Source organism: Schistocerca gregaria, chromosome 8 (genome assembly GCF_023897955.1).
Source record: "Schistocerca gregaria isolate iqSchGreg1 chromosome 8, iqSchGreg1.2, whole genome shotgun sequence".
NCBI lineage: Eukaryota > Metazoa > Arthropoda > Insecta > Orthoptera > Acrididae > Schistocerca > Schistocerca gregaria.
Window position 1 is genome coordinate 144,764,788 of NC_064927.1, and position 487,587 is coordinate 145,252,374.

General features: G+C 40.3%; 6 protein-coding genes across 18 annotated transcripts; 3 read left to right on the forward strand and 3 right to left on the reverse strand.

Annotated features, from left to right (window-relative positions):
- The first annotated feature begins 36,843 nt into the window (after window positions 1-36,843).
- On the forward strand, window positions 36,844-47,722 carry LOC126284179 (c-Myc-binding protein-like). Of its 2 annotated transcripts, none has more exons than XM_049982918.1 (2): window positions 36,844-36,975; window positions 47,092-47,722. In XM_049982918.1, exon 2 carries the CDS (start codon window positions 47,097-47,099, stop codon window positions 47,508-47,510), a length of 414 nt encoding a protein of 137 aa, XP_049838875.1. In that variant the 5' UTR covers window positions 36,844-36,975; window positions 47,092-47,096; the 3' UTR covers window positions 47,511-47,722. The 2 variants fall into 2 exon arrangements, with proteins under 2 accessions (XP_049838875.1, XP_049838874.1); XM_049982917.1 differs by lacking the exon at window positions 36,844-36,975 and adding an exon at window positions 40,836-40,908.
- A 3,577-nt stretch (window positions 47,723-51,299) lies between these two features.
- Window positions 51,300-95,576, reverse strand: LOC126284175 (uracil phosphoribosyltransferase homolog). Its single transcript, XM_049982912.1, has 6 exons — window positions 95,286-95,576; window positions 95,155-95,197; window positions 94,916-95,065; window positions 94,608-94,752; window positions 94,206-94,336; window positions 51,300-53,795 (listed from the first exon to the last, which is right to left on the reverse strand). The coding sequence occupies exons 1-6, from the start codon at window positions 95,426-95,428 to the stop codon at window positions 53,721-53,723; spliced, it is 687 nt and encodes a 228-aa protein (XP_049838869.1). The 5' UTR covers window positions 95,429-95,576; the 3' UTR covers window positions 51,300-53,720.
- An 81-nt stretch (window positions 95,577-95,657) lies between these two features.
- LOC126284176 (trafficking protein particle complex subunit 3) lies at window positions 95,658-128,810 on the forward strand. 3 transcript variants are annotated; one of them, XM_049982914.1, is made up of 4 exons: window positions 95,658-95,748; window positions 106,490-106,684; window positions 106,763-106,945; window positions 127,158-128,810. In XM_049982914.1, the coding sequence occupies exons 1-4, from the start codon at window positions 95,710-95,712 to the stop codon at window positions 127,275-127,277; spliced, it is 537 nt and encodes a 178-aa protein (XP_049838871.1). In that variant the 5' UTR covers window positions 95,658-95,709; the 3' UTR covers window positions 127,278-128,810. The 3 variants fall into 3 exon arrangements, with proteins under 3 accessions (XP_049838871.1, XP_049838872.1, XP_049838870.1); XM_049982915.1 differs by lacking the exon at window positions 95,658-95,748 and adding an exon at window positions 95,759-95,852; XM_049982913.1 differs by lacking the exon at window positions 95,658-95,748 and adding an exon at window positions 103,578-103,755.
- Window positions 128,811-188,274: 59,464 nt separating this feature from the next.
- Window positions 188,275-252,355, reverse strand: LOC126284171 (DNA-(apurinic or apyrimidinic site) endonuclease). Of its 7 annotated transcripts, XM_049982901.1 has the most exons (8): window positions 251,743-251,830; window positions 251,612-251,648; window positions 244,910-245,440; window positions 233,173-233,299; window positions 206,449-206,592; window positions 205,851-205,994; window positions 195,667-195,847; window positions 188,275-189,129 (listed from the first exon to the last, which is right to left on the reverse strand). In XM_049982901.1, exons 2-8 carry the CDS (start codon window positions 251,645-251,647, stop codon window positions 189,006-189,008), a joined length of 1,287 nt encoding a protein of 428 aa, XP_049838858.1. In that variant the 5' UTR covers window position 251,648; window positions 251,743-251,830; the 3' UTR covers window positions 188,275-189,005. The 7 variants fall into 7 exon arrangements, with proteins under 7 accessions (XP_049838858.1, XP_049838862.1, XP_049838860.1 ...); XM_049982905.1 differs by lacking the exons at window positions 251,612-251,648; window positions 251,743-251,830 and adding an exon at window positions 252,267-252,355; XM_049982903.1 differs by lacking the exon at window positions 251,612-251,648.
- Window positions 252,356-252,775: 420 nt separating this feature from the next.
- LOC126284173 (all trans-polyprenyl-diphosphate synthase PDSS2) lies at window positions 252,776-278,327 on the forward strand. The gene is made up of 6 exons (XM_049982909.1): window positions 252,776-253,114; window positions 253,184-253,312; window positions 253,561-253,762; window positions 269,422-269,688; window positions 275,745-275,903; window positions 277,934-278,327. The coding sequence occupies exons 1-6, from the start codon at window positions 252,780-252,782 to the stop codon at window positions 278,087-278,089; spliced, it is 1,248 nt and encodes a 415-aa protein (XP_049838866.1). The 5' UTR covers window positions 252,776-252,779; the 3' UTR covers window positions 278,090-278,327.
- A 26,415-nt stretch (window positions 278,328-304,742) lies between these two features.
- Window positions 304,743-487,115, reverse strand: LOC126284180 (lebercilin). Of its 4 annotated transcripts, none has more exons than XM_049982922.1 (9): window positions 486,699-487,115; window positions 441,285-441,383; window positions 435,428-435,531; window positions 435,145-435,317; window positions 413,982-414,131; window positions 379,383-379,571; window positions 357,774-358,027; window positions 340,339-340,447; window positions 304,743-306,805 (listed from the first exon to the last, which is right to left on the reverse strand). In XM_049982922.1, the coding sequence occupies exons 2-9, from the start codon at window positions 441,344-441,346 to the stop codon at window positions 305,912-305,914; spliced, it is 1,935 nt and encodes a 644-aa protein (XP_049838879.1). In that variant the 5' UTR covers window positions 441,347-441,383; window positions 486,699-487,115; the 3' UTR covers window positions 304,743-305,911. The 4 variants fall into 4 exon arrangements, with proteins under 4 accessions (XP_049838879.1, XP_049838876.1, XP_049838880.1 ...); XM_049982919.1 differs by having other exon boundaries at window positions 305,378-306,805; window positions 435,145-435,320; window positions 486,699-486,867; XM_049982923.1 differs by lacking the exon at window positions 486,699-487,115 and adding an exon at window positions 456,305-456,516 and having other exon boundaries at window positions 305,495-306,805.
- Window positions 487,116-487,587: the final 472 nt, after the last annotated feature.

Sequence of the window (487,587 nt, forward strand, 5' to 3'; positions counted from 1 at the left end):
TATTTCGAATTTCGCGCAGTGTCTTATTTCCACATAAATATCACAAGAACTATGGCCATGAACGAAACGATAGGCACATCATAATGATCCTGACATATAAAGCTACAGCTAAAGCAAAAATAAATTTTTTTGGCAAATCATCTCATAGATACAATAAGAGATACATATGAAATGAAGTGTTTAGCAATTGCAAAAAAAGGAGCTACAGTTTGCTCTTCTTAGCAGAAGGCGTTGCGATTGCTGGATTTTTTTTAAACATTTCTAACAATGACGCATGTATATTTTATAAATGAAAATCCTTTGACTGTGTGTATTTCAGTTTTTAGGTTTTTTTCGATGCATATAGGAAATGAAATCTAAAATGTAATCTGCCTGGATTTCGTGTGTTTCACTTCCGATAAATCTGAAATATGTCTCTATTTCGGCTTTTAGATTTCATGTCCAAAACCTAAAGACTAAAATACAGAATGTCGACAGACTTTTATTCGTAAATGTGCCTCTTTTATTGTCTGTCTGTGTAACACGAAACCATTATGGATTCATTAAAAGAATAAAACAAGTGCTTCATTTCTTGCATCTCTATTGCTACACTCCTCACACAATGTGTCCCACAAACATTAGCAATATTTAAATTTCTCCAGATCCATGTCAAAGAGTCGTCCGGCTTGCACTCTGTCATGTTAGGCACAGTTCACACTTAAGCGCTGCAATACGCCATGCGACTAGCGATTCAGGCAGAAGCAGCCCGCACCGGAGGACTACATAGTCCACTCAAAGAAGCAAAAATAAGGGGCAAACATCGTATAGTCGCAAATTTTTGCACAGGAGTGTCATGAAAACGTACTAAAACTCGAGGTGACAGCGTTGAGGAGGGAGTGGGTTTAAAAATCACTTTAAACCCGCCCCCACCCCACCGCTTACAGCGCACCCTCAGGATTTTTAGTATCTTGTTCAGGGCACTCCCTCCTAGCACTGTGAGAGTATAGGGTGGCAGTTTTTGAACTATATGACAAAAAACGCAAATTAGTTACAAACTATGGCGTGGACGCACTTTATTCAACATTTAAACGTTATACAGATATTCGGATTTAGATTATGACCTGTTCGATGTGCGTGCCACCATTGGCTATCATGTGGTTCAGACGAATAGCGGAATTCTGCATAACCCGCTGAAGTGTCGGAATATCGACACTTCATAATGGCTGTTTTCTGCTCAGTAATGGTTTTGTGGTTATTGCTGTACACCTTGTCTTTAATATAGCCCCACAAAAAGAAGTGTTTAGATCCGGAGATTATGGCGGCCAATCGAGCAAATGCTAGTGGCCTCTGGGTATCCCAGAACTAGAAAGCCATGCCCAAAGTGTTCCTCCAGGACATCAAATACTCTCCGTCTTCGATGAGATGGAGCTGCGTCTTGCATGGACCACATCTTGTCGAAACCAGGGTCGTCGCTATACCAAACCATGCATGCGCATACTAATTTACATCATGCCGCGTGGCCAACCGTGAGTAGTAGGATAGTGAGTTTACGACTCCGGCTTTGATATCAAACTGATATGCAAATTAATTAAATTGATCAATTAATCACCCCGTCACCGCTCACCCCGCCCCCTAATACGCCCATCCCCGCCTCCAACTACTCCCACCCCCGCCCCCAGCTTACGTCACGTGTTTTTATCAGCCTGCACATGTGGCCCAGCCCCTTCCCCCTCTCCCCCTCCCCCTCCCCCTCCCCCACTCCCTCAACCTACCCTATTGGCGGGAATTTATTTGTCCCAGGACTGTGCTGACGTCCTGTCCCACCCCCTACCCGAGAATTGACGGAAACTCCAACTCTGATTCTACCGGATGGAATGCCCAAGTGCACCGCTCTAACACAATTATACTACCAGAGGCACTTGAAATTGGTAGTAGCCAATAGGAATGCAGCATCCGATCACAACGGGTATATAAGGCTGGCCCAGCACCTCTGCAGCCTCAGTTGCAGTCAGTCACCCAGAATGAAGCGCCAGTAGAGATCGTCCAGCTCCGTCCGGACACAGCAGCAGTAGAATAGGAAGAAGCTGCGGAAGAGCAAATACCACCTGCTTAACGTCTGTATTTACTGCCGTGTGAGGGTCTTTATGCTTCTGCTATCGCTTGTGACGGTTTTTCTTCTTTGCTCATCAGCGGGTGCGACGTCCTCCAGCCTGTCGGGGTCTGCAACAGCGACGTGTCCCAGCTCGTCGGGACCCGCAGCAGCGGCACCATCCTGGGATCCTGTCGCACACCTGGTCAGCTTGATGGAGCAGGACTGTGAGCTGTTATTGTCGGTTGAAGACACCCAGCCAGCCCCTGACTCAATGAAGTGCACCGGGGGTCCTAATCAGCATGACACAGGTCGGTATTGGCCTCCATGATACGCCCCATCGCAGGATACTCCAGTGATACTGCATAGACAGAGTGAGGATGTAGTGGATGAGAAGGCACAAATTAAGCCCTGTGCACCACCTGTAGTGTTTCCTTTCCTCGGGGTTCTGCCGTGAAAATACAAAATAGAAAATCTGATTGGATTTTGAGTTTTGATGGAATGGTTACGGATAAGGCGGACTTCGTATTACTGATTGGGATAGTGCTGTAATTTGACCGTGAATGGCAGACCGGGGGGAACACTACAAAAAGCGACTGTAAGGAAATGGCATCAGAAATAAGTTGAAATTTACCTTATAATTCTGTCAGAAACGTAGTATCTATTATAATATAGTCTTCATGGCTGCATCTGGAATACTTCTTGATTTTCTTCTAGGATGTCCTTTTTTCATTGTTCACTGGTCCTCTTGTTCTCCGTCTGATGAAAATTTCTCACTGTCTGGATTAATTTATAAATTTGGTGATAACCATTGCGAATCACTACTGAAATAACTTGAAGACTCCGTGTGTTCTTTTCATAATATAGTCTTAATTTCCGCTTAAAATCATTCTTTAACATCAGCACCAAAAAAATACACGTCTTAGAGATATGAAGACAAGATAACAAGAGAGTAATGAACTAGTTGTTAAAACAAGCACCTATGCAAAAGTAAAAAAAAGATCGAAATTACTTATGAAAATCTGTCGCTGGCGCAGTGCTCTTCTGCATGCGCGATCGTAAATCACATCTTTGCTCTGGCGGAGGCGCGGTACTCAAAGTACCGTTACACACCATTCTTCTCTTCAGTGTATAATTTAACCGCTAGTAGTTCGAAACGTTTACATATTGGTACGCAAGCAACCACAGACAGAGAGTAGCGTATAGTGATGGAGATCGAGAATGCAGTTAAAAGTATTAAAGTGCCGTTTACGGATGTGGAATGGGATGAATTCTGTCGTGCAAAAGCGTATATCATGCAGCAATTGACCACTGAGTATCACCCGAGCTCTCCTCCTCCGGACATTTACTGTCATGCTCTAACTCTATCAACTACGACAGTGTACAATGACTCTGCACTCCGTGTCAAATCAGGTGACACATCCGTTTACTTACAGCACTTCACCTTTAAAAACTTTTTCGATCAGAAAATTGTGCTATCCATTGTGTTGGAAGGACTGGACAGATGGCTGCGTTGTGTTAAAGCTGCGTATAGAGGCATTGGAGAGTATCTAAGTATGAACAGTATGCATGTAGACCACTTCCAACAATGGGTCAGTATGGTGCCGGCGAAAACTAATGTGCTGCCAATAAGTTTGAGAGAAATACATGCTGAATTCTGTGCTTACAATAAAGCTTTATTTTCTGTATTCTGTACTGGCATTAATACACAAGAAACAACCATTTGGTGTAGTGCATCCTGTGTATGATTACTGTATTAAAACAATCTATAACCATTTGTTTGTTTCTTATTTCTTACCACTTATTATATTGCAACTACTAACGCTATTGACCCAGTATTTTCACTGGAAACATGCAACAGCAGAAAATTATGTCATTTAACTAAACTGTCTGTAAAAGCCCATTGCACACCCGTACCTGAAATGGTTAGTATCAGGGGAAGGGCATAGTGTTCATTATATTCTATAAAAATCCCACTGCCAGTACCTGACGTAGTATGTATCATGGCAGGGTGGGTGAAGCATCAGTACTTTGTTGTAAGCGAGTGGAGCTGTGACGGTGTGCAAGAAGACTGGAAGAAGAAGAATGTGTACTCCCTCCCGATAGTGCAATAACTGTAGGTTCATCCAACTGGGGCAAGACAAATGTTCTCATGTCGCTGCTAACACATTCAGATGAAATCCGCTTTGAGCCTGTATGTATATTTTCAAAAACACGGTTTCTGCCCAAATACCAACTATTACAGGAGACTCTGCAGGATGTAGATGGTCTGACATACACTACATTCAGTGGGAGCAGTGATATACCTTCACCGGAACAAGTAAAGCCAAACACAGTGTTCATCTTTGACGATGTTGCTGAGGAAAACCAAGATCAAATTAGGCGATATTTCTGTTTCGGTCACCATGTGGCTGTTGATGTATTTTATCTGAGTCAGACATTTTCCAGAATCCCAAAACAGCTGGTGAGGGATAATGCAAACCTAATTATAGCATTCAAACATGCCAGTCTAAATTTAAAATACATTTACCAGGGTCATGTAGGAACCGAAGTGTTGTTCAATGATTTTGTAAGGATATGTGCAGATTGATGGACTCAATCACAATATGGGTTGCTCGCCATTGATAAAACAAGAAACTGAATGATGGCAGGTACAGATGGAACTTCCGGGAATTCCTATGTATATATCCATCAAAGAGGTGAGTACATCAGTATACGCATCACCATGGATAAATTCACACGCATGCAGGGAGCTCAGTTTGATAGGATGGTGTACATAGACAAAACATTGGCTTGTACATGGACGCGAAAATTCAAACTCTCGAACATGAAACTAGAGACGTATTGTCAAACCCTTCTGAGACTGAACAATACACAGAATGATCAGGTTAATGCAATCGAGAAGAAAGTAAATGGTTTAACTGAAAGGGGAATAGCTGTCATTGAGAACGGGACATTGTACGAAGGGGGTTAACGGAATTGAAACTTAACTGAAGGGGAAATAGCTGTTACCGAGAATGGGGAGCTACATAAGAAGAAGAAGAGCGGATACATAAAACCTCACACTGCACAGAAGTCCGATTAGCACACCCCGAAATGTCGACTAAGCATAAAGTCATAGTGGCACGGAAGGCCGTTCGCGAGAAGTTACAGTTGTTGAGGTTAGAGTATTTGAAGCCGGAGCAGCCACTGCGAGAAACCTTTAAACCAGTTACTGAATCTCTCGATGAACTCTCAGCGCGATTCCGCAACGACGACGATGACGCTATTGTCGATTTCATTAAGCGTCACAGCAACGCTAGGGTAGACAAAACATTCTGTGTCAGTGGTGAGAAACCATACGTGCTGGACAGAAAGGCTATACCTTTCAATGAAAAATCAATACAGATCAGCGATAAACAATTTCAAAGAACACCCGGTCTACTAAACCTTATTTTACTAAGATCCACAAAAACGGTAAATTATTCGCCTAAAGATCTGGAAATGTATCGTGAAATATTGCTTTTAACTGATCTGCATAAGAATGCAAAAAGTCAAAGCAATGTGAAATACAAATCCATTATAAAACCTATTTTGGATGGCGAAAAAATAGTAGTGGTGATGGTACTAACATTCAGCCCAAAGATCGAACAATCGACTCCCGCAGTATATAATTACGTCAACCCCAATGAGCTAATTGACCGGCTACGACTGCTCATGGCATCAGCGGACGCTGGTAATACAGCTCATTCGAATGAAGTTGTTTCAGTGTTTCTGAGCTTAAGGGAGAGAAGCATCAACGAATAAGTATGGAGACAGTAGTTCGAGAACTGCACAAACGAGCACGCAAAACATATCTCGAAGATATGTTATGATGAAATGTTTGGACGACCTGCAGCTGGCGGATCTTGTCGACGTGTGAATTCACGTGTGAACTGTCTGCAAAACTGGTCTACAGATAATAAAATACTGTAACTATCGCTAAAGAGACTTTCTCAGTTACACTGATCTGCTGTTGTCGAGGAAAGCTTGAAATTTTCGAAGTGAAACCCGCCACACTGCTATAACGCCGGTGTGGAAACACTGTTCGCTACTGTCTGCAGGCAGAGATATTATGAGAGCTTCAGCAACAAAACTATTGGAGAAAAACATACAGGTCATATTGTACTGACAGTTAAAGCCTGCAAAAGTGGTCTACAGATCATGAAATACGGAAACGATCGCCAAAGATACTTCCTCATTTACACTACTCTATTACTGTTGAGGAAAGCTTGAACTTTTTTCAGCACGAAACTGATCTCCAACCAGACTATGTCAACACATGCCACATTAATGTAGTAAAAACAATTCGTATCCTGCACCATACAAAACCATCACTTCTGCATCATGCAAATAGCTAGCAACCACCGGACACTCGAACATATACTGCGAAGACAGACAGAACCACCTCCCCCCCCCCCCCCAAAAAAAAAAACGTAAGCACATGCACCGTATACACAGGGTGTTACAAAAAGGTACGGCCAAACTTTCAGGAAACGTTCCTCACACACAAATAAAGAAAAGATGTTATGTGGATATGTGCCCGGAAACGCTTACTTTCGATGTTAGAGCTCATTTTAGTTTCGTCAGTATGTATTGTACTTCCTCGATTCACCGCCAGTTGGCCCAATTGAAGGAAGGTAATGTTGACTTCGGTGCTTGTGTTGACATGTGACTCATTGCTCTACAGTACTAGCATCAAGCACATCAGTACGTAGCGTCAATAGGTTAGTGTTCATCACAAACCTGGTTTTGCAGTCAGTGCAATGTTTACAAATGAGGAGTTGGCAGATGCCCATTTGATGTATGGATTAGCACGGGGCAATAGCCGTGGCGCAGTACGTTTGTATCGAGACAGATTTCCAGAACGAAGGTGTCCCAACAGGAAGACGTTCCAAGCAATTGATCGGCGTCTTAGGGAGCACGCAACATTCCAGCCTATGACTCGCGACTGGGGAAGAAGACCTGGAACGACGAGGACACCTGCAATGGACGAGGCAATTCTTCGTGCAGGTGACGATAACACTAATGTCAGCGTACAAGGTAACGTTGACCATGTCACTGTCTGGAGAGTGCTACGGGAGAACCAGTTGTTTCCGTACCATGTGCAGCGTGTGCAGGCACTATCAGCAGCTGATTGGCCTCCACTGGTACACTTCTGCGAATGGTTCATCCAACAATTTGTCAATCCTCGTTTCAGTGCAAATGTTCTCTTTACGGAAGAGGCTTCATTCCAAAGTGATCAAATTGTAAATTTACACAATCAACATGTGTGGGCTGACGAGAATCCGCACGCAATTGTGCAATCACGTCATCAACACAGATTTTCTGTGAACGTTTGGGCAGGCATTGTGGGTGATGTCTTGATTGAGCCCCATGTTCTTCCACCTACGCTCAATGGAGCACGTTATCATGGTTTCATACGGGATACTCTACCTGTGCTGCCAGAACATGTGCCCTTCCAAGTACGACACAACATGTGGTTCATGCACGATGGAGCTCCTGCACATTTCAGTCGAAGTGTTCGTACGTTTCTCAACAACAGATTCGGTGACCGATGGATTGGTAGAGGCGGACCAATTCCATGGTCTCCACGCTCTCCTGACCTCAACCCTCTTTCATTTATGGGGACATTTGAAAGCTCTTGTCTACGCAACCCCGGTACAAATGTAGAGACTCTTCGTGCTCGTATTGTGGACGGCTGAGATACAATACACCATTCTGCAGAGCTGCATCAGCGCATCAGGGATTCCATGCGACGGAGGGTGGATGCATGTATCCTCGCTAACGGAGGACATTTTGAACATTTCCTGTAACAAAGTGTTTGAAGTCACGCTATTACGTTCTGTTGCTGTGTGTTTCCATTCCATGATTAATGTTATTTGAAGAGAAGTAATAAAATGAGCTCTAACATGGAAAGTAAGCGTTTCCGGACACATGTCCATATAACATATTTTCTTTCTTTGTGTGTGAGGAATGTTTCCTGAAAGTTTGGCCGTACCTTTTTGTAACGCCCTGTAGTTCTAGCAGCACTAGATACATCCCGCTAGTTTGGTCATCTAGCCACAGTGGTCAACACTCATGAGTCACTACCTCTGCACATGCTGCCCTTCTGCAGGACGAAAGTGTCCCCAGCGGACCACAGTCACTCTCCAACATTGTCTACAAAGACTGGGCTGGTTCCCCTCAGCACAAAGGTGTTCCTGTTTGAGACACCGATCTGCTTGCTTGTTTGTTGCCATGCTTTCTACAACCATCTCCAGAGTCTGGGATTACACGAACAATTTTTTTTCCATGGTTCGCCAGAATATCGTACCATTCGCGCGATAGTTTTCAGCATCATGCACATAGCAGTATACTAACGATCGCTTGCACAGTATAATTTCGAAGATAAACAGTGAAAAGTATTTCTCGAGAAAGCCGAAACTTTAGCGAGATGTGGTGATCTGGAACGTGCTGCAAACCTCTGAGTTACTAGAAACTTATCTCATCTACGAAGATGTTTATGTGAAAATTCGAAAATAGAGAAAACTCGTAGTTCCACTCGCATATTCTTAACCAATGATATAAAAGATTCCAAATCATCCTTCTACTTTACTAAGTCAACCAAGACGTTTCTCATGTCTAGAGCACCAGCAAAAGTCTCTTCCACATGTCTTTTAACATCTAGGTGCACAAAACACTCACCACAATTGACGTTCTCTCAACCAAATAAAAAGAGGATGACAAAGGGATAATTTACATAAGAAGGAATAACTGTCCAGCACACATATACGCCCATATTGAATCTTCTCAAACTTCCATGGAGAACACAGTCGATCATGAAGGCTGCCCAAAACATACTGAATATTAGTTAACTATTCACCCATCTATAGGGTGACATGGTTAGGTCAGCTTCTTTCTTGTACACCAGCCCATCTAGTTTGGGTTGCTCCCACCGTAGGCCAGAAATGTCAATCACTCCGGCCACACGCTACATCTGCCATACGTTCACTGGACCCCAGGCAGAATCGTCCTAGGAAGCTAGCCACTTGTATTGCATATCACTGTATTTACAATTAAAGATAACGATTGCAGCCTCAATGTGATGACAACTGACAGTGAGCAAAGTATCAGAAAATACCCCCTCCCGACGATGTGGCTCTGGAAATACAAATATCTATATCCTTCTTATGACTGGACATAATTTTCCACATAAAAAAATCTTTAAATCCCCCTTTTGATAATCGCAGCGTTCCACGTCAAATCCTTACCTCCCTTACGACAGGACTTAGCCATTTTCTTTGCACGTGTCGGAATACTGAACACAATACATACAGTTTATAAGCCTGCTGATTACAGCGAATCTATCACACATCCCATACTAAGTATCTCACCAATAACTGACTACTAGCGATATCAAACAGTATTGAGCGAAAATCGGCGATGGATGTAGATGCCTCATTTGTTTTCCTTGCGACTGGTACCAATGTGTTTTAGGAAGAAAGACGTAATCGTCTTGTAACCGATCAGCTATTAATAAAATACTATCACAAGCGATAATGTTTCTACCCATGTTAAAAATTTTCGAGCTTTATAAATCGAGATACGGCATTGCCTCTGAATGGGGTCGTTTTCCACACAAATACCGCGACACTGAATATAGATGGCGATTGCGAGGTATTTACTAATAGACCGAAAAATTGGGTGCACGTCGCGAGCAATGTAAGCTGGTCACAAAATCACTGAATTTAGACAATGATTTGGCGAAGGAATGTGGTATGAAGCCAGTATTTGTAGCGCTCTCATGCCACCGCTAGATATTTCTCCAGTATTTGTAATACAATCTATCCCAATACCAGTGGATCCACTGGGTTATAGGCGAGGGAGGATGATGTTTGATTGAGCATGATCACATACATTGGATAGTGTGGTATTCGACGAATCACTTTAAATCAAAATGTAATGCTACACTGAGGCCATAAGCAATGTACAAAATACATTCTATTTTCTGATTTATAGTGTTATGCTTTCTGGTAGAAATGCTGTCTGCAGTCTGGAATCAACTCTTTTCATTCAACCACACACTTATACTGGATCCTATGGATATATCTTTTAACGATTACAGCCAATAGTGAATCATATTCGTGGCACTCTCGTATCTCGGAACGAGTCACGCTTTTCGAACCTATCTGCTGTGGTAAAACTCCAGCATGGTGTTTTAGACAGCTCCTATACATCTTATAACTGTCCCACAGTCTCTGCCCCACTGTCCCTGCACCTTTATGCATGTGATCGTTCCAATTTTGAAGTGAGCATAAGTCAGAGAGTCCTATATCTAAGACCTTCTGCAGCCCGTGGACAAACAGGGTGAGCTGAGTTAATGCGAGAGGACCATATTTTTTGGACATGTTGTCATAGCTCAGCCAGCCATGTACGATGTGTAAGACCGGCACCAAACGAAGCTTTCTCCTGCAACATGTGGTAGTGGGAAAGACAGTACACATGGTTAGGAGAACTGAGAGAAGAACGAGGATTTTGCTGCCGCATTGCGGTGGGTTTCCAAATCACATGCAGTTACTGCAGTCAGAAGGATGTTTGCATCCCTCGTAACGCATTCATGTCTGTCAGCCAAACATTCTCTCTCTATCATTGTTATTTTGTACCATCCAACAGAGAAAAAACTACAAACTATAAAAGCTTTGCTAACTTCATCTGTCAGAGAACTCGGTGTATACATCTAAAACAAATACCGTCAGTGTGCTGGCACCGAGCATTTGTGGCCCGAGCATTTGTGGCGATCCTATTAAATATACAGCTACTGATCCAGTCAGTGATCGAAGCCGCCTGTTGTCCATTGAGGTAATACATGCAAGTTGGCTGCTGTCTTTGATGCTCTCCTGGAAGAAAGAGTACCGTCTGCCTCTAAAATGAATCTACCTTGAAGGATGACAGAAAGTGGACGGAGTGAGCGGTTGAGACTGAGTTGTAAAGAGTTATGATTTAACGGTAGACTAATGGTGCAGTCTAGAGAGAAGGGGAGATGCTGCTGCAGGTCATTCAGACATTTTTTTTCCATTGTTGTGTCGGGGTGCATCAGTTGTGTGGTGTGACCTGCGTTTAACTCGTATACAATTGTGTGTTGTGTGTGTGACTTAGGGCAATATCTACTTGCAATAGTTAACAACAAACCTCTCAGTCATCAGAGGAGTTCCATCAAATGTGTGATGATGATGAAACATATCCACCCTGTTTCGGAGTTCTCCTCTAGACGAACGGTGATTTAAGTGACATACTTCATTCCCCTGCTGCATCTTTGGCATAAAATCCAGTCTTCAGTTTCTAAGTTAGCGACAGGTGTTTGTGAGGTACTGCAACCCCTGTGTATACATCTGCTTGACAATGTCCTGTTTACAGAGTTATTGGGCGCATGACGTGTAATTTCACATGTCAAACCCCACTGCTATACGTTTTTCTCTTTCTTTGTAAGAGGCACTCTCCGTTACTGACGATCATTTTATAGGACTGATGCGAGCAGAGTACAATTTATGAACCATGATCAGATGTGAATAGTGGGTACTATACACCTCTGAAAAGCTATATCATGCATGTATCACAAAGAATCAATGTTTTAAGGAAGTGGTTTTTCATTTTATCACCATAATTTACCGTAGCGAAACCTGCAACGGGAATGTATGTCATGTGCTGGGAGTATATTTCTTACACTGGAATATTAACAGTGTCGCATTCCACATGACTAACAGGTCAGAAACTGCACCACTCTAATATTATAGCGTGTTTTAAGCGCAGCACAATGTAGCCTCAGAAGTACATGTGTTTATGTTCTCTCTTACCTATAACTTCTTGGAACTGACCCCAGACAGATGAACGATACCTTAAAATTGGTAGCGCAGCTGATTCACGCAAAATGCATTAAACTCCATGTTTGGAGCTCCATCATGTATGAAAACCAGTCATTTCTTCTTAACCATCTATTAAATCATCACAACACTTTCATATCTACTATACACCAATAAGGGGATGGTAACGTCCTTGAAATGGACGCATCTGGAGAGATTTTGTGCACTTCGGTGGGTGCCATAAGTAAGACTGGTTCAGGACTGTAGATCCCGACTTGGCTCGCTCTGTTCCTTCACGAGACGTGGTACGTAGTGATCTACTTCTGGTCAGGTGCAGATTAAATAGGTGACAGTATCGAGGGGAGGGCTAGTCAAAGACAATACGAGGAGATTTTTCAATCTCTAACTTTATCCTACGGATGCTCTGTGTCTTCCATCTGCATAGGAAAGATGGACAATTTTCCGCAGCTCGTGGTCGTGCTGTAGCGTTATCGCTTCCCACGCCCGGGTTCCCGGGTTCGATTCCCGGTGGGGTCAGGGATTTTCTCTGCCTCGTGATGGCTGGGTGTTGTGTGATGTCCTTGGGTTAGTTAGGTTTAAGTAGTTCTAAGATCTAGGGGACTGATGACCATAGATGTTAAGTCCCATAGTGCTCAGAGCCATTTGAACCATTTTGATGGACAATTGTAATTGTAAATTACGCACTATGATCGAAGTGCTAGAAATATGTAGATCGCTGTCTGGTATACTTTGGTGTATATGTTCGAGAATTAACAATGAATGGACATACTGCATAGTCGTCTATCTACATTCGCAATCTAGTATATGTTATTCGCAGGAGGGGCAGTATTTACAATGATACTGAAATTGGGAAGCATGATGCTGCATCATTGGTCGGCGTTGAAATAACGGAGAAACTGGTAAAATTGCTAAAATTCATCACATTATCAACTTTTATGTTTGTTACAGTACATCACCAGTGTCTATTTATCCCATCTGTCCATTGGTATGCTGTTGATTACCACATAATGATTGACTAACATCACTTGTTTGAGACAATCTTGTTGAAGGGACAATACCTTCCAGGGATGGCTAGCACCGCGCACTGATCATGTACATGACTGATATATGAGGAATCAGTCAAAACAGAACACCAAGCCATCTGACACCCCATCATTGTGAAAGATGAGTTTAAATATAGAGGTCATCAATCGTCTTCTGACACCTGTTTGGAAATGATCCACAATTCTGCGAAACTGTTTCCTTATGTTGTGACTCTTTTATTTCAGTCATCCAGTGTATATGTTGTGGGAGCAGCAGCAATATGATTTACAACATGTGATACCCAGTTTTCGGTGAGAGCTAAAGGATCAAAACATGTTAATGTTAGCTTAGAAACTGACACAGACCTCGAGATCGTTGAGAAAGAAAAGTATGTCAGTGTACTAAACTGTAGTCACACACTGCTTGGATGTGCTACAGCAGGAAAATCAATGTATCAAATGACAACACATGGACCCTCTCTTGCAACTGGATATCTATTGGATATTGTCCTCCTGTAGTACAGGTAATCAGTTAATAAAACTTTACACTGGTCTGTGCAGGCGACTTCGATCACTGACTGGATTAGTAGCTGTATATTTAATAGGATCGCCACATATTCTCGATGCCAACACACATCTGGTAATATACAGGGTGAGTCACCTAACATTACCGCTGGATATATTTCGTAAACCACAGCAAATACTGACGAATCGATTCCACAGACCGAACATGGGGAGAGGGGCTAGTGTAATTGTTTAAAACAAGCCATACAAAAATGCACGGAAGTATATTTTTTAACACAAACCTCCGTTTTTTTAAAAAATGGAACCCCGTTAGTTTTGTTAGCACATCTGAACATATAAATAAATACGTAATCAGTGCCGTTTGTTGCACTGTAAAATGTTAATTACATCCGGAGATATTGTAACCTAAAGTTGACGCTTGAGTACCACTCCTCCGCTGTTCGATCGTGTGTATCGGAGAGTACCGAATTACGTAGGGATCCAAAGGTAACGGTGATGGACCTTAGGTACAGAATAGACTGGAACAGCACATTACGTCCACATGCTAACACCTTTTTATTGGTCTTTTTCACTGACGCACATGTACATACCATGAAGGGTGAGGTACACGTACACACGTGGTTTCCGTTTTCAATTACGGAGTGGAATAAAGTGTGTCCCGGCATGTCAGGCCAATAGATGTTCAATGTGGTGGCCATCATTTGCTGTGCACAATTGCAATCTCTGGCGTAATGAATGTCGTACACGCCGCAGTACATCTGGTGTAATGTCGCCGCAGGCTGCCACAATACGTTGTTTCATATCCTCTGGGGTTGTAGGCACATCACGGTACACATTCTCATTTAACGTACCCCACAGAAAGAAGTCCAGAGGTGTAAGATCAGGAGAACGGGCTGGCCAATTTATGCGTCCTCCACGTCCTATGAAACGACCGTCGAACATCCTGTCAGGGGTCAGCCTAGTGTTAATTGCGGAATGGGCAGGTGCACCATCATGCTGATACCACATACGTCGACGCGTTTGTAGTGTCACATTTTCGAGCAACGTTGGTAGATCATTCTGTAGAAACGCGATGTATGTTGCAACGGTTTGGGCCCCTGCAATGAAGTGAGGACCAATGAGGTGGTCGCCAATGATTCCGCACCATACATTTACAGTCCACGGTCGCTGTCGCTCTACCTGTCTGAGCCAGCGAGGATTGTCCACGGACCAGTAATGCATGTTCCGTAGATTCACTGCCCCGTGGTTTGTGAAACCCGCTTCATCGGTAAACAGGTAGAACTGCAACGCATTCTCTGTTAATGCCCATTGACAGAATTGCACTCGATTATTAAAGTCATCACCATGTAATTGCTGATGTAGCGACACATGAAACTGGTGAAAGCGGTGACGATGCAGTATGCGCATGACACTCCTTTGACTCAGTCCACCGGCTCTCGCAATGTCCCGTGTACTCATGTGTGGGTTCGTGGCAACAGCAGCTAACACACCAACTGCACCCGCTTCTCCTGCGACGGGCCTGTTACGGACCCGTTTGCGTGCTACGACTATACCTGTTGCATACAGTTGGCGGTAGATGTTTTGCAATGTGCGGCACGTTGGATGCTCTCTGTCCGGGTACCGATCTGCATACACCCTGCAGGCTTCAGCTGCATTTCGTCGACACTCGCCATAGATGAGTATCATCTCCGCCTTTTCAGAGTTCGAATACACCATGGTCACAGTTCCTACAACACTACACTATCACAGACGTCTGGTAACACGGTGCACTACAGTTGGTCTGCGTGCGGAGATGAAAGCAGAATAACAACAGCACCAAGCGCTACATGCGGACACTGCGACAGCTAGACCAAACCACAACAGTGCACTACAGCCACACTCGTAAACACGGTCGTCATCGTAAACATGTACCTGCAGATGCTGCTCGCCAACCGTGGCCCGTGTTTGTTACAACACGCAACTGAACGTCGGAGGTTTCAAGCGTCAACTTTAGATTACAGTATCTCCGGATGTAATTAACATTTTACAATGCAACAAACGGCACTGATTACGTATTTGTGTATATGTTCAGATGTGCTACCAAAACTAACGTGGTTCCATTTTTTAAAAAAAAACGTAGGTTCATGTTAAAAAACATACTTCCATGCGTTTTTGTATGGTTTGTATTAAACAATTACACTAGCCCCTCTCCTCACGTTCGGTCTGTGTTTTTTCTCTGTTGGATGGTACAAAATAACAATGATAGAGTAATAGAGAATGTTTGGGTTACAGACATGAATGCACTCTGAGGGATGCACATATCCTTTGGACTGCAGTACTGTATGTATTTTGGAAATGCACCACCATGCAGTAACAAAATCCTCATCCTTCTCCCAGTTCATGTAAATGTATGTACTGTCTTTCCTACTACCTCGTGTTGCAGGAGAAAAGCTTTCGTTTGGCACTGGCCTTACGCATCGTACATGGCTCGCTGAGCCATGACAACATGTTCCATTTGCCACTGAAAATGGTCCAAAAAAATGGTCCTCTCGCATTAACTCAGCTCACCCTGTTTCTCCACGGGTTGCGAAAGGTCTTAGATAAAGCACTGCCTGACATTTGCTCGCCTCTTACTTAAATTGGAACGATCACATGCACAAAGCAACCGGGTTGGTGGAGAAGAGATTGAGGGTCAGTTACAAGATGCACAGGGGCTGTCTAAAAAACCACGTTGGAGTTTTACTATGGCAGATATGTTCGAAAAGCGTGACTCGTTTTGAGATATGAGAGTGCCATGAATATGATTCAGTAGTGGCTGTAATCACTGAAAGATATATACATAATATCCAGTGCAAGTGTGTGGTTGAATGAAAAGAGTTGATTCCAATTCGCAGACATCATTTCTTCTAGAAAGCATAACACTACAGATCTGAAAATGCAGTATATTTTGTACATTTCTTATGACCTCAATGTAGCATTGCATTTATTTAAAGTGAGTCACCATCCAATGTATATGATCATTCTTAATCTAACACCATCCACCCTCGCCCATAAGCCAGTGGATATATCACATAGCCTCTTACATGATATTGGGATAGAATGCTTTACAAATACTGGAGAAATATCTAGCGGCGGCCTAAGGGAATTGCAAATATCTGCTTCATATCACGTTCCTTAGCTGAATCATTTTCTAAATTTGCTGATTTTATTACGCGCTTACACCGCTGGCGACATGCACTCAAGCGAACGGAGGCTGGCTCCCCTTATTCAGTTACACTATGTCAGCGATTACTGCGCAAACACTGTCTCCACATATGCGTACACCATTATTACTCTACCGCGCAAACATTAGGTGTACACTCGTCTGGAATGAGAAGTTCGCGGGGTGGGTCCACTGCGGGCCGAACTGCACAATAACCCCAGGTTCGGTGTGGAGCGGTGGTGGGGTGAGTGGACTGTTGTAGGGGTTGTGTACCACTGCAAGCTACTGCAGGGATGGAGCCTCTCTGTCGTTTTTAGGTCCCCAGTTCAATCAGTACATATACATATTCAATGTCGAGATATTTGTGTGGAAAGGAAGTAGGTTACAGTAAGCTTGTTCGCCCACTGCTTGAATACTGCTCAGCAGTGTGGGATCCGCACCAGATAGGGTTGATAGGAGAGATAGAGAAGATCCAACGGAGAGCAGCGCGCTTCGTTACAGGATCATTTAGTAATCGCGAAAGCGTTACGGAGATGATAGATAAACTCCAGTGGAAGACTGCAGGAGAGACGCTCAGTAGCTCGGTACGGGCTTTTGTTCAAGTTTCGAGAACATACCTTCACAGAAGAGTCAAGCAGTATATTTCTCCCTCCTACGTATATCTCGCGAAGAGACCATGAGGATAAAATCAGAGAGATTAGAGCCCACACAGAAGCATACCGACAATCCTTCTTTCCACGTACAATACGAGACTCGAATAGAAGGGAGAACCGATAGAGGTACTCAGGGTACCCTCCGCCACACACCGTCAGATGGCTTGCGGAGTATGGATGTAGATGTAGATGTAGAAAACCACTTCACTCGGAGGCAATGCCATATCTCGATTTATTAAGCTTGTATAGTTTTTAACGTGGATATCCTTAGTGATACCTGTGACCACCGGTAGAACCAAGACCATTTGTGACAGTAACATAGCCATTGGGGTTGTGTTTTTTTAAATAGCTGATTGCTTACAAGACGATCATGTCTCTCTTCCTAAGACACACTGGTACTACTCATAAGAAAAAACAAATGAGGCATGTACATCCATCGCCGATTATCGCCTAATGTTGTTTCGTGTCGCCAGTATTCGGTTATTAGCGAAGTATTATACTTAGAACGGGATCTGTGATACATTCGCTGCCATCAGTGGGCTTATAAACTATATGTACTGTGGTCAGTGTTACGACATGTGCAAAGAAAATGACTAAGTCCTGTCGTAAGGAAAGTATGGATTTGACATGGACGATTACGATAGCCGTAAGAGGAGACGAAAGATTTTTTTACTTAGAAAATTATGTGCAGTGATTAGAAGGATATAGATATTTATATTTCCATAGCCACAGTAGTCAGAAAGGCGTATTTCCGATTCTTTGCTCGTTTTCAGTTGTCATCAAATTGAGGCTGCAATCCTAATGTTTAATTGCAAGTACAGTGACGAAGTATATGTGGCTGGTTTCCTAGGACGATCCTGCCTGGGGTGCAGAAAGCATGTGGCGGATGTAGCATGTGGCCGGATCGATTGACATTTCCGACTTATGGTGGGAACCATGCAAACTAGTCAGGCTGGAGTACAAGACTGCAGTTCACCCAACTGTATCGCCCTCTAGGTGGCTGAATGCTAAATTAATACTCAGTATGTGTTGGACAGCCTTCGCGTGCATTCTCCATAGAAATTTGAGAAGACTTAATATGGGTATTGTTGTGCACTGGACATTTACTCCCTCTCATGTAAATTGTTGCCTTTACTGCTTCTACATATTTCCTGTCTTTATTTGGTTGGGAGAACATCGATTGTGGTGTGTGTTGCGTACATCTAGACAGTAAAAGACAGGTGGAAGAGACGTTTTCTGGTCTCTAGACATGAGGAACATCTTAGTTGACTTATTAAAGTAGATGGATGATTTGGTACCTTTTATATCATTGACGTCGGTATTCGTTAAAAAAATTAGAGTGGAGCTACCAGTTTTTTCTCTATTTCCAAATTTTCACATAAAGATTTTCGCAGACGAGATAAGTTTCTAGTAACTCAATGGTTTGCAGCATGTTCCAGATCACTTCACATCGCTAAAGTTTCGTCTTTCTAGAGAAATAGTTTTCACTGTTTATCTTAGAAATTATACTGTGCAAGCGATCGGTAGCATACTGCTATGTGTTTGATACTGAGAACTATCGCGCGAATGGTATGATATTCTGGCGAACCATAGAAAAAACCACATGTTCATGTAATCCCAGAGTCTGGAGATGGCTGTAGAAAGCATGGCAGCAAGCAAACAAGTAGGTCGGTGCCACAAACAGGAACGCTTTTGTGCTGAGGGGAACCAGCTCAGTCTTTGTACTCCAGGTTGGAGGGTGACTGTGGTCCGCTGAGGACACTCTAATCCTGTAGAAGGGCAGCATGTGCAGAGGCAGTGACACATGACTATTGACCATGGTCGGTCGATCGGTGACCAACCTAGCGGGATGTATCTAGTGCAGCAAGAACTATATACGGTGCATGTGCTTATGTTTCTTTTGCGTTCTGTCCGTCTTCGCAGTATATATACGAGTGTCCGGTGGCTGCTAGCTATATGTATGATGCAGAAGTGATGGTTTTGCATGGTGCAGGATACGAATTGTTTTTACTACATTAGTGTGGTATGTGGTGACATAGCCCGGTTGGAGGTCGTTTCATGCTGAAAATAAGTTCAAGCTTTCCTCAACAATAGCAGAGTAGTGTAATTGAAGAAGTATCTTTGGCGATAGTTTCCGTATTTCATGATCTGTAGACCACTTTTGCAGGCTTTAACTTCAGTACAATGTGACTGTTGTATGTTTTTCTCCGATAGTTTCGCCGCTGAAGTTCTCGTAATACTTCTGCCTGCATACAGTAGCGAACAGTGGTTCCACACCGGCGCCAGCAGCAGTGTGGCGGGTTTCACATCGAAAAATTCAGTGTTTACTCGAAAATAGTAGAGCAGTGTAAATTAGGAAGTGTCTTTGTCGATAGTTACCATATGTTATGATCTGTAGACCACTTTTGCAGAGTTTAACTGTCAGTGCAATATGACCGCTGCGTGTCTTTTTGTCCGATTTGTACAAAATAGTTTTGCCACTGAAAGTATCGTAATTTGTCTGTCTGCAGAAAATGGTGGACATTGCTCCCACACTGAAAGCAGCAGCTGTTTATTGAGTAACCTCAGTAAAAACCAATCACAATGTTCGATTCACAAGAAGTTCAATGACGCCAGGGAGTCATAAGACATACTTTCTGTGGCGTAGGAGCCTTTACAGATTGGTTCAAACAAGATGGGGGCAAGGTATCTATGGAAGTTCTGTGACGTCTGAGAGTCACATGATGTCTTCTTTGTTTGAGTGTTCAGAGACACGTCCAAGCAGACCAACCTCCTCTGGTTCGGTCAGGCGGGACGCTGTTCCTTACCCACCACTGTGGCTTTAGAGCGTCTACAGACCAGCAGCTGTAGGACACTGAAAATTGAACAATAAAGTTCCACCCATTTTTCATTTTCTGTAGGAGAGTGCTCGAATTCTGTTTGTGTAATTGTTCTTATTTTCCTGTCTTTGCTTAGATACCACTATGTGCTTCGAGCTGTGAGGAAAATAACGTCCCTGACCCCAGCAGAAAATATAAACTAAACCCACTTACCGTTGCAGAAAAATGACGAACTCCACAGCTATTGTAGCACTCAGTAATATTTCTCTCTCTGCCTCTCTTTCTGGCAGTGCGTTCAAACGAGCATCAAAAACTTGAAAAATAGTGAGCGTCCTATTTAGAGTTACAGAGATATTGATGAGTCTGTGTTCACTAGTGGCGACGGTGGTATTTCTTGGAATAAAACAAGTAATTGTTTAAATAATCTTGCGACATCTACAAATCTCTCTCTCTCTTTGAAGTGGTGCATGTAGTGCCTGACACATCTTTAAGTATGTGACAATATTCCATACATTGTTTAAACACCAGGTGTAATAACTCCTGAAGCAGTTTGTGTTCAACAACAAAGGGTGTCCGTGCACTGAGGAATGGAAAGAGGAAGGGTGCAGGTATTTTCTGCTTAGCGCACTCCATTGCCATACAGCTATCACGTGACCTCTCCTAGCAGGGGCAGAGACTCCTGGGGCAGGGATCCTGGCATGTGGGCTCTCTTCTAGCAGGCCACCGAGATTCTGGGTTGAACGTCTTGCATATTGTGCTTCGGAAGACTGATTGCACTGTTATCAAATGATCTACATTTACAGCACACACATTTATTAGCATGCCTTGTGAAGTGTAACTTTGCCCCCTTCCTGCTGCACCTTCATTATTTGATGAAGCATATTCATCTTCACCAAAATATCATTGCTATCAACACGTGATTGCAGCTAATATACCCATTAATCTCCTCCTTCTCCAGCGTAAATGGTTCAAATGGCTCTGAGCACTATGGGACATAACATCTGAGGTCATCAGTCCCCTAGACTTAGAACTACTTAAACTTAACTAACCTAAGGACATCACACACATCTATGACTGAGGCAGGATTCGAACCTGCGACCATAGCAGTCGTGTGGTTCCAGACTGAAGCACCAAGAACCGCTCAGCCACACCAGCCAGCTTCTCCAGCACAGACATCTCATCCACTAAACACAGTAAACAATTAAGTCAATCCTCCCAGTTCAGCGGTTAGACACACATAAACTCTTTTTTTCTCCATTTTTCCCCAGACCTCCATCTTGGATTATTTCATGGAAGGGAATACGGGGAGAGCAACAGCACCCACTGGTGGCAGTGTTGTGAATTAGGACTCTGGACCTCATGCTGAACACACTTGATGGAGCTGCTAATTGTTTAAATAAACAATGCATACAAAATAAAAACTTATGCCCATCCTATCCAGCAGCCCAGCACAGACTGAATCCTTTCCCAACTAGTTTGCAGATAGGGAAGGGGAGGGGAGTGGTGGGAGGGGAAGGGGTGGGGCGGGTGACTGTGTTAGTGGAGGTAGCCCAACTGACCTATTTTCCCCCCAAAATTTGAGCTTCCGAGATGGCATCACTGCAACATTGCCACATCTACGGCTGCCACCTTGGATGTGCCATCTTGAACAAATCTTGCAACAAAGAAACATGGGGTCACTCTGCCCTTGCCCTACTACAGGCATGTCCCATTGTATCAGTTATTAGGGTTTCTTTCCATTCCATTCACATAAGGAGTGTGGGAAAAATGATTACTTATGTATAGTTCTTACTGTATGTATAGTAATTATTCTAATCTTATCCTCACTAGCCCTTTGTGAGGTTGTAGTATATTCCTATAGTCATTATTATTTTAAAGCCAGGTCATGAAACTTCATTAACAGACTTTCTCGGGATAGTTTACATCTATCTTCCAGAGTCTTCTGCTTCAGTTCCCTAAGTATCTCTGTGACACTCTCTCAAGGATCAAACAAACCTGTGACTGTGCTGCTCCTCTCCGTATACACTCAGTATATCCTGTTACCCCTATGTGGTCTGAGTCCCACACACTTGATCAGTATTCTAGAACTAGTCACACGAGTAATTTGTAAGCAATCTCGTTTTAGACTGATTGCACTTCCCTAATATTCTACCAATAAACCGAACACTACCACCTGCTTTCATTCCATTTCATATCCCTACAAAGTGTTACACTTAGATATTCGTATGAGTTGGTCGATTCCAACAATGACCCATTCATATTACACTCATAGGATACTGCGTTTTTTTCATTTTGTGAAGTGCACAATTTTACATGTCTGAACATTTAAAGCAAGTTGCTAATCTCTACACCACTTTGAAATCTTATCAAGATCTGACTGAATATTTCTGAAGCTTCTTTCAGTCAATACTTCGTTATAGATAATTGCATCATCTAGAAAATGTCTGAGGCTACTATTAATATTTCCACAAGATCATTAACATACTGTATGAACAGCAAGGTACCGTTCTCGCTTCCCACGCCCGGGCTCCCAGGTTCGATTCCCGGTGGGGTCAGGGATTTGCTCTGCCTCGTGATGGCTGGGTGTTGTGTGATGTCCTTAGGTTAGTTAGGTTTAAGTAGTTCTAAGTTCTAGGGGACTGATGACCATAGCTGTTAAGTACCATAGTGCTCAGAGCCATTTTTGATCAAGATACCCAACACACTTCCCTGAGGCACACCTGAAGCTACTTATACATTGGTTGATAACTTTCCATCCAAGATAACATGCTGTCTTCACCGTACCAAAAAGTCTTCAACCCAAACACAAATTTCTCTTAATACCCCATATGATCGTACTTTTGACAGTAACAGTACATGTGGTTCTTACATTTAAATCATAGCACCTGGTGAGTTAAAATCTCTTTAATTGGTGTATTAAAAATATGACACTGAAGATCTCTGTAACCAACATTGCAGTCGATATTTTCTGATGCATCTTCTCAAAGGTATCTGGACACCCTTACTTAACGTGGAATTAGCCACTGGATGTCATGAGAGGTGGACCAGCCAGTATAAATGAAGGCAGAGAATTCTGTGTTGTCAATAGAGAAGAAATAACAGCAAAAAGGGTTGGTATGAGAATTCGGTTACTTGGAATATGAAATCGCCTGAGTAAAAAAATCCATCAGGGACATTTCAACCCTTCTGGAGCTATACAAATCTGCTGTTGGTGATGTGGCTCTGAGGTGGAAACATGAAGGAGGTAAACTGAGACCAGGCAGACCTCATGTACTGATGGATAAGGGTCATCGAGCATTGTGGGTTATGGTTGTAAAAAAATTCCTTAAATTAGTGGAGGGTATCACTTGTGAGTTCCTAAGTCCTAGAAGAAATCCAGCTATTACGTTAAATGCGCATGGTTAGGTAAAAAAAATGGGTATACAGCCTCTCAGAAACCACACATTTCTGTAGTCAATGCTAAGCAACAGTTGCAGGAGTGTACAGAGACACACCACTGGGCACTGGATAACTGTAAATGAATGATTTTGAGTGATGATTCATGCTATATCCTGAACCAATCCAATCTAAGGGTATGGGCTTGAATGCCTGGAGAATGTTACCTGGCATCAAGTGAGTGCCAACACTGAAGTGTGGAAGAAGTGGTGTTATGGTATGGGGGTATTTTTCTTGGTTAAGATCTGGTACCCTTACATCTGCTACGTTCCTGAAATGGACTGGGCTTCCCAGAGTCCCAACCTGAACCCAATGGATCATGTTTGGGATGAATTTGAACATTTATTTCACTCCAGACCCCGATATCCAACATCACTAACTTATCTGGTTTCAGTTCTTGAGAAAGAATGGACTGTCACTCCCCCACAGACGTCCAGAAGCCTCATTGAACATGTCCCCAGCAGAGCTCTAGCCATCATAAAGGCAAAGGACGGACACACTCCATATTAATGTCACTATCATGTGTCCAGATACTTTTGCTCATGTAGTGTATTCAATAAATTTCTTGTCATATTGATGAATACTTGCACACTGGTTACAGTCAATCCTTGTCAACTTTCCAGTTTGCCCATTTCCAATTAATCATCAAGTTTCTGATGTCATTGAGATCGTTTATGAACTCACATAGCTTTCAAAAATAAGCGACTTGTTTTGATTTTACTGTGTGCTCTGCAGTTGAAAGTCTTGGACCACGTTTGTGTATTTATAAGGCACAGTTCCGCGTTTTAATAACTATCTAGAGTAAATGTTCACTATGTTCAGTATAGACAGGGACTGCTGTGTTGAGGTGTAAGCTGAGTTCTTCATCCTTCGCTTGCAGGTCCAGGCAGTGTTGGCTTTGGTTGCACAATTAGAGCCTGTTGCCAAATGACATCACTGTGGGAGGCCAGACGTAGGAAAGCAAGTAACGCCCAGCACGTCCCACGTGTCACCTGATCAGTCCGCTACTGTGGTCGCCCCTGGTACTGCCTGCACTGAGCTTGATCTCTCACAAGTAGTTTAGTGGGATGTCGTCCCAAGATGTGACAAGCGGTGAAAGACTTTCCAAGGGGCTGATCATAGGGCCTCCCTGGTTCGTCTACAGGAACAGGTTTAAGGTGCTGTCTGTGTCTGATGAACATCTTCAACCAGATGCAGTTTCAGAGGGAGCCTGTCGGCCAGCACAATCCTCGCATTCACAGAGGGTGGTATAGACCGTTCTTCGACTACATAGGCTGCAGATTTCTCGACTTGCGTCGAAGGGCGGTGGGCTTTCAGGTTCCGCTTAATAGGTTAGGGCTGAGTATACGCAGTATGCGCTTTCACGGGTAGCGCTGGATGAGTGGAGAGAACTGAGTTTTTAGGGTACAGGGTCTCGGAAAATTACAGAAAGGGCGTCAGTCTAAAAGGATGCAGCGCAAACTTAGAACAAGAGTGGATCTAGCAACAATCGGTGCAGTGGTTGTAAATTAACGTAGCTGCGTTTGAAAAGAACCAGACCTCCGAGCCCTAATAGAAAACACTGGAGCAAATCGTTATAGGCACTGAAAGCTGGCTAAAACTAGAGACAAGTTCAACCAAAATTTTTACAAGGAACTTAACCGATTTAGAAATGGTGGATTAAATACAGAATGAAATTTTCACTCTACATCGGGGTGTGCGCTGATATCAAACTTCCTGGCAGATTAAAACTATGTGCCGGATCGAGACTCGGAACTCGGGACCTTTGCCTTTCGCGGGCTTGATAGCCCCTTGGATTAATGACGATTTCTCCCTTTCCAGCAATATAACAAGGTTAATTCAACAGCAGAGGCATTTTGGAGTGAAGTATTGGCCTTTGAAGATGCTGTTTGAAAGCGGAAATTCTTGACTATCGCCAAGTTGGTGACTGGAGTTTGGAGCCTGGTATTCTCCAGTGTTTGTGTGGAAAGAATATTCTCCATAGAGAATGTGGTAAAAGACAAACTGAGAAACAGAATGCCCACAAGCACAGCAGATAACATAATTAGAGAGCGGTACAGTTTGAAGAATGAAGAGCGTTATAAATTCGAGCCAAGCATTAAAATGCGTACCAAATTTCAGTCAGAGGATGTGTTTAACACAATGATGTCGATGTCATGTCACTTCTGGCATAAAAAAATTGAACATACTGATTTTATTGTTGTTTTACTTCAATGTAAACGACAATAAACAGTGTTTGCATTAGTATAACAATTATAGTAACCATATATGTCACATAATTTCATTCATTGTACCATTTAATACCATTACTTATAATGGTATATCAATGTAATATAATTTTTATGTCAGAGAAAATTTGTATTTTGTACTAGTAGATACTTAAGAGAATCACAAATTTTAAATTATGCCGCCATAATTGTACTGTTGTCAGTCACTACGCCACAAAATAGCTCTTTTATCTGTAGCATCTCATCGTAAACCAATAGGACAATGAAAAAAATGAAGAAAGCAAATGTGGCGCCCATAGACTATGCTTTATACTTTCTTGATCACGCTATCTGTTTTTATTTACAAATTAAAAATTTTGGTTTATGTAGTATATATTTTTTTTAAACATACGATAATTTTACGGTCCTCGACACGTAATTCCGCCTCTTCTTGCTGCAAATACTGATGATACACATACCTGCTCCTTTCAGCTATTATTTAAGATATTTGGGGAAAATTTGCCATTGTGGGAAATTTTTTGTCTGCTGTGGGAAAATATAGAAAACTCAGTCTGGAAACGCTGAATGCGTTTGCTCGGCTCGTGTTCGTTCGTTCGTAGCCTCGTCGGTCGCCGTTTACGAAGTCTGTAAATGTATAATTCGGGCTACGTGACAATAACAAGCAAATTAGTGATTCGTTCGCAGCCTTTAGCTGGCAGAAACACGCAGTAAACACTCTGATAGCGGTTTTTTCATTATAAAAGGATACTGGAAGGCAGACTCGCTAGTTACAGTACAACGGGCATTCTGGAAAGAATTCAATGTGCGCGATGTTCCAACAAAGGCAACAATTATAACGATTGTAAGGCAGGTGGAGATAACTGGCGTACTAAACAAATGAACATAGACCATCATTGACTGCAGAGGCTATTGGTAATGTTCGAAGACGCTTGGAGAACTTTCCAAGCAAATTGTTGCGTCATCTGAGGCAAGAAGCAAGCGTTTCATATGACATATGTCAGAGAGCTATGAAGAAATCTGCATTGCGACCACAGAGTGCACTAGAAACTTAGCATAAGAAAAGATTGCTTTAGTGTCGATGGTTCAGGGGTTTCTTATTCAACGTCCGGACATTCTCTCCATAATTCATGTTACATCAACGTACAAAACAGCAGATACTGGACTGCTGTAAACCCCGATATCATATACAAAACAACACTGCACGAAGAAAAAATTGCCGATGATCTCAGTAGTTTGGTCCCACAGACCTTACCACAAATTTCCAATTTTTACGGGAATTAACAGACTTTGAAAGTGGAATGATACTTGGAGTCAGATGCATGGGAATTCCATTTCGAAAATCGTTAGGGATATCAGTATTCCGAAATCCACAGTGACAAGAGTGTGCCGAGATTACCAAATTTGAGGCATTACCTCTCACCATGGACAACGCAGAGGCCGATAGCCTTTATTCAACGACCAAGCACGTTTGCGTTGTCAGTTCCAATAGACGAGCAACACTGCGTGAAATAACAGCAGAAATCATTGTGGAACGTACGATGTATGTATGCGTTAGGACAGAGGGGTGACATTCGGTGTTAACGAACTATGGCAGCACAACATCGGCTACAGCACCTATCTTGAGCTCGTGATCACATCTATTGGACCCTAATGACTGGAAAACAGTGGCTAGGTCAAATGAGTCCCGATTTCAGTTGGTAGGGTTCGAGTATGGCCTACGAAGTCATGGACCCAAGTTGTCAGCAACGCACTGTGCAAGCCGGTGGTTGCTCCATAATGGTGTGGACTGTGTTTACTTGGAATGGAAAGGGTCCTCTGGTCGAACTGAACCGACTATTGCCTGGAAATGGCTGTGTTTGACTACTTAGAGACCTTTTGCAGCAAACAACGATGGAATTTTGACAGTGACAGTAACTGGTTCACAATATTATTGGCGATTGGTTTGAAGAACGTTCTGGACGATTCGAGCGAATGATTTTGCCACCCGGACTGCCCGATATGAATATCATCGAACATTTATGGGACATAATCGGGAGGACATTTCGTGTACAGAATCCTACACCAGCAACAATTTGGCAATTACGGGCAGCTATAGAGGCAGCACGGCTATATATTTGTGCAGGGAACTTCCAACGACTTGTTGAATGCATACCACGAATTGCTGCACTACGCCGGGCAAAAGGAGGCCCAAAGCAATCTCTCAGTTGAGTATTATCATCTCCCAACATTGCAAATGTGTCCTATTATTTGTTCAAATGTTATGACTCATTAAAGTAGTCCAGGTGTATATGATCACACTGTAGTTTATCTTGTAGTGAAACTCAAGTAGATAGTTACTGTGAGTTAGTATTGGTAGAGGCTACTCTGGACAACCAGAATAAATTATTAATCGGTTCCCTTAATCGAAACCCATCTCAGATGATACAGTTACAGGTTGCTTTAACCGAACCTTGTATCAAATGATACAGTTGCTGAACACTTTAAAGTAATCTTGAGTCTCATTTCAAACAGCTACCCCACTCATACAATTACAGTTGATAGTGACGTAATCTGCCCTGGATATGTTGACGAAATTACAACTGTAAACACGATGGTAGGCATGAAGCTTCGTCTGAAATCGCACTGAATGCTTTCTGCGAAAATTATTTTGATCAGTTTGAACGGAGAGTAAATGGTCGCGAAAACATACTTGACCACTTAGCAACAAATAATACTCAGCAAACAGGGAACAGGAGGGCACAGCCAGAGCGAGCACAGTTTTGATATCAAACTGATATGCAAATTAACTAATTGATCAATTAATTGCACCGCACCCCAGATGACGTCATGGCTTTTCCCTAGCTGGCCCGTGAGTTCCCGGCCCCTCCCCCTCCTACCCTATTGGCGGGAATTTCGAATTTTGGCGAGAACTTCAAATTATGACGGGAAATTCGAAAATGGTGGTAATTTAAAAAATGGGGGGAATTTGTTTGTCCCACGGCTGCGCTGACGTCCTGCACACACACAGACACCCCCTCCCCACCACCACCACCCGGGAACGGCCGGGAAATTCGTAACGGTGGGTGTCCTTTCCGGGCTACGGACCATTGTCCTCCTGGGCAGAAAGCCCAAGTGAACCTCCTACATAGGAAAACGGTCTCCAACTGCAGGAGAGGAAGTTTGGGTAAGTGTACTTTATTTATTTTGGGTGGGAAACTGAAGTAAAAGTTGGTTCTAGTTACGCATTAATCATAGAGACTGGTCTTAATTCCACAACCATATGCATAGCACTACATAAGGAGTGATTAAAAATTGTAATACAGCTCAAAAATTAATGATGTTATACAACTGGTGCTATCCTGCTGGGAAAAAAAATCACTATTAAGGCAAATATATGCGGCATCAGTCCATTGACATGCAGAACACGTTAGGGAATGGCTTAAAGTCTGTTAAACACATTGACTCTTCTGCTTAATACTTATGGAATGTTTGTAATACACAATGCATGACAATTTATTTACGGACACTTTTGTCCTTTCAACTGAAAGAGATCGCTGACGTAGATGTTTCGTTAGATTGTATCTTTTTTTTTTTCTTTCAGAGTTTAAATTCCCGCTTTTTATTTATTCCTATGAAAGTTTCGAAATAACGAGAACATTCTGCAGAGATCGGTAGCTTTCACGCCAACATAATGGGAGTTATTTTCGATTTTCCGCAGAGTGGACTTGTATAGGAGATGTGAGGTAATACATATGTCAGACGTATCGCTATAGAGCTATGAACTCTGCAGTTTGCTCATCTGTAATCAGCGGCAGTGCTGTAGTATTTTCTCTTGTCTTAGGATGTCCCAAAGTAATGGGAGGCAGGGACAGAGAGAGAGAGAGAGAGAGAGAGAGAGAGAGAGAGAGAGAGACGTGAACTGTATCCTGCAGCCGAACGTAAAAAACTATCCCGCCTAGGCTCTACAGTCTGGAACCGCGCGACCGCTAAGGTCGCAGGTTTGAATCCTGCCTCGGCAATGGATGTGTGTGATGTCCTTAGGTTAGGTACGTTTAAGTAGTTCTGAGTTCTAGGGGACTGATGACCTCAGTAGTTAAGTCCCATAGTGCTCAGAGCCATTTTGAAAAAAAAACAACTATACCGATTTTTCTCATAAAACTAAAAGAAAATGGACTGCGCCTATTTTTGTGCAAACAGAACATTTATTACTGTCGTGATTGTGTGTTTTTTTTAAATAGGTGCGCCCCTTTTAAGAGGGGCGTTGATGTTAAATACAATTGTTACACTGTTTTCTCTCTCAGTATGTCTCGCACCTGTGGGTGGCTGCTACTGGCATGCCCCATAGGCAGCCACAACTACACTTTCAGACAAAAATCACTCGGTTATTTATTGGAGTCGCGGCCTACTGTATATGTGCCACCTCTTCTCGATGGTGCTGACCGCCCCCAGCCACGTGTTCCGCCGGGGATGCTGCAGTGGACTGAAGATTCTGCTCCCAGATACGGCAGTGGGTGGCGGGATAGTAGGGGCTATGGCAAGCGGAGGCAATGTCAGCTGCCCATGACCAGCAGACATTAGGAAAAAAAAAAAAAAACATTGTGACGAGTTCTCCGAAATTTTGTTGTTGTTCCATTTGGGGCCAGTCTTTCCAAGAAATACATTTAATGGCTTGGAGGAATTGTCCTGTTCTTGAGCTTTTTGCCCATCTGTGACTGATTTCTGCAGACTGGAGACAGTCTATCAACGCCACTAGATGGAGCTCTTTGTGCACCATCAGCGACAGGATAGAAGGAGCCTGTATCCCTACCTAGGTGAGATAGGTAGTTGTATTACACTCCTGGAAATTGAAATAAGAACACCGTGAATTCATTGTCACAGGAAGGGGAAACTTTATTGACACATTCCTGGGGTCAGATACATCACATGATCACACTGACAGAACCACAGGCACATAGACACAGGCAACAGAGCATGCACAATGTCGGCACTAGTACAGTGTATATCCACCTTTCACAGCAATGCAGGCTGCTATTCTCCCATGGAGACGATCGTAGAGATGCTGGATGTAGTCCTGTGGAACGGCTTGCCATGCCATTTCCACCTGGCGTCTCAGTTGGACCAGCGTTCGTGCTGGACATGCAGACCGCGTGAGACGACGCTTCATCCAGTCCCAAACATGCTCAATGGGGGACAGATCCGGAGATCTTGCTGGCCAGGGTAGTTGACTTACACCTTCTAGAGCACGTTGGGTGGCACGGGATACATGCGGACGTGCATTGTCCTGTTGGAACAGCAAGTTCCCTTGCCGGTCTAGGAATGGTAGAACGATGGGTTCGATGACGGTTTGGATGTACCGTGCACTATTCAGTGTCCCCTCTACGATCACCAGAGGTGTACGGCCAGTGTAGGAGATCGCTCCCCACACCATGATGCCGGGTGTTGGCCCTGTGTGCCTCGGTCGTATGCAGTCCTGATTGTGGCGCTCACCTGCACGGCGCCAAACACGCATACGACCATCATTGGCACCAAGGCAGAAGCGCCTCTCATCGCTGAAGACGACACGTCTCCATTCGTTCCTCCATTCACGCCTGTCGCGACACCACTGGAGGCGGGCTGCACGATGTTGGGGCGTGACCGGAAGACGGCCTAACGGTGTGCGGGACCGTAGCCCAGCTTCATGGAGGCGGTTGCGAATGGTCCTCGCAGATACCCCAGGAGCAACAGTGTCCCTAATTTGCTGGGAAGTGGCGGTGCGGTCCCCTACGGCACTGCGTAGGATCCTACGGTCTTGGCGTCCATCCGTGCGTCGCTGCGGTCCGGTCCCAGGTCGACGGGCACGTCCACCTTCCGCAGACCACTGGCGACAACATCGATGTACTGTGGAGACCTCACGCCCCACGTGTTGAGCAATTCGGCGGTACGTCCACCTGGCCTCCCGCATGCCCACTATACGCCCTCGCTCAAAGTCCGTCAACTGCACATACGGTTCACGTCCACGCTGTCGCGGCATGCTACCAGTGTTAAAGACTGCGATGAAGCTCCGTATGCCACGGCAAACTGGCTGACACTGACGGCGGCGGTGCACAAATGCTGCGCAGCTAGCGCCATTCAACGGCCAACACCGCGGTTCCTGGTGTGTCCGCTGTGCCGTGCGTGTGATCATTGCTTGTACAGCCCTCTCGCAGTGTCCGGAGCAAGTATGGTGGGTCTGACACACCGGTGTCAATGTGTTCTTTTTCCCATTTCCAGGAGTGTATTTCGATGATTTGTCTCATTTCCCAGTACTTGCGTTGCATTACGATGGTTGTGTAAGAGTGCTGGTTTTTTCAAGACAACTTCAATTTCCATCATCTATGGTAACGTACATTGGCCTTCCTACACTTCAGTGATAGTTTACTGCCCTGCCCCTTCTTGCTATGTATCAGTGTACAAGTTACTCAGCAGCTATATCAAGGTGACCTCTAGGGGTCAGTGGAACAGGACGAAATTGTCGAGAAATAAAGAAAGCACCATTTATTTGAATTTTGAGCACCAGGGGTCAGGGCGTTTGTCAATCAATGCAGAGGGAAGAGTCTGTAGTGAACTCCAACATCGACAGTGAGACACATACGCAGTCGGTAAAAAGGGATAGCGGTGGGTGCGTGAAGTCGTCTCCGGCACTGTGAACTGACAAGCCATTTCAGAAACTCGGACAGCTCCAGCACAGGCAGAAGTCTCTATGAGTTGTGAAATGCATTTTCAGTCCATCCTGCTGCATCACCATTATTTGCTGAAAAGTATTTCCCCTACATTCGTCCATTATCACATCTTTCCATTCCTCGTGTAGGAGACTATAGAAACAGTCCTCAGCTGTATGCTTACAGGTAATACACTTACTAAACTCCTCTTTGTCCAACATCAACATCTCGTCAGTTGAGCATGTTTCCCTCCAAAAATAAAGATAAGGTTCATTCCACTCCAGCCTTTTCCCCGTCAGTTCACAAGTGGAGCACAGCGATTTATTTCGACTTGTAGGGAAAGGGATCATCCTAGGTAGAGTTACTATTGACTTTGAGTATGTCTGCTACTAGTTTTGAGTGGTACTGTGAATTTTTTTTCCTAGCAGCTTAACACCAGTTGTATGACATCAATTTTTGAGTTGTATTGCGATTTTAGGCGTGCAGCATGGTACATATTATTGCGTAATTAGGACCGATATTTATGATGAATTACGTAATTAGGACCGATATTTACTTCAGTTTTGCACAGAATATAAATAAAGTACGCTAACCTAACTTTCCTGAAGCTGGATAGAGACTGACTGTTTCCCTGTGTAGGGGAGGTCAATTGGTCTTTCTGCCCAGAAGGCCATGGTTGGAGCCCCAGAAAAAGCACCCATAGTTTTGAATTCCCCACCAATTCCCGGGCGGTGAGTAGGGTCGGAACTCAGCACAGCCTTGGGACAAAGAAATTCCCACCATTTTTTAAATTACCGATTTTTTTAAAATTCCCACCATTTTTAGAATTTCTCGCCATAATTCGAAATTCCCCCCAAAATTCGAAATTCCCGCCAATAGGGCAGGTGGTGGGGGGGGGAGGAGAGGGAGGGGGCAGACCCACGTACCGGCTGGGGTAAACCCATCACGTGAACTGGGCGGGGTGGCTGGAACTACGGTAATTGCTCAACTAATTAATTTGCACATCAATTTGATATCAAAGCTGTGCTCACAAGGCTCTGCCCTCCTACTATAGGGAGCATAATGACGGATACTGGTATTAGTTTCCATAAGGTCCTTGTAGCAAGACTGAATACTGTAACACCCAAATCCACCAAAAATAAATGCAAAATACATCTATTGAAAAAAGCAGATAAAAATTCGTTTGACATCCTCCTAACACAGTCACTACTTCTTCCAATCTGACTATATAAACAAAGAGCAGAAAATGGTTCAAATGACTCTGAGCACTATGGGACTCAACATCTGAGATCATCAGTCCCCTAGAATTTAGAACTACTTAAACTTAACTAACATAAGGACATCATACACATCCATGCCCGAAGCAGGATTCGAACCTGCGACCGTAGCTGTTGCGCGGTTCCAGACTGAAGCGCCTAGAACCGCTTTGCCAGAGCGGCCGGACAACGAAGAGCAGATGTGGTTTAAATTCAAAGAAATAGTATCATCGGCAGTTGAGGAATGTACACCAAATAAATTAATAAGAGATAGTATTGAACCCCCTTATACAAGAACAGGTCAGAGCACTGTTGCCGGATGCAACGAAAAAAGAGTGCCAAATTTGAAAGAATGCGAAATATGCAAGATCGGCGATCTTTTACCGAAACTCGAAAATGCTCGAGCTCTGCCTCAAAATCTGGCAGAAAATCCATAGAGGTACTGGTCGTATTTAAAGTACAGCGTGGTTATAATTAAACTTTCGTTACTAGGGAATATCCCCAAGAAAAACGAGTGATCGTAGACAATGAAACTTTGTGCAAACGTTTGTGAGAATTTGCGGAAGAGAAATAACGAATAAACCATTGAAAGAAATACATATTTATTTGCACGTGAGAGGGTAACATTTCTTAACTTCTTATCATGTTTGCGTCCCAGGATACAAACGTTGCTCGCAGCGACGACCATCTGCACTTACGACAGCCTGGAACTGCACTAGAGACATCATTTCACAATTGTTCGCACCATTTTTCGAACGGTGAGCCATGGAATGTTCAACTATCGTGACGTACCTTGTCACCTTTTGCAGATCACATACTGCCTCGAGCATTCTCAGCCATGGCAACAATAACTTCTTCAACAATGTGTGGCGCAATTGGCCATCGGCCTCTCCCAGCGGCGATTCCCAAATCGAACTTCCGACTTGTATGTTTTTCAACTCCGTTGCGGAAAGAGGACCTGTCCTTATTCTTATAATGCGTCGATGCTTGCGAAGAATAGAAGCACTATTGGTGGTGTTTTGATAGAACAGCTTTACGGGTGAAGCCTTGCTCACCTTGTCCAGAGCCACATTGACCGTCCGCAACTGTACGGCGCGCTGAAGCTTGGGTTTCAACCCTGCGTCGCTATCAGCACCGGCGCCTAACGGCGAAGGATGGCTCTTACACTACCAGACCGCACAATCTGAACATCGTTCCTACAAAGTTGGCTACCCATTCTGCAAATAGTGGCTCCAGTAGGAAAAGTTTCATTATAACCACCACACCAGCGACAAGACTCAATCAATACCTTCACTGCACAATATCAATGGTATGTAACTGGCAACAGTGCCACTAAAACAGTGTTACTGAACACGATTTTTCGAAGTTCATTCATCAAAGAAGACGAAGTGAATATTTCAGAATTCGTGTCAAGAACAACTGCATCACAAGTAACTTTGAAATATTTACCCTTTGTGAAGCGAAGCACCTCAAATCACTTAATAATGGCAAGGCCTCCCGTCCAGATTGTATACCAGTTAGATTCCTTTCAGAGACTGCTGATACACAATAAATCCAACTTAGAAATCAAATGCAATCGCTGGATCGTCGAAAGATCCTTACTCGAACATTGTGTAGGTCACACCAACACTAAGGAAGGGAAATAAGAGTAATCCGATGAATTATAGAACTAGATCACTAACGTCGATTTGCTGCAGGATTTTGGAACATATACTATGTTAGAGCATTATGAATTACCTCGAAGAAAATGATTTATTGACAAAACAGCCAACACTGATTCAGAAAACATCGTTGCTATCGACAGGAAATCTCAAATTGATTCCATATTTTTAGATTTCCAGAAGACTTTCGACATCGTTACTCGCAAAATCGAACTGCGTGCCTTCTGTCAGAAAGGTCATAGTTCGTAATAATTGATGGAAACTCATTGAGTAAAACACAAGTAATATCCAGCGTTACTGAAGGAAGCGTAACAGGCCTTCTGGTGTTCTGATATGTATGAATGATTTAGGAGAATCTGAGCTGTCCTCTTAGATTGTTTGCAGATGATGATGTCATTTGCGGTCTTGTAGAGTCATCAGATGACCAAAAACAATTGCAAAATGATTTAGACAAGATATCTGTACACATGAAAAGTAGCAGTTGATTGTAAATAATGAAAAGTGTGAAGTCATCCACATGAGCAAAAAATAAATAAAAAATACACTAATATCTATTGCATTATAAATAACACAAATCTAAATCTGTGAATTCAACTAAGTATTTAACAATTACAGATATGAATAACTTAAACTGGATCACATAGGTACTGTTATGAGGAAACCATACCAAAGACTGTGCTTTATTGGCAGAAAACATAGAAAATGCAGCGGGTCTACACTGGCTTGTCCGTCCTCTTCTGGAGTACAGCTGCGCAGTCCACGGAAGACATCGCAAAAGTTCAAAGAAGGCCAGTTCGTTTCGTATTATCATGAAACAGGGGCGAGAGTGTCACGGATATGATACTCGGACAGTGGTGACAATAATTAAAACTAAGACCTTCGAGAGGGGAACGGTAAGCCGCGCCCACACCGGCCGCGCAACAACAATCAAGTTCCGCGCATGTCGTCGGTACGTCGAAGGAAATGGTTCGATCGTGCACGATACTATTTGGACGGCTTTTCTCGTTTGTCGTTGTTATTGACGAGCGCGCACGCACACTGGAACATTGCTGCTCACCTACGAATTATCTGCTTCATTCTGCAAAGTTTTGCGGCGTTCTGCGCTGCTCTGCGCCGCGCAGATTTGCAGTACCTTTTGTGGCCTTAAGTTATAAAATAATTTGCTTTGAATTTTACTTTATATAAATGGGTATTTTTACATGACGTTCGAAAAACTGTTGCAGTTAAGCTTCTAATTTTAAGAGACACGAGGTTTTTATTTTTGAGTAGAGGTTGTTGTCGAATTACTAATAGTAGGAAAATCTGAATGAAAAAATATTCAGATTGTAAATCAGTGTATCTAGTTTATGATGTATCAAAATTATACAAGATATTTAAGTTCTTTGGTATATAAATGAGAAACAGCAGTGCTTCTTAGCTGATGTATCAAAATTATACAAGATATTTAAGTTCTTTGGTGTATAAATGAGAAACAGCAGTGCTGCTTAGCCTAGTATTCCGTGAATTTACTATTGTTGTATTCTTAGGTATCCGTTTTTTCCTGTCTTTTTGGCATCAAGAGGAGGTTTACCGGAAGTTTCCATTTTAAGATCTGTAAGTAACACTCCTACGCTGCCACTTTTTTTCTTGTAGCATTCCATTATTAAACGAAAGGGGAAGTATATTACGAACTTTGTAGCATAATTCGCTACCTCAATGCCAAAGTACATTGCTCACAGTCCCTGTTACCTTAATTAACAAACAGAAATATAGAATGAGAATCATTATCACAACACGGTAAACATACAAAACGGCTTCAGAAGACTTTAATGGGAAAATCTGCCGTATCTACATCGACATCTACATCTGTACTCTGCAAACCACTGTGAAGTGCAGAGGATACGTTGCAATGTATCAGTTATTAGGACTCCTTCCCATTCAGTTCACTATGGAAGCGCGGCAAAATGATTGTTTAAAAGCTTCTGTGCGCGCTGTAAGTAACCTAATCCTGTTCTCCCGTAATCCCTAGGAGAGCGGTAGCAGGGTGTTGTGTATTCCTAGAGGGATCATTTAAAGCCGGTTCTTAAAACTTTGTAAGGAATCTTTCTCAGAATAGTTTGCGCCTCTCGTCAAGTGTCAGCCAGTTCAGTTCCCTCATTATCTCTGTGGCACTCTTCCGCGGGTCAAACAAATCTGTAAGCATTCGTGCTGCCCTTCAGTATCCCCTGTTAGTCCTACTTGGAACGAGTTTCACACACTTGAGCAATATTCTAGGATCTTTCACACGAGCGTGTTGTATGCAGACTCTCTTGTACAATGATTGTACATCCCCAGTATTCTGCCAATGAACCGCAGTCTGCCGTCTGCTTTACCCACGAATGGCCAATGTGATCGTTCCCCTTCATGACCCTGCAGTTACGCCCTGGTATTTATATGAGTTTATCGATTCTCCATGTGATATTCATAAAGATACTATGTTTTTTGTGTTTTGTGTGGTCCGCAGGTTTGCATTTCTGAACATTTAAAGCAAGTTGGCAGTATTTACACCAGTTTCAAGTTTTATCAAAATCTGAATTTTTGCAGCTTTTCTCCTACAGTAGGTCATTACAGATAACAGCATCAACTACAAAAAGACCGAGGTTACTGTAAATATTGTCCACTAGGGCACTAATATACAAATGTTCTCATAATAAGCCTAGATGTGGTACTGAGTCAACTGCTATTCGTAAATAGAGAAGTACTGCACTTGACTGTCTTGATCGTTGGTTTGAAGGATGTTACGAAAGAAAAGGGCGAGCTGGCTTTCACATTTTCGATGTTTTCGGAATCCTTGCTGCTTGGATGAGGCAATTTTATTCGACTTGCCTCGTTGCGTTTGAGTTAACTATATGTTCTAACGTTCTACATGTGAGGTTTGTGTCTTCGGAGTTCTGTCTTAGGAAAATCTTTGATACCATGCATTGTTTTGTGCTTCGGACGGAACAAAGACAAAATTTTCCTGTCGCAGTAACCATGGGCTGGACTCTGCATAATGACAGACTTGTGGCAGGTAACTTTATTACCTTGTAGTTTCTTTTTAGTACGTTTCCTTCTAGAGAAAAGGGTGATGCCCAGTGTCTTGTTGGTCTACGTGTTATTGTTTCATATTTCTTGCTGTGTCTCTTAGTGCTTTACGATTTTTTGTTATAAAGAAAAGCTGGTTCGAATGTAGTTGAACCATCCGAAATCTTGGTCATGGTGCAAAAATGATCTGTAGCGTAGCTCGAGGTCTTTTAGCTCAGATGAGGATTTGGGGATCTTGTGCGATTGTTGTCGTCGTCTTCCCTAGTAACATGGTGGAGAGAGTTGCTGTGCAAACATGTCTTGTCCCTCCATAATTATTATTTTTTCCTCCTACAACGTCTTATATTTGTTCTTTTAGCTTCTTTCCTGACTGTATCACAGACACCACAAGAGCTCCATGCCATGATACACACGTCGATTTCCATGTAAGAAATTTATCATTTACTTCCGTTCGTGGTATGTATCGACGTCTCCACTCGATCTATTAACTACAGATAGTTTCATTGTTGCGACAGGCCTACTCGTTTCGATAAAATGTTCGTTTGGTCGGAGTTTTGACTGGACATATATCCATATAGCCTTTTTGCGATACATGCTATGATTTCATTACGAAAAATATCTTGTTTCCATTTTATCCCGCACTGTATATTGCCGTCTCTGCTGCTGCTGCCCCTTTTTTTTTTTTTTTTTTTTTTTTTTTTTTTTTTTTTTTTTTTTTTTTTTTACAGCGATTATCCATGTATGACTTCCTTCAGATGATAGTGTTCAGCTTTCTTTCTTTCTTTTTAAGGGGTGTACTGCAGGTTTGAACTCGAACTATGTAGCTAAAGCTTTTTTGCAATAATTCTCCTTTGTATTTGTATGTTGCCGTTTTAACTTGAACTACATAAGGAATTTTATGGACTATAAGACGTAGGCTACTTCTTTTTTCGAAAAATTGACTCCAAAATTCGGGTGCGTCTTATACTCGAAATTACTGTAAAAATGACCTGTGAATCATTTAAAATTCCCAAAATGGCCATATATTCGATGCCGAGAGAAGTGTATCTCCATCTGGCAACACGGAATTCAACTGGCGACAGCAGTGCACCGATGCGTCGAACATGAGTTGCGGGGATTCACAAGCTTGCTAACACTGCCTCTCGCTTCCGCCCCGCCATCGCTGACAGTCTCGTCTGTGTGCGTCATCGTAGTCTGCAGTGCCAGTGAACTTGAACTGAAAGTGATTTGTATTGTCGGTAACAAACAGGAGCTTGTTTAGTAATAGAAAAAAATAAAAGGTGTTCATGTGAAGCGGGCTATAATTTGATAGTAACAGCGTATGCAGAAGAACATTGAAACAGAGCAGCTGAATGGCGTTTCGGCCCTATACCAACAGAAAAAATTCTTTCGCGATTGGCTGGTTAGTAAAGAAGAACTGAAAAAATGAATACTAAATGTGCAAATAGACGACTGAATGCCATATGACCAAACTAGAAGATGACGTACATGATGGATTCAAGGACACCGTCAAATGACTCGAATACACGCTCGTAAGCTAGCGCTACCGTGGAACTTAAACGATTTTAAGGGTGGAGTTGGTGGGTGCTAAAAGTTTATGAAGCTTAATGGACTTAGCATGCGAACCAAAACAAAAATATCTCAAAAAATGCCGCTAGAGTATGAAGAGAAAATATTATCTTTCCATCGCTTTATTATTCAGCATCGAAAGAAAACCAGTATGGAACGAAGCCAAATAGTGAATTTGGACAAACAAAACTCCACTGTAATTTGATGAACCAAGTAACATGAAACGTGCTAGAATTGTAACAATCAAAATACGTGGACACGAAAAAAATGCACTACAGTGTTGTCATTTCATGTTATTCTGACGGTAATAAACTTAATCCAATGATCATTTTCAAGCACAAAACAGTGCCAAAACCTTCTGAAACACCACCAGATGTTGTTCTTCACGTACATGACAAAGGTTGGATGGGCGAGGCTGATATGAAATTATGATTAACAGAGTGTGGGAGAGAAGGAAAGGTGTTCTATTGAAGAAGAGTTCTCTTCTTGTGCTAGATCTGTTTAGTAGTCATTTGAAAAAGTCTGTGCTTTGTATTTCCATGTCTCAGTTTGACAGGGAGATACAAAGCTTGCTGCTATTCCGGGAGGACACGCAACGTCTTGATTTATCGATAAATAAACCATCTAAAGAGTATATGAGAGAGGAATGAAACAAATGGATGATGGATGAATCGCAACACGAGTTCACGACGAAGGGAGCTTTAAAACGACATACAATCAGACAAGTGTGTCACTGGATAAAACAGTCGTGGTCTAGGGTGGGAAAAGACATTATTGTTGAATCCTTTAAGAAATGCGGTATAAGCAACGCTCTCGATGGCAGTGAAGAGCATCTTAATATATGAAGAGGACTGATGATGAAGAGGAAGAAGAAGAAAAAGAACGTTCAGGTGACGATTTCCAGGGATTTTAAAGGTCAGTTCGGTTTTACAAACTAAGAATTGTTTATCAGTCGGGCTTTGCAGTCTAATAATAAACATGTAATTTTTTAAAGACTTGCTAAAAAATTAAGCTAAGTCTTATATTGTCCGTCGCGTCTTATAGTCCGTAAAATAGGGTTGTTCAAGTTTGGCTTGTGGTACATAATATTTTTCCTAATCAAAACTGCCGGTTTCATTTATTTTACGTAATTTGTATTTATTTGTCATTCATTATAGGACTCTTCTCAATTGAGAATCCTAAATTCCTGTGGGGCTGTCGACAAATGCTTCGTATAACGTGACAATGGGTGATGCGGTATTTATATAAGTTAAACTTCCTTTCTTTGAAGAATCGAACGCCTAAGTAAAAACAGCTTCAAACGTCTGATTACTTTACAAATGAGATAATGTAGGTAATATTTGCCTTTAAACACCTGAACGACAAAAATTTTAGGAGAGGTTTGAAATTATGATTTGAGTTTGTTGGAAGTCGCTAAGTGCTCTCATATTATTGTGAAACTGGATAATTTGCGCTCCATATTAAGGAAAAGCCATTTTTTTACGCATCTAAATATTTATGAGGTCGCATCTCCTGGTTTGTGTGTCGAGCAGTGATACAATGGGGCACGTTTATTGAGTGGCGTATGTAGATACTAGCTGCAAAGTGTTGCGAATAAAGAAAGTACTAAAGGAGTAATAAATTAAAACATCAAGCCTGATGTTCAAGTCCTACTGCGCGCCATCTCAACCGAACACTAGCTTTTCAAGCATTTAAATGTTACGACTTCATTTCTCCTGAACTACGTGTCGTACAATGATATAATTTTGCAGATACATTTGGTGTTATATGTGGATACTATCTGCAATCTGTGTTGTGCATATACTTAAGAGTAAACAAGTAATAAATTAAAACGTCGTGCATGAACAGAGGAAAATGTAGCAAGCATTATTTTTTTTTTCTTTTCATCGCCGGCCGGTGTGACCAAACGGTTCTAGGCGCTTCAGTCTGGAACCGCGCGACCGCTACGGTCGCAGGTTCGAGTCCTGCCTCGGGCATGAATGTGTGTGATGTCCTTAAGTTAGTTAGGTTTAAGTAGTTCTAAGTTCTAGGGGACTGATGACCTCATATGTTAAGTCCCATAGTGCTCAGAGACAGTTGAACCATTTTTTTCTTTTCATAGTGCTCAGAGCCATTTGAACAATTTTTTCTTTTCATAATGCTCAGAGCCTCTTGAACCATTTTTTCTTTTCATCATTTTGTAGGGGGTGTCAGCGAGGAAAAAAATCTAACAGGTTTGAAATTGTGTGTGAATTTTGATGGAAGTCCCTGAGGCTGTTATTCTTAAATACTGAATGAATAAAGTCAGTGCAATTGCGCTCCGTTATGTTCGTTGCCACAAGACAAAAGCACAGTTTCTAACTGTAATATTTGATATACTGTGTTAAAATTTTAACATGAGATTATTCCTCTTTGTCAGTAGACAGTGACAGCAATTTAAATTTTAAATTTGATTAATAATCACGCGACATACTGAAAATCAAATTTTTGTTTACCCTGGAGGCCTTTAGATAGGCAGCCTGCTAGACATCATTTCCTTGTGGAGATGGTTTTTAACCTGCAGCCAAAGCATTCTGCATGACCGATTCTGCATGACTGCTGGAAGCGAGGTGAAAAGGTGCGGCAAGAAAGTGTTAAGTCAGAGTTATCAGTTTGGAGTCATAGTTATCAGAAATCAGGTGCTTTCAAGGGCAAAGATATTTTTCCAAGGCCGTGGTAGTAGCAGAACTAGTGTTCTGAGAAACGCAAAACACAAAAAGTAAGCGAGAGAAAGAATCAAAGCTGGCCAGCAAAATCCAAGTGGATACAGATTCACAGCATCAGGCCAGTGAGCCAACTACTGAGGAGTTGCAGCTTGATGAACTTGACAAGCAGAATAGTGGGAGACCAGGTCCATGTTGTTGTTGTTAATACTTGGCAAAATATGTTATATATTTGGCAAAATATGTGTTATCATGCCAGACATTTCATCCAGGACAAGCCCCAGTGTGCAGGAGGTGTAGCACTTGTGGCCGTAAAGAGGAAGGAATCAGGATGTGGCAGCGGTCCTCACCCAAGCCCTTGATTTTGATGTAGTTGATCTCGTGGTGGCCAGTATGGACAAAAATCAGGCCTGGGAGGCATGTTATAGCTGCCTGTGTTGTATAAACTGAGCAACACTACATGATATCAAACTCTTCCGATTGCAGCCATAGATGTTAAGGGAAAGGATGAAACAGACAAATACATACTGGAGTCAGCCTGGAAACACACAATTTAAGTTGGTCAGACAATGGGTCTGGTCTTGTGCGGATCTGGGACAACATATCCATGTTTATGTGTAATGCTGCTGCTTGATAACAGAGAGATTAATGAAAATTAGACAAGTACAGCACCGAGTGCTGATAAGCAATGCGTAAGGTCAACTATGGTGAGCAGAGGGCAATTATTTGGGGAAGGTGAAGTGTCTGCCTGTTAACGAATAATTTAAATTTCTGAACTGGGTAAATGATAGTGAGGACCTCTCTCTCTCTGTCTGAGAATAGCGGAGAATTGGCCAAGTCTTAGAAGCACATGTAAAAGGATGCTCAGTGCTATATGATATTTATGGTACAGGACTGTGCCACTATTGTGGGGGAATGTGTCAGTTGCTGTCAGAGGTTGACCAGAGGAGTATGTTGTCAAACACAACATCCACTCATGGCAATCTTTTAAAACCTAGGAAGATTGTTGACAGCAAGGTGACCATTTGCAATATTTGCCTTGGTGTCATATCTGGTTCATTGGGTAAGAGGATTCTGTGATAGGTTTGCAATGAATTGGACATAATAATCGATCTTAACTAGAAATACTTGTAAACCTATTATAACAAGGAGTGGGGGCAGGAAGGGGGGGGGGGGCATTACACTTTATCGGTCACAACAACATAATTCCTCATTGGTTCCAGTCTATCTGCTGAGAGTTTAAATCCTAAATATGTAAGGAAGACTGCATAAGGGAACACTTGTACAGGTTGCAATTAAGTTCTTTTACTGTCAGTGTTTGGCAAAAAAGCTCGAGGTTGTAAAATGATCATCCAAAGTTTACTCTGTGACAAAAATATCATCATGAAGCATGTCACAGTTGGGAATATTTCATAGTAATTGACCCATAAAGTGCTGAAATATGACAGGGGGCTAAGAAGTTCCAAAAGGTAAGTGATTACAGTATAATGATAAAGGTTGTATGACATTTTAGCATTAGGTAAGCTTGTGATACTGCATCTAGTAAGATTTGACAGTATGTATCTGTGAGGTTAACTGACGTAAATTTGTAGATAGTTCATTTGGGGTTGCTGGAGGATGAATCTCCACTCCAGCTTGTGCTTTTATTGTAAGTCTAAAATCAGAAAAAAGTATCAAGAAGCCACTGAGTTTACATGCTGTTACCAGGGGAGTTGCCCATTGGCTATGGTGAATAGGCATTTCATCAGAGAGTCAGGCAATTTTTTAAGGAGGTGCAAGGCCCTTTGGATTGCATGGCATGCAATGTTTCATGAAACGTAAATTCAAAACCATTAGGACTATACAAAAAACACTGTCCACTTTGGGCTAAGCTACTGCCAGAAAATTTACTAGACAAGAGACTTCTTGTAAGTGAAACTGGAAACATTCCTGGCGTAGGTACATGATAATGTCCATTGGCCAAAAGTTTTGTCTTAGCGACCAGCAAAGACATCAACACTAAACTTAGGTAACTTACATTGGTTTAGCAAGACATAGAAGCACCCATCTCAGAATGACCTCACAGGGTATTTGCCAACAAATGCATCAACATACATTTTCTGTGCTGTGTTCTGAGAAGTGTACATTTCCACAGACAAATCACTCATATGGTCCACTTCCACAGGTTGGGGCATATCAGCAGTGGAACTGCTACAACAAACATCTTTCATGAATCACTTTTTGCTACACTCGTACCATGTTGCAAGCCAATGGGGACACGTGCTGTGTGTGTGAGGAAGGAAACAATATTTACAGCGGGGTAATGGGTCTGCTGCTGACATTGTTTGTTGCAACTGGTATAGTTGTTTATAGAGAAACCGTACCACAGAGCAGCTGAAAGCCCTGATGGAGGTAGCGTCATATCGTGATCCCACACAATATGGGCTGCGTGGTGTAGTGTTTCGAGAATTTCTGAATAAATTGTAGAACCACTCAGCCTTCTACCATCTCGAACACATGATATTTTAGATGTAAACGTGGGATGGTAGAATCCTACCTACTGCATGTCACATGTTTGTGTGTGCAGGTTTGAAATTCAGTTGTGAGAAGAATGTAGACATGGCGGTCAAACGGCAACGACAAGTACTTGTTGGGTGATCCATGAAAGTTTTAATGAAAGTGTACAGAAGAACCATGGAGCTTCTATGTTATTCTGGGCTAATAGTGACAGTGACCATTGTTCTAACAATGAGAAAAGTTTAGAAGGTACCCTTGAGAAAAACTTTTGTTTTAGCCTTGTTGAAGGGAAGATGTGTATCCTGATTCATGTTGAGAATGGACAGGGCGTTTAAGTCACCATTCTCTTATTGTAAATTAGTTTGTTTCTGACGTTTGGAGACACCAGTATGTATTTATGTGAAGAGTGGGATTTGTAAAATATCTGCAGTTCAAATATTCGTTGTTAGTTGAAGCAAATGAAACTTTGTATGGCTACTTATTTTTATAAGTAGAAAGAGTCTTGAGAGATTCCTATACCTAGCAGCATATGTCAGAGAAGAACCAAACTAATTTACATACAAGAGAACGGTGGCCTAAACACCCTGTCCATTCTCAGCATGAGTCAGGATACACGTCTCCCCTTCAACAAGACTAAGACACAAGTTTTTCTCAAGAGTACCTTCTCAACTGTTCTTTTTCACTAACAATAGTCACTGACACTATTAGCACAGAATAACATAGAAGCTCCATGATTCCCTTGTATGTACTTTCACTGAAACTTCCATGGATCGCCTGACAGGTACTTGTCGGTGCCATTCAACCACCACGTCTACATACTGAATTTAAACCTGCACACACAAACATGTGACGCGCGGCACAAGTGGGAACTAGCACTACATGTCCTTGGCTCTCACCACCAACCAGGCCTTAATTTACATGAATTACTTCTGTCTCACCATTTATTCAGCGCAACTACTCTTTGCTTCACTCCATTTGGGTTTTCCGCATCTTTCATTGCCTTACCCGTCTACTTTTCACCATCCCCCTCCCACTTCAGTTACATACAATGCACGCTTTTCACTCTTATTAACTCACGTGTGATGTTTATTCAGTAATATCTGTCTGCACCTTACCCCGTCTTCCACCTTTAAGCTCTCAGGTTTTCAAATCTCGTCCGATGCACTCCCCAACAATCAGTCTTTCCTTCTCATCCTGTATGGTAAGTCTTGAACTGTGGTTGTGGGTGACTTCCACAAAATCTACCCCTTTTCCTAGACCTCTCCAGTCCTTTTCCTTCCCCTTCGACCCTTCTTCCTGAAGAAGTAGCCACTGGCTCCAAAAGCTTGCCAGTTACAACTGTCTTTTATGTTTGTGTTCTGATGCTGTTTGGTGAGTAGGTTTTTTTATCAGTCCAGTCCAGTTAAATAATTTTGTCAATAATTAATTGTTTTCATTTTTTTAAAAATTATAACAATTGTGATCTGACCAGCCTTTGGATATTGACAGGTTACACTTAGTAATGATGTTACAGCAATTTTTTGGTTCTCTCTAAGGTTTTAATACCTCTGTATTAAATTATATTATTTTAAAAATTGTTAATAGGTTTTTACATAAACTGAAACACAACTTTTGTGTTTGTTTCCATATACATGGGACTGGTTGTTAGTCAACCATCACCAGTAATCATCTAGTTTGTCATTACATTATAGTGTGATCAAGACCACTAAATTTATAATACAGATAGTTCTCTCTCCTCCAACTGACATGTCAGGTCTTATAAATTTAAGCTGTTGTAAATTATTGGTACATTTTACATCTCTATTGTAAACTCTATAAAAAGTTTTCCTACATAATACACCCTTATTTCTGTACTACTCCTAATAACCAAAATGCTGAAGTTAAAATAACTTGGTAATGTTTTTTCTTTGCAGTTTTCTAGAAATAATGTCGGACTACAGGCCGATAGATGCAAAGCGTGAAGAATTCCGAAAGTATTTGGAGGGTGCTGGCGTGTTGGATGCGCTGACCAAGGTATTCATCTCATTGTATGAGGCCCCTGAGAAGCCAACGGACCCGCTAGAGTTTGTCCGTTGCAATATTGGTGATAATGTACCAGATATGGCAGAATATGAAGCAGTACAAGCGGAGCTGGCACGTAACAGTGATGCAATCGAGAAATTGCGGGCTGAGAATGAAGCTCTACGTGCACGCATTGCTGAGTTGGAGCCGGTGACAGAGGGTGGTGAAGAAGGAGCAGCACCAGAGGAAGGTGCTGAGCAAACGGAAGGAGGAGAGGAGCCACCTGCAGAGGGAGAGGGAGAGGAACCACCACCACCTGAGGAACAACCTGCGGAGTAGTGTCGTGTGTGGCCAAGCCAGCACCTTGACGAGGTCTCACTGCTTGGGAGGCGGTTCAACATGTCGGGTTTGTACCGCATATATGACTGCATACAAAGAAGTAATAAATGGTTGTTATAGAAAAATACCAGTTTATTTAATAAGCTTAAAACTATGATTCAATCCCAGAAAAAAGAAACAAGACATTATGGAGGAGCAGCAAGTGATGATGTGAATGAACTGTCAAACTCTCAGAGCAATAAAATCAAATGATTATTTTTCTATTTTTTCTGTGTAGCAGGAGTTCTACTGCAACAGATCTTGTAATGCCACTTTCCCAATCTGTTCTCTCTTCTGGTTAGGTCATCCAACTGATTCTGTCATTAATATTCAAATGATACACAATTAATGCACTGATGTCAAAGAAACTGTTAAGCAGGCCAACATCAGCATAGAGCAAATTCTAAGTCTTGTCATGGTGCCTGACAGTGATGAACAGCAAGGTCCACAGTGTTGACTACTGATGCTGCCCAACTGTCAGTGTGGAAACACGTCACACAAATCAACAGGAACAGCTTTCGATTTACCTATACAGCATTATAACCCAGTGGAAGAGACATTTACGTTTAAATTAGTTACCGAGTGTGTTTCAAATTAGTTTTTGTGGAACATGATCTAATGATGCACAATTACGTATAGCTTTTTCTTGGCTTTGAATAGCCTGTAAAGATGGCACAGATCCGTATGTGTTATAAAATCATACTAGTTGGTCATGAATTGAATGATGCTGTGGCTGTGATAATTTAGGATTCTCAGGAGACTAATTGAGCAATAGTTTGCATGTGTTGTTGGGCCCCTAGCACAGAGGTATCAAAAGTATTTCTCCTGTAAACATAGACATAGTGGTTTCTTTCTTTTCTACGAGTTTCAGTTCCTTTGCATGATTTATGGCACCATACATAAGTAGTCTCTCCCCTGTGGTGGTGTCCATGAGATGATAAGGGAATCAGTAGTCACAAGTTTTTCATTCATCCAGTGGGACACCAGAGTTCACAACACTGACATTGCCATCGAGCAGTGACAACACTTGGTAGTCAGATGGTGAGCTGTACAAAATATGTCTTTTGAGCTCCATCTATCACACACAGTTTCACTTTTTCAAACCAAGAGTATTGTGTTCAGATGTTTGGCAATCAAAAAAAAAAAAAAAAAAACTTTCAGGTAGATAAATCCAGCTATGGTATGCACTGGTAACACGGGTGAGTTGGACATTAAAGACTGCAATTTATTCTAGTGAACTACTTGATAAAGTTTTTACTTCTACAGTGCTCACATTTGCATGTTTTTCCTATGATTGAAGTTGCCAGTGGAAATAAGTACTAATGCTCAATTTAGTGAAAACTGGCTTGCTCACATGGTCTGTTATGACTTCAGCTGCACTACATGCTGTCAGAAAGTAGTTCTATGTGAAGTATAGGAAGGGCTTGTTACTGTATACATTGGTTTGCCTTGCCATATTTATGTTCTTACATTTGAATGAAATCTTGCCACACCACAGTATCAATATGGCAGCGATGTCAAAATATTGTTATCAAGTAGGGAGATGGATGCTTCGTGAGGATGTCAATGGTGACAGTGGTCCACATCCTGATTATGCCCAAGGGAATACGTCTGATGTTAAAGATACTGCAAATATGACTTGACATACTACCACCAGTCTAACCTCAAAAGTTTTAGACACAGACTTATTACATTTTGAGGAATTCTTTAATGTCAGAAAAATATAAACGCATGGTGATACACATCAATAAATGCCTGTGAAGTTGTTGCAGTAACTGTTTTGATTTATGTTGCAACAATAGAAAATGCAGCTGAGTGCGGCGAAAATCTATTTATTTTTTTGTTGTATGATGATAGGAGAAAATACTTAACAACTATTCTCAACAAATCTATACATTCTTATATAGATCACTATCCTGATTTTGTAATGGATGCACATAGCTGTAGGCTCAGGTCTGAAATCAATTCAGAAGTTTTTGCAGACTAGTTGTGAAGGTTGTCCGCTGTCCCTTTAAAGGTTCTAAGGAAACATTCAAATGCAATATGATGTACTGTTCACTGCTGTCACATCCATGTGGAGATTCTATCTCTATTGGTGTAGCAATGCTCCACGTCCGTCCTGGTCAGTTCTGATATGATTCAATATGTAGTTGTGTCGTCAGATGAAAACTGCTCGTCACTCCCTGGGAATTTTAATTAATTGGTGGTGCTTCAATTAAGTTTGATGCTGCCATTGGTTGACCTATGCATCTTGCATGCTAGCACGACTACCTTGCAGGCTGGTGCTGTGCACAAAGATGATTTTTTTCCTTATCTAAGTAGGCAGGGTTCTGGTAAATTTAGGAGTGAAATGGCAATTCTGGGTTGTTTTTATACAGCGTTGTGAAGCTAATGCCTGCAAATATAACTGCTTCTGAATGAGATCATGTGGTGCAAAGCAACTGACTGAAGATGGTTCTGTGCCAACCTTTAAAGTTCAGAGGCGATAACTGACTGGAGTACTCTACTGACCGAACTATCTAAATATGATACAGGGCCCACCCTCACAGCCTTACTTCTGCCCAAACTTCAGAGCAACTGTGAATTTCTAAATCTGATCAGTCAGAAACAGTGCTTATGCCACGTATTTCATTACCTTCAGTGTCCTGCCTTTTGATTTTAGAAGACTGCAGTTTCCCATCAAAGTGTATTTTGCAGGGACAAACACTCAAATCCACAGGATTTGATCTGAGACTAGAAAAAACAGAAAGTTATACAAATCATCTTTATGTGTTAAGATCACAGTGCAGCTTACCGTAATTGTTTTGGTGTCACTCTGCAAAATAATGACCATTGTCAACAGAAGTGTTGTAAAAATGGAAAGTGATATTTACCCACACATACTTATCATTTATCTGTCACCATCATTATCAAAGCATCTGATGACCTATGTAAGTAACTTACCGATACAGCTAAACTCATTTCTAAACACTTACACAAATTTGCCGCTATCTTCACTTGGTCGCAACTAATCTTCGGTCAACAGTAAAATAATGGTGCTGTTAGCTGTGATATCCCAAAGGATAGGTTCAGCTACCTAGTTAGGAAGGATTTCTTTCTTTGTGCATATAGGCACTTTTTATATGAAAACTTCTGTAAGTATACATTTTGGATGTAAGGGAATAATGAATGGATATGAACAGTGTTGGAGATGCCAATGAACGAGAAGATGAAGCCCAATACTTGCATACAGTTTTCTACTCTCCAAAGCACCAAAGCAAGCAAATAAGCTTAACGTCTCTTAACACATACAGATTATCACCATCAATAGCATCATATGCTTCGACTATATGGGCCACTACCAAGATACTTGCAATTTAATCCAGGACACTGGCGTAAAATCTAGAGATGATTTTGAACTTAGATTTTCCTCATACAAATTCCATATGAATCTGTTGATTCATGATACACCAGCTAGTATAACTTGCGCAGCTAATTCCCATACTTTGTGAAATAAATCCACCATAATTGGGTAATGGTATCAAGTTGTAGCTGTAGGTGAATGTGTTGACTGGGTGAATGTGTTACCAGAGTAATGGTTTGTGCATGCGTTTCTTTAAATTCTGTAGTGAATTGAAAGTATTCAGCTAGTATTCATTATTCTTCAGTTCTTTTAAAGAGAGGAGGGGCACATAATAAGAGTACTTAAAATTATTAGAATAGTATTTTGGGAGGGAAATAGGGATGTGAAAATAAATGGCATTACAACCAATTAACAAACATTGTATAACTTTATTACACAATACAGGTACAAACATTTAGCAACATGACAAGTATTTATGAAGTTTCAAATGTGTAAGAATAAAGAAAAATTTTAAATGTGTTTACTTTCACATAAGTGTACCTTTAAACCACTGTCTCAATAGACATATACATCTGAACTCTCAAAAGAAGTATGACTATCAAGTTATCACATATTCGAAGAGAATCACACCATCAGAACAGTTAAAGATCAGATACATAAGTGAAATTCATATGCTGAAACAAGTAGTCACCTTCAACTCATGAAAATATCCCACAACACTATGACATAAATGCATTACAATGGAAGGCTCTGAAATTTCAAACTGTGATTTTAACATTAATAATCAACTGCTTCAGGAACAATGGCTATCAAACATAATTTATCACATGTTGAACTAGAATTACATATAAGTACAATTAATAAAGTAAAGAAATTCTAGTCATCTGCAAATTAAGATAATTCTAAAAAACTGTGTACATGTAACAATGGCGATATCAGAATTTCAAAAGCAAATTTAACATTAAGAATTAGCTCTTTCAGGAACAAAATTAACCAATAAATACTAAGTTAGAATTAAAACTGAATATGCCTGTACAATGATTTTTACACAAAAAGAGGCAAAATAGGAAGTAAAATTTTTGGACACACGACTAGTATTTAAACTGAATCAAGAGATTCATATTTCCATAATCATCGCAGAGTTCTTATACCAAAAGACATTTCACTATAATTTAGCAGTCCACTAGTAAATTGCAGTTAACAACATCAGTACCCTGCAGTAATTACTACACATCCTGACACTGACAAAATCTGCCTGACTAGTTTTAATTTCTTCATGTAAAAGATCACCACAACTATGAATTTCTGTTTAATTCTTACTAAGTTACTAGAATACCATTAGCAACAGCAGGTACAAACTTAAGTTATCACAACTCAGTTTCAACTAATGCTTCTCATTATAAAATGTTTGTTATATTTAAACTGGTTCACCGGTATAAGGGACATATAGCCCTTCTGATCTCATCAGCCACCTAGTTTTAAGCAGAATTGTAATATACGAAATTCGATAAATACAGAAGTGATATAAATTAGTAACATACTAAAGGGCAACTGGAAAAAAATCACTTGGCATTATATGCATGTTATTGGGAGCAAGCCCTAGCCTTGCTCTGAATTAGGAACATGCTCATTTAGCAGCACAATATTTACTCTTTCATCACACAGAGTATCATCACAGGTGAACATATTAAGTACCATTTGGAATTCCTGAACCAGACAGACATTAAACACCAAACCTTTGGATTGATAGCCTGACACTTAACATGACACATAAAAAGCCACAATGTACATCAATAAAGATTATTAAAGACTTGGACAACTAGCCAAAAGGAATACCCATATTACATTCACAATAATAAGTATAAACATCAGCTGATAAAATCTAAAAATGCAGTTATAAATTAACGTACGTGTCTATTCTAAATAGTAGTGATAATGTACTAGTACACATGTAACATCTTTCTCTTGAGAAAACAATGATGACAAAAAAATTGAAACACTTGCTTAACTTGCTGACTGCCACAAGGCTGCCGGCAGCAAAAGCAAAGCCACACGCATGACACTGTGGCCTGGTGGTGAAACATTCACAACTATGCATGCTGCAGCCGTTGTGTCAACTAATGCATGCTGCAGCCGTTGTGTTGAAAACTTATAGTTTCATTCAATACTTGATTTTCTTGTTTCAAGTTTTGATGAAACTATTCATCTCATGTCTCCACTGGTGTGATTTCAGCTCAATTTTGAATGGAGACTGGTAATGAAAAAAGCAACAAATATAAAAACATAGAACCTTAGGTTTGCTTTTCACTGTATCTTGGTAGCTTCTTCTACTGCTAATAAGCATGTGTACTAACTAAGAACAGATTTAAGCTCATGTTTTGACATTAAAAATATGTTTAACATAATAGTTAATTACTGTGTTATGTAAGTATACAATCAATACTGGAAAAATGTGGTGCAGGGCACACACATCTAATAAGTACCATTAATTTGGAGAGACAGGTCTAAAAACAGAAAATTAACACTCTATGGAAATACTAAATAAAAAACGATTCATTATTCTTTGGAAACTTACACACTGTAAAAATATGTTGTGCTATTTTCATAGGAAACTAAAACAACTGACTCACCAGTAATCAACCTTACTAAATTTACAGGAAAATCACTTTCTCGAATAAATTGTATCGTTAAAGAACACAATACTATTTGAAAAATTCATTCAAGAATACTTCGCAGTATTCTCCCAGAAGACAATGTTTAAGATGACATGTATCGCCGAATTTTCGCTTTCATTACAGCACTTCTAATTTGAGGATATCTGTGATTTTTCAATCAGTGCCAAAGTATTTTTGACCAAAATGGTTTGGAGCCACAGCATGTATTTCTGATGTTAATATCTTCATCTGTAACAATAGAAACAATAAGTGCTGTTTTATGCAAAACAAAAGGTTCTAAATCCATGTACTATGATTTTTGTAAAACAATGAAATAAAAGCAAAGCACCAGCTCAATCATCACCATTCGGTAACCTTTCCAATAATCAAAAACACATTGCCAAAATGGAATGTACTTGGCATAAGATAGTACCTTCCACTACAAAGAATATAAATTTTTCAGAACCACCGACTGATTGTCATCTGCTGCAATTCCAATTCAGTTATTGTGAATGATTTTTACTGTGTGCAAAGATTTTGGGATTCAAAGCATTTAAAATTTTTTGAACGGATAAGAATGTTCATACTATTCCAAAGATCATTAAATATATTCCAGTTTTTGAATTTAAAAAATTAGAAAAAAAATAATTCTAACATCGTACTCCCTTTAGCTAACCATTCTTTTAGTGTCAACTTCACTAATGCCTGTAACATTCACCTACGGTACAAAAGTAATGCAAGTTATCTATGTCTCACATAAGCATGTTATAAAATTCTGGATATCAATAAAATGTAATCTAAGGACCAATTTATTTCAGGAATGGTATAATGAATTTTTAAAACAGCCATTCAGATTTTTTTTCAAATTTTTAAATTTATTTTAAAGTGTAGGAACATCCCCACCCAAAACTCCATATTCCTACTCAGATCCTGCTACTGTGACAGTTATTACATCACAGTCTCCATACTGATTAATAGGATCACTGTTCAAGCTGACAGGTTGTATCGTATTCTTCAGTATATCCCGCAGGAAAAAGTGAAAATGCACGCCTTAATTTAAGGTTGGCGGAATTAGTTAATGAGGATGTAGTAGGTGCGGGAGTTGGGCAGTATGTGTTGTCGTGGTCAGATGGACTACGCCTTTCATAGGATAAATTGTGACAACAGGCTTACCTACTTTAAAAATAACTCAACCAGTTTAGAAATTTCTTTAATGTGTAGAAGAAAGATACAATTTATCACTCTGGGATGCACAAACACCACAGAAAGTTGCTCAGAATTATCTACTCTTAAAAAATCGACAGCCTATTAAAAATACACAAGCTTGCAACTGAATTAGTCTTTGAACAGTATGGTGGTATGCATTACAGAACACTGATGTAGACGCAACAAGATATAGTATATACTGCTATCACCATATGAATGTGCAACTTGCTACCGTAGAACTACATTACAGGGTGGGGTGCTCCTGTTTTTATATCAGAGGTGGCACACAGTTTAGAGCTAGAGAAGGTCTGATTACAATTAGCGTAGGTAAGCATTTTGAATTGGCAACAACTAAATTAACATCCATGAGGAATTGATCATTCTGTTTGTACCACTCACGTAGTGGTAATGTGGACATTTTCTTCACCAGCCCCAAAACTAACATAACAATTTGTGAACAGACTTTGACGATGAAACTGATGATAATTTCATAAGCATTTTGAATACATTTGGTGTGGCACAAATGGTAAATTCTGCAACTAGGTGTGGAATTGTGAAGAACCCACTCACAAACCTGCTAGGGAAAGCACTACAATGGAAGTTGAAGACAGTTGAAATGAAAAGATGAAATATATTTTAACAAAAAATATGTTACAGACCCTAAAAATTTTTACAGAAAACCTGTATACCACAAAAATTGTGGTGATGAGATGAGCCCATTGAACTACACATTTTGCATATGATATCCCCTCATCTCCTGGCACGTTGAGAGGTAGTCAGAGCCCCTTGGAGGATGTGGTTGAGCATGAGCATTCAATGACAGGGTAATAACAGATGAGCAGTCATGCTGGTCAGTGGCTGGTTAACACACTAAGAAGATAAAGAGATGAGGAAAAGGAAGTGAAGTTATGACTCGCTCAAGCTGATAGGGACAGTCAAAACTCTCAAAAAATGAAAAGTGAAAAGTCATTCTCTCTCTCTCTCTCTCTCTCTCTCTCTCTCTCTCTCACTCTCTCACACACACACACACACACACACACACACACACACACACACACACAGTCATCTCCGTGTGCTAAGGCCCAACTGCAACTGTGGCTGAGGTGAGGTGAGCAGTAATCTAGAGGTATGGAAAAGGTGTGGGGCAGGGGTGATGCTTGTTGGGGCATGTAGGGGCTTCGGTGGGGACAGGATGGAATTTCTAGGCGCATCAGTGGCTGTGCTTTCAGAAAGAAGAGTGGGGGGATGGGAGAGCTAGAGAGGGGGAAAGGACTATACAAGTGCTTTTTCTGAATTGTGCAGGTGGAAGCTCTCCCTAAAACATATTACTCATTCCTGTAACCCCTGGCCTCAACCTTTCTTAGTTGCTGTCCTCCACTTCCCTACCTTCCTACTTGAGTAATACACATTGCTTCTACCTGCCAACCCTGGCGTATTCAGTACTTTCCTTTCCCCTTCTCTACTCCCCACCCCATTCACAGTACTACCACTTGATGCTGCTGCACCTAGCAGCCCTATCTTGCCCCATCATGTCTCTGTATGCTTCCATAGGCAGAACTAGTATCTTCCCTATCCCTTCCCTGTTATCCCACCCCACACCTCTTCCATACCTCCACTACATATGCCAGCTATATTGCTGCTCACCACAGGCACAGGAGCAAAACCACAGTTTTATCTTATGAGCTAAATTATTGTTTAATTCAACAATAATAAAATCAATTTTCATTGTATCACTGTTGCCACATACAAGTGTTATCACATCGTAATTACTTCCTCTGGTGATTAAACAGTGTCATTGCATCAGACCACTGCCAAATGCTTATTTGATTACTAATTGTCTCATAGACAACTGCCTCATTGTGGGATTGTGCAGCTAGCTCAGAATCTGGGGAATTTTCTTGCGGGAGTCAATTTTTTTTTCTCACCTAGCTTGCTGTTTATATTATATTACTGCTGTTCCCTTGGACATATGATACAGCGTATCACTGTATTAGTTTAAGCAATGATTAAGAAATAGGTACATGCTCGCAATTGTAAAACAATGGAACTGTACAAGACAATTTATTTGGGGTTGGCACACTTTACAGGTCAGCTCAGTTGAAAGTTAAGCTGTAATTTTCTAAATCTTATTGTTCAGTGTATAATTTATATGTGGCTGATGACAAAAGTATAAGCTACGCAGAAACATTTTATTTAATGAAATATTCAAAATTTAAGTTTCAGAAAGGTAGCACACATGTGAAAACTGGACCCCAGTAATTGCGTTAGCATTGGCAAGCCCAGACTGCCAAGGTGCACTATAAGTATTTTTAAACAAGTGTTAAAGTTGGTAATTTTTGCCTCACAATGAATCACTTATAAACAGCAGTTTGTACAGCCTTTCCTCTTTCCTGCCTAGCATGCAAACTGGCAGATGCAGCCATTACTAGAGTACATAGTGCTGTATAGCGCAACGTCCAAAGTGACACGTGAATTTTAAGCAGTTAGACCACACCAAAAATGTCTCCATCTTTTATATCAGTGTCTTAATTGTTGTAAACCTAATTGTTACACGAGTGATTAGCATAGGATAAAAATCAAGGCCAATTATGATGTTACATTATGCACAACTTCTATCAGTCAGGACTTTAATTTGTTGACATCAAATCTTCTATAACGGTTCCAAAAGCACAGTTCTTGTGATAACATTTGAATAATGCATACTTTCTTAACAATGAAACACTTTGTTTATTCCCTGTAGTTTTAGAAAAATGTCAAGAGTGTATTGGATGACAAAACAAACATTTTCCTTACACCAGGCACACCTGATAAAAGAAAAATTTAAACATTCAGGCATTTTACAATAATTATTACTTTATTTAAACAGAACTGGAACAAAGTAAGATATGGCCAGGCCGTTATTCTATACATTGTGCTGCGTATCAGGCTTGCTTGATCAAATGCAAAAAATGTGTCAATACAAATGCATAAATGAATGAAGTTTTAACGATACTTTTTCAGTAAGAAACCTGAAAGGACAATGAGCTATCGGAAACTATACAATCTGACAGTTTTGGTGAAAAGGTGCTTTACACTGTCAAAAAATTTATTTGCCACGAGGCTAAATCAAATTATTTATGGAATCTTCCGCTGCTTCTTGATAGAACAATTCCATATTGAGGATTGAATAACACTTAGGCGGTTTTTTGTTCTTCTGACTTTTATTTGTATGAACTAGTTTTCGGCTTATTAGGCCATCTTTGGATAACTACTGGCTATTGTTTACAAGGAGCTTGGGGTCTTATGAACCAAACATTCTGGACCAAGATACAACGCACTTACATACGATCTTTAGTTGTGGTATTGTCTTTGGAATTGTCAAACGGGTGTTTTGACTTTTTGTTCTGTAAAACTGTTCTTTAACATAATAAATCACATTTTCCGGTTTGTCAGTACCATGTATAAAAACAATTAGAATTATGTAGAATACACATTATTTCAAAATTACAATTTTTTTGTATTTGATGTGAACAGTTGCACTGGACACTAATTGTTGGTTGTACAACAGCGATGTTTTCTTTGGGGGTTACATTTTGTTATTAAAAAAATTGTGCATTAATAAATACCAAATATTACATTGTTACAGTTGAATTACAGTTGGGAATGTAAACACATACGGGACATTACATTATATTGGGGTGTGTACTTGTTTACTATTGGGACACTTAGTGGTTAGTAGCAGGTTTACTTTATTGTGTAAAATATGAGAGTGGTAATGTGCTCAGTTGCAATTGTTCATTTAGAACCAGCTGGGGATTTAGGGCACAGCGTTTGTTAGTTTCAAGTGCTTCTAGCAGGCTGAGTTTTCTGTCTTTGTTGGCTATATGTAGCACTTCTGTGTGTGTTAGATATTTGTTTCCTTCTTTGAGCAAATGTTCAGCAAATGTGGAGTCTGTTTTATTTAATCTCTAGCTGTGTTCATATTCGGTCAGTCTTGTTGATATGGCTCGGCCCGTTTGACCAATGTACAGTTTACTGCAGTCAGTGCAGGTTATTTTATAGACCCCACTGTTGCTCAGTTTATCCGTTTTGTCCTTGCTGTTGAATAGGAGATTAGCTGTAGTGCCTCTTACATAAAGTCTTGTTTTTAGTTTTGGGATTTCACTGTTTTGGCTAGTTTGTCTGATAGCTTACCTAGGTTGGTTGGTTTAAAGATAGAGAAGGGACCAAACTATGAGGTCATCGGTCCCTTGTTCCTAATAAAACAATGCCACAAGGCTGAGAATAAAATGGACTAAACATATAACACAAAACGAAAAGAAAGGAAAAGCGATAAGAGCAAAGGGAAGGCAACAAATACTAGAAGGAACAAAAGAGGACAAGAAAACAAGACAGAGGTGCTAGTAACAGAAGGGAGTAAAACATGAAAGCAGATTACAGTGGCTGGCCAACCACAAGAATAAAAAGGGAAAGCCAGCACTCTGCAACACATTAAAACCTCCACCCTAAAAGCACTAGGGTGGAGGACACAGAGGGACAAAGGACATGCCCTAAAACCTTCATAGAAGTATAAAACCCACTATAACAGATAAAGCGTAAAACTACAGCTGCTGCGGAGGCAGTCGCCCAACACCAAAGGCAGGGTGCTGGGAAAGTCAAAAGTCTGCTGCAGAGCGGCTAAAAGTGGGCAGTCCAACAAGAGGTAGACGACTGTCATTTTGGAGCCAAAGCGACACAGGTGGGTCCTTGTGATAGAGTAGGTAACCATGCATTAGCCATGTTTTGCCAATGCGGAGCCAGCAGAGGACAACTGATTCCCTGTGAGAGGCCTGCATGGAAGACTTCCACACATTCATAGTCACCTTAATGACACGCAGTTTGTTGTGCGTGCTGTTATGCGATTCCGTCTCCCAAAGCCGGAAAACCCTGCAGTGTAAGAAAGAACGCAAGTCAGCTTCGGAAATGCCTATCTCCAGAAGCGGTTTCCGCGTCATCTATTTGGCCAACCTGTCGGCAAGTTCGTTGTCAGGGATTCCGATGTGTCCTGAGGTCCACACAAACACCACGGAACGGTGGGATTGTTCCAGGGCTTAGATGGACTCCTAAATGGACGCTACCAGAGTTTAGCACTGGTCGATAGCTTGTAGGCTGCTCTATGAGTCTGCACGCAGGAGAAATGATTCGCCTGGGCATGTACGGATGTACTCACGAGCATGAGATATGGCTGCCAGCTCTGCAGTGAAAACACTGCAGCCAACTGTCAAAAAGTGCTGCTCAACATGTCCTCCATAAACATATGCGAAGCCTACGTGACCATCAGTCATTGAGCCCTCGGTGTAAACCACTTCAGAGCCCCAGAACACGTCAAGAATCGTGAGGAAGTGACAGCAGAGAGCGGCGGGGTTAACGGAGTCCTTAGGGCCATGCAAAAGGTCTAGACGAAGCTGCGGTTGAGGCATACACCATGGAGGTGTATGTGAACGGACCACAAGTAGAGGTGGTAAAGGGAAGGACACCAGTTCGGAGAGAAGGGACTGCATGTGAACCGGAATCGTTAACCCCTCTGGGCGGCCGATGCGGGATATGGACTGCCGCAGGCGGGAAAAGGAGACGGTAATTCAATGTGTGCTGCATACTGGCGAACAGTTGTGCATGCCTGATCTGTAGTGGAGGGACACCAGCCTCCACCAGTACGCTGGTCAATGGACTCGTCCTAAAAGCTCTTGTCGCTAATCAAAGCCCATAGTGATGCACAATGTTGAAGGCGCTGCCGAACCATAAACCGCACTCCTATAGTCAATTCGGGATTGGACAAGGGCTCTGCTGCTGCAGCAGCACACAGCGATCTGCACCCCAGTTGGTCTTGCTCAAGCAACGGAGGGCATTGAGGTTCTGCCAGCACTTCTGCTTAAGCTGACAAAGATAAGGGAGGAGCGAATTCAATCGAGTGTCAAAAACCAGTCCTAGAAATTGATATGTCTCCACTACAGTGAGTGGATCGTCATTAAGATAAAGTGTGGGTTCCGGATGAATGGTACGATGCTGAGAGAAGTGCATGACACACGACTTTGCGGCTGAAAACTAGAAGCCTTTGCGGCTGAAAACTAGAAGCTGTGGGCTAGAGCCCATGACTGTACCTTGTGGATGGCTCCCTGTAGGTGCCGCTCAGCAACAACAGTACTGGAGCAGCAGTACAAAATGCAGAAGTCGTCTGCATACAGAGAAGGTAAGACGGAGGGCCCGACAGCCGCTGCTAGACAGTTAATGGCCACTAAAAATAGAGACACTCAATACAGAGCCCTGCAGGACTCCATTCCCCTGAATATGGATGGAACTATGGGAGTCACCAACTTGAACACGGAAAGTATAGAGCGACAGGAAGTTTCGGATAAAAATCGGGAGTGGTCCCTGGAGACCCCACTCAAGGATATGACATAGCCAAGTCGTGTCATATGCTTTACGTAAGTAAAAAAAGACAGCAATCAGGTGTTGCCATCTGGATAAGGTTGTTCAGATGGCAGACTCGGTGGACACAAGATTATCAGTGGTAGAGCGACCCTGGCAGAAGCCAGCAGGCCACGTGACTCCAGGATCCAACCCAACCGCCAACATACCATACGTTCCAGCAGCTTACAAAGAATGTTGGTGAGGCTGGTGGGCCGAGATTGCTTTCCACATCAGCATCAGCAGTTTGAGCATCGGAATGATGGTGCTCTCCCGCCACTGCGATTGAAAGATGCCATCACACCAGATCTGATTGAAGATGACGAGATGTTGCTTGTAGTCAGATGAGAGATGTTTAATGATCTGGCTGTGGATGCGATAAGGCCCAGGAACTGTGTTGGCGCTGTGTGCAAGGACACTGAGAAGCTCCTACTCTGTAAAAGGGACGTTATAGGATTCACTGCAGCGTGTAGTGAATGAGAGGACGTTCCCTTCCAGCTGCCGTTTGAGTGTGTGAAAGGCTGGGGGCTAATTCTCCTTCGCAGAGGCTCGAGTAAAGTGCTCTGCAATCACGGTTACGTAGGTACATAACTCGCCATTTATGGGAACACTAGGGACAGCTGTTGGGGCCTGGTACCCGAAAAGATGTTTGATCTTTGCCAACACTTGGGAAGGCGATGTGTGGCACCCAATGGTGGAGACATATCTCTCCCAACACCACTCCTTCCGTTGTTTGATAAGGTAGTGAACACGAGCACGGAGCCATTTAAAGGCTATGAGCTGCTCCAGGAAAGGGTGCTGCTTATGCTGCTGTAGAGCTCGCCAACACTTCTAAATTGCTTCAGTGACTTCTGCCGACCACCAAGGGACTGCCTTACGTCTCGGGCACCCTGAGGAGCGAGGGATCGCGTATTCTGCCGCAAAAACAATTGTGCTAGTCACCTGCTCAACCATCACATTGATGTTACTGTGTGGGGGAGAGGCAGCAGTGACAACAGAGGTAAAAGTTCCCCAGTCTGCCTTGTTCAAAGAACATCTGCGCAGGCGTCCGTGTGCTTGACGCTGGGGCAGTCACAGGAAGATGGGAAAGTGGTCACTACCGCACAGGTCGTCATGTGCTCTCCAGTGGATAGATGCGAGAAGTCCTGGGCTGCAAATTGATAAATCATGGGCCAGGTAACTACCATGAGCCACACTGAAATGTGTGGTGGCCCCAGTATTTAAGAGGCAGAGGTCGAATTGTGACAGTGAAGTATCGACATTTCTGCCTCGGAAGCATGGTACCACCCCACAATGGTTTATGGGCATTAAAATCTCCCTGAAGTAGGAAAGATTTAGGGAGTTGATCAATCAGTGCAGCTAATACATTCAGGGATACTGCACTATCTGGAGGAATATATACATTGCAGGCAGTTATTTCCTGTGTCGTCCTTATTCTGACAGTCACAGCTTCAAGAGGAGTTTGAAGGGGCACATGTTCACTACAGACCGAGTTTAGGACATAAGCGCAAACTCCACCTGACACTCGATTATAGTGGCTATGGCTCCTGTAATATCCCTTGCCGCAGAGGGCAGGGGTCTGCATTGCTGGAAACCAGGTTTCCTGGAGGGCAATGCAGATAGCAGGTGTAAAGCTTAACTCATACAAGGGCAGTGGTTATCAATGTTAATGCCTGGTGATAGCCACTGCCTCTCAAAGAGTCAACAGTTGCCGTAGCTCTGCCAGGCAATGGAAAAAACCGCCGCAATTCCACTGGAGGCTGACATTGTGAGACTGGAAAGGCACGGAACATTCAATGAGGCAGTTTATCCCTCAGGGTCAACTGCTGCCACTGATTTATTGCCTGAGCAGTCTATATCCATTGTGTCTGAGGGTCTGGCGAGATCTAGGTCCTCGGCAGATGCAAAAATCTCCACCCCATCCTCAGCCGCTGAGCTTGTAGCGATGGTGTGGGTGCCACCACAATTTACTTGGTCTCAGCGGCGGCGTAAGACGATGTCATACACACAGGATGCAGGTGTTTAAATTTTCTCTTAGCCTCAGTGTAGGTCAGTTTGTCCAGGGTCTTGTACTCCATGGGTTTCCTTTCTTTCTGGAAAATCCTGCAGTCAGGTGAGTAAGGCGAATGATGCTCTCAACAGTTGACACAGATGGGAGGCGGGGCACATGGAGTACTGGGATGTGATGGGTGTCCGCAATCTCGGCATGTGATGCTGAAAGTCCAGCGGCAAGACATATGGCCAAACTTCCAGCACTTAAAACACTGCATCAGGGGTGGGATATAGGGCTTTACATCACACCGGTAGACAATCATCTTGATCTTAACCCTCAAAGCCCAAGATGAAGGCACCGGTGGCAACCTGATTATATCCTTCGGACCCTGGCAGACACACCAGACAAAATGTACACCTCGCCGCTCTAAATTGGTTCGCAGCTCATCGTTGGACTGCAAAAGAAGGTGTCTGTGAAATATGATACCTTGGACCATATTTAAGCTCTTATGGGGTGTGACAGTTACAGAAATATCCCCCCAGCTTGGAGAGAAAAAACACCCACACACACAAGCGATTAACTCCGGTGACTGGGCAGAGGATGCTGTTTTAATCAAGACTCACCCAGATCTTATTTTGGACAAGCCCACCACCTCCCCAAACTTGTCCTCTAAATGCTCAACAAAAAAACTGAGACTTCCTCATCATGAAAGACTCCCCATCAGCTGATCGATCATACAAGGTACCGGGGCAAATAAGATCCGCTGACATCCTTAGCGTGACGTTCCTCCCATGGTGTCGCCAGGGAAGGGGAACAATAGCTTACCTAGATATCGAATAGTATGCCAGTTGGTTTATAGTGTGGTTGTTATTACAGAGGGGGCATAAATGTAGGGCAAGATTTTCCTTCTTTGTTTCTTGTGCAGGATTTTTGTCAACTAATTTAGGGTTATAGCCATTGTTATATGCAATATATTTAATGGTATTTACTTCTGTTTGGACATTTTGTTTGACATTGGTATGGATGTGAGGTGATGCACCATGGAATGGAAGGCTGCATGTTTATGTATTACTGGGTGTTGTGAACATGAGGGTGTTACTGTGTCTGTTGTGGATTTTCTGTAAATTTTGAAAGTATGTGTATTTGTGGTGATATCTATGTTCAGGACCACCAGAAAGCTACTCTGTTCAGAAAGGATAAAGGTAATACCACTTTCATCTGGCAGTCTATTGGGATTGCCACAATATTGCCCTGTTATATTGGCCATGGATGCAACTTCCCGCTAGTGCTGGTATAAGACTCACCACATATGTTACAAAATAAGCAACAGCAGGAAAAGACGGAAAAATACACCCTATATGGCGACATGGTAAACGCAAAAGGAGAATGCACCAACAAGTGCAGAAATTTCATTTGAGTCAGAATTACAACTCCAAAGAATAGAAGACAGAGAAGTTGGTCCTGGCAACCAGTGATCAACAACATTGCCTTATAAAGCACATAACAAGAAATCAAAAATAATTAAGAGCTTCTTTTGAATGAATTGTCTATGAAAGAGTAGTAAACACATAATGAATCCAAAATATAATTTACTGTCACAAAACTGAAACAGAAAGAAAGAAGAATACAGTGGCAGCAGAAAGTGCACCCATATTACAAGCAGTGAGTGCACGGAATTAGTTGAGAATTTAAAAAAAAATTGTTTTGACTCGATAATGCATATGGTGGACGTCGATAAGACAGGAGTTATCGATGCAGAGCAGCGAGCAATTGCGTGAGTACGGTGAGGTGTGTTGTCAAGTCAGCAGCAGCACAAGAGCAGACGCCAGCTTCAGCTTCACTGCCAGCTTTGGCTGTACTACAACCACTACACAGTTCACAGTTCCCAAGAAGGGTGAGCCGTGAACATTTAAACAGTAGAAACAGTTCTGTGAATATAAGGTTTAATATTAATACTGTCAATTGGTAATAAATAGTGTATGCCGATCACAAGAAAGATGACAATGCAAAATGAGGAATTACAATCAATACTAGAAGGTATAATTAAAGAAGCAGCAGAGAAGGATAAGGAAGGATAGAAAGTGGAACAAGTAGAATTAATTAAGTCCATTAAGGAACAAATTACTGAATCAATAGATGACATACTCAGCCATAAAATACAAGAGGTTAAAGCTAACTTAGAATCTAACTTCAAAGCACAAATTAATGATCAAAACATTAAAATAATGGAAATAAGTTCTAGAGTAAATGAATTATGAGAATCAATGCCAGTAGAGGTACAACAAGTAGCTAAACTAGTATTAACAGATGATTTACAAGAAAGCGTACATAGAACAACAACCCGACAGCGGACGGGCTATGTAGATAATGTGAATTCCCGATTCCATGCGGTAAGACTAGTATTTCCGATGCAAATAAGCACATCACGTCCGTTCAGAGAAATGCTGTAATAGGGACACCTGATGCTATAAAACATTTGGAAAAACATTTACAGTTACTCGTAGAACAAGAAGTAAAAGACGAAACACAAATAAATAATAACAAAATCACCTCTGGGGAAGGTACAATTAACAGTAAACAAGAACTTGATAGAATATGGAAAGCAGTAGACAATAATAAAAGGAAATTTGAAAAACAGTAAACCTGAAACTATGACGGGAGTAACTAAAGATGTAATACAGGATTTATGTACAGAAAAATGGGTATAAATTAGCAAAGCAATTTCTAAAGTATAAAGCAGACGGTGATGTACACCTAATTTATTTTTTACAAGTGTTTGCCAGATCTTTACCTAAAAAGAGGGATGACTTGAAGAAAATAGATTTTGCATTAGGATATTTAATGGGAGATGCTGCAGAATGGGGAAATTCTCACGCAGAAGAATGTGTGTCTTAGAAAGATTTTGAGGAAAGCTTTAAAGAGAAAGTACTGGTATTCAAGTAGTCAGGAAAAATTCATCTTAAAGTTATTAGACCCTACTCCGTACAATAATTCATGGGGCACATATAAAAAGTACATAGAATGACATTTGACAAAATCAAAATACTTAGATGATCCAATACATGAAATGCACTTAAAGTATTCATTAAACATTTACCATACCACACTTGACAAGGAATATTGTATAGAGGATGGAAAACCATGACCAAGTTATTAACATTTATTGAAGGTTTAGACACACTGAATACTGAAAGAAATGAAAATTATTCAGTGAATGACCGAAATACGGGACATAGGAAGAACAAATCCTTTCCTAATTCATTACCGCAGATGAAGGAATCCAATTATTGTAGAGTAAGCAATAATGAAACTGTTCACAGCAGGGATAACGGTCTAAATCACAATAACCTAGAGGGAGAAGAAATCAGACTGATGATAAACTCGCAGGTGTTTAAACCTCGAAAATCAACAAATAAATATGCAATGAAATAATGACACTGAAGCAAATCAGCGTATTATTGAAGTAAGTACCAACTGGTATCCGGTCACTGTGACGGAAAACGAGAAAAATCCTGGGTCAAGGGCCAGACTCCAGTATGTCACAAAACAATACTTGGCCCATATATACGTAAAATGGTCACTAATAGTAAAATATCACTTATTAATGATTGGTTATTAGCGGAAGAGGAAAATTTAGAAAAGGTGCAACGCAAACCAATTGTAATCGGAAGAATAGGAAATAAAGGAGTGGAAATTTACATTGATTCAGGAAGCGAAGTATCAATAATTTCGGAGGAATAGCCATTAAGTGGAAAACTAAAGGAATTTCTTAAGTTACCTGTTATGGGAGTGCTTATTGTAGGTATTGCAGGTACTAAGAGCAATGTAGTGAAATGGGAAACAAGGATTACTTTTGGAACAGATCAACTGATGTTTGAACAAACCATGTTAGTAGTCCCTAAAATAAATAACGCAAGTATTACTAGGAGTAGATTGGTTAATGAAATACGCAGTGGTAAGAGACTTTCAGGGTTGTTCTTTTAAGTGCAATCTAGATAACTGTAATAAAGAGATCTTGTTTAAGAAAGATGGCTGTCAAGGACTAAATGGGAGTAATTATTTACGGTTAATAGCAAATGAGTTCAATGGAGAAGGATGTAAGTAATCTACAACAAACTGCAAATAAAGCTGATTTGTATGCAAAGGCTTACGAATGGGAACTGTTAACCCTTACTCAAAAGGAAGAGCTATATGCAATTATATGCAGATATTCAGATGTATTTTCAGACAAACCAGGGAATATAGATAATTATGTATGTAGTTTTAAGATAAAAAAACAAGGAACCTTTTTTATGTAGACCTTACACAGTAACTATCAACGTGAAACAGGAAGAAATAGATAAAATGGTAGATAATAATGTTATAGAAAGAAGTACAAGCATATACAACAATCCACTGTTAGTCGTCAGAAAGGCAACAGGAGTTGTGTGCCTAACACTAGACACAAGAACTCTAAATTGTCACAGTGAACCGGAGAAAGATCGTCCCATATGCATAGACAACCTACTTGCTCATTTTGCAAAAGCAAATTATTTTAGTTCCATGGATCTTACAATGGGTACTGGCAGGTGAAATTAGTTAAATAATCTAGACCTTATACTGCATTCCTATATGACGGAAAGTAATAACAGTTTGAAGTTTTGCCATTTGGGTTAAACATACCAGTATCAGTGTTTATAAGAGCATTAGATCAGGCATTAGGGAGAAAGTTGTTACAAGAGCTATTGATTTATGTAGATGATATACTTATTGTTTCAGAAACCTTGGAGGAACATTGTGATTTACTTGCAAGAACACTAGAGAAATTTTATACCTAGGGAATAACTATTAAGCTCGCTAAATCACATTTTGGGCGAGAGGAACTAAAATTCTTGGGACATCTTGTAGGAATAAGAGGAATTAAGCTAGATCCAGAATGTATTAGGGGGATTAACGACTGTCCACGTCCTCAGAATGTGAAACAGTTGCGTTCCTTTTTAGAATTAGAGGGATTTTATAGACAGTACATACAAGGAAAAGGCATGAATAATCTGTATCTACTATTGCTATTAAGGCAAAAGGTGAAATGGGTATGGAATGAAAATCCAGAAAAGGCATTCGAGGAAGTAAAGGATACCCTAGTTAATGCTCCTATTTTAAACCAACCAAGTCGTCGTGAACCATTTGGTATCACAACAGATGCATCAGAATATGGCATAGCAGCAGAAGTATTTTAAGGAAAATGGGACCCAGAAGAGGGAGAACATAAAACCATTGCTTTTACTAGTTGCAGCCCAGACAAACATGAGCTGAATTATACAGCAATGGAGAAAGAATTACTTGCTGTGGTATGGAGCTTAAAGAAATTTGAAACACTGATTTGGGGTTCAGAAATTGTTATTTATAAAGATCATCGAGCATCGATATACTTAATGGAAAGCCATTTATTACGTAAGAGGCTCATGAGGAGTTTCAGATACACACAGTATACACCAAGGGAACATTAAATTGCATACCAGATGTTTTATAATGATAGCCATTAGGAATGAGTAATTCTCAGAGAACTACTGGACAAGGAATGATTTTAATATAAATTTTATGAATATAAGCTATACGAAAGACAGAGTACATGTGTTAGCTAATAAAATTAGGCAAGGAATGAAAGACAAAGAAGAGTTAAATCTTAAAATGTTACAGTACGAGAAAAATGAGTTACCGCCCACAGAAGACAAACTTTGGACAGTGATCAAGCAAGTGTTGTTTTGGAGAAAGAATACACATACATCATATTGGAAGTTACGTGTACTTGAGTGTGCACCAAATGATTTAATTTGGCTTATGCATAAATGTTATGGGTACTTTGGATTAAGGAAGTGTATAAAACATATGATGACTTTTACCATTTTACACACCTACGTAAGAAAGTTGTAAGATTATTACGAACCTGTCAAGTCTGTCAAAAGGTGAAGGAAAATAATAAAGGAACACATTACATGATGTATCCTATAATACCTAGAGCTTTACATGATTTAACAGCTTCAGATGTCTATGGACCATTACCAACAAGTCAAGGAGGTGTCAGTTATATTTATGTTCTATTAGAGTGTTGGTCTAAAAATATTACATTATATACAATTAAACAAGCTAACACAGAGACAGTTATAAACTGTATGTGCAAATATTTTGTAGAGGTAGGAAAACCTAGGAGATTATTAATGGGTAATGGTTCACAGTTTGTGAATCAATCATTTAAAGAGTTTGTAGCTTGGGAAAACATTAGGCATACCGCGATATCAAAATATAATCCAAAATCGAATCCATGTGAAAGAGTTATGAAGGAGATAGGACGTTTATGCAGAACTTACTGCTCACCAAGACATACAACTTGGGCAAAATTAGTGCCAGAATTTCACATGGTTTTTAATTAACTACCCCATTTGTCTACGGGATTGTCTCCTGTAGAAATACTATGAAGAAAATTTATAGGGGAACTGCTATTAAAATTCTTCGTATGGCGAGAGGTACAGCAGGAAGAAAGTGCTAAATTAGACAAAATAGTATAAAATCAATTGCATTGATCAGCTGATATAAAGATTACAAAATTATGATATGTCATCAATAAAACCAACATTTGAAATAAACGATCTTGTGTTGGTAAAAGAAAATCATCATAGTTCTAATCTTAAAAATGAATCACAGCACCATTTAAGATCATGGATAGTCCACACCCGAAAGCATAATATCTAAAGAAATATAATCAAGGAATAAATAAATTTAAAAATTCTCTCTCTCTCTCTCTCTCTCTCTCTCTCTCTCTCTCTCTCTCTCTCTCTCTCGTGTGTGTGTGTGTGTGTGTGTGTGTATGTGTGTGTGTGTGTGTGTGGACAAGCAACCAAGTACTAAATAGTATTTGACGTGATTAGAATAATAGGATCGTACGAGCCAAAACTATAATGTCAATCCAGCGAATGGCGTCATTATGGGTCACCGCAAAAGTCGAAAGTACATCAGAGCCCCAGTATGGTGAAAGTTATGGTGATTCTCGTGTACGTCTGTGATGGTGTTATCCTAACGCATTACATTCATGCACGGCAGACCATCAATGCACCGTATTACTGTTCATTTTTGGAGCATCACCTGCAACCAGCTTCGCGAAAGAAGTGGCGACACTTTCTGTGCAACCCACCCATCATTTTGCAAAACAATGCACGGGCACATACAGCTCAAGCTGTGGCTGCTCCATTCAGTCGATGGGACTGGGAAGTACTGTACCATCCACCATACTCCCTGGACTTAATTCCTTGTGACTGATTTGTTTCCAAAGATGAAGAAACCACTTCATGGCATTCACTTCAGAACTTCTCCAGAGATTCAACAGGCAGTAGACAGCTCCATTCGCACCATCAACAGAACAGGCTCTGCTAACGGCATACTATGCCTTCCATATTGCTGACAACGGGTTCTACACAATGCTGGTGACTGCTTTGAAGGACAGAAACAGGTGCAAACATAAAACTCTTTTGTATCGGTTGTGAATAAATAGTTGCCACTATTTAAGTTCCAACCCTCATTTATTAATAATTATCTCTGACTTTTCGCAGATGGTGCAGTTATCTATAATGAAGTACTGTCTGAAAGAAGCTAAACAAATATTCAGTCAGATCTTTATAAGATTTCAAACTTGCTTTACATTTTAAGAAATGTAATATTGTGCAGTTAAAAAAAAGAGACTGCTATACCTTTAAGCTTTTGGCCAAATGATCTTCTGCAACAGAAAACACACACACATTTACAAAAGCACAACTCGCACACAAGATCACTGTCTTCAGCCGCTGTGGCTGGACTGTAAATTTCAATGACGCCAGATGGGAGCAGCAATCTGGAGTGAGCGGTGATGGTAAAGAGGAGGCATGAGGCGGGAGGGAGAGGGATTGTGAGGCAGGGGTGGGCGAAAGAATAGGCTGCTTGTGGGAGCAGGCACAGATGTAGAGGGGACAGGATAGGGCTACCAGGCGCAGTTGGGATGTTTGGAGGGGGGGGGGGGGGAGGAGAGAAATGAAGGAGGAAAGAACTAGTGGTTGTGTTAAGAGAAGGTTGAGGTCAGGTAGGTTACGGGAAGATAGGATATATGTTGCAAGGATAGTTCACACCTGTACAATTCAGAAAAGCTAGTGCTGGTAAGAAGGATCCAGATGGCACATGCCTGGCGGTGGCGTTCAAGTGACAGACAGCTTGTTAGTTTTCATGCCCACATACAAAGCAGCACAGTGACTGCAACTTCCTGTGAAGGCCTCAGTGAGACCCCTGGCATATTTGGCAAGGGACTACTTGTCACTGAAGATGCAAAGACCAAAGGTGGCTAGGCTGCATGGGAGAGACTTATGGAATGGGTGACAGCTGTCAAAGTGGAGGTATTGTTGCTGGTTGGTAGGTTTGATATGGATGTAGGTCAACATCAGGTGGCATGCTGGGTTGAGGGTACTAGATGAAGCAAATGAGAAAAAGGCATTGAGGCTCTGGAGAAATGTGGATGGGATTTTCTCCCTATCTGTCCAGATCATAAAGATATCATCAATGAATCTTAGCCAGGCAAAGAGTTTGGGATTCTGGGCAGTTAGGAAGGATTCCTCTAAATGGCTCATGATTAGGTTAGCATAGAAAGATACCATGTGGTTGCCCACTGATGTACAATTCATTTATTTGTAGGTGTTGTCTTTAAATGAGAAGCAGCTGTGTGTGAGAATGTAGATGGTCCCAGTGACCAGGAAGGAGGTCGTAGGTTTGGAGTCAGTTGGGCATTGGAAAAGGTAGTGTTCCATAGCAACAAGACTGTGGGCACTGGATATGTTAGTGTAGAGGGAGGTGGCATCAACGTTGATGAGAGGGGTGCAGTATGGTAAATGAATAGGGAAGGTGGAGAGTCAGTGGAGGAATTGGATGGTTTCTTTTATATAGAAAGTCATGTTACTGGTAACAGGCTGAAGGCACTGGGAAGCATGTAGTAGATTCATCTCTCTCTCTCTCTCTCTCTCTCTCTCTCTCTCTCTCTCTCTCTCTCTCTCTGTGTGTGTGTGTGTGTGGGGGGGGGGGGGGGTGGATTTTAAGAAAAGGACTAGTTTTTAGGTGGCAGATTGCAGTTCTTCCGGCATAAGAAGTCACCCTCATTCTGCCAACAGCCTTGTCAAAGAGGTCAGAAGAGCGGACAAAGGTTCAGGGCACTCTCTTGCCCTTGGGATGGGGAACTGCCCCTAAAGGCAGAAGAATCAGCAGTGACCAACGGCATAGGATGCAGAAGGCAATAAAAACCACTGCATTAAAGACACAGAACATGTATCCACAGGATATATGGCCTGTAATTGAAAAGGTTTAATGACGATCTCTTCATTGACAAAAGATTTTGGAATTGTCCCCCAACCAGATCGCCAGGAGGGGACTGCCAAGGGAGAGGTGACCATGAGAAAAAGATTGAATAAGCAACAAAATGATAACATTCTACGAGTCGAGATGTTGAATGTCAGAAGTTTGAACATGATAGGGAAGCTAGAAAAGGGAAATGCAAAGGCTCAACCTAAATATAGTATCGGCCACTCAGGCGAAATGAAAAGAAGAGAAGGATTTCTGGTCAGATGAGTATAGGGTAATATCAAAAGCAATAAAGAATGGTATAGCGGGAATGGAATTCATTATGAATAGGAAGGAAGGCCAAAGTATGTTACTGTGAACAATTCATTGATAGGGTTGTTATCAGAATCAACAGCAAGCCAACAACAACAACAACAACAACAACAACAACAACGATAGTTCAGTTATGCACCACTCCGACGTTCACAAGCTGAAGAGAGAGAGAGAGAGAGAGAGAGAGAGAGAGAGAGAGAGAGAATAAGGATACTGAAAGGGAGGAAGATGAAAATCTAATAGTCATGGAGGACTGGAATGCAGTTGTAGGGGAAGAAGTTGAACAGGTTACAGAAGAATACGGGCTTGGGACAAGGAACGAGAGAGGAGAAAGACTAATTGAGTTCCGTAATAAATTTCATCTAGTAATAGCGAATACTCTGTTCAAGAAAAAGAGGAGGAGGTATAGTTGGAAAAGGCTGGGTGATATGGAAAGATTTCAGTTAAACTGCATCATGGCCAGACAGATTCCGAAATCAGATACAGGATTGTAAGGATAACCAGGAGCAGACAGACTCAGATCACAATGCACTAGTGATGAAAAGTATTTTGAAGTTTACGAGATTTGTCCCGGAGAATCAATATGCAAAAAAGTGGAATATGGAAGTACTAAGAAATAACAAGATACATTTGAAGTTCTGTAAGGCTACAGACAAGGCAATGAAGAATAGCTCAGTAGGCAGCACAGTTGAAGAGGAATGGACATCTCTAAAAAGGGCAGTCACAGAAGTTCGAAAGGAAAACACAAGAACAAAGAAGGTAATAGAAGAAACCATGGGTAACAGAAGAAATGCTTCAGTTGATCAGTGAACGAGGGAAGTACAAAAATGTTCAGAGACATTCAGGAATACAGAAATACACGTCACTGGGAAATGAAATAAACAAAGTGCAGGGAAGCTTAGATGAAACAGCTGCATGAAAAATGTGAAGACATTGGAAAAGAAATAAATATTGGAAGGACTGACTCAGGATATAGCAAAATCAAAACAAGCTTCGGCGAAATTAAAAACAAGGGTGGTGACATTAAGAGTGCAATGGGGATTCCACTGATAAATGCAGAGGAGAGAGCAGATAGATAGGTGGAAAGAGTACAATGAAGGGTTCTATGAGGGGGAAGATTTGTCTAATGTGATAGAAGAAGAATCAGGAATCGATTTAGAAGAGATAAGGGATCCAGTATAAGAATCAGAATTTGAGAAAGCTTTGAAGGACTTAAGATCAAATAAAGAAGGAGGGATAGATAACATTCCGCAACAATTTCTAAAATCATTGGGGGAAGTGGCAACAAAACGTCGATTCACGTTGATGTATAGAATGTATGAATCTGGCGACATACCATCTGACTTTTGGAAAAAAATAATCCACACAATTCTGAAGACTGCAAGAGCCAACAAGTGGGAGAATTATCGCACAATCAAATTAACAGCTCATGCATCCGAGTTTCTGACAAGAATAATGCACAAAAGAATGGAAAAGACAACTGAGGATGTGTAGATGATGATCAGTTTGGCTTTAGGAAAGGTCAAGGCACCAGAAGGGCAATTCTGACATTGTGGTTGATAACAGAAGCAAGGGTGAAGAAAAATCAAGACATGTCCATAAGATTTGTTGACCTGGAAAAAGCGTTGGACAATGTAAAACAGTGCAAAAGGTTCGAAATTCTGAGAAAAATAGGGGTAAGGTATAGGGAGAGATGGGTAATACACAATATGTACAAGAACCTGGAGGGAATAATAAGAGCGGACAACCAAGAACGTAGTGCTTAGATAAAAAAAGGGTGAAGACAGGGATGTAGTCTTTTGCCCCTATTGCTCAGTTTGTACATCAAAGAAGCAATGATGGAAATAAAAGAATGGTTCAGGAGTAGAATCAAAATTCAAGGAGAAAGGACATCAATGATACAATTCCCTGATGACATTGCTATCCTGAGTGATAGGGAAGCAGAATTACATGACCTGCTGAACGGAATGAACAGTCAAATGAATACAGAATATGGATTGAGTGTAAACTGAAGAAAGATGAAAGTAATGAGAATTAGCAGAAAAGAACAGCAAGAAACTTGACATCAGGATTTATGGTCACGAAATAGGTAAAGTTAAGGAATCCTGCTACCTAGGCAGCAAAGTAACCAGTGACATATGGAGCAAGGAGGAGATCAAAGGCAGACTAGCATTAGCAATAAAGGGCATTCCTGGCCATGAGAAGTCTACTAGTATCCAACATACGCCTTGATTTGAGGAAGAAATTTCTAAGAATGTACTTTTGGAGCGCAACATTATATTGACGTGAAACATGGACTGTTGGAAAGCCAGAGCAGAAGAGAATCGCAGCATTTGAGGTGTGGTGCAACAGATGAATGTTGAAAATTAGGAGGACTGATAACGTAAGGGATGAGGTGGTTCTGCGCAGAATCGGAGATGATAGGACATCTATTAACACATCAGGGAATAACTTCCAGGGTACTAGAGGGAGTGGTAGAGGGCAAAAACTGCAGAGGAAGAGAGAGATTGGAATACATCCGGCAAGTAACTGAGACGTAGGTTGCAAGTGCTACTCTGAGCTGAACACATTGAGAGGTTGGCACAGGAGAGAAATTCATGGTGCGCTGCATCAAACTAGTCAGAGGATGGATGAAAAACAAAAAAAAAAGGATGTGTTGATTGATGGCAAGGTAAGGTTCAAGGTTAAGAAATTCTGGAAAGTTAATGGTCTCGTTTGGGGGTCATAGGGGTGAATCACAGTTGGTACTGAAGATACTATCAATGAGTCACAGCTGGAATCAATTAACTCTCATGATTTATAGGCATATAACATGGAATGATCAGATAGTCTCAGTCATAAGCAAAGCAGGTGGAAGGATGCAGTGCTCACTGATGGAATACTAGATAAATGCAATCAGTCTACAAATGAAACTGCTTGCTAAACACCTGTGTGACCCATCCCAGAATACTGCTTGGACTAATAGGGAATATTGAAGGGATACATAAGAAGGATGGACAATTGGTCAAAGGTTTATTCAACCCACGAAGAATGTCATGAAGGTGCTGAAAGAACTGAAGTGGCAGATGTCTGAAGAAAGACACAAACTATCTCATGAAAACCTACCTATAAAGTTTTTAGAAGCAACTTCAAATGCTGAATCTAGGGACATATTACAACCCCCAGCACAGTCTCCTACAGGAATCACAAAGAAAAGAGTAAAATAAATAGAGCATAGTGTCTGCCATGTCCTTTGCAGCAGTTTGAAGAGTACAGAAGCAGATGTGCATGTAGATATGTGGGCATCATCACCAATGAGCTGTCTACCAGAATGAATGGTGTCATCACCAAACTTTGGTCAAGAGCTCCTTCCCACCAGAAGCAGCTTTTCTGAACTATATAGCTGGAAGTTATTCTTGCAACTATCCTTCGTTCCCACAACCCTCTTGGTCTAAATCTGCACTAACCCACTATCTGCACACACTATACGATTTCTTCTGTCCTGCATCCCCTCCTAATCCACATCATCATCTTCATGTGGCCTGAACTCGCCAGCTCTCTGGTACCCATGTGTCGCAGTCCTATCCTGCGCACCTCTGCCTCTCCCTCCTGCAGTCCTATTCTGTGTACCTGCCGCCTGTCTCCATTCTGTCAGCCACCCTTTCCAACTCCCCCCCCCCCCCCCCCACCCACTTTCTGTCTCTGTTCTCCCTCTACTCACCTCACCCAATACAATCTCTCACACCAAACTGCAGTCAGTACAGAGTGTGTGTGTGTGTGTGTGTGTGTGTGTGTGTGTGTGTGTGTGTGTGTGTGTGTTTGTGTGTGTTTTGCAATCTGAACTGTTAGTTTATTGAAGGGAGGTATGGTCAGAATCTTTATGAATGTACTGATCTTTTGGACTCTTGCTTTGTTTAATGTGATTCTATATGCACCATAATTATATTAAAATATCCCCTTCCTGCCACGCCCCTGCACCCCCCCCCCCCCCCCCCGCCACCCCCATTATCCACAGAGAAGCACTGTACATGTGGCACATACGCAACAGCTACTAAAAAGCAAGTGTAGACAAATATATACACGAAGCCACATAGCTCAAAAGATAATACACAGCAAAAATATACCTAACATATGCATATGCTTCTCAGCTTTTGGCAAGATCTAGGTGTAGTATCAAAGTAAATCCTATAATGTGCTGTGGCATAGATAGTACAAGTATTTCATCCGAAAATCATGTCTATTACATCACATTTGGACTTGTGTGTTTCATCATGTATGTAAAATGCAACAACTAAAGGGAGAAATAGTTAGAGCCATAAGGAGGACATCCACCCTCCAAAAGACTCACCATGATAAAAAATTTATTTGTGAACCTTTTCACAAAAATTCCTTCAGTCACCTTCAATGTACTCTTGATTAGATTAAATGCACTTCTCAAGTTTTTTTTTTTCCCCAATGTTTGAAGCACACATGGAACTCTTCAACTTTCATTTCGTCCAGTGTCCTTTGTGAAGATGTTTTTACCGTTTCCACATCATCATAACACTTCCCTTATAGCATTTTTTTACATTTGCAGGAATGATAAAAAAGTCACATGAAGCTCTCAGCCTGGCAAATACAGAGGGTTGGGGAATGACAGACCAGGCAGTATAAATTCCCAATGCACATTTCCATGAACATAAAAAAGATAATGATCATCCTCTTCACATTCGACCTCACTTGAATAGCTTCTTTTTGGTCTGGAAGAGTTGAGTGCCCTGCACTAGCTTGACACTTGCTTGGTTTCTGGGTCATATCCATAACACCTGCTCTCATCACCTGTCACCATTGTGTTCAGAAAGTCTGGGATCACTTTCCATCTCTGTTTTCAAGTCCTGGCACTCATTCAAGCGCATCATTTTTTTGTTCCTGGGTGAGAAAGCGAAAAACAAATTTAGTGGCAACACATTTCATGTGCAAATCCTGACTCAGAATACACTGGCATGAGCCCCAGCGGATACATGTCTCTGTTGAAATTTGGTTGTTCGTTAAATAATGATCCTTGAGTTTTTGGCAGATCACTCAACATTTTCCTCGTTTTGGGGTGTTGCAGGGCATCTGGAACATGGTTGGTCTTCAACACTCATCTCACCACATTGGAAATGCCCAAACCAGTCGAAAACGTGTGGCTCATAGGATCCTCCAGCATAGCCTCACAGCATTTGGTGCATCTCCATTGCCAATTTCTTAAGCTGGAAACAAAATTTCCCACACACTCTTTATTCTTTGCAAGCAGAACATGCCAACAGTCAGAGAAACACAATACTACACTCACACATTTGCCTACACACTGACACTGTCTGCAAAGTTGTTTCACAATGGTCTCTACTAACCCCACCAAGTGAGAGAAGTCTTTACTATGTTACAAATGGCAGTGGCGCCCTCCCACCTCTTTTTTTTTTTTGCCTCCCCTTGTCTATAATTGATGTTTTGGGTTCTTGTTGTGGGGATTCTATATGTACTGCTTATATAGGAGGGTAAGCCCAATAGTGAGATTTTTTTAAAGTACAGGATTCTGTTTGTGTGGCAGTTTGTCACACTGTTATAAAGAGAGCTTCACGCGCTGTATGTAAACATGCACACGCGCTCATTCTTGGCTTGGCAACTGTTGAGAATGGAGCTCCCATTGGATGTTACACCAAGTGCAAATTGTGCACAGTTATTTGGTTTTTGAACACAAAGGGTACTGCGCCGATTGAAATCCATTGCCAATTGACTGAAGTGTGTGGTGAGTCGTGCACGGATGTCAAAAATATTCGTAAGTGGTGTAGAGAGTTTGCAGCTGGTCAGACCAAAATTCGCGATGAACAAAGAAGTGGGAGACCGTCAATTTCTGAGGAGACAGTGTTGAAGACTGAGCAAAGCATGTGTGAAGATTGGTGGATCACCCTGGATGATCACTGCACGTTGGTTCCTGAAGTTTCCCGAATCACCGCTCACAGAATTTTAATGGAAACACTGAACTACCTGAAGGTGTGTGCAAGACGGATGCCATGGATGCTGACTGAGGACCACATGCGGCAACGAGTTGATGCACCCGCGCATTTCTTCACCGCCTTGCAGCCAAACAGGACAACTTTCTGGACTCAACTGTGAAGGGTAACAAAACCTGAACCACCACTTTACACCTGAGACCAAGCAACAATCACACCAGTGGCGGCAACCTTCTTCACCAAAGCTGTGCAAACTTAAATGAACACAGTCTGCCGGTAGTCATGACAACCGTTTTTTGGGGTCGAAAAGGGGTATTGTTGGTTGACTTTATGCCCACTGGGACCACGGTTAATACTGACAGGTACTGTGAGATTCCGAAAAAACTCAAACTGGCAATTCAGAACTGGAGAAGAGTTGGGTTGATTTCGGGGAAAGAGACCAAACTGCGAGGTCCTCGGTCTCATCTGATTAAAGAAGGATGGGGAAGGAAGTCGGCTTTTCAAAGGAACCATCCCAGCATTTGCCTGAAGCGATTTAGAGAAATCACAGAAAACCTAAATCAGGATGCATGGACACGGGATTGAACCATCGTCCTCCCAAATGCAAGTCCAGTGTGCTAACCACTGCGCCACCTCACTCGGTGAGCCAGAGAAAAGAATGTTGAGCAAGGGTGTAAACATTCTCCATGACAATGCTTGCCCACACATCGCTCGGCAAACCGTTGCTCTCCTGCAACAGTTTCAGTGGAACATAATCACCCACCCACCCTACAGTCCTGATTTGACACCCAGTGACTATCAGGTTAAAAGAACATTTGGCCGGAAAGCGATTCAGCTCCGACGATGAGGTGAAAGAAGAGGTTCGTAACTTCGAACAGCATGGCGGCGAGCTGGTGTGACATGGACATACAAAAATTGCCACAGTGTCTACAAAAATGCATTGACCGAAATGGTGATTATGTTGAAAAATAGCTAAATGTTCAAGCTGTAAATTGATGTGAACCATTGTGGAAATAAACAGGTCTATGTATTTATAAAAAAAATAGGCAACCTCACTTTTTGGATTACCCTCGTATGTAATACTGTAAGTTTTTGAAACGAAATACACAATTTATGCCACAGCACACTATATGCCACATATTGATCTAACAAAAGCCGAGGAGTGTACATGTATGTTAGACATATCTTTGATCTTTGGAACTAAGACCTTGTGTATATCTTTGTATGCTCACTGCCACCGAACAGCTGTTGCATGGGTGCCACATTTGTGATACATTCAAAGGGAAGATGTGTGGGGGTGAGGTATTTTAATATAATTATGGTAAACAGCACTGAAATACCTAAGACTCAAAAGTCTCCGGAAGGAGGTGGCATTCACTCAGAATTACTGAGATCCTTGGGAGAGCCAGTTATGACAACTCTCTTCCACTTGGTGTGCAAGACATATGAGGTGAATGCTCTCAGACATAAGAACAAAAAATATTCCAGTTGAGTGTAGCTAAATTACCAGTTTAGTAGTCCATACTCAATCCAATACCTAGTAGAGTGAAGTTCAGTTTGGGTTCCAGAGAAGAGGAGGAACATGCACGACAATACTGACACTATACTCTATCTTGGAAAACAGACTGAAATAAGGTAAACCTACATTTATAACGTTTATAGATTCGGAGACTGTTTTTGAGAATGTTGAATGGGATACTCTCAGTGATATTCTGGAGGTAGCAGGGATAAAATACAGTGAACAAAAGGTTATTCACATCTAGTACTGAAACTAGTCTGCAGTTATACATCTACACCTACTTTTACATGACTACTAACAGTGTAGGAAAAGACATATTGCTACTTTTGGTAAAGAAGACACACCAAATTGTAGACAGACACAATTAAAAGACATTTCCATATGCAATTATTGCACAGTTTTTTATATTGGTATGACTACTGACTGTCTGCTAGGATGAATGGCCACCGCCAAATTGTGACCAAAAGCGAAGTAGACCACCCTGTGGCACCACATGCAGCTGAACATAACACACTTGATTTCAATGGCTGCTTCAGTACCCGAGCCATCTGGGTCCTTCCCTCCACTACCAGGTTTTCTGAACTGTGCAGATGGGAGGTATCCTTACAACACATTCTCCACTCCCGTAATCATCTTGACCTCAATCCTGTCATCTCTTTCCCATTCTCATCTTCCACACTGTTTATTTACAGCCCTCTGCCAACACATCCGTCTGTCCTTCCCCACTCCTCTCCTTTTTCCCCACCTCGATGCTTCATAAACTCCTGACGCTGCATCTGTTGGCAGCCTAGACCCTGCATACTCCACTAGACAGCATTCATCTCTCTCCACACCCATACAATACTACCCCTTCCCCACCCCTTCTGGATTGCTGCTTGCAACCTACGTGATAGTTGCATTTCGGCCCGAGATGTCTTTTACTGGTAAAAGCTATGCCTGACTTTTATATAAGTGTCTAATTGTGTCTGATACTAAAATGTAGACTCTCCAGCAACTTCGACTTGTTTCCTTTATGGTAAGTAGCAGTCTGTCTTTTCCTACATTGTCGATATTAACTGGAGTTCCCACTGTTTGATTTACATGACTGTTCTTAGATTCACTGATGGAACGTGGTTCAAAATTGTTTTCTTTGAAAATGTCTCTGGAATAATAGTTAAAACTTGCACCTTTTCACTGTAGGATACAAAATATTCAACAGCTGAATTGATATTTGTGAAAAATTCCTGGCAAGAGGTGCAAGTGTGCTTTGGTTCATTTTTTTCTGAAGATGGAATTTCTACTTAGAAGAGTGTGGGCAGTTTTTCTGTAGTGTATTCATCCATAGCTTTAATAATTTCTCTGCACTTCCTTGATGCATAGAGTGTATGACTACCACTGACCATGGGTTCTTAATTGGACTAACATCTACCTCTGTAGTTGACTGATTCAAGGTATTTAATTCTTCCTCCGTCTTCACATTGAAACAGAGTCTTCAAATGAGAATACTTATTCCCTACCTGAACAAAGCCTTACATATTACTCTTTTATGGATATGGAAAAGTCAGCACACTTCACTCTCCCATGGCCCCAGTCAGAAGACATTTCAAACAGTCATTTCACAAAACACACTGTAACTATTTCAGTTGGCGAATTCCTCAGGAAAACAGAGAATCCACTGGATGGTCTCAGGTTTCTTAGAAGCCTCTCCGGTAAACAAATTAGCACTGAACAACTACTATATAGAAACTTGCAATGAACAACCACGACAAAAACTACAACAATGTGTAAGAAATATCTGCAAAAATGAAAGTGAAAAAGAAGTAACTGCAACAAAGAAAGTGATAACAAATAACTGCAACAAAGATAATAGAAATAAATATTGTAACAAAGAAATTGGTAACAAAGAAATTGGTAAGAAAGAACGCCAGTGAAGACATACATTACCCTTGAAAGTTAAAAAAAGATGATTTTTTAAAAATAAAACCTGTCCAACTTAAAAGTGGAAGCTCTCCTTTACAGAGAATATAGTACTACACGGTACTAATCAACAGAAAAAATCTAACTTTTTTGGACTGGCATTTTTGAAAAAAGTTTCTTCTGTAAATTATAAAAAAAATAATTAAAAATGCAACAGTTAAAGAACTTTGACAGATATGTCCAAATGGAGGATACCATTGTAATCATAAAGCACTAATCTTTCAAATAAAAAAACAAAAACCAACAAAATATAATGAACTGTTACAGAGATACAGCATTTTAAAAAGTTTTCCAAAATTCGACACATCAAAATGGCGTTCGCAGTGTCATCTTCGGAGGCCTGTATCTCGGGGGCAGGAATTTTTTTGGAGAAAACAAAAAATGTATGTTTCTTACTTACTGCTAAATTTCAACATATGCTAAATTCAATAACATCCAAGACTATGAAGGTAACCCCCTGCCTGAAGTGATATGGATTGTTCCTTAAAAAGTTTGATCATGTGGGGTATCAAAAGAAATTAGGCAGTGGATTGAGAATTTTTTGGTAGGGAGGATGCAGCATGTTATTTTGGATGGATGTAGAAGGGACTCTGGATGTAGAAGCGACTTGGGGTGTGACTCATGGAAGTGTGATTGGACCCTTGTTGTTCATGTTGTATATTAATGACCTTGCAGAAAATATTAATAGTAACATCAAGGTTTTTGCAGATGATGCAGTTATCTTTATTGAAGTACTGTCTGAAAGAAATTGCATAAATATTCAGTCAGATATTGATAAGATTTCAAAGTGGAGCAAAGATCGGCAACATAGTTTATATTTTAGAAATCTAATATTGACCACTTCACAAAACTAAAAAAAACATAGTATCATATGCCTATTATCTCAGTTAATCACAGTTGGAATCAGCCAACTCTATAAATACCAGGGTGTAACACTTTGTAGGGGTATGAAATTGATGATCACATATGCTCAGTTGCAGGTAAAGCAGGTGGTAGACTATTGGTAGAATAGTGGGGAAATGCAATCTGTCTACAAAAGAGATTGCTTACAAATCAGTTGTGCGACTGGTTCTAAAATATTGCTCAAGTGTATAGGACCCATACTAAACAGGACCAACAGACGATGTTGACCGTGTACAGAGAAGGGCCGCTTAAAATGGTCACAGGTTTGTTAGACCTGTTGGAGAGCATTACAGTAGTGCTGAAGAAACTGAACTGGCAGACTCTTGAAGACAGACATAAATTATCCTGAGAAAGTCTACTAACAAAGTTTCAAGAACCAGCTACAAATGACGACTCCAGAAACATACTACAATCCCCTGCATATTGCTCAGAGAAGGACCACGAGGACAAGATTAGAATAATTACAGCATGAACAGAGGCAGTCAATCAATGATTCTTCCAACAAACCAACCCTAATAACTGGTACAGTAGGACGTACCTTCTGCCATTCACTTCGGGGTGGTTTGCAGAGTACAGATGTAGATTATTCTGATCGAGATATACTGCAACCTACATTTGAACCTGCACACTGTATTTATATGCTGGTTTCTCTTTGCAATTTTACCCTGCACACTTCCGTTCACCACCAAAATGATGATGCCTTAATGCCTCATGGTGTGTCCTATCAACCAACCTTGTCTTTTAGTCACATTGGGCCAAAAATTTATTTTTGCGACAGTTTAGTTATTTCTTCATTAGTTATGTGATCACTCATCTAATCATCAACATTCATCTGTAATGTCACACTTCAAAAGCTTCTATTCTCATCTTGTCTGAACTGTTAATCGTACATGTGTCACTTCTATACACAACTTTACTCAAAAGAAACACCCTCTCAAAAAGATCCTTAACATTTATGTTAGATGTCAAAAAATTCCTCATTTTCAGGAATGCTTTTCTTGCTGTTGCCACTCCTCATTTTATGGCTTCCCTATTTCGGCCATCATCAGTTATTTTCTTGCTCAAATACAAAACTCATCTACTTGTAGTGTCTCATTTCCCAATATAATACACTCAGCATCACCAGAGTTACTTAGACGACATTCTGTTACTCTTGTTTTACTTTTATTGGTGTCTGTCTTATAATCTCCTTTCAAGATATTATCTATCCTGTTCAACTACTCAGATCTAAAGATTGTCAATTCAGTTAAATATCAAGAGATTACAATTATAATCAACTTAAATTGGAAAACTCTCATAGAAAATTTTGTGCGGACAGCAAACCAAATACTACGTTTTATTGGTGGAAATCTTACAAAATACAACAGATCTATTAAAGAGAGAGACTACACTGTACTTGTCCATCTACTTCTACATCTACATCTACATCCGTACTCCGCAAGCCACCTGACGGTGTGTGGCGGAGGGTACCCTGAGTACCTCTATCGGTTCTCCCTTCTATTCCAGTCTCGTATTGTACGTGGAAAGAAGGATTGTCGGTATGGAGTATTGCTGAAGGTATGGAATCCTTACCTGTTGCAATTCATGGAGGACATCAAAATAGTTCAAACAAGGGCAGCTCGTTTTGTATTATTGCGAAATAGGATAGAAAGTTTCATCGATATGATACAGAAGTTGGGTTGGTAATCATTAAAACAAAGGTGTTTATTACTGCAGTGAGATCTTTTCATGAAATTCCACACACCAGATTCCTCCTCCTTCTGAATGTAAAAATATTTTGTTGATGCCCAACTACATAGGGAGAAATGATTGTTATAAAGTAAGGGAAATTAAAGTTTGCAAGGAAAAATGTGCGTAATTTTCCCTTGCACAGTTTGGGAGTGGAACAGTAGAGATAGAGTCTGAATGTGGTTCGATGATCCCTCTGCTAAGCACTTCTTTGTTCCTCTGTCTGTAGCCTTGATGGACCTTGGCCTGTTCTAGGACATCATCATTTCATCTGTTTGTGTCCAATGTTCTGCATCACCATCCTTTGACACCAATAATTTTTAGACCTTCTTGCATTTCATCGAAGCCTTGGTCTTCCCCTGCTTCTTCATCATACTGGCTTTTGTAGAAGCTCTATTTTAGTTTCTATGCAAAAATCTTGGCCAACCTATTTTAGGTAGTTTATTTTCATGAACTTCATGATTTCAAGATCTTTATGTGATCAGAAAAGGTCAAAATTATACCATCTGTGTGACCCTTCACCTTCATCTACATCTACATCTACATCTACATCCGTACTCCGCAAGCCACCTGACGGTGTGTGGCGGAGGGTACCCTGAGTACCTCTATCGGTTCTCCCTTCTATTCCAGTCTCGTATTGTACGTGGAAAGAAGGATTGTCGGTATGCTTCTGTGTGGGCTCTAATCTCTCTGATTTTATCCTCATGGTCTCTTCGCGAGATATACGTAGGAGGGAGCAATATACTGCTTGACTCTTCGGTGAAGGTATGTTCTCGAAACTTTAACAAAAGCCCGTACCGAGCTACTGAGCGTCTCTCCTGCAGAGTCTTCCACTGGAGTTTATCTATCATCTCCGTAACGCTTTCGCAATTACTAAATGATCCTGTAACGAAGCGCGCTGCTCTCCGTTGGATCTTCTCTATCTCTTCTATCAACCCTACCTGGTGCGGATCCCACACTGCTGAGCAGTATTCAAGCATTGGGCGAACAAGCGTACTGTAACCTACTTCCTTTGTTGTCGGATTGCATTTCCTTAGGATTCTTCCAATGAATCTCAGTCTGGCATCTGCTTTACCGACGATCAACTTCATATGATCATTCCATTTTAAATCACTCCTAATGCGTACTCCCAGATAATTTATGGAATTAACTGCTTCCAGTTGCTGACCTGCTATTTTGTAGCTAAATGATAAGGGACCTATCTTTCTATGTATTCGCATCACATTACACTTCGCTACATTGAGATTCAATTGCCATTCCGTGCACCATGCGTCAATTCGCTGCAGATCCTCCTGCATTTCAGTACAATTTTCCATTGTTGCAACCTTTCGATACACCACAGCATCATCTGCAAAAAGCCTCAGTGAACTTCCGATGTCATCCACCAGGTCATTTATGTATATTGTGAATAGCAACGGTCCTATGACACTCCCCTGCGGCACACCTGAAATCACTCTTACTTCGGAAGACTTCTCTCCATTGAGAATGACGTGCTGCGTTCTGTTATCTAGGAACTCCTCAATCCAATCACACAATTGATCTGATAGTCCGTATGCTCTTACTTTGTTCATTAAACGACTGTGGGGAACTGTGTCAAACGCCTTGCGGAAGTCAAGAAACACGGCATCTACCTGTGAACCCGTGTCTAAGGCCCTCTGAGTCTCGTGGACGAATAGCGCGAGCTGGGTTTCACACGATCGTCTTTTTCGAAACCCATGCTGATTCCTACAGAGTAGATTTCTAGTCTCCAGAAAAGACATTATACTCGAACATAATACGTGTTCCAAAATTCTACAACTGATCGACGTTAGAGATATAGGTCTATAGTTCTGCACATCTGTTCGACGTCCCTTCTTGAGAACGGGGATGACCTGTGCCCTTTTCCAATCCTTTGGAACGCTTCGCTCTTCTAGAGACCTACGGTACACCGCTGCAAGAAGGGGGGCAAGTTCCTTCGCGTACTCTGTGTAAAATCGAACTGGTATCCCATCAGGACCAGCGGCCTTTCCTCTTTTGAGCGATTTTAATTGTTTCTCTATCCCTCTGTCGTCTACTTCGATATCTACCATTTTGTCAACTGTGCGACAATCTAGAGAAGGAAGCACAGTGCAGTCTTCCTCTGTGAAACAGCTTTGGAAGAAGACATTTAGTAATTCGGCCTTTAGTCTGTCATCCTCTGTTTCAGTACCATTTTGGTCACAGAGTGTCTGGACATTTTGTTTTGATCCACCTACCGCTTTGACATAGGACCAAAATTTCTTAGGATTTTCTGCCAAGTCAGTACATAGAACTTTACTTTCGAATTCATTGAAAGCCTCTCGCATAGCCCTCCTCACACTACATTTCGCTTCGCGTAATTTTTGTTTGTCTGCAAGGCTTTGGCTATGTTTATGTTTGCTGTGAAGTTCCCTTTGCTTCCGCAGCAGTTTTCTAACTCGGTTGTTGTACCACGGTGGCTCTTTTCCATCTCTTACGATCTTGCTTGGCACATACTCATCTAACGCATATTGTACCATGGTTTTGAACTTCGTCCACTGATGCTCAACACTATCTGTACTTGAGACAAAACTTGTGTGTTGAGCCATCAAGTACTCTGAAATCTGCTTTTTGTCACTTTTGCTAAACAGAAAAATCTTCCTACCTTTTTTAATATTTCTATTTACGGCTGAAATCATCGATGCAATAACCGCTTTATGATCGCTGATTCCCTGTTCTGCATTAACTGATTCAAATAGTTCGGGTCTGTTTGTCACCAGAAGGTCTAATATGTTATCGCCACGAGTCGGTTCTCTGTTTAATTGCTCAAGGTAGTTTTCAGATAAAGCACTTAAAAATATTTCACTGGATTCTTTGTCCCTGCCACCCGTTATGAACGTTTGAGTCTCCCAGTCTATATCCGGCAAATTAAAATCTCCACCCAGAACTATAACATGGTGGGGAAATCTACTCGAAATATTTTCCAAATTATTCTTCAGGTGCTGAGCCACAACAGCTGCTGAGCCCGGGGGCCTATAGAGACATCCAATTACCATGTCTGAGCCTGCTTTAACCGTGACCTTCACCCAAATCATTTCACAATTCGAATCTCCGTCAATTTCCTTCGATACTATTGCACTTCTTATCGCTATAAACACGCCTCCCCCTTCACTGTCCAGCCTATCTCTGCGGTATACATTCCAATCAGAGTTTAGGATTTCATTACTGTTTACGTCTGGTTTCAGCCAACTTTCTGTTCCTAGTACTATATGGGCGTTGTGACCGTTTATTAATGAGAGCAGTTCTGGGACCTTTCTATAGACGCTCCTGCAGTTTACTATTAGCACATTAATATTGTTATTCCTTGTTGCATTTTGCCTACTCCTGCCTTGCCGCGTCTCAGGAGGCGTCTTGTCGGGCCTAGGGAGGGAATTCTCTAACCTAAAAAAACCCCATGTGCACTCCACACGTACTCCGCTACCCTCGTAGCCGCTTCCGGCGTGTAGTGCACGCCTGACCTATTCAGGGGGACCCTACATTTCTCCACCCGATAGCGGAGGTCGAGAAATTTGCACCCCAGCTCTCCGCAGAATCGTCTGAGCCTCTGGTTTAAGCCTTCCACTCGGCTCCAAACCAGAGGACCGCGATCGGTTCTCGGAACGATACTACAAATAGTTAGACGCCATTAGACGCCACATAGATTTTGCATAACACCATACATTCAAAATATCCTATTAGCTCTTCACACTGTTGTGTCAGTGTCCAGGTTTCTGAGCCATTGTTAATACTTTTATATAGTCGACACTTTGTTCTCCTGGACAGATTTCTGGACTTAAGTTGTGAGGCCAGCCCATAATAGCACTTGTTACCTAGATGGGTGTGCTGCTTTATTTTCATACACATCATTCTATGATGTTAGAGTGTTCGCAGATAGACTAAATCACTAACAGATTTTGTTTGTGCCTGGCCAATTTCTAGCATTGTATTCTGCTTGTGTTATTCACATGTAGTTGGTTTTATTCATGATCACTTCCAGATCTACTGCTGCTGCCATCAGTGTCCTGTATGTTTCTTTGGCAACAATTCTGGTCTTGTAATAATATAGACATCATCTGCATTTGCCAGAATCTGTGCCATGTTTTGCATATTGTCCCTTTTGTGTCAGTTTGAGCTGTCATAACGTTCTCTTAATGCCATGTTAAAAAGCATACATGAGAGTGCAGACACTTCAGTGTGACAAATCAAGAAATGTGAGGTCTGTAAAAGGAGTCTTTGGAAGACCAGATCCTTATTATGGTCATCCTGTAGAAGCAGCTCAGGTTCAAGTAGTGCAGTCATTTTTATCTGGATGATAAATGGGACTGTTCTCGGCAGAGTGCCAACAGAAAAGACACTATTACTGTAACATTTGAAGGTCAAAAAGCTGTGAAAGTGAAGAGGTACATGACTCACAGTATTAAAGAAACTTTTGCAATTTATAAGAGCAACTATACAACTTCACATACTGGAAGATCAAACTTTTATGGGCTACAACCTAAGTGTGTAGTTCCACACCCAACTAAAGATGCCTGTTCATGTGTGTACTGCGTGAATTTTGAACTATGTGTGGTAACTTACTGGAGCACGTGACATATGACACCTTGGTTGTGCGTGTGAAGTCATTAGTAGTCTGTGACATAAAGCGAGAGACTTCTTTGTTTCAAGAATTTGATGACTGCCCTGGAAAGGGAGGACTGTCTTTTTAGACACTTGGCCTGGAAGACATAGCAGATAACTCTGCAGAAATTACATATGCGATGTGGGAGGACAATAAACTAATTAAGAACACTGTTGCCTTTCACAGTTTCATTGATGAACTTGGTAAATGGTAAGTGAAAGCTGTAACACACCAGCATCTGAAGAAGTTGCAACAACACAGTGCAAATGTGGAAGGGTGTGTACAGGCTGAAGAACTATGTTTAGTGCTTTATTGTGATTTTGCTGAGAACTGGTCTGTAATTCTCCCACAAGAAGTACAAGGGTATCATTGGAATAATTACCAGGTTTCAATTTTTACAGGCATGACATTTTAAAAATAAGACAAGTGTTGTAGTTATAAGTGATGACACATGAGATGACCCAGCACACACTTTGCTAGCAATTCGCAAAATTCTTCAACACATTTTTAGTTTGTTGATTGGCTAATTTCAGTATAAAACAAAGTGCACAGATGTTGTATGAACCATTTAAAATGCTTGAAAAACGAGTCATTCAAAACTAAAATTATTTTAAATAAGGCTAGGTTTTGATTTTATTGATCCTTTTATGTGATGATAAAACAGGTTTTATGTGTGGCAAAAATTTCAATTGTTTATAACACCTGCTCAGCCTAGAAGTGGAAGCTCTCCTTTTCAGGGAATGTAGAACTATATGGTACTAATCAACAGAAAAATCAAAATTTTATTGGTTTGCATTTACGAAAAAAATTGTTTTCCATAAATTATAAAAAAGTTCAGAATTCTATAGTACAAGAAACTTTGACAGTAAGTCCAAATGGAGGATTTCTTTGTAATCATAAAGCAATTACCTTTCAAATAAAAGAAAAACCAACAAAATATCTATAACTGTTCCGGAGATACAGCATTTTAAAAACTTTCCAAAAATTCGGATCTTCAAAGTGGTATGCACACTATTGTCTTTCGAGGGCTGTATCTCAGAGTAGACTTTTTTGGGAGAAAACAAAAGAATGTGTGTTCCTTACTTAGTCCTTCATTTTAACATATGCTAAATTCAATAACAACTGATACTATGAAGGTAAGATTTTTTCCTAGCCTGCCTGAATTGATGTGGACTATACCTTAAAAATAGTGAAGGTAGATACTGAGTAAAATATTTTCCAGAAATCAAGATATAGTGCGTATACCTGACTGCCTTGATACAAAGCTTTTCAAATGTCGTGTGAAATGAGTTTCACATAGTTGATGTTTCCAGAGCCTGTGCTAACTGGCACTGAAGATGTCATTCTCTGAAAGATATCTCATTATGTCTGAGTTCAGAATATGTTCTAGGATTCTCAATATGTTCTAGGATTCTCAATATGTTCTAGGATTCTCAATATGTTCTAGGATTCTCAATATGTTCTAGGATTCTCAATATGTTCTAGGATTCTCAATATGTTCTAGGATTCTCAATATGTTCTAGGATTCTCAATATGTTCTAGGATTCTCAATATGTTCTAGGATTCTCAATATGTTTTAGGATTCTATAACAAATTGATGTTGAAGATATTCTACTACCCTTCTTGTGGACAGATGTTACCTGTGTTTTCGTCCAACTACTGGGCATGGATTCTTGTTCGAGGGATCTGTGTTATAGTAAGAAGAGGATGAAGAGGAATATTCAATATTAGCCGTTGGCTTTGGCCAGTGAGGTAGGAAACATGGCAAACTTCGTGAACAGCATGGCAACTACAATGTGATATCTGCAGCAACTTTTTCAAACATCGTAAACAGCACAGGGATTATAGTGCAGTATCAGTGGTGTTTTCTTCAAATGGGATAAGCTACAGATTAGTTTGTTGCCACAATTAAGTATTTCACTTTTACATTCACTGACTTCACCAAATAACAAGCAAATTGCAAAAATATGTACGAAAAAATGACATCACAGTTGTCATAAAGATTATAGCACAGGTCAAAGTTGATGACCAGTATTGAATATTCCTCCTGATCTGTGATTGACAGATTTATAAAAGAGCTCCCACAGCAATAATGAACCTGAGAGCAAATATGATGATGCTTCTGTTTTGTTCATTGTTGTTATCCCACATCCGGCCATCTTGATTTAGGTTTTCCGTGATTTCCCTAAATCGCTCCAGGCAAATGCCAGGATCGTTCCTTTGAAAGGGCACGGCCGACTTCCTTCCCCGTCCTTCCCTAATCCAATGAGACCGATGACCTCGCTGTCTGGTCTCCTTCCCCAAACAAACAAATCAACCAACCAACCATTGTTGTTACATCACTCTATGGATGACAGTCACCACCATAACACAATTGATGCAATTAGTTTTTTTCATGTGCTTTTTTTTCTTCGTGCTAATTTTTTTAATATCACACAAAATAATGTATACAGCTAACAGCCAACTTAGTGCCGCAGGTGACCGGAAACATATAAAGGAATACGATACTGGAATGTACAGCTGTAACTGCTGCAGTCATACTGGGCATGCAGGCAATGGAAAGCCAACATTATTGCCTTTTTCTGTGCCTGACAATCACTTTGTTATTCTGCTACAGGTACAATTAGGCACAGATGAAAGAGACTTGCACAGGATAGACTAATGAGAAAATCTGCATGAAACCAGCCTTCAGACTGAAGACCACATCACAGCAGGTAAACAGCAGCTATTTTTGTGCCTATTTGAATGGTCTTCTTAAATGCCTTCACGTAGACAATTTGCGTGATAGCAGAGATTAGATTAGATTAATACTTGTTCCATAGATCATGAATACGACACTTCGTAATGATGTGGAACGTGTCAGGTTAATGAAAGATGTCTGTACAAGATATTACATTACACAAAATATTGCATGAAACTAATGTAAGTGAGTTTTTTTTCCCTCCCTTAATTTATATCTAAAAATTCAACCAATGAGTAGGAGTTGTCATCTAGAAATTCTTTTAATTTATTTTTAAATGTTGGTTGACTATCTGTCAGGCTTTTGATGCTGTTTGGTAGGCGACCAAAGACTTTTGTGGCAGCATAATTTACCCCCTTCTGTGCCAAAGTCAGATTTAACCCTGCATAGTGAAGATCATCCTTTCTCCTGGTGTTATAGCTATGCACACTGCTATTACTTTTGAACTGGGCTGGATTATTAACAACAAATTTCATAAGTGAATATATATACTGTGAGGTTACTGTGAGGATCCTTAGATCCTTAAATAGATGTCTGCTGGATGACCGTGAGTGGGCTCCAGCAATTATTCTGATTACATGTTTTTGAGCAATGAATACTTTTCTACTCAACGATGAATTACCCCAGAATATGATGCCATACGAAAGCAGTGAATGAAAGTAGGCATAGTAAGCTAATTTACTGAGATTCTTGTCACCAAAATTTGCAATAACCCTAATAGCATACGTAGCTGAACTCAGACGTTTCAGCAGACCATCAATGTGTTGCTTCCAATTTAACCTCTCATCAATGGCCACACCTAAAAATTTTGAAAATTCTACCTTAGCTACAGACTTCTGTTCAAAGTCCATATTTATTACTGGAGTTGTGCCATTTATTGTACGGAACTGTATATACTGTGTTTTATCAAAATTTAAAGAGAGTCTGTTTGCTAAGAACCACTTAATAATTTTGTGAAAGACATCATTTACAATTACATCACTTAGTTCTTGGTTTTTGGATGTTATTACTATACTTGTATCATCAGCAAAAAGAACTAACTTTGCATCTTCATCAATATGGAATGGTAAGTCATTAATGTATATCAAGAACAGTAAAGGACCTAAGACCGAACCCTGTGGGACCCCGTGCTTGATAGCCCCCCAGTTTGAGGAATCAGCTGTTGTATTAACATTACATGAACCACTTATTTCAACTTTCTGCATTCTTCCAGTTAAGTATGAATTAAACCATTTGTGCACTGCCCCCCTCAAACCATAATGATTTAGCTTATCTAAAAGAATTCCATGATTTACACAGTCAAAGGCCTTTGAGAGATCACAACAAATACCAATGGGTGATGTCTGGTTATTCAGAGCATTTAATATATTTGATCAGTGAAAGCGTATATTGCAGTTTCTGTTGAAAAGCCTTTCTGAAAACCAAACTGACATTTTGTTAGTACTTTATTTTTACATATATGGGAGGCTACTCTTGAATACATTACTTTCTCAATAATTTTGATAGAGCTGTCAGAAGAGAGATTGGGCGATAGTTGTTGACATCAGACGTATCCCCCTTTTTAAGCAATGGTTTTACAATGGCATATTTCAGTCTATCGGGGAAAACACCCTGCTCCAAAGAGGTATTACATATGTGGCTGAGAATCCTACTTATCTGTGGGGAACAAGCTTTAAGTATCTTGCTGGAAATGCCATCAATTTCGTAAGAGCTTTTACTTTTCAGTGAATTTATTATTTTACTGATTTCAGAGGGAGAGGTTCGTGGAAATACAGTTGTTTCAAACTGCACAGGTATGGCCTCTTCTCACTAACAAACTGTAATCTTCCAACCTAACTCATATCTTGAGCTATGCTACATCAATCTGCCTACAACTAAGATTTTTTGTGGGGCAGACAATGCCTTACTACTAGAGACCAAGCACAAGATGAGCCTTGTATGCAAACTAAATACCTGTGGGTATGCTGCAGTCACTAGTTTCGCTGCAAATGGCGTGCAGAATAGATTTGAGAGAATTATATTTTCCTCTGGTACATGGTGTTCCCTGAGGACAGCAACTGCTTTAATCACCGTGTTCCCTGTACCTGTAGAAAAAGATAACAACGCTGAGCATTACTCACTTAAATATATAAGAAATACTTGGTAATTTGATCTGCAACAACTGTATTAAATGTAAAGAAAGTCTATACTCGCAAGGTGATTAATTTGTCTCTGAAGTCCGTAACAGACACCTACACCATAAGTGGTTTGAAAGGATTACACTTCGGGAAGCTGCTGTACATACTTGAGAGCAAATGCTGTTTTCAACTAAGCAACAGCATAAAGGCAATGCTAAATTTCTAATGATTTACTCACTCATGATAGGATACATCACAAGAACTTTTCTATCTGCGATGTCCTCTGGAAAGCGCGCATACACCACACGAGCTTCGTGAGTTTCTGCATCCGATTCTACCAGTATCTTCCCAATTCGAATTGAACGGCAACAATCGCGAAGCCCCTGAAGGAACGACCAAACATTTACGTGACTTCAAATATATTCCATTCAACTGGAAGCTGAGAAAGTAAATCGATTTGTCTGCAAACAACTCTTGTGTAAGTACATACATTTGCATAGGGCTTTAAATATCAACCATCACTTTCTAATTCTACTCTTACCGTACCTGTTCCATAGCTTCTCCGCTCCTTACTATACTAACTCCACAGTTTCCTTTCTGATACTTTAGTCCTTCGTACTTGGCCCCTGTCGGTGTCGTGACAACACATTTCGTGAATGGTAACTGATTCAGGCTTTCTTCAATTACGAGCCGGATCTGAAAAACGCATACTGTTGAACACGCGGCCTATCCATGGTACTACGAAAATTGTGTCTTCATTAGCCTTGCGCGCTAGATGAACTTACTAAGCGATCTGCATAAAATTTGAAATCACTTCTGGAGGTATTTCTGGAAAAAAGGTACGTGTAAAATTATAAATTATTCTACAGCTTAAAGTAGCCGTAAACATTATTTCCAAAAACCACTCGTTTTTAACCTGTCTCGCAGTATTGTCTGCAATTCCTTCACTTGATCATTGTTCGGCAGTATCTTCAAATTTGGACCGTAATCTTCTTTTATTTCATTTTTATGTTCAGGTAATCTACTGATTAAACCACTTAATTCACCGGCACTTCCCATAATATTGCGACGGATAATATTGTTCTCTTGTAATCTGATTACGATGAGAGCAGCACTTTACAGGCTCTTGTAAGCGCCTACGTAAATACCGAAAAAAATCTTGTGATCCACACTGTCGTACATCCACATTGCAATTCGCGGTGCGAATCACGAGTCAAAGATAATAAATTAGCCATGTTTACAGTTGCTGTGCTTTGTTTTGACATGTGGGATGTTTTTTCGATTGGAGAACATTGGCCCCTGACAGCGGAGTGTGAACAACCTGAACAAGTGAAGTGATCATGTCCAGGCAAGGAACTCGGTTGGATGCCAAAAAAGTGGTAAGTAAATACGAGACAAACGGCAGGAGTAATGTAGTAGCACAACTGCAAGTTGCATCGAAGATGACGCGTTAGCTGATTGATGACAGAAAAACAACGAATGGGTAATTAATAAATTGTAGCTGCTCATCCCCCGTTCACTCTTATGCTGTCAATAATTCCCGTTGTCATTAGCTATAACTGGATAAGGGTGTTGAACTAAAAAATTGTATTCGTGGCACGCCCTTGTGTTTGCATGAATAGGGCAGTAACAGTTTATTTTACGGCACAGAAGCCATTAGTTGTTGAACCAGTTAGCCATTCTGAGTACCACATATTAATTCACTGCATCAGAAAATTATTGAAAGAACACTCCCTGCATAGAACATTTTCAAATTATGTAGGCAAGTTGTTAACCCACAGTTATAAAATTGCTACTGCTATCCATGCCAGTGCCGAAGTTAATACATTGCAATACAACCCTGGAATATGTGAAAATTATTAGATGATGTAGGTGAACGGCATGTGTAGATTATTTTTGCCCTTCAGTGCTTCTGAAACGTAGGGACTGTTTCCCCCCCTAGAAACGAGGTTACTTCTTGCAAACCACAGAGCACATACAGTTTATTTTATTTATTTCTTACTCCGTCGATCCAAATGTGATAAACTCACAAGGATATAGTGTGTGTCAGTAATCAATCAATACAAAGATAGTAGTAAAGCAGTCAATCAGACAAAAGTAATACTACATGTTTGCTATACACATATGTGGTAAGAGTGGCAGATTACATCAAACATTACACATACAAAGTGAAAACAAATTAAAAAGCAGTGAAAATGACTATGAATGTTACTTGAGTATGGTACCTACATCATTGCTCAAACTTAATTATACTCAAAATATCTGGTCCACAGACCTAGGTAGTTTTTTTTCATTGTGGCTAAAAATCTCTTCTAAACTGTAAAATGACCTTTCCAGTAGAAATTGCTTCAGATGCTCCCTAAAAGAGGAATGGTTATCAAATCTGTTTTTAATATCTGGAGGGAGAGCATTAAAAACTTTTGCATCAGAGTACTGTACACCCTTTTGCACCATAGTCAGATTTTTACTCTCATTGTGAAAATTGTGCTTTCTCCTGGTATCATATGCATGGTATTCACAATTTCTTTTATGGAACTCAGTATTTTTGCCGATGGAACCAGTAAGAGAAAATATGTACTGAGACGTGATAGTAAGAATTTTAAGTTTCCGGAAAAGGTTTCTACAACTATGCCTGGAGTCTACGTCGCTCATTATTCTTATAACACGTTTTTGGGCCAAGGGTATTTTCTTTGCTAATGTTTTGTTTCTCCAGGATATAATACCATATGTTATATGAGAATGGAAATATCCACAGTATGCTATTTTCATTGCGTGTATGTTTCCGCTCTCGGAGAGAACGTGTAGGACAAAAATCGAGCTGAATCTCTTCTGAAGATTTGTTATATGATGAGACCAGTTTAATCTGGAGTCAATTAAAATGCCTAAAAACTTTGTTGTCTCAACTCTTTCTATTGACTCTGTTACATATTTCACAGTTAATTCAGCCTCCATTTTAACAGTTGCAGTGAACTGAATATAATTAGTCTTATTAAAGTTCAACGAGAGTCCCTTGAAGCTAAACCATTTCACGAAATCAGTAAGAATATTCTTGACAGATCCTTGAATATCTTCACATGTATGACAATCAATCACAATGTAGGTGTCATGTGCAAAAATGGTAGAAAAGCACTGTAACATTGTAGGCTACATTGAGATAGGTCATTTATAAATATGAGGAATAGTAGAAGACCAAGAATGGATCCTTGGGGCACTCCACATTTAATGGTTCTCCATTCAGATGAAACCAGGCCACTATGGATCTCTTGGTACTATATACTACTGCTTTCTGCTTCCTATCTTTGAGGTATGATTCTAACCACTTATTTGCTAATCCACTTATTCTTAATAGGTCTGCTTTCTGTAATAGGATTTCATGGCTCACAGTTTCAAACACTTTTGACAAGTCACAAAATAATGCAGTTGTTACCATTTTGTCATTAATTGATTGCAGAACATTATTTGTGAAAGCATCAATTGCTTGTTCAGTTGACCATCCCTTTCGGAATCCAAATTGACTTTTGATGAGAATGTTATATTTATTTAGATGTTCCAAAATTCTCTGTTAGAAGAGAAATTGGCCTGTAATTTGTGACTTTGGTTTTGTCACCTTTCTTGAAAAGGGGTTTTACAACTGCATATTTGAGTCTGTCAGGCACAGTTCCATGTTGGAAGGGTGCATTAAAAATTTGGCTAATTATATCACTAATCTAAGCACAACACTGTTTTAGTAAATTATTAAAGATATTATCTACCCCAGTGGAATAAGAATTCTTGAGGGAGATGATTATTCTTTTAATTTCAGATGCTGTGACAGGTCTAATGTGAATTTTACATGTGAGTTTGGGTACTGTCTTTTGCATCCTATTTGTTCTGAAACTGACAAGAAGTGGTTGTTGAAAATATTAGCTGTGTTATCAGGATCGTGTACTAGATTACCTTCATGTTTAATTTTGAGTTCTTCAGAAGTTCTTATGGTTTTCCCTGTCTCCCTTCTAACAATGTTCCAGATAATCTTAATTTTGTTACGAGAGTTATCAATTTCTTGATCAAAATACAATGCTTTTGATTTCTGGATTATCTTTTTTAGTATCTTACAGTACATTTTGTAATGGCTAGTTTCGTAGTGTCCTTAGCATTCTAGTTGCAATGTCAGGTTCTCTTTTTGTTTTACATGCTTGTTTAATTCCCTTTGTGATTCAGGGTTTGTTCTGTGATGTACTAGTTTTGCTTCTGACAGGCATTTTTCGGAATACCTCTTCAAATCAGGCTGAGAATTCATTTATGAATATACACTACTGGCCATTAAAATTGCTACACCATGAAGATGACGTGCTACAGACGTGAAATTTAAATGACAGGAAGAAGATGCTGTGATATGCAAATGATTAGCTTTTCAGAGCATTCACACAAGGTTGGCCCCCGTGGCGACACCCATAACGTGCTGACATGAGGGAAGTTTCCAACCGATTTCTCATACACGAACAGCAGTTGACGGGTGTTGTCTGGTGAAACGTTGTTGTGATGTCTGGTTAAGGAGGAGAAATGCGAACCATCACATTTCTGATTTTGATGAAGGTCGGATTGTAGCGTATCGCAATTGCAGTTTATCGTATCGCGACATTGCGGCTAGTGTTTGTTGAGATCCAATGACTGTTAGCAGAATATGGAATCGGTTGGTTCAGGAGGGTAATATGGAATGCCCTGCTGGATCCCAGCGGCCTCGTATCACTAGCAGTCAAGATGACAGGCTCTTATCTGCATGGTTGTAACGGATCATGTAACCACGTCTCGATCCTTGAGTCAACAGATGGGGACGTTTACAAGACAACCACCATCTGCACAAACAGTTCAATGACATTTGCAGCAATGGCAGCAGCATGGACTATCAGCTCAGAGACCATGGCTGTGATTACCTTTAACGCTGCATCACAGACAGGAGCGCCTGCGACGGTGTACTCGACGATGAACCTGGGTGCACATATGACAAACCGTCTTTTTTTTACACTACATGTTACGACCCGTGACTTTACCCTTCATTCGATCCCTGCTGAAACCCTACATTTCAGCAGGATAATGCAGGACCGCATATTGCAGGTCCTATACGGGCCTTTCTGGATACAGAAAATGTTCGGCTGCTGCCCTGGCCAGCACATTCTCCAGATCTCTCACCAACTGAAAATGGCTGGTCAATGGTGGCCGAGCAACTTGCTCGTCACAATACGCCAGTCAGTACTCTTTATGAACTGTGGTATCATGTTGAAGCTGCATGGGCAGCTGTACCTGTACACGCCATCCAAGCTCTGTTTGACTCAATGCCTAGGTGTATCAAGGCCGTTATTACGGCCAGAGGTGGTTGTTCAGGGTACTGATATCTCAGGATCTATACACCCAAATTGCATGAAAATGTAATCACATGTCAGTTCTAGTATAACATATTTGTCCAATGAATACCCATTAATCATCTGCATTTCTTCTTGGTGTAGCAATTTTAATGGCCAGTAGTGTATTAAATTTGGCATTAATATCACCCACCCTGTATACTGGGCTCCAGTCCATCTGTTGCAGTTTGTGTTTAAAGACATCAAGTGAATCACTAGTCATTATCCTAATAGATTTCCAGGTGGCGATTACTTTCTTGAGGGGGTGTGCTGTCATGTAGAGTGAGGAGCTGTCTATCATGGTCAGACAGACCATTCAAGGCAGGAATGACAGTGAAGCAATGGTGCCTACTTAAATCTATAAAAATATTGCCTATTAAAGACTGACTCTCAGGTGTGATTCTGGAGGGAAAGCCAACTACTGGAGTAAGATTATATGAATTCATCAGATGCTGGAGCTATACTTTCTTGTTGTTTTCAGTTACAAAGTATACATTAAAACCCCAAAGAATGATTATTTCCTTATTTTTAGAAAATAGAGTAGATAACAATAATTGAATTTGCACCATAGAAGCCCTTTGGGCTTAGTTCCAGGTACCCTGTAAATTGCCACTATTATTACTGGGGAGCTATTTACTGTAACTTCTATTGCACAGGCTTCAAATAGTTGTTCTAAACAGTATTTACTTAGATCTATAGATGTAAACATGACTTTATTTTTAACAGAAATAGCTACACCACCTCTTCCTTCGACGTCTCTAGAGTAGTAGATTGCAGTTTTGTAGTTAGAATCTAAATGTATTAAGTTAATACCATTTGTGATATGATGTTCTGTAAAGTATAATATTTGAGCATTGTTTATACAATTTCTGTCTTTTAGGCCTGTATTAACAGACTTCTGATCTACCTTGCTGCTAAGTCCTCCAATGTTTTGATGAAAGATGGACAGGTTAGACTTGTTTGTGGAGGTGCCACATATCCTGGGTGCTTCTTGTTCTTTGTATCTGTAGCTAAAGAATATTTTAGATGTAATGGGCGAACTACTTTCCGTCTGCTTGCTGTTCCATGTGCAGTCTGCTTGGCTGTTGTGGTTTCTTCTGTTGCTGGTGGTACTTTTTCCTTTTCTTCTTCTGCAGGTGACATTACGGTTAAAAAATTCTTGGTGTATTTGTTGAGTATGGCTTCTGCTTCTTGGTGACAATCAAGTGGTGAAGCTATTTTTGGAGCTTGCAAAATTTGTGCTTCATTCATCACCATCCTTTTTGGCTTGAACCATTTCGTAATTTGAGGTTCTTTTATAATTTGATTGTTCCTTTCTGGCCTTCTGGTTTTAAACCACTTCGTAATTTGCAACTGATTGAGGGCTTAAGTGTTTGCTGCTCACCAAAAACCGTTTGTAATTTTCATTAGGGTGCTACTTGTCCTTGTTTCTTAATTGTGAGGCGAGTTAGTAGTAAATATTTTATCAGCAAGAACCTCTTTTCCTGATGCATTTAAATGAAGGCCATTAGCTGTATAGAACCTTCGCTCTAAAATGTTTGTGTCTGTTACATCAACATTCTGGAAATGAGAACATATTTCCGTGACACTCTTGTTAACGACACTAATTTCCTGGATCATACATGACCAACTCGGTAAATCATGATGCTGTGAGACATTACAAAGGGAACATTTGTATGAGGTAAATTATTTAGACAATTTCTCAGTTCTGTGATAACCTTGTATGATACATTTCTGAGCAAAACAACAAAATCATCCATAGTCAAACTAGTTACTTCATTAGATTTTGTTCGGTTTGTTAGTTCTCATAATGAGGCCCCAGGCATCACGAATCCAGATGCCCTGAAGTTGTATCTTTCCGTTAACACTGCAGAAATTCCCTGGGCGTGACTATCCCCTAATACACAGATCTTCTCGTGTTGATACATCTAATACTCATGTCATGGTCTAACTAAAAACTATAGAGAAAACCTCAGTTTATGTAAACCCAAGTACCCAATCATACTGTAATTATTGATGGAGACTTTAATCATCCAAACTACAATTTTGTTAGTGGTGGGCATGATAATACACCCTATGAAGCACTACTAAATGCCTTCTCTGAAAACTACTAAGAAGAGATTGTTAGGAACCACACTCATTGGCGAAAACTCTAATGCCAGCAAATAGATCTGCCCTCTTTGGGGTCAGTGGGCGGGACATTCATAAATGGGCATTTGCCTGGGAATTTGCCCAAAGCTGTTTTAAATGCCCAAAATGTGGGTAGTTGCAAACAAAAGTACTTTTAAAGTTTTTACTGCTAGAATATATAATTTACCAATTAAAATACTGGTATAGGATAGTACTCCCAATATAAAAAGTTAGTAAATGTTTACACCTGCCTTTATTACTAAGAAAGAAAGGAAAGAAAAGATAAGCATGTTTTTTCTACTAGTCTCTCAACACGCTCTACGAAGGAAGGGCACATGTTGTTGACAACTGCTTATATTTATAAATCCCTTTTAATTTTTACCAGTTTTACACCTCTCTCTCTCTCTCTCTCTCTCTCTCTCTCTCTCTCTCTCTGTGTGTGTCGGTCTGTCTGTCTCTCTAATGGGCACGTGCGCACGCGCACACACACACACACACACACACACACACACACACACACACACACACACACACAGTTGAACAGTGTAGTGATAAGCTGGTATAAAATACGTTGTCCTCAGATCATTGCTTTGTAATATAACATGCTTTATAGTCTGTGTCAAACCTCTGAATATTACATATTACTGAAGAATGATTATTGTTAACAAAATCATTACTGAACATATTAAACAGCTAGCATGTGTTACTGAATGATAAATGTGATTCTTAAATATTAAATTGTTTATGGTGAAAAAACAAAAAAAAATGTTTGTCAGATCTAGTGACTTAGAGACAGACTATAGTTTCCTTTATTTATATACTTTTATGTGACTGCAATGCTTTGAAGATAAAATGAGAATACTAACATAAAAAAGATTTGATAACAAAGAATCGACACTGGAATCATTTGATTCCAATACTAGTTGATTCCTAGAGGATCCACGATTCTTGAAATTGTGGAATCGGTATTTCTGCATGACATATCCCTAACTAAAATCACTATGGATAATTTTTTTTAACTCTTAACTCCAGTTGCGAGATTTAAAACTTTCCCGGCCTACATATTGTGCCACAAAATTTCAGGCGAACTGCCGGATGTTTGCAATTTATTGCTACAGTATTTCGGTGCAGAGTCTTCTGTTCATCTTCAGGTGATACTGGCGAAAACTCCCTGAGCTCTAGTATTCAAGGTCCCTTGGGCACATGCGTGGTGCATTTACTTGGCATTGCACATGAGCTACTTGAGCGTGTTCGATTCTGCTGTGCTGCATGTTGTATGTGGTGAAAACTCACCACATCGATATTAATTCAATTGTCTTCCTGTGGTTCCATCACAGACCACTTTCCTACCATTGGTCTGAGCAAAGATGCCAAATACTTTGCTAAGTCGTAAGTGGCTGCTCCAGTATTACTTATGATTGGACATAATGGCATGTTATCCTTGTGAATCTTTGGCAATCCATATAGCCTATGTGGAACTGAACTATTTGGTTTCAGTTTCTTAGTTACCTCCTTTGGTAAGGAACTGTTAGTCAGAAGTTCTGCTGTTTTCCTCGCCACTCGGGTAGTAGGATCATTATCTATTTTGCGATATGTTGAGTCGCTTAATAAAACATTAATCTTATTAATATAGTCCTCCCGTAGCATTAAAACAATAGCATTACCTTTGTCCGATTTAAGTACCACTGTATCCAGGTCTTCTCCCAAGTTCCGGAGGACTACCCTCTCCGTAGGTGAGATGTTGCTCTTCGGCGGTGTAGCTGTTGTCAACACACGTCAAGACTCCCAGCGCACTTCCTCAGCTTCATCTGCAGCATGACGACGACTTGCGTTTGGGAGGATGATGGTTCAAACCTGTGTTCGGCCATCCTGATTCAGGTGTTCTGTGAATTCCCTAAATCACTTCAGGCAAATACTGGGATGGTTCCTTTGAAAGGAGTGTTCAAGTTCCTTCCTCATCCTTCCCTAATCTCAGCTTGTACTCCACCTCTAGTGACCTCCTTTTTGATAATTCCTCTTTTTTGTAGTAGTAGTAGTAATGTAAAAAGAAGTGCCTTTCTTTGAAGGCTTTCACACACCAGGGGATTTATGCTGGTCTTATTGATACAAAGTCTTTTCCACTATGATGCCAGCATATCCATATGATCTGATGATAATTTTTTTATTTACAATTTATACTTGAGGAGATTGATGGCTAACATGTATCTACTAATTTTGACATATTTAAGATTGCTAATTGGTATCACAAACTATCATTCTTCAATTTTGTGTGAAACGTTTGTCCATGTGAACTTCTGACTTGCCAGCCATTGTGTAAAGCTACTTTATCTTACCTATTTTTACCATAGGTAACCCCATAAATTCCTTCTTTGGTGTACTTACATTAACATAGCTAAATGTATTACCTGTTTGTGATATGGACACATATGCATATGTAGATAAACGCGTTTTCACTTAGATTTGGGTGTACACATTTGATTTTTTTCCAAATAGTTTAACACTGAGGTGCCCAGTTGTTCTGTATGAAAGGGCAAAATGGTGTATTAAATGTGCAAACAAGGTTTACACTCGGCACACTGGCTGATGGGAGGGGCTGTAAATGGGAAATGCCTTTGCAGACACTCCCATCAGCCACCCCCCAAGTGTCACCATTGTTTGCGTGAACAATATTTGTTTCTCATTACAGTACACTATCTACAACGGGTAAGGTTTTGCGTTACAAACAACTGAAGAGTCTTATATGCCTCTACCTTGATCAGAACATACTTATTCCAGATGGTCAACATTGTTACATATCAATATTAGATTTCTTTTGAAGAACTATTATGTAACTTACATTTGACATAACTATTGCTAGTGTATCCACAAAATGTGTGCTTTTCTCTCATATTCACTTTTACATTTATTAGCCGTTAGGCAAGAAATAGATATTCTATGCCAACATTTCTACTTACTTCATTTCTGGTTACTCTTTTACTACTGTTTATGCATGAATCCTACCTGTTTCTTCATCAAAAAAGTTGGTGTGGATTGTACCTTTCGTTGGTTTACAGTCCACAGATTGTTTTCAATATTATCACTATTTTTGTTGTAGTATACTTTATCAGGCCACTGGTTTTTCTCTGCCACACATGCAATCGTTTAAATAGACATCTTAGTGTTTGTGAAATCTTGGAATTGCAACAGTGATGATGCGCTAACCACATTTTCTTGTTCTTCAAATTGACTGTCGTATATTTCTGAGACTTCTTTGTTTCTGTTTAATTTAATTTCCCTGATACATCTCTGTGGTCTTTCTCAGTCTTGCCACCCTGCATATTTCTTTAAACTGATGACATAAATGTTTTATACTCAGATCTTCAGGGGAAGGGGGTGTCCATTTGAGATTTGACGTTATTAACATGGAACAGTGTGCTAAAACATTCTTAATTCTGTTCCACATAAATTATTACTTGAATGTATTTACTCTTTAAAATGAATTTGTGTGTAATGGTAACTCAGCACCATCCACTGTGAAGTATTAGTACTTACTTCTTCCATCCCATAGCTCTCTCTCTCTGTGTGACACAATGTCTCTGGAACAGCAGGTAACTTTCCCAAATGCTAATCCAGAATCTCACGTGCACATCCTGGTGCCCTCCTCCATGTTGGTAGCTACTCCACAACCACTTAGCTACAATCCCACCCTTTACAATTCTGCTTGTGTATACATTGTGACTGCTCGTAGAACATTTGCCACCGCCACCTTCATTGTCATCATTCAGTTTTCTTTTCTCATTGCCTATGTATTTCTTACAAGTCATTGTTCTTAATTCTGTCTTTTGCTACTCGCTAGCCAATTTGTTTTCATAGTACCCATTTTTAAACATTTCTTGCCTTTGTTACTGCAATTTTACGTTATAGATCAGCCAGTGACATTCCAATCCAAAGTGTGTAGTCCACACTGCCTGCAGCTGTTGCCCCAATACACACTACTAATAAATCAGGTGTAAGCAATGAGATGCAATTCCGACTTGATCTGACAGTAATACTGAATTTTTCATCTCTTTTTAAATAATAACAATTAAGTTAAGCTTTCCCTTCAGTCCTGTTACTATACTAAAACATGTTACTATGTTAAAATTCAGCTAACTGAATCAGCTGCTGCATTTCAGACTTTCCTCTTGAAAGCTAAGACATTTGCAAAGAAAACATGAATTCCAACATTAATTATTAGGGCATTTTTGCTAGGACAAGAAACTGTAACATAAACACAAGGGAAATTATTTATAGAATAAAGCAGGTTAAATTATAATTCACCAAGTAGAAAAGTCTGATTATTTTGAAACACATTGAAACTTGCATGTTGAGTCAACTCCAATTGAAGTGTGTGAGAATGGACATACAGGTATAGCCCATCTGGATTAATAGTCCACTGTGTCATTATATCTTTCTTAATTAACTCATAATTAAGATCAGGAGGCCTATATCTTATTTGTTTGTGTGAGCTCAGAATTATACAGGTTTGAAGCAACTGTAAAACTTTACAACAGAAATGCTCTTCTGAGAAGCCTATTAATTTGACTTGTCAATAAAGAATTTCACTTTAATGTTTATTTCCTTTTTATTTCAGAATTCGGAGCTGTTTACCCTCACATATGGAGCACTGGTATCTCAGTTGATGAAAGATTATGAAAATGTTGAGGATGTTAACAAACAGTTGGAGAGAATGGGTTACAATATTGGTGTCCGGTTAATAGAAGACTTCCTTGCTCGTACTGCATCTGGAAGGTGTTATGATTTCCGTGACACAGCAGAAAAAATCCAGGTACCTCAACATCTGTACACTTCATTTATATTTTGGAGAAATTTATTATGTTATGGTAACAGAAAATAATCATTTTAGATGGGCTTCAGGCTGTTTCTGGGTGTAACCCCTGTAATTACAAACTGGAGTCCAGCCGGAGATGAGTTTTCTTTGCAATTTGAAAGTAATCCATTAACAGAATTTGTGGAGCTACCAGATCATTGCCTGACACTGAAATATGCAAACATTCTCACTGGTGTCATCAGAGGAGCTTGTGAAATGGTAAGAAACAATTTTCACTGTTTTTTTTATGTTTGGTTTGCAGTCATCAGCAAGTGCAAAAATGCACAAGTAAACATGGACTAGCTAACATAAAATTTTTCTGATTATTGTACCATGTCATATTGTAAAAACTATACTGGAGAAATCAATGTTTTGGGACTGTAACTGTGGCCTAAACGTTTGTTTCTCCAGTAATAACTTTTCAGAACTGATACTGTGCGATACCCAAAAAACTTACACAATTAAGATATGAAATACTTTCATATCTTCACAAGGGTACCCACACATGGGGGCAAAGGGGGCCCACACTCCCCTCCCCCTTCCCCCCTGTCCGCAGCTGTCAGGTAAATGAAAAAAAAAAAAAAAAATAGTGTGTAGTCAGGTGGTTTTTCTTTTGAAATAAAGATTTATAAGTCCGTATTACACAGGTTTTTAACAGATCAGATCTAGAACATTTTTATGGCCACTTAAAAGTCGCTATTGGTCCTCCAAAAATTAAAAATATTCCATACTGCCAGGTCTAGCCCCAATCCCCTTCTTACAGGCTCTAGCCTCCATCCCCTCCTTTCAAACTCTCATATGGGTGCTCTAGTGTGTAATGCACACATTATGCAGGAATGAGACAAAATGTGTTGATAGAACAATGAATATGCATTGACTGAAGTCTGAGATGGCCAATCCATTTAAAGACAAAAACATGATTATTTTCATTCAAAGCCGTGGCAGTACCCTGAGGTATAATAGGCGATCTGGAGCTCCATATCGGCCACGTGATCCATGTCCTGTGGGCACCAAGACTGCCTGGTGTAATTCTGTGCCCAGCCTCACTGCAACCTGCCCTTCTCTTCCTTGACAAGAGAAGAAGCAGAAACACAAGAACAAGGGCAAGGCCCCTCTGGTAACCCTTGAGGTGCTGCCTTCCCCTCCTCCAGCCAATGAACCAACAGTCTGACCCCACCTATATGAACATGACCATATCCTTATCAGAGACAGATGGCAGCTTGGGGGCATGACCGGCTCCGGTTCGTTCGACTCCAGCTTGAGAATCCTCCAGTGAAGTTGTAATGGCTATTTGAGTCACCTCCCAGAATTGCAGCCTCTTCTTTCATCCTACAGTGCTGCTTGCATTGCTCTCTAGGAGACCCATTTTGTCAATTCTCACTCACCCACACCTCCTGGGTTCCATGCTTTCTGTCGAAACCGAATTGGCCCCTTCGAGGCTTCTGGTGGTGTTTGCACCTTGGTCCACAAGGACATTGTTAGTAAATGGATTCCCCTCCACACTACTCTGGAAGCAATAGCTGTCAGGGTCCATCTGGCCACTCCAATCACAATCTGTGATCTCTGCTTCCTGCCTAAGAGGTCGCCCACGTCCCTTGCCCTAATCCCCCTTCTTCAACAACTCCCTTCTCCCTTCGTGCTTGTATGGGACTTTAATGCCCACAACCCTCTTTGGAGTGGTCACATGACTACTGCCCTGGGCAGGACAGTTGAAGCTGCTCTGGCAGGGCTTGACCACCGTCTCCTAAACACTGGTGCTCCCACACACTTTCGTGTGGCACATGGCACTTTCTCTGCCATTGACCTCTCCATCTGCAGTCCCGGCCTTCTTCCCTGCATTCAGTGGGGTGTCTACGATGAGTTATGTGACAGCGATTATTGCCCGATTGTTTTGACCTTCCTTCAGTATATCTCGCTCCATCACCCTCCCAGGTGGGCCTTCTCTAAAGCTGATTGGGGTGCCTTCTCCTCTGCTACCATCCCCCCTGTACTACCACACAGTAGTATTGATGAATCTACACAGACTTTGACTGCTGCCATTATTTCCGCAGATCCCTTCTTCCTCGGGCTCCCCCCCCCCCCCCCCCCCCCCCCCCATGAGAAGATGGTTCCTTGGTGGACTCCGGAAATTGCTGCGGCCATAAAAGACCGCTGCCGTGCTCTTCACCACTTCAAGTGGCACCCTTCTAATGCTCTCCTTCTGGTCTTTAAACGATTCCGTGCCTGGGATTTTAGAAACGGATTTGCTGGGAACAATATGTAGCTGCCATAGGACCGCACACCCTCTCCTCACAAGTCTGGGCGAAACCCAGGCGAATTTTTGGCCATCGTCCTCCCACCGGCATTTCAGGAATTTCTGTGAATGGTGGTGTTCTTACCCATCCGGACTTTGTCACAGAGCATTTCACTCAACACTTTGCCCAGGCCTCTGCATTGACTCAGTCTGCCCACATTCCTCCTCCTGAAAGAGCGCTTGGAAAGACTACCTTTGTCTTTCGTTTCTCGCTGCTTGGAGCCTTATAATGCCCCTTTTAGCGAGTGGGAATTCGCCAGCGCCCTCGCCCTTTGTCCCGACATGGCTCCTGGACAGAATCGGATACATAACCAAATGTTCCCAACACTTATTGGTGGCTGGCCACAGTCATATACTGACCCTTTTCGACAGATTGTGGAGTGAGGGAGTATTTCCTACCCATTGGCAGGAAAGCATTGTTATTCTGGTGTTGAAGCCACAGAAGCCACCTCTTGTTGGATAGCTACTGTCCAATTAGCCTTACCAACACCCTCTACAAGCTCCTTGAACGCCTGGTGATTCGACGACTGTTTTGGATCCTTTTGTCATCAACTCAAGGTGGTTTTCGCTGTGGCCATTCTACAGTGGATAACTTAATCCACCTGAAGTCTGCTATCTGGTTGGCTTTTACCCATCGGCAACACCTCATTGCAGTCCTCTTTGACCTGCATAAAGCCTACAACACCACCTGGCGCCACCACATCCTCACCACCCTTCATGAATAGGGCCTTCGTGGCGCTCTGCCCATTTTTATCCATAACTTTCTTTCTTGTTGTTCTTTCCAGGTCCAAGTTGGTTCCTCCTACAGCACTTCCCATTGGCAAGATAATGGCTTCCACAGGGTTGTGTGCTGAGTGCCCCTCTCTTTCTCATCGCCATTAATGGACTGGTGGCCACTGCTGGGCCAACAGTGTCCCTCTCTTTATATGCTGACAATTTTTGTATCTACGTCACTTCCTCCACCATGGGCACTGCAGAGCACCATCTACAGGGGGAAATCTAGTGGACTCAATCCTGGACTCTCTCATGGCTCAGTTTTTCGGTGGCCAAGTCGTATGTCATGCATTTCTGCCGTCACCGTACAGTCCATCCCCATCCGGACCGGTTCATCAATGGCCAATCCCCGAGGTGGTGGACACCCATCTTTGCCGAACAAGCTCAGGGCACCAAAGGATTCTACAACTATGTGGTGGTCCTCCTTACGGGCCCCTCATAATGCCTCTATCGTTCTTTGCTGGCTCCACATTGGCCATACTTGGCTGACTCATGGTTATCTCCTCCATCGTGAGGACACCCCCACCCCCTTCTCTGTTGTTGTGGATCACTGTTGACTATGGTTCACCTGTTACTGGACTGTCCTGTCTTAGCTTCCCTGTGCCGTACTTTTAGCTTTCCTGGCTCTCTACCCCTGGCGCTAGCTGACAATGTTTCAGCGGATGATCTAGTTTTACGATTTCTTCATGATGAGGGTTTTTATCGTTTTATTTAAGGGTGGGACCTTTAACCTTAATGGGTGGAGGTGATGGCAGGCCATCTTGCTTCCCCCTTCGCCCCGATTGGACTGGCTTTGACTGGGCCTGGTGGTTCACCCCTCGCCCTCTGCCTTCCCACTCCTTTCTTTATGGGGTCTGTTTTATCGTGAGTATCTATCTTGTCTACCTTTGCTTCTTTCTTCATGCCCCTGTCATTAGACACTTTCTTTCCCTCCTCTCTTCTTCCACCTTGTCCTTCTCTGTCAATAATTTGTAATTTTATAGCCATTGTAGTTCCCTCTTATAATGTGAGGCTTTATTCGTTTTAGTTATTCCAAGGTCGGAGGGACTGATGATTGCGTAGTTTGGTCCCTTTCTCCAATCCAACCAACCCACCCGCCCACCCGCCCGCCTGCCTACCTTCGCACCCTCCCTCCCTGCCTCCCTCCCTACCTGCCTCCCTCCCTCCCTGCCACCCACCCACCCACCCACCCAATCATTCTGGCCACCCTGTAGTTGCTGGCTTCCATGCACACACTGAATATATATCTGCTTTGGTTGATCAGGACATGCAACCCATAGTACAAAGACTCCCCTGCTACATCAAAGATAACGAACCATTTCTAAATCATCTGAAATGCAGGCTCGTCCCACTCCCACCACACGTCGTGCTTGTCACCATTGATGCCACCTCCCTCTATACCAACATCCCCCAGTGCATGGTCTGTCTGCTATTGAACGTTTCTTCAGTCAGCACCCACCTGATTCCAAACTCAGGGCGTCCTTCCTGCTCACTTTAATCAAAGTTATACTTACCAACACTACTTCAACTTTGAGGAGCAGAGATACACAGATCAGGGGTACAGCTTTCAAAACCAGGATGGCTCCATCCTTTGCCATTCATTTCATGGGTTGCTTGGAGTGGGCTTTCCTGGAATCCATAAGCCTTCAGCCCCTGGTTTGGTTCAGTTACATTGATGATGTCTGTGTCATATGAACTCGTGGTGAGGCTAACCTCTTAAAATTCTTAGAGTCTCTAAAAATACTTTTCCCAATTAAATTTCACATGGTCCTATCGTGAATCCTATGCCACTTTTCTTGATGTTGATCTCATCCTCACCGAAGACCAGCTGCACATTTCTGTCCACATTAAAACTACTAACAAACAATGTTGACAGATACCATCCTTTCTGTGTCAAATGTTCCCTCCAATACAGCCTTGGCATTGGAGATAAATGGATTTGTTTGGATGCAGACTCTTTACAGCAGTACACCACTAGTCTCATCTCAGCCTTCTCAGGACTCAATTACCCCACCAGCCTAGATTGAAAGCAGATCTCCTGAGCCATCACATCCAATCCTGCTACTGCTGATCCCTCTAAGAAACAAATTCGGAGCACGCCACTCGTCACTCAATATTATCCTGGTCTTAAATGTATGAATCAGCTACTGCGACAAGGCTGTGACTTCCTAAAATCATGCCCTGAAATGAGATCCATTGTGTTACAGATTTTGCGTGCCACATCTAGAATATCTTTTTGTCATCCTCTCAATCTCCACAGTATCCTTGTCAGACCCTACGCTCCTTCTGCACTCATTTTACCTTATGGCTTCTATCCTGTGACCATCCCCATTGCAAGACTTGCCCTATGCGCTCTTCTATTGTCACCTATACCAGCTGTGAAACTGGAAAAACATATACTATCAGAGAGAGAGTCACCTGTGAAATGACGTAAGTCAATATAATAGCTGTTGCATAAACATTCTTTGGTCTTTTACATCGGGATGACTGCCACCAAGTTATCAGTTAGGATGAATGGGTACAGGCAGAGGGTGTATAGTGGCAACACAAAATATTCTGTTGCAGTGTGTGCTCTACAGCATGACAGTCGTGACCTCAGGCATGTTTCATCACATGTGCCATCTGGATTCTTCCCCTAGACACCAATTTTTCAGAACTCCACAAGTGGGAAGTAGCACTACAACATGTCCTAGGTTCTTGCCACCCACCTGGCCATAATGTACATTAATTTCTTCCGTCTCGGCATTTCTACACAGTAACTACTACTTTCTTCACTCCGTTTTAGTTTCCTCCTTTTTTTAATTTCTGACCTGTCAATTTTTCATCATCTCTTTGCATGCAATGCTTTTAGCTTTCCACTCTTATTAACTCATTCACTATGTTTTAGCAGTAATCTCTGTCTTGCATATTATCCTGTGTTTCACCTTTAAGCTCTCAGGATCTCGTCTGGTGCAATCCCCAGCAGTCAGTCTTTCCTTCTCATTCCGTCCGGTAAGTCTCCCCTGATGCAGGGTTCTAGGTGACTTTTCTGAACTCTACCCCTTTTCCTTAACCTCTCTAGTTCCATTCCCTTCACCCCTCTTCCTTCTCCTTCAACCCTTCTGCTGGAAGAAGGAGCCACAGTCTCTGAAAGCTTGCATGAGTAAAACCTTTTTTATATATGTGTTCTCCTGCTGCCAGGTGATGAGTAGATTTTTTATCTATCCATTTATGTTATATAACCAACAAGTTTGAAGTTCTACCTTCCACCGAAACTGAAACGTTGCCAGTGAGGCTCACTTCTTGTGTCAAGAGAGGCAAGTGTGAAAGGGAAGGAGTCTAATCATTGTCAGGTGAAATGTACCCTTTAGGGAAATGCAGTAGCTAGCAAGGATCACCTTATGCACCCATTGATCCTGGGGATGTATGCGAAGTTGCAATACTTTGCGGGAGGAGGGGGGGGGGGGGGAAGGGGACTCACTCTTATAAAGTCCAAAGTTTTCAAGGCAGCAGTGTAACTAAATTTGGCACAGTTGTTAAGTCATGTTATATGGAAGCATACATACATTTTCATGCTTATTGAAGTTACAAATTTTTAATAATAAACAATTGTAATTTTTCAAGAAGGTGAGCACAAATGTTCCTTTCTTGAAAAAAATTGTCAGAGCGAAATTAATGTATTTTTGTGCAAAGTTTGATATACCATTATTACGAATATCTGTGGACCAGAATGTTAATATCTTCTTTTGTTAGATTTCTACAGCTCTCCAAATTTCTGTGAAAAAATTCTAATCTTAGGGCTTTTCTCTTACATAAAAGTCATGCTATTGTAGTAAATGAAAATTTCTTCCAGAGAGTTTTTCACTATAGCATTGGCTAATTACAGATTTAAGTTTTATAATGCCAGTGTTTTGCGAGGAAAAGGTACATAAAGTTCGAAAATGTAAGTTATGGCAAACCAGAATCAAAGATTTGACAGTCTTTATACACTGAAGAGCCAAAGAAACTGGTACACCTGCCTAATATTGTATAGGGCCCCCGCAAGCATGTGGAAGTGTCAAAACATGACACGGCATGGACTCAACTAATGTCTGAAGTAGTGCTGGAGGAAATTGACACCGTGAATCCTGCAGAGCTGCTCCTAAATCCGTAAGAGTATGAGGGGGTGAAGTTCTCTTCTGAACAAGAAGTTGCAAGGCATTCCAGATATGCTCAATAGTGTTCATGTCTGGGGAGTTTGGTGGTCAGCAGAAATGTGGGGTAACACAGTCATCAGAATGCACAATGGACATAAATGGATGCAGCTGATCAGACAAGATGCTTATGTTCGTGTCACCTGCCAGAATCGTATCTAGACGTATCACTCCACACCATTACAGAGCCTCCACCAGCTTGAACAGTCCCCTGCTGACATGCAGGGTCCATGGATTCATGAGGTTGTCTCCTTACCTGTACACGTCCATGTGCTCGATGCAATTTGAAATGAAACTCGTCCGACCAAGCAGCATGCTTCCAGTTATCAACAGTTCAGTGTCAGTGTTGATGGGCTCAGGCAAGGGGTAGAGTGTTGTTTGTGCTGTCGTCAAGGGTACACGAGTGGGCCTTTGACTCCAAAAGCCCATATCAATGATGTTTCAGTGAATGGTTTGCACGCTAATACTTGTTGATGGCCCAGCGCTGAAATCGGCAGCAATTTGTGGAAGTGTTGCAATTCTGTCATGTTGAATGATTCTCTTCAGTTGTCATTGGTCCCATTCTTGCAGGATCTGTTTCAGGCTGCAGCGATGTCAGAAATCTGATGTTTTACTGGATTTCTGATATTCATGGTATACTCATGAAATGGTCGTATGGGAAAACCCCACTTCATCGCCACCTTATAGATTCTGTATCCCATCGCTCATCTGCCGACTATAACACCATGTTCAAACTCACTTAAATTTGATAAATTCCCATTGTAGCAGCGGTAACTGATTTAACAACTGTGCCAGACACTTGTCTTCTGTAGGCATTGCTGACTGCAGTGCCATATTCTGCCTGTTTACATATCTCTGTATTTGCATACGCATGCCTATACCAGTTTCTTTGGCATTTCAGTGTATTAGGCCATTCCTTATCTCGGTGAACTACCATAACCATATGCATTTTCCTCATCATCCTTAAATAGTTTTTTCTTCCCTTGTCCTATTACGTTAACCTGATTTTCAAATTGTTACAATAATGTGATCTGTGTCAGTTCTCATTACTGATTTCCTTCAGTATCAACAGTGTTACGGCTCATGGATCAAATCCTAGCCACTATAGAGTCTGTAGTCTGCCAAGGACAGCATAGTTAAAAACTAAACAAATGTCATACATTGCAACTTCATCGTCAATCGTCGAAATAAATGTAGTCATGAGGTATGGTTTTCCTATCATTATGATTTCAGTCTTTTTTTTCACATACATTTGTAGAAGTTCTGGATCTGCTAAACATCAAAATTTTCCACACATTGTGACTGCATAAAACTAGAAGAAAACACCCCCAGGAATAAATAATATGAGGAAATAACAACAAAGGGGAATGGCCCCATGCAAAATTTCATTAATTATTATTTTTATCACACTTAGGTGTGCAATTGCAGTGTAATATTCACGAACTAAAATTTCAACACCATGTAGTAAATGAAAATTCAAGAAAATTTTTGTCACAATTTTGCTTGCTTTCTTGTACATCCCCACTTAAAGATGTTGAAGAGGCTGTTTCTGCAGCCATTGAGGGTGCAACTTACTGCAGATTGTGGTGCACATTGAAAAAAACAATGCTTATCACATGGGCTCTGTGATCATAAGTGGATTGTTCCAGTGACTGGAAGAGATGGTTGAGAAGAACAGTATATTCAGAGAGTTTCAACCAACTGCACTATCTGCAACATTGTCCCCAGAACTGATCTTGGCCCCATGCATGTAAGTTGAGTGGAAGGCCTGAACCATGATATTTCACTGGGACATACCATTACAGGTATAGGCTGGACCTGGTGGCATCTTGTATGACACCTTTCGACTATGTTTAGCCAATAGTCTTTTCATCAATGCTTAGGACCAGTTTTGAGCTTAGTCTTAAGCAGAAGCCTCAACACGATGACTAACACAGAAGTGTTTGTCAGTCTCCTGTTGTAACTTTAGCAAACCTTGCACAAATCATGTACTACATTTCATTAGCCAGCTTGTGTTTTCAGTGTCGTGATTCAAATTAGTTAATAAAACAGGTGTCACATTAGGAAGTGTCCATCCACTCACTCCGCACCAATTTTCATTAGAGCGGGGAGGGGTCATAACTATTTTGTGAGTATGTGTGTGATGGGCCTCAAGCCATTGCTATACTTCTTCCTTTCCCATTCAGCAGGTGTACTCACTGACTGTACCTTCTCAGACTTATTCTGTAGGACAGATTCCTTGCAGACAACGTAGCTTGCTTTTAGGATTCCTATTATGGCTTTTCGCACCTCGTCCCATTTTTTTACATGACATATTTAGTTTAACTTATATTTGATACCCTCATCTAGGTTTTCAAATTCTTTTACAGACTGTTTGGGCCATGCGAGGGAAGTCTCCTACTACCCAGCATGGTAGCCAGTACATACGGAGAGGAGGGGGCGTTGTCGGGTACTCACACGGTGGTAAGCCCCCCCTCCCCCGCAATACCCGCTTCCCTCCAGATCAAGCAGGGTTCACACTATTGATATCCAAGCTGTCACCTCTACATGCTTTCCAAGAAGTAGGCGCCTGTCCATTTGGGAGCACTGGGACTCTGGGCACTGTTCATCAAGCCGGGTAGCCTTTGTTCTGGCTGGGTGGCACCTCTGGGGAGAATCCTCATTCAGAGTAGACAGCATCATAGCAGGTATTTAACAACATGAAACAAACAATGTTATCAACCAGTGGCCTTGAGGCTCTGGAAATCTCTTCAGACAGACCACAATCATTAACATGTTAGAAACTTTACCTCCTTGACCACACAGTGGAAGAGAAACAAAACCAAATGCCTTGCAGATATTTACTATTCTCAGTTTCTGTTCTGTGCCTGTCACTCTACTCTCTGTGGAGAATATAAAAAACATGTATGGTGAGCCATCTTCCTTAAGTAAATTAAGAAATGGTTTCAACTTCATTAAGATGATTAAGATTCTACCCAGTCCCAACTTTACTCTCTTGGAAACAACTTGGTGATGTACCTTTTACCGTAATGCTCATCAAGGGCTTAAACATGGTATAAGGATAAATTTTTCACCAGGACTTAATACTGTAGATATATGAAGATTTCCACAAACACTTGGAGAGCGAGCGATCCACTTTGTATGTCGAGGCCTGCAAGACGACAAGTTTGACACCAGTGCATTCCTGCTTGTTTTAGAGATGGATTTGCATTCAGAGAAGGACGAAATCATGGTTTACTGCTGCGATGTGAAGCCATATTTCCCATCCTTGTTGTGATGTTTTAAATGCCAGCACTTCATGCATATTTCTTCCTTGTGTTCACACAACCCAGCTTGTGCAGACTTGCCAGCCACTCATGAAAATTGAGTTGTGTGAATGACCACCCAGAACTTTATTACCTTTATGAAGGCACATAAAATCCAGGAACAGAAGGTTACAAATCACCTCCACATTTTGAAGCTTTGCAAAAATATGTTTGATTGTATTCAGTCTCTGTGACATTGACTTTTGCGACCACTGTGGCCAGGTCATAGACAGTACCTGGCGCCTGTACTCCCCTGACATCACTCTCTGTAGTCACGCACTTAACTTGACCATGGGGGTAATAGACCATCCCCTCTCATGATTCCTGCAGCTCCATCGTCAGTATCCTGCACCCGGTCAGAGAAGCATCCTCCTCCTCAAGTGCCTACCTGTGACAGGACACCCATTTAGGAACCTTCACTCTGAAAATCCACAGATCAGCAACCCACCACCAACCACTTGCTGACAGAGCCACAACTTGTGGGTCCTAGCACTGCCACTCTTCTTCCATTTCTACACCCACAACAGATATGCCCTCATGAGTCGAGACCACCAAAAGATGTGAAACAGAAAAAGAAGAATCAAAGAGAATACTATTCCAGTGACCCAGGAGATGCCAAATCCTCCCATGCTATTAGATTCCAAATTGATATTTGTTGAGGTTGTTCCGTCCTCCTGACCCTTTCATGCCTCCTTTAACCACTAGACACTCAACGCTATGGTCCAGTGGAAATGCATGTAATAGATATTACTGTCACCTGCCAGAACTACAACAACTAATGTCCTCTTGTTTCACGATCTGTGTTGCTCTCAAAGAAACACAGATCACTGATAACCATTTTTTGACTCTGTGAGGTTATTGTGTATTCTGTCAGAACCATACTGGCCCCAAGAGAGCACCTGGAGGGGCCTGTACATTGGTTCATATAAATGTCATGCGTCGGTGGGTTACCTCACATATCTCGTTGGAAGCAGTAGCAGTGCAAGTACAAATTACACCAGAGATCAGCATTTATAATATTTATTTATGTGTAGGGAGGTCACTTATTTACCTTGAGATGCAAAAATGGTTCAAATGGCTCTGAGCACTATGGGACTCAACTGCTGTGGTCATTAGTCCCGTAGAACTTAGAACTACTTAAACCTAACAAACCTAAGGACATCACATACATCCATGCCCAAGGCAGGATTCGAACCTGCGACCATAGCAGTCGCACGGTTCCGGACTGCGCGCCTAGAACCGCGAGACAACCGCGGCCGGCCTTTGAGGTGCAGATCTTAATCCAACAACCCCCCCTCCCCCTTTTCTCAGCAGTACTTTACTGCTTCACCTGAAAGGGACCTTCTGTTTGACCAGCTTCTTTCCACTCTCAATCTATGTCTTCTTGTCTATGGTATTCCCACCCACTTTAAAGCCACCCACCTTTCCAGCTACCAACCTTGTGATCTCTTACCCCAACCTCATGGCATACTACAATGGTCACTGTGCAGTGATCTTTGTGACAGTGACAAGTTTCAAATGATCCTGTCGCTTTCTTGTTGTGGCTTGAGGGACTTCAAACCACAGTGGGCTTTTCAAAGAGCCAGCTGGCAGTTGTATACCTCTACCATCATCTTTACCCCCCTTGTCAGACTGCATTGATGAGGTTGTGGAAGACTTCTTTGATGCTCTCACCCACATTGCTGGAACCAGCATCTCCCTATCCATGAGCCCACTCAGCTGTCGGCTAGTGCCATGGTGTACCAAAGACATTGCAGCAAGCTATTCAGTATCATCAAAGAGCCTTGCAATATCTCAAGTGACATCGTTAACAGATCGCCCTCATCATTTTTAAGTGGCTGCATGCTAAGGTGCACTATCTAATTAAACATACTGTCCTTAGTCACTGCCAGTATATCTACCCATGTGTTGATTCTTGCAGAACACCTATGACCTAGTTGGCTGTTACACTGGCATCCTCTTCTTACTGGCTGTCTTTTGACTGCATAAAAGACAAGGTGAATATATCCGTCTATACTTTATCCCTCATCACGCTGAATTACCTAATGGACATTTAACTGTTAGGAACTGCTCAGGCCCTTGACTCATTGTGCAACATGGTGCCAGTCTTGATCGATTCTTAATTAATGATCCAACATCTGAATGTTACTCACACTCCTTCTCAGGGTCTTCAGCTTATTTGGTTAGAAGCTTTTTTCACTTCTCAGTATCGTTATCCCAGTTCTTGAACTAAGCAAAATCCCAATGTCCATTGACAGCTATCACTGCTCTGTAATCTTCTTGAAAGGATGGTAGTCTGACAGCTGTGCTGGGTGCTCAGATTGTGGGGCCTTCAATCAGTGTGGTTTCCAGGAGGGACGATCTGCAACAGATAATCTCATTAGGTTGGGATCAGCAATCTGACAGACTTTTTCTAAATGACAACACATCAGTACACTCTTTTTAACCTACATAAGGCTTATAACACAACGCAGCACCATCACATTTTTCTTACTCTCCATGACTGGGACTTAAACTTTATTAGTCAGTTTTTATCCCACCAGTTGTTTTGGTGTAGAGCTTCCCAGGGGTCCAAGAGAATAGTGTCCTGCAGGGATCTGTGCTGAGTGTTACACTCTTCCTAATCACTGACAATGAGTGATCACTCCTGTACTGTAAGTCAACAACTTTTAAATCTGGCAAAGCTCTCATATGTAGCCTTACCCTTACATTATCTCCCAGGTGCCATCTGCCTGCACTTGGAGCCTTTTCAGTAGCTTCCATTTCTCTATTTAAAAAACACATGACATGCATTGCTGTCATCGTACAATGACCCAAAAAAATGGTTCAAATGGCTCTGAGCACTATGAGACTCAACTGCTGTGGTCATCAGTCCCCTAGAACTTAGAACTACTGAAACCTACCTAACCTAAGGACATCACACACATCCATGCCCGAGGCAGGATTCGAACCTGCGACTGTAGCAGTCGCACGGTTTACAATGACCCATCCCAACCCAGCACTCAGCTAGGTTACCCAACGCTTGAATGTCGTTGCACAGTCGTGAGTTTCGGGACTTCTGATTGGGGGGGGGGGGCAAAAAAAAAAAAAAACTGGCATGTCTGTGGGTCATGATACAATCTTCCATATTTACTGTGCCTGGTCTTGTCACAGTTAGATTATGGTTGCCAGGTTTATGGCTCAACAGCATCTTCAGCTTTAAAATTATTGGATCCAGTCCATCATCATAGAGTACGACTGGTCACTGGCATGTGCCACACTAGCTCAAGAGACATTTTCCTTGCTAAATCCTGAATCTTCCCTCTTCAGTCCTGATGTCACCAACTTTTGCTCACTAAGAGAAGCAAGATGTCAAGCAAACAAAGAAGTCTGCTAAGAAAAAGGACCCTCCAGTGGGTCCTGCACCACCACTCCCTACCAATTCTCCATCTGTGGATGAGGTGGAGATCTCGGCGTCCTCTGAGGCCCTGGATCTCACTGATGCCTCATCCTCCATAGGAATGGATACAAATACTCAATCGGTGACAGCAGGTGTCCCTGAGGCGTAACCTGCCTCCTTGCATGCTCCATGCCTTCCCAGCCTCATGATAATGTCATGCTCCAGTGGAATTGCTGTGGTTTTTTGTTTTTTTCTACCACCTGGGTGAGCTACGGCAACTGTTAAGCTTTACACCTACTTTCTGCATTGTCTTCCAGAAAACCTGGTTCCCAGCAATGCAGACCTCTACCCTTCACAGCTAAAGGGGATATTACAAGAACCGTAGTGACTATATTAGAATGTCAGGTGGAGTTTGTGTCTATGGCCTGAACTCAGTATGCATTGAACCTGTTCCCCTTCAAACCCCTCTTGAAGCTGTGGCTGTCAGATAAGTAAGACGTAGGAAATGACTGTCTGCAATGTTTCCTCCAGATGGTGCAGTACCCCTGAACGCATTGGCTGCACTGATTCATCAACTTCCTAAATCCGTCCTACTTTTGGGAGATTTTAACACCCATAACCCCTTGTGGGGTGGTGCTGTGCTTACTGGCCAAGGTAGAGATGTTGAAACTTTCCTGTCTCAACTCGACCTCTGCCTCCTAAATACTGGAACCCCCACACATTTCAGTGTGGCTCATGGCACTTACTCGGCCATTGATTTATTCCTCTGCAGCCCAGGACTTCTCCTATCTGTCCACTGGAGAGTTCACAATGACTTGTGTGGTAGTGACTACTTTCCCATCTTCTTGTCACTCCCACAGCACAATTCCCCCAAACGTCTACAAGATGGGCTCTAAACAAGGCAGACTGGGAAGCTTTCACCTCTGGTGTCACCGTTGAATCTCCCCTACATGGTATCATCGATGTGGTAGTTGAGCAGGTCACTTGAACAATCGTTTCTGTGGCAGAAAACGTGATCCCATGTTCTTTACTGTGCTCCCTGTGAAAGTCAGCACCGAGTCCATTAAAGAGTGTTGACAAGCTCTACAGCAACATAAGTGGCACCCTTCCGTAGAGCACCTAACAGCCTTTAATCGGCTCCTTGCCCGCTTTCACCAGCGTATAAAAAGACAGAAACAGGCGTGTTGGGACAGGTACATCTCAACCATTGGGTGCCATATGTCACCTTCTCAAATGTGGACAAGTATCAGATGTGTTTGTGGGTACCAGACCCCGAACAGGTGTTACTGTCACTAACATCAATGGCATGTTATCTGCTGACACAAAGGCAATTGCCGAGCACTTTGCTGAGCACTATGCTCACGCCTCCGCATCAGGGAATTATCCCCCAGCATTTTGCACTCTCAAATGGTGGATGGAAAGAAAAGCCCTCTCGTTCACTGAACGTCACAGTGAACCCTATAATGCTCGATTTACAGAGTGGGCGCTCCTTAGCATCCTTGCACATTGCCCCGACACAGCTCCTTGGTCAGATTGGACCCACAGTAAGATGATCAAACATCTCTTGTCCGACTACAAGTGACAACTCCTAGTCATCTTCAACCAGATCTGGTGTGATGGAATCTTTACATCGCAATGGCGAGAGAGCACCATCACTCCAGTGCTCAAACCCGGTAAAAAACCCACATGTGGATAGCTATCGGCCAATCAGTCTCACCAACGTTCTTTGTATGCTGTTAGAATGTATGGTAAGTAGGTGTTTGTGTTGGGTCCTGGAGTCACGCGGCCTACTGGCTCCATGCCAGAGCAGTTTCCACAAGGATCTCTCTACCATTGGTCATCTAGTTTCTCTCGAGTCTGCCATACGAACAGCCTTTTCCAGGTGCCAACACCTGGTTGCCATCTTTTATGATTTACAATAAGCTTACAACATCACTTGGTGACATCATATCCTTGCCCCATTATCTAAGTGAGGTCTCTGGGGCCCGCTCCTGATTTTTCTCCAAAATTTCCTATCGCTCCTTACTTTCCATGTCCAAGTTGGTGCCTCCCATAGTTCCCCCCATGTCCAGGAGAATGGATTCCCGCAGGGCTCTGTATTAAGTGTATATCTATTTTTAGTGGCCATTAACAGACTAGCAGCAGCTGTCGGGCCATTGGTCTCATCTTCTCTGTATGCAGACGACTTCTGCGTTTCATACTGCTCCTCCGGAACTGGTGTTGCCGAGCGGTGCCTACAGGCAGCCATTCACAAGGTGCATGCCCTAGCCCACGGCTTCCAGTTTTCATCCGCAAAGTCGTGTGTCATGCGCTTCTGTTGGCATCATACCGTTCATCTGGAACCAGAACTTTACCTTAATGATGATCCACTCACTGTAGTGGAGACATATCGATTCTTAGGACTGGTTTTTGATGCCCGATTGATGTGGCTTCCTCATCTTTGTCAGCTGAAGCAGAAGTGCTGGCAGCACCTCAATTCCTTCCACTGCCTGAGCGACACAAACTGAGGTGCAGATCGCTCTGCGGTTCGGCGGCTCATTCAGAGTTGTGTTTACTTGACACATTACACCACTGTGGTGTTTGAGAGACAACAGGAGCTTTTAGGACGAGTCCACTGACCAGCATCCTGGTGGAGACCGGAGTCCCTCCATTGAAGGTTAGGCTTGCACAACTGCTTGCCAGTTACATTGCACAAATTCACAGTTCGCCTGAGCATCCGAATTACCATCTCCTTTTCCCATCCACGGCGGTTCATCTCTCACGTCAGAGGCCCAGGTCAGGGCTTAAGATTGCGGTTTGCGTCCAATCTCTTCTGTCTGAAGTGGAGTTCTTGCCTTTACCACCTATACTGAAGGACCTTAACGTACACCATCATGGTGTACACCTAGGCCGAAGCTTCGCCTGACCTTTCACATGGTCCTAAGGACTCAGCTAACCCACAGCTATCTGCTGTCGCTTCCTCTCAATTCTTGACATGTACCAGGACCATGAAGTGATGGCTCAATGGCTGATGGTCACACTAGCTTCATGTTTGTTCATGGAGGACATATTGAACAGCACTCCTTGGCAGATGGCTGCAGTGTTTTCACTGCAGAGCCGGTGTCCATTTCTCGTGCTCTTGAGCGCATCTGCTCATGCTCTGCCGAGTCGTTGCTTCCCTGTTTCCCTGGTACTGACTTCTTGAGCAGCCTAAAAACTATCGGCCAGTGCTACCCCTGCCATCCTTTGGTAGTGACGATCCAGGAGTCCATCTGTGCCCTGGAACTGTCCAGTCGTTCCGTGGTGTTTGTGTGGACCCCAGGCCATGTGGGAATCCCAGGAAATGAACTTGCCAACAGGCCAGCCAAACAGGCTACACAGAAACCGCTTCTGGAGATCGGCATCCCTGTAACCGATCTGCGATCATTATTACGGCGCAAGGTTTTTCAGCTTTGGGAGACAGAATAGCATAATCTCAGTATGCACAACAAACTGTATGCCCTTAAAGGCACTACGAATGTGTGGAAGACCTCCATGCAGGCCTCTCGCAGGGACTCTGTGATTCTCTGCCGGCTTCACACTGGCCATACGTGGCTAACACATGGTTACCTCCTCTGTCACAAGGACCCACCTTGGTGTCACTGTGGCTCACATATGACTGTCGTCTACATCTTGCTGGACTGCCCACTTTTAGCCGCTCTACGGTGGACTTTTAATCTTCCTAGCACCCTACCTTTGGTGTTAAGCGACAATGCCTCAACAGCAGATTTAGTTTTATGTTTTAGTCATTAGGGTTTTTTTTTTATCGTACCATATAAGGGTGGGCATTCTCTCAGAGGTCGCCACTCTCCCTCCATTTCAACTCTGTCATACTTTCTTTGCATTTGTTTATCGTGGTGGTCATCTTTTCCCTACATCTGTTTATCTCGCCTTGTTTTTTTGAGGTGGACATTTTAATGTGTTGCAGAGTGGCTAGCTCATCCTGTTTTATTATTGTGATTAGCCAGCCCAGACCATATGCTCTATGGTTTTAGTACCTTCTTGTGGTGTATGTTTTCCCCGTTTTGTTGTTCGTTCCATTCATTTTCTTATTAGGTGTGGTGCTGGGTGTTTTTGTACCTTGAGCCTTGCTTGTATCAGGAAAAAGGGACTGATGACCCTGTAGTTTGGTCCCTTTATACCCCAAACCAACCAACCAACCAATCTTGCTCACTTATGCAATCACTATCTGCCCTGACAATTTCTTTATCATCAAACTTATCAAGTTCTTTCTGCATACACTGGGCATTGACCACCTGACACATGCATGTGAATGAGATGTCCCAGGTGGAATGCACTTCGAGGCCCCCTCCAGGACCTTTGCCTAATCTCTTTCAAATGTGCTCCCGGTGTTTCCTCGGATGTTTCACCTTGGTTAGTACTCAGTCCATGAATCAGGACTGATCTATTTCTAGAAGTGTAAGTTTCAGTGCCACTATGACCTTATGAAATAGGTCTCTCTCACCACAGATTAGCTCTGGAAGACCCCTCAGGAATTTCCCTTCACTTTAAATTATTTCTCAGCTTTGGCATGCATATTGTTTTCAGGGCCTTGATTTTATCACTCTTACATACTTTTATAATACAGTCAAATTTCTGGCTGACGTCACTAACTCCAGATGAATTATCTCTTGACCGATGCACCAATGACATTGGTGTTAAGTCCTTTTACCCTGAACCAACCAACCAGTTTTCATCTACAAGGGAAGGTAAATCTCATGGAAGTGCCGTTTTTTTTCTTCTTCTTCCTTGAATAATGACCATGCGGGGACATCTGGCTGTTGTTTCTTCCACAAATGTACCATAAACATTCAAAAATGTACACCAACGGTTATGAAGTTCTGAAGCTTTCCACTGTTGTTTATATTTAAATTTGGTAATTATTGAGTTGAGATTTCAGTGCCATTAGTTGCATATGATTCAAGTACAGCTTTATGGGTTTCAAAATCTTCAAATACAGGGTGTTTGAAAAAATGTGTCACATATTCCTATAGGAGATAGTGTTGGTCAAAATTAGAAGAAATGTTCCTGTAATTATAATGTGTGTGCAAACCAATACCTGTTGAAGTAGTGGCTATTTCATTTGTGACGAGTAATGAGCAGTTTTCTGTGGTGAGATAAAGCAGGATTCACAAGAGATGGCAAGTAAATTATCACAGTATGCACATACGTGCAAATGCAAATCATTGAGCTGTCATGGGTCATCAGGATCACTTCAGTAAAATGTATGGGCAAGAACTGCCTATGACTGACTCATTGGGCCATACACTTTACCAAACAGATTAACAGGTGCTGTGTATCACCGATTTACATAGCGAATTACCAGCACTATTGGAGAACGTTACTGTTGCAGACAGAAGTGACTGTGGTTTGTACCCTACTGGGCACCACAGCATTTTCATGTATCATGAAACAGTACCTCACCACAACATTTCGTGTGTGATGGATAGGTTGGTGAGGTCCAGAAGCATGGCTTCTCTGTTTATTGGAACTGACTCCATTAGATTTCTAATTGTAGGGACAATTAAAGGCATTGGTCTATACACAAACATCAATAGTGGGTAGATATTATAGGAGTGTGTAAGCAATGCATGTGACACAGTTCAAATGGAGCCAGGTGTATTTAGGATTCACTGCAAAGAAGGGCTGGAGGATGTGTCAGGATGCATTGTGATGAAATATGGTTCTGCAAATAGTGTTCAGTCATGTGTAACAGACAAATGGGAATGAGTGGACAGAATCTTAACAGGTATTGGTTTCCAGATATATCATTACAGGAGCTTTTCTTCTAATTTTGATTGATCCTATCTCCTGTAGGAATATATGACACTTTTTACTAAACACCTTCTATATGTAATGTCAAATTTGTGTAGGTTGTTTTTAGCTAGACTAGTTTTCACTGGATGTGTAGTCTACAGTAAAACCATGTATCACCTGTAGCTATAAAACAGCTGCCTAAATAGTATACACAAATCAATAAGATGAAAATGTGAGCAACATATTGCAATGGTGTAAGCTTTGTGCAGTTAGGACATGAGTTTGAGTGCATGTGAGGGCAATCTACTCCTGGCATCTGTTACTGATACACAAGGATTTGTCATTCGTTTCCTTTATATTACCCTCTTCCACAACAGCAGTGCAATTCATTGTCACTAACCATTCTACATTACATTATTTTTTACAAGTGGATATTCTCACTCTCAATATTTAAGTCTCTTCATCATTAGGGCTGACGTGTTAAGAATAATTAGTGTGTTCTCATGAAACACTGTGATACAATACTACAAGAACTTAAACCATTAATTTCTATTATGCCTTGCCTTGATTGTTATTGATGACATATATTTGATACCGAACAAAACACACACACACACACACACACACACACACACACACACACACACACTTACTTACTTACTTACTTACTTACTTACTTTTGCTTAATAGAATAGTTTGCAAACTATATATTCATAATGTGTATTTGTTTTAGGTGCAAATGGAAGTTACTTCATGGTTTGTACAAGATCAGCTGAAGGGTGACAGTGTAACTGAACTGCGCATTAAATTTGTGAAGAGACTGGAAGATGCCATACCAGCAGGAGAAGACTGAATGAAACCCTTGAGAGTTTTTTGAGAAATTACAGTAGGCATCAGAAAAACCTCATGATATTCAACATTCCATTGTCCTGCAGGAAGGAGTGGAAGTGCTGTTTTTTTTTGTCATTGTTTGGATCAAAACTGTAACACCAAAAACGAGGAGAGGGGACCACATATGTGTGGTATAAAAAGCCCGTGTGCTATTATGTTTGTATTGTGTGGAAAGCAAACCTGATGTAATCGTGTGATATTGAAACATCTATCCTTCTTTGTTTGTCTGAGACAACCATCAGCGTTATTTCTTTTTGTCCTTGAAGCACTGTATTCTGTATGACAGTATTTATGGAGTTTAGAGTCATTTTTTGGAGATGCAAGAAGTATGTTACTTTGTTAGATATTGAATTCAAATATATGTGCTTTCACCTTACTTTAAAGGCAAGTAAGGACTTTTTATTAAGTAGTTAATGATTTGTATGTTTCCACAATATTTGTATGGTGCAGTAACAAATGTCGTTTATAACAAAGTACTGAAAGAACTTCCAGGAATTTACGAAATTAGTTGAGGTCATTAGGCTTTCTCAACTTATTTTACGTTCTCTCTCTCTCTCTCTCTCTCTCTCTATCTCTATCTCTATCTCTATCTCATATGTATATAAAATTATAAAAATCCCCCCCTCCATGTTCTCCTTCTTTCCTCCACATATTATTTTCACCACCAAAATTAAACAAGGAGCTTGCTATATTTGATTATGAAAAAGTAATATTTTTGCAAGCACTGTTGATGTATAACAAGAAAAAGAGAGTGGAATGGTGCAAATTCATCAAAAATTTAAATAGTCTTTATTTGAGCAGTAGCTACTCAGTTTCCAGAGGATTTTGTGCTTTTTTTATATAGGGAGGAAGGTGGAAAATTTCTTAAATAAATTGTTGGCCTCATTTTGCATGTTATATTCCCCTGAAACATGGCAGTTCTTCCTTTGATAGATGGTGGAAGAATCCATCACAATGTTTTATTTGTTATTTTATGTTGTATGATTTTGTTCAATATATTTTAAAATTTAAATGGAGTTTTATATGATGATGTACCACAATTATCTTTTTTCCACAGATTGTGAAAATATTTGAAATATTTTTGTCATTATATCAGTGATTTTTGTTGCATATATATAGTCAGCTTTGTGCGTAGTATGTGTAAACGTAAAAGGCTCCCGATAACTTCCTCAGATTTGACTCTTGCAGGTCCACTTGGTTATAAACAGCTTAATATGTACCTTGCTACTTAACTGATTGAGAACTTGGGCCTGAGGCATAATTCCATTTTCTGTGCTGCAGTGCTTTATAATTATCTTTTTTTTCCCTCCTTGATTTGGGAAAGGAAGAATGGCAGTTATTTTTTCATTTCATTGATGTGTTTGTGGTACATTTTTATACAACCATAAAGTCATAAATTTCTTGTATCCAATTGTATGTTAATTTGTTTATTGTTAATACATACAATGCAAATGACTGGTTAAATGTGTAAAATAAAATTGGAGACTTGTACCCAGTTACTGTCTTTATTTCTGACGATAGTATGGAAATCTGTATATGTGTAAACAAGTGTGTGTGTGTGTGTGTGTGTGTGTGTGTGTGTGTGTGTGTGTGTGTGTGTGCGCGTGCGTGCACTGCCCAAACCTCTGGATTGATTTCAACAAAGTTTGACACACAAACAGCAAACTTCGCAAGTGTCTGCACTGTGGGGTTTATAACTCCTAGCTCTGATAGGAATGGAGATAAAGGGAAAACTCCCCCCCCCCCCCCCCCCCCCCTCAGACTGGGCTGCCCTGTACAACAGATATGTTTGTGGGAATAGTATTGGCCTGCTTTGCATGGAAGCTTACATATCAGAGGGCAAGAAACAGTTTTCCAGCTCCTGATGTGTAGGCTGCCCTGCATGGCAAACATGCTGTGTTTGAGTAGTATCAGGGTGCTTTATTGGCCTGTTACGCAAGGGCTACACATGTGGATGAGCATGGCTAGTAGGACAGGGAGAGAGCGGAGCAGAAGATGGATAGGGGGAGAGAGTGGGAGGAGGAGATGGACAGAGAGAGTGGGAGGAAGGGATGAAGAGAAAGATGGAAGTGGGAGGATGTGGACAGATAGACGGGGAAGAAGAGGTGACCACAGAGAGGGGAGATGAGGAGATGTGTGGAATGTGTATGTGGGTGAAGCCACAGGGTACAGGAAAATTGCTTCAGGTTCTGTTTATATTATTTGAAACAAAATCTTGGAAGTGCAAGAAAATAATAGTGTTATCTGTTTCGAGACATATATGTCATAAGAGAAATAGAAAGTAACTCAAACTATATAAATTCTTGCATTTATGAAAAATTTTGGGATTTTGCGATACTGCTGATATTTGATTTATGGCCAAGCCTGAGAATTCTGACTTGGACCACAGACTTACGCCAGTAAATCAAATATCAGCAATATCGCAAATACTGGCCGTGAAAGCCTACATTGTATGAGTTTTGGAATTACTGTGCTACTCTAAATATTTTATATAGTGTTGTCCAGAAAGATGTTATCATTTATTTGGGATTGACTTTTATTTTATTTATTGTAGTATAAAAACACTCACTATGTATAAAAGTCCAAATGAAGCTAGTGCACTTCTTCGACCTGCAATCCTTGGTTGTCAGTGCATGTGTGAAGTCTTTTCATCGTATTGGGTATAGCTCTTTCACACGTTTACCTAGGTACAGAGTAGACAACTGGTGTTATGAATTCTTTAAGACATTAGTCAGTAGGTATTGTGGCATACACGTGTTCTTTCACTACACCCCATAAGTAGAAATCACATGGAGTTAAATCAGATGACCTTGGTGGCCGCACCAAAGGTCAACCTCTTTCAGTCCAGCATCTACAAATGTTTCATCCAAATAAGTTTGAACCTTTAAGGAATAATGTGGTTGTGCACCATCTTGCTACAAGTAACTTGATGTTGCGATAAGGAGGGGAAGATTATCAACAACCGAATCCTTCAACATATCTAGGTAAGAATCTCATATTACAGTCTGATCATTTAAAAATTGTGGGGCAAGTACTACAAAATACAGCACCATACACTAACTGTTGGAGAGGACCGAGTGTGATCTCTTAGTTCATAAGGATTGTCTGTGGCCCGCCATGAATTCCTTTCCTGTGCTAGCCTTTTCAGTCTCAGAGTAGCACTTCCAACCTACATCTTCAGTTATTTGCTAGATGTATTCTAATCTCTGTCTTCCTCTACAACTCCCTGTAGTTCGATGGAAGTTATTCCTTGATGTTTTAACAGATTTCCTATGATCCTGTCCCTTCTTTTTGCGAGTGTTTTCAATATATTCTTTCCTCACTGAGGCTACGGAGAACCACCTTGTTTTTTACCTTATCAGTAATTTTCAACATTCTTTTGTAGAACCACTTCACAAATGCTGTGATTCATGTTTCACTATCATACAGTGTTGTGCTAGAAACATTCACACACTTTTTTTTCCTAAGGCTCATGTTTGATACTAATAGACTTCTCTCGGCCAAGAATGCCCTCTTTGCAGTGTTAGTCTCCTTTTATATCCTCCTTGCTTTGTGGTGCGTTATGTGTTATTTTGCTTCCTAGTTAGCAGAATTCCTTAACTTTGTGATTACCAACTTCAGTGTTATTGTCATATCTGCTACTTCTCATTACTTTGCTTTTTCCAGTTTACTCTCAGACCATATTCTGCACTAATTAGATTTCATTCCGTTCAATAGATCCTGTAATTCTTCTTCACTTTCACAGAGGATAGCAGTTCATCAGCGAATTGTCATTGATATCCTTTCACCCTGAATTTTAACCTCATTCTTGAACTTTTCTTTTATTTCTGCCATTGCTTTCCCGATGTATAAATTGAACAGTAGGTGCGAAACTACTTCCATGTCTTGCACCCTTTTTGATCTGAGCAGTTCATTCTTGGGCTTCCTGATTTTATTGTTTCTTCTTGATTCTTGCACATATTGTATATCACCTGTCTTTCCCTGAAGCTTGCTCCTATTTTTTGTCAGAATATCAAACATTTTGTAGCATTTTACATTGTCAAACACCTTTTATAGATCGATAAATCCTCTCTTCAGTCTTGCTTCTGTTGACAACCACAATGTCAGAACTGCTTCTCTGTTGCCTTTCCATTTCTGAAACCGTAATGATTCTCAATTTTCTTTTCCATTCCTGTTTATATTATTCTTATCAGCAACTTATATGCCTGAACTGTTATGCTGATTGTGCACTAATTCTCGCACTTGTTGACTTATTATTTTTGAAGTTGTGTTGATGGTGTTTTTCTGAAATTCTGATGAAGTAGTTAGTGCTAGAGTCCAGGAAAGATCGGTGGGAAGCAGTGACAGATGTGCACCTGCATAACATTTTCTCAGGTGCTAAACTTCCAAGTGGATTTGACCTACCATGCAAGTCCTGGACTACTCTCAGCAGAATCCATACCAGCCATGGCTGATGCAGGGATGCTCTCTTTAAGTGGAAGAAGCTGCCTGATCCAGCCTGTGATTGTGGGGCTCCATAACAGACTGTTCACCACATTGTCATTGAATGCAGGATTCGAGCCTATCACGGCGCCAAAGAGGACTTCCTGCTAGCAACTCCAGATGCAGTGCGCTGGATTGAAGACAAATTTAAGTTTCTTGTGTGTCAATACGTACATGTAATTTAATTTCAAGTGTTGGAGTTGCAGCTTTTATTGATTGAAGTCAGCTGATAGGTATCCCTGCTTAAAGGAAGTCCCTCAACAGAGGAACCACCTTCGAAGGAGGCCATACTATCCAAGTAGTGAAGTAATTAGCGTATTTCATCAAAATCTGAGAGGTATTACAGATAAAATTAGTGAAGTTCATTGATGTTGACTCTGACATTATTGGTATGTCAGAGCACCACTTAAATAATTTGACAATTCAGTGGCCACCTTTACCAGGATACAGATTAGATGGCTGTTTTTCAAGGAGTTCTTTGCAGAGTGGAGGAGTGGCCGTGAACGTAAAAAACAGTATTCTATTTGAGTCCATAGACGTATCTTGGCACTGCACTGAACAGGTATTTGTATGTTCTGCAGGGGCAGTTGAATTTAGTGAAACTAAACTTCTAATAGCCTTTCAGACCATGATGCACAAATTTTAACACTAACAGGTTTTTGTACTCAAACAACTGTTATATATAATTACAAACTGTGTATGAAAGCTAATCCAACAGCAACAATAATAATTGGCTCCTTCTACCAAATCCCCCGAATCAGATGATATAATAGCTGAATGGTTCAAAGAAAACTTTAATCTCATTGCAAATAAGTACCCCACTCATACAGCTATAATTGGTGGAGAATTCAATCTACCCTCGATTTGTTGGTGAAAATACATGTTCAAAGCCGATGGTAGGCAGAAAACATCTTCCAAAATTGTACTAAATGCTTTCTCTGAGAATTACTTTGAACAATTAGTTTATGAGCCCACATGAATTGTAAATGGTTGCAAAAACACACTTGACCTCTTAGCCACAAATAATCCTGATCTAATAGCATGTGTCATGACAGATACAGGGATTAGTGAATGCAAGGTCATTGTAGCAAGGGTCAAAACAATATCAACCAAAACCACTAAAAATAAATGCAAAATATATGTATTTAAAACAGCAGATAAAAATTCGCTTGATGCCTTCCTAAGAGTGAGTATCCATTCCATCCATGTTAATTATGTAAGTGTAGACCAGATGAGGCTCAATTTCTAAAATACAGTATCGACAGCAATAGATAGATTCATACCGCATAAGTTAATAAGAGATGGGACTGATCCACCCTGGTACACAAAACATGTCACAACACTGCTGCAGAAGCAACGAAAAAAGCATGTCAAATTCAGAATAATTTGTTCACACCCACTTGTGTAGGGAGAAATGATCATAAAAAAATAAGATAAATCAAAGCTTGAACGGAAAGATTTAGGGGTACTTTTTTTCCCACGCACCATTCGAGAGCAGAATGGTAGAGTAGTAGTATGAAAATGGTTCAATGAACCCTCCGTCAGGCACTAAAGTGTGAATTGCAGAGTAACCATGTAGATGTAGATGCAGAGAGTTCATTAAGGAACGAGAGTGGCAGGATGTTTTTAATGCTGATAACATAGGTGAGAAGTATAATGCTTCCCTTAACACGTTTTTCATGTTCTTTGAAAGTTGCTTTCCATTAGAACATTCTAAACTGGGTACTGGCAGTAAAAGGTAGCCTGGGTGGCTGACTAGTGGGATACGGAAATGTAGAACAAAGTGGGAATTATAGAAAAATGTTAGAAATAGTCACAATTGAACTACAGTAGCGCATTAGTCAGTATTGTGAGGTGCTTAAAAATGTTATTAGGAAAGCAAAGAGTATGTGGTATGCAAATAGAACTGCTAATTCATAGGATAAAATTAAAACCGTATGATCAGTTGTGAAGGATGTGTCTGGTCAGCAGCACAAGGTCAATGGTATAAAGGCACTTCATAGTAAGAATATTTCTGTTTCTGGTAAGTCCGATATATGTATAGTATTTAACAATAACTTTCTGAGAATTGCTGGTAAATTAAATAAATACTTAGTTTCCACAGGGAATCATATAACTCTCTTGGAAAATGCCTTTCTGAGACTGATGACGTATGAAATCTCTGAGAGGCTAACATGGGGAGACTGAGTCAAAAATTAAATCACTGAACACTAAGGGCTCTCGTGGATATGATGGAGTGCCTAGCAGAATATTCAAGAACTGTGCTGCACATGTTAGCCCTATACTTAGCCATATTGGTAATTTTTCCTTCAAGAATGGTTAGTTTCCTGAACGATTTAAGTACTCAGTAGTAAAGTCGCTTTATAAAAAGAGAAAAAGGGATAATGTAGACTATGTCTATGCCATCAGAGTTTGCTAAAGTTATTGAGAAGGCTGTGTGTATATAAGGGTAGCTGAGCATTAAATTTCACATATACAGTTCTGTTTTAGAAGTAATTTATCAACTGAAAGTGCTATATTCTCTTTTCTCTTTGAGGCACTGGATGGATTACGCAAAAGATTTCGAATACTAGGCATCTTTCTCTATTTAACTAAGGCATTTGATTGTCTAGATTACAAAATATTGTTGCAGAAGTTGGACCATTATGGAATACAGGGGTATCTTACAACTGGTTCCCCTTTTACTTTAACAACAGAAAGCAAAAGGTCATTGTCCACATTATTGAGAGCGGCTATGATGTGGGGTCTGAGAGGGGCATGGTCAAATAGTGTGTGCCCCATGGATCAGTGCCGAGCCCTCCCATGTGCCTTATTTATGTAAATGATATGCCCTCTAGTATTATAGATGATTCTAAAATATTTATGTTTCCTGATGACACAACCTTGGTGCTAAAGGATGTTGTGTGCAACAATGGAACTGCTTCAAAAAGTGCAGTTCATGGCATGTGGAAAATAAATTAACACTGAATCACAGTAAGACTCAGTTTTTACATTTTCTAACACACAGTTCAACAAAACCTGACATTTTAATTTCACAGATTGGGCATATGACTAGTGAATCTGAACAGTTCAAATTTCTAAGTGTTCAGATAGATAGTAAACTGTTAATGGGAGTCCACGTTTGAGATCTTGTCCAAAGACCTAATGCTGCCATTTTTACTATGGTATCTGAAGTAATTGATAGTTTGACATGAAAATTAGTCTACTTTGCTTATTTTTCATTCGATTATGACATATGGTATTATATTTTGGGATAACTGTTCCCATCCTCAAAGAATATTTTTGACTCAGAAATGGGTGATTTGGGCAATAAGTGGTATAAGTATGCGAATCCCTTGTTGACCCCTGTACACTAGTCTGGGTATTCTGACCTTGGCCTCTAAATATATATATTCTTTACTGTAGTTTCTTGTTAAGAATATCAGCTTATTCCCAACAGTTAGCAGCTTTCACTTAGTTAATATTAGGCAGAAATACAGTCTGTGTTTGGATCACACTTCCTTGACTCTTGTACAGAAAGGTTTGCAGTATACTGCTGCATCCATTTTCAGAAAGCTACCACAAGAATTCAAAAATCATGGCAACAATTCATGCACTTTCAAATCAAAGCTGAAGAGTCTCCTCATGGGTCGCTCCATCTATTCTTTAGAAGAGGTCCTTGAAAAATTAAGCTGATTCCTGTGTTATACTGTTTGCATTTACATAAACTTATGGTCTGTCTTTTTTTGGATTCATAAACATTTTATTTTACCTGTTATTACTTCTATGTTGTAATTTCATATACTGAAACATTCCATGACCTTGGAGATTTGCTCCTCAATTTGGTCCTATGAAACTTGACACGTAAAATAAAAAAAGTATGTCCCCCCACACATCTACATGAATAGTTGTTTTGGTGACATTTCACCCAGTGATTTTAGAAATTCTGATGCAATGTTTGATCTTAAGTCATACAAACCTCTTTTAAATTTTGATTATAATACTGGATCCTCCATCTCTTCCCTGTTGACTTCTGTTTCTCCTTCCATCACATCATCAGACAAGTTTTCCTGTTCATAGAGCTCTTCAATTTTCTCGTTTCACCTATCCACTCTCTCCTCTGAATTTAACAGTGGCATTCCCACTGTACTCTTAATGCTACCACCCTTGCTTTTAATTTCACTGAAGGTTGTTTTGACCTTTCTATGCACTGAATTAGTCCTTGTGACAGTCACTTCTGTTTCAATTTCTCCATGTTTTTCATGTTGCCGTTTCACCTTAGCTTCCATGGTCTTCATATGTATTTCATTCCTAAATGGCTTGTATTTCTGTGTTCCTGCATTTCCCTGAACATTTTTGTACTTCCTTCTTTTGTTGAGCAACCAAAGTATTTCCTGTTACCAGTGGTTTCTTCACAATTACGAGGGAGGATCAGAAAATAACACACAATAATTTTTTTCTCACCTGGTATTTCTGCTAAAATGTTAAAATTTCACAACAACATAGTTGAAGTATGCAATACATAATTTATTTTGTTTTCCTTTGCAGTTATAGCAAGAGAAGCCTAAACTATGAAACAAAAATGGTGCACATGTTACTGTTATCAACTTGCAAAGAGCAGTGAAGTGTAGTACGATAGTTGTGGAGCGAAGGGCATAAACTGAGTGAAATTTACAGGGACATGTGCGGCATGCATGGGGACGAGTATATGGACTGTAGCAATATCTCCAGGTGCAGTGAATTTTTCCAAGGGCCATGTGAACCGTAGTGACCTGCCACGCTAAGTGTGGCCAGTAACAGTTACAACCATGCAGAATGTTGGTGCCATTGGGGCAATTTTGAACGACTGGTGTGTGCAGCTGCAAACCTCATCCCAGCGGTCCAACATCTTCCATGGTGTGATGTACAATATTGCTCATGACATGTTGCAATTTTGTAAAGTTAGTGCTCGCTGGGTGCCTAAGAACCTGCAGACAACCAACCACAAGGGTCAGCAGGCCAGTGTATGATGATGAGCTTGGATTACTTAACATGTTATGCCACAGAAGGGCATGACTTTGTGAAAGGGATTTTCACTGGTGATGTGTTGTGGGCCTACCACGACGTGCCCGAAACCAAGCAGGCGTATACGAAGTGAAAATATACTGGTTCCCCCATATAAAAAAAATTCAGAGTGGCTCAGTCTGCTAGTAAAATGCTTAAGAAAGTGCTCTGGGATATGCTTGTTGTGGTATTGGTGGACTTAGCCGAACACAGGACCACTGTGAATACTGCAGCATACATTAAAACTTCTGTTAAGTTGCATCATGCCCTTTGTGTCAAACGTCACAACATTAATGCTGATGGTGTCAAACTACTTCTTGACAACACGTGGCCCTATGTTGCTGCTCCTCTTCGTGAGAAAATCGCCATATTTGGGTGAGAGGTGCTCCAGCATACACCATGCGCCATCTAACTTTCAACTGTTTGGTTCCAAGAAGAAATTCCTGGCTGGCCAACACTTTGCAACAGACGTGGAAGTGAAATCAGCAGTTCACAGATGGCTATACTCCAACCAAATGGACTTCTACAAATAGGACATATTGAAACTGGTACCATGATGGGAGAAATATGTTGAGAATGTTGGTGACTGTGTAGAAATGTAGGTAAAATATATAAGGTCATTTGTGGTTCTTCTTCATTTTGTTACCTTTTAAACTTTTTGGTAATAAAATCATTGTGTATTACTTTCCGATCTTCCCTTGTAGCTTCCTTGTACTCATGTTTTTCTTTCCCACTTCTGTCATTGCCCTTTTTAGAGATGTCCATTTATCTTCAACTGAACTGCCACTGAGCTATTTATTATTGCAGTATCTACAGTTTCAGGGAACTTCAAGTGCATTATCTTCATTCCTTTGTACTTCTGCACTTTGTACTGATTCTTCCTGCCTGGTCTCTTAAACTTCAGCCTGCTCTTAATTATTACTGAGCTTTGATGTGAGTCTGTATCTGATCCTGCGTACACCTTACAATCCAATATCTGACTTTGGAAGCTCTGTCTTATCAGGATGTAATCTAACTTAAATCTCCCTATATCCCCCAGCCTATTGCAAGTATATATGCTACTCTCGTGATTCTTGAACAGAGTATTCACTATTAATAGGTGAAATTTATTGCAGAACTCAGTCTTTCTCCTCTCATATCCCTACTACCAAACACTATTCTCCCATAACCTTTTCTTCTACACCTTGTCCTACACCAAATTCCAGTCTCCCATGACATTAGATTTTCATCTTCTTTTATGTACTGAATTACCTGTTCAATATCCTCATATATTTTCTCTATCTCTTCTTTGTCTGCATGGAACATTGACAGATATATGTTAACTATTGTTGTCAGTGTCAGTTTGCTATTGATTCTGATGAGAAACAGCCTATCACTGAACCGTTCACAGTGATCCTGTCTCTCTCCTACCTCCCCACTCATAACAAATCCTATGCCTCTTATACCATTTTCTGCTCCTTTTGATTTTACCCTATGCTTGTCTGACCAGAAATCCTTGCCTTCTTTCCATTTCACTTCACTGACCCCCACTGTATCTACACTCCTGGAAATTGAAATAAGAACACCGTGAATTCATTGTCCCAGGAAGGGGAAACTTTATTGACACATTCCTGGGGTCAGATACCTCACATGATCACACTGACAGAACCACAGGCACATAGACACAGGCAACAGAGCATGCACAATGTCGGCACTAGTACAGTGTATATCCACCTTTCGCAGCAATGCAGGCTGCTATTCTCCCATGAAGACGATCGTAGAGATGCTGGATGTAGTCCTGTGGAACGGCTTGCCATGCCATTTCCACCTGGTGCCTCAGTTGGACCAGCGTTCGTGCTGGACGTGCAGACCGCGTGAGACGACGCTTCATCCAGTCCCAAACATGCTCAATGGGGGACAGATCCAGCGATCTTGCTGGCCAGGGTAGTTGACTTACACCTTCTAGAGCATGTTGGGTGGCACGGGATACATGCGGACGTGCATTGTCCTGTTGGAACAGCAAGTTCCCTTGCCGGTCTAGGAATGGTAGAACGATGGGTTCGATGACGGTTTTGATGTACCGTGCACTATTCAGTGTCCCCTCGACGATCACCAGAGGTGTACGGCTAGTGTAGAAGATCGCTCCCCACACCATGATGCCGGGTGTTGGCCCTGTGTGCCTCGGTCGTATGCAGTCCTGATTGTGGCGCTCACCTGCACGGCGCCAAACACGCATACGACCATCATTGGCACCAAGGCAGAAGCGACTCTCATCGCTGAAGATGACACGTCTCCATTCGTCCCTCCATTCATGCCTGTCGCCACACCACTGGAGGCGGGCTGCACGATGTTGGGGCGTGAGTGGAAGACGGCCTAATGGTGTGCAGGACCGTAGCCCAGCTTCATGGAGACAGTTGCGAATGGTCCTCGCCGATACCGCAGGAGCAACAGTGTCCCTAATTTGGTGGGAAGTGGCGGTGCGGTCCCCTACGGCACTGTGTAGGATCCTACAGTCTTGGCGTGCATCCGTGCATCGCTGCGGTCCGGTCCCAGGTCGACGGGCACGTGCACCTTCCGCCGACCACTGGCGACAACATCGATGTACTGTGGAGACCTCAAGCCCCCCGTGTTGAGCAATTCGGCGGTACGTTCACCCGGCCTCCCGCATGCCCGCTATACGCCCTCGCTCAAAGTCCGTCAACTGCACATACGGTTCACGTCCACGCTATCGCGGCATGCTACCAGTGTTAAAGACTGTGATGGAACTCCGTATGCCACGGCAAACTGGCTGACACTGATGGCGGCGGTGCACAAATGCTGCGCAACTAGCGCCATTCGACTGCCAACACCGCCGTTCCTGGTGTGTCCGCTGTGCCGTGCGTGTGATCATTGCTTGTACAGCCCTCTTGCAGTGTCCGAAGCAAGTATGGTGGGTCTGACACACCGGTGTCAATGTGTTCTTTTTTCCATTTCCAGGAGTGTAGATTTAGACTTAGCATTTCTCTTATCAGATTTTGTAGCTTCTCTGACATTCTGATATTCCAAAATCTGACTTGCAGAATGTTTCCTTTTGTTGGTTATCCAATCTTTTTCTCCTGGTCACCTCTTCCTTCACAGGGCCCTCCTGGAGATCTGAATGGGGGACTAATTTGAAATCATTTGTCAATGGAGAGATTATCATGACACTTTATTCAATTACAGGTCATGTCTTGTGGACACACATTATGAGTTTTTAATGCTGTTGTTTCCATTGTCTTCTGCATCCTCATGCCATTGATTATTGTTGATCCTTCTGCCTTTTAGGGGCTGTTTCACATTCAAAGGGCAAGAGCGTGCCCTACACCTCATTACAATCTTCCACCCTCTTTGACAAGGCTGTTGGCAAAACAAGGGTGACTTCGTATGTCGAACATCTTCAGCCCACTCTACATTATCATTGAAACGTGATTAGAGGCTTTTCTGGTCCTGGGTATACCTTACCATCCAATATCTGATTTATAATCTTTGTCTCACCATGATATAATCCAGTTTGTATCTTCCCATGTCTACATGTCTTTTCCAAGTTACCTGCCTCTGTTGTGATCTTCTAACAGTGTATTTGTTATTACTGGCTGAATTTCATTGTAAAACTCAAAGACTCTTTCTCATTCCTACTCCATCCCATAACTCTATCTTCTACTCCTTCCCCTACCATGCTATTTCAGGCCCACATGATTATTAACTTTTTCACCCCCACCCTCCCCTTTATAAATGGAGTTGCCTGTTCATCTAATGTAATGCCAGCCTATATACCTGAACTATTGTTGGTGTTGGTCTTATGTCAGTTATGATTAGAATAAACTTGCCACTGAACTGTTATAGTAACACACTCTTTGCCCCAGCTTTTTATTCATAATGAGTCCTCTTCCCATTATACCATTATTTTCTGCTGTTGATATTACTCTATATTCATCTGACCAGGAATCCTTAATTTCTATCCATTTTTTCACTGAGTTGTACTCTATTGAGATAGAGGCATTGCATTTTCCTTTTCAGACTCTTTTTAGCTTACTTATCACATGCAGACGTCCGATATTCCATGCTACAACTCATAGAAAGTTACTATTTTGCTCAGTTTTCAATCTTTTTTCACAAGGTAACCCTCTGTCACCAGTCGCCTCCTGGTTTTATGAATGATGATGATGATGATGATGATGATGATTGGTTTGTGGGGCAGTCAACCTTGTGATCATCTGTGCCTGTACAAAGTCCCAATTTTTATACAGTTCAATCTAGCCACTGTCACGAATGATGATGATGATCACAACACAAACACCCAGTCCCCAGGCAGAGAAAAATCCACATCCTGGCCGGTAATCGAACACAACACTAGCCACTAGATGTTTCCTGAATGAAGGACTAATCTGGAATTTTTAACCAATGGAGAGATTCAATTGTGGACCACATTTCTTGTATATACAGATTCTGATTTGTACCCTTCAGTACTCACATGGTGCTTTGATATGCACTGATTTTGCGTCTAGCTGACTTCAAACTTAAAACACAAGGAAGAATGTGATACTCCGTCATTCCATTTATTTAAAATAAACATTTTGCATTAAATTTTAAAGGATGACAACAATTTTGGTGATATTTTGATCATCTTTTATTTCAAATAACTTATTTTTGAACATGAAGTTTCAGAAACCTTTTAAGGCAGAAGCATAATTTTTACATGCTACATGGTATAATATGTTCATCCCTTTTCCAAATACATGCAAATTATCTTATTGTGCTTTCTACACAGGGCATATGTTTGGAGCAAATCACACGTGCTTGGAATGCCTGCTGCCATTTGTACCTGGCACATATAAAACTTAATAACACTTTCTTCACTTGTTTTGCACTGGTAGCTGGTCCTGTTCTTCACATTAAAAAAAGTTTTAAAAAATACGTTTTGCATCACCCCGGTTCCCAGAACTCCTGAAGATAGACGTTGAATGTGTATATTGTATCACAGAGACAATCCCTTTGACTGTTCAGAGACATCACTAAACCCGCCCAAAGATGCAAACAACCACGCATGAGCAGCACCTATTACATGGAGAGGGGCCGGCAGCCAATCAATTCCAGTCATTCCACCAGGAAGGAGGTACACAGCTCGTGTTGTCTGTAGTACAACCATGCCTAGACAGTCAATAACACAGTTTGATAGCATCAACATTGTTACTTTGTGCCAGGAAGGGCTCTCAACAAGGGAAGTGTCCAGACGTCTCAGAGTGAACCAAAGCAATGTTGTTCGGACATGGAGGAGATACAGAGAGACAGGAACTTTCGATGACAGGACTTGCTCAGGCTGCCCAAAGGCTACTAGTGCAGTGGATGATCGCTACCTATGGATCATGGCTCAGAGGAGCCCTGACAGCAACGTCACTGTGTTGATTGATGCTTTTCGTGCAGCCACAGTACGCCATGTTATGACTCAAACTGTGCACAATAGGTCGCATAGTGTACAACTTCACTCCTGACATCCATGGTGAGGTCCACCTTTGCAACCATGACACCATGCAGCGCAGTACAGATGGGCCCAACAACAATCCGAATGGATCGCTCAGGATTAGCATCATGTCCTCTTCACTGATGAGTGTCACATATGCCTTCAACCAGACAATTGTTGGAGGTGTGTTTAGATGCAACCCGGTCAGGCTGAAAGCCTTAGACACACTTTCCAGTGAGTGCAGCAAGGTGGAGGCTCCCTGCTGTTTTGGTGTGGCATTATGTGGGGCCGACATATGCCGTTGGTGGTCATGAAAGGTGCCGTAACAACTGTACGATACCTCAATGCTATCCTCCGACTGATAGTGCAACCATATCGGCAGCATATTGGTGAGGCATTCATTTTCATGGATGACAATTCATGCCCCCTTCGTGCACATCTTGTGAATGGCTTCCTTCAGGATACCGACGACTAGAGTGGCAAACATGTTCTCCAGACATGAACCCTATCAAACATGCCTGGGATAGATTGAAGAGGGCTGTTTATGGATGACGTGACCTACCAACCACTCTGAGGGATCTACACTGAATTGTCATTGAGGAATGGGACAATCTGGACCAACAGTGCTTTGATGAACTTGTGGATAGTATGCCACGACAAATACAGGCTTTCATCAAAGGGAGAGGACATGCTACAGGGTATTAGAGATACCGGCGTGTACAGCAATCTGGACCACCACCTCTTAAGGTCTCACTGTGTGGTGGTACAACATGCAATGTGTGGTTTTCATGAGCAATAAAAAGGGCAGAAATGGTGTTTATGTAAATCTCTATTCCAATTTTCTGTAGAGGTTCTGGAACTCTGGGAACCAAGGTGATGCAAAACTTTTTTTGATGTGTGTATATAAGAATTGTTCTTGCCTTAGACAAAACCAGTTACAGAATCAAATGTCCATGTATAAAATGTCTTCAAACTTCTAATTACAAATGAATTACATATTTGACGTTAAGCAAGTAAGTGAGAAAAAGTTTGGATAGGGTTTGAAATTATGTTTGAGGTTAGTTGGAAGTCATTGCTGGATGAATATAGTCAGAGTAATTTGCACATTGTGAATTACGCTACCTTAAGACATACAGTTTTTAACTGTAATACTTGTCTTACTGTGTTGAACCTTTAACAGAAGATTATGCCTCTTAATGAGCAGATTAAGGCAGCATTTTAAATTTTTAAATTCAATCATTAATTACATGAAATACTGAAAATAACATTTTTGTTTGTGCGTGACTGGGACTATAAATCATGTACAGAGTTAAGTGTTTAGTTGATCCATGCATGACACTGCACAGTCTAGTTCAGTCAACAAAGGAAAATCAGGGGGAAAAATCATGTAGTTACAAATTTTTACACACTGCTAGAAGGGAGTGTCACAAACAACATACCAAAAATGCTGACTGGAGAGTTGTGAATGTTTGGATGGGATTGGAGGTTCTTTAAAGGTCACTTTTTAATGCCTTTCTCAAATAAATCAAAAACCACACCACCTAGTGAAAATGCTTCCCAGTACAATGTTAAATTACATTAAACTTCCTGCAAAAAAGGTCCTGTTCATTTTTTCTGTAGCACTAATAATTCCTGATTTGAGTGTGATGGAAAAACCGCAGGTTACAAAAATAGTGTTTTCATGGGATAAAATTTATTTTCATTGTCAATTTAAGGGGGTTAAGAACAAATTTTAAAGTGTGTAGCACATCTAAGGGCAGCAGAACATACTAAGAGATAAATTGTGTTATACTGTCAAAAGGCCGAAGTCGAGATTAGAAATGTGAAGAAATGTAGGTTGCCAGATTGTGATAAGTCACTTCCCTGTTTCATACGCCTACAAAATGATGAGTGGGTAGGTAATTCCCATTCTCTCTGCTGCACTACATCAAGAAAAGCAACAACAGGGTATTTCACGAAGTTTTATTGACGTGGACACAGCTCATCTTATGAATCGCTGGTAATGCACTGCACATACACTGCCGGGGAGTGTTTATTCTCCACAAAGAGTGTTAATACTACATTGGATACAGGTACAAGTTTCTAATAATACTAAGACAAGAAAACCATATGGGCCGATGCTACAGAAATCTCTGCACACTTTTCTACACTATTGCGGGAGAAATTGATTCTTAACCAACCTGTGTGGTAGTTGTAGCACTCTTCTGGGAAATGCAACTTTGCCACCACAAGGGCAGCTCGCTTTTCAGTTTAGACAGACAGACTATACCTCCACAACCTTTCCTGTCCAGTTCTTTTATGTGAGTAGACAAAATAACTTTACTGAGCTCGTTTTATATAGGGGATTTGTTTTCAGTGAGTACTTGCAGCTGATAAGTGAATTTTTATTTAAAATACAATCATATAAAGAATGGCTGAGAAGTGCTTGATTTGTAAGTGTGATGTTGTCAGCGACACATCTTGTTGGTGGGAAAGCGGTTTGATTGCCACCATGTCATTGACAGCACATTGGTAAACCATTTTGAGTCCACAGCACAGTATCCAGTTTTCATCTAAAGCATTGAGCAAGTTCATTCATTTGTTCAGAAGAGGAGGCCAACATCATGTGCCCAGTTTTGGCCAGCCAGTGACACACTGCAATGACAGAATCGAGGCGTACGCCCTGCAATCTTTCTGAAATGATTTTGCAGGAATTGCTCTGAACAAAAATTTCATTTTCCCATGACTTATAGCTTTATATGTCAGCTTCATGATGACATGCTCATCATTTCATTAATGGCCATAGTTATTGTGATATTTGCATGTAAGTAAGGCACTGTGCAAAACTTGAAAAAGTTTCCAATGGAAAATAGAGGTTGCTTTGATTTTGTGTTTGGTGCATATTACATAAAAAGTTGTTGCAAATGAAATTTAATTAAGATGTTATATTTTTGTTTAGAACCAAGTGGAAGTCTCTATCTATCACCATTCTCAAGAAAACTGAACTGATGTATAACACTCATTTGTGATCATGCCAACCACCCATAAAGCCATAATGAAATACCTACATCCCTCACATTTCATAAACTGTTTAACATACTGAAATGAGATTTTGGCAAATGATAGCAGGCAAAGAGGAGAGTATTTTGTTATATGGATATTATGCAGAACTTCTCCCATCTGCCTTGTCATTCCATTCCACTAACTGCAAACTTTTTCGTGAAAGAATGTAACTTTTAAGGGCCATCAATAGCTAGTGAAATGAGAAATGCTGTGGGTTTTGGAACAGCATAAGTGAAGACATTACATGTTTATTTTTGTACCGAGGATGTGCTTTTCCACAAGTTATTCACCTTATTTTTCCTGGCTTACTAAACCTACAGTTCCAGAATTCTCTTCCAATTGGATTTGCACAAAATGTTAGTGAACTGACATTGTGTAAACTCACAAACTATTTTATGTTTTGGGCAACCACAGCTGTTGAAGAGCATGATGTTAGGAAGAAATTTGCTTACAGCTGGTAAAATTTTTGTTCATTAAAACATGCCAGTTTCACAGCTTTAAGCTGAATCATCAGGTGAACCTACATGGAAAAGAGCAAAGTACAGTGTCACCACATTTTGCGTGTATTGAAATTAGTAAAGGAATGTCTAAAATATATTCATAACCTTAAGAGATCATGGGCATACCCATTGTTCCTAGCGAAAATTTGCTACTCAGAGATTGTCATCAGTACTATGGTGAGCGATAGATAAAGTAGAAGTGCCCCATTCTTTAAAATTTGCCTGCATCTAAAAGGAAAAAAGAAAATATTTTATAGCGAGCAGATGATAAATTAAAAAAGAAAGTGGTTGGGTTGGCAATAAAGAATTGTCAATGCTAACATAATTAGTTGCGGCACACACAAATTACACTGTGGAAAGAATCAAGTGACAGTGTCTCACCAGTATGACAGCAGGGCAGCTCAGTGCAGAGCAAGGCAAAAGTGTCCCGCATGAACAACAGCAAGAGACTAGCTAACAGGCAGAACAAAATTCAGTGTGGCGTCATATACTTATGACTAGGGTTACTGGATCGCTGCCTTTACAAGCAAGAATAGTACAGTATTTTATTACATACTAGTACCCAATCATACAAACAATCGAAATTAGCCAGAATGTTATGGTGCTTTAATTCTAGCTGGTTATTCAACATGAACTGTGTGTTTTCTTTTTCAAGTCTAAAATTTTTTCCCCACTTCTTCTAACATATTCAAAATATGGCTTTTTGTGTAAAGTATTTTTAAATTTTTTTCTTGAATTAAAAAATGGAAAGTCACCTGGAGAAGACAACATATACAATGAGCTTTTAAAAGAAGCCCAAGGTCTCTGGGCCTTAAAATTCATATTGCTAAACAGAACCCTGAATAGAAAGCTCAAAATGAAGACACCTGAAAGCAGCGTTTTTCCAGTGTTATTATATGGAAGTCAGACATGGGCTCTCAAAGCCAAAGGGAGAAACATGGTACAAGTATGCTAAAGGAAAATGCAGAGGAAGATCCTCGGCATGTCTCTGACAGACAGAGTAGTGAACACCTCGATACACAAGATAACATCAAACACAGACATAGCACAACAGGCTACGAAGATCAAATGAAAATGGGGTGGCCACATGGAGAGTCTGCAAGATGACAGATGGACGGCACGAACTACCACATGGGACCCCTACACCAGCAAGAGACTCTCAGGAAGACAAAGACACAAATGGTCAGACTTATTTAGAAAACAAGCAGGAAGACAGTGGACCAGCATAGCCAGAAACAGAAAGGAATGGAAAGAACTAGAACTACAACTATGTGATCAAGTGTAATTCAATGCGTAATGTGCATTAAGTGCAGTAGCCTCTTACATGGACTAGCTCACTGAATGAGTCTTTAAAAGCAGCTACCCCTAGTTGTAGGAGGCCTTTGCCCTCAATGGGACAACACAGGTTATTTTCATCCATTTATTCATTTTGTGGAAGGCTTGTGATGCTGTGGCCCTCTTCACATAAGTGCACTGTTAATGCAGAGCATTTTGGCAAAAGAAGCAAATTTTAACATGTCAACAAGAGAAACGTAGGTTTTACTCAAAATTCACCACTTATGATGCTTCTCTGAAAGATACAAAAGGTTAAAAAGCCAAACGAAAATAAGTCAGTATTTTTGTTGCATTTTCAGCAGAAAACCAAAGCAGAAGTGACAGCAATCTTTTTGAATGGTTAGCATGCAAATGTGGAGTGGAGGGGCTCCTCTTAATATTTACAAAAATATGAGTAGGAACTTCAGTTTAGAATGGCATTTCCCCTACAGTATTTTCCTGCAACACCCACCACTACAGCTCTCCCCACGCATGCTCTGCCGATTGCGCATCTACTGGCTACGTTATTCTGCACACACTCTGTGTAGTACTCACCTGGTAGTGAATTAATGAATGGCTAGAAAGTTTGTATGTTTCTTGTCATTAATTGTGTTGCTGATACACTTCATAAATCTCTTCCATTCAGGAATTCCTGGCACTTGTTTAGTGGGTTTCACCTAATGGAGCCACTTCCCACACATCTATGGTGTATCTTGCAAGGTTGGCTTCAAAATATCTGCTGGAATAGGACTGATCATGTTTAAATCTAGAACAGTAATACACCATAATGTGTTGTTTGATTTGTGCTGAAATACCTGAAATTTCATAACATCTAGGTGACCTACTTTTGCCACAGAGTGGGCCAATTTACATCTTTGGACCTCTTCAGATTTTTGGAGAGCTGAGATTGGGGTGATGCGTGTGGTACCCTCAAGCTGCAAAAAGTATTTCAGCCTTTGATAGTGGAGACAATGGAACTGATATTGTCACATACACATTCGTAGCACGTTACACTTGGGTAGGTTCTTGATTGTGGTAGATAGTTGGTATCTCCAGCTGTTGAGCTTTTTTACATAACAGCTCATTTAACTACTGCAAATAGACACTACACCATTTAATACACTGAAACAAATTCTACTATATAAACATGAGCTCAGTGAAGTTATTTTGTCTACTCACATGAAAGAAGTGGCTGGGGAGGTACAGTGTGTCTGTAAACTGAAAAGTGAGGAGCCCCCATGACAAGGAAAGTTGCCTTTTCCCAGATAATGCTACAGCTACTGTACAGGGTGGCTCAGATTCAGTTTCTCCCTAGCGTTGTAAAAAAACTAAGCAGACATCTATGTAGATTTTGTCCATTTGCATTTCGTGAATTGGTATTATTAGTAATTGATATCTTTATTGCATATAGTGTTAGTTAATGCACTTCATGGAAAACAAACACCCATGGGCATGTCTGCATACTCTCATGAGCAGTAATTCATATGGCAAGCAGCAGAAGGCTCTATATAACTTTGTGAAATATGCTGTAGTTGCTTTTTGTGATGTAGTGTGATAGGAAGAATGGGGAATTTCATTTTGCAGATGTACGAAGGAGCGAAGCGTGTGACCATAAATTAGTGACTTGCCTTCCTCATGCTTCTAACCTCCACACCAGCTTTCAACACTATAAGAGCCGTAGAACACAATTTATCACTTAATATGGTTCTACTGCACAAAGGTGTGGTACACACATTTAATACTTGTTCTTAACCTACATCATTTAACAATAAGCATCAATTTTATCCTGTTAAAACACTGTTTTGAATAATCTGCCATTTTTCCATCCACTGGAGCGTGATCAAGCAAGGTAATGCAGTGGTTTTGTTGGCACTGGACTCACATTCAGGAGGATGACAATTCAAACCCACATCCAACCATTCTGATTTAGGTTTTCCGTGATTCCCCTAAATCACTTAAGACAAATGCTGGGATTGTTCTTTTGAATGGGCATAGCTGCTTTCCTTCTTCATCCTTCCCTAAATCTAGCTTGTGCTCTGTCTCTAATGACCTCGTTGTCAATAGGATGTTAATCATCTCCTCCTCCTCCTCCTCCTCCTTCCTGCAATGTGGAAGTAATTAGTCCTAGGGAGAAAATGAAATGTAGTTTGATTTTGTACGGGGAAACATTTTTTGATAGGACACATGGATTTCGAGTTATTCCAGTAAAACACAAAAATGTGACCCTTAAACATCCCAAAATTCAAAACCCATCCATCAGGGTTTTTAGTATGTTGTTCAGAACATTCCTTCCTAGCAGTGTGCAAAAATTTGTTGCTATACCATTCTATCCTCTAGTTGACCTTTTTTTCGGTCTTCATTGACTGAACTAGTACTAATATGTTCTAAAAAGCCCCATCCAAAACAGGGACCTTTAGAGGGTAGTGTCTCAGGTTCTATTGATCACAGGGATAAAGGGTCAACTATTTTGGATAGCCATTGGCTCACTGGCCATTTGTATAGCTATCAGAACAATGGACATATTGTACTACAGAGTCAAAAATTTACATACTTGCTCCAGTTCAGGCAAATTGAGCAAACCAATTGGCTTTTTTCCCCATGAGGTGTAGTCTAAGGTGGACTTAAGCTGTCTTATAAAAGTACCATTTGTTCATGGACAATTGCTGAGAACCTCCTGAAAAACCATGATTTTTTTTAAACAAAAAATCCCAATTGTGTGGAGGGCCACTTCTATAATTTATATTCTTGGCATATCGTTGAACTTTTACCATATATTATTAAGATGATATTCTTGGTAACTCAGAAACTTTCTTCGATACAATTGCCCATTACTGAGATTAAGAGGTTCAATGTTACCACACTTATGCAGATATCTACAAAAACTGGTTTTCAGCTATTTTTGCACCAAGGACCACACTATTTAGGTCACTAACTACAGAAAATGGATCACTTTTTGACAATAGATTTTTCAGATTTACATGACTTTTTCTGTTTTCAAAATCTGTATCCATTATCAAATTACGATTTTTGGGTACCAATTGTAGATTGGTCACTTCTATAATTTCTATTCCTGGCAGATCATCAAAATTATTACCATATGTTTTTAAGATGATGATCCCAAGAAATCTTGAAACATTTTTCAGTTTCATTATCCGTTACTAAGATCTAGAGCTTTAAAGGTACCATATTTATGCACATAAAATAGTGGACATAATATCTGGTCTCAGATGTAAATGCAATTTCAAGTGATGTAGTGAACACATAACAAGACTTGTAGCATCACCATGAGGGTTCTGAGGTCACCAATAATACTTTATGATGCACGTTTTGGTATAATGTGCACTTCAAGCCTATACAAACATGCCCAAAGTGGTACTGCAGCGACAAGAAATGGGCAAAAAGGGTCTAAACATACCTGAAAAGAACTTATAATGACTGCCAAGTATTATGTAAGACTGGAAAGACTACAAATTCAATACAACATTTCTAATAACATTTTGCTCTTTTAGATACGAGTAGTAAGCCAGGTGTTTTCGATAAATTGTGATTGATGAGCAAAGTATCCAGAAAAAATGTAAAGCTAATGATTTTGTGTTATCCTTATATTGTGCACATTTATTTGTTGTTTTATATTTATCAAAGCATATAAACAAAGTGTCAAAACTTTTCTGACCAACAGAATTTTTTCCATGTGAACAGCACACTCTGCTGTAGTTCGGCAATAGAAGAGAACAGATGTGAACCAGCATATATATATATATATATATATATATATATATATATATATATATATATTAGAAAGAAACTTCCACATGGGAAAAATATATTAAAAACAAAGATTCCAAGACTTACCAAGCGGGAAAACGCCGGCAGACAGGCACAAGAACAAAACACACAAACACACACACAGAGTTACTAGCTTTCGCAACCGATGGTTGCTTCTACAGGAAGGAGAGGGAAAGACGAAAGGATGTGGGTTTTAAGGGAGAGGGTAAGGAGTCATTCCAATCCCGGGAGCGGAAAGACTTCCCTTAGGGGGAAAAAAGGACAGGTGTACACTCGCACACACACACATATCCATCCGCACATACACAGACACAAGCAGACATATTTAAAGGCAAAGTGTATACCTGTCCTTTTTTCCCCCTAAGGGAAGTCTTTCCGCTCCCGGGATTGGAATGACTCCTTACCCTCTCCCTTAAAACCCACATCCTTTCGTCTTTCCCTCTCCTTCCCTCTTTCCTGAAGAAGCAACCACCGGTTGCAAAAGCTAGTAATTCTGTGTGTCTGTTTGTGTGTTTTGTTCATGTGCCTGTCTGCCGGCGCTTTCCCGCTTGGTAAGTCTTGGAATCTTTTGGAAAAATATATTAAAAACAAAGATTCCAAGACTTACCAAGCGGGAAAGCGCCGGTAGATAGGCACAATGAATAAAACACACAAACACACACACACACACAGCTTTCGCAACCGGCGGCTGCTTCGTCAGGAAAGAGGGAAGGAAAAGGAAAGATGAAAGGATGTGGGTTTTAAGGGAGAGGGTAAGGAGTCATTCCAATCTCGGGAGCGGAAAGACTTACCTTAGGGGGAAAAAAGGATAGTTATATACTCACGTGCATACACACACACAAACACACACACACACACACACACACACACACACACACAAGCAGACATATTTACAGGCAAAGAGTTTGGGCAGAGATGTAAGTCGAGGCGGAAGTGTGGAGGCAAAGATGATGATGAATGACAGGTGAGGTATGAGTGGCGGCAACTTGAAATTAGCGGAGATTGAGGCCTGGTGGATAACGAGAAGAGAGGATATATTGAAGGGCAAGTTCCCATCTCCGGAGTTGGGATAGGTTGGTGTTGGTGGGAAGTATCCAGATAACTCGGACGGTGTAACACTGTGCCAAGATGTGCTGGCCGTGCACCAAGGCATGTTTAGCCAGAGGGTGATCCTGATTACCAACAAACACTGTCTGACTGTGTCCATTCATGCTAATGGACAGTTTGTTGCTGGTGTGTGTTTGTGTGTTTTATTCATTGTGCCTATCTACCAGCGCTTTCCCGCTTGGTAAGTCTTGGAATCTTTGTTTTAGAGAGAGACAGAGAGAGAGAGAGAGAGAGAGAGAGAGAGAGAGAGAGAGAGAGAGAGGATACCATACATAGGGTTGAGGGGTCTGGACCCTCTCAGATCGGTGAACTTTAATGTGCAGGTATAGGGAGAATTGGTCAGACATTAAACACATTCTCTGGAAATTAATGTCTTGCAACTTTATTAGGCCATGATTATTATGTAATTGATCACAATATCCACCTCACCTTTGTCTCATTGTAAAATGTTATAAATTCTGGCTTTTTCTGAGAGTTTGTATCTTCCATCAATCTTTCCATGATTATGCACTGTGAAGATAGTTAGCAACTTGCCAGAACATATGACATCATTGTTACATTTTTTGTAAAACCGAACAGTTATTTGTTTATCGGACACAAATTGTGAGGTAATATCTGGTTTGTTCTTTCGTAATGTTACGATTATTGTCAGCCTTTTATCCAACAGATTTCTTGCAAGAGGCACATAAATGCGCCTTACCTTGTCAGTAGTTATATTTATGCCAGTACTTACTAGAGGAATAACATGACATTGCACTATTTCTGAAGGCTTATTTGGTTTGTTCAACAGTCCACCTGACTGTGTGTCTATATACATAACAGCATTTCAAATTTCATAAGATAAAATGTCAGTTTGGTTTTCAGAAAGGCTTTTCAACAGAAAATGCTATATATGCTTTCACTGATCAAATATTAAATGCTCTGAATAACCAGACATCACCCATTGGTATTTTTTGTGATCTCTAAAATGCCTTTGATTGTGTAAATCATGGAATTCTTTTAGATAAGCTAAATTATTACGGTTTGAGGGGGCAGTGCACAAATGGTTTTACTCATAGTTAACTGTAAGAATGCAGAAAGTTGAAATAAGTGATTCATGTAATGTTAAAACAATAGCTGATTCCTCAAACTGGGGGGTTATCAAGTACGGGGTCTCACAGGGTTCGGTCTTAGGTCCTTTACTGTTCTTGATATACATTAATGACTTACCATTCCACATTGATGAAGATGCAAAGTTAGTTCTTTTTGCTGATGATACAAGTATAGTAATAACATCCAAAAACCAAGAACTAAGTGATGTAATTGTAAATGATGTCTTTCACAAAATTATTAAGTGGTTCTTAGCAAACAGACTCTCTTTAAATTTTGATAAAACACAGTATATACAGTTCCGTACAATAAATGGCACAACTCCAGTAATAAATATGGACTTTGAACAGAAGTCTGTAGCTAAGGTAGAATTTTCAAAATTTTTAGGTGTGGCCACTGATGAGAGGTTAAATTGGAAGCAACACATTGATGGTCTGCTGAAACGTCTGAGTTCAGCTACGTATGCTATTAGGGTTATTGCAAATTTTGGTGACAAGAATCTCAATAAATTAGCTTACTATGCCTACTTTCATTCACTGCTTTCGTATGGCATCATATTCTGGGGTAATTCATCGTTGAGTAGAAAAGTATTCATTGCTCAAAAACGTGTAATCAGAATAATTGCTGGAGCCCACTCACGGTCATCCTGCAGACATCTATTTAAGGATCTAAGGATCCTCACAGTAACCTCACAGTATATATATTCACTTACGGCCGTAGTTTCCCCTTGCTTTCAGCCGTTCACAGTACCAGCACAGCAAGGCCGTTTTGGTTAGTGTTACAAGGCCAGATCAGTCAATCATCCAGACTGTTGCCCCTGCAACTACTGAAAAGGCTGCTGCCCCTCTTCAGGAACCACATGTTTGTCTGGCCTCTCAACAGATATCCCTCCGTTGCGGTTGCACCTACGGTACGGCTATCTGTATCGCTGAGGCACGCAAGCCTCCCCACCAACGGCAAGGTCCATGGTTCATGGGGGGACCTTAAAACTATATATATATATATATATATATATATATATATATATATATATATATATACACACACACACACACACACTCCTGGAAATGGAAAAAAGAACACATTGACACCGGTGTGTCAGACCCACCATACTTGCTCCGGACACTGCGAAAGGGCTGTACAAGCAATGATCACACGCACGGCACAGCGGACACACCAGGAACCGCGATGTTGGCCGTTGAATGGCGCTAGCTGCACAGCATGTGTGCACCGCCGCTGTCAGTGTCAGCCAGTTTGCCGTGCCATACGGAGCTCCATCGCAGTCTTTAACACTGGTAGCATGCCGCGACAGCGTGGACGTGAACCGTATGTGCTGTTGACGGACTTTGAGCGAGGGCCTATAGTGGGCATGCGGGAGGCCGGGTGGACGTACCACCGAATTGCTCAACACGTGGGGCGTGAGGTCTCCACAGTATATCGATGTTGTCGCCAGTGGTTGGCGGAAGGTGCACGTGCCCGTCGACCTAGTACCGGACCGCAGCGACGCACGGATGCACGCCAAGACCGTAGGATCCTACGCAGTGCCGTAGGGGACCGCACCGCCACTTCCCAGCATATTAGGGACACTTTTTCTCCTGGGGTATCGGCGAGGACCATTCGCAACCGTCTCCATGAAGCTGGGCTACAGTCCCGCACACCGTTAGGCCGTCTTCCGCTCACGCCCCAACATCGTGCAGCCCGCCTCCAGTGGTGTCGCGACAGGTGTGAATGGAGGAACGAATGGAGGCGTGTCGTCTTCAGCAATGAGAGTCGCTTCTGCCTTGGTTCCAATTATGGTCGTATGCGTGTTTGGCGCCTTGCAGGTGAGCGCCACAATCAGGACTGCATACAACCGAGGCACGCAAGGCCAACACCCGGCATCATGGTGTGGGGAGCGATCTCCTACACTGGCCGTACACCTCTGGTGATCGTCGAGGAGACACTGAATAGTGCACAGTACATCCAAACCGTCATCGAACCCATCGTTCTACCATTCCTAGACCGGCAAGGGAACTTGCTGTTCCAACAGGACAATGCACGTCCGCATGTATCCCGTGCCACCCAACGTGCTCTAGAAGGTGTAAGTCAACTAACCTGGCCAGCAAGATCTCCAGATCTGTCCCCCATTGAGCATGTTTGGGACTGGATGAAGCGTCGTCTCACGCGGTCTGCACGTCCAGCACAAACGCTGGTCCAACTGAGGCGCCAGGTGGAAATGGCATGGCAAGCTGTTCCACAGGACTACATCCAGCATCTCTACAATCGTCTCCATGGGAGAATAGCAGCCTGCATTGCTGCGAAAGGTGGATATACACTGTACTAGTGCCGACATTGTGCATGCTCTGTTGCCTGTGTCTATGTGCCTGTGGTTCTGTCAGTGTGATCATGTGACGTATCTGACCCCAGGAATGTGTCAATAAAGTTTCCCCTTCCTGGGACAATGAATTCACGGTGTTCTTATTTCAATTTTCAGGAGTGTATATTAAAAACAAAGATTCATAATTAAAGGCAAAGAGTAAGGGCAGAGATGTAAGTCAAGGCGGAAGTGTGGAGGCAAAGATGTTCTTGAAAGACAGGTGAGGTATGAGTGGTGGCAACTTGAAATTAGCGGAGATTGAGGCCTGGTGGATAACGAGAAGAGAGGATATATTGAAGGGCAAGTTCCCATCTCTGGAGTTCGGATAGGTTGGTGTTGGTAGGAAGTATCCAGATAACTCAGACAGTGTAACACTGTGTCAAGATGTGGTGGCCATGCACCAAGGCACGTTTAGCCACAGGGTGATCCTCATTACCAACAAACACTGTCTGCCTGTGTGCATTCATGCGAATGGACAGTTTGTTGCTGGTCATTCCCACATAGAAAGCATCACAGTGTAGGCAGGTCAGTTGGTAAATCACATGGGTGTTTTCACACGTGGCTCTGCCTTTGATTGTGTACACCTTCCAGGTTACAGGACTGGAGTAGGTGGTGGTGGGAGGGTGCACAGGACAGGTTTTACACCGGGGGAGGTTGCAAGGGTAGGAGCCAGAGGGTAAGGAAAGTGGTTTGGGGATTTCATAGGGATGAACCAAGAGGTTACGAAGGTTAGATGGACAGCGGAAAGACACTCTTGGTGGAGTGGGGAGGATTTCATGAAGGATGGATCTCATTTCGGGGCAGGACTTTAGGAAGTCATATCCCTGCTGGAGAGCCACATTAAGAGTCTGACCCATTCCCGGGAAGTATCCTATCAGAAGTGGGGCACTTTTGGGGTTCTTTTGTGAGAGGTTCTGGGTTTGAGGGGATGAGGAAGTGGCTCTGGTTATCTGCTTCTGTACCAGGTCGGGAGGTTAGTTGTGGGATGCGAAAGCTGTTTTCAGATTGTTGGTGTAATGGTCCAGGGATTCAGGACTGGAGCAGATTCGTTTGCCACGAAGGCCTAGGCTGTAGGGAAGGAACCGTTTGATATGGAATGGGTGGCAGCTGTCATAATGGAGGTACTGTTGCTTGTTGGTGGGTTTGATGTGGACCGATGTGTGAAGATGGCCATTGGACAGATGGAGGTCAGCGTCACGGAAAGTGGCATGGGATTTGGAGTAGGACCAGGTGAATCTCATGGAACCAAAGGAGTTGAGGTTGGAGAGGAAATTCTGGAGTTGTTCTTCACTGTGAGTCCAGATCATGAAGATGTCATCAATAAATCTGTACCAAACTTTGGGTTGGCAGGCTTGGGTAACCAAGAAGGCTTCCTCTAAGCGACCCATAAATAGGTTGGCATACGAGGGGGCCATCCTGGTACCCATGGCTGTTCCCTTTAATTGTTGGTATGTCTGGCCTTCAAAAGTGAAGAAGTTGTGGGTCAGGATGAAGCTGGCTAAGGTGACGAGGAAAGAGGTTTCAGGTAGGGTGGCAGGTGATCGGCGTGAAAGGAAGTGCTCCATTGCAGCGAGGCCCTGGACATGCGGGATATTTGTGTATAGGGAAGTGGCATCAATGGTTACAAGGATGGTTTCCGGGGGTAACAGACTGGGTACGGATTCCAGGCGTTCGAGAAAGTGGTTGGTGTCTTTGATGAAGGATGGGAGACTGCATGTAATGGGTTGAAGGTGTTGATCTACGTAGGCAGAGATACGTTCTGTGGGGGCTTGGTAACCAGCTACAATGGGGCAGCCGGGATGATCGGGTTTGTGAATTTTAGGAAGTAGGTAGAAGGTAGGTGTGCGAGGTGTCGGTGGGGTGAGGAGTTTGATGGAGTCAGGTGAAAGGATTTGTAGGGGGCCTAAGGTTCTGAGGATTCCTTGAAGCTCAGCCTGGACATCAGGAATGGGATTACCTTGGCAAACTTTGTATGTAGAATCGTCTGAAAGCTGACGCAGTCCCTCAGCCACATACTCCCGATGATCAAGTACCACGGTCGTGGAACCCTTGTCAGCCGGAAGAATGATGATGGATCGGTCAGCTTTCAGATCATGGATAGCCTGAGCTTCGGCTGTGGTGATGTTGGGAGTAGGATTAAGGTTTTTCAAGAAAGATTGAGAGGCAATCCTGGAAGTGAGAAATTCCTGGAAGGTTTGGACAGGGTGATTTTGAGGAAGAGGAGGTGGGTCCCGCTGTGATGGAGGACGGAACTGTTCCAGGCAGGGTTCAATTTGGATAGTGTCTTGGGGAGTTGGATCATTAGGAGTGGGATCAGGATTATTTTTCTTCATGGCAAAGTGATATTTCCAGCAGAGACTACGAGTGTAGGACAGTAAATCTTTGACAAGGGCAGTTTGGTTGAACCTGGGAGTGGGGCTGAAGGTGAGGCCTTTGGATAGGACAGAGGTTTCGGATTGGGAGAGGGGTTTGGAGGAAAGGTTAACTACTGAACTGGGGTGTTGTGGTTCCGGATTGTGTCGACTAGAATTTTGAGGTGTTGGGGGGAGTGGAGCTGGAAGTGGGAGATTGAGTAGATGGGAGAGACTGGGACTGTGTGCAATGAGAGGAGGTTGAGGTTTGTTGGAAACGTTGTGGAGGGTGAGTGAGTTGCCTTTCCGGAGGTGGGAAACCAGGAGATTGGATAGTTTTTTGAGGTAGAGGGTGGCATGCTGTTCTAATTTGCGGTTGGCCTGTAGGAGGATACTATGTACAGCTGGTGTGGATGTGGGAGAGTAAAGATTGAGGACTTTGATTTGGGATAGGAGTTGATGGGTGTGTTCATTGGCCGAGTCGATGTATAGGTGAAGGATTAGGTGGGTGAGGGCTATGGATTGTGCTGTTTGGAACTGGTATAAGGACTGATGGAAGGAAGGATTGCAGCCAGAGATGGGAAGCCTTTGGGGGTAATGCCAAATGTCAGACAAGCCTGAGTAAATAAAATATGGGAGCGTAATCTGGCTAGGGTGAAGGCATGTTTGCGGAGGGAATGTAAATAAAATTTAATGGGGTCGTTGTGGGGATGTTGTGAGGTTGACATGGTATTAGAAGGTGGAAAGGGTAATATGAGGTTAAAGTGAAAGTAAATAGAAATTTATATAGGGAGAGATAAAGGTGTGAAAAAAGTCGAAAAAGTGTTGGTTTGAGATGAGCTATTTTGATCCTGTGCTGAACTTAGGTTGGTGAACAACAATGGGTGCAAAGGTTAGGTAGTTATGTTGTCTCCAGATCACGTTAAAGGGTGGGGAAATTCAGTAAAATTTCGAAAAAAAATTCTCGAAAAAAGTTTCGAAAGAAAAAAATAATAAAATTCGAAAAAAAATTTCGAATAAAATCTCGAAAAATATGCGTGTAAATGTATTCAAAGGACTGGTTGTGTACTGGCAGGTTATGAGAATGAGGCTAACAATTGTTTTATGAAGAAATAGTAACGTTTAAGCCTGTGGGAAGCTGCTAAAAAATGATCGGTTATGTGGTAAAAACAGGAATGGAAATAAAATGAAAGTTGTTGGAAAAAGCTGAGATGGTTGTTTAATGGGTGAAAGGAACTGAAGGTGTGAAATAGTATTCACGAGTTTACACGAAATGTTTGTAAACTTGGAACAGTGGATTTTATAGCAGCGGTTATGGTGAAAGCGTTAAAAATTTTTAGGTTATGGTTTGGAAGTAAATTACGTATTATTGAGTATAATTAGGCAGGATAAAATGTAAGGTACATTACGGAAAAAGGGAAGATGAATACAAAGTGAAACTACTTGTACAAACAAAAAGAGAAAGTAAGATGATAGAGAAGATTTCGAAATGCAACAGAGACAATAAAAAACGTAATTGTTGGGTTCAAATTAATGATGTTGTAAATAAAATAGAAAGAAACTTCCACATGGGAAAAATATATTAAAAACAAAGATTCCAAGACTTACCAAGCGGGAAAGCGCCGGCAGACAGGCACATGAACAAAACACACAAGCACACACACAGAATTACGAGCTTTCGCAACTGGCAGTTGCTTCGTCAGGAAAGTGCGGATGGGTATGTGTGTGTATGTGTGTGTGTCCTTTTTTTCCCCTAAGGGAAGTCTTTCCGCTCCCGAGATTGGAATGACTCCTTACCCTCTCCCTTAAAACCCACATCCTTTCGTCTTTCCCTCTCCTTCCTGAAGAAGCAACCATCGGTTGCGAAAGCTAGTAATTCTGTGTGTGTGTTTGTGTGTTTTGTTCATGTGCCTGTCTGCCGGCGCTTTCCCGCTTGGTAAGTCTTGGAATCTTTGTTTTTAATATATTTTTCCCATGTGGAAGTTTCTTTCTATATATATAATTGCTAGTTGAAAGCCACATTGTTCAAATACTTGTATATTTATTAATAGAAACTGACGTAATTAGTTCCATTGCTCACAATCACCAATATAAGGGGCAAGTGTTTTGGATACCACTTGCCTACAACCACATGTATGCAATCTGAACAACGAGCAGGCTCTGGCTATCCTATAGTAAAGGATTAAAATCAACACTTCCTCCAGCCCAAGCAAATTGCTTGGTTCTTTTGCATTAGCAAGTGGTCTAGGGCGGGCTTTAGATGGCTTATTAAAGCACCATTTGTTTGTTGATGGTTCTTGAGATGACTCAGAAAAATCACGATTTTTGAGTACCAGAAGTACCACATATATAATTTCTATTCATGACAAATGTTCAATAGTTTTACCATATTTTCTTAAAATGTTCTCAGGGAAACCTGAAATGTTTTTAGACGTCCTTATTCGTTACTGAGATCCAGATGTTCAAAATTATTGTAATTATGCAGCTAATATCTGGTCTGAGGTGTAAATGTAATTGTCTAATTAGCTAATGTAATGATTGTTAGTCCTTCCTTCTCATCCCATCCAGTAAGTCACCCCTCGGGTTTCTGGACGAGTTTTTCATACTCTGCCAATGTCCTACACCTCGCCAGTCCTTTTTCTGCATCCTCTTTGTTCGCCTTGAACCCCTCTGCCACGCGAAGGAGCCACTGGCTCCTAAAGCTTGCAAATTTCCTCTGCCTTTGTATGTGCATATTCTCTTGCTGCCATTTGGTGAGTATACTTTTTAGCTATCCTGTTACATTATATTTACAAAGTGTATCAATAAACTGTCAAAACTTTACTGACCTACAGAATTAATTTCGTACAAGCAGCACACCTGCTGCAACAGGGAAAAGAAGGGAACAAGCTGAAAAATGCTCCTATCGGAGCGAAATGAGACGAATATGTTCCTCTTTAAAAGACTGACAGAAGAGTGGGGAGCCTGCTGTCTCAATACTAATTCTGCTTTCCTCACCAAAAATCTTGGCAAGCAAACTTGCACATTTTTGTGCTGAAATAGAGTAGCAGTTAGGTAGTGGCAATGGAATAAGACAGGAGAAAATGCTAGCGGGAGAGAAATAGAGAGGAGGCAGTGGTGGTGGGAGAGAGGAAGTGGGAGTGAAAGAAAATGAGAGATGGACGAAGACAACATAAGTGAGACCCAAAGAGAGACAAGATAGTGATCATCAGCAAGACACAGTGTGAAGTGTTTCGAGAATTTCCGCTTAAATTCTAGAACCACTTGGCCTTCTACAGTCTTGAACACATGATATTTTAAATGCAAGTGTGAGAGAGCCTATCTACTGCATGTCACCTGTGTGTGCAGGTTCGAAGTGTGTGGTGAGAAGGCTGTAGACACGGCATTCGAACGGCACCGACAAGAACTTTTCGGTCGCGCCAAGGAAGGTGTAATGAAAGAACATGGCAGCTCCAAGGAACTTCTGTGTTATTCTGTGCTGTTTTATAACTTTGACTATTGTAGTGACGAGGTGGGGGGGGGGGGGGGGGGGAACAACAACAACATTGAGCTGGGAAAAGATTTTTAGTAACTTTTAACACAGATGTGCTAAAGGCAAGACTTGTTCACGATTTCCGTGGTTGTTGAATCAACTACGTGGTAAATGTATCTTAATTTATGTCTAATGTGAGACGACACATGTGACTTACAAGAAGTCTAATGTTTATGTGTGAAATGATAATTTTGTTCTTTATGGAAGTTGAAATACATTGACGGTGAACTTAAAAAGAAAAAAGTATTCTTCAAGTACCTACTTATTTCACAAGTAGGGAGAGAGATAGAGAGAAAGAGAGGGGGAGAGAGTCATATATATTCCTTTAACTAGCATCATTCGTTGGAGAAATAGTTTTTGGAGACTGACATAGCTGGCTATCCAGAGAAGAAGATCAGCTGCGCATACCAAGTAAGTCTATACGTGTAAAAGAAGTGAGAAAGTTGCAATCCAACTTCACACATTCTTGTCACCAAAAACATTATAATGTGGTGACCACGACAGGAAGGAAAAAAGGAATTCTGAGACAAAAACGAGAGAAAAAGCTATCAAGTGTTGCCATAGCAACCGAACATGACAATACAAAAAAACCATTTCACGAAATTGGATTCTGCCTAAATATATGATGGAGAAAATTTGTAAATGTAAATAAGGGAGAAAAAGTGAAAAAGCCACAACGAGAATAACCAGAGAGAAGATCTTGATGTATTAGACTAAGAAGAGACACACCTAGAATAATACAATTAAGTAAATCTGGTGTCGGGAGTATACAGTTCTCACACATCGTGGGTATGCAGAAACCAGCATCTGATGCCAGCAGCACCAGTTGCTGTTCACCGATGCTGAAGTACTTCCACAGCCACTCACCCACGCCTACATGGAAACCAACAACTGTTGCCACCAGCACCAGCTGCTGTTCACTGGTATTGATTACACATCCACTCATTGACACAGCCCAAATTCTACACCCGGTGGGCGTAAAACAGAATTTTATTGTATTAATACAACGTGGACTAAGCCACTGAATGAACATTATTAGTGTAATTATTATACTTAACCCTTAAATGCACAGTGTAGCTGATCAGCTACAAACCATTCCTCTTCGATTCACAGCAAGAGTTTCTTTGTTACTTGTGATATGTACCATTTTCGTTTGTGTTCATTCTCAATTACAGTATAAGAAAACTGCAAAAGATCGCACCACAAGGCTGCTAGAATCGATATTCCATAAAGTCGTGTTGCTGCTGAACCACACGTTTTGTTTGTGAAAATGGAAGTGCAGAAAGTGTGTTTGTATGTCGATTAATGTGTTTAAAAACCTTTTTGGGACATGAGTAAGGTATGTTGAAATTACACTACTGGCCATTTAAAATGCTACACCAAGAAGAAATGCAGATGATAAACGGTATTCATTGGACAAATATATTATACTAGAACTGACATGTGATTACATTTCCACGCAATTTCGGTGCATAGATCGTCAGAAATCAGTACCCAGAACAACCACCTCTGGCCGTAATAACGGCCTTGATACACCTGGACATTGAGTCAAACAGAGCTTGGATGGCGTGTACAGGTACAGCTGCCCATGCAGCTTCAACACGATACCACAGTTCATCAAGAGTTCTGACTGGCATATTGTGATGCGCCAGTTGCTCGGCCACCATTGACCAGACATTTTCAGTTGGTGAGAGATCTGAAGAATGTGCTGGCCAGGGCAGCAGTCAAACATTTTCTGTATCCAGAAAGGCCTGAACAGGACCTGTAACATGCGGTCGTGCATTATCCTGCTGAAATGTACGGTTTCGCAGGGATCGAATAAAGGGTAGAGCCACAGGTTGTAACACATCTGGAATGTAATGTCCACTGTTCGAAGTGCCATCAATGCAAACAAGAGGTGACCATAACGTGTAACCAATGGCACCCCATGCCATCACGCTGGGTGATACGCTAGTGTGGTGATGACGAATACACGCTTCCAATGTGTATTCACCACGATGTCGCCAAACACGGATGCGACCATCATGATGCTGTAAACATAACCTGGATTCATGCGAAAGAGTGATGTTTTGTCATTCGTGCACCCAGGTTCATCGTCGAGTACACCATCGCAGGTGCTCCTGTCTGTGATGCAGTGTCAAGGGTAACCGCAGCCATGGTCTCCGACCTGATAGTCCATGCTGCTGCAAACGTCGGCGAACTGTTCGTACAGATGGTTGTTGTCTTGCAAACATCCCCGTCTGTTGACTCAGGTATCGAGGCATGGCTGCATGATCTGTTACAGCCACGTGGATAAGATGCCTAAAGATGCGGATAAGACATACTGCTGGCGATACGAGGCCATTGGGATTCAGCACGGCATTCCGTATTACCCTCCTGAACCCACCAATTCCATATTCTGCTACCAGTCATTGGATCTCCACCACTGCGAGCAGCAATGTCGGGATACAATAAACCGCAACCACGATAGGCTACAATCGGACCTTTATCAAAGTCGGAAACGTGATGGTACACATTTCTCCTCCTTACACGAGGCATCACAACAATGTTTCACCAGGCAACGCCGGTCAACTGCTGTTTGTGTATGAGAAATCGGTTGGAAACTTTCCTCATGTCAGCACATTGTAGGTGTCGCCACCAGCGCCAACCTTGTGTGAATGCCCTGAAAAGCTAATCATTTGCATATCACAGCATCTTCTTCCTGTCAGTTAAATTTCACATCTGTAGCATGTAATCTTCGTGGTGTAGCAATTTTAATGGCCAGTAGCGTATTTAAATCATAAAGTATATAGCGTAGAAAATCGTGAAATACTGTTTGTAGCTATTCAGCTACAATGTGCAATTACCATATTTCAGAACATAACCTAACATGACAAGAAGAGACAGGAGAATGATATATTGGAGTGGCTGGAGATCCCTTTATGCAGTGAAGATAGTTTGGACTCATCATCTGATGACTCTTCACAAGACCCAACTTACGCAAGAATATGAAGATTCTGGCAACAGCAGTAATAATGAAAAACGAAGTGTGGGAACCACCAGACTCCACAAAGCTTACAATCTAATCTACTCCTGGGATAGTGCTACCTACTTCTTCCGGAAATAGTGCATCGATAATATCACCATATAATAAAAGAAATAATCGGAAATCTGCAAATACTAACAACGAATCAGATTTCACACATTTGAGCGCACCAAAGAAATGCAGAAACGTTGTTTGGAAAGAGAAACATTTAGTTATTTCTGAAAGACAGTCAAAATTTCACAGAACCACAGTTACCATCTGAAATAATGAACTTCGACACTCCGTATCAATTTTTTTTACCCACATATTCCCACCAGAATTTTTTGAAATAATTGTTGAGGAATCACACAGGTACAGTGTTCAGAAATATCCCAATAAACCACTAGCTACATCCTGTGATGATGTGAGAAATTTTATTGGTATCTAAATTGTAATTTCTGTTGCACATGTGCCCAACACAAGAGATTATTGGGATACTGTCATTGGTAATAAATTGATTAGCAGTACACCGAAAGAATAACATCTGGGAATGCATCGCCTACAGTTTCTACTGAATTGACTGATACCAGGAAGCACATAGACAAACTCTGGGGAGAAGTCAAACTTATCCAGGAACAAGTAGAAAAACGAGAAATTTCACCCAATGTTGTGTTGACTAGTGAAGTAGTTACTGATTTGCGATGGGGGACGAATTCGGGGTTATCAAGACAATTCCCTAAATTCAAGCCCGACGGGGAGATGCATCCAACTCATTTTTTGAAGATTCAACGAAGCCTTGCCAAAGAACTGGGAAGATTCTAAAAAGATTGAATTTGCTGTAGGGTACCTTTTAGGAGAAGTCTCAGAATGAGGTACTGTAAATATTAGAACTTTTCTTTGTGGGGAGATTTCCAGAAGAAATTTAGAGAAAAATATTGGTCTGCTAGTGCGCAGGAGAAACTAATACCAGATTTCAGAGACCCGAAATACTACAATAATGCTTGGGGTACCATGAGAAAATATTTCGACTGGCATCTAATATGGGCAATGTATTTAGATAAGCCAAGGGAGGAAGAGGGGTTGGTTCGAATTTTGATTAGACGATTACCCATCTAAGCAAGGAAAGACATCTTGTGTAGAGGCTGGAAAACAGTTGAAGAATTGTTATCCCTCACTGATGGACTAGATGTCCTAAATAAAGAATGTAATGAAACATTACATCAAGGGGAAAACTCGAATTTCAAAAGGAATAGTGGGAATAATTTCAAAAATCATAAAGTCAACCTAGCTAGACTACACCAGCACAATAGAAAAAATGGTAACAATTATCAGAACAAGCATCCACCTTCGAATTCAGGTCCAGTAACTTTGCAGGAATTTGTACCAAGTAATAATAGAGCACAAAGTGGTAACATAGTACCTCGATTCGGTAACCAACCTGTGATTACTAATGAGGAAAATGTAGTGCGATCTGGATCCAGGGCTAGGGCCCAGGTCGTAGAGATACACTAGGAGACCTGGTTAATGATAAGCAAGTTAAATTCACGCACAGAATATCTACAGAACATTAGTTACTGCTAGAAGAACCAAACCTAGTTTTCAACAATCCACAACCTATTATAGCAGGGACTGTGGAAACTTCTGAAGTTAACATTTTTGTAGACTCAGAGAGTGAAGTATCACTCATATCTAGCACATTATTTAATTTATTACAGACTAAACAGCACCTACCGCTATTGCCAGTAACTGAAGTTTACATAGTCGGTATAACAGGAACTAAAAGTAAAGTTGTGGAACACGAAACCCAACTGTAGTGTTAGAAATATCTTATTTCTTCAGACACTTTTAATAGTAGAAAATATTAATAGGAATGTATTATTTGGTTTAGATTGGTTATTAGAACTTAAAGTCATCTTAAATTTTAAGGAAAATCTTGTTTGTTTTGGTAATATAGGTCCAGGAACACTACAAATTGACATACAAGACAAAGTTAACTGTTGTTGTTGTGGTATTCAGTCCTGATACTGGTTTGATGCAGCTCTCCATGCTACTCTATCCTGTGCAAGCTTCTTCATCTCCCAATACGTACTGCAGCCTACATCCTTCTGAATCTGTTAAGTATATTCAGCTCTTGGTCTCCCTCTACGATTTTTACCCTCCACGCTGCCCTCAAATACTAAATTGGTGATCCCTGGATGCCTCAGAACATGTCCTACCAACCGATCCCTTCTTCTGGTCAAGTTGTGCCACAAACTTCTCTTCTCCCCAATCCTATTCAACACTTCCTCATAGGTTATGTGATCTATCCATCTTATCTTCAGCATTCTTCTGTAGCAATCAGCAACTATATTAGTAAATTCAAAATCAAAGATAGCACTCCAATCTTGTGTAAGCCGTATCCAATACCGGTAATTTTGAAAGAAGCAGTGAGGGAGGAAATCAACAAAGCAATTGACAACAATATAATAGAATGTAGCTCCAGTGTCATGAATAACCCTTTGGTCATGGTGAAAAAAGCTACAGGTGGGGTACAATTTGTGTTAGACATGCGGACATTGAATAAGCATATAGAGAGAGAAAGAGACAGACCGATTAAAATCGACAAATTGTTATCCAAATTTGGGAAAGCAAGGTTTTTTAGCACGATGGATTTGACTGTGGGATATTGGCAAATTAGGTTACATCCTGAATCAAAAGAGTATACAGCTTTCTTATTTAATAGTAAGCCATATCATTTCAATGTATTGCCATTTGGGCTTAATATTTCTGTATCCATATTTATACGTGCGATGGATGAAGCACTAGGGAGACATTTATTGAAGGATTTAATAATATATTTAGACAATATCCTAATAATATCAGCTACTTGGGAAGAGAATTTTCTCACCTTATGCAGAACTCTTAAAAGATTTAAAGAGAAAGGTATTACGTTGAAACTGTCTAAACCGTCATTTGTGCACCAAGAGCTTAAGTTTTTAGGTCATATTGTAGGGGTGCAGGGAATTAAGCTGGACCCTGCACGCATTAAAGCTATTAAAGTGTGTCCACACCCAAGAAATGTAAGACAGTTGAAGGGATTTATAAGAATGGCTGGATACTATCGACGGTACATACGAGGTCATGAACTAAATGATCCGAAAATTATACGTTTATTAAGGAAAGGAGTACCGTACATGTGGTATCATGAAGCAAATGATGTGTTTGAAAAGGTCAAAATGCTTGTTGAATCACCCATATTACATCATCCGGTTATGGGCGAACCGTTCAAAATTTCAACAAACGCATTTGATATTGCTGCAGAAGTTTTCCAAGGACAGTGTGATCTAAATGGTGTAGAACACCGAACAATGGTTTTTGCTAGCCGTAGTCTAAATAAGCATGAACTGAATTACACGGCTACTGAAAAGGAACTATTGGCTATTGTATGGAGTATCCAAAAATTTCAAACACTAGTATGGGGGTCATAAATTCATGTTTATACATATCATCAAGCTCTATCCTTTCTAATGAGCAGTTTTTTGTTACACAGTAGATTAATGTGATGGATGTTTTTCCTACAGAAATATATTAGAATACAATATGTAAAAGGTTCCGAGAATATTGTACCGGATGCTTTGTCTAGGTTACCCATATGAATTGAAGAGTTACAACATGCAGAAGGACCCGGGGTTATTTTTGCAATCAATTTTATGTCAGTACAATATCCGAACATCAGGGTACAGGAGGTGGCTCAAAGAATAACAGAAAATATCCATCATGATCCCTATTTTACAGAAATGATTTCTATGTGTATCCGGAATTCCTTACTTTCTAATCAAGTGGGAAAATAGAAAATTATGGTTCATAATTTGTTTAGGAGAGAAAGCATAACATTGGAACGTTGGTGTTTATACATTCCAAAAGTAATGGAGGACGCACTTGTATAGTATGTTCATATAGGATATGGACACTTTGGAATCAAGAAGTGTATAACCCATATGAATAAGTTTTATTATTTTAAGAAGCTAGGGCATAAAGTAGCATCTTAGATTACAACTTGTGAAATCTGTCAGAAGGTCAAAGAGAATCACACTCATGTGAAATACAAAATGTATCCGATTATTCCTAAGTCGTTACACGATCTCACAGCAGCAGATTTTTTTGGACCAGTTCCGAAAGGAAAGGAAGGAGTGTTACACATTTTGGTCATCATAGAGTGCTGGTCAAAATATGTTAAGCTATATCCCACCAAAAAAGCAAATATGCAGACAGTTATACTCTGTTTACATCAATACCTTCTAGAAGTACAATTTCTTATGGATAATGGCCCACAATTCGTGAGTAACGAATTTAAAGAATTTCTATTGTAGGTAGGTATTCATCAACTGTTAATATCCAACTATAACTCGTCCTCGAACCTGCGTGAACAAGTAATGAGGGAAATTGGAAAACTCTGCCGTACCTACTGCCATGAAAAACATACTTTATCGGCAACAAAAATTAAAGACTTTGAACTTATTCTAAATGAATTACCACATTTATCAACTGGGTTAACACCTTTAGAACTAATGGGCAAACCCTTTATAGGAGAAACTCTCATTATACGTTTTAGTTGGCCTGAACAACCGAGTGCTAATTACAAAATGAACGAGGAAATAGTTTCTAAGAATTGAGGTGAAAAGGCACAACAAAGAGTAAGTATATATAATGAAAAAGCTGTTGAACCTGAGTAAGAGGTCGATGACCTAGTTATTGTAAATCAACATCTTCAAAGCTCTGCCCCGAAGAAAAGGTCATAAGTTTTTCCAAAAATATGAAGGACCATACCGAGTACAAACCGATCCACCCCAAGACATTATTTTTAGTGCATCCTACCAACTGGATCAGAAAGGGAAAGTATAATGTAAAGGACGTAAAGTTATACAAATCTCCAGGGACGTTAACGTTCTGAGTTAACAGGTGGAGTGACGCCCATCGGGTCCCGAGTTTTTTCGGTGTTTCTTCTGTAATAGTTTTTATGCATTGAATTCCTTCAAAATCTTAAGCTACTATTTTGTTTCCTTCACTGCTCTGCTCAATATACAGATTGAATAACATCGGGGATAGGCTACAGCCCTGTCTCACTCCCTTCCAAACTGCTGCTTCCCTTTCATGTCCCTCGACTCTTATAACTGCCATCTGGTTTCTGTACAAATTGTAAATAGCCTTTTGCTCCCTGTATTTTACCCATGCCACCTTCAGAATTTGAAAGAGAGTATTCCAGTCAACATTGTCAAAAGCTTTCTCTAAGTCTACAAATGCTAGAAATGTATGTTTGCCTTTCCTTAATCTATTTTCTAAGATAAGTCGTAGGGTCAGTATTGCCTCACGTGTTCCAACATTCCTGAGGAATCCAAACTGATCTTCTCTGAGGTCAGCTTCTACCAGTTTTTCCATTTGTCTGTAAAGAATTCGCATTAGTATTTTGCAGCTGTGACTTATTAAACTGATAATTCGGTAATTTTCACATCTGTCAACACCTGCTTTCTTTGGGATTGGAATTATTATGATGGGGAGGGGGGAATCATACTAAATAGCATTTGTGATTACATCATCCCCGATGATTCCTGGTGGAGGATTTCCTTGTTCCATAACAACCTCTCTCGGGGGACTAAAGAAACTTCTGAATAAGTGTTTCTGGTACTACCCTTATACACCCTGCAATAGCATGCATGAGGTAGGGATTTGCACAGTGCATTCGCATCTACCTGTCCCCAGTCTGGAGTTGTCCCGACTTTTCTCAGCTGCAGCATGAGGTGAAAATTTGCACACATTGTCACCGATCTGTCATTTGACACAGCCTTGGGACACGATATATTAAGTGCACATGGTCAGCTCTTATCTCCCATGGTTTCAACTGGCGCAGTCTCCGCGTATAATTAGGTCATAGTTTGGACCTCGGTTTCGATTGAAGTGGTCTCCATGTATAACTTTGTCATACCGTATTTACTCGAATCTAAGCCGCACTCGAATCTAAGTCGCACCTGAAAAATGGGACTGGATATCAAGGAAAACAAATTTCCTGAATCTAAGCCGCACCTGAAATTTGAGACTCGAAATTCAAGGGGAGAGAAAAGTTTTAGGCCGCACCTTCAAATTGAAACAAAGTTGGTCCATTTTAATACGAGACAATTTAGGTCGAATGAATGACGATACAGCTACAGTAGTTTGGTTCGAGACGTAAGCTTAGGAGTTAAGCTTTACCAGGTAGCCATAGCTATGCGTCAGGAGCTCCGTCCGTATTTATACAGGTACCCTTCGTTTTTCACGTGCTTCGTCTGGTTTGAATTGATTGCTTATTTTTCTTTGATCTCATAAGTGCTGTTCTCTTTGTTATAGGTGTTTACATCACTCTAAGCTGAAAATGCATTACTGTACTGTGTCATGCATTGTTTGTCGCATTCTGATAATGAGTGTTTACGGCCTGTTGCCGCTCACGGGATGGCTTCCTTTTGTGCGTGCTACCACCGCTTACAATTTTAAAAAGAGAGAGAGAGAGAGAGAGAGAGAGAGAGAGAGAGAGAGAGAGAGAGAGAGAATTGTCTCATTTGCGAAACAGTGGCAAGAGACTTATTTGTTGTTACTTACACTGCTGCTTTATTTTGATAATAATCAACAATAACCAAATAATAGACTGCGTATGATAGAAGATGTTCTGAATGAGAGTTTAGCGAAAATTTTTCTCCACTTGAAAATCTTTGCAGACGCCTCTGTAGTATATTACATTCTGCACAGAAACTAGAGTCATCTTAGATTTAAAATCTAGTCAATTGCCGTGCTTCATTTCTGACTGCATAAGAATAATACGAATATAAACATGACACGATATGTATATTCTTCCGCGTTTGCTGTTGTCTCACTCTGGTTTCGTAGTTTATTAGGCAGACAAGATTTAAATGAGATAGCAGCAAACACGGAAGAATACATGGTAAAATATTTATATTCGTGTTATTCTTATGGTGAAGAGAATACTGCATGTGATTCACAATTCATAAAAGTTCCTATTAGCAATGTAGAGGTAACCATATTGACAAAAGCCCCAAACAGTCTTGGCTTCTCACAGGTAGGAAAAAATTCAGAATGTAGAGTTAACCATATTGACAAAAGCCCCAAACAGTCTTGGCAGTCGGATTTTCGTAGTGCATTGAAATGCTGCTACATTCGAAGATGAACAATACAGAATTTATATTCACTTCGTTGGATAATGTATGAAAATGCAGTGGTCAAAGCTCGGGGCGGAGAAAGGAGCTCGTCTTCCACCTTTTTTTAAAATTTATTTACTGACGCAGAGATTTTGGCACCAGTATTTATCTTTGTACCTGCAAAGCAAGACTGTGAAGCACTACATATATTCAACGGCAGAAGTTAGTTGTGGCAGCACCTACCAACATTTTTCAGAACTTCCGCTTACTTTGCACTTGATTCTAAGACGCAAGTGTTTTTTTTTGGATTACAAAAACCAGAAAAAAAGTGCAGCTTAGATTCGAGTAAATGACATTTTTGTTTCGAATAATCTTCGTATATAATCTCTTCACCAGTTTCTTTGCAAACCTGTGTGTAGAGGTCTTGGTAAAAACAATGTCGTCAATTTTGTATGTATCATTGATATAAGGTGTCATTATGACGACTCCAACACTGGTTTTCTTGAAAGATGCCGGGTAATCCTTTCATTGGTCACATATTCCTAGGTAAATATGGAGAACCGTGTTCTGGTGCACAACTTTCAAAATAATTTCTGAAATCATGAGAATACTATTCTCATACTGAATGTCATATAATCGGGCCAGAGTTCCAATTTATATTTCTTGACGCATATTTCTCTTAGTGAACTGAAGGAAATATTAAGTTAGCAAAACATATAATGATGGATGACTAATTAAACAACTGTGATAACATAGAATATAGATTTTCTACTTTGTAAAAAATATTTTATACCTTTTATGAGATGTGATGGGAGGGTTTTATATCAGTTTTGAAAGGGGTAGGTATTGATGATAACAGCATGACTTACGAGAACACATAAATCATAACTAACACAAAACACACACACACCACACCTTTCAAATGACGCTCACAAATAAGTGTACCTGATTCTTCATCACTTGCCGTTTCCACTGGGTTCCTAAGATTTCCTTTGGGGAAATACAGACACAAGCAGACGTATATGTCTGCTTGTGTCTGTTTATGTGCAGATGGATATGTGTGTGTGTGCGCGCGTGAGTGTATACATGTCCTATTTTCCCCCTAAGGTAAGTCTTTCCGCTCCCAGGATTCAAATGACTCCTTACCCTCTCCCTTAAAACCCACATCCTTTCGTCTTTCCCTCTTTCCTGATGAAGCAACCGTGGGTTGCGAAAGCTTGAATTTTGTATGTGTTTGTGAGTCTATCAACGTACCAACGCTTTCGTTTGGTAAAGAAACTTCCACATGGGAAAAATATATTAAAAACGAAGATTCCAAGACTTACCAAGCGAGAAAGTGCCGGTAGATAGGCACAATAAATAAAACACACAAACACACACACACAGAATTTCTAGCTTTCGCAACCGACGGTTGCTTCTTCAGGAAAGAGGGAAGGAGAGGGAAAGACAAAAGGATGTGGGTTTTAAGGGAGAGGGTAAGGAGTCATTCCAATCCCGGGAGTGGAAAGACTTCCCTTAGAGGGGAAAAAAGGACAGGTGTACACTCGCACACACATATACATCCGCACATACACAGACACCTGCCTATCTACCGGCGCTTTCCCGCTTGGTAAGTCTTGGAATCTACGTTTATATATATATACACACACACAAAGATGATGTAACTTACCAAATGAAAGCGTTGGCACATTGATAGACACACAAACAAGCACACAAAATTCAAGCTTTCGCAACCAACGGTTGCTTCATCAGGAAAGAGGGAAGGACGAAAGGATGTGGGTTTTAAGGGAGAGGGTAAGGAGTGTTTGTGTGTCTATCAACATGCCAACGCTTTTGTTTGGTAAATTACATCATCTTTGTTTTTAGGTATATTTTTCCCACGTGGGATGTTTCCCTCTATCACAAAACTGTGACGATTTCACACTGAGCGAGCATTCATAAGAAGGAGGCATGAGTAATGAAAGAGCATGCAAGCAAGATTGGAGTTTCCAGAATGAGATTTTCACTCTGGAGTGTAGTGTACGCTGATATGAAACTTCCTGGCAGATTAAAACTGTGTGCCGGGCCGAGATTCGAACTAGGGGACCTTTGCTGCAGAGTGAAAGACTCATTCTGGAAACAACCCCCAGGCTGTGGCTAAGCCATGTCTCCGCAATATCCTTTCTTTCTGGAGTGCTAGTTCTGCAAGGTTCGCAGGAGAGCTTCTGTAAAGTTTGAGGTAGGAGACGAGGTACTGGCAGAAGTAAAGCTGCGAGGACGAGGCGTGAGTTGTGCTTGGGTAGCTCAGTAGGTAGAGCACTTGCCTGCGAAAGGCAAAGGTCCCGAGTTCGAATCTCGGCCCGGCGCACAGTTTTAATTTGCCATGAAGTTTCAAGATTGGAGTTAATCGTGAGGGTTATTTAAGAAAAGTAAGCGTAGCAAATACTCTGATAAATGATGAATATTAGGATAGTGGGGTAGACATAGTATATACTGAAGGTATAGGAGTTGAGAAGTAGAGAAGGACTCCTGGGATTAAATGATGTATTATAAAAATGAATGTGAAGGGTAAAATAGATTTTTAGCTTTACAAGGAAATAATTATAGTATACATAGAAATGTATACTAGGGTAATGAACAATGGGGCCTACTCAGATAAGGATAAAGGGGTCATACCAAGCATTTGCTAAGTATAAAGTGCTATCTGGCGTTCTACAGATCAGAGTGTGGAATGTCAGATCCCTTAATTGGGCAGGTAGGTTAGAAAATTTAAAAAGGGAAATGGATATGTTAAAGTTAGATATAGTGGGAATTAGCGAATTTCGATGGCAGGAGGAACAAGACTTTTGGTCAGGTGAATACAGGGTTATAAATACAAAATCTAATAGGGGTAATGCAGGAGTAGGTTCAATAATGAATTAAAAAACAGGAGTGCGCATATGCTACTACCAACAACATAGTGAACGCATTATTGTGGCCAAGATAGACACAAAGCCCAAGCTTATGACAGTACTGCAAGTCTATATGCCAAGTAGCTCTGGAGATGATGAAGAAATTGAAGAAATGTATGATAAGATAAAAGAAATTATTCAGGCAGTGAAGGGAGACGAAAATTTAATAGTCGTGGGTGACTGGAATTCGGTAGTAGGAAAAGGGGGAGAAGGAAACATAGTAGGTGAATATGGATTTGGGCTGAGAAATGAAAGAGGAAGCCACCTTGTAGAATTTTGCACAGAGCACAACTTAATCATAGCTAACACTTGGTTCACGAATCATAAAAGAAGGTTGTATACATGGAAGAAGCCTGGATATACTGACAGGTTTCTGATAGATTATATAATGGTAAGACAGAGATTTAGGAACCAGGTTTTAAATTGTAAAACATTTCCAGGGGCAGATGTGGACTCTGACCACAATCTGTTGGTTATGAACTGTAGATTATAACTGAAGAAACTGCAAAAAGGTGGGAATTTAAGGAGATGGGACCTGGATTAAACTGAAAGAACCAGAGGTTGTAGAGAGCTTCAGGGAGAGCATTAGAGAATGACTGACAAGAACAGGGGAAAGAAATACAGTAGAAGAAGAATGGGTAGCTTTGAGGGATGAAGTAGAGAAGGCAGCAGAGGATCAAGTACGTAAAAAGATTAGGGCTAGTAGAAATCCTTAGGTAACAGAAGAAATATTGAATTTAATTGATGAAAGGAGAAAATATAAAAATGCAGTAGACGAAGCAGGCAAAAGGAATACAAATGTATCAAAAATGAGATCGACAGAAAGTGCAAAATGGCTAAGCAGGGATGGCTAGATGACAAATGTAAGGATGTGGAGGCTTATCTCACTAGGGGTAAGATAGATACTGCCTACAGGAAAATTAAAGAGACCTTTGGAGATAAGTGAACCACTTGTATGAACATCAAGAGCTCAGATGGAAACCCAGTTCTAAGCAAAGAAGGGAAATCAGAAAGTTGGAAAGAGTATATAGAAGGTCTGTACAAGGGTGATGTACTTGAGGACAATATTATGGAAATGGAGGAGGATGTAGATGAAGATGAAATGGAAGATATGATACTGCGTGAAACGTTTGACAGAGCACTGAAAGACCTGAGTCGAAACAAGGCCTCCGGAGTAGAAAACATTCCATTGGAACTACTGACGGCCTTGGGAGAGCCAGTCCTGACAAAACTCTACCATCTGGTGAACAAGATGTATGAAACAGGAGAAATACCGTCAGACTTCAAGAAGAATATAATAATTTCAATCCCAAAGAAAGCAGGTGTTGACAGATGTGAAAATTACCGAACTATCAGTTTAATAAGTCACAGCTGCAAAATACTAACGCGAATTCTTTACAGACGAATGGAAAAACTGGTAGAGGCTAACCTCGAGGAAGATCAGTTTGGATTCCGTAGAAATGTTGGAACACGTGAGGCAATACTGACCCTACGACTTATCTTAGAAGCTAGATTAAGGAAGGACAAACCTACGTTTCTAGCATTTGTAGACTTAGAGAAAGCTTTTGACAATGTCGACTGGAATACTCTCTTTCAAATTCTGAATGTGGCAGGAGTAAAATACTGGGGGCCAAAGGCTATGTACAATTTGTACAGAAACCAGATAGCAGTCATAAGAGTCCAGGGACATGAAAGGGAAGCAGTGGTTAGGAAGGGAGTGAGACAAGTTTGTAGCTTCTCCCCGATGTTATTCCAATTTGTATATTGAGCAAGCAGTAAAGGAAACAAAAGAAAAATTTGGAGTAGGTATTAAAATCCATGGAGAAGAAATAAAAACTTTGAGAATTGCAGATGACATTGTAATCCTGTCAGAAACAGAAAAGAGCAGGTGAACGGAATGGACAGTGTCTTGAAAGGAGGATATAAGATGAACATCAACAAAAGCAAAACGAGGATAATGGAATGTAGTCGAATTAAGTCGGGAGATGCTGAGGAAATTAGATTAGGAAATGACACACTTAAAGTAGTCAAGGAGTTTTGCTATTTGGGGAGCAAAATAACTGATGATGGTCAAAGTAGAGAGGATATAAAATGCCACACACCGTGAGATGGCTTGCGGAGTATGGATGTAGATGTAGATTGGCAATGGCAAGGAAAGCGTTTCTGAAGAAGAAAAATTTGTTAACATCGAGTATTGATTTAAGTGTCAGGAAGTCGTTTCTGAAAGTAATTGTGTGGAGTGTAGCCATGTATGGAAGTGAAACATGGACGATAAATAGTTTGGACAAGAAGAGAATAGAAGCTTCTGAAATGTGGTGCTACAGAAGAATGCTGAAGATTACATGGGTAGATCACATAACTAATGAGGAGGTATTGAATAGAATTGGGGAGAAGAGGAGTTCGTGGCACAATTTGACTAGAAGAAGGGATCGGTTGGTAGGACATGTTATGAGGCATCAAGGGATCACCAATTAAGTACTGGAAGGCAGCGTGGAGGGTAAAAATCGTAGAGGGAGACCAAGAGATGAATACACTAAGCAGGTTCAAAAGGATATAGGCTGTATTAGGTACTGGGAGATGAAATAGCTTGTACTGGATAGAGTAGCATGGAGAACTTCATCAAACCAGTCTCAGGACTGAAGACCACAACAACAACAACAACAACAACAACAACAAAGGGCAGGCATACCTACATGGAAATAGGACGACCTGTGGCCTGAGAAATAAGGATGTTGTATAAAGGAGTGTACCTGTCAGAACGGAAACAGGAAGTGTTCTCAAAGGTCAACCTATATGTAAGGTATAGGTACTGATCCTAGGAGAAGGGGCAGTATCGTGACAGCAGTCACATATTTTATAGGGATTATTCTGGTAAGTTTGAATTCTATGCACAACAAGCATTTTTACGTTTTATGGTAAGTTTACGGGCAAAAGGAACACCTTCATGTTCCCCAGAGTTTCTCCAAACTACAACAGATAATGAGTGAGTATATACTTGGAAAAGGTAATAAAAGAAGTGGGAACAGAAAATAAGATCACTTGTGTGCCACGGAGGGGGGGATAGTTAAAAATAAAGAAAAAGAAGGAGATGGAGAGGGGAGAGAGAGAGAGAGAGAGAGAGAGAGAGAGAGAGAGAGAGAGAGAGAGAGAGAGAGAGAGAGATTGTTGCTGATGTAAAAAAGGTATATCAGAGTGTCTACATGGACAAGAAAAACATATTCCCGGATTTTTCACAGATGAAATTACGTATAAAGCGTGTGAAAATACATCCGGGTTAAGTAACAGTATACATTCCCTCGGAGCTGTAAAACCTATCAGTCCTTAGAATTGTAAAGGTCTTATACCGGCGGAGGACATCCCAGCACTTTAAGAAACGAAATCCAGGAAAAATAATGTGTTTGGGAAGTTGTTTGATGCGAGACAATATACACAGAGTTTATTTTCGTATTGCGAAAGTAAATTCCACAAATTACAGCACGGTAGCTTCCGAAACTATAAAATAGAGATTGCGTGGAGCGAAGCACTTTTGTCATCCAGTCATAGCTGATGTCACGTGATCTCGCTAGCGAATGACGGCAGTTATTCAGAGCACGAGGCCAACGAGAAAGACAGGCCGCGGCGTGTACGCTACGAACATGGGCCGAGCTCGCTCAACTCAGCAAAGTGCGTTTCTACACTGGTTAACTCGTAAGTAGATGTGTATGTCCGAACGAGAATTGCATTGTCCATTGGCATCCACTGTTATTAGTCCTACAATGACAGAAAGTCCGTAGGCCTACTAACAGGCTCTAATTTGGCAATTAAAATCGTGCCAAAATGATTATCAGGTGCGTAGAAAAGTCTAAGTGTTCTGGAATGGTGAGACTTGTGACACTGCTCAGTAATACATTATGCCCTTTTTTTTATCTATGAAAGAACAACATTAATTATGAAAACTAACTTGAAGCTCGGTCTTTTCTTAGCGTGTTACATGTTAAGTCATATCAAATACAAATGTGCCGGTAAAATTTTAAATAGTGGCATAAATGACTCATCTTCTGGGCCCGACATTTCTCAGATGGCTGATCCTCAAAGTGACACGTTTTGAATGAGAGTTATAACGCCATGTGATTTAAGAAATTCATCGCACATTCTCACACGTAACATAAATCATCTTGCAAGGAAATTTACTTTGAAAGTAACGCATCTCAAGCCACTATTCGTAATATTTTCTGGTGATCTGTTAGGAATGTAAACAATTGAGATGTCACGCACATCGAATGCACGTTAGTTGTTACGGACGCACTGCATAATCTTCGACCTGAAGCCTTTGACCCTTTTCGGTGTCGGCAAACTGGTCTGTGCATTGTAAATTACACATTTTCTATGCAACTAAACTTTTATTTTGGTGTGACTCTCTGATTTATGTTTCATTGCTGCAGTATTATTCAGCATTAGTGGACTCAAGTTCTTTGTCAGCGTATCAGATCTTACACGTCAAAGCTATAAAACTTTAACTGAAATCTAAAAAAAAAAAAATGAAAAATCCCGGAATTCTAAAAAATTTTCGGGTTTTTGCCGAGTCTCCTGGGCCGTATACACCCTGTATATATAAACCTACATAATAAATGTATACTGTTAAAATGAGAATTGTTATTGTTTAACATTATTGATTATTGTACATAGTGATTATGCATAAAATATCACGTGTTCGATCTGAGGGGTGTATGTAGCTTTTCAAAAATTTCCACGCAAATTCTAGAACCACTCAGCCTTCTACAGTCTTGAACGCATGATATTTTGAATATAAGTGTGAGAGAGCCTCTCTACTGCGTGTCACCTGTCTGTGTGTGCAGGTCCGAAATGTGTAGTGAGAAGACTGTAGACACGGCGGTCGAACGGCACTGACAAGTACTTGTGGGTCGTGCAAAGGAAGTTGTAATGAAAGAACACGGCAGCCCCAAGGAACTTCTGTGTTATTCCATGCTGTTTTATAACTTTGACTATTGTAGTGACCGGGGGACGGAGGGGAGGTGAATAACAGTTGAGTTGGAAAAAGATCTTTAGTAACTTTTAACACAGATGTGCTACAGGCAAGACTCGCTCACGATTTCCGTGGTTGTTGAATCAACCATGTGGTAAACACACAAAATTTAAGCTTTCGCAACCAACGGTTGCTTCATCAGGAAAGCGGGAAGGAGAGGGAAAGACGAAAGGATGTGTGTTTCAAGGGAGAGGGTAAGGAGTCATTCCAATCCCGGGAGCGGAAAGACTTACCTTAGTGGAAAAAAAAAGGACAGGTATACACTCGCACACACACCCATATCCATCCGGACATACACAGACACAAGCAGACATTTGTAAAGGCAAAGAGTTTGGGCAGAGATGTCAGTTGAGGCAGAAGTACACAGGCAAAGATGTTGTTGAATGACAGGTGAGGTATGACTGGCAGCAACTTGAAATTAGCGGAGGTTGAGGCCTGGCGGGTAACGAGAAGAGAGGATATACTGAAAGGCAAGTTCCCATCTCCGGAGTTCTGACAGGTTGGTGTTAGTGGGAAGTATCCAGATAACCCGGACGGTGTAACACTGTGCCAAGATGTGCTGGCCGTGCGCCAAGGCATGTTTAGCTACAGGGTGATCCTCATTACCAACAAACACTGTCTGCCTGTGTCCATTCATGCGAATGGACGGTTTGTTGCTGGTCATTCCCACATAGAAAGCATCACAGTGTAGGCAGGTCAGTTGGTAAATCACGTGGGTGCTTTCACACGTCGCTCTGCCTTTGATCGTGTACACTTTCCGGGTTAAAGGACTGGAGTAGGTCGTGGTGGGAGGGTACATGGGACAGGTTTTACACCGGGGGTGGTTACAAGGGTACGAGACAGAGGGTAGGGAAGGTAGTTTGGGGATTTCATAGGGATGAATAAAGAGGTTATGAAGGTTAGGTGGACAGCGGAAAGACACTCTTGGTGGAGTGGGGAGGATTTCATGAGGGATGGATCTCATTTCAGGGCAGTATTTTAGGAAGTCGTTTCCCTGATGGAGAGCCACATTCAGAGTCTGATCCAGTCCCGGAATGTATCCTGGCACAAGTGGGGCACTTTTGGGCTGGTTCTGGGTTTGAGGAAGTGACTCTGGTTATTTGCTTCTGTACCAGGTCGGGAGGGTAGTTGCGGGATGCGAAAGCTGTTTTCAGGTGGTTGGTGTAATGGTCCAGGGATTCAGGACTGGAGCAGATTTGTTTCCCACGAAGACCTAGGCTGTAGGGAAGGGACCGTTTGATGTGGAATGGATGGCAGCTGTCATAATGGAGGTACTGTTACTTGTTGGTGAGTTTGATGTGGACCGATGTGTGAAGCTGGCCATTGGACAGATGGAGGTCAACGTCAAGGAAAGTGGCATGGGATTTGGAGTAGGACCAGGTGAATCTGATGGAACCAAATGAGTTGAGGTTGGAGAGGAAATCCTGGAGTTGTTCTTCACTGTGAGTCCAGATCATGAAGATGTCATCAATAAATCTGTACCAAACTTTGGGTTGGCAGGCCTGGGTAACCAAGAAGGCTTCCTCTAAGAGAACCATAAATATGTTGGCGTACAAGGGGGCCACCCTGGTGCCCATGGTTGTTCCCTTTAATTGTTGGTATGTCTGGCCTTCAAAAGTGAAGAAGTTGTGGGTCAGGATGAAGCTGGCTAAGGTGACGAGGAAAGAGGTTTTAGGTAGGGTGGCAGGTGATCGGCGTGAAAGGAAGTGCTCCATTGCAGCGAGGCCCTGGACGTGCGGGATATTTGTGTATAGGGAAGTGGCATCAATGGTTACAAGGATGGTTTCCGAGGGTAACAGATTGGATAAGGATTCCAGGTGTTCGAGAAAGTGGTTGTTGTCTTTGATGAAGGATGGGAGATTGCATGTAATGGGTTGAAGGTGTTGATCTACGTAGGCAGAGATACATTCTGTGGGGGCTTGGTAACCAGCTACAATGGGGCAGCCGGGATGATCGGGTTTGTGAATTTTAGGAAGAAGGTAGAAGGTAGGGGTGCAGGGTGTCGATGGGGTCAGGAGTTTGATGGAGTCAGGTGAAAGGTTTTGTAGGGGGCCTAAGGTTCTGAGGATTCCTTGAAGCTCAGCCTGGACATCAGGAATGGGATTACCTTGGCAAACTTTGTATGTAGAATCGTCTGAAAGCTGACGCAGTCCCTCAGCCACATACTCCCGATGATCAAGTACCACGGTCGTTGAACCCTTGTCTGCCACCCTTGTCTGCCGGAAGAATGACGATGGATCGGTCAGCCTGTGTGTGTGTGTGTGTGTGTGTGTGTGTGTGTGTGTGCGCGCGCGCGCGCGCGCGCGCACACCACATTACGTTAGTTAGTTTAACCCAAGAAAAGAATAACAATATTTATTAGGATATATTACTGCTCACCATGTAGAGGTATTAAACAACAGAATACATTTAGAAGTTGACTGTTTTGGATATTACTAAGCTACTGAACAAAGTCCTTAGAGTCATTCCATGTCAAATCAACTCACTTTAAATAAAAATTTTACCTCACCCTCTTAGATTTTGTTGAAAGTTGGTATACTTGCTGAAACTAAGAAAAATATCAAATTTCAATTTTTTACCTCAAACCATACCTGAAATATGGTCATGTAAACTTTTCAAAAACTGGCAAAAAATGTGAACGCACTTTTTTTTAAAAAAATTGCCCTAGGAGCTGCCCTAATTTAGCTATAGAACTGGGAAAGGTGTCATTTTGCAGCATTTTTCATGCTCTTTCCGGTGACAGACAAAAAAACATAGCTTCAAATTAATAACTTTTTTCAAAATGGTAATTAATATTTTGATTTAATTTTTTTTTTTTACAATAAGTACATGACTGAAAATTTTCAAAATATTTCCATACCTACTTCATATTGTTGTAAATCACATGGCAAAATATAAATGATGGGTTCATTGTAAAAAAAAATTGAGACTCTGGGTTTTCTGTAACGGCCCTAGTTTGACCAAACTGACCTTTAAGATAGTACGTCAGTAGAGGACCGTATACATAGGACTTGATGTCTGTACAATAATTCAGAGACTGGAACCATTGTTGAGATGATGATGTCTGCATTGTTACCTTCTAAGGCTTTGTGTGCCTACAGCATTATTGTGCACTGTGGTTTTACTGCAGATCAATTGTTACCTCTGTGTTGACGAGTCTGTATCTATTATATTTAATAGTTCATTTTCAAGTAAATCTATACACTGAAGGACAGTTTATAAGTGGTTTTTGTATAAATATGGAACCAAGAAAAAATGCAGTGCTGTAAGAGTGCAGTGTTGTAATCCATTGAAGAAGTTAAATCATTTTATTAGAGACAGAACAAAACTGAGAAATGTCACGACATGGATGCCCAAATTATTTCCTCAAATGCCAAGATTTGTGATAAATGTAGGAAAGATGTAACCAAATTGAAAAATACACCAGAGTCCACCAGTTTGAAAGTGTTGAAGAAGAATCTTCTGGATCAGAGATAATCATCCGAGACCAAGACCTTGACTTCACTCCAACTTCAGTAGCTGTAAAACATTTAACACAACACTTCAAGAACTAGGTGAGTCCCCAACTGACAAGAGAAAACTAACATCTAGGCATTACGCCAAATCAAATGCGAAGAAAACCTCATCAATGACATGTAAATTTTTGTTGCTCCTGAAACTTCGTCAGATACTGATATTGATGAATCCATTCTTGAAAATCTTAAAAGAAACTTTAAAAAATCTATAAGTAGAGCAAATAAACTGATGACTCTTACAAGTTTACCTGAAAAGTGGAGAGTGTCAGGAAAATAACGAGGGAATTTAATGCTTCTAATTACATTGTTCGGCAGTCCAAAAAAAATTTTGAAAGAGAAGGATTCATGGAAGGTCCAAACCCAAAACCAGGGAAGTGTTTATCAACAGAAACTGTCAAAACTGTACATTCATTTTATGAAAATGATGAAGTTAGCAGAGCAATACCAGGTATTAAAGATTGTGTGACAATTACAGAAACAAGTGGAAATAAAACAAAAATATCAAAAAGACTTATTTTGTGTAACCTTAAGAAGCTTACAAGCATTTTAAAGACAAGTTTCCTAACATAAAAATAAGTTTCTCTAAATTTGCTAAGTTGAGACCACAACATTGTGTATTAGCTGGCCGGAGTGGCGCACACACACTGTCTACGTGTGCACAACTTACCAAAACATAAAATTAATGATAGAAAATGCCAAACTAAATACGGTCACAAACAGCAGCTTAAACAATTATAAGCAGTGCATTGCAAAAATGCTTTGTAACCCATCATCAGTCGATTGCAACATGGGAAACTGTGAATACTGCCCAGGACAAACTGTCATATGTAAAATTTTAAAACACTCTTTTTCATGAAACCTTAATTGAACAAGTTCAGTTCTGGCAATGGATGTCAGTTGACCGATGTAATCTGGAAATTGTTCAGAAAACTTCTGAAGAATTCATAGATTTATTTTGCAGTAAGATGGTTACTTTGATTCGGCATGATTTCATTGCCAAGCAACAACGAACATTCCTTAACTCCACAAGAGAAAACCTTATGGAATCTGAATTTGTTGTCATTTGTGATTTTTCAGAAAATTATAGTATAGTTCTACAGGATGAAACTCACCGAGTTTCCACTAGACAAGACAACAGATTACTATTCATCCTTTTGTTATATATTACAAACAGGAAGACAAAATTGAGCATATGAGCTTTGTCATTGTTTCTGATTGCCTGGAGCACAATACAACTGTGGTTTACACCTTTCAAAAGAAGCTAATTTCACATCTAACAAATAAATTTCAAAAGATTCTAAAAAAGATATACTATTATTCTGACGGTTCTGCCACTCAGTATAAAAATAAGAAAAACTACCTGAACCTTTGCCTTCATGAGGAAGACGTCAACATAAAAGCTGAGTGGCACTTTTCAGCCACAGCACATGGGAAAGGGCCTTGTGATGGAGTAGGGGGTTCAGTAAAGAGACTGGCTGCTCGTGCAAGTTTGCAAAGGCCATACCAAAATCAGATCCAAACCGCACAAGATCTATCTGCTTCAGAAATATTCTTAAAAAGCCGACTTGAACAGGCATTGACAATCAAAGGAACACAGCAATTTCACACTTTCATTCCCAACACTACGTCAAAATTAATAGTCAAATACTTCTCAGGTGATATGCAGAGTTGGGAGAGGAAAAAAAGCTACATCACCAGACAAACTGGAGGTACAATAAGTATCAGGCTATGTCACCATTGCAGAAACGGGTGGCTTGGGTACATATTAGAAAAAAACGAAGAACTTGATGAAGAGAAAATAACTTTTCTTCATCCATGTGGACCAGCTAAGTCATTCTCTTATCCTGCACATGCAGATGTCCTGTAGGTGTCAGTTGTGGATGTTCTCACAAAAGTTAATCCATTTACTCTGGCAGGGAGAACATACATTCTTAACGAAAGTGATGTAAACCAAACCCAGTCAGCTTTATTAAAATGTAATATGTGAAGTTCCAAGACAATTTATTGGGAAACTGCTTTCAACTCAAAAGTTAATTTTTGTCTCAGGTTAGTGTTAATGTATATTTTATATAGAAAGTTGTTTCAAAGTTATTGTTGGTATCTATTGTGTTAAATTTAACTATTTACAGATACCTGTTACTCAAAAACAAGCATTACGTATTTAATTTGTTTAATAGTTCCATTTCAAACATCACGGACCAGAACTATTATGTAAATATTTGTACTTATTCGTACTTTATTTAAGTTTTCTAGTTAAATGCTCAATTTCGTGTTTTTGTTATTTTGTTTAATATTCTGTTAGTGAAGTTGTATGAAATTAAAATAAGCAATCAACTTCATTATAAAATATGCTGATGAGTTTTGGTTTAATAAGGTGATGTTTTGATATTTCTAATACATTTTTTTACTTACCTTTCAGTATATTTTAAAGAAATTCCTGTTTGTTAAAGGTCAATTTGGCCAAACTAGGGCCGTTAGTGAAAAACAAAGAGTCCGGAGTAATTTTTTTTAACAATGAACCCATCATCATCCCACATTTATATTTTGCCATGTGATTTAGAATAGTATGAAGAAGTTATGGAAATATTTTGAAAATTTTCAATTACTGTATTTACTCGAATCTAAGCCGCACCGATAAAATGAGACTCGAAATCAAGGAAAAAATATTTTCCCGAATCTAAGCCGCACCTGAAATTTAAGACTCGAAAGTCAAGGGGTGAGAAAAGTTTTAGGCCACACCTCCAAATCGAAACAAAGTTGGTCCATTGCAATATGAGAGACAATTTAGGTCGAATGAGTGACGATACAGCTACAATAGTTTGGTTCGAGTCATAAACTCAGAAGTTAAGCTTTACCAGGTAGCCATTGCTATGCATCAGGCGCTCCGTCCGTATTTATACAGGTACCCTTCCTTTTTCACGTGCTTCGTCTGGTTTGAATCGATTGCTTATTTTTCTTTGATCTGACAAGTGCCGTTTTCTTTGTTATAGGTGTTTACATCACTCAGCTGAAAATGCATTACTGTACTGTGTCCTGCATTGTTTGTCGCATTCTGATAATGAGCGTTTACGCCCTGTCGCCGCTCGCAACACGGCTTGCTTTTGTGCACGCTTCTGCCGCTTACAATAAAAAAAGGACAGGAATTGTCTCATTAGCGAAACCATGGCAAGAGACTGCTATTTGTTGTTACTTACACTGCTGCTGTCTTTGTTAATGATCAACAAAAACCAAATAATAGACTGCGTATGATAGATGATGTTCTGAACAAGAGTTTAGCGAAAATTTTTCTCCGTTTGAAAATCTTTGCAGACGCCTCTTTAGTACATTACATTCTGCACAGAAATTAGAGTCATCTTAGATTTAAAAATCTAGTCAATTGCCGTGCTTCATTTCTGACTGTATATCTATTAGGTATAAGAATAATACGAATATAAACATGACATGATATGTATATTCTTCCGCGTTTGCTGTTGTCTCACTCTAGTTTCGTAGTTTATTAGGCAGATAGGATTTAAATGAGATAGCAGCAAACACGAAAGAATACATGGCAAAAAGTTTATATTTGTATTATTCTTATGGTGAAGAGAATACTGCATGTGATTCACAATTCATAAAAGTTGCTATTAGCAACCATCTCTTCTCACAGGGAGGAAAAAATTCAGAATGTAGAGTTGGCCATATTGACAAACATCCCAGTCTTGCCAGTCGGATTTTCGTAGTAAATTGAAATGCTGCTACATTCGAAGATGGACAATACAGAATTTTTATTTACTTCGTTGGATAATGTATGAAAATGCAGTGGTAGAAACTCGACGCAGAGGTTTTGGCGCCAATATTTATCTTTGTGCCTGCAAAGCATGCCTGTGTAGCGCTACATACAGGGTGGTCAGAAAATATGTGAAATAATTGTAGGGATGTTACAGGGCAGGTTGTACTGAGACATAAATGTTAAGAAAGATATTCGATACCTTGCGCCGTTTCCGAGTTATTTAGCATTGAAGTTAGCCAATCAGACCGTCGTGCGCATAAATTCAACTTTCAACTAATGAGACAAAGCACTCGTTGGGCAACACCGCTCCCGGCAGGCGGCTTGAATGCGAGCGCGCGATGCCCCGATTGGCTAAATTCTATGCTAAATAACTCGGAACAGAGCAACGTATCAAATTTCATTCTTAACATTTATGTCTTAGTACAACCTGCCCTGTAACATACCTAAAAGCATTTCACACATTCTGACCACCCTGTGTATTTGATGGCAGAAGTTAGTTCTGACGGCACCTACCAACATTTTTCCGAACTTCCGCCTACTTTGCACTAGAATCTAAGCTGCAGGCGGTTTTTTGGATTACAAAAACCGGAAAAAAGTGTGTCTTAGATTCGAGTAAATACGATATGTACTTTTTGAAAAAAAAATTAAATCAAAATATTGATTAGTAATTTGAAAAAGGTTATTAATTAGCAGCTATGTTTTGTTGTATATCCCTGGAAAGAGCATGCAAAATGACACCTTTCCCAGTTCTATAGCTCAATTAGGGCAGCTCCTAGGACAATTTAAAAAAAGTCCATTCACACAATTTTGGCTGGTTTTTGAAAAGTTTACATAGCCATATTTCAGGAATGGTTTGAGATAAAAAATTGAAATTTGGTATTTTTCTTGGTCTCAGTGCCCACTATAAGTATACCAACTTTCAGCACAATCCAAGAGGGTGAGTTAAAATAAGTGTGTTGATTTGACATGAAATGATTCCTTAGCCAAATATGCAAGATGTCGTTCGTACATGCACCTCTTTCCCTGGGCCATCAGAGTTGTGTGTGTATGTTTTAGAAGGACGATACAGTCTAATAGCTTAGTCTACTTTTAAATGTGCTAGTCTACTGCCCCCCCCCCCCCCCCCCCTCCTACAGTAACCAATATCAATATGTGTACAATGAGCTTTCGAAAAGATACCACTTACTGTCCTGTTAAAACTATCCTCACAGCAATGATGTAACACCCCTCCCCAAATCCTCTGACTTCCCTTTTACTTTAGAATCTTATACTAATCTTACAGGTGTTTAAGCAGTTTAACAAATAGACCAATGAAATACTTATTGCATCATCTCTTCTTACATATGCTGGAATCCAATGGTTATAGTAAGAAGTAACAGCCTCCAGTTTGAAGAAATACGAGTTTTACACGAATCATGTTCACTTTGAGTCATCAGTAATATATTTATAAGCTTTGGAAGCAAAGCAGTATCCTCTGTTTTCTTCACTTTGTTTTTGAGAAAATTTAACGTACGATAATGACTAAACTGAACACATTTATTTCCAGTACATGCAAACAATAAGTTTTATATAAAAATTTTATTTGTAATTCTTCTAAGCCTTATGACAAGTTCTAAATTAAAGTATCATCAAACATTACATAAATTGCTGGAGACTAAAACTGGCATCGGTGTTCTTTCTTGTACCTGTATAAACAGGCAGCACAAAATGCAACCATCTGCTGGAAAGTTCGAAACAATATGACAATTTGAAAACATTAATGCCCAAATTTTAGTTTGATCAAACATCTCTGGGATCAAGTATATAAAATATATGGCTTGCATTAATAACACTTTAAACAAATGCCAAGATCTGTAGCCTCAAAATCAGTGCAACTAGAGTAACGGCAGTACAATTACATATTGCAATATTATTGTATGATTTTAATAATCAGTCACATATACTCAGGTTCAGTAATAACACAAAATAGCTTGGCTGATAAACCACTTGGTGAGACTCCCAATTATCAGCACATTTGTCAATGTGTAACACTGCACTACTACTGTCAAATTATTATTATTTGCCAGGTTCAAACCCATCTTAAAATTACACATTACACAAGGGGGAAAAACATGTAGGGCAATTGTACCGTATCACCTTTGCATTGTAGCATAGTTTTTCTCATTACAAATGTAAAACAACTATCCTTTATGATAATGTGAAACTGATGACGTGGCTTGGATGGCATGCCTGCTTCAGTCTTATGTACGAGTTCTACTGCTCCATGTGAAGCAGCAATGTTATGGGGCAATGATCACTGCCATACACCTCACTGCGTATTATACTGTCACAAACATTTGATTTGAGCTGCTCTGACAGGATGAAGTAGTCTAATCTCCTGTAAATAAACAAAAATTATTAGTTTATGATAAAAAGGTACATATGTAGATGATAAACAATAAATACTTTGTCAATTGTGTTATTCCAATGGGATCCAAAGGGGGGGGGGGGGGTGGGGGGGGTGGGGGGGGAAGGATCTAAATGAATTTCACAATGAGTTAACCTGACGTGATTAGTTATAGACTTTTGTGGGTGGCTCCTCATTTGAAGTTATGTTGTTCAAATTCTGATGGGAAAAGGAATTTCTATTACAGTGTTGTAATAAAATTTCTAGTCAGCAAACTATGAGACATTTCAATACTCTCCACGATGTCTTCTGGAGTAATGGCTTGTGAGACTGATCAGCATGTCGGATGGGGATTTTAGGCTTAGAAGCTCCCTGTGCACTATTTGAGAGTAGTGCCATGTGCTGGCATCATATTTCAGTCTTTCCATCCTCTCTCACCGCAACAACAATCCATCGCTAATCAACACACTACACTACACTTACCATGTCACACTGGAAATAATTATAGTTCAAGAAAGTTACAGTTTTGTTAGTGATGGGCTCAATAAGATCTCCTGCAAAACAGTACTATATGCCTTCTCTGAGAGCTACCTAGAACAGATAGTTAGGCACCTCACTCATGATGGAAACATATGGGATCTATGGCACCGAACAGACCTGATCTCTTTTGAGGATGTCCACATAGAAACGGGCATCAGTGACCACGACGCAATTGTGGGAACAATGGTTACCTAAAACAAGCCTGGACACACACACACACACACACACACACACACACACACACACACACACACACACACACACACACACACACACACACAGTGTTTCAAAAAGGACTTTCCAAATTTGAAAATTCATATATAGTAATTCATAGTACCTAAAGTTGTCATTGTTAGTGTCAGTCCGTAGGGAAATACATCAAGTTCCATTTCATGTAGTTCCTCAGTGCTGGATCACACTGTAAGGAGTACTAGTGGCAGTTGCATAAAAGAGTGCTGCTTTCATTGCACCCAAGCGTGCTAGCTGTGTGTTTTGGTTTGAAGAATCGCAGTTGGCGACCATAGTTCAATGTAATTTCCGTACCAAGTATGCTAAAGATCCTCCTAGCAGGCCTACAATTTTTGAGTAGCATAAATGTTTTGTCAAAATAAGGTGCTCACTAATACATGGGAAATTATCAGGTTGTCCAAGCACATCTGACGAATTTGTTGAATGAGGGAGACAACATTTTGTCAAACAGCCCTATGAAATCGACCTGGCATGCTCCTTACGAACATTACATCCCACATACAGCTATTTGGAGTGTGTTGAGAAACCCATTGCATTTGAAACTGTACAGACTGACAATGGTATAAGCAATAAGACTGAGAAAATTGCTCGCAAAGAACTTCTGTGTGAATATGTTAAACTCATTTGATGAGGATGAACATTTCTTGGACAAAATCTTCTTTGCTGACGAGTTGACTTTTCACTTCAGTGGCAAGGTTAACACACATAACTGTACGATTTGGGGCAGTGAGAATCCACATAAAACATTGCAACATGTTTGCGACAGTCCTAAACTGAACGTTTTTTATGCATTGAGCAAGAACCAAGTTTACGTCCCCCCCTTTTTTTCCCCTTTGAGAGAGACATTAGTGGGGTAGTGTACCTGGATATGTTCCAACAATTTTTGTTACCACAGATCGATGAAGTCTGTGCACTTTAATTTTGGGAGTCAGCATCTGGGGTACCCATCATGCATAGATCTTCCAATAGCCAAGCAACGTTCTTGTGAAATGCCAATTGTGCTTACAATTTCTCTGAGCGATACGGCGATCATCCTAAATCAATCTGTCAACATTTTGCTTGTGAAACTTGGTGGTTGCTGTCACTGGACGCCTAACTCTGTCACGCAGGTCACATGTTCCTGCCTCAATATCTTTAAACTTACTCGCTCAAAGACGCACAGTACTTACATCAACACAAGAACCGTGAACTACTTTCATTCTCTGATGAATCTCCTTCGGGGTGACACCTTCTGCTGTCAGGAATTCAATGACTGCACATTGCTTAAATCACACTGACTGCCCACCGACCATCTGTGCATGGTTCCATACTTTACACCGTAACAAGATGACCGTTCAATGCTAAGGCTTTCTGCTAACTGGAACTGTAGAGAAGAGGCTACGGAACACGTCAGTACCTGCTGCATACCAATGCTGCCAACTGTTAAAGAATTACGAAGGTGGAGGCATTAGTTTCCAGTAAACCCTCGTAAATTACTTTCAGACCTTATCACAATAAAATTCAATGATGCCAAAAGGCATTCTACACAGTAGTAGTTTCCTTAAACATTTGTACATACATTCGATCAATAAAGCCCCCTCCCCCCAACAAGCACAGATATCAGTTCATGCTCCCACTTGAGTCAGGGTAGTGAACAAATGGAATGTGTGTGACCGAGGTGAGGGATGATTTTGATGATAATTGTGAGTTTAAAGAGACTAAATAGCTATGACCATCAGTCTCTTATTCCCCCCCCCCCCCCCCCCCCCCCACCCAAATTAAATCTGCAGACCCCCATCTAATGTGCAAGTGTGATAACATTTCCTAATGTTTGTGAGCATGTATTATTTACTTAGTGGGATGTGGGAAACTGCCCAGAAACCACAGCCAGACTGGCCAGCTCAACTGCCTGTGTCCCAGTAGTCAGTAGTCGTGTGGTAACATTGGTAACATGCTTCACAATCCAAGCCGAAAAGATGAGGTATGAACAGGTTGGAGGGGTGTTGAAAATATGACCCTAGGGTGGAACACATAAGTATCCAGAACACATAAATGTATCCAGAACACAGTTTGAAGAGGAATGGGGTGGGGGAGTGAGGGAGTGGGAGTGGATTGCAGGGGAATCGTGGAAGATTCAGAGCAGGATCTTATCTACTGTAAACTTTACTCACCTGTATCTCCTGCCATGAACTGTTTTTTTACCCCCCCCCCCCCCCTGTACTCCCACCACTTTCACACTATGTTCCTTCTGCACATTCCTTACTTAGCACAAATTTCCAAAAACCTACCAGTCCAGTTTCTCCCTTTTCTTTCCTCAATGACCAAACCCAGTCAATATTACACATGAATTTTGCACAACAGCTAAGCAATTTTTCATCCTTTTCATCTGCCTGCTCTATCCTCATTTATGACTACACACTGGATTTTACATCATAGCACTACACTAAAAACTTTGCACACACTCAGATGGGACAAAAATAGGGTAGGAAATTTCATCTACATATACACCATACTCCGCAAGCCACCTAATGGTGTGTGGCGGAGGATACTTTCGGTACCATTATGTGATCCCTTCAACTCTGTTCTACTTGCAAATAGTGGGTGGGAAGAACGATTGTCGGCAAGCCTCTGTATTAGCTCTAATTTCTCGAATTTTCTTCTCATGGTCAATACGCAAGATGTATGTGGGGGGAAGTAATACGGTCTCCAACTCCTCCAGAAAAGTGCTATCCTGAAATTTCAATAGTAATTCTCTCCATGATGCACAACCCCTCTCTTGTAACGTCTGCCAGTGGAGTTTGTTTAGTATCTCCATAACAGTCTCTTGCCAGCTAAACAATCCCGTTGCGAAATGTGCCTGTCTTTGGATCTTCTCTATCTCCTCTACGAGTCCTACCTTATACGGTTCCCAGATGGATGAACAATAGTCAAGAATCGGGCGAACTAGCATCTTTTAAGTCACGTCTTTCATGGATGAGTTACATTTCCTACGATTCTTCTGATGAATTTCAGTCTGTTGTCTGCTTTTCCCACTATCTGTTTTGTATGGTAATTCAATGTCAGGTCGCTCTGGATAGTTACGCCTAGATATTTTATGGCAGATGCTGTCTCCAGCTGTTTGTCACCCATAGTGTACCTGTACACTCATTGATTTCTTTTCCTATGTATGCGCAATATGTAACATTTATTTATGTTCAGGGTCAACTGCAAGAGCCTGCACCATTCATCAATTCTTTGCAGGTCATTCTGCAAATTTTTACTATCTTCTGGTGTTGCTTCTTTGGTATAGACAACTGCATCACCTGCGCATAGCCTTAAAGATCATCTGATGGTTTCTATTAGATTATTTATATATACATTATAAACAGCAATGGCCCTATGACACTCTGGATATTGCCTTTACATCTGTTGATTTTGTTCTGTTAAGAGCAACATGTTGAGCTCTACCTGCAAGAAAGTCTTTAACTCCCTTAGGAATTCACACACATGCACAAAGTATTGAATCCAAATGCAAGTCTGCTCCGATACTCCATAAGCTAGTATTTCCTTTCATTAAACAGGAATGCAGGACAGTGTCAAATGCCTTACTGAAATCAAGGAACATGACATCAACCCGACCGCTGTTGCCCACTGTGCTGTGGATCTCTCAGACGAACAGAGCAAGCTGAGTTTTGCAGGATCTCTGTTTGTGGAATCCATGTTAATTTTTATAGAGCTGTTCATTTTCCAAAAACATCAGAATTCTTGAGCATAAAACATGTTCCATAGTTTTGCAATAGATTGATGTCAACAATATAGGTCTATAATTGTGGCTCTGTCTTATGGCCTTTCCTAAAAACAGGAATGACCTGTATCTTTTTCCAGTCATTAGGTATCTTTCGTTGCTCAAGCAATCTACGATAAATTACTGCTAGAAGGAGAGCAAGTTCTTTCGCATAAGCTTGATAGAGTCTTATAGGTATCTCATCTGGTCCTAACATCTTCCCATTACTAAGTGATTTTAGCTGCTTTTCAATTCCGCGATCGGTTATCTCAATACCTCCCATTTTGATGTTCGCACGGTGATTGAAAGGAGGGACAGTGTTACGATCTTCCACAGTGAAACTACTTCGGCAGACCAAATTTAGCATTTCGGCCTTCTCTCTGTTATCTTCCATTTCTGTGCCAGTGTGGTCACTGAGAGAATGAGTAGATGATTTTGACTCACTGACTTTACATACGACCAAAATCTCTAGGGTTTTACTCAGGTCGGCTGACAACGTCTTACTTTCAAAATCATTGAATGCTTCTCTCATTGGTCTCCTTACACTATTTTCACTCCGTTCAGCATTTTTGTCAGCCAGGTTTTTACTTCTAATGAATCTGAGATGAAATGCTCTTTGTTTACCTAGCACTCTTCTAACATGGCTATTAAACCAGGGTGGATCTTTCCCATCCCTTAAAACCTCACTGGGAACATACTTGTCTACGGCATATTGAATGATGCCTTTGAATTTTTTCCGTTTGTTCTCCACACCTTCAACCTCATCACCGAATATTTGATGCTGACTGCTGAGGTATCCTGAAATTTGTATCCTGTCAACCTTTCTGAGCAAATACATCTTCCTGCCTTTTTTGACATTCCTTGGAGGACCCGTCGTCGTAGATGCTGTCACAGCCTTATGATCACTGATACCTACCTCTATGTTAACTGATTCGGTAAGTTCAGGTCCATTTGTTGCCAGAAGGTCTACGTTGTTATCCACTCAAGTTGGTTCTCTATCTGTTCATTGCTATGCCCTTTCAAAGGAAACATCCTAATATCTGCCTTAATCAAATTAGAATGATCACAAAACCTTAATCTGGATACCCATACTAGGATTTGAACACAGATACTCTTAAATGCTAGCCTGAGACCACTATCCCAATGGAGAGTCCTGGATATAACAACAACAACAACAACAACGACATGGGAAGGACAGATAGCTAATGACCTCATAGAGGAGGTGCTGAATCTTCATAGTTGCAATGAAACCAGAGAGTCACTATATTCCCTGCTCTTTCAGGTTCCACCTTATCCCCTATACTTTATCAGTTAATGTTCTGCCTGCCAATGTAATTATTTCTGGCCCTTCAAACAGATCTCAATTCCTCTTTCAACATTATGTATTTTCATTTGTTTTTCTGCACCATCCTGTATCAGACGTAAATTCAGTTACATCTCCTGCCTCCTCTCTTCACATGTGTCCACCTGCTGACCAGCATTCCACTGATACTATCCTTTTATTTAATTTCTCTTTGATTTCATTGTGTTTTGATGTCTATTTAGTTTGTTTTCGTCTTTCACTATAGGCCCTACTCCTTGAGGTTTCACCTTTATCCCTATACTCCATCTGTCGCACTATTTCTCACTATCCGTATCTACATCCAGTTTATGAGGCAAAATATATTCAGTGGCTGGAAAAATGCTAACTAACATAAAAGCCTCGATATACCCTTACTATGCATCACTAATAATTAATAATTTATTTCATAACTGTTCAACGAGAGCAGGTTTTTTTTGTGTTGACACATTTATTCTACTAATTTACAGATTGAGATGTCACAGCTTTTAGACTCAAGAACTTCTGAACCTTTCACCAAGATGTTTCCAATGGATTGGTTTCAGACAATATACTAATTATCAAGTATTCACATATCAAAGCACAACATTAAAAACGAAAAATTATAGTCACAAAATATGAAATTAAATGTGTGAACATTCAGTGGGAAGTTACTCACCAGCCAACATTCCTAGACCGAGCATTTCCCATGTATGTCCAAAAAGTATATGCTCCAGTTTTATCAGGATACAACTGTCTGAATGAATCAATGAATCCTTCCTTGAGAAGGGCAGTCATGCCATCACGCTCCTCTTGAGTAAAGCCAGCGTTCTTTGTGTTGGTCTTGGGGTTGGCCAAATCTACATAAAGTAGTCAGATGTTAAGTCCGAGTTGAAGCTGTTAGGATTACAGTGGAACACATTCCATTCTAATTTATATTCTAACATCCAAAACCACAAAGTATACAAAGTAAATTATGCACAAAATGCATGTACCACTTCACATGTGGCTTAAATATGAACTACGAATCAGAAACTGAACAGGGTATCCAGCGATTCTCAAATAAAAAATTCCCGAGTTTTGTCAATTGTTGCATTTTTCTAGGGTCATATTGTGCGTACTCCCTTCCCAATTTTCATAGATTTTATGACTAAATTTAAAAATTTTGCTGGTATGTATAGAGATATAATCTGAGTTTTATATAGTTCAGATGTCTTCAGAGTGAGCTAAAAGACTGATGCTCCAGCACTTTCTCTGTCTTTTTGAACTCGCAGACCACGCCACTGTGCACATAGCACAGATACACAGGCACCAGAGACGTTGGTAGGTGCCGAAGTGCAATGTACAAGATCTATTGAGAATGTGGCCCCTCATACATTGGACAGGATGGCTCTTACAGTCCCTGAAAGATGTACAAAACACTGAAGTTACACCTACTTCTTAGAGCGAAATAAATTGGCTGGGGCACAACACCATTGATACTGGTCACTCTCCGTTGTACGAAACCATCAAAATTTTACTGTTCACATCATCCTTCTGAGAGCTGACAGTGAAACAGGCAACTGACATTCACTTGGCAACGAATTTAATCAGGGTGTATACATGGGCAAGAAAAACAAATTCCCAGATTTCCCAGTTAAAAACACACTTTTTCCCCTGTTAAGTGACAGTATACTTTCCCTCGCAGCTGTAAAACTTACCAATTCTTTAAATAATACAGGTTTTGTACATCGGCGTAGATTTTCCCTGCTCTTTATGAAATGAAACAGCAAAAAAACAATGTGTTTTGGTAAGATCTTTGATACGCAGCAACAACAAATTCCACCAAATACAGCAAATTAGCTTCCAAAGCATGTCACATGATCTCGCCAGCCAATGACAGCAGATATTCAGAGCATAGGATATGTGATGTGTCAACAGCCAATACTATCATCATTGTTAAGTAGCACTAACATTCAAATAGGAAAAGCTTGTGGTTCAAATTAATATACATATAGTATAGCTACAAGCAAAGCTAAGCTGTCACTTACAATATTGGTTCTTTTTTGCATGTGCTACCCTTTCAGATATATTAAATATAAATGCAAAATTTTAAATACTAACATAAATGGCTGGTCTTCTGGGCCTGAAAATTTTCTAAGTGACTAATCCTAAAAACATTAAATTCTGAGTGAGAATTAAGCACTGTGATTTAAAAAACTCATCACACATTCTCACACGTAACATAACTCATCTCGCATAAAAGGAAATTTACTTTGAAAGTAACACTTCTCAAACAACCATTCACAAAATTTTCTCACAACTTATTAGGAATAGGTTCATTTGAACAGTTGCAATGAAGTGCCGAAAATAGGCTATACTGCACACATGCAGCTAGGATGACAGGAAGCTCATGCTTCATGTTTCCTCTATTCACACGCCTTTCATTGCATTTCTGTTTGGAATTTCATGGGTAGAGTGGCCATCACGTGACCATGTGCAGCACTGCAGCATGTTGTTCTGAGGGGATATAAGGCGTTATTGTACTCAGGGTAACTGTTTTGTTTGTCGTCGTAACTGCCGTCTGCTTCACGTCTGCTGTGCAGCGAGCTACGTTAATTTAAGTATTAACTGTATTTTTCTTACTTGTCACTTCTTCTTCTTCCATGTTTTTTTGCTTTTAGGAAGCTTTAATTGTCAAGTGCTAGTAATAATGTTCCATAGATTTCATGTTTGTTTTGAATACAGTCAGAGAGAGTCCCTTTAGTCAACCATAGTGCCAGTAGTGCTAGTGTTTGTTTTCAATACAGTCCAGAGACAGGTAGTGCTATTTTCACTGTTTTCTACAAGAAGTGTCTAGCAATCACAGTTTAGTCAACTATCAGCCGCCTTTAGTAAATTAGAAGTCTAATTAAAAGTTAATTAACTCTCTATAGTAAATTGATTTCTTAGGATGGCTAGGATGTGTCACTGCTGTGTACGGACGCAAGAGGAGCTGGCCACTGTTCGCGAACAGCTGAACGTGTTGATGGCCGCTGTCAGCCGTCTTCAGGTTGCTGCCTTGGAGTGTAGTGGCAGTGGGGAGTCTGGTGTGTCGCATGGTACACCCCAGGTGTTACATGCTTCACCCACTGGCCCTGCTGTCAAGACGTCTTCGCGAGTACCGGGCACGGTTGGGCCACCCTCTCCCGAAGGGGAATGGCGGGTTGAGCGGCATTCGCGTCGCACAAGGCGGAGGGTCAATGTGAAAGCTGGCCGTGTGGCATCGCCCACTCTTACTGTCAGTGGACATGTGGCAGCTCCTTCAGCAAGGTCCGAACAGGCACACAGGAGGAGGGGTTTATTAGTTATTGGGAGCTCCAACGTTAGGCGGGTGATGGAGCCCCTTAGGGAAATAGCAGAAAGGTCGGGGAAGAAAGCTAGTGTTCACTCTGTCTGCTTGACGGGGGGTCTCATCATCAGAGATGTGGAGTAGGCCCTGCCGGCGGCGATAGAGAGCACTGGGTGCACCTGACTGCAAATTGTTGCTCATGTCAGCTCCAATGACTCCTGCCGTCTGGGTTCAGAGGTCATCCTCAGTTCATACAGGCAGTTGGCGCAATTGGTAAAAAGTGGAAAGCCTCGCTCGCAGGGTGGAATCTGAGCTCACTGTTTGTAGTATCGTTCCCAGAACCGATCACGGTCCTCTGGTTTGGCGCCGAGTAGAAGGCTTCAACCAGAGGCTCAGACGATTCTGCGGAGATCTGGGGTGCAAATTTCTCGACCTCCGCTATCGGGTGGAGAAATGTAGGGTCCCCCTGAATAGGTCAGGCGTGCACTACACGCCAGAAGCGGCTACGAGGGTAGCGGAGTACGTGTGGAGTGCACATGTGGGTTTTTTTAGGTTAGAGAATTTCCTCCCTAGGCCCGACAAGACGCCTCCTGAGACGCGGCAAGGTAGGAGTAGACAAAATGCAACAGGGAATAACAATATTAATGTGTTAATAGTAAACTGCAGGAGCGTCTATAGAAAGGTCCCAGAATTGCTCTCATTAATAAACGGTCACAATGCCCATATAGTACTAGGGACAGAAAGTTGGCTGAAACCAGATGTAAACAGTAATGAAATCCTAAACTCAGATTGGAATGTATACCGCAGAGACAAGCTGGGCAGTGAAGGGGGAGGCGTGTTTATAATGATAAGAAGTGCAATAGTATTGAAGGAAATTGACGGAGATCCGAAATGTGAAATAATTTGGGTGAACGTCACGCTTAAAGCAGGCTCAGACATGGTAATTGGGTGTCTCTACAGGCCCCCTCGCTCAGCGGCTGTTGAGGCTGAACACCTGAAACATAATTTGGAAAATATTTTGAGTATATTTCCCCACCATGTTATAGTTCTGTGTGGAGATTTTAATTTGCCAGATATAGACTGGGAGACTCAAACGTTCATAACGGGTGGCAGGGACAAAGAATCCAGTGAATTTTTTAAAGTGCTTTATCTGAAAACTACCTAGAGCAGTTAAACAGAGAACCGACTCGTGGCGATAACGTATTAGACTTTCTGGTGACAAACAGACCCGAACTATTCGGAACAGTTAATGCAGAACAGGGAATCCGCGATCATAAAGCAGTTACCGCATCGATTATTTCAGCCGTAAATAGAAATATTAAAAAAGGTAGGAAGATTTTTCTGTTTAGCAAAAGTGACAAAAAGCAGATTTCAGAGTACCTGACAGCTCAACACAAAAGTTTTGTCTCAAGTACAGATAGTGTTGAGGATCAGTGGACAAAGTTCAAAACCATCGAACAATATGCGTTAGATGACTATGTGCCAAGAAAGATCGTAAGAGATGGAAAAGAGCCACCGTGGTACAACAACCGAGGTAGAAAACTGCTGCAGAAGCAAAGGGAACTTCACAGCAAACATAAACATAGCCAAAGCCTTGCAGAGAAACAAAAATTACGCGAAGCGGAATGTAGTGTGAGGAGGGCTATGCGAGAGGCATTCAATGAATTATGGTAGATATCGAAATAGACAACAGAGGGATAGGGAAACAATTGAAATCACTCAAAAGAGGAAAGGCCGCTGGACCTGATGGGATACCAGTTCGATTTTACACAGAGTACACGAAGGAACTTGCCACCCTTCTTGCAGCGGTGTACCGTAGGTCTCTAGAAGAGCGTAGCGTTCCAAAGGATTGGAAAAGAGCACAGGTCATCCCCGTTTTCAAGAAGGGATGTCGAACAGATGAGCAAAACTATAGACCTATATCTTTAACATCGATCAGTTGTAGAATTTTGGAACACGTATTATGTTCGAGTATAATGACTTTTCTGAAGACTAGAAATCTACTCTGTAGGAATCAGCATGCGTTTTGAAAAAGACGGTCGTGTGAAACCCAGATCACGCTATTCGTCCATGAGACTCAGAGGGCCATAGACACGGGTTCACAGGTAGATGCTGTGTTTCTTGACTTCCGCAAGGCGTTCGATACAGTTCCCCCCAGTCATTTAATGAACAAAGTAAGAGCATATGGACTATCAGATCAATTGTGTGATTGGATTGAAGAGTTTCTAGAAAACAGAACGCAGCATGTCATTGTCAATGGAGAGACGTGTTCCGAAGTAAGAGTGATTTCAGGTGTGCCGCAGGCGAGTGTCGTAGGACTGTTGCTATTCATAATATACATAAATGACCTTGTGGATGACATCGGAAGTTCACTGAGGCTTTTTGCGGATGATGCTGTGGTATATAGAGAGGTTGTAACAATGGAAAATTGTACTGAAATGCAGGAGGATCTGCAGCAAATTGACACATGGTGCAGGGAATGGCAATTGAATCTCAATGTAGACAAGTGTAATGTGCTGCTAATACATAGAAAGATAGATCCCTTATTATTTAGCTACAAAATAGCAGGTCAGTAACTGGAAGCAGTTAATTCCATAAATTATCTGGGAGGACGCATTAGAAGTGATTTAAAATGGAATGATCATATAAAGTTGATGGTTGGTAAAGCAGATGCCAGACTGAGATTCATTGGAAGAATCCTAAGGAAATGCAATCCTAAAACAAAGGAAGTAGGTTACAATACGCTTGTTCGCCCACTGCTTAAATACTGCTCAGCAGTGTGGGATCCGTATCAGATAGGGTTGATAGAAGAGATAGAGAAGATCCAACGGAGAGCAGTGCACTTCGTTACAGGATCATTTAGTAATCGCGAAAGCGTTATGGAGATGATAGATAAACTGCAGTGTAAGACTCTGCAGGAGAGATGCTCAGCAACTCGGTACAGGCTTTTGTTGAAGTTTTGAGAACATTCCTTCACCGAAGAGTCAAGCAGCATATTGCTCCCTCCTACGTATATCTCGCGAAGAGACCATGAGGATAAAATCAGAGAGATTAGAGCCCACACAGAAGCATACCAACAATCCTCCTTTCCACGAACAATAGGAGACTGGAACAGAAGGGAGAACCGATAGAGGTACTCAAGGTACCCTCCGCCACACACCGTCAGGTGGCTTGCGGATTATGGATGTAGATGTACAATTCAAATGAGGAATGCAAAATAAGATAGTTGCCCTTAGCATAATATTAATTTTAAAACTAGATTCCGTGACTCACAGAACACTAATATTTTGCTGAGCGGTGATTTCAATGTCAATTTTGTTTATTCATACTCTACAATACAATATGCAGTATTTAATATCAGGTTTACACTCACACAGGATAGCAAAAACCAAGTCAAAAAGAATACAAATTTCTTGTAACACCAGAACTATGGACAATAACTTTTTCAAACAGTATAAAAAATTAACAAGGTTATCTATGAAGCCAAGAAACTGTGTAACTGGCAGTTTATATTCTACTCAAGGAGTAGATATAAGGCCTTGTGAGTAATTACAGTGATAAACACGATGTGCTGCCAGTCTAATTTACATGCAGGTTTGTAAAACTCTGCTAAAGCTGTTAATATATTTGAAATAAAACATTTTATTCAATACTACTGCCCAAATTTACCCACTTTGTCAGTCTCAAGTGAACATTTACATATGTTCATATGTATATAGGATTAAGAGGTATTACATTATTTCGTAAAAGAAACAGGACATCAGAATACTCCAAGAGCATTGCAATTTCGTAAACCACGCTAAGATGCACAATTAAGTTTAAAGTGCACATTTGTGTATCTAGATTCACAATGAATTAGGGACCTACCTGGTATTAAGTTTTTGAGTGTGTTTTTTTGGATGCCAATTTTTTGGCGTACCAGTATTGTATTACTTCAGGTTTGATTATTTATTATGGCAGTATGTCGAATATGCCAAAAGATGAAAAATTGCACTTAAAATTCAAAATACATTGGAAACTAGCCTTTACAAATGTCTGTGTATGTGCGGATGGATGTGTGTGTGTGTGTGTGTGTGTGTGTGTGTGTGTGAGCGCGCGCGAGAGTGTACACCTGTCCCCCCCCCCCCCCCCCCCCCCCCCATGGTAAGTCTTTCCGCTCCTGGGATTGGAATGACTCCTTACCCTCTCCCTTAAAACCCACATCCTTTCGTCTTTCCCTCTCCTTCCCTCTTTCCTGAAGAAGCAACTGGGCTTCCACATGGGAAAAACATATTAAAAACAAAGATTCCAAGACTTACCAAGCGGGAAAGCGCCGGTAGACAGGCACAATAAAACAACACACAAACACACACACAAAATTACGAGCTTTCGCAACCGGCGGTTGCTTCGTCAGGAAAGAGGGAAGGAGAAGGAAAGATGAAAGAATGTGGGTTTTAAGGGAGAGGGTAAGGAGCCATTCCAATCCTGGGAGCGGAAAGACTTACCTTAGGGGGAAACACACACACACACACACACACACACACACACACACACACACACACACACACATATACAGACCTATGTATGGATGGATAAGTGTGCGCGCGCGCGTGTGTGTGTGTGTGTGTGTGTGTGGGCGCGCGCGCGCACCTGCGCGAGTATATACCTATCCTTTTTCCTGACGAAGCAGCCGCCGGTTGTGAAAGCTCGAAATTTTGTGCTTGTGTGTTATTTTATTGTGCCTGTCTACCGGCACTTTCCCGCTTAGTAAGTCTGGGAATCTTTGTTTTTAATATATTTTCCCATGTGGAAGTTTCTTTCTATTTTATTTACATCATTAATTTGAACCCAACAATTACGTTTGTTATTGTGTCTGTTGCATTTTGAAATCTTTTCTATAATCTTACTTTTTCTTTTTGTTTGTACAAGTAGTTTCATTTTGCATTAATCTTCCCTTTTTCCGTAATCCACCACATTTTATCCTGCCTAATTATAATAATACGTAATTTACTTCCAAACCATAACCTAAAAACGTTAACCCTTTCAACATTACCGCTGCTATAAAATCCGCTGTTTCAAGTTTACAAACATTTTGTGTAAACTCGTGAATACTATTTCACAGCTTCAGTTCCTTTTGACCATTAAACACCCATCTCAGCCATCTTGGCACAGTGTTACGCCGTCCGAGTTATCTGGATACTTCCCACCAACACCAACCTATCCGAACTCCGGAGATGGGAACTCGTCCTTCAGAATATACTCTCTTCTCGATATCTGCCAGGCCTCAACCTCCGCTAATTTTAAGTTGCCGCCGCTCATACCTCACCTGTCTTTCAACAACTTCTTTGCCTCTGTACTTCCGCCTCGACTGACACCTCTGCCCTTACTCTTTCCCTTTAAATATGTCTGCTTGTGTCTGTGTATGTGCGGATGGATATGTGTGCGTGTGTGTGCGAGTGTACACCTGTCCTTTTTTTCCCCCTAAGGGAAGTCTTTCCGCTCCCGGGATTGGAATGACTCCTTACCCTCTCCCTTAAAACCCACTTGCTTTCGTCTTTCCCTCCCCTTCCTGAAGAAGCAACCATCGCTTGCGAAAGCTAGTAATCTGTGTGTGTGTTTGTGTGTTTTGTTCATTGTGCCTGTCTGCCGAAAAACGAAGATTCCAAGACTTACCAAGTGGGAAAGCGCCGGCAGACAGGCACAATGAACAAAACACACAAACACACACACAGAATTACTGGTTTCGCAACCGATGGTTGCTTCTTCAGGAAGGAGAGGGAAAGACGAAAGGAAGTGGGTTTTAAGGGAGAGGGTAAGGAGTCAAGGAGGGATTGGAATGACTCCTTACCCTCTCCCTTAAAACCCACTTCCTTTCGTCTTTCCCTCTCCTTCCTGAAGAAGCAACCATCGGTTGCGAAACCAGTAATTCTGTGTGCGTGTTTGTGTGTTTTGTTCATTGTGCCTGTCTGCCGGCACTTTCCCGCTTGGTAAGTCTTGGGATCTTTGTTTTTAATATATTTTTCCCATGTGGAAGTTTCTCTCTCTCTCTCTCTCTGCGTCAATATACAGGGTAAGTCAGGAGGAAAGGTACATGCTTTCAAGAGTGATAGTATCAGTGATTCTGAACAAATAAATTCATATGGATGTATGCCCTATTCCGAATGGTTTCAGAAATAGAACAACATTTAGTACCACTTTTGCACGTTTTTCTTGAATACCTTGAAAATCACACCCTTCAGTGAAAACATGGCACAGTACAAAATTAAACTATATTAAATTTCCTACAAGAAAGGTCCTATTCATTTTTTTCTCTAGAACTAATGATTTGTGCGAAGAGAGCATGAGAATGTTGAAAACCTCACTCAACGTGCATGCACTGTAGCTTACGTAGTTTTTGTAGGCCAATTCGAGGTAGCAAGTTGAGACTAACAGCTTGATATGGGACACTTGTGGTCTATCAAGCTGTGAAACTACCTTTGGTTTTATTGCTGTCGCAGTAACAATGGGACAGTTTTTAAAAAAATGCTGTTTTCAAGGAACTACAAATTAATGGCCCTGATATCCAAATCTCTCAACGGCAGGGATATGATAATAGCGCAAATATAGTTGGCATTAATAAAGAATTCAGAACAACAATATTCAATATTAATCCCCGAGCACTCTTCTCACTGTGCAGATGCCACTTTGGAATTTGCTTTCAATAGATACAGCTAATACTCCTACAACAGTTAAAACATTTTTCAGGTTCATCAATAAAGTTTATGGGATTTTGACAAAGTCAAGCAAGTGTTGGGATCATATAAAAACTAAATTAAAATTGACATTAAAATCTGTGTCTGAAACATGTGGGAAAATGAAATCGGAGAAGTAAAAGCGATTTTTCAGTTTCAAATTTAAAACTGATTAAGACAGACTTGACAAGCACGATGAAAACAACACTGGAAAATGTGTGAGCAAAAATAAGAAACAGCTTAAAACATCACTAAGAACATAAATTGACTATGCAAGTTACTTACTTCCTCAAGAAAAGGACCTTATTCCAAAATTTTGGACTTATTTTTTCCAAAGAGATCACAAAATATGCAACTAGAGTAACTGCAAAATAGCCACTTCATTTTGTCCTTTAAACACTGGAATCCCATCCTGTACATTCCATGTACTCACTCATGAAATGTTTCCCTTAGCTCCAGAAAACTTAAAGATTTTGGAGTAAGGTCCTTTCAAAAATGACGGATTAATAAAGAGATATACTTTCCACTTATAGTTATACTATTTTGAGAGACTATTTCAGCCTTTCAACGTTTTATTACTTGTTCTGTAGTAGCTTCATTCACAATGTCAGGATTTACTTTTAGAATAGAAGAGGACTTTTACACACACTTCACACTTTTTCACAGTCAACACTCTCCTCTGCAACCTCCCATTCCCCACTCATTTATCTAACAGTGAGTGGTTGAATTTTTCTTTAGTGCCTTTTTTACTGTATACCTTTCAAACATATGAAATGTCAATGAGAACTTTTTGAAGTATATGCACATTCAATTTTAAGATTAGCTGGAATGCTTCATACATACCAATTGCTTCGTGAGATACATTCATGTCACCACATAAAATAACTGGTTTCTTAGCGTCAAGCTCTTTCAAGTATGCACGAAGATCTGGATCCCATTTCATACGTTTTGGCAAAGTCACAAGACCACGACCAGCATTGGGCACATCTGAAAAATTAACAAAGGAATTCATCCTTATACTTTCACAACGAAATTCAGAGCATAGCAGTACTCAAAAGCTAGGAATGCAACCACTGTAGGAAAACTAACTAATTTTATAAATGACTATATGTTGTACACATTGCAGACCAGTTCCTATTCTGAAGCAATTTCAGCATATGATACACCAAATAATGTAATAGAGAGTAAAGAGAAACGAGGAAGAAAGAAGAGAGCATAAAGGGGTGAAAAATAGATATAACTTTTATACAAAATTACAACCCCATTTCATAACAAGCGAATGTGAACACTTAATAAAGTAACAATGTAATGCTTTGGAAAATATAAATAAGAAAGGTGTGATACTAGTATTATTTGTACCAATAACTCCAAATTCAATTTATGAATAAGGAGTAACAAATGCTAGTGAACACAGAAAATTTGAAACATCAACAGCACTTACATGCGCCAACAACAAAAAACTTCTCATACTCTGCTGTGATTAGCCGACCTTCTGAGTCATGTTCGTCTTTACCAATGCCGTACTTCACATCAAGTGGTTTCACTTTTGTTAACAAAGCAACTCCAGCATACCCTTCTTTCTCTCCTGTTGGAAGTACATACAAAAATAGTTAAAAACCAAGGTAACTATTACAAGGGATGAACATAAAATGAAGGCACATTTCCCTCCTCAAGGTAAACTACTTTTATGTCTATAGCACATCATTAGGAAAACTACTAGATCAATATGTTACAGTATGTAGAAAATCATATTTTAGTTTTATTTAAAAAACGAGAAACACCAAAAACAATTACTTTGTTAAAAATCTCAAAATAAACAATTGAATTGGGTGGTAAATAAACCCAATTAGTTTGGTATATTTATCAAAACACGTAGAATAAATATCATTCAGTTGTATGGACCATAATTATGCACCCAACTTTTCATCATCTTGATAGGGCATAATCGGAGAGTTTGAGGAATCGTCGAAATAGTGTTGAAGAGTGTGTGTGTGTGTGTGTGTGTGTGTGTGTGTGTGTGTGTCAAAACTGTAGAGTGAGACCAAGAGATGAATACAATAAGCAGGTTCAAATGGATGTAGGTTGCATTAGTTATTATGAGATGAAGAGGCTTCCACAGAAAGTAGTAGTGTGGAGGGCACTATCAAACCGCTGACTGAAGACGACAACGACAACCATCTCCATTATGCTTTTCCCATGAAATCTGAAAAATCTACAGTTTCAGTGTGTAATGATTGTACATCTATACATATCTCCAAAATCCATCTTACGAAAGGTACTTCTGGTACACTATTTTTTTCCTACATTATTTGCTCCCTTCTCTGAATAGTGTGTGGGAAGAATTTCCGCCGTTTTGAGTAAAAAAACAACTGCGTGGGGTGGGGTGGGGGGAAGGGCGGGTGGGGGGGCGGTGGGGGGGGGGGGGGGGGGGGGTGTCAAGTAGAAAGGTCGTAGGTGATTTCAGGGATTAGCGCTACCTTTATTAAGTACAAAGCTTTATTACGGAGCACATTCAATTGTGGTTATTTGTAATTATAGACACTCTGGAGAGAAATAAATTAACGTTGTATTGGAATCACGGTGTTGTGTGTCTGTAATATTTTGGACCGCATCACAAGCTAAGTCCATTCCAATATAGTATGATCGCATGAACTGGCTGCTCCAAAACAATTTTTGCGGCTTTGTACTGCAACCTGAAACTTGCACTCAAGAGTAGCTAGTTTTATTAAAAGGTTTTCGTTCTCTTACATTTGCACATACGCTGCTTGTTAAACGTTTAAGCTATTCACAAGCGCACTCGTAAACAATCTTACAACAGCCGTCTTTAGTAAGACATAATGCAGGACGAATCAGAGATACAGTTAGCAAACTTCAAAGAAAGCGAACTATGGAGAGGAGTAATGCTACGCGGCTTTGTGCGCCTGTTGACGCTCTTACCATAGAATGCCTGTTTGATGACTTTGAGTATAACAGGGAAAGTCTTCAAGAAACTATAGAGAAGCTCATTTCATTAGATGACGCTATTCATTATTTTCTCTCTTGACGATGAATACAATGCAGACGTGCTGAGCTGTGAGGAATATATAGACGAAGTCAAACGCGCTATACAGAAGGCTACAAAAGCAATTGATTACAAGCTTTCAGCCACAACGTCGCAGATCAATATCACGTCACCACCAGTGCTCACACAACCAACTGTATTCCACTCTGTCAAGCTACCAGCTTAATTAAGCTTGAGTCATTTTTTGGAGATGTCAAAATGTGGTCCCGCTTCTGGGAACAATTCGAATCGACCATCGAGAAAGACCCATCCCTTTCTACAGTAAACAAACATGTTTTCCTACGAGGGTATCTGTCAGGCGATCCGAAGTTGCTAGTAGATGGAATACCTGTAATGGTTAACACGTATGAAGTAACAAAGAAAATTTTATTGAATAAATACGGAGATAGCAATCGCATTATAGAGGCGCACCTCGATTATTTGGATGCGCTAAAGCCTGTACACTCGGCAACATCTGAAACACTGAACAGTATATTCCTTGAATGTAACCGTCATAATCATGCACTGCGTGCCTTAGTAGAAGACGTCGTGGACTACGGTAAAATTCTCACTCCGAAAAATCTGCGTGCATTTCCCGCTTAAATGTGCCAGAAATGGGTCACCCATGCTAGAAGAACCGAAGTAGCGGAAGGCGATGTACTGAAACTACTTAACTTTTTGGAAGAAGACGTTCATGGTGCTCTCACTGCACAAAAGATTCGTACAGAATATCAGCCATCTCCTAGCATCACTCCCACTGCAGCAGCGCTTCACATACATTCAAAGCAAGCAAAAAATCCGCGTAAGCCTAAACGAGAAGTACTGGTACAACCATATTGCGTGTTTTGCGAAGCTTGCTCTCACTGGGCGTAAGACTGTAACACAGTAACTGACAGCCAACAACGTATCGATAAACTAAAGCAAATTAATCGCTATTTTATATGTCTAAACCGAGGTCATAATGCTACAAACTGCAGTAAGAAGGACAAGGTCTCGTGTTCTAAGTGCAACAAAAGTCATCACAAAGCTATCTGTACTGACATTGATGCCTCTTCTTCATCTTCTCAGCAAATTAGCTCTACATCTGTTGGGAGAACCGACAAGTTCAGCAGGTTTTACTTATCTTCAGACAGCTCGAGTTTGGGTCAGTGGACCTAAAGGATTAAGCAAACTTACTCGCTGCGTTCTGGATAGCACTAGCCAGTCAAGCTTCATTTCCAAGTTCCTGATTGATGAACTAGGTTTAAGAACTATAGAACATCGTGAACTATCTGTCAACGCCTTTGAAATGCCATCCGCAACTTCAAGCATCATAGAGTCGTAGAATTCACACTACAGGGTGCATGGACTAATTCCAAGACGTCTATGACTGCGTTTGAGAGCACATATTCATTTTCTGTGCACCCAACTGTGCCTTCCGATTTAAGAAAACTTGTACGCACACGGGGACTTCAGACCTAAGAGATGGTACAGAAGATCTTCCCATCGAGATTCTTATCGGAGCAGATTATTATTGGAAAATCGTTAAAGATTCCCCTTCAATTCGACTAACGTCATCAGTTGTTCTGGTACCTTTCATTCTAGGTTGGATTCTTAGTGGAAGCAAATCAAGCACTATGGCTAACCTTGTGACAGCAAACTACATCAGTTTAGAGACAGCGACAACAACAGACGATATTTAACAACGTTTCTGGAATTTAGAAACAATGGGAATCACAGAAGATGAAACAACAACTCTAAATCAGAAGGAATTGGCGTTATTACAAGATTTCTCAAAATCCTACTGCATCGAAGACAAAAGAAGAGTCATGTCTTGCCGCAGAAAACCCAATGTTATATTATCTAATAATCTTCATCAAGCAGAGAAGAGATTTGCTTCACTGGAGAAAAAATTTACAGAGGACAAGAAACAAACAAATTTACGAGGCGCAAATGATAGAACACATCAAGAAGAAACATGTGGAAGTCACCCCTTCTGGACAGAAATTGCGTGAAACCTTTTATCTGCCACATCATTCAGTAAAGAAAGGAAAGTTAGGTGTCATCAAATGGAGGATTGTATTTGATGGTTCGTCACACGATCAGAATGCATGTTCATTGAATGACTCTTTAGACATAGGTCCTAATTTAGTTCCTGACATTCTTTCAATATTACTGAGATATCATCTACATCGAGTAGCCTTAATTACCGATATCAAACAAGCATATCTACAGTTAGTTCTTCACAGGAAAGATAGAGATCTCACGAGGTTTTATTGGTACAAAGTAATCGTAGATCAACAAGGAAACTATATTACAAGTGATGAAAGGATTACATACCGCTTCACTCAGCTACCTTTCGGACTTACCTGCAGTCCGTTTCTTCTTGCAGCCACGCTGGAAGAACTTGCTGTAATGCACAAAACGAATTTTCCGCGAGCTGCTTTACTTGTTGAAGATAATATGTACATGGATGATTTTGTAGCAGGTGCTGAAGATGACAATTCCGTAATTAACTTATATTATGAGCTTACATCACTCATGGGACAGATCAGTCTACCAATGGCAAAGTGGGCCACAAATTTAAGCCAACTGATTGGAATATGGCAATCAGAAGATGCCATAAACACTACAGATTCGGAGGTACTGGGAGTCCACTGGAACACACAGGCTGATACGCGTTGTTCACAACAATGTTACCGACAATGTTATAAATCATTCCGCTACTAAGCGAGAAGTACTACGAAACACTGCTAGATTCTATGACCCACTGGGTTTGTCGTCGCCTGTGTCCCTCACTCCAAAAATTATTTTTCAAGAAATTTGGTCAATAGGAATTGAATGCCGGATGAGCTTTTACCCCTTGATCTTAGCAAACACTGGTGAATGTGGGTATCAACATTGCCATCATGTTCACACATAAAAATTCCCCGATGGGTTGGCGTATCTGAAAACACTGAGCCAGAAATCCATGTCTTTTGTGACGCATCAGAAAAGGCCTACGGAGCAGTCCTTTATGTATGGTGCACCACAACAAATATGGTATCAGTCCATTTAGTTTGCAGTAAAAATCGACTAGCTCCTATAAAAAAAAATAACTCTTCCACGGCTGGAACTTCTAGCGACACTTCTTGGATCAAGACTACTACATTATTTCTGTAAGGCCACGAGCTATAATGCAAGTCGTGCAACACTGTGGACTGACCCAACTGTAGCCTTAGGATGGATACAACATGACCCTAATCAATGGAAAACCTTTGTGTCAAACCGTGTTACGGAAATACAACTAACGAATCCGTCAGTGGAGGCACTGCCCTGGTGACAAAAATCCAGCTGATCTAACCTCCAGAGGTACCACATCAGATAAACTTCACCATGCTTCTGTATGGATCCATGGACCTGCTTGGTTAACAAAGAACAGAACACAGTGGCCTCGAATTTTACAGATGGAAGAGCAATCTTAGCCAGAAAAGAAGAAATTAACAGACCAAGTCTTCATGGTACAAACAATGATTCCTATTTTAACAGCTATACTGTACAGTAGCTATTTCAAGCTGTTAAGAGTTACAAGATGGTTACTTCGCTTTAATCGGCACTTACTGAAAGAGAACAGAACATCTGGAGAACTAACAGCATCAGATTTGGGCGAAGCACGCACTTACTGGATTCAAGTTTTTCAACAGCAACATTTTGTGCTCGAACTGCGTGCACTACACAACAACATGCCTCTACCACGTAATTCTCACATAGCTCGCTACTACCCATTCTTGGATAATGGTCTTATTCGTCTCGGTGGATGGCTGCAGTTTGCAGAATTACCCAGAGATCAACGCCACCCGATTCTTCTTGAAGGACTTCATCATTTCACAAGTTTACTGATCGAGCAGACTCACATTCGTTAGAAAGGACTTGTCCAAGGAATTTCAACCGCTGCAGGAGATGGTAGAACACTTCTGGAACAGGTGGAAGAAAGAATATCTGATCCTTCTCAAAAACTTCCATGAAACTCATCAACCAAGGCCATGTTCAGGAAGACTCCAGCTGGGTGATGCCATTCTTCTACAAGAGGATGTTCGTCCACGACACATGTGGAGGAAGGTGCGGATAGAAGATCTTCATGAAGGAAGAGATGGGAAAATACGAACTGTAACCTTACGAACTTCAGAAGGATCCATAATCTCACGCCCCGTTCAACTGGTCATTCCTCTAGAAATTGACCAGGGTGGTGAGGGTGTTGCGGGTTGATATTTGTAATTATAGACACTATGGAAATATTGATTATCCTTGAATTAATGTTTTATATTCCATGATATACGTTCCTTGGGGAGAAATAAATTAATGTTGTATTGGAATCACGGTGTAGTGTGTCCCTAATACAGTTTATGGGTCAGCTGGAGGAAATATTCCTAGCCACTCAAAACCCCAACCTCTAGTCTAGTTCGATTTCACCGATGATCTCTTCATGATCTGGACTCAGGGCTATGGCACCATATCCACATTCCTTTACAACTTCAACAACTTGTCTCCCAACTGCTTCACCTGGTCCTCCTCTACCCAACGTACCAGATTCCTGGGCTTTGTCTCCACCTCTCCGATGGCTCCATCAACACCTCATCCCATTAACCACAACCAGTAGCCATATTTTGACCACTGCCTTCCCTTCCCCACCAAAAAATCCCTCCCATACAACAAGCATGGACGAGATACCTGCAATGACGAGAGCTCCCTTACCCAGTATCCTGAAGGTATCAAAGATTGGCAATGCTCTCCGAACCTAGACCACAAACGGATTTCCCGAGCCATACCCACACACATCCTCAACAATCTGCTACAAAGGCCCACCCTGCTCATCACCCAATATCATCCTGAACTGAAACAAGTGCCTTTGCCAGGGCTTGATTACCTTTCATCCTACCCTGAAATATTGGACATGTTACCCAAGATCCTTCCTACCCCTCAATAACAACAGATATCAAGTAGTCTAGTTTTATCTACAGTAGATTAAACTGTGGGATGTTCAGGACGGAATAACAACAATATTATGAAAAGGATAGATTACTACTCACCATATAGAGCAGATACTGAGTTGCGGACAGGCATAATGGAACACTGCTATAAACTTTAGCTTTCTGCCAAAAAGTCCTCTTTTGACATAGAAAACAAATTCACACATTCACATAATCACAACACCCCCCCCCCCCCCCCCCCCCACACACACACACGCGTGCGACCATTGTCTAGGCATGAGAAGAAGGTCTTTTGCCTGAAAGGTAAGATATATAGCTCTCTTTTTATTCTGCCTATGTGCAACTCAGCACATCATCTTCATGATGAAGAGCAATCTATTTTTTTAATGGTACTGTTGGATTCATTAGACATAAGCAGCAATAATGTGTCAGTTTTAGTGACCTATATTTTAAGGTTTAAGAGAAATCAGAAGAGTAAAGCAAAATTGTGGAATACTGAAAAATTCAAAGAAATGACAATAAGAAGGGAATATGCTATAAGGACAGCCAACATTACCAATAAGAGTAATAACACTAGTCAACAGCCATTCTGCATCAAGTATGTGATACATCAACTAGTATGTATATTGGTATGTAGGATCAGAATATACCTTTCAAAATGTTCTAGCACATACTATTTTTGAGTTTTTAAAAGGTTTTTCCATTTTTCATATTCAGTATTTTGCTTTTTACTGTTTTTCTGTTCTGATGTTTGTTCGTTTTTTATTTGCAGAGAAGAGCTAAAAGATCTACAAATGGTCAGTAAATGGTTGGTGTGATAATCCAGTGGTGTGAAAGAGATGCCCAGTGAGTGTTTCCTGTGAAAGATAGTGCAAACTCAACTAAGAAAAATGGCAACTAGTAAATCTCGTTGCTGTCTAAACTACCCCAACAACTTTTGTTATGTGTGTGGGAAATCCACTCCAAAAGCCCAAAGAAACCAATCACTGATTTGTTTAAGAAGGCATATAAAATGTATTTTGATTGTCCTGTTGGTGATAAAGATAAAAATTTTGCACCTCACATTGCCTGCATAACTGAAAGGAAAATGCCGAGCCATACCATTTGCTGTTCCGATGGTGTGGTGTGTGCCTAATGATCACTGTTACTTCTGACTTAAAAATATTTTGGGACATTCAAGCAAAACTAGACATAAAATAAAGTATCCAAATGTATCTTCAGTGCATTTGCCTGTTTCTCATGATGAGGGGTTGCCCGTTCCTGTCTGTAACTTGAAAGCCACGGAACCAGACACCATGTCACGTGAATACATATAGAAGAGTACTGCCCTCAATATCATGACACTTTGCCTCAGCTCTTTCATCAGATGGAATTGAACGATTTGGTTTGCAATCTAAAACTTTTGAAACAGCAAGCTGAACTCTTGGGGTCGAAACTGCAACAACAGAACCTTCTAACTCCAGGGACAAATTTTTTTGTTTCAGATCAAGAGGTGCTTCTTTTGCTCAATATATCAACTCACAAAATTCAATGTGTGTATCTACAGATGTCAATGGTCTGATGATGTAGCTAGGTGTACAACATAATCCACAGGAGTGACGGGCGACTGTTTATTGACTCCAGCAAAACCAGCTTGAAAGCAGTACTACTGCATAATGGCCAAGCATTTCCATTGGTACCTTTGACTTACACACTAGACATGAAAGAAACTTATGAAACCATGGCTTTGCTGCCAGAGGTAATCAAATATAAGGACCATGAATGGCAGCTTTGCAGCGATTTAAAAGTTATTGCATTCCTTACAGATTTACAGACTGAATTCATGAAATAATGCTGCTTTTTGTGCCTTTGGGACAGCTGTGACACAAAGAACCACTATACAGTCGAGGAATGGCCTATAAGGAAGTCATCTGTTCCTGGAAATGTAAATGTGAACAATACACCATTTGTTGAGACTGATACAATCATTTTGTCTCCCCTTCATATCAAGTTGGGCCTTATCAAGAACTCTGTAAAAGCTCTGGATAATGAAAGTGTGGCCTTCAATCACTTAAAAGAAAAGTTTCCCATGTTAAGTGAGGCAAAGCTGCAAGAGGGTATATTTGTTGGACCATAAATAAGAGAATTGTTGTAAGATCCAACCTTTGATGGCAAACTCACAGATATCCAATTAGCTGCTTGGTCTTCTTTTAAAGCAATTGTGAAGGGCTTTTTGAGTAATAAAAAAGTGAAAACACAAAACCTATGTTACCATTGTGAATGATTGTTGGACAACTACAAGAACATGGGGTGTAGAATGTCCCTCAATAAACACTTTTTACTTTCTCACCTCGATTTCTTCCCAGAAAATTTGGGAGCCGTAAGCGATGAGCATGGTGAACGCTTTCACAAAGACGTTCTTACCATGGAACATCGTTACCAAGTCCATTGGAACCCTTCAATGGTGGGTGATTACTGCTGGGGGTTTGTTAGGGAGAGTGATGAAACAGCAAACAAAAGGTCCGTCGCCACATTTTTCAAAAATCAAAGACAATTAGAGGTGAAAATATCTTCTGAACAAATCTAGACCTATTATTGGCACCATGCCCATATATATACATACAAATAGTATTGATTTCAAACGTTCTGAATGAGTACTTTTGTTTTGACTTAATTGTGTCAATTTTCACTATTATCATTTTTTATTCTGCTGTGTATCTAGGAAACATGACATCATAGAGAAAAACTGACTTTCCCAGTGTATTCAGCACCCCAAAATTTGGTAAATCCACCCATTTACAAACCAGATGCAGAAAAAACATTTAAGTTTGTTAACTAGTGTAATTAATACTGTGGTAACAAAAACACCAATGAAGTGTTGGTGGGGGGAAAAACCAACAGATGGAAACCAACAGATGACAGTAAAGATAATAAATTTTATTCAGGAAATAAATTCTTGGTCCTATTTGAGGTGGTATGCCACTGCACTCCTCCAACAACCTTCGAGATAAATTATGCAGCCCCCCCCCTTTTTTTTGAGGGGGGGGGGGAGGGGGCGGGCGGGGGCGGGGGCGGGGGGAGGGGGGAGTGCTACAGTTTAACACAGATTCTAGACGGGTGCAACTCAGGATTTTCAACATTAACAACCAATACCAGGCATAAATGAATAGTTGAATACTATACGCAGGAATATAGAAGCAGACATAAAAATGGAATGAGAGAGAAAGCACAATGGGTAATTAAGGCATTAGAGTCATGAGGAATGTTAGACACGAGTCATATGTTTTAACCATTGATGCAATGTAAACGACTGATGTCATGTCACCTATCAGTGCATATACTCAGTTTTGTTTTCAGCTGGCAAAGAAGCCAATGAATGTCACACATGGGGGAGGGGGGGAAGCTGGCTGTGGCAAAAGATTGATCTGTAACTTAGACCCAGATATTGGTTAGGTTGGAAGATAACAGTTTGGTTGAGAGTTGGTGAAACAAACAAATCTGATACTAAAAAAACCTGGAGGAAGTGACAGACTGCTCTGTAGCTTGGCGCATTTGAAAAATTGCCAACAACATCGCATTATAATGTCATACTGTCTTGGTAAGGATGAACAAAGGAACATTACTGAATACAGATGAAGTAGCCGAAGATGGAAAGCATATTACAGAGAAATCTATGGTGGACAAGAAGACTATATTATGACAGAGGAATGCACTGAAGAAGAAGAAGAAGAAGAAGAAGAAGTGCTAGTAGATGAAATACGTTTTCCAAATATGAAAACTGACTTTAAAATAGTGTTGACAGAACTGAGATCACAGGCAACTCCTGGTCCAGATGACCTACCAATTATTTCTGGGAGAATTGTGGAGAAAAGACTAAGTCTGGAAAACTATAAATGTTCTTATAACTACCGTTCTCTTCCAAATGATTTTGTAGGAAGTGCACAACAGTCATTCATAAAAAGAGGATGCAATAGACTGCTCCAATTACAGAAGGCTAACTCTAATTTTGCAAGAGGTAAAAATACTCAAATCCATAATAACAATAATACTTCCTTCATCAGACCAGCTCCAGGAAAAGCTTTTTAAAAATCAGAAAATTGCACTTGCCAAGTAATGATCCTATCAAAGTAGACCCCTTGGCTATACACAATTGCCAACATTTATTGAGGTCTTGGAAGCATGCAGGGAAATTTTCAATTGTGATGCTTGTAACCTTATTTGTCACAGCCCGTTGGATGTCTGCAATATCCTGATGAAGCTTTCCTTTCATTCATCTTTTCAATCACAGAAACAAGTAAAAATATCGTAAGGTGAGAGTATGCCCGCCCCCCCCCCCCCCCCCCCCCATGAACCATGGTCCTTGCCGTTGGTGGGGAGGCTTGCGTGCCTCAGTGATACAGATAGCCGTACCGTAGGTACAACCACAACGGAGGGGTATCTGTTTAGAGGCCAGACAAACGTGTGGTTCCTGAATAGGGGCAGCAGCCTTTTCAGTAGTTGCAAGGGCAACAGTCTTGATGATTGACTGATCTGGCCTTGTAACAATATCCAAAACGGCATTGCTGTGCTGGTACTGTGAACGGCTGAAAGCAAGGGGAAACTATGGCCGTAATTTTTCCCGAGGGCATACAGCCTTACTGTATGATTAAATGATGATGGCGTCCTCTTGGGTAAAATATTCCCCCATTCGGATCTCCGGGCGGGGACTACTCAAGAGGATGTCGTTATCAGGAGGTTGGTTGGTTTGTGGGATTAATGGGACCAGACTACTATGGTCATCGGTCCCTTGTTCCATAAAAACTAAAACCACCCGAAGAGGAAAAAAACGAACAACAGGAAAGACAGAAGACGAAACAGGACATGAAATACTCTGACAGAGACCAGACAAAACAAATTAAAACACACAGTGTGACGGTGGTTGGCTGACCGTAGAGAAAAAAGAGGAAAAGCCAACCACCAAGAACACTTTAAAAACTCAGTTTAAAATCAGAGGCTAAAAGCCAGAATCAACACTAAAAAGAAACACTCAGATTAAAGGATAAAAAAAAAACCGCCCGAATAAAACACAAAACCAATTCCACCATGGCAGAGTCATGTGATAAAAGAGCAGAGAGCATGTCAGGCATTGCAAAAGTCTGTCTGAGCACGGTTAAAAGGGCGCACTCCGACAGAATATGGACCACCGTCAAGGACGCCCCACAACGACAAAGAGGGGGATCCTCACGGCACAGTAAGTAACTGTGCGTGAGTCAGGTGTGGCCAATGCGGAGCCGACAAAGGACGACTGAGTCCCTGCGGTTGGCTCGCATGGACGACCGCCATACAGTCGTCGTGTCCTTGACGGCACAGAGTTTGTTAGGGGTGGTCAGACCGCGCCATTCAGCATCCCAAAATGAAAGAACTTTGCGGCGTAAGACTGCCCGCAAATCAGCCGCCAGGAGGCCAATCTCCAGAGATGGCGCACTGGTGGCCTCTTTCGCCATGCGGTCAACAGTTTCATTGCCGGGTATACCAAAATGGCCTGGGGTCCAAACAAAGACCACAGACCTGCCGCTACGGGCGAGAGTATGCAGGGACTCCTGGATAGCCATCACCAGACGAGAACGAGGGAAACACTGGTCGAGAGCTCGTAAACCGCTCAGGGAATCGCTACAGATAACGAAGGACTCACCTGAGCAGGAGCGGATATACTCTAGGGCACGAAAGATGGCGACCAGCTCAGCAGTGTAAACACTGCAGCCAGCCGGCAACGAAGGTTTTCAGAATGGTCCCCTAGAGTTAGTGCATAACCGACAAGACCAGCAACCATCGAACCGTCGGTGTAGACAACGCCAGAGCCCTGATACGTGGCCAGGATGGAATAAAAGCGGCGTCGGAAGGCCTCCGGAGGGACTGAGTCCTTCGGGCCATGTGCCAAGTCGAGCCGAATGCAAGGGCAAGGCACACACCACTGGGGTGTATGCAGAGGGGCCCGGAAAGGAGGTGGAACAGGGAAACACCCAAGCCAGGAAAGAAGCTGTTTCACACGTACGGCGATTGGACAACTCAACCGGGACCGACGTTCTGGCAGATGAACGACTGACTGAGGGAAGAGGACACGATAATTTGGATGCCCGGGCAAGCTAAAAACATGGGCAGCATAAGCAGCCAGTAATTGTTGGCGTCGTAACCGTAGTGGAGGGACACCTGCCTCCACAAGTATGCTGTCCACAGGGCTGGTTTGGAAGGCACCAGTGGCAAGGCATATCCCGCTGTGGAGGATTGGGTCCAGCACCCGCAACGCAGATGGGGATGCTGAGCCATAAACCAGACTCCCGTAGTCCAGACGGGACTGGATTAACGCCTGGTAAAGCCGTAGGAGAATAGATCGGTCGGCGCCCCACCTGGTGTGGCTCAGGCATCACATAGCATTTAGATGCCGCCAACACGCCTGTTTAAGCTGCCGAATATGAGGCAGCCAAGTCAACCGGGCATCAAAAACCATCCCCAAAAACCTATGGACTCCACCACGTTAAGAAGCTCGCCATCAAGATAAAGCCGCGGCTCCGGGTGAACAGTGCGTCGCCGGCAGAAATGCATAACGCAGGTCTTGGCTGCGGAAAACTGAAAACCATGCGCTACAGCCCAAGACTGCGCCTTGCGGATTGCGCCCTGTAGCTGACGTTCAGCAGCTGCAATGCCAATAGAGCTGTAGTAAAGGCAGAAGTCGTCAGCATACAGGGAAGCAGAGACAGTATTTCCCACGGCCGCAGCGAGCCCGTTAATAGCTATTAAAAACAGACACACACTGAGAACAGAACCCTGTGGCACACCGTTCTCCTGGACTTGGTAGGAACTATATGAGGCCGCGAAGTGCACGCGGAAGGTACGATATGACAGAAAATTGCGGATATAGATCGGCAGAGGGCCCCGAAGACCCCATCCATGAAGCGTAGAAAGGATGTGATGACGCCATGTCGTATCATACGCCTTACGCATGTCGAAAAAGACAGCAACCAGATGCTGATGGCGGGCAAAGGCAGTACGGATGGCCGACTCCAGGCTCACCAGATTGTCGGCGGCGGAGCGGTCTTTACGGAACCCACCCTGAGACGGAGCCAGAAGGCCTCGAGACTCCAGTACCCAATTCAAGAGCCGGCTCACCATCCGTTCAAGCAACTTGCAAAGAATGTTGGTGAGGCTAATGGGACGGTAGCTGTCCACCTCTGATGGGTTCTTCCCTGGTTTCAAAATGGGGACAACAAGACTTTCCCGCCATTGCGACGGAAACTAACCCTCGACCCAAATGCTGTCGTAAAGATCGAGAAGGCGTCGCTGGCAGTCCACTGAAAGGTGTTTCAGCATCTGAGAGTGGATGCTATCTGGCCCAGGAGCGGTATCAGGACAAGCGGCGAGGGCACTTCGAAATTCCCACTCACTGAATGGAACATTGTACAATTCAGGATGGTGAGTGCCAAAAGAAAGACTCCGACGTTCTATCTGCTCCTTAATGGAGCGGGAGCCCAAGGGGTAGTTGGCAGAAGCGGAATTCATAGCAAAGTGCTCTGCCAAAGTGGTTTGCAATGACGCCGGAGTCAGTACAAACTGCTCCATTCAGCGAGAGCGCAGGGACACTGACAGCGGTCCGATAGCCATAGAGGCGGCGAATCTTGGCCCAGACCTGCGATGGAGTGACATGGAGGCCAATGGTTGACACATACCGCTCCCAGCACTCCTGCTTGCGTTGGCGGATAATGCAGCGGGCTCGCGCACGCAGCCGTTTGAAGGCGATAAGGTGGTCGATTGAGGGATGTCGCTTGTGACGCTGGAGCGCCCGCCGGCTAGCTTTAATCGCTTCAGCGATCTCAGGCAACCACCAAGGCACAGTCCGCCGCCGAAGGGACCCAGAAGAACGGAGAATGGCAGAGTCGGCGGCAGTAACGATGCCGGTGGTGACCGATTGAACCACTGCATCAATGGCATCGTTAGAGAGAGGCTCAATAGCGGCAGTGGAGGAGAACAAGTCCCAGTCAGCCTGATTCATAGCCCATCTGCTAGGGCTCCCAGAAGACTGACGCTGTGGCAGTGACAGAAAGATCGGAAAGTGGTCACTACCACACAGGTCGTCATACACTCTCCATTGGACAGACGGTAAAGAGGCTAGGGCTACAGATGGAAAGGTCAATGGTGGAGCATGTGGCATGCGCCACACTGAAGTGTGTGAAGGCACCATCATTTAAGATCGAGAGATCGAGCTGCGCCAATAAATGCTCAACGATGGCGCCTCGACCTGTTGTCACTGACCAAACCCACAGATGGTTATGGGCGTTAAAGTCGCCCGGTAACAGGAAAGGTGGAAGCAATTGAGCTATCAGAGCAGCCAGGACATGCTGCGCGACATCACCATCTGGTGCAAGGTAAAGACTGCAGACGGTAACAGCCTGTGGCGTCCACACCCGAACAGCGACAGCCTCTAAAGGTGTGTGGAGAGGTACAGACTCGCTGTGAAGAGAGTTCAGGACATAGATGCAGACGCCACCAGACACCCTTTCATAAGCTTCCCGGTTCTTATAATAACCCCGATAGCCACGGAGGGCAGGGGTTCGCATTGCCGGAAACCAAGTTTCCTGCAGAGCAATGCAGAGGAAAGGGTGAAGGCTGATAAGTTGGCGGAGCTCAGCTAGATGGTGGAAGAAACCGCTGCAGTTCCACTGGAGGATGGTGTTGTCCATGGCTGAGAAAGGCTTGACGGGAATGGGAAGGGAGATTACGCCGCTGGGTCACCTGCTGCCTCCGATTTAGTACCTGTGATAGTGCTTTCCATGGCATCTGATGGACCGGCGAGATGGAGGTCCTCAGCGGACGCCAGAATCTCCACCGCATACTCAGACGCAGAGCTGGAAGGTTGCGGTGGGATGGCTGCCACCGCGAGTTCCTTGGGCTGAGAGCTCTTCTTGGGTTTCTCACGCCGTTCCTTGGGTCGCACCGGCTGGGAGGGCTTCACCGATTCAGTCTCTGGGACGGAGGAGGATCGTGAAGCCCTACGACCAGCTGATTGAGGGCACTTACGCCATTGTCGGTCGTCAGGCTTCTCGCTGGCGGAAACCTGGGAAGGGAGGGACCCAAGGGACCCCTTGCGAGCGTGAGAAGCCGAAGAAGTTGGACACTTCTCCGGCTTAGAAGTGGGGACGGATGTCCCCGATGGGTGGGATGGTGTTGCTCCTGAGGTAGGTGGCGCAGGAGCAACCCGGTGGGTAGATCCCCCCACTGGCGAGGGGGCAGGATGAGTTTTACTACTCGTCGATCCGGCCACAATAGGAGAAACAGACGGGGCTAGCACAGGTGTTGTAGCAGCAGCATAGGAAGATGTCATTCTCTCAGGATGGAGTCGGTCGTATTTCCTCTTGGCCTCAGTATAGGTTAGTCGGTCCAGGGTCTTGTATTCCATGATTTTACGCTCTTTCTGGAAAATTCGGCAGTCTGGCGGCCAAGGTGAATGGTGCTCCCCGCAGTTGACACAAATGGGAGGCGGGGCACATGGAGTATTGGGATGTGATGGGCGTCCGCAATCTCGACATGTGAGGCTGGAAGTGCAGCGAGAAGACATATGGCCGAACTTCCAGCACTTAAACCACCGCATCGGGGGAGGGATATAGGGCTTAACGTCACATCGGTAGACCATCACCTTGACTTTTTCCGGTAATGTATCCCCTTCGAAGGCCAAGATGAAGGCACCGGTAGCAATCTGATTTTCCTTCGGACCCCGATGAACGCGCTGGACGAAATGTATACCTCGGCGCTCTAAATTGGCGCGCAACTCTTCATCAGACTGTAAAAGAAGATCCCTATGGTAAATAACTCCCTGGACCATATTTAAACTCTTATGGGGTGTGATCGTAACGGCAACATCCCCCAACTTGTCACAAGCGAGTAACCGCCGTGACTGGGCAGAGGATGCCGTTTGTATCAGGACTGACCCAGAGCGCATTTTTGACAAGCCCTCCACCTCCCCAAACTTGTCCTTTAAATGCTCGACGAAGAACTGAGGCTTTGTGGAGAGAAAAGACCCCCCATCAACCCTCGTACAAATTAAGAAGCGGGGCGAATAACTGCTACTGCCATCCTGAGACTTACGTTCCTCCCACGGTGTGGCCAGGGAGGGGAACGTTTTCGGATCGTACTTCTGAGCATTAAACTGGGCCCAAGAACGCTTAGAGACTGCTGGCGGCTGACCACCAGCGAGAGACGATGTACCACGCTTCATTGCGGGTCATCCGCCCTGATGCCACCTACTCCGACCAAGGGCCCTCCCCACGGGCGCCACCCAGCCACGACAAGAGCCACGTGGCAGGATGGCCGTTGCCGGGGATCCCGATACCCCAGGAGGATAGGCATCTACTCCTTGGCATACGTGGGGAGTTAACGGCGCAGGCATCAGTAGAGCGATCCCTGTGTTGTCAGGGGGCTACAACCAGCAGGGTACATGGCGGCCCCACCACAACGGACTGGCTACCATGCTGGATGTTAGGTAACACGTGGTCCATGGTCGCCGTCGGTGCAGAAAGAGGCACTGCACAGTGCAAGGTGTTATCTGCACGCAGAAAAAGAGTCATGCCCAAGAGATGGAGAGCGGACAGGACTGCAGTTCAACGGTGTATAAGCTGGCGAAAGGTCTGATGGCAAAATGGACACAATGCACCAAGTAAGGCGCCCTTCCCCAATCGGCTCGCTCTTCGGAAAACTTTGAGAGACGGAGGTCAAACCCACCAGGGGACCATCATAGAAGGCCGAAAAGTTTGAGACTCCTTTTAGTTGCCTCTTACGACAGGCAGGAATACCGCGGACCTATTCTAACCCCCGAACCCGCAGGGGGCCGTTATCAGGAGAAAGAAAACTGGCGTTCTACGGATCGGAGTGTGGAATGTCAGATCCCTTACTCGGGCAGGTAGGTTAGAAAATTTAAAAAAGGGGAAATGGATAGGTTAAAGTTAGATATAGTGGGAATTAGCGAATTTCGATGGCAGGAGGAACAAGACTTTTGGTCAGGTGAATACAGGGTTATAAATACAGAATCTAATAGGGGTAAAGCAGGAGTAGGTTTAGTAATGAATAGGAAAACAGGAATGCGGGTAAGCGACTACAAACAGCACAGTGAACGCGTTATTGTGGCCAAGATATATACGAAGCCCACGCTTATGAGAGTACTGCAAGTCTATATGCCAAGTAGCTCTGCAGATGACGAAGAAATTGAAGGAATGTATGATGAAATAAAAGAAATTATTCAGATAGTGAAGGGAGACAAAAATTTAATAGTCATGGGTGACTGGAATTGGAGTGTAGGAAAAGGGAGAGAAGGAAACGTAATAGGTGAATATGGATTGGGGCTAAGAAATGAAAGAGGAAGCCGCCTGGTAGAATTTTGCACAGAGCACAACTTAATCATAGCTAACACTTGGTTTAAGAATCATGAAAGAAGGTTGTATACATGGAAGAATCCTGGAGATACTAAAAGGTATCAGATAGATTATATAATGGTAAAACAGAGATTTAGGAACCAGGTTTTAAATTGTAAGACATTTCCAGGGGCAGATGTGGACTATGACCACAATCTATTGGTTATGACCTGTAGATTAAAACTGAAGAAACTGCAAAAAGGTGGGAATTTAAGGAGATGGGACCAGGATAAACTGAAAGAACCAGAAGTTGTACAGAGTTTCGGGGAGAGCATAAAAGAACAATTGACAGGAATGGGCGAAAGAAATACAGTAGAAGAAGAATGGGTAGCTTTGAGGGATGAAGTAGTGAAGGCAGCAGAGGATCAAGTAGGTAAAAAGACGAGGGCTAGTAGAAATCCTTGGGTAACAGAAGAAATATTGAATTTAATTGATGAAAGGAGAAAATATAAAAATGCAGTAAATGAAGCAGGCAAAAAGGAATACAAACGTCTCAAAAATGAGATCGACAGGAAGTGCAAAATGGCTAAGCAGGGATGGCTAGACGACAAATGTAAGGATGTAGTGGCTTATCTCACTAGGGGTAAGGTAGATACTGTCTACAGGAAAATTGGAGAGACATTTGGAGATAAGAGAACCACTTTTATGAACATCAAGAGCTCAGATGGAAACCCAGTTCTAAGCAAAGAAGCGAAAGCAGAAAGGTAGAAGGAGTGTATAGAGGGACTATACAAGGGTGATGTACTTGAGGACAATATTATGGAATTGGAAGAGGATGTAGATGAAGATGAAATGGGAGATACAATACTGCGTGTAGAGTTTGACAGAGCACTGAAAGACCTGAGTCGAAACAAGGCCCCCGGAGTAGACAACATTCCATTGGAACTACTGACGGCCTCGGGAGAGCCAGTCCTTACAAAACTCTACCATCTGGTGAACAAGATGTATGAGACAGGTGAAATACCCACAGACTTCAAGAAGAATATAATGATTCCAATCCCAAAGAAAGCAGGTGTTGACAGATGTGAAAATTACCGAACTATCAGTTTAATAAGCCACAGCTGCAAAATACTAACACGAATTCTTTACAGACGAATGGAGAAACTAGTAGAAGCCGACCTCGGGGAAGATCAGTTTGGATTCCGTAGAAATACAGGAACACGTGAGGCAATAATGACCTTACAACTTATCTTAGAAGCTAGATCAAAGAAGGGAAAGCCTACATTTCTAGCATTTGTAGACCTACAGAAAGCTTTTGACAATGTCGACTGGAATACTCTCTTTCAAATTCTGAAGGTAGCAGGGGTAAAATACAGGGAGCGAAATGCTATTTACAATTTGTACAGAAAGCACATGGCAGTTACGAGTCGAGGGGCATGAAAGGGAAGCAGTGGTTGGGAAGGGAGTGAGACAGGGTTGTAGCCTCTCCCCGATGTTATTCAATCTGTATATTGAGCAAGCAGTAAAAGGGGGGGGGGGGGGGGATCGGAGTAGGTATTAAAATCCATGGAGAAGAAATAAAAACTTTGAGGTACGCCGATGACATTGTAATTCTGTCAGAGACAGCAAAGGACTTGGAAGAGCAGTTGAATAGAATGGACAGTGTCTTGAAACGAGGATATAAGATGAACATCAACAAAAGCAAAATGAGGATAATGGAATGTAGTCGAATTAAGTCTGGTGATTCTGAGGGAATTAGATTAGGAAATGAGACACTTAAAGTAGTAAAGGAGTTTTGCTATTTGGGGAGCAAAATAACTGATGATGGTCGAAGTAGAGAGCATATAAAATGTATACTGGCAATGGCAAGGAAAGCGTTTCTGAAGAAGAGAAGTTTGTTAACATCGAGTATAGATTTTAAGTGTCAGGAAGTCTTTTCTGAAAGTATTTGTATGGAGTGTAGCCATGTATGGAAGTGAAACATGGACGACAAATAGTTTAGACAAGAAGAGAATAGAAGCTTTCGAAATGTGGTGCTACAGAAGAATGCTGAAGATTAGATGGGTAGATCACACAACTAATAAGGAGGTATTGAATAGAATTGGGGAGAAGTTTGTGGCACAACTTGACCAGTAGAAGGAATCGGTAGGACATGTTCTGAGGCATCAAGGGATCACCAATTTAGTATTGGAGGGCAGCGTGGAGGGTAAAAATCGTAGAGGGAGACCAAGAGATGAATACACTAAGCAGATTCAGAAGGATGTAGGTTGCAGTAGGTACTGGGAGATGAAGAAGCTTGCACAGGATAGAGTAGCATGGAGAGCTGCACCAAACCAGTCTCACGACTGAAGACCACAACAACAACAACGAGAGTATGGGCGACTATGGCTAAGTGGGATGGCAATAACACTATGTTTGACCAGGTACTTGGTAACAGGTAAAGCAGTATGACATCTTGAATGTCATGCAATGAGAACCAGTCGTGAGAATATCCCAAATCAGGGCGGCAATGTTGAATCGCTTGTCACAAACGTTTGAAAACTTCAATGAAAGAAGGGTTTGGTCCATTGTTCGAACTGAAGGAATGTACTCATGGTGAACTAATCCTTTACTATCAAAGAATATGATCAATATTATCTTTGTCCTTGACGGTTGTTGTCCGACTTTTTTAAAGGCTAGTGGTTCAGGAATCCACCACACAGCACTTTGAAGCTTTGACAGAAATGTAGGATCACACCTTGCACTACCCTGTGGTTCAGCAGAAATTCTTTGTCTTTCCTCTTTCTGTTCGTCTGTTAGTGTGTGTGTGGGACGAGCTTTGCTTTTTGTTTCCATTTCTCTAAATCTTTGTGTAAAGTCTTATGTCACATCATGTATCGAAAGATACCCACGTAAATTGGGAAGCTATATAAAAATCAAAGTGTGTGGATAAATCCCACACCTGCATATCTCTGAATGTGTGGGTGACATAAGGTTAAGCGGAGCTGGAAATGCAACAATAGGCCTTTAAAAAAAAATAATAAATAAATAAATAAATAAATAAAAAAACACACACACACACATAACTGTGAAATATGAAACAAAAGAGTAACCCAAAAGAAAAGTCTGCCTGAAAGTACACACCTTAGTACTGCGAAATCTAAATGAGTTGTCGGGCAACATTAAATACTGTGTTCTTCCATTAACACATCATAAAATGCTTGGCTCGCCCTTGACATGCTGCCTATAAGATGGACGTTATTGTTAGAATCTGTCATACATGCCTACAGTGGCCTTTCAGAGGAAATCTCACTTGCCAGCAGGGTTTTTGCAATGACACACTTCAAGACTGAACTGGTCCAAAAAATACTCAACTGGGCATCCTCCAGTATACACCTCTTTTGTTTTTGCTTGTTTATTTGCAACATGCTCCATTACAGTATTTGTAATACTGAAAGATGGGCATATACAGGTGGACTTGAAATTTATTTGCAGACAGTTTCAGAATGAGTGGTAATTTCACATTACGAGAGCAAAGCAGTCGTGTGTGTCATCTGTGGAATAGTTGACTTACAGCATTGACTGTAGTATCTCTGAACTTGTGTGTCTTTGTAGTAGTCGAATGTTGAACATGGCAGAACTTTTAGCATGGTGCATACTGGGATTTTGCTAAAGAAAATTGTTAGGAATTGTTAAACTGATGGGAGGACTTACAGACACAGCATATACGGAACAGAGAGAATGGATTTGCACACGAGTACATTTTTTAGGGAATAATTTTTGCTGGCACATACTGATAATGTTAGCGATTCTTGCAACAGAAGAGACCAACTCTCAACTCAGTTTAGGTCATCTCAGTGTATTCATTCAATTTGCTTAATTGTAAAAGCATTGCACTTTAAGACTTGTAAGAAAAGCAAAATTTTGGGTTTTCTGTGATTTTTATATACTTGGGAAATAATGGGAGTTTAAAACACAGCATAATCACTATAATGAATGGATTAATATTTTCATTTCAAGTAAAAAGTTTTTTTTCAGTATGAGAAAATCATCCCAATTTTTCTCCCAGTGGTTTATTTTTGCTTTAGCATATTTTAACTGGCGCAATTTCTTCGTGCTATTCTGTTGCTGCTAATTATGCTACAATTTTTCATGTGAGATTATTTTCATATTTGTTGGTTCTTCCATTTCTCACTTCACATCTCAAGCACTGAAATTCTAAGCATTTTCTTTGTAATTGAGACTTTTAATGCACCAGTGAACAGTGGGTGAATCACAGTGTTGCTACGTAACTTCAGTGTTTCAATTTTTTTGGGCAGTGTACAGTTTGATTTTGGTAGTGGTTTTTGAGTAAAAGTTTTGATTTAATTTCCTGTGTGTGTGTTTTGTATGATTATGATTATTATTATTATTATTATTATTTTAAGACAAGGGAGAGAGTGAAACCCGGTGCTGGCACGATTCCTTGCTCTTGCTGGAAGTGGACCAGGAGTTGAGCATGGTGTGTTCATAAACCACCTTCTTTAAATATAAACCAACCACTGATATTTCAAAATTATACCCTCGGCAAGAAACTGCGATTTCTGGAGTTTTGGTAGTCATTAAAAACTGGTAACAGTGTAGAAGGGGGGGGGGGGGGGGGGGGGGACGAATGCACGCAACTATCCACCTCCCCTAGAGGTCAATTTTAATTGAAAACTGCAGGAATAATTCATAGCAGAGATCCTGGGGATAGAGGGCTCATGTTTCTGTCAGTAGCATTCCCTATGGTGCCTCACTTAATGTCCATCACGTCAGTAGAGACCTGAGCAATGATAACTGCTTCTGCCTCTAGTAAGGATCTTCACAAATCCCAGGATGGGCAATGCAAGAGCATGGCAGTAGTGTTATCACCCTTCTCATGCAGAAACAGCAGATGTGTAAAATTTGTGATCTTGCTCTAAGTGAATAAGCTCGTTTCATTTTTGTTATCTTTATTATTGCACAACTTTGGATGTGTTAGTGTATGTGAAAATGCAGGACCAGAGAACTTAAAAGAAGTAAACTTTGCAAAACAATGACAAATGTAGTACATTTACAATTTTGGCATGCTGTTCACTTGTGACGTGTAAAGCTAAAATGCCCTGCCGAGTTTCCGTACAAGCAATTACCATAATATATTTTCTTATTATTTATGTCTCTTCATGTGCAACAACGCTACTGAGAACACTTCAGATGTTCATTTAGTGTTCAGATCATTAGACAGAAACATAAGGACAGAAAATTTGAAGAAACAAAAGAGGCTCAAAGCATAACCCTCAATAGATCCAGAGGAACACAGTGACTGGGGTAGCTCTTGCTGGTTGCTATATACCTAAATAACAGTCAATATAAATGTTTTATTTCAGTTGATGCAGACTTCTGTATTGAGATAAAAGTGGTCTCATGAACACTTGAAGTTTAAATCAACTAGTCCAGTTTATTGGAAATCATATCCAGAAGATGACAAAATGGATGAAAAACAATGAATACAAAAGATAGTCTCAGGCACTTCACTTACGTCTATTCACTTGAAAGCAGAGAAATGTTTGCCATAAGTTTTTCTCTCCGCCCAGCTTAAATGTGACAGTAGATATGGTCAGAAGTGCTCTTTCTAAATGATATGTTTTGTTAAGTAACACAAATTTGCAAACAGCGACAACATTACACGCTGCCAGAAAGTGATGATGACTCTATAAGGCAGAACATTTAGAGTTATCCCTTTGTCAAATCTCACTGGTGTAGATAGGAATCATCAAGAAGACATCCTGATTCAAGTGTACATATTTCATTAATTGACAATGACTACAAAAGCCAAATGTAAAGATGACAATTGCAAGTATCTCTTCCAAACTACACAAAAATATTTTAAGAGTATAAGTTAGGATTTGTTAGCTCAAAGAAATATGAGTGTTTTAACTGTTTCACATTTAATTTTGTAGCAGTTGCAGTAGCTAAGGAGGAGAAAAAGAGGAGATCTGGCTCCAAAGAAGCAGATAATATGTAAACTGCCAAGACAACAAGCAAAACTAAATTTTTATAAACAAAATCAAATGGAAACACAAAATGAGGATAAGTTCACATTTTTACATACGTGGAAACTTCCTACAGTGCGTGAGGCAAGAGAAGAGCTCAGACAGTTGACATGGCCTTGGCGCACTTGCTTCGCACATCCACGACAGCCAATCAGGTTTTGAGCTTTTGTTTACGTGACCATGGCTATAATCCAGTGTTGTCAGTGCTGGGCAACCGCTGCTGGCTTGCTGCCCATCCATGTCGAACACTGGCAACTGCGGTGCCAGCTGTCAGAGCTCTTCTCTTGACGCACAAAGTATAGTTAATCACTAGATAGGGGCGTAAAAAGCCAAAACCAGTTGTGGAATGAAGAAAAAGTTTAAACAACAGTGTGAGTGGAAGAAATGCTGATAAAATGATGGCGTTTGAATGTCTGGCAGATCTTTACTTTTGCATCTATGATCTATATCACCCCATTCATCTACATCTACTTCCATACTCCGCAAGCCACCTGACGGTGTGTGGCGGAGGGTACTTTGAGCACCTCTATCAGTTCTCCCTTCTATTCCAGTCTCTTATTGTTCGTGGAAAGAAGGATTGTCGGTATCCTTCTGTGTGGGCTCTAATCTCTCTGATTTTATCCTCATGGTCTCTTCGCGAGATATACGTAGGAGGGAGCAATATGATGCTCGACTCTTCGGTGAAAGTATATTCTTGAAACTTCAACAAAAGCCTGAACCGAGTTGCTGAGCATCTCTCCTGCAGAGTCTTCCACTGCAGTTTATCTATCATCTCCATAACGCTTTCGCGATTACTAAATGATCCTGTAACGAAGCGCACTGCTCTCCGTTGGATCTTCTCTATCTCTTCTATCAACCCTATCTGGTACGGATCACACACTGCTGAGCAGTATTTAAGCAGTGGGCAAACAAGTGTATTGTAACCTACTTCCTTTGTTTTGGGATTGCATTTCTTTAGGATTCTTCCAATGAATCTCAGTCTGGCATCTGCTTTACCAACGATCAACTTTATATGATCATTCCATTTTAAATCACTCCTAATGTGTACTCCCAGATAATTTATGGAATTAACTGCTTCCAGTTGCTGACCTGCTATATTGTAGCTAAATGATAAGGGATCTTTCTTTCTATGTATTAGCAGCACATTACAGTTGTCTACATTGAGATTCAATTGCCATTCCCTGCACCATGCGTTAATTTGCTGAAGATCCTCCTGCATTTCAGTACAATTTTCCATGGATACAACCTCTCGATATACCACATTATCATCCTCAAAAAGCCTCAGTGAACTTCCGAAGTCATCCACAAGGTCATTTATGTATATTGCGAATAGCAACGGTCCTATGACACTCGCCTGCGGCACACCTGAAATCACTCTTACTTTGGAAGACTTCTCTCCATTGAGAATGACATGCTGCGTTCTGTTATCTAGGAACTTCTCAATGCAATCACACAATTGGTCTGATAGTCCATATGCTCTTACTTTGTTCATTAAACGACTGAAGAGCCATTCGAACTTGCAGTCTACTGGTTACACAATCTTTTGAATTAGCACAGAAGTGGGTATGACTCTTCATTCCAAAACAGAGTGGAAGAGCATGAGTCGGTGTGCCACCCAGATGGATGAAAAGAAATCATTCGAAGTTACAAGATCAATTCTCATTCGCACTTTGCTGAACGAAAGTGTTCTCAACTTTAAAAGTTTATCTTCAATAAAGATAGAAGCTGAAGTAAAGAATTAATTTGTGCCATGGCTGGGATTTGAACCTGGGTCTCCTGCTTACTAGGCACAAGTGCGAACAAATACACCACCGTACTACTGTGGCTACCACAGCTACACGGACTACACTTAGTCCAACTCCCTCCCTAACACAAACCCCAGTTCACATCTTCAGCTAACTTTCCCATTCTTAAATCATCAATATTGCCGAAGCTCTCTGATGTTGTTGTAGCACCCCAACTTTGTACGTAAAGAGGACATATGCATCTTAACTTTTATCTCTGGTAAAAACAGAAGCTGAAGTAATGGACTTTAACACAGGTCTTCTGCTTGGTATGCAGATGGGCTAACCACTACATCACTGTACCACTGCAGTACCATTGGCAATACTGACAATTTAACAAGGGGAAAATTGGTTGAGGGTGTGAACTGAGGTCTGTGTTACGGAGAGCATTGGACTACGGTAGTCCATGTAACTGTCTTAGCCCCAATGGTATGCTCGTGTAGTGTTCAGTATATCTCATCTAGTAAGCAGGAGCCTCAGGTTCAATTCCCGGCAGAGATTTTAATTCATTACTTCAAATTCTATTCTTACCAAAGATAAAGTTGAGAGGCACATGTGTCCAGGAAAATGTAATTCCATTAGATCAACTTTAAAAGTGATCAGAAGTATATCCACAAACTTCTAATGCATGATGCTTGTGTACTTCACTATGAAAGACACGAATGTCTCTCAGCATTTTATAAAACAGAACTCGACAAAGTAACCAGGAAAAGAAAGAAACAACTTTTGGTGCATATTTCTGCTTACAAGGCATACTTCTGATTGCAGTAGAACTTCTGCAGACAGTGTGTGACAACAGATGATTCCAAGGGATAATCATAAATATTATGACAGTTTGTTGATCGCTGCAACTATGCATGATGAACTGCCTGAACTAGACATTGAAGAGTACTCTGATGCAGGTTAAAAGCATTATTTGAATTAAATTTTTTGATAAGAGTATGATTGTTGGCTGACTGGTTTGCAACCTTTCATAACTTTTCACAGTATAAAAGAGGGGAGAAACACTCACCTGATACCCAGTATGTGTGATATCCCTCTACTTTTGCTTCTGGTGGAATGTTGGCTTCTGAACATCTAACTTCTTGCAAGCATATTATGTCTGGCTTTTCACGTTTTATGTATTCCAAGCCATTTTTCTGAAACACAAAATGAAAACATATGAGGATTGAATTACACATAGGAAATTCATTTTCCTTTTTCCCATTAAGAACAAGGTATAAATATACGTGATACGGTAATGAAAATTACATTAACATCTAAGTCGACTATCTCAAATAAAGGGACAAGAAAATGATAAATATAATGTTCACCAAACAACCAAGCACATTTTCTACATTCAAATTAAGAAGAAAAATAATTACTGGGCACAACAAGGGATACATTGTGTTACCAGTGCTGGCTTTCCAGATCTAATTCATTAGCAGCTCGAACAGGAATGACGCCACACTAAAAGAGTTTTGCAGATGCAAGAGTTGTCATATGAATAAACACAACAATGAAGATATCAAGATATGTACTATGTCCATGCATGTTTAGAACAATTTAAAACAGGAAATACATCTGTGCATACAGATCACTGTTGGACTCTCTGGAAAGGAAGCCCAGCCAATTCTTCTCACAACACAATGGTCTAATTTTCCCATAAATTATTGCAAGGTTCAGAAGACACCAATTAAAATAAATTCTAAAATGTAAGTTGATAAAGTGATCTGTTCTTTTTAATGCTGAAAATAGGCAATATCATACAAAGACTGCCGAACAAGATGTATACCCAGCACTATAGCATAGCCAAACATGCTCAACCCAACTACAGCACAGCTTCGGCCAATACTGCATCAATACAGAGAGAACTCTTCATAAATTCATCAACATAATCTGAAAATTGCAAATTAGTTTTTCTGTTATTAGTTTTATGACATCATCTGATGTTAGAAGTGATTCAGCACAGAACATAGAGTACATACCATTTGATTTTGGGAAAGATGTTAATTGTGAACTTAAACCAAAGAGATATTCACTGCATGTACACAGGTCTTGAAAGTTGTATCACTACAGATTTAGTGAGTACTTCTCAAGGATTAAATATGAAAAACATGGAACACAAACAAAATCATTATTCTGGTGATTTAGGGTGCATTAGAACACAAATATTAACTCCAGAGCACAGATAAATAAAAGCTTGCATTGGAATTGTGGAAGACCTGGAGCTATTTTGGCCAAACTTCATACATATGATTTAATAAATGGGAAACAACCGTCTGATGATAAAACACCGTTAGTACCCTTGAAGGATGGGGTTGGGGTGACAAGATGAAACATAAAAATAACTTTAAAACCAATATTACTGTGGAATTTTTTGGGGTAGTTAGGTTGTTTGGTAACAGTCCCACTGACATTTTACCACTCGTTCTTGGGATAGGGGAGTAGTGAAACAACAGATACTGTTGAACACACAATTTTCGGGCCAGCTGAGCAGGTTTGAGAGTCTGAAGTCCTTAACTCCAATACGTATTTTATCTTACCATACTGATATAAGATTTTTATTGTATTCTGTCTTGAGTAGAAATGCCTCCAAGGACCACAGGGTTTATCAAAGACTGGAAGATTAACAAGATCTTAGACAAGAAACTTTCAAGTAGAGAGGTAAATTACTTGCAACACTACAAAAATTCAATGGCGGAAATGAGCAGTGGAATAACAACAATATGAGAATGACAGATTACTGTTCACAACACACAGGAGTTGTCGAGTGACAGACAGGCACATTGAAAAACGACTGTAAGCCATTATTTAGCTATTAACATCCTTTGTCAGATGTACACATAAAACAACAACCCCCCCCCACACACACACACCTGCCGACATGGTCACTATCCTTTCTGAGCACACGGCTCGATTGCGGCTGCATCTAAGGTGAGCAATGATCTTTGCTGATATGGGAAATGGTCGTACAGAAAAGGTGTTGGGGCACAGCAGGATAGGAGAGAGGGGAGATGCTACTGCTGCCTTTGAGAGTGGGCAGGGATGTGGTGGAGACAGGATACTGGGCTGCTGGATACAGCATAGAGGCTGCACTGCATGCTTGGAACTTTAGTCTCCTGTGCGACACTGTGTCAAACGCTTTCTGGAAATCTAGGAATAAGCAATTTGTCTGTTGCCCTCCATTCACGGATATCATATGAGCAAAGAGTAAGCTGAGTTTCATGAGCGATGCTTCGTGAATTTGTGCTGATTAGTGGAAGAAGCTTTTCTGTCTCAAGAAAATCTTATTTTATTCAAACTCGGTTATGTTCAAAAATTCTTCCCCAAACTGATATCACGGAAATTAGCCTGTAATTTTTTGGGTCTGTTCTTTTACCTTTCTTAAATACAGGAGTCACCTGCCCCTTATTCTAGTCGTTTGGAGATTCATGATAAATGCAAGTTAAGTAAGTGGTCAATGGCATAGATTACTTACTCTTGCTGCAAGGCATTTCTTACCCCATGAAAAGAACGAAAGCTTGTGAAAGCACCTATGTGATCTACCAACTTAGCTGCAACCACTGTGTAGCATTCTACAACGGCATGACTACAACAACAAGCTCTCTGTTCACATGAGCAGTCACCACCAAACTGCGGCTAAGATACAGCTGGATCGCCCAGTTACTGAGCATGCTGTCCAACATGATTTACTAGACTTCAATAACTGTTCACAGCCTGTGTCATCTGGATTCTTCAAACACCAGATTTCGTGAATTGCACAGGTGGGAACCCTCTCTGCAACGTATCTTTTGTTGCTGTAATTCCCCCTGACCTCAATCTTTGTTAGTCCTTGTCCATCTGCCCTGCTCCCATTCCAGCCACAATGTACACGCACCTTCTATCCCCCCACCCACAAACACACACCAGTGGACCTGCACAGTCCTTTCCCCTCTCCTCTCCGCTTAGTAGCTTGTGCAAATATTCTGAGAATCAATAATAACGAGGATAGGTAGCAACTCACCGCAAAGGTGATCGCTGAGTCACAGACACGCACATAGAAAAGACAATCACACTCTCAAAACTAAATTTTCGGACATATCCCTCGTCACAAAACAAGAATACGCACACATTCACTCACTCACTCACTCAGACACGACTCATGCATGCATGACTGCTGTCTCCACCCACTGTGCCTACAGTCTCTGAGAATCAGATCCAAACAAACCATTCCTCATGCATCCCTGCCTCTTGTCTGCAGCTGCCAGGCTAGTGGTGACAAGTGGTGGCAGTAATGACTACAAGCTGAGGGAGTGCTAGATAGGGGAGAAGTAGTAGTAATGAGGGAATAGGAAAGCAGTGCACATTTTTAGCTGCACCCAACCAGTGATGCTGCGTGACATATCAGAAAACAATCCATTTCATCTACTGAGATACAAACAAGATTTTTCCGGTGTTTCTTTTTTTCCTCCAAATTTCCCTTACACATTTGAAATGCCCCGATTTCCAGAATCTGTGGCATCCCTGAGGACACTAAAAAGGAAACACAATACCTAACAAGGGAATAGAGATTGCAAACAAGCAGCTGCCCACATGTGGAGCATAATTCTCATACCAAATACAGTAGTGTATGTAAGATGATAAAGTTCTGAAACATTTCATAGTAATCTGACATGCCAGTGAAAGAAGTTTTGTGAAAAACAATGTTGGAGCTCATGTTACTGCTACATTTCTATGTAACACTCCAGTGATTTGGTGCATAATGCGGTATTTTCAGTGTGTGCTGCAATCTCAGACCAGCTCACAATTCTACATGTATACCTACATTCTGCAAACCCTTGTGAGATGCATGTCAGAGTGTACGTCCCATTGTACCAGTTATTAGGCTTTCTATCTGTTCCATTCATGTATGGAGCATGGGAAGAATGATTGTTCGAATGCCTCTGTGGGTGAAGTGATTATTCTAATCTTATCCTCATGATCCCTAAGTGAGTGGCGTGTAGGCGGTTGTAGTATATCTCTGGAGTAATCACTTAAAGCTGGTTTGTGAAACTTTGTTAATAGACTTTCTCGGAGTAGCTTACATTTGTCTTCAACAGTCTGCCAGTGCAGTTCCTTCAGTACCTCTGTGATGCTCTCCCACAAATGAAACAAACCTGTGACCATTCGTGCTGCCCTTCTCTGTATACATTCAAAATTCTGTTAGGCCTATATGGTATGGGTCCCACACTATTGAGCAATATTCTAGAGCCAGACACATGAGTGATTTGTAAGCAATCTCTTTTGTAGACTGATTGCACTTTCCCAGTATCCTATCAATCAACGAAAGTCTACCACCTGTTTTACACACAACTAAACCTCTGTGATCATTCCATTTTTCAACCCTACAAAGTGTAACATCATGAGTTGGCCAATTCCAACAGTGACTCACTGATATTCTAGTCAATGGATACTACTTTTTTCGTTTTGCGAAGTGCAAAATTTTACATTTATAACATGTATAGCAAGATGCCAGTCTACCCACATTGAAATCTTATAAAGATCCGACTGAATATTTATGCAGCTTCCCAAAGATAGTCCACCATTATAGATAACGGCATTGTCGAAAAGCCAGTAGTAGCCATTAATATTGTCTGCAAGATCACTAATATACAATATGACCAACAAGGATCCCAACACACTTCCCTGCGGCACACCTGAAGTTACTTCTACATTTGATGATGACTCTCCATCCAAGGTAACATGCTATGTCCTACCTACCCGAAAGTCCTCAATCCAGTTGCTAATTTCGCTTGATACCCCAAATGGTCGTACTTTTGACAATGAACTTACATGGTGTACTGAGTTGAATGCTTTTTGGAAACCAGGAAAACTGCACCTACCTGGTTGCCTTGATCCAAAGCTTTCAGTGTGCCATGAGAAAAGTGCGAGTTGGGTTTCACTTCAGCAATGTTTTCGATATCCATGCTGGTTGGCATTGAGAGGCCGTTCTGTACAAGGTACCTCATTACATTGGAGTTCAGAATATGTTCCAAGATTCTACAAAAAATCGATGTCAAGGATATTGGACAGTAATTTTGCGGATACTCCAACTACCCTTCTTGCAGACAGACCTCAGCCGCAAATTCAGTAGAGAATCTGACAGGGATTCTATAGGGCTCTGGAGCTTCAATTATAATGATTTCAGTGTAGGGGCAATTCTTCTGGGTTTTCCATTAAAAAAGAGCATTTGAAAACAGAATTACGCATTTCAGATTTTGCTTCGTTTCCTGTCATATTCGCTAGGGACTGGAGACTAAATTTGGTACCACTAACAGCCTTTACATACGAGATTTTCTTTGAGTTCTGCGAAAGATCACTTGACAATATCATGCTACAACACTCACTGAAGGCATCTCACATTGCTCTCTCGACAGGCAAATGTTTTTCGTTTAGCATCATCTCTCTACCCATAGCCTTATGCTTTATTTTATTTTAGAAGTTTCTATACAGTTATTGTAAATCATTGAGGTTCCCTCCCATTACGAGCTGCTCTACTGGACACACATTATCTAGTGCGTGGTCAACTATTCTTTTAAACTTGAGCCGAGTTCCTCTACTTGCTCCTGCCCTGTGCTGAAAGTTTCAAGTTTCTCACTGAGACAAGACACTACTGATTTTTTTTAATCTAGTTTAATGAACATAAATATTTTTCTGCTTGTTTTAGTTGTCCTTTGTACTCTGGTAATCATTGCTGCCACAACTGCACACGACACTTATCAATTTTGATGTGGAAATCCACAAAAACATCAGGTCTATTTGTTGCCATTAGATCCAATATATTTCCATCATGACTGAGGTTCCAAACTATCTATTCTAGTTAGTTTTCAGAGAAGACATTTAGTAAACTTTCACGTTATCATGGCTACCACTAACAAAACTGTAATTTTTCAAATAAATTGTTGAATGATAAAAGTCTTCACCAAATATTACAATATAATTGTGGAACTTCCATGCAAAATGAACTTAGGTTTTCTCTAAGGTTTTCAGTTACATCAGGAGATGAGTCTGGTGGGCGACAGAAGGATCCAATTATTTTATGGCAACCCCTGATACCAAGTCTTGCCCGAACAATCTCACATGCAGCTTCAATTTCTATCTTTGTGGATTTGAGTTTCTTGTCTACCATATCAAATACATTTGCCTATCCTTTCTATATACACTTAAATTTTCCTCAAAAATCTCAGGTTTCAACCAGCTTTCTGCACCTAGTATTATGTGAGCTTGACTGCTTTTCAATAATGCTTCAAGCTCTCGCACTTCATTGCGTATGCTCCGGCAGTTTATCATTAGATTTTTAATACTCACACCTGTGGAAGGCAGTTCTTTTGACCTTACACTGACACTGCTGGGTTGCCTACAGCTTTTGTTTTCTGGATTAGATAGAAGTCGCCTAATCTAAAAAACTTTGTGTGCACCCCACACATAGTCAGCTACCTGAGTAGCAGATTCTGATGTTTAGTGCACATCTGACCTATTTAGGGGGACCCTACTGTTCTCAACCCCGTGGCACAAGTTGCAGCCTAGCTTGTCACAGAACTGTAGAAGTTTCTGGTTCAGTCCTTCCACTCAGCTCACAACCAAAGGGCCAGGATCAGATCTGGGGACAATGCTCCAAATTGTGAACTTCGTTGAAACTCCCAGCACAAGGCCAATCTTCTCAACCTTCTCTGCCAGTCACTGGAATGACCCAAGAATGACTTCAGAGTGCAGACAATGGGTATCACCTGTTCCAATGTGTGCCAGTTGGTTGCATCCTGTTACCTCTGCAGCTGCCAGAATAGCCTCTTCAACACGTTTGAACTGCTGACAATTAATAGACGCCTACCCTTTTGTGTTTGCTTCATCCTGACACCAGACAAAACAGGTTTCTCCAAAACAAGGCAAGGGAGTCCCACTGGTTCAGTGTCATTTAAAGATAGTACCTCAGACTTGTTGCGTTAGCAGGATCGGTACAACATCTAAACCTCCATGGTCTCTGTCAACCCTGTACAGGACGCATACATCTAACACTGACGTCCAACTCACAGTCAAGTGGATGGATAATTACAGATCCTGTTCTTTCTGCAGAGGAGACAGAATCCATAGGAGAGAATAGTACTATGATGGTACCTCTGGTACCATCTTCACAGGTACACGACTCTTGGTAGCTCTTCCAACACATCAATTTGCAGCAGCTGCCAATCATTTGACTATAGTCAGGGCGATTTCCAGCAGCTCAGAAATGTCAACCAACTTATCCTGCATTTGAGAACAAACAGCATTCACAGTGGATCTGCATATTGGCTAGTGTGATGTATTACAAGGCAGTAAACTTTAAATTAAACTTCCAGATTACCTCTTAATCTGTTGAGCTAAAAAGCTGCTAATTCTCTACAAGAATTGAAGCAGGTACACAAAACAAGATTTCTGTTACGGCAACACAAAAATCTGTGGTAGAAATTACCCTTTTGCAGATTAAAACTAAATAAAATACTGCCATTGAAGTTACTATCCTCACAGATCCTGTTACAAGAGATCTCTCATACCCCATATACCAATGATTCACCCAATATACCAATGATTCCAACTGATTTACCTATTGATTTCAAGCAATTTCAATTCTCAATTGAGGTTTCGTTCATAAGAACGATAACCGAGGCTCAATGCCAGAAAGTGGGGAAAGAGGGGAGAGACAGGAAATGGACATAGAGCAGAAAAAAGAGGAGATGGACAGAGAGAGGGAAAGTGGAGAGATAGGGCGATTACGCTATAGGAAAGAAGAGGGAGGGGAGGAGGGGGAGGAGGACATGGACAAGACAAGAGGAGGAGTAGATGGACAAAGAAAGAGGGGGAGGAGGATGAGGAGATGTACAGAGCTTGGGGGAGAGGAGGAGATGAACAGGGGCAGGAGGAGGGGAGGAGAAATGTAGGATGTACATTCAATTCCAAAAAAAAAATTAGCAACTGCGAAGCGTTGCAGGTCCGGTTGTTGTTTATAAACCAGCTCATTTTCAGTGAATTATTCTGATCAACAGTGAAGGTGAATCAAACAGGACTTTAGAACTTTCGAATGATATAGAAATTTATTGAGATAACTTATAGGTTTGGTAGATGTGTCATTTTGTAGAAAACAACCTCAGGTTTCAAACAAAAGTATCAAGGGTCATTTCCAACACCAACATAAGTTTGATTTTTCGGTCGGCCAAACTGTTTGGTGGGGGAGGAGCGTACACACGGCCTTTAATGAAACCCACAAGAAAGAAATCTAGTGGTGTCAAGTCTGGGAAGAGAGATGGCCATGGTACAGGTCCTTCAGAGCCAATCCACTGACTTGAGAAACGATTATCAATGAAACCTCAGACTTTCGTGAGGAAATGAGGTGGTGCACCATCTTGCTGGTAATGAACCCTGGTATCTCGACCATCATCAATCTGTGGAATTAAAAAGTTTTCAAGCATATCCAAATATAAATACCAGTGATAGTTTACTCCAAGAAGAAGAAAGAGCTGTACAATTTCAATTTGCTAGGAGCACAAAACACAGTAACTCTGGGACTGTCATGAATGTTTTCCAGGATTGCATGTGGATTTTTGCTGTCCCATATTCTGCAGTTGTGGTTGTCCACCATGCCACTGATATTAAAAGCTGGTTCATCAGTGAAGATTTTGTGTTCAGGAGTGTCTCGTCGTACTCCATCTGATGAAGCATTTCTGCACAGAATTCCCCACAAGCAACCTCATCTGCATCATCATTAATGTGCTGTGTCATTGTGAATCTGTATGGTTTCCATGTATGCGTCTATGTAGTAATAGCTAAACTGTCTTTTATTGTATGCCAGGCTTGTGATACACACATCACACTGGTTTTTGTGGAGTGCGGGCAAAGTTCTGCCTAACCTGTCCAACATAATCATCAACATGCAGACAATCTGGTGATTTATCATGTCGCAGTGAACAACCAATCTCAAGAATGTTTTTGTGACAAGAGTAAATTGTAGGCCTGCCTGGAGATTCTTTAGTGTATTCGGTGTGAAATTTATGTCAAACATTTGGTTGCACAATTCGTTTCATGAAACCAACACACAGTGGGCACACTCTTGTACCAGTGAAAGCAGCAATTTTAACTGTGCACTTCACTGCACTCTGGGGGCAGAATGGGGTACTGATGCACTAATTGAATCAAACTTGATGATGTTTGCTACAATATGACATATCTACCGATTCTGTAAGTTATCTCAATAAATTTCTATATCATTCCAAAGTTATAAAGAACTTTTTGATTCAGACTGTCTAATAATAATAATAATTGTATTCTTGCAAAAAAATTAATTCCAATGGAAAAAGTAGGATACCTATTGCACAATAAGAGAGGAGAGAGCGAGGAAATGGACATATGAGAGGGGAAAGAAGGACATGGACAGAGAGGAAGTGGAGTTCTCAGAGGTGTTCTTCAAGCTTTGGAAACAGGTAAATAGCGGGAGGGATCTAACTGTCAGAAATGTGGCATATATGAAAAACAAGTAACATCCAATATACATCTCCACTGTACACCAGGGAGAAAGTAATAATTCCAAAACAGGCAGGACATGACAGCAACAATGTTATGTGTAAGGTAAAATACCTAATGATATATTATAAATTTTCGGATCATAGTTACAAAACCATTACATTAAGACCATCGCTTCTCTATGTATTTACAGAGCACCTGATGACGGCAATTTTCCGAAATAAGCTCATTGTGAATGAGATAAAATATAAACAACTTACATAGCAGTGTATCTGGCTATTATTCATAAATCATCATGTCGTTAAAAGACATTTTGCACTGCACACCCCAAAGAACAAAAGTTTATTTGTAAGAGTCTTTTAGTTGTGCCTATCTGCGACTCAGCGTCTCCGCTATATGGTGAGTAGCAACTTTCCTTTTCATATATTATTACATGTCCAGAGATAAATGTTTTGAATTCCTCTTTGAGAAATGACCAACTGCCTCTTTATCTAGCTTAATGAACATGTGAATCTTTCTACTCATTTTAGTCCTCTTTGTATTTTAGTATCAAATAGATAGTTTTTGGTAGTTTTCAGTGAAACCATTTAGTATTGTTTCGTAAGATGTCTTGTCACACCAACTACTTATAAAACTGTAATAATCCCAAACAACTGTATGCAGTTTCGAGTCTCCCCCAAAGACAATGGTATGATGTAGGGACGTATGTACTAGCGAGCTGCAGTTTTCTTATCTTTTGGGGTACATCTGGGGGCGAGTCTGGTGGCTGGAAGAAGGATCCAATTATATGTTTACACTAATTCTTGATACTGAGCCTTGCTCAAACTATCTCGCATGCAGCTTCAATTTCTATCTACTGGATCCGAGTGTCTTGTCTACTACGGCAAATACACAACATACATTTTCCAATAGCCTACCCCTTTTATATACACATATATTTACTAAAAAATTTCATGGCTACCATTTTTTGAATCTGTTTTAAGTCCCATATTTCATTTTGCACATCTCTCTTAAGCTTTCTACTAACTGAGTACAAGAAATTTCTAAAAGACAGTCAGGTCACTGAGGACAGAACTGCCGGTATTAGTTAATGTTATCCTATTCCCATAAGCAACTACATTCAAGCAGTAAACTTGGTATCTGAGAAAACCTAGTACAAGGGGAGTACAGGTGTCCCACAGGCAGATTATGCCCATTAATCACAATATCATTGTTACAGCCATGTATCTCTTCAGCATACAAATCTCTTAAAAGGTTGTGGATTTCCTCATAGAGATATTTATAACATCCTCACTACTTGGGTAGCGAACGTAAGATCATGCTCTCCAAGATACACAACTTTCTGCCATACACATAATGGTGGTGGCTGAAACATATCCGTTTTCAATTTTTTCAATTTACCAAGCACCACATGCACAAGACACTCAACATTATCTTAGTGCCCTTCTTACATATGCATGACTTACTGGTTAATTTCTTTGACATTCATTTGAATGATAAACTGTAAACCTACACAGCAAGATATAATGAATACACGTACACTACAACTGGTAAGGCATATAGCAAATGTAAGTAATTTCAGCTGTATTTTGAAAGCACACATGGTGTTTCACAAATTAAAATTCTGACAAAAACTTAGTTGGGTGCATTTGTAAAGCAGGAGGGAGGAGGGGGGGCAGGAGGAGGGGAAGGTGAAATTTTGACATATCCAATCAGACAATTCCCTTGGACTTTTTAGTAGTATAATTGTGTTCTAACTGAGAATTCGGAATGCCAATTTTAAGCAGTACATCACACTAAAAGTAAAGAACTACCTGCTGGTAGAAAATAGTTATGCCTATTTCCTGTGACCGTGTGCTACTCCGTAATTCCTCTTAAGGCTGTCCTGTTATCTCTATCTCTATTCTCCCCCCCCCCCCCACACCTCCCCCTTTAGTACACAACTTCCATTATACTGAGGTGAAACTTGAGAAAAAGTATGTAGACAAATGAAAAATCAGCTGGTATAAAAAGTCTCAGGAGTTTCTCTTTATAAAGATCTTACGGAGATATCAACAATGACTGAACTACAAATGGCAGAGATTATTCAAATTCAAATGTAATTCTGTTTTAAGGACTAAATTTTTTGTTGGTAAGAACAGAAAGGATAAATTTCAACTCTTATGTTGGAGGGAGGGAGGGGAGGAAGCTCTCTATCAAACATCTGTCTTCAAAAACTAGTTCTCTATAGAGTGGCATGATGTACATAACTGAAGATTTACCTTGAGCCATGCCTTTAAGCCTCCAACATTCCAGGAAGATATCTTTAGATTCCATGGTTTCCCATCACTCGTAGTCTTATCGCTCGAAAAGTCAATTGAGTCATAGTCATTATCAACACGATTCATCCTGCTCTTCTTTGCTTTTGTTGCCTTCTCAGGAGCTTCCTCAACATCCTCATCCTCATCTTCATCATCATCATCTTTATCTTTGTCCTTTGCAGATCGCCTTCTACTGGATCCACCTCCCTTTCTACCCCTTGGCTTTTTTTTGGTCCCTTCAGCTTCCTCAAAATCATCATCATCTGGTGACTTAGTTTTACGTTTTCTAGACCTCGCTTTTGTGCGTCGCTCTTCATCTGAACTTACATAATCATCTTCATGGTACTTAACAGTTTTATTCAAGTTTCGCATACTCTGCCGCCCACCAGAACGTGGCTGTGGCTTTTCATCTTCCTCCTTATTACTGTCTCCATCAGGATCGTTTCTTTGTTCCTCTTCCTCCATCTTTTCCGACATGTTATCTTCCTCTTCCTGCGTTAAAAAGAGAGAGAAAACTTGAAAGCACTCTGTATACAAATGTGACAAAAACACATTTAACCAACTTTATTTCTCGTTCTATGCCATTAGTTTTATCTTACAGTGTACAAGATAAAAGCCAGTTTGCTTTATGCTACATGTAGCAGAAGACAATAACAAATTCTGTAACAAACACATGTTACTTTGATGACAATGCTACACCAGCAACGATCACAGCAAAGTTGCCAAAAAGCCCGAGTGTTATATCGCCGAAATGGTGTTAACACTATATTGCCACAATAAACACAAACAATGAGAAGCAATTATGATACTGACTAACATTTTTGATGCAATTTATGTTTTAGAAATACTATTAATTGAATGGAATGGCGTATATTTGCCGAAATATCACGTACCCTTGCAATAGTCACATATTGATCTGAAAGCTAATCATGTGCTTGTTAACACTAGCACCCCTCCCTGTAACCAGCACGACAAATAGTGAATTTCCTGTCCACAATATGGATGGATACCTCAATACAATTATGTCAAATAAACTTGTTGCTACTGCAGGTGTGTGTGTGTGTGTGTGTGTGTGTGTGTGTGTGTGTGTGTGTGTAGTCTTTATTCCTAGCAAGAGAGAGTCTGAACACCAGTGTTAACTGTTTTCTATTACTGGTTTCTGCGCACCGCACCAGTCCTCTACAGGTAAATGGTGACCTTTCCCTTATTTTACCTAAATACAGATTTGAGATCTCTTAGTAACATAGTTTTTAAAATATGTCAGTAACACTGCAATTAATCAAGTACCAGAAATATTTAGAATATGTGGTTAATATATACAACAAAAACTGTTGGCAAAATGAGCAAAATCAATATTAACACGAAACACTGAAGAAGAATAACCACGCAGAGATACTCATGGACAACTTATTTATTAAGTCCGTAACATTATTACTACGCCAATGTATATTTAGATGTAGGACTCTGCTGCTTCATTATCAAGGCACAAGGTGGTTATTGTGAGATCTTCACTGAGATATCAACGCGTTGTAACAGGTATCAGTGAATTTTACTGACTGCTGGGTAAACATTATGTATTGGAGCCTCTCTGCATTTTTCAATGTGGAGTGGATATAAACATTAGTTGCTTCCAACAACTCAAAAGCAAACTGTCACTTTTCAACCAAACCTAGGCCTCGGGCTGCACTACAGATCGGTCAGTCACTACATCTGAGATTTCAATATTGGGGGGGGGGGCTCTAAGACAAAAGGCTTGCATTACTTGGCGACACAGATAGCCGTACTGTAGGTGCAACCACAAGGCAGGGGTGTCTGTTGAGAGGACAGACGAACATGTGCCTCCTTAAAAGGGGAGCAGCCTTTCCAGTAGCTGCAGGGGCAATAGTCTGGATGATTGACTGATCTGGCCTTTTAACATAAGCCAAAACAGCCTTGCTGTGCTGGTACTGCGAATGGCTGAAAGCAAGGGGAAACTACAGTCATAATTTTTCCTGAGGGCATGCAACATTACTGCATGTTTAAATGATGACAGCGTCCTCTTGGGTAAAATATTCTGGAGGTAAAATAGTCGCTCACTGAGATCTCTGGGCTGGGAGTACTCAGGAGGACATTATTAGGATAAGCAAAACTGGAATTCTGTAGATTGAAGCGTGGAATGTCAGTTCCATTAATCAGAAAGGTAGGTTAGAAAATTTAAAAAGAGAAATGGTTAGGTTGAAGTTAGATATAGTGTGAATTAGTGAAGTTCAGTGGCAGGAGGAACAAGATTTCTGCTCATGTGAATACAGTGTTATAAATGCAAAATCAAATATGGGTAATGAGGGAATGGGTTTAATAACGAATAAAAAATTTGCACTCCACATAAGCTACTACGAACATCATAGTGAACAGATTATTGTAGCGAAGGCAGACATGAAGTTCATGCCTACCACAGTAGTACATGTTTCTATGCCATCTAGTCCCGCAGAAGATGAAAATATTGAAAAAATGTATGATGTGACAAAAGAAATTATTCAGATAGTTAAGGAAGATGAAAATTTGATAGTCATGGGGGATGAATTCGATAGTAGGAGAAGGAAAAGAAGTAGCTGAATATGGACTGGGGGGGTGGTAAGGAATGAAAGAGGAAGCTACCTGGTAGAATTTTGCACAGAGCATATCTTAATCATAGCTAACACATGGTTTAAGAATCATGAAAGGAGGATGTATACGTGGAAGAGGCCTGGAGACACTGGAAGGTTTTAGATAGATTATATAATGGTAAGACAGAGATTTAGAAACCAGGATTTAAACTGTAAAACATTTCCAGAGGCAGATGTGGACTCCAACTGCAATTTATTTGTTACGAACTACAGATTAAAACTGAAGAAACTGAAAGAACCAGAGGTTGTAGTGAATTTCAGAGAGCATTAGGGAACGATTGACAAGAACAGGGGAAAGAAATACAATAGAAGAAGAATGGGTAGCTTTGAGAGATGACATAGTGAGGGCAGCAGAGGATCAAATAGGTAAAAAGACGAGGGGCAGAAGAAATCCTGGGGTAACAGAAGAGATATTGAATATAATTGATGAAAGGAGAAAATATAAAAATACAGAAAATTTAGCAAGCAAAAAGGGATACAAATGTTTCAAAAATGAGATCGACATGAAATGCAAAAAGGCTAAGCAGGGATGGCCAGAAGACAAATTTAAGGATGTAGAAGCGTGTATCACTAGGGGTATGATACATACTGCCTACAGGAAATTTAGAGAGACCTTCAGAGAAAAGAGAACCACCTTTATGTAGATCAAGAGCTCAGATGGAAGGAGTATATAGAGGGTCTATACAAGGGCACCTGTATTTGAGCGCAATATTACGGAAATGGAAGAGGACACAGATGAATATAAAAGGGGAGATTTAATAGTGCGTGAAGAAACTGACAGAGCACTGAAAGACCTAATTTGAAACAAAGCCCCAGGAGTAGACAACATTCCATTAGAACTTCTGATAGCCTTGGGTGAGCCCGCCATGACAAAACTCTTCAATTATGTAAGATGAATGAGACAGGCAAAATGCCCTCAGACTTCAAGAAGAATATAATTACTCCAATCCCAAAGAAAGCAGGTGTTGACAGATGTGAAAATTACCAAACTATCAGTTTAATATGTCACACTTGCAAAATACTAACACAGTTTCTTTATAGACGAATTGAAAAAACTGGTAGAAACTGACCTCGGGGGAAGATCAGTTTGGATACCATACAAATGCTGTAACACACAGGCCAATACTAACCCTACGACTTATCTTAGAAGATAGATTAAGGAAAGGCAAACCTACATTCCTAGCATTTGCTACTTAGAGAGAGCTTTAGAAAATACTAACTGGAATACTTGTTTCAAATTTTGGAAGTGGCAGGAGAAAAATATAGGGAGCTAAAGGCTATTTATAATTTGTACAGAAACGAGATGGCAGTTATAAGAGTCGAGGTGCAGGAAAGGGAAGTAGTGGTTGAGAATGGAGACAGGGGTGTAGCCTATTCCTGATGTTATTCAACCTGTATATTGGGCAAGCAGTAAAGAAAACACAAGGAAAATTCGGAGTAGGAATTAAAATCCATGGAGAAGAAATAAAAACTTTGAGGTTCGCCAATGACATTGTAATTCTGTCAGAGACAGCAAAGGACTTCGAGGAGCAGTTGAGCAGAATGAAGTGTCTTGAAATGAGAATATAAGGTGAATGTCAATAAAACTCAAAACAGCTTAATGTAATATAGTCTAACTAAATAGGCAATGCTGATGGAATTAGAGTAGGAAACGAGACTCTGAAAGGAGTACACGAGTTTTGCTACTGAGGCAGCAAAATAACTGATGGTGTCCGAAGGATTGTATTGTATTGGATTGATGTGGGGGGTGGAGACCAAACTGCAAGGTCATCTGTTTCATTGGAGTAGGGAAGGATGGGGAAGGAAGTCAGCCGTGTCCTTTCAAAGGAACCATCCCAGCATTTGCCTGAAGCGATTTAGGGAAATCACGGAAAACTTAAATCAGGATGGACGGATGCGGGATTGAACTATCGTCCTCCCGAATGCACGTCTATTGTGCTAACCACTGCACCACCTCGCTCGGTCAAGTGGCCGAAGTAGAGAGGATGCAAAATGTATACTGGCTGTGGCATGGAAAGCTTTTCTGAAGAAGAGAAATTGCTAACATTGAATATTGATTTAAATATTGAGAAGTATTTTCTGAAAATATTTGTATGGAGAGCAGTCACATATAGAAGTGAAACATAAACAATAAACAGTTTAGGTAAGAAGAGACAGGAAGCTTTTCAAATGTGGTGCTACAGAAATACGGTGAAGATTAAATGGGTAGGTACTGAATAGAATTGTGCACAATTGTGAAATATATGCTAGCAAAGTAAAAACTTTACTGAAAACACAGTACACAGACCTTATTATAAGTTCTCTATTCTTTCACTCTGCCAGTTTTGGCGATAATAGCCACTAAGAATACCATGAAAAAAATAAGCTACCCTAAATCCTGTTACTGTTCAGCTAGGTAGCCTACCTGAATGTAAGTGTATTCTGCCATTCCTGTTACTAGAAAGTCACAAAACCAGTGGGCTTGTCATTATCTCTAAAAACAAAAAACATCATCTGTCAGTGATGTGTGTTCAACCACACCACCATTACAACCAGTAGGTTCAGAACATTACAGAAAAATTAATACTAATTTGCAATCCAACACATCTGACGTTGAAGAGAAGGTATGTATTGCAATAATTAACTCAAATACTATGAAGCTTGCAACCCAACACATGAATTTTTGCGGAAAGAAAAAAAAAATTCTTTGGGGTGTCACCATTTTCTATGTCTAAACAATAAAATCTGTAAAATTCAGTTTTTGTTTGGTAGTCACATACAGACCCTTGTTAACATGTTCACAAACACTGTAATAATAAAATTAATTGCTAACTAAGAAAACGATAAAACAACATATTACTACTGGAATTCTTCATATGTAGCACTGCACAGTAGGTTCCAAAAGTAACGTTTAGAGTGTGGACAGTTAAATTGAGCCTCGCATGGATTTGGGTGATCAGGGCAACCTGTGGCTCGCCAATATTTTAATTAATATGAGCTACAAATGTGGGACACACATATCCTTTATTACAATGTGGGATACCTGTTCATCTTTTATTATATTTTCTAATTTGTTACTGTCAAACACGTAATTTTCTTGTTATAAAACACTTTGTGGCTACACTCATCCCAATTTGGACTAAAAGAACAAGGATTTATCTTACAGGAAGAAAATTAAGTTACACGCTGCAGTCACAAAAGTGTTCGTATTCATTAGCTACTAATAGCTTTGTAAACAGCTAAAAACACTAGAGATTTGGTGCTGTCCTACCTTCGTAGGAGCAACTTGTTATTTCAAGGGTCTACGGATTGGTGTTCCTGAACATATTTGTATCCAACAACGTTTCCAGAATTGTCTCCGCTGAACAAATGTAATAAAATATGTCAAAATGCATTCCTCAAAAGATGTATCTGTTCCGTCTAGCACCTACTTCTAAGCAATACCTACACGTCGCCGCGATTAACATGAGACAGCTTACTAAAGAGTCAAGAACGATTTTAAAATTTCTGGCGATTTCAATCTAATTTTGGAACTCGTGCAAGTGAAACGCTATTTACTAAACATTTGTTCAAATAACAATAATTCATATAATTTCTAAATATATTAAGCTATGATTACCCGGTACTTACTAGTATTAAACGTAGACAACGATTTGGCGCACAAGCTAAGTTCAAACACTATGTACAAAATAATGAATTTTTCGTCGAGTGAAATAAAATTTATGGTAACAACAAAATATTTTCACAAAATACAACAAAATTACAGATTTATCAGAGCATACCAGTCTTTAAATCTGAATAAACTTAAATTATGTAATTTCTCACAATCTACGTTATTCCATTCAAACAATATTTTTAGCGCCAATAACGCATGCCGGCCATATTTCCTTCGTATCACGCGTTTAAAAGTAAAACTGTTAAGAAATAAGTGAAACCTTGTTACTTATGTAGAAATAAGTACTTTAAATTTTAAGTTTAACGAACACCTGTCTTATTTTAAACTGTACCTCCAGTTGACTGGAAACGACCGTGAACAACTTACCTTAGCGATCACTGTTTTCTTAGCTTTGGGCGGCATCCTCGCAAGAAAATTCAAATGACTAAAATTAAATTTTATGGGAAAATATAAAGCACTACAGTTATTCAGCGTACAATATTCTAAAGAATATCTACCATGTGCAGCCTCAAGTGTGGAATATATTCTTCGAAAATATGGAATTAGAGAGCCGGTTAAACACGGATAACACAAACAACTGCTGCTCAACTTTGTCAATAAAGCACGGACAACCGCCATGTATGGGAAGCAACAAGCAATGCTGTAATATATGTTTTCCGCATAGATTTTTGGTGGAAATTAATTAATATGTTTGTAATAACCAGAAGCGCGAATCCAACCATATACCATCACGTGTCTGTATTTTTGCAAGCGTGCCCCAAAATATTCGTTTTAAAAACTTATAGGATTGTTGGATAACTGAAGAAAATATTGTATTGGGTGTTAGCGGTGGAGTATTGTTTCTTTAAACGGGTGACTAGTCACACCACTCGCTATGAACACTGACTAAGATACTTCTCATTTTTAAACTTGCGGCAAAGTTCTCGCGGCTAGAAACCTACAACGTACAGAGAACAAAACAAACTTATAGACAAAGAAGAAATTAAACTAAAAAATCGTGAGAAAAACGTTTAAACCATACTTGCAGCCTCTGACAGGTACCCGGTGTACTGCCACAACTGCGGTATGTTGCCGTAGGGTCGAAACCCAAGCAGTCTTAGTTGTGTCCCGGCCGTTTAGTGGCTGCTATGCAGATCCATATTCTCTCCCTAGTTTGTTAAAAAATGATTTCATATGATAAGTACCGAGGATAGTTTACAGTATACAAGGCTAAGTAGTATCTAGCAAAGGGCTGAACTGTCAAAGCTACCAGTAATTATACGTCAACATTTCACGAAAACAATTTATCAGCTTAATTTCTTTTGCAGTAATTTTGAAGGATTCTAAAGGGCGCAGAAAAAATATGTGCACAATGGAAAAAAAATCTGAAGAAAGAGAGGGAGATGGTTTATGTAGGAAGCGCTTTCACTGCGACAAACAGGTTATGACACAGATTCACGAGGCCCTTTCCTACACGGCATACCGAACAGTAATGTGATTCTCTCCTTGCTTTCACCGTTGACAGCAAGCACAGAGACGAATCGCTGTGTCTAAAATGTTTGTGCAGTCGATTAAATGTGGATTGTTTCGGAAATGTGGAGTACTCTTGACGCACAAGAATGGAACAGCTGATCAGCTAGCGCCCGTTGTTCTACAACGACTTCTGTTCGATAAAACATATCATGTAAGCAGTGGACGACTTGGTGCAGTTAAACTGACACACAATCAGAAACCAGACTGGAACAAAGCTGTCTCCGAAGCAGAAAAAATAGTTGGATACCCTACCTCATTTCTCAGTTTACGGTGGCTTTTAAGCGACGAAATTGCTAACGTTGCTCTCCACCTCAGGAAATTAGTGGGTTCAAACCACCCTCTGCTGAAAACTGCTAAGTGAGTTATCATTAAATGTGTATGATTGTCTATTGTAGTACGAAGATAACCAAATTGCATTGTTTACAGGGGTTTGTTATACAATGGTCGCAATAACATGCAAGCCTGGGGACTAATTGTACTGCTAATTTCCAAAGCTGCAGGGCATTTGAATGTGGAAGAAATGGAGGAAGATAAAGCAGCAGGAGTTCTACACAGGTAGAGTCTGTATTTCCTATAGATGATTTTATCTAAATGTCACCAATGCTAAGCAAATGTCATAAACTGGCTCGCTTGTGTTTGGCAAAGTAGCTACCCATATCTTTAGCTGTCACTGTATTTACTAACAACACTTGGATACATGTTATGCAATATATATTCCTTTATGTGTATTCAGCTGCGTAGATGGGATTTGTTGAACAGCTTTATTTTACGCTGCCTGAGAATGATAAATGATACTCTTACAGTCAGCGAGCCTTAGCAGAAGTTACAGAAATGATCCGCACAAGTCACCTGGTCCATAAAGGCATGGTTAATATATATCCTGGCCTTTACCCTGAAGCTGCTGATCTGGGTGATATGACTTTTGGCAACAAGATTGCTTTGCTAAGTGGTGATTACTTGCTGGCTAACTCTTGTATGGAGCTGGCATCTCTGCGCAATCAAGATGTAAGTGTAGCATGAAGTAAAAGAACCTTGCATGACTACAGTGGTGTGCTCAACAAAAGGGATAGGGAAAATAATGAATTATGTGCTTTTTACCTAAGTTCTTCTTAATGTTTGGCTAACTCTTTCTCGTAGGAGATTCAGTAATGAAATGTCATTTCTTATTGTTAGAGAGAGATGACTGCTTTTCTGCCAGGATGGATGTCTGCATGAATTTGTTGAATGATTCTACTGCAGCCATAGATGAAATTCACGTCATTTTAAGACCACTGTATATTATGTTAATCTTAAACCATGGTTTAGCAAAATATGGCCAAAAAATGAAGAAAATAAGAACACAACCTAGGACTTTTTTCGTTTATTGACACTCCAGTGCAGAAAACAAACACACACTCTCTCTCTCTTTCCTGGAATTTGGAGTACAGAGTTTTTATTCATCACACACTTCTCATATTTCCTGTAATTCTTTGGTAAACCTCATATTTAGCTCATTATAGCACTACATGACTGATCATAGTGAGACAATACTGTGGCTTTGTTGATGGATGCCTTTCAGTTTTTGGTTCTCAAAGTGAGTCTTGTGCCCCTCCCTCTCCCTCACCCCCTCCCCATCCCAACCCCCTCATGGGTAATTCTGTAGACGCCTATGCTTAAGGATACACTAATTTTTCTTCTATCTTGGAAACCTATTTTTCTCTGCAACAACAGAACACCAATATCAGGAATATTCAGTATCACTTCAGGCGGGGGGTTTACCTTTTTTTCCCTCCAATTTCCTGCCCCGAGATACAGGCCTCCAAAGATGGCACTGCAAACACAATTTTAAAGATGTGAATATTGGAAAAAATTTCTGTAACAGTTATAGAGGTTTTTTTTTTATTTGAAAGATAATTGCTTTATGATTACAATGGTATCCTCTGTGTGTACACAACTTCAAAGTTATTTTACTGTCACATTTTGAATTTTTTTATAATATATAGAAAAGTTAGATTTTTATGTTGATTAGTAGCATGTAGTACTATTTGTCTGTAAAGGAGAGCTTTCACTTTTTAGTTTGACAGGTTTTATTTAAAAAAAAAATTAACTTTCAGGGGTAATGTATGTCTTCACTGAAGTTGTTTCTTACTAATTTATTTGTAAAAATGTTTAGCGTTATTGCAGTTATTTTTTATCACTTTCTTTGTTGCAGTTATTTCTTTTCACTTTCATTGTTGCACATATTTTTTATACGTTTTTGTACTTTCTTGTCAGTTTCTTTGTCGTGATTGTTCATTGCAGGTTTATGTATTGTAGTTGTTCAGTGCTAATTTGTTTACTGAAGAGGCTTCTAAGAAATCAGAGACCAGCCACTGAGTTCTGTGTTTTTGTGAGGAATTTGCCAATTGACACAGTTGCAGTGTGTTTCGTGAAACGGAATGTTTGAAATGTCTTCTGACAGTGATCACAAGAGAGTGAAGTGTCCTGACTATTTGCATACCCATAAAAGAGATATACAAGACATTGTCCAGGTTGGGAATTAGTGTTCTCATTTGAAGACTCGTGTTTCAAAGTGAACGTTTCCAGTGACGACTCTTCGAGTTCTAAATGTTTTGACAGAATATAACAACAATGATAATATCTGAATGATGCAGAATTTTCATCAATAGAGGAAGAATTAAATCCCCTGAATTATTCAACTTACAGAGGCAGGTGTTAGTGCTGTAGAGAAGCCATGGTCAGTGAAGTCGAGTTATAATCTCTATGCATCAAGAAAGTGCAGAGAAATTATTAAAGCTATGGATGAATACACTACAGCAAAACTGACCACACTCTTCAAAGTGGAAACTCCATCTTCAGAAGAAAATGAACCAAAGCACACTTGCACCTCTTGCCAGGAATTTTTCACAAATATCAATTCAGCTGTTGAATATTGTGCATCCTACAGTGAAAAAACATATTCAAAGAAAACAATTTTGAACCATGTTCCATCAGTATCAAAGTACGTGGTAGACAAATCAAGAAATATGAGGTCTGTAAAAGGAGTCTTTGGAAGACCAGGTCCCTATTATGGTCATCCTGTAGCAGTAGCTCAAGTTCAAATAGTGCAGTCATTTTATCTGGAAGATAAATGGGACTGTTCTCACCAGACTGCCAACAGAAAAGACACTATAACTGTAACAGCTGGAGGTCAAAAAGTTGTGAAAGTGAAGAGGTACATGACTCACAGTATTAAAGAAACTTTTGCAATTGATGAGAGCAACTATAAAACTCCATATATTGGAAGATCAAAATTTTATGCACTACAACCTAAGTGGATTGTTCCACACAAACCTAGAGATGTCTGTTTATGTATGTACTGTGCGAATTTTGACCTTTGTGTGGTAATTCTGAAGAAACTACTGGAGCATGTGACATATGACACATTGGTGAAGTCATGTGAAGTCATTAGTAGTCTGTGGCGTAAAGTGAGAGGTTTGTTATTTCAAGAATGTTGTGACTGCCCTGGAAAGGGAAGACTGTCTTTACAGATGCTTGGCCTGGAAGACGTAGCAGACATCTCTCTGCAGAAATTACATATGCGACATGGGAGGGAAATAGACTAATTAAGAAAACTGTTGCCTTGACAGTTTCATTGATGAGCATGGTAAATGGTTAGTGAAAGACTTGGTAAATGGTTAGTGAAAGCGGTAACACAACAGCATCGGAATAAATTGCAACAACACATTGCAGAAGTGAAAGGGTGTGTACAGTCTGAAGAACTATGTTTAGAGCTTCACTGTGGTTTTGCTGAGAACTGATCTGTAATTATCTCACAAGAAGTACAAGGGTATCATTAGAGTATTGACCAGGTTTCAACTTTTACAGGAGTGACATATTTTCAAAACAAGACAAAAGTGTTGCAGCTGTAAATGATGACACAGGACATGACTCAGCACACACTTTGCTAACAATGCACAATATTCTTCAACTGCAAACAGGGGCAGCAAAGCTCATCATCGGCCCTAGTCACCTTAAAAATTGTTACCAGCTATTTGAACTGAGGCTTGTGCCAACTGACTGGGTATACAATGCTATTGGTCATGGAAAGGGGCCTTGCGAGGGTGTAGGAGGCCAGCTGAAGGACCGTGCTACAAAACATAATCTCTCCATGCCAAATACAGGTGCAATTCAGAATGCTGAGGATTTCACAAGTCATGAAATCTTATACATCCACAGCCCTCATTCTTTTGTCCAAAGAGGAAATCGAAGAATTCCGTGAGCAGAAAAAAGAAGAATGGCCCAAACAAACAATTCCTGGGAAAGGAATTCAGAAGACTAATTTTTGGACTCAGTGTGATGGATGCACTCATAATGCACGCACATTAAAGAGCAAGAAAGAAGAAATTTCATTCATTTGGCCAACACCTCAGAAACAACAGGATATTATTCAGATTCACAACCTGAGAAGGATGGTGTTCATGTGTTTGAATATGACTGTGACCGATAGATTACAGGCACCAGTTATGAGTTAAACAAAACTGTCGTGAACGTTATGCTACCACATGGACCAGGTGTTGGATATAGGTTTCCAGCTGAAGGACAGCAACAGTGCCATCATTGCTGAATTCCTGTTCAAATGTTTTGAACATTGTTAAGTGCTCCAGTTCCTATTGGTTCAACAGGAAGACATCACTTTATACCAAAGGAAGATACTGAAGCAATGGAACCCATTTATAGTTCATTGACTGCCTGATTTCAGTACAAAACAGAGGGTGCAGAAGTTTTATAAATTGAAACCTTAAAGTCTTTCGACATCTCACATACATTTCGGAATCATTTAAAATGCTTGAATAATGAGTCTCTTACTCATCTTTCAAAACTAAAATTATGTTAAATAAGGCTAGGTTTTGATTTTTACGAGCCTGTTATGTGATAATAAAACAGGTTTATGTATGCCAAAAATTTCAATTGTTTATAAAAAATGTTCAATCAAAAAATGGAAGCTCTTCTTTTCAAGAAATGTAGAACTATATGGTACTAAACAACAGAAAAAAAATCAAAATTTGATGGATTGAGATTTTTGAATAAAAATCCATGAAATATAAAAAAAAGTTCAGAACTTTGACATGTAAGTACAAATAGAGGATATCTTTGCAAATGTAACACAGTTATCTTTCAAATAATAGAAATAAGCCAGCAAAATATCTAGAACAGTTCCAGAGATGCAGTATTTTAAAATATTTTTTCTAAAATTTGTATCTTCAAAATGGTATGCGCAGTGTCATCTTCGGAGGACTGTATCTTGGAGCAGAAAATATTTAGGAGAAAACAAAAAAATACATGTTCCTTACTTTGTCTTCATTTTAACATATGCTAAATTCAACAACATCCTAGCCTGCGTGAATTGATATGACTATGCTCTTAGCACTTAATTCTTGGATACCACAAATTTATATTGATCCTTCCTCTTCTGTGTGTTCACAGCTGTATGTCCTCTTAGTAATAATTTTTGCTTGAGTGATAACACATTCTTTTGTCAGTGAAATGCAACTACCTTCAGACAGCTGCAGAATGGTTATGCTTGTTTTCAACTTTAGCTACATAACAATTTTATATACCATTGCAATAAAGTACCAATTATGAAAATGATGCTGATTTGTATGTGTTGCATGTAGTTATTATTATTATTGTTACTACTACTACTACTACTACTACTACTACTACTATTTCTTTCCTGCCTCATCCTAACCTTATCCTGTCCTATTTTGTCAATGTTTTATGTGTATTATTTCTGTTGCTTCTGACACGTCTAATAATATTGTACTAAATGGCCTATTGACAAATAAATAAATAATAAATCTATTCAGGAAATGAGCGAGAGCTGTTCCTGGGCTTTATATTGCCTCTCCTATCAACCTTTGTGCCACTTCTGTAAACCTGTTACATGGTTTCTTTTATGTACTATGAGCTGGTTGCTGCCCTGGGAGGAGGTGGTAGGGCTTATCCCAGCAGCCGATGAACTACAAGCTGATTACAATATTTTACCCTCAGTATTCTCCACATAAGGGCCTCCCCATGTAGATTAAAACTGAGGAATTTATTTTATTTTCCACAGACCATTTAGTACAGTAGTATTGGGCATGACACATTCATTACAGAAATAATATATGCAAATATAAAACATTAATAAAGTGGGATAGGATAGGGCAGGAAGACAGCCATGGCCTAATCAAAGGAACCAACCCAGCATTCACTTTAGAAACTTGGAAAAACTATAGAAAACTCAAGTCAGGATGGCAGACAGGAAGTAAATCATGGACCTTCCAACTGCGAATCCAATAATTTAAGACTGGCATAGCCACCTCGCTCGGTACATTTGGAAAGGAACAGAGGTTGTTCATAGTTGCAGAGGGAGCATTAGGGAATGTTGGACCGAAATGAGCAAAAGGAATACAATAGAAGATGCATGGGTAGCTTCGAGAGATACAATGATACTGCTGTGGAGGATCACATGGGTAAGAAGACAAGACCTAGTAGATATACCTGGATAACATTGGAGAAATTGATCTTAAGTGACAAAAGAAAAACATATAAAAATGAAGCAGACAAGAGGGAATACACATGTCCAAAAAATGAGATTGTCACAAAGTGCAGAATAACTAAGCAGAAATGGTTAAAAGGCAAATTCAAGGCTGTAAAAGCAGTGCAACTAGGTCAAAGATAGATGCTGACTATAGGAAAATTGAGAGACCTTTGTAGAAAAAATAAGCAACTTTATGAATATCAAGAGCTCAGAAGGCATCCGAGTACTCAGCAAAAAAGGGGGATATACAAAGGATGTACATGAGGAAAATAAACTTGAGGACAATGTTATACAAAGAGAGGAGGAAGTAGGTGAAGATGAGATTGGAGATATGATACTGCAAGAGGAGTTTGACGGAGCACTGAAAGACCTATATTGTAACAAGGATCCTGGAATATATGATATTTCTTTAGAATTACAGAGACCCTTGAGAGAGCCAATCATGACAAAATTATATGCCTGGAGTACAAAATATAAGAGAAAGGTGAATTACCATCAGACTTAAGGAAGTATGTAATGATTTCAATTTCAAAGAAGGTGTTGACATGTGAGAATACTGCCACATCGTCAACATCATGGTTGCAAAATGTTGATAGAAATTATTTACAGAAGAATGGAAAATTTGGCAGAAGGCAACCTTAGGGAAGTCAGTAGTTTGGGTTCTGGAGAAACGTAGGGTTTGACGAGGCAATATTGACCCTACCATTTATCCTAGAAGATAGGCTGCAGAAAGAGAAAGCTATCTTTATAGGATTTGTAAACTTAGAGAAAGCTATTGACAATGCTGTCTGGAATAGAACAGAAATTCTGAAGATAGCAGCAATAAAATGTAGGCAGTAAGTGGTTATGTTTAACTTATACTGAAACCAGACAGTGGTTAGAAGATTCAAAGGACATGAAAGGGAAGCCATCAAACAGTGGAGGAAACCAAGGAGAAATTCAGAAAAAGAATCAGGCAGTAGAAATAAAAATGCTATGGTTTGCCAATGACATTATAATTGTGTCAGAGATGGCAAAGGATTAGGAAGAAGAGCTTAACAGAATAGATAGTGTCTCGAAAAGGAATTGTAAGATGAACATCAATAAAAGCAAAACAAGGGCGAGGGAATTTAGTCAAATTATATTAGATGATGCTGAAGTAATTAGACTAGGAAACAAGACAGTAAAAGTGGTAGAAAAGTTTTGCTATTTGGGCAGTAAAATAACTGATACTGGCCGAAGTAGAGAGGGTATAAAATGCAGGCTGGCAATGGCGAGAAAAGCATTTCTGAAAAAGATAAATTTGTTGACATAGAATATCAGTTTACATGTTAGGAAGTCGTAAATTATTTATCTGGACTGTTGCCTTGTAATGAGGTAAAATGTGGACAATATGAAGTTCAGACAAGACGAAGAATAAAAGCTTTTGAAATGCAGCATTCAGACGAATCCTGAAGATAACAATTGTGTAGCTATCGAGGAGCAGAGGATAGACTAAACGAGAGAGTTGCATCGGACTTATGGCCACGACAACAAAATGAAATGTATGCACCTGACATTGATCATGGCTGCACTATAATAAAAATATTCTCTTATCTCTTTGTTCAAGCAAGTCATTTTATCTAATAACTATTTAATTGCATGACATTCTTTTTGAACCTAGCATTCTTACACATTATATTCTATATAATGCACATTTATACAAGGAAACCAATTCATTAAATGTGGAAATTTAAAAGTGTTTACATGTAGTAATTCGGATGAGGTAAATATTGGTGTGGTTTTGTTTCATAAATAATGCTATTAATTCAAATTAAAAAAAAGGGAAATGGATAGGTTGAAGTTAGATATAGTGGGGAATTAGTGACATTTGGTCACAGGAGGCCTAGATGGGCACAGGGTTATAAATACAAACTCAGAGATCTAATAATGAACGATAAGCTACTATGAGTAGCATAGTGAATGCATTATCATGGGCCAAAATAGACACAAAATCAACACCCACCATAGTGCTACAAGTTTATATGCCAACTAGATTCACAGATAATGAAGAGATTGAAAGAAAGTGTGATAAGATAAAAGAAATTATTTCAGATAGTGAAGGCAGAGGAAAATTTAATTGTGATGGCTGACTGGAATTCAGTAGTAAGAAGAGGAAGAGAAGGAAAAATAGGATGATATGGACTGGGGGAAAGGAATGAAAGAGGAAGACACTTGATAGAATTTTGCACATATCGTCATTTAATCACCACTAAGAAGGTCATATACATGGAAAACACCAGGAGACACTGGTAGGTTCCAGATTGATTATAAACTTTAAGACATAGATTTCGGAACCAAGTTTAAACTGTAAGTCATTTCCAGGGGCAGATGTGGACTAGACCATAATTTATTGACTATGAACTGTTGATTAAAACTGAAAAATTTCCAAAAAGTAGAAAATGAAGCAGATGGGACCTACATAGGTTGAAAGAACCAAAGGTTGTTGAGATTCCAAAAAGAGCAGTAGGGAACAATTGAGTGAAAAAGGGCAAAGGAATATGGCAGAAAATGAATGGGTAGCCTGGAGAGATAAAATAGTGAAAGCAGCAGCAGAGGATCAAATAGGTAAAAGGACAAGGCCAGGTAGAAATCCTCAGATATCACAGGAGAGATTGAATTTAATTGATGGAAGGAGAAAATATGGGTGAAACAATAAGAATGTCTAAAAACTGAGATTGACAGAAAGGACAATATGGCAATGCAAGAATGGTTATTGAACAATTGTAAGTCTATGGAATTTGTATAACTAGGAGGAAGATATGAGGGTTGCCCAGAAAGTAAAGAAAATTTGTGTACAACACTTGGTGCTGATTCCGAAACACCATGATTGTAAGCATGCCAGTGACATGCATCGCCCCCTCCCCCCCATCTCAGTGTAAGCTGAGGTTTGTTGCTAAACGGTCATGCCTCTTTGTCATGTAACTTTTTGAAATGGTGGGACCCATCAGAAGTCCTGCCAAATGCAAAGTGTACAATGTGATTCAGTTTCTGAATGCACAAAAGGTCGGAAATTTATAGGTGAATAAAGAATGTTTATGGTGACAGTGCAACAAACGAGTATTCAGAGAGGAAATTGTGCACTATGTTTAACCAAGGAAGAACTTGTGTGCATGACAAAGATCATTATTATAGACTTGAAGGCAAAAGTTGAAGACAAAATTCAGGAAAACTCCAATTTTCAATTTATGCACGTTACACGACTCTTTTCCTCAAATTTCATGATCAGTCCTATATGAAATAGCGATAGAGTATCTTGGCTACAAAAAATGCGCACTCAGTGGGTACCTTATAATTTTACAGATGTCCAAAAGATGAAATGGATGGGGGCACTCCATGAATTTTTACCTGAATACAACAGAAGAGAACAAATGTCAGTCTATGGAGTGGCATCACTCAAACTCTCCCACAAAACCTTGAAAAAAATAAAATTAAATAAAATCTCAACATCAGAAAAGGGATGACAGCTTTTTGGGGTTTAAAGGGTTTGATCCATGTGGAATTCATGCCAAGAGGAGAAACGATCAGTTCAGAGGCCTATTGTGAAACACACTGATGATTTCTGCATACCGTCCTAAAAGAGATGCAGATTGCTGTTGGCAAATGAGTTGCTGATTTATGGCAATATGCAGCCTCATGCATCAGCACAAATAGCTCAAAAGTGAAGAAATTTTTGGTCACCTCCCTTACAGCCCTGACTTTGCTCAAGTGATTTTCACTTGCTACTGAAACTAAAGAAATTTTTTGGTGTAAGACAGTTTCCAAATGATGCAGACCTCAAACAAGCAGTCACATCCTGGCTCAAATCTTTGGGTAGAGGAGTACAATACGGGAATCGAAAATTGTTCCCATGTTATAATAAGTGCCTTGATAGTTATGGTGACTTCACTGAAAAACATATTAGGTTACTGTAACTTTGTAAATAAAGTTGTGTGTTAATATCTTTCATTTTCATTTAGTTAGACCAAAATGTTTTTTTTTTTTTTTTTTACTTTCTGGACAGCCCACATACATATCACCTATGGCAAAATTAAAGAGGCTTGTGGAGACAAGAGGACCAGCTGTATGAATATCAAGAGCTTAGATGGAAAACCAGTCCTAAGCAAAGAAGGGAAAGTTGAAAAGTGAAAAGACTGTATAGATGAACTGTACAAGAAAAATTATCTTTAAGGCAATATTACAGAAAGAGAAGAGGATGTAGATGAAGCTGAGATGGGACGTATGATACTGCAAGAATAATTTGACAGAGAACTGAAAGACCTAATTGTAACAAGGCCTGTGGAATAGATTATATTCTTTCAGAATTAGTGATATCCTTGGGAGAGTCAGCCATGACAGTTATTCCATCTGGTGTGCAAGATATATGAGGCAGGCAAAATACCTGCAGACATGCAGCAAGAATGTAATAATTTCAATCCTAAAGAAGTCAGGGACTGAGAGATATGAATTCTAACAAACCATCAGTTTAGCTGATCATGGTTGCAAAATATTGACACAAATTATTTATAAAAGAGTGGAAAAACTAATAGAAGCCTACCTCGGGGAAGATCTGTTTGGGTCCCAGACAAATGTTGGAACATGTGAGATGATACTGACTTTATGTCCTAACTTAGAAGATAGTTTAAAGAAAGGCAAACCTACATTTATAGCTTGTGTAGACCTTGCTAAAATATTTTTATATAGTGACTGGAATACACTCTTTGAAATTCTGAAGATATTGAAAGGTTATACAGATTAGCTGATTTAATTGTAGGTCGTCTAAAGGGGGCCACTAGCACTCAAGGCAAAACCCCTGTGACCCGAAAGGGCATAGGGGCACCTTTTTTAGGTTGAACAAGATGTCCAGACAGGCAGCTCTTAAGGTAAAAAAATAAATGGTTCGAATAAAGGTAGAGGAAAGAGTTGTGTTAATATATTTCACCAAAATATCAGGGGATTAAGGAACAAAATAGACGAACTAATAATTTGTTTTGAGAATATTAAAAATACAACAGAAATTGATGTACTGTGCCTGTCTGAACATCATGTAACTACACAAATAGAAAATGTAAATATTAATGGGTATAAACTAGCAACTTATTTTTGTAGAGACAATATGGAGAAAGGAGGAGCTGCCATTTATGTTAAGGGGGAACATGGTTTTAAAAACATAGAAACCGTAAAATTCTGTGTAGAACAGCACATTGAAGTATGCGCTTGTGAGCTTGAATTAGACAGTAGTAAATTCATAATTGTGACTGTGTATAGGTCCCCACTTGGAAATTTTCAAATGTTGCTTAAAAACCTAGATCTCTTGCTGCGTTATCTGTCAGAAAAAGGAAAACACATTATCATTTGTGGAGATTTTAATGTAGATTTTCTTAAACACTCAAGCAAGAAGAACGACCTTGAACTATTACTTTGCTCTTACAATCTGACATCAGTCATTGATTTTCCTACTCGTATTGTACAAGACAGTAGCACCCTGATAGATAAAATTTTCATAGACCAAGATAAATTAAAAGAAGTAAGCACCTATCCTATTAAGAACGGGCTTTCTGATCACGATGCACAGCTACTTTCAATTCATGACTTTGCTCCATACAGTAATGTGAAAAAAACAAACAAAATAATACGCCCAATTAACCATATAACAATTCAACAATTTAAGGAAAGCTTGAAACGGGTAGACTGGGAGGATGTTTATCGGGAACCTGATGCAAATGTTAAATTTAACTTATTACATGATAAACTTGTGGGTATATTTGAAAGCAGTTTTCCTAAGAAATTAGTGAATCATAATTCAAATAAACTTGATAAAAAACCATGGCTGACTAAAGGGATTAAAATTTCTTGTAGCCGGAAATGGGAACTATACCAAGACACTAGAATAAGTCGAGATGAAGAAAAGCTCAACCATTATAAGAAATATTGTAATATACTAAGGAAAGTTATAAAAAAATCCAGAAGTATGTGTATCAAGTCTGAGATTAGCACCTCTGATGACAAAGTTAAAACAATATGGAATATCGTTAAAAGTGAAACAGGGCAACCAAGGTCACAGGACAACAGTATTACTGTTAAGCACAATGAAAAGCTTATAATTGAAAAATCACAGGTTGAAAATATTTTTAATAATCATTTTATAAATGTAGTGGAAAATATAGGCACTAGCTGCTCACCAGATAGGGCAGAACTCTATATGAAAGAGGCATTCCCGGTGCAAACAAATGAAATTGAAATCCTACCCACCTCACCGTCTGAAATTAAGAAAATAATAAATTCACTTAAGAATAAAAACTCACATGGAACTGGTGGTATCTCCAATAGAATACTAAAATCTTGTCCACACCTGATAAGTCGAGTTCTTAGCCACATATGTAATAGCTCATTGAATCAGGGAATATTTCCTGACAGATTGAAATATGCCATAGTTAAACCCTTGTATAAAAAAGGTGACAAGACAGACGTCAACAATTATCGTCCTATTTCACTTCTGACATCCTTCTCAAAAGTGTTTGAAAAAGTAATGTACTCAAGAGTAGCTTTACACATCAGTGGGAATAACGTTTTAACAAAATGTCAGTTCGGTTTTCAGAAAGGTGTTTCAACAGATAGTGCTATACATTGTTTCACTGATCAAATTTTAAATGCTCTGGATAGTAGAACATCACCAATTGGGATTTTCTGTGATCTCTCTAAGGCTTTTGATTGTGTGGATCATGAAATCCTCTTAGATAAGCTGAAGTACTATGGAATGAATGGTTCAGTACACAGATGGTTCACTTCATATTTAACTGGTAGAATGCAGAAGGTTGAAACAGTAAACCCACATAGTACACAAAGGGCATCAGATTATTCAGACTGGGGATGTATCAAGAATGGGGTACCACAGGGTTCTGTATTGGGCCCTTTATTGTTTTTAATATATGTTAATGACTTGCCTAATTATATTCATGAATATGCAAACTTGGTTCTCTTTGCAGATGACACAAGTATTGTAATCAAGCCTAAAAAGCAAGAATCAGCTGAGGAAAATGCAAATAATGTTTTTCAAAGAGTTATTAGTTGGTTTTCCGCAAATGGACTTTCATTGAACTTTGAGAAAACACTGTACATACAGTTCAGTACAGGGAAAGGCATAACACCGGAAATAAATATAGAGTGTGGGGGAAAATCTTTAGCTAAAGCAGATTGTTCAAAATTTCTGGGTGTCTGTATTGATCAGAATTTAAACTGGAAGACACACATTGACAATCTACTGAAACGATTGAGCTCAGCTACCTATGCTATTAGTGTCATTGCAAATTTTGGAGACAAGCATATCAGTAAGTTAGCTTACCATGCATATTTTCATTCGTTGCTTTCTTACGGAATCATCTTTTGGGGCAATTCATCACTAAGAAAGAACGTATTTATTGCACAAAAACGTGTTATCAGAATAATGTCTGGGGCTCATCCAAGATCATCTTGTAGACAATTATTTAAAGAATTAGGGATATTGCCAGTAGCTTCACAATATATATATAGCCTAATGAAATTTGTTGTTAGTAACCCAGATCACTTCAGAATTAATAGCACAGTCCACAGCTACAATACTAGGAGACAGGGTGACCTTCACTACCATTCATTGAATTTGACATTGGCACAAAAGGGGGTGAATTATACTGCCACAAAGATTTTTGGTCACTTGCCAAACAATATCAAAAATCTGACAGACAACCAATCGGCATTCAAAAGTAAGTTAAGGGAATTCCTGAATGACAACTCCTTCTACTCCATAGATGAATTTTTAGAAATAGGCTAAAGAAATACAGTAAGTATTAACAATTGTACCGTATATAAGACTAACAAAGATTATTTGGGATAAATGAATCTTTTGTACTTTGACACGTTCCACATCATTACGAAAGAATCGTGTTCATGATCCATGGAACAAGTAATATAACTAACTAACTAACTAAAATAATATCTGAGGAGGAATTGTCAATATTCATGGCTATGACTCGAACGATCATTAGAAGCAAAAGTCTTATAAACATGGGTTCTAAAATGCATATCGTATGAGCTATGAGCATGTGTTCAGTAGGAGAGCCGTGTTTCTCATTAATGACAATGAACAAATGCTCATAGCTTTTAAGGTAAGCATTTTAGAGCCCATCTTTACTGCACTTTATTGTTTTGAAAGATCATTCCTGCCATATACCTGAACATCCACCATTCCTTCTGGGACACCCTGTATACAACTTAAAAAAGAAACCAGACAGCAGTTATGAGAGCCAAAGGGTATAGAAGGGAAGCAGTGGTTGAGAAGGGTAAGAGACAGGGCTGCTCTCATCAGTACTTTGAGCAAATAGCAAAGGAAGCCAAAGAAGGATCTGAAGAAGGAATTAAAGTTCAGGGAGAAGAGATAAAAGAAATTGTATTTTCTGACGGCATTGTGCTTCTGTCAGAGACAAAGGTTTTGAAAGTGCAGTTGAACAGAATGGATATTGTCTTGAAAGAAGGATACAAGATGAACATTAAGAAAATCAAAACAAGGGCAGTGGAATGTAGTCGAATTAAATTAGGCAAAAATCAAACAATGGAAAATCCAAGATGGAATGGAACAATATTAGAGAAGGAAAGTTGCTACTCAGCAAAAAGCGGAGATGCTGAGTCGCGATAGGCACAACAAAAAGGTTCACACAATTATAACTTTCGGCCATTAAATCCTTTGTAAGCAACACACACACACACACACACGGAAACACAACTTGCACACACATCTGCAGCCTCAGATAACTGAAACCACACTTGAGTATGATCTTATGGAACGATGTGGCATTTGGTGTCTCTCAATGTCATGGTGCAACAGTCATTCTTGATACTCTTTGGGCTCTCGTGACTTGTAAGCAGCCATTAAAAAGATTCATTTCGGACCTTGCTAAATACCTGCGTAATACTGACTTTTCAGTCATTTTCTTGATAGAGCAACACCTGACTACACTATATTTTTTCCTTGCCCTTAGAGCTGGCCGGGAGGAGATTGGGAGGGGGGGGGGGGGAGGGGGGGGGGGTCGCAGGAGAGGTCCTCGCTTGCTCTTTGTATGTTCGCCCTTCCTTTAATCCACATCTTCTTAGATTTTTTTTACAGTAAAGCTGTTTCAAACAACACACTGCTTTGCTAACCATGGTCTTACTGTAGATGGTCTGCTCATGTTTTCCTCCAGCCTTTGAGCTGATTCACTCAGCTGATTATAGGAGCAGCTGTAGTTTAATTGGAATTCCAAAACAGTGGTGCTAAATCGAAGAGAGCATTGATATATTTCTGAACAATCCCTTTTGTACAGTCTGTATGAGAGTTCACAGCATCAGCAGTGACTGTTGTGCCATGGTATGTAGAGACTCTGAATATGGTGCAAGGTATTCTCACACAGCTCTGAATTACATTGAGCTAGATATTGTGTACAGTTATGTAATGCTAAACATATGTGAACCGCCATGTACCTAATTTGTGAAATAAAGGTCATCTCTGTCACATGTAGTATCTTTAACTTTGCACTAAAGTGGTGAAAACATTACATTGCTATTGACGTATCATGAATTCTACCATTTCAGATATATTCAAAGGAAGTCATAATTTATAGGTTATGCATTAGTTAATTACAATTATTGGATCTCCAGTGTTATGTTACATACCGAATTATGCATGAAATATTCTGTTTTATACCCTACTGCAATCGTAAATTTTATGTGGGTTCAGTAATCTAGAGTTAAGTAACACAACAGCAGTTTTACAATTTACACCAGTAAAATTTCCCCATTTTAATTAGTTTGCAACAGTTTTTCTACTTTTTTTATGTGTTCAATTACGGAATTAATAAGCTATGCAGTGATAAATCAGCCTTGCTGAATACAAACTCTTGGGTTGTTTTTGTAGTTGTTCAGTCATATCACTGAAGTGGCTTTGCTAATAGCCCTTTAATCATCATTTGTCTAAGCTGGAAAGCAACTCTAGTTTAAGCTGTCACTTTACTGGGATCACACATAATAGTCTGCTATGCTGCATCATTAAAAGTACTGGATTCTTGATGCACATATTACAGCAAAGTAATACAAATGATTCCTTTTATTCTGACAGCTGGTTGAGTTGATGAGCAGTGCTGTGAGAGATTTAGCTGAAGCTGAATTTGTGGGAAGGCGAGACAAGCAGAACAATCCATTACCTTGGCCTCCAGGTACTCCAGGTTATCGTGATGCTGAAGAAGACTGGACAATACGTAATGTGCTTTCTGCTGGTAGCTTGCTTGGCAAATCATGTCAAGGAACACTCAAACTTGCAGGACATGGACCGCAACTGCAGCAACAAGGGTACCTCTTTGGCAAACACCTTGCACTTGCTTGGCAGGTATGTTATAGAGAAAACTTCACAGATATCTGAAGGAGGTTATTTAAAACTTGTTAGGTAATAGTTTGAAATGTGTGTGACATAAGGATTTTCTGCAGATCCCTTGCCAAATGGTCACATTTCCTGTACTCCCAACCAGTACATCATCTTTCAGTTTCAACACAGGCATTCCGTACCTTAGGGGGATATGAAGAGCAAAGCTGATCACCCAGTGAATACAAAATGCTCCAGTGCAATGGCAGCTTCATAAGCTGGGCCATCTGGAACCCCTCACAGAAGACTAGCTTCACTGACTTACAGAATAGGTAATTGTCCTTACAACACATCCTTCAATCTTTCTGGCCTCAGTTTACACAAGTCTTTCCACATCCACCCAGTGCCTCCCATTTCACTCCATCAGTCTACACTCATGCATTTCTATCTATTGTCACACTCTTCATTCATATTCACTCTCTATCCTTCCCCATGAATTTTTGCCTTGAAAGTAAGACATTGTTGAAAAGCTTAATGATGATTTCAAGCTCCTCTCTATTGCTGTCAAACTGCTTTAATGCCACATCTGCAGTATGAGCAGAAAGCAAGTGCCTACTGGATATAACTAATATTTCCTAAAATAACTGCTCAAGATCAGCAGAATATTGCAGATTGTTTTTATAATGTGAATTCTACATAGGCACCAGTTTTTTTCTGCCAGTGTCTCCAAGTGTTTACAAATGTTCTTAACCGAGTTCAACAGGAACACTTGCAGTGCATTAGAGAGAAAGTGCTGAGTGTTTAGACTAATTGCAAAATGTAGCAGAACACCATCTTGCATAAATAAGAGATTCTTGATTTTGTCATTTGTGGACAAAATGGCCAAATGTGATTTTTCAGCATGGTCAGAGTTCATTGTGTTTGCAAAGAAGGAATGGCTAACTAGTTGTTTCGATATTATACAGCATGACATCATTATCTTGGTGTGATGTTGCATTTCTGCATCAGTTACATGTGGAGAATCTCTTATCCAGTAATGGAAAGTGTGGCAGTTTAAAAATCATCCCATAAGAAACACAGCTTAATCATTCCAGCTTATATTTAAAAACAAGTCGGGGAAGTGTATGAACCAACATACTACGATTTCTCTTTGCTCCGTCCGATGATCACAGATTCTGCACACAGTTCCTGGCAGTAATGTGGCTTCCACAAATTTATATTGTGTAGTGCATTAGGCCATTTTCATGGGCTGCCTGATGTGTTTAGTGTTCTGAGCTTTGGGTGAACGTTTCTCGCAATAGCCACATATTTTCCTCTGGTATGGGGTGACCACTTCTTCCTGTACAGTAGCAGGTGTCTACCACGGAGATCACACCTGTAAGGGACCGATGACCTTTGCAGTTTGGTCCCTTTAATCTTTAAACAAACAGACAAACACTCCTGTAATTTCCAAGCCTTTAGGGATGAGTGCTTGGAGGGGTTGAATCACAACAAATATACAGCTGCACTTTACAACATGGTATGTCAAGTGAGAGTATGTGTCTGGTGGAGTTTCCACAAGCTCCCTTTTGTTTGCTAATGAGGGCCAATAGCATAGTCAGTCTTCCCTAATCTGTGTGAAGTGGCTAGTTGGTAATATTCACAGTACATCCTGAATGTCCCAGTCACAATCTGCTAGACTTGCTTTTCAGCTAAAAAGGTTTCCAGTCCAGTTAGTTATTTTCTTGAATTGCTAACTAAACTGCAAGACACATGTTTACAGAAATACTGATTATTCCAAAAATCTACACTATTTTACTCATTGTCGTAGTGAGCAACATGTTCTTAAGAAGAGAGAATCTCCTAAAAGAGTGAAGAGCTTTGGGTCTGTCGTCACTCATTTCTGATTGTCAGTTGACACAACACCTGACAAAGTTTTCGAGGAAGGCCACACAAAAATAAAGAGAAGCTTGGAACGTCACTGGCAAATGGCAGTGGCTCTCTTTTCTAGGCATTGAGTCTAACTCAGGTTGAATGACAGATATGTCATTCCGCTCTGCTCGAACTTTATGCTAAAGTCATTTACAGCAATAGACATTTTTTTTATACATATAACATAACCATTACATTAGCAAATAAAACTGTTTGACCATGTCAGTTGTTACCTTACAATTCCAAGGTGCAGTCAAAAAATTCTTTTAATTTATAGAAGGGATTGGCAAGAAGCCACTTATTTAACGTTTTCCTAAATTCACACTCTGTAAGGTCTTTGTGGTAGCTTATTAAATAGTTTGTAGCCCACTAGCTCATAGCTATTGATTGACTTTGATAATCTATGGTATGACATATGTATGGACTTATTAGTTCTTGTGTTGTGACCATGAATATTATTTTTACATTTTACTTCATATAGATTCTTTTTTTTTACAGGTTAGCACTTGGTATATATACAGATCTGTAACAGTCGTTATTTTACATTCAGAGAATACGAGCTAACAATATGCTCTATGCTGAGAACATGCAATGACTCTTGATTGCTTTCTTCTGCAGAAGTAATATGTTTTGAACATGGCTTGAGTTTCCCCAGCGAATAAGTATATATGACAAAGTACTTTGAACAAGTGCAAAATAATATGTTTTAACATTTCATAAGACATCTTAATAAGTAAATTACTCTGAATAATTTAACACTAATGTATCTTATGTGTTGCTCCCAGGACAATTTGTCATCTAGGTGTACCCCCAAGAATTTTATATAACAAGGATCACTAAAAGGACTTTTGCCCTTTATAGTAAATACCATTTCTTGTGGTTTGTTCTCATTCAGGATAAACCCATTTGACATGAACCAGTATGACACTTGGGCGAGTGTTTTGTCAGCAGAATATTTTAACTTATTTAGATCATGGTTGTACTTTAGGAAGGTTGTGTCATCTGCAAATAGCACTATTTTGCAACTTATAAAGCTGGGTAGGTCTTTGATCAACACCAAAAACAAAAATGGTCCCAATACGGATCTTTGCGGAACTCCCACCTTAGTTTGTTTCTCGGTAGACGTTTCTGTGCCAGTACAACAACTTGCCTACGGTTTGGAAATGAGACGTTAGTATTTTTAGGCTGCTCTCCCTGGTCAAATGCTTTACTCAGGTCAGAGAATGTGGCATGAATAAATCCCTTCTCCTCAAACAATTTAAGAACATATTTAATAACAGTCTATTGCATCTATTGCTTTTTTTTTTTTCTAATTCGATATTGTGTTACATTAAATATTCCGAGTTTTTCAAAATGAGCAGGCAGCTTATGGTAAATGATGTATTCTACTATTTTGGTCACAACTGGAACTATTGATATTGGTCTGAAATTAGCGTGGTTGTCCTTGTCACCCTTTTCATACACAGGATCCACACTAGATAATTTCAGCTTCTCTGGTAAGTATCCCTCTGGTGAACATTTATTTATGCAATGAGTCAATGGATAAACAATGGAATCAATGACTTTTTTCAGCATATTGCGAGGCATCTCATAAATATCAACACTATCTGATGACTTAGTGTTCCTTACTATTACTGCAGGGCATCCCATAATGATTTTTTTCTAAGAGTTCTGATGGACTTGCATCAGGCTTACTGATGCCATTGCTAACTTCCTCGATAGATTTAACGAAATAATCATTAAACTCTTGTGGAGAGATATTGATTTTGACCTTATGTGATTCTTTGGCAACACTATTTATGAGATTCCAATTAGCTCTGCGTTTATTGCTAGAAGTCACAATTTACTAGGCATTGTGCCACTTTTTAGCTTCAAGAACTGCTTTTTTATAACCATTTCTCCATCTTACATACAGAGATTTTGCATTTTCAAACTCAGTATTATTGTATATATCTAACAGCATCATTACATGATCCTTCATATCAGACAGCGTTTCAGTGTACCAAGAATTTTTCTTTTTTGACACCTTCTTTTTGCAACCTCTGTCTGTTACTTTACATATCCTAATGGGAATACTATCATTAAATATTTGCAGAAATGTGATAAAGAAAAATTCAGAATTTATCTTGGCTGTCTCATTATTTGATTAATATAGATTACCATCATTTCTCTGGCAGAACCAATCTCTATCTGCAAGGGTTTTCCTGAACTTGTCAATTTTTCCATTGATGAATTCACAGAGATTGGTTCTGCCAGAAAAATGACCTGATAACATTCATTCTCCTCGGAACCACCACACGTGGATAAGTCTGGTGTGATGCTGTACACGGAAATGGGATTCGTCTGAAAAGATGATATGGTGCCATTCTTGTGCTCAGTTTTGTAATTGGGTACACCACTATTGTGTCCACCTCTCTATACTACTGCCACAATGACTGCTATGCTGAGAGTCTGTGGTGCTCTAAACATCATCACACTGTCCATGTGGATACCTGTATTTCTACAAATAAGCCCATTTTCTGATCCAATGCACATGACACGGATGTATGATCCTGCGTGGCCAAGCAAAAGTGTGTCTGTCCTTCCTGAAGCCGTTGATTCCATATTCTCATGAATCATGGGATCCTGATTAAAGCAAGCAGCAATATCACAGAATGATAAACTGCAGCCTCAATAGGCCATGCACATGAGGAATAACACATTCTCTGACAGACAACTAAATTTCAGCAGTAATTTCTGAATGAGAAACTAGCTGTATAATCTTCTTTTATATACAGAAGTAGATGGCATTATCCCTATGTAATTTGTGCAGTTAACACTAAAATGATAATCATCTGAATATCCAAGCATACTTGCACTTCAAGCCAATTTGATGTTTGCTGTATGCCGCTTTCATGAGTTGCTATTTTAATAGCCAGCAATGTAGGTGAGATGATGTGTGATCAACAGAAATAAGATTGAAAACAATATTGCCCTTATGGGCAATATCCTCGTACCTGTTAGCTTCAAAGGACATTGCCAAAAGATCAGCAACATTTTGAAGCTGCTTTATACACCTGTTGAATGATCAATACCTCAGCTGTGTGGTGAATGGTTAGCTCTAACCCTTGCACTATTTGAGGACCATTTTAACAAAGCTCAACAAATACCATTTACAGAACATTACTGGATAGGTACTTTTTAGTTGTACTCAATATCGTTGATTGAAAAAATTTCAAAAGTATAATTCTGGCCATCCATGTAGCTGTGAATTGATGAAGGAATAACTGAAGTTCATCACTGAGCTCCTTTATTGAGAGAAAAAAAATAATCTTAGAAATTACACATTTTTACAGAACTCAGTATATCCACAATTTCATCTGTGTTTCTCCTTCAGTGCTATGAATTCTTTCATATTTTTATTTGCATATTTCCAAAGTAGTGAGTGAATTTTAAAATGTACAAGCTCTTTTTACACAAAAATTTATAGTCTATATAATTTTTTGTATGACACTTTTCATTTGGAGTAGCCATTTCTGAGTTATAGGCATTGCAACTTGTGCATAATTCACTCGTCTGCCAAATAGGTAAAAATTACTGGTCTTTAAAGATAGATTGCTCTGTTGCCCAACAAGTGCTTAGCAAAGAATTGGTGTATCTTGTAGAATATTGTGCGATTGCCTGACAGTAAGCATGAGTTTAAAGGTTATTAAATTTAACTTTTAAATTTCATTTCTAAGTTTGAACCATGCAGTACAAAGGAAGGATTAGTTGGGATTTGTGGAATCTTAAAAAATGGACATTTCGAGTTTTGTGGTAACTAGCTATTATCAGGTTCCCTTTACAACTGCAGATATTCAGTTTTGTCATATTTTTGTTTACCCATTAAGCGATGCTCTTATTAAAGAACCAGAATCCGTTAAACACATTCTGGAAGAAAAGGTGTTTGTTGAGTTTCTTTAGAACGTTCCTCATTTGTATTCCACACAGGAATTTCCAGTCTCATATTGATACAAAATGATATTTAAATTTACATCACCTCATGAAATAATGTCTGCTTGGAATCTGGTGCAGCATTAATGTATTTAGCAGAATGTCACTAAAAGTTTCTTCTACTTGTGTGCAGTACATTGCAAACCAATACTGCAGAAGCAATTTGATGTAATTTATTCATATTCTTTTGTTTTATGCAGGCATGCCTTGATCTTGAACCTTTTGCATCACATTATACACCAGATTCGCCCTTTAACTTGACATCAGCACCTATATTGTTTCATTTAGAACATGATGCGACACTTTACAAGGAAATAGAGAAAGGGCATGAATCGGTGCTGAATGTCGATTACACCAAGGTAAGTCTGGAGAAAGAGAGAAAATTATTAGAGTATGACTGAATTACAAATGTACAGCGAAACATTCAACACATTAGAAGTACATATACTGGAAATGAGTGATGGACAATGATGTGACATACCATTCACCTTTGTTTCAATTTCTTGAGATTGTGCTCTGTAAATTCATGATTTGAACTTAAGTTTTCTGCTTACTGTAAAGATGACATGTTATGTTGCAGATAGGCACAACTAAAAGACACTTGAACATTAGATTTTGACCATTGCCTTCATCAGAAACAGAAAACATACATTCATTCACACAAGCAAGTGCATCTCATGTATACATGACCATCATCTCTCAGCCTCAACCTACTGTAACATACAGTTACCACACCCTCTGTCCTATCACCTCCTCCCCATTCTCATCTCCCACCCTGTTTGTATGCCATCCTCTGTCAGTGCGCCCACCAATCTTTCCTTCTCCTTTACTTTCTCATTTCCTGCTCCCCCATCCTCTCCACTCCACTTCCCTGCCCCACAGCCTGCCAAAGCTGCACCTGTTGGCAATCCAGTCCCTGACCAGTTTTCTCTCCATTCACCTGTACATTCCCCTTTCCTGCCTCTGCCTCTTCCAGATTGTTGCTTCCATTCTATGTGACAGTTGCATTCTGGTCTGAGCTGCTGAAGATGGCAGTCATGTGTGTATGAAGTATGCTTGCTTGTGTGAATGAACATATGGTTTCTTTTTCTGAAGAAGGCTGTGGTTGAAAGCTAATGTGTAAGTGTCTTTTAGTGGTGCTTGTCTGCAACAGAACATATCTTCATGGTAAGTAGCAATCTATGTTTTCCTTACGTTGTTGATACTCTAACCTATAATTTCCATTGTTTATACTTAAATTTTGTGTTCTTAAAATGACCTGATCCCAGCTGGTACGGCTAATATATATATCTAGCTGCCTTTTGTAAACTCATGTTTGCAGTTGAGGGAAACAAGGTTTCCCAACAACCTGATACAGAGATGGAGTATTATATTTGAAAAAAAGGTAAGGTTAGTACCCTCTACAATGTTTTTTCCTCATTGCAATTAATTTTATCATAAATGAAAAATAAACATTCATATTTTTCATTGAAAAAGTTACGCAATCACAACTTTCATGCTATCTTTTAAAGTAGACATTCTGAGAAGAGCCATTACAAAAGGGGAAGATAATTTAAAAAAAGTTTTGTCTAATGAACCATATTGATACTAGATGATTACGGAGTAACCAGATACATGAAAATATGCAGAGGACCTCAGACTTTCCCAAATACTGTTAGAAATTCTGCAGTCAGGAAAATAATCCAGGTGTCAATATTGAAACACGGGTTCAAGTCCCAGTTCAGCACAAGTTTCTTTGTGTTTCTAGTAAATGGTACACCTGTTGTATAATTGTATGTGCAAATTTTATGTTTTTAATATGACTGCAAATAGGCAGCAGTATCTGATCCTTCATACACATCTGAAGGACATTTGAATCAAACAACACAGGTACAAAGAAGTACAGACACTGCAATAACTGTATTTGATGCCAAAGCAAATGCAAACTGATGAGCAAAACATTGTTTCTCCCTATTCGGGAATCATATAATATACAAGCAGTATGGAACGGGACAACAGGATATAAGGGAGTCTGGATCAGTCCTGGTGGCATGCTCAGATATGCTGAATTGGTTATGGCAACTGCTCGCGATAAATCGGAAATCCAGGTTTCAGTCCCGAATTGGCACAAATTTTCATGTGTTTCTAGTAAAAAGGTACAGCTGATGTATACTCATATTCACAAATTGCAAATACATTTCATGCACCACTCAACTAAGTTCCTTATATTCCTGAATCATATATTGATAACCATCATTAAACCAAGCTTCACCTCTCTCCCTGTCATCCATCAGCTGAACATACTGCACTCTCCAAAACAAGCAGTTTATTATAAAGGCTCCACAAGTATTAATTCTTGGTCTTCCAAAGCTTTTTTTATTTAAATTTGTGTGTTTATTTTATCTTGCAGGTACACAGCATTGTCCAAAAAGGCCCTGGAATCAAACGTACAAAACAACTTCAAAAAAAGCACTCCCAGAAAGCAATGGAAGTTCTAAAAGTGTTTGATGAAAGTGATGCTCGTACTGCACTGTCAAACATTATAGTTGCTATGGGTGAACTGTAAGTGTATGTACTGTGGAAAAAAAGTAAATCAGTAGAAAAATCAGGATGGAGACTCCTGGAGGAGTACTTCTTCATGGAGCCTTGCAGTTTGTGATTTTTTTCAAATGTGTTAGGCACCCCTACATGTTTATGATCTATCCTCATGCAAATAAGGCAAAAAACCTGATATATGAAATATGTAAGACACAAATAATAATAGATGAGATTTTAACATCCATTATTTCAATTTAAAGTGAAAAGGTAACTGAAAACTGACAGTGTAAATTATGAAAATAATTCCTGTAATGGTAGTATGTCAGTCAGTTGTTGGTGGCTCACCTCCATTGTGAAAACTTGAAGATGAAAGTACTTAAATTCTGCAATACTAAGAGACTTACACATACAGTGCTCAATTAAGTGAGTCAGTATGAGAAACCTGTTTTACAGCAATAAAAAATTATATATATATATATATTTTTAAAAAAACAGTTGTTTCTTTAATATATATACTTTTTGTTTATACAGTTACCACCAAATTATCCATTTTTTTACTTTATTGGTCATAGTGAATTGATGGGACTAGCTGCACTTCAATGTAGTGTGTGTGTGTGTGTGTGTGTGTGTGTGTGTGTGTGTGTGTGTGTGTGTGTGTGTTCGAACTGCTCTGAAAGAGTCGTCATGAGTGTGCCCTTTCATGTCTACTAGTAGTTAAGTAAATGAGAAGAATAGGAATGAGAGGCAGAAATTTCAGTATTGCAACTGGATGGGTGTAGTGAAGATTTCCACTTCTGGCGATACTGACAACACTGTGTGATTGGAGTTAAGTATTACTTGCTTCACTGTTCTCACTAGAGAGAATACTAAGAACAGGGCTTCTGCATACTCATTTCTTTCCCACTGAACATCCTCTGCCCTCTGTGTATCTATGACCACATACACATTGATATGGCCCTGTACTTAAAAAGAACAGATGAAAATGCTGAAAGATCTAATTAACAGAAATATAAATTTTTTGGCTGCACCTCCAAAATCTAATGGATCACTATTGTTGTTATAAAACACCTCTATTTAGATAAGAAAAGTGTTCATTGTCACTTGTTCAACAATTACTTAAAAGTCACAAATTATTCTACTAATTCAGTTTTCTACTGATCCTGTAAGTTAAACTCAACTTCTTAATGAAGCCTTCAAATGTTTCTCACTACATCCCCATTGTCCTCTTAGAACTGGTTGCACACATCAAGTGATCTTAGATTAGCACAAAAATCAACTCAGAAATTTGCCTTGTGTAAATGTTAATCTTAAAGCATAGTCATGTTGCAGTAATGAGTTCCTTGACAGTTGCAGTGGGCTGGGCGCAGCAGCTTCGGACGTCTACTGCAACCAGGCATGTTATGCAATTTTGTAAATGTCTCTACAGCAATGCCTCAGTGTTGTTGGAGCACTATAGACTGCTATTGCTTTCACCTGCAGCTATTGCCACTTTGTAGTTGGAAGCTGGCAACAGCATTGTTGACTGTCAGGGCTCAACTCGACTAAAGTAGTTAACAGTTCAATATATATATTTTAATTTCTAAGATTAGTTTGAAAGAATATTATTGCAGTTAGTAACCAGTGCATACAGTAACTGCTCCTATATGAATTCATGGAGGCTAGTTGTAATCAATGTGAAAAAGTTTAAAAGTATTAGGTTTGTGCATAAGTTTGTAGCATTTTTTCGTAAGTTTAATAAACACAACAGATACTCATAAAAGAGACCTTTATCACCATTCCTCCTCCATTATTTATGACACTCTGCCAACATTTTGATTCGGTTACTGTAGAAATCACTTGGTTATGAGGTGAAGAACTTGTTGAGTCACGTTTGGAGTCCATTTTCATCTGGAAAGGAAGTTCCTTGAAGGTTGTTCAATAGAGAGCAGAAAAGGTGAAAATTTGGAAGTGCAAGACCAGGTGAATAAGGTGGGTGTGGAATGACCTCCCAACCCAACTCCTGTATAGGCCTAATGTTTTTGTCAGTATAGCAGAATGTGGGTAGCCATTACTCTCGAGTAGCATCACTTCATGCAGTATTCCTGGTGGATGTTGTTCTTGGATTGCATATGCAAGATGTCTGAGTTGTTGACAATAAATGTCAGCAGTGGTGATAACAATTCTGTGTGTTGTAGTATGAATTTCTTTGCCATCACTGTTCCACCAGATGCATTTTATCTTTTGTGAATGCACGCAGATTTTTTTACAGGGAGTTGATGCTTTGTTTGGGCTCAACCATTCCATTCTTTTCCTTATGTTAGTGTAAAGACAACATTTCACACAACAGTAACAATACAGGATAGGAATGGTCAATGTTGTTCATGAGAAAATTGACAATGAGCAAGGAGAGGTGCCCATATGAGATTTTGGCTTAGAGCATGCGATGCCCATACACTCAATTTTTGAACCTTTGTACACAAACATCACACAATGGTGGAACGATAAAATGTTATCAAATTGCTAGTTCTCGAGTACATTGACATGGATCATTACGTTTAAACAATCTTCATCGAATCCTGAAGGTCTTCCTGAAAATGGAGAGTCACTAATGTCAAAATGCTCTCCTTACAATGAGAAAACCATTTTCTTGCCGTGCTTTGTTCAATGACATTATCCCCAAACACAGCGCAAATGTTTCTGACTCAACCCTAAGAATACGTCAGAAATGTTCTGATTTCTCCACTTGGCACGTGCTCCATTTCTAGCGTCCACAGCTCCATTCACTATCTCCAAATGACAATATGTAAACTTGTAAACTCAAATAGCAACACTGAACTACAAATAAAAAATGACAATAAATAAATAGACCCATAGCAACTGGAATACCAACATGCAAAACAAAAATGCTACGAACTTATGCGCCAACCTTAAATTTCATGCACACATAGAAGCAGAGTAAGAAATGGAAATTCAAACAATTTACGGTGAGCAGCAGCCAATAATAATTGAAGATCTCTGATAAAAATGCTCTTTAGATTTCAACAGCAGTTGCTACACTACTGGTGTTAAATTTTTAACTGCGCACATGCATTGATGAGCAGAAATAATAATCATGTACATCTCATGAGCAGTGTCATATTTATTGGCTATTTCCTAACTAAACTTGTATCTTGAAGGCTCATCGGTTACATGCTGGACAATCATTTGAAACAGCTAGGATTTGATTTCGGGTTGATGCCAAGGCCTTTTTTTTTAACTTTCCACTTATTTTGCATTTGACAAGGTTTGTGAAAGGAGCAAGTGGCAAGCTGCATCATGGTTCAGAGACCGCACTAAACAGGTTGAGTAAGACTGACTGTAGGTCAGAAGAAAGCAATGGTAAACTCTGTAAGGGTACCTCTGCCAATACCCTTACCAACTAATTGATTACAAACACCTACATGTGGTAGATATCATATTGCTGGCCTTCTGGGTGGCTCCTGTATGGAACGGTTCACACTCACAGGTGGGAAGTTCCCCCCCCCCCCCCCCCCCCCCCCCATTAATGGCGTGCATTTGGGAAGAAGTGGAAGGAGCGGCTCAGTCTGATACGAGCAGTCAATGATGATGGTTGGCGTGTGGCACCAGTAACAGAATGGTTATGCTAATTTGGCATATGGAGGAAGTGCTTCTATAATTGTGGAAAAAGTTTTGTCAATATATTTGTAAGAAATTGGAAGTTGAAACACCATGAAACCTACATGCAGAAATCGCTCCTGGATATCTGATGATGGATAAATACCAAAACTCATCGTATGAGCGATTAAATCATTCTATGGCTGATGTTTGACTTGTACCATTAAAACCCTGTCAGCCTGAATGCAGAACTACTGATTATTATAATAATGGTCGCCTGTCTCCTGAACAACTTTATGTCACATTTATATTTTTAATAAAGTGACCGTTGATATTATCAGATATTGGAAGACTTTATATCAAGTATCAGTCAGTCAGTCAGTGTAACTCTTCAGAACATAATTTTGATGATGGAGTGAGTACTGTGAATCTGCATATGAGTTGGATTAGGGGCCATTTGCTTGTCCCATGAATTAATGAACTACATTTTGATAGTGGCTTTTACCATTTCGAATGTATTGTTAAATATAAATCCTTCCAATCTTAGGAAGCAGTCATAGGCACATTTCAGGTGTCACAAAGGGGTTAGTTTCAACCACTTCCGAAATGAACACGCCCAGTACAACATTGTGGTAGTCTAATCAATCATTACATTGTTGACAGCACTACCTAAGCAGGCAATGCGAATAGCTTTAAAACCAAAGAGTTATTGAAACTTTCCTCCATGTAGAAAGCCATCCAATCTCGTGGTCAATGATCTGCATTGTGTATCTTTTCATCACACTCAACTCAGTTTATGTTTGCAGTCAAATCAGCCATCCCACTTAGGGGATGATGTATTCTCTATGTTATGGTTATAATGAAAATTATAGACAGCAATCTGTTTTAATACCACACCACACGAATATGCCACATGCTGCTTTCTTAAACGTTTTGGGCTCCTAGACTAAGCAGCATTAAGTGCTGAGAATTATATTGTTTTTTTCTTTTTCATTTATTTATGGATATCTGGCTTTCATTGTTTTCTGGATGTGGAGAAGTTCCTTTAAGAAGTTTCTTCTGGTTATTTTCCTCCACTAAACCTTTAGTAATGCAGATTGTACACTTGATATCTGTAATCGAAGTGTGGTAAGTGATACCTGATTTAGCTAGTAACTTTCATGTTCCATAGATCATTTTGCATGATAAATCGTCACAATGTGGAACAAGTCATTTTACATTCAACTGTCCCCTCCCCCCCTTCACGAAATGAAAACAAGATATAAAGATCGAGTTAGTAACTCCTACCCACCACCTTTTATACATTACAAACATAGAAATTCTTCTATGGAGTACAAGTTGTTGTCAAGGAAAAACTTTTTCAATTTATTTTCAAATTTTACCTTGCTGTCTATTAGATATTTTATATCACTGGATAAGTGCTCAAAAATTTTTGTTGCAGCATTGTACACCCCTTTCTGTGCTAAAGGCAACCTTAATGTTGAGTAATGAATGTCATTTTTTCTTCTAGTGCTGTAATTATTTACCTAATTGTTCATTTCAACTGTAGTGGATTATTTACAACAAATCAATCAAATTTTATTGTCGTTCAGCTCATAAAGCAATAGACAACGTCAAGGTAACTTACATTTTTAACATTAATTACTAAATACAATTTAGTTTGGATTACATAAGACCATCCGCTATATACAGTGTTGAAAGACAGTGTTTTCAGTTTCAAAAAACTTGTCTACTGTGTAGAAAGGATTATTTACTAGTATTCTGTACAACTTTGCTTTGAAGAAAACTTCATGAGGGAATAAATATGCTGTAAAGCAGTAGTCAGAATGCTCAACTTCTTAAACAAATGTCTATATGATGATCGCGGGTGAGCACCACACATTTTCTTACAGCACGTTTGGGCAACGAAGACCTTCTTTCTTAAAGATGAGTTACCCCAGAACATTATTCCATATGACATTACTGAATGAAAATATGCCCCAATGTTAGGCGTGTAATGGGGCTTTTTAGGAATATGGCAGCTAAGGAGGGGATGAAATCCAGTGTGCACTCCGTGTGCATTCCTGATGTGAAAAGGGTCCTTCCGGATGCCATGAAGCCAGCTGCGCAGGAGGTGGCACATGTCGGCACTAATGATGTGTGTCGCTTTGGATCTGAGGAAATTCTCTCTGGATTCCATCGGCTATCTGATTTGGTGAAGGCTGCCGGTCTTGCTTACGAGATGAAGGCAGAGCTCAACATCTGCAGCATCGTTGACAGAACCCATTGCAGACCTTTGGTGCAGAGCCGGGTGGAGCGTCTGAATCAGAGGCTGGGACGGTTTTGCGACCGTGTTGGCTGCAGATTCCTTGACTTGCGCCATAGGGTGGTGGGGTTTCGGATTCCGCTGAATAGGTCAGGAGTTCACTACACTCAGCTGGCAGCTACATGGGTAGTGGAGGCTGTGTGGAATAGACTGGGCGTTTTTTTAGGTTAGATGGCTTCGGGAAAGCACGGGGTGGGCTGCAATCTCAAAGGCTGCATGGCAAATACAGGACGTGCTTGGATCAAGGAACAGTCGGAAATGTAGTTGTAAATTGTTGTAGTTGTGCAGGGAAAGTCCCTGAGCTTCAAGTGCTAATAGAAAGCACTGAAGCTGAAATCGTTATAGGTACAAAAGGCTGGCTAAAGCCTGAAATAAGTTTTGCAGAAATTTTTACAAAGTCTCAGACGGTGTTCAGGAAAGATAGATTAGGCAGAATTGGTGGTGGAGTGTTTGTGTCTGTCAGTAGAGTTTTATCTTGTAGTGAAGTCTTGTGAATTAATCTTGTGAATTAATAATTGGCTCCTTCTACAGACCCCCAGATTCCGATGATATAGTTGCTGAACAGTTCAGAGAAAATTTGAGTCTCATAACAAATAAATACCCCACTCATACAGTTATAGTTGGTGGGGACTTCTACCTTCCCTCGATACTTGTTCAAAACCGGTGGTAGGCAGAAAACATCTTCCGAGGTTGTCCTAAATGCTTTCTCCGAAAATTATTTCGAGCAGTTAGTCCACGAACCCACTCGAATTGTAAATGGTTGCGAAAACACACTTGACCTCTTAGCCACAAACAATCCAGAGCTAATAGAGAGCATCATGACTGATACAGGGATTAGTGATCACAAGGTCGTTGTAGCTAGGCTCAATACCGTTTCTTCCTAATCCACCAGAAACAAATGCAAACTAATTTTATTTAAAAAAGCAGATAAAGTGTCACTAGAAACCTTCCTAAGAGACAATTTCTATTCCTTCCAAACTGACTATGCAAATGTAGACGAGATGTGGCTCAAATTCAAAGATATAATAGCAACAGCAATTGAGAGATTCATAACTCATAAATTAGTAAGAGATGGAACTGATCCCCCATGGTACACCAAACAGGTCCGAACGCTGTTGCAGAGGCAATAAAAAAAGCATGCGAAATTCAGAAGAACGCGAAATCCCGAAGATTGGCTAAAATTTACAGACGCACGAAATTTGGCATGGACTTCAATGCGAGATGCCTTTAATAGGTTTCACAATGAAACATTGTCTCGAAATTTGGTAGAAAATCTGAAGAAATTCTGGTCGTTGTAAAGTACACAAGCGGAAAGACGCAGTCAATGCCTTCGCTGCGCAGTGCCGATGGTACTGTTACCGACGACTGTGCCGCTAAAGCGGAGTTATTGAACGCAGTTTTCCGAAATTCCTTCACCAGGGAAGACGAATGGAATATTCCAGAATTTGAAACACGAACAGCTGCTAGCATGAGTTTCTTAGAAGTAGATACCTTAGGGGTTGCGAAGCAACTCAAATCGCTTGATACGGGCAAGTCTTCAGGTCCAGATTGTATACCAATCAGGTTCCTTTCAGATTACGCTGATACAATAGCTCCCTACTTAGCACTCATATACAACCACTCGCTCACCGATAGATCTGTACCTACAGATTGGAAAATTGCGCAGGTCGCACCAGTGTTTAAGAAGGGTAGTAGCAGTAATCCATCGAACTACAGACCTATATCATTGAAGTCGGTTTGCAGTAGGGTTTTGGAGCATATACTGTATTCAAACATTATGAATCACCTTGAAGGGAACGATCTATTGATATGTAATCAGCATGGTTTCAGAAAACTTCGCTCTTGTGCAACGCAGCTAGCTCTTTATTCGCACGAAGTAATGGCTGCTATCGACAGGGGATCTCAAGTTGATTCCGTATTTCTAGATTTCCGAAAAGTTTTTGACACCATTCCTCACAAGCGACTTCTAATCAAGTTGCGGGCCTATGGGTATCGTCTCAGTCGTGCGACTGGATTCGTGATTTCCTGTCAGGAAGGTCGCAGTTTGTAGTAATAGACGGCAAATCATCGAGTAAAACTGAAGTGATATCAGGTGTTCCCCAGGGAATCGTCCTGGGACCTCTGCTGTTCCTGATCTATATAAATGACCTGGGTGACAATCTGAGCAGTTCTCTTAGGTTGTTCACAGATGATGCTGTAATTTACCGTCTAGTAAGGTCATCCGAAGACCAGTATCAGTTGCAAAGTGATTTAGAAAAGATTGGTGTATGGTGTGGCAGGTGGCAGTTGACGCTAAATAACGAAAAGTGTGAGGTGATCCACATGAGTTTCAAAAGAAATCCGTTGGAATTCGATTACTCGATAAATAGTGCAATTCTCAAGTCTGTCAATTCAACTAAGTACCTGGGTGTGAAAATTACAAACAACTTCAGTTGGAAAGACCACATAGATAATATTGTGGGGAAGGCGAGCGAAAGGTTGTGTTTCATCGGCAGGACACTTAGAAGATGCAACAAGTCCACTAAAGAGACAGCTTACACTACACCCATTCGTCCTCTGTTAGTATATTGCTGCGCAGTGTGGGATCCTTACCTGGTGGGATTGACAGAGGACATCGAAAGGGTGCTGCTCGTTTTGTATTATCACAGAATAGGGGAGAGAGTGTGGCAGATATGATACTCGAGTTGGGATGGAAGTCATTAAAGCAAAGACGTTTCTCGTCGCGGCGAGATCTATTTACGAAATTTCAGTCACCAACTTTCTCTTCCGAATGTGAAAATATTTTGTTGAGCCCAACCTACATAGGTAGGAATGATCATCAAAATAAAATAAGAGAAATCAGAGCTTGACAGAAAGGTTTAGGTGTTCGTTTTTCCCGCGTGCTGTTCGGGAATGGAATGGTAGAGAGATAGTATGATTGTTGTTCGATGAACCCTCTGCCAAGCACTTAAATGTGAATTGCAGAGTAATCATGTAGATGTAGATGTAGATATCAACTTTCTGATTTCTTTCTCCCCAAAATTTGATATGATTCTAAGTGCAAATTTTGGCTGAACTAAGTTGTTTTAGGAATTCCAAAATGTGTTTTTTTTTTCCAATTTAAATTTTTTTCAATATGGATACCGAAGTACAACTTTCTGCATTCTTTGGGTTAGATATGACATGATCCATTGGATGGCTATACCATCAATCCCATAAAACTTCAATTTATCTAGGAGTATACTATGAGTCACATAATCAAATGCCTTGGATGGGGCACAGAAAATATCTACCGGTGCTATTATGTTATTTAATACTTGTACTATCTGGTGTGTGAGCATGTAAATGGCATTCTCAGTAGAGCAATCCTCCTGAAACCCAAACTAAGGTTTACTGAGAATACTATTGTTGCCAAGGACAGATACTATTCCAGAATACATCACCTTCTCAAAAATTTTGGAAAATGATGTCAGCAGGTCAGTAGTTACTGACATTTCCCTTATCACCTTTCTTAAAGAGAGGTTTAACGACGACATATTTTAGTCTCTCTGGAAGAACACCTTGAGTTAGTGATGCATTGTGTATTTCGGACAATACTGGAGTTATTATGTGGGAACCAATCTTTAGTGCTCTATTGGAAACACCATCAAAACCAGAAGAGCTTTTATTTTTAAGAAAATGTATGACCATCTTAATTTCGCAAGAAGTTGGTGGTACATTCATATGATGTAATTTTATGAGAGTTACTTCTTCAACATATTGCTGTCATCTTTCTCTTGAACAGTTGGCCCCTATGTTTTCTACTATGTTTAAGAAATGATTATTAAATACATTTACTACTTGTGATTTATCATTTATAACTCTATCATTCAATTCGATAGTAATTTTATCCTCTTCTGTGGTTGGTTGTTGCCCTGTCTCTTGCTTCACTCTTTTCCATATTGTCTTAGCTCTGTTGTCAGACGTACTGATTTATAACATTATGTGCATGTTTCTTGATTTGTTAATATTCTTTCTTAGTAATTTTCAGTAGTTTTTGTTGTGCGCAAATACTGCAAGGTCTCTACTTATTCTTGCCAAAAGATACATTTCCCTTTTCCTTTCACAAGATACTATAATCTCCTTAATGATCCATGGTTTTTTACATGGCTGTTTAACATCCCTTCTGATTAACTTAAGCAGAAAGCTATTTTCAAATAATGATATGAATTTATCATGGAATAAATTAAGTTTTGTATTGGCATTTGGTTCTTTATAAATTTCATCTCAGGCTGTTTCTTGTAACCTACTCTTTCAAAACATTTGCCCTGTAGTCATGAATGATGACGACTAACTTTCACTGTAAGGCACCATGTCATTTATCCTGACTGATTGTATGATAAGAGAAAGCATTTTTTATGGAGTAAACAGTTATTTTGTTGCTTTGTGCCTCATTAAAGAAAACATTATCAACTAGGGACCGACCCTGAGAGCAAATTGTAGGACCCAAATAAGTGTTACAGATAATTTTTTTATCAGAATCCTTTAGAAAATCTATGATGGTGGTGTGAAAAGTTCTCGGGATGGAATAGAAAAAATGTACTTACATTACTGAATCTTTTTTTTATTTTTCAATGTAGTCTCCTGGTAGATTAATGCAGTTGGTCCAACGATGTTACCACGCCTTGATCCCACCTCGAAAATGAGTTTCCTCCAGGTCTGCAAAATAATGTCAACTCCGGCTATCAATTCTTTGTTTGAAGTGAATCTTTGTCCACAAAGAAAAATGTTTAGATTTGGGAAGAGATGGAAGTCTGACAGAACCATATCAGGTGAGTAAGGTGGATGTGGCAACAATTCATACCTTAGTTCATGTGATTTTGCTATGGCACATGTGTGGGCACATACCGTCTTGATCCTGGCCTTTTTTTTGCATATCTTTTGTTGCCATTTGTTCAGGAGGTTAGCATAGTATTCTCCAGTAATTGTTTGCCCAGTGGGAAGATAATCTACAAACAGAATCCCTTCACATCCCACAACACTAATACCATGACCATTCCTACCGACGGAATTGTCTTTGCTTTCTTTATTGGCGGAGATTCAGCAGGTTTTCACAGCTTTGACTTGTTTTGTCTCTGGGGTACCCAAGTTTCACCCGTGCTCACAAACCAGTGCAAAAAAATCTTGTTCGTTTCTCCTAAAACGGGCCAAACATTGTTCCAAGAAGTCCATTCTCATGCATTTTTGATCCAGCATCAAGAGTCGCGGCACCCATCTTGCAGATAATTTTTCAATTAAAATGTGACATACCCTTTTGATGATAGCTGCCAAGGGTGAGCAATTTCACACACTTTCAACTGGTGATCCTCCATTATCATTTTGTGCACTTTTGTAGTGATTTCTGGAGTAATGACATATCTTGACCGACCACTGATCAGGATCACCATCTAAGCTCTCCATACCAAATTTAACTTCATTTGTCCACTTGGCAACAGTTGAATATGAAGAAGCAGAGTCCCCCAGTGTATTCTGGAAATCGACATCAATGTCCTTTGCTTTCATACCTTTCTTTACTAAGTACTTAATCATGCTCGAATCTCAATTTTTTCCATCTTCGCAAACCACTACTCGGGAACAACAACAGAGCTACACTCCTGGAAATGGAAAAAAGAACACATTGACACCGGTGTGTCAGACCCACCATACTTGCTCCGGACACTGCGAGAGGGCTGTACAAGCAATGATCACACGCACGGCACAGCGGACACACCAGGAACCGCAGTGTTGGCCGTCGAATGGCGCTAGCTGCGCAGCATTTGTGCACCGCCGCCTTCAGTGTCAGGCAGTTTGCCGTGGCATACGGAGCTCCATCGCAGTCTTTAACACTGGTAGCATGCCGCGACAGCGTGGACGTGAACCGTATGTGCAGTTGACGGACTTTGAGCGAGGGCGTATAGTGGGCATGCGGGAGGCCGGGTGGACGTACCGCCGAATTGCTCAACACGTGGGGCGTGAGGTCTCCACAGTACATCGATGTTGTCGCCAGTGGTCGGCGGAAGGTGCACGTGCCCGTCGACCTGGGACCGGACCGAAGCGACGCACGGATGCACGCCAAGACCGTAGGATCCTACGCAATGCCGTAGGGGACCGCACCGCCACTTCCCAGCAAATTAGGGACACTGTTGCTCCTGGGGTATCGGCGAGGACCATTCACAACCGTCTACATGAAGCTGGGCTACGGTCCCGCACACCGTTAGGCCGTCTTCCGCTCACGCCCCAACATCGTGCAGCCCGCCTCCAGTGGTGTCGCGACAGGCGTGAATGGAGGGACGAATGGAGATGTGTCGTCTTCAGCGATGAGAGTCGCTTCTGCCTTGGTGCCAATGATGGTCGTATGCGTGTTTTGCGCCGTGCAGGTGACAGGTGAGCGCCACAATCAGGACTGCATACGACCGAGGCACCCAGGGCCAACACCCGGCATCACGGTGTGGGGAGCGATCTCCTACACTGGCTGTACACCTCTGGTGATCGTCGAGGGGACACTGAATAGTGCACGGTACATCCAAACGGTCATTGAACCCATCGTTCTACCATTCCTAGACCGGCAAGGGAACTTGCTGTTCCAACAGGACAATGCACGTCCGCATGTATCCCGTGCCACCCAACGTGCTCTAGAAGGTGTAAGTCAACTACCCTGGCCAGCAAGATCTCCGGATCTGTCCCCCATTGAGTATGTTTGGGACTGGATGAAGCGTCGTCTCACGTGGTCTGCACGTCCAGCACGAACGTTGGTCCAACTGAGGCGCCAGGTGGAAATGGCATGGCAAGCCATTCCACAGGACTACATCCAGCATCTCTACGATCGTCTCCATGGGAGAATAGCAGCCTGCATTGCTGCGAAAGGTGGATATACACTGTACTAGTGCCGACATTGTGCATGCTCTGTTGCCTGTGTCTATGTGCCTGTGGTTCTGTCAGTGTGATCATGTAATGTATCTGACCCCAGGAATGTGTCAATAAAGTTTCCCCTTCCTGGGACAATGAATTCACAGTGTTCTTATTTCAATTTCCAGGAGTGTACATCACCGCCACAGCTCTCTTCCAAGATCATTGATGTGGCATGTATTTACAGGCAACAGTCCAATGAATATCACGTGAACAACTCGTTGCTCTAGTGCTGACCTCCCGTGTTGATTACGAGAGCTTTCCAAACCGGCCTCGTACATTGAAGTCACCGCAGGCTATTAACTGCTTGCTGATGTCTGACAGAGAGCGCAACATGGAATCCAAGTTCCCCATAAATATACTGTTACAATTAAAAGTGAATTGTTTTTCAGCATTAATTCACAAGCACACACTTCTATGTGCTGATCACTACAATGTCTAGTTGTGTCAATGCATTTGAACTTCTGTCTTTAATAAATGCAACAACTCGTTCCCTTCCCATATTAGTTCTGCTCAAGTAAGCTGCTAGACTGTACTCTTTTATATGTAACTTATGTAACCGTATGGTTATGTGGTGCTGAGACAAGCACAGGATGTCTATCTTTTCCTTTAAATTTTGCAAGCAGGCAAGAAGCTCTTCCACCTTATTACTCAATCTTCTAATATTTTGGTGGAATAAGCTAACCTTACTTTTCTGTGCATTCTTGTGGGGCTCTTCTATTAAAACAGGGTGCCTGGAACTTGATTCTAACCTAAAGAAGTCTTATTCCTCCTGCTACTGAACTTCACTAATTCCCACTATATCTAACTTTAACCTATCTATTTCCCTTTTTAAATTTTCTAACCTACCTGCTCAATTAAGGCATCTGACATTCCACGCTCTGATCCATAGAACACCAGTTTTGTTTCTCCTGTCAATGATGTCCTCCTGAGTAGTCTCTGCCCGGAGACACCAACGAGGGACTATTTTACCTCCAGAATATTTTACGCAAGAGGGATCCATCATCATTTGAACGTACAGTAAAGCTGCATGCCCTCGGGAAAAATTATGCCTGTAATTTCCCCTTGCCTTCTGCCTTAGCAGTACCAGCACAGCAAGGCTGTTTTGGTTAATGTTACAAGGTCAAATCCGCCAATCATCCAGACTATTGAAATGGCTGCTTTTGCTCTTTAGGTACCACATGTTTGTCTGGCCTCTCAGTAGATACCTATCCATTGTCGTTGCACCCATGGCACGGCTATCGGTATCACTGAGGCCTGCAACTCCCCTCCCACCCCGCACCCCCACCCTCACACACCAACAACAAAGTCCATGGTTCATGGTGGGGGGGGGGGGGGGGGGTAATCCAGTAAATAGGGACTAAAAAATTCATACCCTAATAGCCAGGAGCCCTTTCTTTTAACTTCGCTACTGTGGAACTTATCCCCTCTACTGAGAAAGTGCCCACAGCTGGTCAGGTATGCATTTTAGAGCCCCTATTTACTGGACCTTTTTTTCCAAATTTTGGTCCATAATACCTCCACCAAAAATATGGTAACTAAAGAACTTGCTGTAGAAAAGATATGTTTCACAGTGTCAAATACGAAAAAATGCTTATAGCTCCCATATGCATTTTAGAGTCCATGTTTACTAGACCTTTTTTCTTGTTTTGGTCAATACTAACACCTCCAAATGTTGCGTATACTAAAAGCTTAGTAATAACTGTACTGTGACCTGCTGTAATTTTTTCCAAGTGCATGCAGCTCTATAGTATGGTTAAAATATGACAGCATTCTCTGGGGTAAAATATTCTGGAGGTAAAATAGTCCCCCATTCAGATTTATGGGTAGGGACTACTCGTGAGGATGTCGCCATCAGGAGAAACAAAACTGGTATTCTACAGATTGTAGCGTGGAATGCGGGATCCGTTAATCAGGCAGGTAGGTTAGAAAATTTAAAAAGAGAAATGGTTTGGTTGAAGTTAAATATTGTGAGAATTAGAGAAGTTTGGTGACAGGAGGAACAGGACTTCTGATCAGGTTAATACAGGGTTATAAATATAATGTCAGATAGGGGTAAGGCAGGAAAGTGCTTAATAATGCATATGAAAATAAGAATGTGGGTAAGCTACTATGATCAGCATAGTGAATGTATTGCCATAGTCAAGACAGACACGAATCCCATGGCCACCATATAAGTACAAGTTTATATGACAATTAGCTCTACAGATGATGAAGAGGCTGAAGAAATGTACAATGAGATAAAAGAAATTATGCAGATAATTAAAGGAGATGAAAATTTAATTGTGAAGGGGGGATTGGAATTCAATAGCAGAAAGTGAAGTAAAAATTGCAGGTAAATGTGGACTGGGGGAATGAAGGAGGAATCCTTCTGAAAGAATTTTGCACAAACCATATTTTAATCATATCTAACACTTGATTTAAGAATCATAAAGGGAGGTTGTACACGTGGAAGATACCTGGAGACACTGGAAGGTTTCAGATTGGTTATATAACAGTAAGACAGAGATTTCAGAACCAGATTTTACATTGAAAAACACATTTCCTGGAGGAGATGTGGACTCTGACCACAATTTATTGGTTATTATCTGTAGATTAAGACTGAAGAAATTGTAAAAAAGGTAGAAAATTAAGGAGATGGGACCTTGATAAGTTGAAAGAACAATAGGTGGTTGAGAGTTTTGGAGGGAGCATTAGGCAACAACTGACGAGAACAGGGGGAAAGGAATACAGTGGAAGACCAACGGGTAGCTTTAAGAGCTGAATGCAACAGAGGATCAAATTGGTAAAAAAACAATATCTGCTAGAAATCCTTATCCTTGTATAACACAAGAGATACATAATGTAACTGATGAAAGGAGAAAATTTAAAAATGCAGCAAATGAAGCAGGTGAAATATGAACGTTTAAAAAAATCAGATTGACAGAAAGTGCAAAATGGCTAAGCGGGTATGGCTAAAGGACAAACATAAGGATTTAGAAGCACATTTCATAAGAGAAAAATAGATACCACCTACACGAAGATTAAAGAGGCCTTTGGGGAAAAGAGAAGCAGCTGTATGAATATCCAGGGCTCAAATGGAAAACCAGTCCTAAGATAAGGAGAAGCTGAAAGATGGAAGGAGTATATAGAGGGTTTATACAAGGGGAGATGAACTTGAAGGCAATACTATAGAAGCAGAGGTGGATGTAGCTGAAGATGAGGCGGGAGATAACATACTGCAAGATGAATTTGGCAGAGCTCTGAATGATCTAAGTCGAAACAAGACTCCAGAGGTAGATGATATTCCATCAGAGCTACTGATAGCCTTGGCAGAGCCGGCCATGACAAAACTCTTCCATCTTCTGTGCAAGATGTATGAGACGTGAAATACCCTCAGACTTCAAGAAGAATGTAATAATTCCAATTCCAAAGAAAGCAGTTGCTGACAGGTGTGAAAATTACTGAGCTATCAGTTTTGACAAAATAAGGTAATGGGATAGATAAAAAAATCTACTCACCAAGTGGCAGAACACACACATAAAGATCATAATTAGGCAAGCTTTTGGAGTCAATAGCTCCTTCTTCAGGCAGAAGTGTTGAAGGGAAAGGATGAAGGGTGAAGGAAAAAGACTGGAGGGGTCTAGGAAAAGGGGCAGATTTTGGGAGTCATCCATAACCGCAAGTCAGAGAGATTTACCTGATGGGGTGAGAAGAAAAGACTCACCGTTTAAAAAGTCATGGTTGCAAAATACTAACATGAATTCATTACTAAAGAAAGAAAAAACTGGTGGAAGCCAACCTCAAGGAAGATCAGTTTAGATTCTAGATAAATATAGAAACACGTGAGGCAATATTCACGCAATGACTTATCTTAGAAGACAGGTTAAGGAAAGACAAACCTATGTGTGTGGCATTTGTAGACTTAAGAGTACGCTTTTGACATTGTTGACTGGAATACTCTCTTTGAAATTCTGAAGGTAGCAGGGGTAAAATATAGGGAGCGAAAGGCTACTTACAGTTTGTACAGAAACGAAAAATACAGGGAGCGAAAGGCTATTCACAGCTTGCACAGAAACCAGATGGCAGTGATAAAGAGTCAAGGGGCATGTAAGGGAAGCACTGACTGAGAAGGGAGTGAGACAGGGTTGTAGCCTAACCCCAATGTTATTCAATCTGTACATTGAATAAGCAGTTAAGGAAACCAAAGAAAAGTTTGGAGTAGGAATTAAAGTTAAAGGAGAAGGAAAAAACTCCAAGATTCGACAATGACATTGTAATTCTATCGAAGACAGCTAAGGACTTGGAAGAGCAGTTGAATGGAATGGGTGATGGTGTGAAAGCACTCAAATTAAATCAGGTGATGCTAAGGGAATTAGATTAGGAAATGAGACTCTGAAAGAAGTAGATGAGTTATGCTATTTGGGCAGCAAAATAACTAATGATGGCCGAAGTAGAGAGGATATAAAATGTAGACTGGCAATGGCAAGAAAAGCATTAATGTAGAAGAGGAATTTGTTAACATCAAATATAGATTTAAGTGTTAGGAAGTTTTCTCTGAAGGTTTCTGTCTGGAGTGTAGCCATGTATGGGAGTGAAATACGGACAATAAACTGTTTAGACAGAACGAAGGGTAGATCATGAAACAAACGAAGTGATACTGAATTGAAAAGAAATTTGTGGGCCAACTTGTCCAAAAGAAGAGAATGGTAGATAGAACATATTCGGTGACATCAAGGTTATTTATCAAATATTGGAGGAAAGTGTGTGTGTGTGTGTGTGTGTGTGTGTGTGTGTGTGTGTGTGTGTGTGGGAGGGGGTTAAGAAACCATAGAGGGAGGCAAAGAGATGAATTCAGTAAGCAGATTCAATCAGAAGGATGTAGGTTGCAGTAGTTATTCAAAGATGAAGAGGCTCACACTGGACACAGTAGCATGGAGAGCTGCAACATTGACAACAACAACAAAAACATCATGTGGAACTCCCAGATCAGATTTCAGGATGACACAAATGGGCTTTGTTGTAGAAGACAGTGTTGAATACAAAATCTCTACAGAAAAGAAAGACAAGGCTGAAAAACAGTTGCTCTTACAAGAGAAAAAAGGGGGTGTTGCAAGCATAAAGCAGTGATATTTCTTCACATTTGCCAGAATTTAGTACAGGGATAAAGCTGAAGTACAGTAGTAATCCACAAAGAATTGAATGTATGACAATTACCTTGTATTGTGTAGCATTACCTTTCATCTTTATGTCTGTGGATTGTCTTCATGACATGCATCCCACAAGACAGTGTTTCTACGCATTCTGATTCATGACCTCTCAACTGGTGCTCGCAACTCATGGAAACTCGTCATACCTTTCCCCAAGGCATGTTTATCTCTCTCAATGATAACTGATATCACATTATATTGGACACCATACAAGCACATTCACTTTGATGGGTTGTTCCTCAAGCCAGCCTAAAACAATTTGGGCCCAATAAAGGGGTGCACTAACTTGCTTACATTGAAGGTTTCCTGTGGGGAGCTGCAGGAGTAATCCCACACAAGGAGACACCGCAGCAGCTTGTAGGCATATCAGTTTATGCTGTCGCTACAGTGTGAGCTACCAGCACTGGCCCACTTCCAACGCCAAAAATTAGGCAGCTGTTACCTGATGTTACTCATGTTGCATGTATCGACATGTCCATTTCCTCTCACCTTGCTCCTCACCCCTCTGACAGTGAACATTTCATGGCTTGAGTAAAGTAAATGAACTAATGGACATATATGACTGTTCAGTAGGTTTAGATTTTGGTACTGTTTGCAGATGTATCAGGGGCCAGTTCCGTTTCCATGTAATCAGCCATCACCATCTGCTGGAATTTACATGTTGGCAGACATACCCTGCCAACAGCGTGCACCAGGACTTGTCAGTATAGATAAAATTCCCAACATGCTTTGGGTGTCTAATTGCAGTGATCATGTTACCACAATAATCTCTGTGTCTTCTGACATGCTGTAAACAGAGAGAGAGATGCGACAGAGGCTCTACATTCTGAATGAGGTGGCATTGTATGTTATGAATGTATAAACGTTTCTGCCTGGCATTTAACTGGAGAGAGATTTGGTGCTGTTCACAGTTACTGTCCAGGGAAGTCAATGGCCACCCCTGCCATCAAGACGTTGCTAATGGCATTTATTTTGGTGGCAGCTTTCCTCATACTGAGGTACTCATGATACACTTCTGACCTGGTGATACTTGAAAGACCCAATGCATGCACAATTTTCGAGATGATGGGTCATAACATATAAGGTGCCAGTGATCTTCCCAAAATGAAATGCAATGATATTAAAGGACAGGTTACATCACTGTCACAAAGCATGCAAAATTATTCCGGCAAAATCAAATACTGGAAACTCCAGGTAGGAATGTCAACAATGTAGGAAAAGAGAGATTGCAATTTACCATAAAGGAGACACATTAAGTTGCAAACAGGCACACTGAAAAGACACATATATAAAGCTTTAGACCACAGCCTTCATCAGCAAAAGAGAAACACACACCATTCATACATACAACCAAGCACACACCTCATGCACACGACTGCCAACTCTAGCATCTCAGGCCAGAATGTTGGCCCGAGTGCTGGAGTTGGTGGTCTAGTGTGCTTGCTTGTGGATATGAATGGTGTGTTTCTCTTTTCTTGATGAAGGCTGTGGCCAAAAGCTTTATGTAGGTATCTTCTCATTTTGCCTGTCTGCAACTTAATGTGTATCCTTTATGGTAAGTTGCAATCTGTCTTTCCCTATATTGTTGATAAATTATTCTTTTCGCCTATATGACAGGAGCAGTGTCTCTCCAACATAGCAGCAGTGCCCTAATATTTTCTGTCTCACAAAAATACATGGTTACTTGATTGTTTCCCCCCCCAAAAAAAAGAGGCTAAGTAATTTATGTACTGTCAGAATTCACAATTTTTCATTTTGATAAAATGGAAGGTACAGCACCTGAGCAGGTTTGTGAGTGCAGCACTAGCAAGTAGAGGTCCTCAGAGATGGGATCAATGTTTTGAAACTATCTACATGGCTGCCTAGGTTAGGGTCCCAGAAGGCACATTCTACAGCCATTCATCAAAGTGGGCCCCTGTTTGTGGGTAATCAACAAAAAATAATTTCACATGATACTCTAGACCCTTGAAAACAAGTCTATAATGCAAAACAGCAGCATAGTGTAGTGGTTACATCCTTGACATGCAACAGGTTGGGGGTTAGATTCCTGTTGGGTGTTTTGATATTTCTTATTTTTAAATCTTTATAAAAATGACTTCAATCATTATTTTTATTCAATTAATTGGTTTAAATTTACTTTTTTATTTCTAAATCTTTGTTGTCTCATTTTAATCATCATATTAACTTTTCATTTGCTCTCATTTTCTCTCTCCTATCAGTCTTCTTACATTTCAATAAAGATTTAAAAATAGAAAGTTCTGAAGCGTTTGACTGGATTTGAGTCCTCTACCTTCTAAACGTCAGGAATGTACTTTACCCATTGCACTATGTCACCACTCTACATAAAAATGTTATTGATAAGGCTCTTGAGCATTACGTGAAATTATTTTTTGTCAGCTACTTACAAATGAGGATTTATTTTTCCAATTCAGTTTATTTTAACCCATTTTAATTACAGCCTGCCACTTTTATTACACGTTTATTATTTTCAGTGTTTAAATGGAAAGTATTAATATTATTGATGTGGAAGTAATGACTGTGTTCCAGATTTATAGCAAGCCAAAAACGTGTCTATTGCAAACCTAAGATGTTTATGGTGTTATACAGTTGGTCTACATGAATGCGGTACTGGCAATCTAGCTGCAATACAAATGGTCGGAGTAAGCTAACCATTCACCTTAGAATAGAAGTTTTCTCTCCTACTCTGCGTAGGCACTACACAGTTTATGATAACTCACACTGATGGCAATGGAGAGACTGGCAGAATGAAACAGACTGTTACAGAGGCAAATAATGAGGATCTCATGAAGTGAATGAATAACTAGAATGCATCTAGAGCACAGCAAAGTCACCTGAAGCATACGTGTAATAATCCACTGAGCAATCAAAGTGACCAATGTAAATCAGGCAGGGTTAAGAGAACTGGTCAAGACAACTGTTCAATGATGGGTTAATAAACGCTTCAGAGACTGAATAGCAGTTGTGATATTTGGACGGCGAGGGCAAATTATGAATCTTTGTCAGTTTTAGGAACTGAACTACACGAGCATGACTTATGAGCCAACCTTGCAGCTTTACAGTCAGGCCCTCAGTTACCACCTGTTCACATATCCACAGTGGTAAGTTACGTATTTACCTTTCCTGTGGTTTTTTAGCAGCAAATTTCTTAAATTTTGTGCCTGTTTCTCTATTTAAGAGGTTTCATCTCACATTTTTAACTGTAAGTATAAATTCTGCTGTCTGCAGCACAGTTTTCATTTCTTCTGAACATCCAGCTACACAGATCATTAGACATCAGCATCCAAAGGTGATATGCCACACAGATAACAAGTTCTTCATCCAGAATGCTTTCCGGTTTTACAGTGTACTTCATCAGTTAGTCTTGCTAGGTTGGGTAGGATGTGTGCAAATGCAGGAGGGGCTGGCCGCAGTTTGCTATCAGTTGAATGCATTTTTGGCTATGATCAGCCAGCTTCAGGCTGCTGTCTCAGGGTGTCAGGGTGTAGCAGTGGCAGATAGTCTTGGGCATTGCATGGGACACCTCTATGGGCTCTACTGCTGAGTCATCTCCTAGTGCACCCGAAGCAGGGGAACAGCATGCTGAGTGGCGCCTGGTAATGTGTTTGTGTTGCTTGAGATGGAGGGCCAGTGTGGAGATTGGCCGTCTGGCCTCACCTACTTCAGCAGGATCCAAGCATGCATGTATGGGCAGTGGGTTGCAAGTTACTGAGAGCCTTTAATGGCTTGGAAGAAAGCCAATGTTCACTTGGTTTGTCTGCCATTTGCAAGTTGTGCCTCACATTGGCATGAGTGACACCTGTCACACGGGTTCTGAAGCCAGCCTCAGATCATACAGGTGGCTGGCATCATGCAATAGGTGCAAGCAGATCCCCCAGGGAACGTCTCACACCAGACGAGTGTAACCCCTATGTTTGCGTGGTAGAGTAATGGTGGTGTACGCATGTGGAGAACTTGTTTGCACAGCAATCACCGACATAGTGTAACTGAGGCGGAATAAGGGGAACCAGTCCGCATTCGCTGAGGCAGCCTACAGCCTACAGCGAGAAGATGTCTTCCAGATGTGTTCCGACCCGTGGCTCTATCCTTCGTTCGATCTCAGTGAAACCCTACATTTCCGCAGGATAATGCACGACCGCGTGTTGCAGGCCCTGTACGGGCCTTTCTGGATACAGAAAATATTTGACTGCTGCCCTGGCCAGCATATTCTCCACATCTCTCACCAATAGAAAACGTCTGGTCAATGATGCCCGAGCAACTGGCTCGTCACAATACGCCAGTCACTACTACTTCAGCAGGATCCAAGCATGCATGTATGGGCAGTGGGTTGCAAGTTACTGAGAGCCTTTAATGGCTTGGAAGAAAGCCAATGTTCACTTGGTTTGTCTGCCATTTGCAAGTTGTGCCTCACATTGGCATGAGTGACACCTGTCACACGGGTTCTGAAGCCAGCCTCAGATCATACAGGTGGCTGGCATCATGCAATAGGTGCAAGCAGATCCCCCAGGGAACGTCTCACACCAGACGAGTGTAACCCCTATGTTTGCGTGGTAGAGTAATGGTGGTGTACGCATGTGGAGAACTTGTTTGCACAGCAATCACCGACATAGTGTAACTGAGGCGGAATAAGGGGAACCAGTCCGCATTCGCTGAGGCAGATGGAAAACCACCTAAAAACCATCCACAGACGGGCCAGTTCACCAGACCTCGACACAAATCCGACAGGTGGATTCGTGCCGGAGACCAGGCGCTCCTTCCCGCCCAGAAGGCCATGCGTTAGACCGCACGGCCAATCGATCTTCAGAGATACTATGATGAGAAATTGCTTTCGAGGAATTCTAAGATTTTTCTGCTTCAACATAAGAAACACAAGATCAGATCGTTTGAAGACACATAAATTCTCTTTAGTACCAAAAGTTTGGAACAAATTCATTGAGAATTGCTGTTTGAGCTATATTCCAGATGAAATTTGACAGCTGATGAGCAGTTTTTTCCTAGAAAAACAAGGTGTTTGTTCTTACATTATATGCCAAACAAACCAGATAAATTTGGTATAATATTTTGGATTCTTGTTGCCATTGACTCTAAAGTTTCTGTGCAATCGGTTCCCTTACTTAGGAAAAGCCAACCACAGATCATGTGGCCAGACTCTTCCTGAAAGTGTAGTAATGAAGTTGATGGAGCCTTTTCCAAAGAAAGGGCGAAACATGACTATGGACAATTTTTTTTACAACAGTGAAACTGGGCGGCAAGAAGTTGAGAACTAATCGTACTAGCATTGTTGGAACAATTAGACAACCAAGAAGAGAAATCTCTAATGCTGTGAAGGCAATGAAGGCTAATCTTTATCATTCAGATCTCTTCAAACATTCCAGTGGTACCCTTACTGTATATCAAGATAAACGAAACAAGCAAAACAAAATGTGCTTTTGTATAGCACTTTGCATTCAAAAGTTGAACTTCAAACTGGTCCAGGGGGAGGGGGAAACTAGATTTCTACAGCAATACAAAATATGTTGTTGATGTGGTGATTCAAATGGTGAGAAAATACACTGTTCTGAGTTGTTACTCGTAGATTGCCAGTTCATGTATTTTAACTAATTAATGGAAAATCTCATATAAAGACGTGAAACACTTACTAACAAAGAGATAGAGGGGCTGGCCAGTACTTACCTCAGCTCAGTACAGCCGATAGAAACACAAAAAACAACCGAAAATTTAAGTTCCTAGCTTTCGGAATAAATGTTCCTTCATCAGGGAGGAGAGAGGGGAAAGAAAGTGAAGAAGGGAAAGCGGATTTAGTTACTCACAACCCAGGTTATGAAGCAACAGGGAAAGGAAAACAGGGAGGGTAGCAAGGATGGAGGCATGGTTGTCAGAGGGAAGCCAAAGATATTCTACTGTAGGTACTGTGCCAGCTGTTGGAGTTTTCCTTTCCCTGTTGCTTCATAGCCTGGGTTGTGAGTAACTAAATCCGCTTTCCCTTCTTCCCTTTATTTCCCCTCTCTCCTCCCTGATGAAGGAACATTTATTCCGAAAGCTAGGAACTTAAATTTTCGGTTGTTTTTTGTGTTTCTATCGGCTGTACTGAGCTGAGGTAAGTACTGGCCAGCCCCTCTATCTCTTTGTTTGTGCATGTATTTTTATTGACTTGGTAGCTATCAATTCCTGGATCGTTTTCAAGACAACAACAGGGATGAAAATCACTCATCAAAATTAAATCCTGAAGCTAGCACAGGAGCTTCGTATGGGGTATGTGGACTCGTAAAGTAACTTGGTGGAAACAGAAGCTGAATCTGGAAACTCTGTGGAAGGAAATAAAATGAGGAGACAATGTCAAATGAAGAAGTGTAGGAATAAGACAAGTTAGATCTGCAAAAAGTGCAGACAGCGAGGGTGTGGCTCTCGTTCAAAGGACGTGGTATGTAATTCCTGATATTAAAGATACATAATTCACATAACTGAAGAAAAAGTCAGGCAGTGTTTTACAAATATGTTGTGGTACATGGATTTAGCAAACAGATTTCATGACTATAAGTGCACTATATAAAATATAACATTAATTCATTTTATAATAATGCGTAAACAATAAATACATCAGCTTCTTTACTAAAAGAATTTGAAACAAAAACTGTGTTTGTTAAGTAGATAAAACGTTTCTAAAAATTCATTCTTTCTTGTAATAAATGGAAAAAATATTAAGTTTGAAAAGAATTACATAATTCATCTCATTTTAGCTTTATAAACCAAAAATACACATTTGAAACAATGATAATGAGAAAGAAAATAATAATTTTCATATAGTGGTCAAAATGACCGCATCAATGGTTCTAGGTATACAATGTGACCAAAAATATCCGGACACCTGGCTGAAAATGACTTATAAGTTCGTGGTACCCTCCCAACAGAGGGAAGCAAGAAGGTGCTTAAAACATCAATGTAGGCATGTGCTGTGATAGTGCCATGCAAAACAACAAAGGGTGCAATCCCCCTCCATGAAAAACATGACGACACCATAACACCACCACCTCCGAATTTAACGATTGGCACTACACATGCTGGCAGATGACGTTCACCGGGCATTCACCACACCCACACTCTGCCATCGAATTGCCACATTGTGTACCATGATTTGTCACTCCACACAATGTTTTTCCATTCTTCAATCATCTAATGTTTATGCTCCTTACACCAAGTGAGACGCCATTTGGCATTTACCAGCATGATGTGTGGCTTGTGAGCAGCTGCTCTACTATGAAATCCAAGTTCTCTCACCTCACGCCTAACTGTCTTAGTACTTGCAGTGGATCCTAATGCAGTCTGGATTTCCTGTATGATGGTTTGGATAGATTCTGCTTATTACATATTACGGCCCTCTTCATGTGTCGGCAGTCTCTGTCAGTCAAAAGACGAGGTTGACCTGTACGCTTTTGTGCTGTATGTGTCCCTTCACATTTCCACTTCACTATCACATCGGAAAAAGTGAACCCAGGGGTGTTTAGGAGTTTAGGACTCTTGGCAAAAGTGTTAATATGTGGTTACATAAGCGGCAGTTGCAAAAGTTTCTTTCCTAGATTTCTGGAAAAGTATGCATTTGTGGACACCATACTTGATGATGTGAGACGATTGCTCGTCATAACCTTATGGCTGATTTTCTCAAAAATAGGAGGGCATTGAGTCAAAATATCTTATAAGTCCTTCATTTTAGGTTGTGCACAAGCGGCCTGCTAAATCTGAGCCAAATCGGATTGCCGTATCTGAGGCCTTCCCCTTGTTAGACAAAATTTCTGGATGGGGATGACTAGGAAAAACAAGCCTGTAATCTTCAGATACATTACTTGCAGAGTCCTGCTTGACACAGTCACAGCATTTAAATATCTGGAAGTAACATTAAAAATCAACGTGAAATGGTACGAGCATGTGAGGATTGTGGTGGGGAAGGCAAATGGTTTATTGAGAGAATTTTAGGAATGTGGGGTTCATCGACAAACGGAACTGCACATAGGACACTAGTGCGACCTACTTTTGAGCACTGCTCTAATTTTTGGGATAAGCACACCATATTAGATTAAAGGAAGACTTCAAAGCAATTCAGAGATGGGTTGCTACTGGTAGGTTTGAACAACACTCTGGTGTTACAGAGATGCTTGGAAACTGAAATGGGAACCCCTGGAGGGAAAGCGAGGAACACTATACAGAAAATTTAGAGAAACAGTATTTGAAGCTGACTGCAGAACAATTCTACTGGCGCCAACATAAATTTTGTGTAAGGACCATGAAGATAAGATATGTGAAATTAGGGCTCATGTGGATGCACAAAGACAGTAATTTTTCCCTCACTCTATTTATGAGTGGAAAAGAAAAGAAATGACTAGTAGTGGTGCAGAGTACCATCCACCACACACCATACAGGGGCTTGTAGAGTATATATGTAAGTGTACTTCTGCCAGTACCTCATGTCCTGTCTTTCAAACTCCAGAGAAGTTCTCTAGGGAAACTTGCGGGATTAACACTCTTAGATGAAAATATATTATGGAGACAAGGCCTAGCCACAGAGTGTGGTATTGTTTCAAGAATGAGTCTTCCCTCTGGATCGGAATATGTGGTGATATCAAACTTCCTGGCATATTAAAACTGTATGTCGGACTAAGACTTGAACTTGAGATCTTTGCCTTTTGCGGGCACGTGCTCAACCAACTGAGCTACCCAAGCACAACTCGTGACCTATCCTCACAGCTTTACCTCTGCCAGTAGCTCATCATCTACCATCCATTAGTCATGGTTGAGCACTTGCCTGACAAAAAGCAAAGGTCCCATATTCGAGTCCTTGTCTGGTATAGAGTTTTAACCGGCCAGGAAGTTTAATATTGACACACCCTACACTGCAAAGTGAAAATTCGTTCTGGAATCATCTCCATCCTTGAAATACTGCCAACTCTGCAACTTTTGATTATGTATATAATGTGAAAATAATTACTGAACCTAAGTGTTGCCAAAAGACTGTCACAGGTCTATGCAGTCCTTCTGAAAAATATGGAAATCAGACAGTTCAGTGTTCATGGTGAATCCAATTTCTTGACAATACCTATCCAGTCCTCAAAGTTAATATCTCCATTCCTGAGGGCTAACCTGAATCCACACTGCATTTCAAGCACAATACAATGAAGCCAATAAGTCAATAACCTCAGAGACATCATAGTGATACACTTCTAGCACAAAAGAAAAATGCAGAGTCACAAAGCCTTTACCCAGTGGCAAGCAAGAGACACCAGTTTGCATAACAACTATATAGTCGGCAGAATGATGCTTTCTGAAAAAAGTAAGTTCAAAAGGATTTATTCAGCATGTTGTTGCAAATTTATCTATGCTACCAATTTTTATAATTTATTTTAATGAATTTTTATAAATTATTATTTCATGTGGTACTGTGTAAATATATTTATTGAATTCAAGGTTGTAATATGAAACACATGCCATATTTTAAAGCCCAACAGAAATATACTATACAGACACATCAACATTAGTATTATAAATTTTCTTGCATTAATATGTATTATCACAGTGTTTTCATGTGACTAGTTACACTGAAATGAATGATTTGTAATGTATCTTTCCAAGATTGTGCACATGTAACATAGTGGATGGCAAGTGTGCACTTATATACTGAGATATTCATTCAACTTATTAGGTTCTTCACTACCAACTGAATATTGCTTTAAAGAGGTTTGTTCTACCTGCATTGTTTTTTTGCATCAACAAAGTGTGGGTGTATTATAACTGGCTATTCATATCAAAATATACTCTATAAACAAAATGATTTTATCAAAAATACATAAATACTTCAAGAACTTCCAAATAACTCTCTCATCAGATTTGTTTTATTTTTAGCCCTGTCAATATCAATTTCAGTATCTTCTATGCCAACATCTGTATGGACATCTTTCCCTTTGTCTATAGCCTCCAAAGCAGCTAACAGCTCTCCTTTCCTGAATGTACTTTGCTTCTCTTCCTCTTTTATAGGCGCATGCTGTTTATTTATCTCAACATTCTCTTCTTTAATTGCCGTATTTTTTGATACCCTTTTTGGTCTCTCAATTGAGTTGCAAGGCTTTTGAACAGTTTCGCTTTCACCATTACATGTAATTTCAGCCAAGGAAGGTGATCTTACAAAATTCTTTTCTTCCACACTGTGCTCTTCAGAGCTGTTGCTATGAGAGTGAGAGTTAGATGAAGTGGAGGTGTCGTTGAAACGTGTGTGTGCTGTGTCGTTTATATTACCATTATTGTGTGATGTTTGTATTACATTATCAGAGCAATTTTTTAGAGAATTGTCTATTAGTTGTGATGTCACTGGACTGCTGCTGTAGCTCTTTGGTGTGTGTAAACTCGACACAAATTTCAATGGCTTTTCAGAAACATTATCTGAAAATTCCTTGCTTCGATCTGAATTCTGCTGCTCAAGTGGAGAAGACACTCTACTAAGTTCATCAGTAGTGACAGTGTGCTCTTCTCGCTCTCCTACATCATCAAATAGCTCTCCACCAGACGAAACTATTGTCTGTTGTGAATCTGAGTCTGGGTCCTCCTGGATGGTTTGGTAGTCTTGATGACGCCTTCCATATTTTTGTTGCTTCAAACTATAACATGGTGTAGCTGCATTCAACTTCTTTGTTCCTGTGATCTGTAGCTGGTCCAGTTTTTCATCAGAAGATTGGGGTGTTACTTGATCTTGAACCTGCACATAAGACCAGTTTATTTATGGATACTGGGAAAGGAAATTCTTTGTTTTCAATTAACATATAGCCATACTTTAAAACTAGAAATCATTAAGCTATACTCCACAATTTATTCTGTACATAGCGATTGAGTTACAGAAATACCTCATGAATGGGGTGGGATTGGGATAGAGATGTATTGGGAATTGTTGGGCACTAAACAGCATTGTCATCAGCACCCTCGTCCAAGATTTTAGTACTGTCATATGAATAGTCTTTTCTTTTTAACACAAAAAGCAAAGGCCATACAAGGTACAACCACAGATGTAAAAAAATCACAAACATTAGAAGAAGGTGGGGGGAGCTCCTCATTAACTCATGTTAACAATCAAATTAAAAAGACTGCCTGTTGGCAAACAAGCAAATTATAATTGAAATCAGATATAATATAATTTAATTGTTGTTTGCTGAGGGTTTCATTAAGGAGGTATGCTTCCATGCTTATCAGCCCTAAGCTATGACTGGCCGATTAGTCCAGTTTCCTGGCCAGTAAGTTCGAGTTTATGACTAATGTGTTCCCTCAAGTTACACACAGTATTGTTTAGGAGGGGATGAGCAAATTGGAAGTCAACTGAAGGAAGCAGAGGGGATAATCATTGACCAGAGCATATTTGGACAGCAGTATACAGACAACCATCCCTTTGGGCAATACTAGAAAAATTTGTTGCAAATTTTCTTTGAATGTAAGGCTGTTCCTGCAGACCATAGTGCTGGCGAAGCAAGCCCACCAGCTCACCTGAAATAGCTGCCAATAAGAAGCACAGAATGGTGTAATGGGAGAACAGCTCGCTTTGTCTGCCACCTCTGACCTGGTTATATATTCCTTCTCCCTACTCCACTGTAACATTATCATAATGGTTCCTCCAGATTGCCATCTGGCTACATTCCTTGAGAGAACCTACACAGCAGGAGTGGTGCATTTCCTATGATTATCGGTGTTACTATCATACGAGGTGACGGGGAAAAAAAATGGCAGTCATTTGAAAAAAGGTCAGCTGGCAAACACTGACACAATGAGTTCAAGTATATTTTCATACTTTGACATTTACAGAGGTTAATGAATTTTTCTTGACAAAATGCTTCATCTGAGAATACTAATCTATTTGTGACTGGAAAATAAATTATTTCTAGATAAGTTGGAACTTAGTTCATATATGTGGCTGTTTTTTGAAAGAGTAGAGGATCTAAAACAAGTAAGTTGTATAGTGTACGTGTGTGTGTGTGTGTGTGTGTGTGTGTGTGTGTGTGTGTGTGTGTGTGTGTGTGTGTGTGTGTGAGTGTGTGAGTGAGAGAGAGAGAGAGAGAGAGAGAGAGAGAGAGAGAGAGAGAGAGAGATTCTGTTACATATAGGTTTTATACTGATGGTCTTGTGATGGATCAACTGAGAACCAACTAGAATGTTATGCTTCCCATGAGAATAAAATGCTTTGCTGAGATAGGACATGCTCAATTAATAGCGACATACCCCCCTCCAAGGATTTGAATAAGAGTACACAGGAACTGAATGTGCAGATCAAGCTCAGCAGCCAGTGCTCCCACAAAACATATTGAGCATTATTCATCAGAGGAATGAGTATTTGCAGAAGGCATCCCCACAAAAATAATGGATAATGATGAATACATTCATAATTCAGCTGATAAAAGTTCATTTAATTTATGTGGCTTGTAAAATATTTATTGAGTCAAATTTTTTTAATCTGTAAATGCGTTTTTGTGTGTACAATCATTTTTACTACTGAAAATTTGGCCGGTGCTGTACTGAGTTTAAGGAGAATGTCAAGAAATGCATAAAGATCAGTAGAACTCATTGGAAACTATCTTTAAAAAACCAAACACCAGCACAATTCAATTTGGAGAAATGAATTCATACTGTCATCTTAGTGGTTACTAAAGTCACAAAAACATGCCAGTCTTTTTTATGAGCCTATTCTGACTATTCACAAAGGAAAAATACTCCTCAATTTTGTAGCATAAAATATATTTAAAATGAAAAGAGATTGATATTTGAGGAAGTGATATAGCCTTGACACCAAAGAGACCAGATGTTCAACATTGCTATTTAACGAGAGAAAACTGGAGCCTCTAAAATTACATTGATCCTCCACTTCCAGAAAAATCACTCAGCAGCCAGTGCTCCCACAAAACATATTGAGCATTATTCATCAGAGGAATGAGTATTTGCAGAAGGCATTCCCACAAAAACAATGGATAATGATGAATACATTCATAATTCAGCTGATAAAAGCAAAGCTATGTGGAGTGTTATAAAATAAAAAAAGTTGTTGCTGATAATACAATAAAATCAAACTTAAATAAGAATACTCAAGCCAGTGAATCCATACTATTATATAAAGACAAGTTGTTGTTACCAAAATTCTCTAAAAACAGTTGACCAATTTACTTCACATTTTTGCACGATGCTCTAATGAACAATCAGATGGACACAGGCTATAATTTGTTTTAATATCTATGTGCAATATAGGGTGACATAGTAGTCTATTAACATTTGAAAATGCACTAATTCACAGACTAATATAGGTAGAGAAGTAAAAATTGACACATGCACAAAATGATATGGGGTATTATTGAAAACAAAAATTATTGCAAAAACTGGCCAAGATGGCACTGGAAAGCAGTACGTCAGTGATGCTGCATGATATCTACAGATAAAATGACCTGTAGTGAGAGAGGGCGACAGATCATCCCTAGCCTGGCTGATAAACACCTGCTGGAAAGTATGACTTTTAGGAAGGATGATGCTTCACCTCATACTGCTTCATGTGTGAAAGAATTCTTGCTGGTGAAGATCGCCTACTAAGCCGCAATGTCCGTCAGGTTTGGCCTCCCTTGTCCCCAGACCTCAATCTGTATGATTGTTGGTTTTGGGGTTACCTGAAGTTGCAAAAGTTACCACGATCATCTGACCTCATTAAGTATGCTAAAAGCCACCTGACAGAAATTTCTCATCATGCCAATTGATATGATTTACATTGCTTTTCACAACATTGTCCCTCAACTACAGGAATTGATGAATGATGGCCAACATGCTGAACATTTGTTATAAAGAACATCCACTTTGCTAAAATAAATTGCTATGCTAATTATTGCTTTTGTATGATATGAAACCGATCTGTTGGTCTTTTGTGCACTTTTTTGTGTTCAATAAAACCCCGTCTTTGCAAGCATATGTATTAATTTTTACCCCTCTACCTATATTATTCCATGAAGTACTGATTTTCAAATTCTAACGAACTTTTGGGTCACTCTACATATACAGGTGAAACACTGTTACCAAACAAAAAAAAAATCTCATGGTACTGTAATGAACATTCATATGGACATAGGCAATAAACTATAATTCATAAACACATATATAATATATAAATGGAAAATGCTGTTACCAAAAATCTCAAGTTCCTGACTGATTTTCTCCAATTTTTACAGAGTACTCTACTGAATATTAAGACCAAGATAGGCTACATATTTTTTTAATGTTTATACTATATAAATGGGAAACACTGTTAAAAATTCTCAAAAAGTTCTTGAATTGACACAGACTACACATATTTTTGAATGACAATGTCAAAGTTCTAAGTTAAGACTGACTATGAAAAAGAAATCGCTGTGATGTGCTTTAAAACTGTGGCAGTTTAGTGTTCTTTCTTGCAGTCAGTTTCAAGTACAATAGCAAAATATGTAAATAATTAAACAAATTGTATTTTCTCCTTATACAAAATTTCAAACAAATATTGTACACACAAAGATGTGCTGTCCTGTTTCCTTTCTTGCCATCTGTTTTACAGAAAACTGGAAAGATGTATTTATTGCTTACGGCATAATCCATATCAATTCAAACAGGCTAGGAAAATATTTACCTTCATAGTCTCGGATATTATTGTATTTAGCATATGTTGAAATGAAGGACTAAGTAAGGAACATGTATCTTTTCTTGTTTTCTCCAAAAAAATTTTCTCCTCTGAGATACAGCCCTCCAAAGATGGCACTGTGCATACCATTTTGAAGGTGTGAATCTTTGAAAATATTTTGAAATGCTGTATATCTGGAACAGTTCTAGATATTTTGTGATTACAAATAAATCCTCCATTTGGACTTATCTGTCAAAGTTTTTTTACTGTAGCATTCTGAATTTTTTTATAATTTATGGAATTTATAAAAAATGCCAATCCATAAAATTTTTATTTTTTTCTGTTGATTATTACCATATAGTCCTACATTCCCTGAAAAGGAGAGGTTCCACGTTTAGGTTGAACAGGTTTTATAAACAACTGAAATTTCTGCCATACATAAAACCTGTTTTATTACCACATTACCACACAAAAGGCTCATAAAAATCAAAACCTAGCCTTATTTAAAATAATTTTAGTTTTGAAAGATGAATAAGAAACTCATTTTTCAAGCATTTTAAATGGTTTCAAAATGTATTTGAAATGTTCAAAGACTTAAAGGTTTCAATTTATACAACTTCTGTGCACTCTGTTTTGTACAGAAACTAGCCAGTCAATGAACTAATAATGTGTTCGACTGCTTCAGTATCTTCCTATGATGTTGAGTGATGCCTTCCTGTTGAACCAAGAGAAACTGGAGCACTCACAATTGTCAAAACATTGTCAACAGGAAGTGAGCACAGATGGCGTTGTTGCTGTCCTTCAGCTGGAAACCTCTACCCAGTTCACTACAATTTCATTTAACTCATAACTGGTGTCTATAATATCTGCAATCCGCCAATCACAAGTCATACACACAAGCCACAAACATCCCCAGTCTCAGGTTGTGAATAAGAATATTATACTGCTGTTTCTGAGGTATTAGCTGAATGAATGAAATGTCTTCTTTCTTGCTCTTTAAAGTCTGTGCAATATGAGTTCGCCCATCATTTTGAGTCCAAAATTGTGTCTTCTGAATTCCTTTCACAGGAATAGTTTGTTTGGACCATTCTTTTTCCTGCTCACAGAATTCTTCGATTTCCTCTTTGGGCAAAAGAATGAGGGATGTGGATGTGTAAGATTATGTTTTGTAGCATGGTCCTTCAGCAGACCTCCTACACCATCACAAGCCCCTCCCCATGACCAGTATCACTGCATACCCAGTCAGTTGGCACATGCGACTTACTCAATTCCAAAAACTGGTAACCATATTTAAAAGGACTAGTAGCACCATCAGATATAATGATGATCTCCTCTGCACCTGTTTGCAGTTGAAGAATTTTGTGCACTGCTAGCAAAGCTGAGTCACGTCCTGTGCCATCACTTATATCTGCAACACTTGTGGTCTTGTTTTGAAAATATGTCACCCCTGTAAAAATTGAAACCTGGTCATTACTCCAATGATACCCTTGTACTTCTTGTGGGAGAGTTACAGACCAGTTCTCAGCAAAATCACAGTGAAACACTAAACAGTTCTTCAGACTGTACACACCCGTACACTTCTGCAACTTTTTGTTGTTGCAATTTCTTCAGATGCTGTTGTGTTACTGCTTTCACTAACCATTTATCAAGTTCATCAATGAAACTGTCAAAGGCAATAATTTCCTTAATTAGTTTATTTTCCTCCCAAGTCGCCTATGTAATTTCTGCAGAGCTATCTGCTATGTGTTCCAGGCCAAGTGTCTATAAAGACAGTCTTCCCTTTCCAGGGTGTCACCACATTCTTGAAACAAAGAAGTCTCTCACTTTACAACATAAACTACTAATGACTTCACACGGCCAACAAAGGTGTCATGTCATGTGCTCCACTAAGTTACCACACAAAGTTCAAAATTTGCGCAGTACACACATAAACAGACATCTCTTGGTGGGTGTGAAACTACCCACTTAGGTCATAGTGCATAAATTTTGATCTTCCAATATCTGAAGTTGTATAGTTGCTCTTATAAATTGTAAACGTTTCTTTAATACTGTAAGTCATGTACCTCGTCACTTTCACAAGTTTTTGACCTTCAACTGTTACAGTTATAGTGTCTTTTCTGTTGGCACTCTGGTGAGAACAGTCCCATTTACCTTCCAGATAAAATGACTGCACTATTTGAACTTGAGCTGCTTCCACTGGATGACCATAAAAGGGATCTGGTCTTCCAAAGACTCCTTTTACAGACCTCACATTTCTTGATTTGTCTACCATGTACTTTGATACTTATGGAATGTGGTTCAAAATTGTTTTCTTTGAAAATTTCGCTGGAATCATAGTTAAAATTTGCACCTTTTCACTCTAGGATGCACAATATTCAACAGCTGAATTGATATGCGTGAAAAGTTTCTGGCAATAGGTGCAAGAATGCTTTGATTCATTTTCTTCTGAACATGGAATTTCTACTTTGAAGAGTGTGGTCAGTTTTGCTGTAGTGTATTCACCCATAGCTTTAATAATTTCTCTGCACTTTCTTGATGCATTGAGCTTATAACTCGACTTCACTGACCACGGTTTCTCAACAGGACTAACTCCTATATGTATAGTTTACTGATTCAGGGTATTTAATTCTTCCTCTATTGATGCAAAATCTGCATCATCTGGACCATGGGTGGCTTCACCTTGTTCAGATATTATCATTGTTGTTATTTTGTCAAAACATTTTGAACACAAAAAGTCATCACTGGAAACATCTTCACTTTCAAACAGAGTATTCAAATGTGAACACTTATTTCCAACCTGAACACAGTCTGTTTTTTGTTTGTCTTATGTATCACTCTTTTACGAGTATGCAAACTCTCAGTACAATTCACTTTCCTGTGGCCCCAGTCAGAAGACATTTCAAACAGTCCTTTTCGCAAAACACAGTGCAACTGTGTCAAGTGGCAAATTCCTCACGAAAATATACAACTCCCTGTATGGTCTCAGATTTCTTAGAAGCTTCTTCAGTAAACAAATTAGCACTGAACAACTACAATACAGAAACCTGAGATGAAAAACCATGACAAAGAAACTGACAAAAAACTACAACAAAGTGTAAGAAATATCTGCAACAATGAAAGTGAAAAGAAATAACAGCAACAAAGAAAGTGATAAGAAATAACTACAACAAAGACAATAGTAATACTGTAACAAAGAAATTAGTAAGAAACAACTTCAGTGAAGACATACATTACCACTGAAAGTTAAAAAAATGATTTTTTTAAATAAAACCTGTCCAAATGAAAAAGTGGAAGCTCTCCTTTAAAGAGAATATAGTACTACATGGTACTAATCAACATTTAAAAAATCTAACTTTTCTTGATAGGCATTTTTGAAAAAAAAGTTTTTTTCTGTAAATTGTAAAAAAAATTCAAAATGTGACAGTAAAAGAACTTATTATGTCCACACGGAGGATACCATTGTTGTAATCATAAAGCAATTATCTTAAAAAAGAAGCTCTACCAAAATCTCTATAACTGTTACAGAGATACAGCATTTAAAAAAAAAAAAATCCAAAATTCCCATCTTCAGTATGGTATTTGCCATGTCATCTTTGGAGGCCTGAATCTTGAGGCAGGAAATTTTTTGGTGACAAAATAAATAAATAAAAATAAATAACATGTTTCTTACTTACTCCTGAATTTTAACATATGCTAAATTAGATAACATTCGAGTCCATGAAGGTAGCCCTCTGACTAAAGTGATACAGATTGTGCCTTACGGACTTCTGACTAGAATTGGCCTACTGCCACAAGATCTGAATTGTCTGAAACTGTGTAATACCCTATCCATTTGCAGATTAAAACTGTGCAAACTACTGTCACTGAAGCTACTATCCTCATAAATTTGGCAGCTGGAGAGGTCTCTCTCATACCTGTACTGATGATTCAAACTGGTTTACCCATTCATTTTAAATTACTTCAGTTCCCCATGAAGGTTGGTTGGCTGGTTTAGGGGGTGGGGTGGGGACCAAGCAGCGAAGTCATTGGACTAGGAAGGATTTTGTTTGCAATAACAATAAACAAGGCTCAAGACCAGACAAAGGATTAAGAGGCCGGGGGGAGGGGTCGTGGAGACGGATGAACATAGATGGGGTGGGCGGGTGGAGGAAATGGATAGAGGAAGGGGGAGGTGATCAACAAAGAGAGAGGAGGAGGGCAAGGGTAGAGAGAGGAGGACAAGGAGTTTGGGTTTGCTACTATTTTATAAGTGAATGTAGAGGGATGTCAGCTCTGTCTCACAAGATAAAGTAGTGAACGCAATAAAAGGAATAAAAAATTCCAGCTTTGCAGGCACTGATGGTGTCCCTGCAACAGTCTTAAAGGAGAGTGCACCAAACGTAATTGAAATACTTACACACTTTCTATGATGTATTGAATACATCTAAGATTATTCCAATACATAAAAAAACTGTGAGAGGAATACTGTAAATAACAATTTCCTCGTGCATTACAAAAATATCCGAAAAAGTTATGTGTGACAACTTATGAAATTTGTAAATAAAAACAATATCCTATGTAATGAACAAAATGTATGCAGAGATAAAGAGATCAACGGCAGCAGCCACTTATGAATGCATCAATTACATACTAAGCCTGACAGACATGAAACAGGAATCAATAGGAGCGTTCATTGACCTATAAAAAGCTAGATTCTGCTGTCAAAGCTTGAAAAATATGGCAGTCGATGTCCACCAATGGATCAGTTCCTCCCTAAGCAATCTTAAGCAAGCAGTGTGCATCAAGCACACAAATGTCAACCTGAATACGGTTTCTGTACACTTGTCATACAACAAACATACAACAAAACAAACAAACAAACAGTGTACCCCAACGATCAGTAATAGGACATCTTCTACTCTTTCCGAACATAAATTATCTAAGCTTAAATGTGGATGATCATAAAACAATCATATTTGCAGATGACACTACAATTCTGTCAAAAGGGAAAAGCAAGGAAGAATTAAAGCAACCAGTAAACACTTTCACAAAACAACCTACACCTTATAATATATAATAAACTGTTGTTGTTGTTGTTGTTGTTGTTGTTGTGGTCTTCAGTCCTGAGACTGGTTTGATGCAGCTCTCCATGCTACTCTATCCTGTGCAAGCTGCTTCATCTCCCAGTACCTAGTGCAACCTACATCCTTCTGAATCTGCTTAGTGTATTCATCTCTTGGTCTCCCTCTACGATTTTTACCCTCCACACTGCCCTCCAATACTAAATTGGTGATCCCTTGATGCCACAGAACACGTCCTACCAACCGATCCCTTCTTCTGGTCAAATTGTGCCACAAACTTCTCTTCTCCCCAATCCTATTCAATACTTCCTCATTAGTTATGTGATCTACCCATCTAATCTTCAGCATTATTCTGTAGCACCACATTTCGAAAGCTTCTATTCTCTTCTTGTCCAAACTATCTATCGTCCATGTTGCACTTCCGTACATGGCTACACTCCATACAAATACTTTCAGAATTGACTTCCTGACACTTAAATCTATACTCGATGTTAACAAATTTCTCTTCTTCAGAAATGCTTTCCTTGCCATTGCCAGTCTACATTTTATATCCTCTCTACTTCGACCATCATCAGTTATTTTGCTCCCCAAATAGCAAAACTCCTATACTACTTTAAGTGTCTCACTTCCTAATCTAATTCCCTCAGCAGCACCCGACTTAATTCGACTACATTCCATTATCCTCGTTTTACTTTTGTTTATGTTCATCTTACATCCTCCTTTCAAGACACTATCCATTCTGTTCAACTGCTCTTCCAAGTCCTTTGCTGTCTCTGACAGAATTACGATGTCATCGGCGAACCTCAAAGTTTTTATTTCTTCTCCATGGATTTTAATGCCTACCCCGAATTTTTCTTTTGTTTCCTTTACTGCTTGCTCTATATAGAGATTGAAAAACATTGGGGAGAGGCTACAACCCTGTCTTACTCCCTTCCCAACAACTGCTTCCCTTTCATGTCCCTCGACTCTTATAACTGCCATCTGGTTTCTGTACAAATTGTAAATAGCCTTTCGCTCCCTGTATTTTACCCCTGCCACCTTTAGAATTTGGAAGAGAGTATTCCAGTCAACACTGTCAAAAGCTTTCTCTAAGTCTACAAATGCTAGAAACGTAGGTTTGCCTTTCCTTAATCTTTCTTCTAAGGTAAGTCGTAAGGTCAGTATTGCCTCATGTGTTCCAACATTTCTACGGAATCCAAACTGATCTTCCCCGAGGTCGGCTTCTACTAGTTTTTCCATTCGTCTGTAAAGAATTCGTGTTAGTATTTTGCAGCTGTGGCTTATTAAACTGATAGTTCGGTAATTTTCACATCTGTCAACACCTGCTTTCTTTGGGATTGGAATTATTATATTCTTCTTGAAGTCTGCGGGTATTTCGCCTGTTTCATACATTTTGTTCACCAGATGGTAGAGTTTTGTAAGGACTGGCTCTCCCGAGGCCGTCAGTAGTTCCAATGGAATGTTGTCTACTCCGGGGGCCTTGTTTCGGCTCAGGTCTTTCAGTGCTCTGTCAAACTCTTCACGCAGTATCGTATCTCCCATTTCATCTTCATCCACATTTTCTTCCATTTCCATAATATTGTCCTCAAGTACATCGCCCTTGTATAGACCCTCTATATACTCCTTCCACCTTTCTGCTTTCCCTTCTTTGCTTAGAACTGGGTTATATAATGGTAAGACAAGAGATTTAGGAACCAGGTTTTAAATTGTAAGACATTTCCAGGGGCAGATGTGGACTCTGACCACAATCTATTGGTTATAACCTGAAGATTAAAACTAAAGAAACTGCAAAAAGGTGGGAATTTAAGGAGATGGGACCTGGATAAACTGAAAGAACCAGAGGTTGTACAGAGTTTCAGGGAGAGCATAAGGAAACAATTGACAGGAATGGGGGAAAGAAATACGGTGGAAGAAGAATGGGTAGCTTTGAGGGATGAAGTAGTGAAGGCAGCAGAGGATCAAGTAGGTAAAAAGACAAGGGATAGTAGAAATCTTTGGGTAACAGAAGAAATATTGAATTTAATTGATGAAGGAGAAAATATAAAAATGCAGTAAACGAAGCAGGCAAAAAGGAATACAGATGTCTCAAAAACGAGATCGACAGGAAGTGCAAAATGACTAAGCAGGGATGGCTAGAGGACAAATGTAAGGATGTAGAGGCTTATCTCACTAGGGGTAAGGTAGATACTGCCTACAGGAAAATTAAAGAGACCTTTGGAGATAAGAGGACCACTTGTATGAACATCAAGGGCTCACATGGAAACCCAGTTCTAAGCAAAGAAGGGAAAGCAGAAAGGTGGAAGGAGTATATAGAGGGTCTATACAAGGGCGATGTACTTGAGGACAATATTATGGAAATGGAAGAGGACATAGATGAAGATGAAATGGGAGCTACGATACTGCGTGAAGAATTTGACAGAGCACTGAAAGACCTGAGTCGAAACAAGGCCCCCGCAGTAGACAACATTTCATTGGAACTACTGACGGCCTTGGGAGAGCCAGTCCTGACAAAACTCTACCATCTGGTGAGCAAGATGTATGAAACAGGCGACATACCCTCAGACTTCAAGAAGAATATAATACTTCCAATTCCAATCCCAAAGAAAGCAGGTGTTGGCAGATGTGAAAATTACCGAACTATCAGTTTAATAAGCCACAGCTGCAAAATACTAACACCAATTCTTTACAGATGAATGGAAAAACTAGTAGAAGCCGACCTTGGGGAAGATCAGTTTGGATTCCGTAGAAATACGGGAACACATGAGGCAATACTGACGTTACGACTTATCTTAGAAGAAAGATTAAGGAAAGGCAAACCTACGTTCTAGCATTTGTAGACTTAGAGAAAGCTTTTGACAATGTTGACTGGAATACTCTATTTCAAATTCCAAAGGTGGCAGGGGTAAAATACAGGGAGCGAAAGGCTATTTACAATTTGTACAGAAACCAGATGGCAGTTATGAGAGTTGAGGGGCATGAAAGGGAGGCAGTGGTTGGGAAGGGAGTGAGACAGGGTTGTAGCCTATCCCCGATGTTATTCAATCTGTATATTGAGCAAGCAGTAAAGGAAACAAAAGAAAAATTTGGAGTAGGTATTAAAATTCATGGAGAAGAAATAAAAACTTTGAGGTTCGCCAATGACATTGTAATTCTGTCAGAGACAGCAAAGGACTTAGAAGAGCAGTTGAATGGAATGGACAGTGTCTTGAAAGGAGGATATAAGATGAACATCAACAAAAGCAAAACGAGGATAATGGAATGAGGTCGAATTAAGTCGGGTGCTGCTGTGGGAATTAGATTTACACTTAAAGTAGTAAAGGAGTTTTGCTATTTGGGGAGCAAAATAACTGATGATGGTCGAAGTAGATAGGATATAAAATGTAGGCTGGCAATGGCAAGGAAAGTGTTTCTGAAGAAGACAAATTTGTTAACATCGAGGATTGATTTAAGTGTCAGGAAGTCTTTTCTGAAAGTATTTGTATGGAGTGTAGCCATGTATGGAAGTGGAACATGGACGATAACTAGTTTGGACAAGAAGAGAATAGAAGCTTTCGAAATGTGGTGCTACAGAAGAATGCTGAAGATCAGATGGGTAGATCACATAACTAATGAGGAAGTATTGAATAGGATTGTGGAGAAGAGAAGTTTGTGGCACAACTTGACCAGAAGAAGGAATCGGTTGGTAGGACATGTTCTGAGGCATCAAGGGATCACCAATTTAGTATTGGAGGGCAGTGTGAAGGGTAAAAATCGTAGAGGGAGACCAAGAGATGAATACACTAAGCAGATTCAGAAGGATGTAGGTTGCAGTAGGTACTGGGAGATGATGAAGCTTGCACAGGATAGAGTAGCATGGAGAGCTGCATCAAACCAGTCTCAGGAGTGAAGACCACAACAACAATGACCGCGCAGAGACTGTACTTTGAGGCATCATCGCCAAAACTATGTGCTCATCCAGAGAGAGCATAGCAACACAAGGGGCCAAGAGTAGTTTGTATTCGAACATTTGAAAAGCACATATGCGATCTGGGCTCCAGCAAAATGGTACGGTCTTGCTTTACAAGGCATGCAACAGTTGGATGAATGTGGTTGTTCCCAGCTGGAATTTAAGGTAGTGGGCTATCTTCCCTATGAAGGTCTGAAGCTCCTTCATGGAAGAGGGGTAAGGCATAGACATAACAGCAAGGATGTGGTCTCACAGAGGACAAACCCCATCCCACAAGACCTTGAATCCCAAATTTACAATAGAAGGTTGGAAAAACTGAGATTTGGCGAGGTTGTGGACTGTAAGACAGAATACGAAGTGTGCAAATTTTTAATGTGATCAGCTGTGGAGGAGCTCGTAACAACATCATCCATATAATTAATGCAACCAGGGACAGGCATAGCCAACTGCTGTAAAAATCATGGAAAAATAGCAGGGACACTAGCAACATCAAAAGGAAGGCACAAATATTGATAGAGACCTAGAAGAGTATTCAAAACCTGAAATTACTGAGACTCTTCATCCACAGGAACCTGCAGACTTGCTTCAGACAAATCAATTTTAGAAAAGTACTGGTGACCTGATATTTTCACATACAGTTCCTGCGCATTGACAGTAGTATTGAAGTTGCCACAGATGCAAAGTTTCCCTGATGGCTTACGAACTACAAGCAGCAGAGATGACCATTCACTAGCTATAACAGATTGCACCACCACTAGAGTCTTTCCAATTCTGCTTCCACTTGATCTTTCAGGGTGACTGGAATACGAAGCACATGACAAAAAAAGAGGGTGGCCCATGGTTTTCAAAAAAATATCAGCAGAGAAATTAGTCGCATACCCTATACCTTCCAAAAACACGTCCGAAAACTCCTCACACAGTGTTTCCAACTGAGAATACGGTACCTGAATGGACACAAGGTGAACTGCGTCAGTGACACAAAATCCAAATGTCTGAAATGTGTCCATCCTGAACAAGTTCTCCACACCAACATCAGCAACCAGCAAAAAGGAACAGAACGAACCACTGATTTGTAGAGGCAGATGTTGTACATTTTCCCAACAGTACAATGTGCTGTTTGTTGTAAATGACCAGCTTCTGCCTAAATTTCCATAGGTTTGAGAATTCAATAGCATCGCTGTGTTGACCTGTAACTGGAGTACTTGGTGACAAATACTTAACTTGATAAACAACTTGGGAGAAGTCAAAAGCGTTGATGCCACACAATTTACGTCCATGTCCCTATCCTGAGCAACCTTTAGTGAATGACACAGAAGCAATGTGGTCTTTCTTCTGGCAAGCATTACAAGTAGCCCAGCACTTAGGGCACATCGAATGTTCATGCTGGACAAAACAGAAAGGACAAGACAGAAACGGAGAACGCTGATGCTGGCATTGTGGCGGTCATGGCTGCTTGGGCTGGCCTTTGTCTACTCAGCACCGGGCCACATGTTTACTGCTGCCGCTGCATCTTCCTTGCACAAGCTATCTGTCATCCTTCCAGACACACCTTGTCACACTATTGCCACATCACCTCATGCTTCAATTCGGTCACCCATTGCCCTTGAAACTTCAAAATATTGTGCTACTTGCAAAACTTCTGCCAATGGGGTGTTTTCACGGAGTAAAGCCTTCTGGCACACTTCCTTGTCCTGAGATAAATAGATAATTGTGTTACATGCCACGGAGTCTGCATAAGAGACATTGTGTTGGTCATCGATGTACTGAAAAATATTTTGAAAATAAGAGTTTGACTGCATGAACAATGAAAATGTAGTAAGCAACTGACTTTTTTCCTTTCATCATTTTGTGGAGGTGTCAGCAAGAAAAAGTTTCCTACAGGTTTGAGATTATATGTATACTGCCAGGAAGTCGTTAAGTTTTCTCATTCTTAAATACTGGATGAATATAGTCTGAGCATTTGCACACAATGCATTGTGATGCCCCACGACACTTACATAGCTTCTACCTGTAATACTGTATCAAATACTGTGTCAAACCTTTAACATAAGATCATATGTTTTTAACGGGTAGATCATCATATCACTCTAAATTTTTTTAATTCAGGCGGTCATCATACCTAATTCCTTTCTCAACTCTTTACCTTTGCTCTCATTCAACATCATGTACTGAATCTATAACTAAATGGAATATACTGGGGTATTCCCATCATCTGATCGCCTTAGGTAGTCCACTATATGGCATTCACTTCAGAAACCAGGTTGTTTATTCTGCTGGTAGAAGTCTAATATGTTTCTCAGACAGACTGTTAAAAATGGATAAACACCTTATACACCAGTTGTAAGATATCATTCCTGGCCTTGCTGTGGAGTCATCCTCTCGATTATTGGGGACGACACAGCTCGTTCCCAACAACTGGTGGAAGGCTGTTTTGTTCAAACTGGGATGAGGGGTTGGTCTTTCCACTGTACATCTAATTGGCTTATGAGCAGGGTCTACTATGCTGAATTAAGGGCTACCATCTTCTTCATGACAGTAGGTGTTTTCTGGCACTTGTTGGAAATAAATTTGCAAGAAATTCTGGCAGGAAGCAACATTTTGCAGAGAGGTGGTACCAATGGGAGCACGTAATGGCCACTGAAAACGGCTGCTTTCTTCTCCTGAGGTTAACTGGTTGTAAAGCCAAAAAGTTAAAACAATTCAGTGGAGCTGCTCGCAGTTTGTGGAATTGAGGAGTCGACTGGCAACCCTCTTGGATATAGAAAGCAAGTTGGGTGCCCTCTAGGAAAAGGTGCTATTTTAGTGTGTTAGTGTCCTTTGTATGCAACAAAATTACTTGTAATAAAAGCCTACCCAAAAAGCATGTTTCCATGTGCATATGTGGAATCCTTTCCAGAATTTTTTTTAAGAAATGTGTTGCAATTTAGTGGTCATACATGTCAGTAGAAAGATTCCTTATATTAGAGTGTGGTGCTATTAGCTAGCTGGAGATGTTGTTTAGTGAAAGTGATGGACTTAGTTGGGTTTAATTGAAACTTAACTGAAGTCAATGATATTGTATTTGCTTCTATGGAAACTTCATGTTGTGTTCTTGTGAGACTTTTTAACAATGGACTTTGAACTTTTATCCTGTGTTATCATTCTGGAGATTATTGGTGTAATTTGGCAAATATCAGTTGGAAACATTGTACTGACTGTTAGTGGTATATATTTTCCTGTCTAGTTGCCAGGTCTCGTAATAATCTTGAATGCAAATGGATAGCTATAGGGCTTCAATTATTGGTTTTGGAGTAGTGACAAAATTAGCCCTGACCTGCATGTCAAAGTCTGTTAGCAAATGGTTCATGGTTAATCTTGGGTGCAAACTGTTGCATAATTTGTCTCACATTATGGCAAGTTGGGCTGCTGCGGCAAGTGAGACTTCATGCAACACCATGACATTTCACAGAGACAAAAGAATAAAAAGCCTATAGGTTTGTAAATCTTCCCCTTTAATGCACATTTGTGTGAATAATTCTGCTAACCTCACAGGTGTTTCACTTTATCTGTGTTTCAAATGGTTTTACCCACTAATAGCTACATACTAGAAACATACCTACACACTTTCGCACATGACTTCATGTTTACTATATCAAATATAAATATAATTAAAGAAATCTCTGTACACCTCAAGTATGGTCTGCCTCTACGTTAGAGATGTAATCTAGTATACTGATTGATGGGATGTTGCATCCAACCAGTGGAAGAGCATGCTCTTTCCCTGTATTCTTCAGACAATCCTTACGATTCACTCATTATACTTTTTTAGATATCTTCATAAATGTTTCTGAATAGACTTATTTATTTAATGAAATATATAATATTGTTTATCTTAATTCTCTTACTCTGACCAAATGTTGCAATTCTCTTGAAATTAGGTTTAGTTTTATCATCTGATACTTGCAACAACTTGTTTACAAAAGAATTTGACTTCTACCATTCCTTGTCCTTATACCTGTGGTTTCCTCAGTTTCTAGATCATCTAAGACTTTTTATTAATTTTATTTGATACTCTGAATATGGATTGGTACTTACTGAATTTGACCTTTTCTAACACAGTGTTGAGTTTTATCTCACTATCTTCTGTGAACCCGGGATTCCTGACATGTTTCAGATTGGCTGTTTATTTTAAATTTTGAGAAATGTAAAACTGTGCACTTCACAAAGCAAAAAGATAGTATCCTACGACTACAATATCAATGTATCAAAATTGGAGTTGGTCAACTCACACAAATACCAGGGTGTTGTAGGGAACTGAAATGGAATATGTTGACCATAATAATACAGGGTGTCCAAAAATGAATATACAGGTTTTAAGGCTTTGTAGCATTTATTACATTCAACTAATACGTATAAATAATACATCAAATTAAAGAGCAACTCTAACAGTTTTGTTTGTTTACCTCTGCGCTAAGGGAAGAGTATGGAGTCACAGAAGAATGTGCTCAACAAGTATGAGTCTTTCATGCTTAGTACTACGAAATCAGTTTGGAGGGTTAGTCATGAATTAGCAATTTCGGCGACATCTGTATGGATACTTTGAAGGACACACTTATAACCATGTCCTTATCATTTATAGTCGTTACAAACACTAAAACCTACAGACTATGGTTTATGTACCAATTTCTAAGCACAATGTTGCTGAGTGATATGAAGATTTTCTGAATTATGTTGTTTTCAGTGATGAATCCACATTTCATCTAAGTAGAAATGTGAACACACATAATGAGCACATCTGGCAAATCCTCATGAGATGCAACGGGTTTCTCCTAAATTGAATTTTTTTCATGCCTTATCCCACTGGAAAGTTTATGAGCCTTTCTTTATCAGTGAAGCAACTGTAAATGGTGTTTCCTATCTTAATGCACTACAATTATGACTCTTTCTTCAATTGGAAGAAGATAAACCATGGAACTTATTTGGTGCAAGAGGGTGTGCCACCTCACTGGCATATCTCTTTACACGACGATGTTGTACCCGACAACTGGATTGGCCTGCAAGGGGCGAGATGACAGAGACTGTATTGCATGACATCTACATTCACACACGATATGATGCCACGTGATTTTTACCTTTTGTAGTTCATAAAGGATCATGTATATATGTCTCCACTACCAGATGATCTACACACTATAGAAACAGGACTGTCGCAGTAATTACTCCAGACGCTCTGATCAAAGTTTCGGAAGAATTTGCTTATCAACTTGATGAGTGAGAAAATGGTACTCACTTGTAAGAAAAACTGTTTGAATTGCTCTTTCATTTGATGTATTATTTGTAACTGTATGCTGAATATAATAAATGCTACAAAGCCTTAAAACCACTATAATAATTTTGAAAACCCTGTAATACAACAACAACAACAACAACAACAACAACAACAACAAAACACTCGTATGATCCATCCTAGAATATTGTTTAAGTATATGGGACATGTACCAAATAGGACTAAGAGACGATATTGAAAGCGTACAGAGAAGGACAGCAAAAATGGCTATAGGTTTGTTTGATTCACCAGAGTGTGTCATGGAGATAATGAAGACACTGAACTGGCAAATGCTTTAAGATACATGTACACTATCCCGAGAAAGCCTATGTACAAATTTCCAAGAGTCTAGGAATACCTTACAAAACCTCTACGTACTATGCAATGACAAGACTGAACTAATTACAGCCTGCACAGAGGTGTTTAGACAATCACTCTTCTTGAGTTCCATATGTGAATGGAATGGGAAGAAGCCATTAGTAACTGATACAACAGAAAGTAACCTCTCTATACACTCCACAGTGGTTTGCATTCACGGATGTAGATGCAGAAGAATGTAACGTTCTGAAAATTCGGTTCATTTATTCACCTAATTGTAATTGCATCTGATTCCTTTACTTAACTTTTTGTTCAACTTTTTCTTATAACATGTAATAACAAATATTTTATTCACATTGATCTGTCTTTATCATTACTAATGCCACTGCTAAAATTTCTCAGACTCGACTTGTTTTTTTACCTTGTCCCTAATTCTGAATAAGAAATGTTCAGATGGGATGAAATGCAGCATCTTCCATAGCCAACGGTGTAATGATTTGTGAACAGATCAGACATATGTGGTGGTGTTTCTAGACTCCCCCCTCCCCAAACACAAATTCTCAATGGAAACATGTAGATCCAGCATAACAGTGCTTGATCTCACAGTTTGTAAATTCTATTAATAGTGATTCCATGAACATTCTTGACATTTGTGTTGTACTCTAACATAATTGCCAAGGACACCAACAGCACACTAGATTGCTGCAGCCTAATAAGTCGGCACTCATGGAACATTGCCAATCGGAATTACACAGAATGGATTATGACCGTACTAATGTTCTGACACATATATGTTTCATTTCTTGGATGGTATCATTAAGGAATCAACTGCAATTTCAGTGAGAGTGCTGCTGATAAATTGTGACAGCGGCTGCATACCTAGTAGGACCTGGGCACTTGCAATTAGTCTCATTAAGAGGGAGGAGGTACCAAAGCGCAAACTGACTTCGGGTGTTGGTGGATAACAGCAGAGATGTCACCAGCATGCATACCCAGCTGCAAACCTGGGATGGAGCAATATGTCAGAGGCGGGAGTGGGGTTAGGGGATGGAGGGGGCAGACAGAGAACGGAATTGTGAATCGGACGAAGGGAGGAAAGCAAAAAAAGTGCTGCGCTGACATTCACGTGGACAGTTAATCAGCACACCTAATTGTGGCAACGTGGTAGCTTCCCAAAATTTAGTGCCTGTTGTACACTTAACATCCACCAATTCAGCTGTGAACATTTTGTCAATACTGTAGTAATTACTGCTTAATTGTTAACAGTTTCCTATCAGTAAATTACTGGATGGAAGAACTTACTAGCAAATAATGAGTCAAGAGCTTGGCTAGGATTGCTTGTATGTAAGCAAAGCGGTTCCCCAGTGAGCATAATGATGAACTATAATACGGCAGTCTGTCCTTTCAGTCCTTTATTTGTGTGGAATGAAGATACCACATTCAATGTTCCCATATCAAAAGTTACTATAAAAACAGATACTGAACAAAAATATTTCTCGGCTGTTAGTGGATGAAGAAGCCCGACTGGAAACACTGCTGTTGTGTATTGATGCTTTTACTCTTTTCGACACACTCACTCCACTTCCAAAAAATATAGTAGTTTTTGAATAAAAATGATACATACGCTGCCAAAAGTCCAAATATAACCAGCTGACAAATATGGAGATCTGTGCCACATTACCCAACAGTGATTTGTGTGAAGATGTTACTCCTCAACATAAGCCTGCTTCGTCAGCATGATGCTTGGCCAAAAATTCTCCCCACTGTAATAGGAATTCCTAGCTGCCTTGTGGTATAGGACATATCAGTGAGACCCCCACCACACTTAATTGCAATAAAGCAAAAAGAACAATCGTGTGGAATACTGAGTTCACATGATTGAGAGTTCATTGGACCTGCCAGGCCCCAGCCTGGTGACCAATGGAATGCAGAGAATACTGGCGCTGGAATTCATAACTGGGTAATTTCATTTCAAATCATACAGGTTAAGAGTGAATGTGTCACATCACTCTTTCAAAGTTTTCTGGTTGGAAAATAAATAAATAAATAAAAAATAAAAATAAAAATATGTGTTGAAGTTCCACATGACACATCTCAAAAACTAAAATTTTTAAAAAATGCTATAAAAAAAAAACAAGTGATATAGATCTGAATATTAACCTTGTTTGCAATACTACCAACATACACACTTCTGAGCTTTTTTTCCATCTTTAATTTGGAAAAATTGACTATGAAACTTAGCAACTTTTAGCAAATTTTAAAATTATGTTTTGAAAATATGAAGTCACAGGATGCTAACTGCTTTGAGAAATGATAAAGTGAAAAGCCTGCTAATTGTCAGCTATCATAGTAAGGCCTGAAATACTTGTATTACCGAAACATTTCTACATAAAGATGAGATAATCTGAAAATCTTTATATATTATTTTCCCTGAAACTCTCATCCTGAATATTCTAAAAATTACAAGGAATGTTGGTCATTGTAGTTATGGAAGGTACAATCTGAGTGGGCAATTTCTTGTGGTGCTACTCTCGAGATTAAAAGATCCTGGACACTTAAAAATTTAAGTTGATTACTGATGCTGAGTAAATGTAATGCAAAACTTGTATATCTTAATCAAAATAACAAATAACTATTTCACAACCTTATAAATGAATGGGGGAAAATTTTTTCATTTTGTTCAAGCATTTTATTAAAAAAATTATATATAGAAAATAGCTTTGTATAAGGGACATTCAAATAAAACCCAGTCACTAGTATAATGTCATGGTAACGATTTTATTAACTCAAAAATTTAGTTATACATATCACACATATTCATAAATAGTTGCCAAAACTGTTGCCACATTTATCCCATTGCGACACTAGTAGATCGATTCCATCCTTGAAGAAGCTAGTAGGCTGCTGTCAGATCCAGGCCTCGACGCAGTCACGCACTTCATCGTCCATTGCGAATCGATGTCTGAGAATAGCCTATGTCCAAACACATAAAAGTCGCACGGTGAAAGGACGGGACTGTACAGTGGATGTTCCAGCATTTCCCACCAAAGCTGCTGCTGCAAAGTTGTCTTCACCACAATGCCCATGTGTGGGAAAGCACTATCATTCAGGAGGATAACACCACTGGAGAACATGCCTCAGTGTTTCTACTTGATGGCTCATCTAAGGGTCTGTAAACTGGCTTGATAACGCTGGGCATTGATGGTAGTTCCCCGTTCCAGGAACTTTACAAGCAGCGGCCCTTGTGGTCAAAAAAGGAAGACATCAGGACCTTATCAGGACTGGTGTGCATGGCCTCTTATTTCTTTGGAGGTAATGAAGTCACATGATTCCACTGCTTGCTGTGACACTTGCTTTCTGCTTCAAACTGTGACACCATGTTTCGTCATCTATGACAATTTGTGACAGAAAGCCGTTTTCCTCCTCATGATAATGTTACAGATGACTCAAAGACAGCACCATTCGATTATACACTGTTTGACGGACAGTCGGTGGGGAACCCACAGCGCACAGATTTTTCCAAAGTTTCTAGTGTTGATGTATTATAGTGTGGGCGGTATCAACGCAAATACCCAGTAATTGATGAATCTTGTCCACAGTTAGTCTGTGGTTGTCCAAGACTAAAGCATTCACTTCTGCAACCATTTCCCGTGTGATGACACGATGAGCCTGTCCAGGACGAGCGTCGTCATTTAGTGACTCGCGCCCCTCAAGGAATCGTTTGCACCATTCCACAACACTTGAACAACTCAGACTGTACTCACCATACACAGCCTCCTTTTCATGACCTCAGACTCCCTCTGCTGCTAAAAATCGAATCACTCCTCATTGTTCCTGCTTACTCACCTGCATGTTTGGCAGTGGATGATAACTTGTTTGACCATCTTCTCTTCGGCGTGAAACCACACTGGCACTATCCAACATCGAACGGTGTGCACACGTCAGTCTCTCCACCACTAGATGGCACCACCATACCCATAATTACGTGATGATGATGTTTGGTTTGTAGGGCGCTCAACTGTGCAGTTATCAGCACCCATACAAATTCCCAACCTTTGCTCAGTACAAACTCGCCACTTTTATGAAATATGATGAAATGATGAGGGCAACACAAACACCCAGTCATCTTGAGGCAGGTGAAAATCCCTGACCCCGGCGGAAATCGAATCAGGGACCCTGTGCTCGGGAAGCGAGAACGCGACCACAAGCTGCGGACTGCCAGTTACGTGGTGCAGTCACTTGTAAGACAAAGGTACATGCACTGACCAGGTTTCATTTAAATGAACCTCATATATGCATTGCTTTATTTCTGGTATTGTTTGTAAATTGCTATTGTCTTCTGTCACAATCTTCCTTCTTCCATGAATTAAAATTGCCCACACTGTAACAATCAATGCCACTTTTGAAAAAGGGTTCATTTGTTTTTTAAGTCTGCTCGTCACTGAAATTGTATACCTGATATCCAACAAGAGCAGTACTTGGTAAATGGGAACTGCGCACTGACCTGTTGATGACAGCAAGTTGAAAAATTTGCCAGACCATGAAGAGTCAGAAAGGAGACTGTTACATCTTGCAGATCATGAGAGACACTAATTATCTCTCCAGCCCACCAGAGATTGTGATACATACAAGAAATGAACTTGCTCACAACAAGTCCTCTAAGGTATACTGAGGCCTCTGCTAACTGTATTTCATGAATATGCCACTCCAGGATGCAACCCAGTAGTGACCTGACTGAATTCATACCACCAGTTTCATAGTGGATCACTCTTGTTCCTTTTTAAAACAAAATTCCCCTAAAGTATTTTCATTTAGAACTAAGAGTGTTTTGTAGTAATTTTGATGTGGTCTTCACAAATCCAATAGGACCTCCTATAGCATCAACAGCTTCATGCTGGAGATAAATCTTGCTGCAAGACATTTACAGATACCTCCTATCCAATCACATGCACTCTCTCCACGACTTTTTGTTGAAAATAATTCCTGTACAGTGTTTCCAAGCTCATAATATTGAAAGTGATTTTTAAAACGAGAGGCTGCGCTATCAGTCGCTTACACTCATTTAGAAAATGTATGACTTCTAGTTGACAGTCATCATTATAATGCTGACAGCACAGCACGTATGTGCACTGTCATGAATGAGCTCGTCACTTGACAATAGCAAATCAATGTGATGTTCCAAAATAGTGAGCAACACATGTAAATATTGACACTTGTGATGTGTGCCAGCAGTAACTTTGAACTTCGTTCTACAAAGAAACGAACCAGTTTTCAGCAAAGTCAAAATGTATTCGGGGATGTGGCTGATTTTACTTCTGCTATGGCCTGTCTCTGAATCCTGTGAACATGATGATGAACTACTCCTTTCATGACTGAATGCCTAGCCAGTGAAACAAACCTCACAAGGTCCACTGTCTTCTAGACCAACTCTCCTCTGTCCCACAAGGCACAGGTTAAATCATTGTCAGTATCCTGAAGGTGTAATGCTTCAACAGTCATCCCTTCAGCACTAGGACAACTGCACACTCCTGCAACCAACATTTATCTAGAAGCTCTTGACATGTACGCAAAAGCATCAGCTCCATCTCTGCGTACTTCTTCCCTGTGACACTACTTATGGTGAAAAAAGTAAGTTTCAAATTAGTGCAGCAAATATATGTGCATAGTTCCTTCATTGGTTGCCATTTTACCCATTTTGGTCATAAGGAGTAGTCTCCTTTTTCATTAGGAGATATGCATCTCTTGCTGATCTTGTCATATACCTTTTTAACCATTTTCACTAACAGAGACAGCATCAGCCTGATTAGGACTTTGCCTGCTGTAATCTTCGTCATCATTTACGTAATATTCCTGAGCAACAGCACATCTTGCAATGGACTTCCACAGTAGGAATCTGGGCATGCTGAAATACCTTTTTTTGTTATTTATTTAATGAGCTCTTGAAATTAAATAATGTGAGGAAGTGGGTATGTATTTCTGCATCTGCTGCCTGGAGTGGCTACCTGGTACCAGTGTCAGTAATTGTACCTTGTCAGTTGAGATAGCAGTGTTCAGGTTGTGAAACCACTTATCACACTGAGTGCAGTTGTCACTATCTTCAGGTTCTGCACCAAGTGCATCTACATTATACATTTCACAAAGTTTTGCAGTTGTTGCTTGTGTAAAACTTGTTTCAAGTTCTTCCAGTTTTCTTTATACATACCATTTGCTTCTTGTACTTCTTATCTTGCTTGGGCATTTAAGGGAGGATATGTAGGGCCTACAACTGAAATGCTAACATTCAACACATTGCAACTTCATGAAACTCAAGAATATAAAGATCTGCACTGTCTTCTTCAGTTCCACATTCTAGTGACAGTTATAGTTCAGGTGGGATATTACTGAATTTCCTGTTGTAGTGAGTATAGCAACTTCTCAGTTGGTGTGGTGGTAACACAGTTGCTTGAGGACCGAGATATTTCTGTAAAACCTCTCACAGATTTCCAACAATTGTGAAGTGTTTTTCAATTACTTAAACACCATTTTCTTGTGTCTTTTTCCAAAGCCCACAAATCTCACCCTTTCACCACCGTATTTCCTCACTGACATTTCATTTAACAAAAAATTCAACCCAAACACAAAACTCTATGCAGAATGATTGATGAGCAAGTGCTCACTCATTTGTTATAAACAGAAGAGAGCTGGAAACAGTATTGCTCAAAAATTTCTAACACTTTACACAGAAAAATATTTTTACTTTGGTTGCAGTAACTACTAACAAGTTAAGCAAAAATATATTGTGTCACTTTCATGTTTTGTGATGGGTGTTTTCCAGTGAATAATTCATAAAAAATATTAAAAATGTAATTTTTTAAATGTTTAGTAATAAATATTTGTATAATACAGATAGCTGGAGCGGAAAAGGTATTGTTTATAACTATACCAGTTGCATTTGGTAATGTAACAAGAAGATTAGTATTCTGAGACTTTCCAAACTAGGAAAACAATTTTTAAGTAGAAAAAATTAAAATTTTTGTATTTTCTTCTTAAATTTGTAAAAGATATCCCGAGAGAGAGAGAGAGAGAGAGAGAGAGAGAGAGAGAGAGAGAGAGAGAGAGAGAGAGTGTCAACTAAATCTGAAGAGTTAAAGAGGCAGCTTTAAAGCAAAACATCTGCATACTTCTTTTAGAGTTATTTACAAAATACACATTTTTTCAATGGATTGTACCATTTACAAAAACCAAGACAAAAATAAAATCTTTTATTTCTTAATGTATATAATACAGAGGCTTAACACACATTTTTTCAGAGAAATTCATAATCATGAATTGACATGTCCTGTATGATTTGAGATGAAATTGCCCAACTTTTTATTTTGCTTATCCTTCTCCTAGCAACTTTTCTGAGAGGTAATATACACAATCAATACTGACCTTATTGTGAAACAAAAGACTGTGTTGTTTATTAAGAGTTTCAAAACGAAAACTAATACACTCATAAACAGAAGGAATCTTCCACATTTTTGTACTGGAACACACAGTTGCTTGAACTTTTAGCTGGGCAAAGTGAATACAGACTGATATTACTGATATACAAGGGCTGTTCAATAAAGAATGTTCATACCTTTACTCATCCTCATAATTTTGATGGTCCTTCTCAAAGTAGTATCCCATGAAAGTGATGCACGTGTCCCAGAATTTCTGCCGGTCTTCAAATATACACATCAAAAAAAAGTTTTGCATCACCTCAGTTCCAAGAGTTCCGGTGCCTGTACAGACAATTGGAATAGAGATCAACATAAACATCATTTCTGCCCTTTTTATAGCTCATGAAAACCACACATTCCATGTCATACTACCATACAGCGAGACCTTCAGAGGTGGTGGTCCAGATTACTGTACACACCGGTACTTCTAATACCCAGTAGCATGTCCTCTTACATTGATGCATGCCTCTATTCGTCATGGCATACTATCCACAAGTTCATCAAGGCACTGTTGATCCGGATTGTTCCACTCCTCAACGGCGATTAAGTGTAGATCACTCATACTGGTTGGTGAGTCACGTCATCTATAAACAGTCCTTTTCAGTCTATCCCATGCATTTTTGATAGAGTTCATGTCTGGAGAACATGGTGCCCACTAGTCGGGCAATGTCGTTATCCTGAAGGAAGTCATTCACAAGATGTGCACGATGGGATCGCGAATTGTCGTCCATGAAGATGAATACCTGGCCAATATGCTGCCGATTTGGTTACACTATCAGATGGAGGATGGCATTCACATATCATACAGCCGTTACGGAGCTTTCCATGACCACCAGTGGCATACATCAGCCCCACATAATGCCACCTCAAACCAGCAGGGAACCTCCACCTTGCTGCACTCGCCGGACAGTGTGTCTGACGTGTTCAGCCTGACTGGGTTGCCTCCAAACATGTGTCCGACGAATGTTTGGTTGAAGGCATATGCGACACTCATCAGTGAAGAGAACATGATGCCAATCCTGAATGGTCCATTCACCATGTTGTTGGGGCCACTATACCATGCTGCATGGTGTCATGGTTAAGTTACGCATCATGCAGCGTAATTGTGCACAGTTTGAGTCGTAACACGACATCCTGTAGCTGAAGCAGGCTGGTGGTGTTGCTGTCCGGGTTCCTCCGAGCTATAACCAGTACGTAGCAGTCATCCACTGCAGTAGTAGCCCTTGGGCGGGCTGAGCGAGGCATCATGTCATCGACAGTTCCTGTCTCTTGTACCTCCTCCATGTCTGAATTAAATCACTTTGGTTCATTCTGAGAGGTCTGGACACTTCCCTTGTTGAGAGCCCTTCCCGTCACAAAGTAACAATACAGATACAATCAAATCGTGGTATTGACCGTCTAGGCATGATTGAACTACAGACAACATGAGCTGTGTACCTCCTTCCCTGCGGAATGACTGGAACTGATCGGCTGTCAGACCCCCTCCTTCTAATAGGCACTGCTCATTGTTGTTTACATCCTTGGGTGGGTTCAGTGACACCTCTGAAAAGTCAAAGGGACTGTGTCTGCGATATAATACCCACAGTCAATGTCAATCTTCAGGAGTTCTGGGAACCGGAGTGATGCAAAACATTTTTTGATATGTGTAAATGCCGGAAATTATTTTCTAAGAGGTCCTTCAAAATAAGTTTCTGCAGCCTTCGCCAATGCTTCTGATGATTGATAAAGCCTTCCACAAAGGGCATTTCTTCATGTTAGGGAATAACAAAAAGTCACATGGGGCTAAATCCGGATTATAGGGAGGGTGAGGGATGCACTTCACATTGATTTTTGCAAGATATTCAGCAACAACATTGGCAATATGTGGCCGCACATTATCATGCTGCAGCATCCAGCCTGCCTCAGGGAAATGTGGTCTTTTGCGCCTGATATGGATTTGCAGTGTCTTCAGGACAACCCTGTAGTATTGCCCAGCTACTGTTGTGTGCAGGTACAACATGCTGATACACCATTCCATGAATATCAAAGAATGAGATGACCATAACTTTCCAGCAGAAGCAACCACTTTTGCTTTTTTGGGGGTTGGTGGTGAAGGAGATTTCCACACTGAGCTTTGCCGTTTGCTCTCAGGATCCAAATGATGTAGCCAAGTTTCATCAGCAGTGATTACGTTTGGAAGAAACTCCCTATATTCCTCTAACATCAACTTTAACTGAATGCATACCTGCATGCGAATGTCCTTTTGTTTGGGAATCAAGTCTTGGAACCCATCGCGCACAAAAAACGTGTAATGTGTAATTCTTCTGTCACCAATGGGTGGGTGTGGTATTGACCCGATGACCCAAAGTAGATCTATGTTTATAGTAACATGCCGTTTACATTGTATACCTGCTCCTGTAGAAAAGTTAGTAATTATGAGAAAATACATGTATGGATGAAAGAACTTGGTGTACTTGCTGAAAATGTAACCATAACTGGAGATATTACTTTGTACTTTCAGGAAGTTATCTTAAGGTAATTCATCGATCCTCTCTCACAGTGATAGCAGCAGTGTAGGTGTTTTTTTCCCCGTTAGAGCAGTAACTGGATCACCAGGTTCCCCTTCCTTAGAAACTGATTGTCTCCTCTCTATAAACATTTTAAACCACCTTTGAGATGTGCTGTAGGGACGAACAGACTCTCCATAGGCCTCCTGTAACATTTTGTAGGCCTCAGCTGAAGATTTGTTGAGACAAAAGCAGAATTTCAAAGCTGCATATTGTTCCTCGCATGTTACCTCTATTGCAGCGATAGATGATACTGAACATGCCTGACCTTGCCTGCCTCACACAGGTCGGAACCAGGAGTCCCAACAATGAAACTACTACTGCATATTTGTTGCACATTAAGCTAACAGACAACCATAAGATTAAATTTTAGCACAAGAAATTATGACCATAAAAAATTATGATCATTCTTCATTGAATAGCCCTCATACTTAGTTGTAAGCTTACAATCACCACACCTGTCAGAGTGATGACAGTACTCTACAACCAGTGATCAAAATAAGATATTGGCATTTTATTCGGAATTCCTGTGCCAATGATTTTATTAATTGTAAAAACAAGAAGTTGAAAAACTTTGAAAATGTTCGATCTTTATGTCCTACTTCATAAAGAAAGATTGTCTGCTAGAAAGACTATATAACTGCATACCTGTTGACTGTGATGTTTGATTACTTCGAAGAGAGAAAATAAATACTACGCTATCTGAAAAGTTTACCTGGAAAATCGTTATCCTGTCTTGTTGAAAGCTTTAAGGAAAGTTTCATGAAATGAAATGCCTTACACAATTTCAACATGTGAAGCCATCAACAATTATAGACTGGTCAATCAGTAGGACTATATGAACAAATTTGACTTATACAAGAATTACTAACTTCAAAATATTAAACATTTGGCTAACTGAAAGACTAGAAAGCTATAAACAAAAAATTACAGAAACTATTTAACAGACATTTAGTGAGCAAAAATTTTTATCTCTAGGCCACGATGTTACAAAGAAAGCGGAAATAAAAGAATAACAGGATATCTGGTGGACACAACAACACACATAAACAATATTCTGAGGCTGTTATCTAACATGATCCAACTGCAAATACTATCTGGAAATTAAATCTAAAAAATTCCTGAAAAGAACTTGCATACTAAGTGCAATAATACTTGTATAATTAAACAATAATGTAAGCGGCTGCATGGAAAATAATGGAAAGGCAGCCACCCACAGAAGATATAACAGAAAACAGCATTCACACTAGTTTTCCAGCACTAGCTCTTTTCCTAGCAGTAGTACACACACGCGCGCGCACACACACACACACACACACACACACACACACACACACACACACACACACACAACAATAAATAACACAGACTCCAAAATGCTCACTCCTGTGGCCACGTGATTGTGTGTTTGGGTCTCTGTGGTTTTGGGAGTGTGTGTGTGTGTGTGTGGGGGGGGGGAGTACTATTGTCAATAAGAACTAGTGTTCAAAAGCTAGAGCGGATGTTGTTTTCTGTAATGTTTTTCTGTGCTCCACACATTGATACGCTGTAGCTGAGTGGTGGCCTTTCCCTTATTTTACATATATAATTAAACATTTAGACTGTCAATCTATTGTGTTCATGGTGCATCAGACCACGGTTGTTTAAATTACGATATAGCATGGCATTTGTGGCACCCATTATGAATTCCCCCCTAAATCTGTTCCTCTTCTCAACAGTACAGTTTGATACCTTAATATGCAGTCATTTCAACTTTTATGGGCTTCTCTACAATCCAGTATTTATAAGGTAAGCTGTTGTCTAAACCTTAATCACTGAATATTTTCAACTCTTTCAAATGTTTTCATGTGTTTGTAACATCTAACTTGGACAATATTCATCGTCTAGGGATGAGTGCCTTTGACAAGTAACAAAAATGCCCTAGGTCCTGGGTTGGAATAAAGTCACTGTTTAAATTTTTAATAAAAATCATCATCAATATCAGCCGAAGTTTAAGGAGTGGCATTCTCCAGGAAGGCAGAGGAGCAGATGGAGTTCCAGGAAACCCCTCAATCAGGAAACCTCTCGTTCCCAGGGTGGAAATGTCCCCCTAAAAGGAAGAAGAATCAGCAATTCAATGGCATGAGGATGCCGAAGGCAATGGTAACCACTGCATTAAGGACACACAACGTGAATTCACAGGATATGTGGTCTGTAAATAAAAAAGTATCACAATAACTTCTCTACTGTCAAAATATTTTAGATTAACCCTCATTTACATCAAAGGGAGGAAACAGCCAAGGAGAACGTAACTATGAAAAAAGATTGTATAATCAATGAAAGGATAACATACCACTTGTCAGAGCATGGAATGCCGGAAGTTTCAATGTGGCAGGTAATCTAGAAAATCTAAAAATGGAAATGCAAAGACTCAATATACATAGAGTGGGAGTCAGTGAAGCGATATGGAAAGATGGTAAGAATTTATGTACAGACAAATATGGGGTAATATCAACAGTAGAAGAAAATGATATAATGGGAATAACAATTCAGAGAGTACAGTAGTTCTTACCAGAAGAGAGAGAAAACCCAACACCAAGAACAAAAGCTCAGGTATACATGGCAATGTTAAAAGCAGATGAAAAAGACAGAGGAAGTATACGAGGATACTTGACATGTAATTCTATGTGTAAAAGGAAACGAAAATCTAACAATCTTAGACTGCAACATGGTAGTAGGGGAAGAAACAGAAGAACGGGTTATGGGAGAATGTAGGCTTGGTAGCAACATTGAGAGAGGAGAGCTTAACTGGCTTCTGCATTTAATTTCAACTAGTAACTGCAGATACACTGTTCAAAAATAACAAGAGGTATACTTGGAAAATACCCAGAGACATGGGAAGATTCCAAATGGATTATGTCATGACTAGGCTGAGATTCCAGATATTGGATTGTAAGGTGTATCCAGGGGCAGATATAGATTCAGATCACAATTCAGCAGTGATGAAGAGAAATAGGAAGTTTAAGAGATTCTTCCAGAAGAAATTATATGTAAAGAACTGGGATACTGAAGTACTGAAGAATGATAAGATGCATTCTAAGTTATCTGAGTTTGAATACCACAATAGGTAGTTCTGCTGAAGAGAAATGGACATCCATTAAGGGGGCAATCACAGAAGTTGGACAAACAAACATGGACACAAGGAAGGCAACTCTGAAAAAAACAGTGAGTAACAGAAGCAATAATTTAATTGAAGATGAAAAAAAGAAGCGCAAAAATGTTCAAGGATTTTTTGGAATACTGAAATATGTCACTTAGGAGAGAATTAAATAGGAAATGCATGGATGACAAGAACGAATGGCTACAGAAAAAATGAAGAAATCAAAAAAGGAACAGTAGTTGAAAAGACTGATTCAGCACAACCAAGAGTAAAAACAACCTATGGTGAAATTAAAAACAACATTAAGAATGCAATGAGAATTCCATGGTTCGGCACAGACAAAATTGCAGCCAGGTGGAAAGAGTACAATGAAGGCCTCTGTGAGTGGCAGGATTTATCTGATGATGTGACAGTCTGAAACGGAAGTCAATATGGATGACATATGTGATCGAGTTTTAGAGTTCAACAGAGCTTTGGAAGACTTGCCATAAATTAAGACAAGAGAGAAATAAACACTACTTTGCTTTTCTCAAATCGTTGGGGGAAGTGGCAACCAAGTGACTATTGATGGTGGTGTACAGAATCTATGAGTCAGGAGACAAACCAGCATACTTTCAGAAATATATCATCTCCACAATTCCAAAGGTAGCAAAGCCAGGTAAATGTAAGAACTATCGTAATATTAGTCTAACACCTAATTCATCCAAGTTTCTGACAAGAATAATATAGAGAAGAAAGGAAAAGTAAAGATGATGAACAGGTTGGCTTAAGGGCAACAGAGAGGCAGTTCCGACATTGCTGTTGATAATGGAAGCAAGACTTAAGAAAAATCAAGATAAATTCATAGGATTTGTCAACTGGGGGTGGCGGATTTCTGCAATGTAAAATGGTGCAAGATGTTCCAAATTCTTAGAAAATTAGGAGCATGAGATAGGGGAATATCGATAATATATAATATGTAAAAGAACTAAGAAGGAACAACAAGAATGAAAGTCCAAGAACAAAATGCTTGGTCTACAAAAGGTTGTAAGACAGGATGTAGACTTCACCCCTGTTCAGTCTCTACATCAGAGAAGCAATTTCAGAAAGATAAGAATTGCTCAAGAGCTGGAGTAAAATTCAAGGTGAAAGAATATTAATGATAAGATTCGCTGGTGATATCACTTTCCCCAGTGAAAGTGAAGAACTACAAGACATGTTGAATGGAATGGAATGAACATGTCTAATGAGTACAGAATACAAACTGAGAGTAAATGCAGAAAGACGGAAGTAATGAGGAGTAACAGAAATGAACAAGATTGGGGATCATGAAGCTACATTGGAAGCAAGGTGACATATGGTATACAAAGCAAGGAATATTAGCACAGACAAGGAGGTCATTCCTGACCAAGAGAAATCTGCTATTATTAAGCATTAACCTTAGTGTGAAGAAGATATTCCTGAGAATGCCCATTTGGAGCAAAGTGCTGTGTGGTAGTGAATCACTGAGTGTGGGAAAACCTGTAAAGAAGAGAATCAAAGCTTTTGAGAGGTGGAGATACAGAAAGATGTTGAAAATTAGCTGGACTGTTTAGGAATGAGCACGCTCTCAGTAGAAGTGATGAAGAAAGGAACATATGGAAATGACCAAAAGAAGATGGGACAGGATAATAGATGCAAGACTAGAATCATTCACACAAATAACTGAGGTTGTAGGGTGCAAGTTGTACTCTGAAATGATCAAGCAGGCATAAGAGAGGCATTTGTAGCAGGCTACTGTGAGAGCAAAACGGGAGATACGGGCATGCAGCAAATCAGATCTCTTAATGATTTTTACTATATAGAAGAAGTTATACGCAATTGCTTACCAGAGAAAATCTGGTGCTGTGGCTACGATTATGACTACTTTCGTCTGAGAAGTATCTGCTTCCTTTTCCACTACCTTGGAATTGATCTCCTTTCTGGAGTTCTGGAAATCTGGAAGCAGAGGCATAGTATTAGACACTCACCTCCATTGAAATTATAAACATTTCAATTTGTAGTCAATTGTTCAACAATTGCACAAGAAATTATTCCAAATGTGATATTCTGAAAGTGTGTACAAGTACGATGTATGAATGTAAGACACATGGACATTTAAATCTAATGGATATAGAAACATTACACAATGACAAAAAGAAATCAACATGGAAGGCTTGCCTTTAAATATCACTTGTAAAGTTATAGCTCTAGGGAGCCTACCTCAATATTTTTTTTCCCCTGTATTATTTTATTTATTATATTTAGTATCAAATGCAATATCTTCAAATAATATATATGGACATAAATGTTTCAATGCATTTTTATACAGCTTTGCTTTAAGAAAACCTGCTTTTGATTGTTGAAACTGAACAATCAAGTGATGGGACAGGGACGAGAAGAATGTTAATTGTTGATGCGATGGTGTGGTTGATGTGTCGGGTTCTGTGCCTAGTGCACTGTAATGTGTGAACTGCAGAAAGACAGTGAAACAACGCATGCAGATGATATCAGTTTTGAACATTTTGAGAACTGTGCTTTGATGTGAAATGTTGTTGTTGTTGTTGTTGTTGTTGTTGTTGCTGTTGATGGTTGGTGTTTCTGTGTGATAAACAGTAAGGCCATCAACACTCTTTGAATTAGCCTTGAACTGGTCATATCAATCAATAAAATGAAACTGTTCTGCAGGTGCCATGGAGTAGGATATTGCATAGATAAATATACTTCGTAAATAAGTTAGTGACACATTTTTCAAAATGTGCACAACAGCTGCAAAAGCACAGGAAGCTCATTATTACCTAAACAGACATATAATGGATCCAGAGATGTTATTTTCAACAGACATCAAATATGAGCTTCGAACATCATCATCACCATGCTGTATCAGAATCCTCCAATGAGATGTGGAGCAGCCAAAGGGGAGTTCTGCAAAAGACTACCGCATAAAATCTCCCTCTCAATTCAAAATGTAATTTAGTACCCATTTTTCCTTTAAAATACAATGTTATCCCAGTTGTAATATTCTAATTTGTTGATCTACGTTAGCATTGTCATTGCAACAGCACCAGCACATAAATGTAGTGTTTGCTCCTTCATTCCTTTCTACAATTTTTCTACAATTTAGTGAAATAATAGTTACTCACGCTCTCAATCATCAGTGGACTTGCCATGTTTTGCAGATTTTGAGTTCACATGTAACAAATATATAACTTAATGAAGGGAGCAAAGTTGCAACCTGTCGTGTGTGCTTTGTTCTGATTGGCTGAGAACCATAGCTCATATGGTATTCATATTTTACAGCTAGTGTACATATGTTTGAAGCTGGTTTGTTTATAATATTAGACAAATTGCACGAGTTGAGTGCATCATCAGTGTATTTTGAGTGAAAGTCTTTCTGCTCCCGGGATTGGAATGACGCCTTACCCTCTCCCTTAAAAACCACATCCTTTCATCCCCGCTTGGTAAGTCTTTGAATATATATATATATATATCCTTTCGTCTTTCCCTCTCCTTCCTGAAGAAGCAACCATCGGTTGCGAAAGCTAGTAATTCTGTGTGTGTGTTTGTGTGTTTTGTTCATGTACCTGTCTGCCGGCGCTTTCCCGCTTGGTAAGTCGAAAGAAACTTCCACATGGGAAAAATATATTAAAAACAAAGATTCCAAGACTTACCAAGCGGGAAAGCTCCGGCAGACAGGCACATGAACAAAACACACAAACACACACACAGAATTACTAGCTTTCGCAACCGATGGTTGCTTCTTCAGGAAGGAGAGGGAAAGACGAAAGGATCCTTTTGACAATGTTGACTGGAATACTCTCTTTCATATTCTGAAGGTGGCAGGGGTAAAATACAGGGAGTGAAAGGCTATTTACAATTTGTACAGAAACCAGATGGCAGTTATAAGAGTCGAGGGGCATGAAAGGGAAGCAGTGGTTGGGAAGGGAGTGAGACAGGGTTGTAGCCTCTCCCCGATGTTATTCAATATGTATATTGAGCAAGCACTGAAGGAAACAAAAGAAAAATTCGGAGTAGGTATTAAAGCTCATGGAGAAGAAATAAAAACTTTGAGGTTCGCCGATGACATCGTAATTCTGTCAGAGACAGCAAAGGACTTGGAAGAGCAGTTGAACGGAATGGATAGTGTCTTGAAAGGAGGATATAAGATGGCCATCAACAAAAGCAAAACGAGGATAATGAAATGTAGTCGAATTAAGTCGGGTGATGCTGAGGGAATTAGATTAGGAAGTGAGACACTTAATATAGTAAAGGAGTTTTGCTATTTGGGGAGCAAAATAACTGATGATGGTCGAAGTAGAGAGGATATAAAATGTAGACTGGCAATGGCAAGGAAAGCGTTTCTGAAGAAGAGAAGTTTGTTAACATCGAGTATAGATTTAAGTGTCAGGAAGTCATTTCTGAAAGTATTTGTGGAGTGTAGCCATGTATGGAAGTGAATCATGGACGATAAATAGTTTGGACAAGAAGAGAATAGAAGCTTTCGAAATGTGGTGCTACAGACGAATGCTGAAGATTAGATGGGTAGATCACATAACTAATGAGGAAGTATTGAATCGGATTGGGGAGAAGAGAAATTTGTGGCACAACTTGACCAGAAGAAGGGATCGGTTGGTACGACATATTCTGAGGCATCAAGGGATCACCAATTTAGTATTGGAGGGAAGCGTGGAGGGTAAAAATCGTAGAGGGAGACCAAGAGATGACTACACTAAGCAGATTCAGAAGGATGTAGGTTGCAGTAGGTACTGGGAGATGAAGAAGCTTGCACAGGATAGAGTAGCATGGAGAGCTGCATCAACCAGTTTCAGGACTGAAGACCACAACAACAACAAAACTCTACCTGTGCTGCTAGAACATGTGCCTTTACAAGTACGACACAACATGTGGTTCATGCACGATGGTGCTCCTGCACATTTCAGTCGAAGTGTTCGTACGCTTCTCAACAACAGATTCAGTGACCGTTGGATTGGTAGAGGCGGACCAATTCCATGGCCTCCACGCTCTCCTGACCTCATTTATGGGGGCATTTCTATTAACATTTAAATTCATGTTCAAACAAGTGTTCCCAAAAGTACTACAAGTCACTAAAACACAAAACAAAAGTAACTGGGTGGTCAATGGGATAAGAAAATCCACTGTTAACATTCAAAACATTTCTGCAACATAAAAAACAACCAAAATGTCCCTGCATTTCAAAAACACTACCAAACATATAAAAACATACTTGTAGTAACAGCAAAAAGGGTCAAAATGATAAAATTATAGGAAAGGGATAAAAAAAATAAAAGCAGCCTGGAATGTCACCAAACAGGAGAAAACTAGAAAAAGACAAAATAAGTAAACACACAATTACAGCACAATGGTATCACAATACATGATCCAATACAAACTGCAAATTTGTAAATCAATATTACAGCAACATAGCTACCAAGCTACAACACAAGTTTGATAAAATACAGTCTCTACAAACACTGAACTATCCAAACACTGTAAAGCTGCGAGCCAACACTTCAGGAGAAATAAGCAATGTTGTTCAGAACCTAAAGAAATAAAACCTCAGCAGGTATAGATGAAGTGCCTGTATGCTTGCTGAAGGACTGTATAGATAGTGCAAAAGACCCTTTAGTGCAACCATAAATGAATCATTCACTACAGGTTGCTTCCCAGAGGCATTAGTGATGCAAAGGTTCTGCCCCTATATAAGAGACCCCGAAAACATAGAAAATTATAGGCCCAACTCTTTACTGTCATCATTTTCAAAAATAATGGAAACAATAAAATCTTCTGTGTGAAGAAGACAATTAGTTACAGCTCATTTTACAAATGTTTTTCTGGAAGTACTAGATAAAAGGCATCTTCCTTGACTTCAGCAAAGCCTTTGATACAGTAGAACACACAATTCTGTTACATAAACTAGAAGCTCTAGGTATAAAACAGGTAGCAAATAAATGATTTTGTTCATACCTAAAAAAAATAGTGCAATGTGTAGAGATTTGTCAAACAAATGCCAATTATTAATACTGGAGCCCCCACAGAAGTGTGCTTGACTCAGTACTCTTCTTGACTTATATCAATGATTTTCCCTTGAGTGTCAAACACAGTGAAACAGTACTGTTTGCTGATGACAATAACATTCTAATCAGTGAAACATCACCAAGTGTACTACAGGACAAAGCTGAAAAAACACTCATGCCTCTATGTAGATGATTAGATAACAATAAATAAACCATAAATGTGAAAAAATCGGTTTCCACATAAGCAAAAAACCCAAAAATAACTCTTTAAAAGTGAATGGTGAGCTCATTGAATATATATCACAAACATAATTTCTAGGGAAGCATGTTGTCACACAACTAAAATGGACTGAGCATGTTACTGTCCTTGGGAAATGAATATGCTTCAGTATGCTTTAGACTGAGAACAATAAATTCAGTGTGTAGTTACTCATGCAACAGATCAACATCTTCTGCATATGTTTATTCTGTGATGAGTTATGGAATAATGTTCTGGGGAACAAATGTGCACAACAGCCAAACAATCCTTAAGCTACAAAAAAGGCCTGGACAAATGATGACAAAAAGTAGCACGAGAACTCACAGCACTGAGTTGCTTAAATCTACAGGTATTTTGACTGTTCCATGTGAGTACATTTGGCAAACAGTGATCCACGTTAAAAAAAAAGACATTGATCAGTACCCAATGAACGGGTCTCTATATGAACATGGAACCAGATCCAGCCACCACTTACATCTCAATAGAAAAAACGAACAAAAACCCAATATAATGTGCTACACAATGGAATTAAACTACACAATAAACTTTCAGAAGAGATCAGAGACAAAAGTGAAATACATGCCTTCAGAAATACCCTAAAAAATGTTCGTTAGAAAAGTGTCTTTATAATTTAGAGGATTACATAAAATGGTGTATAAATTTTGCTGACAATTGTGATAATGGGTAATTACTGCCATTAAGAGGCATTTTACAGTACATTCAATAGAACTGTGAAATACAATGTCCAAATCTATAACTCAGTAAGACAAAAAATTTATATATCTATTTCTGTGTGTACTTGTGTACGTTTATGTATCTCTGCATCTGTATTTCATGTATTAATTTGTTGACAACATCTATGCAATTTACACTGCCTGCAAATGGATAAATATATAAATAAAGGAATTTAATGTGAACGTGTGGCATGGAAAAAAAGTTGAGAAACTGATACTTGCTGCCCTCTCACCCTCGCAAAAAAAAAAGTACGAAACCAGATGGTGGTAGGGGTGGGGGGGTGGGGGGTGGAGGTGAGGGGGGGGGGGGGGGGGAACAAGGGCAATGTTAGTCACATTCTGTAAATAAACTTTAAAACTAATATTTCCTCTGTAAATTTAGGTATAGATATCGCAAAATATTTTCTGAAACTATGAGCTATCTTCAAAGTTCTTTCCCATAGCTGGTAACGTGGCATTCTATATGAACAGATCGTTTGAATTATAATGCTTTTGATTTTTCCGCAGCATCTGAACTGGCCTTGCAACATATATCTCCTTGTATTGGTGAAAGCACCAATTGGAAGTTATTAATGGTGTTGAATTTTTTTCTGGCCAATGCACTATTATATATATATACTCTCACTGTCACCTAATTTTGCGCAACAGCTCCTGACACCAATGGTGACGATAGCCATCAAAAGCTAGAGAATTTTATTCGAACTGCTGCAGTTTGAAAATTATTTTATTAAGAGCACCATGTTCATAGAGATATAATCAGCAGCCTCATTATGTCAATAGTCTTCCGAGAAAAAATTTCAATGGGTTTTGTATGTTTAGATACTTCACATGACAGCAATTTCTATGGGTCCTAGTTTTAGTATCGTTATTGTATATGAAATACTGTATCAATGTTTTCTTTTTCCATTAGTTATTGAGGGGGGGGGGGGGGGGGGAGACGGACACATCTAATATAAAGAGACAATACTCCAAAAAACCAAGGTTGGCGGGGTGCCCAGGCAATGGAACTGGTCCTCCTCTACCTATCCATTTGTCATGCTAGATACCAGCCAGGGCATCTCAAACACTGAGATTGAAAGGTGACAGAGCTCCATCTTCTTATTTGCAGAGGCACATCTTCTAGTTTGTTTTGGAGGGTGATCTGAATAAAGTCCCTGCAGGCAGCATGTGTGATAGAAACTGAGCTAAGTATCTAAAGAATTTGAAATATTTCTATATGTGATGTTTGAAGTAAAGTGTTCACTCAGTTTTCCATTAATTACATAAATGAAAAAGTTTCAAATCTCATAAAGTACACTTTGTATGCCCTACAAATTTTATGGAAGAATATTGTATAATCATGAAGGAAAGTGCACCTACAACACGTGTAAATAAAAGTTTGTGTAAAAGTGGAGAAACTGTTATATGCAAAACTAAAATTTCTATTAACTTTTACAGTTTCCACAATATATTAGAAGGTATCCCACGACTTTTGTCACCACAGTGTATGTCTGCTTACACTTCATATTACATGAGCTGGTATTTCATCATATCACAATGCTACTACCCGTGAGCTGCATGCAGTTACACATTTGATGAATATTAAAGATAAAATATTAACGACAAAAACTCCTGTCCACTGCTCACATTTACCTGCCTGTTTTTTGGAGAGGGGTAGATTGCGAGGTCCTGATGACTATGAACTAGCATTATCAAAATGGTAATCTCTGTATGATGTTCATGAGCTTGTGGCATTAATATCCATTACAAGTGAGCCACTAGTACACAAAAGGCAACTTTCTCTTACCTGCATGCTTGGAGTTGTTAGAATGGTTTTTCTATATCAAAAGGGACAATCTCATGCCTTTGGCATCATTTTCATGCCATAGGTGCACTTATTCCCAGGAAAGGTGAAGATGATTATGATGAGGCTGAGGCTGAGCAAGGCATGTCAGGTTAATAACAAATACTCTGTTCCAAGGTCTACGTTTTGGACACTTCAAGTTCAAATTTATAATTATAATTATCTATTTCACTTAAGATTTACTAAGATATTCTGGTTGAAGGATTACTGCTGTACATTTCTTTAGTCTACAGGAGGAGGAGGAGACTTGTAGAAACAGGGAAGATGTTTGGGTCCTGGAAAAATGTAAGAACAAATGAGGCAATACTGACCCTGCGACTTATAAGATATACTGGAAAAACTTTATACCTATATTTATAGAAGCTGTAGATTTATAGAAAAGTTTTTGACAATGCTAACTGGATACATACTTTGGATAACTGAATGTAAAAAGGATAAAATACAGCAGCAAAATGTTATCTATAGCTTGTACAGAAACCAGTATGCAATTGTAAGGCTCTAGGGACATAAAAGGGAGACAGCTGTTGAAAAGGGAATGAGACAGGGCTGTAGCCTATTCACTCTGCATTTTGAACAAGCAGTAAGGGCAACCAAACAGAAACAACTTCAAGGCAATGGAATAAAACTTTTAGGTTTGCGATCACTGAGGGCAAAGTGTTCGTACGATCAGTTACACAGAATGATAGACTCTTGAAAAGAGGTTAAGATGAACACCAACAACAGGCCTCTTTTTTTATGGGCGGGGGGGGGGGGGGGGGGGGGGGGGGGGGGGAGGGAGGGGGGATCGATTGGAGTAAAATTAAATCAGGTGATGCTGAGAGAGCTAGATTTGGAAATGAGACACTAAAACTAATATTAGTTTTGCTATTTGTGACAAAAAATAACGCAAGAAAAGTGTTTCTAAGAGAGATAAAGACTTGAGACAAATTTCGTATGGAAATTAAGAAAATACCTTGTGACCAGCTTAAGCAATTCTGCATAGCTGAAAAACCACTAAAGACAGGAGCCCGATGCCAGGGGGTGATGTCACAGTTGTGTATGCAGAGTCTTTTGTTGTTGTGTCATACTATGTACACAAATATGATGGAAGCTGGCGGAGTTTCACACTTAACCCTTTGGGTACTACGAACGAGTTACATATATACGCAGCACCATAACATTCCTCAGATGCTCTGGATGTGTCACAGAGCACAGCTGGTACTTTCGGACAGCGCTAATGAATATTCACATGCCTTGTTCCATTAGCCCTCTCACTACTGTGAACATGTTTTAAGTTAGCCGAGTGATAGGTACCCACGTGCTCTAGGTGTGTAACACACAAAGCTGTATTTTAGTTCCATTTTTCCAGTACCTTTTCAGAGTTCCAGCTGAATATTTTAAGTATGTATCTACGTTTCCTGCTGTGCTCCCTTGTTGTAGATTTCGATTCCGTTTTGCATGTTTTCATCACTTAACTTCGAGTCCTTCTCCTTTATAAAAGAAATGTCCCATCATTGTAGCTGCACAGGTAAAAGAGATCCTGAAGATGCTTCCTATAAATTAACATTAGTGGAAATTCTCTCATGTAACTGGAAGTAGTAATCCCCAGCCCCGTACATCAGCTCGGACAGCACACCAGTTTGATGTTTCTACAAGGGGAGCAGTTGGTAGTTGTTTAGACTCTGAAGTGACAGCAAAAACTCTTTGAAAAAGAGCACATATTAGTGACACTTTGGCGTGGAAACAAACTGATTTCCAGCTGTTAAAGCATGTGTTTGACGACTCAGCTTCAGCACACAATTGTCAACTGGTTAATGATTCAAGAATTCTGTCATTTTTATGGTATCTCTGTCAGGGGACCTGTTGCAAGTTACAGCAGACAAAACAAATCCATATCATGTACACAACACGGTAAATACTCCACTGTCTGTGCATTCTCTACTGTCAATACAGAAAGACTGGATTTGAGAAACTTTACTGTTTTGTTGCTATTTGTCTTGAAATGGCTCAAACACTCAAGTTTTCAGTGGAATTATGTTGGTCTGAAAATGTTTGATTTTACTTTTGTGAGTGTTACACTTTTGTGACGACTCTGCGAGTACTGGAAGTGACTCTTTGGAAATTAGGAATAATGCTGATGAAGTTCATAGTTTAACGGTACCTTTACTCCACATTGCAAGCTTTGCAGCGACAAGAGTCTCTTGTTGTTCAAATGTCAATTATCTTTTAAATAATTTATTCTATCCAAGTGAAACAGCACATCTGCGATGAGTGACTATTAGACTGGATATGTGTTGGATTTCACTGTATATACATGAGCAATAACAGAACTGAGTTCCACAATTTAGGGACAACACTTAACGAGACCTTATGTGGATCAAGGACATACCCTGCATGTCAACAACTGATATTCCAAACTAGACCTGTTTCTCTGCATTCACAGCCTGAGAACAACCACATTTGGTGCTGTTCATAAGAATAAGCACAACATACCAAATCTGAAAAGGAAATTGACATGAGGAGAAACTGAGGTAAAGTCAACTGACACGGTGCATGCTATAAAGCAGTGTAATAAAATAAGATGTATGGATGTTGGTCAACTGTACCACAACAGAAATGATTGGAACAGAAAAGCCTGACAGAAATACCAGTAAAAAAAATCAAGAAACCCCAATGTACTGTAGATTACAACTCGAATATGGGAGGAGCTACCCATTGTGACACACCACTGAGCTCAGAAGGAACAGTGCGCAAGACTTTGGTATAACAAATGTCCCCCCCCCCCCCCCCCCCCCCCCACACACACACACACACACAAACACAAACACACACACACACACACACACACACACACACACATTCTGGATTAGTGCATTTAAAATGCTAGTACTTTGCACGTCAGTTACAGGCCAAAAGATGGCAATCACAGTGTTTCATGTATCTCTTATCAGAAAAATTTAGAAAAAATACGCAACAGACCAAAGAAAAGCAGCCCGAGAAAAGCACACCACTGATAAGAATCTTTTACACTTTACAAGGAGGCATTTTCTAGATGTTATTGTGAGTGAAGATTCAAAGAAAAGCATGTTAATGAACAGGTGCACGTTTCACATGAAAGAAAAAGTGCGCCAGGGGAAACCAGACACCAATGCAAAACTTGTGGCATACCATTAGGTGTTGTACCTCATTTTGAGACTTCTCGCAAGAAGTATTACTAACCTCAGGAACTGAACCAATAGTTGAAATTGACACTTTTGACACCAATGCAAAACTTGTGGCATACCATTAGGTGTTGTACCTCATTTTGAGACTTCTCGCAAGAAGTATTACTAACCTCAGGAACTGAACCAATAGTTGAAATTGACACTTTTGAATAAATTATTCGCGCGCGCGCCCACACACACACACACACACACACACACACACACACACACACACACACACACACACAAAATACTGAACAATATGGAAAGGCTAGCTTGTTACTTACCATACAAAGGAGTCCCTAAATTCCAGATAGGCACACAAATAAGATTGCTCAAATATTAAAGCTTTTGAACAATGTACTATTTCTGCAGTAGAAAGCATACACAAACATTCACAAAAGTACAACTCACACTCACAAAGCCACTGTTACAGGGCATTAGAGCCCAACTGCAAGTGCATCTGCTTCTGATGGACCAGCAATTTACTGAGTTGGGTGATAGGATAAGGAGGCAGCATGTAGTGGGGATGGGGAGGGATAGCAGGGTACAGGTGGATGATGATGCTAGTGTTACCTGGTAGGGTGTGCAGGGACTTTGAGGGGACAGGATAAGGCTGTTAGGTGCAGTGTTGAAAGGCTGCGATAGGGAGCAGGGGGGATGGGCGAAAGGAGAGGAGAGAAGCAGAGATGGAGAAAGGACTTCTAGGTGCATTGTTGGGGTAGAAGACGTATGTAGTACTGGACTGGGAGCAGGGAAGGGGATAAATATAAGTGTGAGACAGCAACTAGAGAAGGTTTAGACCAAAGGGGTTATGGGAAAGAAGGATTTGTTGTAGTGAGAATTCTCACCTGTAAAGCAATCATCAAAGTAAAGAACATCATGCTGGTTGCCATGTTCAGCAACTGGGTGGTCCTGCTGTCCTTGGCCATAGTTTCTGTGTTACTCAGAGGAGCTGTTGTTAATAGGAAGGATCCAGATGGCACAAGATGTGAAGCAATCATTAAAGTAAAGAGCATCATGTTGGGCTGCCTGTTCAGCGACTGGGTAGACCTGCTGTCTCCGGGCCAGTTTCGCAGTGACCATTCATGAGAACAGACAGTTTGTTTGTTGTCATGCCCATGAAGCAAGTGGCACAGTGGTTGCAGCTTACTTGATAGTTGGTTTCGCAAGTGGCCCTGCCTTTGATGGGGTAGCATATCCCTGTGACAGGACTGGAGCAGGTTGTAGAGAGAGTAGGTGAGGAACAGGTCTTGCAAGTAGGTCTATTGCAGAGGTAAGAACCATGAGGCAAGGGGTTCGGGAGAGGGGTGGAGAAGAGATGGCCAAGGATATTGCTTAGGTTCAGAGTTGGGGGGTTGGGGGAATGACACTGTGGGAGGGGTGACAAGGATAGTTGGTAGTTTAATCCTCATTTCAGGATATGACGACAAGTTGTCGAAATCCTGGAGGATTCAGTTGCTCCAGACCTAGGTGGTTCTGAGTCATGAGAGGAGTGCTCATTTGTGGCCAATCAGTGGACTGTGGGAGGTGGTAGTTTTCTGGACAGAAAAGGCATGGGAGATCTGTTTCTGGACAAGATTGGGATGGTAATTTTGGTCTGTGAAGACTTTCGTGAGATCAGTGGCATACTTGGAGAGGAACTGCTTGTAACTGCAGGTGTGACATCTACGGGTGGGCAGTATGGAAGGGACTTCTTGGTGTGGATTGGGTGGAAACTGTCAAAGTGGAGGTATTGTTGGCAGTTGGTAGGCTTGATGTGGAGGGAGGTGCTGATGTAACCATCTCTGAGGTGGAGGTCAACATTGAGGAAGGCGACTTGTTGGGGTGAGAAGGAACAGGCGAAGTGAAGGGTAGAAAAGGTGTTACATTCTGGAGGAATATGGACAGGACATCCTCACCCTTGATCCAAATCATGAATCTGGTCAGATCACAAATCATGATTTGGACTGACGGCGGGGACACCCTACCCACATTCCTCCAAACCCTCAACACCTACTTCTCCCTATTTTGCTTGAACTGCTAATGCTCAACCCAACAAGCCATCTTCATCTCCTCCAGTGTAGATCCCCACCTCACTGATGGTTACATTAGTATCTCTGTCCACATAAAACCTATCAACCACCAACAATACCTCCATTCTGATAACTACCATCCATTTCATGCCAAGAAGTCCCTAGCCCTCGTGGTCGTAGCATCTGTAGTGACAAGCAGTCCTCCTCCAAATTTGCCAAGGGTCTCACGGAGGCCTTCACAAACTAATATTACACTCCAAACATTGTCCAGAAACAGATCCCTCACGTCCGGTCCTTCCAGTTACCTATCTCCACCCATATACCCACTGTCCAGCCACAAAGAAACACTTCTCTCGTGACACAGTACCACCACGCGCTGGAGAAACTGAATCATATTTTCCAACAGTGTTTTGACTACCTGTCACTGTGTCCTGAAATGGCAAATATCATCCTCGCTACCCTCAAATTGTGATATCCCACCACTCCCTTAATCCTACACTGCTGTGGTTCAGCTAACACCATTCTGGCAGAGTCATAGGTGTCAGAGTCATAGTGATAGAGACAGTATGGCTCTGCCAGAACTGTGGCCTAGTCTACATAATATTTTAAATACGCATAATGATATTGTGCTGATTTTATGACAATCCCATCACGGCTTTATTGTATTAGGACATGTTATAAAACAGATCTGAAGACGGTCATTGCTGACTGCAACCGGAAGTCTAAGGACCAGACGTTTTGTGATCATTGGTAGAAATAAAAGAAATTCATTCTACACTTCCCGGATCACTGTTTTAATCCGTAACCATGTTGTGACTTGTGTACAGTGTTTAGCTCACAATCTACATTAAAAATGTTTGGCACTGTAGCAGGAGGTCTACGTGTGTAATGCAGCCTGCAGGAAGCTGTCCCCTGTGGAAGGGCATCGATGCAGATAGTTGGCTTAGATGTTAATGACACAGTGCTCGGCACAGCCTGTGGCAAGCACATCAGTAGCAGTGAATGTTTAAGGAACAGTTTGGCAGAGGTTGTCTTTCAAGTGCTTCTTTTGAAGAATGTCACATAAAAAGAGACTTCATTAAATTGAGGCAATACCAAAACATATTTCAACTGGGTCCAAATGTCATACTGATGACAGTCATGGCAGATGATCATTAACACAGTAAATTGTAAATGAAGTGATATGAGGTTTTATGATGTCTGCTAATGTCAAACTCAGCCACGAAAAGGTATCATGGCTAATTCCAGAAGACGTGATTGGTCACCTGTCCTCTTTGCTTTTAAACATTCTTTCCATCATCTCATATGAAACCACACTTTACTTATATCTTCTTTAACTGTCACTTTGGCTGGAAGACCACAATTGTTCTCTATATTCCTCCACCAATCGTTTCTATTTGTGGCTGTCATGATAGATTTTCTTTTTCTTAGCCCTACTGCCTTGTATCCCTGTTGATATCATCCTTCCAACTTGCCCATGACCTTCTTCAACCCCTTCTGTCCCCCTGAAAATGCTACTCATGGTAGTCTTTCATCTTCCACCCTAGTTAGGTGTCTTGCTCACATCAGTCTTCTTTTCTTCAGCTTTTGGCCAATATCATCTTGTGGCAGTTCCTGGTTTTTTTTAATACCCTCCATTCTTTAGACTTTGAGTTCCTCCTGGTGCTAGACATTTACCTTAATATTTTTAACTCTAAAACTAACAGTTTTTGTCTATCTGTTTTCCTTAGCCTCTGTAGCTCACTGGCAAGTGAGGTATGCCATGCAGAGGACCAGGGTTCCATTCCCACTATTGCTAGTTTTTTTTTCTTTTGTGGTAGGACTGGCACGGGGTGCACTCAGCCTCATGATGCCAATTGAGGAGCTACCAGACCAAGTAGTAATGATTCCAGGGAGAATTACACTGGTATAATCTAGTTTAAAACTTCTAAAAATTGCTTTAGTGCATAGCATATTCTGTAAGCCAAAATACGTTCTCTTTGCCACTGCAGTACATTCCAGAATCTCAATTTCCATTCTATTTTGCTCAATAAGATGCTTTCCAAATACTTAAATATGTCTATTCTTTTAAAAGTGAATTCGTTACCTATTAATGGAGATTGATGACTGGGCAGTTTGCTCATGACCATGTACTCTCGTTTTCTCCTTGTTAATTTGAAATATGCTTTCCTTGGAATGATTCTGTCAGAACTTGTCATGAGCTGCATGTACTCTTTGATACAACTTATTATTATAACATTGGGTGCATAGGCAAGCCGATTTATTGTGATATTACCCAGTTTTATTCCAGCTTAGGGTATTTTTGGTGTTCTCTGCCTACCTTTCCTACAATTAAATTAAAAAGTATTGGAGATAATGCATCTTCTTGTCTAAGAAGAATTCTAACTTAAACTTGCTCTGACATTTGATCATTACTCAGCAACAGGTTCCTTCTAAACACCTGTGTACTACCTTTATAAACTTCTGTGGAAAATGAAACTCTCTCAGGACATTGATGATTGTGCACCTATGTGATATGTCATAAACTTTTTTGAAATCTACAAAAACCATGTGGCTATCAAAATTATGTTCTCAACCATTCTTACTTGTACATAAATGTAAATTAGTTCTGAAGGTTTTATTTAATACACCAGTTTTATGATTTTGTTCTTTCTCAACATTGACACACTCCTTTCTGGCATATACTTCAATTGTTTATGAAGCTGTCAGATTGTATATGGTAGTCTTTGATTTTATTTCTGTTTTCATTGGTCCATGTTGACTGTAGTTTTTCTGTCTTGTTTTCTCAAACTGTAAAGCTACTGAAAAAATCACGACAGAAAATATGGAAGAACTGGAGGAGATTAGAGTGTAAGGGCTGTTTACCCTTACACTTACTACTTTTACGTATTACTTATTTTTGTATTTTATTATTGCTGGCAGAAAAGAGGGTATATTGCTGACCACGAACAATGAGCCACAGAAAACCAGTGTTAGAGCTGCCCGCATATGTATACTGTGTTGTGAGGTGTGGTGCTGTGGGGTAAGGTTGTGCTAGCATACAGACCTGATAATTTGATTAAAATTTGGAAAGAGCATTATGGATCGACTTCCAGACTGTTAAATTCAGTTACTCATCCATATTGGAAAGAGATACGTAGTATAAAATTTAAGTGCAGAGTGAATTAATAGTACTCCACGGCACATAGTCTACTGGGCTTTATTGTGGATCTTTATGAGGCAATGGACAATAAATAAGTCAATAAAATAATGTTTGTGACTCTTAATGTTACAGAGTTTTTAAGTCATAACCTACAATACACACGGCAATTTGGAACAGTCAATGATTTGCCAAAGAGCATTAACTGTAAGAATACTGCAGAGAAATTGTAAGAGGCACATCTGCCCTGTACATCTCAGTTACAGGTACTGTTAGAACAGTGTTAGAAAGCATAATGCTTCAGTAATGGTTACACAAGAACAATTTCAACAAGTGGTATTTTGTTCAGTCTGCTGAGAGCTATCTGCAGAGTTGGATGGAGTGGCAAAGTGATACAGTTGCCTTTAATAAATTCAAACATTTGAGCTAATTATACAGTAGTTAGTAAAAATTTAACTGGCAGAAGGGTTATTTTAACATTATTTCTCATAGACAAAAAAGACACCAGTGCATCTTTCAGCCCAGCCCAAATTTAGCGAAAAATAATTGTGATATTGCACGACCATGTCTGCTGTAAAAGAGTTGTTCCAGCCCAGCACAGACAGTCTTCATATTGTAAGAAAATTACAATTTCATTGCTGTGTGAGTAGCACCTAACAAAGACAAGGCAAATGGCTCTGAGCACTATAAGACATAACATCTGAGGTCATCAGTCCCCTAGAACGTAGAACTACTTAAACCTAATTAACCTAAGGACACCACACACATCCATGCCTGAGGCTGGATTTGAACCTGCGACTGTAGGGGTCGCTCGGTTCCAGACTGTAGTGCTTAGAACCGCTCGGCCACATTAAGCTTTTCGCTGCTACACACATGCACTTTACATTCTGTGTTGAGTTGGCTTTTGTTACGGCCTTATTGCTCCCAAAATGCTAGTGTAGGGGCTGAAATATGGCATTCAGGACGATATGAAATACTTCTCATCCAATTTTTCAAAAACTATTACATGAAAAAATTTGATTCTTTCTCATTTTACAGACTGATATCTTCACCCGATAAAGAATTTCAATTTATTTTCGTTATCCACTATACTTATTGTGCTGCTTCAAATTACGTAAAACACTGAACAAAATTTTAAACAGTTCACAGAAAAAACTTTGCATGTGGCTGATTTTTGCTCGTATATCGCAGTGAATGAATTATAGATATCGAAATTTTAGTTAAAATTGAGAGCAGAATGATATCTCATTTGTTCGAGTTACTGGGTTTTATATATGACAGACAGTTGGGTGCGACGCACCCATTTCTGTCTGTGCGGACTTGCAGCTGCTGTGACATATGTATCACAGATTTTTAAGAAAACTATTAGGAGAAAAGTTGATTTTTGCACATCTAACAGTCTGATATCTTTGCTTGATGAAGGACTGAAATTCTTTTTGTTACATGATATACATACTATGCTCCATCAAATTAAGTAATACATTGAGGGAAATTGTAAAGATATTGCAGAGGTAAAAAATATAGCATAAACTTTGTATATGATTGATTTTATCTCATATATCGCACAAAACAAATGGTAGACACTATACTCAAATTTCATTTCTAATTGAGAGCAGAGGATACCTCATTTCATTCTTGAGCTATTAGGTTTTATATGTGAAGCACTGTCACACACAACATGTCCATAGAAGTCCTTGTGCATCATGAATCATGTGGTCATAATAATTGTCATATCCCATAAATGATTCAAGATACTGAAATGAGTGTATTTTTAATAAATGATGCCATGCATTGAGGCACATATGCTGTCTGATAAATACTCAGAAGTTTTTTATTCACCTAGACACAGAAGCAACTCATCAACAGCTGAGGTGTCAGCGGCTCAGGACATATTCAGACATTTATAGCACTGCAGGAAAACCGAAGTGGCGCACATCCAGGAGACATGGGGAATAGCACAGCAGAACATCTATATATGCCCACAGTAGCAAAAGGATTAATGCTTCACTATTCCTCTTCATACAAATAGAGTTATACAAGACAAGATAAATTCAGAAACAACTGTATTAGTATCATACCTGCTTTGAGCAGCACTGCAATGAGAGAAGCTGGAAACTGATGCAATCCCAGTTTCATTCCTTCGTCTGTTGTTGCTGGTTGGATATATTTTAGATCTTATGAATTTTTCCTTCTCATCCAGAGCAGTCTGAAGTTGTGCAGCATTCTCCAAAACTCTAGCCAGTTCACGTTGTGTGTTGCGGTGATTTGTTGTTTCTGTTTTCAACCGATGTTCATAATTTTTGCTTTCAAGCGCAACTTTTCGATTGAGCAACTATCAACATTATTACAGAAAAAAATGTAAGGCCAAACATTCATAATTTCAGCTCTTATTTATCTGTATCAAGAAAACTGCATTAACAGGAAACATGAAAGGATCTTGATTAAGAGTTAATTAAAAACTTCATCTGACAATGCAAAATCAATAGACAGTGAAATATGTTCAGTTACCTTAAAACCAAAAATTTCAGGTGACAGGCTACATCTAAGTTTCCTTTGAAAATTCAAACAGAAACATTTTTACTTTGTACACTATGTGATCAAAAGTATTTGGACACCCCCAAAAATATATGTTTTTCATATTAGGTACATTGTGCTGCCACCACCACCAGGTAGTCCATATCAGAGAGTTCAGTAGTCATTAGACATTTTAAGCAAGCAGAATGGGGCTCCCTGCGGAATTCACCGACTTCGAATGGGGTCAGGTGATTGGGTGTCACTTGTGTCATACGTCTGTATGTGAGATTTCCACACTCCTAAACATCCCTAGGTCCACTGTTTCCGATGTGATAGTGAAGTGGAAATGTGAAGGGGCACGTACAGCACAAAAGCGTACAGGCCGACCTTGTCTGTTGACTGACAGAGACCGCCGACAGTTGAAGAAGGTTGTAATGTGTAATAGGCAGACATCTATCCACACCATCACGCAGGAATCCCAAACTGTGTTAGGAGCGTAAACATTGGATGATCGAACAGTGGAAAAATGTAGTGTGGAGTGATGAATTATGGTACAAGCACAAGACATAAAAAAGTTACAGAACATTATTTGCCAATGGACTTTCAACAATGAAGCTGTGTAGAAGCGTATTACATGTGACTAGTTACGTGTATAAGCAAGGCAGTACACTAAGCATAGGTAAAAAGATTTCTTTCTCAGAAACAGCCATGAGGCTCTATAAGATTAGCCAGACTCCACACTACATCTTGCCACTTGAAAACAGTAGCCTTACAACACCGTGACAACCGCTTGTAAGTGACAGGAAAGAAAGGAAGAAGAAAGCAACATTAACGATTAACACACAACAATCATGAAGTCATTAGAAAAAGAAGGAAAATAAGAATTTACCATTCAGTTTACGTCAATGCCATTAGACACACGGCACAAACCTGGATTATATGTCTATCTATCAATCACACACTTTGAATCGAACCATCCTGACATTTGCCTTAAGGAAATTGGAGAAATCACAAAAAGAAACTGACATCTGAATGATCAGGCAGGGATTTCAATCGCCAACCTCTCAGACACAAAGGTCAGTGCCCAATTACTGGGCCACCTGTCTCGGAGAGAGCATTATAGGTGGAACACAAGCCTGAATTGGCAAAGGATGGAGAAAGAAATTAATTGTGTACTTGTAACATCCCAAATTTATCATACACAAATAAGGGAAATAACAGAAAACTTGAATTTGGATGATCACAAAATAATATGAGTGTTAGTCCTCCTCAATGCAAGTCTTGTATCTTAAAAAGTACACCATCTCACTTAGTGGGACACGGCAATATTTCATTTCTAGCTGTGTGACCAATTCCAGTTTTCCCCAAAACTTCTATGTCTAAAATCTGTGTTGCGTAGTATGAGGCATCATTGTAGTGGTGCCATCTCATAAGTCTTTCTATCACCACAGTTCACCAATAATTCCATCAATTCTGTACATTTTTCAGTGTAAAAGGAATGTACAGTGGCCAAGTTTTTGAATGAAGCAGACAGATACATAGGTCTTTCTTTCACCACAGTTTGACAAGAATCATTTCCATGTGTTTTACACTGAAAAAAAGGCTGTACAGTGGACAAGTTTCTGAATGATGTCGACACATGCATACATGAACAACAATAAAATAGAAGCTGACTAAATTCTGATGTAGTACATAGTAATTCAATAATGTGTAATTGTGTACATTAGCTATATGGACCATCTTAACATACACAGAATATTGATGTATAAGCATTGCGTAATTAAGATTTTGTGCTGTAAAATGAGATGGCTATTTGGTGCAATAGTGCTAAAAGTCAAACATGAAATTGAAAACACTGCTCAGACGGTAGCCATCAATCAGTGGACAATCAATTCTGTCAAAATGCATTCACTTTTGTGATGGTGAAATGGACAAATTTCTCAATGCAAGGATCAGTAAAACTGTGAACTAGCAAGGTGATTAATTTGACAGTGGAGCAAGTGACGGAGATTCCTCTGAAACTCACGAGTGACAAACATCAATAGAGCATTCCCAACAAAATAAACAAAAACATTGCACCACAAAATTTTTAATAACAGTTTTTTAAAAAGTCCTGTGGGGAACGACTGGAGAAACATGGCTGCACGGGAATTCAATGCACAGGTAGTCACTGCTGGTCTGTATCAGTTCCATTCCCCACCATATAAAACCGGTATATGGCTACTGTGCATGTGATGTCATAGCTCAAGCTATGTTATAGTTCTGGGTGGAGATTTTAATTTGCTGAATATAGACTGGGAGACTCAAACGTTCATAAAAGGCGGCAGGGAAAAAGAATCCAGTGAAATTTTTTTAAGTGCTTTATCTGAAAACTAGTTTGAGCAGTTAAACAGAGAACCAACTCATGGCGATAACATATTAGACCTTCTGGTGACAAACAGACCCGAACTATTTGAATCAGTTAATGCAGAACAGGGAATCAGCAATCATAAAGCAGTTATTGCATCAATGATTTCAGCCGTAAATAGAAATATTAAAAAGGTAGGAAGGTTTTTCTGTTTAGCAAAAGTGACAAAAAGCAGATTTCAGAGTACTTGATGGCTCAACACAAAAGTTTTGTCTCAAGTACAGATAGTGTTGAGGATCAGTGGACAAGGTTCAAAACCATCGTACAATATGCGTTAGATGAGTATGTGCCAAGCAAGATCGTAAGAGATGGAAAAGAGCCACCGTGGTGCAACAACTGGGTTAGAAAACTGCTGCGGTAGCAAAGGGTACTTCACAACAAACATAAACATAGCCAAAGCCTTGCAGACAAACAAAAATTACGTGAAGCGAAATGTAGTGTGAGGAGGGCTATGCGAGAGGCGTTCAATGAATTCGAAAGTATAGTTCTATGTACTGACTTGGGAGAAAATCCTAAGAAATTTTGGTCCTATGTCAAAGCGGTAGGTGGATCAAAACAAAATGTCCAGACACTCTGTGACCAAAATGGTACTGAAACAGAGGATGACAGACTAAAGGCCGAAATACTAAATGTCTTCTTCCAAAGCTGTTTCACAGAGGAAGACTGCACTGTAGTTCCTTCTCTAGATTGTCGCACAGATGACAAAATGGTAGATATCAAAATAGACAACAGAGGGATAGAGAAACAATTAAAATCGCTCAAAAGAGGAAAGGCCGCTGGACCTGATGGGATACCAGTTTGATTTTACACAGAGTACGCGAAGGAACTTGCCCCCCTTCTTGCAGCAGTGTACCGTAGGTCTCTAGAAGAGCGAAGCGTTCCAAAGGATTGGAAAAGGGCACAGGTCATCCCCGTTTTCAAGAAAGGACGTCGAACAGATGTGCAGAACTATAGACCTATATCTTTAACGTCGATCAGTTGTAGAATTTTGGAACACGTATTATGTTCGAGTATAATAACTTTTCTGGAGACCAGAAATCTACTCTGTAGGAATCAGCATGGGTTTCGAAAGAGAAGGTCATGTGAAACCCAGCTCGCGCTATTCGTCCACGAGACTCAGAGGGCCATAGACACGGGTTCACAGGTAGATGCCATGCTTCTTGACTTCTGCAAGGCGTTTGACACAGTTCCCCACAGTCGTTTAATGAACAAAGTAAGAGCATACGGACTATCAGACCAATTGTGTGATTGGATTGAGGAGTTCCTAGATAACAGAACGCAGCATGTCATTCTCAATGGAGAGAAGTCTTCCGAAGTAAGAGTTATTTCAGGTGTACCGCAGGGGAGTGTCAGAGGACCGTTGCTATTCACAATATACATAAATGGCCTGGTGGATGACATCGGAAGTTCACTGAGGCTTTTTGCAGATGATGCTGTGGTGTATCGAGAGGTTGCAACAATGAAACATTGTACTGAAATGCAGGAGGATCTGCAGCGAATTGACGTATGGTGCAGGGAATGGCAATTGAATTTCAATGTAGACAAGTGTAATGTGCTGCGAATACATAGAAAGATGGATCCCTTATCATTTAGCTACAAAATAGCAGGTCAGCAACTGGAAGCAGTTAATTCCATAAATTATCTGGGAGTACGCATTCGGAGTGATTTAAAATGGAATGATCATATTAAGTTGATCGTCGGTAAAGCAGATGCCAGACTGAGATTCATTGGAAGAATCCTAAGGAAATGCAATCCGAAAACAAAGGAAGTAGGTTACAGTACGGTTGTTCGACCACTGCTTGAATACTGCTCAACAGTGTGGGATCCGTACCAGATAGGGTTGGTAGAAGAGATAGAGAAGATCCAACGGAGAGCAGCACACTTCGTTACAGGATCATTTAGTAATAGCGAAAGCGTTACGGAGATGATAGGTAAACTCCACTGGAAGACTCTGCAGGAGAGACGCTCAGTAGCTCGGTACGGGTTTTTGTTAAAGTTTCGAGAACATTCCTTCACCGAAGAGTCAAGCAGTATATTGCTCCCTCCTACATATATCTCACGAAGAGACCATGAGGATAAAATCAGAGAGATTAGAGCCCACACAGAAGCATACCGACAATCCTTCTTTCCACGAACAATATGAGACTGGAATAGAAGGGAGAACCGATAGAGGTACTTAGGGTACACTCCGCCACACACCGTCAGGTGGCTTGCAGAGTATGAATGTAGATGTAGATGTGGATTCCACTGACTATGTCCTGCTGGAATGGTTTCTTCAGACAGGTAGACTGCAAACCCATCCACGCGACCTGACTGAGGCAAACCACTAATAAGTATTCTGCATTAAACACATCTTGTAACTTTGTAGAATTACTTGCCAATTACAAGCACCTTAGTCTTCATGCAGTTTTGTTCTACCTGTACACTCTGGAAATTGATATATGTAAAATTTGTAATCCTGATTACACATAAGTTACCAGATGAAAAATCTAATGCACAGATATGAAATGTGGGTAGGAGTTCTAAAAAGCACGTTTGAGGTGTTAAGTAGGTGATAGAATTGAAGGAAGGTAGTAATTATTTCTCAGGCACAGTCGACATCACTCACATGAGACAGGTGACTTCGTGGATACTGCTGTGAGGTCCAGAAGAAACTGTTTATCACACAAGAGCTTTAAAGCACACAATGCTATGATATCTGAAAGTACTAAGCTAACTAGAGCTTATGTAATTGTCTTCATTATAAAAATTTATGATGTGAAACTTTTAATACAATCTACAGTCATCAGAATTTCTATATTACTAACCCATACCATGCACATGGTGTGATAAATATTCCTCTGAATGAAATACATTGTCATGTGTTGCAAATGGTCATGTGGTTCTCATCTGAGTCATTTGAAGATCAAATGGAAACTGACTGAACTGCAACGCTAATGAGCAAGGTAATTTTCATTAAGGTTATAATGAAGGGCATCAGATATTACTGCTAATCATCAAAGATACTGTAATTCAGTTATCTACATTTGAAACTGCTGACAATAAAATGGGAAGGGATTGCCTAAAGCATAGGAATTTAAGTATAATTTCTTTGAATTATACATGATTCAAACCGGCATAACCCTATCGGTGCAACTGCCTATTTAAACTTGATTGACTTACTCTTGTAAAAAATTTTACAAGTCAAACTATCCTATTATCATAAAGCAGTTTCACATCTTTAATTCCTTTTTTTGGCGTGTTCTCAGTTGAGACAATATTGACACCCTGTAAATTTCATGTTTTGAGGAATGCAGTATGTACTGAAGCTTTGGCACCAGCCGACTCACTGGTAGGCCAAAACACAAACATCACTTACTTCCTGTACTTAATGCGAAGTTTCCCCATCAGCAAACGTGACACACTTAAGTCAAACCAACTGGCTACAGGAACATTCAAAAAACACACAAACTAAGTTTGTTGGTGTGGCCATTTTCTGCAGCAAGTAGATAAATATCAATTTCCTAAATTTACATGTCTTAACTTGCTGCAATCTATATTTAATTATGTTCCAGACACAATCCAGCTTTCACATTAAGGCATTGTCATTGGAATAAGACAGTTTGTTTCTTATATACAATACCTACAGGTTACACAACAGCTTACGCCGTATTTTTACATTAACAAGTGATTACTTACATTTATTTGTTTTTCTGGATAAAATTTGCATTTCCTCTCATCTGGTCCTCTTTTAGAGTTCGCACTGTTACTATACTTGTAATACATCAACACTTTTCATGTCACAATCATTTTGCTTTAAAGTTTTGATATTTTGTTAGTTAAATGCTGTGGAATACCACTACTGGTCTGGCAATAACTGCAAATTTTTGGTAAGAAAACTTGGAATGATTTCTATTATAGCTGTATGTTTATTAGACATCTTTTTTCCCTTCCTTCTATCCATCCCTCCCTCTACCTCTGCGCTTGTGTGTGAGGAGGGGGGGGGGGGGGGGGGGGGCGGCGACCGTACACCGCAAAAAAGTTGAAAATGCACACAAAAAAATACCGCAAACAGATGTTTTCACATTATGTTAAGATATTTGATATGGTTGTTGTGGCTACTCAGACAGGAGGTTGAGTGCGCATCTTAGCTGTTCCGGAGTGGGTAATAAAGAGCTCTAGGTGTTCAGATCATTGGATTCTTGGTTAGGAGGTTACTTGCTGGGTATCTGTAAAGAGTGAGAGAAAGTGTCACATTATTCTGGTGATCATATGTTTGAGTGTCTATTATTTTAGCTATTAATCTAAATAATGAGTTGTCTGAAAGGTACACTTGATCATTCAAAATAGTTTTCTTTTTGTATATGATAAACTTCTTGTAAGCTAAGAAGGTAGCATTTACTGTTTATTCTTATTATTTTCATGTAATCTTCTTTTGAGGTTGGTTTATGATTATCTTTTCTGAGATACTCTGTGAATGTGGAGTGTTTTGTTCCATACTTCCACATTCTCAAATGTGTCAGTCCTGCAGGCATTCCTGAATAGTCAAAGCGGTTAAAGTGACTCCTCACGGCAAGTGTGAGATCCTGGTTCAGGTCTCAGTCCAGGGCAAATTTTCATGCGCCATTAACAGCTGACGTCATATTTGCAATATGTGAAATTATTTCATGACATTTACCATGGCTGTACTTATCAAAGACATTCATGTTTGGACGGCATTGTTTTCTGAAGACGCACACACCTTATAAACACAGACATTGTAAACATCAATGATATTTCATAACACTGTCTGCTATACAAACTGAAAATGTTACAAGAAAGGGAATATGCTGAGATAAAGAAATTGTTGGAGCAGTCTTCTGATTCTGAAAACCCACCTACTGAATTTGAATTTTCTAGTGATGATGATAATAAAGTAGGTGTGACTGAAAACTCAGAACACAAAGAAGAATTAATGCAAATTCTGCTGAGTGTCACTTACTGTTTTCTCATAATGGGAATAAAGGATGGCTACAGCCCCTCATGCTGGAATTTCTGGCAGAAGCAGAAGAAGGCTGTATTGATAGAAGAACAGGGACCTACAAGTTATTCAATTAGCAACTGTGATAATAAAGAGTCTTGTTTTATGTTGTTCTTTCATGAACTGCTCACTGAGAAAAACAACTAAGGTTGAATCATTTACAAGGATTGGGTGGATATAAATTTGCATGAAACGAAGAAGTTTCTTGGTGTTCTGATTCTGAATGGTGTTTACAAGTCAAGAAATGAAGATATCAGTCAGCTTTGGAGTGCTGAGAATGGCCAACCACTCCTCAATGAAACTGTGTCTCACAAACACTTCCATGCTCATTCACAAAGCAGCAGCATGACATGAACATAGGTCCAGTGGCAAATGTGTAACCAATCAGAGAAATTTTTTGAGATGTGGGAAACTACCCTAAGGAACACCTGCATTTCAGTATGGTGCTTGGCTGTGGATGAGCAGTTTCTCAACATTTCGAGGTTACTGGCCATTTTGACAACACATGCCATCAAAATCTGGTACGTATGGAATAAAGTTATGGGCAATTTGTGATAGTGCAACAAGCTACTGCTGAAAAATTAAAGCCTATCCGAGGAAGAAACCAGAGCTGGGGGACTTGGAGAGAATATTGTGAAAACCCTGACGATTGAACTGGAGAAGCCTGGACATAATATCCTCTACAATATTTTTTGTACATCTCTCAATTTAGCGTATTATCCATTCTCAAATGATCTGACAATAGTCAGTACAACCTGAAAAAACAAAGGTAAACAGCTCACCAATTTTATTACATCTAAAGGAACTGAAGTGCACTCTACATTATTTGATCTTCAACCAGATAGCCTCTTATGTATCCAAGAAGTGCAACAAGCTACTGCTGAAAAATTAAAGCCTATCCGAGGAAGAAACCAGAGCTGGGGGACTTGGAGAGAATATTGTGAAAACCCTGACGATTGAACTGGAGAAGCCTGGACATAATATCCTCTACAATATTTTTTGTACATCTCTCAATTTAGCGTATTATCCATTCTCAAATGATCTGACACTAGTCAGTACAACCTGAAAAAACAAACAGCTCACCAATTTTATTACATCTAAAGGAACTGAAGTACACTCTACATTATTTGATCTTCAACCAGATAGCCTCTTATGTATCCAAGAAGAACAAAGTTGTCACTGCCCTTAGCTCTCTTCATGATCGAGGGTATCACCATCAGAAGCAAAGAAGCCTGAAGTTCTTCTGACACACAATGCCACAAAAGACGGTACTGACACCATGGACCAGTAAGACATGATGATATAATGTGAAGAAAAAAAACAAGACACTGGCCATTGGTGGTTTTATTCAACACAATTGTTCTCAGTGTAATGAATGCATACATGATCTGGATGATGCTGGTGACCAACAAAAATGAGATGTCAGACTTTCATCATCTATTTGGGAAAGCAGTCAGCAGTCAGCAGAGGTAAAGTAGTCAATGAATTCAATTAGTGGCACTGGATCCAGAAATGGAAGCAAAATCTACAGCTAAGAAAAGGAGGAGATGTGCATATTGCGCATCTGTTATTGTCTGTGAACTCTGCACAGATCTGAAATCAGCATTACATTATAAAAATTCCTGGTGCAGAAAGAGAATGAACTATATATCGTTAAAAAGCCACTAGTAAAAGTATCAAGATTGTGTTTTTAAAATGTAAACTTTAAATAAATGAAATTATTTTCAAAGACAGTTCAAGTGATAAGTGGTCAAAGTAATGTAGATTTATGTCAATTTAAACAAGAAGGACATGAGAGGCCCAACAGGTACATAACTTCATAACAGATTTTCTATGTAAGCAGAGGGTTTAAGAACCTGTTTAGTATAGAAAGATATGTAATGGAAAAAGCTAGATTATGAGTTCTACAGCTGTTCCGCAACTGCTACCTGAGCATAAGGGAAAGTAAAACAAAAACAAATTTCTCCTCTATTATATTTTAGAATGTCACAGTTAATCTGCATACTATAATTTCATTAGAGATTAATTCCTAATTATATAATCAGGTGACAAACCCTAAATTTTCAATTCTAAGTTTCGGCATGTTCCTTTAACTCTGTGCTGAAGTTTCTCACACTAATTACAAGCCTTGCAAGATGGAATTACTCCATCTGCTACTATTCTACTTCTTTAAATAACTTTCTGTTCTTGTCTTCCAATTGCAATTATACATGCAATGCCTATATCATGTGTACACAAAATTGCCAAATTATTACTCAAGCAGTATTTTGGCCACACCCAAAAATACTTTCGTTGTTTGAGCCCTTCTACTTATTTTTCAGATATGATGTAACACTTTCGTTACCCTAATTTTTCTGAATCGGACAGTACCTTCAGTTAGTCAAATAAATCACTAAAAGAAATTTCATGACAGAGAAATCTCCAACCTGAGGATTTTACATGAAACCTGGTAATCCACCGTGCAGATTACAGTCCGTCACTAAAATAGTACATCTGACTTTAATCCTTTTCTAATCATCTAACACACAGTTAAAAAATTATTGTTGGGCTTAACAAGCTGACACTACTGCGACATCTGATCTTTACATTATTATAAACTAAAATAGTACTACCAGTTTCACAAAATATCCATATGCCTTTCTTTACGCACCACTCCAGATCGCAAATCTTCAGTCTGCAGGTAGAATGCCATTGAACAATGTTTCCGCATCACTCCTTTCATTAACAACATGTAGTTTCTGTCTAATTGAGAGTCCATGGTTGGAAACTGTCTGAGTAACATCTATGTGTATAGAGTCATTGCCTCATTATTAAAGTCTAGCTTAATTACTTTATTAATTTCTCCTTGTCACCCACATGAACATTTGTGTATTGTTATCAGTTATCAGTTGCTTTTGATATTCATTTGTAAGAACTCACTTGTGAATGTGCACCATTGTCCGAATGTTTCGTAAAATATTTTAACCTGTGGCTAGTGTTCTGAGTGACATACACTAGCCGGTCATCAGATTGCTATGAATCAGAATAAATGTGAAAACCAATGAAATTAACTAAATATGGTGTCGTGTACACTATTAAGAATTCATCACAAAAACCAGAGTACATCTGGACAATAGACATTTGACAATTCGGCACCAAAGACAATCAAAAATCACAGAACAGACTCATCATTTATTTGTTGTATATAATTGTGTCAATCACTGTATGTTATTCTTCTTCTTCTTCTTCTTAGCTACGAACACCAAGTTTCTGAAATATCACTGAAACATCCCACAGAAAACTATCATTTACAATTGATTATGGAGATATACCTTTGGTTGAATTAATAACTCTATATATATTATCAGGAAAAAGACTCGATATGGCCCCTCATTAACAAAATGTGAGCAAGAAGAGTAGAAGGGCCAAGAGTAATGTAATGGAACACTTTTTATAACTGCCTGATGTAAATGAGGTAGGCTCATATTTTAAACTGCTCAAAACTGGTGATTCTTGAAATTTTCCCAGTGTACTGAATATTTTATGAGGTTTTTGGATTGTAGCCAGATAATGTTAACTTCTTGCCACAATATTTCGGCTGGCAACTGTCCAGCCATCTTCAGGTGTGTCTTCACCACTAGTATCTGCTAGTTCACAGCGTCGTCTTTATAGCAAAAATTAGCGCGGAAACGCATGAGCATTGGCAGCCATCACACAAGCGTCCTCCATTGAAATCTGTGCCCTCTACAAATACTGTTCCACCTGTGGCATGGCATTAAAGCGCAGGCGTAAAGGTGAAACTGCATGTCTGCCCTCTGTCAGAATGCTCGTGTCACTTAGAAAAAACATCAGATGCCACTAGATGTGTCGTTATGAATAAAATGTTTTCTCTCAGAAGATATTAAGAGAGATCACTGGGTCCCAAGCTCTGTCCAGTTGAAAACCGCCATCCAGATCAGTAAGATTTTGTGCTAGATGAATTTCCACAGATTATTTAATAACTGAATCCCAAATGGGTGTAGTTGGGGCCAAGATTTTTGTGGCAGAATAATCCACAGTGTGTCCTGTGATTTAATACAATGCTCAGCTATGGCCAACTTACTGGACTGCGAAAGGTGAGTGTGGCACTCATGTTCAACACAACTTTTATGTACTGTGCATATCATCTGACCTGTGTAAGCTTTGACACACTGGCAAGGAATTTTGTGAATTCCGGCCGTCTGCAAACCCAGATCGTCCTTTACCGAACTGACAAGTGAACTAATCTTCACTGGTGGCCAGAAGATTACTTCAAATTGAAGCTTTATTATGATCCTGCTGACTTTTGATGAAAGGCTGCCGGCATATGGAAGAAATGCGCTGGACCTGAACATCTCCGTATCTTCTTGATGTTGTGGGTGGTCACGTTCCTTCCTCCTTACCACTGTACTAATCTGATGTGGAGAGTAACCATTATCTTTGAACACTGACTGCAGATGTTCTAGCTCCTTTGCAAGGCTGCTTTCATCAAAAACAACATGAGCCCAGTGCACCTGTGCTCCAAGGACACCGGTAGTTTGTGAAGGGATGGCTGCTTGATGCTTGCAGGTAAAGGTCCAAATGTGTGGGTTTACGGTAGACAGAATGTCCTATTGACCCATCGACACTCCTTGTAACTAGGACATCCAATAAGGTAAGTAATCATCCTTCTCTATTTCCATCATAAACTGGATGTTCTTGACAACTGCATTCATATGCTGCAAGAAACATGACAGTTCTTCTTCACTGTGGGGCCACAGTACAAAAGTGTCATCTACATACCGCCAGGAGACACTTGGTTTCAGTTTAGCCGAACCATGAGCCCTGCCCATGGCAACACCATCAGTCTGCTCAAAATATTCACTGTAAAATAAAAAAGGAGATTGAGGAAAGGACATGACAAAAAGGTGCTGTTACATCGGCTGTGAACTTATTGCTGATGAGGGACACAGAGTCCATAAGAGTAACCTTAATGAAAAGTCAGATGACATCAAAGCTCACCAGTAAGTCAGTTTCATTGAGTCAAAGTATCAGTCTATTGTTTAAGTCAGCAGAGTTTCAAACATCATGTGCGCACTTCCCTACAAAAGGTTTCAGTAGAGTGGCAAGGTGTACAGCCAAATTTTACATGGAGATGCCGATATTACTGACGATTGGCCATAACAGAACCTCTTTTTGTGGATTGTGGTAGGGAAGGCAGATGTTCGACTTTGGTTTATTTGGGAGAATTTTGGGAAAGTGTAGTTCATCTGTAAAGGAGACTGCACACAGGATGCTACTGCTACCTATTCTTGAGTAGTGCTCAAGTGTTTGGGTTCCATACCAGGTCAGATTAAAGAAAAACAACAAAACAATTGAGAGGCGGGCTGCTAGATTTGTTACTAGTAGATTTGAATAACCTGCAAGTGTTACAGAACTGCTGTGGGAACTCAAATGGGAATGAACTGGCATCTGAAGCTGACTACAAAACAATTCTACTGCCACCAATACACATTTCGCGAAAGTACCACAAAGGTAAGATATGAGAAATTAGGACTCATCTGGAGGTATATAAACAGTCATTTTCCACTGTTCTATTTGAAAATGGGATAAGGAATGGAAAGACCAGTAGTGGTGCACAGTACTGTCCATCAGGCACAATGCAGTGGCTTGTGGAGTATGATTTATATGTATCCTCCATCCTCTGCAAGTGTTTGTACAGTGTCTCATGATGGGTATTTCATGTACCACTGTCACTTCCGCCATTCCTGTTTTAATCACAGCTTGTGTGTGCAAACAACTGTTGATAAATCTAAGTGTGAGCTTGAAGCTCACTAATTTTCCTTTATAGCCTTTTCAAGAAATACTGGTAGGAAATTCTGTTCGTCAATATTTTAAAACTTAAGTTAAATTATTGCTTGTTTATAAAAGCATTGTGTCCTGTTCGCCATAAATTCTTCACTCAAATCATAAACTTGGCCTAATATTTCATATATCCACATTTTGTTCGTTAAGTGGCAATATAGAACTATGTCAAGTGGCTCTCAGAAGGCAAAGATCTTGGCATCAGCCTAGGTGCCAGTATTTGTTGCCTCCTGGGTCTGCTGGTTAAACAGAACAGGCTGGGTTTCAAAAAGTGATTGTCGGCTAAATCATATTGATTTCTGGTGGAGACTTTTGCACTCCATAAAGAGTGTAACAAGCAAAAGTGAAATTTGTTCCAAAATTCTACAACACACTGACATCAATAATATAGACATATAGCTGTGTGACTCTTCTTGAAAATGGGCATGATTTTTCATTTTTTCAATCACTTGGAAAATCTCATATCTATGACAGATTGTTCCGAAAAAAGGACCAAGTCTTTCTGTATACTTTGCGTAAAGTCTTTCTGTAACTTTTAGCAGGACAGGTAACTAAGCAATTCTCATCATTATCCTGCAAGATAAGTTACCTCAAAACATGGTATTTAGGTTTTCCGTGGGACAACTGAAGGAAGGAATTGCAGTACAATCTTTCTTAGTAAAGCAATTTGTGAAGGTATAGAATTTGGCTGAATTAAATTCAGGAATGTTCCCAGAAGCGTTAGAGGGGAGAAATTTCCTGTGCACTCATCATCTATAAATAAGCCAGCATGTCTACTATGATTTTACTATAATTTCTATGATAATTAAATACAGCAGAATGCCTTCATTTATATGTATATGATGTCCTATACTAGGTCAAATGTTTATTTTGCACTTTATTATTTGTTTGAGGTACTCCTTGTGCGGCATGCAGCATATGGTATTCGTCAACAGACATTCCTATATCACAGCAGATGCTTGCAATGCTGTGCAGAGTGTCAAGGAGAACTTTCGAGTATCACACTATAAGATTTGTCAATGAAGACGACATTCAACATTGTCAGAAAGAAAATGTATTCAGAAGTCCTGTAAAGGCTTTAGTAGGGTTTAAGCATTTGAACACATCATATAGGAAATGTTGATTGCGATTCACAACTGTTGAAAATTATTTGAAAGTGAATTATAAGATTGATAATTAATTAGGTAACTGAAAGAGAACCTTTTAAACACCAGAAAACACAAAATAGTATTTTGGAAAAAATGACTTACTCTCTTGGAGCTTATAAAGCTAAGCAACTGACTCGTGTTGTTTCATATTTGATGATACATTGTCAGGATTATAAATAATGTAAAGGGAACCACTTGCAGCATGTACCTTTAGTTTGAAGACAAACAATGGCTGGTCAAAACCAGTTATCACATTGTGAAATTGTCATATGATTGTGCTGTAAAAAGTATTAAAAAAATACAGAATTTAGCATTTTGCCTATTCCCTTTTAACTTCCATTTTGGTGCATTTATGGTTGCTGATGACTGGATATATGTCTTAATCAATTTACTGACTTCATTTAAGAGCAAAATTTCTTATAATTTTTATCAATCCATAAACAGAAATTTTCTTTCAAATTATTTCAATGCATGGCTCTTCTTAAATACATTTTAACTTTATTCAATTTTAAATTGTTCACAAGGCTTTATTTATGATTAAATCTTTGCCCAATACATACCTATATCAAGCATATTATCCAATACTCTTCAAATTTGTCTTTACATTCCATACATACCAATCTCAAGCATATTATCCAATACTCTTATTTGTCTTTACATTCAACAGTCTCAAGCTGTATTCAATGGCTAGATTTGATAGCTCGATCATCATCTGGTCAAATATAACTAAGTCATACCTGCTAACTATAGCAAGCCATTTCCACCATGGTCCGAACACTGTTGCAGAGGCAACGGAAAAAGCAAGCAAAGTTCAGAAGAACGCGAAATCCCGAAGATTGGCTAAAATTTACAGACGTGCGAAATTTGGCACGGGCTTCAATGCAAGATGCCTTTAATAGGTTCAACAACGAAACATTGTCTCGAAATTTGGTAGAAAATCTGAAGAAATTCTGGTCGTATTTAAAGTACACAAGCGGCAAGACGCAGTCAATACCTTCACTGCGCAGTGCCGATGGTACTGTTACCGATGACTGTGCCGCTAAAGCGGAGTTATTGAACGCAGTTTTCCGAAATTCTTTCACCTGGGAAGACGAATGGAATATTCCAGAATTTGAAACACGAACAGCTGCTAGCATGAGTTTCTTAGAAGTAGATACATTAGGGGTTGCGAAGCAACTCATATTGCTTGATACGGGCAAGTCTTCAGGTCCAGATTGTATACCGATCAGGTTCCTTTCAGATATACCGATCAGGTTCCTTTCAGATTATGCCGATACAATAGCTCCCTACTTAGCACTCATATACAACCGCTCGCTCACCGATACATCTGTACCTACAGATTGGAAAATTGCACAGGTCGCACCAGTGTTTAAGAAGGGTAGTAGGAGTAATCCATCTAACTACAGACCTATATCATTGACGTCTGTTTGCAGTAGGGTTTTGGAACATATACTGTATTCAAACATTATGAATCACCTCGAAGGGAACGATCTATTGATATGTAATCAGCATGGTTTCAGAAAACTTCGCTCTTGTGCAACGCAGCTAGCTCTTTATTCGCACGAAGTAATGGCCGTTATCGACAAGGGATCTCAAGAAGATTCCGTATTTCTAGATTTCTGGAAAGCTTTTGACACCGTTCCTCACAAGCGACTTCTAATCAAGCTGCGGGCTTATGGGGTATCATCTCAGTTGTGCAACTGGATTCGTGATTTCCTGTCAGGAAGGTCGCAGTTCATAGTAATAGACGGAAAATCATCGAGTAAAACTGAAGTGATATCAGGTGTTCCCCAGGGAAGCATCCTGGGACCTCTGCTGTTCCTGATCTATACAAATGACCTGGGTGACAATCTGAGCAGTTCTCTTAGATTGTTCGCAGATGATGCTGTAATTTACCATCTAGTAAGGTCATCCGAAGACCAGTATCAGTTGCAAAGCGATTTAGAAAAGATTGCTGTATGGTGTGGCAGGTGGCAGTTGACGCTAAATAACAAAAAATGTGAGGTGATCCACATGAGTTCCAAAAGAAATCCGTTGGAATTCCATTACTTGATAAATAGTACAACTCTCAAGGCTGTCAATTCAACTAAGTACCTGGGTGTTAAAATTACAAACAACTTCAGTTGGAAAGACCACATAGATAATATTGTGGGGAAGGCAAGCGAAAGGTTGCGTTTCATTGGCAGGACACTTAGAAGATGCAACAAGTCCACTAAAGAGACAGCTTACACTACACTCATTCGTCCTATGTTAGAATATTACTGCGCGGTGTGGGATCCTTACCAGGCAGGATTGACGGAGGACATCGAAAGGGTGCAAAAAAGGGCAGCTCATTTTGTATTATCAGGTAATAGGGGAGAGAGTGGGATGGAAGTCATTACAGCAAAGACATTTTTTCGTCGCGGCGAGATCTTTTTATGAAATTTCGGTCACCAACTTTCTCTTCCGAATGCGAAAATATTTTGTTGAGCCCAACCTACATAGCTAGGAATAATCATCAAAATAAAATAAGAGAAAACAGAGCTCGAACAGAAAGGTTTAGGTGTTCGTTTTTCCCGCGCGCTGTTAGGGAGCCGAATGGCAGAGAGATAGTATGATTGTGGTTCGATGAACCCTCTGCCAAGCACTTAAATGTGAATTGCAGAGTAGTCACGTAGATGTAGATGTACCATGGTTGGCTATAAATAGACAGCATGTCTCAACTTCATTCAACCAGATAATAATGCATTGAAACTATTCGGCATTCCAGTCCGATAATGTCCACTTCTTGCACAATATTCTGGCTGACAACCACTCAGCCACCTTCACTAAGTTTTTTACACTGGAGGTTGCTGGTGCACACAACTAAATTTATACAAAAAATCAGTGCAATGGCACCCTCTGAGTATCCTTTTTGAATACCATTCCCTCTGTGGTGCTCAGGTACATGCATAATGGTGATATTAATAGCACACCCTGCGTCAAATTTAGGGCTCACAGAGTTAAAATTCATGTGCAACCATAATAAAATTAATTGCTGTAGCTGTGTCATTAGCAATAAAATTTTTTCTTACTGAAGATATTAAAGAAACCACTGAGTCTCAAACCTTATCCAGTCAAAAGCCACCATCGGAATTAGTAAGATACCATCACAATTAGTAAGCTCTTCCACCAAACGTATTTCCACAGTTTCCTAAAATACTGAAACCTAGGAGTATCTTATTGCGGCCAATATTTTCATGGCAAAACAATCCACAGAACGTTCTTCAGAGATACAATGCTGGGCTATGGCTGATTTACTAGCTGTAATAGGTGGTGTGATAATAATGTTCCACACCTTTGAAGTTGTGTAGATTTGGTCTGACCAGAGTAAGTATTGCCACACTGGTACGGTATTCTGTGGTTCCCAGTCCATCCTTCACCGAGCTGATAGACCAGAAGGAAGGTCTGTATACATGGCTAGATCTCTGTAACATCATGTTTCTTCAGGATTCTACCTAATTTAAATGAAATATTGCTGACGTATGGGAAGAACACCCTGGACTTGAACAACTCCTCCTCCTCTTGATTTTGTGAGCAGTCATACTTCTTCCTCCTTAAAGCTTTCCTTCCTCCTTAAAGCTTTGCTAACCTGTTGTGGAGAATACCCATTATACACTCCTGGAAATGGAAAAAAGAACACATTGACACCGGTGTGTCAGACCCACCATACTTGCTCCGGACACTGCGAGAGGGCTGTACAAGCAATGATCACACGCACGGCACAGCGGACACACCAGGAATCGCGGTGTTGGCCGTCGAATGGCGCTAGCTGCGCAGCATTTGTGCACCGCCACCGTCAGTGTCAGCCAGTTTGCCGTGGCATACGGAGCTCCATCGCAGTCTTTAACACTGGTAGCATGCCGCGACAGCGTGGACGTGAACCGTATGTGCAGTTGACGGACTTTGAGCGAGGGCGTATAGTGGGCATGCGGGAGGCCAGGTGGACGTACCGCCGAATTGCTCAACACGTGGGGCGTGAGGTCTCCACAGTACATCGATGTTGTCGCCAGTGGTCTGCGGAAGGTGCACGTGCCCGTCGACCTGGGACCGGACTGCAGCGACGCACGGATGGACGCCAAGACCGTAGGATCCTACGCAGTGCCGTAGGGGACCGCACCGCCACTTCCCAGCAAATTAGGGACACTGTTGCTCCTGGGGTATCAGCGAGGACCATTCGCAACCGTCTCCATGAAGCTGGGCTACGGTCCCGCACACCGTTAGGCCGTCTTCCGCTCACGCCCCAACATCGTGCAGCCCGCCTCCAGTGGTGTCGCGACAGGCGTGAATGGAGGGACGAATGGAGACCTGTCGTCTTCAGCGATGAGAGTCGCTTCTGCCTTGGTGCCAATGATGGTCGTATGCGTGTTTGGCGGCGTGCAGGTGAGCGCCACAATCAGGACTGCATACGACCAAGGCACCCAGGGCCAACACCCGGCATCATGGTGTGGGGAGCGATCTCCTACACTGGCCGTACACCTCTGGTGATCGTCGAGGGGACACTGAATAATGCACGGTACATCCAAACCGTCATCGAACTCATCGTTCTACCATTCCTAGACCGGCAAGGGAACTTGCTGTTCCAACAGGACAATGCACGTCCGCTTGTATCCCGTGCCACCCAACGTGCTCTAGAAGGTGTAAGTCAACTACCCTGGCCAGCAAGATCTCCGGATCTGTCCCCCATTGAGCATGTTTGGGACTGGATGAAGTGTCGTCTCACGCGGTCTGCACGTCCAGCACGAACGCTGGTCCAACTGAGGCGCCAGGTGGAAATGGCATGGCAAGCCGTTCCACAGGACTACATCCAGCATCTCTACGATCGTCTCCATGGGAGAATAGCAGCCTGCATTGCTGCGAAAGGTGGATATACACTGTACTAGTGCCGACATTGTGCATGCTCTGTTGCCTGTGTCTATGTGCCTGTGGTTCTGTCAGTGTGATCATGTGATGTATCTGACCCCAGGAATGTGTCAATAAAGTTTCCCCTTCCTGGGACAATGAATTCACTGTGTTCTTATTTCAATTTCCAGGAGTGTATTTGAACACAGATTGCAGGGTTCCAGGTCCTTTGCAAGACTGCAATCATCAGGTACATCTTGTGCCTGGTATATCAACAGTTGGAGGACACCCAAAGTTCATGAAGGGTGTTAGCAGCAAGACACCCACAAATACAAGACTATATGTAAATACAGGTGTATACGGATGGGCTTACAGTAAACAGAATTCCTCAATAACACATCCACTGTCTGAACTAAGACACCTAGCACAAGTGGACAGCCTTTTTCCTCTTCCATCGTAAATGGGATATTCTTGTGGATGGAATTTTTAGTAGAAATTTAGTGACATGCACCAGCAATCTCCAGTGTAAAATACTCACCTGAAGATGGCTGTCAGCTGAAATATAATGGCAAGATGTTGGTGTCACCTGACTGCATTCCTCATGGAATATTCATTACACTGGGAAAACTTACAAGAATCACTATTGAAACTAGTTGTTGAAAACTGTATAGTCATACTGTAATGACCCAGTTCCCTTTTCTTCAAATACTTGTTAAGCTGCAGGTCATAGCTACACAAAACTGCTCAGGCAATCTGAAATCCGTTTCTTGTCACAAGCAGAAATATCTTTCTACATTTCTACTGTCCCCTGCACTCAGTGATTATACAACAATTGTATAATGACTGATTCTCCATATTATGTCAACGGAATCTATAAGTTCAGATCCGTCTGAAACCAGAAGAAATATCTCACAAATTCTTATCTCAATTGTCTGCCCCTATCATTGGTGTGTTGACAATTATTGAATAAATCATTTAGTACAGTATTACACACATTCTTATCCTAACCACCCACCTTTATCACTTGAGCATTGGCAAATTACAGATAAGGCATTTAGAACAACATCATGCAAAATCTTATCACTACCACTTGCCCTTATCACTTGAGTCTCTCTGTATATAACTGTTAAGTTGCAATCTTCCCCAATACTACAACATGATCAGAAAACTTATGTTTTCACTAAAATGTTTCATCACTATGGCTTCTTAGGCAGGCAATCTATTAAATCACCTAATTATCATATTTGATCCATTTTGAATACTTATTTTGACCCAAATTATTTTGCCATCAGATTTCATTAGATATGGTTGTACCATTAACAACTTTAAACTTACCTCCACCAATGGCAATCTTATGAAACAAATTCCAACTGGAATTTAAGATATTTCTGGTATTCATTTCTGTTTTCAGCCAACTTCCTGTTCCTAGTAAAAAAACTGACACATCTATTATTTGTAAGTAAGACTATTTCTGGAACCTTGCCATGAACACTTACACAGTTAACTAATATTATGCTGACTTTTTCTTTCTTGGGTCTGCAAGGAATGCCACCTTATGTAATTAATGTAGCTGTATTCTTCCTCTCTGAAATCAGCATGCAATGCATCAAACCTCTGGTGAGGTTTCTCTCTCCTAAAAGACCCACAACAGATGTTAAGATCCACTCACTCAAATGAATTTCATAACATACAAAACATCCAATTCAAAATTTGTATTTAATGGTCAGTGAATATTTGAATAATTAGTCTCAGGAGTATAGCTCCCTGGAATCTTGTTGAGGATCATACACTGTTTATTAATATTCTCTGAATCAGAGAGATCATAGATATGAGACAGACAAACAACCACGACCATATTTAAGAAACGAATGAGGATGTGCATTGAGCAACTATATAATGATGTATACAGAATCACTACCTTTATCCTTTCAGTTTGCTCCTCATTTAGTTTTGTCAACTCTTCAACACGTTTCTGCAGTACATCTCTCTCTTCCAGCTGTTTGTTGTTACACAGATCTGTAAGTGTTGAGCATCTTTCTCGTAAAAGTGTCAGTTCAGTATCACGATCTTTCATCTTTGCTTCCATTTCACGTACTTGAGCTCGAAGCTGCAACAAAAAATAAAAAATTCATATATGCTACAACTCCATACCTATGACAATAGATGTAAATGTCACGATTTACTTTTAATAACACAATGCTAAAGCATCTCAATACATGCAAACAGTTTCAAACTGGTAAGAAAGTTGTGGCGTAGCAATATGGATTGAGAATTAGGAAGCTGTAAGCTGCTTCTTGCTGCTCTAGGTGGCGCAGTTTGCTAAAGAACACATTCCCATGCTGAGAAGTTGCCATCTCTCATCTCTGGGGTTGATTGCAGCATGCCTGGCCATGTGCTTGTACACTTTGCAGATCATGAAAATCACACATCTACATTTATATTAATAAAGCAAAGGAAGCTCCAGGTTGGAATATCAAGAATATGTTGAAGAAGATGGCACACCGAGTTGCAGACAGGCATAATGAAAAGACTGTCACACATTTTGCTTTTGGCCAAAGCCTTCTTCAGAAAAGAAACACACACACACACACACACACACACACACACACACACACACACACAAACAAGTACTCCTCACACACAACTCCCATCTCCGACATCTAGGACTGGATTGCAACTGTGAAGTTGAATGGAAACAGCAATCTGCTGGAGACAGCAGGGAAGCGGAAGGTATATTGAACCATTTTATTTTTCTTTCTTTTCTTATACGAGGTTCATTCAAATGAAACCTGGTCAGTTCGTCCACCTTTTCCTCACATGTAAGGTGGCACCATGTAACTGCTGGTATAGTGGTGCTATCTATTGGTAGAGACACTGGCGCGAGTGCACCATTTGAGTTGCATAGCGCCAGTGTGGTTTCATGCCAAAGAGAAGGTGGTCACACAAGTTATCGTCCACTACCAAACATGCAGGCGAGTAAGCAGGAACGAGGAGTGATTCGATTTTTGGTGGAGGAGGGAGTTGGAGGCCATGAAATGTATCGATGGATGAAGGCTGTGTACGGTGAATACAGTAGGAGTGTACAAGTGTTGTGGAATGGCACAAACGATTCCTTGAGGGGCGCAAGTCACTGGAAGACAATGCTTGTCCTGGACAGGCTCATCGTGTCATCACACTGGAAATGGTTGTGGAATTGAATTCACCATGTGACTTTCAGATGTTTGGACCTCTAAAACCAGCTATTCAAAGACATCAATTCACAACGGATGATGAAGTGTGTGACTGGGTCCGGGCCTGGACCCGACAGCAGCCTACTTGCTTCTTCAAGGACGGGATCGACCAGCTAGTGTGGCAATGGGATAAATGTGCCAAGAATTTTGGTGACTATTTTTGAGTATGTGTACTGTGTGTAACTACATTTTTGAGTTAATAAAATCGTTACCATTACTTTACACTAGTGATTAGGTTTCATTTGAACGCCCCTTATATTTTAGCTAATGTAAACCGAATGAGCTATAAACCAAAGATGCTGCTAAAGAGTAAATTAACGAGTTATTTTGTGGCAAGGATAATGTTTTGATACAGCGTTAAATATCTGTATGAACCAAAGTAAGTACACTCTTCAGTTTACTGACTCATGTGTCTCCACCATTTTGTTTCAGGAAATGGTGACGTACGGACAAATGCTTCGATCCGTTGTACCAGCATTCTTAAAAATGTGTATTTTAACCGTACATTAAAAGTATTATAAAAATGAATCAGAAAATGAATATTTATTCACGTGGTTATAAGTGCAAATCCTATCTGTTCATCATTTCACTCACCGCCGAGATCCTGCATCAAGAGGTTCTGTGAAGACAAGGACAATTCACACGATATATGGAGGAGCATTCCTGCATTGATATTGTCACATTCAAGAGTAAACAATGGAATTAATGTAAACGTAATGACTAAGACTTGATAGGACCTACTGAACGTGGTTTACTTATATTAAAAACATTGTGCTTCATGAGACAAGATTCCTCCCCCCATGAACCATGGACCTTGCCGTTGGTGGGGAGGCTTGCGTGCCTCATCGATACAGGCAGCCGTACCGTAGGTGCAACCACAACGGAGGGGGGATCTCTTGAGAGGGCAGACAAACGTGTGGTTCCTGAAGAGGGGCAGCACCCTTTTCAGTAGTTGCAGGGGCAACAGTCTGGATGATTGACTGATCTGGCCTTGTAACACTAACCAAAATGGCCTTGCTGTGCTGGTGCTGCGAACGGCTAAAAGCAAAGGGCAACTACGGCCGTAATCTTTCCCGAGGGCATGCAGCTTTACTGTATGATTAAATTATGATGGCGTCCTCTTGGGTAAAATATTCCGGAGGTAAAATAGTCCCCCATTCGGATCTCCAGGCGGGGACTACTCAAGAGGATATCGTTATTAGGAGAAAGAAAACTGGCGTTCTACGGATCGCAGCGTGGAATGTTAGATCCCTTAATCGGGCAGGTAGGTTAGAAAATTTATAAAGGCAAATGGATAGGTTAAAGTTAGATATAGTGGGAATTAGTGAAGTTTGGTGACAGGAGGAACAAGACTTCTGGTCAGGTGACTACAGGGCTATAAACACAAAATCAAACAGGGGTAATGCAAGAGTATGTTTAATAATGAATAGGAAAATAGGAATCCAGGTAAGCTACTACAAAGAGCATAGTGAACGCATTACTGTGGCCAAGTTAGAAACGAAGCCCACACCTAGTACAGTAGTACAAGTTTATATGCCAACTAGCTCTACAGATGATGAAGAAATTGAAGAAATATATGATCAAATAAAAGAAATTCTTCAAATAGTGAAGGGTGACGAAAATTTAATAGTCATGGGTGACTGGAATTCGGTAGTAGGAAAAGGGAGAGAAGGAAACGTAGTAGGTGAATATGGATTGGGGCTAAGAAATGAAAGAGGAACCCGCCTGGTAGAATTTTGCACAGAGCACAACTTAATCATAGCTAACACTTGGTTCAAGAATCATAAAAGAAGGCTGTATACATGGAAGAAGCCTGGAGATACTGACAGGTTTCACATAGATTATATAATGGTAAGACAGAGATTTAGGAACCAGGTTTTAAATTGTAAGACATTTCCAGGGGCAGATGTGGACTCTGACCACAATCTATTGGTTATGACCTGAAGATTAAAACTAAAGAAACTGCAAAAAGGTGGGAATTTAAGGAGATGGGACCTGGATAAACTAAAAGATCCAGAGGTTGCACAGAGTTTCAGGGAGAGCATAAGGAAGCAATTGACAGGAATGGGGGAAAGAAATACGATAGAAGAAGAATGGGTAGCTTTGAGGGATGAAGTAGTTAAGGCAGCAGAGGATCAAGTAGGTAAAAAGACGAGGGCTAGTAGAAATCCTTGGGTAACAAAAGACATATTGAATTTAATTGATGAAAGGAGAAAATATAAAAATGCAATAAATGAAGCAGGCAAAAAGGAATACAAACGTCTCAAAAATGAGATCGACAGGAAGTGCAAAATGGCTAAGCACGGATGGCTAGAGGACAAATGTAACGATGTAGAGGTTTATTTAACTACGGGTAAGATAGATACTGCCTACAGGAAAATTAAAGCGACCCTTGGAGATAAGAGAACCACTTGTATGAGCATCAAGAGCTCAGATGGAAACCCAGTTCTAAGCAAAGAAGGGAAAGCAGAAAGGTGGAAGGAGTATATAGAGGGCCTATACAAGGGCGATGTCACAGCTGCAAAATACTAATGCAAATTCTTTACAGACGAATGGAAAAACTAGTAGAAGCCGACCTCGGGGAAGATCAGTTTGGGATCCGTAGAAATGTTGGAACACGTGTGGCAATACTGACCCTACGACTTATCTTAGAAGCTAGATTAAGGAAGGGCAAACCTACGTTTCTAGCATTTGTAGACTTAGAGAAAGCTTTTGACAATGTTGATTGGAATACTCTCTTTCAAATTCTGAAGGTAGCAGGGGTAAAATACAGGGAGCGAAAGGCTATATACAATTTGTACAGAAACCAGATGGCAGTTATAAGAGTCGAGGGACATGAAAGGCAAGCAGTGGTTGGGAAGGGAGTGACACATGGTTGTAGTCTCTCCCCGATGTTATTCAATCTGTATATTGAGCAAGCACTGAAGGAAACAAAAGAAAAATTCGGAGTAGGTATTAAAATCCATAGAGACGAAATCAAAATGTTGAGGTTCGCCGATGACATCGCAATTCTGTCAGAGACAGCAACGGACTTGGAAGAGCAGTTGAACGGAATGGATAGTGTCTTGAAAGGAGGATATAAGATGAACATCAACAATAGCAAAACGAGGATAATGGAATGTGTCGAATGAAGTCTGGTGATGCTGAGGGAATTAGATTAGGAAATGAGTCATTTAAAGTAGTAAAGGAGTTTTGCTATTTGTGGAGCAAAATAACTGATGATGGTCGAAGTAGAGAGGATATAAAATGTAGACTGGCAATGGCAAGGAAAGCGTTTCTGAAGAAGAGAAATTTGTTAACATCGAGTATAGATTTAAGTGTCAGGAAGTATTTTCTGAAAGTATTTGTATGGAGTGTAGCCATGTATGGAAGTGAAACATGGACGATAAATAGTTTGGACAAGAAGAGAATAGAAGCTTTCGAAATGTGGTGCTACAGAAGAATGCTGAAGATCAGATGGGTAGATCACATAACTAATGAGGAAGTATTGAATAGGATTGGGGAGAAGAGAAGTTTGTGGCACAACTTGACCAGAAGAAGGGATCGGTTGGTTGGACATGTTCTGAGGCATCAAGGGATCACCAATTTAGTATTAGAGGGCAGCATGCAGGGTAAAAATCGTAGAGGGAGACCAAGAGATGAATACACTAAGCAGATTCAGAAGGATGTAGGTTGCAGCAGGTACTGGGAGATGAAATAGCTTGCACAGGATAGAGTAGCATGGAGAGCTGCATCAAACCAGTCTCAGGACTGAAGACCACAACAACAACGAGACAAGATTGACAATTTCAATGGTTGCGGTGATTATTTTGGTACCCCACACTACTGGAAGCAGCAGTATGTAATGCAAATTATCTTTACTGACCTTGAATGTAATGATATTAAAGGCCTGTTGATATTTGTATCAGTTGAAGTTCACCCAAGATTGTGCAAAGATTCGCAAATTACCTGCACAAGTTTTTTCAACAACTCTTTCTGATCCATTTTCCAATTATTCAAGCAATTATTAATCCATTTTCATTTCAACATCTCTATTCAAAGGGATAGCAGGATAGGGGGGGGGGGGGGATTCAAGAGCATTGTTTGGCAGAGCTTGCAGGGACTAGAAGCAAGCATGACAAGACTGCCACCAGGCGCAGCACTGGGACACTGCGGGCCATGGAGGTGTGAGGAAGGGAGTAGCTTGGTGGTGGGAGGTGGGGGGGTCAGAGGGGGGGGGGGGGCAGATAGGAGCAGGGAAAGGGAGAGACAAGCTGGTGTGTGGTAGACAGTGGCACACAAAGACAGTGAGGTGATGTGACTAGCAGAGCAGGATGATTTCAGAAGCAGAGGATGTGTTGTAACAATAACTCTCATTTGGGCATTTCAAGAACGCTGGTGGTGGAGTGGAGGATCCTGATGGTCCAGGCTGTGAAGCAGCCATTGAAACGAAGCCTGTTAAGTTCACCTTATGTTGTGCCACAGGGTGGTTTACTTTGCTCTTGGCCACAGTTTGTTGGTGGCCATTCGTCCTGGCGGACAGCTGGTTGGTAGTCATATCAACATAAAAAGCTGTGCAATGATTGCAGCAGAGCTGCCTTCACAGGTGGCCCAGCTTCTGATGAAGCACTACAAGCCTGTGACAGGACTGGAACAGGAAGTGCTGCATGTGTGGATCAGCAGATCTTGTGTGTGGGTCTTCACACAGGTATATGATCCCTGCGGATGAGGTTGGGATTGCAAGTGGCACAGGGATGGACGAACTAGAACACCTTGCTAACTTTATCATAAGTCACAACTACTCCTGTGAAGGAAAGGTATACAGACAAATCTGTGGCACCCCCATGAGCACTTGCATGCTGTTGACGATATCTTCATGATCTGGACTAAGTACCAAGGCACCCTATCCTCATTCCTTCACTATCTCAATGCCTTCTCTCCCATCCGCTTCACCTGGTCCTCCTCCTCTCCGACAGCTCCATCCATACCTCTGTCCACATTAAACACACCAACCACCAACAGTACCTGCATTTTGATAGCAATCATGCCTCCACATAACAAAAAGTCTCCCATACATCCTGGTCACCTGGGGATGACATATCTGCAGCGACAAGAAGTCCCTTGCCCAGTATGCTGAGAGTCTCACCAAGGCCATCGAAGATGGGCAGTATCCCCCAGACCTAGTCCACAAACAGATCTGTGTCATTTCCCCATGCATCCCCAACCCTTCCACCACACCCAAGAACCAGTTACAAAGGAGCACCTCCTTTGTCACCCTGGACTGGAACAATTGAGCCACATTCTTCCTCAGGGGTTTGATTATCTATCATTATGCCTGAAATGAGGGACATCCTACCAATGATCCATAACTGGTATTCCACTCAACCCTCCTAAAGTAGTGTTCCATCACCCATCCCACCTTCACAAATGTCACTCTCAATCATAACCCCCACCTCAGGGATCATTTCCCACACTCAAACTACAGTAACCTACTGCCCCGATACCCTCCACCCAACAGTTTCCATCCCCTCTGCCCTACCACCTCCTCCATATTCATGTTCCCACAGCCTCTTTGTGTACTGCCCTCAGGCAATGCACCCACCCAGCTTTCCCTTTGCCTGCAGCCTCTCCTTTTCTGCTTCGTAGTTCTGTAATAATGGCTTAATCTGCTTCTGCTGAGAAACTGAGTAGTTTAGAAACTAATAGGCTCTGTTGTTAATGATGTTTCTGGAAGTTTTGAAATTTTAGAGAAAACTGGTACGTTGCTTGTGGGATAAAGAACTGAACAGTGAGAGCATCACTTCCTCCATCAATAATAACAACAACAATTTTGTGTGGCTCACTGGCTTGGTGTACATCTTTCAACTGGATGCCACTTCGGAAACTTGCATGTCCCAAACCTAGACAAGTTATCGAACCGTGCAAAGGGGACTTACAGTTTAAGGTGGAATCCAAACAATGTATCATTTCTGGCAACTCCTCTCTTTGTTGAGAGGTGAAGGCTAAATCAAAATGCCGACTGAAGAAGCCAGGGTCTGACAGGGATTCAATCCTGCAATTCTTGGTTTCCAGTCAAGTGCTCTACTGGTAGGCCACTAGGCCAGACTACAATAAACGTGAGAAGGATAAAAACTTAGTGGACACCAGTTGGACCTACAATAACATAACAAGGTGAGAAAAATAGTCAGGTTGGCAGGTTGTTGGAGCCAGTTGAGTGCCCCTGGGCCTTCGCATGTGAGGGGAGTGTCCTTCCTATAATCATTATAGTCAATATATTAAAGTAGGAAACAGCATCCAGTATTTATCAAAGTGCTACCCCTAAAATGAAAAAATAAGGCATGGAGAGAAATGGACTAACTGAATTTAAATGGAATTAAAATGGAGTGTTAGATGTGTCCAAAGAAGCTGGAAAAGATGATGTCCCAACCACATTGCCTCATCCCAAAAGTAGTTTCAAACATTATATCTGACAATAAAAATCACTTTCACGGAGAAGCAATTCAACTATTAAACCAATATTAGAGTAAAGAATCTGGAAGACCATGCTTAGGTTTAGCACAGAGAGCTAGAAGAAGTAGACATTCCACGAGGATGCTAGTTACTGCTTAAGGCTCTGCAACCATAATGTGACAGTGACTTGTTACATACAAGAAAACTGTGTGTTTATTTGGTATGACTGATGCAGAGGGAACATAGGACGGCGGATTCCTTCCAGGAGGAAAGGAAGGCAAAGTTCCATGCAGCAATAATCTCCTTGACAGTGCAGAGTTTGTTAGAGGGAGCAGTAGCCCACCAAATGTTGTTCCTTCTCCACGTGAGGTGAAGTCTTATTTGCACTCACAGTTCTGTACCAGGATTTGTCTTGGTGAATCATGGGTGAGTGCATTATCCAAACAATTAGCTAGTTCATTTCCTGGGATACCCACATGACTTGTGACTATTGATCAGGCAGTACGACTTAGGTCAGAGAGGAGGTCATGAATAACAGATGTCACAGAGTGATGGAAGTAACACCTATCAATCAACAGCCTGGAGCAAGCACATTAAGTCACTACAAATTAAAATGCAATTGTGGTAGGGCTGCTTAATAAAATGCCCCACTGTAAAAACACTACATGTTCCCAGTAGGAAATGATGTTCTTCATCAGTGAGAGGTGTAAAAGCATATCCTGTCCTATCCATGCCATAAGCTTGTAGCCTACCTTCCTCCATCACTTCACATTCCTTAATAAAACTCCCTCCCCATTCATTCATTTTAGTTAATACTTTCTTACTTACCAAAGTTTTACTCTTTGTCTTTTTTTTTTTTTTTTTTTTTTTTTTCCCTTGTCTCTGTCTGCTCTTTCCTTCATCTTCCTGCCTGTTTCTCTCTTTGGTGGTTCCCCATCACTGTTTTTGCTTTTCTCTCAGTTCATTACTCTGGTCATCTCACTTCTTGTTTCTCTTCCTCTCAATTCATCTTTCCTTCACTTACTGTCCCTGTATCACCCATAAACCAAAAGTGGCACAGTGTTTACTAATAACCTACTTTCTCGTAAGTCCTCTTTGTAGCCCTTGCCCACACAAAGAAAGGGTGGGTTCCTTCCAACCTGGAGTCTCAGTTATCTGACCTGCCCCTCCTTCCCAAACCTATCCTCCTTTCCTCCATGAAGAAGGATCTAGCAGTTCCGAAAACTATGACTCTGCTTATACTTGCAAATGCATCTATCAGTAATACTGGTCAAACAATATTGTAACCTATTTACTACACTCATCTACACAATTACTCCGCAATTCGCAATTAAGTGTTCGAACCATCTCCATACTATTTCTTGAACATTTTACTCCCAAATAACATGTGGGAAATGTGCCAACACAAAAAATGTCTTCACTGTTGCGGTGTTAACTATCATGTGGGATGCAGAGCAGCACTGTGAGTACTGTGGCTGTTGGTCCTGCCAAACAAAGCTGTATGGTGTAAAGAGGCAACAGCAGCAGTCTCGCACATCCCACCTTCGACCTGTAAGGACCATCGACCTGGCCTGCTCTTCACAGGACACCGTTCCCATGTCCTGTCTCCTTGGTCCATGTCATCACCAGCTGTGGTTACCACCTTGTGATCTAATATGTTAAGGTCATTTATTTGACTTGTGTCACCTGGCTCTTTTAAAATTGCCGGTGACTGTCAGGGTTACGAAATCGGGTATCTCACTCCCTGAATAGAAGTTCTGGGTTTGCCTTGCTTATTATTGTGGAAGGCTTTGATTATTATTCAAAATGCAGTTGATGCTTAAGCTTAAGAAAAGTAGTTTGTCTAAAGAGTTTATGAGCACAGTGGCTCCAGTGTCAGTTTGCTATATTTAATTGGCACTCAGTTGTATGACAATTCATGAACAATATTGTATCCTTTTTATTTGTCTTGGGGTTTTTGGTAAGGAATGACTGTGGTGATAAGTAGTGATGGTTGTATGCTGCATGTAAAATTTTTATAGATTAATGCCTCATTTATCTGGTAGTATTTTCCATGCACGGATATTATTTTGGTGGTATATGTCGTTAGGTGTTCCATTTAGCGGATGTTACTTGTTACTGTTCTGTTTCAGCATGGGGCTTTATAATTACGAGTTTCAAGGATATGGCTTTATTAAAGAGCTTACAATGTTTGTTATGGTGCTTTATCTAAAGCTATTTTACCTTGCATTCTTCTATCTGTCGAGCAAATTATGAAGGACTATCTGTGTAATTTCTACAAAGTTTTTCCATGACAGAGCCCTCGCAAAAAAATTTCTCAGTTTACTTGCCACATCAAATACAAATAAAATTTCTATCTTTCGATGATCTCCTCCATTATTTTCATCAGGTACTAAAACTGACCATCGTGAACTGGTAGCCTATATGGACAGTTACTAATCATTGCATTGAGCATCAATGTCACCTTAAATACAGGCATTTGGGTAAATCAGTGGTGGTGGAGCACAGTCTGTTAAATAAGCATCAGATTTTGTTTGAACAAATGAGAATAACTGCACCCGCTTCCAACTACTGGGACTCTGTGATCAGAGAAGCATTTGAAATTAGACCATATGAAAACAACTTCAAAAGAGACACCAGCCCTGCAATTGCAATTCATGGAAGTGTGCACTTGAAAAGGAGAAAACACGGAAGAACACTTCTCACAGTTCACCGCCTGAATCAATGGATGGCACTGCAAACACCACTAGCGCACAAGCAAAATTTTTGGATGAGTGTGTGCCACCTTTGTACATGCCTTTATGATGTAATCCAACCAATCGGATGCCATTCTGAGAGTATAAAAGAGGGAACCTTGCCAGTTCATGACAGTTTAAAATTTCCTTTTCATTTTAGTCGCTGATGATGACAATGGAGGACTTCGTCGAAAGCTTGGAATTTTATCCGAATTTTATGCAGCAAGTAAACCGAAATATCTCTGTAATTGTTTAAAGTTATATTTGGCTTTACAATGTAACACTGTCAAGATTAGATGAGGGTTTTCTGTTTGCAAATATTTTTGAATTTTTTGATGGGAGTCTTTTGCTGTAATAAAATTAAGTTAGCACTTTTGGTGAAATGCAGTTTGGAAGAAATGTATTACACCCACCCAGACTTAGCCCTTCCACTCATTTAAACTGTACCACTGTAGTAGCAGGGTGTGTGGCTGGGGAACGATGAAGTGTTTTTGCATTCTGTTAAGCAGATGTTAGTTGCTATGCTTTTGTTTCAGTATAGCTGCCTGCAGGATGCAGAGATGATTGATGCCATCTTCAGCATTAAGCTCATGTTAACCGAGTGAAAAACTATAGTTTCCTTATCTGAAGTTAGTGAACCATTTCACTCAAAAGATAATATAATTAGAGTCCATTTATTCATTATGTTAATAGAGAACTGCTTTTGTGTACCATCAGAGTGTTCGAGTTGTGTATAAATCAATGTGCAGACAGCTAGATGATTACTGGTATGAACCCAAGCTATGTTGGCTCGGATAGTAGAAATTATCCAAAGTGAATTAAGCACACCTTTAGTTCAACAGATAAGAAAGCAAAAACTCTTGTGGGTTTCCGTCTATAGCTAAGGCTAATCTGTTTGCCAAGTTATCCAACCTGCTAGTGGGATTATCACGTGATGGTGGTGTACTATCAGTAAGTTCAACTAAAGGTGGTACAGATCAATTTGTAATTTTTTTTTAAATTACAGGATCAAGGCAAATTATTTCGTTTAAGTACTGAACATTGATATTAGTTGTTGGGACACATGGCGTGTGGGCAGTTGGGGCAGACATTGACTGTTACTACGCAATGGAAACTGTTTTCATTAAATTTCATGAGTTAATTTGTAAAAACTAACTTAGTGTCCATACCTGATGTGAGGTTATCAGCAAGGATTTTTTTGGGGTGCAACAATATGAAGAACCATTAGATAAGTGTATTAAGGGAATCAAAGCTAGCACTAGGAGTCTGTGGTTGGATTATAGTGAAGAGCAAATAGTTGAAAATACACTGGAAGAGTATGCGTCTCAGTAATTATTGCAATTCCACAAATCTAGCGGTAATGTTTTTGTATATTTGCTGGAGACAATATGAGTTGCTTCCACTGTTTTTAGTAATTGGGTACCAGCTAGGTCATGATTGTTTCAAAATTTTTGTGAGTTAAATGTTAAAATATGTGGATTATTGTTTTATTATTATTATTATTATTATTATTATTATTATTATTGGTTGTTGTTGTTGTTGTTGTTGTTGTTGTAAATTGTGAGAGAAAGGGAGTTGGGATTCGGTACTAATGCACAAGTGCGAGTTCTTTTAGCTACAACCCCCTCCCCAAAAGCTTTTAAGTTTTGGTGGGGGACAGTGTGCCAAGTCAAAAAAGTCATCACTGTCGCTATTGTATTTGAACATAGATGCATGCCTCTGCCATGCATGGTGCAGAATGGTGCTGTGGGCAGTGTGGCTGTGGTACTATATAAACAAAACTGCCTTGTGTCAAGAGGCAACAGTGGCAGCCTTGGGCATTCAGCCTTTGACGTTTAAGGACCAGCAATTCGGCCTGCTTGCTGGAGGAACCATTTCCATGTCCTGGAGTTCTTGTTTCCTCAGTCCATATCATTAAGTGATCTAATGTGTTAAGGTTAATTGTTCAACTTTTTCTGTTGGCTGTCTGTCAGGGTTGTGAACCAAGGTGTATCCCTGCAAGCTACATAGAAGTGCTGGATGGCCTTAGTTATTATTCAGAAAGCAGATGATGCAGTTAGTTCAAAACATGGAGTGCTCAAGAATTTATCAGCAAGGTGGCTCAAGTGTTGTTGGTTTGTTGTATTTAATCAGCACACAGTTAAATGACAGTTCACGAACAATATTGTATAACTTTTATTTGCCTTCAGCTTTTTGGTTAGAGATAACTGTGTTGATGTGCTTATGGTTGTTTGGCATATGTAAAATTTTTATAGAGTTTCATGCCACTCACTTCTCTGGATAGTATTTTCCATGCATGGATACTAGGAAATTTATGGATTGAGTTTTAAGCATTCGGTTTTATTAAACAGATTATGATTGTTTTATGGTGCTTTTTCTAAAATTATTCTAACTTGCATTCTCATACCTCCTACGCAGATTGTGAAGATCTGTCTATTGAATAATATTATATTTGGCTTTATTTTGTAATATTACCATGATTACATGAGAGTTTTCTGTTTATGAATACTGCTGCATTTTTTGTGGGAGTATTCTCTTGCAATTAAATTGAGTTGGCAATGTGCTTTTCAGGAAATAGGTAATTCACAGTGATCCAGTTTTAGAGTGTTCCAGCCTGGCCATTTCTAATGAAATTCTTTGAGTAGTTAAACAATATCTTGGATAAACATGTACAAAGTTTCAGCTCAATATATTTCTACAGACTCTCATGAACAGGAGTCCAGCTGTACATGTGCCAAAGTACCAACTTCGGACAACTTCTATACAAGGTACCTTCAATTTACATGCCCCTAATTTTGTACACTTAAACAGTTTTTTCTGCTAAATAAGAACACATTACTGATTAGATTATTAAATGCATCTGGTGACAGCAGAACTTCTTCAAAAAGGCACAAAATTCATAGTTAGACTTGGAGAGACCATCTTTAACCCGACATAAATCATAATTTTATGGAAGGACTCAGCCACGAATTGGTAATAAGACACACCAGGCCATGCTGTTTCTTGAGCTTTTTACACGACAGCCTCTGTCCTTCTCTATCAACATATATACACCTGCAAATGTGATGAAAATGTTTTGGGTGCAACATTTTGGGCAGTTTTAGGGGCCTGTATCTCAACTGTCTATTCTTTAATCTTTTTTATTTTGCTATATCTAGAAAGAGTATTCTGAGTTTCAGAATCTATTAGTTTAATTTTTTACCCATGCCTTTGTCATTACAGAATTTAAACAGATCAAGATGTGTCAATACTTGGTTATCTAAAGGCTTCTGCAAACTAGCACAAGCTGCCCATCTTTTAGCTGTTCCTTCAATTCCATCACAAGGAGATTTTCCATTGTTGGCTCCAAATAAATATCACTCAGCGGATATAATGAAGTCCTTTTATGCAGACATAAACTGATACAATTCTTGAGCTTCTTGTACTGGCCAGCACATCCATCACTGAAGTAGTGCATGTGCTCAGTTTTTCCTGTTTTTATCATCAAATATTTAATTAGTCTTGCTATGTCGGTGTGAACTGCAATAGTATCACAACCTTGAAGAGACACTTGAAAGCAAATGAACAGTTCTCAGCAAAATCCGTGAGAATGACAAACTGCGCCATCTGCAAGATTTTCTTTCAGGTGCCTTAGATGTGAACTTTGGTGCTTTGAAATGAAATGGCGGCTTATCAGATCACGAATTTTCAGAACCAGATCCTCTCTTAACTCTTCTACAATTACTTGGCACATCTACAGTGTATCTCTGTCAGTATGAATCAACCAACTGTTTGTATTCTTCTGTATCACATACTTTGAAATTCTGCCAACCTGTCCTTCACAAACCTGGTACTGCAAAAAAACACTTCTCTATAGCACTGGCATCCCAGAATCACCTGTGCTCCCTAAGATACTGCTTGTGCACAATCACATACATCACACCTCTGAAACTGAAGCCGTGGCTCTCCAACACCTGGAAGAGCATTCCACCACCTACATAAGTTATCCAACTGAAGACTTCCTGCTCCCACCTTGGGGCACCACTATCCATCCCTTATCTTACCCACAGTGTTCATCCTTGTCAACCCCTCATGGCCCCCAGACCCTACCTAGCTGACCTTTTAAACCTGCCACATCTCCCAAAATTACCTTCCACTAAATCTAGAGGCTAAACAATCCCAGAGTTCTGTTGTTAACCTTTCCACCAAAATCCTCAGCCACGCGGAAGTTTCAGTCCTATCCTGAGTCCTCACGTTCATCCTTACAACCAAACGTAAGCACAGTGAACCTGATCCTTCTCCTGATCTCTGCAACGGAAACACCCCTTTACCATCAATCCATCCAACCAAAGCCAACCTTATCCCAACACTGAACCCACAGTCTCCCAGTTCATATCCCCATCCAGCTGTGAGCCCCGTCCCAGCTAACAACAACTGGTCACCTTGCAGGGATTCTCCAACTTGCATTCACAATCCTTCCCCAGGTCCCTTCCTAAGAAAACCAATCTTTCAACAGACACAAGGACAATCATACACAGCCTAAAAAACAAAACAAAAATCCTGACCTAATCATCCTGCCCACAGACGAAGATTCCGCCACTGTCATGGTGAGCTACAGTGACTACCTGGCAGAAGGCCTCTGAAAATAGTCTGACTCGTCCACCTATAAACTCTACCAGAGTGTTCCCATCCCAGAAGTCCATCATAACCTTCAATCCCTGCTTAAGGCCTTAAGCCCTTCACAGAACCTTTCCCCTGAAGCCATTTCCCTCCTCACCCCTATGACATAATGCACACCCACCTTCTACGTGCTCTCCAAAATCTACAAATCAACAATCCTGGATACCCCACTGTAGCTAATTATTGTGCACACATTGAAAGAATTTTGGTCCTCATTGACCAACAGCTCAAACCTATTGCCAGAAACCTAACCTCTCATGTCAAAGATATCAACCACTTCCTTGATAAACTCTCCACCACCCCTGCCCCTTTACCTCCTGGATACCTACTCATCACTGCTATAAACCAACATCCATCAGGCCCATAGTCTTGTCACTATTGAACACTCTCTCTCCCAACATCCTGCAGACTCCGAACCCAGTACCTCATACACCTTATTAACTTCGAGCTAACTCACAACTTCTTCTCCTCTGAAGGGAAGGTACACAAACAAATCTGTGTTACAGCCATGGGCAACCACATGGAACCATCCTATGCCAGCCTGTTTATGGGCAATCTAGAGGAAACCTTCCTAGCTTTCCAAAACCTCAAACCCCTTGTCTGGTTCCTAGTTCACTGGTGATATCTTCATGATCTGGACTTAGGGCCAAGACATCTTATCATCATTCCTTCACAACCTTAACACCTTCTCTCCCATCTGCTTCACCCTGTCCTCCTCAACACAGCAAGCTACCTTCCTGGATGCTGATCTCCTGTTCTGTGATGGCTCCATCTACACCTCTGTCCAGAGTAATCCCACCAACCATAAACAGTACCTATCTTTCAACAGCTGCCATCCCTTCCACACAAAAAATCTCTCCCATACAGCTCGGCCACTCGCAGACAGCATATATGCAGTGCTCAGTATGCTACAGGCATTCATAGACAGGTACTAGCCCCCAGATCTAGTCTGCAAACAGCTCTCCTGTGCCACTTCCCCACACATCCCCAATCCTCCTACCATCCCCAAGAGCCAGCTCAAAAGAATTCTCCCTTCATCACCCAATGCCACACCAGACTGGAACAAATGAACCACATTCTTTGCCAGGACTTTTGTTATAAATTACAATACCCTGAAATGAGGGAAATATTACGAAAAAATATTATGAATATGCCTTTCAGCGTTCAGTCTGGAGCATAGCCCCCTTATAAAATGCCTCCATGATCCCCTATTCAGTGCTAACATTGGTGCCTCTTCTGATGTTAAACCTATTACTTCAAAATCATTCTTAACAGAATCCAGGTACCTTCTCCTTGGTCTGCCCCGACTCCTCCTACCTTCTACTGCTGACCCCATGAGATTCTTGGGTAATCTTGCTTCTCCCATGCGTGTAACATGACCCCAGCATCTAAGCCTATTCATCCTGACTGCTACATCTATAGAGTTCATTTCCAGTTTTTCTTTGATTTCCTCATTGTGGCCACCCTCCTGCCACTGTTCCCATCTACTAGTACCTGCAATCATCCTAGCTACTTTCATATCCATAACCTCAACCTTGTTGATAAGGTAACCTGAATCCACCCATACAACAAAGTTGGTCGAAAGATTGAACAGTGGACAGATAACTTAGTCTTGGTACTAACTTCCTTCTTGCAGAAGAAGGTAGATCGTAGCTGAGCGCTCACAGCATTAGCTTTGCTACACCTCGCTTCCAGTTCTTTCACTATTTTCCCATCATGTGAGAATATGCATCCTAAGTACTTGAAACCGCCCACCTGTTCTAACTTTGTTCCTCCTATTTGGCACTCAATCCGTTTATATTTCTTTCCCACTGACATTACTTTTGTTTTGGAGATGCTAATCTTCATACCATAGTCCTTACATTTCTGCTATAGCTCTGAAATATTACTCTGCAAACTTTTAATCGAATCTGCCATCACAACTAAGACATCCGCATATGCAAGACTGCTTATTTTGTGTTCACATATCTTGATCTCACCCAGCCAGTCTATTGTTTTCAACATATGATCCATAAATAATATGAACAACAGTGGGAACAGGTTGCAGCCTTGTCTTACCCCTGAAACTACTCTGAACCATGAACTCAATTTACCGTCAACTCTAACTGCTGCCTGAGTATCCATGTAAAGACCTTTAATTGCTTGCAAAAGTTTGCCTCCTATTCTATAATTTCGTAGAACAGACAATAACTTCCTCCTAGGAACCCGGTCATATGCCTTTTCAAGATCTATAAAGCATAGATACAGTTCCCTGTTCCACTCATAACACTCCTCCATTATTTGCCGTAAGCTAAAGATCTGGTCCTGACAACCTCTAACAGGCCTAAACTCACACTGATTTTCATCCAATTGGTCCTCAACTAATACTCGCACTTTCCTTTCAACAATACCTGAGAAGATTTTACCCACAATGCTGATTAAAGAGATACCTCTGTAGTTGCAATCTTTTCTGTTTCCATGTTTAAAGATTGGTGTGATTACTGCTTTTGTCCAGTCTGATGTTGCTTTATTGCACTGCAAACTATTGACCATTTTCTCCACTTCCTAAAATGTGATCCTCATTCCTATCCCATTCTACCTCGAAATCTGAAACATTGCTGATCGTATTTTCACCTACATTGAGCAACTCTTCAAAATATTCCCTCCATCTGCCCAAGGCATCCACAGGATTCACCAGCAGTTTTCCTGACCTGTCCAAAATACTTGTCATTTCCTTCTTACCTCCCTTTCAAAGACTTCTAATTACACTCCAGAATGGTTTTCCAGCAGCTTGACCCATAGTCTCCAACCTGTTTCCAAAGTCTTCCAAAGATTTCTTCTTGGATGCTGCAATTATCTGTTTGGCTTTGTTTCTTTCTTCAACATAACTTTCTCTGTCTACCCGAGTTCTAGTATGCAGCCATTTTTGATACACCTTCTTTTTCCTTTTACAGCCTGCCTTGACTGTGTCATTTCACCAAGCTGTTTGCTTCATCCTACTTTTACACACTACTGTTCCAAGACATTCTTTAGCCACTTCTAGTACTGTGTCCCTGTACCTTGTCCATTCCTTTTCCAATGACTGTAATTGACTACATTCAACTAACTGGTACCTTTCTGAGATCGCTATTATGTACTTGTGCCTGATTTCCTTATCCTGAAGTTTCTCCACCATTATCCTCCTGCATATGGACCTGACCTCCTGCACTTTCGGCCTCACAATCCCAATTTCACTGCAGATTAAATAATGATCAGTGTCATCAAAGAATCCCCTGAATACACATGTGTCCCTCACAGCCTTCCTGAATTCCTGATCTGTTATTATATAGTCAATGACAGATCTGGTTCCCCTGCCTTCCCAAGTATACCACTGAATGTTCTTATGTTTAAAAAAAGAGTTTGTGATTACTAAGCCCATACTGGCACAGAAATCCGAGAGTTGTTTCCCATTCCTGTTGACCTCCATATCCTCTCCAAATTTACCCATAACCTTTTCATACCCTTCTGTTCGATTTCCAATCCTGGCATTAAAATCACCCATGAGCAGAACACTGTCCTTGTCCTTTACTCTAACAACTACATCACTGAGTGCCTCATAAAAACTATCCATCTTATCTTGATCTGTCCCTTCACAATGCAAATATACTGACACAATCCTAATTTTCTTGCTAGACACTGTCAAATCTATCCACATCAGTCATTCGTTTACATACCTTACTGCAACTACGCTGGGTTCCATTTCTTTCCTGATGTAAAGCCCTACACCCCATTGTGCTATTCCTGCTTTGATTCCTGACATGTAGACCTTGTATTCTCCCACTTCCTCTTCTTTCTCACCCCTTACCCGAATGTCACTAACAGCAAAAACGTCCAGCCCCATCTTACTTGCAGCCTCTGCCAGCTCTACCTTCTTCCCAGAGTAGCCCCCATTGATATTAATAGCTCCCCATCTCATTACCATCTGTTTGCCGAGTCATATCTTAGGAGTCCTTGGTTTGTCAGTTAGAGGTGGGACTCCGTCACCTCCAAAGGTCCAAGGCATTTTGCTCTGATTGTTGCCAGCATCATATTTAAAGTATTGGGGATGCAGGTTGCTAGCCTTACTTACCCCGTTGAGTTTTACCCCTAACGGCTGAGGGACTAATCGGTGGATTTGGTAGTCTTTGCCGTATGAGCACAAAGGTGACCACGACTCAGAATATGTCTGAGATGCCCAGCCTTATTCCAAAGTAACTGGTATCCCGACTGTCGGGACCACTTACTTGGTCACTCATACGTTGCCTGTGGTTCATGAACTAGAACATAACTACAGGAACCCACACCACGAACCACTGTCGTCCAATCTAATTTTACTGCAATATATATTGAGTGAATTAGCATATCTGATGAGTGTGCAATGATTTAACAAGATTTATGCCAAGTGAACGGGGATAAAAGTCTGCTGCAGTAAGCTACCACCTACTGGCACTAACGTAAACTTCTAGCATGCACACCATGATCCATGCATGTTGTTTATTAAATCCTTATGTATTTGGCCCACAAGGCAATTATGTCCCACAAGTTGTGTATGCAGAAAAGCTCCTTACAACATGCACAAGCACAGGTATGCTCATGACCTTGATGCCAAGTTACACGGAGTCTAGAGCAGCAGTAGTACATTAGATTTAAGTGGTGTATCTTCCAGATTGCAACGTCTATGTTACTTTTTACAGTATTCAAGGAAAAATAACCAATAAATCCACAAGATGTCGAAAGTTGGGGTGTTCACCTGGTCTTGTGCCCTTACACAGGAGCTGCCATTGACCTCCTCTAATTTATGTCCTCTCATCCTTATTGTGTGTCACTTTCTGCCAATGCACCCAACTGTCTTTTGCCACTTCTTCCTTTTCCACAGCCTGTTCCCCTCCCCTCCCTCTCAACACAGCTCCTGGCAGCCTTGCCTGGCTACCATCTAATCCTACATGCTTTATCAGCCAGTGCTGACTCCTCTCTCCCCATTCATACCCTGCTATCCCTCCCCCCAACCCCACTCCACTCTGAATTGCTGCTTGCGTTTGATGCAACACCTCTGCATTCTGATCAGAGTAGACTGAGATAGCAGTCATTTGTGCCTGCTTGTGTGAATATGTGTGTGTGTTCTTTTCTGAAGAAGTCTCCGATGGAAAGCAATCTATTCTTTTCACAATATTGTTGATATTCCTACCTGAACTTTCCATTGCTTCAAATTTGATGGATATTTTTAGTGCCCATGCAGGGGCCCCACTCCTTTTACTTTTTAATGTGAAACGCCACTTTTCACTCCATACAGAGATTCATTCTAAATCATTTTGCAACAAGTTTTCATCTTCTTGTTATTTCACTAGATGGAAAAGAACAGAATCATCTTCAAAGAATCTAATACAGCTTGTGACACGACATACAACATCTGAATATTGATAATTTTTTAGACGGACGCAGCATTTGGTTTGTGTATTCTTTGTCGCAGACTCCAGGTACACATGATACTGATGGTCAGCTGCAGGCATGGCTTTTGAGTGGAGTGGAGGCGAGCCACCAAATGCTTTTATCAGATTTTGAACGCACCTGATAGGATGTCAGATCTACATGGTAGCGCATGCAAAGGGAAGTTTTATCTTGTTTAGGTTTTTGCATGTGCAGGGCAAACTATGTTTCTACAGTTTTAGAAGCACAATATGTCACACTCTAGAGATAATGTGTGTGGGAAGATAAAAGCACTAAGCAAATTCACTGAACTGAAACCCAGTAAATAATTAAAAAATTCTACAATTTTTAATATGCAAGAGATCAAGCTATCAATTTGTAGTGTTCATTGATGTGGACTGATTGAGCTATTCACATGTTTGGTAATGTAATTAATTAACCTGTGAGACACATTTTTTAATTCAACTTTTCATTAAAATGTACATATCTGTTATCCAAGACAGCTAAGCCAGGAAGGCAGTATGTGCTGGCAGATATGATAACACACCACCCACAACCTTTAGTTTGTAAGATTCATATTTTTAACTGTGTTTTTACCATCTATTTAATAATTTGCACAGTTTTGTCCACAATTCAAAAGCAATTGGAACTGCATTCATTATAGCTGCAGCAATGCAAAGAGCAGGAAAATTTCTGCAATAAAAATTTGCCCTATACTTTTGTACTGTAATATTTTAAAGCACAAAAACCATGAACTATTAACAATACTGCTGCTGAAATTTGCAACTGTTTAATATTAACTTGTGGGGAAAGTATTTCACTTAGAATTAAGTATGACATATCAACTTTGTTGCGGTTTTTAGTGCACATCTAATGTCAAATTCAGATTTTCAGTTGCATTTATACATAAAAAGTTGTACAAGAGGCTGGTGATAGTCAATAAGTGATGTAGAGGTATGGGTCTTCCATGGAGGGGCAAGCTGACGGCTTAATAGAGTGGCAGATATCTTTCTCTTTTACACTGTTCAGGACAGAGGTGGAGAGGCAAGACCTATGCTTGTCTCAGCATTGCTCCAGCAGAATGATTTTCAGTGCTAGAGATTGTTTGAGTCATTTGTTGAGACGCACTGAAATATTTCATGACTGTTCAGAGGGAATTTGTTCTGCAGTTGCAAGGACTATTTTATTTAAGCCAATGGTAAAGCAGAACTTGTATTTTTTTGTGTGCAACTGATATGGACTTTGAGTTGGTTGTATTAACAAGGAGACCACATGACAATCAGATTTTTGTAAATTTTTATATTTATGGTATATGAAGCTTAGAACCCAAATATCAATTTTCCAAAACTAATCAATACAACACTAAAAAATTCTTGAAAAAAAAAATCAACTCTGTTGTTTCTGAGTATCTTTAAATCCCTAAAATTTTTTTGATGAGCTTCGTGGCTCTATTGTAGAATGCTCACCAGCCATGGGGACAGGCAGTCAAGGTCTGATTCTTGTACAGTAGAAATAGGAAGTGTTTGTTCTATGAGCATTTCCATGAACCATGACACTTAAAATATATAAGTATGGGAGCGGGAGAGGGTTGGGAGGGGGGAGATTAAAATAAAAACCTCAGTACCTTCAAGAGGTAATTACTGCTTGAAGTCTCTCCCTCCCTCCCTCCCTCCCTCCATCTCTCCCCTTCCCTCTTATTTTCTTTTTCTTCTCTTTTTTTAAATAACTATGCCATTTAAATATAAAATTCATCACATATATGCTAAATAACATGTATTTCATTGTTATTTATTATGAAAAATGCATGGTTCCTTATTTTGAATTACATATCACACACAAGATTCCAGTTTTCATCTCACACAAATATTCTTAATTAGGTATTAACAAAACAATAGAAATATTATGTGAAGGACAGATTTCTACTCAATATATAGAGATTAGTCGCTGACAGGCACAACGAAAAGACTGCAATGCATTTTAGATTTCGGCTAATAGCCCTTTTTCTAAAGTAGACAACACATACACATTCACGCAAGCACAACTTACACGCCCATGACCACTGCTTCTGGCTGCTGTGGCCACACTGAGGACTGCAACTACAGCTGATGGGGGAAGAAATCTGGTGTGGGTGGCGGGGAAAAGGAGGCAGGTGGGACAGGGAGGGGGAGGGATAGAAGGGTAGGGGTAGGGGAAGATGCGGTACTTGTGGGAGCATGCAGGGATGTGGTGGGGACAGGGTCGCTCTGTGCAGTCGGGTGGTTTGGGGAGGGGGGGGGGGGGAGGGAGTGTAAAAAGAGAGAAGTACAGAAGGGGAAAAAGACTGGTGGGTGCATAGGTGGAATAGAAAGCTGTGTAATGCTGGAGTGGGAGCAGGGAAGGGGACCGACCGATAGGTGAAGGGCAGGACCAGGGAAGGTTGAGGCCAAAGGGGTTAGGGAACATAGTACAAGGGGCATTTTTTTAAGGAGGTTGGTTTTATTCAGGATCCCAATATACCAAATTATTCCCCAGTCTTCTAGCTACAAACCCTATTTTTCAACTCTGTTCACTGCAATGGCCTTATACCACCTTACTGAGAGGGCCTGTATGCCCCTGCACAGTACTACTATATTGGTCAACATTTAGAGTCAATGTCTTGCTGCATGAATAACCTCCCCATCATTCATGTACTGCTTCCCATGAGGTGCAACCTTCACTGGTCCAAACAGATGGAAGCCGGAAAGTGTGACATGTGAGCTGCAGGGTGTGCGAGGAAGAACAGTCCAATGAAGTTTTGTAACTTTCTCTCAGGTGTGCAGACTTGTATGAGGCCTTGTGTTGTCGTAGAGAAGGAGCTGTATGTATTTGTTTGACAGTGAACATGTAGAAGTTGTTTCTTCAGTTTCCTGAGAGTAGCACAGTACACTTCATATTTGAAAGTTGCACCATGGGGAAGGACATCACAGAATAACCCCTTTAGAGTTCCAAGAAGATCATCCCCACTTCTTTATAGCTGAAGGTGTGGTTCTGAACTTTCTTTTCAGAGGAAAGGTGGTGTGGTGCTGTTTGGTTCCTGGTTCGAACTGATGCACCCTAGTTTCATCACTTGTGGCAATGCCCCACAAAAAATTGCCATGATCTGCTTTGTAATGCACAAGCAATTCTGCATGGATGGTACTTTGTTGCTCGTTATGGTCTTCTGTTAGGTGGCACGGAACCCAGTGAATACACATTTTTGAGTGCCTGAACTGATGGAAGCATGTGTCGGCACTACTAACAAGAGACACCCAGTTGTGCAGCGAGGTGTTTGATTATGGTCAATCAATCACCTAAAATCAGAGTGTCCATTCCAAAATTTCAAGAGTCACAGCTGTGTGCTGCCGGTCAGCATGCTAGAGATCGGACAGGTTTGCACGACCTTGTCGTGATGATGACAGATATCTTGCCCAATGATCCATCATGCTTTTGTTCACTTCTAGGTTTCCATAGACATCCTGCAAGCACTTATGAGTATCTGCAATACTCTGGTCTTCCGCCAAAAGAAACTCAATGACAGCTCTCTGCTTGGAACATACCTCCGTCACAGAAGCCATTTCAAAGACTACGTATAGTGCCACCACCTACTGGAATTCCATGTAACTGTAGGGGCTGAAATAGGAATATTCCACGATGCCCCAAAACAAAGTGCACAATTTTCCAAGTAAAATTAGCCAAGAAAAAAAATTGTTCCATTACTTACTGAACGCCCCATACATCCTCCCACCACCTCCTACTCCAGACCTGCCATAGCCATCTCCTACCGCCTTGAAGGATACCTGCGAAAGCAGTCATATGATCTACAAACTAAACTGCAACCACTGTGCTGTTATCTATGTGGACATGATAACTAATACTCTGTCAGTCCAGAAGAATAGCCACCAACAAATTGAGAGCAAGAATCTGCTTGACAACCCAGTTGCTGAACATGCTGCCCAACACTTGTACTTCTCTTTAGTGACTGCTTCACAGCCTGTGCCATCTGAATCTTTCCTACCAACACCAGCTTTTCTGAAATGTACAGGTACAGGTGGTAACTCTCCCTGCAACATATCCTACAGTCCTGTAATGCCCCCCACCCCCCTTCCCAGCCTCAATCTTCATCTATATATAACCAATCCCTGCTCCCATTCCAATACTACATAGACTTCTATTGCACCTATGCACCCACCAGTCTTTTTCCCCTTCTCTTCTCTGCCTCCCCCTACCCCCCCAAAAAAACCTCCCAACTACACCTAGTGACTGCACCATTATGCCATACTTCCACAAGCACAGCACTATACCTTCCCCCAACCCTACCCCTTTCCACCCTAATCGGCTCCTTACCCCCACCATCCACACTAGGTTGCTTGTCCCATCAAATATAGTTGCAGTCTGGCCACAGCAGCCAGAGGCAGTGGTCATATGTGTGTGAGTTGTGCTTGTGTGCATTTTCTACAAGTTGGTTGTAATTAAACTTTTGTTACAGAAAACTAATTACTGTATTGGTACCTAACTTTGTAGGAATAATTTTCAGACTGTGTGCCGCAGAATTTACATTGTTAGCTTCATGACTTCCTATTAGGTGCCAGTACTGGTACAGTGCCGTAGGCTGAAACACAAGCTTCTGTTGCATTACAGTTTCAGAGAGTCAACAAGGTGAGCAGAGCTTTACTTTGAAAGCTTTTTACCAAAACAACAGCAATAGTGCTGCTGATCTTCTCTTTCTGCACACAGGTTAAAGAACATGTTTCAGAAGTTTGAATCAAATGGAAATTTGGGAATTGCTTCTGGGAGAGGCCGATAGCAAAGTGCACCACAAATTGTTGAAGAAGGTACTGCTGCCGTCACTGAGAGTGCTAGATGTAAAGTGCAATCTCCAAGCTGTGTCCAACAGCTGAACATTCCATGGAGCAAGGTTCCGAAAGCGCTGCAAACAACTGAGATGCTAACATGAGAAACGTAAAACATACTAAAAATTAAATTCTTCAGGAAAAGCAAAAACCAATTTGTGATGACTCTGATATCTTATTAGAAAAAATACTTCCAATTTGAAATCCAAATGCAGCTGAAGGTTTTAGAAGTCACATTCAAACATTTATCAGCTTCAACAGCAAATTCAAAAAAGTTTTCAGGATTCACTGTAATTACTTCATAAGGTTTGAAAACTAGCACTGCGAATAATTCCAGCTACTTCTTCCAGAACCACAATCTTACACTGCTTTTTCCTCTTTTCAATTACATCAAACTCCATGTCACAGTAATGTTCAGAAGCCAGAGATCTTAATTTCACAGAATCAAAATAGTTTCTTGCAATAACATAAATAATAACCAATTATATCGATTGATTCTTCCACATCTACATCTACACACGCACTCCAGAAGTTGTCATACAGAGCATGGCGGAGGTCACCCTTCATCTACTAGTCATTGCCCTTCCTGTCCCACTCGCAAATAAAGTGAGAGAAAAATGACTATCTATATGCCGTGAAGTTCGGTGGCAGGAGGAACAAGACTTTTGGTCAGGTGAAGACAGGGTTATAAACACAAAATCAGATAGGGGTAATGAAGGAGTAGGTTTAATAATGAATAGGAAAATAGGAATGCGGGTAAGCTACTACAAACAGCATAGTGAACGCATTATTGTGGCCAAGATAGATACGAAGCCCACACCTACTACAGTAGTACAAGTTTATATGCCAACTAGCTCTGCAGATGACAAAAAAAATTGAAGAAATGTATGATCAAATAAAAGAAATTATTCAAATAGTGAAGGGTGACAAAAATTTAATATTCATGGGTGACTGGAATTTGGTAGTAGGGAAAGGGAGAGAAGGAAACGTAGTAGGTGAATATGGACTGGGGCAAAGAAATGAAAGAGGAACCCGACTGGTAGAATTTTGCACAGAGCACAACTTAATCATAGCTAACACTTGGTTCAAGAATCATAAAAGAAGGCTGTATACATGGAAGAAGCCTCGAGATACTGACAGGTTTCAGATAGATTATATAATGGTAAGACAGAGATTTAGGAACCAGGTTTTAAATTGCAAGACATTTCCAGGGGCAAAAAGGTGGGAATTTAAGGAGATGGGACCTGGATAAACTAAAAGAACCAGAGGTTGTACAGAGTTTCAGGGAGAGCATAAGGAAGCAATTGGCAGGAATGGGGGAAAGAAATACGGTGGAAGAAGAATGGGTAGCTTCGAGGGATGAAGTAGTGAAGGCAGCAGAGGATCAAGTAGGTAAAAAGACGAGGGATAGTAGAAACCCTTGGGTAACATAACAAATATTGAATTTAATTGATGAAAGGAGAAAATATACAAATGCAGTAAATGAAGCAGGCAAAAAGGAATACAGACGTCTCAAAAACGAGATCGACAGGAAGTGCAAAATGGCTAAGCAGGGATGGCTAGAGGACAAATGTAAGGATGTAGAGGCTTATCTTACTAGGGGTAAGGTAGATACTGCCTACAGGAAAATTAGAGAGACCTTTGGAGATAAGAGGACCACTTGTATGAACATCAAGGGCTCACATGGAAACTCAGTTCTAAGCAAAGAAGGGAAAGCAGAAAGGTGGAAGGAGTATATAGAAGGTTTATACAAGGGCGATGTACTTGAGGACATTATTATGGAAATGGAAGAGGATGTAGATGAAGATGAAATGGGAAATACGATACTGCGTGAAGAGTTTGACAAAGCACTGAAAGACCTGAGTCGAAACAAGGCCCCCAGAGTAGACAACATTCCATTGGAACTACTGGCAGCCTTGCGAGAGACAGTCCTGACAAAACTCTACCATCTGGTGAGCAAGATGTATGAGACAGGCAAAATACCCTGAGTCTTTAAGAAGAATATAATAATTCCAATCCCAAAGAAAGCAGATGCTGACAGATGTGAAAATTACCGAACTATCAGTTTAATAAGTCACAGCTGCAAAATACTAATGCGAATTCTTTACAGACGAATGGAAAAACTAGTAGAAGCCGACCTCGGGGAAGATCAGTTTGGGTTCCGTAGAAATGTTGGAACACGTGTGGCAATACTGACCCTACGACTTATCTTAGAAGCTAGATTAAGGAAGGGCAAACCTATGTTTCTAGCATTTGTAGACTTAGAGAAAGCTTTTGACAATGTTGATTGGAATACCCTCTTTCAAATTCTGAAGGTAGCGGGGTAAAATACAGGGAACAAAAGGCTATTTACAATTTGTACAGAAACCAGATGGCAGTTATAAGAGTCGAGGGACATGAAAGGGAAGCAGTGGTTGGGAAGGGAGTGAGACATGGTTGTAGTCTCTCCCCGATGTTATTCAATCTGTATATTGAACAAGCAGTGAAGGAAACAAAAGAAAAATTCGGAGTAGGTATTAAAATCCATGGAGACGAAATCAAAATGTTGAGGTTCGCCAATGACATCGTAATTCTGTCAGAGACAGCAAAGGACTTGGAAGAGCAGTTGAACGGAATGGACAGTGTCTTGAAAGGAGGATTTAAGATGAACATCAACAAAAGCAAAACAAGGATAATGGAATGTAGTCGAATTAAGTCGGGTGGTGCTGAGGGAATTAGATTAGGAAATGAGACACTTAAAGTAGTAAAGGAGTTTTGCTATTTGGGGAGCAAAATAACTGATGATGGTCGAAGAAGAGAGGATATAAAATGTAGACTGGCAATGGGAAGGAAAGCGTTTCTGAAGAAGAGAAATTTGTTAACATCGAGTATAGATTTAAGTGTCAGGAAGTCATTTCTGAAAGTATTTGTATGGAGTGTAGCCATGTATGGAAGTGAAACATGGACGATAAATAGTTTGGACAAGAAGAGAATAGAAGCTTTCGAAATGTGGTGCTACAGAAGAATGCTGAAGATTAGATGGGTAGATCACATAACTAATGAGGAAGTATTGAACAGGATTGGGGAGAAGAGAAGTTTGTGGCACAACTTGACCAGAAGAAGGGATTGGTTGGTAGGACATGTTCTGAGGCATCTAGAGATCACCAATTTAGTATTGGAGGGCAGCATGGAGGGTAAAAATCGTAGAGGGAGACCAAGAGATGACTACACTAAGCAGATTCAGAAGGATGTAGGTTGCAGTAGGTACTGGAAGATGAAGAAGCTTGCACAGGATAGAGTACCATGTAGAGCTGCTTAAAACCAGTCTCAGGACTGAAGACCACAACAACACAACATATGCCTCCATACACCATCAATTTTCTCTTATGTTTGTGGTCCTTATGTGAAACATACAACGGCAGCAGTAGGGCCATTCTACAGTCAGCTTCAAATGTTGGTTCTCCTTTTAATATCTTCTATTGCCACATTGCTTAATTCTGCCCTGCGCAGTTATGACACCATTTTGGCACGAAGTTGACTAACTACTGCACCTTGGGCTTGTTACTTGCTGCAGGAGCCATCAGCAGGAATGTTTTTAAGCTGTTCTAACTACCATTGTACTAACAACTTTCTTTCTGCTGTTGGAATTGGCTTTTACTATCTTGTCCATGAAAAAAAGGAATGAAAAACTATTTTTGGCACATACCACCTTTCCCATGTCAACGCCCTAATTGTGAAATGCTATCAAGATCTCATTAAGAAACATCTGTAACGTAGAATGGGAACTTTGTGTGCAATTAACAAATGTTACACTATCATGTGGAAATTAAAATGTGTTTCTTTCAATGGTTCATTTGTTATTTCTCTTCCACATGTCCTTACAAATGGTTCCACATAGATTCAATGTCCAGCGATCAGTCTTTTTCATGGGGGCCCCTCAAGTAGTGAAAGTTTAGTTATTATAACCACTTTGTACTTTTGGCCAAAAACTAAGACATAGAGCAGTCTTTTAATTGTGCCTCTCTGTGACTAAACATGTCCTCTATATGGTGAGCAGTGATCTATCCTCTTCATTAGAACATTAATGAAGGTTGATAATTTTATTTATTTATTTATTGCATCCTTATGTATTTTATGTCGCACAAAAATGCTCATAGAACATGCGCCTTTATTTCAAAAATTTGCTTCAGTTGAGAATTGAATCTGGACTGCCCACAAGGCAGGCACAGTCTACCACAGAGCCATGCGGCACACCGAAAAACCGCACTAGATGTAGCTATTTAAAGAGGCTCAGAAAACTTCAACATTGATTTTCTCAAGAATTTTTTAGATTGGGACTACTTTAGCAGATAACATATTTGAATTCTGAACTTCATGTTCCATAAATATAAATAATTACAAAAATCTGATTGATGTGTGGTCTCCTTGTGACTCTGATTTTTACCTCAGTTTGCCAGTGGTGAGTCTGACCATTTTTTGCTACTGATTGGCACTTAGCATTAATACATGACATGCCACTTAGACTTCAATTCATTTGTGTTAGTTTGGAGTTTGATTAATTTTTAGCTGTGAACACTGTGTTTTCCAGCTATTTTTATTTGATTCTTCAATGAAGAAGGGAAAAAAAATCGCAATACCAAGGAGTTGTGTAACATAAATGGAAGTTGGTAGGCATGTTTGTACATGTGAAAGATGATATCTATTCAAATTTCACGCCACTCTCATGAATGGCGTAAATCAGATTTGCTTTAAATATATGCTGTAACAGTTGTAAGCGTTAGTTACCTTAGCAATTGGACATGGTGAGTTGATGTTAGTCGAGAATGCTTTAAGGCAACAAAGGTGTCATTATCAATACCTCACTTAGTTTGAACAAGATCTTATCATATGGCTACAAGAAGCTGGACGTTGCTTCTATGATATTGCACAAAGACTTGGCAGGAATGCAGCCACTGTACATGACTGCTGGCAGCAATGGTCGCAAGAACGTACAGTACCAAGAAGACCGGGCTCCGGACAGCCATGTGACATTACCGAGAGAGAAGACCATTGTGTTCAATGTATGGCTGTGGCATGTGCACCATAATGACACAATATCACAAATCAGTTCCACGACAAGACACCCTGTAGTGGCATTTCAGCAACCCCCAACCCACCGCCATTTTTGCCTTCAGTGGTGTCAAGTGAGAAGGGCGAGGTGGAGGTCATTAGTCTTTTCTGATGAAAGATGGCTCTGCCTCTGTGCCAGTGATGGCTGTTTGTTGGTTATGAGGAGGTCAGGTGAGCGCCTGCAACTAACCTGTATGTGGCCTAGACATGCTGGATCTACATCCGGAGTTATTGCCTGGGGTATGATTTCATAGGACACCAGAAGCACTTTTGTGGTTATCCCCAGCATCATGACCGCAAATTTGTATGTCAACCAGGTGATTCGACCTGTTGTGATGTCATTCATGAACAGCATTCCAGGAGATGTTTTCCAACAAGGTGTTACTCATCCACATACCTCTGTTGTAGCTCAACACCCTCTAGAGTGTCGACATGTTGCCTGGGACTGCTCAGTCATGAGATCTGTCTCCAATCCAGTACATATGGGACATCATTAGACGACAACTCTAGTGTCATCCACAAACAGTATTAACCATCCCTCTATTCACAGACGGAGTGCAACAGGTATGGAACTACAACTGACAAACTGACATATGGCACAATGCATACACTTATGCATTCCTGCATTCAACATTCTGGCAGTTATACCGGTTATTAATGAGCCAGCATTTCACATTTGCAATGGCTTATCTCATGCTTACATTAACCTGTGATCTTGCAATGTTAATCACTTAAATATGTTACCTACACACATATTCCCAAAATTACTTCACTCTACATCAATTATTTTTTGGTGTCACAAGTTTTTTTCCCCATCAGTGTATTTATATACTGTGTTAACCAACCTCTATATTAGAGGCTCGAGCTAATTTGAATTCTCTTAATTACATAGCAGCTTATCACCACACTAAGAGTCTTTGTGTGAATTTACGGACAATAAACTTTATTGTAGTTGGGGTACATTATTTAGATTTGTAGCATCTACAATCAACCTAACATTAATCTGCATCTGATTATAGCAACGGAGGCTTCTTTTCTATTGAAGCACCAATAACAGAAGTACAATCATCCCCACAGACAATGAAGCACAGTCATTCTTGTATTGTCGTAAGCTGCTCAGTGTCACCTAAATTGTTTATGCACATTAAGAACAGCAGAAAGTGATTTCAGTACATAACTAACTGCCTGTCAATCATTATGAAGTGTGACCTGTCTCATATCAAATCAGAAGTCCAGTTGCACTGCTGAGATGATACTTCAGATGTATTTATGACACTTTAAAACCATGTTTTAATTGTAACTTGGATCTCTGTCTTTCAAAGGCTTGGTGCTGCTACTTGGACTATCTGTACACTCCTTGCAGACTGACTAAAAGCTTCATCTTGCTAGTGGTTCCTCTCCATATGTTCCAATTTTCAAAGGGACTTTCCCTGAATGAAGCTGTTGCAAATCCAGATTGTTCTCCTCAATATGTTCTGTGCACAGAATTTTTTAATCATTATGTTTCAAAGTTGCACAGGTATAGTCAAAATACCACTCCCCAACCCCCCCCCCCCCCCCCTCCCTGAAAAAGGAACATTTTCTTATTTGAGTTTGAACTGTTACAAAAGTAACAAAATCTAATGCCAGTTCATAATCACTGATAAAATATCATCTATGAACAGGAAATCATGCTACAATCAGAACACAATGATTCAGACTGTCCAAGGTTTCATTTTATTTGTTTGGTATAGTTAACACATTCTACTGGTAATTTAAACACTGATTTTAACATCAGAATTCAGTACAGTCCTAAGTATTCTTGAAGAGGAGTAATTTGTATATTTTAAATGATCCCCTTCCACTCTGCAGTCATTAAAACTGGATCAGGTTACCTTTCAGGCAGACATTTCCTTTCAAAAGAAGAAGGGCTTTACTGCTCATTTTAATGCATTCTTATACAGTAAGCACTAACAGACAGTACCTATTTAATGGTAGTTAACTGCTAATAAAGCATACATAATTTCCAGAATGAGACTTTCACTCTGCAGCGGAGTGTCCGCTGATATGAAACTTCCTGGCAGATTAAAACTGTGTGCCGGACCAGAGAGATACTGCCAGAAGCAAAGCTGTGAGGACGGGGCGTGAGTCGTGCTTGGGTAGCTCAGTTGGTAGAACACTTGCCCGCGAAAGGCAAAGGTCCCGAGTTCGAGTCTCGGTCCAGCACACAGTTTTAATCTGCCAGGAAGTTTCATACATGATTTGTTTCTGGTGAGTGATCTGTCCTATCATTGTATATCCTGACTTATGCCATGCCCTTCAAGACTCTCATTCATGGTGGGGTTTACAGAAATAAATGAATACACAAATGCATTCTCTTCCAACTGAGCCATACAAGCATGTCTTAGGGAAGCACAAATATGCTTACTGTCAGTAACTCCCACCCCACCTTCAAAATGCCAAAATCATGCAGAAATAACACATCTGACAGAAACAATGTAATGAAGGGAACAACTTTTCCACAAGGCCAGTGCCATTACTGAAAATATTTAGTTTTCTTCAGAAATATGGTGATATGATCATTACTGCCAAGTTAACAACATTCCAATAATGGTCTCACAATCTTGTTACTAAGTTATCTCTGACATCATTTATCCCAGCGATGGTGAAAATTGCAAGCACAGATTTATTGTAATCTATTTATTACTACAACAAAATACTTTACCCTGAAAAGATGGCAATAGTTTCAAAACAAATGTGCAATAGTAAGTATTTCACAGACTGAAAATTGCAAGCAAAGGTTTATTGTGATCTTCGGTAAATTGTTTTTGGGTATGTAATTTGCACTGTGACATACTGACCATCATTTCTGGTACTGCTCCAAGATGATATATTTGCATCTAACAACCAATGGCCTCTAAGAAATAAACAACTGAGGTGCTTCCTATACAAAGATGCAACAAAGTAATCAAACAAGTTCAAAGTTACATTTCTTGGTGGACAATTCCTGCACTGAAGCATGCCATATTATTTTCATGGTTAATTTTCAAAATTGTCCTGTTGGCACTGACTTCATGAAGAGACTGGGAGAACTGATGAGAGAGATTTAATCTTTTCCTACGACATGACATAAGGTTGTTGACCCAGTGCAACTTAATTTATACACTTTATGTTAGTATGGTGATGTGAATGGGTATTTTATGGAAAAGAAAATAAAGCCACAGAAAAACAGTGAGATGGTCTCAAAAATTCTGACATTATTTTTCTGCTGACCGTTGTGTTATCTCACAAATAGATACATAGGTACATGTATGATACAACACACTCGAATTATTTTTCTGATCATTAAATTATTTCTACTTTATGTTTTAAGGAAATATGTTCAAAACAAATAAACTTCAAATTAAATAGACAAAAGCCCTATCCATCGAGGCAATTACACATTGGTCAAGCATACAGCCAGCAAAAGAGCTTTTTTATAGTTCAAAAATTTATACACTTTATGTTAGTATGGTGATGTGAATGGGTATTTTATGGAAAAGAAAATAAAGCCACAGAAAAACAGTGAGATGGTCTCAAAAATTCTGACATTATTTTTCTGCTGACCGTTGTGTTATCTCACAAATAGATACATAGGTACATGTATGATACAACACACTCGAATTATTTTTCTGATCATTAAATTATTTCTACTTTATGTTTTAAGGAAATATGTTCAAAACAAATAAACTTCAAATTAAATAGACAAAAGCCCTATCCATCGAGGCAATTACACATTGGTCAAGCATACAGCCAGCAAAAGAGCTTTTTTATAGTTCAAAAATATACAATATGCACATGGAAACTAAAGTTGTGTGATGTGTTCAGGTGACTCAGATCAAAGACCTTTTGATGCAAATCCAAATGTGTAGTTTCAAGTTTTGATTCCAAAAACTTTTTTATCAGCCCCAAAGAGTTAAAACAGCATTGCCGGTTCTTTAGTTTCACTTGTACGGCTAATTCAAGCTCCATAAACATCAAGCATACTGGTGACACCACCTTTTAATTAAATTTGTACATGTACTACACACAAATTAACAGTAGTAGTACCATCTGCAATCTGAATGAACACAAAATGATTTTGCTTCACCTGTTTTATAGTGGCCCTTAGAGTACGAACTTCCTCTGTGTGTGCATTCAGAAGCACTGGAAGGTCAGCTTTTTTATCTTCAAATCGTTTCAATGCTAGATCTTGACGCTTCTGAAGTGTGCGTAGCATCCTGTTTTCAGTAGCTAGTTCCTAAAACAGTAAAAATTCAGATTAACATATCAACGAAAGGCATACATAAAATACAGAATATAACACCACCTAACACAGTGCTATGAACATGCAAAGCAGTAATTTACCAGAACTAGCACCTGAGCCAATATGAATGGACCTGTAACTGTTCAAAATGAAAAAGAGATGCCACATAAAAATTACTTGCTGCAACAAACACTTGGAAGTGACAATTATTTTAGAGAATATCCTACTCCTGGAAAAGAAACAAGACACAGATATACAACTCTTTAATGGCAGCAGGGATCAGTGTGCCCAATAGAGTACGAAGTACGGGAAATTTTTAAGCTTTATTTTTCAGTACATTAGTGTACCTGTCACGCTATATTATCTGTTGGATGAATCATTAGCCATAATTAAACAAAAAAAGATATTTCTATTCTCCTGTACGTATCACAGTTACTTGGCATTATTACTTGTATATTAGTAAATAAATAGTGAATGAATGGGACAACAGGAGAGGAGAAACTTTTCCTTTAAGTACCTATATTTTACCAAAATAGCTGTAAAAACTGTAACAATGGGTTTGTGAATCAAAAAGTGGGAAATATGTAAAACGTTTCTGCTGAGTTATGGTGAACATATATGCCTCTCAGCAGACTATTTTGTATAACTAGAAAGTTTATCATCATATCATGATGATGCAATATCAGAATACAAGAGAATTATAAACAGTAGAACATTCACTCTTTAGAAAATGTGTTTGTCATGCCACAACAATTAGGCTCAAACTAATACAGGTGCGGAAAATGTGAATAGAAGAGCTTTGCATAAAATGACAATAAGGTATTGTATGCTGCAATGTGACCACAGCATGATCTGTAAGGCTGCAGTGATCTTAAAGCTTTGTCCATAGTGTTGTATCAACATTACAGTATTAAAATGGGTATATACCTGTCTGTACTGATACAATCTGCTGCTGGCTTACGTGCAACTCGGTTGGCTTCCATGGTCCAAAAATTGCAAACTTGTCAAACTTCAATGGCACATGGATGCTGACATTGGCACAGAGGATACATGCCAAGTGTATAGCATGCGATTTCTTTGGATATATCATGCAATCTTCACTCCCAGATATTGAACTCATTGTGGAAAGCAAACAGTACATATAGGACATCTTAGAGCCTAAGCAGCAGCCTTCCTATCAGGCATTTGCACATGCTACGGCAACACTAAGAGATGGCCTCCTTCAAACAAAAGAGCTGACTTTGTTCGTTCAAACAAGAGCAGGTGCAAATGTTTCAGTGGCATAATATATTGGTAACTGAACACATTTGTGGTATGGATGGTCAGAAACTTGTTCATCAGAGTCTGCCAATTGCCTGTTCTAGCTTTGTGGACATGCATACAAACTTGTGAAGTGAAATTCCCCAGGAACATACACAGCCCTCTGTGATTTCTCACCACAGCATTCAAAAACTACGATTGCAGCACATAGAGGACATAGATATCATTGCAACTGCACAGACTACCCTATGTGCCTCCCGCCAGACCCAAATTCTCAACTTAACCCCACACTACTGATCCCCCTTGCCCATTATTCTCATTACTGATAAATGTTTTCTGTCATGGGCATTTACATCACTGAGAAGTGGTTTTGGGCCGGCTGACCTACAATTCCCTGCTTATGGAGAGTCCCTCATCTCGTTTTGATGCTGACAAGAGTTTGCGAGTGCGAAATTCAGTTCTGCAATGACTTCTGCAGTAGCTGTACTTTTATTTTTCATCACAATCCTCTTCAATTAATGGCTGTAACTGTCACTCCACACACACTTTCACCTGTGTTCTGACTTATCATAAGATGTTTTACTGCTTTCGCTTGAGGTGGAACAAATTTTTGATGTGGTGCCTGTTGAAACACCAAACATTTCGGCCACTTTGGTTGTGGAAGTGCCCACCATATGAGCACCTACAATTTTCCCATGTTCGAATCCACTTGGCTCCAACATATTGCACTCACAGCAACAGAGAACACTGTTCTGACCAAGACTTGACACTTGCAATGCACTGAGGACATTAATAGATGCCTTTCATGGTCAGATACGAGGGTTATCCACAAAGTACATTACATTTTGGAATTAAAAATAAATAAAGTATTGGAATTTTTTATTATATACAGATGAAAGTCACACTTAAATACTACTTTTCTACATAGTTGCCATTTAAATTAAGGCACTTATCATAGCGATGGACGAGCTTGGAAATTCCTTCGTCGTAAAATTCGGCCGCCTGTACCTTCAACCACGTGGTTACCTCTTCTTGAAGCTGTGCGTCTTCATCAAAACGCTGCATAGCCGACCATTGCTGGGAATAAGTGGAAGTCGCTCGGTGCCAAGTCGGGACTGTACGGCGGATGAGGAAACAACTCCCACTTAAAAGATTCGAACTTCACGAGTGACATTTGCCGTGTGGGCCAGGGTGTTGTTGTGAATCAGCAAGATCTTTGAGCCCAACTTTCCCCTGCGCTTGTTTTTTATTGCTCTTCTGAGGTTGTGCAGAGTTTGGCAATACCTTTGAGAGTTTATTGTAGTGCCACTTTCCAGAAATTCACAAAAATCACACCTTTTCTTTCCCAAAAGACAGTCTCCATCACCTTCCTTGCCAACATTGTCTGCATGCATTTCTTGGGTTTTTGGGGGGAATTTGTGTGCCCCCACTGCACTGACTGCAATTTTGTCTTGCAGTTCACATGCTTAACCCATGTTTCGTCACCAGTAACGATGCGATCAAGTAATGAGTTGGCATCTTTGTCGTAAGCGTCCAAAAACGTTAATGCTGCAGCCATTCACTGATTTTTGCGAATCTCTGTCAAGATTTTTGGTATCCATCTTGCACAAAACTTGTGGTAACCAAGCTTTTCGGTAATGATTTCGTGCAACAAATTTCGTGAAATTTGTGGAAAACTCAGAGAGAGTTCCGTTATTGTGAAATTACGGTATTCACGGACCGCGGCAGTCACTATGCAGGGTCTTCCACTTCGCTCTTCGTCATGAACGTTAGTTCGGCCATTTTTAAATTTTATGACCCATTGACGCACTCCACCCTCAGTGATTATGTTGTTCCCATACACTTCACAAAGCTGCCAATAGATTTCTATCGGTGTACAGCTTTTTGCAGTCAGAAACCTTATTACAGCACACACTTCACACTTCGCGGCATTTTCAATTAACGCCGACATTTGGAACTGTCACAGTAACTCAATGGAGTACAGCACGAACCTCTCACTAGCACGGCAGGGCGCCGACTGAGCGGCGGAATGCCATGACACCAAGATGGCCGCGCTAGCCCCACCCCTAACGGACACAAACGGAAACGTAATGTATTTTGTGGATAGCCCTCGTACTACAGTGCAACCTGCATGTTTGGTTAGCATCAGTATGTGTGTTCAGGCATGCATTTCTCGCAGTATTTCCAAATTTTTGTCCAACCCCTGAACCTTAAATGCTAAACTGAGATCATCTTCAATTATCTTATCATGATCAAAGCAATTTTTCACAAATACATCAATTTCTTTCTACGTTCAGTAACACAACGCCTGTTGATTCAGACACCTTATACTATCATTCATAAGAATTTTCACTCTTCAATAAAATATTTGCACGTACATGATTGTGTCATTATGTTGCTTATTACCTCTTGCAGGTGGCTTCATGAGGGTGATGTATGTACAATACCCTTATTCTTCGCAATGCATTCTCACTTAACGGAAATATTTAAAACTACAATATACAATGGAATTAGACATACTCAAACCTCTTTGCTCAGTTTAGGCGCATTTTGTTTCATTTATCTAATAACTGGCCTATGATTAAATGAAATATTTGTAATTTAATTAATAAAATCATTTTTGTTACAAAATTTCAAACTGGTCACAGTTGCAAACTTCTGTCAGTGTGTGTGTGTTTTGCATGGCAACTTCTCTTCAAGTTGAATGGTTGGTATGACCTTTTAGTTACTGCTCATTTTACACAAAGACAAATGCACAATAGTAAGTATTTCACAGACTGAAAATTGCAAGCACAGATTTATTGTAATCTATTTATTACTACAACAAAATACTTTACCCTGAAAAGATGGCAATAGTTTCAAAACAAATGTGCAATAGTAAGTATTTCACAGACTGAAAATTGCAAGCAAAGGTTTATTGTGATCTTCGGTAAATTGTTTTTGGGTATGTAATTTGCACTGTGACATACTGACCATCATTTCTGGTACTGCTCCAAGATGATATATTTGCATCTAACAACCAATGGCCTCTAAGAAATAAACAACTGAGGTGCTTCCTATACAAAGATGCAACAAAGTAATCAAACAAGTTCAAAGTTACATTTCTTGGTGGACAATTCCTGCACTGAAGCATGCCATATTATTTTCATGGTTAATTTTCAAAATTGTCCTGTTGGCACTGACTTCATGAAGAGACTGGGAGAACTGATGAGAGAGATTTAATCTTTTCCTACGACATGACATAAGGTTGTTGACCCAGTGCAACTTAATTTATACACTTTATGTTAGTATGGTGATGTGAATGGGTATTTTATGGAAAAGAAAATAAAGCCACAGAAAAACAGTGAGATGGTCTCAAAAATTCTGACATTATTTTTCTGCTGACCGTTGTGTTATCTCACAAATAGATACATAGGTACATGTATGATACAACACACTCGAATTATTTTTCTGATCATTAAATTATTTCTACTTTATGTTTTAAGGAAATATGTTCAAAACAAATAAACTTCAAATTAAATAGACAAAAGCCCTATCCATCGAGGCAATTACACATTGGTCAAGCATACAGTTCGAGCTTAACAAATGAGCAGCTTCTGCCATCTGTATTAGCATAATAAAAGCATACAAACAAGCAACATGTGACTATTTCAGTGATGTCTGGAATATGATTACTGTACAAGCTGTGTCACATGCATAATACAAAATTTGAAAAATTATGATGGGAGATCGAACAGTATAAAAGTAAGTCCTAATCCCTATACCCCTCCCCCCCAAAAGGCATCTTTTCAGATATTACATCTCATGTTAACAGAAGAATCAATTCTCAAACAAGTGATATTTTGGTCCTTTCTAAATGAGAAGGCCAGATATATAAATCTCAATAACAGACGCAGAAGCAACAGGTCAAAAGTAAACAGACAATTACTGGTATTAAAGAACAACCGCAATATTTTAACAGTAAGAGATGACAACAAAATATCAGTATATGTGTCAAAGACGGAGTACTGAATATAAGACATGGCCTCTAGGGCAAGTTTACTGTGTGTTCAATTTAAAGAGCATCCTGGTGAGTAATGGCACTGTAGTATTAGCTACATATATGTAATGTGGCATGTGGATCTGAGTTTTAGTACTAACTTTCTTTTCATGATGCTAGTTCACTGGTGGACACTGTCTGCAATAGGAATCAAATACAAGATCACTGCATGTGTTACCGAAGAGGAAGTGGCATTGCAAACAGTATTGAGGACTTACAATACGTAAATAGAACAGGAGAAGGGCAATGGAATATGAATAAAACACAATGACCAAATAAATTTTTTTTTTACTGTGGTCAGACATTGAGAACACAAAAAGCGACACTTAACTAGACAAACAAGACAAATGGAAAATCTGTGGAAATTTCAGTATTCCTATCAGACTTAAAATCTCTGCACTACAATGGCTTCGCTGAATAAAGACATATACTGATGTGTGTATCAAAATGCTACAGATTAATGTTTTTCCCACAAGCATCCAAAACATTAACAACCATTGTTAAAAATGGGAACCACAGTGTAAAATGAATATCTATGTAAAATGAATATCTTTATGTTGAATGAGGACCAACTTGGGAAACTGACACATATGAAGCTAAAGCTGAAAAAATTCAATTGTGTCAAGTGTACCAGTATATGAATAGGTTTTTAAAACAATACAAATGTTGGAGCCTGAACAAAAAGTAAATGATAGTAGTAACTCCAGACTGAACAACAATGAAATAATATGTAAAATAATGGAAAGGCTACAACTCACCTATAGCTGACTTATGTTTGGCACACTGAGACACACAAAAGAAAATTGTTTATACCAGTTTCCAAGCTCTTTCCCTTTCTCTGGAGGAAGCATACATTCACACAGAGAACCATACAGATACCCAAACATACACGACCATGGCCATGGCGGGGCTGACTGTTGTTAATTGCCAGTGGTCGCCTGGGGAGTGGGTAAGGAAGCATGAACAAACAAGGAAGGAGGAGGTAGTGGGATAAGTGCATAGCAAGATGAAGTTAAGAGGTCAGAGCATATTAAGATACGGGAGAGAGAGAGGGTTGGTTATTTGTAATGCCCAAACGGAATGCTGTATAGTATGGCTGTACAATAATGTTTGCTTTCACACATGGCACTGCCTTTTCCTTTTACAGGCTAGGAAATGGCGGTGACTGGATTGCAAAGGGTGGTTGAAGGGGGGCCGGGGGGGGGGGGGGGGGGGGAGGTGTATGGAACAGGTCTTGCACCTGGAATGGCCCATGGGGTGCAGGATTGGGAAGAGGATTGGAACAGGGATGGCCAAGGATAGTCTGTAGGTGGTGGAACATAACTTTGAGTGGTGTGGGTAGGATGTCCCTCACCTCAAGGCACAATGAGAGATAGTCAGAGCCCTTATGAAGGATGCTGTTGAGCTTTACAAGGCCAGGATGATACTATGTGATCAGTGGAGTGCTGGTCAGAGGCTGGTTAACAGGTATACTGATGTCAGATGAAAAGATGGCACTAGAAATCTGTTTCTGGATGAGTTAGACAGAATATTGTCTGTCAATAGGGGCTCTGGTAAGGTCATCGGTATATTTTGACAACTCCTGCTTTCCACTGCAGATGCAGCATCCACGGATGGTGAGGCTATAAGGAAGACTCTTTTTGACATGGAATGTATGACTGCTGTCAAATTGGAGTTCTTATTGGTGATTGGTGTGGTTGACAAGAACAGATGTATTCATGGAACCATCAGAAAAGTGGAAATCAACTTCTAAGAGGTGGCTTATTTTGTGGAGAATGACCAGGTGAAACCTATTTATGAGTATGTGCTGAAGTTATGGAGGAAAGGTTGTCGTTGCCATGATTCCAGATTATGAAAATGTCATCAATGAATCTGAATCAGGTCATGGGTTTTAAAGTGCTGACTGGAGAGCAACACTTCCTCCAGATGGCCCATAATGAGGGGGAAGTTGGTGTACAAGGATCATCCACAGTAACCAACAAGGAGGTTGGCGATAACAAGACATGAACTATGTTAAGGCAGTGAAGGAAGTGAGCAGTGTCTTGAATGAGAGGTTAAGGCAATATTTTTGAAGTGTTAGTCTACAAAGGCAGAGGTTCCTTCTGTGGAAGCATTATAACTATTCACAATGGGTTAACCAGTGGGGTTGGGTCTGTGGAACTTATAGAGCTAAAAGGTAGGTGTGCAGGGAGTTGCTGGTGTGAGGAGGGAGATGAAGGCAGAGGGAGATTTTAGGCTAGACTTAGGGCCTTTGCTTCTGGGATGGAATCATAGTTACCACCTTCTTTTTTGTCACTATGGATGCAACCTCCTAATACACCAACATCCCCCATGCCCATGACCTTGTTATCACGGAATGCTACCTTTCCCAATGTTCTCCTAAAACCAAACACACCATCTCTTTTCTAATCCTCATAACCAACCACATCCTGAACCACAATTATTTCATTTTTGAAGGTTAAATCTATAAACAAATCCATGTTACTGCTACAGGTTCTCACATGGACAATCCATTGCCACCTTATTTACAGGCCACCTGTAGGAACCCTTCCTCTCTGGTCCGCACCTAAAAGCCCTTCTCTGTTCAGATAGATCGATGATCTGGAAACATGGTCACGACAACCTTTGCTCTTTCATCCACAACCTCAATACTACTTCCTCATCCACTTCACCTCATCCTTCTCTACTCAACGAGCCACCTTTCTAGATGTCGATCTCCACCTCTCAGATGGCTTCATAAATATGTCTGTTCTATTGAGCGCACCGACTACCAATAGTATCCTAATTTTGACATGGGTCACCAGTTACACATTAAAAAATCTTGTCCTTGAAGCCTACTCACCAGTGGATGCCGCATCTGCAGTGGGAAGCAGGTGGTGTTAGAATGCACTGATAACCTTAACAGAACCTTATCGACAGACAATAACCTACACAGCTCATCCACAAACAGATCTCCAATGTCATTTCCTCCTCCGACTCCAGCAAACCTCTTAACCAACACTACTCTTATTACCCAATATCACCCGGGCCTTGAAAAGTTCCAGTTCCACCACCAAACCAATCTACAGAATATCGTTGTTCATCCCTATTCCAAACCTGCTCCCCATGGGTCATTCTCTTGTGGTTGACATAGGTGTAAGACCCATTCGTACAACCACTCACCCACCCCTTGCTACTGCAGTCCAGTCACGAGGCATTTCTTATCATATAAAAGACAGGGTCACATGTGAAAGCAGCCATGTAGTATATTAGCAATGCTGCAATTAATGTACAGAATTCTTTACAGGCATGGCAATCAACCAACTGTCTACTCGCATGAATGCTCAAAACAGTGCCAAAGCACGAACTTGACCATCCAGTTACCAAATGTGCTGCACACAACAACACAAATTATTTCTACAGCTACTTCACTAAGCAAGTCATTTGTATACTCCCTTCTAGCATTCGATTCTCAGAATTACGACGGAGGGAACCGTCTCTCCTGCGTATCCTGCACTCTCGGAATCCCCCTAGCCTAAGCCTCCACTGGCCTGTATCCCACTGCCTCACCTTACCTTTTCCCTTCTCTCTTCTGTGCACAGCACTCCTTCCCCATCTAGACCATGTACTGCCTTCTCCCAACACTCACCAGCCCTCCTCTCCATTTACCCCCCCCCCCTCTCTCTCTCTGTCTCTCTCTCCTCTCCTTCCTCCCTATCCCTTTTCAATTCCTGTCCATTCCTCTCTGTCACCCTCCTCTGCTTCACCTTCCTTTCATTTACTCCTCCCCCTATCTCTTACATCTGCTACACTCTGTACTCCCTTCATCTTGTTGTGCAGCCACTGAGCTACCTGTGGAAAGACCTGTCTCACACTATCCCACTTCTCTCTTCTCGCCTCATGCATCCTATCCTATCCCCTCATCACTGTGGACTGCACAGGCAACTGCAATCAATAACCAACAGCCAGTCTGGGTGTGGCCATGGACATGTGTGTTTGGGTGTCTGTCTGTGTGTGTGTGAATGTGTGTACTTCCACTACACAGAGGGCAAAACTTGAAACTGTTGTTGTGGTCTTCAGTCCAGAGACTGGTTTGATGCAGCTCTCCATGCTACCCTATCCTGTGCAAGTCTCTTCATCTCTGAATAACTACTGCAACCTACATCCATCTAGATCTGCTTAGTGTACTTCATCTCTTGGTGTCTCTCTATGATTTTTACTCTCCACACTTCCCTCCAATACTAAATTGATGATCCCTTGATGACTCAAAATATGTCCTACCAACCGATCCCTTCTTTTAATCAGGTTGTGCCACAAAGACCTCTTCTCCCCAATTCTATTCAGTACCTCCTCATTAGTTATGTGATCTACCCATCTAATCTTCAGTATTCTTCTGTAGCACCACATTTTGAAAGCTGTTCTTGTCTAAACTATTTATCATCCATATTTCACATCCATACATGGCTACACTCCATACAAATACTTTCACTAAAAGACTTCCTGGCACTTTAATCTATACCTAACGCTAACAAATTTCTCTTCTACAGAAACGCTTCCTCTTTACTTCAACCATCATCAGTTATTTTGCTCCCCAAATAGCGAAAGTCATCTACTATTTTAAGTTTCTCATTTCCTAATATAATTCAATCAGCATCACCTGATTTAATTAGACTACTTTCCATTATGTTTGTTTTGCTTTTGCTGATGTTCCTCTTATATCCTCCTTTCAAGACACTGTTCACTCCATTCAAATTATATTCCAGGTCCTTTGCTGTCTCTGACAGAATTACAATGTCATCGGCAAACCTCAAAGTCTTTATATCCCCTCCATGGATTTTAATTCCTAATCCAAATTTACTTTACTGCTTGCTCAATATACAGACTGAACAACATTGGGGATAGACTACAACCCTGTCTTACTCCCTTCTCAATCACTGCTTCCCTTTCATGTCCCTCGACTCTAATAATTGCCATCTGGTTTCTGTACAAATTGTAAATAGCCTTTTGCTTCCTATTTTTATCCCTACTGCCTTCACAATTTTAAAGGGAGTATTCCAGTCAACATTGCCAAAAGCATTCTCTAAGTCTCCAAATGCTAGAAATGTAGGTTTGCCTTTCCTTAATCTATCTTCTAAGATGTGTTGTAGGGTCAGTATTGCGTCAAATGTTCCATCATTTCTACAGAATCCAAACTGATTTTCCCCAAGGTCACCTTCTACCTGGTTTTCCATTCGTCCGTAAAAAATGTGTGTTAGTATTTTGCAGCCATGGCTTCTAAAATGATAGTTCAGTAATTTTCACACCTGTCAACACCTGCTTTCTTTGGGATTGGGATTGGGATTATTATATTCCTCTTGAAGCCTGAGGGAGTTTCACCTGTCTCATACATCTCGCTCACCAGATGGTAGAGTTTTCTCATGGCTGGCTCTCCCAAGGCTATAAGTTCTAATGGAATGTTGTCTAGTCCTGGGCCCTCATTTCGACTTAGGTCTTTCAGTGCTCTGTCAAACTCTTCATGCAATTTCATATCTCCCATTCACCTGTCTCATACATCTCGCTCACCAGATGGTAGAGTTTTCTCATGGCTGGCTCTCCCAAGGCTATAAGTTCTAATGGAATGTTGTCTAGTCCTGGGCCCTCATTTCGACTTAGGTCTTTCAGTGCTCTGTCAAACTCTTCATGCAATTTCATATCTCCCATTTTATCTTCATTTACCTTCTCTTCCACTTCCATAATATTTCCCTAAAGTACTTTGTCCTTGTATAGACCAACTGTATAATCCTTCCACCATTCTGCCTTCTCTTCTTTGCTTAGGACTAGTTCTCCATCTGAGCTCTTCATGTTCATGCAAGTGGTTCTCTTTTCTACAAAGGTCTCTTTAATTTTCCTGTAGTCAGTATCTATCTTACTCCCAGTGATATGTGCCTCTACGCCCTTACATTTGTCCTCTAGCCATCCTAGCTTATCCATTGTGCACTTCCTATCAACCTAATTTTTGATACGTTTGTATTCCATCTCGCCTGCTTCGTTTACTGCATTTTTATATTTTCTCCTTTCATCAATTAAATTCAAAATTTCTTCTGTTACCCAAGGATTTCTACTAGCCCTAATGTTTTTACCTACTAGATCCTCTGCTGCGATCACTTTTTCATCTCTCAAAGCTACCCATTCTTCTTCTACTGTACTTCTTTCCTGTTTTTATCAATTGTTCCCTAATGCTCGCTCTGAAACTCTCTACAACCTCTGGTTCTTTCAGTTCATCCAGGCCCCATCTTCTAAAATTCCCACCGTTTTGCAGTTTCTTCAGTTTTCATCTATAGTTCATAACCCATAAATTGTGGTCAGAGTCCACATCTGCCCATGAGATGTCTTACAATTTAAAACCTGGTTCCTAAATCTCTGTCTTATCATTATATAATCTATCTGAAACCTTCCAGTGACTCCAGGCCTCTTCCACGTATACAGTCTTCTTTCGTGATTTTTAAACCAAGTGTTAGCTATGATTAAGTTATGCTCTGTGCAGAATTCTACCACGTGGCTTCCTCTTTCATTCCTTACCCCCAGTCTATATTCACCAATTACTTTTCCTTCTCTTCCTTTCCCTACTATCGAATTCCAATCCCCCATGACTATTAAGTTTTTGTCTCCCTTAACTATCTGAATAATTTCTTTTATTGCATCATACATTTCTTCAATCTCTTCATCATCTGTGGAGCTATTTGGCATATGAACTTGTACTGCTGTGGAAGGTGTGAACTTCGTGTGTATTTTGGCTGGCTACAATAATGTGTTCACTATGCTGTTCATAGTAGCGTACCCACGCTACTCTTTCTTTTTTATTCATTATTAAACCTACTCCTGCATTATCCCTATTTGATTTCATATTTATAATCCTGTATTCACCTAACCATAAGTCTTGTTCTTCCTGCCTCCGAACTCCACAATTCCCACTATATCTAACTTTAACCTATCCATTTCCCTTTTTAAATTTTCTAACGTACCTGCCCGATTAAGGGATCTGACATTCCACACTCCGACCCATGGAAAGCCAGTTTTCTTTCTCCTGATAACAACTTCCTCTGCCCAGAGATCAGAATGAGGGACTGTTTTACCTCTGGAATATTTTACCCAACAGGACACCATCATTATTTAACCATACAGTAAACCTGCATGCCTTTGGGGAAAATTACGGCTGTAGTTTCTCCCTGCTTTCAACCATTCACATTCACAGTACCAGCACAGCAAGGCCATTTTGGTTAATGTTACAAGGCCAGTTTAGTCAATAACCCTGACCGTTGACCCTGCAAATACGGAAAAGGCTGTTGCCCCTCTTCAAGAATCATACTTTTGTCTGGCCTCTCAGCAGATACCCCTCTGCTGTGGTTGCACCTACGGTATGGATACCTGTATCGCTGAGGCACACAAGCCTCCCCACCAACGGCAATGTCCACGGTTCATGGAGGAGCTTGAAATTATAGATAACATTATTGGCAAACAACGATCTGTCAGATACGTAAAATTAGTAAAAAACAGTCTCAATCACACAGTCACTTATTAAAAATATAACTGCTGTGACTAGGGTCAGCACAGCTGTTCCAGCATTATCATCATCATCATCATCATCATCAGGCAAATGGTGCATTATCTGAAGATGGACTACTACTTAAGGCCAAAACTGGTCATATTTTTAGTAAATGACTGTGCGATTGGGACTGCTTTTTACTAATTATAAAAGCTCAAAAGCTAATGTAAATAGTGCCACACGTCAGTCAGCTACAGTTGAGTGGTTGCCTTCCCTATATTTTATGTATTATAACTGGAGAATGATATATGCATACGTCAAGGATACTGTAACAGATATCCACTGGTACATTTTTTTACAAAACTTTTTTGTTAAATGAACTTATATTTTAAACAATGGAAAATCCAAAGTGAAATAGAGCCTTAGCACCTGATGATGGCAGGGCAGCAGTGTGTGTGTGGTTTTGTCTAAGCCTGACGGAGGGCTTAGTCCAATCAGTAATAATGTCTAGCAGTCCGTCTGCCACCTAATGCCTCTTCTAATGTGGTGAGTACTAATCTAAATTTCACTGTTGAATTTATTTTTAAAATATTCTGAAGAAACGAAACAGGGAAGGTAAAAGAATGCAGAGAATGAAAGTCTAAGTAAGCAACTGTATGTGTTGTGATCAAAGATGATCCATCAGTATTATTATAGGAAAAAAGGGGAATGAGGGAGGGTGGCCGGGAGTGGGGGGGGGGGGGGGGGGGGGGGGGGGAAGGAAGGAACAAATGATGAAACTTTATGAGGTTAACATCTGAACTCAGTGCTACTGAAAACATCTGTTTCTTGATGTATATGAATGGTACCTTTCTCATCTGGCCCCTTGGCTCTGAAGAATTCAATCACTTCTTAGGCCACAAGAGTCTGTATATCCTAAAATCAAATTTACCCAGAGAGCAACAAGATAATTACTTCACTTTATGACTCATCACAATAAAATGCAAAGAGAATGGATGCCTGGAGCACAGTGTTTATAGAAGCTCATAAACACCAGTTTGTAATTACATGGGCCACTTGACATCATCCAATTATAATGCGACATTTCTGAGCTTGTAGAAAGCAGAATTTTGTGAGGTGTTTTAAGATTCAATTGCCCAGAGGTACTTGCTTGTATCTGCAACAAGGAGCTGATGGGTCAGCCCTCCCTACTCCTTGTAAAGTGTCATCAGGCACTGTCACAAAGCATGCTAAATGTTGGGATCCAAGCCCAGTAGGTTTGCTTAGGTGTTGAAGACTTTCTGGTGAAATGAAATTTTCTCCCACTAAGAGTAGAATAATGTGAAAATATCTGCCAGAGGACAGAACTTATCAAAGAAGTGTTATTTGCATGAGAAATATGACGGCCAATGAGAATGCACAACTTTTCATCAAAAAATAATTAATCTGCACCTCTAGTCTGAATGGCAGAAAGGCCCCAATGTTTAAACAATGTTAAGAATCCTTGGGGCTCACAAATAAATCTCTTGGTAGCCCTCCTGGGTATAGGTGGTGAGTTATGGACGGTCTGAGGTGAGAGTGACAGTGTAACATATTTCTGAAGTCAGTTGTTAGTGGCCCATAGTGTTCAACAAACTTATTTTTCCACACAATTGTCAGTCAGAAACTTCATATTAAATTGTGGAGATATCAGCAAGCAGGAGGTGATGCTGACAGAAGAGATGGACTTGTGGATGTACAATTATCGGTACACATATAAATTCAAATCGCCTGTTCACTTCTTTCTGTGTATTCAGGCTAATCTCAAAAACTAGAGTAGAGATTTTGGTATCGTTTTTATCATAGACTGAATTATGTGGAGGGTTTGTGTATATGATTCACAAACATTTTGAGAAAACTGTCCAAACTGTAATGAGTTGTGAAATGCCACTGTGAAGATGATGCCATTGCCATCTACATCTACACTTTGTGAATCACCATGAGGTGTACGGCAGAGGGTAAATCCCATTGTGCTAGTTATTAAGGTTTCTTCCCGTTCCATTCAGATATGGATAATGGGGAGAACAATTGTTCGAATGCCTCTGTGCGTGCAGAAATTATTCTAATCTTATCATCATGGTCCATATGTGAGCGGTATGTAGGGGCTTATAGTATATTCCTTAAGTAATCTTTAACAGCCGGTTCTTGGAACTTTTTTAATAGACTTTCTTGGGATAGTTTACTTCTATCTTCAAGAGCCTTGTAGTTCAGTTACTTCAGTATCTCTGTGACACTCCCCACAGATTAAACAAACCTGTGACTATTCATGCTACCCTTCTCTGTATATGTTCAATGTCCACTGTTAGTCCAATCTGGCATGCATCCTACACAGTTGATTAATATTCTGGAACTGGTTGCACCAGTGACTTGTAAGGAATCTTCTTTGTAGACTGATTGCACTTTCCCAGTATTCTACCAATAAACCGAGGTCTGCCTCCTGCTTTACCAAAAACTGATCCTATGCGATCATTTCATTTCATGTCCCTACAAGTGTTACACTCGGTATCTGTATGAGTTGGCCGATTCCGACAGACTTATTGATATTATAGGAATGTACCTTTTTTTTTTCATTTTGTGAAGGGCACAATTTTACATTTCTGAATGCTTAGAGCTAGTTGCCAATCTCTGCACTACATTGAAATCTTATCAACATCTGACTGAATATTTATGCAGCTTCTTTCAGATAGTACTTCATTATAGATAACAGCATTATCTGCAAAAACCTGATTTTACTATTAATATTGTCTGTAAGGTCATTTATATTCAATGTGTCCGCCTGCTTAGCTGGGTGGTAATTTGCTTGCTTCCCATGCACTGGTCCTGGGTTCAATTACCGGCTAGGATGAAGATTTTCTCCGCTCCTCTCATCCTCATCGTCAGCTGCAAGTCACAAAATGTGACACCGAATGAAATAAGACTAGCACTTGGCAGCTGAATCCGACTGGGACATCCCGGTCAACAGTGCCATACAATCATTTCATTCTTTCAATATGAACAGCGAAAGTCCCAACACACTTTCCTGGGGTACAACTGAAGTCACTTCTACATTTGACAATGACTCCCCATCCAAGAAAACATGCTGTGTTATCCCTACCAAAAAGTAAACAATGCAATTGCAAATTTCACTTGATACCCCATATGATCGTACTTTTGACAATAAACGTAGGTGCAGTACTGAATCGAATGCTTTCTGTAAATCAAGAAATACTGCATCTACCTGGCTGCCTTAAACCAAAGCTTTCAGTATGTCACGTGACAAAATTGCGAATTGGGTTTCACATGATTTATGTTTTCGGAATCCATACTGGTTGGCACTGACAAGGTCATTCAGTTCAAGATGCCTCATTATGTTTGAGCTCAGAATATGTTCCACAATTCTACAACAAATAGATGTCAAGGATATTGGACAGTAGTTTTGTGCATTACGTCTACTACCCTTCTTGTAGACAGGTGTGACCTGTGCCTTTCTCCAAGAACTGCACATGGTTTTTTGTTTGGAGGATCTATGATAAATTATAGCTAGAATGGGGCTAACTTAGGCGGAAATTCAATTTAGAATCTGACAGGGATCCCATCGAGACCTGGAGCATTGTTCGATTGTAACAATTGGAGCCGTTTCTCAACTGATTTGAAAATGGAGTTGAGCATTTCAGCTTTCGCTTTGGTACCCTCAATATAAGTTCCTGTCTCATTCGCTAGGGACTGGACACTAACTTTGGTACCACTAACAGCCTTTACATACGGCCAGAATTTTTTTCAGTTCTGTGAAATCACTTGACAATATTCTTACAAACTGTTCTACTGGGTACATATCTTTCCAGTGCAGGGTCAACTATTCTTTTAAATTTCAGTGAGATTTCTAGTGGTGGAAGGCAAAACTCCTCGGATCCCTAGCTCTAAACAATGCAATGTAGCTATGGCTAAACTAAGTGGGTGTGAACATACCGCTTCCTTCACTGTTCCGACAACAGAAGGAATGGATTTGGTACGGCACGGGTGTGAATGCAACCCCAGTATTATTTGTATGGACACTTTAAAATTAAGCTGCTTGTCTTGCACACCACAAAGATTGTTCCTATGCTTGCAAGTTGTTGCTACTGGTTTACTGTCCCTAGCCCTACAGTTTTTAAGTAAATTTGATTTATGTCTAACGAATTTTTTTTTTTTAAATACATAAATTGTGATAAAATGATTATGTGTAGCCTACTTCACAACTAAGGTGTTATACAGCAAAAAAATAAAACATAGTATTTGTTGAAAATATTTTATTTCAGTAATTACAACAAAAATTAAAATATTGTGAAAGTGAAAACACTAGTTTAAATATCTTGTTGAGCCACCTTTTGCATCTATGAGAGCCTTAATACGACGTGGCACACTGTTGACGCAGGACTATATTGTTTCCTGCATTTGTGGATGATGATCCACACATGGATGATCTTCTCTAAGAGCTGTGATTTTGTTGTGATGACATCTTTTGCCACCTCCCTCTTCATTAGCTTCCATACATTTTCTATGGGGTTCATGTTGGGACTATTACCTGGCCAGTCTAACAGAGGGATATTTCGTTCCTTCAGAAAGGATTTAACTGACCTGGCTGTGTGACATGGAGCTCCATCTTCCATAAAAATAAACAGTTCCCCATTTGGAAACCATTCTCTGAGCTGTGGTATTAACCATTTCTGCAGGACGTCCTTGTATTGGTCTTGCCTCATTATGCCTTTAACTATGTAAAGACGTTTTGTACCCTTACCACAGATGACAGACCAAATCATCACCTTAGTCGCATGTTTTACAGTCTGAATAATGCAGTCAGGATGGAAGTTTTCTCCTATTTGATGGTGCACATACTTAGATTTGTTAGTTAAAATTTCAAACGTCCTACGATTGTTAAAGTATACCTGTAAAAATTATGAAACACAATTAATATGCTATGAATAAATGTACATAGGTTATATCATATCATAAACAATAATTTTAAAGTTAAATTACCAATCTCCAGAAGTCCACATCCTTATCCCACCACTGTTTAGTCCACTTCACATGCTTTGCTTTCATTGAGGCTGTTAACTTTGGTTTTCTAGTGGGTCGACAGGCCTTGAAATCAATATCCTTCAACTTTCTGCAAACAGTGCGTTCAGATGCATTCACATTAGCCTCTTCCAGTTGAGATTTTATCTGTTTCGTTGTTGCAAATCTGTTTTCTAGGTAAATTCTTTTGAGAAATCTTTCTGATCTTGGGGTGAAAATTGGTTTTTGTCCACATTTATTCTTCCTTCTGGGGCTTAATTCTTCACCTGAATCAATTTTTCTTTATCCGCCTCACGCTAGCTTCTGATATTTCCAACCTCCATGAAATTTCCCAATTGGAATACATTTTTGTATTAACAAAACCATTTTAAAGGTCACAATTAGTAATATATAGCTTTTAAACAATCAATTGTAATGTCGATATTACAAAATCGATAATCAGAGTGAATAAAGTATTACACCAGTTACATGCGAGAATGTTACTGAACAGGTCCTTTCCTGTACACTGCACTCTGCACACTGATACCTACAATAAGTCAACAATTCAATGTCAGGTAGCAACAACATATACAAAATTCAACAACTGTCATAAATTTTCCAATTAATCACATTAAATATAGTACTCAAGATGTAATTATTACAAATAACATTAAAAATGTGCAGTGTGTCTAATAATTTGGCCCAGGGCAGTAAAACTTATTGAATAAACATCAAAAAACAAGTAAATTTATTTCAACACAAACCCTGCTCATTAAAGATAGATATGATAGGAAAACAAAAGAAATAATAACAAAAGAAAAACAGGAAAAATTCTATCAACTTCTCAACTAGCAGCAGATTCACAGGGCCATAGAGAGGCTATAAGGCTTAGTACTTCTTGAAATCTGGGATTCTTTCAGAGAATACATAAGGGACTTGTTCTGAACCAAGAACACTATAACTTTATTGCATGAAAACGCATGAACACACGACACACAAAGCACATACAATGCACAATACACAATACACAAGAGGCCAATGGAGCATTGAGCTCCAACCTATAGTAATTAGTTATTCTGGTAGTTACAGCATTTTCTTCCTTTGCAAAGAAGTGAGTACTGTGCTCATTTCCATTCTTCTTCAATGCTGGTTGATGAGTCATGCTACATGCTGCCACCAGTGCATAGGGTCCGAAGTGGCACGAGCACAGACAAGTGCAGCAACTGCCCCTCTACGAAGATCATATGGTAGGCACACCTTCCATTTCGATGTCCAGTGAAGGAGGCTGTGGCAAAGGCAGCAGAACAGGTGGCACTGGCTGCGATGGAGGCAGCCATGGCAGATGTGTCGGCATGGGAGCAGAGGTCCATTCTTGGCCCCCAACAGCTAAAGGGGGCACCCACAGCACAGGAGACAGCTGTGAAGGCGTCTGCAGCCATGACAGGGAAGGCCACTGTGTAGGAGTCGGCCGGGCAGAGAGAGGATGCGAGAGTGGCGGGGGTGCTCCTACTGCGCAGCCACCTACGGGAGGTCACAGTTACTCGAAGTGCCGCAACTCCCTCCCCTCAACAGTGTATATGACGCAGAGGCTTCAACCACAGCGACTCTCGATCACTGTCGGTACACATTTCGCTTGGTGGCCAAAACCACAAGCCCATATATCTGGAAGCATTGTGGCACCAGTGTTAGCAAATGACCTGGTGTCAGCTGCTGCAGATATAGCAGAGTCTGGGGCTGATGGCTGTGCAGTAACTCTGCCAGAACTGAGGAACTGGTAAAGAGCCACTTTCAGTGACACATCCAGGATGTCTTTTTTCATCTGCTTCTTAAATGTTCGTACTAGTCATTCTACCTCCTCATGCAGCATGAACATTCGGTAAATGTTTCTCTGCAGAGGCACCAGACACTATTATGTCATCTAAATAGATGATGGATGCATCCTGGAACTGACAAAATAAGTTGCTTTAAAAAGTGTTGAAAAAAGCTGGTGTGCTTGCCATACCCAAAGGCAAACACTGTTGTTGATAAGGCCCAAAAGGTGCATTGATAACTGGAACGCATTAAGATTCCTCGTCTAGTGGCAGCTGTACACACTCCCCCCCTCTCCCCCCAGTAATTCTGTCAACAGCTCAGCAGGGTGTGGTAAACAATAGGTATCAATGATTGGCTGTGCATTAGTTGACTTTTTATAAAATCACCATAGAGGTGTAATTTACCTGTAGGTCTTTTTTTTCCTGTCACCACTGGTGTTGATCATTCACTAGAAGAAATAGGTCAAATAATGTCAAGGAATTGAAGACGATCTAATTCTACTTTTACTTGAACCCATAAAGTTATCAGTACTGGGCAAGACCAGAAAAAACAGGGACAGGCACACTGCTTCATCTTTAAATGAGCCTAAAATTCTGTTGCTTAACCCAATTCTGGAGAAAATAAAGAGAAAAATTCAGCACAGACACCATGTAACTGTCAATATTGAACTTGATCAGAAACCAAATGCACTTTCTCATCGATGAATAATTGAAAAGGTTTAAAAGAACCCGCATCAAACAGATTTTCATTGTAAGCATTTTCCACGACTAGGAATATTAATGAACAAACCACAGTGTTTTAAGTTACAGATGCAAAAAATTGTTCAAGAATGGGAATCTGTTGTTGGTTATAACTCACCAGCCTCCATTACAGTGGAGCTGCAGTGGGAGAACCCCCAAACACTGTAACTTTATTAGATGAAACAACATAAACACATGTGAGACAAAGTACATGCAACAGACGCCACAAAAGTTGTCGACAGAGCCTTGCACTCCAGGCTATGTAGTCATTAATTCTGACAGAGAATGCAGCTAGCAGGCTGAACCCCAACTGCTGGCGTACTAGCACACTGGGTGGACTCAAGTGGCTTAATCAAGCACAAAATTCAAATGCAAACTATGAAGTGGCGCCACACAAATTTGGTAGTTACAGCAGCATCCATACTCATGAGAGACACACTTCAAAAGGAGGGTAACAAATTAAGAAACCTTAGGTTGTAAATGGCAATAAACCTGGTTTTTGTACATACTGACTTACTGCTGCACTGAATCTATGGTTGTAAGCATTCTGCATTAATTGGTTGTATCATGGAGCTTCAAGTCATCCAAAAAGGGAGAAAACAAAAACAGTGTGTGGGGAATACTTACATTAATTTGGAAATGTGCATCATTCAGTTCATTTTGAAGCTGTTTTAAACGTAACATTCTTGCAGAAAGGACCTTCTGAGCAATGCTATTCATGTTGCCTTTGGAATTAGCATTGAGCAAAACATATCGTGCTCCCAAGTTAGAAGCTGATGCACGATATGGATTTCCTGGTGCTGCTGGACATAAAAATTATGTATCTCGGGGTGTCAGAAAGTATACCTATTATAGTTACACACCTAAAGGACACAAAAAATTAACTCCTTTCTCTATCCCTGTAGCATACCTGTGCAAGTTTTCCTTCTCTTCTCCAGCAAGACATTATTTTTACTTCTATTTGACTGATTGCCATCACTAGATTCTGAACAGAATGTTTCATCACTGTAATTCCTGTACAAAAATGAAAAATACAACATGGCACATAAAATTATAGCACAAAAATCACATGCATGACTTTCACCACATTTACTTGACCCCAGAACCACATGACCAGCAGGGCGTGGCATTATTCATATTCACCAAATTAATAGATAACTGTAGAAGATTATCACTGACAACGAACCTAGCGTCATCAGTATGTCCTTCCTACACAGACTGCTTGGGCAGAGGGTACGATTACGATTTTCCTACTTACGAATCGATTTCAGTGGGAAAGCTACTATTTAACAAGATATGTTGTTTTCCCTATCTTCAGTACTTTCAGTCCTGTGGCTGTTATCTGAAACATGTGATGACTTTGTAGGAAACAAGTACAGTGATGAATGCATGACACTGGGAATGATTTCCAGACAGCTGTGCATATACCATCAAGTGCTTCAGCGTGTCCTCATAAAATACCGTGATAAAAACTTGCGATAATCTGACTGAAGTGCCATTACTTCCAGGTGTAATAATACTGTGAATGACTAATAGTTCATTATTATAATAGCCACACTGATATTTATCGAACAATAACAGCTAACTACATGGTATAATCATAAAGTCCTAAATGGACATTTGTTCTTCAGCTAATACAAATCATTTATTTGCCAAATTTGTATTATCAGATACATTTCAGGAGTGAATAATAAAGTAGATTTTCAATTTTTTTTAGTTTTTCAGAATCGTGAAAATAAAGTAGATTTTCAATTTTTGTTTAGTTTTTCAGAATCCTATCACCTTTCTTTGTGTCTGAAGAGAGCTCATTAAGACCTTTTCATCACAATACAGAATCCTATTCTATGCTGTAGAAAAGAAGAAGACGTAGTCTGCATATGAATTATTTTTGCAACAGACATTGTGGTCCTTTAAATCACCTGGAACTCATTTTTTTTAGTGACAAAAACAAGTAGGGAGTAAAAGTACTAAGAAAATACTGTAATAATATTGTAAATTTTCAAGAAGTCTCTCTATGATTTGCAGTTATCTACTTCAGATGATACTCTTACTACCTGTTTTTGCTGAATAAGCACTTTCTTTACTTTTGCCGCACTGCCTCAAAGACACTTCTGTTCAAACAATGATCCACTTCAATGTGTGAGACATTTTTCTTTTTCATCAAGATGTTAGCTTTCTAAAGATAAATAGCAGAAATCATCACGTAAACAATCGCCAATACCCACTCCATACAATACAACAACCCGCATCATCATGTTTCTTGAATATTTCGCAAACCACAGCATCAACCGAAAAAGTCCCCCAGTACAAAATTAAGCTGAGAAAAACTAGTCTGCTACTCTAAGACACTATAAATAACACCATTGCTCTAACTGCTGTCATAGCGTAATGGATAGCATACTAGACTGGTAAGGCAAAGGTGGAGGATTCAAATCCCTGTCACAATGGTTTCCACCATTAGTTTTCTTCAATTATTTGGTTCAAAAGTGATGTTTTTAAAATTTCTGATCCTTTGACACAACACTTTCTTATCTCTTCTAATTTTTCCACTGGGCTCAAAATCATTGGTGCATTTGTTGTTACCCATCACAAATCAGTTCTTTATTGTTTATTGGTTTCCTCTTGCATTGTTCTATGTGTGTGCAGCATATGAAATGTACAACAATGCAAATTCATCAACCAACAAATGTCACAATGAAAGAATGGAGAAATTTGATGAAGAAGAGAGGAGAACTTTAACAAATATCTTAAGCTATGTACTGTCTATTTATGAGGAGAGATCTCTCCTTTCTGAAAAGTCTGCTGATTTTATGAATGCAAACACAATAATGATAGGCAAACAAATTGCAGAGGAAACGATTTGTCTCATGATGGAGAGTGTTATTGTTCAGGGCGAGGATCTCATTTTAAACAGTGAGACTGATGAAGAGGATTTATATGATGAAGTAAGCCATCCATATTACTATCTTTAATTTTCGGATTTTCTTGTCCACCATTAACATGAAAAATTTGTTCTTTGCAGTGTACCCTCAATGATGAAGACATGGATGAATGTTTTAACCTATCCAATCTACAAGCACACATATATTCCATTAAAATAGAAAGTAAAAACAGTTGCATTTGCTGAAGCCCATCCCAATTACTCAATGAAAAGTATCCAACAAAGTGGTTTTTCTCATTTACGCAGAAGAGAATACTTGAGGAAATGGAAATAAGGTGTCAAACAAGGAGAAAGTGAATTCAATAAGATGTGCTGCATCTAATTATAATGAAACATTTGAAAAATTTAAGGATGCTCGGATGTGGCACGAACAACTGACAATGTGTACACTGCAACAATGGATATTGCCATACCGTATTTGTTGGAACACTTTTCATTATTTGCAAATGGGAAGCAGCCAAAGAATTTTAAAATAAAACACAGAATGTATAACAGAAAAGTGACTAAATTTGTTAGTGCAAATGATGTTGCAACACTTGAAGAAGCTGTAGAAGCATCAGAATGGCTTAGAAAAATAGTAGTGCTGATAATGGGTGATTACAATCCAATTCCACAAAACAATACTGATCAAATGGGTTGCAATTATGAATCAACATATCATTAATCATTGGTGCATCAGGAATCAAAAACAATTTTGATGGGAAAGAGAAATTTAACAAAAGCTACACATTTGTATACAGCGCAATGTGCTTTGACATACACCAGTGAACTGCTACCACACGTGTTCCTATATATGCACGAAGTTTGAAATAAATTAAACCTAGGGGTGCTAAAGAAATTGAACATTTCGAGCTACAACATGAAAATGTGATTGTCACCTGCTCACAATCAGGAAAATCAAAAGAACTTGCAATCTGTAATGGAAAAAAAAAAGTTACTTGTTGAGTCATGGAGTGCTCGGATGAACAACACATTATACAATGAAATATTTCTGAACAGTGCTGCAAAAACTACATGCACTGTGAAAATTATTCCTCCACAGTGTACTCCCCTGTGTCAGCCATGTGACATACTTTTTTATCATATGATGAAAAATACTATTAAAAAAAACCTTCAGGGTGCACCTGAATTTCTTCAAGATAAATGTGAAATTGCTAAATGTGAAGACGTAATCAAACTACATGCAATTGTTCACTGGATTCTATGAGCACCAGCTTTTCGAAAAACGATTTGCCTGGTATAGATCAAACTTAAGTAATAAAAAGACAGTATTTTGTAATGTCAATAAAGGGTGCTTCCCGTTGAATCTGATGAAGAAGCAATGTGAATGTAGAAAGGTAGCTTTACATTTTGTCCTCTGTGTAAGAACAAGTTGTGTTTTAAATGTTTATATGGCAATTACCATCCACAAATTGTACATATCACAATGAAAACTAAATTTTTGTAACTGCTCCACAAACAATAGGGATTCTGATAACTATTTTTTAAAATTGCTTGATACTTTTAAATTATTAAATATTGCAAATATACAAATAAAAAATAATTAAAACCAGGTGGGCAAAGATTCTAAATGAAGAAAGGATGACAGGAAATCAATATAAGAACAAATAAAAAAGTTAATATGATGATTAAAACAATGTGGGAAAGGATAAGAAAAATAATCATAGACGTAATTTCGATAAAAATTAAAAAACACCACACATTAATGGAATGTGGCAGGATTTGAACCCACCACCTTTAATTTACCAGTCTAACATGCTATTCATTACACTACAATGACAATTTGACAAATAGTGTTAATTATAATGCTCTAGAGCAGCTAATACCCCCCCCCCCCCCCCTCCGGGCATTTGCCCATAAACAAGTGATACCTGGGATCCTCACCTCCACCACTAAATAGCTGGTAGCAAAAAGTCAATCCCACCGCTGGGGACCTCTCCTTATAAGACTAATAGTTTTCGCACTGCAGGGGATGGAAAAATGTCATTATTAAAAATGGTTGTTTAATAGTATAAAAGTAATGTTTATAGTTAAATGAAGTGGGTTAGGAACAATTATTTAATGTTTGTTCAACATCTAAGTGCAGTAAATCCTTTTTAAAGGAGAAACTGTGTTCTGAGGATGTAACAGAGTAGAAAAGCGAGGTGGACATAAATAGCATGAAGGAAGGTAAGTTGATGGATTGTGATCATGCATTTCTCTACCTCACAAGTCTGCAAAAAGAAGAGTGTCAGATAGTTCTCTGCCATATTACATCACAAAATGCAACCACGGGGCACTACACAAAGTTACATTGCGGCTTATCTTATGAATCACTGGTGACGCTGTGCGAAGACACTCCCAAGAAACGCTACTTCCTCTACCACGAAAGCTGCTGATCTACAGCTGTTAAGTGAGCTTTGATGTAAAATACGTTCCTATAAGCAATGGGTGAGAAGTGCTTAATTTGTAGTGAGATGCTGTCATGTGCCTACATAGTGTTGGTGGGAAAAGGATTGGATCAGTAAATGTGGAATGTTGCTGCTGTCTGTCATTGACAATAAATTGTAAAACCATGCAACCATGTTGTAGCCACTAGGTGATGAATTAATAAATGATCAGAAAGATACTGCACTTCTCTCACCATTAATTGTGTTACTAGTAAACTGTACAAATCTCTCCCATCCAGGATTTGCTGGGACTTGTTGAGCGGGCTGCACTGAGTGGAATCACTTACCACACACCAGCAGCTTGCAAGGAGGATGTCAATGTGTCTGATGGAATAGGACTGACCGTGTTTAAACCTAGAAGAGTGAACACATTGCTTGACGTGCTGAAATATCAGAAGTTCCATAACATCTAAGTGACCTACTTCTGTTACAGAGGGGGCCAACTGAAGCCTCTCAGCCTCTTAAGACGCTGGGAGGTCTGAGGAGATGCACTTGACACCTTCAAATTGTGAAAAGTACTCCAGCCACTGATAGTGGAGACAATTAAATTGACATTGTTGAATACATATTGACAGCATGTTACACTTGGGGCAGAGTCTTAAGTGTGGTACACAGTTCACAGCTCCAGCTGTAGAACCCTTTGAAAGAATAGCTTATTTAAGAACTACAAATAAGTGCTCAGTTAATAAACTGAAGATAACTCCACTGTATAAAAACGAGCTCAGTGGCATTATTTGTCTACTCACGAGAGAACTGGTTAAGAAACACTAAGGAGGTAGTTTATCTGTACACTGAAACATGAGTAGCAATCTTGATGGGGAAAGTTACTTTTCCTGGAGGAACACTACAGCTGTCATAGAGGATGACTAAAAACCAATTTCCCTGTAGCTTTGAAGATTAGTGTGCATAGATTAACACACATTGCATCCACATGAATTTCTAGGGATAGTATCAGTAATTAATACCTGTGTTCCTTGTACTGTTAACATACCTCATGGAAAACGAACACTTCCTGGCATATCTGCACATTGTGTCACCAGTGATTCGCAAGGCAAGCTGAGAAGGGTTGGTATAACTTTGTGAAATACCCTGTAGTTGCTTTTTGCAAATAGGTGGTAGAGAGAATGGGGAATAGCCTCTTCATTTTGCAGACGTATGAAGGACGGAAGTGCATGACAACAATCCAGCAACCAACCTTTCCTCATGTTTCTAACCTCCAACTCCACCTTGCCACCCTTTTACACTACCGTAACACAATTCAACCTTTAATAAGGTTCTACTGGACTTAATGTGGTACAAACATTAAGTATTCATTCTTAACCCACTTCATTAAACAATAAACTTCAATTTTACACCTCTAAACAATTTCTCTTCTTTAATTTGCACGTATTCCTTACCTTACTGGAGAAAGTTTGTCCTTTTCTGAAGGAACATGATCAACAGAAACTTCACCTTCCATATTTTTATCAATGCAGTTCCTTTCATTTATGGTACCTCTGCGAAAGTAAAACATATTTTTGTTAAGGATCAAAAAATTAGTTTTCTTCATTTTAATATTTTTACTTAGGTTATGATAAAACAGTAAACGTTTTGATGTAGGTTTACTACAAAATTAATTGAAAGGGACATGTAGATAGCAATATTATCTTATTCTTATATCAAGTACAGCAATAAAATCACACAATTCAATCACAGTTTTGATTGCACATGCAACTGACCTTACATTACATTTTAATGACTTTGCACAATGGGTCCTAACAATCTACACATCATCCACTTAAATCATACATTTGACTCCATCGAAAAAAATGTTAGAAAATAATTTAAATATATAAAATGCGATATCCATCATTATCATTTGTTTAATATTACATATAAGTACTGCCTATATTTTCAAGTGAAATAATGTCCCTCAACAATGACTTTACTCATGACCAAAACAGAAAAAATTATTCTTCATTGCCCACTTCGAAATTCTGAAGGCTGTCTCATTTCACAGACTGTCAGTATTTTACGTAATGATTCCTCAAATCTGCCATGATCACATCTTTTGAATATCTAACTATCACACAGTTTCTCCAGCAGCCACTAGAATTAAGTGTCAGGCAAGTGCAGCCCTTGGGAGTGAGAGGATACACTCTACTTGACAGGAACTGGACTTGGTGTCAAGGAGAGTACCATCATTATATCTGACGATACTGATGAATCTTTCAGCATTATCCTGGAACTGGGAAGATAGTGCTACTTGGGCACTGGCCAAATGGGTGAAACAACAGATTTTAGAGTTAGAATAAGGGCTAAAATTTGAACGTACACCCTGTCATCATTCAAAATGTTACCATTGGAATAGGAAAGGCAATATCACCCACTCCACAGTGATTTTGCAAACCAAATTAGACGCAACACCAGTTGTATTTCAAAAGTCTCCATTCACAAAGTTCTTGAATAGAAAGGCAATATCAAAGCTCCACAGCGATTTAGCCAAAAAAGTTAGGTGGACTACCAGTTGCATTCAGACAGTCTCCATCCACGAAGTTCAACACCACCTCAACAAAGGACAGTGTCCCGATACTTGAGAGATAACAAGGATATTGTCTTTTCTCACCTGTTGATCAGGATAATGATACTGTAACTTTCTCACAAATTGTACATAATGACAAGTCATTGAAATTGCTCAGTGATCCTGCACACTGCTCATTAAATAATATTGTGACTAGCAAGATTCAGAGGGAAACACTGAACTCTTTTTGAGAAGCCAAAAGGAGTAGTTCAACTGCAGCCAAAGTAATTCAGGGTGCCACTAACAGACTGCTGTTCCTTCAAGACTCTATGGCTACCAAAAACCTACAAGGATTGGGTCTCCCTTTGACCTGCTGTTAAGTTACATTGGAGCGTCCACTTCTTTTGTAGCTAAACATCTTTCATTACTTCTGGGACAGCTCATAGGCAAATGCGACCACCATCTGGAACTCAAAGGACTTCATGTTGTTGTTGTCTTCAGTCCTGAGACTGGTTTGATACAGCTCTCCATGCTACTCTATCCTGTGCAAGCTTCATCATCTCCCAGTACCTACTGCAACCTACATCCTTCTGAATCTGCTTAATGTATTCATCTTTTGGTCTCCCTTTACGATTTTTACCCTCCACGCTGCCCTCCAATGCTAAATTTGTGATCCCTTAATGTCTCAAAACATGTCATACTAACCGATCCCTTCTTCTAGTCAAGTTGTGCCACAAGCTTCTCTTCTCCCCAATCCTATTCAATACCTCCTCATTAGTTACATGATCTATCCACCTTATCTTCAGCATTCTTCTGTAGCACCACATTTCGAAAGCTTCTATTCTCTTCTTGTCCAAACTAGTTATCGTCCATGTTTCACTTCCATACATGGCTACATTCCAAACAAATACTTTCAGAAACGACATCCTGATACATAAATATATATTCGATGTTAACAAATTTCTCTTCTTCAGAAACGCTTTCCTGGCCATTGCCAGTCTACATTTTATATCCTCACTACTTCGACCATCATCAGTTATTTTGCTCCCCAAATAGCAAAACTCCTTTACTGCTTTAAGTGTCTCATTTCCTAATCTAATTCCCTCAGCATCACCCGATTTAATTTGACTACATTCCATTATCCTCGTTTTGCTTTCGTTGATGTTCATTTTATATCCTCCTTTCAAGACACTGTGCATTCCGTTCAACTGCTCTTCCAAGTCATCTGCCGTCTCTGACAGAATTACAATGTCATCGGCGAACCTCAAAGTTTTTACTTCTTCTCCATGAATTTTAATACCTACTCCAAATTTTTCTTTTGTTTCCTTTACTGGTTGCTCAATATACAGATTGAATAACATCGGGGAGAGGCTACAACCCTGTCTCACTCCTTTCCCAACCACTGCTTCCCTTTCATGCCCCTCGACTCTAATAACTGCCATCTGGTTTCTGTACAAATTGTAAATAGCCTTTCGCTCCCTGTATTTTACCCCTGCCACTTTCAGAGTTTGAAAGAGAGTATTCCAGTCAACATTGTCAAAAGCTTTCTCTAAGTCTACAAATGCTAGAAACGTAGGTTTGCCTTTTCTTAACCTTTCTTCTAAGATAAGTCCTAAGGTCATTATTGCCTCACGTGTTCCAACATTTCTACGGAATCCAAACTGATCCTCCCCGAGGTCAGCATCTACCAGTTTTTCCATTCGACTGTAAAGAATTCGCGTTAGTATTTTGCAGCTGTGACTTATTAAACTGATAGTTCGGTAATTTTCACATCTGTCAGCAACTGCTTTCTTTGGGATTGGAATTATTATATTCTTCTTGAAGTCTGAGGGTATTTTGCCTGTCTCATACATCTTGCTCACCAGATGGTAGAGTTTTGTCATGACTGGCTTTCCCAAGGCCGTCAGTAGTTCCAATGGAATGTTGTCTACTCCGGGGGCCTTGTTTCGACTCAAGTCTTTCAGTGCTCTGTCAAACTCTTCACGCAGTATCTTATCTCCCATTTCGTCTTCATCTACATCCTCTTCCATTTCCATAATATTGTCCTCAAGTACATCGCCCTTGTATAAAACTTCTATATACTCCTTCCACCTTTCTGCCTTCCCTTCTTTGCTTAGAACTGGGTTGCCATCTGAGCTCTTGATATTCATACACGTGGTTCTCTTCTCTCCAAAGGTCTCTCTAATTTTCCTGTAGGCAGTATCTATCTTACCCCTAGTGAGATAAGCTTCTACATCCTTACATTTGTCCTCTAGCCATCCCTGCTTAGCCATTTTGCACTTCCTGTCGATCTCATTTTTGAGACGTTTGTATTCCTTTTTGCCTGCTTCATTTACTGCATTTTTATATTTTCTCTTTTCATCAATTAAATTCAATATTTCTTCTGTTACCCAAGGATTTCTACTAGCCCTCATCTTTTTGCCTACTTTATCCTCTGCTGCCTTCACTACTTCGTCCCTCAGAGCTACCCATTCTTCTTCTACTGTATTTCTTTCCCCCATTCCTCTCAATTGTTCCCTTATTCTCTCCTTGAAACTCTGTGCAATCTCTGGTTCTTTCAGCTTATCCAGATACCATGTCCTTAAATTCCCACTTTTTTGCAGTTTCTTCAGTTTTAACCTACAGGTCATAACCAATAGATTGTGGTCAGAGTCCACATCTGCCCCTGGAAGTGTCCTACAATTTAAAACCTGATTCCTAAATCTCTGTCTTACCATTATATAATCTATCTGATACCTTTTAGTATCTCCAGGATTCTTCCATGTATACAACCTTCTTTTATGATTCTTGAACCAAGTGTTAGCTATTATTAAGTTATGCTCTGTGCAAAATTCTACCAGATGGCTTCCTCTTTCATTTCTTACCCCCAATCCATAATCACCTACTATGTTTCCTTCTCTCCCTTTTCCTACTGACGAATTCCAGTCACCCATGACTATTAAATTTTCGTCTCCCTTCACTACTTGAATAATTTCTTTTATCTCATCATAGATTTCCTCAATTTCTTCATCATCTCCAGACCTAGTTGGCATCTGCAGACCTAGTTGGCATGTAAACTTGTACTACTGTAGTAGGTGTGGGCTTTGTGTCTATCTTGGCCACAATAATGCGTTCACTATGCTGTTTGTAGTAGCTTACCCGCACTCCTATTTTTTTATTCATTATTAAACCTACTCCTGCATTACCCCTATTTGATTTTGTATTTATAACCCTGTATTCACCTGACCAAAAGTCTTGTTCCCCCTGCCACCGAACTTCACTAATTCCCACTATATCTAACTTTAACCTATCCATTTCCGTTTTTAAATTATCTAACCTACCTGCCAGATTAAGGGATCTGACATTCCACGCTCCGATCCGTAGAACGCCAGTTTTCTTTCTCCTGATAACGACATCTTGTTGAGTAGTCCCCGCCCGGAGATCCGAATGGGGGACTATTTTACCTCCGGAATAATTTACCCAAGAGGACGCCATCATCATTTAATCATACAGTAAAGCTGCATGTCCTCAGGAAAAATTACGGCTGTAGTTTCCCCTTGCTTTCAGCCGTTCGCAGTACCAGCACAGCAAGGGCGTTTTGGTTAATGTTGCAAGGCCAGACCAGTCAATCATCCAGACTGTTGCCCCTGCAACTACTGAAAAGGCTGCTGCCCTCTTCAGGAACCACATGTTTGTCTGGCCTCTCAACAGATACCCCTCCGTTGTGGTTGCACCTACGGTACGGCCATCTGTATCGCTGAGGCATGCAAGCCTCCCCACCAACGGCAAGGTCCATGGTTCATGGGGGGAAGGACTTCATAAGGCACCTGAAAACCCTTAGCCTACAACCAATGGATCTCTTAGTTTGTTTTGACTATGTGTATTTACAAGAATTCCTTCACAGGATTCTTTGAAACTAATAAGCAGCAAGTATGAGGAGGATATTGTGATGCTCTTTAGACATGTACCAACTTCCATAAGCTTTTTATTCAATAATGAAGACTGTAAAGGTATGTTAATCTGGTATCCAACGGTCCAGCATGTTCAATAATCCAGCATTGCTTCAAACATTCTGAATATTTCAAATGTGTATAACAAAATTCGGTCATGCTTGGCAGTGGCCAACAATTACAAGTTGTGAAGTGGCAACAACTGTTCGAGTCGCTGATCCGACAGCTTCGTTATGAGCCAATTATCTACAGAGATTAAAAAGTGGTTCTTTAAGGTGTAATCACAATTAGTGCTGTTCTATATCACAATTACAGTAGTGCTGTGTGTTGTTGTGGGCATGTTTTCTCAACCAAGCAAGTCTTGAAACAAAATGGAACTGAAACATAAATATAATTACACTTACAATACAACAAAAGCTTGACATCATTAATTGGATGGAGAATGGTGAGAATAAAAGTTAGATTATGGAAGAATATAATGTTGGTTCTACAACAATCTAATATATTAAAAAAAAGAACGAAAGATTGACTCACAAACAGTTGCAATAAAACACAATAACTCATGAAAAACATTGAAAAAGCCCACACTAGATCAGCTGGACGAAACTTTGTAGAAGTGATTCTGTACCAAAAGGTCCGTAGCAAAACATGTAACTGGATATATGAATATGGAAAAAGGTAAACAGTTCCATAATGATTGGGGTTATCAAAAACTAAATGTGTATTTTCTTGCGGTTGGTTACAAAACTAGTCACAGAATTTGAAACTTGATGTAAGTGGACAGTTGTAATTGGCAGATAAAAATGCAGCTGAAGACTAAAAAGAAACCTCTTGCAATTTAGTTTAACGTCATAACATAGCTACTAGTCAAATTTACAATGCCAATGAAACAGGCCTACTTTGGTGCTGTTTGCCATTTCAACTTTTGGCAGGTATAGAGATTAAAAGTGTGCCAAAGATTCAAAAATAAATTAAAAACACCACCTAAGGATAAACTGACAATTTTATTGTGTTGAAATGCTTCAGGTGACCACATGTTGACACCTTATTTTATTAGCAAGTACAAAAAGCCAAGAGCTTCAAAAGGCATTTTAAATATTCCTATAATTTGTGGAACTCATTCCAATGCATCTATGACATCATAATTGTTTAATTTGCCTGAATGAAGCAGATTTGTACTGTTGTTATGTAACTGTACAGCTCACCTTCCGGCATTCGAACTGATCTCAGGGAATACATTCACTACTTATCTTCCAGCAAATATTACTTCTCTGATCCAGCCAATGGATCAGGGAGTAATTCAAAATTTCAGATGTTTTTATAGAGCTCCTTTTTTCCCCAAGAGTTAAGCAATTCAGGCTGTTCAGCAATGGATTTTCAGAAAAAATTAGCATTAAAGATGCTATTTTAGGAACCACTTTGGCATAGAATAAAGATAAAATTATTACTCTTTGGAAATCTTTACAAAAATTCTGGCCAAAAGCCTAAAAAGATGAAACAGACTGTACAATCCCAACCAAAAATGATGCTGCTGTTAAACTGTTAGATGTTGCTCGAAATGAAATGAGAAATTTGTCTCAAAATGAAATTTTGGATGGGATACACACTGACAATGAAGATCCTGTAGTTGAAGAAATATCAGACAAGTTGATAGGGCTCAAACAAGGACTTCAACCACTAGGGGTGATGGGAAAAAAAAAAACTCATCATCTCCACCTATCTGTAATGAAGCAGCTGCTGCTATAGGTACATTTATAAGATTTAGTGAATGCAGCAAGTCATCCAACACTGCACAACTTTTCAATTTGTGTACTATACATAACTTCTGGAAGAAAAACCTGGACTCAAAAACAAAAGTTACACCTTATTTCAAGGGAATTAAGCAGATAAAGTATGATAAACAATTGAACAACAATCACACATTGTTTACCTTGTCTCTCACCCTCTGTACACTGCTAGTTTTAGACGACCGTTGGTTAATCTGGCATTTTCGGTAGTCCAGCACCATTAGAATCCATAAGGTACTAGATTAGTGGGTTTCTTCTGTACTATGAACAACTAGGTGGAAGTCTCTCTGTGGTAGCCAACTATTTTATGGAAGAAGCCCTACAGTCAGCTGCTTTAAAATCCTGGTGGTACATGGATGACACATTTATGGAACCAGACATTACCCATATCTCCAATTCTTTGACATCTCAAGTTGCTCCGCGCAGGGTAGCCATGCAGTCTGAGGCGCCTTGTCACAGTTTATGCAGCTCCCCCTGTCGGAAGTTCAAGTCCTCCCTCCAGCATGGGTGTGTGTTGTCCTTAGATTAAGTTGTGTGTAAGCCTAGGGATCGATGACCTCAGTAGTTTGGTCCCACAGGAACTTACCACGAAAAAAATCTAAAATTGCTCCTTTTGAATACTCAGTTTGTGATGCAGGTACATTGCCCTTCCTGGAAATTTTAATACGAAGGAAAGTTGAGGGAATACTGGGGCATAGCATGTACTTTACATCTACTCATCTACTCAAAATGACTTTTATTTGTAGGCTACAAATTATCACTACCTTGCACAATGTGATGGTGTGTTAAGTACTCTGATTCACAGAGCACACGTTATGTCCAATTCTGATAGCCTGCCATGTAAGGGACACCCCCTAGAGCAGTTTCCCAAGAAAATGGCTATTGTGGAAGAAAAAATTCATCACACACTTCAGTTAAAACGACTCCAGACAAGGGAACAAAATGAAAAAAAGGGGACAACCACTAGCAATCATTTCATGCCATACTCTGGCAATATAATCTCAAGTATTGAAAGAGTCTTCGACAAACACAACAGACTCAACCAGAAACTCCATAAATTTAGCTGCAGATTTCTGGACCTTTGTAGTGAGGTGGAGATTTGGAGCATTCTACATAGGTCATGGGTGGAATGCACAGAGAAATCAGTAACTTGTGTAACGGAATACTTGTAGAATGTAAGTATATAGATTTTTTTTTTAACGTCAGTCAAAAGTTTGAAGTTCTTTGATGAAAGCTCATCAGTCAATATGATGAAAGCACAATCTAATAACATGCAAGACAGATGCACTTTCAATGTCAAGATTTTCAAAGTAAATTTCCGAAGCACACATAACAAAATCGCTGAATTTGCAGCCCTCTTGGAAAGCAGCAGCATCCAGATCATACTTGGAACAAAGAGATATGAGAGTGGTTTGAAGACTTTATAAGCAATAGAAACCAGTATGTTGACCTGGATGGTGAGTTTTCATCACAGGTAAAGCTATTGTCATGAGTGTAACAGGACCACTCTTATTCTCTACATGCATAAACGATCTAATGGACAGGATTAGCAGCAGTCTACACTGTCTGTTGATGATGCTGTAGTGTATAGGAAAGTGTCACGTATCAGTGACTTAAAGAGTATACAAGATGAATTGGACGAAATTTCTATTTGTTGTGATAAACGGCACTTTGTTCTAAATGTGGGAAAATGTAAGTTAATGGAGATGACTAGGAGAAACAATCCTGTAGTGTTTTAATACAATATTAGTGGTGTGCTGCTCAACACAGTTATGACTAATATATACCTAGGCATCCTCCCCCCTGCTGCTGGTGGGGAGGCTCGCATGCCTCAGCAATACAGATAGCCGTACCATAGGTGCAACCACAACGGAGGGGTATCTGTTGAGAGGCCAGACAAACTTGTGGTTCCTGAAGAGGGGCAGCATCCTTTTCAGTAGTTGCAGGGGCAACAGTCTGGATGATTGACTGATCTGGCCTTGTAACCTTAACCAAAACGGCCTTGCTGTGCTGGTACTGCGAACGGCTGAAAGAAAGGGGAAACTGGGAAACTACAGCCGTAATTTTTCCCGAGGGCATGCAGCTTTACTGTATGATTAAATGATGATGGCGTCCTCTTGGGTAAAATATTCCGGAGGTAAAATAGTCCCCCATTCGGATCTCCGGGCGGGGACTACTCAAGAGGATGTCGTTATCAGGAGAAAGAAAACGCGTTCTACGAACCGGAGCGTGGAATGTCAGATCCCTTACTCGGGCAGGTAGGTTAGAAAATTTATAAAGGCAAATGGATAGGTTAAAGTTAGATATAGTGGGAATTAGTGAAGTTCGGTGGCAGGAGGAACACGACTTTTGGTCAGGTGACTGCAGGGTTATAAACACAAAATCAAATAGGGGTAATGCAGGAGTAGGTTTAATAATGAATAGGAAAACAGGAATGCGGATAAGCTACTACAAACAGCACAGTGAACGCATTATTGTGGCCAAGATAGATACGAAGCCCACACCTACTACAGTAGTACAAGTTTATATGCCAACTAGCTCTGCAGATGACGAAGAAATTGAAGAAATGTATAATGAAATAAAAGAAATTATTCAGATAGTAAAAGGTGATGAAAATTTAATAGTCATGGGTGACTGGAATTTGGCAGTAGGAAAAGGGAGAGAAGGAAACGTAGTAGGTGAATATGGATTGGGGCAAAGAAATGAAAGAGGAACCCGCCTGGTAGAATTTTGCACAGAGCACAACTTAGAATCATAGCTAACACTTGGTTCAAGAATCATAAAAGAAGGCTGTATACATGGAAGAAGCCTGGAGATACTGACAGGTTCCAGATAGATTATATAATGGTAAGACAGAGATTTAGGAACCAGGTTTTAAATTGTAAGACATTTTCAGGGGCAGATGTGGATTCTGACCACAATCTATTGATTATGAACTTTAGATTAAAACTAAAGAAACTGCAAAAAGGTGGGAATTTAAGGAGATGGGACCCGGATAAACTAAAAGAACCAGAGGTTGTACAGTGTTTCAGGGAGAGCATAAAAGAACAATTGACAGGAATAGGCGAAAGAAATACAGTAGAAGAAGAATGGGTAGCTTCGAGGGATGAAGTAGTGAAGGCAGCAGAGCCTCAAGTAGGTAAAAAGACAAGGGATAGTAGAAATCCTTGGGTAACAGAAGAAATATTGAATTTAATTGATGAAAGGAGAAAATATAAAAATGCAGTAAATGAAGCAGGCAAAAAGGAATACAGACGTCTCAAAAACGAGATCGACAGGAAGTGCGAAATGGCTAAGCAGGGATGGCTAGAGGACAAATGTAAGGATGTAGAGGCTTATCTCACTAGGGGTAAGGTAGATACTGCCTACAGGAAAATTAAAGAGTCCTTTGGAGATAAGAGGACCACTTGTATGAACTTCAAGGGCTCACATGGAAACCCAGTTTTAAGGAAAGAAGGGAAAGCAGAAAGGTGGAAGGAGTATATAGAAGTTTTATACAAGGGCGATGTACTTGAGGACAATATTATGGAAATGGAAGAGGATGTAGATGAAGACGAAATGGGAGATAAGATACTGCGTGAAGAGTTTGACAGATCACTGAAAGACCTAAGTCGAAACAAGGCCCCCGGAGTAGACAACATTCCATTGGAACTACTGACGGCCTTGGGAAAGCCAGTCATGACAAAACTCTACCATCTGGTGAGCAAGATGTATGAGACAGGCAAAATACCCTCAGACTTCAAGAAGAATATAATAATTCCAATCCCAAAGAAAGCAGTTGCTGACAGATGTGAAAATTACCGAACTATCAGTTTAATAAGTCACAGCTGCAAAATACTAACGCAAATTCTTTACAGACGAATGGAAAAACTGGTAGATGCTGACCTCGGGGAGGATCAGTTTGGATTCCGTAGAAATGTTGGAACACGTGAGGCAATAATGACCTTAGGACTTATCTTAGAAGAAAGGTTAAGAAAAGGCAAACCTATGTTTCTAGCATTTGTAGACTTAGAGAAAGCTTTTGACACTGTTGATTGGAATACTCTCTTTCAAATTCTGAAGGTAGCAGTGGTAAAATACAGGGAGCAAAAGACTATTTACATGTTGTACAGAAACCAGATAGCAGTCATAAGAGTCGAGGGGCATGAAAGGGAAGTAGTGGTTGGGAAGGGAGTGAGACAGGGTTGTAGTCTTTCCCCGATGTTATTCAATCTGTATATTGAGCAAGCAGTAAAGAAAACAAAAGAACAATTTGGAGTAGGTATTAAAATCCATGGAGAAGAAATAAAAATTTTGAGGTTCGCCGATGACATCGTAATTCTGTCAGAGACAGCAAAGGACTTGGAAGAGCAGTTGAACGGAATGGATAGTGTCTTGAAAGGAGGATATAAAATGAACATCAACGAAAGCAAAACGAGGATAGTGGAATGTATTCGAATAAAGTCGTTTGATGCTGAAGGAATTAGATTAGAAAATGAGACACTTAAAGTAGTAAAGGAGTTTTGCTATTTGGGGAGCAAAATAACTGATGATGGTCGAAGTAGAGAGGATATAAAATGTAGACTGGCAATGGCAAGGAAAGCGTTTCTGAAGAAGCGAAATTTGTTAACATCGAGTATAGATTTAAGTGCCAGGAAGTCATTTCTGAAAGCATTTGTATTGAGTGTAGCCATGTATGGAAGTGAAGCATGGACGATAAATAGTTTGGACAAGAAGAGAATGGAAGCTTTTGAAATGTGGTGCTACAGAAGAATGCTGAAGATTAGATGGGCAGATCACATAACTAATGAGGAAGTATTGAACAGGTTTGGGGAGAAGAGAAGTTTGTGGCACAACTTGACCAGAAGAAGGGATCGGTTCGCAGGACATGTTCTGAGGCATCAAGGGATCATCAATTTAGTATTGGAGGGCAGCATGGAGGGTAAAAATCGTAGAGGGAGACCAAGAGATGACTACACTAATCAGATTCAGAAGGATGTAGGTTGCAGTAGGTACTGGGAGATGAAGAAGCTTGCACAAGATAGAGTAGCATGGAGAGCTGCATCAAACCAGTCTCAGGACTGAAGACCACAACAACAAGAACATACCTAGGCATAACATGCATGTAATGTCAGTTATAGGGAATGTGATTGGTCAGCTTCAGTATAATGGGAGAAATCTAGAAAAATGTAGTTTATCTATGAAGGAGATTGTATGCAGAAAACTTGTATGCATTTCACAGGGGCATGCTGCTATATTTATCATCACTGTGTTTTGTTTTGCTTTAGGGTGTGAGAAACAGCTGGGGTCTCAAGTGCCCAAGTCAAAACTAGAGACCACGAACACAGAATGGAGTTAAACCAGACAAAGTTTGGAGAAGTAGCATTTGCAACAGGCTGCAGAACTTTCCTATTGCCACCAGAATACATCTTGCATAAGGACCACAAAGATAAGATTAAAGAAACAACGGCTCATATGGAAGCATTGGCAAGTGGATCAGGAACACAATGGTATGGGGTACCCTTCACCCTGCATCGTTGTATGATAGTTTACGCAGTACGTATGTAGATGCAGACGTTAAGATCCCCTATATTTTACATTAATATGAGTTCTTGAATAGTGAATTCTTTAGACTACTGTAATTTGTTTGGCATCAGACTTGATTTTAACAGCACTGCTAAATATCTTCACTCCCAATGTATATGTTTCACTGTAACAAAGAACTTAACAATGTGCCTAGTTGACAAGTGCACCATCAAGCTCCTACTCTCATTACATCACATAACTACATATCTAAGTAAGAGAGAGAGAGAGAGAGAGAGAGAGAGAGAGAGAGGGGATAAAGATCTCTTGAAATCAGAAATGGTTTGTATTAAACACTGGATTTATAAAAAGTCTCTTGAAATCAGAAACAGTTCGTATTAAGTTTACAGAAAATGTCCCTACTATGTCTTAAGTACATTCACTATGCATTAGCGTTCATATGCTTTCATAACTACACTAGAGTTAGCCACTACGTTACAGATTCAATCCAGCAATTATAAAATACAAGCCTTCTATAAATTATATGTGAGTGCATGCTTTACCAGCGAATTTCATATGTGAAGTCTTCACGTGTTGTCAGCCGAGTATCATCGTCATCTCGTAGCAACGTTTCGATGGGATGCGTCTCCATCATCTTCAGGCAAAGTGTCGGGATATCGTCAGTCGCAGGCTTATATCTCTGCTGGACCACTCTCCGCTTCCCGTGGCTGGCGAATCACACGCATGCGGAATTACCCGATGCGCCTGGATTGGCGGCAGAACGAATGGCACTACAGACACTCAGGGAAGACCAAGACACAGTGGTCTTGGCAGCGGACAAAGGCAATGCCACGGTGCTGCTTAAATCAGAAGACTATTGGCAGAAAATCGACACCCTCCTGCAAGATCCTGCCTATAAAAGACTATGGAAGGACCCCACCACAACAGTGACCCGCAAGACTGTTGAGATGCTCAACAACTCGGGACTAGAGGATATCATCAGGAAGCTGTACCCGAGAGCACCAGCACCACCATGTCTCTATGGCCTCCCAATGGTCCACAAAGAAGGTGTCCCGTTACGACCTATTTTAAACACTATTAACTTGCCGACATATGGTATTGCTAAGCATTTATCACAGATGCTAAAACCCTTGGCGGGTTATGGTCCACACCATGTGAAAAACTCGGCTGAGTTTGTGAAAGTACTGCAGGGAATGTGGCTGAAAAGTGAAGACCTACTAGTCACCTTCGATGTGACATCCTTATTCACTCAAGTACCAATAGATGACTGCCTGGCTTTACTCGAAGAACACTTTGAAGAAGATATCATCAAGCTCTTTCACCATATTCTAACCACCACCTATTTCAAGTGTGGTGGGAAGTTCTACGAACAGATAGATGGTGTAGCTATGGGCTCCCCCCTAGCACCAAAACACAAGCCGAAAGCCTTCTACAGGTACGTTGATGACACCTTTGTAGTTTGGCCACATGGCAGGGACAAACTGCTAGAGTTCCATCAACACCTCAACAGCATACATGGAAATGTAAAATTTACCATGGAGATAAAAGAGAACAGAAGCTTACCCTTTCTGGATGTCCTGATCACAAGAAACATGGACGGCACGCTGGGACATGCAGTGTATAGAAAGAAAACACACAAGGGCCTCCATCTTAATGCCAATAGCTGCCACCACCCCGCATTGCTGTACTCAACACGTTAGCGCACAGGGCCAGGTCCATCTGCGATAAGGAAAGTTTGCCAGGAAAATTGCAACACCTAAAGGACACCTTCAAGAAAAATGGATACAGTGAGACACAAATAAGGAGAGCTCTGAAGACCGACCACAAGAAGAGAGACCGGATGAAAACGAAGCAATGGGCAGTGCGTTCTTGCCATACGCAGGTCCTCCGACGTCCAAGATCGCGACAATTCTCAAGAAACATAAAGTGAAGACAGTTTTCCGCACAGCAGACCTTCTCGGTTCAACCAAGGATCCACTAGGTCTGCAGCACCAGGTTTGTACAAGATCGGATGCGAATGTGGGATGCAATATATAGGACTGATACAGCGTTGCATGTCATAGTGTCACAGTGAACACATTAGGCATGTACGCTTGGGTCAGACCAACAAATCTGCTGTGGTGGAACATAGTATTGACGGGAAGCACACCTTCGATTTCGAGGACACAAAGAAAATATGCATTACAAATGGAGTTTGGGACTCAGTAATCAAAGAGTCAATAGAAATACGATTACATGACAACCTAATCACCTGCGACAGTAGCTACCACTTCAGCACAGCCTGGGAGCCTGCAATCAGGAAAATCAGAGAAGAATGTTCCATTCAACCAAGGGCTGCGGATGGAGCAGACAGAGATGGACGCCGGGACTCAAACCCCGCGCACGCGTCCCCCACCATCACCGGCCGTTCCAGGCGCATCGGGCGATACCGCGAGCGCGTGATGCATGATTGGCCGGCCACGGGAAGCGGAGAGCGGTTCAACAGAGATATAAGCCTGCGACCAACGATTCGCCTGAAGATGATGGAGATGCATTCCATCAGAATGTTGCTACCAGACAACAATGCTACTTGGCTGACAACCTGTGAAGAATTCATATACTTCTATAAATTATTATTTTTGGAGTTCTATATTACATGTACAAGTATGACCAATTCATGAACAGAAACGTAAACTCACAGAGTTTGCACTGTGCTCACTAGTTGGCATTACGACTGTGGTACCTTGACAAAATGGTGGCAAAGCAAGAAAAGACTTTTTGTGTATTGGAATATGAGAGATGTTTCTCTGTTACACAAATGCAGTGTGCGTTCAGGAGGAATTCGGAAAAGATCCTTTATGTAAACAGAGCTTTGTACAATGGATCCACAATTTACATCCACTGGTTGCCCCTGTAAATAAAAAGGTACCAGTCAACCAAGTGTGTCATATGCAACAACGGAGAGGGTGAGAGAAAGAAACCTCAAATTCGGAAAACTGCAGCAAACTCTGTGGAAAATTTTGTGATGGCAGTTACTTTTCGAACCATACTGTCTGCAGCTCACATAATCAGAAGATTATGTCCAGGCCTTTCGATTTTGCATCACAATGCAGGAAGCACTTGAAAACAACCATTTCACCTCCAAGTTCAGTGACAAAGTAACCTTCCATTTATCGGTAAAGGTTAATTGGCACAATGTGTAAGCTTGGGGCAAAAAAAATTCTGATGAAATCATGGTGCATGAACAAGATTTACCAATGGCTAAAGTTTTCCGTGCAGTGTCACAGACAAAGCTTTATGGGCCATTTTTCTTCTCTGAGAAGGACTGTGATGTGTACTTCTTACCTCGATTTTTTGCATTTGTGGTTGTTTCCACAACTGAGAAATTCATCTTCCAACAAGAAAATAACATCCTCATTGGGGCGTCGATGTTTATTGCTATCTAAATTATGAACTTCCACATTACTGGATTGCATCTGGAGCAGAAGATAATGCGGATCTGTTCCCTCAGTCCCCAAGGTCACCTGACCTAATGTCATGAGTTTTTCATTTGGGGGTACATTGAGGACTGAGTTTACTTACCCACACTGTCATGAAGAGCTCAGGGAATGTATCAATGCTGCTGTGATGACCACTGATAGGATGCTGATACATAAGGTATGGAATAAACTTGACTACCACTTGGACATGGGCTCAAATACAGACAGCCGGGACCACAGCCCAGCAACTGAAACCAGACCACAGTTGCCAATCAATGTCCTGCCATCTCAGCAACATCAGGAGACAACAATTCCACAACTGGTGCTCCTGCATGAGGGCTGTCGTGCAGGTCCTGTCGCATAAGTGGCCAACCTATCTTTATGTTTCGACACAGCCTTGATACAGGGAGCCTTCTGTAACTGTCAGCATGTGGAAACAGGATTTCACCCAGCAGGACCAGCCCATCAGCAACTAGTCACAGAAGGGCCATCTGATAATGCGGAGCCTGTGTCAGTCATTGTCGCATCCATGACTCTGCCTCCACTGGGCTATAATCAATGACGGCTATCTGACTGTCCATCTGGGCACAGGCACACCACGTCACTGCCGCATCACCACCTGACAGCTATTAGCCGCCATCTGCCAACATGCTGCAGTAGCCAGGGCACCGCTACCATTTGCGGGAAACATCTGGATCAGCAAACCTGTACCAATGTGCTGGGATCTGAGAGTCACTTCCCATTGCCTGGAGTCAGTCTGTTTCAGATGTGCTGAACCATGTCTGTCCATGTTCATCAATGAAGTGGTCTATCAAATGATTGGCCGCCTTCTTTGCCCACTTCATTGCCAACCTCCAGCAAAAAACCACTCACCCACTCCTAACCTGTAGTAAAAGCTTGCTACAGGCACAAATAGAACGCTTGTAGAGTGCAAAATGCAAATTTGGTGTGTTTACTAATCTGTTTACATATCAATCATAGTTGTACATATAATACTTTGGAAAATATAAAGCTCTAAAAATGGATGAATCATTTATAGTGGCCCTGCATTTTGTGTTTCCTATGTCTCGCACAAACTTTACTTGAACTGAAAATTACTACAGTCAAACCTCCATACAACGATTACCGATATAACGATAAACCCAGGTAAAGCAATAATTTTGTATGGTCCCTGCTGATTTCCTATATGCACTTTGTTCATTACCCCTCCTTACAATGATGAAGTAAATTTTGCAACTCCCTGTTGTAATGAAGACAAAATTTTAAGGAACTGAATATTCCCTACTTCTAGGAAGCTCACTATAGAGATAGATATTGTTTATTTGGATACTAGACTTTTGGTGCTTTATTTCCATAAGTTAGTACTACAGTACTCCATTTATTCTAGTGGTAAAGAGAATAGCATACAGCCACAGGCGAGTTGTGCTGAGCAGCATACGTCATGGAGCTCCTTTGTTTGAACGAGTGTTTAGTTTGTCCATTGTTGAGCTTCAGTAGCAGACAGGAGTGTTTTATTGGGCTCATACGCAGATTATCTCCGTGATTTTTGCAATCTGTGAATGTTCACTTTGGACTTCTCCAAGATTTGGACAATGGCTGGAACTCGGAAACAAATAAGGTTGGAGACAAAAATAGAGATTTTCAAGACATGGCTAACGGAATGAAACAAGTAGATGTGTCAAGGAAGTATGGACTTGCACAATCACAGTTAGCTACATTCCTTAAAATATGAAAAGAACTGAAAAAAACTTTTGTAGGTGGCCAGTTTAACCCTTCAAGAAAAAGAATGAAGACGCCTGCTGCTGACGATGTGGACAGTGCTGCACTTCTTCAGTGGTTTAATCAGTTTGCGTGCGCAGTATGTACCAATTAATGGTCCGTTGATATGGCAAAAAGCCTTAGGTTGCACTAAGTTGCTTAACGATTCTAATTTTACGGCAAGTAAAGGATGGTTACAAAGATTTAAGAACAGACATGGGATCTTTTTAAAGTGATTTCAGGAGAAAAAAATCAGCACGTTTAGGTGATGCAGAATTTTCGAGGAAAAACGCCATGTGAAAACTGTTAGAAAAATGTGGTCCTGAAAACTTGTACAACGCAGATGAGACAGGATTGTTTTATCAACTGATGCCAGAGAAGATGATGGTCTTTAGGAGAGAAAAGTCTAAAGGAGGGAAGCAGTCTAAAGAACGCCTTCTCTGCAGCAAGGCATCAGGGACACAAAAATTGACGCTACTGGTGATCGGGCGATCAGCAAACCCACAGTGCTTCAAAAATGTAAGAAGCTTACCAGGTAGGAGGGTACATACATTTTATTTTACCTTCCCTTAATTTATACATTAATTCAGTACAATATGGCTTCAGCTGTAATGTTTTGCTACAGTCATATTGTAAATGTGATTTCTTTTATTGCAGATAATTACCAGGAAAATCGAAACGCATGGATATGGATGATGTCTACTCTTTTTATTTGCGTGTCTGCTTTTGCCTGATAAAGACATGTGAATGAGGAATAATAAAATTGCATTGCTGGTGGATAATTGAATGCACATAACACAGCACTGAAAAATGTTGAACTATGCTACTCCCCCCTCCCCCCCCCCAATCTGTACTTTGATTCTTCAGCCACTAGATATGGGGATAATTGAGAACTTTAAGACAAAATACCATTAACGTTTAGTTCAACACATGTAATATTGGTAATTTTCACCTCGCAAACACTAGTATACCCTCAACAGTAAATGCCTGATGGCCTGAAGTAATAAAACAACTGTAATGTAAAAGAAATGAACCATCGAATAGCAGCAACAGAAAATATTATTCTTTATCTTTGCCACACCTGTGCGGCGGCAGTAAATCTCTATGTGCATGTATCGATTAATGATATTAAAAAAAAATTGTTTTTCAAGACAAATGAGGCGTTGAGCGCTTCACCTTTTACTGTTTCTATTCCATGAAAGGCAGGCACGGACTTGCTGCGTTCCGCAAACTGTATTTTATAATTTGTGCAAAACAGTCTGTAAATGTGCTAATTGTCTTCTCAATCAGACAACATATAGTTTTATGTAATTAATTACGATCAGGCACCATCAAGAGGGCATTAATCTCAAGTATTGCCTGTGATGTGCAAAGCTTTTGTTAATATGCACCAGCTATTGTAACTGTCATATAAAAAGATACTTAGCATTAAAAAAACGTATATCATATATATGAAGTGTGGTTATTTAGATAAATTATCCTTCAAGTATCCATCTCCTCATTACTTGAGTGTTAATCGTTTTGTATCAGTTTATCTCCAGAAATTGTGATAATGCTGATGGACCGAACGCAGCAATGAGGCAGGAGGAACACTATTGTTTTCCTATCACTTCTGAAACAATCGTTTTCAATTGGATAGTGTTGATTTTCCTTAAAGTCATTAAATCTTTTAGTCCCTTAGTGTCAATCCGGGTATGACTGCATCGGGGTCATGAAAATGCGCTAAATGATAATGTTGCTTCCTACCTATCTCAAATAAATTAATCTGCTGCTCCATGTCCAAAGAAGGTCAGGTATTTAGTGACTTGTTACTATAAGATAATTCAATCAACCTATGATTCTGTCGCCAAGTTACAGAAAAAACATCATTATATCTTCAACAACACTACACACGATGGCAAACATTGAAAGAAAGGTGAACAATCTTTACAGTTTCCATGTGAAGCAGGATTGTGAAAAGTGTACAGCTGAATGCAATTGTGAACTGCTGGAAAAATGCAAGAATTTCTGAAAGTGAAGATCTCGGTGAGAATGTTGTGGCGGATGAAATAATGCAGGATGATATTCAAAGTGATCTGGAGATTTATTCAGTAGTTGCCAGTCAAAACCATAGATACTTCAGTAGTTGAATACTTGTCAGTGGATGATGAGGCGTTGGTGTTTGAAGCATATACCGACGAATCTATCATCAAGGAGTTAAAGGGTAATTTGGCTGCTGAAGATTTTGGCGATGACAGTGATGTGATAATTGCAAATCCCCCTCCTCTGATGGAGCTAACAGGTCAGTTGGAAACAATTAGGCAAGTAGCATCTTCAATCCCCAGTGTTTCAGCGCAGCAATTGACTGGGTTAGAGGAGATATAAAGACAATATTCGCAAGAGAATCTTTAAGAAAAAAAGAGGAAAATAAGTGAATTTTTCTGTACACAAAAGTAAGATACTCTACAGGTACAGTATTAATAAATGGAGTGAACAAAATGAATTTCATTATTTGTCTTTTAAGGTTATTTTTCATCAAAAAAGTACTACAGCAATGTACTTCTCAGCCACTAACACATGGCTCCTTGCTCCAAGTCACGATAACAAAACCTCATTATAACAATAATCTTGGTACAACAATTTTATTTTCATGGTCCCATGAAATTCATTATATTGAGGTTTGTATTACTTTTCAGAGCTAATTTAAGCACACCAATGTGCAACTACACACACCAGTCTTGCCTGCAACCCCCTTGCAGATTCCCCGAGAATAGATGCGGTGCACCAAATGGCAGGAGCAAAAAGGCTCCTATACTGGGATGATGGGGTATAGATGCCATGTGACAAATTGTCAGGAGCAAACATGCTCCTATATTGGGACGAAGAAGTATCTTTATGTTCCTGTGGGCTGTAGGCTGCCTAAGGTAAGTGAGGGTAAGCTTCTAGATACCAGAAATGTATCAATATCTGTATCCTTCCAACTTCACACTACACTGTTTCTAAAATGCTAGAAATTATGATTTTGGAAAAGCAAAATGAATCTGCCTGATAAGCAATTTAGAACGAACTACTAAAAGGCCAAAATTCCCAAAGCAATCCAAAAAGTTCTAAATAACATGAGAAAACAGCAATAGCACTCTCTTCATCAGTGATCAGAAAATTATGACAGTGACAAAGACATCACATACACACTTCCACTCATTTATCATTATGTATAAAAAATATAAATATATATAAAAAATCACTATATATAAAAAATTTCCCCCCCATGAACCATGGACCTTGCCGTTGGTGGGGAGGCTTGCATGCCTCAGCGATACAGATGGCCGTACCGTAGGTGCAACCACAACGGAGGGGTATCTGTTGAGAGGCCAGACAAACATGTGGTTCCTGAAGAGGGCAGCAGCCTTTTCAGTAGTTGCAGGGGCAACAGTCTGGATGATTGACTGGTCTGGCCTTGCAACATTAACCAAAACGCCCTTGCTGTGCTGGTACTGCGAACGGCTGAAAGCAAGGGGAAACTACAGCCGTAATTTTTCCTGAGGACATGCAGCTTTACTGTATGATTAAATGATGATGGCGTCCTCTTGGGTAAATTATTCCGGAGGTAAAATAGTCCCCCATTCGGATCTCCGGGCGGGGACTACTCAACAAGATGTCGTTATCAGGAGAAAGAAAACTGGCGTTCTACGGATCGGAGCGTGGAATGTCAGATCCCTTAATCTGGCAGGTAGGTTAGATAATTTAAAAACGGAAATGGATAGGTTAAAGTTAGATATAGTGGGAATTAGTGAAGTTCGGTGGCAGGGGGAACAAGACTTTTGGTCAGGTGAATACAGGGTTATAAATACAAAATCAAATAGGGGTAATGCAGGAGTAGGTTTAATAATGAATAAAAAAATAGGAGTGCGGGTAAGCTACTACAAACAGCATAGTGAACGCATTATTGTGGCCAAGATAGACACAAAGCCCACACCTACTACAGTAGTACAAGTTTACATGCCAACTAGGTCTGCAGATGCCAACTAGGTCTGGAGATGATGAAGAAATTGAGGAAATCTATGATGAGATAAAAGAAATTATTCAAGTAGTGAAGGGAGACGAAAATTTAATAGTCATGGGTGACTGGAATTCGTCAGTAGGAAAAGGGAGAGAAGGAAACATAGTAGGTGATTATGGATTGGGGGTAAGAAATGAAAGAGGAAGCCATCTGGTAGAATTTTGCACAGAGCATAACTTAATAATAGCTAACACTTGGTTCAAGAATCATAAAAGAAGGTTGTATACATGGAAGAATCCTGGAGATACTAAAAGGTATCAGATAGATTATATAATGGTAAGACAGAGATTTATGAATCAGGTTTTAAATTGGTTATGAACTGTAGATTAAAACTGAAGAAACTACAAAAAGGTGCTAATTTAAGGAGATGGGACCTGGATAAACTAAAAGAACCAGAGGTTGTAGAGAGTTTCAGGGAGAGCATAAAAGAACAATTGACAGGAATGGAGGAAAGAAATACAGTAGAAGAAGAATGGGTAGCTTTGAGGGATGAAGTAGTGAAGGCAGCAGAAGATAAAGTAGGTAAAAAGACGAGGGATAATAGCAATCCGTGAGTAACAGAAGAAATATTGAATTTAATTGATGAAAGGAGAAAAATATAAAAAATGCAGTAAATGAAGCAGGCAAAAAGGAATACAGACGTCTCAAAAACGATATCGACAGGAAGTGCAAAATGGCTAAGCAGGGATGGCTAGAGGACAAATGTACGGATGTAGAAGCTTTCTCTCTAGGGGTAAGATAGATACTGCCTACAGGAAAATTAAAGAGACCTTTGGAGAAAAGAGAGCCCCTTGTATGAATATCAAGAGCTCAGATGGAAACCCAGTTCTAAGCAAAGAAGGGAAGGCGGAAAGGTGGAAGGCGTATATAGAAGGTTTATACAAGGGCGAAGTACTGGAAATGGAAGAGGGTGCAGATGAAGATGAAATGGGAGATACGATACTGTGGGAAGAGTTTGATAGAGCACTGAAAAACAAGGCCCAGGGAGTAGACAACATTCCATTAGAGCTACTGACGGCCTTGGGAGAGCCAGTCACGACAAAACTCTACCATCTGGTGAGTAAGATTTATGAGACAGACGAAATACCCTCAGACTTCAACAAGAATATAATAATTCCAATCCCAAAGAAAGCAGGTGTTGACAGATTTGAAAATTACCGAACAATCAGTTTAATAAGTCACAGCTGCAAAATACTAACGCGAATTCTTTACAGACGAATGGAAAAACTGGTAGAAGCTGACCTCGGGGAAGATCAGTTTGGATTCCATAGAAATGTAGGAACACATGAGGCAATACTGACCCTACGACTTATCTTAGAAGAGAGATTAAGGAAAGGCATTTGTAGACTCAGAGAAAGCTTTTGACAATGTTGACTGGAATACTCTCTTTCAAATTCTAAACGAGGCAGGGATAAAATACAGGGAGCAAAAGGCTATTTACAATTTGTACAGAAACCAGATGGCAATTATTAGAGTCGAGGGGCATGAAAGGGAAGCAGTGGTTGGGAAGGGAGTGAGACAGGGTTGTAGTCTCTCCCCGATGTTATTCAATCTGTATATTGAGCAAGCAGTAAAGGAAACAAAAGAAAAATTTGGAGTAGGTATTAAAATTCATGGAGAAGAAGTAAAAACTTTGAGGTTCGCCGATGACATTGTAATTCTGTCAGAGACAGCAAAGGACTAGGAACAGCAGTTGAACGGAATGGACAGTGTCTTGAAAGGAGGATATAAGATGATCATCAACAAAAGCAAAACGAGGATAATGGAATGTAGTCAAATTAAATCGGATGATGCTGAGGGAATTAGATTAGGAAATGAGACACTTAAAGTAGTAAAGGAGTTTTGCTATTTAGGGAGTAAAATAACTGATGATGGTCGAAGTAGAGAGGATATAAATGTAGACTGGCAATGGCAAGGAAAGCGTTTCTGAAGAAGAGAAATTTGTTAACATCGAGTATAGATTTAAATGTCAGGAAGTCGTTTCTGGAAGTATTTGTATGGAGTGTAGCCATGTATGGAAGTGAAACATGGACGATAACTAGTTTGGACAAGAAGAGAATAGAAGCGTTCGAAATGTGGTGCTACAGAAGAATGCTGAAGATTAGATGGGTAGATCACATAACTAATGAGGAGGTATTGAATAGAATTGGGGAGAAGAGGAGTTTGTGGCACAACTTGACAAAAAGAAAGGACCGGTTGGTAGGACATGTTTTGAGCCATCAAGGGATCACAAATTTAGCATTGGAGGGCAGCGTGGAGGGTAAAAATCGTAGAGGGAGACCAAGAGAGGAATACACTAAGCAGATTCAGAAGGATGTAGGTTGCAGTAAGTACTGGGAGATGAAGAAACTTGCACAGGATAGAGTAGCATGGAGAGCTGCATCAAACCAGTCTGAGGACTGAAGACCACAACAACAACAACATAAAAAATTTACAATAATTGTTACAAAGTTTTCAAATACAAATGTTATTATAAAGAGCACTAATTAAAAATTCATATTTCATATGACATTTCAAAAACTGTTTCTTTCCATTGTCAAATGTCACTATATCCACATTTACAATACAAAAAGATACCAATATTCTTTTGTTACTGTGATGTTTTTACATTTTATCTAAATATTCTGCATCACAAAATTATAAAATATGACAAAAAATTATTAAATATCATCGAATGTTACAGTTCTTTCCTTCTTATCCCATCCCATAAGTCTCCCCTGACCTGATATTCTGGGTGACTTTTCTGTACTGTACCCCTTCTCCTACACCTCTACAGTTCTTTCCTTCACTGCCCTTCCCTCCCCTTCAACTCTTCTGCTGGAAGAAGGAGCCACTGGCTGTGCATAAGTTAAACCTTTTTGTGTATGTTTTCTCCTGCCACAGCTTGGTGAGTAGATTTTTTTTTATCTGTCTAGTTACATTATACTTTAAAAAGTCAGTTGATTCAACACACAAAAATGTGCATTGTGCTTCATAGCTGGACAAAAAATGCAACTAGGCTGAAGACGATAATGATTATTAACAATAATACTACTACTGCAAATGTGCTAAAAATGGCTAAGGTCTCAGTTTATTCATTTAAGAGAAAGCCATTGTTTATTGTGCATTCTGCTAATCTCAGAAAGATGTAGGAAACAGATATAAATCAAAAGACATTCTATGCGCTGTAAGAGAAATCACTATGCAGACCCGTAACAAACTTTTTAATTAAAAGAGTTGTATGTGCTGAGGCATAATATGACTTGCAATGGATAGCTAACTTATACACCACCTCAGTATACTGCCAGAAATGCTGTAAACAATATCCATGTGACCTGCCTATGGGTCTTCTGCTTGCTGTTGTGCTCAGCTCACTGGGAGTTGAAGTTGATGAAGCTAGCTGAATGGCCAGCAGCTGCTGGCACTTCCTTTGTCCCTGGACGTTTCTATCGTTAAACAGCTCCAGATGACTGCCACACACTCCTTGCCAACTCATAGCACCAAAGAAAAGTAACACGCCGTGCATGTTGTGGGTCTAACTTAAGACAATACACAGCTGCCATCCTGTACGAGGACTGTTCAAAAAATTCTGAAACATTCATAATGTCACACCAAAGGTGTGTAGGAGCGAAATGCGTTTGGCATCCCCACACAAGTCTGCATTTAATGTGCAACTGCTGCAAGTTGCACAGTTTGTAAATTTTGGGTTGGCAGAGTTAGAGCAGCAATGCGTCTGCATTAAATTTAGTGTCAAACTCAAGAAAACCTTTTAAGGGACACACCAAATGATGCAGGAAGCCTACGGTGAGGAGTGCTTAAGCCATACTCGGTGTTACGAATGGTCGACATTGTTTAAAAATGGCTGGACGGAAGTGAAAAATGACCCTTGTTCTGGATGCCCTTCTACCGACAACACTCATGTCAGGAACATCAACGAAATTGTGCGTGCCAATCGAAGATTTACTGTCCAAGAGATTGCAGAAAAATGTAACATTTCAGTTGGATTGTGTCATGAAATCCAGACACAGCATTTTGGAATGCACTGTGTTGCCACCAAATTTGTCCCATGGCTCATAAGTCAAGACTAGGAAGACCTTCACCTCGCACTCAGTGAATAGCTTTTGGATTGCGCACATGAGAACAAGATGTTCCTTAAAAAAATAATAACTGGTGATGAGATGTGGGTCTACAGTTATGATGTTGAGACAAACCAAGGTTCGATCTTCAAAATGGGCAAGGAAAAGTTTCCCAAGACCAAAAAAAAGTTCATCAGGTCAGGTGAAACGTCAAAGCCATGCTGATAGTTTTCTATGACTTTGAAGGATTAGTTAATCATGAATTTGTGCCACAGGGACAAACTGTTAATCATGGTACTATCGGGACGTGTTGTGACACCTGTGAAAAGGAAACAATCTGAAATGTGACGACACAATTCATGTATCACATTAATGCAGCCACACATTCATCCCTGTTGGTGTGTGACTACAGCACATAAACCAAAATCAGTGTACTTTCCAGACCTGGCCCTTGAGAACTTTTTTTAAATTATTATTATTATTTTTTTATTTCCAAAGTTGAAAACCCCATTGAAAGGATGAGGATTTGCAAGATAAAAGAAAATTTGCATACAAGATAAAAAAAATTCACAGGTGGCGCTTCGCGGGATCGCAGGAGGTGTACCAAGACTGCTTTCAGAAGTGGAAACGGCATTGGGAGTGGTGTATCAACTGTGGACGAGAATATTTCGAAGGGGTCCAGGCACAATACATAAAAGGTAAGCAGAGAAATATTTTGTCGATCAAATTCCAGAACTTTTTGAAAAAACCTCATATGTGAGGTACCACTAGTGCATTGCTGTATGATATATAAATGCTAAGCAGTCTGCTCTCTGATGTGATGGGTTTGTTATTCATTGCTGCATATTAAACAAATTAAATATAAAACACTGTTGAAAATATGGAAAAGAACATTAAGCCTTGGTACACTATTTGAAAAATGTTGACAATCAATGCACAAACACGAAAGATTAATCTTCCTCACTGGTGTCAACCTACTTTGTAAAAGGCATTTTGAAGTGGCTTTTCTGACACTTCGAACATCCCTTGAACAGGGTTGCCACAAGTTTCCGCAATTGAAATTCTCTAATATTTCCCTGATTTCCAGACAAGTTTTAGCATTTTTCCCTGACAAGTTTTGAGATCTCAAGGGTAAGTAAGGACAAAGTTGCCGAAAAGTATAAGGAAATCCGTATTTCTCCCTCATTTTGTTTTGCTTTAGGGTGTAAAAACAACTAGGGTCAAATACGCCCATGTCCAAACTGTGAATCACAAAGACAAAGAGAGGACTTAAAAATGATTTCATGTCAATCCACGACGACGGAAGATACGACAGGTAAAAAACAGGGATGTGGAGACAGGTCTATAAAAACACAATAGAAAAATGGAGGTCCCCCATGCGTCATTTGCTAAACAGCTGGTAACTCAGATGGCAAACCCAAACAGCAATGTAGACGGTCAAAAAAAAAGGGCATTCCGTCTGGAAATGGTGGACAGTTAAAAGATGAGCGCAATGTGCACAAAGCGGTAGGGGGGTGCCACTTAACAAATGGCAATGTCTAAAAAGGCAAAGCCCCATACAAAACCTAGTTAAAATGACCACCACGTGGCAGGAGGGCCAAGACGAGGTCGTCCAAGCCACTGGGAGAGGCTTAATAATCAACAGCTTATTCTCATGAAGGGAGGACCGGCAGCGATGCCAAAGTGATATCACCTCCTTGACATACGGCAACACAGAGATCATTAGAGAGAATATAAGAACTAGTGGGCTGAGATACAACGAGTGCAGCCTTGGCAGCAGCGTCGACACCCTTGTTTCCTGTCAGATTGACATGACCAGGAACCCACATAAACACCACAGTGACTCTCCATCAAGAGTGAGCAATTGAAAGCTTTCTTGGACCCATTGCACTAAGGGACAGATGGTGTACAGCGCACAGAGGCTTTGAAGGGCACTGAGAGTCTGAGCAGATGACACAACTGAAAACACTGTGTTGCTGGATGTACTCCATGGCTCGATACAGTGCAAAGAACTCTGCTGTAAATACTGAGCAGTGCCGGAAGCCGATACCAAAAAACGTTGGTGCCAACTAGGAAGACTCAAGTGTTGGTTGGCTGGAGGGGCGTTGGAAGTCTTAATGAGATTATTCCTTCTGTCCTTTTCAGCCTGTTGGTTGTGTAGCTGGTGGCTTCACCCCATGAGGCAAGAGTTTGATGGCTTCTTGCACAGCTGGACGAGGGGACTGCAATGCTACCATGGCACTAGGCTATTTCACAACCTCAGAGCTGAAATTGATGTCACATGTCTGCACGGCCATGTCCTTCATGGCACAAGATGTAGCAAGAGCAATACTATAAGTGCCAGATGGTAGAATGCAGGGTTTGTGACTAGCCAATAACTAGCGAGCAACAGGGTAAGGAACCTTTTCCTTCACCCGCATCCCCTGGACAGCCCACTCAGCGAGATAAACGGGATAATCTCGAGAGGCGGCAGCATGGTCACCATTGTAGTTGATACAGCAGGAAGAAGGAGGTGAACAATCGCCCTCATGTGCATCCCTACCACAGATTACAATTTGGCCAAGCATCGACAAGACATTCTAGTGTGGTTGAAACAATGCATTTGGTTCGGAATGTACGGTCGGACTGTGATAAGCTCATAGCCTGCTTTCATCTTGGATGAAAGCACCACTCTATCAAAGGTGAGAAAAAGAATGCTGCATGTGGGCACTAAGCAGGCATATATCTTTTCCGCTGCCCAATGGATGGCAATGATACACTGATCAGAGGTATGTTTGGATTTTGGCTTTAGTCAGACAGTCGTGCAGCCTAGTGTGAATAACACCACAGGAAGAATTCAAAGTTCTATGGGTATCAACATGAACAGGATAGTCATGGAGAAGCAAAGCAGCAAGCAGTTGTAGTGCTTGAGAATCAGAAGTATCCTCCAAAACCAAAGTGCCATTACATAAACACGAGCAGTATTTCACAGGGCCAGCAATTGCATTAACATCTTTCTGAATAATAAACGTTACTTTTGTGAATGACTGATTGCCTTCAGTACATGAAACTATGAGGAACTGTGGTGCAGGTGTGGTGGGCCTTTGAATCGTTAGCCTCATTGTGTTTCCGTTCTGTAGACGTTAATTGTGAAGATGATTCGCTCATTGTGTGACACCCCCCCCCCCCCCCCCCCCCCCAATGGCACACTCCTTCCAACTGAGGGGCCCTTTACAATGATCGTTCACACCTTAGGTCACACCTCCCAAACACTTGACAGAGGGACCAATCGGCAATTTGGGAAGGTAGCAGCTCAGGCAATCACCCCAACGTGGGACTGCCCTGTACCAGGGGGTACGTGCGAACCCTACCTGTATACCCAGGGCTGGTAACTAAGCATTTCCCAGTCACCTGTTACACGTCAGATGCATGGGCCAGCTTTCAGGTGCAGACATGGAGGAGGAGGAGGGAGGAGGAGGAGGAGGAGGAGGAAGAGGAAGAAGAAGAAGAAGAAAAAGGAGCCTCAACCGCCGAAGCGGAGGGAGGATAGGAGAAGGTAAATGAAGAAAGGAAAAAGGAAAGAAAAACAGTGGTGAGGCTTTCTTATGTCAGCTACAGACAGTGCAGAACATTCTCAAAAATACCCCAGACATGTTCCCCAAGGGAGGGGGAAAAAACAGCAAGAGGATAGACAGGCAGCAAGGGAGGACAACGATACAGTTAAGGCTGGGACCCCTTGGTAGATTTTCTCCCCCATGTAAGCACAAATCTTAAGTACTAACATCAACACGTTTTGTAATGAACTGTTTTTAGATGGAGAAAGCAAGACAGATGGTATATGTTTCATTAAGACCACTGTTGTTATTTTATTTCAATAAAGCGAAACACATTTGTGACAATAATACACATTTCCTTGGCGTCGCAAGACAGATTTAAAATATCTTCAGTGATTTCAGAAATAACCTCAGAAAAAAAAGGCTTATTGAAAGAAGTGTTGTGTAGACCAACACTATAGGTGACCACCAAGAAAATGTTGGTTCTATGTTCTTATTGCCAATTATTAGTCACTGTGTTATGTCTACTGTTTACAGGTATTGTGTGACTTCTTTCGAGAAATATATAAGTACATAGCACACAAACCGTGAGCGACTGCCACAATGTTCTTCTTATCGTCCATACTTTCTAATATGTAAAATTATTTTCGAAGTGCCAAAATGTATTAGAATAAGTAAAACGTCTATAAACCCTGTACTGTACAATGTACTTGTAGTGAGACAGTCGCAATTCGTGAAATCTTCACCAGTGGCCTCTGATCTGCCAAGGAGCACTGCCATCCTGGGTCTTTGGAAAAAAACTATGAAAATCCACTGCATTATGCTACACACAAACAGATCCAGACTGCAAGCAGATTGGTGAGACTAGATCCAACGGGCAGGGCTTGCACATTAGTGGGAAATGATGGGCTTCAGGTCAGCAGGCACAATCCGTTAGAGATACCCTCATTAACGGCCCGCGGTTTTGGTCTGTTATGGAAATAAACTCTTGTGGCCAGCTATTTACATGTCACAGACACCATGTTGAAGAAATGAGATCGCATTGATCAATCCACGCAACACACAACTTGCGCAAATGCTCTGAGAATCAATATTAATGAGGATAGGTAGCAGCTCACTGCAAAGATGATCGCTCAGTTGCAAACAGGCATGAAGAACAATCACAACTACATTTTTGGCCATAACCTTTGTCAGAGAACAAGAGCGTACACACATTCACACACACCCTCAGACACAACTCATGCATACACGACCGACATCTCTGGCTGCTACGTCAACAATCTCTGAAAATCAAATTCAAACAAACACCCCTCCCACCTCTCTACCACTCATTGGCAACTGCTAGGCTAGTGGCAAGAAGTGGTGGCAGCACTGACTGCAAGCTGAGGAGTTTGGTAGGAAGGAGAGAGGCAATAAGAATGAGGGAGTAGACAAGTGGAGCACATACTCAGCTGCGCCCAGCCAATGAGATTTTTGCAGTTTTATTTCCAGAACTTGTGGCAACCCTGTTGAAATATGTGTTCACAAATTTTGAACTTTATGAGCCAGATTCTTTCGATTTTTTGTGTGTCTTTACTAAATCAACAACATTTCCTTTAATTTTTTTCTTGTGTTTTTCTTTCCAACATTTCCTTTAATTTTCTTCTTGTGTTTTTCTTTATCTCCTAGCTAATATTTTCTCATAGTTTATACTTTTTTTTCCATATTAAGCCTCACTGCTTGGAATTCCACTTTCATCTCCATTTTCAATTCTTCGATTACTTTCTCTTGCCTATCGCATTTTTCTTCAATACTACTTGCTTGCCTATCTATTTTTTTTTTCAATTCTCTTGAAGGTACTTTCTTGCCCAACAATTTTTCTACAAGTTTCTACTGAAGCTATTTCTGTGTTCATCAATTTAGAACACCTGACCTTGCTGCTATCTTGTCTTACCTCTAAATTTTCCTGTCTGACTGGGATGCATCCACCTTTTCTGCACTTCCTTCCTTCGTTATATCTGTTATTCGAAATTACTCATTTAACCTGCCCATTTTTTCATTCTCGCAGTCTCACAAATTTCTCCTACTTAATGTTAGCTCTCTCTACTAACAGTTTAAAAAGTCCAGAATATTACAGAACACCCAGAAACAGTTAGGACTAATCACACGCAGTTTTGGCACTATTACTGCATACTGCAGTAATTCCAAATACTCGCTTACAGCACTTGTGATACATGCCATTTTTTGCTACTAACGGTTGTTGCGTATTGTGATGTTGCATCTGCTTGTAGCGTGTATGTTCATTGTGTACCATGACTTGCCTTCTCTCTTCTTTTTTCTTTCTTGTGGCAGTTGCATCAGAAGAGTAAAAACATTTCTCTGTAGCAGTCGTATCTGAAGATTTAAATGGTGCTGTCCTGCCATGCTGAGCCATTTGTAAGTCCCCTACCCTATATTTTCAATTAATGTTGGTTGTTGAATTCTTTAGCTTGGGGTACTTGTTTGACATTGTACTATTGATTTTGAGAGCATTGGTGAGTCGTTTCACTATCAGGTACACATATCTCCTTAATAAAGTACTTAACTGTGTGCCAAAGTGCCATGTGCCATGTCCTACACTCACTGCTCTACATAACTCAGTAAACTCACATGAATTACGATAAAGTTTTCTCTAAATTATAATCACTTTGTATTAAACACAGCATATAATATATTTTAAGTTAAGAGAGATTGGATCAAGGATGTCCAAAGTCAAACATTCACACAGTATCATAATTTGACTTGTGTTAGCCATTGTTTTTCACAATCAGTCCAGTCACTGAAAACTATCACAATTTATTCTTTTCACAGAAAACTGACTTGAATTATTAATTTCCATGCCTACTTTTCATGCACTAATGCGTGACTGAGCACACTGTACCTGCCTGCAACCCACTCTGTACGCAATCCAGGACTAAACAAGCTCGCAGACATGTTCCCGCTTCCTGTCTACAGATCTTGTACGTGGATTGCTTGATTTAAATGCATTGTAACCATATTGCTCATACTGTACTATAGTTCACATTCATTTTTCCACCTTCCTTCTCATATTTCACAGTAGAACAGTAGAGCTCCTGACATTCCTAAAACAGCTGAAATTGGTCATTTTGGCCCCATATAAAATATTTTCATATTTGGCTTAAACTAGTACTTTGTGTTAGTGCTTGTTAAGCCATATGTTCTTGTTCTTTTATTCGCTTGAGTGCGATCATCACTGTTGTGACAGTGCCACATTTAACAGTGCCGCCACAACAGTACGCGCAAATGGCGATAGAGGCGCTCCGCAACTCGGCTGAGCGCGGGAGCGCCACCTAGCTACGAACGGCGTAGGCCGCATGTCACGGCACGGCAGTCGAATAAGAGATACTGAGTTGTTATCATGTAACAAGCTATTGTTTCTAAGTAAGTGTGTCTGAATATCCACACAATTATTGGTGATTAAAGGTTATAACACTTTTTGGCGACGAGGAAGGGATATTTTCACTGCGTTGTGGATTTGTGTGCTCGTGATAGGGCAGACATGGAACAGCTTATGCAAGCGCTCATTGAACAACAAACACAGCTGACGGCTGCTATTTAGGCATTGTCGACGTCGCTTACTCATCGTCTGTCTTCCTCTTCTCCGCCTCCATTCCCTCCTTACGACGAGGCCACTGAAGACTGGGAGGATTATGAAAAGCGTTTACGGCAACACTTCTTGGCTTTTGGCGTTGTCGACACTCCTATGTGTAAGTCGTTATTTCTATCTTGGATTTCCCCATGGATCAGCTATCTCAGTTAGCCCCTCTGCGGGAACCTGCCTCTCTGTTGCTCCAAGAAATGTGTGGCTTATTGTGTAACTATTACCGAAAAAACACCTATGTCGTTGCCGCCCGCGTAGCGTTCTACCGGTGTCATAAACAGCCCCATCAATTTTACCGGGCTTGGGTGGCGGAACTACACGGTCTGAGTAGGAAATGTCAGTTTGTCACGAACACTCATCATGAGTCTTATGCTGATTCAATGGCTAGGGATGCTATTCTACGGCTTGCTCCTGATAAAGAAGTTCGGCAACATGCCCTACAACTGCCAAACCCGTCGTTGTCGGAAGTTCTAAGCATCGCTCAATCCTTTGAAGTGTCTCACGCTGTTGGCGCGCAAATAGACGTGTGGTGTGATGTAGGCGCTGTACAGTCAACTTTCGACACGGACAATTTGCCTGTTTCACAGGAGAACAAAGATGTGCCGGCAGTTCACTCTCATAAACAACGTCGCGTTGGGCCGCAACGCTCGCAGCGAAAACAGCAACCACAGAAGCAGGTTCATCCCGTACTTCCTTATGTCCACATTGTTTCGTACAGCATGACAGGGCCGCGTGTCCAAAACATTGGGCCACGTGTAATTCATGTAGGAAAAAAGGCCACCACGTTGCTTCTGTGTGTCAGTCCCCTAAAGTTCCTGTCAACGAGGATGAGGCATCGGACATGGATGTTAACTGTGTGCTTTCTCAAACAAATAAGTTGTTTGTTACTGTTCGTGTTCTGGATAAAGACATTCGCATGCAAGTGGACACTGGTTCTGCAGTAACTATCATTAATTCTCGCACGTATTTGGAGTTGGGCTCCCCTCCCTTGTCTCCAGTTACGCGAAATTTGAGAACTTATAATAAACAGAACATTCCTATCATTGGCCAGTTCGATGCTTCCACTGCCTACAAGTCTGTTGTTAGGCCCCTCAGGTTTTATGTGGTGGATCATGCGGGCACTGAAAACCTGTTCGGTTATGATGCTTTCCAGTTGTTTGGGTTCTCCATTGATGATGATGTGCATCTTGTATCTGAGGATATTACGTATCAACACCTGGATGGATTGTGTTCTGAATTTTCGTCCGTGTTCTCTGCCGGTCTGGGTCGTGCCAAGGATTTTGAAGCCCACATTACTCTTAAACCTACAGCTCGCCCTAAGTTTTTCCGGGCATGTCCTATTCCGGTGGCATTGCGTGCACCTGTCAAGGCTGAGATAGACAGGTTAACAGCTTCAGGGATACTCCTTCCTGTTACCTCCAGCGAATAGGCATCGCCAATCGTGGTGGTTCCTCAAACAAACAGGAGTCTGCGATTGTGTAGTGATTTTAAAGCCACTGTCAACACTCAGAGCCTCATTGACACTTATCCTCTTCCCCGTCCTGAGGAGTTATTTACAAAGCTCACTGGGGGCCAGTTCTTTTCCAAACTTGACTTATCGGAGGCGTACCATCAGTTGCCGTTGGATGCTTCTTCCAAGGAATTGCTCGTCATCAACACTCCTTGTGAGTTTATCAGTAACAGCGGTTACCATTTGGCGTCGCTAGCGTGCTGGCCATTTTTCAGCAGTTTTTGGAACAGCTCACGGCTTCCGTTCCCGGCTGCATACACTATCTGGATGACATTGTTGTCACAGGGGCCTCCACTGAGGAGCACCTTCGCAATTTGCGTTCACTGTTTCGGATTTTGCATTCGGCTGGGTTGAGGTGCAATCTGGACAAGTCACAGTTCTTCCAACCCTCCATTGTGTATCTTGGTTTCCACTTGTCCTGTGAGTGTATACGTCCTCTACGTCAGCATGTTGCGGCCATTAACGCTCTACCCCAGCTGTCTACGGTCAAAGAACTTCAGGCGTTTCTAGGCAAGATTGCTTATTATCACAAATTCATTCCATCTGCGGTGGCGGTAGTTCAACCTCTGCATCAGCTGTTACGCAAAAAAGTCCCTTTCTGTTGGTCTGACGAGTGTGAGCAGGCTTTTGTCCGCCTGAAGGCTCATTTGCAGTCGGCGCCTTGTCTTGCCATATTCCGTCCGGGTCAGCACTTGGTTCTGGCGACTGACGCGTCACAGTGTGGCCTATGGGCTGTTCTCGCCCATCGGTATGAGAATGGGTCGGAACAACCCATCGCCTACGCTTCCAAGACCCTCAACGATGCGCAACGGCGTTACTCTCAAATCGAAAAGGAGGCGCTCGCTATCATATATGCTCTAAAAAGTTCAGCGTTTTTTTGTATGGCTCTAAGTTTCACCTCATCACCAACCACAAGCCGCAGGTCTCTCCGGTCAGCCCATCGGTGTCGCTTCCGGATAAGGCAGCGCACCGCCTGCAACGTTGGGCCTTATACTTGTCTCGTTTTCACTATGAGATTCACTATCGCCCCATGGCCCAGCACGCCAACACTGACGCATTGTCGCGATTGCCGATGGGCCCCGACCCAGTTTTCGATCGTCATGAACTACTCTGTTTCCACATTGATGAGGAAGAATGTCGTGCGGTCAAGGGTTTTCCACTTACAGGTTCGCAGGTTGCGTCGGCTACTGCGCGGGACCCAGTCCTGCGTCAGGTGATCACTTTTGTTCAACGGGTTTGGCCAGAGAGAACCAAGAGCCGGGCATCGGATCCCCTTCGTAACTACCATGCCTTGCGCCTTCGTCTGTCTGTTCGTGATGGTGGTGTTCTTCTGGCCACGGATGGCGCATCTCCACGGGTCGTGGTGCCAGCCTCTTTTCACAAAGATGTTCTCAAACTGATGCATGAAGGCCATTGGGGTATTTCTCGGACTAAGTCCCTGGCCCGCAGGCACGTTTATTGGCCCGGTATTGATTCAGACATCGCCCACATGGTTGCTGCGTGTGGTCAGTGTGTTCAACAACTGGCTGCACCTCGTACAATGCCCTCTCCATGGCCTGATCTGGTGCAGCCATGGGAACGGGTGCATGCTGACTTTGCCGGCCCCTTCCTCGGTACTTATTGGCTACTGCTGATTGACGCCTTCTCGAAGTTTTCGTTTGTTGTTCAATGTCCGTCGCCCACCACTGTGGCGACGACGCTGGCTTTGTCCACAATCTTTGCGCTAGAAGGTCTTCCATTCACGATCATCACGGACAATGGCCCTAAGTTCCCTTCGCAGACCTTCCGTGATTTTTGTACTGGACAAGGGATTCATCATGTTACAGCACCGCCCTTCCATCCGCAATCAAATGGGGTGGTTGAGTGCATTGCCCGCACTTTCAAAAGCCAGATGAAAAAATTCCTTAGTGATTTTTCCACAGATGACGCTCTGCTGCAATTTCTGAGTTCTTATCGCTTCACGCCCTGGGTGATCGCAGCCCTGCCGAACTATTGCATGGCCGCCAACTGCGCACTCTACTGCACCTGCTTCACCCTGTCAGGCCTTGTGCTGTGTCCCCTAGTGCGGGAAAATACTCGGTGGGCGCCGACGTGTGGGCTCGAGGGTATGGATCTCGCCCTAAATGGACTCCAGGGGGTGGTCAAGGATCTTCGTGGCCGCCGGCTTTGTGAAATACGTACGGACGATGGCATGGTTGTTCGCCATTGTGACCAGATGCACCCACGAGTGGTGGCCACGCCGGTGCCACCGCCCCTTCCTTCGCTTCCACCAGCCCGAGAAGCCAGTCCTGCCGCTGCTGCCGATCTACCGTACGTGTTGATGCAGCCAACGTCACTACCGCTTCCGAGTACACCGGAACCGGCCCCAGTCGCAACGCCGCCTTCTCCGGGACCCATCTCGCTGGAGCACGCTCCCAGGTCCACGACACCTATGGATGTTGCTCCGGAGTTTTCATCCATCATCTCATCCAGGAGGCACGTTCCACACACGAGCTTCCATCCTGGACATTTTCGACCATACTCTCGTGTCTCTCCGTGGGATCTTCTCGGGGCCTCACAACAGGCCAAGGATGTCTCCGCACTGTCCATGTCTCCAAGGAAGTGAGTGTTTTAGCTTTTTTTCAAGGGGGGAAAAGTGTTGTGACAGTGCCACGACATTTAACAGTGCCACCATGACAGAACGCGCAAACGGCGATAGAGGCGCTCCGCAACTCGGCTGGCGCGGGAGCGCCACCAAGCTACGAACGGCGCCGGCCACATGTCACGGCACGGCAGTCAAATAAGAGATACTGAGTTGTTATCATGTAACCAGCTACTGTTTCTAAGTGAGTGTGTTTGAATATCCATGCAATTATTGGTGATTAAAGGTTATAACAATCACCAACTGAGGTATGAATTTCTTCCTTTCCATTTTCTTGTTTGTTGCTACATTGTAGATGACCCATACATTTTTTGCCACCATTTGATCAACCACATCCACTGCATACTTTGTTGTATTGTAAAATGTTATGGTTTCAGGTTTTTTCCTTTTCTTCCTAGCTTTTGCTACTTCAGCATGCAGTGTACTGAGAAGAATGACATTTTTGTTCTTCTTTCCTTGGTATGTAGTCATGGCACAGTCTGTGTTGCCAGTATAATGCACGATGGTGGTGGAGTGTATTTCGGCATACACTATGTGATCAAAAGTATTCGGACACCCCCAAAAACGTTTTTCATATTAGGTGCATTGTGCTGCCACCTACTGTATGACCTCAGTAGTCATTAGACTTTGGTAGAGACCAGAATGGGGTGCTCTGCTGAACTCATGAACTTCGAACATGGTCAGGTGATTGGGTGTCACTTGTGTCATATACCTGTATGCAACATTTCCACACTCCTAAACTTACCTAGATCCACTGTTTCCAATGTGATAGTGAAGTGGAAACGTGAAGAGACACGTACAGCACAAAAGCGTACATGCCGACCTCATCTGTTGACTGATAGAGGCCGCTGATAGTTGAAGAGAGTCATAATGTGTTATAGGTAGACATCTATCCAGATCATCACACAGCACAGGAATTCCAAACTGAATCAGGATCCACTGCAAGTACTACTCAAAGAAGCCAAATTAGAGCAAATTATGAGTAAGAGGGACACCGACAGGAGGGCTTAGCATCAGCATTAAGGAGGATCCTCATGTCGGAGAATGTGGCCCCAGGTCAGCCGAATGTGGTCAATGCAGAGACAACAAATAACAGTGGATCCCCTGTGAGAAGCACACCGAGGGAAACTGCCACATGGTTGCAGTTTCCCTAATTGTCCTCATTTTTTTGGTGACATCAGGGCAGACCATTCCGAGTTCCAGACTTCCAGAAATTGATGTGCATAAATGAGCAAAGGTCCATTTCTGGGACCCACATTTCCAGGATTAGCATCTTGGTGACCAGCTTGGCCAACTGGTCAGCTCATTCATTTACCAAAATTCCAGTATTACCAGGTTCCAAACAAAAAGGACTGGTTGCCTAATTTGATGGAGGTCAGAGACAAAATACTGGACAGATGTAACCAGTGAGTGAGGAGAGTACCACAGGTATATAGCCACAAAGCTGCTAAGGGAGTCACTACAAATTAGGATACTCACACCAGTGCAAGAATGAATATGGCTAAGGGCTACTTTAATGCTCATCGATTCAGCAGTGAAGACACTGCAGTCATTTGGCAGAGTGTGGAGTTCACTGCACAATGTGTGTGTATATGCAAAGCCTGCTCATCCGACAACTGTTGAGCCATCTGTGATTATGACTACCAAATCCAGATATGTCTCAAGGATAGCCAAGAAGAGGCAACGAAAAATCGTGAGGTCAGAAGAATTTTTTGGACCAAAGGAGACTTCTGGACAAATCTGAGGTCGGGTATAAGGCATGGGGGCAGATGCAATGTCCCCTGACCATAGGCAACAATGGAGGAAGCTACGGCTCCAAACACAGACGCTGGAGGCATGCACCAATTGTAAATTCTGGGTAGCTGTTGTGGGAGGTGGAACTCCATTCCAGGGAAAATTATACAGTAGTTGAGATGTTCAGGGGCACTATGAACATGTATAATGTAATTCAGCAGCTGTTGTTAACACCTGATAGGTACCTGAAAGACTCCAGCCTTGACTAGTAGGCTAATAACAGGGTTAGTTCGGAAAGCTCCTGTCGTAAGTCGAACCACATGATGATGAATGGTGTCACACATCCTCAATGCTCAGGGTGATGCTGAACAACATGCATGACTCCCATAATCAATACAGGAAAGAATCAGGAACTTGTAGAGCCACAAAAGGGCATACTGATCCGCACCCCAGTGTGATGTGGCAGTGAAGTGTATCGAGGTGTTGCCAGCACTTTTGCTTATGTTGGCAAAGGTGTGGAAATCATGTCAGCTAGGACTCGAAGACCATCTGAAAAAGCAGTGCATCTCAACTACAAGAAGTAACTGATCGTCTAGGTCTAGCTCTGAATGTGGGTGGGCACTACGATTATGACAGAAGTGAATGACACAAGACGTGGAGGCTGTAAACCGAAAGCCATGGGTGACAGACCTAGACTGCGCCTTTCGTATGGCACCTTGTAGGTGATGCTCAGCATACCCATGCTATAGGGGCAATAATAAAGACAAAAATCATTGGCATATGAGGAGGGCGATACCGAAGACCCCATAGCTGCCGCTAGACCACTGATGGCCACCAGAAAGAGGAGGTGCTAAGTACAGAACCCTGCAGGACCCCATTCTCTTGCAGCAGGGGAGTACTAAGTGTAGCACCCACTTGAACCCAGAACGTACCATGTGACAAGAGGTTCTTGACAAAAATCGAGATTAAACCACAGAGACCATACTCTCAACAAAGTAAGGATGTGGTGATGCCATATCATATCATAAGCCTTCTGTAGGCTGAGAAAGGCAGTGATGAGGTGTTGATGACATGCACAGGTCATCAAGATGGTGGACTCCAGGTGAACCCAATTATCAGTAGCGAAGTAGCCTTTGTGAAAACTACCCTGAGATGCAGCCAAAAGGCCATGAGACTCAAGGAGCCAACGCAGCCACTTACACACCATGTATTTGGGCACCTTACAGAGAATGTCAGTAAGGCCGATTGGGCAATAACTGTCCATCTCTAGCAGGGTTCTTACCCGGTTTCAGCACCAGAACTATCACGGTTTCTTGCTGCTGAGATGGGAACTCATCCTCATTCCAGATCTGATCAAAGAGGGCAAGGATGTGACACTGACAATTGACAGAGAGATGTTTCAGCATTTAATAAATGAAAAGCACCAGTTTGCTTTTGTTCTAAAATATTAGTTTTATTTTGATTATCGGTTTTCTGGTCACAAAGCCATCTTCAAACATTTACTAAGCATTGTCACCAATGAATTTACAAAGTTTGCAAACAACATTGGAAGAGAAGTAACATGTCTAGACTGAAGCAGAAACATACATTAAGTAACGTCTTTGACAGTGTGGTTGTAATGCAATGAAAAAGTAAAAAAATTGAACAGTAAATAAATAAAAATGGAGTAGACAGGAAAATCTTTAACACAAAATAGGAACAGCATGCCTAAATAACAGTTTCTACTAATAAACAAAACTAATAAAATAAAATAAGTACTTGACAAGGCTACATCAGGAGGTACAAAACATGGAGAGTGATATACAAAATCAATTAAAAGAAGAAAGAATTATCAATGTAACTATAGAATACGTAAGGAACGTAAGCAATATCAATATCAATAAGATAAACAAAAATAAATAAATGCCGGAAAATAGAGGCATCTGAGCGAACATAAGAGTAAATGCAATCTTTGAGAATGTAGTGGTACTGCACTTTAACATTAACATTATATTCAAAACTGTGGCTATGTAACAGTTTGCATTGAATAAATGAACCAAGTAAAATATAAATAATATTTGATGAGACAACTACAAGAGGTGTTAAACATGGACAGTAATACCCTTGACACACACACACCAAGCTTGGTGGCAGTGGCCATTAGGGTGAATGTCTGGACAGTTTCTATAGTTTTTGTCATTTGTTCAGGATTGTAATACCACTTGGGTTCAAAATCTGGAACAAGATGCTCCAATTGTTCCAGTAATTAACACTGTATGGTAGACTAGAACGTAATTTACAAACCAGTCTAACATAACTCTCCTTAAAATTAACAGCTACAGTTGATCTTAATTTTAAAAGGTTGCTTGACTCCCTACAATATCACACACTATTACTAAATTTAACTTCATTTTACATTTCCCATTATTTAATTAAATTGATGTAAATAACAAAGACTGGAGCATTGTCAAAGAATGGTGTTTCTACCTTATCGTTCAGTTGGAGATTGTGATACGCAGTTACAAATATATGTGAAGATCAGTAGTAAATGGATATGATTATCACACCCAAAGAACTTTAACTATTTGTTGAAAAGATGAGCAAATCTATTACCAGAGAAAACCCTATAGCTGTAGAGGGGACCATGATACATATTACAAGCTAAAACAAAATTAATAATACAGAAATTGAAGCTAGTATCAAAAAATACTTTTTAGCTACGTATATCAAGGGAAGACTGTATTACACGATTATCAATGTATATGTGTATCATGAGTAAAACTTTATGGTTATCACAAAATGAACTTTATTTATCATAAAGAAAATGAACAAAGTGTCAGAAGGAAAATTCTACAGCTTTAGTGGGGAAATGACAATCGGTGTGAATTAAAAAAAAAAAGAAGATTGATAAATCAAGATTGTATTATGATAACCTCTGTAACAGACTAAAAATAACCAGTACGAATTTTTTAAAAATGTTTATCATAGAGGGCAAAAAGATTGATAAATCAAGATTGTATTATAATAAACTTTATAACAGTAGAGATTAAAAATATAATTTCTCTCAGAATCGATGAAAATATGACAACAAATAGCACCATTAAAAAATGCAATTAAAAGACACACCAAGATGCGACAATACAGTAGCCATTATCAATACTTAACTGATGGAGTTCGATGGTTCGTACTACAAATTTCTCGAGAGATAATAGCCAGTATTTACAAAGCAGGGCACCCAATATTCAAAAGAAAATGTGTGTGCTTTAGTTCTCATGTAGACACAAAGAAAGAAGTCTGATGGGGTTAGGTACTGGGATCTTGCAGGTCAAGGTGCAGGTCCTCCTTGGGCAACTGCCTAAGGTTTGGGTTAAAGCTGCACAAACTGGTGCTGTAAAGTGTGCAGGGGCACCATCATTATAGAATCACATCCTCCCTCTGACATAAAGTGGTACCTCTTCCAAACTGTGGCTTACATTTCAAGATGGAGAAATACAACTACTTGGTAAATAAAATTATGAATATTATATTGAATAACAAGCTGAGAGATTTTAGTAACAAAAAATGAAATCTGCACTTTCCTTCAGTAAGATGATGTGTGCTGCTACTGAAAATCATCGGATTTTAACCAAAGCCGGTTGCTTCATGGTTACAGATTTTAATGAAATTTGACACAGTTAATACCTGCGCTAAAGTAAGTTCATATCTCTGGTACTGAAATGTGTAACACCCGGGGAGGGCAGAGACTGCCCCAAAGTTACTAATTTGGCCATTTAAATAATAATAATAATAAAACTCATATGTGACAACCTAGACCCTGTATGAAAACAGATACAGCCCAAATGCTTGTCACATGAGAAAGCTAACACCTCTCCCTTGTAGGAAAAAAGCAATAACATGTTGCAGTGGTTGATGTTTCAGACATGATAAACATACCAATTGCTACAGAAGTTATTTTTTCAAGTTTCCAATACTTTGCGCTCTCATTTGTGGATGACTGTACCGAAATATTTGGTATGTATAGAAAGGTGAGACGGACAAGTTCATTGAACAAATTCAGTTGTTTTACTTGCACACACACAGATTTACACATTTTGAAAATTCCAAAACTGTCAAAAAACATTATTTGGATACCTCAAAATGTAATGTGTGCAAGGTCACAACACGCTGCACATTGCCTCATTATGTAGCTTTTAGCTAAGTTTAATTCCTCCCAAAATATCTATGAAGTATTCCAATGCATACTTTTTTTTTTACTGTAGTCTAGAAATATGTATTTGTCAAAAACGGACACTATTGCAACTGCCACATAATTTTAAACACGAGAGACACTACTCTCCAAGATATTCAACCCGAATAAGCAGAAACACTATGTTTCATACTCTGAACATATCCATCATTATCTAAACAGAAAGTCAAAAAGGTAGCACATACCTTAAAGACTGGTGACCTTTGTCATTTGTAGTGCTAAAATTGGAGTAGGCCTATTTCAGTTTCAGTTGCTCAGCCCATATGCCACTTATAATGTTTGGCAGAGTATATAGTTTCAGGATGTTCCTGAATTTCACCCACCTGTCTTCGCTGATTAAAAAGTATGCTTTAGCTGGGCCAGATGGATTCAGGCGTTTTAGCAAAATATCACAATACTCTTCAGAACAGTCTATATCAAAGGTAACGGACCTCTTAAAAGTGTTGTACACACAAATAATTTAAGAGCTTAAATTCTTGCAGAATCAGAAACACTGTGTTTAGCTGAAGATGTACAGCAGCTCTATATGAAGTGGATCATAACATATCGGTGTGTACACTAATTGGTGCAAACAGTTGAAGATTTCATACACAATTTTTGCAATAAACCAGAATTGCTGAAAAGTAATCATTTTGTAGTAAAGCAGCAATCACATTATCTAGCTTTATTGAAAGAAACTCTAGAGATCTTTCAGAGAATTATTCATTTCTTGTAAAAGATGAAGCACAACTATTTCACAAGCAACAATCCCAGGCTATGGTGCATCCTTTTTTTACTGTATATACCAAAATCAGGTCAACATCATCAACTTCAAAGACCATTTGTATCTCATTCATTTGACACCTGCAGTACCTTATTATCGGAAAACCATTATCCACTACACAAATGATGCAACACTAAGCACATAAAAAATTCACCATTATCCAAATGGACATCATCTCAATATAAAAAAACAGGAAAAAATTTAAAGTATGTGACAGTGCATTTTGAGGGCTTTGGAATTGATGCTGCCTGTGGCATTCCTTTGCCACTATGCACATGTGATGGAACTGAGCTGGAGCCAGTCAAAAGATTGGCTGCCACAAGTAGTATCCACGAACTTCACACAACCAATCGTCACTGCACAAGCACTTTGAGATATGCATTCCAAAGGAGTTCACTTCTTCTATGTGTCATCAGAAGACATTGAAAATATGTAATGATGCTGTTTCACTGAATGAAAGGTTTGATGAGTGCAGTACAACTCCAAACACCAGGCATTATCACCACTTTATACCTGCCAGAAAGGATGTAGTACGATATGCCAAACTTCAACCTTCATCAAACATGGTCTGGATTATCTCTCACATAATGCAGAGGCACAACAATAAGCAAAACAATACCAACAAATATTGCTGTGGCACGAAATCAGACCATCTTCTTACATTATTTGTGTCTATAACTCTAAGTAGTACCTTGCCTTTGTTATAAAGATGTCCTGTATCAACCTAGACCAGCTAAAGCTTACTTTTTAACCAGTGAAGTCAGCTGAGAACGCATTCAACAGAAGAGTTATCTCAAACAAGCTAGTAAGAAGTAGCAAGAAATACTCTGAAGCAGTGGTGCAGAGAATTTTAAATAAATAAAACAAAAATCATGAACAAAGTAGTCACCTGAATTAACCTATTTGAAGATTGTTTGAATTAAGGATTTTACTTTGAAACGTAGCACATCAAGCAAAACCACAGTTACAGAGCTTTAAATTTTACCACACACAACTCAACAGATTTAACAGAATTGGAACTGAACTCAAAACTGTCCGTCACAACCTTCAGACAGTCAAAGCAAGTTTCAATTTTTAAGAGGCGCAAAAATTTAAATACTGAGTGATCAAAACTTGTCAGAATTTGCAATATTTGTCAACTGCCTGGACAATCAAATATTGGATATCAGGGGGGGGGGGGGGAAATCAATCATTTAATAAGTACTATTTGATGAGATGTTCATACTGATCATCACGATATCTTGATACATTAATTTATAAACCAGGTTTGATTGAAGAATCATTAACGCACAATGGATGGTTCGGGAAATACTAGTTTACGCCGCTGCGAGGCGCTTAATAATCATATTCCGTAAAAGGTCTAACAAGAGATCGATTTTGCAAAGTATTTCGTTCCGAATCAACAGCATAAAAGAAGAAATTAGAATGTAACCGCATTTTGGACATGTGATAGCCATGACAAAGGAACACTAGTTTACGCGGAAAAATCTTGAAACAGACAGAAATTCTTAGTTGCTCATGAGGTTTCGAAAATAAATTGACAATCAGTATACCACGAAAGGAATATGTAGGCAATAAAGCAATAACAAATAAAATTAGACGTGTCAGAAAATACAGCAGTAATTTCCTGTACATTCATAAGATAAACACTGAACTGTCTGGCAATTCTCAAGCGCTGTCACAATCATTAGACGCTCTAACACACAAGAAACTTACCTATCATTCCAGGATTTGCCGGTCCTTTGCAACAGCTCACAAGAAAAATATTGCTCCTCTTACGAATTTTACGTCGTATTAAACCTTAAATTACAAGTAACAGCAGCTCAATAAAAACAATGACACATTTCAACAATGCTTATTTACAACACAGTTATTCAATTGTTCACAGATCAAAGAATATCGTAAAGTCGTACGTACAAAGTAAGTAAAAAAACAAAGTTACAAACTAGAGAAATAATCATCAATCGTTCCAACGATTAAACTCCATTGACATACAAGAAAAGTAATGATAGTTGGTCGCCACTAAAATGACGAAACTGGAGTTACGTGTGGAACACGTTAAGTCGAGTGACACCACATTTAGCCATTCCAAAAATTAGTGCTGTCGTCTCGTGGCTGACGTTCGGAACACCACGGACAGTTCAGTTGTACAATCTCTGGTTAGCAGCCGGTCAAGCTCTATTCACGGAATAGCTCGTTAAGCGCGTTGTACGAACCCGGAATATACACTAACCGGAGATTAAACTCGAGATAACTTAACCGGCGATTTCTGACCAATTAGCGAGCTTAACTGGGGAATACCGTTTCAAGCTGCCACAGATAGTGACGGATGCAGAGAGCTATGGCGAGATTTTGGATGAACTGTTCATGAGAATGAGGAAGGAAAAGAGAGAGAGATGACGCCGATTCCGAACATATATCCAGATTTTGCTTATCAAAGGAAGCCGTACTTCGTATTGTCGATCTTGTACGTGAGAAACAGTGCATCCGACGGACATATGAGACTATTTCTCCGCTCACTTAAACAATATGTTTATATTTTAGTTATATGCACGCGATTTCAGTACGTCGTGTATTCCATCGTGCTATTTTTGTAAATCAGGAA

Coding starts and splice junctions, on each gene's coding strand:
- LOC126284179 (XM_049982917.1), top strand. CDS start 40,848: ATGATGAAGAGGAAGAAGAAGAAAAAGAACGTTCAGGTGACGATTTCC. Junction 40,909..47,091: donor GATTTCCAGGGATTTTAAAG/GTCAGTTCGGTT, acceptor GCAGTTTTCTAG/AAATAATGTCGGACTACAGG.
- LOC126284175 (XM_049982912.1), bottom strand. CDS start 95,428: ATGGGAAGTGCCGGTGAATTAAGTGGTTTAATCAGTAGATTACCTGAA. Junction 95,198..95,285: donor CAGACAATACTGCGAGACAG/GTTAAAAACGAG, acceptor CCTTTTTTCCAG/AAATACCTCCAGAAGTGATT. Junction 94,753..94,915: donor GCGGAGAAGCTATGGAACAG/GTACGGTAAGAG, acceptor TCGTTCCTTCAG/GGGCTTCGCGATTGTTGCCG.
- LOC126284176 (XM_049982913.1), top strand. CDS start 103,693: ATGACGACGACTTGCGTTTGGGAGGATGATGGTTCAAACCTGTGTTCG. Junction 106,685..106,762: donor ACACAGCAGAAAAAATCCAG/GTACCTCAACAT, acceptor TAATCATTTTAG/ATGGGCTTCAGGCTGTTTCT. Junction 106,946..127,157: donor TCAGAGGAGCTTGTGAAATG/GTAAGAAACAAT, acceptor TATTTGTTTTAG/GTGCAAATGGAAGTTACTTC.
- LOC126284171 (XM_049982901.1), bottom strand. CDS start 251,647: ATGCCGCCCAAAGCTAAGAAAACAGTGATCGCTAAG. Junction 206,593..233,172: donor TCACACATACTGGGTATCAG/GTGAGTGTTTCT, acceptor TACTTCCAACAG/GAGAGAAAGAAGGGTATGCT. Junction 205,995..206,448: donor GTTTTTTGTTGTTGGCGCAT/GTAAGTGCTGTT, acceptor TTAATTTTTCAG/ATGTGCCCAATGCTGGTCGT.
- LOC126284173 (XM_049982909.1), top strand. CDS start 252,780: ATGTTTGTGCAGTCGATTAAATGTGGATTGTTTCGGAAATGTGGAGTA. Junction 269,689..275,744: donor ACCTTGCACTTGCTTGGCAG/GTATGTTATAGA, acceptor TGTTTTATGCAG/GCATGCCTTGATCTTGAACC. Junction 275,904..277,933: donor TGAATGTCGATTACACCAAG/GTAAGTCTGGAG, acceptor TTTATCTTGCAG/GTACACAGCATTGTCCAAAA.
- LOC126284180 (XM_049982919.1), bottom strand. CDS start 441,346: ATGGAAGGTGAAGTTTCTGTTGATCATGTTCCTTCAGAAAAGGACAAA. Junction 435,321..435,427: donor GAGAAGGAAAACTTGCACAG/GTATGCTACAGG, acceptor TTTTATGTCCAG/CAGCACCAGGAAATCCATAT. Junction 414,132..435,144: donor ATGCACATTTCCAAATTAAT/GTAAGTATTCCC, acceptor TTACTGTTTTAG/GAACTAGCTACTGAAAACAG.